General features: G+C 39.9%; 8 protein-coding genes, 2 long non-coding RNA genes and 1 pseudogene across 42 annotated transcripts; 8 read left to right on the top strand and 3 right to left on the bottom strand.

Moving 5' to 3' along the window:
• Window positions 1-3,955: 3,955 nt before the first annotated feature.
• Window positions 3,956-4,759, bottom strand: GJB7 (gap junction protein beta 7). The gene has a single exon (XM_081530879.1). The coding sequence runs from the start codon at window positions 4,757-4,759 to the stop codon at window positions 3,956-3,958; it is 804 nt and encodes a 267-aa protein (XP_081387005.1).
• Window positions 4,760-23,182: 18,423 nt separating this feature from the next.
• Window positions 23,183-35,459, top strand: SMIM8 (small integral membrane protein 8). 2 transcript variants are annotated; one of them, XM_081528626.1, is made up of 4 exons: window positions 23,183-23,241; window positions 25,019-25,102; window positions 32,963-33,120; window positions 34,712-35,459. In XM_081528626.1, exons 3-4 carry the CDS (start codon window positions 32,986-32,988, stop codon window positions 34,868-34,870), a joined length of 294 nt encoding a protein of 97 aa, XP_081384752.1. In that variant the 5' UTR covers window positions 23,183-23,241; window positions 25,019-25,102; window positions 32,963-32,985; the 3' UTR covers window positions 34,871-35,459. The 2 variants fall into 2 exon arrangements, with proteins under 2 accessions (XP_081384752.1, XP_081384751.1); XM_081528625.1 differs by lacking the exon at window positions 25,019-25,102.
• C9H6orf163 (chromosome 9 C6orf163 homolog) lies at window positions 23,183-55,490 on the top strand. The gene is made up of 6 exons (XM_081528624.1): window positions 23,183-23,241; window positions 37,825-39,001; window positions 43,140-43,234; window positions 45,523-45,630; window positions 51,301-51,503; window positions 54,986-55,490. Exons 2-6 carry the CDS (start codon window positions 38,854-38,856, stop codon window positions 55,419-55,421), a joined length of 990 nt encoding a protein of 329 aa, XP_081384750.1. The 5' UTR covers window positions 23,183-23,241; window positions 37,825-38,853; the 3' UTR covers window positions 55,422-55,490.
• A 14,006-nt stretch (window positions 55,491-69,496) lies between these two features.
• Window positions 69,497-69,652, top strand: LOC145521005 (large ribosomal subunit protein eL39-like; annotated as a pseudogene).
• A 20,415-nt stretch (window positions 69,653-90,067) lies between these two features.
• Window positions 90,068-126,162, top strand: CFAP206 (cilia and flagella associated protein 206). Of its 8 annotated transcripts, none has more exons than XM_081528616.1 (13): window positions 90,068-90,263; window positions 92,404-92,512; window positions 93,170-93,253; window positions 96,022-96,112; window positions 97,683-97,871; window positions 98,667-98,825; window positions 100,340-100,548; window positions 109,412-109,531; window positions 114,222-114,420; window positions 116,375-116,515; window positions 118,956-119,149; window positions 122,051-122,194; window positions 125,705-126,162. In XM_081528616.1, exons 2-13 carry the CDS (start codon window positions 92,405-92,407, stop codon window positions 125,933-125,935), a joined length of 1,869 nt encoding a protein of 622 aa, XP_081384742.1. In that variant the 5' UTR covers window positions 90,068-90,263; window position 92,404; the 3' UTR covers window positions 125,936-126,162. The 8 variants fall into 8 exon arrangements, with proteins under 8 accessions (XP_081384742.1, XP_081384747.1, XP_081384741.1 ...); XM_081528621.1 differs by having other exon boundaries at window positions 122,051-122,198; XM_081528615.1 differs by having other exon boundaries at window positions 90,068-90,338.
• A 12,770-nt stretch (window positions 126,163-138,932) lies between these two features.
• SLC35A1 (solute carrier family 35 member A1) lies at window positions 138,933-172,701 on the top strand. Of its 9 annotated transcripts, none has more exons than XM_081528606.1 (8): window positions 138,933-138,975; window positions 142,896-143,073; window positions 156,682-156,841; window positions 157,010-157,162; window positions 163,031-163,097; window positions 164,986-165,162; window positions 165,662-165,796; window positions 172,477-172,701. In XM_081528606.1, exons 1-8 carry the CDS (start codon window positions 138,960-138,962, stop codon window positions 172,512-172,514), a joined length of 924 nt encoding a protein of 307 aa, XP_081384732.1. In that variant the 5' UTR covers window positions 138,933-138,959; the 3' UTR covers window positions 172,515-172,701. The 9 variants fall into 9 exon arrangements, with proteins under 9 accessions (XP_081384732.1, XP_081384727.1, XP_081384730.1 ...); XM_081528601.1 differs by having other exon boundaries at window positions 138,933-139,107; XM_081528604.1 differs by lacking the exon at window positions 172,477-172,701 and adding an exon at window positions 168,263-168,612.
• Window positions 169,457-244,723, bottom strand: RARS2 (arginyl-tRNA synthetase 2, mitochondrial). Of its 2 annotated transcripts, XM_081528598.1 has the most exons (21): window positions 244,624-244,723; window positions 225,600-225,673; window positions 220,970-221,072; window positions 219,469-219,552; window positions 212,123-212,220; window positions 202,030-202,085; window positions 199,319-199,402; window positions 196,604-196,680; window positions 186,163-186,321; window positions 185,021-185,127; window positions 183,757-183,852; window positions 177,866-177,926; window positions 176,630-176,706; window positions 176,018-176,142; window positions 175,146-175,213; window positions 174,953-175,062; window positions 174,424-174,519; window positions 173,397-173,471; window positions 171,727-171,790; window positions 171,188-171,259; window positions 169,457-169,577 (listed from the first exon to the last, which is right to left on the bottom strand). In XM_081528598.1, exons 1-21 carry the CDS (start codon window positions 244,657-244,659, stop codon window positions 169,542-169,544), a joined length of 1,758 nt encoding a protein of 585 aa, XP_081384724.1. In that variant the 5' UTR covers window positions 244,660-244,723; the 3' UTR covers window positions 169,457-169,541. The 2 variants fall into 2 exon arrangements, 1 of the variants encoding a protein (XP_081384724.1); XR_014064973.1 differs by lacking the exon at window positions 169,457-169,577 and having other exon boundaries at window positions 171,142-171,259; window positions 174,300-174,519.
• A 119-nt stretch (window positions 244,724-244,842) lies between these two features.
• ORC3 (origin recognition complex subunit 3) lies at window positions 244,843-313,225 on the top strand. Of its 14 annotated transcripts, none has more exons than XM_081528588.1 (21): window positions 244,843-244,900; window positions 247,153-247,207; window positions 250,238-250,335; window positions 252,422-252,566; window positions 257,620-257,724; window positions 259,122-259,273; window positions 261,323-261,453; window positions 263,106-263,265; window positions 264,504-264,617; window positions 271,926-272,059; window positions 272,498-272,561; window positions 283,992-284,108; window positions 284,959-285,038; window positions 291,193-291,326; window positions 293,961-294,037; window positions 294,954-295,054; window positions 298,626-298,767; window positions 300,367-300,483; window positions 301,393-301,505; window positions 312,780-312,863; window positions 313,040-313,225. In XM_081528588.1, exons 1-20 carry the CDS (start codon window positions 244,877-244,879, stop codon window positions 312,793-312,795), a joined length of 2,079 nt encoding a protein of 692 aa, XP_081384714.1. In that variant the 5' UTR covers window positions 244,843-244,876; the 3' UTR covers window positions 312,796-312,863; window positions 313,040-313,225. The 14 variants fall into 14 exon arrangements, with proteins under 14 accessions (XP_081384714.1, XP_081384713.1, XP_081384712.1 ...); XM_081528587.1 differs by having other exon boundaries at window positions 293,958-294,037; XM_081528586.1 differs by lacking the exons at window positions 312,780-312,863; window positions 313,040-313,225 and adding an exon at window positions 301,989-302,413 and having other exon boundaries at window positions 261,326-261,453; window positions 301,393-301,472.
• Window positions 307,747-330,551, bottom strand: AKIRIN2 (akirin 2). Of its 3 annotated transcripts, none has more exons than XM_081528611.1 (6): window positions 330,507-330,551; window positions 329,795-330,170; window positions 313,031-313,174; window positions 311,042-311,191; window positions 308,699-308,770; window positions 307,747-308,435 (listed from the first exon to the last, which is right to left on the bottom strand). In XM_081528611.1, exons 2-6 carry the CDS (start codon window positions 330,027-330,029, stop codon window positions 308,425-308,427), a joined length of 612 nt encoding a protein of 203 aa, XP_081384737.1. In that variant the 5' UTR covers window positions 330,030-330,170; window positions 330,507-330,551; the 3' UTR covers window positions 307,747-308,424. The 3 variants fall into 3 exon arrangements, with proteins under 3 accessions (XP_081384737.1, XP_081384738.1, XP_081384740.1); XM_081528612.1 differs by having other exon boundaries at window positions 311,042-311,179; XM_081528614.1 differs by lacking the exon at window positions 311,042-311,191.
• Window positions 330,552-330,763: 212 nt separating this feature from the next.
• LOC145520999 (uncharacterized) lies at window positions 330,764-338,551 on the top strand. Its single transcript, XR_014064976.1, has 2 exons — window positions 330,764-330,811; window positions 333,584-338,551. It is a non-coding gene; the product is annotated as an uncharacterized LOC145520999 (long non-coding RNA).
• Window positions 338,552-443,685: 105,134 nt separating this feature from the next.
• Window positions 443,686-471,740, top strand: LOC145520998 (uncharacterized). The gene is made up of 6 exons (XR_014064975.1): window positions 443,686-443,783; window positions 445,358-445,474; window positions 449,883-449,928; window positions 452,402-452,468; window positions 459,594-459,688; window positions 467,694-471,740. It is a non-coding gene; the product is annotated as an uncharacterized LOC145520998 (long non-coding RNA).
• The last annotated feature ends 101,435 nt before the right edge of the window (window positions 471,741-573,175 follow it).

The following is a 573,175-nucleotide window of genomic DNA, read 5'->3' as shown; positions in this document are numbered from 1 at the left end:
GCCTTTTATAGCTGAAGGAAGATTTACTTTGGAGAGAAGACCCAAATTGATACTGAGGAAAGAGCTGCTGGCAGGTCTCTTTCAGAACACCTCCCTTGGGCTTTTGTCATTAAAATTCAATTGAACGCTGATGCTTTTTGTCTCCACAGGCTCCACCTCTGCTTTCTTTCCTCACCAGATTTTCAGAGCTGTGAAATGGCCTCTCATTTATGCTGTTATACTAAATATACAAATAAAATGTAAACTAGGGATAAATTCGCATCAGTGTTTACGGAAAGTGTTACATACCTGTGATGGGATATGAGCTAGAAAAATTTTGAGATGGGGCACTTTGGGGTTTTCAATTACTTTATTAAAAACTTCAAAAGTACATGCGAAACAATGAAAAGATTTATAAAGAAAAAGTTCATCTCTCCTCTTATTGTAACCAGTGTTGACATCCTTCCCCTTCTTCCTGTTGACACGAAAATTCTATAGATACACATGTGTCAAAGTTAGAATGCTTGAAGCTTGAAAAGGAAAGGCTGATACCAGTCATACCTCTTTTTTCCTAGTATACAGGGAAGAAATTTTTGAAGAACATGAATTTTATTAGTACTCTTTTAGTTGCAAGATCCAGAAACTTAATTTAAACCAATTTAAACAAAAATGGGGACTTACCTTCCATGTAAGTAAACTGCAGAAAGGGTAGGGTGGAGCCAGTGTCAGGGACAGCAGGATTGAAGAATCAAACATCCTCAGGTCTTCACCTTTACCCCACCTCCTGTCTAGTCTCTGCAGTCTGTCTGAAGAAAGCTGGCTTAATTTCCTTGGGAAGACGGGAACCATAACCACTTGCATGCCTAGGCATTCTTTCATCCAAGTACTTGAAAAAAAAATTTTTTCCCTCCAGCTCCAGTTAGAAGAAACCCTGTGGCCAGGGGCAAAATCTGTAACCAGAAAGATTTTTGCGGAAAAGTACAAGGAAGACAAAATCATTGCAAATCAAGAATGAAAGTGAAAAGTGTTAGTTGCTCAGTTGCCTCCAACTCTTTGGGACCCCATGTATTGTAGCCTGCCAGGCTCCTCTGTCCATGGGATTATCCCAGGCAAGAATACTGGAGTGGGTAGCCTTTCTCTTCTCCAGAGGATCTTCGCGATCCAGGGATTGAACCCACATCTCCTGCATCGTAGGCAGATTCTTTACCATCTGAGCCACCAGGGAATGGCTTGAATTAAATCTCTTTAGTGATCTGGAAGCCTGGTATGGTGAGCAGGTGGTTTAACAGAAACCTAAGGCAATGGCACCCCACTCCAGCATGGAAAATCCCATGGACCGACCTGGTAGGCTGCAGTCCATGGGGTCTCAAAGAGTCGGACACGACTGAGCAATTTCACTTTCACTTTTCACTTTCATGCATTGGAGAAGGAAATGGCAACCCACTCCAGTGTTCTTGCCTGGAGAATGCCAGGGATGGTGGAGCCTGGTGGGCTGCCGTCTATGGGGTTGCACAGAGTTGGACACGACTGAAGTGACTTAGCAGCAGCAGCATGGTGATTTTCAACTCTGCTTTTACTAGATGAGTGTCTCTGAAAAAGGCAACTGCGTTTTGGGATCTCACTTTCTTCTCTCTCTGCTTCCTGGGCACCAGACTCATGCAGGGGGTTAAGGGAGGTGGTGCATTAATAAATACAGGACACAGGTGTGAAATACTCCATGACACTTTCACCTCCACCCTCCTTAATAGAAGCAGAAATTTTCTTGAGATGGGAATTACGTATCTCTAAAGATGCACAATACAGTGTCTTGCTTTTATTAATTATTGCTCAGTAAATATAAATGTATCCATAAGAGAAAGAATAAGGAAGGCAAAATTTAACTGCCAGTTTCTCTCAAATGCTTTGAGTATTCACTGACACCCAGACAGCTTCCAGAATGTTTATATAGGAAACTCATTTTGTAAATTAAGCTTTAAAGAAAATTATCCCCCTTTCTATCTAAACAACTTCATACATGGCCTTTGCTTCCATTAGCTTTAACTCTTCTCTGTACGCAAAATGCAAAAGCACAAATGTACACATGCTTTCAATCCTTTTAGCTTGAGCAGAGCTTGTTGTCATAGGTGAAGAGGCTGAGGTCCCCAAAGAGATTTTGACAGCAAATTCATCCTCAGACTGGAAAAATTCCCTGACCTCCCTCCCAGTTCTGTACACAGAACCCTATTTTCTAGATTCCATGCCATGATCAGGGCCTCCAAAATCTTAAGCCTCTGTTAACTGCAGAAATATATATATATCTTTATATATATATATATATATATATATATATAAAGTCTTTCAGTGGTTGCCTGCATTTGTGATGGCTACTTGTTTTCATATCACAAGGTGAAGTACACTGGCTGTAAGTGCCTGAGTCCAGCAGTGACCTGTGGAATAAACTGGAGGAAGGGGGACCACAAAGTTCACATCCTCTCTGCTCTCCAAGACAACTCTTTAAGACCGATTACAACCGTTGTTGGTGGCATGGTCTGTGGGCTACCTAATGACACAAGCTTTGTTACACATGAATTGTAATGAGACATTTTAGGTTAAAGGAGGGAAGGCCGTGGAAGACATGACATAATCGGTTTTTGTTAAAATTACATTTTTATGCACTGACTTTTCATTTAAAAAATCCCAGCGAAGAAGAATGATTTCTGAGCTATCTTTGCCAGTCAGGGTTGTAAATCCTATTCTAAAATTGTCAGAACAAGTTTTATTTCACAGAATAATCATGTCCAGTGAGGCCCAGTAATGATATCAATGACAGCCAAGTAACACCACAAAGTCACTTCATTTTTATTCTGGAGAAATGCACTTGTATTAGCGTATTAAATCCAAAGAAAGTAGGAAAGTAAAATAAAGCGATAGTCTTCAAATCAAGTAATAATAAACATCTTTTTTTTAAAACATTTTTTTACACTAACGTAACAGCTGTTACTGTCTATCCTAGAGGGAGATGTACTAGCAAATTGTAGACAAACCATGACCCTTGTGAATTTCTGCTTGTAGATACGGAAATTTACAAAATCGTTAAGTGTTCTTTGGTTTAAGATAAGTGTTCAGAAATTATCAGGTGGGCGTATTTTTTTTTCTGGGCCCTGCTCCTCATCCACGTGGGACCTGCCTCCCTTGTGACTTCGGTGCCCCTTGCAGATGTCTGCTAGTTCAGGCTCAAGTGGACTGTTCCCCAGGAATATTTGTATTTAAGTTGCCTTGCCTTGCATGCATGCTCAGTCGTGTCCAACTCTTCACAATCCTGTGGACTGTAGCCCGCCAGGCTTCTCTGTCCATGGGATTCTGCAGGCAAGATTACTGGAGTGGGTTGCCATTTCCTTCTCGAGGGGGTCTTCCCCACCCAGAGATTGAACCCGGGTCTCCTGCATTGGCAGGCAGATTCTTTACTGTCAGAGCCACCTGGGAAGTTGGAGACCAATAAATGATGGCTCTCTTCCCTTTCCCCTAGTCCACTTCTATCCAGAGACACCTATACTGCAAAGTGTCCTGGACTCTGTGGCTGTTGCCTCAGGCTGAACCTTCTCACCGAATGTGCACCACCCTCATCACGGTCTTTCTCCACGGAGACTGAGCAGGGCTGAGTGAGGGGAGCTTGGCTGCAACTTGGGAAAGACTGCCAGTGCTTCCATGGTTGCTTGGAGGCCATCACATTTGTCAGAAGTGTCACTTTTTATGTTTTCTAGTTGATAGATCTAAGTGCTTAGAAGAATGTCGTTGGATTTCTTCAAACTAATTTGCAGTTAACTATTCAAATACAACTCATGTAGCCTCATGAACCCTGCAAACAAACAATGAGACTCTGTCTATACAACTGAGCATGAAAATTTTTAAGAATTCCTCCCAATGACATTAGAGTTGACCACTTTGTTTTCCAAGGAAGCCTAGGTCTTGCTTAAGGGAGATGCAGGTTTTGCTTTGTTTAAGCCTCTTGTGTGTCACGGAATAACTTTGTTTCACCTCCCCGGGCTATGCTTGTGGCCGAGTCTGAAGAGTTCTGGAGCAACGGAGGGGCACCTATCTCAGCACATGTAACATACCTGAGGTTGTGGCATTCACACATGGAGGACTTGAGTCTTTTAGAGTATTTTTGGAGGCAGCACTTAATAAAACACTTGAGGACCAAAAAGCTCAGTTCAGTGACATTCAACACAATGCACAGGCATGAAGTCACGACCAGGAAGAGAATGAAAATCGTTTTCTCCGTGGGTTTGGAGACAAAGCAGTCCACAGTATTGGGACAGGGCTTCAGATCACACTTCAAAAGGTAGGGAACACGAAAGCCATCATATAGCTTGTAAAATAAAACCAGGAAGCCAATTTCAAAACCAGTTTTAACCATGAGGCTGATAAGGTAAGTGTACCACAGGCCCCCACCCATGGTGCCTGGGCTGACATAGAGTTTCTTCCTGTGCCTTTTCTCTCTGCCCTCGCGATAGGCTACATGTAGAACCACCAGCAGTGAAGGCGTGGAGACCATGATCAATTGTAAGGCCCAAAGTCTGACCTGGGAGATGGGGAAGAAGTAGTCAAAACACACATTTTCACAACCGGGCTGTCTAACGTTGCACTCAAACTCTTTCTGCTCGTCTTTCCATACATGTTCTGCCGCCACCATGTAGACCAGCAAACGGAAGATGAACACGACAGCCAGCCAGACCCGCCCAACCCCAGTGGAGTATTTATTCACTCCACTCAAGAGGTCTCTGAGGAACATCCAACTCATGGCTGAGGTTCCAAAGGAGGCAAAATTCTGCAAAAGAAAACAATTCCCTCATGATTCATTTATCTACATTCCACTGATTGTTTCTGCTGCCTTACCTGTCAGTTATGGAATTAACATTTTACATTATTACAACCCTGGATATTGAGGGGTCTCTAAGAATCCCTTAGGATATGCTCGGTTTCATACAAGGAGATGACACAGCTGGTCTACAGGACATAAATGATCCTATGCCGTTTGATTTGGAATTTGTTTGGTCACCCAGACTACCCCATCTCCAAACAAATCCTTCTAATTTATAGCTTCTTTCTCAAGGTGGTTGGGCTTTGTGGCTGAGCTGGAAAGAATTAGATGTGACCCCCTAGGTGACCTGGATACCTTCAGATAACCCTCACATGCCATCTTCTCTCTCTCTTTTTATAATTTTTTTTTTTAATTGAAGTACAGTAGATTTGGGCTTCCCTCGTGGCTCAGATAGTAAAGAATCTGCCTGCAATGCAGGAGACCTGGGTTCTATCCCTGGGTTGGGCAGATCCCCTGGAGGAGGGCATAGTGATCCACTCCAGTATTCTTGCCTGGAGAAGCCCCATGAACAGAGGAGCCTGGTGGGCTACAGTCCATGGGGTTGCAAAGACACGACTGAGTGACTAAGCACAGCACACATAGTAGATTTAAAACATTGCCTTGTTTTCAGGTATACAGCAAAGTGGTTCAGTTATATGCTTTTTTCAGGTTGTTTTCCATTATATGTTATTACAGGATACTGAGTAGAGTTCCCTGTGCTATACAGTCAATCCTCATTCCTCATTTGTTCTACGTATAGCTGTGTGTACCTGTTAATCCCCAACTCCTATCCCTCCCTTCCTGGTACACCGTCCGTGCTGCTCAATTCTCTTGCTCCCCTCTCCACCTCTTCTGCTCTCTTCCCTATAAAAGCCAATGGGAAGCTGTCATCTCGGTGACATGGTCTTTCTTGCACTCTCTGCTTCAATTTTGTTGTAGAACTGAACTGTGGTCTGGGCCCTGATTTGTTTGTTGGGCCCGCAGTGTGCGCAACGCTCTCTGTTTAGCACTCTTTTGAGTTGGTCTCTCACAGGCACCCTGGAAAGGCGGGGTTTTGTTTGTCTGTGGTGGTGGTGGTAGTATTTTTTCAGATGAGAAAGCAGACTCTGAAAAATAAAGTCATCTCCCAAGCTCACAAAATAAGAGGCAGAGCAGGATTCAAATCCAGTTTCCATTACTCTAAGATGGAGTTCCTCAACATGGTCACCACTGACATTTGGGGCTGGGTAATTCTTTGTTCCAGCAGCTGTCCTGTGCAGTAGCATCAACTCCCACCCCATTTGCGATGACCGAAATGTCTCCAGACATTTCCAGATGTACACTACGGACAGAAAAATCTCTCCAGTTGAAAACCATTACTCTTGGGACTTCCCTGGCAGTCCAGCAGTTAAGACTCAGAGCTTCCACTGCCGAGGGCATGGGTTCAATCCCTGGTCGAAGAACTAAGATCCTGCATGTCACACAGTGCACCAAAAAAAAAAAAAAAAAACCATTGGTCTTAACTCTCTACCACAATCAAAATATATGGACTGGAGCTCCAGGTCTGCTACTAAGATACTGCATTATTTCTCAGGTGAAAATCTTGCCACTTCAGGTTCTATCTCCAATTACAAAGATGAATTACTTCTTGCTTTCTCTGTAGACTCAGCCAAAGGAATATCATGGAAATGATGATGTAAGGGAAACCAGGGGGTTAAGAAAATGGGGATGTTGTGACAACAACATTCCTATCAGAGCACATCACATGGTCTCTTCCAGAGGGAACAATATGTAACAAGCCCTCGAGCTAGAGCCTGGAGGAGATGTATGAAAGCGAAGAGGTGTTTTCAGAAAAAACAAAGACACAGGTACACAATGCCCTATTCAGCAGGGAATAAAATACTTCAATGTCCTTGGCTTCAGAACACAAACAAAATTGCATTAAATAAAAAGGATTCTTAAATCCACCTGAAAGGTTAATATCTCCATGAATTACTAAAACAAAGCCTGAAAGATTAAAATGGGGAAAGGGGGATATTATGTTTCCTATGATATGTGTCCCTGGGCATTTGTCCATATTACTCAGGAGGATGTTTATGTAATGTTGCAAAACATTTAAAAGTAGCCTGTGGACATTTTGGAGAAGGGATAAAGGTTAAGAGATTATCTTCCTGTTTTTCCAAAAGAAAAGTAGTAAGAAAGTGACCAGTGTTTAAATAGGATCAGAAGACTGATGCCGTCAAAAGTGTCAGGATTATGAATTTCATCTGACTAATGTCCATCCTATTTTGAATTTCTCTGTTGGTAGAAATGCAATAGTTTTCTCAGGAGGGAGGGGTGTTCAAACACCCACTTTTAACGGGGGTGCTTTTGCACTGTGGATAAGAGCCTGGGCACAGTGTTGGACCCCTTGCATTCAAGTCCAAATTCATCCCTGATGCTGACAGTACTTCCCTCATGGGGCTGAAAACAGAGACTGACACATGTTAGGTACTCAGGAACAACAGACTGGTTCCAAATAGGAAAAGGAGTACATCAAGGCTGTATATTGCCACCCTGCTTATTTAACTTATATGCAGAGTACATCATGAGAAACGCTGGACTGGAGAAATCACAAGCTGGAATCAAGATTGCCAGGAGAAATATCAATAACCTCAGATATGCAGATGACACCACCCTTATGGCAGAAAGTGAAGAAGAACTAAAGAGCCTCTTGATGAAAGTGAAAGAGGAGAGTGAAAAAGTTGGCTTAAAGCTCAACATTCAGAAAACGAAGATCATGGCATCCAGTCCCATCACTTCATGGCAAATACATGGGTAAACAGTGCAAACAGTGGCTGACTATTTCTCTGGGCTCCAAAATCACTGCAGATGGTGACTGCAGCCATGAAATTAAAAGACACTTACTCCTTGGAAGGAAAGTTATGACCAACCTAGATAGCATATTAAAAAGCAGAGACATTACTTTGCCAACAAAGGTCCATCTAGTCAAGGCTATGGTTTTTCCGGTGGTCATGTATGGATGTGAGAGTTGGACTATAAAGAAAGCTGAGCACCGCAGAATTGATGCTTTTGAACTGTGGTGTTGGAGAAGACTCTTGAGAGTCCCTTGGACTGCATGGAGATCCAACCAGTCCATTCTAAAGAAGATCAGTCCTGGGTGTTCATTGGGAAGATTGATGTTGAAGCTGAAACTCCAATACTTTAGCCACCTGATGTGAAGAGCTGACTCATTGGAAGAGACCCTGATGCTGGGAAAGATTGAGGGCAGAAGGAGAAGGGGACGACAGAAGATGAGATGGCTGGATGGTATCACCGACTCAATGGACATGGGTTTGCGTGGACTCAGGGAGTTGGTGATGGACAGGGAAGCCTGGCGTGCTGCAGTTCATGGGGTCGCAAAGAGTCAGACACGACTGAGCAACTGAACTGAAGCATTATCATTATAATTTTTAGTTTTGCCATTGAAAACCTTTAAAGTGAAGTCTTTCCAATTGCAAGATAAATGCATTTTTTCCCCTCTAGCTCTGTTCCTATGAACGTGGGTAACAGGAATCTCCCAATAGCCCTTTTGAGCATTTGAAAGCTGTGAAGTCATCAGCTTAACATTTTAATCTCTTAATAATGTAGATCATCTTTCATTTATCCCTTTTCTTAAATCAGTAAGTATTGCTCCCAGTTTTTGAAGAGTTTCCACTTACCATTTGTAATGTACAAATTATCCTGTGACTTTCTCCTTTCCCTTAAGAAGCAGCAGTTTACTGCACAGGAATATAGTTTGGAAAACCCCAATATTTTTTTAAAGTAAAATGTTCAGTATTCTAATATAAGGAATAATTATGGAAATTAGAAATTTCCCCCAAACATTTGATCTCAGTTAAAAGTGAGAGTGAGAAGAAGGTGGGAGAACAATCAGATTTCCACATGTGAAAGAATGAAGTTGGATCACTTCCTCACACCATTAAAAGCATTAACTCAAAATGGATTGATGGCCTAAATATAAGAGCTAAAACTGTGCATACATGTGTATTAAGTCATTTCAGTTGTGTCCAACTGTTTGTGACACTATGGACTGTAGCCCCCCAGGCTCCTCTGTCCACAGGAATTCTCCAGGCGAGAATACTGGAGTGGGTTGCCAAAACCATAAAACTCAAAATCCTCCGCCAGCTAGTCTAAGGTTCTACTAATTGATTCATCCAGATGAAAGGATTAACCTTGTTTTACTTTTTTTTTTAAATCTTTAATATGTCGATAGGATTTCCAGTATCATTGAAAGAGTGCTTTCTATTTTGAACAATACATTGAGGTTACTGAGTAAAATTTTCCAATTGCTACCTGTTTATTTCATCTAAGTACCGTAAAGAAGATTCCACCATAACGACCCTCTGGAATTAGGAAAACTACCACAAGACCTGGAGCTTCGGTGGGTCATTAACTTCCAACTATGGTCTTTATTTCTTGTGATGAAATGATGTGCCTTTACTTGCCTAATCCCTTCCTGATGTGTATCAGCGTTATTTAATGTCTTCTAATTTAGTCATTTTTAATAAATATGTCTATAAACAATGACTTTTTAAGAATCTTATTTATCCCATTACTGTAGTACTTGACTGATTAAAAAAGAAACAGTAGTTTCTTACAAAATCTCAAATCTGTCTTTTTTAAAAAATAAAAAAATGAGGAGAGATTTAAAAAAAAAAAAGAAAAATTAATGGAATCACAACCCTTCATAAAACATGACATCCTGGAGTTAGAGCACAGCCAGGATAAATTAAGTAACTCAGAATTTAGAGACAAATACCTCCTTTGAGTGTGAAACGAGTAAAAAACATTGTGGAAAAGGATTAGCTCTTTGTAGAAGAAACCCACACCAAAGAGATCATCTGTCCTGTATTCCAGGGATGACCTGGAAAGTACTAGAATGTTGGTAGATACAAGGATGTAGGAGTATGCAGGACTTCAAACATCAAGGTAAGAATTGGGAATTTTTTTCCCAATCATAGCAACCAGAGGGTACCTGAATGAAGTGGGAAGTAAAGGAAGAAATGGAAGACAATCAATCGTGTGGTGCTGTGACTGGCATCATGAAAGAGCAGGAAAGATTCACAAGGGAGCAGTGTGAAAGATGCGTAAGCAGAAATGACCTAAAATGACATATACCTGCTCAGTGTCTCCATGGCTCTCTACATAGGGAGAACGCTGAAATGTGTGGACACTACTCTCCTGCAACCGAGGATCCTGGATTTTCTGAGACAACTCCCACGGCAAACATGCTGAGCTGTTGTCAGGGCTACTGAGAACATGTGCAAGTCTTAGGTTCAAAAAATGAGTCTCATTAACCACCTGGCAGAGCAAGGAGGGCTAATGCATCTGGCATCTCTACATCCTGGAGTAAATGTCCATCACAATCATTTGAGTCTCACTACTCCAAGTGACCTTCTGAGTAATCATGTCCTTGCCAAGACTCCTTAAGCTGTCCAAAGAAGTTTTCCTGAGATTAGGTACAAGAGTTCCAGTCCCTGGAGAGGCACTTTATAAATCAGGGCTTGGTTAATGTGGATGAGTCCCTTAAAGATAACTCCACTTGGGGTGAACTAACTATACACCCGAACTTCTGAACATTTGACCTGAGTACCAGCCTTCCTGTCCTTCTCTTATTGCAGGATGAGCCTTTGCCATGCCAGCAGCTTCCCACACAGGAGGCTTCTTGTGTGGTTCAGGCATCAGCAAGCCAAGTGCCCTCTCAGGGCTCCAGATGGCACTGTTCAAGAAACCCTGGCACTGCTGGAAGCTGGGGACCTGCTCCGTCATTACCAAGGACAACATCATCAGCCTCCGTGCCCAGCTGCTTTCCCTTCTCAGTAATAATAACACCTTTGATATTATTATCCTTGGATAGGGCTTGACTATTTCCAAAACATCTCACAGCATCTCGTCTGTCCCCCGCCCCATCCTCTGTAGTTGGCAGTATACAGTAGGACCCTCTGCTGCTGCTTAGTCACTTCAGTCGTGTCCGACTCTTAGCGACCCCATGGATTGAAGCCTGCCAGGCTCCTCCGTCCATGGGATTCTCCAGGCAAAAGAGTACTGGAGTGGGGTGCCATTGCCTTCTCCTAGTAGGACCCTCAGTGCAGTGATAAACTGAAACACAGAGAGGGAAGAGGCTTGTCCACGACTCCCAACAATCAGGTGGAAATCCAGCAGCAGAAATTAGATCCTGCAGGGCGGGTCTCCAGTTCCCCCTGCAGCTGGTTTCTGTCTCACTTTGCACACAAATCATTTAACCCCTAAAGAAAAGCTTCCTCTCAAGGGCCTCTTTCCACCTCTGAGGCCCATAGGACCTCCTGACATGTGTGAACTCTCTAACCCCTTGTTTGACTATAAAGCATTTTCATTTTTAGAGATGCCTGCTTGGAAAAATCCCCCAGAGATTTTCTCAGCTCAAGATCTGTGGCCCTTGAAGGCCTGTTAGATTCACAAGGGTGTGTGAGAAGTGTATGAATGTGTGAGCTTTTGGTCTAGGATCGTTAAACAAACAGAAGCAACGCTGGACAACCAGCTCATAACACAGGCTGCCCCGGGATTTCAGCACTCATATTTACCAGTGTTTGGCAGACTACAAAGCCTTCTGGCCAAATCCAGTCCACCACCTGTTTTGTAAATAAAGTTTTGGGACACAGTCATGCCCATTCATTTACTATTGTTGGGCACTTTCATGCCAAAACAGCACACTTGATTAGTTGCAGCCGAGATATAACAGCTCTCCAAACCTAAAATATTAACTCTCAAGCCTTTTGCAGCAAATGTTTGTTGACCTCTGATATTTAAAGTGTGTTTTAAAGCTTGGAACAAAGTTGCAGAACTTTAATCATCTAGGCCTGTGAGCAACAGCGCAGGATGGGTTGTGCTCAACAGAAGGCCACAGGAAGCCGCGGGGAGGGCAGCAGGAACCAAGGTGCTGGTCGCTGAAACAGGGACCAGCGGCGGGGTAAGCAGCCAGGACTGACCTGCCAATGTAAGGCAGGCCCATTGCAAGGACTCTGCAGTCAGAATCTCATTCTCTCAATGAGTAGCAATTTCATTTCAGGCGAAATGGTGTCTTTTGTCCACTAAACTTAATTAACTTTAATTTACTGTATTGGTTTTGTGATGTTTGATTTTCCTTTGGTAAATATAGCTGCATGAAACTCATAAGTCCAGGGACTTCCCTGATGTGGCTAAGATTCTGTGCTCCCAGTGCAGCAGGCCTGGGTTCAATCCCTGGTCAGGGAACTAAGACCTGGTGCAGCCATATAAATATATATATTTGAAAGTTGTAAGTCTAAAGATTAGCCTGTAGGTGTAAAATTATTTTACATCTAATTTTATTTTTTGTTCCTATCGATCACAGTATACTAAAAACGTGTCAATAGTGAGGGTCCACGAGCAGCACTGAGGTGAACTGAACCCACCCAGGCTGACACATGTCCGTACACAGAACTTGTCCGGTATTTCACTTTCCTGTATGAATAAAAGTGTTGACATTTTTAGAGGATCCCCTCATAGGAACAGTGCAAAGGTTGTCCTCAGGCCACACAGAAAAGGCCACTGAAATGTCCTGGGCTGTGCCTCTGTGCCCCCATTACCCCACTTACATGAGCCAATGTCCCATTTTCAGGTCAGGCTTCTGCCCTGGCCAGAGCCTCCCCAAATCCTTGTCACCTCCACATTCCAAATGGGCAACTTTACTAAGAAGCAGCTCATCCAGAAAGGGCATCTGTGATGCGACACAAAACTGCAAAGCAGTTTGTCTAGGTTTGTAATACAGTAATTAGGATTCCTTCCTAAAGGGAAAGAGGGAATGACTACTCAATTACAATAAGTGGCTTATCTTCCCATTAAATAAACAAGTCTTACCATAGAAGAAATAAGCTTAACTTACCTCTTGACACAGATGTGAAGATTAAGAAGAAATCCGGTCTGTTGCTCATTCAATTTGAAAACCATGAGTTGATTATATTATTTCCCTGAGAGGGAATGGTGTTTTAAGCTGAGGAAAATGGAGTCTAGTGGTTTCCAAGGTAGTGTAAGCTGAACAGGTGTAACCTGATCGTTTGTTTTGGCTCATAACTTTGATGAGAATTCTTATGTCTCTGCTATTTACAGTAAACATTAAAAGAGAATTGAAACTGAAAAACGAATTCAAAGCTGTTCACGTACACACAGTTTATTGAACATGCCTTTTTAAAAAACCTTGTCATCATCTACACAAAGAAGCTGGGACAATAGGAGAGGGTGTTTCATCTCTTTAAATGATTTCCCAAGGTTATTTATCAGAAGACATTGACAGGAAAAAAACTAGGCAAAAGAATAAGTCAATCTATCTTTAATGAGCTTATTTTAACTTCACGTCATGGGTTCTAATCTTAGAAATCCAGAAAGTTAAAAGGCATAGTAAAAATCACTTTTCTAAACCCAGGGAGCATTGATAATAGACATTTTCTATGTATATAAATAGATGAGAGAGAAAGTACTTTATCTTTTTATGGAGCCATTTCTAGGCATGAGTTCAGCTAAAATTAAAGATGTACAGAAGTAAAAATGAAATCTCTCTCTTTTGGAGTAAGAATAGTTTAGAAACAGAATCGTCACAGTTAGAAATGATATTAGATGTCATGAAATTGAATGCCTTCGTTTTAGAGATGAGAAAAACAGAACCACAGCGAGCAGCTTGCCGCAGGTCCCAGAGCCAGGGTATAAAGTGTAGAGAAGAGCTAGGCGGGAAACCTGTCCTAGACTTCCACACTGTGACAGCCACCTCTGCAGACCGTGTGGATTTCAGTTCTCTCCTAACTGCTCTTAGCATGCATGACCTGTAAAATTATTCCATACGTTCACATATTTAATCCAAAATTAGAAGTACAGTTTACTTTGAAAGAGCATTGATTTACACTATGAATTGTATTACTGGATAAACCTTTTCCACACCTAATGAAGCAAACCTTGTTTGATTTGGTTTTGTTTTTACAGAGAGATCCCAGGATCCCACAATAGTGACCCAAAGGTTTGTGTGTGCTCAGTCGTGTTCGACTGTTTGCGATCACCAGGCTCTTCTGTCCACGGTTACTATCATGATCCCGAAGCTTGTTTCCAGATTTGATCATTCCTTTTAGTTTCCACTCCTTTGTTTATAATGAGCACTTATCAAACTTCACCCTTGGCCTTAAAACATTACCTGTTGTACTAAGACACCTGCTGCCAGGAATGGTTGGACTGACGTGGTGTGTTGTTAGGGTAACCTTCAGGGTGGCCTTGCTGAAAGCTCCAGCACCAATGATTTAGAAGGTCCCAGCCTTCGGATAAAGTTAGCACTAACCCAGACAAAGGTAGCATTTGATGATCTAGTGTGGCAGAGGTGTAATTTTCTAGACAAAGGTCCCTGTCCTCAAGGGTCATGTAACATAAGCTAGGGGAGGCAGAAATTGCTGCGGCAGGGGGCCATCAGGAGAGGTTGTATAGAAGAAGAGTGTATGGGTTTGCTCTGCTGAACCTGACACTTTCTTGATCACGCTCATGTTTTCATGTTTTTGCTAAAGAGATTCAATTCTCCCACCTTCCTTTTTTTTGTTGTTGTTTAGAAGAAACAAACATAATAAGAACTGAAAAAGGAGTGGCATGTTGTAGGAAAAATAACATCATTTTGGAGTCAGAAAGTTAAGGGTGGAGAGAGGTAAGAGAAGAGCCAGAGCTGGAAAGAGAATGGAATGAATGCTGTTTGCCTTGTTCTCTGTTTTCTCGTCAGTGTGAAAATGTGGCCGTGCAGGACGTCAGCAGGAGCAGAGCCCAGAAGAGAATAAGCCAGAGCCGTCAAGTGTCCAGTATGTCCCCCTGGATGAACTGCACAGGGGTAGGGGCTGCAGGAAGACCTGGTTGGGAAGCACTGTGTTAAGAAAGGGCACAGAGGTGTGTTGAATGCAGAGCCGTATGAGAAGACACAACCAAGGTCTAAGTGTTAACATCACAGCTGGTGGTGGTAATGCAGGTCTAAGCTCTCCTGTGTGCTGGGAACCCTCACGCAGAGTGCTGTGCTCTGAACTCAACCTTGATTGTTTCCCAGCATAGTGTCTCTTCCAAAGGAGGTCAGGAGTCCTTCCTGCTCATTTTAGACACAACTGGAGCACTGCGTTTTTTTCTGGCCTCAATAAGACCTTCGATGCACTCAAGTAGGTCTCGAAGACAGTGACCACAGTGGAGAGGGTGTCTCTAAACAAATCTTAAAAAGATGGGTTGAAGGTGTTTATTTAGCCTAGAGAGGCAAAGTTCAAGGGAGTTATTTATCAGAATTTGTGTCAATTCTCTATTGAGAATTTTTTTTTTTTTTTTGCAGAGGTAGAGATCCCATAGACCTGAGTTCAGACATACAAATGTTGGAATTCCAGACCGGTTTTTCAAACTTTGTGAACTTACTCAAGGTGCTTGAATTCTCTGAGCCTCAGTTTCTGGGTTTGCAAAATGGGAAAGGCATTCCCTTCTTTGGTTTTCTTATAGTTCTTAAATAAAATAATAACTCCTCAATAAACAGTAGCTGTTGTTATCTTTGTCCACTGAAAGCAATGCTGACTTTAGAGTTGTGAGATTTCCTGTCAAGAAAAATGGGACCAGCTGATTCATGCTTTTGTACAGCAGAAACCAACATAGCATTGTAAAGCAATCATACTCCAATTAAAAAATAAATTTAAAAAATGGGACCAGAAATAGAGAAATATGCAGAGACTTGAAAAGCAAAAAAATTACGTTTTGCCCTGGGCAGCAAACCACATATGGGGAGAACGTGCATTCATGTCTCAGAACAATTGCTCTCCAGTACAATCTGTGAACACAAGGTACTTACATGAAGAAGTACCTCTTTCTTTTTTTTCCCCCTTTTTAAAAAAATGTTTATTGGAGTATAGTTGATTTAGTGTTGTGTTACTTTCTGCTGTGCAGCAAAGTGAATCAGTTATATATACATATATCCACTCTTTTTTAGATTCTTTTCCCATATAAATCATAACAGAATAATGAGTTCCTTGTGCTATACAGTAGATCCTTATTAGTTGTCTATTTTATATATGATAGTGTGTATATGTTAATTGCAATCTCCCAATTTATCCTTGTCCCCGTCCCTCCTGGTAACCATAAGATTATTTTCTACATCTGTAACTCTGCTTCTGTTTTGTAAATAAGGTCATTTGTACCATTTTTTTAGATTTCACATGTAGGTGATATCACGCGATATTTGTCCTTCTCTGACTTACTTCACACAGTATGACAGTCTCTAGGTCCATCGATGTTGCTGCAAATGGCATTATTTCATTCTTTTTTATTGTATATGTGTACCACATCTTCTTGATCCATTACTCTGTCAATGGACGTTTGGGTTGCTTCCATGTCCTGGCTACTGCAAATAGTGCTGCAATGAATACTGGGGTGCTATGTGTCTTTTCAAATTACGGTTTTCTCCAGGTATATGCCCAGGAGTGGGATTGCCGGATCATATGGTAGCTCTACTTCTAGATTTTTTTTGGTGGGGGGAATATGCTATTTTATTAACATTTAAATTTCACCAACAATGAATTCAAGTATCTGCTAGCCATGTGCACAGATTTTTGAAATAAAGATAAAATGGACATATAGCTTTAAGGGTGCACTGTATTTAACACTGCACAATGTACCCAACAATTAGACAATCTATACACTTAGGAGCAAAAGTTTAGGGACAAACCCTGAAATTGAGGAAAAACATTCCGCTCAGGACTGAACAGAAGTCCTTGGTTGCTGACAGAATCTCCCCTTGACTTCAGACTTGAGACAAACTGAGGGAGTCTGTGTACAAAATCCTACTGAATTCAGACCAAACGGGAACAGGATAGATTAGCCAGAACCAGTTTGGATTGTGGGGGCCAGTCTGAAGCAAGAAGGGTTAGCTGGAGGCTGGAAATGTTGCCACTGAAGTGCAGGATCTGTAGATTTAGAGCAGCCATCTTCTAAGAATCACTGATTTCCAAACAAGTTCACAAGATGCTTTTCCCAAACAGGTTATTTTTAGTTTTTTAAGGAACCTCCATACTGATCTCCATTGTGGCTGCACCAGTTTAGATTCCTACCAACAGTGTAAAAGGGTTCTTTTTTCTCCACACCCTCTCTAGCTTTTATTGTTTGTAGATTTTTTGATGATGGTCATTCTGCCTGGTGTGAGGTAAAACTTCATCATAGTTTTGATTTGCATTTCTCTAATAATTAGTGATGTTGAGCACCTTTTCATGTTTGTTGGCCATCTGCATGTCTTCTTTGGAGGAATGTCTATTTAGATCTTCTGCCCATCTTTTGATTGTATTTTTTGTTTGTTATTGAGCTGCATGAGCTGTTTGTGTATTTGGGAGATTTGTCCCTTGTCCATCTCTTTGCAAATATTTTCTTCCATTCTATATGTTGTTTTTTCATTTTGTTTATGGTTTCCCTTGCTGGACAAAAGCTTTTGGGTTTAATTAGGTCCCATTTGTTCATTTTTTCTGTTTTTATTACTTTAAGATGTGGGTCAAAAAAGATATTACTGCAATTTTTGTCAGAGAGTGTTCTGCCTATGTTTTCCTCTAAGAATTCTATAGTATGCGGCCTTACATTTAGGTCTTTAATCCATTCTGAGTTTGTTTTTTGTGTATGGTGTTAGGGAGTGTTCTAATTTCATTTATTTATTTATTTATTTTGAGTGAAACAAAGTATTTCTTAGGAGAAAAAGGGGTACATGTGGATATACACATGGGTGAACTCTGAGAGAAAGTTGCCTCTAATTTCGTTCTTATAACGCAAGCTGTTAGTTCTGCAATCAGGGATTGAACCTGTGTCTCCAGCAGTGGATGCACAGTCTTAACCACTGGACTGCCAGGGAAGTCCCTACTTATCTCTAACATGGCAATCCTCAGTTATATCAGGAGCTCGTGGAAGATTTTTAGCATTTAGAATGACTCCAGGAATACAATAAATATTTCTCATTTATTTATTTATTGGGGCATAGTTGATTTACAATATTGTGTTAGTTTCATGTGTACAGCACATTGATTTAATTATATATACATTTTTTTCAGATTCTTTCCCCTTTTAGGTTATTACAGAATATCGAGTCGAGTTTCCTGTGCTATACAGTAGAACCTTGTGCTTATCTATTTTATATAATAGTATTCATAGTATTAGGGCTTCACTGGTGGCTCAGACGGTAAAGTGTCTGCCTATAATGCGGGAGACCTGCGTTCAATCCCTGGGTCGGGAAGATCCTCTGGACAAGGAAATGGCAACCCACTCCAGTACTCTTGCCTGGAAAATCCCATGGATGGAGGATCCTGGCGAGCTACAGTCCATGGGGTCCCAAAGAGTCAGACACGACTGAGCGACTTCACTTTCACTTTCATTCATAGCTCAGTTGGTAAAGAATCTGCCTGCAGTGCAGGAGACCCGGGTTCGATTCCTGTCGGGAAGATCCCCTGAAGAAGGAAATGGCAACCCACTCCAGTGTTCTTGCCTGGAGAATCCCATGGACAGAGGAGCCTGGCAGGCTACAATCTATGCGGTTGCAAGAGTCGGACATGACTTAGCGACTAAAGAGAGAGAGAGATGTGTATGTTAATCCCATACTCCTAATTTATCCCTCCCCTCCCTGTATATGTCTCAGTAATGGTTGATGAGAGCAGTATAGTGCTTCCTAGGTTTCAGGTTCTGGTAAGAATGAGCCAAAGGGCTGTGTATCCTGAGCTGCTGCCTCTTATTCTGGTGCCATTGGTGATTCATTCAACTTCTGACTGATGTAGGAAAGGATTGAGGAAAAATGCCTCATGGGTACAGAATATATGAGGAGTTGGAAAGGTCACATTTCTATATCTAAAGTGAATTTTCAGCACTTTTCAAATGAAACTATGAGCATCATTTCCTGATTGTGTAAGTGTTAGTTGTTCAGTCATGTCCAACTCTTTGTGACCCCACAGACTAGCCCACCATGGTCCTCTGTCCATGGGATTCTCCAGGCAAAAACAGTGGAGTGGGTAGCCATGCCCTCTCCCAGGGGGTCTTCCTGACACAGGAATCAAATTTGGGTCTTCTGCATTGCAGGCAGATTCTTTATCATCTTAGCCACCAGGGAAGGCCTTTCCTGATTGTAACTCCTCCTAAATCAGCCCTTTCTGGATCCAGTGGCACAATGGGCTTGTCCTACACCAGGCAGTCATCAGCAGAGACCCAGCTCAGAAACCACATCTCCTCCCAGGTCACTGAAAGCACTCAGGTATTTTCTAAGCATTTTCCATAGCCAGGAGATATTGCTTTCCTGTTTGAGATACTGTTTTTCTTAAGTAAAAGGAAGTCACGTATTCCCCAGGCACCAGGCTTTCAAAATTTTCTGGGTTTGAGTGGGCTCTAAGTTAATCAATGCAAATGCCTCTAGCTCTGGTTGAGTTTTCTTTATATATGTATATTTATTTATTTGGCTGTGTTGGGTCTTAGTTGCAGCAAGTGGGATGTGGTATCTAGTTCCCTGACCAGGGATCAAACCCGGGCCCCCTGTATTAGGAGTAATTTATTGATCTGCTATTGTATCTTCCTTGCTATATTGACACTGGGTGGTCTCAGCCATCAGTCCCGTTAGTTAAGTTCATGTTGAGGCAGGAAATCTCACTTCTCAGGACAATTCAATACTGTGTAGCAATGGAAATAAATAACAGACTAAGTGCATTAATATGAATGAATTTTAAAACATAAAAGTTTAAAAAATTAATACATGGTGATAAAAATCAAAATAGCAGTTACCAGAGAAGGGGCTGGATAGTGACCGAGAGGAGATGTGATGGGGTTCTGAGATGCCCTTATGGGATATTCTGAGATATTCTAGCTCCTAACTCAAGTGGTGGTCACTTGAGTGTGTACACTTGGTAAGAATTCTTCAAGCTGTTCACTTAGGATTTGTATACTTTCTTTTAATTAAACAAGAAGATTATTTAAAAAATAGAGGTGAATAAAGGAAAAGTCTAAATTCTAACACCGTATGTGTGTGGTCAGTCACTCAGTTGTGTCCAACTCTTTGCAACCGCATGGACTCTAGCCCACCAGGTTCCTCTGTCCGTGGGATTTTCCAGGCAAGAATACTGGAGTGGGTTGCCATTTCCTTCTCCAGGGGATCTTCTCAACCCATGAGAAGTCATGAGAGGTCAGACCCATGTCTCCTGCATTGGCAGGTGGATTCTTTACCCCTGAGCCACCTGGGAAGAAAGAATAGAAGTGAGTAAAAGAAAGATCTAAATTCTAGCACCAGTTTATATTAAATAATTGCTATTGAAAATAAGTACACCAAAAATATTAAGGAAAATCTGAACAAAAGGAAATAATTCTTCATAATTACACAGTCCTGTTACTCTCTTTGCCTTGATTCATGTACTTTCTGTTATTCTGTGCCTGTGTCACTTGGCTGTACTCCATCAGGCATCCAGGTATTAATGGCAGAGCACTCTTTCTCTGCCTGCTCACTCAATTATATTGATCAAAGCTCTGCATCCTTTCTGAAAACAAGCAAACATTGTACAGTATGATGTTCATGATGATCTGTTAGACTCTGGGACCTCTCTTTAAATGTTTGTAAGTTTGGTAACAGGCTGCAGAGTACAACTGTGTGGTTTGAAGACAGACACTCTTGGTTGCTTGGAGTGAGTGGTAGAGTCTGACTGATCTAGAACAGAAATTGGATCATTTGTAGAGATGTGGGTGGACCTAGAGAATGTCAGACAGAGTGAAGTTAGTAAGAAAAAACCCAAAATATGGTATATTAACGTATATAGGTGGAATCTAGAAAAACAGTGTAGATGATCCTATTTACAAAGCAGAAACAGAGACAAAGAGGTCAAGAATAAATATATGGTTACCAAGCAGGGAAAGGGGTATGTGGGATGAATGGGAAGATTGGGATTGGCATATATACATTATTGATACTATGTATAAAATAGATGACTAATGAGAACATACTGTATAGATTAGGGAACTCTGCTTAATGTACTGTGGTGCCCTGAATGAGAAGGAAGTCCAAAATAAAGGGAATCTTCCCAGGTGGCTCAGAGTGGTAAAGAACCCGCCTGCCAATGCAGGAGATGCAGGAGACACAGGTTTGATCCCTGGGTTGGGAAGATCTCCTGGAGAAGGAAATGGCAACCCACTCTAGTATTCTTGCCTGGAAAATCCCATAGACAGAGGAGCCTGGCGGGCTACAGTCCATAGGGTCACAGCTGAGCATACGTGACTGATTCATTTTGCTGTACAGCAGAAACTAACACAACATTGTAAGGCAACTATTCTCCAGTAAAAATTAATTAAAAACAAACAAACAAAAAACAGAAATAGAGCACGCCTCTGGGTCAGATTAGGAAACCTCTACTCCAGTTCACACGGAGGCTGGCCTCTTGCTTTGCCTTTTCACTATGGATTTTAACAACATTAATGCTGTCATTAATCCAGAAAAGCGCTTAGCTTGTCACCAGGTTACCTTACTTCAGCACAGTCACAGCTTTCCTGTGAATAAGAACACTTACCGTAATCCACAAATAACCTGCCCCGTGTGTCATCTGCTGTATAACAGCTTCCACATGGCTTGAGGAAAAGCTCCAAGTGTTTTCAAACTCAGGAAAGAACAGGAGAAAGGAGAGAAAGTCAAACAAAATAGAAGAAAAGGGAATCTTTCTTATTCAAACTTAAAGAGACTTTGCTTATTTAAGGCAGAACATGACATTCTTTTAGGGCCATTGCAATAAAGATCTTTATTGTACTTGATGCATCAAAGTAACTCAATTATTTGCTTTATGCTCTAAAAGGATAGAGTTAAAAATAATTAGAATAGAGTTTCTAATCTTCCTAAAAGCTGTTTATTTATTTATATTGAAGTATATTTGATATGCAATGTTGTGTTAGTTCAGGTGTGCAGCAAAATGATTCTGTTATACATACACACATTAATTATATCAGCTACTTTGACTTGGATTGATGCTAGGGAAAAGAAGCCAGCATTTATTTTATAAAGATTACAGCAGCAATAAAACCCTGCCTTTGACAAAACACCATATTAACATCATAGTAATAAGTTAACATGATTTTTATTACACCTTATAAATTAACTATTAATTTTGCCTGAAAAAAAATGCACCAGCACATATGAGATTCCCTTGAAAGGGCTCACAGACAGCCAGTATTGTCCCTGGAGCACACTTTGGGAACTTATAATTAAAACAGATATCTTTTGTAAACTTGAACGAATTTTCACATGGATGAAACTTTGTTTTATGCAGTTAATCCCATCAAGTATAAAATCTCCTAACCCTAGCAAATATCAGATCTCCTGTTAAATATTATTAAATATTGATGATGCTATTTTAAAACAGGATTATAAAAGCTGCATTCAGACTAGCATCATTCTTCAAAGCAATTTCTTAAAAGCATCATAAAATAGAACTATTGTCTATTCATATCACTTGCATTGTACTCATATCCATTAAACTGACAAGGTCTTTAGGCTTTTCTCTCTTATCATTACCTATAGTTAATGCTTTTTTTTTTTTTAATTAAACAGGTTCTTAGGTTTCACTTATTCTTTTACTTGATCACTTTAGGTTGATCATGATAGTAAAAGTGCTTTTCTTTGCATAGTGGTATTTGGCATTTAGGGCTTCCTGGGTAGCTCAACTGGTAAAGATTCCCTCTGCAATGCAGGAGACCCTGGTTCCATTCCTGGGTCAGGAAGGTCCCCTGGAGAAGGGATAAGCTACCCACTCCAGTGTTCTTGGGCTTTCCTGGTGGCCCAGACAGTGAAGAATCCGCCTGCAATGCAGGAGAGCCCGGTTGGATCCCTGAGTTGGGAAGATCCCCTGGAGGAGGGTATGGCAACCCACTCCATCACCATCAGCAAGTGTGTGCAAATCACAACCATAACCACATCTTGGAATTTCAAGGCACTAATAGAATGGCAGAGCACTAACTGTGCATTTGAAAGACTGTGCCTTTAAAATGGGGCCCGGAGGAGACCAGATTCAAGAGTTCTTTCCCAAATCAGAAAGATTTCCCCTTCCATTAAATAAACGTAGTTCTAGGTGATTTCTCCTTTTACTTATACAAAACACACAAGCGAAACTGGAAAGTTATTGGAACCTAGGGGACTGAAAACATAAGGCAAAAAAGGAAGAAACCTAAAATGCCCTTTGCAAACTCCATCCCTCCGTTGGGCTGGGGGACAGGGGATGTGAAGGAGGGGCGCTAGCCTCATCTCAACCCCGCGCCCCTGCGCCGCAGCCTCCAGGCTGTAGGGGCCGCTGCAGCGCCGAGTTTGCGGAGCGCGCTGAGACGCTCTCTCCCGCAGGAGGAGAAGAGAGGAGCGCGGCGGGCGGGGAGAGGAGGTGACCCCGCGACAGGTGAGCGGCGGAGGGGCTGGGGTGCCGGGGTCGGGGACGGGGGGCGGGGACGAGGTGGTCGCTCCACAGCGGTCTCGATCCTGGCCTTGAAGGGCCTGACCGCCCTGTGGACCTCGCTCCCAGGTGCGTGGATTCCAGGCCCGCTATTATGCCCGGCCTAGTCCTCGCCGCTCGGTGAACTCCCAGAGCTGGATCTTGGAGGTTTCTGACCCCAAGGGGCGCGTGTCCCGCCCCATACTTGGACACTTCCACCCAAAGAACCTTCTCATTTTCTGGGCAGTTTTTTGGTATCCCACCTCACCAAACTCCTAATTAGGGGAAAGTGGTTTTGTAATTTTTTTTCACGTGAGGTTCCTCTTGTCTTTTTAACTGTCTTTACAGCCCTTTGTGCCCCCTGCAAGACAATGTCTAGAACTTAAGTGAATGCAGTTTCTTTTTCTGGAGGCTTCAAAGGCATCTGTCTTTGAGTAATAGCAAGATGTTGTGTAGACACCACATTATGGGGAAGGCAGCGGACCCAAATAATACTTTATAGCCCTCAGATTGTCGGCAGCATCCTTTGTAAATAGCGTCCTTTGTCAGTCTCTAGGTATGGTAAATTTCAAGGGATTAAAAAATAATAATAATAACTCTTTTACCCTAAAAACAACAAATGCAGAGTTCTTCTTTAAAATTTAAAACCCAAAAGGGAGAGGACATATGTGTATCTGTCTGATTCATGTTGATGTATGACAGAAACCAACACAATATTGTAAAGCAATTATCTTTCAATTAAAAATAAATTTAAAAAAATTAAGTAATTATAATTTTATGCTTCATTGGAATAAAAAACTCAGCCATAAAAATGAACAAAATTGGGTCATTTGTAGAGAAATAGTTGAACCTGGAGTCATACAGAGTGGAGAAAATTAGAGAAAAACAAATATTGTATATTAATGCATATATAGGGAATCTAGAAAATGGTACTGATGAAGCCATTTGCAAGCCAGGAATAAAGAGACAGATGTAGAGAACAGACTTGTGGATGGTGAAGGGGGGCTGGGAAGGGGAGGGTGAGACAAATGGAGAGAGTAGCATTGACACACCTAGGCTACCATGTCATAATACAGCTAGTGGGAAGCTGCCCTATTATAGTACAGGTAGCTAGTGGGAAGCTGCCATATAGTACAGGAAGCTCAGTTCAGTGCTCTATGAGACTAGAGAGGTGGACAAGGATGGAGTGGGAGGCTCAAGAGAGAGGGGATATATGTATACATATAGTTGATTCACTGTTGTTATGCAGCAGAAACTAATATTGCAAAGCAATTATACTCCAATTAAAACTTTTTTTACATTTCTTAAATCTTGTAATGACTTACAAATGCTGAGTCTTAGCAATTTAGGAGTGAAGTGGTGGGCCAGGGGTTGGCTGGAACTTGAGTGACCTGGATTATCTCACTCTTCCGTAGGCAAAGACAGTCAATCTCTTTTGGTTTAGATTTGTTTAGAAAAAGGGATTGAATTCATTAGTGAAGATGAAAATAGCTACCATTTGTTGAACTTCTGTTATGTGCTTTAAAAAATGTTACCTCATTTAATCTACAAAGTCATTCTATGCAATAGGTAGGTAATATCCCTTTTATAAAAGTGCAAACTGAAGTTCAGAGAAGTTGTCACTCAAAAGCATACACTAATCGGTAGCAAAGTTGGAATTTGCAGCAACGGTACGTTCCCTTAAGACAGAAAGCTGTCTGATTCTGTCCTGAACTTGTTTATTCTAAATCAAATTATTTTTAAGGTGTCCTGCCCCAGACTTCGGAGAAGGCAGTGGCGACCCACTCCAGTACTCTTGCCTGGAGGATCCCGTGGACGGAGGAGCCTGGTAGGCTGCAGTCCAGGAGGTCGCTAAGAGTCGGACCGACTGAGCGACTTTACTTTCACTTTTCACTTTCATGCATTGGAGCAGGAAATGGCAACCCACTCCAGTGTTCTTGCCTGGAGAATCTCAGGGATGGGGGAGCCTTGTGGGCTGCCGTCTACGGGGTTGCACAGAGTCAGACACGACTGAAGCGAATTAGCAGCAGCAGCAGCAGCCCCAGACTTCAAGTTATTTTCTTAAATTTTGAAATACTGTGGTATGTAAAACAAAAATAAAAAGTACGTTTATATATCATTAAAGTATTTTGTCCATCTTATAATTCCCTAAGGCTTTTATTTAATAAAAGCAAGGCTTTATTGCTGTCATTCCTTCTCACCAGTATTCTATGATTCTGACAGTTTTTTTCATTTATCTTCTGTTGAGATGCTTATTTCAAAATGAATATCTGAGGACTAAGTTTTTCACCAAAGTAACTCATATTCTTTATATCTTGTTCTAATTTTTATGTCATGCCAGTTTTGTGCCAGCAAATTGTTTAATATCAGCTGCCAAGTACGTTCTGGATCATCCCACAGAGCAGGAATTTTAATAAAGGAGAGAAAATGGTGTAAAATTCCTGCTGCTTAGGATCATCTTTGTATAGTCTCACACAGTGTATTTGTTCTGGGGGCACCATTTTCACTCATACTTTAGGGCGTTGCTGCAAAGAGGCTGCTGCTTCCTTTCCCATCACATATTGCCTTCCTCAGAGAATGGGCAGGAGAAAAAGGTAAAGAACCTTTTACGCAGAGGGACGTATGAAGTAGATGCAGTTTAGTTTAGATCTTTTTTTTAAAAAAAGCTTCTAGATTGAAGTATCGTTTATTTACAATGCTGTGTTAGCTGCAGGTGTACAGCACAATGTATGATTTAGTTATACATACATTTTTTTCAGATTCTTTTCCCTTATAGTTTGTTACAAAACATTGAGTGTAGCTCCCTGTGTTATACAGTACATCCTTGTTGATTATTTTATATGTAGTAGCGTATGTTAATCCCAGACTCCTAACTTATCCCATGCCACCATTCCCTTTTTTGTAGCCATAAGTTTGTTTTCTATGTCCGTGAGTCTGTTTCTGTTTTGTAAATAAGTTTGTTTGTATCATTTAGATTCCATGTATAAGTGATGTGATATATGGTATTTGTCTTTCTCTTTCTGACTTATTTTGCTTAGTATGATCTCTGCTGCTAAGTCGCTTCAGTCATGTCCGACTCTGTGCGACCCCATAGACGGCAGCCCAACAGGCTCCACCGTCCCTAGGATTCTCCAGGCAAGAACACTGGAGTGGGTTGCCATTTCCTTCTCCAATGCATGAAAGTGAAAAGTGAAAGTGAAGTCGGTCAGTCGTCTCCGACTCCTAGCGACCCCCTGGACTGCAGCCTACCAGGCTCCTCCATCCTTGGGATTTTCCAGGCAAGAGTACTGGAATGGGGTGCCATTGCCTTCTCCGAGTATGATCTCTAGGTCCATCCATTTTGCTGCAAATGGCATTATTTCATTTTGTTGTTGTTCAGTTGCTCAGTTGTGTCTGAATCTTTGCTGCCCCATGGACTGCAGTACACCAGGCTTCCTAGTCCTACTCTCACATCCATACATGACTACTGGGATAATCATAGCTTTAACTATACGGACTTTTGTCAGCAAAGTAAGGTCTTTGCTTTTTAATACGCTGTCTAGGTTTGTCATAGCTTTTCTTCTTTCATTTTTTAGGACTGAGTAATATTCCATTGTATATATGTACCACATCTTTATCCATTCATCTGTTGATGGACATTGAGGTTGCTTCCATGTCCTGGCTGTTGTAAATAGTGCTGCAGTGAACACTGGGGTGCGTGTATCTTTTTGAATTATGGTTTTCTCTGGGTATATGCCCAGGAGTGGGATTGCTGGATGATGTAGTAGCTCTGTTTTTAGTTTTTTAAGAAGCCTCCATATAGCTGCACCAATTCACACTCTCACCAACAGTGATGGAGGTTTGCCTTTTCCCCACATCTCCAGCATTTATTATTTGTAGATTTTTTTCAATGATGGACATTCTGAACAGTGTGAGGTAATACCTCACTGTAGTTTTGATACTCTGATAGTTAGCAGTGTTGAGCACCTTTTCTTGTGCTTTTTGGCCTTCTGTATGTCTTCTTTGCAGAAATGTCTATTTAGGTCTTCTGCCCATTTTTTGTTTGGGTTGTTTGATTTTTTTTTTTGGATATTGAGCTGCATGTGCTATTTGTATGTTTGGAGATTGATCCCTGGATCCCATTATTTGTAAGTATTTTTTCCCATTGTTGGTTGTCTTCTCATTTTGTTTATGGTTTCCTTTGCTGTGCAAAAGCTTTTAAGTTAATTAGGTCCCATTTGTTTATTTTTGTTTTTATTTTCATCACTGTAGTAGGTGGATCCTTTGGGATCCAAAAAGATATTGCTGAGACATGTCAAAGAATGTTCTGCCTGTATTTTCCTCTAAGAGTTTTATAGTATCCAGTCTTAAACTTAGGTCTTTAATCCATTTTAAGTTTATGTTTGTGTATGGTGTTAGAGAATCTTCTAATTTCATTCTTTTACATGTGGCTGTCCAGTTTTCCCAGCACCAGTTGTTGAAGAGATTGTCTTTTGTCCAGCAGAGAAGTATGAAGTAAATACAGCTTAGTTTAGATCTTTTTTTACAGGCAGGTATGAAAAATGCAAGTCTCTTCTGTTAAAAAAATTATGTACACAATTTCTTATTTAAGGGAACAAGAAATGGGTGATGGAAAAAAATGAAGAAAAAATAAGAACGGGGCACCTGGACAGATTGCACAGCCAGGGGTGGCCCCTGGGATACCTAACCTATTGAGTGTTTTAGAGGTCAACCGGCGCAGAAATTAATCACCAAATTAGCCAGCAGCAGTGCAGTGTCAAGTTCCTATCATCCCTACTAGTGTGTGTTTCTATGTGTGTGTGTGCATGCACACTAGAGAGAGAGAGAGAGTCCCCTTTTTAACACAATAAATGAGAGTCCTGGCTTAAAAATAAACTCATCTTGAAAGCAAATATATCTAGAGATTGATCAGTATCATATGCGAATGCTGCTGCTGCTGCTAAGTCGCTTTAGTTGTGTCCGACTCTGTGCGACCCCATAGACAGCAGCCCACCAGGCTCTGCTGTCCCTGGGATTCTCCAGGCAAGAACACAGGAATGGGTTGCCATTTCCTTCTCCAATGCATGCAAGTGAAAAGTAAAAGTGAAGTTGCTCAGTCGTGTCCGACTCCTAGCGACCCCATGGACTGCAGCCTACTGGGCTCCTCCGTCCATGGGATTTTCCAGGCAAGAGTACTGGAGTGGGGTGCCATTGCCTTCTCCGATCATATGCGAATAAGTAAGTGTAATTTACCTCTTGCCTTGCAGTGGGGGGAAAAAAAGAGTAAGAAGAAGTGGGAGAAAGTGATGGGGAGACTTAGAAGCTCTAATGGATGTGTGTCAGGTGGTAACTGTCCACTCAATGTTGGAATAGGTTGTTGCTGTGCTTTGAATTTATGATTAGTTCTGTAGCTTTTTTTTTTTTAGTTCTACCAGTTTATTGCTACCAACCCATCTCCCTCCACCCTCATGCATGCGTGCTCAGTCATGTAACCCCATGGACTGCAGCCCATTAGGCTCCTCTGTCCATGGACTTTTCCAGGCAAGAATACTGGAGTGGGTTGCCATTTCCTTCTCCAGTTCTGTAGCTTTTAAAATTAGAACTTATGTCAGCTCTGATTAACACACCTGTGAAGAAACAACTAAGGTTTTACATTTTATATGCTTATTCAACCACCACATGTCTTTCATAGTCATGTCTTGCATGTCTTTCATAGTCATATTCCTACAGCACTGTGGGCCAGGCGTGTGAGGAGATATAAAAGGACATTCTCTTACATGAAAAGTCTCATTTTTGTTCTGTTCTTATTACAGATTCTTATCTAATAAGTCCCTTTTTGGTCTCAGTAATCTGTCTCTTTTATTTAAAGTATCAGTGAGTCATTCAGTTCAGTCACTTTGTCGTGTCCGACTCTTTGCAACCCCATTGACTGCAGCATGCCAGGCTTCCCTGTCCATCACCATCTCCCGGAGCTTGCTTAAACTCATGTTCATCTAGTTAGTGATGCCATCCAACCATCTCATCCTCTGTCATCCCCTTTTCCTCCTGCCTTCAATCTCCCAGCATCAGGGTCATTTCCAATGAGGTGGCCAAAGTATTGGAGCTTCAGCTTCAACATCAGTCCTTCCAATGAATATTCAGGGTTGATTTCCTTTTGGATTAGGCTGGTTTGATCTCTTTGCAGTCCAGGGGACTCTCAAGAGTCTTCTCCAGCACCACAGTTCCAAAGCATCAATTCTTCGGCACTCAGTTTTCATGGTCCAGCTCCACATTCATACATGAATTAAAGTCAGTAGTTCTAAAGTGTAATATTCTAAAATAATTTCCAAATCAAAGATTTATCATATTTAGGGGGGTGTTTTGTCATACTTAATAGAAATGCATTGACCAGTCCTAAGAATAATAAATATATAAAGTTTTATATTTAACTAAAATAATATTGGTATAATTATTTTCATAAATGTAGGGTGTGTGTGTATGTGTGTGTGTGTGCTTAGTCACTCAGTCATTTCCAACTCTTTGTGACCCCATGGCTGTAGCCCGCCAGGCTCCCCCATCCATGGGGATTCTCCAGGCAAGAATAGAAGGTTGTTAAAATTTTGTTAGTTCCATGAGTGGTATAAAGAAGTTCATGAACTTTGGGGAGAACTGTTGGAGCATCTGCAGTGACTATGGCACATACAAAGAGAAGCAGCAACAGAACTGAGCTGTCTTATACCAGGCCTAGTAAAAGAATGATATATGATAGAAAGTAGTACTTTCATTGGGCTTCCCTGGTAGTTCAACTGGTAAAAAATCTGCCTGCAATGCAGGAGACCCTGGTTTGATTCCTGGGTCATGAAGATCCCCTGGAGAAGGGATAGGCTCCCCACTCCAGTATTCTTGGACTTCCCTGGTGGCTCAGACAGTAAAGAATCTGCTTGCAACGTGGGAGACCTGGGTTGGGAAGACCCCCTGGAGGGAGGGTATGGCAACCCACTCCAGTATTCTTCCCTGGATACTCTCCATGGACAGAGGAGCCTGGCGGACTACAGTCCATGAGGTTACAAAGAGTCGGACATGACTGAGCAACTAAGCACAAGACTTGCATATGTTCCTAAAAGTATCACGAACAATGAAAATTGTGGTATATTAAATCTTTTAAAGTATAGTGTGGTAGGTAATTCTTTAATTTGTAAAAGTGAAAGTCGCTCAGCCATGTCCGACCCTTTGTGACCCCATTGACTATACAGTCCATGGAATTCTCCAGGCCAGAATACTGCAGTGGGTAGCCTATCGCTTCTCCAGTGGATCTTTCCAACCCAGGAATTGACCTGGGGTCTCCTGCATTGCAGGTGGATTCTTTACCATCCGAGCTACCAGGGAAGCCCTTTAATTTGTAAAAGTCCATTTCAATAAACATTTATAGTAGTTTCCAGCCTATGTATTCTTTAATTGTCATTTCTGGCAAAGAGTTTAACATGAACAGTTTAATGTAAATGGAATGTGGGTGTCTAGAGGTTATAGTATAATAAATACTACCTTGATTGCTTGTTTACTTGTTTCATCACAAAGTAAATGTAGGTTCAGCTAAGGAAAGAGAGAATCTTGTGCAAATACCATATATATATAGCTGAGAGGCTGTCTCCCAGGCGGTAGACCTCAATAAGATCCCCAAATAAAACTTACCTTGCAGCTTTAAGTTTGTGCATTTTTCTTCAGTTTACAGTTTCAAGAAATTCACCTAAGAAGTGTACATGTGAGAGGACCCCTGGTCCAGCAGAAAACATTGGAGTTTTTTAGTAACCTTGGGCATGATGTGTTGGAAGCATGTGCTGACTGAACAGATTTCAGGCATATTATGGAATTGTTTCAGAAGTTGTCTGTAGTGGAAAAACAATCACTGTTCCAATAGAGAAAATTAGTAACTTGAATGCTGTTGAAATTTTTAAAAAATCGCTAGTTACCGCTTGAATGATGTTTTAAATGCTGTTGAACTAAGTGTTTTATGAGTTGTTACCTCATATAATTCATGTCCAAGGTGGACTTTGAAGAAGAGGTAAATAGAGTTTGATGATCGTTCTGCTGCTGCTGCTAAATCACTTCAGTTGTGTCCGACTCTGTGCGACCCCATAGACGGCAGCCCACCAGGCTCCCCCGTCTGTGGGATTCTCCAGGCAAGAACACTGGAGTGGGTTGCCATTTCCTTCTCCAATGCATGAAAGTGAAAAGTGAAAGTGAAGTTGCTCAGTCATGTCCGACTCTTCGTGACCCGATGGACTGTAGCCTACCAGGCTCCTCCATACATGGGATTTTCCAGGCAAGAGTACCAGAGTGGGGTGCCATTTGATGATTTGATGCATTCTGCTGTAATGCATTGTGGTTGGAAGAGATGAGACCACTTGTCATTGGCAAGTCAGTTAACACCCAGGGCTTCAGAAATGTTCATTTGCTCCCCAGTGATGATGAAGCCAGTATGCATGTCCAAAGAACATGAGGTTTATTTGATGAATAACTGAGAATGGTTGGCAAGAGGATGAAAGGAGTGAAAAGCAAGATCCTCTTGCTGATGGACACCTGCTCTGCCCAACACACTCCTGTGCTTGGATCACATGTGTTGAGTTTTCTCATTGACTAATCTTTTTCAAAGACAGTTTTGAAAAAAGTGAACTCCTAAGTTTCTCCATAAGTAATGAAGTTGCAAAAATATTGCTCTTATAAAGACTGTAAAATAGAAAACTTAATACTTGAATAAACAAAGCCCCAACAAGTGTTTAAATGTGAATGTTTGACTGTCATTTCATAACAGTTACTGAGGGTTCAGCATTTCCCCCAGAGAATTTTATTATATTGTTATGAATCTCTGGAGAAGGCAATGGCACCCCACTCCAATGTTCTTGCCTGAAAATCCCAGGGACGGGGGAGCCTGTTGGGCTGCCATCTATGGGGTCACGCAGAGTTGGACACAACTGAAGCGACTTAGCAGCAGCAGCAGTAGTATCTAGAAGAGAAAAATATTCACAAAGTTTTGACATTCTAGCAGGGAGAACCAAAAGCCAAAAGACATACTTGTGTCTATTAGGATAGATTCTGAGTAATTAAGAGAAAAATGATTTCCAATTAAGGAGGTAGCATAGTGTTTGTTTCCAGAGAGCGGGCGATAGAGGAGGAGTGAGGACGATAGCTGCTCACCTTCCTGCAGGTACTGGGACTGGGGTGACCCAGTGGAGGAAGGCAGAGGGGTAGGAAGGGAAAGTGGGAGGGGAGTCAATCTGTAGGAGGAATGGAGCAAAAGAATGCTCATGTTTCTTAGGATGGTGTCCTGAAAGGGTTGTTGGAAGGTGAGCAACGGTGAAAATGGAATGAAATTAAGAAGGTGTGGATAACCCACTGGCCACTCCTACCCTTAGTACCTCCTTCATATAGCAAGACACAGCGTGACTCATACCAACAAACAAGTTCTATAGGCTCCTGGGAAAGTAGAAAAACTACTTTTGCATAGCTCACTAGTTCCACGAGATGAAAAATAAAATAACCGTTTTACCAAACAAAACCTAAAGGCCATTTACACGGTACGTGTTATACAAAGTAATAAAAGAATTGACCATCACTTTTGGTATGTATCTAGACTGGAATTTGAAAAAAGACTGAATATAGAATGATTTTTTTAAGAGCATTATCAGAAAAACATAACTTTGAAGGGAAAAAAAGTCACATATTTTATTTTTAGGTATTAAATCATCGTTAGTCAACATGTCTTCAGCACCTGAGCCTCCAGCCTTTAAAAAGGAGCCGCCCAAGGAGAAAGACCTGGGAAATGTAGGGCTCAGAGGGGTCCGCACCACAACCTTATTTCGAGCTGTGAATCCAGAGCTCTTCATTAAACCTGTAAGAAATACATCCAGGATAAGACTTTATGTTCAATTTACCTAGGCTTTCAGAAATAAAATGTTCTAATTTTCCTGTAACATTTGATTTTATCATGGAAATTTGATGTTAACTAGTAAGACCTCTCTGTGGATAAGAAGCAGATGGAAGGAAAAATCTTAAATGCTGTTTCACTAAATACACATGTAAAACTAATTATTTTGAGGGTGTTTGAGAATTTAAATGGTAAATAGTTGGATTGTGATGAGTCAACTGATCAAATTCCTGTTTAAAATTTTATTTTAATAGCTGCATTGATTTTAAGGAAACTTGTTTGATCAGGTACTATTAAGTAAATAAGACCTTCCATTGAAACAGAGAAAACAGAATGAAAATCTGATCAGTCTACAGTTCCAGGCTTATTAATAATATTTTAACCTAGGAGATTTTGCAAACATATATTGAAAAATATGGAAACATGCTTTTAAACACTGTTAGGGAGTTAGCTAATCATATTTTTGTAGCAAATTACTGAATACATTTGATTTGTTAAGTTTTATTTTTTGAAAAATGCAAATCAAATCATAAAATGTATGTAAGTGTTTGAACTTGATTAGAATTTTAATAACATAGTTACCAGTATAAACTGTTTGAAAGTTAAATAGGTCAATTTAGCAATCAAATAATTAAATCAAGGTAGAATGTTTTAAAAACTTTGAACTAATGTGTTTTTTTACTTGTCAAATACATTTCAAGAACTGCAAAAGTAAGCTGCTCTGAGCATGTGGCCTTTCTCAGATGTGCACCTCACTGATAAAGTTTGACCTTAATTTTTTTGATGATTAAGAATAGTAATGAAACAGAAGCAGAAAATACAGAAATTAAAAGCTTTTTTAAAAAAAATTCAGGATTTCCCTAGCTGTCCAGTAGTTAGGACTTTGCCCTCTCACTGCCAAGGGCCCACGTTCAATCCCTGGCTGGGGAACTAAAATCCCCAAAACTGGTGTGACAAAAAAAGAAAAATCAAAGTAGCATCCCTTTGCCTCTGAGGGTCTTGGATTTTACACAGCACATCAGAGTTATTATAACAGCATATCTGTTCTATGACTGTGTTTCTTGAGGTAATAGAATAAGTTCCCAGAGAAGGGTGTGTGTGTTTTGCTGTACCTGGTATATAACATGAAAGGCTTTCTGCCAGTTTTTCATGATCTTGGGTGACAAAAATAGCACATAGACTTCATTCCTCACTTCTTAATAAAAATAACAAATTTAAGGTTTGCAGATGGGAAACTTGGGCCCAAAGAAGTTAAGCAACTTTTTCACAACATAGGTAACTGAAAACTGAGCACCAGACCAATTTCCTTCCTAAAGGTGAAGGTCGGAGATGTCCCATCTGTGAAGAGAAAGAAGAGTCTTCCATAGTCTCTAAGTTATCAGGAGTTGAGTTAAATGAATAAAGAAACGGATAAATACTAGAAATGAAATTTTACCCTAGGAATGCTGGTGTGGTACTAAAGCTTTGGCATGATGAGCAGAAAGTGCAAGAGATATACAAGTCTCCTCAAATGATTGGTCTTATTGAGACCTTGTGATTTTTTTTTTCCTTTGACAGAACAAACCTGTAATGGCTTTCGGATTGATAACGCTTTCCCTTTGCGTGGCTTATATCGGTTACCTACATGCGACACAGGAGAATAAGAAGGACCTCTATGAAGCTATTGATAGTGAGGGACACAGTTATATGAGGAGGAAAACATCTAAATGGGACTAATTGAGCTGGTTCCTGCAGATGAAGGTTTACTGGGGGCTCTGAAATCTTCAGCTGAAGATCAGCACCGCACAGTTTCTTGTTTCTTGTTCCAGAAGATGCTGCTGAGGAAGAAGGAAGGCGATTGCAGCCAGACCCCTAGAGTGAATGTGGTCCTTTCAAAATGGCAGCCGTTATCACATTCTTTTTCCACAGAAAGAGCTGTTCAGTATTTTAATTTTATTAAATCCTCTTTTAAAAAGTACCATGAGAATGGAAGTCATTTTTGTAAATTATAAAGTTCTGTCCAGTAAAAGTACTGCTGCTCTTAAATTTGCATGGTATTGTTAATATTTTAAGGGGAAAGTGCATTTACAGCTGTCGTGAAGGTTTAGTTTTGCTATTTGCAAAGGCAGTGTTCTTTTTCTACCTGGTGAAGAAGAAAATGATTATAAATTATTGTAAAACCTGCAGTTAAAAACAGTTTTTACAGAGTTACAGATGGGTCATATATTTCAGTTTTCCATTTCAGCTAATTTTGGTCCAGATTTTTATTTTTGTTGAAAAAATACTCCCACTCAATTACTAAAATAAAGATTAAATGAAAGAATAACCCAGAGTAATTGGAGTTTTTCTTTAAAAAAAAAAACAATAGACAGTATGTTATACTGAGTATGATGTTTTTATTTGACTACAACTAAATGTTATCTATTTTGTTTACATTGTAATTTGTTACGTTATTGTTATTTGTATTTCATTGTTATCATTGTAATTTAATGTTACAATGATATTATAAATATAAAACCAAATGTTCTTATAGTTACTTCAAAACTAGAACTGCTCAGTAGATAAGAAGGTCTAGATTTAAAGTAACCATAAGTATATGGGGTTTACTGTATACCTTTCTGATGGCGGTTCTAGATGTGTTTTATTTCTAGATATTTACCACATTCTCCAAATCATTGGAATTGTATCTTAGTAAATAAATCTCATCTCTGAAATTTTGTTTCATTTATTATTAACAAGTAAAATAACTGCACAGGCAGAGTTTATCATCATAATGTAAGATTTAATTTCCAGTGCTTTATGGTGGTTCTCTAAGATATATGAAAAAGTAATTATGTCCGATTTGTAGATATTAAAGAGCTTAGCTAATTGAGTTATCTGTATGCAACTAAATTAAATCTTTATTACTGAGCCTTAAATATTTCTTTGCGAGGTCTCTATATATAGTACACTTCATATAGTTTAAATACACTTAGGTGGTATACAATGCCTTTTAAAGTTTTATCTTTTGCTGTCGGTTGGTAAAGAACTAGAGTTCTTCTGTTTTCAACTTATGCATTTAATGCCACATCATCATTAGAGTTCTTCTAATGTTCAACAAAAGAAGTTACTGTTTGGTGGGGGAGGTATTAGTGAGCTATCAAGAGATTATTGCAGCAAAGAAGGGCTGCAGGAACTGGGCAGAGGGCAGCCTTAAATCACGTGACTGAGTGAACCAGAGTGGCAGTAGATCCCACAAGGTGCACAGCTGCAAAAAATAGTGCAAGGGAAGAATTCCATTGAATTTTGGAAACAAATAACCTAACTGACTTCCCTGGTGGCTCAGACAGTAAAAATGTCTGCCTACAATGTGGGAGACCCGGGCTCAATCCGTGGGTCGGGAAGATCCCTTGGAGAAGGAAATGGCAACCTACTCCAGTAATTAAATGTACGGAGGAGCCTGGTAGGCTACAGTCCATGGTGTCTCAGAGAGTTGGGACAGGACTGAGCGACTTCATTTTCACTTTCAACCTAACTGTGATACTGTTCACAGGTCTGTTACAAATTCTGTAGCACAGTCTTCTATGTGCAGTGTCAAAGACTGCTTGGCTGTGGATGTTTTCATTCCTTCTCTAAAGGAAAATGAGACAAAGTCAGTGGTCTAAGGAGGGGATGCTCAGGGCAAGATGTTTTCATTCCTTCTCTAAAAGAAAATGAGACAAAGTCAGTGGTCTAAAGAGGGGATGCTCAGGGCAAGATGTTTTCATTCCTTCTCTAAAGGAAAATGAGATAAAGTCAGTGGTCTAAGGAGGGATGCTCAGGGCAAGATGTTTACAGCATCTTGGAGTCTGAGTTCAAGTGGTAGGAGGAATGTTTTCAAATGCAGGAATCTGGTTGAGATTGGGCAAACTGTAATAGATTGTCTTGAAGCAAGTATTGATAAATGAACTACTGGTAAGCTGCAAGCAACCTCTTAGCCCAGGGAAGTAATCTTTTCTGATAGAAGAGCCATTTGCCAGAAGAGCAAGCAGTTTAGTTGATAAGAATTTCCCAGTGTAAACAGTGAAGTTATTTATTGTTTAATAGCCTTATCTTCTGTAAGGCAACCAATCTGTCCCAGTTTTCTAAGCATGGAGGGGATTCCTGAGATGCAGTTCTTTCCATTTTAAAACAAGGACAACAAATGAATTAACTATGATTTTAAAAGCCAACCTTAGTAATTTTGAGTGCTTACTAAAAGTAATTTTTCCTTTAAGGTACTGTGTGATTTTCCTGGTTTTATTGCCCTGGCACAAAAGCATTATAGATAACCTAAAAAAAATTAAACTCCCTTTTTTTTGTTCTGGCCTAAAAAATCAATTCTTTAAGTAAACCATTTAACAGAAAGTATGGTAGACTGAATAATACAGCTTTTTTCCTACACCACCCTAGAGATGTTTGGATCCTAATCCCAGAACCTGTAAATATGTTCCATTATATGACAGAAGGGTAAAGGTTATACCAATAATCTCAGATATGCACATGACACCACCCTAATGGCAGAAAGTGAAGAAGAACTAAAGAGCTTGGTGAAGGTGAAAGGAGAGTGGAAAAGCTGGCTTAAAACTCAACATTCAAAAAACTAAGATCGTGGCATCCAGTCCCATCACTTCATGGCAAATAGGTGGGGAAACAATGGAAACAGTGACAGGCTTTATTTTCTTGGGTTTCAGAATCATTGCAGATGGTGACTGCAGCCATGAAATTAAAAGACGCTTGCTCCTTGGAAGAAACTCATTGGAAAAGACCCAGTTGCTGGGAAAGATTGAAGGCAGGAGGAGAAGGGGGTGACAGAAGATGAGATGGTTGGATGGTGTCATCGACTCAATGGACATGAGAGAGAGATGGTGAAGTACAGGGTAGCCTGGCGTGCTGCAGTCCATGGGGGGTCACAAAGAGTCAGACACGACTGGGGAAAAAAAAACCATGGCAGAAGGAACTTGACAGAAATGATTAAGTTCAGAATTTGAAATAGGGAAATGACCCTTTATTATCTGGGTGGACCTGATATCACAAAAGTCCTTGTGAGAGGGAGGCAGATGATGAGAGGAAGAAGCAATGTCACCCTGCAAACGGAAGGATAAGAGGCTATATTGATGCAAGCCCGTGGGCCAAGGAATGGGGGAGGCCTCTGGAAGCTGGAAAAGGCAAGGAAACAGATTCTCCCTGAAGCCTCCAGAAGGAACCAGTGCTGCCGACACCTTCATTTTAGCCCCATAAGGCTCATGTGGACTTCTGACCTCCAGAATTGCAAGAGAATGAATTTGTGTGGTTTTAAGCCACCGAGTATGTAGTCATTTGTTACAGCAGCAGAAGGAAACATACATGGGAAATGAAGAGCTGTACCATGCTGCATTTTGTCATTATTTCTAGTTGCTTTTATGAGCAAAGCTTGTCTTACCTAGCAACAGTTGCTAAGTAAGTTAACAATTTAATCTAGACTCTAGGAGGGAGCAGCTGCTTAAATCTTCCCAAATCCAGTGCCCAGACCTTCTATGGGCAGAGGCTTTCAGCACCATTCTTTACTTCTAGGGATATAACCACTACCTAATCATGGTGAGTCATTTAATCCTGACAAGCCTCTAGCATTGTCTTCGAACCCTGAATCTCTTGCTGCTTTCTCAAACTTGAACTTTTCTTAAAACTACTTTTGCTAATCCTAAGAGAGTTTTAACTGTACATAGTAAAAGACATCTTTAATTATGATCAGAAATCCGAATTATACAAACTTTGTTTGCTGTGCTGTTTGTAATAAAATAATTCCACCAGCCCCTTTTGGGGAAACCTTCAAACGGATCCATGAATACAAGCCGTTTAAGACACGCTTTTACACTCACAAAGATATACTGGGTAAGTGACTTTGCTGTTTTTCTTTGTCCTAATGTTTCATAGCATTGTATGTCATTCTTGTTGTATAGACTTTGATCAGCTCTCCTAATCAAAGCTCCTTGTCCTGCAGATGTGTCTGTTTGGCATGAGAAGAATATGGGTTGAAATCCTGCTTCTCCGCTTTCCAGTTGTATGCCTTGGCAGGATACTTAGCCTCTCAATCTGTTTTCTTATATGTAAACAGGGATGTTAATATAATACTTTTCTTGCAGATTTCTTCTGAGGCTTTAATAAAATATTCGTACCTATACTAAAGCCTGGCACATAATAGTAACTTGGGAGTTCTTTTTGCCCTTGCCCATACTTGGGCACTTTCCATACACATAGGAGAGAATATCTCTAAGTAACACCTTAATAAACAGATGAAAGAATCTATGTTCTTTATTAGTACTGGTGACATAAAATAGATTATAAATAGCATGAGAATATTTACTATGTATATACTTCTTCTTTTACCTTTAAAGTCCTCCTTTTGTATTTAAAAACATTTTAAGTATAACTGATTTATGATGTTTCAGGTGTACAGGAAAGTGATTCAGTTTTATATATATATAAATATGTATTATATTCAATATATTTTATATTAAATTATATATGTATATATGTTCTCTTTCAGATTATTATCCATTATAAGTTATTATAAGATACTGAATATAGTTCCCTGTGCCATACAGTAGGTCTTTGTTTATCTATTTTATATATAGTAATATTATCTGTTATCCCCAAATTCCTAACTTATCTCTTCCCCTTATATATGCACTTCTAATAAGCAAATCAAATTTTAATTACAGGTTCCCTTTTCTCCTCATTCCTGTCAGGTTTTCAGTCTGACTTTAAGCCTTAGAAGTGTTTTCCTAAGTACTCTCAAAATAGTTCTCAAATCTTGTCTTCCTTTAATGTATTAAATTAGTGGTGATTAAATTTTACTCCTGATCTTTGAAAATGTAAGAAGCTATAGAATGGAGGGTGTTTTGGAAAAAAACCTAAAATGTAGAGGGAGATCAAATTGGGATCATCCTCTAAAAATATCAATACCAAAACTGATTACTGATTTTAACTTTTAGTAACTGTTTGGTATGACTTATTAATTATAATCTCTATAATGATTTGGCTTTTTACACCCAGAACAGTGGATATCCATTTTTAGATAAGCTTTTTTTGGTTGATTCCTTATGCCTCCTAGTATATCTGAATCCAAACATTAACTGGATAAATTAAAACATGTATAAATGCTAATAAGTATTGCAGAGGGTAGTTCTCAACATTGGCAGTGTTCTACAGAAACATAAACTTCATTGGATTTAATACTGTTACAAAGTCCAAATTCATTCTACTCACTGCATGACAGGCCAATAAATCAGGAGATGAGTTGTTGGGGCAAAGAAGAATGACTTTATTCAGAAAGCCAGCAAGCAGAGATGGCAGATTAATGTACCAAAGAACCTTCTTACCCCTTTCAGAATGCAGGCATTTTTTATATTAAAAGGGGAGGAGGGGTGGGTTGGTTGTTGCAAACTTCTTGGTGCAGGAATTCTTTATTCTTGCAGTTGTCCATTATGGGTCAGTTCATGATGTTCCTGTAAACCTCCAGCAAGACAAATCTTATTCTCTGTTCTGCAACATTTTGGCTCTACATGAATGGAAAGTGTTATACCTTTAAAGGTCAGAACCTTGAGAGCAGGCTACCCTGTATATTTCAGGCTATAGGCAACATTCTTCACTCTAAGCAAAAGCAATTGAATTCAAAGGTTACAGTAAAAGAAAACATCTAATATGGAGTCAGGTTTGTTCTTCCCGATTATAATACTAATCCAACACAGACCCACTAAATTAGAACCTTCAGAATTGGCCCGCAGCATGTGGGCTTTTAAAAAGCTTTTTCAAAGTTTTTTTACATATTCAATTTTTTAATTTTTTAGAATTTTTTACATATTTAATAGGTTTTTATTTGGAAATAGTTGAAGACTGACACATTTTAAAAATAGAACAGAGTTCCCACCCAGGTTCTCTCACTGATGCCTTACATAACACTGATACATTGTCAAAACCAGGAAATTGGTGTTGGAGCCATACTGTTAAGTTAGGTGCAGACCTTATTTGTTCTTTTTTCCTTGGTGTGTAGTTTTATTAAATTTATCACATGTAGATTCATGTAACCATCACTACAATCATAACATAGAAATATTTCTTCACCACAGAGAAACTCCCTCATGTTACCTCTTAATACCTCCTAATTTAAACCCCTGGCAAGCACTAATCTGTCCTCAGTCACTATAATTAAAGCTCTTTGACAATGTTTTATATATAAAATATATATATATATAATATACTGTATTCTCTCTATATATTCTGTGTGTGTGTATATATGTATATATATAATCATACAGTATGTGACTCTTTGAAATAGGCATTTTTCACTCAGCATGCCCTTAAGATCCAAGTTGTTCTCCATATTAATAGTGTGTTCCTTTTTTCAGCATTTTAAAAAAGCTATGCAGGGATCCTGTTGTACAATTAGGATGGAGAACAACTAATACAAAGTACTGGAACTTAAGTATAAAAAAGGATAATAGCAGTCCACACTTGTATCACATTTTTATGAAGTGCAAAACTTTGCCAGTCCAGGCTTAGTCCTATTTCTTTCTAAATCTTTCGTAATTATCTCTACACAATGTTGGGCCTGTGTAGTATGTGTCCATCCTCCTCATAGTATTCAGTGCTTTATACTTTTAGACTCACTGATAATCTAGTAGCAAAGACTCTTAAATCAATGCCAACCAATATGTATTTCAGTTGCAGGTGACAGAAACACAACTCAGACTAGACTATTTATAAAAGAGGATTTCTTGACCCTTATAACAGTGGTACCCAAGAGGGATCTGGTACCAGGGCTGTCAGTCTGTCCACACTTGCTGTCTTCATGCATTGATTTAGTTGCTTTACTACTGCAGCCAAGCTTACTCTAGCAACTGAGAAAGGAGTGGAAGTGGTTCCAAACTGCTCTAATCATCTTAATATCTCCAACTTAGAAGCCTTAGAGGAAAAGAGCTATGTTCTCCTTATAGCCTTATATAAAATAAGGAAAAGAGTGTGTTTGGCCAGGCTTGAGTCTGTGCTCCAGTTAACGGGGCCTGGAAAGTGGGGAGCATGTGATGGGCCAAGCAGGTTGGCTGCTGTGATTGGCAGTCCCAGAACAGGTGAGGGAGGAAGTTCTTGAGGAAAATGGGTCCTGTTACCAGAAGGAGAAAATAAAGTCTATTTCCTCATGTAAAATAAAGTGACAGTCTTTATTTTCTTGGGCACCAAAATCACTGCAGATGGTAACTGCAGCCATGAAATTAAAAGACGCTTGCTCCTTGGAAGAAAAGCTATGGCAAACCTGGACAGCGTATTAAAAAGCAGAAACATTACTTTGCGAACAGAGTTCCGTCTAGTCAAAGCTATGGTTTTTCCAGTAGTCATGTGTGGATGTGAGAGCTGGACCGTAAAGAAGGCTGAGCCCTGAAGTATTGATGCTTTTGAACTGAGGTGTTAGAGAAGACTCTTGAGAGTCCCTTGGATTGCAAGGAGATCCAACCAGTCAATCCTAAGGGAAATCAACCCCTAATATTCATTGGAAGGACTGATGCTGAAGTTCCTATACTTTGGCCACCTGATGCGAAGAGCTGACTCATTGGAAAAGACCCTGATGCTGGCAAAGATTGAAGGTGGGAGGAGAAGGGGACAACAGAGGATGAGATGGCTGGATGGCATCACCAACTCGATGGACATGAGTTTGAGCAAGCTCCAGGAGCTGGTGATGCCTGGTATACTGTGGTCCATGGGGCAGCAAAGAATCAGACATGACTGAGTGACTGAACAACAGCAGCTAGAAGTGTGGGCTGTGGTGCAGGGGACTGAGTCCATCCAGGTCTCACCGTGCTGTGAGCTCCCTCCTCAGTTAGGGGAATAACTTACCTCTTTCACTGGTGTCTTTAGAGATTGAAATTTTCCAAAAGGATCTCTTTCTTAGATAACTCTAGTAAATAACTTGATAGCAGTGAAAAAGAAAGCCAAGATACAGTCCATGTGATTTTTTTTTTCCTCTTCCACTCCACAGATATTGGGACAGATATTCTGAATAAGGAAGAGCAGTTTCAAGAGGCTGCACTCAAAGAACGTATTGCACAAGCAGAAGCTGACATATGGGCTAAGGTAAAGGAAACCGGAAATCAGCCTGCCTGCCTCTTGGCAGTTCTTTCTCTTTGGGGATTTGTATGAAAGAGGAGAGTCAGGCAGGGCTGACTTTGAATGCTGGTCATCTGTGGGGCAGGTTCTTCAGCTCTGTAGTCTTGGCATCTTCAAATGTGAAAGAGGAATAATAATACTCTCTAGAATTATTGAGAAAGCTCAATGAAATGATGTGCCCGGCACAGGTAGATGCTGAATAAGAAGCAGAAATCATCAGGAGCTTCCATTCTTTAAAATTGCCCCTGCATGTGGATGACTCTGGCTCCCTTTATTCTCATTGAATTAAAACTTCAAAAAAAGACATTCTTGTTGATAATTGTTTATTATTGCTTAATATTTAATATGTATACCATCCATTTGTGCAGTGTGTGATACCCCAAGTGGCTTTTTTTCCCAGATACTGCATCATAGCTGAGTCTCTTTTTCAACCCTCTCCCAGCTCCTCTTTGCTCCAAAGTCCTTGACACCTTGTCCACGTGACTGCCAAGGGCCATGGGAGCAATTTGAGTGCCTTGGAGCTCACGGTCAGATCCCAGACACTTCAATAAAGCAAAACCTCCATCCTCCAGCTCCCATTTCTTCCAGTAAGAAAGAATAATAATATATGGCTATATGTGACTTCCCTAAAGGGGATTAACACTCCTTGAGAGCAGGATAAGCCACAGTGCTTAGAAGTTATTTCTCCGTTTCTCAATAATATAGACATCACAGCAAAGAGTATTGGAATTGTCCGGTATTAGTTCCAGCAAAAGCTTTGTATGAAGGTTCTCCAAAAGTACAAAATGCTTCAGTGTGAAGGGTAATAGATATAAAAGTCTTAGTAGTCATTTATCCTTATCAATAATAATACAATTTAAATTGAATGTGAGCCATTAATTATATTCCCTAATACAAGGAATGCCTTTGTGAATAATGTACAATTTAAATATAAGTTTATCTAATGTTTTGGGCATTCTTTTCAAATAAAATAATGAAACATCTTTCTGAAGACCCTGATGCAGGAGTCACCCTGCTTATTTAACTTATATGCAGAAGACATCATGAGAAACGCTGGGCTGGAAGAAGTACAAGCTGGAATCAAGATTGCTGGGAGAAATATCAGTAACCTCAGATATGCAGATGACACCACCCTTATGGCAAAAAGTGAAGAAGAACTAAAGAGCCTCTTGATGAAAGTGAAAAAGTTGGCTTAAAACTCAACATTCAGAAAACGAAGATCATGGCATCCGGTCCCATCACTTCATGGCAAATAGATGGGGAAACAGTGGAAACAGTGACAGACTTTATTTTTTGGGGTTCCAGAATCACTGCAGATGGTGACTGCAGCCATGAAATTAAAAGACACTTGCTCCTTGGAAGAAAAGGACCAACCTAGATTGCATATTAAAAAGCAGAGACATTACTTTGCCAACAAAGTCCATCTAGTCAAAGCTATGGGTTTTCCGGTAGTCATCTATGGATGTGAGAGTTGGACTATAAAGAAAGCTGAACACCGAAGAATTGATGCTTTTGAACATCAAAAGAAGACTCTTGAGAGTCCCTTGGACAGCAAGGAGATCCAACCAGTCCTTCCTAAAGGAGATCAGTCCTGAATATTCATTGGAAGGACTGATGCTGAAGTTGAAACTCCCAATACTTTGGCCACCTGATGCGAAGAACTGACTCATTGGAAAAGACCCTGATGCTGGGAAGGATTGGGGGCAGGAGGAGAAGGGAACAACAGAGGATGAGATGGTTGGATGGCATCACCTATTCTATGTACATGAGTTTGAGTAGACTCTGGGAGTTGGTGATAGACAGGGACGACTGGCATGCTACAGTCCATGGGGTCACAAAGAGTCAGACACGACTGAGCGACTGAACTGAACTGAACTGATACAGGGGATCTGGGGTGGTACTCAACCTCCCTTCTCAGCAAATTTCTGACTTTGTGCATTTTTCTACTTCTCTGTATTTTCCATAATTTCTTGGATGAGCCTACATTACTTTGTTACTCAACAAGAAATAGAGTGCCAAAAAAAAAAAGACCACCCAGCAGCCTGCAGTAGAGCTCTCCTGGGCAGCTCCTGAAACAGTAATGTTAGCCAGGGGCTAGGGCTGTGTTAGGGACATCTCTGCCTGAGACAGCAGTGTGCTGTGGGAGGTCTGAGATGGGAACAGAGCCAGTTACTGGGGCCCCATGGTGGTGGCTAATTTTCATTAAACATGAAAACCTGATGTATATTAACAAATAAATGAACTCTCTTTCAAAGGCCGATGAACGCCAAAGACAAGCAGTGAAGAAAGCCCTCGAAGAAGCGAATGACATGTACAAAATGAAAATCCAGTTTCTGAAAGAGGAACATGAAAAAGAGTTAAAGGTTTTTAAAAATATTATTATTCGGATATAATTGCTTTACAGTTTTGTGTTAGTTTCTGCAGTACAACAATGTGAATCATCTATAAGTATGCATATATCCCCTCCTTCTTGAGTCTCCCTCCCAGCCATCCCCCAACCCACCCCTCTAGGTCATCACAGAGCACCAAACTGACTTTCCCGTGCAGTTCAGCAGCATCCCACTAGCTATCTGCTTTACACATGGTAGTGTATATATGTCATTGCTGCTCTCCCAGTTCGTCCCGCCCTCCTCTTCCCCTGCTGTGTCCACTTGTCTGCTGAGATTTACAGGTGTTTATAGTGGCCTGTTTGCTGACTTTTAAGAAGTACTTAAGTGTGTAAAAAGCTCTGGCAAGGGAATGGGAGAAAAACAATCATACATAAAGTCTAGATGAGTGTTTTATGGAGGTTGGTTGGGAGGCCCAGGATTTTTACAGGAGAAATCCTGGACTCTATGGCAAGAGCGACGACTGGGTGCGGGAGAATCCCTTTGACGTAATGAACCATAATGAATGGCCTTAGATGTGATGAGCCCAAACCTTTATGGGGTTAGATATGAAGGAGGCACCCCTGCCTGTCAGTCTCCACATCTCTTGTCACTGGCTCTCCTCCTCTTACTGCCCTTTTTCTGGATCCTCAAACCTGTCCTCACCACATTCTTTCCCACCTTGGAGACCTTGTCAGAATGTTCTTCCTGCACTTCATCAGACACCCAGCATCACTGGTCAAGGGAAGCCTTACCCAGTCAGCTCTGCACTGACACCCATACACTGTCCTTGTCACCCCGCCCTCTTTCACAGCATCCCCACCCAGCACTGGTGTAGGTACATAGATGGGAGGATTGATTACTCGTTGAATGTCTGGTCACCACAGTCCTGCAGTCTCCACAAGGGCACATCTAACTCACTACCACCCTTATCCTGGGGCCAGTGTGGTGCCATGACTTTGTAAGTGCAAAAGTAGGCTGGACAGAGGCTGCATCCTTTTCCCTAAATTTGCATTTACTGCGGTGATAAGAGAGACCCCTGAGCTGTTTCTCACGTATTTCCTGCAGGATCAGAAGTCATACAATGAGGGAAACTCTTTGCAGGCTGTACCTGGTTCCATTACACGACTGCACGACTTGGGGTAGTTAGTAAACTATCAAGGCAGAGCCCCAGGGTTCCTCACACAGTTCAGCCCAAAAGCTGCTCAAAGGAAAAGCACACAGAACTCCTTTCACATGTGGGTCATGGGAAGGACAGGACATAGTGCAAGGTAATGATTCCTGGGTAGAGGCTGGAGGAAAAGGAACAGAAGTATGGCCCCAGTTTGGCCTCATTTAGCAAGAACATAACTCATAAACAGTTCAGGGACCACAGGCCCATTTGTCCATTGTGAACGCCATGCACACCTGTCATTGATCAGCTCTGTACTAGGGAGATTAAATGGACCATCCTTGCCCTCAGAAAACTTGCTAGTAGGAAAGAGAGCTCCATCCCAGGGCTCCTGAAGAGTGGTGGCCCCTCCCTACCTGGCTCCAGGGGCCGTGGTCCCTGAGGGACTGGCTGCAGTGGACCACTGCCCATCCTTGATTTCAGTTCAAAACATGAGGAGCGTTTATAGCATGTCTGGAGAGACCTGCTGCTCAGCCAGCAGGGATAGAACGGCCACACTGGTTCTTGAACAGTGAAATATTTCTCCATCAGTTGATAAATCACCATCCCCAAGCCCACCCTGGACTTCACCACCCTGGACTTCCCCCACCAAGCTTTTTCAAGGGGTAATCATTTCCATGGGTATGGGGGCCTTATGTACCTGCCCTGTGCTGCCACCAGAGGATAGGCATTTTAAACATCACTGCTGGCATTAGGTTGTGACAACACAAGGTAACTTAGATGTGATGCCTGTTTCCAGGAGCTCACATCCCAGTCTTGCTTTAAGTCATTTGGTGGTACCCCATATAGTCTTTGGTGGCTCCGTAGTAAAGAATCTGCTTGCCAATGCAGGAGACACAGGAGATGCGGGTTCGATCCCTGGGTCAGGAAGATCCCCTGGAGCAGGAAATGGCAACCCTCTCCAGTATTCTTGTGTGGAGAATTCCATGGATAGAGGAGCCTGGCAGACTACAGTCCACAGGGTCACAAAGACTCAGACATGACTGACCATGCACACATGCACGTACAGTCTTTGGGTTGAGTTAACCCACTTAGTATTAAAGTAGAAGTCCTAAGACAATTTAAGGGGAATAGTTAGAGGGAGGTTGGCCTTTCCAAATTATTCTATAAAAGCTTTAGTGACTTTTTTTTCATATAATGAAGATTTGTCTAAGTGGAGTACATAGGGTTGTTTCAGCTGTAGGGTCCCCAGACATAGACCTCATTATTGCTTCTCAAGGGGTGCCTCTGAACCATCTCCCTAGAGTCTCCCTTCCTACAGATTCCTGGTCCCACCTGTCCTACAGAGTCACTGACAGTGTTTTTGTTTTTAACTATGTGCTTCTCATGCATAAGAAAGTTTGAGATTACCAGTACAGAGAGCAGAAAACCAATTTCTAGAACCAAACAGCCTTGCATTCTGATACATAGAGCTCACCAGGTACTGCTTTTCTGTGGTGCTAAGAATTTGGGATAAGTTTTAGGTGAATTGCTGTTAAACCAAATTTCCAGGTCTTGTCCAATGGACAGATAGGATTCTGAAAAAGTGCTAATATTATCTTATTCAAATACAATAATATTAAAAAGTAAATAATAAAATGGAAGCTAAGGGAAAATGAGAAGAGGAAATATGAAGTCGGGTGTGTATCCAAGGCTCAGAAATGTCAGTAGCCATGAGGTCCTGTGCTGTTATCACAGCGAGGCCTTTGAGCTTTCTGACAGTCAGTTCAAAGAGGAAAGGGCTACAAATCACCATGACCCCCCGCTAAAGACAGATCAAGGCCCAAGATCTTCCTGCCTGTGATACGTGAGAGAAACTTCTCCTGAGGGAGACATGGTGGCATGAAGAAAGGTCTGTCACACGTCTGCACAGTCAAGATGATGGATTTGGTGAGGCTGTCTCTTATCTCACAATAGAGGCCCATTCTCTCAAAATGCACTTCAATAAAAGTAATTTGACTGGAAGGCTTTCTGTTGAATAGGGACACTGCCAAACAGTAGGTCATTGAATTATTTTTTGTAGCTTTAAATAGATATTGGACATGCTATGTGATACAGTAAAATGATTTCGGTTTCGCTAAATCATTACATGAAAGAGGAACAGGATTTCATTCTCTGAATTAAATTCAGAAGCCAGTCAAAATAAAGGGCTGAGGTATCCTTTTTAAGTTCTATGATTCAAATAGAAATGTATTACGGTAATACATCATCTTTATAAGGCGCAACCACTCAGCAATCTCAGTTGCTGAAAATGTACTTGAAAACCCAGAAATGATACCTACAAAGTTAAAATATCCCCTAAGATGTTCAACAGCAGCTTCTGACTACAAGATAGAGACGTAGACTTATTACCCATAGCAGAACCTTCCATACTCTGCTCAGAAATTGTCTCTGGGAGGTGGGGAGGGGTTCGAAGGGAGGGAGGAAACTTACATATTGTCTGATACGACTGGACAGAATTTCTGGAATGAAAACAAACCGATGAATCTCTGGAAAGACCCCAGCATCACAGCCAGCAATGAAGTGAGAAACTGGTGGGTGAGAACCCTGATTTCTGGTCCTAGTTCTTCCAATGACTCACTCTGTGAAATAACTTAATTTCTTTTTTGTTTGTTTTGTTTTTATCTTTTTTAAAATTTTTTATTTTATATTGGAGCATAGTTGATTAGCAATGTTGTATTAGTTTCAGGTGTACTGCAAAGTGACTCAGTTATACATATATTGACAGCATATCCATTGTTTTTCAAATTCTTTTCCCGTTTAGGTTATTAACAGAATGTTGAACAACTTAGTTTCTGTATGTTCTCTCTTATCCCTAAAATAGAGATACACATTTCCCTTTAAATGCAAGTTTTGAAACAACTGGAGAGAATTAACTGTCCCTCCTTTCTGGCATGTATTTCTTTTAGAACAGTGGTTGCAGGATGGAGTTTGGATCTCCTCCAGTAGGCAGTGAGTCCTAAGGATGGAATTCCAGCCTCCTCCTGCTTGGAGCGGTGGGCCCAGCACTGTGCCTGGCATACCATGCCTTCATTGGACATTTCTAGGGATACAGGGTTTCCCTTGAGAGCCTGCTTTCCTCAAGTTCTGTTTTGTTTTTTATCTTTTGGCCATGCTGCACAGCATGTGGGATCTTATTGCTGGACCAAGGATCGAATCTGCGCCTCCTACATTGGAAGCATGGAGTCTTAACCACTGGATCACCAAGGAAGTCCCTAGTCTTGGTTTGACAAGTGTCTCCTCTCTTTACCTAGCTGAAGGCTCCATAGGTCCTTCTACAGGAATAAGTGGTGGAACTCTTGTTCCTGTCTCCTTCATGAATGAGGATGGGCCCCTCAAGGTGAATGAGCTGGAATACTCCAGAAGGACAGTGAGGGCATGCAGGCAGCTTCCTGAGACTGCCATCCTGTGGACTGCTTGCTCAGGTCCCCTCCTACCCAAGAGACTCTCCTGGTCATTATTTCTGCCACTTTCCAGGACTGACTTCCTAAAGCAGTATTGTAGTCTGTATTTCTAATCATGGATAAAGATAATAGGATGCTATAGAATATTTGGACAATCAAAAAATGACCATGACTCAATTACTTTTCCTTTTGCATATTCCTTTTCAATATTATCTCTGTATATACTTGGGTTTCCCTGGTGGCTCAGTGATAAAGAATCCTCCTGCCAATGCAGGAGACATGGGTTTGATCCCTGGGATGGGAAGATTCCCCTGGAGAAGGAAATGGCAACCCACTCTAGTATTCTTGCCTGGGAAATCCCATGGAGAGAGGAGCCTGGTGAGCTACAGTCCCTGGGGTTGCAAAACAGGCAGACATGAGTTAGCATCTAAACAACAACTAAAGTATACATACTTATGCTATATAGTTTGTACATTTCTGGTTTTACCTAGCATCACTGCAAGTTTCCCATATAGTATATACTCCTTTTTTTCCTTTTCAATAGCTGTATATTAATAATATTCCATGGTATAGATATACCATTTCAGTTTTTCTTGTTAATTGGAGGATAATTGCTTTACAATGTTGTGCTGGTTCTGCCATGCAACAATGCAAACCAGTCATAACTCTCTATATATATCTATGTATATCTCCCCTCCCTTTTAAGCCTTCCTCCCAACCACCGCCCCCCCAGTTTTTTAAAATTTTCTTTTTCTGTATTCCTTCACTTTTCTAAACAATTCTTTTTGTATTGAATGAAAAATTCTTTAAATTCTATGGTGCTTTACAATTTTCAAAAGTTTCACACAAATGATTTCATACAACCCGATAAATATCCTCCTTTTCTCTCCACCCTTATATCACCCCTTCCCCCTTACCTCTCCCCACTGGTAATTTGTTCGTTTGATCTCTATATCTGTGGATCTGCTGCTTATTTTTATACACTCTTAAATCATCAGGCTTAATCGGTGTATATTCCATCAGGCAGATAAATTATGATCTGAACAACCTCTTAGTATTCATTTTTAAACATCAAAGCTGTAGCATCTAAACCTGGTTTTCCTGTTGCTTAAGGAAATGGCAACTAGGACCAAGATGCAGTTGCATAAAAACTTGGAGGAAGAACTGCAGCGAGAACACTTGGCTGCTGAGCAGCGGATGGTCCACAGGATCCAAAGGATCATGATGGAGTGCCACCGCGAGAAGGTTCAGGCTGTGCAGGAAGCCCGAGAGCAGGAGAGGCTCATGGCCCAGGAAGAGATCCAGTCTCAGAGAAGGTACTCCAGGGAGCACCCCTGCAAATCAGTGTATCCCCTGTCAGAATCAACTTGGAAAAGAGGATAGGGTGGATGCCATAGATACTTCCTACTTTTTGTGTTTTTACATTTTTATTGCAGAATATATCAAACATGGGGAACAATATATAATATATTGTAGAGTGTGTGTGTGTGTGTGTGTGTGATGTAAAGAAAAATAGCACAAATACTCAAGGGCCTACCAGCCATCTGAGGGGATTGGAAAGTCCCATGTTCTTCCTCAACCACATTTGTTTTCTCTCCTCCTATCTTGCAAGGTAACTACTGCCCTAAAAATTGTGCTTTTCATTCCATATCTCCAATTTTAGGGGGAGGCAAGGAATCAAGAAATGTTTTTCCACAAACACATAACAGTCAATCTTCACATCCTCTAGCCCACATGGTACACTACTGTAGATGTGTTACTTTTGGTCTCATTCTTTTTACACAAATCATAATGCTATAAACAAAGTTGAGCTTCTAGAAATACAGAGAGAGCAAAATTTCCTAAGTTTTGACTCCCTGCTTCCTGCCCACTGTCTCCCAGAGACAATCATTTAAAAGAATGTAGTTCTGTATCCTTCCTTGCTCTTTTGATGTATTTTGATGTATTTACTCCAAAATCACTGCAGATAGTGACTGCAGCCATGAAATTAAAAGACGCTTACTCCTTGGAAGGAAAGTTATGACCAACCTGCTGCTGCTGCTGCTAAGTCGCTTCAGTCGTGTCCGACTCTGCGCGACCCCATAGACGGCAGCCCACCAGGCTCCCCCGTCCCTGAGATTCTCCAGGCAAGAACACTGGAGTGGGTTGCCATTTCCTTCTCCAATGCATGAGAGTGAAAAGTGAAAGTGAAGTCGCTCAGTCGTGTCCGACTCTTAGTGACCCCATGGACTGCAGCCTACCAGGCTCCTCCGTCCATGGGATTTTCCAGGCAAGAGTACTGGAGTGGGGTGCCATTGCCTTATATATGAGCATAATTTGAAATAACTAACATAAATCAGATCACATATACACTTATTAATATATATGTGAAAAATGCCAAAGTAACCATTTTATATATGTAATGAACATTTGATGGGTTTGGCCAGTTTTAACAGGTCAGCATTCAGGAGCCCTAGTGATTATCAGGATCCAGAGGTTCCAAACCTCTGTTTCTGGGTGCTCAGTGACCTGCCCAAGCTCATGTAGCTGACGCAGCAGGACCTAGCCTGAAACCTCTGTGTTTGGCCTCCTGGTCTAGGACTTGTCTCTTGCTTCACTGCTTGAGTTAACAAATGTATTTGTATGTAATTAATGGGCAAAATTTCCTTGTTAGAACTGTTTAGAAGAGAGCCAAAAGTAAAATCCTATAGAAAGTACAGATAAATAGGAATGAAGGCTGCAGCCTTGGCTGTTTCAGTGGTTCCCTACCTGCATAGACTGTAAGTCATAGTGAGGTAGAGGAGGAAGAAAATAGAGGATTTGGGGAGAAAGAGAAGACAATAACTCCTGAGTGAGTTGTCCAAAGCAGTGGAGGGTGGTTCTTCTCTCCCTCTGCTTCCTCCGCTCCATCTCAGAACTCTGCCCATCCTAAAAGAGCGTATGAGTCTCTCCTCACACTCCCCTGAGCCTCCTGCTCCCTCCTTCACTCCTTCACTTTTGTCCACCTTTGGCCCCTTCCTCCATGAAGTTCAAAGGTCGAAGACTTTCAATGGCCATCTTTCACTGAACCAGTTGACTAAGACTAGGGAACTGCCGTGCCTGTTATGTAAGTGTATCCACCTAGAATGTCCATTTTGTTCTTTGATGTGTCCCTAGTGTCTATAAGAGAGCCTCCCACACAGTAGGCATTCTTCAAATAATTGTCAAAGGTTCAAATTTGTTCCAGTCAGCTGAACCCACTCTGTAGCACACCAGATCTCATTTAGAGACTTTGCTAGATTCCAGCATTCTTTAGAGCCTTTGCAGAAACTAATATGTGGAGTGAACCTGAAAGTCACTCAGTCGTGTCCAACTCGTTGCAACCCCATGGACTGTTCAGTCCATGGAATTCTCCAGGCCAGAATACTGGAATGGGTAGCCACTCCCTTCCCTTCTCCAGAGGATCTTCGCAACCCAAGGATCGAACCCAGGTCTCCCACATTGCAGATGGGTGCTTTACCATTTGAGCCACTAAGGAAGCCCACTGTTTAGAATTCCACTGTAGATCTCTTGTTGTCCTTGTTCAGTCGCTCAGTCATGTCCAACTCTTTGAGACCCCATGGACTGCAGCACACCTGGCTTCCCTGTCCTTCACTGTCTCCCAGAGTTTGCCCAAACTCATGTTTATTGAGTCAGTGATGCCATCCAACCATCTCATTCTCTGTGGTCCCTTTTTCCTCCTGCCTTCGATCTTTCGCAGCATCAGGGTCTTTTCCAATGAGCTGGGTCTTCACATCAGGTGGCCAAAGTATTGTTGCTTCATCTTCAGCATCAATCCTTCCAATGAATAGTCAAGGTTGATTTCCTTTAGATACATTATAATCAGAGGCGTATGAATTTGTTCAGCAATGGTTCTCAAAGTGTGGTCCCAGATCCTTTAGTAGGACACTAAGGTCAAAGCTATTTTCTTAAGAATATTAAGACATGATTTGTCTTTTCACTCCATCTCAGGAGTATATAGTGGCATTTTCCAGGGTTTTATGATGTGTGATACCTCAACAGGTTGAAGCAAAATGAAAATCTAGCTTTTCTCCTATTAAGCCAGACAATGAAGGATTTTACAGAAATGTAAAATGATGCCACTTTTCTCATCAAAAGGTTTTTGATTTACAAAAAAATATTTTTCATACAAGGTAAGCTTTTTATTTTAACATTTAATGGATTTATCCAGTATTTCACATGAATTTATAATGCTTGTGAAATGTCTGACTTTAATTTTTGAAACTGTTAGGGTCAATGGATATAGACTATATATATTAAAAAAGTCTCTTTGGGTTTCTTGGTCATTTTAAGAGTGAAAGTGATCTTGAGACCAGAAAGTTTGGCTGTCATAGAATATTGCTCAGATAGAATCAAAATTAAGGCTAAACTCACTTTGTGAAGTAATTTCCTGCTCTCTAGTTCAAGGTGAGTAGCTGTGTTGATATATAGAAATACTTTCTCTAGGGGTTTGGAGCTTTGACCTTATTTCTTCATCTTTGTAGAACTCTGCATTCATATTTTCTGACCTTGGTGGACACCCTAAAGTTAGCAGTAGTCAGTAGGCTGGTGGCTTCACTCCACAGCAAGGAAATCCATGTGTTCCTTCCCTGCTCTGAAAAGTAGTTTTTGATCGTTAACATCTAATCAAAAGCTCATCTTGACCAGCCTGTCTCAGACTGGTGACTCATGTAAACCATGCAGTCATGTCTTCTCCATCTATGGTGAAAGACAAAATCTTTTGGTTTTTAGTGGGTAATCCATCTAACTACTAACATTCAACTCTTACTCTTTTTGGTAGAAAGGCCATGGAGGAACTTATGAGTACTGGTGTCACAGTTGTGAAGGATCAGAAGAAGAGTGTGAACCAACTGATAAAGGAAAAACAACATGAAATGAACATCTACTATTCCATGACTCAGAGGCAGAAGCAAGAAGAGGTTCAGGAAGTGCTTCAAGAAGCAGAGAAAACACATCAGGCCAAACTTGGAAATGTGATGGACAAACTGGTTAACACTCAGGGGGAGCTGCTGTCCATAGCGAAGCAACTGGGAATTATGACGAATTGGAAAGACTTCCTGGAGGAAGAGTTACAGGAAACCAGGGCGGCATTTCAAAAATACATCAATTATACATTTCCAAAGCTCTCGCCAGGACATGCAGATTTTATTCTGCCAGAAAGAAAGAAAACACCTTCCAATCTTATTATTCCGGAGAAGCAAAAAACTCCTGATTAGAAGTCTTCATCTGAAATTTCACTACGAAAGACACAGTTCGAAAGACTAAATAAATTCATTCAAAAACCATGTATGGATCCCCAGTTATGTGCATGGTACTATTGAGCTGTAAGCATTTTGATGGAAAACAAAGATATTCAAAAGCATGTTTCAGGCTACAATGGGCTCCAAGTCTAATGGAGGAGAGATAACAGTGAGGGGTGAAAACTGACTAGGAGGTGGTACTTCCCCGGCAATTTAGTAGTTAAGTCGTCACTTCCAGCACAGGAAGTGTGAGTTCAGTCCCTGGTGGGGGAGCTAAGATCCCAGATGCCTCACAGCTAAAAAACCAAAACATGGAGAAAGAAATGTAACCCACTCCAGTGTTCTTGCCTGGGAAATCCCATGGACAGAGGAGCCTGGCGGGCTACAACCCATGCGATCAAAGAGTCAGACATGACTTAGCAAGTGAACAACAACAGCTTGTCTTAAACCTGTCCCTCTCTATGTCTCCAAATGCCTGCTGCACTGTTTGTACCTTGTCTTCTTAAGCTAAAACCTGAACTTTACCACTTCCCTTTCTCCTTACCCTCTACCAATATTCTTTTCACAGTCACTTTAGCAGTATTTCCCAAATTCTGTCCCTTCTCTTAATTTTCAATGTCACTGCTTTGTCCTAGACTACATAAATGCTTTCCTTATCTAACATAGTGGCCTCCCCAAAGCTCTCCTTACAGCCAGGTCATCTCCAGTCAACCCTGGAACATGCAGTCATATAAATTATATACCTTGTTGCTTAAAAAGTCTGTTTTAGGACTTCCCTGGCAGTTCAGTGGTTAAGACTCCATGCTTCCACTTCAGGGGGTGTGAGTTTGATCCCTGGTTGGGGAACTAAGATGCCACATGCCTTGGAGTCAAAAAACCAAACCATAAAGCAGAAGCAATATTGTAACAAATTCAATAAAGACTTTAAAAAAGGTCCACATCAAAAACAAAAAGCAAACAAAACTGGCTAGGAGGAAAAAAAATTTCATGAAAGTCTAAACAAACTTGTATATCCGGATTTACTCATGTTTCCATCAGACATTTAACTCTTTTAGTATTTGTTGCAGTTAAAAACAAATAAAAGGACATGTTCTTCAAGGATTTCCATTATGGAGAGGTGTGCTGACCTCCAGTATGTCTAGTAACCTAGCCTAGAGATTATTACTTGGTGAACTACAATAGCTTTGTAGGAAAAAAAGCAATGTTTCTCAAGTTCAATAGGATAAAACTTAAGTTCTGGGAACCCTATGTAACATAATTCAGAAACAATTCCCTCATATTTTCCATTTGTGAAAGATAAATATGTCTTTCGAGGTCAGATTCCTTGCCTCAGGAATTGAGGGGGGCGTTCCCCTTATTTTATACCCAAGCCCAGGAGTACTTCGAACTCATCTTCTTTGGTCAAAATGCAGAAAATCATTATGTGCCACAATGCAAACCAACGTATCAACATCTACTAAATTAAAATAGAAGAAAATCCAATCCATAAAGAACTCTCCAAAAAAAAAAAATCTATCCATTTTAATGTAACATCCTTAAATTATTAATTACCAGCCTATACTGGTGGCTTTAAAATTAAATACCTGGAAAGCAGTTTTCAGTAAATTAAAAAGTGCTATTGTCAAGCAAGCCTTAGGTGGACTTGTTTACATTGACTGGTATGGGATTTCCTAATGGTAAAAGCAGCGATTTGTTTACAACTGCATAATGGACTACACTCTCCTAGTGTTTAGCTTCCTGATTCTGCAAAACTATTGCAGTCCGTACCATCGATTGCCTAGGGGCTGGAAACTAGAACATTTACATAGTACTTTACACTGCTTTTTCCAGTACATTCTCCTCACAATACATTCTCCTCACAGCAATCAATGGGATAGACAAGACGGGGGTGGAGGTTATCCCTCTTTTGACAAATGATAAAATGAAAACTACTATGTACTAATAAATTTACATGTGTGAAGCACTTTTTTAAGTTGAAGTATAGTTGATATGCAATGTTGTGTTAGTTTCAGGTGTACAGCAAAGTTCAATTATATATAATACATATATTATTTTTCAGATTATTTTCCATTATAGGTTATTATAAGATATTGAATATAGTTCCCTGCTGCTGCTGCTAAGTTGCTTCAGTCGTGTCTGACTCTGTGCGATCCCATAGACGGCAGCTCACCAGGCTCCCCCATCCCTGGGATTCTCCAGGCAAGAATACTGGAGTGGGGTGCCATTTCCTTCTCCAATGCACGAAAGTGAAAGTGAAGTCGCTCAGTCGTGTCCGACTCTTCTCGACCCCATGGACTGCAGCCTACCAGGCTGCTCCGTCCATGGGATTTTCCAGGCAAGAGTACTGCACTATATGGTAAATCCTTATTGTTTATTTTATATATAGTATGTGTAAATGTCAATCCCATACTCCTAATTTATCCTTCTTCCCACCACTTTCCCCTTTGGTAACCATAAGTTTGTTTTCTGTATGACTCTGTTTCTGTTTTGTATATAGCTTTGTTTGTATTATTTTCAGATTTTACATGTAAGTGATATCATATAATATTTATCTTTCTCTGTCTGGTTACTTCACTCAGTATGTTATTCTCTAGGTCCATCCACATTGCTGCAAATGGCAACTTTTTTATGGCTGAGTAATATTCCAGTGTGTAAATATAAACCAATTGTCTGTTGATGGGCAGCTGGATTGTTTCCATGTCTTGGCTATTGTAAATAATGCTGCAATGAACATTGGGATGCATGTGTGTGTGTGTGTGTGTGTGCATGTGTGTTTTCAAATTAGAGTTTTCATCTTTTCTGGATATGTGCTCAGGAGTGAGATTGCTGGATCATATGGTAGTTCTATTTTTAGTTTTTTAAGGAACTCCTATACTGTTTCCATAATGGCTGCACCAATTTACATTCCCATCAACAGAGAAGCACTTTACAAACATTAATATTTAATCCTCACAATGATTTCTGAAAGTAGTTGTAACTGTACCCAATTTATCAGGAGGGAAACTGAGGCTCAGGGAGATTCAATAACTTTCCCCAGGGCACATAGCTGATGACAGAGTGGGAATTCAGAATATCACAGGGCACAGGCAGATGGCTGCATGAAAGAGACCTGGATCTGGGTTTTTCAGACTTGAATAGATAAGAACAGCAGCTGACACTGGGAAGTGCTAGTGTGTGCCAGACAGGTGTATACAAGTGGAATCATTCATGTTCACGTGGAACCATTAATTCAGGTACAGACAGGTCAAGTCACTTTCTCAGTGCCATACAGTAAGGAAAGGTCATAGCCAGTTTCAAATCCAGAAAGTGAGTCTTTAGCTCATGCCTTTCATCATTATTTTGTTCAGAGATAAAGGCCTTGGTGCCTGGTTGGTTGACTCTCTGGGTGTGTGTCTTTGTGGCATCTATGATGAGGACTGGAAGGATGTGGTGTGTCCTTGTCTGTCATGCATCGTTTTTGTCTCTTCTAGAAGAGAGAGTAAGTTGTACCTAGGATTGTGTCTGAATTATTGGAGTTGCCCAGCAGATTTTCAGCTAAGCACACTCTGTAAAGGAGCAGAAGAAAAGCGTCTTCTGAAGGGGTTCACTTTGTGGCCACAATTAAGGTGTCTCTATTGGCATCAGTGATACAGTGAGTAACATAAAAAGAAAGCAGGCGACTTGTTTTTTGGTTTGGAAAAAGTTTCTCCGGTTGCAACCAGATTAGAATAAATTACATGATCCCTGTTTTTAGTCTTCAGTATTTTCCTTGTTTATACTTCACCCTCAGCTCCCACCCCAATCCCAACTCTTGGCTTCCTTTTGTTTTGTGTTTGCTTGTGCTCAGTCACGTCAACTCCTTGCAACCCCATGGACTGTAGCCCACCAGGCTCCTCTGTCCATGGGATTTTCCAGGCAAGAATCCTGGAGTAGTCGGCCATTTCCTCCTCCAGGGGATCTTCCTGATCCAGAGGTCCAACACGTTTCTCCTGCATTACGGGCAGATTCTTTACCACTGAGCCACCGGGGAAGTTTCCTAAGGATTTTAATTTGGATGCTTCTGAGAAGGGTAGAGTCAGAGATCTTCTTACTATCCTGATCCAGCTTGACCTGCTCACCAGAGGACTCCTCCACCCCATCCCCCCAAAATGCCCCCCAAATGCTAATCAGCCCTCATGTTGTACGGATGATCTCAGGGGGCCCTGTCAGGACAGATTGACCTGATCCCTGACCTCACTTGCCTTTCACCTTGTAGCCTGGAGTCAGCACTAAGCACAGTGGGAGGGGACCTCTTCATTCCTTTTCCTCACTCAGCTCTGCCTGGCCCAAGGCCAAGTTAGAGAAACAGCATCTTTATTCTTATCCAAATCCTTCACTTTGATTTGAACACTTCACACCACAGTTCTTTCTAACTTGAATGTCTCCAAGATGATAGACCCCTGAGAATTAAAGTTCAAAGTGAATGAATAATCTGCCCTACAGAGCAGAAAAAGCTGGGAGTAAACTGAAAATGAGAGTGTCCCTTCTACATTGCCTCTCAGCAGTCTCTTGTTTCTATGGCACTGATAAGGATGATCCTTGTGGATAAAAACAAAGAATGGAAGTATAGCAATGACCACTGATGGAGCATCTGCTGTGTGTGTCAGCTGTTGCACTAAGTTCCTTCTAAACCTTGTCTTAACTGAAATCTCACAGCAATCCTGTAAGATGCCTCCTGTTACCTCTGATTTGAAAATTAGGAAACTGAGACTCAAAGAAGTAAAATCGATTGCTGAAAAATCACAGAATTGTTTGACTGCAAACCCATGTGTGTTCTGCAACTACAGCACATCAGCCTAATTTAGTGCCTGTGCAAACACTGAGGAGGTGTCAGGGGTGCCCTGCTTTCAAAATATATTGGAATTGTAGTGGGCAAGTCTAAATTACTATGCAGAACACTTACTCTTCCAGTGGACATGGGCCGAGAGTCAAGAATTGATCAACCTTCCCTGAATGTGCTTGCGGAGCCCTCCTGATGTGGAGCCCAGGGAGGAATTTATGTAGGGGCATAGCCTGGAGCGCCCCCTCCTCACACCAGCATCAAGAAGCGCAGGTTCCCCTCAGGGTTCTGGAGAGAGATCAGCTGCCTGATGCTCAAAGGTGAGAATCTCAATGTCAAGTGAAAATTGAAAGTGAGAGATGTCTTTGAAATCTCAGTGGAACACTTACTCAAGTTTTCTGGCAAAACCTGATTGAAACTAAATCAGGCTATTTTCAAAAAGCAAGATTCCCTGAGTGAACCAATTTTTAGTGTAACTTGTCTTGAGAACACTTAGTAACCCTCCTGGTACCAATTACTCCTGAGTACGGTGCCTGGAGAGGCCGCTCTAGACCTTTGGTACTAAGCCCCACATAAGTTATTAAGGCTGGTAGGATCCTACTTCCCTGACCAAGGATGGAACCCCTTCTCCCCATGCAGTGGAAGCTCTGAGTCTTAACCACCAGACTGTCAGGGAATTCCCTAGAGAGTTACTTTTAAAAGCGCATAAAGAGCATTTTTCTTTATTGTCTTAGATGCTCCCTGTACAGTAGGAGTCTATATGGTTCCTATAGTTTTTTTTTTTCTTAAAAAAACTTTTTATTTTGCATTGGGGTATATCCAGTTAACAATGTTGTGATAATTTTAGGTGAACAGCAAGGGAACTCAGCCATCCATGTACATGCATTCATTCTCCCCTAAACTCCCCTCCCATCCAGACTGCCACATAACATTGAGCAGAGTTCCCTGTGCTGTATAGCAGTTCCTTGTCAGTTATCCTTTTTTTTTTTTTTTTACTTTTTTATTTAATAATCTTATTTATTTATTTTTGGTGTACTGGATCTTTATTGCTGCTCAGGCTATTCTCTAGTTGTAGTGCGCAGGCTTCTCATTGCAGTGGCTTCTCTTGTTGCCAGGCACAGGCTCTAAGGTGTACAGGTTTTAGTAGCTGCAGCTCCCGGGCCGGAATCTAGAGCACAGGCTTAACAGTTGCAGTACATGGGCTTAGTTGCTCCGTGGCACATGGGACCTTCCCAGATCAGGCATCAAACCCGTGCCTCCTGCATTGGCAAGTGGATTCTTTACCACTGAGCCCCCAGGGAAGCCCTGGTTATCCATTTTAAATATAGCAGTGTGTACATGTCCATCCCCAACTCCTTATCTCCTCCCCTCCCCTTCCCCCTGCCACACCTTGGCAACCATAAGCTCATTCTCAAAGTCTGTAAGTCTGTTTCTGTGTTGTTGTTTATTTTATTCTCTCTCTTTTAAAACAAGTTTTATTTATTTATTTATTGGCTGCATCCTGTGGCACGTGGGATCTTAGCTCCTAGATCAGATATCGAACGCACACCCCCTGCATTGGAAGCAGTAGTCTTAACCATTGGACCACTGGGGAAGTCCAGCTTCCATGGTTTCTGGAGGCCATCTGGAAACTTAATATGAAGACCCTTAGAAATTACTGTAGTTTAATTTTCTAGAAATCATTCCACCAAGACAAGAACCTAGTTTTTAGAGACAATAACCCTGTGGGCTGGGAAACAGGTGCCTAGCATCCCTAGGAGAGATGAAGAGGCTACCCATGCCCATAACAGTCACAAAGCACTGGGGTCAGACTATATATTAATCCCTGGACTTTTGTGTGATCAAGAAGTCACTCTGATATTGCCTTTCTCTAACTTTGATTTCCATTTGACCTATTAAATCCTGCATAGCCTAGCTTTGGGGGCCTTATTTCCACTGAAGCCATAGTAGAATAGTAGACACTATTTGGCACAACTCCGGTTTGTTTACAGAATAGAGGATTTTGACATTCTGCTACCTCTAATAAGCTCTCCTTTCTGCTTGACTGCTTGGCTGAAATCACTGAGAAGAGAAAAGAAGAAACCATTGGCATTTGCTGTCCAGTTATCAGAAGTCCAGCCATGCATGAGTGCTTCACCTGTATTATTCAACTTCTGCCTCACAATAACCAGGTAAAGAAATTTAAGCACATTGAGGTTGGGTATTCTGCATCAAGTCACTCCATTTGAAAAGTGTAAATGCATTCACCTCTTGCCATCTGATTCCAAATAGCAGGATTGAAAACAAATGGTTTTACTCTAGTTAGTTCTAAATAGAAACATTTTAATATTGACTTGAACAAAGTTCAAATTTTTCTTTAATACATAGCAACTGCATGCCAGGTCTTAAAACTGGCAGGGATCCAAGTTCATTGGTCTGCCTTTCCCTATTTGTAACCATATGTGATACTGTTTCTCATAGCACTCTTTCCATCTCACCTGCTTTGGGTGTCTATTTCCTACCACTGAACTTTAAAATTCACTAGACTCTCTCTGCTGAGGACCCATAGCAAACTCCAGGGCCACACAGTGTCCTTGACATATCACTCTATGCACAAGTATTTTTCATCTCCTCACTGTACCCCTCTCCACTCAGTGTTCCCAAGAAGGGTTATTTCTATTATTGGTCCATTTGAAGGATTATCATTTAATTACATAATAGAATATATCCACAAAGTTGTGCATTTCAACTAGAAACCTACTTATCTCTAGAAGCTCTACAATCTGTTTTAAAGAATCTACATCTTTAGAAAGCATAGAGATGAATGGGATATTAGTGATTGATTTTGTTTATTCAACATGCAGTAGGGAGCAACCTACTCTATCAGGTACTGTGTTAGATGCTCAGGTTCTTGGTATAAGAAGTAAGGGTGGTCCTTAGTCTTAGAGAAATCAGCTAAGCAGGTACAAGGATAGTGAGTCCATGTGTTATAACATTGTTGAGGGCTGGAGAAGTAGCAATAATGTGCTCACAGCTCACTTCCTAACTCATGTCATGCTGTACTGCCAAGGGGTTAATATCTACCATCAGTAGCCTTCTAGCCAAACTGGTAGACTTGCTTTGTGCTAAGTCCTGTCCACAATAGTGACAAAATGGCTTGATTTTTAAATGTTCAGATTCTTAGAAAAGTTCAATCTTCCAAGACTGAACCAGGAAGAAATAGCAATTATGAACAACCCGATTACAAGCACTGAAATTGAAGCTGTGATCAAAAATCTCCCAAAAAACAAAAGCCCAGGACCAGATGGCTTCACAGGAGAGTTCTATCAAACATTTAGAGAAGAGCTAATGCCTATCCTTCTAAAACTCTTTCGAAAAATTGCAGAGGAAAGAACACTTCCAAATTCATTCTACGAGGCCACCATCACCCTGATACCAAAATCAGACAAAGACAACACAACAAAAGAAAGCTATAGGCCAATATCACTGATGAACATAGATGCAAAAATTCTCAACAAACTTTTAGCAAGCAGAATTCAGCAACACATCAAAAAACTCACACACCGTGATCCAGTTGGGTTTATTCCAGGGATGCAAGGATTCTTCTATATATGGAAATCAGTCAATGTGATACACCATTTTAACAAATTGAAAGATAAAAACCATATGATCATCTCAATAGATGCAGAAAAAGCCTTTGACAAAATTCAGCACCTATTTATGATTAAAACTCTTTAAAAAAATGGGCAAAGAAGGAACCTACCTCAACATAGTAAAGGCCATATATGATAAGCCTATAGCAAACATTATTCTCAATGGTGAAAAACTGAAAGCATTCCTCCTAAGATCAGGAACAAGAGAAGGGTGTCCACTTTCACCACTATTATTCAACATAGTTCTGGAAGTTCTAGCTTCAGCAATCAGAGAAGAAAAAGAAATAAAAGGAATCCAGATTGGAAAACAAGAAGTAAAGCTTTCACTATTTGCAGATGACATGATACTGTACATAGAAAACCCTAAAGATAGTATCAGAAAACTACTAGGGATAATCAGTGAATTTAGCAAAGTTGCAGGATACAAAATCAATACACGGAAATCACTTGCATTTCTATATACTAACAATGAGAAATCAGAAAGAGTAATTAAAGAATCAATCCCATTCACCATTGCAACAAAAAGAATTAAATATCTAGGAATAAACTTACCTAAGGAGATGAAAGAACTGTACACAGAAAATTATAAGACAATAATGAAAGAAATCAAAGATGACATAAACAGATGGAGGGATATTCCATGTTCCTGAGTAGGAAGAATCAATATTGTGAAAATGACTATACTACTGAATGCAATCTACAGAATCAGTGTGATCCCTATCAAATTACCAATGGCATTTTTCACAGAACTAAAACAAAAAATTTCACAATTCATATGGAAACACAAAAGACCCCGAATAGCCAAAACAGTCTTGAGAAAGAAGATTGGAGCTGGAGGAATCAAGCTTCCTGACTTCAGGTTATACTACAGAGCTCCAGTTATCAAGACAGTATGATACTGGCACAAAAGCAGAAATATAGACCAGTGGAACAAGATAGAAAGCCCAGAAATAAACCAATGCACCTATGGGTACCGTATTTTTGACAAAGGAGGCAAGAATATACAATGGGGCAAAGACAGCCTCTGCAATAAATGGTGCTGGGAAAACTGGACAGTTACATGTAAAAGAATGAAATTAGAACACATTCTAACACCATACACAAAGATAAACTCAAAATGGATTAAAGACCTAAATGTAAGACCAGAAACTATAAAACTCTTAGAGGCAGAACACTCAATGACATAAATCAAAGCAAGATCCTCTATGACCCACCTCCTAGAGTAATGGAAATAAAAACAAAAGTAAACAAGTGGGACCTGATTAAACTTAAAAGCTTGTGCACAGCAAAGGAAACTATAAGCAAAGTGAAAAAAAACCCCTCAGAATGGGAGAAAATAATAGCAAATTTTTGAAATTTTGAAAGAACTGACAAAGGATTAATTTCCAAAATATACTAGCAGCTCATATAACTCAATACCAGGAAAACAAACAACCCAATCAAAAAGTGGGAAAAAGACCTAAACAGACATTTCTCCAAAGAAGACATACAGATGGCTGACAAACACATGAAAAGATACTCAACATCACTCATTATTAGAGAAATGCAAATCAAAACTACAGTGAGGTATCACCTCACACCAGTCAGAATGGCTTCACCAAAAAGTCTACAAAAAATAAATGCTGGAGAGGGTGTGGAGAAAAGGGAACACTCTTGCACTGTTGGTGGGAATGTAAATTGATACAGCCACTATGGAAGATAGTATGGAGATTCCTTAAAAGACAAGGAATACAACCACCATATGACCCAGTAATTCTACTCTTAGGCATATACCCTGAGGAAACCAAAATTGAAAGAGACACATGTATTCTATTGTTCATTGCAGCACTATTTACAATAGCTAGAACGTGGAAGCAACCTAGATGTCCACGGACATATGAATGGATAAAGAAGTTGTGGTATATATACACAATGGAATATTACTCAGCCATAAAAAGGAATGCATTTGAGTCAGTTCTAATGAGGTGGATGAACCTAGAACCTATTATACAGAGTGAAGTGAGTCAGAAAGAGAAAAATAAATACTGTATTCTAACATATATATATATACAGAATCTAGAAAAATTGTACTGAAGAATTTATTTACAGGGCAACAGTGGAGAAACACATAGAGAATAGATTTATGGACATGGGGAGAAGGGAGGAGAGGGTGAGATGTATGGAAAGAATAACATGGAAACTCACATTACCTTATGTAAAATAGATAGCCAATGGGAATTTGCTGTATGGCTCAGGAAATTCAAACAGGGGCTCTGTATCAACCTAGAGGGGTGGGATGGGGAGGAAGATGGGAGGGAGTTCCAAAAGGGAGGGGATATATGTATACCTATGGCTGATGCATGTTGAGGTTTGACAGAAAACAGCAAAATTCTGTAAAGCAATTATCCTTCAATAAAAAATTAATTAATTAAAAAAACAGAATAGTTCTCCTTCATTCTTTCTTTAAAAATTTTTATTTTATATTGGGGTATAACTGATTAAACGCCAATATACACCAGAGATCAAATTGCCAACATCTGTTGGATCATAGAAAAAGCAAGAGTTCCAGAAAAACATTTACTTCTGCTTTATTGACTATGCCAAAGCCTTTCACTGTGTGGATCACAACAAACTGTGGAACATTCTTAAAGAGACAGGAGTAACAGACCACCTGACCTGCCTACTGAGAAATCTGTATGCGGGTCAAGAAGCAACAGTTAGAACTGGACATGGAAAAACAGAGTGGTTCCAAATCAGGAAAGGAGTACGTCAAGGCTGTATACTGTCACCCTACTTATTTAACTTATATGCAGAGTACATCATGAGGAATGCTGGACTGGATAAAGCACAAGCTGGAATTAAGATTGCTGGGACAAATATCAATAATCTCAGATACACAGATGGCACCACATTTATGGCAGAAAGCAAAGAAGATCTAAAGAGCCTCTTAATGAAAATGAAAGAAAAGAGTGAAAAAGTTGGCTTAAAACTCAGCACTCAGAAAACGAAGAACATGGCATCTGGTCCCATCACTTCATGTCAAGTAGATGGGGAAACAATGGAAACAGTGATAGACTTTATTTTTGGGGACTCCAGAATTACTGCAGATGGTGACTGCAGCCATGAAATTAAAAGAGGCTTGTTCCTTGGAAGAAAAGCTATGACCAACCTAGACAGCATATTAAAAAGCAGAGACATTACGTTGCCAAAGGTCCGTCTAGTCAAAGCTATAATTTTTCCAATATTCATGTATGGATGTGAGAGTTGGACCTTAAAGAAAGCTGAGCACCGAAGAATTGATGCTTTTGAACCATGGTGTTGGAGAAGACTCTTGAGAGTTTCTTGGACTGCAAGGAGATCCAACCAGTCCATCCTAAAGGAAATCAGTCCTGAATATTCATCGGAAGGACAGATGCTGAAGCTGAAACTCCAATACCTTGGCCACCTGATTCGAAGAACTGACTTATTTGAAAAGACCCTGATGCTGGGAGGAGGCCTTACAGATAGCTGGGAAGAGAAGAGAAGCGAAAAGCAACGGCGATAAGGAAAGATTCCCATCTGAATGCAGAGTTCCAAAGAATAGCAAGGAGAGATAGGAAAGCCTTCCTCAGCGATCAATGCAAAGAAATAGGGGAAAACAACAGAATGGGAAAGACTAGAGATCTCTTCAAGAAAATTAGAGATACCAAAAGAACATTTCATGCAAAGATAGGCTCGATAAAGGACAGAAATGGTATGGACCTAACAGAAGCAGAAGATATTAAGAAGAGGTGGCAAGAATACACAGAAGAACTGTACAAAAAATATCTTCACGACCCAGATAATCACGATAGTGTGATCACTCACCTAGAGCCAGACATCCTGGAATGTGAAGTCAAGTGGGCCTTAGAAAGCATCACTACGAACAAAGGTAGTGGAGGTGATGGAATTCCAGTTGAGCTATTTCAAATCCTGAAAGATGATGCTGTGAAAGTGCTGCACTCGATATGCCAGCAAATTTGGAAAACTCAGCAGTGGCCACAGGACTGGAAAAGGTCAGTTTTTGTTCCAATCCCAAAGAAAGGCAATGCCAAAGAATGCTCAAACTACCACACAATTGCACTCATCTCACATGCTAGTAAAGTAATGCTCAAAATTCTCCAAGCCAGGCTTCAGCAATACGTGAACCGTGAGCTTCCAGATGTTCAAGCTGGTTTTAGAAAAGGCAGAGGAACCAGAGATCAAATTGCCAATATCCGCCGGATCATTGAAAAAGCAAGAGTTCCAGAAAAACATCTATTTCTGCTTTATTGACTATGCCAAAGCCTTTGACTGTGTGGATCACAATAAACTGTGGAAAATTCTGAAAGAGATGGGAATACCAGACCATCTGACCTGTCTCTTGAGAAACCTGTATGCAGGTCAGGAAGCAACAGTTAGAACTGGACATGGAACAACAGACTGGTTCCAAATAGGAAAAGGAGTACGTCAAGGCTGTATATTGTCACCCTGCTTATTTAACTTATATGCAGAGTACATCATGAGAAACACTGGGCTGGAAGAAACACAAGCTGGAATCAAGATTGCCAGGAGAAATATCAATAACCTCAGATATGCAGATGACACCACCCTTATGGCAGAAAGTGAAGAAGAAGTAAAGAGCCTCTTGATGAAAGTGAGAGAGGAGAGTGAAAAAGTTGGCTTAAAGCTCAACATTCAGAAAACTAAGATCATGGCATCTGGTCCCATCACTTCATGGCAAATAGATGGGGAAACAGTGGAAACAGTGTCAGACTTTATTTTTTTGGGCTCCAAAATCACTGCTGGTGGTGATTGCAGCCATGAAATTAAAAGACGCTTACTCCTTGGAAGGAAAGTTATGGCCAACCTAGATTGCATATTTAAAAGCAGAGATATTACTTTGCCAACGAAGGTCTGTCTAGTCAAGGCTATGGTTTTTCCAGTGGTCATGTATGGATGTGAGAGTTGGACGGTGAAGAAAGCTGAGCACCGCAGAATTGATGCTTTTGAACTGTGGTGTTGGAGAAGACTCTTGAGAGTCCCTTGGACTGCAAGGGGATCCAATCAATCCATCCTAAAGGAAGTCAATCCTGGGTGTTCGTTGGAAGGACTGATGTTGAAGCTGAAACTCCAATACTTTGGCCACCTCATGCGAAGAGTTGACTCATTGGAAAAGACCTTAATGCTGGGTAGGATTGAGGGCAGTAGGAGAAGGGGACGACAGAGGATGAGATGGCTGGATGGCATCACCGACTCGATGGACATGGGTTTGGGTAGACTCCGGGAGTTGGTGATGGACAGAGAGGCCTGGCGTGCTTCAATTCATGGGTCGCAAAGAGTCGGACACCACTGAGTGACTGAACTGAAGTGAACTGAACTGATGCTGGGAAAGATTGAAGGTGGGAAGAGAAGAGGACGACAGAGGATGGATGGTTGAATGGCATCACGACTCGATGGACATGAGTTTGAGTAAGCTCCAGGAGTTGGTGATGGACAGGGAAGCCTGGCGTGCTGCAGTCCGTGGGGCTGCAAAGCTTTGGACACGACTGAGCAACTGAACTGAACTGATAACTGGTTGACAATGTTGTGATTCTCTTTCCTCTTCTCCTCCATCCTATGTGCGGGTGAGTTCTCTCCTCACCATGTCTTCTCACAAGACTTTCAGGATCAAGTGATTCCTGGCCAAGAAACAAAAGCAGAATCGTCCCATTCCTCAATGGATTTGAATGAAAACTGGCAATAAGATCAGGTACAACACCAAGAGAAGACACTGGAGAAGAACTAAGCTGGGTCTATAAGAAGCCTCACATAAACAGTGGCACACATGTTAAGATCACTTTTTTAAGCAGCCAACTCACAGTGAGAACATCACTACTATAATGCTTGGCTCCTGATGTTTCTTATTTCCTCACTATCAGTCTGAGACTCAATGATAAATATGAAACATTGGAACTGTTAAAAAAAAATGTTGTGATAGTTTCAGGTGAACAGTGAAGGGAATCAGCCATATATATACATGTATCCATTCTCCCCCAAACTCCCCTCCCATCTAGGCTGAGAAATGGCTTGATTTAAATTTTGTTTTCAGCAAAGTGGAGTCTACAACTTCGAAGTTAAATTTTCCTAGCTCTCACATAGTTTTGTTCATCTCGAGATGGTCAGTTGGCCAAGAGAAGATGGTTGTTTCCTTCACTGGTTCAGGCCGACAGATTCTTACTTAAACAAATACCATCTCTGGTTCTTCAGAATACAAGGGAATTCCAGCATCTCTGGGAGAGGCCTCAGGAAGACACGAAAGACAATGCTGCAACTGCTGTCACCCATTCCAGAGAGTCCAGGGTCGTGGTCTGGCTTCATACTCTCTGGTCTCACAGATACACTCAGCGGACTTTTGCCAGTGAGCCTCCTCCAAGTAATGAGAGCATTGCAGGAATAAACCCCACTGTTTTATTACTGAATGATTTACTCAAGTTGCCCAGGGAGAGTGCCACTTTAGAAGGATGTAACCAAGTCACTCCTTGGGTCTTATCTCCAGGCCTTTCTCTGCCTCTTCTAGTCATCAACATAAGGAAACTGAATGCCTAAAAGGACTCCTTGACAAACAAGTAGTATTTGGTAACTGTTAGTTATTATTTTTCATCCCTACAAAAAATAAGATCACAAGTCATATATGGCTAATCATCTCTCATGCAGATCCTATAGCCACTGATTCTAATTTTTTAAATGTACCAATTGTATTAGTCTTATTTCTTCAGTCTTTTATGGATATAGATGGGTGTGAATTATAGTTTATCTACTGCTTGAAAATTTTAAAGTCTGTTTAGTCAGTGTAATATAACTTTATTTTAGCTTTAAAAATTTAATCTTATGAGATGCCTGCTGACATTTAAAATTGTTCTATTCAGTTCCTTTATCTCTGTACCCTGTGGAGTCTGTTTATTGACTACAGATGTTAAGCACTTTGTTAAGGAACAGACAGCTGCAAGATAAAATATGTACTTCACCTGAGTGGTTGCATAGAAACCAGCCATGTGTCTGAATCTATAAGAACTCAAATGGAAAGTATGTTTACAAGTTTAAAGGGCAGAATCACAGCCTACAGATTGGATTGGAATGACTGCGAGATTGTTTCAGGATTATAAGACTTCCATGTAAAGTTCAGTTCAGTTGAATTCAGTCGCTCAGTCGTGTCTGACTCTTTGCGACCCCATGAACCACAGCATGCCAGGCCTCCCTGTCCATCACCAGCTCCCGGAGTCCACCCAAACCCATGTCCATTGTGTCGGTGATGCCATCCATTACATGGCATCCATGTAAAAGAAGTTAATAAAAGGCATATTAAGGTAAGTCCCTTATGATTTTGAACAAGCTACTTTAAATTATACGATAGCATGAACTGACAAGAAAAAAATAAATAGAGGGCCATCAGGATTGTTGGGGCTCAGAGCCCAAAACAACTTTGCGAGGCAATCATAAAGATGAAACTGTGCATGTCGCTGCAACCAGAAGTCCACAAAGAATTAGCTCAGAGACAAAACAGAAAAACCTGTTTTTCATTGATTTCAATACACTAAAGGCAATAGCTAAGACTGGACATGAAGACTGTGAATGTAACAGAAACCCACCGAAAACTACAGGGTTGCTGTTGTGACTGTTGTTTTTGAGCTCAGTCTTGGCATTGTTTGAGACGTAATAGACAAGCCGATTCTAAATTTTAGGTGGAAAAATAAGCAGCAAGTATTTTAACGGAAATTCTGACAATAAATGCAATGATGGGCCACTCACCTTTTCACTCCGTGCCATTAGAAACGGAAACAGTAGTCCTGGGGCATGAACAGAGAATAAATGGCACAGAACAGGATTTGAGAATAAAGTGTAAAGGTACAGGAGAAACATAGGGATGGTGTCCCAAATTATGGAATATTCCATTCTGAATCTCCTTAATATTGCTCATTAATTCAGCATATGACAAAAATGGCATTTTGAAGCAGTGGGAAAAAAAGATGCCTTATTTAATTAATTGTTTGGAGGTAACCAAATAGTTTTTAAGGGCAGAAATGATTGAATCCTATCTTCCAGTTCATCAGAGTATATTCCATTTGGAAGAAGTGAAAAAGTGAAAGTGTTAGTCATTCAGTTGTGTCGGACTCTTTGCGACTCCAGGGGCTGTAACCCATCAGGCTCCCCTGTCCATGGAATTATCCAGGCAAGAATACTGGAGTGGGTTGCCATCCCCTTCTTCAGGAGATCTTCCCCACCCAGGGAGCAGATCCATGTCTCTGGCATTGCAGGTGAATTCTTTGCCTCTGAGCCACCAGGGAAGCCCACTCTAGGTGGATCAAAGGTTTAAAAGTAAAATCAAAGCTGTAAAAATATTAGAAGAAGCCATTGGAGAATGTTTGTTTCACATTGAGGAGAGCCTTTTAGGTTTGACATAAAGCCTATAAGAAAAAAGTATTAATAAAAATGATAAATTTAACTTAATAAAAATTTTAAAATTATGCTAGGTCAAAATCATAAGCAAAGTCAAAAGACAAACCATAAATAAGAGGGAAATATTTGCATTTTCTATTAAGGCAAAGGGATAATTTCTTTGCTATATATATCTAGGAATCAATAAGGAATGGATCAACAATCCAATATAAAAATAGATCAAAAATATAAATGGAAAATTGAAAAAGTCAAACATCATTTAAAGTTATGAAAAAATGTTCTAATCAAAATAAGAGGAATGGAAATTAAAGTTACATTAAAAATTTATTTCCTACCTACTAGACTGGAAAAGATAAGAAATTATAAAACTGTGCTGGTAAAAGTGTGAGAAAAACACTCTCATGCATTGCTGGAAGGAACATAAATTATACGAGTTCTATGGGATTTAATTTGGCAATACCTATTGAAATTAAAAAGCATATACTGTTTGACCCAGCAATTCTACTTCTAGGAGTTTATCCTACAGATATTCTTATATATATAAAATAATATACGGACCAGATTGTCATTACAGTATTATTTGTAAAAGCAAAAGACTAGAAACAATAGAACTGGTTATGTAAATTATGGTACATCTTTCCGGTGATTGAATTCCAATGAAATAATAAGCTTCTATAAGAAAGAAGGGAAAAAAATGTATGTGCTGATTAAAAAAAACTTCCAAGATTTCTGAGAGTATTTGTTGAATGAATGTCATTAAGTGTAAAGTCAAGGTGTGAATGATATGCACAGTCTAATCTATGTATATGTTCATCTATTCAGCAAATACCACTGAGAATCTGCTGTGTATCAGGCATCACACTTTACACTTCGGATGTGCTTGTAGCCACACAGGCAAAGATCTCACCCGTGATGGAGCTTACATTCTGGTAAAGGGGACAGAGCTCTGGGAGCCATAGAGGCAGTGATCCTGTCAAGGGGCTGGTGGCCACCATCTGAGAGACAGCAGAGGAGGGGGCAAGCAGAGACCGGATTCTGGAAACATTTTCAAAGTAGTCAGCAGGCTTTCCTGAGAGACTGGTTGTAGCCCATGAAAGAGAGGAGTCAGGGATGGCTGAGCAGCTTGAAGGCCGGGTCATGATGGGCTAGACGAACACAGGCCGGCATGGACAGGATAGGAAAGCTGCAGGAGGAGTTTTTGTGGGGGAAAGAGCAGGAATTCAGCTTGAACAGGTTGAATTTGAAACATCTATTAGACATCCAAACAACTGTTTAATCAATGTCATCTCTAGATGGTACATAGAGCTAAGAGTACAAGTATGTTACTGTGTGTTTGCTAGTGTATATATGAAATACCTCTAGACAAATACAAAAAACTGGAGATTTTGATTGATTCTTTAGGAGAGAATTGAGTGGCTAGGGATCAAGTGTTGAATGGAGCCTTAGGTTTCATTCTATAGTGAGTTTAGACCTTTAAATTTTGAACCATATGAATATGTTCTGGTAAAATTAATATAATGTTTAAAAGTAATAAAAATTACAAGCTGCATTATACAATTTCTACATAATGGTGCCTAAACACTTTTTTCCTCATTGTTAAAACATTTTCTTAATGCTGAGAAAAGGATATTAGTTTTTCTGATTCCAAAGACATTTATTGAACATCTATCATCTGTGATACTGAAATTTTAAAAAATTAACAAGAGATGGTCTCTTTTTAAACAATAATATGCTAAATTTGAGTAAATCTACCTGTTGGAACTAATTAGTAGCAAAAGCTATACCTTATTAGTATTGGCAAACAGCTGATTTATAAAGCACAGCAACTGGGTTTTTGATACAATAAAGTAGGTATCACATGGTTATTTGGACCCTCAGAAAAGATTCAGATTTTATGATCCCAAATTAAATTAAATAGCTAAAGATACAGTTGATCATAGCTTTTCTAGAAAAATAATATTTGATCTATCTCTTTTAATTCTATCTCAGTACTTTATTATTTGTGTGTTTTTTGTTTTGATACAGAAAAATATAAATCATATAAGAAACATGTAAGAAACACCTATATGGTCTCGTGTCCAGAATTAACAACAGATGTCAACATTTGGTCATTGTTTTAATCAGCTCAAAGTGCTGTAACAAATTGTCATAGTCTGGGTGGCTTAAACAACAAATATTTACTTCTCACAGTTTTGGAGGCCAGGAAGTCCAAGAGCAAGGAACAGGCTGATCTGGTGTCTGATGACAGCCTACTTCCTGGCTTGTAGATGACTGTTCTCATTGTATCCTCACATGGTAGAAGGCAAAGAGAGGAAGCCAACTCCCAGATCTCTTCTTATAAGTGCACTAACTGCACTCATGAGGGCTCCATCCTTTTGACCTAATTACCCATTGAAGTCCTCACCTCCTAATACCATCACATTGGGCTTAGGGTTTCAGCATATGAATTTTGGGAGAACACATTAAGTCCATACTTTGCTTTATATGCCACATTTATGCATGACTATGTTTGCCTTTTATATTTAATAACACATATAAAATATTACAAATGAAATCTGGGTCTTTGTTCTTCTTTCAATCTTGTTCCCTTTCTTCTTGAGATAACCACTCTCCTAAATGAGTGTGCGTTCTTTCAGCCCTCATTTTATTACACGTTTGTATTCATAAATAAGATATAAACTTTAAAAGACCCTATTATTTTGTACACATTAATCTGCAACTTGCCTATTTTCACCTAACATTGTTTTCGAGAGCTATCCATGTTTGATACATGTTACTGTTTTATTATCTAGAGAGATGTGGAATCACAGCAATTTTTATTTGATTAATTTTTATAAGGGAACCGTACCTGAATTGGAATTGGATTATTGCTAAATCTCTGGAAAGGGAAATGGCAACCCACTCTAGTTTTCTTGCCTGGAGAACCCCATGGCAGGCTACAGTCCATTGGGTTGTAAAGAGTTAGACACTACTGAGCGACTCAACTTTATTGCTAAATGCCCTAAAACATTAAATCTGTATTCTCAAACTGTGTGTCAAGTTACTTCAGGACACTATAGCAAACTCATGGGGGTGAAGCAGGATATTTTTAAATTTCAAGGAGAACACAGTGACGTTTGTCAGATACACACTACTATAGCTTACTAGGTGCTGGTTCTGGCCTAGGTTCAGATAATTAGGCACTTCTTTTGGCCTAGGCATGCAATGAAATATTATTGAGACACTAAAAGTCACCAGGAACTGAGAAAATTTGAAAATTTCTACATAGAATAAGGAACCTATGAATTTGTGTATCTGGCCCCACAACTTGGTGTACAACTATAGTAATTTCAGGCAGAGTTCCTCCAAGAAACTAATTAGCCTAGCCTTGCAAACTTGTCTACTTCATTGATAAAATAGGGAACACCTGGAAGGAATAGTTTACTGTTTTAAATCTCTGGCAAACTGCCTAAGATAGTATCTAAATTGTTCCAGGGTCTTTTCTGTCAGCCCAGTGGTTAAAACTGTGCTTCCAATGCAGGGGGCCTGGGTTTGATTCCTGGTCAGGTAACTAAGATCCCACATGCCATGTGGTGTGGTCAAAAAAAAAACAACAGAAAATGCTTCAAATAAATGGTTTTCACCAAAAGTGCCCCTCAGTCTATGATAAACCTTAAATGTGCATGTAGTTATTTATTTGTACCAGAAGTAGGGCAAGCATTGAGAGAGGGTCAGGGAGGGAAACGTGTTGAAGAAAAGGAAGATTTGGGGCATGGTTTCTAATGATTAACAAAGCAGCCAGATTTTACTCATAAGCCCTATTTCTGAAGACTTAACCTATAAGTCATTCCTTCCAAGAAACCAGGAACTCGGCTTGGGGGATATTATGGAATACTTAAGACCCATTTCATCCCAAAGGATGCCGTCAGGGACCTTGGTTTAGGAATACTTGCATTCCTGCTTAGTACCACTAGGGGCGCTGTCAGGGACACTCATGTTTTCTGCAGAGGGAGAAGGTGACTGAGAAGACAGGAAAGATGACAATGACTTTCTCCTCCATCACAGACACATCACACCCTCTGTAATCCCAGGGCCAAGCCCACCTACCTTGCTTTGCTGGTTCCTATTTTACATAAAGTCAATATAGTATTGCTGCCCCATATACGTTTATTTCTATTTAGATATAAAGAACCTTGTAAAAGAAAAAAAGGAGGGGTGGGGGGTGGTTGGGGGCGGGGGGGTGAGGATGGCTTCCATGGTGGCTCAGACGGTAATGAATTTGCCTGCAATGCAAGAGATCTGGGTTCAATCCCTGGGTTGAGAAGATTACCTGGAGAAGGGAATGGCTACTCACTCCAGTATTCTTGTCTGGAGAATTCTATGGACAGAGGAGTTTGACAGGCTACAGTCTATGGGTCACGAAGAGTCCAACACAACTGAATGTCTAACAAGATAAAAAAGAGAGTTCCTACTTCTAAAATGTCATGGAAAAGGCTTGGTTTGGGAGGAAATTGCTGAACTTGAAAAGAGAAAAAACAGCAGGTTTTAGACAGAATAGTTTTTTATTTTAATAAAATTAATTTATGTTGCTAAGAAATCTGAGACAAAAATATATTGCTTTTGCTTCATGAGTAAATGATATCCATCTCCCAAAGGACCATCTGTGGTCATTATGATGTCACCTTGGCAGAAACTAGAGGATGTTAGTGGATCAGATGTCTTGAGTCTTAATAAAGCAACAATAACATTTTAAAACAAATGATTATATAACCTATTCTTACTTTCTTTGTAGAGAGGGGCACTTCCAAAAAGTACTGTCAACCTTATTGTCTTTCAATTATAAATGGATTCAAATGTAATTTTTTCCAGGATGTTAACGTCACATTTTAAGACCCATTACAGAGAAATAAATAATTCAGAGTGTTTTCTGGATTACTGGAATTTAAAAGTAAAGCCAGCTTTGAGGTCATGTAATAGTTTTGCCAAACCTAAAGCCGTCCTAAAGGTCAGAATCAGATTCGTAGTCATGTTTTTCCAGTCCTCTGTGATTATGGTGCTTGAGTAAGTACCAATGGCAGATGTTTTTATTTTTCCCAGAACTTAGATTTTAGGTGGAGAACCACCTAGCAGTGGCATATCAAGCTCATGTCAAAAATACTAATGTAAAATCTGGTATTATATAAGGATTTGACTCCTAAATGGAATGAAAATAAAGAATTATAACATTTTTAATTCAAATTTTTTTCAGATCTTAAATAAGGAATCTAGGTTGGAGATGGTAGGTTGTTCATTCTTTAAGCATTCACAGAAAACCTATTGTATGCAGTCATTGTGTAAGTTCGTAGGGAACATAGAGATAGATCAGAGAGTAGTGGGAGAGGATGCATTCATAAACAATGATAGAAACAACACAATTCCAAATCTGGGGACTTCCCCAATGGAGGAGTTAATAAAGGGGTACAGGAGTTCAGGGGCTTCGCAGGTGGTGCTAGTGGTAAAGAACCTGCCTGCCAATGCAGGAGCCAGAAGAGATGTGGGTTCAGTCCCTGGGTGGGGAAGATCCCCTGGTGGAGGGCATAGCAACCCACTCCAGTATTCTTGCCTGGAGAATCCTATGTGCAGAGGAGCCTGGTGAGCTACAGTCCATAAGGTCGCAAAGAGTCAGACATGACAGAAGTGACAGCATGCACATAGGAGTTTAGAGAAATAGAATGGCTGGTTTTGATCTGAGCTGAAAGACCAGTTCAATCTCAGTTGGCAGATTTGGTGAAAGAAAGTAGGGTGTTCCAAGCAGAGAGAAATTGAGGAGGAAAGGCACAGTCAGGAAATGTCACCTGATGTGGTACATAAAGTGAAGGTTGTGAAAAATAAGGCTGGAGAGTGAGGTCAGGGTTAACCACAGACCCTCTCCTACACCATCCTGGAGAATTCGGAATTTATTTGCTAGGCAATGTCATGATTCTGAACATCTTTCAAAATGGATAAGAGAAAGATGTCCACAATAAAATGCAAAAATAGAGAGCTAAATTAACCAAATGATACTCCAAGTTCACAATACAGGAAGCTCTTTTGTTGTCAAGAGACACTTTCCTATTTAGGAAAAAAAAATTGAGTGAAAGCTATCAATAATCACTTTTGTAACTTGGAACACTATTCTCCAATAGGGTTTTGAGAGGACCTATTATTGACAAAACAACACATTTGCAAACAATAAAGTCCTATTTATTTAATTTTTATTTCTTAAGTAACAAGAACAATAATTTACGTGATAGGAAGAATAATATAACATTAAGGACATGGAATAATGTTTTATCTTATAAAAACTAATGACAAATAACATTCTTCAGACAAAGGGAGAAAGAAGGAGAGGCAGGATGGAGTGGGAGAAGGGAGATAGAAGAAAGAGGGAAGACAGGAGGAGAAAGAAAGATGAGGAAGAAAGGAAGCTGGATTGATGGAGGTAAAGAGAGTCCTTAGGAGAGAGACATGGGGTGAGTAGTTGAGTAATGGTTAGGTACACAGATGGCAAGAAGCTTCAAAAAATCCCTGATCTTTTCACTTCCCTCTGCCGACAACTTCCTCTCTTCTTCCATCACTGGCACCCTTTCCAAGTTCTGCTTGTGTGTGCTATGTGCTAAGTTGCTTCAGTCATGTCTGACTCTATGCGACCCCATGGACTATAGCGCACCAGGTTTCTCTCTCCATGGGATTCTCCAGGCAAGAATACTGAAGTGGGTTGTCATTTCCTTCTCCAAAAGTTCTGCTTGCTCCTCTCCAAATCAAGGAATAAAGAAAACCTAAAGGTTATATTTAGGTCATAGTTCACATGATGACAAGCCTCCTGATGGCCAATAAAAGGATAACGATTTTAGGAATTGCCTACTTTTGCAAAAGACATCATAGATGTATAGTTTTACCGTGCCTTCCTGTCTCTCATCTCCTTTGAGCTTTCAGTTGTGCAGAACAAGCATTCTCCTCCTTTTACAGATCAGAAAAAGTAAAATGGTCGTAGGATCTTCCTGAGTCGGTGATATCCATCTCCCCACAAGCCATCTGTAGCCATATGATGTCACCTTGGTAGAAACTTGAGCACGTGAGTGGATTAGATGTCTGGAGAGTGAGTGGAAACTATCTAGAGTCTTGATAAAATACAACATTTTAAAGCCAATAATTATATAACCTGTGTTTTTTGAGTTTATGATAATGAAAATGGTACTAAAGCGGAAGATCTGAGTTCTAATAGTACTAATGATATTATTAACTAATAAAGATAGCTCTGTTTATTAAGCACTGATGCCAGACACTGTGCTAAACCTCATATATATGCATTATTTCCTTCCCACCTCCACCCCAGCTGTATGAGGTCAATGCTATTTTTAATAAGTGATGCAACTAAGATTTCGAGAACTTAAATGATTTGGCCGAATGTTTTATTCAAGCTTTAGATCATTTTGTTTATAACCTCTTTGGGCCTCTCATTTCTTTGTCTGTAAAATAAAGCCACTGAGATAATTTGAAAAAGAATGAAGATGTAGTTTATGCATCAAAGGAAAATTGTCTGTCACACTATGTCAGGAGTTGCTGAACTTTTTCTATTAAGGATAAAATATGGACTATTTCAGCTCTGCAGGCCCTATCATCTCTGTTGCAGCTATTCAACTCTGCCCTTGTGGAACAAAAGCAGCCTTAGACTTAGGATGAGCATGACTGTGTCCCAATCAAACTTTATTAGGGACATTGACATTTGAATTTCACATGTCACAAAATATTGTTCTTTGTTTTTCTCTTTTCCAATTGTTTAAGAAAGTATAAAAATCCTCCTTAGCTTGTAAGCCATACATAAACAAGCAGGGGGATGGATTTGCTGTCATCCTGTCAGTGGCAGACCTTCCTTTAAGTGAAGTAAGGCTGTCATTGCAGACTTTACTTTATGTGAAGGTATCACAAATGTCTGTGTCCACAGAAGCTTTTCTTAGAAGACTGGTAACATTATTTCTAAATAATCAGGAAGGAAATTTTTTTCAAGTAAAAGAAACTGTTCAATCTATTCTCATCAGTAACTGCTGGCTCTGCAGTGTCTTCTGCTTGTGGTGTGCTCTATATTAGAAGGAACTGCTGGACCACACGAGTGTCTATATTATCCTGACCTAGATGGGGTGCCTTGGAGAGGCAAAAAGCAAATTAATCCCAGAGTCAAGCTCCAGAGGAAAAAACTGCTAAGTAAAACATTGTTGCTGGATTCAGAAACAGTTGGTTTTAAAAGATAAATTGCATCACGTGGCATTCAGTAAAATTAGCGAATAGCTTTTTGAGCATCAACAGTTACAGGTCTGGTTCTTCTCAAAGCAGTGAGTTTCCTGGCAGCTTAAGAGGCAGTATCAGCAGGTGTGATCAGAGACGCAGTGTCCTATATCTTGTCTCCACATGCAGTCTTCTTGGTGGTCTCTCATTCATTAGCACCTTAAATTAGTGCATCCCCGCCCCCTAGACTGGGCTCACAGGCGCATGCGCAGATGTACCCTGAGGGTCCGGCTGTGTGCCTGACTGGGTCCATTGGTTTCGCTGGCTTCTCCAATCTGTCAGTCGTCCTGGTGTGAGGATTCCTTTCATCTCTTGATTCTCTTGACCAAAGGAGTTAGTATGTGACCACCTACTACGTGTAAATATCTTATACAGACATTGGACTTGTCCTGCAGAGGCTTGAGAATAGGTCTCCTTTCTGGAGGAGTGGCTGAAGGGGAGGCGTCTCCCAAGAGGGCACTCGTCTCCCGTGTCCATCATCTGTGGGAAAGGCAGGCCCTCGTCCAGGAAACAGGAATTCTGAATTCTGTCTCAACCCAAGGTAGAGTCCCACCTTGCCCTGGACCCAGCGCTCTCATAGCCTGAGTCTGAAGAGGGCAGGTGCCAGGTTAGTGTTTTTCAGTGGCAGACATAAGGATGGAGCCTCAGCAGGAAGGAACCTCAAGATTTTACACTTTGTTCAGGCCTTAGAGAGCGGGCCACACTTTGTAACAGGGTTATGGTACTTTTTGTTATGCTTTCTTTACTTGTGTTACTACCCTTTGTGTTAGTGTTAATCACTCAGTCGTGTCCAACTCTTTGTGACCCCATGGACTGTAGCCCACGAGGTTCCTCTGTCCATGGAATACTCCAGGCAAGAATACTGGAGTGGGTTGCCATTTCCCTCTCAAGGGAATCTTCCCGACCCAAAGATCAAAACCGGTTCTCAGTTAATACCCTTGACTTTGGTAAATTCTGATTTAAATGTTCCAGCCTTGCTTCAGGATTGCCACTGGTTTTAAAAGCAAGCATGTAAAAACTGAGGTGTTAAAAGGGAAGCAGTGCCCCCCTGAGGCCAGTTTAGTGCTGGCAGCAATAACCAGAGGAATCCCTAAAGACCTGTGCAAACCTACTGGGAGATTCAGATTAAGAGTTGGTGTTCAATGGGGAAGGCCATCTTCATCCCCGTGTGTTCTCCACAATTTCTAAATCCATTGCAGATAAACATGCTTTTACAGTAAGTGTGTAATGGTGATAGATAGCATACAGGTTAGGCTTAGGCTGGAGTCTGTGTGACCTCAAGCAAGTTATTTCATCTCTCTGTGCTTCAGTTTCCTTATTGATCCAATATGTGTAATAGTACCTCTCTGAAATGATTTATTAATAGGATTAAATAGGTTACTATATAAGATTACTTAGCACAGTGCCAGGCTTACAATACATCCTCAGTACCAGTCCTCTGTTATTATTGCAGTCTCTCCCCAGACTTGTTTTATATCAGGCTTATTAACAGGACCAAACCATCTTCTTCCATGGGTCTTCTGACTTCTTGGAAAATTAGAAAACTGTAGTAAAACTATAAACATCAGCTCCTAAGATTCCAGCACCAGCCTAGGCACTGTAAGAACTCAAAAGAATTTTATAACACAATTCTTGTCCTCTGGGTCCTTACAAACAAGTTGGAAAGGTAGGTGCATGGGTTTAATTGTGGCTCCATTGCTTAATAACCTTGATGGTGTTGGACAAGATTTTTTAAAAATCTCTCTAGAACTCAGTTTCCTCTTTTGCAGAATGTGGATTATAATAGTGACTACGTCATAGGGTTAATATGAGAAGTAAACAAGTTCATAAAGGTAAAATGCTTACAACAGTGCTGACATATGGTAAATGTTAGTTTCCTGGTATATACCACCATGAAGCAGTGCATGTATGATGAAATACCAATAAGAGGGGTGTTTTGGGGATAGAGCAGGGGTTCATGCAGCTTCATGAAGCCTCATGGAAGAGATAAGACTTGAGCTGAGGTTGCAGGTTGGATAGCACTGGGATAGGCAAGACAAGTTCATAGTATTCCCCAAAACACTGAAAATGAAATTGGCAGGGACATTTGTTATTTGTATTTGTTAAAATATAGACTGCTTCATTATTTTCTGCATGCCAGAAACTTGAGAATTTCAATGTGTTAATAAATGGATATAGATGCTTAACAAATATTTTCTGACTTGCAAAAGAGACAGGGAAGGTACTGTGTGTTACTTATCCCTAGAAGTTATGTTGGTTTCTTAAATTCTATAAAATTTTTGGTCTGGATTACTGGAGCTAAACTTAGGCAGTTTATGTAGTTGAGAAAAAAATGAAAGAAATTGTAGCCATAGGATCCTATTTCAACAGCAGGTGGCTCCCTCACATACACGTAAACAAAAGTGGCCCTGTGGTCTACACAGGGATCATTTAAGTCATCTGAGTAGTTGTATGTCATTGAGGCTGGATTTGGAAATAGTTTTTTGCATTGATTTTTATCTGAAAGATGACATTCATACAGCAAGAGGGAATTTCTTCTTTCTTGGGAGCTATGCTTACCTCTGAGGATCACAATCTGATCACTGTTCTTTCTGTGAGTGAAAGTCATATACTTGGAAGTACATGTTCCCTTATTTCTATCATTGAAGGACTTTAGTAGCACTTCACTTATACATGCTGGGAGCATCACAAATTTGGACTTACCACCTTTCAACATTAGAGTACAATTTTTGTAACAGCACTGATGACGCACCAGTCACCTTTCATTTAATCACTTCTTGATATTTCAGTTCCACAGACCTCAACTTCATTTCATTTGTCATGAGAAGGAACAGTTTTCTGCCAGTTGGGCCTCCTGACACCCACTGGTGTAAGCATAGTTCCACCCTGGTCAGCTTAGCCCTTGTCCGATATTATTTCTCCACCTCAGCCTGAGCTTTGCTACAGTTCTGTTTTAGGATGCTGCTGGAGAAGGTCCACAAACAGAGCAAATATAGGCCACTGTAGATTTAAAATAACAGAATTACAGAGCTGAGAGGTTATTTAGGGTTCCTGTGGTTCATACACCTCTTTTTTTGGTTTTCTAAAATGAGGAAGTCAGGGAAGTTACTTCATCTATACACACACAAATATGTCCATATATAAATGTACATATATATATATATATGATCACTTTGCTGTAGACTCCAAACTAGCACAACATTGTAAATTAACTATACATCAATAAAAAAATTTTAAACACTAAAAGACTGTACCACAGTGGCAAAAGTGGGATTGGTTTCCTCATATATTCTTTTTCAGCTTCTTTTCCACGATAGGTCATTACAAGTCCAAAAATAAAGGGGAAGAGGACAAAGGAAGTTGGGGGAGGGGAATCAGAGAGGGACTTACAGATCTTGGTGATGTCCTTCAGCAGCAATGAGGAACATCTCTGTCAGAGAGTTCTGAAGGGCAGTGTTATGACCTGAATGTTTTGTCCTCCCCAAATGATTAGGTTGAAGCCCACCATGAAGCGGTGCATGTGTGATGAAGTACCAGTAAGAGGGGAGTGGGGATAGAGCAGGGGTTCATGCAGCTTCATGAAGCCTCATGGAAGAGATAGGACTTGAGCTGAGGTTGCAGGTTGGATAGCAATATGATGGTATTGGGAAGTCCTGCCTTTGGGAGGTTTTAGGTTTAGTTAAAGTCATGAGGGTGGAGCTCCTGTGATGGAATTAGTGTCCTTATAAGAGACATCAAAGGACTTGCTGCCCTCTTCCACCCTCAGTGTGTGGATACAAGGAATGTCTTTCATACCCATGAGAAATTGGTTGGAGAAATGTCTTTTTAGGTCTTCTGTCCATTTTCTGATTGGGTTGTGTTGGGCTTTTTTTTTTGTCCCAACAAACTGTTTTTATACTAGGCACTTAATAAATATTAAAATGCTAGCCAAATTTTCATGCTTTTAATATTATAGGTGTGTATCTAATAATTGTTGAAGCCAGAATTGCTTCCTTGTACACTTAGTCTCACCTTGCTATATCTGTCAAAATACTTCAATTACCTGCTCAAACTGTCATACTGCTCATGGATTAATTTTAAATGAAATGCAGCTCTAGCATAAGACTGTGATTTAAGAGGATATACAGTATTTTGATGACCTGACTGACAACATTCTTCCAGGTTTTTACCTGTCAGTGAAGGATTTAAATTGGAATATTAGCCATTTATGAAGACTCTTGAGCTTTTGAATATTTATTTGTAATATGTATTCACTCACAAAAAATTGAGTGTGTATTATATGTCAGGCTTTGGTCTAGGAGCTAGGAACACAAAGATAAGTATGATCGGGCCCATTCCCCCTCCCAGCAAGCTCACACCATCGTAAAGGGAATCAGACATGAACACCAGTAGGTGACAAGGAGGGTTAGGAGGGCCAGGGTAGAGGTCTGCATAGAGTGCAATGGAGGCCCAAAGGGGAAATCAGTTGACCCTGTGAGGGTGGGAGATTTGGTTGGGAATGACTCCACCGAATCGGGTGACATTTGAGCTTTGTCTTGAAAGGCACAGTTGGGTAGGGCAAGTAATCTGATTAAAGGAAGTTGCTTTAGCCAAAGCATAGAATGCTCAAGGGTGTGAGTCATTTGGAAGTTTGAGTTCAGGTACAGCAGGCATGGGCTTCCCTTGTGGCTCAGTGGTAAAGCACCTGCCTGCCAAGGCAGGAGATGGGGGTTCAATCCTTGGGTTGGGGAGATCCCCTGAAGAGAAAATGGCAACCTGCTCTAGTTTTCTTGCCTGGGCAATCCCATGGACAGAAGAGCCTGGCAGGCTACAGTCCATGGGGTCACAAAAGAGTTGGACACGACTTAGTGACTAAACAACAACTGCAAGCATAAGTGTCCAGTAGAACTTTCTGCAATGATGGAAAAATTCTATTATATTCACTGTCAAATATGGTAGCCACTAACTGAATGAGGCTCATGCAACTGAGGAATTAAGTTTTAAATTTCATGTAATTTTGGCTAATTTAAATAGATTCTTGTGGTTGATGGCTACCATATTAGACAGTGCAGGTAGAGAGACAAGAGGCCAGATCAGGGAAGAACTTGCATCTCATTCTAGTGGGACTGACTGTTTTCTTGTAGGTAGTGGGAGGTCTTCAAAAAGCTGCACATAAGAAATTATTTGATCAGCTTTGCATTTAGGAGGGGTGCATACAAGAAGTAGATGAAACATTTAAGAGACCTCAGAACACAGTAACTAGGGAAGTAATTAGGGAAGGAGATGGACTTTAGACATGCTCAGAAGGAAGAAGGGGCTAGCTTGGTGACAAGTCTGCATCTGAAGGGTGATGGAGCAAGAGGAGAATTATCTGAAGCAGGTTTGGGCTGCTTCAGTCATTGCGTCTGCTATTAATTACTGATAATTCATCCCAATAAAGAATGTCGAGTGGGATGGGTTTTGAGAGAAGATTTATGTTAGAGATAATGAGCTTGGAGTACTCACAAATTCGGCTGAACTGTTACTGTCTTCCTTCTTGCAGTGGGCCAGGAGGAACTGGCAGTCCAGAGCTCACCATTAGAGGAACAACTATATTAAAATAAACTGATGGAATCTTTGACCATTATCTAGCCACAACAAAACAGCTCCTGAAAGTGGAACGCAGCTCTATTATAATTTCAGCAAACTGGTCAAAAAAATTCCTCCTCAAAAAAATTAGGACTCACGGACTACAGAGTAAGGTGAGTTCTTTGATAATTGAGAAAAAAATTATTTCGTTTTTAAAAATTGAAGTATAGTTGGCTTATAGTTGTGTTAGTTTCAGGTATACAGGAAAGGGAGTTGTACAGATTGTTCTTTTTCAGATTCTTTTCCATTGTAGGTTATTACAAGATATTGGATATAGTTGCCTGTGCTATACAGTCGGTCCCTGTTGTTTCCCTGTTTAATATATAGTAGTGTGTATCTATTAATCCCAAACTCCTAATTTATTCCTTTCCCCTTTGGTAACCATAAGTTTATTTTCTATGTCTGTGATCCTGAAAATTTTATTTTTTTTAAATAAGGGTTAAGACTTTACCAAATTAAAGTTTGTCCTTGGGAGCCAATAAGCCATAGTGCCCTTCACAGAGCAAGGGAAGCACAAAGATGAAATCAGTTTGGAGCCCAATCACCAGGCACTATCCCCACCTCCAGCACCTGCTCTTCCAAGGAACCTGTAAGCCTAGAGGTCCCACCCTTCTAAAGCCCAGGCACCACTGGAAACTGCAGACTCAAGTTTGAGGCATGGTCAAAAGGAGCAACGGAGAAGGCAATGGCACCCCACTCCAGTACTCTTGCCTGGAAAATCCCATGGACGGAGGAGCCTGGTAGGCTGCAGTCCACGGGGTCGCTAAGAGTCAGACATGACTGAGAGACTTCACTTTCACTTTTCACTCTCATGCATTGGAGAAGGAAATGGCAACCCACTCCAGTGTTCTTGCCTGGAGAATCTCAGGGACGGGGGAGCCTGTTGGGCTGCCGTCTATGGGGTCGCGCAGAGTCGGACACGACTGAAGCGACTTAGCAGCAGCAGCAGCAAAAGGAGCAAACCTGAGAGCAAACTATTCCTGGGGACACAGAAGGGGGTGCTTAGAGGTGGGTAGGAGATCCTAAAGCATGATAGTCAAAAGTGAAGTCAGAGGAAGATCTTCTGAATTCCTGTCATTTAAATGCCTCCTCTTTTCCCTCCACAATTATAATTCCCTCCAAAATCACCCTAACTTTTCAGTAAAGATAGAAAAGAATCTAAAATTTCTCTCTCTCTCTTTTTTTTTTTTCACTCTCCCACTCCTAAACTCACCTCCCTAACCGACTGTCTTGCATGACTGTTATGTCCCAGGCTGTTCTTAGGTGCTGGGGATTCCACAGAATATGTTCCCTGCCTTCAAGGAGCTTGTGGTCTAGTGGGGGGACAGACAAGAAAACCAACTCCCTGAGAGTATTGAGAACTCTGTTAGTGTACGTACTGGGGGACAGGCATGGGGAGTGACTGCTTAGTGACTGTGGATATTCCTCTTAGGGTAGGTGGAAATATTTTGGAATCAGATGAAGTTGAAGGTTTAGGACCCTAAACCCAATTGACAGGTCAGAGAAAGTTTCATAGGAGACATGGCTTCTGACAACATGGAGGAATTAACCAGATGAAGAGGGAAGAAGGACATTCAGATAGAAGAAGTGACCTCTGCAGAGATCTGGAGGCCAGTGAGTAATGCAGCATGGCCAGCGAGTAGAAACAGGGTGGTCTGGAGGGGGAGGGAGGTAGTTGTGAGAGCTGACGTTAGGTGGGTGAGCTGAGAGCAGGCCGTGGGCATATTATATGCCACACCAAGAAGTTTGCACTTTGCCCCAAAGCCACTGAGAAGCCTTCAGAAGCTTTTAGACAGGGAAATGACTTGATCAGATTTCCATTGTTTAAGTATCATTTTAGTATAGGCAAGGATTTGGAGGGGTCCCTAGCTGGAGAGGGGAGCTCATTTAGTTGGCTGTTGTTGTAATCTAGGCCAGAAAAAGAAGAAAAAGTAGTTGCTTTAATTAATTCAGAAGTGGGAATGGAGAAACTTGAATTGATTCAAGAGACAATAATGAAGACTGGGTTGTTAATTTAAGGATAGAGGAGATGAGTGTGGGAGTGGATGGGTGAAAGACAGGGAGAAACTCACGTTTTAAAAAGCTAGCTAGTAACATTATCTGCATATACAAAGTAGGTAAATAGATCTCAGAATTCATCATGAGGGACTCCCAAGGAATTTCTGATATGCTATTTCTCACTCTCCAGTGTTGAGAATCACTGCCACAGAGGCTATAATGTAAAGGGTTTTATGCTTTAGATCCTGTTTTATTCATTAAGACTATGTATATGAAATTTACCCCGTTTGAGGGGAAAATACTTTTAAGAAAGAACCACTAGCCTCCACCTTTTTTTTAGAGGCTTGGTTTTGATTGCAACAGAATTTGCTGATTTAATTTTTCTCATTTTGTGTCCTTGTAATTTCACTTCTTTTGTAACACTTGAAAGAACAGGACCCCATGCTTGGGGATCTGCAGTGTGTTTCAAGTCACCCCCTAGCCCTACCCCCACCTAGGTTGTGAAAATCTGACCCTAAGGTTTGCTGTTTCCCCAAGGCCTGAGGCATGTAATGGAGAAAAAGATGGGAAACCAATAATTAATGCTTTTGCTCATCCTTCATCTTACCTTTAAAGGTAATTGACAACCATAAAGACCAATTTTTAGGGTTAAGTCTAATGAACTTGGGCTTCCCAGGTGGTGCTAGTGGTAAAGAACCTTCCTGCCATTGCAGGATATATAAGAGACATGGGTTTGATCCCTGGGTTGGGAAGATCACCTGGAGAAGGGTACAGCAATCCACTCCAGTATTCTTGCCTGGAGAATCCCATGGACAGAGGAGCCTAGCAGGCTACAGTCCATAGGGTCATACAGAGTCAGACACAACTGAAGCAATTTAGCACACATGCACGCTAATGAACTTAAGAAGCTTGCTGTTTTTGTGTCAGGAAACTCAAAATTTGCTTTTTTTCTGGCTCTTCATATCTGTGCCTATGTAACTAACTCTAAAGAGGAATCTCTCTAAGGAAGATGATTAAGAAATGATCTTGTGAATCTTCTTGACTGAAAAGGATGTGGGAAAGCAGACTAAAAATAGTTAATGCTTTTTCTAAGGGAAACTTCAGTAAGAATGACTGGCATTGTCTTCCTTGGGCAACGGTTTCTTTTTCATCGTTACTCTGAAAATTCAGCTACCCACTCCATTAGCAAGCATTTCTGTGGAGAAGGAAAGTTAAACTGGAAAAGGAAATTGTCAGCTAATTCTAAGCCTATGACTTCCTCCATTTCAAAACTGGTAAACCACGAATGTTACATAGACTAACATGATGGTTTGTGTTTTGAAAAAATAGCCAATTGTTGCATAGTGTATGGATAATAATAGAGAACATGAGTGAGATAGGTGAAAAGCGTGAGATCTGAATTTTTATTTTAACTTTGAGGATTTCTGGAAACCAGGATGCAGCTCTATTTTAATGATCTATATAGCCCAAAAGCATAATCCAAAGTGGAGAAGTTCTCCATTATTGTGCCTTTTCTTTACTTTTTATTATGAGATATGACATATACAGAAAAGGTTAATGTAACATATGCACCATTGAACAGTTATAAAGTGAACATCCTTATAAATACTGTTCAGGTGCGTTAGAGAGTCTTAATCAAGAGTCTACTGACACTTTCAGAGAATTTGCCCATATCTCCTTTTGTTTTTTTAACACTGCTAAGTTAATACGGTTGTTTAAGAAATCTAGTTTTTGACATCCTTTAGCTTACTGAGGTGTAGTGAACCTGTCTTCTTCTGTCTGGGCTTTGGGTCTCTCTGTGGACCCAGCCACGCCTCCCCACCTTGGCTCTACCTACGCCCAGGCCCCGCCCCTTTCGGGCCCTAGCGTTTGGTCTCCATGGTTACGCCGAGAGTGCTGGGCTGCGGTGAAAGCTCCAGGGAAGAATCGGGTAGACCCCGCTCCAGCTCTTCACTACAGCCAAGGTCAGCCCAGCCCGGGCTCCGCGCCCTTGATCGCGGAGTGTACCTCGCGAGGAGGCGAGCATGGGTCAACGGACGGAGCCTGGGCCGCGGGAGCATGTCGAATAACCTGGTTCAGGCGAAACTGACAGTAAGGACTCTTTTCAGGCCCCGCCGCTGAGCGTCAAGAGCGGTCGCTTCCGGTCGGACGCTCACAGGTCGCCAGGTCAGATCGCTAACCCGAGCTGCTCACCGTTGCTCGACACCACTCGCACGCCCGCCGACCAGAACTCGGGAGGTTTAGGCTGGGGCGGGAGTGTGGGGAGGGGAGGGGGGAGGGGGCTGAGGAGAACCGGGAGAGACATATGCCAGGTGCCCGACGGCGCACGCGCACACGCGCGGCTTCTATTCGTTGAACAGGCGCTTGTTAGTTACCAGCTGCTGTTGGATGCGCTTACTTTCTGCCACGCGCTGTGTTAACCACTAAGTATATAGAGTGGGAAAGGAGTACGTCAAGGCTGTATATTGTCTCCCTGCTTATTTAACTTCTATGCGGAGTACATCTGGTGAAATGCCCAAGCTGGAATCAAGATTGCTGGGAGAAATATCAATAACCACAGATACACAAATGACACCACCTTAATGGCAGAAAGTGAAGAACTAAAGAGCCTCTTGATGAAAGTGAAAGAGGAGAGTGAAAAAGTTGGCTTAAAACTCAACATTCAGAAAACTAAGATCTTGGCATCTGGTTCCATCACTTCATGACAAGTAGATGGAGAAACAATGGAAACAGTGACAGACTTTATATTCTTGGGCTCCAAAATCACTGCAGATGGTGACTGCAGCCATGAAATTAAAAGAGGCTTGCTCCTTGGAAGAAAAGCTATGACCGGTCTAGACAACATATTAAAAAACAGAGACAGTACTTTGCCAACAAAGGTCCGCCTTGTCAAAGCTCTGGTTTTTCCTGTAGTCGTGTATGGATGTGAGAGTTGGACTATAAAGAAATCTGAGTTCCAAAGAACTGATGCTTTTGAACTGTGGTGTTGGAGAAGACTCTTGAAAGTCCCTTCGGCTGCAAGGAGATCAAACCAGTCAATCCTGAAAGAAATCAACCCTGAATATTCATTGGAAGGACTGATGTTGAAGCTGAAACTCCAATACTTTGGCCACCTCATGCGAAGAACTGACTCATTGGAAAAGACCCTGATGCTGGGAAAGATTGAAGGCGGGAGGGAAAGGGGAGGACAGAGGATGAGATGGTTGGATGGCATCACTGAATCTATGGCCATGAGTTTGGGTAAACTCCGGGAGTTGGTGATGGACAGGGAGGCCTGGCCTGCTGCAGTCCATGGGCTCGCAAAGCCTGAGCAACAGAACTGAACTGAACTGATATAGAACTCAGTCCTCAGGACAGCTCCGGGGAGAGAGTAGTAGTAGGATTTGTACTTTTCAGATGAGAAAATCACTTCAAAGAGAAGTTAAGGAAATGCCCAAGGTTTCAGCTAGAAAACGGGGCACGATGGAAATGAGGCTCTCTGGTTCTCCTGGACTAGATGCCAGGTGTTGTTAACCTTACCTGAACCCTAATATGCTGAAAGTGATCTTTACCTACCTGGGATTGCCTTTGTTATTCTGTGCATGCTAATTTCTCCTGTGCTTAGTTACCGATACAAATCAGAAAAGCTGATCACTACTAAAACCTACCACCTTTTCACCAGGAGTTCATTTTTTTTTCCCATAACCCATGACTCGTTATATGTTTTGCTTTTTTTGCTTTTATGTTTTTAATCAAAAGTCTGAACCTTGACTTGGATGTGCAAGAAATAAAATTTTGATGATTCGAGCAAGAATTGTGTTCCAAGAGGCTCTGATAATTATGAAAGGTCATTTAGTGAATGTGATGAAATAAGCATGTCCTGTTGCAAGCTGACTTTGCTGCCTACATAGTGGAATTTCTCACTAATTCTACTCCCACACCCATCCCTCGTCTCTAATACTGTTTAACATTTTTTTTAATTAAAAAATGTCACAAGGGTACTTTTGATGACCACCATCATTTAAATAAAGAGGAAATGTTTCAATCATTAAGTCCCAGTTGCTCTCACTGTTATCATCAGTCCTTCATTTTTATAAATATGAAACCAACTAATGAAAAACAAGAAGGGCCTATATACTAGTAAATATTATTAAGTTAATAAATAATATGACTCTTTACAAATGTATTAGTGGTGAAATCTCAAAAGGAAAAAATAATATATAAATACAATTTAAAAACTCTTTTTATTTAGAATGCCTCCCACTCAGGCTGAAAGTGTTATAAAGAATATCATTCGAGAAATAGGACAAGAATGTGCAGCCCATGGAGAGATTGTTCCTGAAACTCTGGTTGCTTTTATGGTAAGAATAAATATTATTGTGAATTACTGCTTTATTAAAATTTTTTTTCAGCAGTGCCTATTTTGCTCTTAGAATTCTGTGATGTTTTCTTAACTTATTCCATTGAAAACCTAGGGCGATTGTTGGACAAATTGTGTTTGTGTGTGCTCAGTTGTGTCCGACTCTTTGCAACCACATAGACTGTAGCCTGCGAGGCTCCTCTGTCCATGGGATTTTTCCAGGCAAAAATACTGTGGTTTTTTTTTTTTTTAAGTCTGTAAAGCATGTTAGTTCTAGATTTAAGAGACTGATTTAGAAGATCTCAAAGAATCTTAGAAACATCAATAATGTTTTTCCTGTGTTGTAAGTTTTTTTCTTTTTAACATGTATTGCTCACTGTTATAAAAATTACTCATTTCCTTGATATCTCTCTATTCTTGCTTTTGGTTTAATGATACACAATAAAATATGGTAAAAATATTCAAATTAGTTTCCCAACGTAAAATTGCTCCCCTTCTTCAGTTTCTGACGAAGATGCTGATGAATTGGGTTGTAAGAAACTCAGCTGAATGATCGACCCCCGGGTAATCAAGAGAGAGTTATTTAAAAAATGGAAAAATATTAAACTTATGTTGTAGTAATGTGAAATAAATGTAATGGGCTTTTTCCTACTCTCAGGTGAAAGCTGTTGTTCTGGACCCGAGTAATGGCTTTAACACGGATAGAACGCTCACAAAAAGTGATGTGCAGAAACTGGTAAAGGTGATTATCCAACATTTCTCAAATTTTGAATGGTTTACTCACAATTCTAAATATTTGATTTGTGTTGATCAATAGTGCTTTCAGCTCCATGAAACAGAACCCCACCAAACAGTGGTGCAAACAAATGAGAGATTAAATTTTTTCTCATAAAGTGAGGTCTAGAGGTTCATAGGTTGTTTTTCGTGACTTCCTAGGTCACCATCATGCATGTGTTTCCACCCCAGGGTCACAAGAAAGCTCTTCCACTTTTAGGCAGGTATAAGGTGAGAGGACAAAGGTCAAAATGTTTGTGCAATTGGATCTATCACTTTGTTTTTGGAAAATAATGGGCTTTCCCAGAATCCCTCCCATCTCTTTCCATTTGTGGCCTGCGAGCGTGCTCAGTCATGTCTGACTCTTTGCCAGCCCATACACTGTGGCCTGCCAGGCTCCTCTGTCTGTGGAAGTTTCCAGGCAAGAATACTGGAGTGGGTTGTCATTTCCTTCTCTAGAAGACCTTCCCAACCCAGGGACCGAACCGTATCTCCTGTGTCTTCTGCATTGGCAGATGGATTCTTTATCACTGTGCCTCCTGGGAAGCCCTTGCATTTATTGAATAGAATGATATTGCAAGTGAGCCTGGGATATTGATTTTTTTTTTCCTCTTTCCTTTTTTAGCTGATGGAAACTCTCTGCCTTAATCCAGATTGAGGCTTTGTTAGTAAGGAAGGAGGGGTATGGATGCTGGCGGGTTGCAGTGTCTGCCACAGTATTTTAGAGACATCTTATTCATCTAATGAGACATTGAGAAAATTATTAACTGACTTACATACAGTTAAGTTATATACAAATTCATATTCATATGATTATTGATTCAATGTAATTTGTGTTTTCTAAAAGAAAAATTGAACCCAAGAGCAAAATAATTCATAGGATAGTTTGGGAATTTGAGATCGACATCTATACACTGCTGTATTTAAAACAGATGAAGAGCTAACTATAAAGGATCTACTACAGAAGAAAAAAAAAGAAATAAAGTAGATGTGCCTGAAAAGCAGTTGTAAGAACTAAAGAAGGCAGGAACTTTAGATACTATTAATTTTTCCATATGTTTTAAGTTTGACTCACTGGGTTTAGATGCTTAAATGTTTATTTTCTAAATATTTGTGAATGGATTTCCTAAAATTTCAACATTATTTTTTCCCCTGGCCTAAATGATTTTAATTCTCTCCTTCACACAAAAGATTTGAAACAAGGTTTCCCAAACTTGTATGTGGATATTTTCTGAGCTCAAACAAATGGCAGCAAAAATTTTCATCATCTCCATCTTCTCTCTCAGCCAGCAATTTGCATAGTGGAACACAGGTTTGTCCGGAAATGTTAGAGGGTCAAGAAGAGCTTTGGAAGCTTGGAACTGGGGAATATGTTGATAGGATAACCGTGCAGAAGAAACTCTATGATTCTCTATGGCAGCTGAGAGCTGGGTCTTTCTGTGCTGAAACTGAGAATGTGCTATAAAGCCTGTTACTAGCAATAGGGGAAATGACTAATAGTCAGTCAGAAATTTTGTCAGAAAGCCATGGAGAAGAACCAAGGAGGGGCAGAAAGTGTTTTTATTCTTTTCATGGCCTAAGAAGCAATTTTCCCCCCTCTAACTCAACTAAGTTGGCAAGAATAAATTTTATTTTTCTTATTAAAGTGTAGTTGATTTACAATATTGTGTTAATTTCCACTGCACAGCAAAGTGAGTCAGTTATACACATATATAAATTCTTTTCATATTCTTTTCCATTATGGTTTATCCCAGGATATTGAATATAGTTCCCTATGCTCAGTGTACTTTTAATGTGACAGGGACATTAACTGTCAATTTATGCCATATTTCAAGTGATAAAGAGTGTTTCCTTTTTTCTCAATTAAGAATCATGTGGATGAGCTAATTTTTGCATTTGTAAAGTCTGTGCTTGGACCGGCACCTCTCCACCTGGAACGGTCCAGGTGTCCCATCCTCACTCCTGCTTTCTCCTCTCCCTTCTCCCAGGAAAATAGTGTTGGTGCCCTGGGAGGTGGGCTGAGTGAAGCTGTTGATGTGCCTGCCAGGTACAGACATAAACTCTAACATGAGATAGGGAAAAGTGGGGTTGGGGGATGGAGAAGAGAGGAGAAAAGAAAAATTCAGGTCGACTATCTATCCTAAAAGGGCAAATCAGCGAAGGAGGATGCGCTATCTATGTGCATGTTGGTGGGGGCGGGGGCAGGGGAGGGCAGACAGGAGAAAATGAACCAAAGGAAGAAATTTTGAAACAGAAGGCAGGGTCAGAGATTGTCCGTGAGCAGAGGATGGTAGCCACAGTAGCTTCTTATAAAATGCACATGACCTCCAGCATCAGCTAAAAAAAAGGAGCATGAAGGTTCAAATAAATGGTAATGAGGAACTCAGGAAGAGCTCCAGACATGAGCATAAGCTTCATGCAATGTCCACCCACATTCAGTCTTCAGAGACTAACCTTGTCGAGGTCCTTGCCTCCAACTAGACTATTAGCCACCTGGGTATGGTAATATTGGCTAACTCAGGGGAAATAGCTTATTACTTAATAAATGTTATTGGTTAAGTAATCTATAAAGCATGAAGTTCTGAGGAAAAAAAATAATAAGAGGGGTTATTGGTAGATAAATATCAGAAGCTATTGCTTTGATGTTTCTCTTTGATTTTAAAAATAACATTGGAAAATACTTCTAATTGCTTCAGAAAACATAACTAGAAGCATTTATGGGATATTCTCTTTTAGCTTTGTGTGAATCGGCTATTGGACAGCAAAAATCCTTCCCTGGACACCATTAAGATGCAAGTCTACTTTGATATGAATTATACAAGTCGAGGTAACATATATCTACCTATATTGATACCTTTTAAAAGATTTCAGGTTATAGGGCTTCATTTGGTTGATGAAGAACAATTTAACTTTTTTGTCTGTCTTTTGAAATTTTTTCTAACTTTGAAGAATGTAATAATATTGGAAATGCTAAATGAGACCACTGGCCTTAATGAGTGTCAAAAGTTTCTGAGTCTATTGTGCTTTAACTGTTACACGACTAATACATAATATTGTAAAGCAGCCAGCCCACTGAAGTTAACATTTTTAATTTGCTGATTTTTTTTGTTTCTGGTTTATATTATTATCTCATAATGCTTTCCTAAATTATGTAACTTACCTAAAAATGAAGTTAATGATGGGAAATATAAGCTCAGAACATATTTTGTATGTAAATCATTTATTACATACATCCAAGATAAACTGAAACAAGATAAAAAGGAAAATAAAGATTGCCTCTGCTTGACTGTATTGGAATCATTATTAACCATTTGGTGATTTTCGTTGTCTTTTTTCCCTCTATATATTAAACTTTTAGTTATGCTATATGTGTAAAATCATGTATCTTGCTTTTTTGATTAATAATAATGACATTTTAGGGCTTCCCTCGTAGCTCAGTTGGTAAAGAATCTGCCTGCAATGCAGAAGACCTGGGTTTGATTCCTGGGCCAGGAAGATCCTCTGGAGAAGGAGCTGGCAACCCACTCCAGTATTCTTGCCTAAAGAATCCACATGGACAGAGGAGCCTGGCAGGCTACAGTACATGGGGTCACAAGTCGGACACAACTTAGTGACTAAACCATCACAATGACATTTTAAAACAATAGTAATGAATTGATGTAATTTAGATTTTTATTAATTTCAAAGTTTGAGTTTTTGTGGTAAAATTATAGCTATAAATTGTGTATGGTTGATATTTTAATTATTGCCCTTGTTAAAGGGTGTCTAATTGACTTAGTTGCAAAAATTATAGTGCTAGTGAAGTGTGGCACCTGCCACAATTAAGCTTAAACCTCATTGTATCACAGAAAGAAGGGAGAGGGATACAGTTCTTGATGCAACATTGTATTACAGTAATGCCATTCAAAGGAAATTTATCTAGAACTAAAATAGAAACACACATAGTTAAAGAGGAATATTTATACTATCTATATGGGTATTTATATTTGCTTATATACAGTATGCTACATGTGCTTACCAATAGCATATAGATAGTACATATATTTATACTGTATATGTTTATAATGTATATTATAAAATGTCTTGTATACTTTCTGCTTAACTAGGAGGTTTTAGCCCTATCTATTATGTTTGGATTGTCTGTTTAAAAGTCTTACCTGTTTGACAAAGTATGCCATTTAAATCACTGTAGTACATCTTTCCCACTAGATTTTTGTCTTGAAGTTACTTGCTGACCACTATTTATTTTTTTGTTTTGATGACTATATCCTAAGAAAATACTTGTTTTCATGCAGTAGAATTGCCATACCATGCCATTTCCCCCTCTGGTCCTACTTTCTTATGGGAGAAGAATTCTAAGTATCAATATATGGACCATTGTCTATTGCCATTTTTAGAGGAATTTCTTGAAGAACATCACCGGGTCATAGAGTCTAGATTAAGTTCTGTTAGCAGAGAGATTACAGACAATCGAGCATGTGTCCGAGAGGAGCTGGAAAGCCTCTACCGCAAGATTGTCAGCTACGTGTTACTGCGCTCTGGCCTGGGGTCCCCAACAGACATCAAGATTGTCAGAGAGGCAACAGGTAAAAAATGTACACCATTTCCATTCCATGTGTGAACATACATGAACATCGTATCTTATAAAATATGGTGAATTACAAATGTTGAACGTTGAAGTTTTCTCCTTTTGTCTGAAAAAAAAATTAGCACAAATAAGAGGTTAAAATTTACCCACATTTCTCTTACACAATGTAGCATCACTAAAACTCAAGTAGCACCTCTGGGAAGTGAATATATTCATCTTCTTAGAGCTGTATGTACCTAGGGACCTATTACCTCTCACTAGAGAAGCAATGGCAGTATGATTAGGAGTACCAGGCTGGCTGAGGAGTGGGAAATGCTGGGAGAGTAAATTTCATACTGGTGAAAGGAGTTGAGTCTGTCATCTAGGATGGATGAAGGTAAACAACATTGTTTTATCCTTAGGAAATAGTTGCCCAGTTTCGTATATAAGATAAGGAATAGGCAATATCTCTAATCTTCCCACGGCTTTCTTCCATAATTCTTTTAAAGCATCATTTTTTTTTCTACTCAGAATCCTACTTAGAAAGCTTGTTTTAATGCCCATTGCCAAAAAATTACTGATGAATGCATAATTGTTGAAACAGATGTGAGGCAATGGCATTATTTTTAGCAGCTCAGCTTTTATGTATGCTAAATTTTGCCAAGTATTCTGGAATCAGGTATCAGACAGTTAAAGAATCATCTAAGTAACTCTATAAAGACAAGCCCCTTAGCTTTCTGCTGAAAGAGACTTGTTATTTAAGTTCTGGTATCTTTATTCTACCACTTTGTTGTCCTTTTTGTGGTTTGTTTAGCTGCCCTACAGAGTGTATTTCCTCAAACTGAGCTTGGGACATTCCTAATCCTTTCTAAGAAGGACAAAGAACGCCAGCTGAAAGAACTCACCATGATTGTGACTGGAATTCGTTTATTTAACCGAGACTGTGGAAAGGGGGGAGAAGGCATTGATGACTGTAGGTATATCATTAGGTTAATTCTATAGGTTACACAGGTTTAAAATTTAATGGGAACAGAGGAAAGTAATACACAGTACACCACTGGCATTCTTAGATTTAACATTTACAGTTTTGACTATACCTGAAGTACTGCTTCTGTTCATAATGTATAGTAATCTTTCATTTTATTGGGACAAGACCATACATTTTTATGTACCATGAAGCTAGGAGCTTTGATCCCTGCATTGGGAAGGTCCCCTGGAGTAGGAAATGGCAACCCACTCCAGTATTCTTACCTGGAAATTCCATGGACAGAGGAGCTTGGTGGGCTACAGTCCATTAGGTCTCAAAAGAGTTGGACATGACTGAGCACGCACCACACATAAAGCTAGTATGGGGCTTGAATCAGTAAAAGGATTGAGAGGACCTCCTAGAGTCCAGCCTCCCCAGTTCAATGGACCTTTATGTTCTTTGCATGCATATATATGCTCAGTTGTGTCTGACTCTTTGTGATCCCATGGACTGTAGCACACCAGGCTCTTCTGTCCATGGGATTTTCCAGGCAAGAAGACTGGAGTGGTTGCTATTTCCTACTCTAGGGGATCTTCCCAACCCAGAGATTGAACTTGCGTCTCTTGCATCTCCTGCATTGGCAGGTAGATTTTTTACCATTGGTACCACCTGGGAAGCCCTCCAAGACAAATAACCAAAATGGAATAAAATTCAGTGATTCAAAAAATAAGAATCACCCTGAAAATAAAACTGTTGCTGATGTGGTTAATGGAATGAAATAGAATAAAAGGAGAATATTTGCAAGTCTATAAATACAGAGCCTCTACTATGCTGTTACATACTTAATGCATTCACTATCTGTAAGTTTGAAAGCATTTGTTGAAATATTTGCTCAAAGACCAGCCAGTAGGAGTAAATTCCTTGTGTATTTGATACACATGTAGGCCCACCGAGAAGGTGTTAGTGTCTTTTACCAGATCACTGATCTAGTACAATAGGGTAATTGTTTTTGCAATTTAAAGAGTGTTCTAAAAAGTCCAATTCCCATTCTTCATAAATTTCCCTACTTTGCTAGATGATTCTGTTGTTTTTCTGTATCCCAATGAGCTTCTTAAGTGGTACTCTTTTATTTCCTTTTTTTTACAAGCAGTAAAGAATATTCACAGAAGAAGAGATACAGTGGCTTTTCTAGAAGCAAGTAATTAATAGCACATAACACCAAAGCCTGTCTGTTCTTTAGACTCTTCTATATTTTATTGACAAAAGGTGATCTGCTTTAACTTTTGGTTCTTATTCTGCAGTGTGGTGTTTTGTTTTGTTTGTTTTTTGATAGGCTTTTCTTTTTGGGTTCTTTCCTTCCTGATATAGAAGTGATGAAACACCTGCCTCCTTATTATTAATTTGGTTAAGGAAAAAAAAACTGACTCAACCTACTGTTTAAATATGACTACTCTCTAGGCTTTTTTTTCTGAATTCTTTTAGCTTGCCTCATGTTTGTTTTATTATACCTTTCAAACCAGTGCCAGCTATTCTACAGGAAGCAATCCCAGCCACCACTCAGCATATTGATTCCCAGCTTGGGGTGGTTCAGGACCAGGCATACCGCTACACAGCCATCCTGGAGAAGGTAGCAAAAAATCCCCTCATGAGTCAAGAACTTCAGTCCTATATGTTACGAGAAGCCCTATATAATGTGCGGCAATGCGAGATCTTCCTTCAGGTCATTTTGGTGAGTTAATGTCCTAAGAGCTGGCCATTTCCACAGAATGCTTTGAATTAAATGTTTAACTTAATTAAAAAAAAAAACCCACTGTTTAAACAGGTTTTTTTAAGCACTTTCTGTGATCCAGATTCCAACTTTTTCACTTACTATGATTCAGGTTCCAACTTTTTAAACATTCTTTTCCATAATGGTTGATTATAGGATATTGAATATAGTTCCCCATGCTGTATAGTAGGGCCTTTGTTGTTTATCACAACCTCCTTATATATTATGGGGTGACCAGGTCATTGATAAAGAAAGCAACCTTAATAACTATTCAGCATATATTGCGTCTGTAGGATCAAGGACTAAAATAGAAATGGGAGAGTTGGATGCTGATTTTAATGAAGGTGTGTTGAGAGGATTTTTGGTAGTTGATTCTTTTTGGTCCTTGGTAATATGATTGTTGCATGGTTGCTATGGTAATGCAGGCATATGTCTGTGTATAAGACATGTTGCATTGTTTGCTTTCATTCAGAGCAAGTGTCTAACATATAGTTTGGCAGGTTGTTAGCACTCAAAGAATTTTTATGTAATTACTTGTTCTAATTGTAAAAATTGGTGGAGAAGATTTTTTTCCTGTTTCTCTAGACCTAATAAACAAACCAAATACTATCCCCCAAAGAGTTGGAAAATATGGTATGGTAAAGTGATGATTTTCAACTTTTTTTTAAGCATCAGGGCCCTTTCTGATAGAAACTTACTCAGAAGAAGTTTACTTACTCCTGAAAATATAAAGCAAGTATCTAGACAAAAGGATCAGAGGCCCTTTTCCTCAAGGAGCATTCCCAAGCCATCCTAAGATTCCAGGGAACACAGTTTGTTAACTGTGTCATGGCAGCAAACTAAGTTTCTACCAGTTACTATTTTGTTTTCTGGTTTTTCCCCCTAGCTATATTGAGGTGTAATTGACAAAGTTGTAGGATATTTAAATTGTACAATGTTTTGATTTGATATACCTCTATATTCCCCCACTGAATTGATTAATGCATCCATCCCCCTGGTCACTGTTTACCTTCACGCAGCCTCATATTTTCCAGTACCCATAAGACCACAGGATTGGTGGAACTGTCTTTTGTACAAGTGAATACTAATTTCTTGAGGATACAACAGGCTGTATTCTGCCCCCCTTTTTGTTTTCGCTTGTATTTTGATGACTCAATAGTACTTTGTTCGTTTGTTTTGATGTGGCTGTGTCAGGTCTTTGTTGCGGCACTCAAGATCCTCACTGTGTCATGTGAGATCTTTCGTGTGATGCATGGACACTCTACTTGTGGCTTGCAGGCACAGTAGTTGCAGTGTGCAGGCTCCAGAGCACGCGGGCTTCAGTAGTTGTGGCACACGGGGTCTCTCGTTGTGGGGTACCAGTTTAGTTGCTCCACAGCATGTTGCATCCTAGTTCCCGACCAGGTATTGAACCCATGTCCCCCACCTTTCAAGATGGATTCCCAACCACTGGACCACCAGGGAAATCCTTTGATACTACTTTTGGATGCCCTAGATCTGTATTCTCTCCTTTCCTCTATTACAGAGGAGAGAAAGATAACATCCAAAGACATGAATTCATGGCAACAAACTAGGAGGGGTCCTCACAGCTGGCCTACTATCTGTTTTCCTTCAGAAGGGAGGACTCTAAATCAGCTCTCTGAAACCAAACCATTCTTTAGGGTAGATGTTCCCCTAACGTGGGCTTGTGGCTAGTGCCTTATATAACTAGTCAGATGCTAAGAGGATTTCACAGTCAGTTTGAGTGCATAGGGGTCCACAGGAGCAGAATCTCATATTTAGTTTTGTCCTTTATGCTCAAAAGGGATATTATAAGAAAGAACTTTGGGAAACTGTGACACATACTCTAAGGATGTTGTGGAGGATGTGTTCATTTTATAATATCTTCTCACAGTTTTTGCTCATGAATTGTATTCAACCAACTGACAGTCTTAAAATCTTTTTGGTGCTGTGCACTTCAGTGGGATCTTATCTCCTCGACCAAGGATTGAACCTGTGCCCCCTGCTTTGGAAATGAGGAGTCTTAGCCACTGTATCGCCAGGAAAGTCTTAAATTCCCTGACAGGCTTAAATTCTCATTGGAGTTCTTACTCTTACATCTCTTACTAGAGGGATGGTGAGTAGAGGGTTGAAGTGGTAAGTGTGGGTCTTGCAGCCAGACTTCCTAGGTTCTAATCCTGCCACTGCTCCTTACTAAATCTGTGTCCTTGATGAAACTGCTTGACTTTGCTGTGCCTTAGTCCTCACATCTGTAAAAAGGGGTTACTGATAGTCCCCACTCAGTAAATAAGGTAGAGCAGTGTTGTCAGACAGATGAAGATGACGATGACGGCAAACGCGGTGTTTACCGTCATCATCGTCAGGGAATTAGCAGAGCAATTCTAACTTCAATAGGGGCACAAGCTGAAGGGCTCTGCCCTTTCTTGGAATATCTCATTTCCAAACCCTTTGTTGCTCATGTTATTGAGAAAGTTCACGTTCTGATCTTAGCACTCTTCATGACTCTTTCATACTCCCTTTAGTCAGAGTCAGAATGAGTTTTCTTAAGTTTCTGACTTTCTTGCTGCTTAATCACTGTTTCTTTTTGTTGTTATTGTTTTTGTTTTTATTGAGACATACTTGAATTACAGTGTTAGTTTTAGGTGTACAACATAGTCATTCAAAAATTTTAAAGATAGTACTCTTTTTAGTTATTATAGAATATTGACTATGTTCCTTGTGCTATAAAAATATATCCTTGTAGCTTATTTATTTTATACATTGTAGTTTTTATCTCTTAATCCCCTATCCCTATTTTGCCCTTCCCTTTCTCAACTAGTAGCCACTAGTTTGTTCTCTATATCGGTGAGTCTTTTTTTTTTTTTTTAATATTTACTAGTCTGTTTTATTTTATGGATTCCACATATAAGTGGTAACATATAGTACTTGTCTTTCTCTATCTGACTTATTTCACTAAGCATGATACCCTCCAGGTCCATCTGTGCCATTGCAGATGGCAAAATTTCTTTTTATGGCTGACAAGGATATGGTAGTTTTTAATACTCCAGCCTTCCCCCATCAATCTGCCTTAGTTACAGTTTAAGGTTGATTGTTACAGAATGGATACAATTTAATGAGTATTATTGCTAGGTTATAAAATACCTCAGTTTAAAAAAAAAAAAGAAAAAAAATACCTCAGTTTATATTTAGCTGAAACCTTTTCCTATTCAGGAAATCTATGAATACTCTTTTTTAAAGTCACATTATTTGAACAAATATTAATAAGATTTTTTGAAATATTGATTTTGATTCAAAAATTTTTCTTTTGCCAATGCTACCTTCAGTTTATGTAGGCATTTGGAAAATCCAGTTATATCCTGGGTAAGATAGTGAGTTATTGTCTTTTGATCAGGACTTTATCTGCTATAGTGAACAAATTCAAATGTTCTGGAAGAGAAAGGAAGGGGTGATTGCAGTCTTGCTGACTGTCTTAGCTGAGAGAACAGAATTCCACGCTCTGTGGGCTTTTGATGAGCATAGCAGTTACCAAAGAGAGAAAGCCACTTATTGTTATTGTACCAGTAAAAGTTGCATGACACACAACATTTCTTAAAATATATAAGTCAAGACTTTTGTATGCTTCCTCTGCCTAAGCTGTGTTTGCAGGACCATTCACAAAATAGATTGCACAGGGCTTCTTGATTTTTCTGAAAATGCAAGTAAAATGTCAGTTAGGTGGAATTTGTGCTTGTTTTAGATTTGTTGAAAAATGTCCATAGAAGAAAGTATGAGAAACTTATAATTTAAAAAGTGGGGGAAGAAGAATAATGCTAGGTACACATGCTTTCCCCAAGCATTTTTTGGACTGCACTATGAAAAGAAAGTTTGTGACTTTCTTCTTGTTTTTTTTGCCTCCAACAATCTCATTAAAAATAGCTTTGTGTTAGGTTGCTGTCAAGTTCGTGGTGGCAGATACAAGTTTTTCAAAATGTGAATTTTATCATGGGTAACAAAAAGTGTCCTTTTCCCGAAATGATGGACTCATTTCATTGACTCTCAGGAAACCATCTTCCAATAGATAACGGTCAAAAATCATATAGTTTGTCTTCCAGTTGTTCTTTTTATATAAAAATGCTTTTCTACTAGAGAGGGGAGAAAAAGGCTAGTTCAGCTTGCAACCCAGTCATGTAAGAGAACTATGTGTTTTTATATGCAGGATAGCTCGGTTGGTAAAGAATCTGCCTGCAATGCAGGAGACCCTGATTCGATTCTTGGGTCGGGAAGGGATAGGCTACCCACTGGAGAAGGGATAGGCTACCCACTCCAGTATTCTTGGGCTTCCCTTGTGGCTCAGCTGGTAAAGAATCTGCCTGCATTGTGGGAGACCTGGGTTCAATCCCTGGGTTGGGAAGATCCCCTGGAGAGGGGAAAGGCTACCCCCTCCAATATTCTGACCTGGAGAATTCCATGGACTGTATAGTCCATGGGGTCACAAAGAGTTGGACATGGTTGAGTGACTTTCACTTCCTCTTTCACCGAAGTGTTTTATGTATACTTTCTATTTGATCTGATTGTTAAAAAACTGTGCACACATTCAACAAAGGAAACTATAAGCAAGGTGAAAAGACAGCCTTCAGAATGGGAGAAAATAATAGCAAATGAAGCAACAGACAAACAATTAATCTCAAAAATATACAAGTAACTCTTGCAGCTGAATTCCAGAAAAATAAACGACCCAATCAAAAAATGGGCCAAAGAACTAAACAGACATTTCTCCAAAGAAGACATACAGATGGCTAACAAACACATGAAAAGATGCTCAACATCACTCATTATTAGAGAGATGCAAATCAAAGCCACAATGAGGTACCATTTCACACCAGTCAGAATGGCTGCTATCCAAAAGTCTACAAGCAATAAATGCTGGAGAGGGTGTGGAGAAAAGGGAACCCTCTTACACTGTTGGTGGGAATGCAAACTAGTACAGCCACTATGGAGAACAGTGTGGAGATTCCTTAAAAAACTGGGAATAGAACTGCCATATGACCCAGCAATCCCGCTGCTGGGCATACACACTGAGGAAACCAGAATTGAAAGAGACGCGTGTACCCCAATGTTCATCGCAGCACTGTTTACAATAGCCAGGACATGGAAGCAACCTAGATGTCCATCAGCAGATGAATGGATAAGGAAGCTGTGGTACATATACACAATGGAATATTACTCAGCCATCAAAAAAAATACATTTGAATCGGTTCTATTGAGATGGATGAAACTGGAGCCCATTATACAGAGTGAAGTAAGCCAGAAAGAAAAACACCAATACAGTATACTAATGCATATATATGGAATTTGAAAGATGTTAACGATAACCCTATATGTGAGACAGAATAAGAGACACAGATGCATAGAACAGTCTTACGGACTCTGAGGGAGAAGGTGAGGGTGGGACGTTCTGGGAGAATAGCATTGAAACATGTATATTATCATATGTGAAACAGAACACCATTCCATGTTCGATGCATGAGACAAATGCTCAGGACTGAGGCAATGGGATGACCCAGAGGGATGGGATGGGGAGGGAGGTGGGAGGGGGGTCCAGGAAGGGGAACACATGTAAACCCATGGCTGATTCATGTCAATGTATGGCAAAAACTACTACAATATTGTAAAGTAATTAGCCCCCAACTAAAATAAATAAATTTATTTAAAAAAAAAACAAAAAACTGTGCACATAAAGATCAAAATTCAATAAAATTAATACTTCTTACTGCAATATCAAGGATAGTGAAAGGATAGTGAAAATAGGTTTTTTTAGGGAGGTACAATTGACATATAAGATTATATTTGTTTCAGATGTATAACATAATGATTCCATATATGTGTATATTGCAAAATGGTGACCACAATAAATCTAGTTAAACTCTTTAGCACATATAGTTAGTTTTTTTTTCTTGTGATGAGAACTTTTAAGATCTCCTCTCTTAACAACTTTCAGTTGTACAATGCAGTATTATGCACTACAGTCATAGTCACCATGCTGTGCATTACATCCCCATGACATATATCTTATAAGTGGAAATGTGTACCTTTTGATCCCCTTCACCCATTTTTCCCACCTCATCCTCCCACCAATGGTAATTACCAATCTGTTCTCTGTATCTATGAGCTCAGTTTTTTAAAAAAAGATTCCACGTATAACAACAAGGTCCTATTATAGAGCACAGGGAACAATATCCAATACATTGTAATAATCTATCATGGAGAAAGAACCTGAAAAAGTTGTATATGTGTAACTGGATCACTTTCTGTGTATCAAAAATTAACACAAAATTGTGAATCAACTCTCCTTCAATTTTTAAAAAATTCCTTATATAAGTGAGATCATATGATATTTATCTTTGTCAGACATACTTCGCTTAGTAAAATTCCTGCAAATTTCATTCATGTTGCTGCAAATGGCAGGATTTCCTTGTAAATGATGCTGCAGTGAATATGGGGGCACATATATCTTTTTGAGTTAGTGTGTTCATTTCGTTCAGATAAATACCCGGAAATGGAATTGTTGGGTCATATGGTGGGTCTATTTTAATTTTTTGAAGAACCTCTCTACAAATTTTCCATACTGGCTGCACCGAGTTACATTCCCACCAGCAGTGCACAAGTGTTTCCTTTTCCCCTCGTATCTTTGCCAATGCTTGTTCTTTCTTGTCATTTTGATAGTAGCCATTCTGTCAGATGTGAAGTGATATATCATTCTGGTTTTGATTTGCATTTTCCTGGTGATTAGTGATGTTGAGCAATTTTTCATGTATTTGTTGTCCATCTATATGTCTTCTTTGGAAAAATGTCTATTCAGATTCTTTGGCCATTTAAGAATTTTATTGTTTGTTTTTGCTAGAGTTGTATGGGTTATTTATATATTTTTGATCAGATACATGATTTGTGAATATTTTCTCCTATTCCACTGGTTGCCTTTTCATTTTATTGATGGTTTCCTTTGCTGTGCAGCTTTTTAGTTTGATACAGTTCTACCTGTTGATTTTTGCTTTTGTTGCCTTTGTTTCTAGTGTCGGAAAAAAAAAAAAGTCACCAAGACTGAGGTCAAAACTTTACTGCTTGTGTGTTCTTCTAGGATTTTTGTGTTTTCAGGTCTAATGTTCAAGTCCTTAATTCACTTTGAATTGCTTTTTGTGAGTGGTGTAAAATAGTGGTGCAGTTTCATTCTTTGCAGATGGCTGTACAGTTTTCCCAGCACCATTTATTGAAGACACTATCCTCTCTCCATTGTATATTCTTGGTGCTTTGTGGTAAATTAATTGACTGTATATGTATGGGTTATTCTGGACTCTCTATTCTGTTTTATGGGTCTATGTGTCTGTTTTGATGCCAATACCATGTTGTTTTGATTACTGTGACTTTGTAGTAGTTTTAAACCAGTAAGCATGATGCCTTCTGCTTTATTCTTCTTTCTCAAGATGCTTTGACTATTTGAAGTCTTTTGTGATTCCATACACATGTGAGGATTGTTCATTATAGCTCTCTGAAAATGCCATTGGAATCTTGATAGGGATCATATTGAATCTGTAGATAGCTTTGGGTAGTACGGTCATTTTAACAGTGTTAATTCTTCTAATCCCAGAGCACGGAATATTTTTCCCTTTATTTATGAGGACTTGCTTTGCAATTAAAATTCTACATGGTTGTGAACACAAGTTCTTTTCAGTAAAATGAAAACAGTGTGATTGTTCTAAGACACTGTCAGGAAAAATCAAGAAGTTCTGTGTGCCTAATCTGTAGATGGAGCCTACAGGCGTAGCTTGGGGGAGTAGGACTGGTGTAGCTTTATTTAGTACATCACACCTCTTAAAACCTGTAAGTAAAGCTACTCCAGACCTACTGGAGTAGGCAGATTTATTTGTTTCTGGTTGTTTGTATACAAATCTAAATAAGTGAAGGACTGCATTTTCATATTTTGATTTCTAAAACAAAACTAGCAGTCAAGGGGGAAGAACAGAAGGGTAGATAAGAGACTTATTAGATAGGATAAATGATATGTAAATTATTATTATAATTTTGAGAAAATATTTACAAAATTATCATAAATAATGGGAGAATGAGGAAACAGGAGGGGAGATGTTTAAAGAATAGTACAGGTAAAATTAAAACAGGATACATATTACATAAGTGAATGAAAAAATTCATTAGTTGAAATGCAGGGCTAATATTTGATATTTCTTATAATTGTTTTTGTCATTTAAAAATAGTCTAGTAAAGCATGTCATTAGGCTACAGATATCTGAGAACTCAAATGCAGCTTTTTTTTCTCTTCCAGTAATTGTTACTCTTGAACACTGTACTAATAAACCTATACACTGCCATTTCTGGTCACAGCTTGGGGTAGGAGCCAGGGGCTCAGGTGATCTGGTGTAGAACCATGATTCTATCGCTCATTCGCTGTGTATCCTTGGGCAATTTACTTACCTTTCTGTGCCTTGCTTTTCTTATTTGTACTTACCTCTTTTTGTACTTCTAAATGTTTATTGTGGGGCTTATGTGTCACAGGATCCACTGCTTAGAAATGCAGTTATGCTGAATATTAAAGAGTACCTGTATACATTTGAGAAAAATTATAGCCATTGTACGTCAAAGGGTTCATCCATCCATCAAACATTTCTGGGGCCCCATTCATATGTTAGCACTGTTCTTGGTGTTCAGGATATCCCAGAGAGCAGAATCCTTGCCCTCACTGAGCTCACCTTCAGGAGATGTGGGGAGCAAGTAGGGCTTAAGACATATATAATTGTGTAGCAAAATATTAATGCAAATTATGTTGTCTTCACAGTCAGATATAATTACCTGTGCTCAAGAAGTGGAAATGATGATAAAGCAGTTAGCAGCCCAGCTGGAACAATTAAAATTGACTGTAAAGTCAAAGACGGCTGTCCCAACATCACAAGTCTTTGTAAGCATTTGTCATCAGCTTTGAAACTTATTTAAGGGTGAATGAACTTTGAAGTCCCATAATATTGGATCAAAAGTAATTTTAATTGTATTTAATATGGAAAATATAATATTAGTTTTATACAAGTTGATCCTGTTCTTTTTGCTTATTTTGTAGTTAATAATCGTAGAACTTGGTTGTTGTAAGTTGAATGAAAGGATTCTCTTAGTAGGCAATTGCTATCAAAGTACATGATACTAGTATTGTCTGTCAGTTCAGTTGCTCAGTTGTGTCCAACTCTTTGCAACCCCATGGACTGAAGCACGCCAGGCTTCCCTGTCCATCACTAACTCCTGGAGCTTGCTCAAACTCCTGTGCAATGAGTCAGTGATGCCATCCAACCATCTCATCCTCTGTCATCCCCATTTCTCCTGATTCAGTCTTTCCCAGCATCAGCAATCTTTCCCTGATTCAACTGACTCTTTCACAGTGAGTCAGTTCTTCACATCAGGTGGCCAAAATATTGGAGTCTCAGCTTCAGCATCAGACCTTCCAACAAATATTCAGGGCTGATTTCCTTTAGGATTGACTGGTTTGATATCCTTACAGTCCAGGGGATTCTCAAGAGTCTTCTCCAACACCACCTTTCAAAAGCATCAGTTCTTTGGCACTCAGCTTTCTTTATGGTCCAACTCTCACATCCATACATGACTACTGGAAAAACCATAGCTTTGACTAGACAGACGTTTGTTGGCAAAGTAATGTCTCTGCTTTTTAATATGCTGTCTAGGTTGGTCATGGCTTTTCTTGGCTTTTAATTTCATGGCTGAAGTCACCATCTACAGTGATTTTGGAGCCCCCAAAAATAAAGTCTGTCACTGTTTGCACTGTTTCCCCATCTATCTGCCATGAAGTGATGGGACCAGATCCATCATCTTCAATATTGAGTGCTGAGTTTTAAGCCAAGTTTTTCACTCTCCTCTTTCACTTTCATCAAGAGGCTCTTTAGTTCTCCACTTTATGCCATAAGTGTGGTGTCATCTGTTTATCTGAGATTGATATTTATCCCAGCAAACTTGATTCCAGCTTGTGCTTCATACAGCCCAGCATTTCTCATGATGTACTCTGCATATAATTAAATAAGCAGAGTGATAATATACAGCTTTGATGTACTCTTTTCCCAATTTGGAACCAGTCTGTTGTTTCCATGTCCAGTGCTCACTGTTGCTTCTTGACCTGCATACAGATTTCTCAGGAGGCAGGTAAGGTGGTCTGTTATTCCCATCTCTTTAAGAATGTTCCACAGTTTGTTGTGATCCACACAATCAAAGGCTTTGGCATAGTCAATAAAGCAGAAGTAGATGTTTTTCTGGAACTCTCTTGCTTTTTCGATGATCCAGCAGATGTCGGCAATTTGATCTCTGGTTCCTCTGCCTTTTCTAAAGCCAGCTTGAACATTTGGAAGTTCATGGCTCATGTACTGTTGAAGCCTGGCTTGGAGAATTTTGAGCATTACTTTGCTATCATGTGAGATGAGTGCATTTATGCAGTAGTTTGAACATTCTTTGGCATTGCCTTCCTTTGGGGTTGAAAAACTGACCTTTTCCAGTCCTGTGGCCGCTGCTGAGTTTTCCAAATTTGCTGGCATATTGAGTGCAGCACTTTCACAGCATCAGCTTTTAGGATTTGAAATAGCTCAACTGGAATTCCATCATCTCCACTAGCTTTGTCCATAGTGATGCTTCCTAAGGCCCACTCGACTTTGAATTCTGGGATGTCTGGCTCTAGGTGAGTGATCACACCATCATGTTTATATGGGCTATGAAGATCTTTTTTGTATGGTTCTTCTGTGTATTCTTGCCACCTCTTCTTAATATCTTCTGCTTCTGTTAAGTCCATACCATTTCTATCCTTTATTGTGCCCATCCTTGCATGAAATATTCCCTTGGTATCTCCAATTTTCTTGAAGAGATCTCTAGTCTTTCCCATTCTATTGTTTTCCTCTATTTCTTAGGGAGGAAGGCTTTCTTATCTCTCCTTGCTATTCTTTGGAATTCTGCATTCAAATGGGTATATCTTTCCTTTTCTCCTTTGCCTTTTGCTTCTCTTTATTTTCTCAACTATTTGTAAGGCCTCCTCAGACAACCATTTTGCCTTTTTGCATTTCTTTTTCTTTGGGGTGTTCTTGATCACCACCTCCTGTACAATGTCACGAACCTCCATCCATAGTTCTTCAGGCACTCTATCAGATCTAATCCCTGGAATCTATTTGTCACCTCTACTGTATAATTGTAAGGGTTTTGATTTAGCTTATACCTGAATGGTCTAGTGGTTTTCCCTACTTTCTTCAATTTAAGTCTTTATTTTGCAATAAGGAGTTCATGATCTGAGCCACAGTCAGCTCCTGGTCTTGTTTTTGCTGACTGTATAGAGCTTCTCCATCTTTCGATGCAAAAAATATAATCAATCTGATTTTGGTATTGACCATCTGGTGATGTTTATGTGTAGTCTTCTCTTGGCTTTTGAAAGAGGGTGTTTGCTGTGACCAGTGCATTCTCTTGGGAAAACTCTGTTAGTGTTTGCCCTGCTTCATTCTGTACGCCAAGGCTAAATTTGCCTGTTACTCCAGGTATATCTTGACTTCCTACTTTTGCATTCCAGTCCCCTGTAATGAAAAGGGCATCTTTTTTGGGTGATAGTTCTAGAAGGTCTTGTAGGTCTTCATAGAACTGTTCAGCTTCAGCTTCTTCAGCATTACTGGTTGGTTCATAGACTTGGATTATTGTGATATTGAATGATTTGTCTTGGAAACAAACAGAGATCACTCTGTCATTTTTGAAATTGCACCCGAGAACTGCATTTTAAACTCTTCTGTTGACTATGAGGGCTACTCCATTTCTTCTAAGGGATTCTTGCCCACAGTAGTAGATATAGTGATTATCTGATTTAAGTCCACCCATTCCAGTCCATTTCAGTTTACTGATTCCTAAACTATCGATGTTCATTCTTACCATCTCCTGTTTGACCACTTCCAATTTACCTTGATTCATGGACCTAACATTTCAGGTTCCTATGCAGTATTGTTCTTTACAGCATCGGACTTTACTTCCATCACCAGTCACATCCACAACTGGGTGTTGTTTTCACTTTGGCTCCATCTATTCATTCTTTCTGGACTTATTTCTCCACTGATCTCCAGTAGCATATTGGGCACCTAGTGACTTGGGGAGTTCATCTTTCAGTGTCCTATCTTTTTGCCTTTTCATGCTGTTCATGGGGTTCTCAAGGCAAGAATACTGAAGTGGTATGCCATTCCCTTCTCCAGTGGACCACATTTTTCAAAACTCCTCACCATGACCCGTCTGTCTTGGTTGGCCCTACATGGCGTGGCTCATAGCTTCATTGAGTTAGATAAGGCTGTGGTTCATAGTATTGTCTGTGGCAACAGAAATAATCCATAGTGCAGTGTTGAAAGCATGTTTACAGTAGCTAGTTAGAAATTGCCTCCATCAAAGAGGTGTTGTAACTTGTGACCTTTCTGAAAAGATAGATAAAATCACTTTGTTTACCAGACCTGCACTTAGCCTGACTTTCTGATTATCTGCATCACCTTTTAGGCAAATCTGGGAATGATCACTGGGTTGGGAAGGTCCCCTGGAGGAGGCCGTGGCAACCCACTCCAGTGTTCTTGCCTGAAGAATCCCCATGGACAGAGAAGCCTGGAGAGCTATAGTCTGTGGGGTCACAAAGAGTCAGACATGACTGAGCAACTAAGCACAGGGAGCCCCAAAGATGTATAAGATGCATTTACAATATTTTTGGAGCATTTTGAGTTTCTGATAATTGTCTGTAATCATTCCCAATATTTGATTTTAAAAACCAAGGAACAAAAGCCTAAGTTGTTTCACTTATAAGTAGGGCCTGATTAATTTTTTGTTATATGAATATGAAAAAGAAATATTTTATCTCACTAACACAAAATTGGAGAAGGCAATGGCAACCCACTCCAGTATTCTTGCCTAGAAAATCCCATGGACGGAGGAGCCTGGTAGGCTGTAGTCCATGGGGTCGCTAAGAGTCAGACATGACTGAGCGACTTCACTTTCACTTTTCCCTTTCATGCACTGGAGAAGGAAATGGCAACCCACTCCAGTGTTCTTGCCTGAAAATCCCAGGGACGGGGGAGCCTGGTGGGCTGCCGTCCATGGGGTCGCACAGAGTCGGACACGACTGAAGTGACTTAGCAGCAGCAGCGGCAGCAACACAAAATCTCTAACTTGTAGCTTACAAGAAAATGCCCCAAGATGTATCCCTGACTTTCCAAGTTCTTTTGAATCGTAATTGAGCCTGATAAATCTAATTATAATGAGTCAAATTTAGTGATTAAAAAAAAAAAAGATATTTTTCCCCTAGACCTTTTAAAGTGAAGTGTCCGTGAATGTTTCTTACATGATCATACGTCTTTGGTTCTTTTGAATAAACTAACTTTCTAACAATTATACCAAAATAATATACTTTGAAATACAACTTTATTTGCTTGTAATTTGTGAGTCCAATTTCTACTGATTCTATTGTCTAACTTCATGAGACTTTCACTTGTCTTACGAGACAATTAATCTCTTTATCACAACAGAAATTTGTACTGACTTTTAAGAGTGATTTATAATTTTATTAAACAGTGACATTTTGAACATTTTTGTCTCTTCTGCAGCCCATCTTCATTGCCCTTTCCAACCTGTGGACTAGCTTTCAAGATGAAACTGTCTTGATTAGTGTCCTTAGTAATTTAACTACTCATCTTGAGCCATTCCTGGGGGCTCATAACCTGTTCTTTCCTGAGAAAGTGATGCAAGTTCTTCTTGATGGAGTGACTGTGAAAACTGACATGTGTAGAATAAAAGAGCACATAGGTAATAGAAATCATGTATTATTTCCTCTTCCTGTTAAAATTACCTCTAGAATAAAGTCACTCTTTCATTTTAAAATTTTCAGCTCTTATCTTTCTGATAAAGTTTTGAATATCTTTCTTGATTATAAGACTACTAATGTTCATTACAGAAAATGTAGAAAACTGTAAATATATAAACTGAAGAGTTTGCTATCCAGCAATAACCACTGGACCATAAAGAAGGCTGATGCTAAAGAATTAATGCTTTCAAACTGTAGTGTTGGAGAAGACTCTTGAGAGTCCCTCGGACTGCAAGGAGATCCAACCAGTCCATCCGAAAGGAGATCAGTCCTGAACATTCACTGGAAGGACTGATGCTGAAGCTGAAGCTCCAATACTTTGGTCACCTGATGCAAAGAGCTGACCCATTGGAAAAGACCCTGATGCTGAGAAAGATTGAAGGCAAAAGGAGAAAGGGGCAGCAGAGGTTAAGATGGTTAGATTTCATCACCAATTCAATGTACATAAATTTGAGCAAACTCCAGAAGATAGTGAAGGACATGGAAGCCTGGCATGCTGCAGTCCATGGGGTCACAAAGAGTCACACACGACTTAGCGACTGAACAACAATAACCATTCCTGATGTTATTATTAGTGTTTTGGTTAAGAGTGATTTCATGTGCTTATGGGTTTCAGTTGTAGTCTTAGTGATTTTGTTAATTGGTTTGTAGTAGAAAAGGATGTTAATCCTTGCTCTATTTGTGCAAACAAAGCTCCATGTTTTTCAGGGTGCTGTTTGCCATATACCTACCCCAGATTCAGGTGGAAATTTATGAATCAATAAATGTTACTCCTGTAAAATTGAGCTTATTTTAGACCCTTTAAGAGATGCACTGATTCTTATAGGAAGGCTGTCTTTACCAATAAACTTCTTTTTATATTTTTAGCCCCTTCTATAATTTGAGTTAAATACAACTCAAAATTCATAAGAAATGTCAAAATAGAGTTTGGGAATTGAATTGTTGCCTAAAACAGAAAGTTTTTCAAGAAAATGAAATTAAATAGTTTACTCTTTAAATTTCCTCTTCAAATTCTATTTTTTGAAAGCGAAAAATAAAATATAGTGGTAACACTTACTCTTAAACTACTAGAATATGTAAAACCTGAACACTAAATCAGAAAGACTTTAAAACATCCTCCCAGTTAAAGTCTTTCCTACTCATGTCATTTTGTTAAAACAGCATATCTATGCAAATACTAAATGAAATTGAAAAGTTAAAGCCACTTCAGCAGTAGATATTAAATTCAACCATATTGGCAAGATGTGTCATCTCCTACTATAAATCAGAATTGTTTATGCACTAGAACACAATTTGTCAAGTCACTGCTCCAGCGAATTGGGAGACCCAGTGTTCTTCTTAAAAAATTTAATTTATACTTGCCACATCTCATCACTGTTTGAAGCTTTCAGGCACATTAGGGAAAAAAGAGGGAAGAAGGTTTGTTTTTTCTAAAGTATGCATTTACTTCTAGCTGTAGCCACGGGGTCATTTATAGTGTTTACTGTTCGGATACAGAGCCAGAAACAGAAATGCAGGTAGCATTGCAAAAGCAAAGAAGCTCTGGCATCAGTGCTTTGTAAATGCTCATTTTTATTTGTGTAAAAAAAAGTAGCAACGTGAAGAAGACTTTTTATAAGTGTGAAGAACAAAAATTGCACTCCTTGTATCAAAATTAAGTTACTAAGATATCTTTCTGTGACTGTTTCTGCTCATTCTCAACCATTTCAAGAAGGGACAATCCTAGTATATAAGCATCATATTCAAAGTATTTTGCCACCTCGCATATTATGTTACTAAGAGCTACGCTGTCTTGAGCAAAGTTAATTTATTTCTGTTTTAGTCACATAGCAGCCAGTCTCTTCTGCTCATTTACCGCATGAATAAGGTTTCTCTTGTACTCCTCTTTCATTTTAGAAGATAGAGTAAATGTGGCAGATTTCAAAACACTGGAGTGGCTTTTCCCAGAAACAACAGCCAATTTTGATAAATTATTGATTCAGTATCGGGGATTTTGTGCTTACACCTTTGCTACAACAGATGGTCTTCTCCTTCCAGGTACGTCATTGGAAATAATACTGTTCTCCCTTCTCCAATTTTTTTATTTAAATGAAGTGTGCTTATTGTCACTCATTCACTTTGCTAAACTTTATGGAGTCTAATGTTGAACTAGGAAAGGAGCTACAAATATGATCCAAGTGAAGTATTTATCTTTGAAGCGCTTGCAGCATAACCTGATAAACTGACATAAATAAGTTACAATGCAAGTGATAAGTGATGGAATGCAGATAATGAAATATGAGTGCTGCAATGTCATTAAGAGGGGGATGACTCATATGTCAATGAAGGGTTCCAGAAACATTATATGGCATTCCTAAAACATGTCATCTTCCAAAGCGATTACTCAAAAGAGCAACACTAGTGTGACTGATATGTTTATTAAAAAATATTCTTTGTCACTTTATGGCTCTATTCCATTACCATAGATCAGTATTTCTGTATAAGTCAGATCCCACTAAAGAAATGGCCAGTATTTTATCAAGTCAGATTCCCCTAGGAGATGTATGTATTACTAGAGCTTCTCCAAAACAAAGTAAATCAGAAATTGAGAGGAAAATAAATTATTATTCAAAAAGTGCCGTGTGAATTGGAAATAGAATTGTTACAAAGAATTATTGGGATTGTGTGTATGCAGGGTAGAGAACATACACATTGACTCATTTTTTTTTATGGTAGTAGATTTTTTTATTATGGGAGTAATAAAAGGTTTACCTTGGGGAACTGAGAGAATAGTATTCTGAGGTCCCATGAAGGTCACTGATACTGGGGAGAAACCAAACAAGAGTCATGAAGAAGTGAAAAGCAATGGAATGGAGGTGGTTTCTTTCTTCACTGTTCTCTTTTTTCCTTCCCTTTCCTCCCCCCTCCCCAATTTCTCTCTCTCTCTCTCTGTTCACAAATACGAAGGGAAGGGAGTCATGAGATAGACCGAGAGAAACATGGATGCGGGGTAAAGAGAGCAGTACCCCCATGTGGCTGGAAAAGCTATGGGCCAGCACTTGGAGAGCCTGGTTTCTAGTCCCCATTGTCTGTTAGTAAACAGGGTAACTGTGAGCAAATCTTGTGCTTGGGACCTCAGTTTCCAGGTCCAGAAAAGGAGAAGGACCAGTTAGGAAATCTCTCTGGTCCCTTCCAGCTCCCATCAGCTATGATTCTAAGAAAGGGGGAGAATGAGAAAAGTAGACAGACTTGTGGGGCTTTGGGTTTTAGAATCTTTTCTGAATCAGCTAGTCTGGAGACTTTATTTCTGCTTATTCCATTGCTTCTACTTCTACATTGTTTTCTGGGCAGTAGCCACCTACACTGCCTGGGAGGACTGCTATAGGAGTCCCTCCTTCCTCAAGACTGCAGATCACAGGGCTTGAGTCCCCAGGTGATGCTGGGGCTTACCTGACTGAGTCCTTTCAGATGAGATCGTTGACTTTATTGTCTGCCCCTTCTTCCCTTGTGCAATGCTCCAACCCGACTGGCCTTCTTGCTATTCCTGAACATTCCAAGCCCATTTTTCACCTCAAAGCTTTTGCACTGATTATTCCCTCTAATTGGACCACTCTCCTACCACCCCCACATATCTACATACCTTGCTCCCTCATTTTATTCAGCCTTCTCTGTTCACCCAGGTTAAAATATCAATCCCACCCTCCCTCCTTTGACTGTTTAACCTGCTTTATTTACTTATTTGTTTTATGTAGCACTGATCACTCTCTGGCCTATGCTCTATTTATTGATTTGTTTTCACTGTATTCTCAGTGCCAAGAACAGGGTCAATAAATATTTGTTGAATAAGTGAAAGAATGAATAATTAAGAGTGTTACTGTTTCCTATATAATTCCCACAAACTGTGGATACTTATAACCCATGTTTTATGTAGTATCTTTTCATAGTGGGAAATACTTCCTAACATGCAAATGTACATTTTGGGAAAAATGTCTCATTTTTGTAGTTCTTACCGAATTATTTTTAAAACAATGCTTCTAGTAGTTGGTTTGGTTTAAGGAGATTTGAAAAACCTGCTAGATGACTGAGTGGCTTCCCATAGAAAATTTTTAAGCAACTTATATCTGGATAGTGAAATATGTTTAGATAAAATCATAATTTAATGCTTAACAATATGGTGCTTCCCTGGCAGTCCAGTGGTTAAGACTCCACGCTTCCAATGCAGGGGGCATAGTTTCAATCCCTAGTCAAGGAATGAAGATCCTGTGTGTGGCATGGTGTGCCCCCCCACCAAATTAAAAATATAAATTTCTTTTGAATTTTACATAAATATAACTTAACAAAATGTATAACTTAAAACTGCTAGTTGTAACATTTTAGCTAAATAAAGACATGTGATGTGTTAAAAATGGAGTATAAGGGAAGGGTTCTATGAGTGTATTATAAACATAGAATCACTGAGTATTTCCTGTCTAATTTAGTTCCTTTTCTTAATTTTCAGGAAATCCATCAATTGGAATTTTGAAATATAAAGATAAGTATTATACTTTCAATACCAGAGATGCTGCATATTCGTTTGCAGAAAATCCTGAAAATTACATTGGTATAATTAGAGAAAAAGCCAAAAGAAATGCAGAATTGATTCAGCTACTGGAACTTCATCAACAGTTTGAAACCCTTATTCAATATTCTCAGGTAAGCAGGGTTGGCATTTTAAGAATTTATGACATTTAAAAATGTAGTTGATAAGAAAGTTACATTTTGTTTTACAATGCTCCCCAAGTCCAGGCAGGAGACATGGTCAGATGAGGGCCTTTACAGGTTATCTGAAAGGCATTCACATCCAAAGATGGAAACTAAGGAAATCCACAAAGAATAAATGAAAACAAGATAAGGAGTCAAACTCATGAATTAGACTGGAAAAAGTCTAGAAGGACAAGACTGCATTGAGATAAATCATTGAAACTACAGTATTTCCTTGTCTAAAACTGAAGGAGCTCAGTACAGGTAATAGAGTTGATAACTCATGCTCAGAGGTGTGAAATCATTTAACAAGTTTAAATGGCAGTAGTCTGAAAGGCCGCAGAATGAATCTGAAGGTGTGTTTCTGTGTGAGTTGGTGCCTATCCCTTAATTCATTCAACAGACATTTCCTGAACTGCTTGCCATGTGCCAGGCACGATTCTTGGCACAATCAACAAAACAGGTAACAATCCCTGCCTGCAGGAGTTCCCATTCTGCTGTGGTAGATCCTTGTTTTCTTCTTGCCTCTCATTTTCACTGTTCAACTTTTAATTGCTCTGCATCCTCTCTGTTTTAATTTACCCCTTTTAAACTCACTAAAGTAAAACGCTGCAGTACATAATTTATGAATTTTTTTTTATATGTATCAACATTCTAATGATGAAGCAGGTGGGTTTGGGCCTGACTAACTGGGTTGGCAAGGACCCCAGCAGTAACTGGTAGGAGGAAGATGGGGCTGGTGACAGTGAGGCACAGAGGGTGGTCTGAACACTTGGGCAAGGAGACTGAGAACCAGCCAGGGATGACATGGTTGAAAGGGATCTGCAGTTGGCACTCTTGTTCTGACACCCCTCTGCCAGTCTGTTGATGTGACACTCCAGCTGCAGGAAGACAGGGAAAGACTAGACTCAGATAATCACAAAGGTGTGCTGAGTGTGGATATCTTTTCTATTAAAGTCCAATTTCCTCCTATATTCCTGGTTTTCCCTTTCTGTGTATTTAATCCTTCACTAACCTTCACTACCCTTAGATACTGTATTCATAATTTTTACTTGCCATTTACTTGTATTTATATAATATTGTTATCTTTCATCATCTTTTTATCTGCCTAATTATATCATAATGTCATTTTGAAGGCAGAAATTATATCTTATGCTAAATAGTAGACATTTAGTAAATCATCTGTTTCTCGATTTGGGGAAAGAAGTTAATCTATTTGCCCTCCTCTTCTCTAAGACTAGAGTTTCTTAACCCTCTCCACCTGCTCCAGCAGCCTCATTTCCAGCATAATCATAACTTGTTTAGCCTGGAATTATTGAATACTCAATATTTTAATACTGTAGTGAGCTTCTGGGTGCTTTGGCAAAAAAATGAATGTACTCAAGTAAAATGGATAATAATCTGCTGTGTATACATTGTTTAAGATATATTCTAAAGATTTTTTGATACTTTAAACAAATGTGGTTTATACCTAATGCTTAGTAGCTATTCTAAGCTTCAAGCCATTTGCAATAAGGTATTCACTTATGCTTCACATTGTGAAAACTGGAGAGGGGCATTTGATTTGGGAACGAGAGATGGGCATACCAGACCCCCTGACCTGCCTCTTGAGAAACCTGTATGCAGGTCAGGAAGCAACAGTTAGAACTGGAACATGGAAAAACAGACTGGTTCCAAATAGGAAAAGGAGTACGTCAAGGCTGTATATTGTCACCCTGCTTATTTAACTTATATGCAGAGTACATCATGAGAAACGCTGGGCTGGAGGAAGCACAAGCTGGAATCAAGATTGCTGGGAGAAATATCAATAACCTCAGATATGCAGATGACACTCTTATGGCAGAAAGTGAAGAAGACCTAAAGAGCTTCTTGATGAAAGTGAAAGAGGAGAGTGAAAAAGTTGGCTTAAAGCTCAACGTTCAGAAAACTAAGATCATGGCATCCGGTCCCATCACTTCATGGCAGATAGATGGGCAAACAGTGGAAACAGTGGCTGACTTTATTTTTCTGGGCTCCAAAATCACTGCAGATGGTGACTGCAGCCATGAAATTAAAAGACGCTTACTCCTTGGAAGAAAAGTTATGACCAACTTAGACAGCATATTAAAAAACAGAGACATTACTTTGCCAACAAAGGTCCATCTAGTCAAGGCTATGGTTTTTCCAGTGGTCATGTATGAATGTGAGAGTTGGACTATAAAGAGAGCTGAGCACCGAAGAATTGATGCTTTTGAACTGTGGTGTTGGAGAAGACTCTTGAGAGTCCCTTGGACTGCAAAGAGATCCAACCAGTCCACCCTAAAGGAGATCAATCCTGGGAGTTCATTGGAAGGACTGATGTTGAAGCTGAAACTCCAATACTTTGGCCACCTCATGCGAAGAGCTGACTCATTTGAAAAGACCCTGATGCTGGGAAAGATTGAGGGCACTAGGAGAAGGGGATGACAGAGGATGAGATGGCTGGATGGCATCATTGACTCGATGGACGTGGGTTTGGGTGGAGTCTGGGAGTTGGTGATGGACAGGGAGGCCTGGTGTGCTGCAGTCCATGGGGTCGCAAAGAGTCAGATACGACTGAGTGACTGAACTGAACTGATGTTATGTTTTCTCCTTTCAAAATATACCTCTTACATTCAGTTCATAAAATCAGGCACAAATCCACAATGCCTAGGAAATTACATTTGGCTCACTTTAATTATGAGCTTTTCTTTTTTTTTCTTTGCTGCTATTTGCAATTATGTTTCATATTCTTGTTTTCCTAATGTTTTGTTAATCTTAGCTAAATATTTTAGTTATCTGTAAAATAATGGTTTTTTTTTAAGAAATACTAATTATAAAACTCTATTTCTTTAGATGAAAGAGGTTGACAAATGTTATATAAAACCAATTACAAAATGTGAAACAGGCACTCAGACGGATACGCACTTGTTGCCACCAACAATTGTGAGATCATATGAGTGGAATGAATGGGAATTAAGAAGAAAAGCTATAAAATTGGTTTGTAACAATATTATCTTCTAAAGTATTTATAGTTGGAGAATTTTGAAGAATTTTAATCTGTTGTTATTCATAGAGTTGGTATGCTAAATTATTTAGATGAAATAGTGAGTTGTACAGTTTTTTCGCTAAAATAAAAATAATTAGCATAATTTATAATTTTCCAGCTTTACGACATTATCTTCTAGTATTAAGCATATGTAGAAATATAAAAGTATGAAGCTGCTCTCAAATTTTACCACTCAGTAACTATAACAGTAATAGTTGCTATCCTTCTGTCTCTCTGTTGTTCAATATAATGGTTTTAATCTATTGTGTCAACCTATAGGGTGCTAGTATTTAAAGCCCTCCAGCTTCTTCTAATCATTTAAAGCATACTCTTCTCCTTTTTGGACTTCTTGAGAAGCAGAATGCTACCTCTATTATATCACAGATACATTCTCCTCTTATTGTCAACTTGTTCTTTCCAGACACAGGACTGTCCTTCTGATTCTTAGATCTTAATCACAGCAGGTACCTACCCTTGAGGGCTTCCCAGGTGGTGCTAGTGCTAAAGAACCCGCCTGCCGATGCAGGAGACGTAAGAGACGCAGGTTCAATCCCTAGGTCGGAAAGATCCCCTGGAGGAAGGCATGGCAACCCACTCCAGGATTCTTGCCTGAAGAATCCCTTGGACAGAGGATCCTGGAGGGCTATAGTCCATGGGGTTGCAAAGAGTAGGACATGACTGAAGTGACTTAGTACTCAGGCATGCACCTACCCTTGAAGTTTGTCTTTAAAACTTTCATCCTTCTGTGACTCAGTGGAATTCCCTCCACTCATCCTTTTTATGGTATCTTGTCATTTTAAACAGCAAATACAGTGTGAAGGAACAGACTCTTTTTTATCTGTAGCCTTTTCTCAGTATATTTTATCCATCTCTTTAACTGAAATCAGGTATGGAAATAAATGAAGACTACTCATATGAGAACAGAGGCTATTTATTTAAAGATTTCTGTATCCAGGGAGTAAGTCACCATCACTTGTGTTGGGCAGGGACTCAGAGTTGGGGAGAGGAGTGAAAAAGTTTTATAGTGAAAAAGGGGGAGGCTTGGGTATTCCTCTGATTGGAGGATGTTGACAGGAAACTCAGTTCAGTTCAGTCGCTCAGTCATTTCTGACGCTTTGCAACCCCATGGACTGCAGCATGCCAGTCTTCCCTGTCCATCATCAACTCCCAGAGCTTGCTCCAACTCTTGTCCATCAAGTTGGTGATGCCATCCAACCTTCTCATCCTCTGTTGTCCCCTACTCTTCCTGCCTTCAATCTTTCTCAGCATCAGGGTCTTTACAAATGAATCAGTTCTTCACATAAAGTGGCCAAAGTACTGGAGTTTCAGCTTCAGCATCAGTCCTTCCAATGAATATTCAGGACTGGTTTCCTTTAGGATTGACTGGTTGGATCTTCTTGCAGTCCAAGGGACAGGAAACTATAGGCAGGCTAACTAGAGGTGGGCTAACTAGCAACAGGGCATCTTATGTGATTGACTTAGTGAGCATTTTAGGCTTTCTCTGATTGGTTCAGAGTTGGAAGGGGAGGCAGCCAAAAAAATAGGGCTGTTCTGAGCTGATTGCTATAGCTACTGAGGTTGTGGTTTATCTTCTGAGACTGGTTGCTGCAGAGGTTGTAGGTTAGAGTTCTATTTCATATAAGGTCCAGCCTATGTCTGTTTGTGTATTCAGTCTCTCTTGTCACTAACTATATCAATTCCCTTGCTATCTTCTCTGGTGGCAACTTTTCAGCCCCTGATTTCTCGAGATGAGAAAGCTTCAGCGTCCTGGTGTATCTTCCAATCATCGTCCCATTAGCATTCTCACCAGTTACTCTTTTGTAGTTCTTGAAGCTCCCATTTCCTGTATTCTTTTCTATTATCTATTAGACTTGCACAAAGTCATGAGATGTGTACTGGGTAGCTTACATACCCTGCTGCTTTGTTCTTCAGGAACTAATAGTCGAGCAAGTGACATTGATACACTTCTGTTAAGTGGTTTAACAGAAGTGAAATAAAAATTCTATCCCACTGACATAGGTGACATATTAAGTTGGCCTTGAGATACAGATAGGCAATGGAGAAGAGAGGAGTGATGGTTGGACTGACCGTGAGAAGTAAATGTTAGATCTGGGCTGGAAATTTAAAAAGAGAATGGAGTGTTCAGTGGGGCGGAACTTTGTACTGACTGGACCCTCTCTTCTCATTCTTCAACTTCATTCTGATTCCCCCTTAGACCAAATTACCCCCTAGATTTGCAGCATGTTGAATGCCAGCTCCCCATATATTACCCAGTACAACTTGTTGATAAGACAAAACTGAGTATATGGCTTACAGTGATAAGGGAAACCACCCCTTCAGCAGAGCTTTGCAGTGTCTTGGAGTGGGGAAGAGCAAGGTCAGGATTTATTGAGACTTTGAAGTTTAGTTGAAGGTAGGTGTTCCAATGCCTGGGATCAATCATGGGATGGATTGGGGGCTTGAATTGGGTTGGGTAAAGATCATGAAAAAGCAGTCCAGGATTGATGGAAATAAGCAAGGTGAATCTGAAGGCAACTGATAAAAAGAGTCCTAGGGTTTCTTCTCTGTGTTAATGCTTACTACTGAAGAGTTTATGCATCTTTCAGGATGCTCTGTAATGAAGTCAAGTGATTTGCTTTGGCAAGAGACTCTCAGAATAATAAAATCATGCTAATGAAGACATAGGAATAGTAAAGCCCTACTAATGTAGGCAATAAGTTATGTGCAGGAGAAGTAGTTCTCTATCATCTGCAGCATCTCAAACTCTGAAATATTTCCTCTAATTCTAGGTCTTGCCTTCTTAACTCACATGTTCTAATCCCTTCTGAGTTTTTTCCTGGGGCTTCACCACAGCTTCAGTAAAACCCTTATTCTCCTTATATAAAGCTTATATAAAGCTCTTCTTGCTTCCCAGCTGGAGTAATCTGTTTAACCTCATGTTTACTAGTAATCTGTAAAAGGAGTAAGCAAAATGTAGAATAATATAAAATATTATTTGGAAACATCTGAGCATTTCAAATTAAGTGTTGGGTGAAGCCCATTTAAGTAAGACAATGGAAATCTTAAAATTTTTGCCTTTTAAACAAATAAACCAAGAATGGTGGGGAAAAAAATCCAAGTGGTATGATTCTGAAAGTATAATAATGAATTGAGCTCACTGTACATTTGAATCTGTATGTTTTTCTCTTTAGGTTTTTATGTCCATTTTCATTTATCTATTTTCCTACTTCTCAGCAAAGGGTATTTATTTTCTAATATGCTCTAAATTGTCTAATATTTTAATGTTTTGTAGAAACATGCTGTGTTGTAGGACTAATTTCCTTGTGGATGGAGAGGAGGGAAAAAAGGACAGATATTAGCTATTACCTTAGAGTAAAAAGCAGATATTAACTAGTATCTTAGAGTATTTTATTTGTTCTTTAGAGGAATGTTCATTCCAGTGTAATTCTCTTTCTCCTTAGGCCAATTTGCGTCGGAAAGTTACTCACTCGGTACAGACTGATCATAGCCACATGAGAAGAGAAAACTATTCCCAGGTGTACCCTTCAAAGGATGTTGGTACACAGTCCATGAGGGAGGGCAGCAGCCGAGTGCCCCGGCCCCAGATTTACATAGCTGGTCTCCGCGGGGGCCAAACTAAGACCACCCATGGAGTCAAGGTGAACTTAACTAGAGCGGTTGATGAAACCTAGTTAGAGGCCGAGTTTTTAATGTTGATACCACTAACTTATGAACAGTGGCAAATATTTAAGAGTATGTTTGCATCTGTGAAAATTCACTGATTTTGGGGGTCTGGTGCCTTCATTGGTGGTATGACTGTTTTGGGATTCTCATTTATATGCACTGTCAAACTCCTACAAAAAAGGCAACATTGTTTTCTGTAATACATTTTTCATTCTATTAAAATTGAAAAGTAAAACTCTGTCCATTCCTCTTTGACTTCTAAGAAAACGTTTGGCAGCATCGAGACTGAAATTATTAGATATTAATATGTTAAAATATGATTAGATATTTATATATATAAGATTATTATGCTTGGGATGGAAATTTATTTCAATAACTTTTTATACATTAATATCAGATTATTATGCCTGGGATAGAAGTTTATTTCTAAAATCACACTTAATGTTGAACATTAAAAATTTAAAATGTAATTAACAGTTTCAGCTTCATTAGCTATCCAATGTAACATGAATTAAATTGGTATAAGACTTCATTAATTTGGAACAGTTAGAACAAAGGCCCACATGATGTTTTTATTTTTATATATTTATCCCAACTGAGGTCTTGATTTTAATACTTCAGTATTCCTTTACTCAGATTATCTGTTTATCTTTTATCTAGCTCAAATTTGTTGAACACTTCTTCATTTTTTTTTAACCTCTCATGTCTCTTTTCTAATTGTAAAATTGTAATAGTACTTAAAATGTAATCTTAAATCATAATGGTGACCACATGATGTCTTTTAAAATCTGGAAATTTTACATGGAGTCTGGCTTCTGGCCCCTTGAAAAGACCGGAATATCTGGCAGCACTCGGTCAGCCTTCTGTAAGTAGTGGCTATGCCCTTTCGTAGGGCAGGTGCATCTGGTTGCAATGTAAGGCAGCAGGTGCAACTCCCGCTGCCTTACGGGGCTCCCACTTCACTCCTTTGCTCTGTTTGCCTGCCTCCACAGGCAGCTGTGTTTCAGGCCCCTGTGAATTACAGACAGCTGAATTTTAGAGCCGTTGTTTTGTTACTGCCTTGCTGCTGCTGCTGCTGAATCGCTTCTGTTGTGTCTGACTTTGTGCGACCCCATAGGTGGCAGCCCACCAGGCTCCACCGTCCCTGGGATTCTCCAGGCAAGAACACTGGAGTGGTTTGCCATTTCCATCTCCAATGCATGAAAGTGAAAAGTGAAAGTGAAGTCACTCAGTCATCTCTGACTCTTTGTGAGCCCATGGACTGCAGCCTACCAGGCTCCTCCATCCATGGGATTTTCCAGGCAAGAGTACTGGAGTGGGTTGCCATTGCCTTCTCTGTTACTGCCTTACATACTCCCAATACACATGGATGGATAATGAAGACTCTCAGATGGAGGGGCTGTTAAAACTTGCCTCGGCAGCTGGGGGTTCATTTATATTTAGTACATTTTTTTGATTTAGGTAACTCTTAATAAGGGGTTTGTATAGTTTGTTTTCTATATAGGTTAAATGTTACTTTTATTAATAGCATGATATGCTTCAAAATCCATTTTCCACATATATTGTAGAGGTAAACTTCAAAAAACAGATCTACTTCTAAGTTGTCATGATTTTCATACCTATAGTTTAATTTTTTAATTGAAATATAGTTGATTTACAATGTTAAGCAAAGGGATTCACTTATATTTTTTTTATATTCTTTTCCGTTATGGTTTATCACAAGATACTGAATTTAGTTCCCTCTGTTATACAGTAGGACCTTGTTGTTTATTATATCTGTAATTTAAAAGTGATGTTAAAGATAGGTTAGCTGGCTGTTGAGGCAAAAAACCTGGGGGTAAGAGTGGGGGTGGGAGGGCTCTGTCCTTGAAGATGGTGGGATGGTTAAAGATAGTACTAAACTTTATAAATTCAGGAATTTGATTTTACCTTTTTCTAATCTACCCTCTTTTGATCTTACAAGATTCCTAAACACAGAAAAGAATGGCCGATAAACCACAATTTAGGGTTCTGAAGTTAGGGCTGAAAGTAGAATTGCCAAGCAAATAAAAACACGAAATACAATTTGAAAAGCTAATATCAGAAAGTCATCTGGTAAGAGTAAAAGAATCAGAATAAAGGGAGCTAGGTCACACGGTCAACTCGTCTTCTTGCAGGCCTCTCTAAAGATTTCTAACCGTATGTTGGACCCAGTGTCATTTGGTCAATACCATCTCAGCAGGTCATACCCTGAATTCATTTTCTCTACCAAACTTGTTTCTCACTCTGTATTTCCTTCTGTGGTCAAAGGCATCACCACCTACTCAGCAGCATAAATTGCAAACTTCTGGACTGTCTCCCACAGCCCCTACATTTAACTAGTCATTGCACCCCATTGATTTGGCTTCAGCTGCCTTTGAAATCTGTGTTTTCCTATCCTTACTGCTGTTGTCACAATTTAGGATTTAGTCCTATTGCCTGATTCACCAGCATAATTTTTGTAACATATGAATCTGATCAGATCACCTGGCTCCCTCCCCACCAACCCTCACTCCCTTTACTTAAAAAGACACTTTTTTCATTATCTAGGGGATAAAGTAAAAATTCCTTAACACATGTGAGATTTTTCAAAATATATCCCTTTATCTTTCAGTTGCATTTTCTGCCTCCATGCTCTCTGTAGGCAGAGTCCAAACTGTCTGAATATATTAGAGTCTTTAATATACCTTTGTCCCCTGGAATAGACTCCACAGACAAGCCATAGGAAATGTTGGTCCCCATGAAATCTGTTCATCAGTTCAGTTCAGTTGCTCAGTAGTGTCCAACTCTGCAACCCCATGGACTGCAGCACGCCAGGCCTCCCTGTCCATCACTAACTCCCAGAGTTTACTCAAACTCATGTCCATTGAGTTGGTGTTGTCACCCAACAATCTCATCCTCTGTCGTCCCCTTCCCCTCCTGCCTTCAATCTTTCCCAGCATCAGGGTCTTTTCAAATGAGTCAGTTCTTCACATCAGGTGGCCAAAGTATTAGGAGTTTCAGCTTCAGCATCAGTCCTTCCAATGAACATTCAGGACTGATTTCCTTTAGGATGGACTGGTTGGATCTCCTTGCTGTCCAAGAGACTCTCAAGAGTCTTCTCCAACACCATAGTTCAAAAGCATCAATTCTTCGGCACTCAACTTTCTTTATAGTTCAACTGTCACATCCATATGTGTCTACTGGAAAAACTATAGCTTTGACTGGATGGACCTTTGTTGGCAAAGTAATGTCTCTGCTTTTTAATATGCTGTCTAGGTTGGTCATAACTTTTCCAAGGAGCATGCATCTTTTAATTTCATGGCTGCAGTCACCATCTGCAGTGATTTTGGAGCCCCCACAAATAGAGTCTGCCACTGTCTCCCCATCTATTTGCCATGAAGTTGCCATGATCTTTTACTTTCATCAAGAGGTTCTTTAGTTCTTCTTCACTTTCTGCTATAAGGGTGCTGTCATCTGCATATCTGAGGTTATTGACATTTCCCCTGGCAATCTTGACTCCAGCTTGTGCTTCATCCAGTCCAGCATTTCTCATGCTGTACTCTGCATATAAGTTAAATAATCAGAGTGACAGTATACAGCCTTGATGTACTCCTTTCCTGATTTGGAACCTGTCTGTTGTTCCACGTCCAGTTCTAACTGTTGTTTCTTGACCTGCATACAGATTTCTCAGGAGGCAGGTCGGATGGTCTGGTATTCCCATCTTTTGAAGAATTTTCCACAGTTTGTTGTGATCCACACAGTCAAAGGCTTTGACATAGTCAATAAAGCAGAAATAGATGTTTTTCTGGAACTCTTGCTTTTTCGATGATCCAGCAGTTGTTGGCAATTTGATCTCTGGGTCCTCTGCCTTTCTAAATCCAGCTTGAACATCTGTTCATCAGATTTCATTTTTTCAGTGAAGGTTTTCCCCACCACCTTTGAGAGAATTAATTTTTCTTCCTTTGGGTTTTCACAGGAGTTTATACATACTTTTACTATAATAGGGCTTGAAGTAAAAAGGTCTATATGTGTGTCCCTCTGTATTCTCCCTGTTAGACTATGCATTTCTTGAGATCTGAGTTGTGCTTGAGCCATTTTTACATCCCTAGTATTTTTACTGCATCTTGTTGGATGAATGAGTTCTTTAAAAACAGAATGAAAGAAAGGACAGACTGGAAGCAGGGTATTGGTTGAATGATTATTTACTAGTCAAGGTGTTAGTTCAGTGGTAAAGGAGTTATTGGAAAATAAAAGGAAGAAAAACAGAGAGGAAAAAGAAGATCATCTTTGGGGAAGTTGGTGGAAAATAAAGTTGGATGAGCAGGGTTGGTATAGATTTTGGATAACTCTGAAAGACAGAGTAATGTGTTGCCTTTCTGTAGTACGATATTAAACAAAACAACAAAAAACTGTGGCTGATCCTGGAACAGAAGATCCACTGAGAGAGAGAGATGCTGGAATTGGTGAGATGGAGAAAAGTGAAAGTGAGAGTCGCTCAGTCGTGTCCTAATCTTTGTGACCCCATGGACTATATAGTCCATGGAATTCTCCAGGCCAGAATACTGGAGTGGGTAACCTTTCCCTTCTGCAGGGCATCTTTCCAACCCAGGGATCAAACACAGTTCTCCCACATTGCAGGTGGATTCTTTACCAGCTAAGCCACAAGGATGAGATGGAGAGGAAGCTGTTAACAAGGGTTAGGGCATTGTGGTAATGGATGACAGGAAGGGACAAATGTGAGATTTAAGGAAGGGGATCTAACAGCCCAGGAAAGGGAAGGGAAAGTCAAAGTTTCTACCCTGGGAAACAGGATGATTTGAGAAGGGGAACTGGTTGGTCAAAAAAGATAATATGTTCAGTACTAGAAAGTTTTTAATTTAAGAAATGACAAAGAAAGAAAAGCAGAGGTGACTAGAATTTGATCTGGAGAAGGGTAGTTTGGGGGATCATCCCCAATGAATGGGAATGGAATGAGGAGGAAGAGAGAAGACAGAGAAGCAGTCAGAAGAGTAGGAAAAAATGTAAAGCAATCTCTGTGATCACGGAAGTAAGGTCTAGGTCTTCTACTTATTATTAGTTGTGTTATCTGATCCCTGCTGAGTTTCTTCATCATCAAAATTGGGATAATGGTTCCCAACTCATTGGCTTGTCTGAAGAGGATTAAACCAGTTCAGTTCAGTTGCTTACTCGTTTCTGACTCTTTGTAACCCCATGGACTGCAGCACACCAGGCCTCCCTGTCTATCACCAACTCCTGGAGTTTACTCAAACTCATGTCCATTGAGTCGGTGATGCCATCCAACCATCTCATCCTCTGTCGTCCCCTTCTTCTCCTGCCCCCAATCCTTCCCAGTGTCAGGGTCTTTTCAAATGCGTTAGTTCTTCACATCGGAGAAGGCAATGGCACCCCACTCCAGTACTCTTGCCTGGAGAATCCCTGGGACGGCGGAGCCTGGTGGGCTGCCGTCTATGGGGTCGCACAGAGTCGGACACGACTGAAGCGACTTATCATAGCATAGCATAGCATAGTTCTTCACATCAGGTGGCCAAAGTATTGGAATTTCAGCTTCAGCATCAGTCCTTCCAGTGAACATTCAGGACTGATTTCCTTTAGGATGGACTGGTTGGATCTCCTTGCAGTCCAAGGGACCCTCAAGAGTCTTCTCCAGCACCACAGTTCAAAATCATCAGTTCTTTGGCACTCAACTTCTTTATAGTCCAACTCTCACATCCATACATGACTATTGGAAAAACCATAGCTTTGACTAGATGGACCTTTGTTGGCAAAGTAATGTCTCTGCTTTTTAATATGCTGGGTTAGTCATAACTTTTCTTCCAAGGAGCAAGCATCTTTTAATTTCATGGCTGCAGTCACCATCTGCAGTGATTTTGGGGCCCAAAATAAAGTATGTCACTGGTTTACATTGTTTCTCCATCTATTTGTCATGAAGTGATGGGACCATGATCTTAGTTTTCTGACCAGTTAGTTAACATGTGTAAAGCATTTGTCTGGTAAGTGCCTTGTTAATGTCAGCCAAGAGAGAGGGGATCCCCCAGTGTTTTATTTCTGCTGCACTCCCACCCTCATTTTTCCTGGTTTCTGTTTTCTAGATCTCAGTACCTAGAATAATGCTTGGCACATTAGGACTTTCCGTAAATGTCTGATGAACAAACACATGAGGATGAAGAATGGAGTTGGCAACTGCCAAGCTGTTTTAACAGTGTTGGCTTGAGTTGAAATAAGATTGCAGCCTGCGAAGCAGAAAATTGTAGAACTAAGTACAGACTACTTATCAGTGAGTGAGTGGCAGGAAAAGAGAAATGGGATTATGCTAACTAAAAATGGAAGCAGAGGCAAGGGAGAGTTAAGCTCAAATAAGAAATGTTTAACCTGGGGTGAGGGGACGAGGGGATGAGGGGGTGAGGTGAGAGAGAGGTCCAAGAGGGAGGGGATATATGTAGGCATATGGCTGATTTACTTCATTGTACAGCAGAAACTGAGACAACATTGTAAAGCCATTATATTCTAATAAAAAGAAAAAATAAAATTTATTAACTTAAAAAAAGAAATATTTAGATACGATTATTACTCATTTAACTCTTTCGGTTCAGACACTGAATTTTACCTTGTGTCTCTGTATTTTTAAAACAAATTTTCTCAGTTCTAAGATGCAGCAATCCTTCTGGTTTGTCTTTAGTAATTTTATACCACAAGAAAGAGTTGTTTTAAAATCACAGTGAAAGTGAAAGTCGTTCAGTTGTGTCCGACTCTTTGCGATCCCAAGGACTATACAGTCCATGGAATTCTCCAGGCCAGAATACTGCAGTGGGTAGCCTTTCCCTTCTCCAGAAGATCTTCCCAACCCAGGGATGGAACACAGGTCTCAGATTAGTTTGGGATTTTTTTAAATAGAAGAATGAGAGTAATATGCTTAATCTGCATTTGTCTACACAGTTCTTTAATAGTTTACTGTACTTTAAACCGTGCCACTTTAAATAATCTATTGTACAAATACCATACTTGAATTGAGCTACAATCTCCTTAAGCCTTTTGGTATTTGCTTCCTGCACAGTCTTTTTGTTTAATGAAGTTCACACTTTTACTTTGTTACTAATGGAGATAGTAGTGGGCTTCCTTTCATAAAATTCATTGAGACTAGGGCAGCTCTGATACCTAAGCAGAGATAGAAGAGACAGGGTATCTAGACAAATACTGCAGTGTGATAGTGACAATCAGAAAAGTCACTGGGGTCTCAGATGGAAAGAGCAACAGCTGCTGTAAGGTTGTTTCATCATCAGGCAAATGAGCTTATGGCTCACATGATGGAGATGTCTGCTCCTTGCTCTAACCAAGGTTTGTATAGAAAACTAGACATACATAAAAGAAACACATTGAACTGATACTTGTCCTGGAAGACAGGATAATTCGAAATGAGAAAGTAAAAATTACCTTAAACTAAGAATGTAAATATCTGCTTGGCCATTCACTGGGCTGAGATGAGAAACACAAAAATCCCAGCTTCAAAGTTAACAGAAAATAACATCTCTCTCAAGGATAGGCTACAATTGTACAGTATAATAACAACCCCCTTTTTTGAGTGTCTACTTTCTAATCCACTGAAAGGTTTTGAAATCATACACTACTAAGAACCCTGCTGTAGAAATTGTGTCAGTAACAATGAAACACTCTATTCTTGCTTGAAGGATTTAAGTCACTTTGATCCAAAGACGTGGCCTCAGTTTCCAACCTAGTTCCAAAGGCTTCATTTAAGGGACTCCTGAGTGTAACAGTCAACATATACAGTAAGTTTGGAGTTTCCAAGAAACAGGATCCTGAGACTATTCGGATCTGATGTTGAGTTTTTCACAAACAGCCCTGCTTTGAATCTAACAAACTACTGCTTCTTTTTAAATTTCACCCACTCCAGTATTCATGTCTAGAAAATCCCATGGACAGAGGAGCCTGGCGGGCTATAGTTCATGCGGTTACAAAGACTGGACATGATTGAGCAAACATACACAGTAAGTCCACCCTTCCCCCAGATTCTGTAACTCTGTCTTTTCCTTTGTTTCCCGAGACCTCCCACAGTTATTCTGATGTGTAGTCTCCTTCACTGGAATGGACCAATCATCCTGACGCTATCTGACTCTAGGTTTGTCCCTGGTTGGTTTTGGGCTGATCAGGTTAGGACAAGAGGCATCAGAATCTAGTCAAGGCTAATGGTAATGGAGCAGAAAGTCTTTGCAGGCAATGAAAATTTTAAGAAGGAAAATTTACATTATGTGAATCAGAAATGCCACAAAACTAGCTCTAAAACATTTTACCCACCACCCTAATTATGATCAGTGTGTATGTGTGTAATACTCTTCTCCCCCAGAAGGAACCATAGTTTCTTGAAGTGTAGTTGATTTCTGGCTTAGAAGAGAGAAAAATCAAGATTGGCCTGGAACCTGGGAACTCGTTGCCAGAAATAAAAAACGTTTCAAAAAGTTTCTGCAGATTTAAAGAAAGGAGTGGACTTATAGGGGCCATACTGTGTGGATCACAATAAACTGTGGAAAATTCTGAAAGAGATGGGCATACCAGACCATCTGACCTGTCTCTTGAGAAACCAGTATGCAGGTCAGGAAGCAACAGTTAGAACTGGACATGGAACAACAGACTGGTTCCAAATAGGAAAAGGAGTACGTCAAGGCTGTATATTGTCACCCTGCTTATTTAACTTATATGCAGAGTACATCGTGAGAAACACTGGGCTGGAAGAAACACAAGCTGGAATCAAGATTGCCGGGAGAAATATCAATAACCTCAGATATGCGGATGACACCACCCTTATGGCAGAAAGTGAAGAAGAACTAAAGAGCCTCTTGATGAAGGTGAAGGAGGAGAGTGAAAAAGTTGGCTTAAAGCTCAACGTTCAGAAAACTAAGATCATGGCATCTGGTCCCATCACTCCATGGGAAATAGATGGGGAAGCAGTGGAAACAGTGTCAGACTTTACTTTTTTGGGCTCCAGAATCACTGCTGATGGTGACTGCAGCCATGAAATTAAAAGACGCTTACTACTTGGAAGGAAGGTTATGGCCAACCTAGATAGCATGTTTAAAAGCAGAGACATTACTTTGCCAACAAAAGTCCGTCTAGTCAAGACTATGGTTTTTCCAGTGGTCATGTATGGATGTGAGAGTTGGACGGTGAAGAAAGCTGAGCACCGCAGAATTGATGCTTTTGAACTGTGGTGTTGGAGAATACTCTTGAGAGTCCCTTGGACTGCAAGGAGATCCAATCAATCCATCCTAAAAGAGATCAATCCTGGGTGTTCATTGGAAGTTCTGATGTTGAAGCTGAAGCTCCAATACTTTGGCCACCTCATGCGAAGGGTTGACTCATTGGAAAAGACCCTAATGCTGGGTAGGATTGGGGGCGGGAGGAGAAGGGGACGACAGAGGATGAGATGGTTGGATGGCATCACCGACTCGATGAACATGGGTTTGGGTAGACTCCGGGAGTTGGTGATGGACAGAGAGGCCTGGCATGCTGCAATTCATGGGGTCGCAGAGAGTCGGACACGACTGAGCGACTGAACTGAACTGAACTGAACTGGGGCAATTTGAGTGTCCAAAGAATAATTATAGTTAATTGACATAAGTTGAGACTATAATGATACTCCAAAATAGAACATAAGTAAACCATATAAAGCAATATAGAACAAAATAAATGTATGATAGAATACTTTTAAGTTTTACAATTAATTTCAAGTACAGATATGAGTTTTTAAGTGATTATGGGTACGTATAAGAACATACAGCAGGGAACTGAATAATTGCATCAGTGGGTTGCCATTTCCTTCTCCAGGGGAATCTTCCCCACGTAGGGATAGAACCTGCCTTCTTTACACTGAGCTATCTGGGAAGCCCCGCTCCCTCATATTAATGTGATGCTAATAAGGAATGAAAAATTTTGCAATAATATTAACAGGATATATATATATATATATATATATATATATATATATATATATATATATATATAATGATCTTCAGTTCAGTTCAGTCACTCAGTCGTGTCCAACCCTTTGCGACCCCATGGACTTCAGCATGCCAGGCCTCCCTGTCCATCACCAACTCCCGGAGTTTACTCAAACTCATGTCCATTGAGTCAGTGATGCCATCCAACCATCTCATCCTCTGACATCCCCTTTCCCTCCCGCCTTCATTCTTTCCCAGCATCAGGGTCTTTTCAAATGAGTCAGTTCTTCACATCAGGTGGTCAAAGTATTGGCGTTTCAGCTTCAGCATCAGTCCTTCCAGTGAACATTCAGGACTAATTCCCTTTAGGATGGACTGGTTGGATCTCCTAGCAGTCCAAAGGGCCCTCAAGAGTCTTCTCCAACACCACAGTTCAAAATCATCAATTCTTCGGCGCTCAGCTTTCTTTATAGTCCAACTCTCACATCCATATATGACTACTGGAAAAACCATAGCTTTGACTAGATGGACCTTTGTTGGCAAAGTAATGTCTCTGCTTTTTAATATGCTGTCTAGGTTGGTCATAACTTTCCTTCCAAGGAGCAAGTGTCTTTTAATTTCCTGGCTGCAGTCACCACCTGCAGTGATTTTGGAGCAAAATAATAAAAAAAAAATGAAGTCTGTCACTGTTTCCCCATCTATTTGCCATATGATGGGAAAAGATGCCATGATCTTAGTTTTCTGAATGTTGTGTTTTAAGCCAACTTTTTCACTCTCCTCTTTCACTTTCATCAGGAGGCTCTTTAGTTCTTTTTCACTTTCTGCCATAAGGGTGGTATCATCTGCATATCTGAGATTATTGCTATTTCTCCCAGCAATCTTGATTCCAGCTTGTGCTTCATCCAGCCCGCGTTTCTCATGATGTACTCTGCATATAAGTTAAATAAGCAGAGTGACAATATACAGCCTTGACGTACTCCTTTCCTGATTTGGAACCTTCTGTTTTTCAAAGTCCAGTTCTAACTGTTGCTTTTTAACCTGCATACATATTTCTCAGGAGGCGGTCTGGTATTCCCATCTCTTGAAGAACTTTCCACTGTTGTGATCCACACAGTCAAAAGCTTTGGTGTAGTCAATAAAGCAGAAGTAGATGTTTTTCTGGAACTCTCTTGCTTTTTTGATGATCCAGTGGATGTTGGCAATTTGATCTTTGGTTCCTCTGCCTTTTCTAAAGCCAGCTTGAACATCTGGAAGTTCATGGTTCAGGTACTGTTGAACCTGGCTTGGAGAATTTTGAGCATTACTTTGCTATCATGTGAGATGAGTGCATTTATGCAGTAGTTTGAACATTCTTTGGCAATGCCTTTCTTTGGGGTTGGAATGAAAACGGACCTTTTTCAGTTCTGTGGCCACTGCTGAGTTTTCCAAATTTGCTGGCATATCGAGTGCAGCACTTTCACAGCATCATCTTTTAGGATTTGAAGTAGCTCAACTGGAATTCCATCACCTCCACTAGCTTTGTTCATAGTGATACTTCCTAAGGCCCACTTGACTTCACATTGTAGGATGTCTGGCTCCAGGTGAGTGATCACACCATTGTGGTTATCTGGGTCATGAAGATCTTTTTTGTATAGTTCTTCTGTGTATAGTTGCCACCTCTTCTTAATATCTTCTGCTTCTGTTAGGTCCATACTATTTCTGTCCTTTATTGTGCCCATCTTTGCATGAAATGTTCCCTTGGTATTTCTAATTCTCTTTCTTTTAAATTTATTTTCTCTATTTCTCTTGAAGAGATCTCTAGTCTTTCCCATTCTATTGTTTTCCTGTATTTCTTTGCATTGATCGCTGAGGAAGGCTTTCTTCTCTTTCCTTGCTAGTCTTTGGAACTCGGCATTCAGATGGGTCTATCTTTCTTTTTCTCCTTTGCCTTTCACTTCTCTTCTTTTCACAGCTACTTGTAAGGTCTCCTTAGATAACTATTTTGCCTTTTTACATTTCTTTTTCTTGGGAATGGTCTTGATCACTGACTCCTGTACAAGGTCACGAACCTCCATCCCATAGTTTTCAGGCACTCTGTCTATCAGATCTAATCCCTTGAATTTATTTGTCACTTTTACTGTATAATCATAACGGATTTGATATAGGTCATACCTGAATGGTCTAGTGGTTTTCCCTACTTTCTTCAATTTAAGTCTGAAAGTCATTTAGGGGAAAGATCATGCTACAGAAGGTGTAGGCTGCTGGGAATCTCAGAATATTGTACCCATGTTCCTGTCAGAATGGAGGTGCTTATATACACAACAGTATTTTTAACCAATCCACATATCTTGAAAGCAATTTGACATGAACTATTTCTAATATCGCTAATGCCAATTAACATGCTTCAGTGAACGTGAAGATTATAGCGGTTGAAGTCAGTGCCTGTTGATACGCCTAACATTTTGAAGCGAAGATCGTGCAGTTAGAATGTCTGGTAAGGTAAATATAATCAGAGATGATGCTTACGATGAGGACACAGCCACAAGATTTTGAACAATATATAATATAAAGTATAAGTTTAAATAAGAGGTAACAACAGAAGTTAATGAGCGAGGAAGTTAATGCAAGTTACAGAAGTTGCCTGGTTTCTGTTGCTTTCCGGGTTTGGGGTGGATCTACAACAGCTTTGCCAGAATCCCTAAATCGAAGCCCAATTCCTGTTTGCCGCCAAATCACCTGGTGAGGACTACAGCTCCCAGAAGGCAACGCTCGGCTCTCGCGACTAAGCCTCCTTAGCCGGCCGGGAGTTGTAGTTTAGAAAAGAACGCCGTGGAAACTCGTTTTACGCGCTTGTCCACAGAAACTGGGCGGTACCGGTCTCTTCTCCATCCGGGTCCGCCCCTTTTCTGCAGCGGTCGGATTCGCGAACCTTGTCCCGGTGCTTGCCTGAGCCACGGCCGGTCGGCCGACGAGGCGCTCTAGGCCTCGCGGCTTTCGTCTCTATGACCCCAGGAGGCGGTCCCGGGTACCCTCAGAGCGCGCAGAGGGGCCGCGGGTCAGTTGCGCGCGGCGCTGTCGGGGAACCATGGCAGCTTCAAGAGGTGAGGCCGGGGCCGGCAGGACTGGGGAGCCCGGGTCGGCGGCGCTATGCAGAGCGAGCCTCAGCGCTTGTCTGCATCCGTCTGCGGGCGAGCGTCCTCCGCGGACCTCCGCGGACCTCTGGCTCTCCGGGGGTAGGCCCGGGCGTCGGGGAGCAGGGGTTTGTGTTGAGCGGCTTCGGGGCTTGAGTGCGCGCTTCCACGGGTCAGGGCAGCGCGGGGCAGGCAGCCTTCCACTGCGGCTGACTTCCCGGGGGGCGGACTCCGCGCCTGCCGGTTTGGCGGCCGGAGACCGCGCCTGCCTGGACGAGTGGGTGGGAACCGAATTCAGACAGGCCTGGGCTGTAGCGGACCGGGCGAGGGGCCGGGGCGCCGGGCCCGGGCTGGAGCCGCATCACCCAGCGGGAGGCAGGACAGGTCTCAGTCCGGGCCAGGGTCACGGCGGTTGCGGTCTCCGCGGTGCCTCCTACCCTAGGATGCTCAGAGCCTTAAGGGCATGCTCCAGGTGCAGAACCTAAGCAGCGCCTGGTCCACCTAACAGACACTGAAAACATCGTTGGGGCAGGAGAACAGCCTTGCAGTTGTGACAAGACAGAGAAAGCTGTCGCTAACAGTTACACTCGAGAATGTCGTTATGTGGTTAGAAGGAACACTTGAATATTTTGTGGGAAGGGTGATATCCATCCCCCGACCCTTCCCCTTCCCCAGGGATAGCTCATTAGAGTAATAATGTTTGATGACTAATTGCCTTTTCCTGAGTGTAAGTATCATCAACTCGGCAGCTCGTTTGCTTTGCTGAGTGGGGTAAGTTAAAACCGGAGTTGAGTTTCTGAATGGTGAAGCTACGAGAGATTGGGCAACACCCGGATTCTTTCTCTCCATTTCCTCCATAGAGCTCTTGGCTTCACCCCTGAATATACGTTGAACAAATATTTGAACAATAGCTTTTTGCGTGGGTGGCGAATTATTTTCCTGGTTGGAGAGGCCACGTTTATCTTTCAAGCCCTGCTCAGGGGCATGTCTGCAATTGCATATGGTTCTCGCATTTCAGATAAGCCCACCTTTAAGAGTCTTTTGTAGCAACACCCGAAATAAAGGAAAAAGGTAGAATTATTTTGATAATTGACATAAAATGAAAATAGCAAGATGAATGGTGAAGGCAACTGCAGAATTACCTAAGTTAAATAATCTGAAATAGTTGCTCAATTTACCGATTTAGGCTTATATGCCAATACATTTTTGCTGTGCCTGGGTCATGTGATAAATCTTACATGTCCACTAGAACCGTGTAATACAAAATTGCAGTCCCAAACTTCCTGATATTCAGAAAGGATTTATTTATCTGGGACTTCCTAATTTCCACCTTCTCAGATGTTACAAATAATGTCCCCTCTAAAATATAGTAAACTATAACAGAAAAATATACAGCTCCAGATTGTAAATTTCTTTCGCGGGGCCGGGTGGTGGGATTCTCCACATAGAAACAGAGACTGTGTGGGAGCTATTGGGAACTTTGAGAGAAGGAGAAAACAGTGCTCATGTGCCACTGTGCCCACTCAACAATGCAGTTGAGCTGTGGACTTTTTGCCACCTCATGGATCTTAGTCCTCGATTAGGGATTGAACCTCTGCTCCCTGCAGTGAAGCTCAGGAGTCTTAACCATTGGACCACCAGGGAAGTCCGTGTATGGACTTGTGATATTACCTTGAAACAAACTGAAATTGCTAATAATTGCACTTTCATTATACAGATGTCTAAACTTATTTGTTTGCTCTTTTATTTAATCAGTAGTTATTTTCAGGAATATCATATATTTCCTTTAATCACAATGCTAATAGGTGTATTTTCAAAATTTTAAACATTCATTGTGTTGTTTTGGAATCAGGAACCTATATATTCGCTGACATAGTTTTTAGTTTAGCAGTCCTAACCTCTCTTATTTATGAAAGTATTGATAATCTAGGACATGTGGGTTGGTAAACTTTTTCTGTTAATGGCTGATGGTCTCTGTCATAACTGCTCACTCTGCTGTTGCAGGGCAAAAAAAAAAGAAAAAATAGTCATAAATAATTTGGAAACAAAGAACTGTGTTTTAATAAAACTTTTTTTGTGACACTGTGATTTGAATTTCATATAATTTTCATACATCACAGAAGTTTATTTAAAAACTGTTTTCCAGCCATTTAAAGATGTGAGCCTATTCTCAGCTTTGGGATCATAGAAAAATGAGAGGAAATGTACTTTGTTCACCCCTGATCAAGAAGATGGGAAATGCTTTCTCCTGTACTGCTGTTTATTTTTCGTCTTACATTTCCTCCTTGTGTAGGAAAGTTTTAGGGCAAGTGAAGTATTACAGTGATCCCCTTCAATCTCTTTTACATTAACATTGTTTTTTGGGTCCTCAAGATCAATGGAAACTTTAGGCAGAGATAAGCTCTATTTTTTCTGTTCTGCCATCCAACTTTTTAGTTAAGACCTATTGTACTTTTAAACATCTGCCTGAATTTTGCAAATAATTCTTTAATTCACCCAGGGAAAAATATTTATATTGAAGAACCGGTTTTCCTAGTAAGTTTCCACCTTACCATATAAAGATTTGTTTGAAACATTTATTTTCCTGTGCAAGTCACCTTTGAATTGTGGTTAGGCTTCCAAAGTGGTTAGGAAGCATACTTAGATGTAATGTAGTTATAGTAGCAGCCCAGAGCAACCTCTGTCCCTCTGGTTCTTAACCCAGGTTGTCAAAGTATGGCCCATCGGTCAAACTCAGCCTATCACTTGTTTTTGTATGGCCTGTGAGCTAAGAATGGTTTTTACAGATGAACGTTTGCAGTTGATCTGATGGAACACCAACTTTGAAGACCAGTGAAGCAAAATGTTACCTGCCTCCACCTCCACCACCAGAATTCCCATCTTCTCAATACAATAAAGCATTGTACTCAATTATTATTATATTTTGAATTTGTCCAATTAAATATAAGTTAAATGTGAAAATATGTTTTCTCTCTTGTCACCTAAGTACCTACATGATATCCTTAATTTTGCCTCGTGGCCTAAAAAACCTAAAATATTTACTGTTGGCCCTTACAGAAAAAAACTTGCTGATCCCTGTTTAACGTGTGCCTGAAGATTTGAAAGAAGGTTAAATATAGCTGGGGATGAGGGAGGTATGAAGTGGGTAAAACAAGTAGAAATAGTTTGAGGATTAGTTGATGGCTGTCTCCGAACAGGGCTGGGAGCAGTGAAGGAGACCTGGCTCCCCAGTGCTTGTGGTTTTATTGAAGTTGGTGGACCGGCCTTGGTGCCTGAGTGATGGCTGATGCTCAGATATATTTACAATAAGTTCTTAAATTGAGTGTTCATAAGTTGTGTATATTTCCTGGATTTCAGGTTTTACAGAACTTCGTTCTTAGTATTCTTTTTGGTGTGTGTGTTATGAGTTATCTTTCATATAATGCTGTGAAATGAGAAGCTGGATGTAATTTATATTATAAAATTCTGTATTATTTTATCATTCACTTATTCCTTTTGTTTTCTTCCTACTGTCTTTCTGTTTAGAATATACATTGCTGTTATTGTTTTTATCCTGCCATCATGTTTTGCTTTCACAAGTATGAGTTATAAAGATATATAAAGTGTGTAATTTATAACATCCTAAACTAGAGTTAGTTAAGCCAGATAATCTTAAAATTGAGCCCTCCCCAGGAACAAAATCTGTGCCTTACCAGTTGATTCTGAAAGTCAGCTGTGTATCGTGTGTGTATGTTTGTTTCTTTTCATGTAGTTAGAGAGCATTGTTTTGAAAAAAATTCTTTTAATGTATTTTGTGCTTGAAATTGCAAAGCATCTTGAAGTATAACACTGATTAACTTTTATATACATAATGTTGTCTATTAAATAATATCTTTGCACATATTTTCCAGAAAATGTCAATTTATTATTCAAGTTATACTGCTTGGCAGTGATGACCCTGGTGGCTGCAACTTATACCATAGCTTTAAGATACACAAGGACATCAGACAAAGAACTCTACTTTTCAACCACAGCCGTGTGTATCACAGAAGTTATAAAGTTATTGCTAAGTGTGGGCATTTTAGCTAAGTGAGTATAAATACTTTTTAGTGTGTTAAATTATTACTTTTTTACTCAGTTACGTTCTTTATTAGAAAATTCAAGCTGTATCTTCATATGTTTGATTGCTCTAGAGCAAGCTTTCTCAGCTCAGGTCATTTTTGATCCCCAGGAGGTATTATTTTGGTTGACCCAACTTGAGAGATGCTACTTACATCAAGCAGGTGGAGGTCAAGGGTGCTAATAAACATCCTGCAATGCCGTGTCCTCCAGGACAGCAATCCATAACAAAGAAGTCTCCAGCCCCAAATATCAGTGGTGCCAAAGTTGAAAAACTCCACCATAAAGCAGGTGGAGTTGGCTAACTATGGCCCACTGGTTAATCCAGTTTGCTGCTTGTTTTTGTTGCAACACAGACTATGTGGCTCACACAGCCTAAAATATTTACCATTTGGTTCTCACAGAAAATGTGCTGACTTCTGTTATAGAGAAATGAAACGATCATAATAGTTAACATTTCTTTAGTATTTTCTGTGTTAGACACAGAAAGTGTAACACTGTACTAAGTGCTTTTCATTAGTTATCTCGTTTGGTCTTTGTACATTCTTTAGGTGAGTATGATAATTACCCCTATTTTACCTGCACAATGTCTGAGGTTCCTCAGTATCACGCTGTTAATATGTGGTAGCACTGGGGGCTTTGGATCAGTAACATTGGGTGAAAATTGTTTTAGCAAGGCTGAAATATAAGACAGGGTTGAGAATAGTGCCTTTGGAGTGATACAGACCTAATTTTAGTCCTAGACTCATTGGGATTATGACTTTCCATATATTCCTTAGCTTCTCTTCTTCTCCTAAGCTTGAGTTTCTTTATTTCTTTTTCTTTTTTTAAAGTTCACGTTTTAAGTCTTCAGTGCTGCCCAGAAGCCCAGCAGTTTTTTACTTGTCTGTTTTCATTTCCCACATTATATTCATAGACTGGAATATTTTAAGTCTAATAAAAATCAGATGACTTTCTCACCACCAGTAAAGGAGAGTGGGAAGTACGTGCAAAGGGAAGTTCTGGACACTGTGTCTCTAAAACCAGGGGTAAGAGTCCATTCAAGATAGAGGAAAACAGCCACAGGCTGTGGATGAGAGAAAACAGTTACAAAAGACAAAAGAAAATGAGACAGACAAGGGAAGGTGAGCTTTGAGTTACGTTGTATAATTTCTTCAGTTTTTAACTGGACAAAATGAAGAGTTGTGAGAATTAAAATCTGGTAGGAGATTACTTGAAAAGATTTTTTTTAACCTTTTTTTTTTTTTTTTTTTTAATTTACTTATTTGGCTCTGCCGGGTCTTAGTTGTGGCACATGGGATCTAGTTCCCTGACCAGGGATCGACCAGGCCCCCTGCATTGGGAGCCCAGAGTCTTAGCCACTGGACCACCAGGGAATTCCCATACTTGGGAAAGATGTACGAGAGGGGGACCCACCTGGATCATGTGGACAAGTGAATTCATATAGGTTTCAAGATGTAGGCTGGTGAGCGTAGAAGCAGTGAAGAATAGCATGTATATAGGTTTAAATTACATTTAAACACTTTAAATTTTATTTAACAAATATTTGTTAAGTGATTTCTGTGTGACAGTTTTATAATAGGTGCTGGATATAGAAATAGATTGGAGAAGGAAATGGCAACCCACTCCAGTATTCTTGCCTGGGAAATCCCATGGACGGAGGAGCCTGGTGGGCTATACAGTTCATGGGGTTGCAAAGAGCTGGACAGGACTGAGTGACTAAACCACCGTAGAAGTAGACTTGATATGATATGAAATAGATACAGTATAAATGAAATAGATGTTATGATATGAATGAAATAGATATGGTTTCTGCTTGCTTCAAATTTAGGTTTAGTGGAAGAGACAGAAAATATACTAGAAAACACATGCATGACTACAAACAATCCACTTGAAAAAAATACTTTAAAAATGGTGTGGAGAGGGAGAAAAGAACAGAAAAATAACTTGAGGCTAGACAGTGGAAAGCTTTAATAGAAAATCTGTGTTTGACATTTGTCTTACAGGTAGAGCTACTGTGGCAGTCTAACTCGTTGGGTTGCAAGTAGGTTAAAATCTCAGACCTTTACAGTTTCTTACTTAACAAGATCCATTTTTAAGGAAATTTGGCTTCCACTATTCTGGAGAATGTCAGGTAAAGGAGAGGCCTTATTGTATCTTTAAAAGGCAATGTTCCAAAGGCAAGAATCTCTATATTTGAAATGCCAGAACAACAGCCAATTTAGGAGTAAATAAATTAATAAAAATCTTATGGCGTAACTTCTTTTAATACAAAAATGGAGATAGTGGAAGAGAGGCATAGGGAGCACATTTCTTCTCCTTATCCCCCAGGTTCCTTAGGGAGAAAAAATTATGACCCAGGAATGAAATAGGACTGTTAAGCATGGAATCCGCTATTTAAAGCTGTAAGATCAAATCATGGTTCAGTTATTTTGTAACTGTTAAGAATTTGTTAAAAAGCAGTGAAGCCTTTGGTTTAACTCAGCAGTTGGGCTAGTGTCCGGCCAACCCACTGCATAGACTTGTTGTCTTATTTTGATGCTTTCCCAGCTCTGCATTGCTCGCTGTATAGTATTTCTTATTCTTAAGCTATTCAGTGTTATGGGTATGGTCAGTTGAAGTTTGTTTTGTGGAAACTTTCTTTGAAATCAATATAAAAGCAGAAAAGTTTCCAAGAATTCACCAGATCAGTTAGATAATGGTGTTGAAACAACAACTGTGGAAAACCAAATACTGTACTTCATTGTCATCATCATCAATAACCAGATAGATGGCTGTTTATGTCACCAGGATAATGTAGTGAAAGGGAAAGTTGCTCAGTCGTGTCTGACTCTTTGTGATCTTATGGACTATACATACAGTGCATGGAATTTTCCAGGCCAGAACACTGGAGTGAGTAGCCGTTCCTGTCTCCAGGGGATCTTCCCAACCCAGGGATTGAACCCAGGTCTCCCACATTGCAAGCGGATTCTTTACCAGCTGAGCCACAAGGGAAGCCCAGGATAATGTATAGCCTCTTTTATAAACATTACCTGCAGAGTTCACAAGACCAGGGACAATCAGAAAAAAGTAAAGACTTATGATACAGAGTTTTGATGGCTGGCATTTGACATGACATGACTAGCAAGAGTTTGGCTGGGAAGAAAAATCATTTAAAACACAAGGAGTTTCCAAGTGGGAAAAAACACTGGAAAAACAAATTACAAAGCGTGAAAGAAGTGAAATGAATTTGAAATTACTGGATTTTAAAGCAAACTTAATTTTTAATGAGAAACATGTTGGCAAATTATGTGGTTATTCAAAACATGTTGATAGGACAGAATTTCTTGGAGCAAATAAAGAAGGCATCTGTGAAAACGTTAATTTCTTGGGATGGTAAAATAGTGAAAGAATTATTTTACAGTGTTAGGTCACAGGTTGATAGCTACAGAATGAAATGAAAGGACATCGTGTGTTGCTTATTCAGCAGTATGTCATGAGACAGTCGCTAATGAAACTAAATCAGAGCTGTGTGGGAAACAGACCCAGTGAAAACGTTGCAAGTTGATTCTAGATCTTGAAAGGACGACTAGCTTATAACGGTTCACCTGAAGCATTTTGGAATATGGAAAAGATGAATAAAATAAATGGCTGGACTATGATTGAACAGTTAAGAGTTGGAGCACATGAAAGCGCCTCGAACTTTATATTTGTCTTTTTGATGTGGTTGTGTGAAGTTTGCAAAGTAGATTTTCCAGATACTCTTTATGCTGTAATTTCTTTATACACATATTAAAATCGGCAATTAAAAAAAAAGTGGATCAAAGGCAAACAGGATGTTAAGTAGTTTGTCCAAAAAAAAAAAGCCAGGTTGGATGTCAGTGCTTTATTTGCTGTGATGGAGAGACTTCTAAATATCAGAAGATACTCAGAAATTTTAGGAGTTGATTTGTTGGTACACATAAGAAACAAATTGATTTCATAATTTTGAACTTATATTGTTTGAAAATGCTTTACCACATGATGTTAAACTAATTCCTTCTGTAAAGCTAAAAACATGACATTGGACTTTTTTACTTTGTTTTCAAAGTAGAAGCAACACTATCATCTGCGAGAAAGGATGATGATTTCACGATATCGTGGGAGAATGTGAAAGAATTACGTTAGAAATAACTAAAGATTTAGAACTTGGAGAATCTTCTGAGAAGAAAAAGGAAAAGTTAGATCTTCATGATTAATACATTTTCCCTATGTTCCAAAAAAAATAAAGTTAATGTAAAAATTAGATAATACTAAATTTTGATTGGAAAGTTTTAGATAATGACAGAAAAGGAAAAAAGTGAACTACCATTTCAATGGAAAAAACTGTTAAAGGAGGTAAAAGCTTATTCGCTTCTTCCCACTCTTTACACTCTGTTAAAGGGCAATAACTTTATAGAGTTGATAACTCCAGAACCTCACTTGTTTCTGATCTATGCAAAGCTTGCCCTGCTTATTTAGGATGGTCTCTCCAGTAATGCTCTTTGCTCAGTAGTATGCTTAATCTTGGCTAATTGTTTAAGTACATACCATTTTATACTGTGTGGAGATGGGGCAAAGACTCAGGACAGTTCTTAAAAGTTCTTAATGTCTTGTTTATAATTAAGTTCACTTAAAGAGAAATGTGTCACTGCCATGTCCAAATAATCTGTGTTTCACTACCTTCAAACATTTTTTTCTTAAGTTTTTTTTGGATGTGGACTATTTTTAAAGTCTTTATCGAATTTGTTACAATATTGCTTATGTTTTATGTTTTGGCTTTTTTAAAGTTGAATTTGTTACAATACTGCCTCTGTTTTATATTTTGGCTGTTTTATGTTTTGGGTGTTTTATGGTTTTTTTTTTTTTGGTTTGTTTCTATGTTTTATGCTTTGGCGAGGCATGTGGGGTCTTAGCTCCCTGACCAGGGATGGAACCCTCCCCCCTGCATTGGAAGGTGAAGTCCCAATGACTGGACCACTAGGGAAGTCCCAAACAAACATTTTAAACATAGTCATGTTTTGTTTCAATATATTGCTAAAAAGATGTAGTGCGATAGTCAGGTTTATTCATTTATTAAGCCCCAGTTATCTGCTCAGCACTTTTCAGGATGTAAGAAATATAGCTGCAAATTAAAAAGATCTATTCTGTCCTCATGGAGTTTGAGTCTGGTGGAGAACTAGATATTAAGCAAATGAATAATCAGTGGGTTGTATTAAGAGGATAAGTAGTTTGTTGCATAGTCACTAAGTCATGTCCAACTCTTTTGCAACCCAATGGACTGTAGCCTGCCAGGCTCCTCTGTCCATGGGATTTCTCAGGCAATAATACTGGAATGGGTTGCCATTTCATTCTCCAGGGGATCTTCCTGCCCCAGGGATCGAACCCATGTCTCCTACTTGGCAGGTGGATTCTTTACTGCTGAGCCACCAGAGGATAAATAGAGGATGCTGTAAATAAGTAAGAGGGGGGTCTCCATTTGAATTTGAGGAAGTTATATGTAACACAGACCTGAAGATCGAGCAGAAGATGGACAAGAAAAGAGCAGAGAGAAGGTAGGGAGATCAGTGTGTTAAAGAACAGCAACAGATCACTGTCTGGAGTGCTATGAGAGTAGAGCGGTGCTAACATGGAGCAGGAGAGGTGGGCAAGGTATCAAGAGGATCTGTGTGCCTGTGAAGGAGTTCAGATTTTATCTCAAGTGCATTAGGAAATCGCCAAAAGGATGAAACCAGGGACTAACAAGGCGACCCATATTGTGGTGAGTCACTTTGACCCCTTTGAGGAGAATGGGCAAGAAGGGTGTAAGAGCTGGGAGTAAGGAAGCTTGTTAGAGCCCGGGGTTTGTGGGCATGGTGACAGTGTGAGTGATGAAGAGAAGTCAATGAAGAGAAGCGTCTGCTTCTCAAAGTAGAAGCTACAGGACTGGTGATGGCTTTGGATAAACAGTAGTTCCCACGAATACAGAATTAGTGATCACTGAAGTTGCTCCTAGAGGAGCAGGGCTAGCTTCCTTTGAGCCTCTGGTCACATTTCCATCAGCTGATCACCACAGGACCTTGTTTCTGATCACCACAGGACCTTGTTTCTGTTTAAAGACACCTCATTTAATATGTATTGTTGACTCATTAGCATTGAACTCAGGGCCAGTAGTGCTGTAATTCATGCCTGGACAAAGCTTATCTAATACTTGTTTTCTCCATAAGGCACACCACAACTTTCCGGCACTAAGGAACACTAGCCAGCACTTTAGCACTATTGCTATCGTGCTATACAACAAGTTGAAATTTCCTCAGAAAAAACAAAGAATAATGCTTCTTTGGGGGTCTGTTGTGAAAAAATGAATTTTTGAAAACCCAATGAGCATATATCTAACTTCTTTTCTTTAGAAAGGAAGTGACCACGCTCTGGAATACTGGCTGTTAATCACTGTCAAAGTGTGTTATGTAAAGTGCCAAACATCCTGTTTTAAGATGGCAGCAACTGCACTTGCTGTCTTCAGACAGTCAGGATTGTTGGTGTTGAGAGTGGCAGGCTGCCACAGAGTGAAGGTGTTAAGGAAACACTGTCCCCTTAAGAACAGGTGAGGGAGACACGCAGGTAAATACAGCTTATTTTCGTTTGATTCTTGTTCAACTGTTTTAGCCTTAGGTATTATTTCATCTTCTGTAATGAGAAATCTGAGGCTGAGGGAAGTTTTAATTTGCCAAAGATCCCTAGAAAGTGACTGGCAGTGACAGCATTAGAAAGTTCCCTGATTTTTACTTTTCAAATTATTAGTCTTTTAGAACAATGAAATAATTGAGCTGTTATGTGATTAGCCATGGCAAAGATAAGCATTTAGTAGTAGCATTGTTAGACATCTCAGTAATTTTATTTTTTGTTTTCTTAATTTTTCATTTCCAAATGTTAACATTTTACCATGTGTGTTTTACCATATTCTTGATTTCCGGGCATTTGTATGTGTGTATAGTTTCTATGAACTGTTTGAGAGTAAGTTTTACACAAGATGCCCTTGTCCCTAAATTCTTTAGCGCATATTTTCTAAAAAACATAACGTTCTCTTACATACTCACATATATCAAATTTGAGGCATTAGTATTGACATGATATTGTTACCTAATTCACAGACCTTAGATAATTTTGCCAGTTGCCCACTGGTGTCCTTTAATAGTAAAATAATCACACTTTACATTAGTTTTATCTCTAGCTGCCTGTAACCTGAGACTGTTCCTCCATCTTTTTTTTTTTCCGCTCATGTCTTTGCCACTGTTAAAGAGCACAGTCCATTTGCTTTGTAGAATATCCCTCAGTTTGTTTGTTGAATGCTTTGTTATGATTAGGTGTTTGGTCAGGAATATCACAGAAGTGATACTCCTTCTCAATGCAGCTTATCAAGAAGCACATAATGACTATTTGCCCCCATTACCGGTGATTAAACTTTGATTTCTTGATTAAGGTAGTGCCTGCTAGGTTTCTCCAAATAGTCACCAATTTTCTCTTTGTAACTAATAAGTATCTTATGGAGAGATACTTTGAAACTAGGTAAATATCTTCTTTCTCTTCATTTTTTTATTTGATGTTTGATTTGATTTGATGTTTCCAAATGGTAATTTCCCAATTCCAACACTCTCTACACATTGATTTGGCCTTCTACTCTAAGGGTCTTCCATGGTGGCTCAGACAGTAAAGAATCCGCCTGCGATGCAGGAGACCCAGGTTCAGTTCCTGGGTCAAGAAGATCCCCTGGAGGAGAGCAAGGCAACCCACTGAGGTATTCTTGCCTGGAGAGTCCCATGGACAGAGCCTGGCAGGCTGCAGCCCATGGGGTCACATAAGGGTTGGAAACGATTGAGTGACTAACACATACACACATATTCTACTCTAAGAAGCTTTTCCTTCTCTCTGACCTCCACTCCCTCCATCCATCTCTCCCTCTCAGTGTAGATTCATGGATTATTTTACTATGATGGCTGGAATCCATTATTATCACTATTTATTTCTGTGCTCATATTGTCCAGATTCGGACAGTGGAATCATCAAGCTTCCCCGTTTTCTTTTTTCTTTTTTTTTTTTTTTAGTCTTTTTCCTTCCTCTGTCTCTCTCATATTCTTACCAATCTTTGAGTAGTTTCTTTTAGCATAACAAAGGGTGTGTTCCCTGCCCCAATCCTGAAATCATACATGTCTCTAGGAAACCTTTCTTTTTTAGAAGAATGGTATTTAGAAACCAGAATCTGGATGTATGATGTGCACATTGGTACTGGAGGGATATCATTACTTCTGGGCCCTTTCAGTAAACAGAGCTGGGTAACTTGTGTTAAATGTATCTGTTACTCTTGTTTCTATATATGTATGTATATAACTATGAGTTATATATTGTTTGATACCTGCAGTTCTGACCCAGTACCACAGGGTTCATTACAACTTTCCCCTTTTCTGTATTTTCTTTTCCAATGATGGTAAGTTTGACTTTCATTATCTTAAAGATATTTACTTATTTGCTCAGTCCTAGAATACATAATAAGTAGATTCAGAATTTCTAACATACAGCTGTGGAAAAGCAAACCTACTAACTAAAGTTCAGTATTTGTATGTAGTTCTTTTTGCATTTAGTTTTGGAGCATACAGTAAAATGACGGTGTTTTAGAATACTTGGGTTCTATTTTTCTCCATCAGTGTTATTTTGGTATTCATGAAAAAAACTGACAGGTTTGTTTTTTCTTTTTGGTTTGTTTATAATTAATTTGGAGTTTTCCACCATCGTTGTTTGATTTTACTTTTAAGTTTCAGTAATTTTTGGAATATGAAATTATACTTTTTTTTTATCTTAAGTTAGAACTGCAAGAAAAAATGGGGACTGGGGGAACAACTGATGGGTGGCTACCTTACTTTGATAAATAAGGTTTAAGGTTTACATGGTCTGATTGGGGAATTTTAGTGCATGTAACTAAAATGCCTATACATGTATGTATGTACAATGCTTGTAATTTTGTGTGCATACAAAGTTTACACTGTGCTTTTTAACTTTTTTCCACTTAAATGTTTTATCTTAGAGATGGTTCCATGTCCATACATAGAAATCTGTCTTATTAAGAGCTGTGTAGTATTCTATTATACAGATATATTATATAGACCAGTTTCTATTGATGGACATTTGGATTGTATCTAGCCTTCTGCAACTGTAAAACAAAGACATAATAATTATCTTTTAATATACACTGTTGTGCATATGTATGAATTATGTCAGACCACTCTCATATGGTAAAGGAAATAAACATCCTATTTTGTGGAGAGGGGAGCAGCTTAGCAGTCTGATGCAAAAGCAAGTATTTGAATGTTAAGTTACTGATTTCTAAGTTATAATCCAGTTGAAACATAAAACAAACACATGTAAAAATGTTTTAGGTTCATAAAATAATTACTACAACAATTCACAGAAAAATTGCTAGTTAGCTTTACTAAACTCTCATAGCTATTAAAATTAACACTTTTGATTTACATCTGTCATTTGTGATATGAAAAAGGAAGTGCAAACATTGCCACATTGTCTTAGAACAACGTCAGCTTTTTGTTATTTGCTGTCCACCACAGCCTGTAAAGACTAAAGAAACCTAGAAGGATGTGTAAATATACATATTACTTTGGGTGTGTCTAGTAATAAATGCATCTTAAATCTTTGAACTACTTATCCATGTAAGACTGGAGAAAATTATTTTACTATTTCATAGTATTACCTAGAATAATGAATGAAGATTAACTTTGCAGATAAGAAATTTGTAAGCAAAACTGAAATTTCTTAAGCTCACGAGTAACTTGTGCTGTATTATTATTCCATTTTGCACAGTGCCTTGGTAACCTAGCCAAGGATTTTAGGTCTCCTAGTAGTTCTCGTCAGATCAGGAGCTGGAAGAATGAGACCTACTTTTGACCAAACATAAATCAGAAAGAGTTGGTTTCACCTGGTTGGTAGGAAATTTAGGGGGGTAGGCAGCAGCAGAATCTGTCTACAATCAACACGGAGCTTCAGCGTTTCTTCAGGTAACAAGAGGTTGAACATAGATTCTTTTCCAGTGATAAAAATCAAACAGTAAATTTAATGGGTCAGACTATATATTTTTTTAAAAATATGCTTTTTGATTTTAGACATGCTTTCTCTTATCTCACAATGTCATTTATATAATTCAATAAATTTGTTTTTAACAAAATGTACTCATTAAAGTGCATGGATTTGATTTCCAAGAAAATATCAGGGTGGGAAAATGGAAGGAAAAATGGCCTTTGGTTTTTATGTGTTCCTTTCACTAGTATATTCAAGGCTGTAGTATATTTAAAATTGATCATTTATCTTTGTCTACTTAACAGTAAAACAAAAAGATAGATGATTACTAGTGTTTTCTGGAAGATACATTGGTGTGTGTGTGTGTATATATATATATATATTTTAACTTTTGTGAGTAAAACTAAGTTTTAGAGCTGTTTTCTTAATACATTAAAATTAAGCAAGATTTAATCTCATACTGAAATAATTTATCTCTTCCTTTAAAACTTTCTGTGTGTGAAGATTCCCATATATTCTTTGTTATACCTCCTAACTCTCTTTATTCTACTATTGTTGTTCAGTTGCTAAGTGGTGTCCAACTCTTCATGACCCCATGGAATGCAGCACAACAGGCTTTCCTGTCCTTCACTATCTCTTGGAGTTTGCTCAGACTCAGGTCCATTGAGTCAGTGATGCTATCGAACTATCTCATCCTCTGCCACCCTCTTCTCCTTTTGCTTTCAGTCTTACCCAGCATAAGGGTCTTTTTTAGTGAGTCGGCTCTTTGCATCAAGTGGCCAAGGTATTGGAGCTTCCGCATCAGTCCTTCCAATGAATATACAGGGTTGATTTCCTTTAGGATTGACTGGTTTGATCTCCTTGCAGTCCAGGGTACTCTCAAGAGTCTTTTCCAGCACCACAGTTTGAAAGCATCAATCCTTTGGTGCTCAGCCTTCTTTATGGTCCAACTCTCACATTTGTACATGACTATTGGAAAAATCATAGCTTTGACTGTATGGACCTTTATTTTACTATACAATGTCATTAATTATTCTTGAGCTTTTGTTTTCTTTTACAAGTTCTTCTAGCAATCTCTGCTATTTTGTGTAACTTATTTCCAAATATCTTGTTATAATTACATAATATTGATATAATTCTATGGTGAAGTTGAGCTTTCCACTAATAGCATTCTGGTAGACCTTGGCTTCTCTAATATCTGCATTAGAGAAGAAACCAGAAAAAGATACTAAAGCCTTCTTGGCAATGAAGAAGTAGTAATTCCTAAGCATCCAAGGAAAAAGATCCAATAAAAAGGATCTAATAAGGAGCCACAGACCTGAAGGTTAATCTGGACACAGTACACCATACTCTATTGGTTTGCCACATTGAAGGAGTGGAGTATTCAGATTGGCCGGTGATGTCTCACAGGCCCTTCTTTTGATATGAAAGCTGAAAAGTGTAGAAGTGAGAAGAAAAAGTGACATGGAGAGAAGGTGCCACAGCAACCCTGATTATTGTTGCAGGCATGGTGGTTAATAGGGGAAGGAATCAGATCCGTAAGCAGCCCATATTCGTGCAGAGCAAGAGTCAGTGATAAAGAGACCAACTCTGATCTCTGGATAGCCAGTAGTTCACTTGGTACTATTGAGGGTTTAGAGTATCTCTATGGAGTGGACGTGGGGTGGCATTGCCTATAGCTGGGGATTAGAGAAGGGATAAATAGCCACTAAACTAGAGCTTGAGGAATCGTATGTGGGAGATAAAAAGACATGAAAGGAAGTAGAACATAAAAGATGGGTACAAACTGGTACCTCTCAGGAGTTCCTTAGGGAACCACTTTGAAGATACATCAGTAGAAAAGTATTTTGGAAGGACATAAAGTAATGGTTCAGTGAAAGCAGTGTTCTGTAAGATTTATGTTTCTCCCATCATAAGGTGCTTCTTAGAATTATGACAAAATGTTCAATTATGGTTTCTAATATATCACCTGTTAAAATGGTTCTTTGAGTTGGACCTCTGTGATTCTTTTTAATTTTAATCTTTTTTTATCTTCAGTTTTATAACTGAGGAAAAACTTGAGAAAATTTTCTTTATATTCTTTTAAGATGTGGAGAATTATATAGAACATCATAGATTTGTGTTTAAAAAAAAGAATGTTAAAGGTTTCAAGGGCCAAACTTGAGGTGTCTGGAAATCTCTCCTATGTAGATTTTCCCAGTACAGTCATCTTTCTGGCATTCTCTCCCTTCTGGCTGGCATTTGTCTTGTCTCTCTAGGCTGTGTGTGTCTTATTTCCCATTGTGGTGTGGAGTGTATTGAATTTGGCAGCAGATGGTCTGTAACTGAGGACATCTTGTGTTTCTGTGGTCCAGGCCAACTTTCCTGTCTTAAGTATTTTCTTGGGGGCTGGAATGTTCTGTGGTGAAAAGGCATGGGTAGTCAGTTCAACATTATGGACTTTTTGCTCCCCCTCAGAACCTAGGTAATTCTTTTTGCCCTATTTAATATGAAAATACCCGGTTAGTGACTGTTGATTCTGTTAACCGAAAATTTGGAGGCTCATTGTGAGTTGACATAGATCAGTCTTCCCAGTGAAGCATTATGGTCCTCTTAAGGATATTTTGAGTTGTAATTAGGAGCCTTTTGATGTAGCATTTTTTTGGTGTTGATGCTTATAAAAGTGTTCTTTGATATGTATTTTCAGGGAATAAATGAGCTGATTTATAGCAGGGGAAAGTATGAGTCAGATTAGCTATAATAGTTCCTCCTGCAGAAAAATAAGAATACTTAAGAGCATTCATTAATCAATATGCAGTCAAGTAGTAAACTTTATGTACATTGTAGATATGGTTTACCTTTACTGGTATTAATTATTCAGATTTCCTGCAAAGTTATATAGATATATACTTGAGTTTTATGAGAATATGCTTATCTAAAGATTTATTGTCCTCCGTATTGCACAAACACTGAATTTGTTTACAAATAATATTGACCTACATCACTCAATTCGTATTCCTATCTCATTGAGTGGTGCAGGTCAATATTTATAAATTAATCTCAAGTAACTTCTTTAAGTACTAAAGCTTTTTTCTTTTGTTTGCAATTTAAATCCATTGTAATTAAAAATTGTTTTAAATGGATATGCAGTCTGATCTAAAAAATAATCAGGGTAAACTTGATGTAATGGCAGTTAAAGTGGCAGGGATTAATTTTTTATGGGTAATATCAGCAATTCTGGTTTCCTGTTATCTCATAACTTTATATACTCAGAAGCCCCTGGAGCTTTGACCAGAGGTGGATGATGGTAAGCCAAGTTGTCATATTTTCCCAAATAGAAATTATAATTGTTTTTCACGTATTGCTGGTATATTTCTTTTAATAAATCTAAAATTAGTCAAAAATTCTAAAAATAAACTAAGTTTGCTAAATTCTATCAGTGAACTTGGCACATTGTAGCTACCCTACCTGTGATGGTATCTAATAGAATAACCTTTCATTTTCTTCCTCACCTCATCTCATTTCCCCTTTTTGTTTTCAAAGAGAAACTGGTAATCTGGGTAGATTCAAGGCATCTTTAAGAGAGAATGTCTTGGGGAGCCCCAAGGAACTGATGAAGTTGAGTGTGCCTTCCTTAGTGTATGCTGTGCAGAACAACATGGCTTTTCTAGCTCTTAGCAATCTGGATGCAGCAGTGTACCAGGTAGGTGGTAATCAAAAGTGTAGAATCTTTAAAAAACATGTTTTTATGGTGAAAAGATTTTTATTAACCCTTTATCTCACTATCAGATACTTTTCTCAATTCTCTCAGATATATTTGTGTCAGAGTCTAATGTTAGCTGAGTTGATTAGTTCATTGTTTTGTTCGTAGGTGACGTACCAATTGAAGATTCCTTGCACTGCTCTATGTACTGTTTTAATGTTAAACCGGACGCTTAGCAAGTTACAGTGGATTTCAGTTTTTATGCTGTGTGGGGGAGTCATACTCGTACAGTGGAAACCAGCCCAAGCCACAAAAGTTGTGGTAAGAAACAAAATGCTTAATGTAACTAATCTAGGAAACTTTTTAAAGTCTTATGTACTTTAGACAGTCACACTGATGCATGGAGCTTGATTATATTTCTTTGAGTGAAAATAACCTTTGCCTTACATATATCCTTTTTTCCCTTTAGGAAAATATTATTGTTAAGGAGAGGAATACTGGCTTCTTTTTTTTTTTTTTAAGAGGAGAATATGCATAAAACACGTTAGAGATGGATAGTATCTTAAACTCAATATAATGCCCCTCCTTCATTTTATGGATAACAAAATTGAAGTAACTTCAAAGAGAGGAAGTAACTTATCCAAAGTTCCACAGTTAATAGCTAACCTGTGACTCAAATTGTGCAAACTTCCACACAGTGTATATGTTCAGAACTTCTAGGCCTCTTTTAGACGTTTTCTAAGAAATACTGGGCAAAGTTTTCTCCATCTAATTTTCATGTTCTCCTGAAGTCACAACAATTTTTGCTTTGTACATATAGCCACTGTCAACAATTGGGCTTATAGAGGAGTAGTAGTGGTTTTCCTGATAATTGATAACTAAAATAGGGCAAAAGGTGCCTTCACTTCTAACTTTTAGATCAAGAGTTAAATGTTAAAGTATATACCTGATTTTTTTAAAAAAGTATTATATCCTTTTTTTTTAAATTTGTTTATCTATTTTTTAACTTTACAATATTGTAGTGGTTTTGCCATACATTGACATGAATCCACCATGGGTGTACATGTGTTCCCCTTCCAGAACCCCCCTCCCACCTCCCTGCCCATCCCATCCCTCCGGGTCATCCCGGTGCACCAGCCCCGAGCACCCTGTATCATGCATCGAACCTGGACTGGTGATTCGTTTCACATATGATAATTTACATGCTTCAATGCCATTCTCCCATATCATCCCACCCTCGCCCTCTCCCATAGAGTCCAAAAGACTGTTCTATATATGTGTCTCTTTTGCTGTCTCGCATACAGGGTTATTTTTACCAATTTACTAAATTCCATATATATGTGTTAGTATACTGTATTGGTGTTTTTCTTTCTGGCTTACTTCACTCTGTATAATAGGCTCCAGTTTCATCCACCTCATTAGAACTGATTTGAATGTATTCTTTTTAATGGCTGAGTAATATTCCATTGTGTGTATGTACCACAGCTTCCTTATCCATTCATCTGCTGATGGGCATCTAGGCTGCTTCCATGTCCTGGCTATTATAAACAGTGCTGCGATGAACATTGGGGTACACGTGTCTCTTTCAAGTGTGGTTTCCTCAGTGTGTATGCCCAGCAGTGGGATTGCTAAAAAAAATATTATATGCTTTAATTGGTTGTTTTCCCAAAGAGAAGTAGGACGTAGATCTACAGTGGAGGACCTGAAGGTCAGGAGCTTCCTTCTGCATATTTTTCCCAAATGAGAGACCATGGGTTCTCCCATCCAAGTACTAACCAGGTCCCACCCTGCTTAGCCTCCAAGATCAGAGGAGTTCAGAGTGGTATGACCATAGGGAGCCCATGGTCTTTTAGGAGCGGAAGGCAGCCGGGGAGGTATGCAGAGCTTGTGAGAGTAGAAAAAGTCAGCTTTTTACATACTTTCTGGCCTGGCGGAAGAATGTTTTTTCTCAGAAAGTGAGTTTTAAATTAGTATTTATTGTCTTTACATGATGTTTAAATGTGCTTATATTCTTGGTGACATTTCAAACACTGATTAAATATGTACTGCACGTGTAACTTGGATGTAGACCATTGGAGAAATAATTTGTTTGGGAAGTAATGCAAACACTTAAAAGTTAAATATGAACTTGCAGGACCACTTTACGTGTTTAGCAAATGTCCACCTCACATAGGTAATGTGTATGAAAAGCTTAGTAAACTAAAGCAGAGAATTCGACTACTGGAGCACTCTAGAAAGTTCTTTTGTGTCTTGAACAGAATGCAGCTTCCTGTAACTGCCTCTTGTTGTTCCCTGCTCTCGTCAGAATAACTCAGATCCCTGCTAGCTCCACATGATGATCCTTGGAATGTCTGAGAACAATGTCACAACCCTACCCTCTGTGTCTTTTTCTGTCCCCCTACTGAGAGAACCTTCTTTCTTTCTATGATATGCCTTCTGGAGACTTTGTAATCCCTGGCTCATGCCAGTGCTGCCTTGTATTTCTTTTCTAGATGCAGTTATCCATTGTTTTTCCTCACTATGACCCCAAAGCTCATACCATCTCCAGATGTTGACTGAATAGTGTGAGTTGTGGTGGTGGTTGGTGGTGGTTTAGTTGCTAAGTTGTGTCCAACTCTTGCGACCCCATGGACTATAGTTTGCCAGGTTCCGCTGTCCATGGGATTCTCCAGGCAACAATATTGGAGTGGGTTGTCATTTCCTTCTCCAGGGGATCTTCCCGACCCAGGGATAGAACCCGGGTCTCTTGTATTGCAGGCAGATTCTTTACCAACTGAGCTGAGTTGTAGTTCACTAATAACCTCTAAACTTGTTCAGTCAGCCTAAGGTTATATCAGGGTGTTTGTTTTTTTTTTGGGGGTTGGAGGTGGCTATCCATTCTGTAACTGATTATATAACCACATGTAGCTGTTTCACACACACAGTTTTTCTCAGATGTGTTTTGTGCAGCAGGCTTCTTCTAAACCAAAGTGCAAGATGTGTTTATATTTATTAAGCCCATCTTGTTAGCTTTGGGTTAATGTTCAAGCCTCTGAGGTCTTTCCAGTCCTTATTGGTTGTTAGCTTTTTCTTGAAATGTTATTATGCTTTCTACAGATGCAACATGTATGTCTTCTGGGTCTTCACTGAAAATTTTAGACAGGACAGGATCCGAGTTCTGTGGACATGCCTTTAGGTCTCTCTTTGACTATTTTTTTCCTCTTGCTTAAGAAACATTTGTTACTTCTCACAGTTTTCGTGAATCAGGAATTCAAGGGTGCCTGAGCTCTGGCCTCTTTTAGACATTCTGGCTTGAGGGGTCTCATAAGAGGTTGCAGTCAAGATATCAGCCAGGGCTGCAGGCAGCTGAAGACTTGTCGAGGCTTGGAGGAGCTGTTTCTCTGGTGGCTCATTCATATGCCTGGCTGGTTGATAGTGGTTGTGGGTCTAGCTTGGTTTTATTCTGTTAATTAGCACTTTGCTACATGAGAATTCACTCAGCTATGAATAGAACTAGTTAACCTCACTCCATTTGTCTTAGTAACAAAAATACTATGCAAATCTGTCAGATTTCTTACTGAACATTATCTCTGTGGAATTCCCCTCATCACTTAACTAGGAATCCTTTCAGTAAGACAGTTTGGTATGTCTTCTTATGGAAGCCACACCATTTTGTGTGCGTGTGTGATGACCATTAGACTTTTTAAGCTCTACAAGTCATCTGTGATTTTGCTTGTATTCAGTAACAGTAACAACACTGCAGTAACACTAGTTATTAGCAATGTTCTAAGTGCTTTACACACATTAACTCACTTATGCCCACACCAATCATATGAGATGCGTGTCTTTATTTCCATTTTCATATGAGGAAACTGATAGGCAAAGCAGCTTAGCAGTGGGTCCACACTGACCCTGCTTGAGCCCAGACAGTGTGGCTCTAGAGTCTGTGCTTTTGGTAAGTGTACTGGCCTGCCTTCAACTTCTCAAGCTGCTGTTGATAATTTCTGCAGCTTTTCCTTCCCTCTGCCTTTCTGAAAATCAGGACAGTATTTGCCCAGTTCAGATTTTCTGGCATAGTTTCCATGCCCCAGTAATCTTCACAGATATAGTGAACACTACCTTGACTTGCTACTGTTCTTGGTCAAGACGCTTCTGAATTTAGGCAGGTGTTTTTATGATAGCAAACCACACATCTTGGACTTAACGTCCCATTCATTCATTCATTTAAAATCATTATTCAGAGAGAAAGTGGGTATTTTCTTGCTCTCTAACAGTATGTCATCTAGCCAAAGAAACACTCTTTTCTTCTCTTTTAATGGCCATCTTAAAGTTTTAAAGTACTTTTGCAAGCCTCCACTTATTCTGAGTTTTCAATTTTTTTGATACTAAAATTCCTGGTTGGTTCCTCTTGGTTTTGTATACTGTAGTTTTAATTTTTTTTCTTAGTGTTCCCATAAAATGAGAATTCATCAAACTTGCCCTTAACTAGTGACACCTGACTTTTTTCTTTACTATTCACAAGAATCTCATTCTTAATGAAACTCTTATCCTTCTTGAACCATCTTCCCACTAGCTATGGAATTTCTCAGTTTTATTTCTTTGAATTTTCATTTATTCAAGACTGGAGCTCAGGTCTTCTTAACTATCCTGTGTTTGGCTGTTGCTCATCTTCTTAAAACACTGCCTTTAAGTTTCCATGACTTCTGCTTCATCGCCCAGTAGTTTATCAGTTAGAATTAAGTTCAGAGAAGCAGTCAGTGTCTTATCACCAATTTTTCCTAACTGTAGAGATTAAACTGGCAGAAAAGCCAAGAATTTGTCAGACATTATATTTAGTAGCTTGAGCTTTCTAGTGTCCTTCCATTATTTTTTCTCATCTCTATGCCAGTCTTATAGTTTATATTAGGAAAGCATCCATGTTTATCCATTGTAGTGTATAGCAGTGGTTCTCAAAACATAAGTGTACATCAGAATTAACAGGAAGGTTAAACAGATTATGAGGGTGGAGGCTAACAGTTTATGATTCAGTAGGTCTGGAGAATGCCTGTCAATTTTCATTTCTAACAGGTGATGCTGCTGCTGCTGCTGCTGTTGGTCCAGGGACCATCCTTTGAGAATCATTAGTCCATGATATCTTCTGTTTCCTCTTTTATCTTCATGCAGATATTTTCTCTCTCAGGTCTCTCCTTATATCAGGCTTATTTGTTTTGAACAAGGTATGTGCTTGTCACATTACAGTCATGTGTCTCAACCCTTTAGTTTCTGAGTGCTACCCCTCAGATAACACTGATCTCTGAGAAAAGACTGATGAAAGCTCCTGAGGGTTACTTTAGGAAAGAGGAAATAAAGTTGAAACAATAGGTTGGGGGTCCATATACCTGCATCTGTTAGTAAAGTATTATGAATATATATACATGTCCATCTCTCACATTAATGAACTATTTAAGAATCAGAGCTGTGTATCAGCTTCCGCTTTGTTCATTTAGTATATAAAGTAGTGTATATGGTATGTAAAAGTCATGCTATTAATATTTGATAAAAATTCAGTAAAGCTGGAAATCTTACAAGTCCTTTATCCCACAGGTGATAGGGAATAGGACAAGTCAAAGTGTCGTCATTTCCATGATTGATCCTATAAGGGCTTGAGTTATGGTGGTGGCAGAAGTTAAAATTAAGTGGTGGCTGCTGCCTGCATGCTAAATTGCTTCAGTCGTGTTCGACTCTTTGTGATCCCATGGACTGTAGCCCACCAGGATCTTCTGTCTGTGGGATTCTCCTGGCAAGGATACTGGAGGGGTTGCCGTGTCCTCCTCCAGATCTTCCCAACCCAGGGAGCGAACCCGTGTCTCTTTTGTCTCCTGCTTTGGCAGGCGGGTTCTTTACCACTAGTGCCACCTGGGAAGGCCAACAGGTGGTTGACTATGCACAATTCTGTGCTCGGGTGCCACTGTTATTAGGAAGAAGGCACACATGTTTCTCAAGTGTTTATTGTGGCTGTGATTTGACCGATATGTTTTTAACTTAAGTACTTTTGTTTGTCCCTGGGATGGCATTTTGTTTGGTCCTGTCTTATTCTATAGAAAAGCTGTGTCTGATAATGACACATACTTGCAGTAGAACTATAAACAGATTTTTGTATTCATTTGTTTGGTCTCTTGGAAGAGTTGTATTTTTAGTCACTAAGAATAACTTAAAACATTACTATTGCAGGTGGAACAGAATCCACTGTTAGGATTTGGCGCTATAGCTGTTGCTGTATTGTGCTCAGGATTTGCAGGTAAATCATAAAAGCACCACTTTATTCAGTTGTCAAATTGTTTTCCTAGGAAGCATGTAGTAGTGTTTAACTCAGCTTAGATCTCAGTCCTTACTCATTTTTGCAGTCATCTAAGAATGTATTTGTCATCGTTGACTATCCTCAGTCCATCTAAGAACCCCAAAATAAATGAAAAAAGACCTCTGAAAATGGAATAAGTTAGCTATCAGAAAGCTCAAGTACCTCTTTCTATTTTTCTGGCGCTGACCTCAGGCTAGATTCAGCTGCTTTTAGGTTGCTAGTTACCAGCTTGCTATCTGTATTTCCCTGGTAATCTCAATTTCTTCCTCTGCTTCAACAGATTAGGAATTATGGAGTAGGGAGGAAAGGGAGGTAGAAAATACCTCAGAAAACCTAGTACCCAGAAGTAAGAGCCAAAAAGGGAGAGAAGAATCAAAACCACTAACATTAGATAAACATGGAAGTCTGGACTCACATGTGTAGGGAAAAGCAATCCTTCACTGAATCAAGAAGAGAGAAAAGTATGAATGTTAAGTGCAATATAAGAAATGAGATGTTTTAGAAATAGTTCCAACGGAGAAGAAACTGAAAGGGTATATTAGTTATAGCTACACATCTTTATTATTTATTTGTGCTATTTCAGGAGTTAAGACTATTTTTTCATTTTATAGTACTTTATTTTTGACTAGGAAAGTAATCTTTTTCTCTTCTAGTCGTTTGATAAGAGGGGAAAATCTAAATTTAGGAATAAACTTAATGACAGCATTGTGCTAGACTTTTATTCTTAAACAACAAATCATAAACAAAAATTGACTTACACTCGAAATAATATACTGTTTGATTTTTAGCACTATTTTGAACAGTTAAAGTGTGTCCAACATTCTGTTTAGTTCAACCTCTCAGTACACAAGGGAGGAAACAGTAGGTGGTTTAATACCTGTCTATGTTTGGACTAACTGAGAACTGAATAGTTAAATGGTTTTCCTGGTTGAGGAAAATCAAAGTTAGAAATAGGAGTAGCCATTATGTTTGTTTCCATTCTCTGGCTCTTTCCAACATAGGTTCATCAAAAAAAAATCTTGGTTTTCATTTCATTTTAGTTGATGGGTACTTTAGTGGCAGAGTCTCTAACAGCGTTTGTAACAAAACTCGTTAATGTCCTTGTTAAACACGCATTCATTTTAAGTATAGAACTTACAAGCTGTGCTATGTGACTTTTTGAGGGAGAAGTTATGTGCACTTTTGGAATACCTAAAAAGCTATGGATCATCAACTGCAGAAAAACGCACATATACACAAAACGTATTGTCTAGTTAGGGAATTCATGTTCCTTCTGACTGTGTGTATGAACTTGGCCTGTGGACCCCTGCTTTAAAGGAAAGTGGCTTCACTCAGCAAGTTTTATTTAAATTTTATTTTGGTTGTGTTACTTATTCTGAAAAAATTCCTGGTGGTGATTATATAGGTTATTTTGCAAAGTGGAGAGTATTCATCACTAGGCAGATACTATAGGAGTATGATTAAGATAATTGACTCTTAACAGTATAGTTTTCTAGCTGACCAAACCAAGTGTTTCAGTGGCATTAGTAGACAGCTTTGGTGATCTAGCTCACTGCTATAATACAGGCAGAAACTTAACAATATTGAGAATTTCCTATTAAATGTGGGTTAGGAAGCTCCCTCTTGGTTATTAATTCTATATGCTCTGTATAAATACAAATGGGTACTGTTCAGTATGCCACGTGTCATAACCAGCATAATAATCGTGCATTAAATTAATGTAAAATGTTTTGTTTCCTAAATCATATACTTTAGATTTTTATTCTAAATGAAAGACATTTTTATTTCTAATATCTATATCATATTTGCATGCTTAATTTTCTTTCAGGAGTATATTTTGAAAAAGTTTTAAAGAGTTCAGACACTTCCCTTTGGGTGAGAAACATTCAGATGTATCTATCGGGGATTGTTGTGACATTAGTTGGCGTCTACTTGTCAGATGGAGCTGAAATTAAAGAAAAAGGATTTTTCTTTGGTTACACATACTATGTCTGGTTTGTCATCTGTAAGTATCCAGGAATTAAAGGTTCTAGGTAGATCTATTTTTTTAAAAAAATATTAACAATATAATAATATATATTATAGAATATGGAATATATTATGTAATATAAGCTAGATGTCATTTAAGCCTTTATAGCATTTTTAAATTGTTCCTTTGATACTGGGAATACCAGCTTGAAAATGTAATTTTGATTTTATTGACTTACTTTTGTGGCAAAGCTATCCCAAAGCAATTTTTGCCTTCACAATCAAAAGTACCTAATGTGTTAGCAATAAGTGTGTACAGTTTAGTAGTAGAGTACATAGCCCTTTGGGCATCTGAAAAACAATGTTTTGTAGGAACTACAACTCACTTTTAGTACAAACTCTCCCAGATGGCTGCTTCTAAGGAAAATAGCATTTTCCTAGGTAAATTAGTATGGCATCTCTGAGGATGAAAAGTGCCCTACCGTCACAGAATGTTTCATTTGAGTGTTAAGATTGTCTTTCTTTCTGTACACAAGTCCTTGCCAGTGTTGGAGGCCTCTACACATCTATTGTGGTCAAATACACAGACAATATCATGAAAGGTTTTTCTGCGGCAGCTGCCATTGTCCTTTCTACCATTGCTTCCGTGATGCTGTTTGGATTACAGATAAGTATGTCTTAGTTTGTACTGTAAGTTTTTAACAGAGAAGAGCTTCTCACTTCCTTGGTTCATCTTTTATTAAATATGGCAGTTGCTTATAGTGTTTACAGAAATGCCTTAGTTTTGCTATAATTTATCCTAGAAGTGGAGCAGTTCATATCTGTGTGGAATGTGGGGTTCACGGTACTTAGGTTATTTAAATGGTTCCAGAGCTTAAACCGAGGGTGTTACTTCTGTGTGAGTGAGCAGGCTCCTCAGTAGGAAGAGCATTTTTACAGTCAGGGCCTTCCTGTTTCCCAGGTATTATATACAAGACAGCTTAAGTGCTTCAGCGTGAATACAGTATGACTAGGTACACAAGGAAAGAAACAGAAGGACTTCAGGAAGTGCTTACTGACCACAGGGAATGACAGTAAACTTGGCTTTTTTTTTTGAGGGAAGAATAGTAAAACTTTCATTTCTCCCTTAGTTTGTACCTTCCTGTTTTGGACTTGGGGTATAAACTGCTTTTGAAACTATAATCCAAATCTAAATTTTCTTTTATAAAGCTATCTTTATTTCATTTAACATGTAATTAATAAAAAACATTCATTACTGTAGCTGGCATTCTGGCACCTCCTTTATGCTTGTCCTTCTAATATAATTTTCCCTAGCCATATCCACTGTTAGTTGGCTTCTGAATTATTTAAGCAGAGATACTGACTTATTAGTTATACCATAAACTAATACACGAGGAAAATGTCAAATATCAACATTAAGTAAAACAATCAGCTCTGGCCTATATTTACATTTCATTTTAAAACTGACTTTTGTTATAAATGCAAATAGAAGAACATCAATGTTGTAGATATCTTAGAAAATAAATTGATAGTACGGTTCAAATCTTGCTTATTATTTATTAGCTGAACAGCCTTGGGGAAGTTACTTAACCCATGTCTCAGTTTCTGTGTCTGTAAATTGGGAGCAAGATCACCTATCTCCTAGGGTTATTTTAGGCGAAGTGCTTATTAGAACAGTGCCTGGCACACAGGTGCTCTGTATAAAGCCAGCCGCTTACCATTTCTAGGCCCTTCTTTAGATGTTTTTTATCTTATTGGGGTGAACTTTCACTTTGAGTTTTGATCCATCTTTATGCTCAACAAATCCTATGCCTGTACTCCTAATGAATATCTGGGAACAGTATAAATGCTTTCTGGTCAGTGTTCTGTCTGACTGATGTCAAGGAACTTAATTAAGAATGTCTTAGAAATCTTAGTTTTCTATTTAGTTTACCCTCTTCCCCCCTTTCTGAAGGAAAAGCTAGTCTTTCTTAGGGATGAATTAAAATCCATGGCCCGATGTCATTTCTCTGCATGACATTTTTTTTTAAAGATATTAGGACTGTGCCATTGTACTCCCTAAGATAGAATGTGGCTTAGTTTTGAACAGAATATACAGTTTGACACAAAGATTTAGTTATATAATGCCTACTTTTGGCAAGTAATTTGTCCTAATTTTCAGAATTAAGATTAAAAAAAAGTTAGCAGAAAATATGTTTACTCATTAAGTCACCACCTTATTTGCTATTCAGGAATCCTCAAAGGTTTGAATCATTAGTCACCTAACTTTTTGAACTTTGCTAACTACCTCTTACTCTAAACTTTAACAGGTTTCTAGTATCACGGAAAATCCATATTCCACTGCTTTTTTTCAGTCAGCATATAGGGATGTTGGTATGCTCTTGGTCAGTGATACGTGTGTTCCTGAAAAGTATGTAGTCAGTGATTGTCACTCCCTAGACCTTACCACTTTTTTGGGGGGTGGGGTGGGGTGGTGGTGCTAGAATTGATTCCTTTTCTAAACCTTACCATCAAAATACAGAACACTTAAAGTTTATTTCCATACAATCTGATAGTGTAAACCCACAGTTGAAAGTCTTTAAAATTTTAAACTGATCATTGTTATGTAGTTTTAAGGGCACAAATACAGATTTTTTTTTTTTTTTTCCTTTCCAGCACTCACCTTTGCTCTGGGTACTCTACTTGTCTGTGTTTCTATTTATCTCTATGGATTACCCAGACAAGACACTACATCCATCCAACAAGGAGAAACAGATTCAAAAGAGAGAGTCATCGGTGTGTGACTTTAGCCTCAAAAGAGATTCCTACTAAGACTAAACTACTTATATTAAACTAGAGCCTTAAGTCAGTTTCAGAAGGTAGATTTAAAAAACAAAAACTGTTTGGCCTAAGAATTAAGAAGAAAGCTATGTGAATGAATTGCACAGAGTTTTAATGTGACCTGTTTGGAATCAACCTGTTTTAAGAATGAAGGATTTTTATTATTGTATATATAACAATGTACATATAAAAGTATGGAGATGTGGTGTTTAAAAAAAAAATCATGTGAGGCTGTAATATTCAATTAATGAGGTTTGGGGTTATGTTAAAGGTTAAAGTGCCAAAGCCTTTTCTGTACTAACTGTTCTCTTGTTCAGGTACCAGGGGAGAAGGGGTTGACCCCTCCTTATTCTCCAAGGCATGTACAGTATTTGGTCCCAGCAGCAGTGAAGATCTAGCTCTTTTCTTACAAAAGGGAGGCAAAAACAAGACAGACTAATTCAGGAACAAACTGAATGTGTAACTTCTCAAACTGAATCTATTTAGAAACTCCTCAGACAGTGATGTATGGGTGGTGACTGAATACCTCTTTCAGTGCTGTCTTTGTGCCATTCATTGTCTGGATTCATATTTCTTTGCTGTTAGAGGATATACTTTTCTTCAAAAAATATTTCTAATGTCACTTTTGTACTTTTTTAAATAAAGTATGTAACTGTTGGGCTCTCAATAATTTGTGAAATTTCAGTGTTTTTTAAAAAAATTTCTATGATATGGGAAAATTCAGCAATAAACTTAATTTATTATATGAAATCTGTTTGCTCACTACTTGTATTGTAGATATGACCATTAAGATAATGCTTAAGCATAAACACAAGCCCAAACCATTAAATTTTTTACTTCCTATATGTGGACTTTTATCAAGTTGCCAAAAAGGGCTATAAAGCGACTCTAGCTAGCATTAAACAACAAAAGGAATTTGTAAGACTGTAGGGCTCCAGGCTATAGGAATTAATGTACATTTCTTTCAGGGAGCTGTTTTTTCAAAGACTTGGCTCTAACAATCACTGCCCCTGTGTCATTTTACTCAAGATTCAAATACTAAGGAAGCTAGGAATACTAAGGATCTGGGAAGGGGAATGTTTTTTAAAAGAAGAGGTGGGGGATACTAGACCTGTAAAACATGTCCCAACTTATGTTTTTATTCCATGGCTGATTTATGGTGAAGAAATATTGATACTTTAAGTAGAGAATTAGCAATCTGGAAGCTAATTCACTTAAAATTGGAGTCTTTTCTAGGATTAACAATGTATACCATACTTGCCAATATAAAACTAAGCTCACTCAACTAAAGAAGCTTTAGTTCATGCTAAGCGGCTTTTCTATGCATAAAAATAGACTGTCATTGGTATTCAAAAGACTTCTAGTAGCAATAGTTAGAATCAATTTTAGCAGATCAGAATGGAAATTCTCAGGTGAGGATAGCTGAACCTATCAAACAAATCAGATCCTATTCATGTTCCCTAAGCAGGTAAATGTACTTAACAATATGCAGATACACGAAACTGGGAAACTCCATTTCAAATATGCTTTAATGGACTAATTTACAAAGATCCTAAGTTGGTATCTGTAAAGTAGTTCCTTGTTATTCAAATGTATTCAGTGTCCCAGTTCATGTAGTGTGTTAAGAGTTACCTGTACAGAGCAATGAAAAGATAAGGACAAGATCTGTTCTCTGGGAGTAGTCAGCTGCATTGGCAAAAAAGCTTAATTTTGGTCTCCCTAAATTTATTAGGAACACTCATAATCCTAAGAAAATTGAGATTTTTCTTCACCGGTTTTAAAAAATAAAAACAAATAATCTTATTTATAAGGAGAGTTTCTGGATGAATGGCACAGTAAGAAACCTCAAGCCAGAACTCAGCTCACCCCACGAACACATATACATCAGCGTGTGGAACAGGTTTCACTGAGGAGTAACTGGAAATGGGCAGAAAGACTTGTACAGCCAAGGTTGTAAGAAAGATCCACACAGAATCAGTAGGAAGGGAGGAGAAGCAGCAGTTTGGGACCAGTGCCCCAGGGAGGAGACTCAGAAGAAGGGAGATCACACGGGTGGAGAATCCTTCCTGGGAGTGAGCCGTTCAACACACATACTGGGCACCCCAGCCCTGGGTCAGACACAGCCAGCCCCCTTGGCTGGTTGGAGGGCTGGTGGGACAGGAGAGGTGGGGGAAGCCTAGGTGCCACTCCAGTGGAGTGTGTGCACCTGTGCACAGACACAGTAGGGACTGTAACTCCCCCTGTTGGTGGGAATGTAAATGGGTGCAGCCACTTTGGAAAACAATGTGGAGGTTCCTCAAAAAACTAAAAATAGAGCTATGACCCAGCAATTCTACTCCTGGGTATATATCCAAAGAAAACAAAAACACCAAAGAGCTATATGCACCCCCCCCCGCTGCCCCGCCCCACGTTCACAGCAGCATTATTTGTAATAGCAAAAATATGGAAGCAACACAGTATCCAGCAACAGAAGATGTGTGTATACATGAATACTAGCCATAAAGAAATGAAATTTTGACATTTTTGACATTTTCAACAATATGGGTAGGCCTAGAGTTATTATGCTTAGTGAAATAAGTCAGAACAAGACAGATACTCTTGTTATCACTTATATGTGGAATCTTAGAAATAAATGAATACAACAAAGACTCACAGATACAGAGAACAAACTAGTGGTTACCAATGGGAAGTGGGGAGAAGCAAGACGGGTAGAGCTTAAGAGATACAAACTACTATGTATAAAACAGGTAAAGAAGAAAGATATATTGCATTGCACAGGGAAATACGTCATTGTTTTGTATTAACTTTGAATACGTCATTGTTTTGTATTAACTTTGAATGCAGTGTAATTTATAAAAATAGTGAATCACTATGTACACCTGAAACTAATGTAATATTGTAAATCAACTATACTTCTATTAAAAAACAAAAACCCCTCAAGCCAGCGTTTAAAGTCTAGTCCTTTGTCTCCAGTAGACCAAAGTGACTTTAAAAAGACTTCACTTAGTTTTATAGAAGTCTGTTTAGTACTTATTGACCATGAGGGAACTCAGATGATTTTCTTTTAAAAGATAAAGATTTAATAAGTTGACAAATCACTTAATAAAATGTAGACAATAAAATATAGATTCTGACACAGAATAATAGTTTCAATTCTATTCTAAATAGCAAGGCATATAAGAATAGATAACTAGAATTTAGAATTTTAAAAGCAATTTAATTAGAAATTACATTCTACATACAGGTGTTATTCCAAGAAGTTTCATTCCGTTGGCTAGGACTGAGCGGACAGCTCTGAAAAGGTGAAGTCTGGCCTACAAAATAAATCAAAGAATGATCAAAGGTCAATCCAGTAACAGGCTAACTATAAGTGACTAAGTAAAATTGCTTTTAGAAGTAATTCTAACATTCTTCTAATTTAAAGTAGGAACAATATCTCCAAGTGCCCAAGGGTTGGCTGTGAGCAAAGACAGACAAATTCCTAGAATTTGTTATAGGAAGACTGGTACTCAAGGGTGGTGGGATGGGAGTGACAGTAATACCATGAAGTACAGCTTCAGATGAGGGGAACTAATCACTCTATCACCTGATGCAGGAAAATGTTTTGTTGTATGTTGGAAAGTAACATTGTTACAGCCTAATTCCAATTATTGCCTGAGTATATAAGTACACTGCTGTAGTCTGACCACAGGATGCTATTTTAGGAACATTTACAAGACAGACTCAGTGATAACAGTCTGAGGATGCTAGAGAGGACAGTGAAAAACTGGATACCACGTACCCCAGCCACCTCAGGAGGACTGTTTCTGATGTGTAGTGTTCTGTGTGCCACTGCAGCGAGGTGACTGAAAGAGGAAGAGAGAAATCAGGATCAGGACCAGCAGGAGTTTCCTGTGTAACATATAAGCTTGACATCTAATCTCACTCCCTCAATTAGGACAAGTCAAAGCCCAGAGCCACTGAAGGATATTTCCAAAGTTGAATGGATGAGATTGAATCCACTGCTTGTTGCTAACTGGCAAAGTTAAACACATGCAACTCCAGTTTTAGATTTTTGGTCCTGGTTCTAATATTAGGGCTTCCCTGGTAGCTCAGATGGTAAAGAATCTGCAATGCAGGATACCCAGGTAAGATCCCTGGATCAGGAAGATCCCCTGGAGGAGGGAATGGCTATCCACTCCAGTATTCTTGCCTGGAGAACCCCATGGAGAGAGGAGCCTGTTGGGCTACAGTCCATGGGGTCGCCAAGAGTCAGACATGACTGAGTAACTAACACTAACACTACTACTAATAATACTGGGTGGTATTATGATTACAATTTTGTTGTTCTTTAAGGTTATGATTTCACTGTTTTATAAGTACAGGGGATTATTTTCTAATAATTAGCTTTCCTTTATTTAGGCATCCCTCAGGATGAGATGTGTAACACAGCCTGGCCTGTCTCCTCTATAGTGAAGAGGTGGCGTAAGACTAGTTGTCAACCCACTCTGCACACACTGGCCACTCTTATTAAAGTATTTTTTCTGTTTAGGTTATGGCAGCAAGAAGAATACTGTGCCAGAGAAATGATGCTTATGACACTGGTTTCAATGATTAAGTGACAATCAAGATTTTCTGGCCTCTTCATCTCTGTATGTCTAAGTGAAAATTGAAAGAAAACAAAAATCTATAAATCTGGGGAAGACAGGTAAAAAGCGTGATCAAGAAAAAAGTCCCAGTAAATCTCTGATTTCAATAAATCTTGAGTAAAAGCAAATAGTTCCTTTCTTAAATAGCTTTATGAGAAGATACAACTTTGTTGCTATAAGACTCAACCTCTATTCAGAGTTTCTAAAACCACCACTGCGAAACTTCTATCAAAATGTCACCTACTCGCTTTCCAATTCATCCCCTACCCTCTATCAGACTGACTTTCCTGTGCCTCTGGTTAAAACTTTAAGTTCACTGTCCTGAACGTAAGTCGGAATGCTTTAGTACACAACAAAAAGGCTGCACATTTGTTTCTCATTTCTCCCAGAACTATGTTTGTAGTTTTCTTAATGTATCACGTTCTTGCTCAGCTCTGGGCTTTTCCCTCCTTCTCTGCCACCTTGTTTCTCCTGACATCTACTCCCCTCCTCTGAGAAGTCCTCTCTGATCCCTCGAGGCTGGGCTGAGCCCTAACATCGCCCCTCATGTCCACTCTATCCTAACAGGCACTCTACTGTGACCATCCATGATGTAGCTATTGGTTCCCATTCACTGGACGATAGTGACAGGACCTTCAATCACTGAGTGAATGAACATTAACTGCTAATGTGCAAAGATGAAGTGAGAAGTCCTGTAATGGAAAGTGTGTAATTTTTTAGGCTGACGGATTTGTCTGTGGGAAACCTTTAGATGAAAGAAAGGTCCTTTGTCATATCAGGTCTCAAACACTTAACACCTGAAAATAGCAAGTTTATAAAGTACCTTAGAGTTAGAAGGTAGCTGACAATGTGCCTGGGCTGAAGGTCTTGAGATGACCTATAAAGTACCTCATCGAACCTAAAAGAAAGATGAGAGGAGTGGTTGGCAGGGGAAGGCTGGGCACGTATTACACTCAGCTAAGATGCTAAGACAAAGATCAACGGTGAAAGGTTGACTTGATATCATTAACGGTATTAGACATATGAAAAACAACCTTAAATTTGAAGGTGAAGGCACATTTTTCTTTCTTACAAATTCCTCCATGGCAGGTACTTTCTAAATTATCTTGAGATCCTGTAAGCCTAGCCTAAAGCAAGGACTTAAATCATAGCTGTTAAATGTACACAGTCTCCAGCCATGTTTAGGAACATAATCGAGCAGAGTCTATCCACTGCCAAGAAAACCAGGTTGGCTTATTTTTTCCTCACAAGTAAGCCAAATGTAAGTAAACTAACCCCTCTTCCCAGGAAAGAACCACAGATCACTGTGTGGCAATCAGAGAAAATGCCCTTGTTGCTAAGCATCCACATCCCTTCCAGATATTCCAGAGATTAATCAGTCTCTCCTGACAAGTATGGCTTCACTGATAATGCTGGTGAGAGCTCAGAAGTATGGTCTCCTGCCCAGTGTATTTGAGGCTGTACTGAAGCTAAGAGGCAAATGAAAGGCTTATGGTCTCAGGGAAGGTGCACAAAGGCAGGGATTTTCCTCCACTTATCACACAGGGTGAGAAGATGACTGTTTCTGAAACTTAAAAGGTTATGCTTTTACTAGGCTTTACGTTCTCATACTTTGTTCTAAGGGATGTTAGGCAGCTGGGCTAATTCAATGGTGACACTATTTTTAAAGCCTCAGGATTAGCTGTGAGCATGCCCTCTGTCTGCTCTCAAAAGGTAGGCCACTCACTTTTTGGTCACATCTTTGGAGAAGTGCTGTCTACAGTCACTGGCCTGTTCACCTCAGTGGTCAGCAAATGACAACAGTCCCTTCACGGGGCAGAAGCAGACTGGATCTTGTTAGGACACCATACCTGAGAAGATGCTGGAGAATGGAAACAGACTGCGGCTCTTGTAAGCAGGCAGTGTTGAAGTCATTAAGATGACCACATCCAAAAGTCTCTTCCAGACTGTTGTCAAAAGTTTAAACACAACAAAGGATACGAATAATTGCAAGTAAAGAACATCATCCCACCATGCATACTCTCACTCTCCTTAATCTAGTCCTAGACTCTGAAGCTAACATCATTTGACTTGATGGCTCAATTTTTCCTAAATCTGTTTCTTCATCTGAAAGTGGAGTATATACCTTGGCAGGATTATTCTGAGTGCTAAATAAAGTAATACACAGAAAAGCACTGTTACATAGGTGTGCAATAAATAAATGTTCAAAAAACACCTCAAGATCCAAATATAACAGGAGGTCCACAGGACTTCACCTAGCTTTGAATGTTAGATGTCGGAGAAGTGCAGAAAAGAGCCTTTGGTCTTGGAATCACTCCACCCAGGCCGCACCCTGAGAAGGCCAGAGCCGCCCTGTATTTCCCGGCAGCCCCTTGTCACCTGTGGAGGCGGGCATGTGTGTACTGCAGGAAGACTCCCGTGTCCCCGCGGCTCTGGAAAACACGATCCCAGCTGAACTGATAGTCAGACAGCAGGAAACCTCTGAAGTCCTAAAACAACAGGAAATCTTCAGCGTGAGTTGTCACAGCACCAAATAAAAGGCTCTCCCTCCCAGGAAGCAGTTTTCACAGACCTGAATGATGAGGGCTGCGAGTCCCACCTGCTCCGCTGTCTCCTGGGGGTTCTCCAGCTCCTTGGTCGCTGAAACAGACACAGGTACCTACCTTCACCTTGCGTGAAACTGTACAAAACCCAGGACTGAATGGAGATGTGCTGTGTGTGCTAAGTCATGTCAGTCGTGTCCGACTCTTTGCGACCCTGTGACTGTGGCCTGTCAGGCTCCTCTGTCCATGGGATTCTCCAGGCAAGAATACTGGGGTGGGTAGCCATTCCCTTCTCCAGGGGATCTTCCCAACCCAGGGATCAAAACTCTGTCTCTTATATTGGCAGGCGGGTTCTTTCCCACTAGCGCCACCTGGGGAAACCTGCCAAAACGTATGTGGACAGCATCAAGAACAAACAGGTGCACAGTGGGTACTTTACTTTCCTAATTTGGGCAGATTTAACTTTGATAATGATGTTTCCCAAGCCTTCATTAAAAGGGAAGAGACATGATTTTTCTTACAAATATCCCATGTAAGACATAAGACTTCTTTACTTCCGTTACTTCTTTTGCCAAGGGTGAAGCTTACACAAAGCCACGAGGACTTGTGACTTGCTTCAATTATGGAATACAGGAACTCTGCATAACCACTCCAGCTGTGGAGTGACGATGCTGGAGCTGCCTGGGCAAAGAGGCTCAGGGTGTATCGATTCACATTACTGAACCAAACCACAGCCAAGTAGCAAGCACCAAACCCTGGCACCTGAATTAGTGAAGCTATTTTTGACAAGGTTAGTGAAAGTTCCAAGGAGGGATGGCCAGAATAAATCACACTGCACAAGAAGTCCAGCAAAACATAAGAGTGGATGTAAGTTATGCCTGTAACAAAACAATGAATTTACTCTTAACAGAAGCCATGTTCTGTAGCATCCTCAATCGAATCTCATTTAGAACATCTTCCAGAAAAGTAACGTCTCCTCTCCGAGTTTTCATTCCCTGCACTACCCCAAAGGGCACGTGCTGGCACCTGAAATGGAGCAGCAGGCATTTAGTTCACTGAAAACTGAAAAGGAGCTGTTGATCAAAGTATGTAACAAGACCCTTATAGAGAATAGTTTGAACTTTTAACTCCCATAATCAATAAAAAGTGAAACATGCTGTGATGTGTTGTATGCCACAGAAGTCGTTAAACACACAACCCCATTTCATAGTCACAGGATATGATTAGATTGTTAGTTGCCTTTATGAAAAAAAGGAGATGGGAATTAAGCTTTTGAAAATCAAGCCATTGAGAGCAGTTATCTAATAAAACCATTTATTAAATGTTTATAAGATAGAAATTAATATAACCAAACTAAGTGCAAAGAACAAATGTTTTTCCACACTAACAGCTTGAAACAAAAAAGTAAAGTTTGAATGAAAATCTTTAACAACCTGGTACATTTTTGGACATGGCTGACCTAGCAACACTTGAATGCTCTTGAGAAGGCAATTTAGAACCATGTAGACTGTACCTTTCTGCCCAGTCATATCCCATGATCTGCAGCATTTGGAACACTTGCTGAAAATGCTTTTTTTGCCCTTTATCTGTCTTGAGGTAAAAAAGGTGTATTTAGATAAAAGAACAGTGATAATTTAAATCTACAGTGTTGTTGTTTAGCCGCTAAGTTGTGTCCAACTCTTTGTGGCCCCATGAACTGTAGCCTACCATGGTCCTCTGTCCATGGGATTTCCCAGGCAAGAATACTGGAGTAGGTTGCCATTTCCTTCTCCAGTTGATCTTCCAGACCTAAGGGATCACCCACGTCTCTGGCATTGGCAGGTGGATTCTTCATGACTGAGTCACCAGGGAAGCCCATTAAATCTACAATACGTTGGACATAAATCATATTAAAATATTTGAGTTTTGACAGACTAGAGTCATTATCAGTGGATCAGTTTTAAACATATGAAGAGGATGTCACTGGAAGAATGTCTAAGCCGAGTGCTCTGCAGGAGCAGGAAGAGCTGCAGCACTCCACCGAGTAGTCTACCTAAATTACTCCTCTCTCAGCTATTGTGACCTTTATCTCCAAGAAGGCCAAAACTAAGCACTAAAAAGATATTTAATAGCAATTTTTCCCCCTTAGGAGAAAGGAAGGTTTCACATGGGAAGAAAGGAAGGGAAGAGGAGACTAGAATATTACTCAGCATAAAAGGAACAAACCACTGACATATGCAATAGTTTGGGTGGATCTCAAGGGCATTCATTATAGTGAGTAAAAAGAGCCAATCTCAAAAGGTTACCTAGTGTGAATCCATTTACAGAACATTCTCAAAGTGACAAAACTGTATGATGAACAGGGCAGTGGCTGCCAGGGGTGAGGGTCGGGGGAAGGCATGATTACTAAGTGGTTGCAATAAAAGACGTTGTTTTGTGATGGCACAGTTCTATATTATGAATGTAGTGAAGGTTACCTGAACATACATGTGATAAAATTTCATAACCATCCCCTCATCCTTCAGCAATCCTGGCCCTAACACAAGAGTCTGTAAGTATTGGTGAAATTTAATTAGGGTCTCTACCAATGTTAGTTTCCTGTTTAAAAAAAAAACAGTGGTTGCCACCGTAAACACACTTACCACTGAATTCTTTCTATAGTTTGACAAATTATTTTTGCATAGTTTTCCAACAAGGCTTTCAGTTTCTATCTTTGCAGTTTTCATGAGGCAGGTATCATAACCTGTTGTTTTTTATTGTGACTACTTACCACATAGATCATTTTATCAAAATTATATTTTTCCATTCGATCTATAGCAGCTGCAAGATCTCTGAAAAAAAATGGCCATAGATTAAGTTACTACACAGATCTGGGTAATAATTTGTTTCACCTATTTAATAGTAATGAAACTTTTCTAATTAAGAGCTCCTGTTATTCTTCAGCCTCAGGTATAGTACCTATACTTCTATAATCCCAATACCATGCTTAGCTACAAAGCAATAATAACAAAATCAGCTTTAGGAAAAGAATTATGAAAGTGCTGTTAAAACATAAAAAATAAATAAAAGCTCTGGGACAAGTAGTAATAATAACTAAATAGCTCCAAGCAAAGTGTTTGTAGGTAAACGCTTTATAATTTGTTAAGCCTTTATTGCAAAGAATCGCCTTCCTGTCACTTTTCTGCAATATGCTTTTCTAAAGAACATATTTAAAGCATAGGTGATACAACACCTGAACAGGTATCTTCTAGCTACTCTTCCAAAGCCTTGAATCACTCATAAGCAATGTTTTTTAAAGCAATTGAAAAATACCATAAATTCTTTTGACTAAAATTCTACTTATCTCTGGTTAAATATCCAGTTTGCACACAGTATGAAATATTAAAAGTAACAAACCCACAAACTATGAAATTTTAAGTAAACATTATTTAAATATTGAACTTAAAAGTTATTTTAATTACCTTATGGGGAATACAGTCAATAACTAAGTAATACCTTTGTATGGTGACATATTGTACCTAGACTTACCATGGTGATCATTTTGAATATATAGAAATACAAAATCACTTACATTGCTGTGAACTGGGAACTAACAGTGTAATAGGTCAATTATAATTAAAAAACAAACTCACAGAAAAAAGATCAGATTTGTAGAATTTCAGAGGGAAGGGATTGTGGGTGGAATTGGGTAATGGTAATCAAAAGGTATAAACTCACAGGTAAAAGATAAATTTAAGAACTAGGGATGTAATGTACAAAATGATAAATTCACACTGTCATATTTTACATAATGAAGTTGTTAAGAAAGTAAATTCTAACAGTTCTCAACACAAGAAAAAAAAGTTTTCTATTTCTTTAGTTTTGTTATCTACATGAAATGATGGATGTTCACTAAGTCTACTCCGATAAACATTTCATGATGTATATAAGTAAGTCATTAGGCTGTACACCTTAAACTTACACAGTGTTGTATGCCAATTAACTCTCAGTAAACTGCAAGAAAAAAAATTAAAGGTATTTTTGCTCAACACTACATGACACTGGAAGAATTTTTCAAGTTCCTAGGTCTTTTGAAATGTTGAGTCATCAATATGTCATTTGTACTCACCTCATACTCCTGATATAATAGAGCATGCGTTCTGAAAGGAGGCAAAACTGTCTTTGAGGGGCCAAAAAAATTCCTACATATGTATAAAACACATATGTATATAATCCAGACAAATATGTGGCGTTAAAATTTCACAAGGGAGGGCACAGAGAAAAATATTAAAGGCTCCTGAGAAGGGTTATAATAAAAGATGGTTGTAAAACACTGATACAGATTATCCCGAACATGAAGTCATAAATATACACCTCCATTATATTTTCCTATTTGAGCCAAGGACAAAAACAAAGAGAAACTTTTTGATCCAATGAAAAAGAGATGAATGTAAGAAAAAGTCCTAGGCTGAGTTTGCAGAATCTGAATTTGAAAGCTGAAAGAAATGCCAGGTCATTTAGTTCAGGTCTCTTTTCACCAAGTAGGGAATCATGGCCCAGAGAAGTTAAGTGATTGATGATTATTGTCTCAGAACAAAAATTCAGATCTCTAGTCTCACCCTGCACTCTTGTCAGTATCATCCTGTACTTTTGTTTGTCTATTGTAACAACTCCTTTAACTCACATGCACACACATTGTTTTATTCTATAAGGAAACCATCAAAAGGGCAGAAACAACTGAAATTAGAACAAGGTGAAAAATCAAACATTTCTACACCTGGCAAAAAGACAGTTATTCTCCTAAAGAAAAAGTGGAAAGTACAGGTATTAAGGTAAATACACAGAAATATCTGAACCTAATGATAGCTCTGCAAAAGATATCAGATAAGAATAGTTACAGAGTCTCCATTCTGAGTGGACACATTTCTTTCTTTTTTATTTGAGTATGGTGGACTTGCAATATTGTATTAGTTTCAGATGTACAGCATAGCGATTCAGTATTTCTGCAGAATATAGTCCAGATCAGTGGAGAAACAACTCCAGAAAGAAGGAAGAGACAGAGCCAAAGCAAAACCAATACCCAGTCGTGGATGTGACTGGTGATGGAAGCAAGGTCCGATGCTGTAAAGAGCAATATTGTATAAGAACCTGGAATGTTAGGTCCATGAATCAAGGCAAATTAGAAGTGGTCAAACAGGAGATGGCAAGAGTGAATGTTGACATTTTAGGAATCAGTGAACTAAAATGGACTGGAATGGGTGAATTTAACTCAAATGACCATTATATCTACTACTGTGGGCAGGAATCCCTTAGAAGAAATGGAGTAGCCATCACTGTCAACAAAAGAGTCCAAAATGCAGTACTTGGATGCAATCTCAAAAACGACAGAATGATCTCTGTTTGTTTCAAAGGCAAACCATTCAATATCATGGTAATTCAAGTCTATGCCCCGACCAGTAACGCTGAAGAAGCTGAAGTTGAACAGTTCTATGAAGACCTATAAGACCATTTAGAACTAACATCCAAAAAAGATATCCTTTTCATTCTAGGGGACTGGAATGCAAAAGTAGGAAGTCAAGAAACACCTGGAGTAACAGGCAAATTTGGCCTCGGAGTACAGAATGAAGCAGGGCAAAGGCTAACAAAGTTTTGCCAAGAGAACGTACTGGTCATAGCAAACACTCTCTTCCAACAACACAAGAGAAGACTACACATGGACATCACCAGATGGTCAACACCAAAATCAGATTGATTATATTCTTTGCAGCCAAAGATGGAGAAGCTCTATACAGTCAGCAAAAACAAGACTGGGAGCTGATGGTGGCTCAGATCATGAACTCCTTATTGCCAAAATCAGACTTAAATTGAAGAAAGTAGGGGAAACGACTAGACCATTCAGGTATGACCTAGATCAAATCCCTTATGAGTATACAGTGGAGGTGACAAATAGATTTAAGGGACTAGGTCTGACAGACAGAGTGCCTGATGAACTATGGACAGAGGTTCGTGACATTGTACAGGAGACAGGGAGCAAGACCATCCCCAAGAAAAAGAAATACAAAAAAGCAAAATGGTTGCCTGAGGAGGCCTTACAAATAGCTGTGAAAAGAAGAGAAGCGAAAAGGAAAGATATACCCATGTGAATGCAGAACTCCAAAGAATAGCTAGGAGAGATAAGAAAGCCTTCCTCAGTGATTAATGCAAAGAAATAGAGGAAAACATTAGATGGGAAAGACTAGAGATCTCTTCAAGAAAATTCGAGATACCAAGGAAACATTTCATGCCAACGATGGGCTCAAGAAAGGACAGAAACGGTATGGACCTAACAGAAGCAGAAGATATTAAGAAGAGGTGGCAAGAATACACAGAAGAACTGTACAAAAAAATTTTCACAACCCAGATAATCACAATGGTGTGATCACTCACCTAGAGCCAGACATCCTGCAATGTGAAGTCAAGTGGGCCTTAGGAAGCATCACTACGAACAAAGCTAGTGGAGGTGATGGAATTCCAGATGAGCTATTTCAAATCCTAAAAGATGATGCTGTGAAAGTGCTGCACTCGATATGCCAGCAAATTTGGAAGACTCAACAGTGGCCACAGGACTGGAAAAGGTCAGTTTTCATTCCAATCCCAAAGAAAGGCAATGCCAAAGAATGCTCAAACTACAACACAATTGCACTCATCTCACATGCTAGTAAAGTAATGCTCAAAATTCTCCAAGCCAGGCTTCAACAATATGTGAACCGTGAACTTCCAGATGAACAAGCTGGTTTTAGAAAAGGCAGAAGAATGAGAGATCAAATTGCCAACATCCGCTGGATCATCGAAAAAGCAAGAGAGTTCCAGAAAAACATCTATTTCTGCTTTATTGACCATGCCAAAGCCTTTGACTGTGTGGATCATAATACTGTGGAAAATTCTGAAAGAGACAGGAATACCAGACCACCTGACCTAACTCTTGAGAAATCGGTATGCAGGTCAGGAAGCAACAGTTAGAATTGGACATGGAACAACAGACTGGTTCCAAACAGGAAAAGGAGTGTGTCAAGGCTGTATATTGTCACCATGTTTATTTAACTTATATGCAGAGTACATCATGAGAAATGCTGGACTGGATGAAGCACAAGCTGGAATCAAGATTGCTGGGAGAAATATCAATAACCTCAGAGATGCAGATGACACCACCCTTATGGCAGAAAGTGAAGAAGAACTAAAGAGCCTCTTGATGAAAGTGAAAGAGGAGAGTGAAAAAGTTGGCTTCAAACTCGACATTCAGAAAACAAAGATCATGGCATCTGGTCCCATCATTTCATGGCAAATCGATGGAGAAACAGTGGAAACAGTGGCAGACTTTATTTTTTGGGCTCCAAAATCACTGCAGATGGTGACTGCAGCCATGAAATTAAAAGATGCTTACTCATTTGAAGAAAAGTTATGACCAACCTAGACAGCATATTAAAAAGCAGAGACATTACTTTGCCAATAAAGGTCGGTCTAGTCAAGGCTATGGTTTTTCCAGTAGTCATGTTTGGATGTGAGACTTGGACTATAAAAAAATTTCTACTGTATATCTTTGTATCTAGAAAAAGAAATGTACCTCTTAGATATATAGGTTCCTAAGTCCAATTATATGGAACTGATAAAAGCAAATGCCAGAAAGTAATAGAAAATAAATATTTTCTAAGGGACAGTAAGGTAGTTGGATGGTTTACAGTTGTCTGGGGAAAAAAGGATGGTAGTTAACAACAACAACAAAATATCATGACTTTATGCTACAGAAGTGGTTTGTCATCTAAGACTCTAGGATGGGAGATACTAGAACCTTCTGCCAGCAGTGCTCGAGCCTGGCTGCGTTTTGCTCACGCGGCTTTTTTATTGTCCTGTCTTTTTCTTCTTATTAGCTTTGTCCCAGAAATAAGAGTTCTTGATAAACCGGTGCTGTACTTAGTCGCTCAGTCATGTCCAACTCTTTGCAACCCCATGGACTGTAGCCTGCCAGGCTCCTCTGTCCACGGGGATTCTCCCGGCAAGAATACTGGAGTGGGTTGCCATGCCCTCCTCCAGGGGATCTTCCCGACCCAGGGATCGAACCCAGGTCTCCAGCATTGCAGGCAGATTCTTTACCATCTGAGCCACCTGGGAAGCCTGATAAATAAAGATTGCTCCTTTCCATAGGGTTCGGTCATGGAGACAGATGACAAAATGTAAGTGACATGGCCTATTTCTCCCGTGGCCTATTTTACCACAAATCAGAATGAGGACTGGCACTTATGTGCCTGTTAGATGATCTTTACAGAGTGTGGATATCACTGAGCCAACATGAGCTCCTTGTAGCATACATATTCTGGCAATGTGCAAATATAAAATATTTCTAATTGGCAACAAAGTACTTCAATTTTATAGTTTGTAGAACAGTGTATTCATCTCTGGAAGTCTTATGATGTTTAATGATAAACAGTTTTCCACTTACTTTTCTGATGACATTAAACCTTTCCAGGAACTATAAATGGAAATAAATATAAACTCAATAAAAATATCTTGAGTGATGAGAACAAGAGATTTTAAGAAAGTAGGATTTGAGAAAAGTTTTGAGAATGAAATGATTGTCTTAGCATTAATCCTAGAACGAAGAATATGAAATCATACGTTCTAATGATGAGCTTCATATAAGACACAAACCTGGTTGCATACAGAGACGTCCCATCACTTCGCATTACAGTACAAATTGAGGAGGGGTCACCATTCCCTGAAAGATCTACTACGGCAGTGCCTTTTCTAGAAAATGCAAAAAAGGTAACTCTGAAACAACATAATGAATTAAGACCTTTAACAATACAGTATCTATAACCTTATCTTTGGCAAACCAGAAGCTATTTTTATTCCTTACGTAGCAATAAGCAGTATAACCAACAATGAAGAAAAACAGGAGGCAATCTGCCTTTGAATGATTATTAAGAGTAGGTATTTGGTTTAATATTTACTTATCTTTTTAAATTCTGTAGCTTTGGATGAGGTAACTAAAGTCTTTAACATACTGAGTAGAAAATGAGATTTCAACTACAGTTTACCCATGAAACATGTTCTTCAAATCCAAGTTATTATAACACTCAATATTGGGCTAGTTTTTAACATGCAAGAGTAATTATGAATAATAAAATAACCAAATTTTGTTACTGTCTTTCCTGCCCAATCAAAAATTAGAATCTGTATATGGCGATCTAAAAATTTTCCTTAAGGACACTATTGAGGATGCTGTGAACCACATCCTCTTGTCTTTCTTAAAAGGATGATGAGAGAAGCTGATCTTTGGTGCTATGAAAAATGGTACGTCTAAGCAACTGGTTTGCTTCTGTGTTACACATTCCTGGGCTCCTATGAAGGTACCAATTCTCTGGCTGATGAGCTCAAAGCGAAATTAGAAACCTACTGTAAGCAAAGAAGCAGAATCCCAGTGTGTGCCACATGATGTACTAATATCATTCCTGACTTCCTATTATTTTTTCTGCTCCTGCTTATTGATTTCCTCATTTTACTCTTTCAAAAGCTTTGGGTTGTATTATAGCTATTTTCAGAAGCTGTTTTAAATCCTTTTGAACAAGATGGGATCTTTTTAAAGAGGCAGGGTTGAGTATGAAGAGTTCTATTTCCCTATTACAGTTATACCATTATCGGCTTGTGTGAGCTTAGACAGATCACTTTACACTTTCCGTGCTTGTTTCCTCACATGTAAACACAAGATAATAGTCTTTCTCCCAAGCTTATCAGGATTTTGCTATGTCAGCACAAAACAGCATGTGGGAAGGTAGCCTGAATGGCAAAAAGCATGATAACAAATGCCAGGAAGGCTGCACACGAGACTCTGCTATCTTTACTGAGAGAATACATCAATACTAACTTCAAGGAACTACAAAGAACTTTCTAAAGAACAGGAACCTGATCATACAGTGTTTTCTGTAGGAGTCCTTTACTGTCCAGCAACTTTAAGACTTCTTGAGATTTTTCACGATAAAACGATTCTCCTGAATATTCATCAAAGTGTACTCCTAGACGCTAAGAGGGTTCAGAAACAAAAGGAAAAAGAGTTACTTACAAGTCCTATTATCTTACCCCAAGACAAAATAGGATGCTCTACAGTCTGTCATACAGATGGGGAAAATAAGAATTAAATCAAGTCACTCTGGCACTCCAACCTTCTAGTGGCTCCTGCACACCAGTCAAGCCCCCACAATGGTACCTGTGCTGTCCAGTAGGGGAGCTGCTAGGCACCCGTGGTTATTCAAATGCACATAAAAGAAAAGTGAATATTTAGTTTCCCAGTCACACTGCTCACACTGAACTGTGAGCCCTTGAAAGCGCTCAATGGCCACACGCGGCAGGAGGCTGCCATACTGGACAGCACAGATACGGGACATTTCCACTGCAGCAGGAAGCTAGACATTTCCACTGGACAGTCCTGGAAAATGTCCTATCTCCTGCCCTTCTCTACAACCCCTGGGACCCTGCTCCTAATGTTCTTCATCTTGCTTCCTTACTCCAGCCATGTGGGTTCTTTGCTGAAACCTTGCTCAGGCGGCCCATCTGGTCCTCTTCCTGTTTCACTTTTCTCCATGCATGCATCACCACTGAACACACTGTCAACGTTCTTGTTTAATCTGTACTGCCTTGAATTTGTTTAATTTGCTAGAATGTAAAGTCCATGAGACAAGAACTTATATGTCTTTTACTGTTGTATTTCTCCCATTCCCAACATGTTATTAGATAAACAAATTTATAGCCATCATATATATGCCTAAGGAAGCAAGAGAAGAAACAATGGTTAAGAAAAAGTGAAGGGATGATAGAAGAAAGAAAAGAAATGCCAGACTGAAACGAAGGATCAGGATATCACTTCATATTCGGCCTGTGAAGTTCATTTTTTAAATTTATTTCATAGCTCTAACTTTCAGCCCAAAGAACAATATGTGAGTCCCAACTATCAACTCAATGATCAACAACAAATCTGAGCTTCAGAAGCAACCTTTCTAGCCAGGAGTTCCAGCTAAGAGCTGCATTACATGGTGGGCTAGCAGGAGAGCGTGGGGGCACCTTGTAAATCCGCGCGTACTCGTCTACGCTCAGGTCCCGAAACTTCCGCCACAGTGCGAGTGCTCGCGTGTCGCCTAATTCCAGTCGCTGGAAGAACGCGTGTGCTGATTTTGCCACATTTTTATCATCCGCTGCTTCTTTATTAACTTGTACATAAACCTAAAGGCATAACAGTACATTAAATGAAGTACACTACTAGTCACTGTTATCTTCAAAACAGAAAAGAAGAAAACAAAACAATCCTGAGAATGTTCATTTAAAGGTTGCACAAGTGCCTGTCTCACGAGTGTAACCTTTTCTTCTTTTTTTTTTGCTATGGACCCTTAGTGAGCCCTACCAACCCCTTCTCAAAATGAGTAAAGTAAAAGACATAGTAAAATACAATACAGGGAATAATCACATTGAAATATAAATGTTCAAATATTTTAAAATATTTCTGATATCGTAACAGAGGAAAACATTAAATTTCTGATTGAGGTAAGTGAAAATAATGTGTAATTTTTTTCTTCTCATTCAAGTTCACATACTGTTAGGTCAAGAATGCCTGGCTTAGACTAAGCTAGCATTTCTTCTTAAAAAAAGAAAAATGTGAAATTATTATTGCTGCAACTTCTCTGAGAAAAGGCTGAAGACAGTAGACTAGTTCAATCTGGGAAAGAAAAGACCAAAGGATGATTTAGCAGTTATTTTAATGAAAAACATTTAAAACTCTTCTCTAAATCTGCAAAGACCAGGCAAAACAAAAAAAAAAAAACAGGTGATACAGGAAGACTGCCGGAGTCCTGCTCCAGCTGGTCCAGGGGTTCCCTCAGGATGGACGGCGTCGGCAGAGAGAAGAGACAGTGAGGCTAGGCAGGTGTGAGGCAGCATCTGAGCTTTATTTTTCAAAGGGAGCTTTTTATATCTTAAGTTGTACATAGAGGAAAATGTAAAATGTGGAGTCATGCCAAATTAGCTCAATGGGTCAGCAGTTTTTGGCCTTTATCGAAACTAGGATACTTTTTTGTATATCTTGTTTACAAAAGTCTCATGTTGTTTACATCATCTTCTGGCCTGGAGGCCTGCTAACATCTTATGACTCTTTATTGATAAGGGTTGATCAGCCAGAACACTTTTTCTAAAAGTATTTTTGTATCAGGCACAGAAAGTGCCAGAGCTACATTTTTTTAAAGAATACAGACACAGTGGATTGTGACAAAGAAAGGATTCATTAACTCAAAGTTTCAAAGTAAAACCTGTTTTTTATAATCTATCTTTTGCCTTGAGCTTAAGGGAAAAGAATGTGGTCCCATAAAGTCATGGTATGGCAGGCTGAAACAATGTAGCACCAAGGTCAGTTCTTTCACAAAAATCACCAGCTAGATTAACAACTGTCTTATTATTTTTATATTAAGGCTAAACCTTTATTTTTATAAGTCTCTAACTACTATACCTTTATTATATAGGCTCAGGGCGTTAAGACCAAAAACATAGCAAGTAAATATAGACCGAATAACAGTTTTATAAAGTAATATTTCTTATGTTTTTCCAATAGGCTTTCTCCCCCTCAAAGGGCTCTGTGCCCATTGGGGCCTTTTATGCGTTCAGGCTCTCAATTCTGTTTATTGTTGAGGAGCAGTCATGTATACTAGTTCTAAAGGTACAGGCACATTTGTCAAGCAAACTAAGATGCTAGCAAAAGGAGCTTAGATTATAATACTCTTTTTTATGAATAATCTTATCGAGTGCCACCGTTCAGGGGGCATGTTGATTAGAGTTTTAAATTGACCTGGTTAGGAAAGGATCAGGAAGGCCTTCTGCCTAAGTTACAGAAATTAGGGAGCAGTCTATTATAGCAAGCATCAGAAAGATATCATCTTTAAGGTGAGCGCCGAGGCAGCTTATTGAAATCCCTGAGGCCTGAGTTGCCTTGCTCATCAGGTCTTCTCCTCATGACCTTGTCATGGGTGGGATCTCGTGTGCTGGCTCCCGGCAGAAGACCTTTGGGATGGTTAGCTTAATTATACTCCAACTTGAGCTCTCGAGAACCGTGGGAAGCACTCACTTCAGTGTGCTTTCGCACGATCTGTCCTGGCTGGCTGAGCTCTGCCCCACCCAGTGATGGGAGTGCAGGCGGAAAGCTTATTAAGGGCTCTTCCAGTGCTAGGATTCTGTGTTCACAGAATCATTTTCCAGTCTCTAAAATATAAGGTTGATAAGTGACATAAAAATATCAACAATATAGCTCAAGTAATATTGAAGTGATGCATTATGGACTATAAAGATTTGACTTACAAGTTGTAACTCACTTCCAGGGTGAAACATGAACAATAAATTTACCATCCTCATATTTTTTCCAGCACGCTATTAAAGTAGCATGATATAAAAAAATTGGCAAATAAGCTACCAAAAAATATAAGACCTCTAAACCCTTACATACTCTTAAAATATCATGGTAGCAGCACTTAGGTAGAAAAAGTGATTTTCTTGCTGGAGAATACTTTAGGAAAACCATAATGTGGCTTATGGCTTCCCAGGTGGCTCAATGGTAAAGAATCCACCTGCCAATGCAGGAGATGCGGGTTTGATCCCTGGGTCGGGAAGATTTCCTGGAGAAGAGAATGGCAACCTGCTCCAGTATTCTTGTTTGGGAAATCCCATGGACAGAGGAACCTGGCAGGTTACAGTCCGTGGGGTCTCAGAGAGACAGACATGACTTAGAGACTAAACAACAACAATGTGGCTTATACACACTAGATACTACTAACAAAAGGGACAGGGCATTAAACATTTGTCTCAAGCTAAAAAGGTGTCATCTTTCATAGATGGCTTATGTTAATTACTGGAATTGCAAAAGTGAACAAATTAGTGCTTTCAAATAAAGGTTGTTGTTGTTTAGTTGCTAAGTGTGTCCAACTCTGAAAAGAGTTAATAACATAGCAGGTCTAGAAACTGCTATCCTTAAAATGTGTTGTCTGCAGGGTTAGCTCTTGGCTGCCATCTGGGGAACCTGAATTTTGAGAATGCTCCTACCAGTCTAACCAGTAAGAGTGGGTCACAGTGCCTCTAAATTGCTTGTGCAAACAATATGGTTTATGCTAAACACCCGCTTTTCTTACAGGAGTTTGGAATTTTAATACCAAGCTACACAGAGGGCGGCTACATAATCAGCCTCCAGTGAGCTTCCCTGGTAGACAACATTTCACACAGGCTGTCACAATTTGTTGTAAAAGGAATTAAATACATCCCGGGTGACTATCAGGAAAGGACTTGGAGGCTTGGGCCTGATTTCCTCTGGACTTGCCCCCATGTGCCTTTTCCCTTTGCTGGTTTTGTTTGGCATCTTTTTGCTATAACAGATCTTAGCTGTCAGTTCAACCATGTGCTGAGTGCTGTGAGTCCTTCTAGTGAATCCTTAATGTGAGGGTGGTTTGGGGAGACCTGACACCTATCATAAAAAATTAATTTCTACATGGTCCTATGAATAAGTCAGTCAGAACACAGAGAAAGATTTTTGGTAAGGTGTAGGAAAAAAGAGAGTCATTGCAAAATAGTAATCTGCAGACTTCCTGACCTTTGAATTACCTATCCAATGACAACTGCTTAATAGTCCAGCCTGCAGAAGTAAAGGCATACATATATCTATAAATGGCTTGTTATTCAAAATTAATATCTCCACCTTCTCCCTGTCTCTCTCCCCCTCTTCTCTCCATCTCTCTCTCACATGCACATGTGTGTGGTAGGTGTGTGTGTGTGTGTGCATGCACATTCAATTTAGAAGTAAATATACAAAAAAAAAAAAACCCTTAGTTTCAGAAGAGGAAAGGTATTAGATTTTTTAAAAAGTCTAGGATCCTAAACTCAAAGAGCCAAACATTAAAAAATCTAATATACACTCAAGATACTGCTAAGAATATTTTAGGAAAAACATCACCAGAATCTTTTTCTCCCTTTCTTAAAATTTAAAATAGAAATAATTAAAACAAAAAGCCATCCCTAATTCATGAAGACAACCTTGGCATTTCAGCAATGTGTAGGGACAAACCAAACATTACTGAGAATCAACTGACACTATCAAACAGAACAATAGAAGAGCCTTAATTAGCACTTAACAATCTGCCTGTAAACATACTATATAAAACTATTAACATTCATTAGCATATTAGAAAAGAAATACTTTTTCCTTCACAGTAAATTTTATACAATGCATTTCTGAAATTACACTTTTCAATTTACAGTTACTTTGACTCCACTACCCTCAGAAAGTATGTATTCTGAAGACAGCCCCCCTCTGAGGTAAGATCCAGACTCAAAGGGAATAAAAAGGAAATTTTAAATTTACATTTGATATGTAACGGTATGGCTGAAGAGAAGTGTTTTTGAGGAAGGATGAAGAAAAGTGTTTTTGAGGATGGAGATGCAATTTTTCTTTTAGGTTACTAGAATGAAAAAGCTAGCTGTATTACTAGTTAAGAGAATAAAATAAATATCTGAGACTTCCTGAAAGGAGTATTAATCATTACTTCTATTTCTAAATGTTGGGACTGCCAAAAAGCATGACATTTTATTTCTAATTTAATTGATTAATTACAATCAGCTCTTGGGATGACCTGCCCAAATGAAAGAAATTAGTGTGAAAAATCCCCACTCAGTCCTTAAATTTGATTCTGGAATACATGCGCCGCATAGGCACACCTGAATTCCTTGAAGCAGGGCTCTAACCCCACCCCTGGTTATTTTTGTTTTTAAAACTGAAAGTAACTGCTAAGGATGGTTAGCATAACTTTGACACTAAAGATTCTTTTATCTCAATATTTGTTGGTCTTCTATCTTAAAATGCATTTAATTTTGATCTCATATTTTAGAAAATAACATGTAACAAATTCCTGACTATAATTCAAACAAGCTCATTTAATAGTTTCATGTATTGATCAGAAATTTCTCTGGTTGAGATCAATTCCTAATATTAAATGAAATATCAAAGAAATTCACATTCATGTTATTATAATTTAATATATCAGTTAATAAAGTCAAAACTTTCTAGGTAAAAAAATAAATCGTTTGATGTAATTAATGACTAAACTTCTCCTCATTAGAACATCATTAGCAGCATATAAACAGCATTTTACCATCCCTTTATCTTCTTTTAATGTTTGGAATTTCTGACTTTTATTCTCTGTGAATATATAATTACATTCATGGTATCTTACACCTCTATCAAAGGGTGACAGTTACTGACTCGTTGTGGATCACCATGCACATGCCTAATAAATACTGTTCTCTGCTGAAAAACCTGTTCTTCCCACATTTCAGAGGGGTGAGATGATGACTGAGCTCTTAACGTGTAGTCTGGCCTTGCTCAGTATTTCCATTCTTGTTCTAAGAACACCCAGAGAACAATGGGACACTGTAGTGCTATCTGAGGGGAGTAAGAGTGAGGGAGAAAGCATGTGGCTTTGGGGAAGACAAGTCATGAGCAGTGGTGAAGCAGAGAAGTTGCCAGGAGAGAGGAGAGAATTGCCTAGACTGAGAAGGGTCAGAGGGAAAAACTCCTGGGGACAGTGTAAGCTGGGCAGGCCCTCACAGGGCAGTGGTTCACAGTGTCCCCACACATGGAGGCTGCTGTCTGGGCCTGTGGAATGAGACACAGCAAGACCTCTCAGGTGAAGTCTGTCACACAGGCAGAGCTGTGTGCCTCCAGGGCATCACGTAGGCTTGGATCCTGGGCATGTCAGTCAAGAGCAGCGTGGACTGAAGCCAAGAAGAGGTCTCAATAGCGCCCTTGGGATGCACACAAGTGCCTCTGTGTGACTTGGGAGGTGCGAAATCCCTAACTTGTTGGCTCCTACCACTCTCAAAAGTGATGGCTGGGTTCAGACTCAGGTTTATAATTTAAAAGCTATTTCTTATAGATGTTATAACAAATAAAATCCACCTCAATCACAACAATCATTTTCCCTGAAAAAAGTAATGTGGATTAAACCAACAGATTACATTTGAATTCAATTCTTTAAACAATATGAATATTAACTGCATATATAACCCCATATGTCTAGAATTGATTTAGTCTTGATTTACTTTCAGAAATTGTTTTGAGATTCTAAAGTCAGAAAAAAACATGGTCTTTTGACTTTAAAAAATGGGAGCAAGTAAACATTATCACTTATTAAATTGGTGCTTTGGTCCTGCCCTACCTTGTTTTTATTATTTTGCTACTGATATTGGGAAACTCAGGGTAAAATCTCTTATATATACATTACCTAGTAATACATTATCTCCAACTTTCTGTCTTTTTTGTTAAATGCCCATCACTGTGATTACCTCAAATCATTTTAGAAAAGGGGCAGGGCAAAAACAATGAAATACTATAGGGATCATTCTGAATCTTTAAAATGCCAGTGCTAGGAGCCTTCCCTGGTGGTCCAGTGGTTAGTACTCGGTGCTTTCCTTGCTGGTGGCCAGCTTTGTTCCCTGATCAGGGAACTAAGATCCCACAAATTGTGTGGCATGACCAAAGGGGAAAAAAAAAAAGCCAGTGATAGGGTACAAGGCTAGTGGATATTGTATTGGCATATTTACCTCTTATGAGAGGCTGCTCATATTTCAGAGGAATCTCTATAGTTCTCAAAATACAATTAATATGCAACATCAACGAGTGAAGCTCTAAAACCTTCTGTAGCAAAAAACAAACAAACAAAAAAGCCACCAAACCAAAAAACCGAAAACAGAAAAAAGTGACTGGGTTCTATGTTCTTAAAGGTACAGAGTTAGCTTTTATTAAGGTCCATTCAAGTAGCTTAAATCTAGGAGGAACTCTGAGAAATTACTTTTAAAAATCATTAAAACTGAGTAAATGATGACCCCCATATACCTATGATTTAGATTTAACATTATTAACATCATAATAACTATTTCTTTTATGTTAGTGGGAAGGCTTTTTGAAAAGTATTTCAAAACTTACTACCAATGTTTTCTTTGAATTAATAATGTGAATTTTAAACAGCAAATATATTATTTAACTCATCAGCCAATTTAGGGGAGGGGAGGAACTATTAAAAACCACTTCTCTGTTTCGTGAAAAATTAGTAGAACAACGAAAAGGAAAGGTTTCAAATGTTGGCTAAAAAAAGGTCCTAGGTCAATGCACAGCATGGCCAGATGTCCTGGTTAAAGAATGACTACAGGTGCAGAGAACAACCATTTTAAATAGAGCAAAGCACAAGCATGGAAATGCAGCAGAGAAAGGACTGTATTAAATATTTTAATCACAGAAAACAAATGCTAAAACTATGATATAATTTCTAACCTGGCTAAGAAACTGAAACTGGGGGATACTGACCATGGTGCAAATTAGAGGCACCCAGGCCATGAACTCTGCTCCTGGATGGCCAAAGCCAAATCCAAAACAAATATGCCAGAAGACTGAAACTGTGAAAGCTAAACTACTAAATGTGCCTGGGGTAGAGCAATTTAATTTTGAAAGAAAGGTAATGCTTTGTAAATAATTACAGCCAGTGGAAATGACTGGCTCAGAGAGGCACTCTGCAGTGCCAGTGGTGGGGTGAGGCAGTGCAGCACACGGAACACTGGAGCAAAACTGCCTGTGCTGGATTCCTGGACTTGGCACTTGGGTTCTTCACCAGGAAACTGCGTAATAAGTTAGATTTTGGACAAATGCTAAATAGCGTATCCTATGATAATTAGCCCTTCCTTGGAGCTTTACAAAAGGTTTCTTTATGCCATATCTTAAACAGAAGAGGCAAATTCATTCAAGCATTTACTGTAAGGCTGCAGATAAAAAACCAAGAAGACAGATCTTTCCTCTAAAAGAGCTCCATCTGTAACTTGAGAAGGAAAAAAAATGGGTTTGACCAGGTTCAGGTTTTCTGTTTAGAAACAAGACAAAATCATTAACATTTGCTTACCACTCAAAAAAGGACAAACTTTCTCATTTATATTAAAAGCTGTTGTTGGAAGTAACCTATAGTGACAACTGTAATTTTAAAATGAAACTGGGTCTGCAAAAACAGCACAAAGATAAAATAACCTAGAGTCTGCCATATTAGGCTCTGCATTTTTCTCCATTCAACAAAGGAAGGAGGAAGAAAGCAGATAAGTGCTCTAATGGATTGCTGTCTTCCATTACAAACAGCAAGGTGGGTGTATTTGACTAGCTCTCTTTTGTCTATAAATACTGCTTCTCTATGAAGCTATTAGGGCTTCCCACGTAGTTCAGTGGTAAAGAGTCACCTAACAAGCAGGAGACACAGGTTCAATCTTTGGGTTGGAAAGATCATCTGGAGAAGGAAATGGCAACCCACCCTAGTAATCTTGCCTAGCAAACCCCATGGAGAGAGTAGTTTGGCAGGTTACAGTCCATGGGGTCACAAAAGAGTCAGACATGCTGCTGCTGCTGCTAAGTCGCTTCAGTCGTGTCCAACTCTGTGCGACCCCATAGACGGCAGCCCTCCAGGCTCTGCCGTCCCTAGGATTCTCCAGGCAAGAATACTGGAGTGGGTTGCCATTTCCTTCTCCAGCGCATGAAAGGGAAAAGTGAAAGTGAAGTCGCTCAGTCGTGTCTGACTCTTAGTGACCCCATGGACTGTAGCCTACCAGGCTCCTCCGTCTATGGGATTTTCCAGGCAAGAGTACTGGAGTGGGGTGCCATTGCCTTCTCCGCAACTAAAACACCACCACCATGAAGCTATTAGGCAAAAGAACACTTAATGAAAGCAATACTATTGTGCCTTGAGTTTTTAGTTATTCATAAAAGTACCCCTTCACCTGTTCCTTATGTGTGTCTGTCAATCAACAATCTCTAATGTAGATGTCTGATACCCCTCTTCTTATGAGTCTCAACAGGCAGGAAACTATATTAAACTGCATAGAATAAAATGTATGTTTAGGTTGCCAGGGAGTTTAAGAACAAATTTTACTACAATATTTAAAACATTATGGGCAACAATTGTCAGGATTAAATTAAAAACTTCTGAGATTAGGTGGGAGAAAATGCAAGGAGTAACTCTCATATGTCAAGCTGTACTCTAAATTATTTTTTTTTTTTTCTCTAAATTCTTAAAGAATGTTCTTTGAACAACACAAGGTCTCCAAGTGGTTTCTTGCATTTCCTGTACTGTGGGTTTGTCTCTGGGGCCTGGATCTGATGAAAGGTTCACTAAGCTCATGGTAAAAATACTCACGATTATTCATAGTTATAGAAAATAATAATAGTAAAAATGCCAGGCACTAAGGCAGCATACTTTATTGACAACCATAAAGATTTACTAATTTTTAAACTCTCGACTATCCATAAAACTCTCAATGGGAAAGAGGGGGGAAAAATCTTTTGGTTAACAGTATAAATCAAATGGCTCAGATGGTAAAAAATCTTCCTGCCATGCAGGAGGCTTGGGTTCAATCTCTAGGTCGGGAAGATCCCCTGGAGAAGGGAATGGCAATCCACTTCAGTATTCTCGCCTGGAGAATTCCATCGACAGAGCAGTCCATGGGTTCGCAAAGAGTCAGACACGACTGAGTGACTAACACTTTCACTTTCATAAATCAAAACATAGGCATTTAAAATGCAAGTGAAGGTACAAACTCAGGAGGAAATCACAAATGTTAAAGATCTTTAAGAATCAGATGTGTTTTGTTAAATTTAATTACAAAATAATATAACAAAAATGAAAACGATGCACTCTCTGTGGCTCTGGCTAGAGGGGTAAAGCGTTGCTTGGCAAGCGCTCTTCCTCACACACAACCTTAGTCTGATCCCCTATATGTCACCAAAGTGGCTGGTAGTATCTGTGCTCCTTGTCAGGCTCAGAGATAACAACTGGGACAACGAAAAGGAAATACATTCCTGGAGATTAATTGGACAGGAAGAGCTTTATTAATGAGCTCCAGGAAGAACTGAGGACAGAAAAACAGAGTGTCCAAGGGACTAAATGAAGTAGAATAGAAAGACGTGCACATTGGGCAAAAGCCAGGAAAAGGAGTTGAAAGACAAATGAAAAAGGACACACAAATTTGGAGAAACACATATGCCTTCCCTCTACAACAGAACAAGAGCAAAAACATATATACTCATGTTTCCTCAAGTCTAAATGAATTATAGTTATTAGAGCAAAGGAAGCTGCAAGTACATAACAACAAATAAAAGACCAAAAGAATTCTTTGCTGAATCTGATATTCTGTGTGTTTATGTGAAGAAGATTCTATACCTGAATAAATACTGTTCCAAATCAACTAAAATAGTAATAAAAGTAATATTTGGATAAGAAAATTAAAGTATGTCCTTAGTAAAATATAAGCAATATTTTCAATAATTTTGGGTCCTTGTTTTAAGGAACATTTTTTTTTTTTTTTTTCCAAAGCCCCTGGGAGTAAAAATGTGTTACCAAGCTGCACTGTACTCTGAAAAATGATGAAGCGTTTTCTAATTTTTTTTTCGCCAACTTACTTCAAAGAGATGCTGTAAAGGACTGGACTGGAGTTTTTCTTCATAGCCAAAGAGCTGGAAGCCAGTTCCCAGAAGACCTACCACAATAATCCATAAATGAGAAAATTAAAAAATAGAACAGTAGAGAACAGTCATGGCAAGGAACAGGTATGCATCCTAAGAATATTGCAAAACACACACTATCATGTCCTGCTACTCCATGAACTGACACAAGTCAAATTCAATATATTGAATCACAAATTCAATATATATAGAAGGGCTCACTGAAATTAATTCCACAGAAACCAAAAGACTGTGAGCTCAAAGGCAGAGTCTGGGACTAATTTATGCTAACAGTGCTCAACACCTACCTCCCTACAAGACATCAGTAAAACAAGCATTTATTGAGCAACTACTCTGCAGAAGGACATCGTGCTACCAGGCACTAGACACACTAGACCCTTAAAATTTGTGAAAAGACAGTGATGGGAAGTGATTTCAAATATCTTTTAAAATTTGTAGATGTGAAAATAAAGATAGGAATCAGATTAGTGTTACAATTATTAGTTCTCAAATAACTGAAAGTAAAACTGATTACTCTTCTCATTCAAGGTGACAAAATGTTTTTATCTGGCTATATATTTATCTTTCACTTGCCATTGTTTTAAGTTTTTGTTTATTTTTTTAGTCTTTTGTAAGTTCAAAATTCAGAGATGGTATTAATTTCAACTTTAAAAAAAATAATAGTTGAGGTTTGAAAATGACAATGAAAATTCTTAGTACAGACCATGAATATTTATATTCTTAAGATATTTTGCTAAAAAGTGACCACAATTTTGGATTTGAAGGTTATATGTAGCCTGGGCCAAGAGTAATTATAGGTAGTGCAATTTTAAAAAACTAATTTGTTTCTATGTCAGTTATCTAGCTTCAGATCTAAAGAAGCTATTGCTGCTGGGCCTTGCTGATGTACATTTTTCTATACAGGCTCAGCAGAAAGTGGAATGTTACTAAACACAGGGTAGGTGATCTTTGGAGCTTAGACAGGAACTAGAAGATGACTAAAATAAGTACCAGCACTATTCACTTTTAAGCAAAAGCAAATGTGATCATGATTCAGGGTCCTGGAAGCTGGGTGTGAAAAGACACCCAAAGCATTCTAAAAAATGGAGACAGGAAAAGTAAAGGCCAATTCCATTTGACATTCAACCTAATACATTTTCAAAAATTAATTCTGTACTTAAGAACTGTCGGCCAACTTTTAAAATGGGATAGATGAACAGCCAAAATTAAAACTCTTTAACAATGACGATTTGATGGAAATGTTGACAGATCATTAACTACAGTAGTCCTTTAGGGAAAAACTGCTACAATAAAACCCTGCAGCTAAAATTTAATGAATATCATAATCACATATTTGCTAATGGCTGTGAAGTGCCTGAATCAGTCAAACTCATATAAAGTGGATGCCATCTATTAAATATGACTGATGAGTTAGAGCCCAAAACTCTGAGTGCCCACTGTGAGCTGCAGGTGGGTTTTTTAAACGCAAGGCATGTTTTCTGTTCCTCCACAATGAATAGTAAGGGCACTGTTAGGTTCAAGTTCTATTCTTTTTAGTGTCTAAAAAGATTTTTATTAACTGAGACGATAACGTTCATAAGAGAAGATCATGATAAATTTATCTTTTAGAAACTCTGATTTCATTTCAGTAGATATGGAACATGGTATTTAGCATTTAAAACGTAACCTAACCTTTCTTTTGGAATAGATTGTGAAAGACTTCCCAAGACAGATTCTTTCATCATTCTGAGTGCCTATTATGTGCCAAGCACGATGGATACAAAAATAACTAAGACACAGCCCATGCTTTCATGGAACATTTCACCTAGCAGGGGAGAGTAGCATACAAAAGAATACAGTAAGAAAGAAGCCCATTTGGGTAGAGCTGGATACTAGGAACTTGGTGATGTGAGAAAGTGGGCAAGGGTGTGTCGAGGTGTCAGAGAATGCTTTTCCGAGATGACACAAGGGCTGGATCTTAAAATGCACATGGTAGCTGCCTGAGATTTTAATAAAAACTTTGCATTTTACATGCTACTAGTCCATCCCTACCACATCAACTTCATTTATCTTGTCCACACCTTGATTACTGCCGTATATGAGCTGGGAACGGTTCTGAGTAATCTCGTGACATTAGAGATAATCTGTGGCATTCAACTCTTTGGGTCTCACTTTTTTTTCCTCTCTTTTCATTTTGACCAATCGCCCACTCCATGACTTGTACAATTTAAGGGGAAGCCAAAATATCCCAGTTTGTTTTTCCTCTAGGCCACTGGCTCAGGGTATGACAAATCCCATTTCCTGTAGGTTGGCTGGGGGAGGCTGTTGAGAAGGGTGTATACCTAGTCTTACTTTTCCTCTAAGACTTACATCTACATTTAACTAATGAATGTAAGCTACTTTAATAAAGCCACAAAAGCCTGTATTTTTCAGGACTTGTTCTGTATGTATGAAGTTTTCTCCCCCCAAAACTTACTTGTATGGTGAGAATTATTCTAATAAGTAAAATACAAGATTTATGGAAAAGAGCTATCAGGAAAAAAAAACAGGTAGGAGGCACTACTTCATCCAATGGGAGTTTGCCCATATTTTGTCCAGATGATCAAGTAGCGTGATATTACAACAAATTAAACTTAACAATGATGTGAAAAATAAAACCTCAAACTTACTTACCAAACTGCATGCCCCAATCACCAAGATAATTTATTCTTGTTACTTGATGTCCTAAAGCTTCTTTGAGATTTGCTATAAAATTTCCTAGTAATCAATAAAATACATAGTTTCTCATTCTTATATGTTTTGGCATGAGAACCATCTAATATCAAAGCATAACAGAAAATTCTCTTGACATAATTTACTAACATTTTTTTAAAAACAAAAACATTCATTATTGTGTTTTCGTCTATATTACAGAAAGGGAGTAAAAATTATTCTGGAGGATGTAGTTATTCTAAATCTCACAATTTTCATCAACATTAATGGAGGTTATGAAGACACAGAGTAATTGTGATTCCAATTCCAAGGACAGAAAATAACAGAATCTCAGTAATTAACAAAGAATATATAATTTGGTTGTTCCCTAAGAACTTAGTCATATGGATTTTTTTTTTAAGTAGCTCACTCCACCTTCTTTCAATTATGAAGTCCAACCTCTCATGCTGCTCCCTAATTAACAGCACACAGGAATCCAAGGCCTCCACCTTCCTGTACTGCTGATGCAGGTTTGACATTTGACATCTATATTCCATTCTGCACATACTGCAGAGGCCGGAAAGTTAAAAGTAACAGATCCCAGAACCTCTTGCAGTTAGGGTTCCAGAAGTCATGGGCAATCAGATACACTTCTAGTTATCTAGAAGGTGAAAAGGGAGTTACCTTTATTTTTTTTGAAAAGCACAGTGATGGAGGCTCTGTCAGTGGCATCACTACTAGAGGTCCTAGAGTCCTATCGTACAACTTCCAAGGGAAGTGAAAGACAGGGTATGGGTGACCTCTTTTGCTTCTCTGAATTCTAGAAGGCACAATAAACCAGGAATAATGGCAGGTTCCTGACTCTGGCAGCGGGAGTAATTGAAGAAAAGGAGAAGCTCCCTTGATGAAGTTCTGTGGTAGAGTTTTGGGCATCATCTATGTCAGCTTAATCCAAAGCATCTTTAGCACTTCCAACAACTCTGCAAGCTATTCAATATCCCATTGTAAATTCCCTCCTGCTTTTACTAGAGGAGATATAGTTTTCTGCAAATAACCCCTCACCAATAGGCATAGCTGACAAATTACTGTAGCTACTTCTCCAGTTTCCCTACTTCTAGACTTCCCCAAACTATACAGTCCCAACAACAGGATTCACCTTTTGCAGCTGGTACTCAGACCGTACCCCTATTTTTTTGTAGTACCTTATTATCTTATGTGTGTGCTTAGTCATTTAATCGAGCCCAACTCTTTGCAACACCATGGACCGTAGCCTGTCAGATTCCTCTGTCCATGGGGATTCTCCAAGCAAGAATACTGGAGTAGGTTGCCATGTCCTCCTCCCTCCAGGGGATCTTCCCAATGCAGGGATCAAACCCAGGTCTCCCGCATTGCAGACAGATTTTTTACCATCTGACCCATCAGGGAAGCCAATGAACACTGGGGTGGATAGCCTATCCCTTCTCCAGGGGATCTTGCCGACCCAGGAATTGAACTGGGGTCTCCTGCATAGCAGGCAGATTCTTTAACAGCTAAGCTACCAGGGAAGCACTTATTGTCTTATAAATCCAACTAAATGCCTGAACCTAGGCTTTTGGAATTAGGCTGCCTAATTACAAATCCTTGCTGCTACACTTTACTAGCTTTGTGATTTGGGGAAAGTTACTTTTGGTGTCTGAGTTTCCTCTCTATAACGAATGGGACTTAATAATCAGGGCTACTGTGAAACTAGTTCAGATAATACATGAAAACACTTAACATGATAAGTTTCAATAAATATTATCTCTTCCTGGTTCAAGCATTTCCCTTAACAACTGTCAAAACAAGTTTATCATGCTTTACCCATCAATTACTCCTATGCTTTTGACTTATGTAGTTTTTCTTATACAGTATATTTCCTATATTCTTTTTCATCAAGTCCTGTCATTTCCTCTCTTATAATGCTGCTTGAGAACTTTGTAACAATGAGAGTTGACTGTAGTGCAATATAACCTATACCACAAATATGGACATTCTCCAAATCTTTAGAGCATTCCAGTACAGATTAAATCACTTTCTTAATAAGTATGCAAAAGACCGATTTCTATACTGGAAGACAGATTATATGAGATAAACTCTAAAGTCCCTTCCAATTCTAATATTACACAATTCTAACTGCAGTTTTAAGATGGGCTACTATATAATGTCATGTTTTAATAGAAATCGTGAGTCTACTATACACTCAAGCATTACAACCAAGAAGTATTACAGTAATCTTTATTAGGATAGCCCTGTTTCAATTTTCAGTCTTGAAAACTCCAGTCAGTACTCATATGACTCAGACTGAGTTTATTTTTTAAAACAAAATATATGAACAAAAAAATTGGTAGGATGACTATCAATCCCATATAACTGTTTTCATTTACACATCTTTCAGTTCTTCTTAATATGCATAATACTTTTAACAAGTTAAAATCAAAATATACATACCTGGTTTCTGAGTCAATCTTTTGGTTTTCAAACAAATTTCTTTTTGTCATTTTTAAACCAATTTTTTTCATTTTGGGGTCATATTTAATTAGCATTAAGCTCATATAAATTTCATTTTTTTGTTTTTTTGTCCTTTTGCTACTTAAGCATTAAACCATAAGACTGTATTACCAAATACTGCCCCAAAAGTCATGTTTAGTATTTTCTGTGAAACTAACAGCACTTACCTATGATAGTAGAACGCAAATGTCCAACGTGAAATTTTTTGGCAACATTAGGTGAACTGCAAGATAATTGTAAAAGTTATTTTTTTCTGTTCTACAAACAAGACTTCTAAAATGAATTAGGTTATAGCTCTATAGTTTAATATAATTGTGGACTAAAGCTTTTGGTAATTTTGGACAAAGACAGTTAAAAATTAGACATTTAGAGGACTTCCCTGCTGGTACAGTGGATAAGAATCTGCCTGCCAGTGAAGGAGACACAAGTTTGATCCCTAGGCCGGGAAGATTTCACATGCCAAGCAGCAACTAAGCTTATGTACCACAACTACTGAAGCCCATGAGCCTAGAGCCTGTGGTCCGTAACAAGAGAAGACACTGCAATGAGAAGTCTGTGCACTGCAACAAAGAGTAGCTCCTACTCGCCAAAACTAGATAAAGCCCGTGTGCAGCAATGAAGACCCAGTGCAACCAAAAATAAATAATTTTTAAAAATTAGACATTTAGAGCAAAGATAAATTAGATCTCAGAAAGAACCATCCTTAGGGAATTGATCCTGTGACTCAAGAGGTAGTCACATAACAACACACAGAAGTGGCACACTCAGCAAGCAGATACATTAGAGGCTTGGTAAAAAGATGAAGAAATTCAGAGAGATTGTTTTGACACAAACAAGGTACATTATTAGAAATTAAGTTTAGTGCACTAGTTCTCAATTCTTTAATGTCTAAAAAGTATTGTGGACCACAAAGGAATTTTGTTTATATGAGTAATATCTATCAATATTTACTGTATCAGAAATTAAAACAAAAATATAAAATATTTATGTGGAAAGCTTCCCAGGATAACCAGAAATAGAATTTACCATTCCAAATTCTCAAGCAACACATTTGTTACTCTTGGTGGTTGAGAAGTTGCAGTTAAGATTTAACAATACCTAATGCATCTAGAGCACATTCACTCGCACAGGCACAGTTTGACACACTTTACATGCATTAACTCAACAGTCAGAAGATGTGATGTAAGGTACTCTCATCTCTTATTTTTGATGAGAAAATTGAGACTCAAAAAGGAAAAAAGATAATGAAGTACATTTGACAATATCTTGAGGACTCTTGAACCTAGATGATGAGGATATGGGACTTAATATATATTTTCTCTCTTTTGTGTATGTTTGAAAATTTCCTAAGTTTTTCAATATTAAAAAAAGATTAACTAGGACACAGCTGGTTGAAAGTGGTAAAAACAACAGTTTACTTGTGGTCTGTCTCCAAAGCCTTGTTATTTACCTTTTTAAGGGTATTACAATTTAAAACCTTGATCTGACAGATACCTGTATACAATTGTGAAATTATGAAACTATAAAGAAATTCATGTAATCATTATTTAGAAAGAAAGCAAATGTTCTATGGATTAAAAAATAAGTAATTTCCTGCTTCTAGTCAAGACAGAACAAGGCTAAGGCTTAATTACCCTTCTGCCTTAAACAACTAGAAAACTAGAAAGATTTATGGAACACTGGTTTCATAAAACTGAACAGGACAGTGAAGGACCGTGATCCCTAGGAGAAGGTCAGCCAACAGGGTGACCCTTAGGACTGCTTTACTAGCAAATTCATGAGATGTAGCTAAAGCAGACCAATCTATACCATGAAAATGTTTATATCAGAACAGAAGAAAGGTTTCAAATCAATAATCGAAGACTCTCCTTTAAGAAACTAGAAAGGGAGGCTCAAACTAAATCCCAAGTAAGCAGAATAAAAGGGAGTAATACAGATGAAGGTTAAAAAAAAAAATGACAGAGAAACTGTGATGTCATAACTGGTAGTGGTGGTTATGTGATCTGGGCATCTTTGATAAAATTCATTAAACTGCGTGTTGAAATACAGTGATTTGCATCGTACTGTATAATTCAGTTCAGTTCAGTCGCTCAGTCGTGTCCAACTCTTTGCGACCCCATGAATTGCAGCACGTCAGGCCTCTCTGTCCATCACCAACTCCCGGAGTCTACCCAAACCCATGTTCATCGAGTCGGTGATGCCATCCAATCATCTCATCCTCTGTCGTCCCCTTCTCCTCCTGCCCCCAATCCTACCCAGCATTAGGGTCTTTTCCAATGAGTCAACTCTTCGCATAAGGTGGCCAAAGTATTGGAGTTTCAGCTTCAACATCAGACCTTCCAATGAACACCCAGGATTGATCTCCTTTAGGATGGATTGATTGGATCTCCTTGCAGTCCAAGGGACTCTCAAGAGTCTTCCCCAACACCACAGCTCAAAAGCATCAATTCTGCAGCACTCAGCTTCTTCACTGTCCAACTCTCACATCCATACATGACCACTGGAAAAACCATAGCCTTGACTGAACGGACTTTTGTTGGCAAAGTAATGTCTCTGCTTTTAAATATGCTATCTAGGTTGGCCATAACCTTCCTTCCAAGGAGTAAGCGTCTTTTAATTTCATGGCTGCAATCACCATCAGCAGTGATTTTGGAGCCCAGAAAAATAAAGTCTGACACTGTTTCCACTGTTTCCCCATCTATTTCCCAAGAGTCCGAAAGGCAGTACTTGGATGCAATCTCAAAAACGATAGAATGATCTCTGTTCGTTTCCAAGGCAAACCATTCAATATCACAGTAATTCAAGTCTATGCCCCGACCAGTAACGCCGAAGAAACTGAAGTTGAACGGTTCTATGAAGACCTACAAGACCTTCTAGAAATAACACCCAAAAAAGATGTCCTTTTCATTATAGGGGACTGGAATGCAAAAGTAGGAAGTCAGGAAACACCTGGCGTAACAGGCAAATTTGGCCTTGGAGTATAGAATGAAACAGGGCAAAGGCTAATAGAGTTTTGCCAAGAGAACATACTGGTCATAGCAAACACCCTCTTCCAACAACACAAGAGAAGACTCTACACGTGGACATCACCAGATGGTCAACACTAAAATCAGATTGATTATATTCTTTGCAGCCAAAGATGGAGAAGCTCTATACAGTCAGCAAAAACAAGTCCGGGAGCAGACTGTGGCTCAGATCATGAACTGCTTATTGCCAAATTCAGACTTAAATTGAAGAAAGTAGGGAAAACCACTAGTCCATTCAGGTATGACCTAGATCAAATCCCTTATGAGTATACAGTAGAAATGACAAATAGATTTAAGGGACTAGATCTGATAGACAGAGTAGGCACTCTGGGATGAACTATGGACAGAGGTTCGTGACATTGTACAGGAGACAGGGATCAAGAAAATCCCCATGGAAAAGAAATGCAAAAAAGCAAAATGACTGTCTAAGGAAGCCTTACAGATAGCTGGAAAAAGACGACAAGCGAAAAGCAAAGGAGAAAAGGAAAGATATTCCCATCTGAATGTCGAGTTCCAAAGAATAGCAAGGAGAGATAAGAAAGCCTTCCTCAGCAATCAATGCAAAGAAACAGAGGAAAACAACAAAATGGGAAAGACTAGAGACCTCTTCAAGAAAATTAGAGATACCAAAGGAACATTTCATGCAAAGATAGGCTCGATAAAGGACAGAAATGGTATGGACCTAACAGAAGCAGAAGATATTAAGAAGAGGTGGCAAGAATACACAGAAGAACTGTACAAAAAAATTTTCACGACCCAGATAATCACAATGGTGTGATCACTCACCTAGAGCCAGACATCCTGCAATGTGAAGTCAAGTGGGCCTTAGAAAGCATCACTACGAAAAAAGCTAGTGGAGGTGATGGAATTCCACTTGAGCTATTTCAATTCCTGAAAGATGATGCTGTGAAAGTGCTGCACTTGATATGCCAGCAAATTTGGAAAACTCAGCAGTGGCCACAGGACTGGAAAAGGTCAATTTTCATTCCAATCCCAAAGAAAGGCAATGCCAAAGAATGCTCAAACTACCGCACAATTGCACTCATCTCACATGCTAGTAAAGTAATGCTCAAAATTCTCCAAGCCAGGCTTCAGCAATACGTGAACCGTGAACTTCCAGATGTTCGAGCTGGTTTTAGAAAAGGCAGAGGAACCAGAGATCAAATTGCCAATATCTGCTGGATCATCGAAAAAGCAAGAGAGTTCCAGAAAAACATCTATTTCTGCTTTACTGACTATGCCAAAGCCTTTGACTGTGTGGATCACAATAAACTGTGGAAGATTCTGAAAGAGATGGGAATATCAGACCATCTGACCTGTCTCTTGAGAAACCTGTATGCAGGTCAGGAAGCAACAGTTAGAACTGGACATGGAACAACAGACTGGTTCCAAATTGGGAAAGGAGTACCTCAAGGCTGTATATTGTCACCCTGCTTATTTAACTTATATGCAGAGTACATCATGAGAAACGCTGGGCTGGAAGAAACACAAGCTGGAATCAAGATTGCCGGGAGAAATATCAATAACCTCAGATATGCAGATGACACCACCCTTATGGCAGAAAGTGAAGAAGAACTAAAGAGCCTCTTGATGAAAGTAAAAGAGGAGAGTGAAAACTGTATAATTATATCTCAATAAAGCTGATTTTTAAAAAAAATATTATAAAAAAATAATAAGCTGGCCATGGATGTGCTGATATTAAAGGAATGTAAGATACATTGTTTAATGAAAAAAGGAGAAGAACAATGTATAATGTGTATGATCTCTAGGTGGGTAAGCAAGAAACCGATATTGGTGAATGTCTGTATAAAGAGAACCAAGAGACTGGGGCAGGGAGGACACTGCCTTCTCACTGCACACCCTTTTGTCATCTTTGAATTTTCAAAAACTAAGGTTATTATCTAATAATATAGTCTTTGCATAGCTTTTACATTTTTAAAAATGCAAAAAGGTATAGTTAATTTACATTATATGTTTCAGGTGTACAACAGTGAATCACAACCTTTAAAGAAAATACTCCATTTAAAGTTATTAGAAAATGTTGCCCTGTGTGGCACAATATACCCGTGTAGCTTATTTCATACATAGTAGTCTGTATGATTAATCCCCTATCCCTACCTTACCCCTCCCCACTGGTAACCCCAAGTTTGTGCTCTGTATCTGTGTTTGTTTCTTTTTTGTTGTATTCATTAGTTTATTTTTTAGATTCTACATATAAATAATAACACAAGTATTTATCTTCCTCTGACTTATTTCATTTAGTACAATGCCCTCCAAGTCCATCTATGCTGTTGCAAATGGTAAATTTTCATTCTTTGTTATGGCTGAGTGGTATTCCACACAAACCTCATCTTTATCCATTCCTCTGTTGACGGACACTTAGATTATTTCCATATCTTGGCTATTGTAAATAATGCTGCTGTGAATGTTGGGGTGCATGAATCTTTTCCAATTAGTGTTTTTTTTCTTCAGATATATACCCAGGAGTGATATTGCTGGATCATATGGAAGTTTTTAGTTTTTTGAGAAACCTCCATACTGTTTTCCACAGTGGCTTTACCAACTTACAGTCTCTCCAACAGAGCGCCAGGGTTCCCTTTTCTCACATCTGTGCCAACATTTGTTATTTATGATCTTTCTGATGATACCCCATCTGCTAGGTGTGAGGTGATATCTCATTGTGGTTCTGATTTGCATTTCTCTGATGATTAGCAGTGTTGAACATCTTTTAATGCGCCTGTTGGCTAGAACTTCTGTACTTTTTCTTTAGAATTAGAAGAACTGAATCTGTCTAGAGCTTCAAAAAAACCTCCCTTGAAATATCAATTTGATATTCTCTGGCACCACATTCCTACTCAGAAGGGAATACAATGAAAAGGAAAATACAAATTCAATTCCTTTGGCAACCAAAGTAACTACTATGGATTACAACTTGGATATTTTACTGGAACTCTGAAATATTCATGTAATTTCCTCAATCTTGTAAGAAAAGATATTAGTACTCTTATTTTCCACACATAAGAGACTAGAGAAATAAACTGTCCCATCCCAGATGACTGAATCAGTTACTAAGTGAAAACTGGTACCCTGATCTTCTGGACTCCCATTTTCCCAGAGGTCAATTTGTTTTGTGGGAACACTTCACAGCGAGGAACAGCAGCGGGTGGGGGAACATGCGTTGATAAAAGAGAAGAATGGCTACCACTGCTGACTGTGCTCCTGCAGATTTGATCTGAACACAACAGGAAGGGCTGACTCAGGTGAGAGGCAACTGCTGCTGATGCTTGAAGTCTTACTCTACCCACCAGCTAGAGCCAAAGTCTGAGGAGACAGTCATCTACCCTGGCACTTTATCACAATCCTCCTGGATCTGACAAAATACAGGGAAACCAACCATATATCACTTTATCAGGGAGGCAGTAAAGGTTAAGCATGTAAGATTCAGAGTTAGCTCTGTGACTCTAAGCAAGCTCCTTGACCTAGCATCACCATCATCATCTCAATTTAAGGGGCAAGTTTCTATTTTTCAAAGATTTCTTTTGATGTGGACCATTTTATAAGTCTTCACTGAACCTGTTAAAATACTGCTTCTTTTTTATGTTTTGGTATTTTGGCCCCAAGGCATGTGAGATCTTAGGTTCCTGACCTGGGATCGAACCCTCACCCCTTGCATTGGAAGGAGAACTCTCAAGCACTGGACCACCAGGGAAGTCCCTGGGGCAAGTTTCTTGAACACAGTGTTTCTATATCTTTACTTTGGGGTGAAGTCACCTGGTCTATTAAAGATACTATATATTTAAAGAAATCCTCTCTTCCCATCTCTCTCATTTTCAGAAGAAATTCATGAAGGATGTTTTCTATCAATTTTTACCCTCCCGTCTACCTCTGTGTCTCTCCCTTGAAACCACAGTAAGAATCACAGAATCTGGAAAACTTCTAAGGGAGGAAGCAGCTCTAGTCCCCCACCAATGCCAGATGAAAAAGAACAGAAAGCAGAGATGACTGCTGGGAAATGGACTCTGCTTTCATCAATGATCATGTGCTTATAAAAGTTCCAGCCTTCCTTAACTGCTTTGGAAAAAAGTTGAGAGAGGCAAATCTGTAAGTAAATAAACCGCAGTTCAAAAAGCCTCCAGAATACAATTCAAATGGAACAGGCTATTTTTAGACATTTCTTATAAGCATAAACAAAAAGGAGTATTATATGGGAAACAAAAACTTTGGAGAAAAACCAAAGAATCAATGACTAAGAAAGACTAGTCTTGGTATTTTGATTTTGGTTGGGGAGAAGGGATGGTAAAGAGGAAGTGAACATTAAGATGGTGCATGGGTGGCAACTTTTCACATTTCAAGAAACTGGCAATAGCACTATTTCAAGGGTGAATGTGTAGTAACAGATACTATTCTACTTTCCTACTGATATTCCTTTACTGCTAGTTAGGTAAGAGCAAGGAGTGTAAGAGTACTGAAGTGCCTCCCCAGAGAAGGGTATGTATACTGCATCAATGTAAAGATAGAATGAAAAGAATTAAAAGTGTCTACAAACTCTGCTGCTCTTTCGTTAAGAGATATAATCTACTTCCCTGCCCCGAGTCAGGGATGATCTTATGACTTGCTTTGACCAGCAGTGACATAAGTGATGATATACCTGTTACAAGACCAGATGTTTTACTATTTTGGAGTCCTGAGCACCTTTGTAAAGAGGTCTGGCCACTCTGCTGGAGAGAGAATACAGAAAGATGCCTGGCCAGCCCACAGGTGAGACACCAGAAAAGTAAATGAGTTACCTGGATTTCTAGCCCTAGTATAATGTCTAGATGACCAGAGTTGCTTAAGTGACCACAGGCAAGCAAAACCATTAGGCTATGCTCTCCCCAATTTCCTGGTCTATACATGAAACATAAAACAACTGGTTGTTGTTTTAAAACACTAATTGGTAGTGTGGCAAACTTTTTCTTAAACAGCCAGACAGTAAATATTTCAGGCCATCTGGTCTCTATCTCAATTATTTGTCTATTGTACTCAATTGGCACTAGAATATCAAAGTAGCCACTCTGACAATATGTAAATGAACATCTAAGACTGTATTCCAAATTTACAAAAATATAGCAGGCTGGATTTTGCCCATGAGCTAAAGTTTGCCATTCCCTGTATCAAGTTTTGTAGTGGCTTGTTATGCAAGAGATAACTGAAACGACAAGCAATTTTCTTTGGGTGATGGCCTTAGTTAGTGTAGTTCCTCTCTGGTGTGAGGATGATTGTAGAAGTCTCTCTTCTTTTGATGCAACAACATTTAAACTTTAAATATCTTGACTGGAGCACACTGGTAGCATAAGATTTATTCATAATTTATATCTGTTCCATAAGAAGGTTAGCTTACTCAACAATCAATCCTTGTCATAAACAGATGAGTTTACCAAGTCTTAGAGGGTCTGCTTTTTCTAAGAACAGGATTGAGTGGCAGAAGACAGTACAAATAAATCCCACTCACCTCTGATTATCCAGGTGCTAATCATAACTAAATTTAGGTTATCACCATAAATTATAATGAGTTAAGAAACCAGAAATCGTATTTACCACATCCACTTAAAAAAATCTTCCACAAAAACATATACTAAGACAAAGGCTCTAGCAAGTTCTAGCTAAGTGAGAAAACAGCGCATCGACACTTTTCCTTAGCTTTGAAAAAGGCAAATACAATTTCTCCAATAATGGTCATGGGCAGTCACCTGCCAGCCATACTCCAAAAGTGATCCCTTTTTCTTTTTTGGTTACCTAAGAACAATTCAAAGATTAGATGGTTTTATTGATGGCATGTAAGAAAGTTACCATGAAGACTATTTAGAGCCACATCAAAACATCAAGCTATTTTTCTGGTAATTTTACATAATATGCATTTCATGTAATGGACCCTGGGATGTTGGATCTGAATTGGTAACATCAGTAAAAACTGAGTTCCAGGAGTAATAAGCACTCCTATAGCTGGAACTTGGCTTCTAAATACCTCCTCACAAAAAGGGAACTAGGATTTCTTGGGGGAAATGGACAATTCCAGGTCTGAGTAAGACTGGAACATCTTATGCCAAAAAGAAAAGTACACCAGTATGTAAGGGAACATGCAAAGAGAATAAAGGAACCTGATCTGGGATAATTTGAGTATATGTGCTTAGTCTTCTCTGTCCATGGGGATTCTCCAGGCAAGAATACTGGAGTGAGTTGCCATGCCCTTCTCCAGGGGAACTTCCCAACCCAGGGAGCGAACCCAGGTCTCCTGCATTGCAGGTGGATTCTTTACTGTGTGAGCCACCAGCAATCCCACTTTTGGGCATATATCCAAAGGAAACAAAATCATTATCTTGAAGAGATATCTGTTCTCCCATGTGCACTGCAGCATTATTCACAATTGCCAAGGTATGGAAACAACCTAGGTGTCCATCAGTAGATGAATGGATAAGGAAAATGTGGTATGTATATATAATGGAATACTATTCAGCTTTAAAAATGAAGGAAATTCTGTCATTTGCAACAACACAGATGAAACTGTAGGGCATTATGCTAAGTAAAATGAGCCAGACAAAGACAAATACTGTGTGCTATCATTTATATGTCAGATCTAAAGACTAAAAAGTTAAACTCTTAGAATAGAGAAGTAGTTGTCAGAGGCTGGAGGCTAGGGGAAACAGGAAGAGGCTGGTAAAAGGTTCAGACTTTCAGCTATAAGACAATCAAGTACTGAGGATCTAATGTATAACGTGGTGAGTATAGTTGATTACATTGTCTTGTATAACTGAAATTTGTTAAGCAAGTAGAACAAATGTTCTCACACAAACGAAGTAAATATGTAAGGTGACAGAGCTATTAACTAACTCAAATGGGGAAATCCTCCCACAGTGTGTGTGTGTGTGTGTATATATCAAATCATGCTGTACACTTTACCTTATAATTTTGTCAATTATACCTCAATAAAGCTAAAAATACATACACATATGTCACAAACACAACAAAGCTTGTTTTCTGGTAACTAGATTACTATGAAATTCTTAATATGATAGTTACCATTATATGTACCTTAAGAGTCTACTAAAATGAAGAACTAGATCTTCTAAAAAACAAATCAATCTCACTAATTTTTCATTTTTCCATGTGTAATTTTGTGAGACCCAGATGATAACAATAAAACACCCACCTGCCCAGTCAGTTGATCAACCAACGCATATGATCGGTAGGTACTCACCTGAATTCAACCACGATCCTCTTCTGGGGGAGACCAGAAAAAAGTTCACTTTTTAATCCATATTTTGAGCCATCTTCAATCACCTGTTGCAGTACTGTCTGAAAAGTAAAAGGTATGGGATTTAATGATACACAAAAATTGCAATTTTCTTAATTACTTTGTTGAAGTTGCTCAGTCGTGTCCGACTCTTTGCGACCCCATGGACTGTAGCCTACCAGGCTTCTCCGTCTATGGGATTCTCCAGGCAAGAATACTGGAGTGGGTTGCCATTTCCTTCTCCAGGGGATCTTCCCAACCCAGGGATCGAACCCGGGTCTCCCGCATTGGAGGCAGACGCTTTAACCTCTGAGCCTACTGGGAACTAATTCTTGCTAATTTTCTCATTCTAATTTATGGAGCTGAGAATTTTACAGCATTGTTAGCAGCACTGCTTTCTTTGATCGCTAATGCTAATCAGAGCAGTCATGACACAAGTTAACATCTACGGGGCCTCTGTGCCCTGTTATACATCATGTCTATTCGTCCTTGCAGCGGCCAATGATGTAGATATTTTACAGATGGACAAACTGAAGTTTAGAGAGGTAACTGCCAAAAGTCCCACAGCAAATAGCAACAATAACACTAGAAGCAGCATTTAATATTTATTGAATGCTGATTACAAGCCAGGCACTGTACTAAACGTTTTATGTGTATTATATATATTACTCCTCACAACTACCCTGAAATGAGTATTATTTTTACAAGCGAGGAACAGAAGCTCAGACTGGTTAAGTAACTTTCCCAAGGTCACACTGCAAAAACTTTGCTCACTCCACAGCTTAAGTGTTAACTCTGCATGGTGCTGCTACTTCTGTGATACTGATGATCTCAGTAATGGCAGAAAACAAATAAAAAATTTTAATTCAAGTGCCTCTTGGCTACATAAGTAAGAAATGAGGCAATACTACAGAAACTGTCAAAACATAATGCAGGTTAATTTTTAGTTATTAACCATAGAATTACTATATAGGTCACAAAATTCATACTTTATTTTTTGCTAAGGGTGATGATGCATGTATTCATTATTTATTTTTTATTGTAGGATTTTGAAATGACTGATAGATTTTTATTTACTCTTATATTGATTTTGTTCCACAAACAAGATTTTAAGTCCTAAAAATGTAGTTTCTGACATGAAGAATTCTATCGTTAGAGCTGGTTAAGAAAGTCACTAAATCGAAAAGGCAGAAAGGTAGTAGGAGGCAACAAAGCAACACTTTTAAGAAGCCTCTATAGAGTGCCAGGCTCAAGTCTAGAAGCTTCTATGTTATCTTTAAGCCTTACAATCTTAAAATGGGCAACATTTCCCATTTAACTTATGCAAGTACTAGGTTCAGAAATTAAGGTTCAGACACAGAGAAAATCCTTCACTGACACTGTGCATTAAGCCATATAGAGAAAGGATTATATAGACATTAAATACAGTAGTGTCTATTGTACACGAGGGACCCAATCAATGTTTGTTACTCCAAGAATACGGGTCACAAGAAGATTGCAAGTAGGGCGGTAAATGTTATAGGTAATTCATACTTGGATCATTCAGAGGTTAAGGCTTATCCATCCTTTTCACCTTCTATCCCTTTTTATGTAGGGGATGGCAGACTCCAAAAAAGGTAGCAGCGGTAAGTTAGAATTCTCTTTTAATAAATGACTCTTGAATAATTGATTTCTCTGGCATAAACAGAAAAAAACTTTAAGACTATCTTACGTGCTTCACTTCCAAAGCATTCACTGACAATTCAAACCACCTGCTAACTAGTTTCTTTCTCTACTACTTCATTGAAGGTGCTCTCAAAATCAGTATTTTAAATGTCAACCCAGCTGAATTCCTGTGTTTATTACTTTTATCAACTCATTTTTTGTAAAATTAAAAAAATTAAACAAATTAAGATAAGGCTAAAGTCTACTTTAATCCTCATCCCTTTTTGCCTTACCCACGGGTAACCACTTTTAAGCATCATTTTGGTGGATGACAACTTCCTTCTCCTTGAAACTACCCTTCTTCCTTCCTCGGTTGCAGTGACACCATTCTACTGACTTTTGCTTTCCTTTGTAGATCCCTCTTTCAATGCCCACCCTGATTCCCTCGCTGCACTCTTTTCTCGCTTCTAGCTCCTTACTTATACTTCTCCTAGGTGTAAAGTCCTAAGGCTTCACCACTTACCTACCAGAATCTTGTGCTACAGATTGATCTACACAACTCAGGATTGAGCATCTCTCTCAGGCACTTCAAACAGAAGACAGTCTTCCTTTTATACTCTTCATTTCCACAAACTTCACTCTGAACCCTCCAGCTAACCAAGTCAGAGACCTGGGAGTTCCTAAGATCTACCTTTTTCCCTCAACCTCCAGAATCAATCATCTGTTAATCACCAAGCTCTGCATGTGCTGTCTCCTACATACCACTATAGTTTTCTCCTCTAGTTTAGACCCTCATCATCTGTCAGCTACACTGCTACAAAAACTAAAATAGAAAAGTAACACCTATCTTATGTAATATACATATTTAATCAGGTCTATGGGCTTTCCTAGTGGCTCAGTGATACAGAATCCGACTGCCAATATAGGAGACACAGGTTCGATCCCTGGGTTGGAAAGAGCCCCTGGAGAAGGAAATGGCAATCCACTTCAGTATTCTAGCCTGAGAAATCCCATGGACAGAGGAGCCTGGTGGGCTAAAGGCCATGGGGTCACAAAAGAGTCGGACATGATTTACTTTCTGTTTAAAGGTTTTAGTGATTTCTTAGCACGTAAGTGATTTTACCAGTTTCTGGTTTGATTTACATGCATATCATTTTTACTTTTTTAATTTTGAGGAAATTGATTTGTTGAAAAGCACACTGTAATACTGGACTACAAGGAGATCCAACTAGTTCATCCTAAAGGAGATCAGTCCTGGGTGTTCACTGGAAGGACTGATGTTGAAGCTGAAACTCCAATACTTTGGCCACCTGATGTGAAGAGCTGACTCATTGGAAAAGACCCTGATGCTGGGAAAGATTGAGGGCAGGAGAAGGGGATGACAGAGGATGAGATGGTTGGATGGCATCACCGACTCAATGGACATGAGTTTGGGTGGACTCCGGGAGTTGGTGATGGACAGGGAGGCCTGGTGTGCTGTGGTTCATGGGGTCGCAAAGAGTTGGACACGACTGAGCGACTGAACTGAACTGAATATTGATAAAAATCACAAGTTATAAGTGTTGTTTTATAATAACAGATAATATATAATGATTAAAATGAAATAAATTTCATTAGCATAATACCAAAAAATCATCACAGGTGCCACCTGTGGTACACATAACATACCATGGAAATAATGACATAGGAAAAAGCTGAAACTGTTATGCAGAGCATGTAAGGCCCTTCCCACTGTGTAATTTCATATCCTTCCCCATGTCATCCAATGTAAAAATCATACTCAATCACCTTCTGACTTCCAGACCATGCCATATTCTTATTTGTACCCTGGCCCAACTGTCCCCTCTGCCTGGAATGCCTGCCCTCGTATCTCCCAAGTATATTCTTTATTTTCATCCTAATTCAAGGTTATCTTTTGCCTCCTCAAGACAGATTTACTTTGAGGGAGTGAAGGAAAAAAAGATTTATGTGCTTCTTTCTTTACACTGGGATTGCATCTTATACATGCCTTCATTATATGATTCATCCCAGTGTCTAGCCATTACACATTACATTGTGATTTTTTTATGCCTTTCTTTCCTTGAGGCCAGGACACATGCCATTTTGTCTCTAGATTTCAGTAATATAGTCCCTGGCAAATAATAAGCAAGGCATTTATTGGATTAGTGGGCACAAAGAAGAATGTCAGAGAGCTACTCAAGTTCCCTGATATTACAAAAGAGAAATAAGTTAGGGGCCATCTATTCACCAATATTTATGTTTAAAGGTAAGATATATTTGGTAATGTAAATGCAGGTACATAAAGAACTTATCAGAAATTAAATCTTTCAAAAGTTTCACTTTTTGGAATGCTTTAGGCAATTAATGACTATTCCAATTGGCTGGTACTTTCTGTCTACCTACCACCATTCCATTTTCTGTGGATGAATTTTGCCATTTTATTGAATTCTCTATTGGTCAGTATTTCTCTACAACTTTCAAAAGAACTTCTAATGAAGCTACCACTGCTTGAATGACAGGTCAGTTCCTTAGTCAGTAGCTGAAACATGCTTAATCATTCATTCTTTCCATGTGTTCAACTGACACTACTCATGACTTGAATGTAACCACTGCCTACTGACATAAACTCAATTAGTGAAATAATGAGCAAAGTTAGAGCCACTTAAATCAGTCTTTTTTTTTTCCTTTTCCTTAAGTTTTGGAAGAGCATGCACAGTTGAATTTGGCAAATAAAACTGCATGTATGTGAAATAAAAAATGAGGTTATTCATTGTGTATTTCTAAGGCTCACCAAAAAAAAAAAAAAAAAAGGATTTTGTTTGCTTTTTCCCTATGTGGTTAAACTCATTTTCTGTTTTTCCTCCTTGTAAACTGAATTAACTATTAATTGAAGCTATAGTTCCTTCTGAAAGTCATCTGTGAAAAGTGAAAGTGCAAGTTGCTCAGTCGTGTCTGACTCTCTGTGACCCTATGGGCTATATATACAGTTCATGGAATTCTCCAGGCCAGAATACTGGAGTGGGTAGCCTTTCCCTTCTCCAGGGGATCTTCCTAACCCAGGGATCAAACCCAGGTGTCCCGCACTGCAGGCGGATTCTTTTACCAGCTGAGCCACAAAGGAAGCCCAAGAATACTGGAGTGGGTAGCCTATCCTGTCTCTAGCAGATCTTCCCGACTCAGGAATTGAACCAGGGTCTCCTGCATTGCAGGCAGATTCTTTACTAACTTAGCTATCAAGGAAGCCCAAGGAACAAGTCTGGTACCAAAGTGATAGTTCTTCATAATGATAAGTTCTTCTAGCACTGAAAAATGTATTATCTAGTCCCAGAGATTTGGCAGTTCACATTACTTTTAATTTCACATTTTAGCCTCTTACCTTTGAGGATGATTTATATGAAGACAGTATAAACTGCTATTAGTGATCCAAACCTAAGCTAACATTTAATCATCCCGATTCTGTCAGTATTAATAACTCAGTTGCAATGCATGAACAGATACATTTTATGCAAGGCTAAATTTGTACATGTGTAAGCAAAGACAAACTCATAATTCTCTGCTTGATGATTAAGTTTTGGACATAGATCATCAGCTACATGTTAATCTTGATAACTTCAAAGTGGAAAAAAAAGTTTTATAATGGTCCTGAGAGGGTTGACTTTTCTTTTCAATGTAGTCTGGAAACTTGAGACTCACAAATGAATATTGTTTAAGGCCCCAAAATATAATGGAGCCAAGTGTAGAAGAAATAGGATTTGGGCACATAAGAACTACTATTAAATCTAAACTTGTAACACAGGTACAATGCTTAATATTCCTTTCTCAAATTATGGGTACTCCTCTAGGATGTATCTTTACTGTGACACTGAGCAGGGCTGCTGTAAGCAATCTCCTTGTCCTTTACTGAAAATCACATTATATTATCCAGATCCTCAAAGTTGTTACAATGAAGGGAGGGTTTCCATGTGAGGAAGAGCAGCTGGACCTCAAAGCTCTCACCCTTTCCCCGCATTGTCAACCAAGAAGGATTTGCGAATATTTTTAATAAGTGAGCTAGCGGGCTCACAAAAAAAACCTCATAATTAATTGTAATAGAGCATGAAAACTCACGACCACTGAAATTTTTAATTATTAACAAAATATATGCCTTGCCTCGCAATATAAACCACATCTCTTTCAGCTAAGCTGGCTATAAAGACAAACTTCATCTACCATAGCACATTTTCCCATCTCAGGGAAAACAAAAAAAAGTAAAATATTGGCATTTATCAAGGGGCCTAAAACTTGGAAGGCACACTGGTGAGTTTCCTTTCTCCTACAAACATTGAGACAGCAACTGGGAAGAAAAGAGTCATTTATTTCAAAATGGGACATGAGATTCACTGGTTTGCTAAGTTGACATGAAATGTTATCAAGAGCCCAACAAGATAGAGACACTTTTTAACAAGCTCAAAACAAATTTCCTTCTTGTCCCTGTGACAGACTTTGGTTTAACAAGTTTAATCTTGAAATAACAGTGGAAAAAAAGACAAAAGAAAAAAGTTCAAAGATCTAAAGCATGAAACACTAACTCTTTCAGAAGAATTATAGGGCTGATGGGTAAATATCTGTAAACTACCTAACCTTGGTAAGTAACTATATTAGAAGTTTGGGTTTTATCCTTATTTGCAATTAAAGACCACAGTATATACAAAGCATGACCTACCCAAAAATGGTGTTTTTTTTTTTTATTAAATAATAGACCAAACAATGCATTATGATAAATTTTAAAATTCAACTGAGATAAAACTCAAAGGGTCTCACACCACTGCTTGTCTAGGATTACCTGTCCTCCACACTCACTCAACGGAGACCCAATTCCTCTATGAGGTTTCCCCAATTCCTCAGGTCATCCTATTTTGCCATCTCTGATCTTTCTTATGCTTACTGTACCAATCACTTTAAGAAAATTCATATTGTTTTATTAAAAGAAAAAGAGTCTTATGGTTTTTCTTGTATACATCTTATGCTTCCAACAGATTATAGGCTACTAAAGAGTGGCAACCAGCAGTACCTTTGTTGTATTCAATACGGAGTCCATTGATTCATTTAATAATTGTTATCTCGCACTTACTGCATCCCTGGTGCTGTGCTAGGAACCGGGTATGTGAGAAAAACAGATGCTATAAGCCCTAATGGAAATTAAGAGTTTAAAGGGCAAAAGGCATTCATCAAATAAGAAAAATGTAAAATAGCAACTACAGTTAAGTTTTGCCAAGGAGGCATATCCAGTGTTAAGAGCATGTAAGAATGAAGGGGTCAGAAAGGCACTGCTAGGGAATGTTAAGATGTAGAGGATAGGGAGGGGGGTTCAGGATGGGGAACACATGTAAACCCATGGCTGATTCATGTCAATGTATGGCAAAAACTACTACAATATTGTAAAGTAATTAGCCCCGAACTAAAATAAATAAATTTATTAAAAAAAAAAAAGATGTAGAGGATAAGCTGACTGAACTTGGGGTGATTTTCAGGCAGTGGGATCAGAATGTGCAAAAGTTCTGAGGCAAGGGGAGGCAGGATAAGTTTAAGAACCGGAGGGAAAACACTGTAGCTGAAGCAGCTGAAGCAGAGGGAACGAGAGAAGGTACGAGAGAAGGTATAACAGCTGCACCATAACCCGTTCTTACCTTTGTTAACAGCTCTCTGTTGATTTTGAAATTTACAGTCCCTTGACCAGTGCTGATTTCACTCACCACTGTGTCACATTTTAACTGAAAAGATATCAAGTAAAACAGGTATGTTATAAAATAGGCCTAATAAGTTTTGCAGTTCTAATCCTATGGGAGTGGCTTCCAAGGACAGCAGGTGTGTCCTTTCTCATAGTCATGTGTCTGGACTTGGGCTGAGCCGGTCTCTCCAGCTCTGTTGTTATATTTGTGTTCACGTGTTTTCTTCTTTCCCGGCTGGAATGCTACTCTATTCAAAGACTCTCTCTTCCTCTTGCCCATTCTCTCCCTTCAAATTCTCTAATGTGGAAAAAAGGGAGCCATCACTTTATCCCCACCTTACGTACCATGACATGCAATGAACTCTTTATTTTGTTAGGACCTCCGCTAAAACAACTTACATCCCCATAAAATATGTAAAAAATTTAAATATTTGGTCTTTAATGAACAGGCTTTACATTTTTAACCAACCAGATGCTCAAAGCAGCTGGAAGACTCATGAAGTTTAAAGAGATACCTGATGTTACTGAGGAGCCACCAGCTTTCATTTTTGACAACTCACAGGAGGAGGAGGAAATAAATATTGTAGTTAGGAGAATTTTATTCCTGGTATGCTTCCTGATGAAAATCTGGGGTGAGAGACTATGGGTTCAACCCCTAGTAGGGGAGCTAAAGTCCTGCATGCTGCGTGCAGTGTGGCAAAAAAGAAAAAAAATCTGGGGTGATTTCTGTGGTCAAATAAACATTTACTTAGCTACCAGAGCCTCTTTATCATACTCATTCTTTAAACATTTCTTTCTGTGAAAGTGACTTTCATTGTTTGGACTCGTCAGTGTGCCCATGCCTTCCTCAGTGTCACATGTAGTAATCCTATTTAAAACAAAACAAAACAACTTTGTGCCAAACCTTCCTTTTTCTTTCTAAAAGTATTAAACACTAACAATTTAGATGTGGTCATTCTCCACAATCCTTTCAATTCCTCTCTTAGATACTGAGCCCATCAGAGAAATTAGAAATGAAAGAGGTTTATTAAATCATCTAACCACTTCTTCTCTGAAATCATGGTTCTATTCACATCTAATCATTTCTTCTCATATTTTAATGTTCATCTTCTCAGAAATTCATTTTTAAAACTGCAGCCCACTGTTCTAATTTATCAAACTTGTTCTCCTGAATTCAGAAGTCCATCCAGCTTCAATCTGTAAATTGAATTAACAGTCTTCCTTTAAGTAGTTAATCAAAAAACTGAATACTGTCAGCTCAAGGAGTGTTTCATAACTAATTTCAAAAACCATCCTAACCTTATAGTATGCAGCTAAAATAAATTTAAATTATACTTTCCAAGGTGTCTTGAACAAAGAAACACTATTAAATCCATTATTATGGCTGACATAGCCTGCAGAATATTTTTTTATTTAACATGTTTATTATAATGTCAAAAGAGATAATAGTGCTAAAGTACCTTCTCTGCCAGTCTCATGGCTTGAATTTGAATATCTGGTCTTGAATGGTCATTGTTGTTTTCCAACAGAGAATCCACAGAAAGCTGGAAGTCAGCTACCTCTCTAAAGACAGATGTGAGACAAGAAAAGACTGTTACCTTAAAAACGTTACCAGAGTAAAAACAACAAAAAAAGACTAATCACTTTGGGTTTTCTACACTGACATAATCTTATCAGAAGAAGTTACACTTTCAAAATATAAAGCAAAGTAGTTAGAAATATCATCACTATGTACTGATTGAGTACTTTATCTTATAAAATTCTTCCTCTTCCATCACCCAGTTGTAGCATTATGGTATCTCTGTAAGAGACACACAGCAACCACCTTATTTGACAGATGTGAAAAATGATGTCTGGCAAGTTCACTGTCTCCCCTAAAAGTCTACTGCAACTAATAAACAGAGTCAGAAAAAAGCTCAAGTCTCTTGACCTCTTCTACAAATCTTCTTCCACTATTTCAAATACTTCCTTCTTTCAAGCCTCTTCATTGACCTTCAGATGACCAAAGCAAAATTTTTAAAAAATGGTGAAATCTGAATTTTAACATGATAAAAGTATTATTCTTAACACTCAGTAGTTCCTTAAAGAGAAAGATATGGCCATTCTTTTCATTGGGTTGGTGATGAAACAGTGTAAAAACAAAGAAACCAAGAAAGAAACTACACAATCGATTAGTGAAAACAATCATTTGCTTCAAAGAGCAGTTATCTCTAAGGAAGGATGGTATACAGGTGGCTTCAACAGTAACTAATGTTTGATTTGTAAAAAACAAAATTTGGAAAAAATTAAGACCTGACATGTTAGAAAGTGAGCATAAGTGTTCATTACATTATTCTCTATAAATTTCCTATAGTTTGAAAGTGTTCAAGGTATAAAAATAATATACAAACATCCATATAATTACCGACACTGAATGTTTAATAATGAAGTAGAGAATGAGACTCTCTGGGCAGAATAGGTGGGTTGAGCCACTGTCTGTCTAGCCTATTTCTAGCCCCCTCACCTGCTCTTGGGCTTCCCTGGTGGCTCAGCTGGTAAAGAATCCGCATGCAATGTGAGAGACCTGGGTTCGATCCCTGGGTTGGGAAGATCCCCTGGAGAAGGAAATGGCTACCCACTCCAGAATTCTTGCGGGGAGAATTCCAAGGACAGAGGAGCCTGGTGGGCTACAGTCCATGGGGTGGCGAAAGAGTTGGATACAACTGAATGACTAAGTACAGCAGCACAATTTGGGACAGAGATACTGACAGCAGTCAATTTAGGGAGCTCATTCCATGAGGATACTGGTGCTAGTAAATACCATTTTGAAATTCTCCTTCTAGCTTGTTAGTGCTGGGTGCCAGCTTCAGGTACCAGCCAGTCCTTACCAATTCTGGGGTATTCCAGGCCAGGTACATAGCCCCACCCAACAATGGGCTGACAATAACCAAGGGATCCCCAGGCTGCCCAAGTAGTTCATAGGGACCCTCCTTCCTCACTGGGGTAGGCATCAGCCCTGGGATTCCTGGGCCCTGCAGCAAAAGATATGGCTCAGCCCACCAGTGGGCCAGCCCACTAGGACACAGCCTTACTCAACATAAGGCTGACACCACCTCCAGGATACCCTGGGCCCCTCAGCCAGCTGGGTCAGGACATGGTCATACTCACCACTGGGTGATCAGCAGCCTTGGGTCACTTTGACCCTGCCCTCCAGGAGGCCATCACCAGCCCCAGGACTATTCAAGCCCGTGGCCCTGTTCATGAGCAGGCTAACACTGGCCCTGGGACTGTGGGCCCTGCAGCTAGCCACCCTAGGACTTAGCTCCCTAACAGAGAGGCAGCACTAGTCTCAGGATTCCTGGGGCCCTGTAGCCAGTTGTCTTGTGACCCAGCGCCACCCATCAGTAGTGACCCTGCTACTGGCCTGTAGCAGGCCCTGGGGTCCCCTGGCCTCACAGCCAGCCACCTCAGGACCCAGCCCCGCTGACCAGCTTGTCAGCATCAATAATGGGACTCATCAGGCCAAGTACATCTCTGGGCAGGGACACAGCCCCACCCAGCTGAAGGTCAGGTATCTCAGGACCTCCCAAGCTTCCCTGGGACTTGGTCCTGCACAGCAGAGGGTCCAGGTGTCCCCCCACGGCCCATTGCTGGCACTACTCCTGGACCCTCAGGGTTACATGAGACCCAGTACCACCTACCAGTGGGCTGACACACTGGGACCACTAGGGGGGCCTTGCAGCTACAGACTCCAGGATCTGGCTCTGCCACCAATGGGCCAACACTAGCCCTTGGACACACTGGGGCTCTGTCATCAATTGCCTTCAACCAACCATGGATCATGAAGTACTGCAGTTCATGCTAGCTGAAAAAAAATCCACATATAGCTGTACCCATGCAGTTCAAACCCATGCTGTTCAAGGGTCAACTATCTAATTGAGAGAATTAGACCACCTGAACAAATAGATTCATATCACATTAAATAAACCACATTAACAAAAATAGTATTTCTTAATTTTCCTGGCATGTTATAGCACTTTAGAATCAAATTACAAATACAGAACAGTTGGGCTTTGTTTCAGTACTCTAAAGGATAACGGGTTATGAAGACAAAGCAGTAGCAAGTCTTTTATTTTAAACAAATTCAATATGTAGAATTTTCGACTGGTAGACTAGAGAAATTGAGGTCCTCATTATTTATTTTCTATGAAACAAAGTCAGTATTTCAGACTGCTAAAGTGGAACTCCCCAAAGGAAGTCAAAGCAGGTATAGAAAATCTTATTCAAAAGAGGGGCCAAGACAACAGGCAAGTGAAGAGATGCCCAGAATCACTAATTATTAGGAAAATGTAAATCAAAATGAGGTATCACCTCACATCAGAATAGGTACTGTCAAAAAAGTGAGAAATAGCAAGTGTTGACAAGAATGTGGAGAAAAAGGAACACTCATACACTGTTGGTGGGAATGTAGATTGGTGTAGCCACTACGGAGACTCCTCAAAAAGACTAAACTACCATATGATCCAGCAACTTCTGGGTATTTATCCAAAGAATATGAAAACACTAATTTGAAAAGACATAAGCACCCATATGTTATTTACAACAGCCAAGGTATAAAGATAAACTAGTGCCCATAAATGAATTGATATAGAAGATGTATACACACACACACGAACAATAGAATGATACTCAGCCATAGAAAAAGACGAGATCTTGCCATTTGGGACAACGTGGATGGACCTTGAGGATATTATGCTAAATGAAGTAAGTCTGACCAAGAAAGAAAAATGCCATATGATTTTGCCCACATGTGGAGTATAAAGAACAAAAAATAAGTGAACAAATCAAATCAAACATGCAGATACAGAGTTCTAGCTACCAAAGGGGAAGGGGTGGTGGGGAGAATTAAATGGGTAAAGGGGATCAGCTCTACGATTACAGATGGAACACTAAATTTTTGGTGGTGACATGGCACGCTACACTGTATACAGAATATTGTCCAAGTGAAATATATATAATGTTACCTCATTTAAAAAAAAAACCAAGAAACAAAAGATGGGTCAAGACAGTTCAGCTTACTAAAGGTTTTTGAAACATAAAATAAAAACTGAGACATTTCCATTATTATGCAAAATGCCCTTTACTGATTCATAAAGTAGGTAACTGTTTGCAACACTGTATCAGTTTACATATAAGGCCCATCTTTTGGTCAGTGGTTTCCTCTATTCTTGGAACTCAATACAGATGAAGTTGTAACAGGTTATTTTACAGATGCTCTTTTACAAGACCATATGTAGCCTTTCTCTTTCTTTTCCACTTATCCATTTGTCCTATTCTGGAAAAAAGAACATTCATTCTACTTTGTCTTAAAATCCTAACAAAGTTAAGGGGACAAAATATTTAAGGACGTGATGGTATAGTAATAATGGTATCATTATATTGTAACAGTATAATGATAATTTAAGCTTAAAGTATTAAGCCTATTATGTAGCTAATTTCTTGTCATTATTAATTAACTGAGAGAGTATTTTATTCTAGTATTGAAATTTTCTAGTCAACTGGTAAACAAGTATCTATGAGAATGACCAAACTCACAAAACAGATCTCTCTGAATCCAAGTAGCAACTGTATAGATTATATGTAACCTTAACCAGTAGTTCTCTATCACTGGGGGGACCTCAAATGGAAACAAGCAAAAAAACTGAAACCAAAAAAAACACACCAAAAATCTAGCAGTAAACATGGTACAACAGTATTCAGGCATTAGATAGGTGTTTAATCTCAAAGATCTCTTCAAAAACTCTGATTTTCTAACTAGAATATTAGTTCTTTTATTTGCTGTTACAGAATTAAATCAAACCTCATTCCAAATTTCTCAGACTGCCATATAGTTATTACACTAGACATCAAAACATAATATTAATATAATTTGCCATGTCAGAGTAGTAAAGTACAGAATTTTTATTATTTAAAGCCATGGGAATAACACACTAAATCATGTATTAAGGGTAATTTCAAGGACTATTTTGTAAACTGGAGAGTAACTGCATTTTTTGGTTAACTGACAAAATCAATCACATTCTAGATCATTACAAATATATTATACTTAACTCTTTTCTGGAAATCGGAACTGCAGATATTGACTTGATCAAGTTTTCTGGTGGAAGATCCAACACTCTGGAAAGCTAGAAATCAAAAAGAATAAAACAGAGCAAGATTGTTAATATATTTGTTCCAGATTAACAGAATGCTACTCAACAATTAAAAAAAATGCTGAACCACAAGATAAATGAGTTTCAAATGTACTTTGTTACGTGACAAGCGCCAGACTCGAAAGACTGTATAATGTATGATTCAACATTTATTAGACATTCTGGAAAGCCCAAAACTCTAAGATTGAAGATTAGATGAATGGTTGCCAGGAGTTGATGAGGAGGAGAGGGTTTGACCATATATTGGCAAACAGAACTGTTTACTAAAAAGGATGAATTTCATATTTGTAAATTTAAAAAACTTTTTTTCTTCAAAAAGAATAGGGATAAACCACTGAGGACCAAAGATAATTTTCTTTTTATTCATTCATAAAGTCTTTTTGTGCTAGACACTGTTTTAGGAGCTGTGGATACAGCAGTGAATAAAAGACAAAAGTCTCATGCTATTTAGACAAGCAAACAAATAAATAATGTGTGTTGGGGGAGAACCTGACCCCCAGGCTCTATCAAGTTTACTCGCTTGCATTTTTGAAAAGCTCACTGACTGACTGTAACACAGTCACAGTTGTGAACTATTGCCCTTATCAGAAACTTGAAGTTTGTTGGAGGAGACATTCCTACTTATTGAATGATTCTCACATGACAGAGGTTTCTTACATGCCTAGTTTTTCTCCAAAACAATCCCATGGATCACTATTGTAGACTTCACTTCATGAGTGATGAAACTGAAGTTCAGAGAATTTATGTAATTTGCTTAAGCAGAAAAGCAGAGATGTGAACACAAGCTATCTTATAAACAGAACCTACATTTAATCCCTATGTTATATCTATATCCTTTCAACGAGAAATGCATGAAAACAAAACAGTGAAATAGCAGTACAGTCATAATGAATTTAAAACTGTCTTCACCTTTCTTCCCTAATTCCTCAATCTTTATGCAGCCTCTGCAATGGTCAAGTCATAGCTGGTGAGAGAAGGGAAAGGGAGCAACCGGGTGAATAAAAAAAGAACATTGGAAGAGATTAAGAAGCAATCTTAATCCTCTTCAGAGGTGTTTGTAAGTGTTCAGAAGGAGAAGAATAAAACTAAAGCCACTACCCGCACTATTAGTAATAATATCTATCCTCCTAATATCAAAAGAAATTGTTTGGTAAATTTCATAAACCTAAAAAAAGGTTAAAACTTGCAGACCTGGAGCTATCATTTATGTTTAAGATACACTGTAGTTCTACTTTAAGGAAATGGCAACCCACTCCAGTACTCTTGCCTGGAGAGTCCCATGGACGGAGAAGCCTGGTGGGCTGCCGTCTATGGGGTCGCACAGAGTCGGACACGACTGAAGCAACTTAGCAGCAGCAGCAGTATATGCTGATTCTTTAAGTTTAAATCTCAGAGTGCAGTCTTTATTTTTAAATTCTAGCCTTTAGGAACTGAATTACCGTATACTTTACAAAAAAGGCTTTTTTCCTTAAGACCCTTGTCCAGAAGTGGATAAATAGTTCCAAAGATTTACCAAATAAAGACTGTAATACTTCATGTTTATTTTGCAAAATGTTCCTGGCAGTACAGCTACATCAATAATAAAGGGTCCACTTTTACTATCTATGAGTCCTTGAGAAAGTCATTTTACCTCAATGAGCTTAAGTTTTCCTATCTGAGAAAAGCGGGAATAACAAATCTATTAATAATAAACTAGGGCTCTTGTGAGGACTAACAAAATTGTGTCACATAACAAGCATGTAATAAATATTATTTCCTTCTTCCTTCAAAGGGTTTTATTTGGGCCATGTCTTTCAAACTTACCCATAGCAATAAGATCTTCTGCCTATTCTTCTATTGTATTTTTGCCTATTTTAAATATATCTAAACTCTGCTGAAAAACAAAAGAATGTCACTCACCATGCAGTTATATACAAATTAAGTCATTAGCCACTGTAGTTGCTGACCAATAATACACCCAACAAAAAACAGAATGAGGCACTCTGTACTTTGGAAAAACAGGCCCCTTAGAAAGGTCTATGTACATCTCAGCAAGAATTTTAATAAATCCAGATTCTTGCATCTTCCCATATCTGAAGAAGAACTGAAATAATTAACTGAGACATTTGTTCCTTGTGATTAGCTGTAATCTCTTACTGAGATGTAAGCTTGACTGTACACATTCCCTAGCCAACAACCATGATTCAACTGTCTTCTCTTCCTACCTCTTTGGAGCAATTCACTCAGCTGCGAAGTGGCTGTCTCCCAGGCTATCCTCATCAGTGAGGTCCCTGAGTAAAACTGCAACTCACACAACGGAATACTACTCAGCCATAAAAAGAATAAAGCCATCTGCAGCAACATGGATGCAACCAGAATTTATCATAATAAGTGAAGTAAGTCAAAGAGAAAGACAAATGCCATATGATATCACTTATATGTGGAATCTCCAGGAGATGGTAAAGGACAGGGCAACCTGGCGTGCTGCAGTCCATGGGATCGCAAAAGAGTCGGACACAACTGAGCGACTGAACAACAACAAATATGTGGAATCTAAAAATATGACACAAATGAACTGATCTACAAGACAGAAAGAGACTCATGGACAAACAGAACAGACATGCGGAGGAGAGGTGCAGTGGGAGGCTGGAGTTAGTAGATGTAAGCTATTATATATGGAATGGATAAATAACATCTTATTGTATAGCATAGAGAACTACTGACATAGTCAGCATCCTATGATAAACCATCATGGAAAACTTGAGAATATATATATATGTATAACTGAATCATTGTGATGTATAGCAGAAATTAAACACTAAATCAACTGTACTTCAATAACACACTATAAAAAAACATGGTAAATTTGGTTGTTGTTCAGCCGCTAAGTAGTGTCCAACTCTGTGACCCCATCAACTGCAGAACGCTAGGCTTCCCTGTCCTTCACTGTCTCCCGGAGTTTGCTCAAACTCATGTCCACGGAGTCAGTGATGCCATCCAACCATTTCATCCTCTGTTGCCCGCTATGTGTATTTTCCCACAGTTAAAACCCAAAAGACAGACTTTGGAATTAAGTAGTATAAAGAAGTCTTCTTTAATCATCTCCCATTTCCTACCCATTTAACAAATTAAAATGAAAAGGAAGGAAGAAAGAAGAGGAGAAAGGAGAGAAGGTTAGAGGTTGGTTGGTTCTCCAGCAACAAATACACATGATAGGCAAGGCCCAAAGTTATAAACTTCAAGAATGGAAACCAAGGAAAGATACAGCAGGTTCTGAGAAGAAATGGAGCAGTCCTGTTTGGCAAGGCTCCTGCACTGAATTAACAATCTCACTGATACACCAAATCTGGAGAGAAAACATTGAATTCTATTTTTTTTCCCCATCTATGACTGATAGATGCTACAGAACTGCAGGCAAGAATGGGTAAAACAGAGAAGTGATTTAGGGCACTTTCCAGAAGTGAAGATTTTAGGGCCAGAATCTGAGGGCCTCCACAATGGAAACACAATATACTCCCCAATCACAGGGAGTAAATCCTGATATTGTGTTGCATGGGCAGGAAGAGCCATAGGAGAAAGTTTTACAGGAAGATGGAAAAATGTCAGAACTAGCAGCAAACATATGCCAAGTCAGAGTTCAGGAGTAATGTGTACAGGTCACCATGACCTCCTGGAGAGACAGAAGAGGAGTGGAAACCTGCACAGTGTATATTTTGTAACCACAAAAGTGAGCTGAGCCAAGAATAATGCTGATATGGAGAGTAAGGAAGTTGCCCACACAATGCGGAAGCAAATATAAAGTCTGGGCAGAGCTGTCAAGCACTAGTAAGATGAAAAAGAATAGGCATGAAAAACAGACAAGCCTAAAGAGAGCTCAATAAGGAGAGAGAAGGGGCAGGGACTGAAAGAAAAAAAAAAGACAGCATGAAAGGAATGTGTCATACAAGAGATCAAAGAACTCTAAAAGAAAAATACAACTTAATACAAAGACATGCTTCACAAGGGCTTCAAGATGTCTGAATATAATAACAAGAACTAAACGACTGAAACAGAGTGAAATAAAAAGGGAGTCTGATGATCAAACATTATAGAACTAATAATTAAACACAAAGGAAGAGTGTAGTCAGAACTGAAAACAGAACATAAAAGGGCTAAGATAATCAGAGAATATACATTTTAAAAAACATAAAGCAATCAAAGGTAAATAAAATTGGGCACAAGACAACTCAACCTTAGGGTAACTTGTGTCCCTAAAATAATAGATAGCCAATGGAAATTTGCTGTAGGACTTAGGGAACTCAAACTGGGACTCTGTAACTGGGACTCTGCATACAAGTATGCAGATGTCATTAATAAAGTGTTACTAACTCTGTCACAACTTAGAGGGGTGAGAAAGAGTAGGAGGTGGGAGGTAGGTTAAAAAGGGAGGGGACATATGTCACCTACGGCTAATTCATGTTGATGTATGGCAGAAATCAAACCAATACTGTAAAGCAATCATCCTTCAATTAAAAATTAAAAAAAAACAACAAAAAACGAAGAAGAGGTATACTGGCTCTCCAGCTGCAATAACTCTAGAGAAACAAAGCACAAACCCATGCTCTAGCGTGTCAAAAAGAGATGCAAAAGATTCTTAAGGGGAATCGAGCAGCCTTATTTAGCAGGGCTCCTACCTTAGTCTCATTTACCAGCAGTCATAGAAATGAATGAACAAAACCTAAGAAAAATAGAAAGTACTCATAGATATATATCGTGGCTCCCCCAGAAGCAGCGCCTGGGAAAAGGACTGCGTGCAGGCAGTTTATCTGGGAAGTGATTACTGGGGAGAGTAAGAGAAGAGAAAAAGTAAATATAAGATAGTGCTGATTCCTAGAATGTCGATGTTCATTCTTGACATCTCCTGTTTGACCACTTCCAATTTGCCTTGATTCATGGACCTAACATTTCAGGTTCCTATGCAATATTGCTCTTTACAGCATCGAACCTTGCTTCTATCACCAGTCCCATCCACAACTGGGTGTTGTTTTTGCTTTGGCTCCATCCCTTCATTCTTTCTGGAGTTATTTCTCCACTGATCTCCAGTAGCATATTGGGCACCTACTGACCTGGGGAGTTCATCTTTCAGTGTCCTATCTTTTTGCCTTTTCATACTGTTCATGGGGTTCTCAAGGCAAGAATACTGAAGTGGTTTGCCATTCCCTTCTCCAGTGGACCACATTCTGCATTGAAAAAGCAAAAGAGTTCCAGAAAAACATCTATTTCTGCTTTATTGACTATGCCAAAGCCTTTGACTGTGTGGATCACAATAAACTGTGGAAAATTCTGAAAGAGATGGGAATACCAGACCACCTGACCTACTTCTTGAGAAACCTGTATGCAGGTCAGGAAGCAGCAGTTAGAACTGGACATGGAACAACAGGCTGGTTCCAAACAGGAAAAGGAGTACGTCAAGGCTGTATATTGTCACCCTGTTTATTTAACTTATATGCAGAGTACATGATGAGACACGCTAGGCTGGAAGAAACACAAGCTGGAATCAAGATTGCCGGGAGAAATATCAATAACCTCAGATATGCGGATGACACCACCCTTATGGCAGAAAGTGAAGAACTAAAGAGCCTCTTGATGAAAATGAAAGAGGAGAGTGAAAAAGTTGGCTTAAAGCTCAACATTCAGAAAACTAAGATCGTGGCAACTGGTCCCATCACTTCATGGGAAACAGATGGGCAAACAGTGGAAACAGTGTCAGACTTTATTTTCCTGGGCTCCAAAATCACTGTAGATGATGACTGAAGACATGAAGTTAAAAGACACTTGCTGCTTGGAAGAAAAGTTATGACCAACCTAGACAGCATATTGAAAAGCAGAGACATTATTTTGTCAACAAAGATCTAGTCAAGGCTATGGTTTTTCCAATAGTCGTGTATGGATGTGAGAGTTGGACTATAAGGAAAGCTGAGCGCAGAAGAATTGATGCTTTTGAACTGTGGTGTTGGAGAAGACTCTTGAGAGTCCCTTGGACTGCAAGGAGATCCAACCAGTCCATCCTAAAGGAAATCAGTCCTGAATATTCATTGGAAGGACTGATGCTGATGCTGAAACTCCAATACTTTGGCCACCTGATGCGAAGAGCTGACTCATTTGAAAAGACCCTGATGCTGGGAAAGATTGAGGGCAGGAGGAGAAGGGGACGACAGAGGATGAGATGGTTGGATGGCATCAGTGGACATGGGTTTGGGTAGACTCCAGGAGTTGGTGATGGACAGGGAGGCCTGGCATGCTGCGGTTCACGGGATTGCAAAGAGTTGGACATGACTGAGTGACTGAACTGAAGATAGTGCTATCAAGGTCACTGATACAGGGAATAGGGGCTTAATTTCTATCTTACTTCTGTATACAATGTATACCAAAAGTGTCTATCCAAAAGTAGGGAGCAGGAGCCTCCATCCCTCAGTGATTGAGTGGGAGGTCCTTGATTGTGTTAACTCCACTCCACCTGAGGTGAGTCTGTGTTGGTAGCAGGCTTTTCCACAGGATGAAGTGCGTCATGTTAAGTAAATGGAAGCACATGTGAAAGTGTTCACAGCTGTGACAGCTAGAATCACGTGTGACCTAGGTGACAGGGCATAATTGTCAATAAAAGGGAAAGCATCCCTGAAATAAAGAACTAAATCTAAATCGTGGTATATTACTGCCATGGCACACCACTCACCAGTAAAATGAAAGAACTCGATCTCTGCGCACCATTATGGAGAAATCTCTTTTAATATTTGAAGCAAACAAACAAAAAAAAAAACACCCCAACTTGCAGAAGCAACTAAAGTTTGATTACTGCCTATATAAAATTTAATAACTTGAAAAAGAATACTATATGGGGTACTTTCGTAGGTAGTAAGTCACATGCACAGATATGATAAATACAAAACCTCATATGTGAAGAGAGTTTGCAACCAGGGATGGGTACCCAGGAGATTTTAATAGTATTAAAATAATAAATTTATTTTTTTAATAATAATAAAAAATTAATTTTAATTAATCCATTATTATTATTAATAAATAAATTTATTTTAATAATTTAATAAGTTTATTTTAATAAACTATTTGTAATAGTTTATTTCTCAGGTTCAGTGATGGGTACATGGGTATTAATAGTATTCTTTTCCATGATTAAAGATAGTCTTAAAAAGCAAAAAAGCGAGACAAACAAATGGAATCTACAGATCAAAATAAATGACTACATCAGGAAAACGCAATACAGAAAATGACACATCCTGGTCAAGTCACTAAATTTCAAAAATAAAGCACCCAATCAAGAAGACTCCAGAGATGAAATAAATGTATTTTACTTTATCATCATGTTACCTATTCACAAAGATCATATTCTGGTTAAAGCAAATAATTTAGAATTTATGTAGGGCGAGTTTCATCTACTGGAGAAGCTACAAAATTATACACTTGTTTCATCTGCCAGTTGGTTTTTAAATTGAATTAGTTGCCAATATATGAAAATCATAAAAATTTAAAAGAACATTATTGTATGGTGTTTGCATCTGTGGTATCAGACTCTGGAAAATCAAAATCAGAACTAAACAATCTGGTGTTATTGCTTTATTTCCAAAATGAAGATTTTTAATATTATTTCTAAATCTACTATTTTCATATTATTTTTAAACATGCTAATTTTCCAGTGATTAACCCTCCTTTTGATATGTCTAGGATTTTTTCTATCTGAAAAGTCATAATTTCTTTTAAAAAAAAGTTAAAAAAAATAATGCCCTTCTTGAAAAATCTACTCATAAAGAAGGGCAGCCAATTAAGCCATATATCAGGAGGATTGGACATATACCAGGTAAGCATTGTATTTAATTAAAAATAAAGAGAATAGAAGTATGCAGATGTCATTAATAAAGTGTTACTAACTTTGACAAAGTTACTGAAACAAATTAGGAAAGGTAGAGGAAAGTTACGCCAACTATAACAGTGTCACATATACTGCCTAAATCTGAAACATCAAGATTTTAAGAAATTTATTAACATCCAATGTTATATCAGTTTCAGGTGTACAACATAGTGATGCATGAAATGACAGCCAAAATAAGTGCAGTTACCATCTATCACCACACAAAGTTGCTACAATATTATTGACTATATTCCTTATGCGTACATTGGTCTGGTGACTTATTTATTTTACAGCTGGAAGCTTGTACCTCTTAATTCCCTTTACCTCTTTTGTCTGATCCCCCAGCCCCTCCCCTTTGGTAACCACCAGTTTGTTCTCTGTAGAGATGAGTCTCTGAAACAGTGAGATTAAAAAGAAAATAACGCTCCAAATTTTGATGCTGTTCATGATCTCACTGCAGAGGGCTCATTGACAAAATATATCAATAATTCTTTGAAATGTACTTTTGTTGCTGTTGTTAAATTCAAGCTAAACTGTGTTTAACACTTTTTACCTAAAACTACATTTAGGTTACGAATATATGAGGAATCATGATACTATTATACTTTTAGCGGTCGGACATTATTCATTGTAAAACTTAAAAAACTGGTTACAATACAGCCCAATTTTTATAAAAAGCCTATCTATCCTTCCTTTTTTCCACCTGTATATCTGCAAAGAAATGTATCTAAAATAAATGTCAACATTAGTGATGATAACTACTTATGGGGGAGATTTAAAAAAATATTCTTGGCACCTTTTTTATTGTAATTCTTTACAATAAGCAGGTATTACTTTTGCAAAAATGAGGAAGGCTTTTTCCTTTATGCACAACTTTACAAAAGTATCTACTGTTAAGGAATTCCTATTGAAAATTAAGCAGTATGATTCAGATACACAGTTTCCTGGTTACCTAACTTCATGTAGGGTTGTTGCACCGCACCCTGCAGGCCTGAAAGCCTTGTTGATGCCAGCCTGAAGACCAAAGAAAGGAACGAGGAGAGAGTGACAGACACTAATGATTTATCAGATAGAAAAAGCTTACATGTCTGAAGCCCAGGACCTGGAAAACATCCCACCCTGTAGAGCAGACAAGACACAGCAGCCATTTTTGCTACTTGAGGAAGAAGGAGGCTACCATTTCTAGGTGGAACTGACGTCAGGTTGGCTCACCAGTTACCAGAAAAACCAGCAGCTGAGGGAGGGGGCAAGAAAGTAGGCAGTTACTGATTAAGCACTATTAATTAAGAGGATTGGATAGTCATGCGAGTGAAGCAGGGCCTGGTCAGCAGAGAATATACAGAGAGCAAGGGAACAGCCATCTTGAATGACCTGACCAAACAGGTGCTAAAGTTTTCACCTAGGCTAGTGGATAATAATTAGGTCCCCAACACCAGCCTCTGGGGGTAGTGGCGTGGAAAGGTGGTTCAAAATACCACATCCTCAAAACTCTAAGATAATAATGACTAATGAATACTGCATTTATACAATATATAAAACACAATCCTGGGCACTCTATTTATATTAATTCGTTGAATCTTAATGACAACTCTCTAAGGTAGCTGAATAATTTTCCATTTTACAAATGAAGTACAGTGAACTTACCTACTTATCAGAGAAGCTGGATTTAAACCTGTATCTTCTGTTCTTAATCACTATACCAGGGATTCCCACATTTTGCTGCCCATGGGAATGACCCGGGGATCTTTAGAAAACACTGATGTCTGGGTCCCACATGCAAATATTCTAATTAATACAGGGTGTGACCTGAGCAACAGATGTTAAAAAGTTCTTGGGATTGATTCTAATGTGAGGTAAAGCATGGGGACGACTGTACTATACCTTTCTGCTGGTGGTTGTCCTCAGCTAGCTGCTATCAAGCCTGAGTGAATATCAGAATCATCTGATAAGGTTTAGAACTTCAAGGCCCCTGCCTCATCACAGCCCAAGGGACCTGGGCTTAGGTATTGTTTTTAATGCTTCTCAGGTGATTCTCGTCTCAAGTAGACAAAGGTAGAGACAGACTGCATAGGGAGATACCAGCTGCCTCCCATGTTAACAATCAGTGCCCAAATGAAGGAGGGTTTTTAATTAATCCGAGGAGTATAATTCAAACAGATGGGGCACACACAAAAAAATAAGAAAACGTTAAGAACCACTATCAAATATTGGAGAGCATGGTTTTTCATTTATTTACAGTCTCATAGGTTCCGAATTATTCTGGAAATAATAGGACTTTCTTCAACTGTCTCTGAGATTGAACTTAGTGTTTTCTCTGATGAGAAAGTGACCTAAGAGTTTCCTTGGCTACAGATTTCTCTTTTTTTCCCTTTAGGTAAAGGTGTTTCTCCTGGGTTATATCTGGGGCTACCACAGATACAACAAGAGCATCTTGATAGCTATCCACTTGAGGCCTCATAATAGTGCAAGAAAAATTTTTTAAAGAATATGTCAGAAGTTTATTCAGTTGAAAATAAAACACTAAAAGAAGACTAAGGCTCAAAAATTTAAACCTGAAGACAGAGGAATAAAATCCACAAAACGTTAGGCACAGTCCTTAAAAAACAAACTAAATAACTTATAACTGAGCAAAGAGGAAACCTGAGGTTGAAAGCAGCACCATGTCTTAAAAGGGAGAATCAAAGTGAAAATTCACATATGCCAGATCTGGTTTGGGGGCCTATCACCAGAGATTCTCATGTATAACACAATAATGACTAACACCTACTGGATGCTTACAATGTGCCAGGTACAATTGTAAGCCTTGGATTTGGCAACCTTAAGTCAAAGATTCTAATGTAACAGAACCTGGCTCCCAGGATACCTGGCGTGAAAAAGACAATAATTAATCAGCTTGAGGGCAGTTCTCAACAATTTGTTTCCCTTACACACAGGCACACATAAGTTCCACGTTTGGTAGCCAGGAACTGAACACAGAGTCAAAAAAATATACTATCAGTGCGGCTCGTCTACACAGACTTGAAATTCAGTTAGGAGTTTAACTTGCCAGGTTCAAGATCAAAATCTCCAATAACCATACAAAACATCCTAACTTAGCTGATGAAAAAAAGATCCTTATGCTTTAGCAACCAAACATATAGGTGGCAGAACTGATACCTTATGAAAATTAGTTCTATATTTTTATCCAGGTAACAGTCTACAAGGCAATGAGTTTCAAAATTCTTGAAAGATGATCACTTTTCCAGATTCTGAATTACTTAAACTATCAATTATCCTTGGTTATTCCTCATTTCTGTCTCTAATATAAGCAGATCCCAAGTGTATGTTTGCCAGCAAGAGCCAGTATTCCCACATGTGCAGATTTTCTTCAGGTCTGAACTAGTTCAAAGACTCAAATACTCAGCAAACAAGGTATCAACTGAAACTTCAGTTCAGTCCAGTCCCTCGGTCGTGTCCAACTCTTTGCGACCCCATAGACTGCAGCACACCAGGACTCCCTGTCCATCAACAATTCCTGGGGTTTACTTGAACTCATATCCATTGAGTCAGTGATGCCATCCAACCATCTGATCCTCTGTCATCCCCTTCTCCTCCTGCCTTTAATCTTTCCCAGCATCAGGGTCTTTTCAAATGAGTCAGCTCTTCGCATCAGGTGGCCAAAGTACTGACGTTTCAGCTTCAGCATCAGTCCTTCCAATGAATATTCAGGACTGATTTCCTTTAGGATGGACTGGTTGGATCTCCTTGCAGTCCAAGGGACTCTCAAGAGTCTCCTCCAACAGCACAGTTCAAAAGTATCAATTCTTCGGCACTCAGCTTTCTTTATAGTCCAACTCTCACATCTATACATGACTACTGGAAAAACCATAGCCTTGACTAGACAGACCTTTGTTGGCAAACTGATGTCTCTGCTTTTTAATATGCTGTCTAGGTTGGTCATAACTTTTCTTCCAAGGACCAAGCGTCTTTTAATTTCATGGCTGCAGTCACCATCTGCAGTGATTTTGGAGCCCCCCAAAATAAAGTCTGTCACTGTTTCCATTGCTTCCCTATCTATTTGCCATGAAATGATGGGACCCAATGCCATGATCTTAGTTTTCTGAATGTTGAGCTTTAATCCAACTTTTTCACTCTCCTCTTTCACTTTCATCAAGAGGCTCTTTCATTCTTCTTCGCTTTCTGCCATAAGGGTGGTGTCATCTGCATATCTGAGGTTATTGATATTTCTCCCAGCAATCTTGATTCCAGTTTGTCCTTTGTCCAGCCCAGCGTTTCTCATGATGTACTCTGCATATAAGTTAAAGAAGCAGGGTGACAATATACAGCCTTAACGTACTCCCAGTCCGTTGTTCTGTGTCCAGTGTCCAGTGTCCAGTTCTAACTGTTGCTTCCTGATCTGCATACAGGTTTTTCAGGAGGCAGGTCAGGTGGTCTGGTATTCCCATCTCTTGAAGAATTTTCCACAGTTTGTTGTGATTCACACAGTCAAAGGCTTTGGCATAGTCAAAGGTATGACCTAAATCAAAAAAGAACTTCCCAAACGATTTGACAGTAAGTTACCTGCAGTTATTTATAATGGAAGAAATTTAGCATGGCTCTTACAGAACTTGTGGTTTGAAGCTGAACTGAATGCTGGTTAGCCTGTGAGAATAGGTTGGAAGCAAAGTACACACTTAGGTAATACAGTCAGTTGCTGTGGTTCACCTGAATGTGTGAGAGTATCTTCCTGAATTACCAGTCCTAAACTGCAAAATTTATGTTGGGAAGATACTCCAGCTTAGGACTAGATGACAACAACTGGACAGGTTTAACGGCTCCTTGAGGTCACACATGAGATCTGACAACACAACTCCTCAGCAGTCAGGGAGCTGTGTCTTCTATTCACTGTTACCAGTGTATCTCCTCTATCAATTTATATATTCAATAGATAATAAATTAATGAGGAGGGGAATTTAAGGTCTTTAAAATCTAACAGTCACATAACAATGAAATGCAGTGAGCCTATACTGAAAAAAAAGGTTGTTGAAAAACATCAACAAAACTGGAATGGATTGTAAATTAAATTTTAGAAAAAATCTATCAGTGTGATATGAATCTAGTAACTGAACTGTGGTTATCTAAGGTAAGCCTTGTTCTTAGAAGTAAACAATTGGGTATTAGGAGGTTCAGGAGTATAATTTATGAAACCTACTCTCAAATGATTCGGCAAAACAGATCATACAGATATAAAGATAATGATGAAGCAAATGTGTAACACATTTATTGGTGAATCTGGATAAAGGGTATATGGAGTTCTCTCTACTACTCTTACAACTTTTCTGTAAGTTTGAAATTTGCTTCAAAATTAAAAGGAATTAAAATGAACTAGCTTAATTTATCCTCAACATCAAAACCTAAAGAAAAAGCAAGTGAGAAAGGGAAACAAATCTATACTGTGTCATTATGTTTCTGAGCCAGAGAGAGTGCTGAACATTTTACCAAGGTCATTCTACAGAATCCAAACAATTTGTGTTTTGAGTCAGTTGGGTTGGTTAGTCAGTGAACTCCACAGTTTTGTAGCTCTGTGACTTTATTCTCTCCATCTTCTTGAGTCTCAGTGTCCTCCTCTATGAAGTGGAGATAATGCTGCCAAGAGCACAAGATGAATGAGATGATTAAATGAGATTCTAATATCAAGTATTGAACACTTCATCTGCATACCACTGTGCTGAGGGTTGGGAGACAAATCTCTATGGGACTCTTACGTTTCTGCAAGTCTTATGCAAAACCCAAACTGCTCTTTGTCCTGGACTATCTTTTCAAGGATGTTTGTATAACAAACAGCTTTGTGAGACGAAAACAGTGTTGCACATCAGAATAAAGGGGAACATTCCTGCTGTCATTACAAAAGTCTCAGGGTCCTCTCCTATATAACACACATCATCTGACCCTCTGCACAGGGCCCTCTGGGAAGAGTTGGAGCTTGGGGAATCCACACAAGAAAATGATGATACTCTGGCTACTACTTTTGCTGGAAATAATGAAATAATAGAATCCTTTTCTTTCTCCCAGGGCTCTTACATTTTCTGCCACCGTCCATGAACTGTGGCTGACTAACCTGTAAGGTAAAATCACCAACTCTTCATAGTTTTCAACACTAACCCCTCTGTGTTAATATTACATCACTAAAGCTTATCAATAGCCCTGTAAAGTTCAGTGAAATGCTGCGTGGTACAAGTAAGGTATTCCATATCATCATCATCAATCCTTGCAATAAACTAGAAATCAATACCATCATCTGATAGCTGACAGATTAATTAAAAGCTGCCAAGAGTAAATCTGTTACATTAATGAAAGGACTGGAGTTTGAATTCTTTGCACTTTTACCATGTCATCTCACAGTTTTAAAATTATGAACTCATTTGGAGTAGCTGAAAAGTTTATATTACATCCCAACAGGTATATTTCAGGCACTTTGCTGATCTGGGGAAAGAACATTGAAGAAAACATGCTCTCTCTGTCTTTGTGACGCTTATAACATACACCAAAACAAGTAAAACATGACAAAATAATTAACTCTTATAAGTGTTATGACAGAAGCAAACAAGGGACTGAGATACAGAATAAATGGAGGACGTATTTATCAAACTACAGGTTGTCAGTTGGGAATAAATTCAGTGAGTTCCAATCAGCATTTCTGGGGAAAAATGAAGCAGTACAGAATAGAAAAGAATGCACACAGATTACAAACTATTGTTCTGTGCAACTTCTATCTAGTACAGGAAGTCATAGTACAAAGTGCATTTGCTCAAGGCACAGAGAATAATCTAGGCAATCCAAATGTGATGGCAATGGAAGAACTTACTAGGTTGGAAAACAAGAAAATTACAGTGTGGTTACGATCCTACAGAAAGAAGGGCTAGAGTGGCATGAATTACTGTTGGAAAGAAAGATGTTAAGGTTCTGACAGTGAGTTTGTGTAATTTTAAACAGATAAGTGATCTGATTTATGCTCTAGAAGTCACTTTTGTTGCTCTAAAGAGAATGGATTGGAGAGAGGGCAAGAATGGAGACAGAAAGACCCATAAGAATGCTGCTGTAAGTAGCTGATGCACTGACAATGGTAGTTTAGCTTGGGGTGGGGGAAAGAAGGAACAGCAGCAATGGGAAAAGAGCGGATGAATTCAAGATATTATTTTGAAAACAGAATCAAAAGAACTTGCTGAAGTAAGCATCAGAAGTATACGCTAAAGAATCAGTTATACCCAAATATTGTGGTTTCATGCGCATGCCACGCTCGCTCATGTGTCTGTGGGCATGCTCTTCATGAAAAATCCTATCGCCACCAAGCTCTCACTCTCCTCACTTAGTAAACTTCTACCCAACCTCTCTTCAACAGCACCTTTTCCACAAAGCCTTCTCTGACACTAAGAAGCTGTCTTCTTCATATTCCCTTAGCATGTCACACATGGTTTTGATACAGCGGTTACAGACTGCACTGCAGCAACCTGTTTATACAACTGTTTCTCAAGTTACTCTGGAGCCATGCCAGGAAAGAATCCATATTCCATTCACCTTCATCTTTGGGTCTGAGGCGCTTAGAAACTTTAGGTGCTTAGAAAACTTTAGACTCTGAGAACCAGAGAAATGGCAACATAAAAAGATCTCAGCTTGGTCCCTAGTGTTGAAGATGGAAAGATGAGACCATGAACCAGTTAGCAGGAGTGGCCAAGATGACTGGTTAGGAAGACCCTGAACTCGCCTTCTCCCATGGGTATAGCAAAATTACAACTATTTACAGACCAACTATTGATGAGAAAGACCTGAAGACTACAAGAAAATGTCTTCTTACAATTAAAGATATAAAGAAGGAACCACAACTACGTGGGTAGGAGAGGTGGAGAATAGTATAATCAAGACCCAAACTCCCAAAAGGACAACAAATGGGAGGAAAATTACAAGACCAGAGGTTCTTCCAAAGGAGTGAGATCTGAGCCCCACATCTGGTCTTGCACCAGAAAAATAAGTTCTCAGACCATTTGGCTTTGAATGCTGGAGGGGCTTACTTTCAGGAGAGCCAGAGATTTGCAGGAAACAGACTCCACTCTTAAAGAGTACACACAAAATCTTATACAGTCTAAGACCTATGGCAGAAGCAGTACTTTGAAAGGAGCAAAAAATAAGTGAGTGAGCCTGCACCAAACTAAATAACTTTTGCATAGCAAAACAAAAAAGGTCACCTACTGAATGGGAGAAGATAATTGCAAATGATACACCAGGCAAAGGGTGAGCATCCAAAACATATAAAGAATTCATACAACTAAAAAAAAAAAACAAAACACCCAATTAAAAAATGGGCAGAGGACTCGAACAGATGTTTTTCCAAGATATACAGATGGCCAATAGGCACATGAAAAGATGCTCAACATAACTAATCATCAGGCACATGCAGATCAAAACCACAATGGATGTCAATTCACATCTGGCAGAATGGCTATTATCAAAAGACAACAAATAACAAGTGTTAGTGAGGATGTGGAGAAAGGGAACCCTTGTGCACTGATGTTGGGAATGTAAACTGGTGAAGCCATTATGGAAACTAGTATGGAGATTTCTCAAAAAATTAAAACTAGAACTGCCACACAATCTATGAATTTCACTTCTAGGTATATATCCAAAGAAAATAAAAACACTAATTCAAAAAGATATATGCACTCTTATGTTCATTATAGCATTATTTACTATAGCCAAGATATGGAAGTGATGTTAGTGTCCATCAATAAACGCATAGGTAAAGAGGATGTGGTGTATGTATACCATGGACTATTATCCAGCCATAAAAAGAAAAAAAAAAGGAGTCTTCCCATTTGCGATGACATGGATGGATCTAAAGGATATTACACTATGTGGTATGTCACACAGAGAAAGGCAAATACTGTATGGTTTCACTTTTAAACAAAAGTGAAAAATATCAATAGGTAAGGGTGATTTAAAAAAAAACTACTCATTAATCAAAATTTGCTGCATCAATGTGCTCTTTCATGTGACACATTACTTCATTCCTAAATTAGGTAAGGAACCCCATTCATAGAGGCATGTATTACACATATTTTTATTTTTATCCTTGTTTTAGATTATCTCTCAATTATCTTGTTTGGGGAAATATATGTTTGCTTAGTCTTAGTTTATATTGTCACACAACTCTACTACATTCTGCTTAATGATCAGATTGTGCTCCTCACCTTCACAAACTAAATAGCATAGTGTATAGGATGGAGCTGATTTCGAAGTTAGATCTCTGTTCATGAACCAACTCTTCAATTTATTGACCAGGAGATGTGGGTAGGTTACTTAATCTCTCTGGATCTCAATTTGCTCAACTGTATCACAAGGTTAATACCTCTCTATGGTAGGGGTGTCCCAAGGTTTAAATGTGACTGTGAAGTAATTAGCAGAAATACACTCAATACATATTAATTCCTGTTTCCCCAACTTGCTTTCTCTACAAGGAAGGATATAGCCTTTGCAAAACTAAACACAAAACGTTTCTAGTCATGGCACTATCTTGACCTCAGGGCTTTGAATGAAAACCAACTCGCACAAACACACAAAAGCTTGGACACTGAGGTGCAAAGCTACCTACCCTGGACATAGTTTACCGTCCATGTTAACATGATTTTATTATTTCTTTGCATTCATTAGCATGATTTTACTTTTTTGGAAGAGTAAAAAAAAAAACATTTTTGATGAAGTCTAACGTTCCAGTGTTTTATTCCCATCCTTATTACAGAGCTGTTTAAATACTGAAACTGATTCCCCTCTAAAACCAAGTTCCTCTGCCAAGTTCATGATTAATCTCTCAATCCAAAATGAGATTGGATTGTTAATGGATTGGATTGGATTGTTATTCCCTTTCTTGTCTAACACCTGATCCCCTCAAGACTGAGGAGGAGCATCAAAGTAAGGGACTGAAACCAACCAGGACCCTGCGAGTCTCTCTCGGGTATAAAAAACTTTCTAGTTCCCTTCAGCCCCCTAGATCTTCCCTGAGTTCCAAACAGGCAGATTCAAACAGTTATAAATCAGGAAAGTGAGGGAATACAGAAGAAAAAGGAAAAGCAGTCAAACAATCAGGCAGGGAGAAGGCAGAATCCTAATTACCCCTCAGGGGATACACACAACAATCTACTTCGAATTCCTCTACTGGAACGAGGCGTCCACCCAGGTGAAGGAAGTAACTACCTGCTAGCTAAGAACTCGGACTGGTCAGAACCTAAGGAATGAAGATGTCGATCCTTTCTGATCCTGATGATTTCAACTAAACCTTATACTCTCAACCACTGACTCAATTTGATATAGAATTCACCTGCTCAAGCCCCTTCATGAAAATGCACAATACCCTTTGCTTAAAACCTCCCCAATTTTGCCACCTGAGAAGATACTGCTCTGGGAAAGGTAACCCTTGGCAACCCCCACTTCTCCGTACTTGGAGGCAAGTAATAAATCCTTCCTTCTCCTCATCTTTGGTTTGGCTGCGTCTTCTGCCCCAACACCCGTCAAGAGGCAAACTGTTTTCCAGGAACACTATGTCTCAGAATCAAGAAAAACAGCGTCTCATGTTATATTTGGGGTTACCAAAAATAACGCTAGGACGGGCAGCCAAAATGACTGCAAGAGAAATGACTAGTTCTTAAGTTAGCTCTTTTGAAATGGAAATTCAGATCCATCATCAACTACACTAAGAGACCGGAACACTTAACTTCTAGAGGGTCTAGGTATGGCCCACTGACTTTCTATCCAAGTAAAGCACGCTGAGCTACGGGGCAGTAAGCAGTGAGGGGAGGTTTACTGTTCACCCTGAAAACTGATCTGGGCCGCAGGCTCAAACCTCGACCGGGTTTGCCTCGGCCGCTCCAGCACCTCCTGAAAGCCGAAAGCAGGCGGGAAAAACAAACAGGGTATCAGCAGGACCCGCGCGGCCTCCCGGTGACTGGGGGCTGGCTCGCAGCGGTGAAAGAGCTTCGTGGCTCAAGGGTCCACCATATGCCAGTTCCCGGGCCCGTACCTGACTGGCGATGGACCTGCGGAAACCGCACGCCATGTCTCTCTGACTCCACGAAGCCGGTTCCAGCTGGAAGGTCCAGAAATTCGCTCCTCCCTTCTCTGCACGCCCCGCCTCCGCGCGCCGGAAGCCCGCCCCGAAGCGTGCTGCCAGCCAATCAAGCAGCAGCGTGGCCCGTTACTAACCTCTGCCCCGCTGCCGCGAGGGAGCGCGGGAAATCCCGAGTGCATCAGGAGTTCCAGGGGTTGCTGGAGCCATGGCCACGTCTTCGGTGTCCAAGGTATGTGGGGGCGGGCGCCCACTAGGACTCCATAGCTGCCTCATTTTCTTGTGAAGGAGGGATGAAGCAGAGGTTACATTGTCCAGTTGTACTGGCTCGAAGGGAAGGAGCGGCGGGAGGAGCTGGGGCATCTTTGCTCCGCGTCTGGTGGAGGCCAACTTTGCTTGGGGAGCGAAAAACGCCGAAATGCCTTAGTGTTTTGCCTCGTAGGAGGGTTTAAGTTCTGTTTTGTGGAGTTCGTATCCCGGGAGGATGTGCCCTAGTCTGCCCTCTTTTTTCTCATGTTTATTGTGCTCCAAACGCTGTTAGGTACCGAGATACAAGTGGTAAAAAAAAAATAGACGCAGATGTTTTCGTCATTACCGAAAATTCTTTTAGAGCCTCTTTAGACAGTAAGTGCCGCTTAGTAATAGTAGGAATACAACTGGCAGCTCCTGAAACTTAAGCTATGTGATAAACCTGTGAATGCAGATATAGTTGCAAAGACTTTGCTCCCGTTCAAACAGTAAATTAATGAAGGATATACCATGCATTTAATTTTTAGTTTTGATTAAAACTACATTAGAATAAAATTATGAGACTCAGTACTTGGCAAGACTACATATTTGGGAAAAACTACAAACCATAGGATTTAAGCTTATTGAAGTTTGAGCGACTGTGATGCTAGGTGCAAATGCGAGAAGAGCTGTCACTGCTAGTATTTTTTTTTTTAGGGTTGATGCTGTTTGTATTTTGCCCTGGTTATCAAGTTCATAGGTTTTAAAAAAGTTTTATTGGGAGTATAGTTGTTTTACAATGTTAGTTAGTTTACGATGTGTTAATTTCTGTTGTTGTTCAGTTGCTAAGTCCTGTCCTTGTACAACAAATGAATCAGCTATATGTATACATAAATTTTTTTAATTTCCTTCCTGTTGGTTCCATAGGTTTTGAGTGGTCTGTCCCCTAATCCTTTTTGTTGCTTAAGCTTTTCTTATTTTTGTATATCTTGCAGGATTGTGAGAGGTTTATGTTTTTTTTTTTCCAGGAAAGCATTTATGACATAATAGATGCTTGTATTGACATAATTATGAAGGACATGTTATGTAAATGAGAATCTTTAAGGACTATTTCATTGGTTTATGGAACTGTCATCTTCCTTTTTTACTTTAAACTAAACTTCTCTTTCCTTGTCTTGTTTTCTGGCTTGTTGGCTTTCCTCCCGTCTTCTTCCATCTCCAACACCATTTCCTGATCAGTAGTTCAATGTGAATAATGGTATTACTCCCACAGTCCTTGGATCTATCCTGAGATGACTTTTCCTAGGTATATTTCTTTCATTTTCCATAGAAATGGAAATCTTGAAGAAGCTATCTATGATACAGCTTTAGGATTGTAGAACAAACATAGGACCAGCAGCTTGGGGCCTGTGTATCACTAGTCAAATAATACGAAACTCAGTGTAGCTAGGAAATTACCAAAAAAATTATTTGACAAGCATTCATCCATTTTGTATACTGATTGCCTAATGTGTATGTTAACACTATCCTAAACACTGGGGAGACAGTTATGAGTTAAATGCAGTCTGTGCTCTGAAAGCAGTTACTAACTGGGGAGACATCCATAAATAGCTATCTTACATAGTGAAAATAATTTAAAACAAAGCAAAATCAAGATATGCAAGTACTGTGAGATATTAGGAGAAGGAATAATTCTTCTGATTAGAGAAATTGGGGAAGGGTTCCCAAAGCAGGTGAATTTGAGTCAAAGTTTAATGGATAAATGAATAAGGATTTTATCAGATGAAGAAAGGTATGTAAGGTGAATCAGTAGCCAAAATTGTCTGTGTCCTGCCAAGGTTCTAGATACTTGGAATTTAATTAAATAATGAATATTTCTTTAGAGATGGGGAGGTATCAGTATTTTTTATCATCTTGATTTTCGTATTAATGTTCTTTTCTCACTAGGTTTTATAAAAATGGAGCTTTAATGGGTTTAAATTTCATCAGTTTTTATTTTCTTTGTCTCTTAGATTAGGTCCCAAAGAGTAAAATCAAAGAAGAGCTTCCCATGGGAGGGAGGAGAAAGAAGTGTTTAATTCCCTTGTTGTTTAAGAATTTTCCTTCTATAATTCAAATTGAAGAAAGATGATTTCTTAGCACTTTAAAGAAATGCCTTAAAAAAATCTGTTTATTCATAAAATACTATGTTAATCAGATTTGTCTACTCCTTGGCTGCTTTGACTTTATGCTGTTTTTTCTCCGTCTTTTTTGTAGGGTTGCTTTGTGTTTAAGCCAAACTTCAAGAAGAGAAAGATCTCTGTGCCAATAGGTAAAATGTCTTAATATGAGATTTGTTAGTTTTCCTCCCTCAAGTCTGAACTAACCTAACTCTTAATGAATTAGTAATTCTCTTGCCTAAGCTTGCTTTACTTACCATGTTGATATAGCAGTTAGGTTCAAGGCATAGGACAAAGTGGTAAGGGCACTGCCCTAGGCTCTAATCTAAAAGAGGATCCAAATGTACCTTCAAAAGACAAATTGAAATTTCCTTCAAAGGGTTACCGTTCTTCAAAAGAGATTGTCTTAAAAATCCCAGTGATGTCTTGGAATGAGGTAGGGAGAATTGACTGCAAAAATGTAAAAGAGATTTTTTTGAGTGATGGGTATGTTCTCTAGATAGGTTGGTTATGTAAAAGTACACACCTTGGTGAGGACATACCAAACTGTTAAAGGGGCATATTTTATTATTTGTAAGTTATACTTCAATAAAATTAAATTATTAAAAAAATACTGTCTTCTTCTATTTATATCCAAATATCTGTTTAGTGGTCAAGTTAGAAGACTTGACTACTTTAAACAAATTAAGATGTTGTTATCAGTCAGAAAATGTTTATTGCACTGGTTCTCAATTGGGGCTGCAGATTATAATTAGTTATTTTTACCTATTTATTTAGCAGTTCTGGGTCTTAGTTGTGGCACACAGGATCTTCATTTGCCACATTCGAATTCTTAATTGCAGCATATGGGATCTAGTTCCTGAACAAGGGATCGAACCTGGGCCCCCCACACTGGGAGCACGGAGTCTTAGCCAGCGGACCACCAGGGAAGTCCCAAGATTAGAATCACTTGAGGAACTTAAAAAAAAAAACAAACCTGATTTTTTTTTCAGTATAACTGTAGGTTCATGTGCAGTTGTAAGAAAAGGTGGAGAGAGTTCCCTTGAACTCTCACTCAGTTATCCCTGTTGGTAGCATATCTCGTGCCTGTAGTACAGTTTCACAACCAGCAGGCTGGCAGTGGTACAATCTGTCAACCTTATTGATATTTCAACTTGGGGAGTTTCTTAAAAACACTGATGCCCAGACCCTATCCCAGACCAGTTGAATCAGAATCTTTGGGAGTGGGACCCAGGTGTTTGTATTTTTTAAAAACTCCTCTCAGGCATATCGAGTATTTCCACTCAATATTCAGTACTATGAAGATTCATTCTGGTGGGAAAATTATGTGCAGTTAAGTATACTCATGCACTAATTTTGTATTAAAAAAGAAAAACTGGACTATCCTTTTGTTTGAGTGAGAAAATAAACAGCTCAAATACATAAAATTGGATTTTTCTAAATCATCACAGAAAGTAGACCTTAAAAGTGTTAATCCTATAGTTTGAGACCAGCTAGGCTTCCCTGGTGGCTCAGTCTGTAAAGAATCCACCTGCAATGCAGGAGACTGGGGTTTGATCCCTGGGTTGGGAAGATCCCCTGGAGAAGGAAATGGCTACCCACTCCAGTATTCTTGCTAGGGAAATCCTGTGAATAGAGGAGCCTGGTGGGGTACAGTCTGTGGGGTGGCTGAGAGTTGGATACGACTGAGCAACTGGCACACACACGTGTTAATTTGTTTAATCCTCTCAGCAAACTATGAAATAAGTGTTAAACTGTTATCTCTGCTAAAGTATATGAGGATACTTAGACTAGAAAGAACTTTCTCAGTGATAGTGCTAGCAAGTGGCAGAGCTGAGATTTGAAATCAAGCTGATTCCAGAGCCTGTGGTCTAACCACTACTTAATAGTGTCTCTCATGAGGCAAGTTTTTGCTTAGAACTTTTTGTGTTGAATTTCAACTGTAACTTACTAAGATTTGTTTAAAGATTTTTAGTATTAGTAAAGCTAATATGTATAATTGTGTAGTTTGAATTTTGAAGTACCTGAGATGTTTTTTGTTGTTGTTGTTATATATGTGCTATTTAAAGCCAACAGATACTGTTTTAATATGAAACTCTTAGGGGGAATTGACCCTGATTATAAGATGGAGCAGAAATGAGGAAAACAAATCCAGATTTTAGCACTTGCTTTCGCTAGCTTTAGTTCTTGAAACAAATTGCCTGAAGAAGTAGGAAGATGCTCTGCATTCCTCACCATCTGTCCCTTGGCTTGAAGACTCTTGGGCATATATAAAAAAGAAGAATGGTACCACTCCCTCGCCTCAACATTGTGTGGATGACTGCACATCCTATAACACAACTGGGCCAGAGCCAGAGAGGGAGAGAGGGAGGGCCAGGCAGCAGCACTGTAGGGGATGTTCACCCGAGTAAAGCATCTAGAGTGGGAACAAGAAGGAATCTGTCAACAGTGGGAGCTTATCTTCTTTAGCTCCTCTTAATACTTTTTGTTTTTCATAGATGTACGTGTATTGGATTATGATATAAATGTGTTCCTTAATATGGATCATGGTTTAAAGAGTTTGAAAACCATTGCAATAAATAGTATGTTGATAAATGGCTAACCATTTGGAGGAAAACATTCAAAAAGGATGTAAAGTGCAGACTAAATAAAAGGCTGTGCTATACTATTTAAGCTGAACAAAGAATAAGAATAGTAGCAGTTACATGAATGAGAATTAAATGAATGAAAATAGAAAAAGAATAGTAGCAGAAAAATGAATGAGAATCATTTCGTAAAGGAGAATTAAATGAATGAGAATCATTTAATAAAGGAGAGTTCAAATACATGAAATATATGGAACCTTATAATAAGAGCAAATAGAGAAAATACATGAATACTAAATGTATATACCTCAAACCAAAACCATTAAATAAAAACTATTAGAAATTTCAAAAAATGTTAGAAATACAATCAAAATTAAAAAGATTTTTTAACTTATAAATACCATTAGTATAGTAAAAATATAGATATAAATAAAATTAAATATAAAGGATACTGAATGTTACTTATTCTAAAATATATGTATTTCTGATGTTTACTAAAAAATTCAGTCCTATCACTTCCTGTGTGATTTTGCACAGAGATTTCCTAAGTGTTACCATGTAAAAAAGAAACTGACTGACTTCTTTCTGTGTTTTTAGAGGACTATTTTAATAAAGGGAAAAATGCATCTGAGGACAGTAAGCTTCGCTTTGAAACTTACCAGTTAATATGGCAGCAGATGAAATCTGAAACTGAGGTGAATCCCTTTTATTTTTTTAAATAATTTAACATTTCTTTAATATCATAAATCTCATGTTTGTTGGCTTCCCATTTTACTTTCTACCAATTTATAAGAGTATTGATGACATATAGTTAATCTTGGTTAAGCATAATATGTATATCCTAAAACAAACCAAGGAAATCAGTCCTGGGTATTTATTCATCAGAAGGACTGATGTTGAAGCTGAAACTCCAATATTTTGGCCACCTGATGCGAAGAGCTGACTCATTTGAAAAGACCCTGATGTTGGGAAAGATTGAAGGCAGGAGGAGAAGGGGACGACAGAGGATGAGATGGTTGGATGGCATCACCGACTCAATGGACATGAGTTTGGGTAAACTCCAGGAGTTGGTGATGGACAGGGAGGCCTGGCGTGCTGCGGTTCATGGGGTTGCAAAGAGTCGGACACGACTGAGCAACTGAACTGAACTGAAAACAAACCACAAGGCCCTTGTTTAAAGTATTAAGCCTAGCTTCATGTATTGGGACATATGTTTACAGTGGTGGCTCCTAGTGCATAGGCCCTTTTCATATCTTCACTACTTTTAAATAGTGGCACTCTTTTTTTTTAATTAATTTACTTTAATTGGAGGCTAATTACTTGACAATATTGTGCTGGTTTTTGCCATACATCGACATGAATCAGCCATGGGTGTACATGTGTCCCCCATCCCAACCCCCTGTCCCACCTCCCTCCCCACCCCATCCCTCTGGGTTGTCCCAGAGCTCTGGCTTTGAGTTCCCTGCTTCATGCATTGAACTTGCACTGGTCATCTATTTTACATGTGGCAGTATATATACATGTTTCAGTGTGAATACTGGCACTCTTTAAATTATCCTTTCAGTTACACATTTAAGAAATCGAGCTAATTCTAAACTACTTCATTCTCTCATCCCCTTTTTCAGTTACCATGTTCTTAATATTTCAGCTCTGAAAAGTTTCTCCACCATAGCAAATTCGTAGATGTGGGGCCAGCGTCTTGAGGCGACTTGTTTTGTTCGACCACACAGGATTGTATTTCTTGTTCTTTTGTGTCTTTAGGGGGCAAGGTTATGTACTTCCAGTTTATTACTGCTTCCCACCACCCTCTATTGCTTTACGCCTGATGGCTTTGTGCCTTCCTGTATTCTGTGGGACCCTTGAAGCAATTTAGATTTATGGTTTCTAGTTTAAAAAATCTTAAGTGGTCGTAATAGATTGTCATCGTATCCGCTTAACTGATGTCCCTGCCTCTGATGTCAAACCCTTCAGGTCTGTCACTTATCTCTATGCCACCATTGGCCAAATCCCATGGGGCAGATCCAGCCCTATGCCAGGCTACAGGGGTTTTCCAGCCCCACTACCAGTACAGCTCCTATGATCCCATCTAATCTGGCCTTCACAGATTAACCAGATTAACCCTTCTTAACCCTGATTTAATTGTACCTCTGCCCCGAATCCCTTTAATGGTTCTCCCCACAGGACAAAATCCTAACGCTTCAACATTAGATATTTATTTCCTTGGCCTGGTCCCTTGAGTGTTTTGTCCAGTCTCATTCCTGGCCACTTCTCATGTTCTTTATGCTTAGCTATGTCTTTGGTTCCCCAGATGATTGGTGCTTTCTTCCTTGCTTGCTTCTCCATTGCCGATTCCCATTCCTTCATTTTTTTTCATCCACCATCACCTGCTCGGTCCTTTGGCTCAAATATATTACCTGCTCAGCTTAAGTTGGATGGTCCTACCTTTCGCATAGATTGCTTCAACAGTATAGGAACAGTGTATCTTAATTTAATTGTAAGTGTTCTAGCTCAATTCTTCTCTTTTCTTAGGGAAGAGATTCTTTCATTTGTAAGGTGATTAGAAAATGCTCGTTGAATGAATAAATGAGATTTTTTTAAAGGAAAGAATCCAAAACACTATTCACTGGATATTTAAGGGAAAAAAATTTTTAATTTCATCTAATAATCATTTTACATGTGATCTTTGGAATTCAAATTATGACAGTTTTCTTTCTCAGACTTGGAAAGATGTATCAGATTACTGCTAAAAATAATTCGTGAAATTTTGTGTTTCCTTTGTAGCGACTACAGGAGGAATTAAATAAAAACCTGTTTGACAGTCTCATTGAATTTCTGCAAGCATCTCATTCTGGGCTCCAGAAGAATTCTAAAGACTGGAGCTGTCAAATAAAACTCGGAGAAATTCCAACTGCTGCTCTTGTTCTAGGTACAAATTGGTGTGTTTGTATTTTGTAAATAGTGGTTTTGTTGTTGAGAATAGTAGGGAATCACCTGTTCTGTTAAACTTGTTTTGTCTTTTTCATTTGTATAAGTACATTGATCAAAGTTTGCATACTTTTACAACCAATTAGGTGTTCTTACATTAAACATACATCTGTAAATTAAAAGAAATTGACCAAGGGTTAGTTAGTACCCTCCTCACCTTTTTGTCAGAAAAATGAAGGGGCAATAAATTTGTATTACTATTACTCTTTCTTCCTTAGTTATTTTAATATGAGATTTGAATTCAGTAAAAAACTGTCAGTATATTGATAAATGTGACTTTTATATTTTTTGAGTCATATCTTCAGTGAAATTACTCTGACCTTAATGTTATTTCCCTGTGCTTATTTTTAAAAATTTTGTATTGTAATATTGTGTTAATATTAACTGTTTGGAGGGGGAGGTTGGATGAAATATATATGTTACTTTCAGACTGAAGATTGTAAATATTTCAGGTGCTTAAGTATCCATCACTAATATCTCATATTTTTTTTTGACATTCGATAGATGTTTATTTATTTTTTTTTTAATTTTACAATGTTGTATTTGTTTTGCCATACACTGACATGAATCCACCATGGGTGTACATGTTTTCCCCTTCCAGAATCCCCCTTCCACCTCCCTCCCCATCCCATCCCTCTGGGTCATCCAGGTGCACCACCCCCGAGCACCCTTCATCATGCATTGAACCTGGACTGGCGATTCGTTTCACATATGATAATTTACATGCTTCAATGCCATTCTCCTGTATCATCCCGCCCTTGCCCTCTCCCATAGAGTCCGTAATACTGTTCTGTTTATCTGTGTCTCTTTTGATGTCTCGCATACAGGGTTATCTTTACCGATTGACTAAATACCATATATGTGTGTTAGTATACTGTATTGGTGTTTTTCTTTCTGGCTTACTTCACTCTGTATAATAGACTCCAGTTTCATCCACCTCATTAGAACTGATTCAAATGTGTTCTTTTTGATGGCTGAGTAATATTCCATTATGTATATGTACCACAGCTTCCTTATCCATTCATCTGCTGATGGGCATCTAGGCTGCTTCCATGTCCTGGCTATTATAAACAGTGCTGCGATGAACATTGGGGTACACGTGTCTTTTTCAAGTGTGGTTTCCTCAGTGTGTATGCCCAGCAGTGGGATTGCTGGATCATATGACAGTTCTATTTCCAGTTTCTTGAGGAATCGCCACACTGTTCTCCATAGTGGCTGTACTAGTTTGCATTCCCACCAACAGTGTAAGAGGGTTCCCTTTTCTCCACACCCTCTCCAAATATCTCATTTTAATTAAATATCTGGAGTGCAGGATGTTGGAAAAAATTCTTTGGAATATTAGCAAATTTTCTTCATTCCTTTTGAAAGGAAAGTTGCATTTATTTGGATTCCAAACATACTCTTCATTGTATTTCCAATTTATTATTTATTCAAGGTATTTATATTAGTGAGCTCTCAGATAAGAAATTAATTCTGTTATTTAATACTGCCTCTAACACTGTTCATTACCTAAATATTATTCCTGATATTCAGGGCAGTACTTCTCAAACTTTAATGTACCTAGAAATAATCTCCAGGGATCTTAGTAAACACAGATTTTTATTAATAAGTCTAGGGTGGGGCCAGACATATTTGCTGGTTATTTAAGCTTGCTCATTTCTAACAAGCTTCCAGCTGAGGCCCATATTGCCAATCCCAGGACCACTCTTGAGCAACAAAACTCCAGCGAATGGTTGTTGTAATGCTGTGGACCAGTTTTTCAGTGCAGTTTTAATTTTAAACCCCTTCCATTTACTGATGACAAACTGAGGCCTAGTGATGGCTGGCTTGTACTGTTGGGTGTTTAGTTTCTCTCCTGCCAGGTTATAGCAGTTGGAGGTAGAGTGGGGGAAACACAGTCAAGAGGGACGACCTGATTGATGGCTGCTGTTGTTCAGTCGCTCAGCTGTGTCCAACTCTTTGTGACCCCATGGACTGCAGCATGCCAGGCTTCCCTATCCTTCACCATCTCCCGGAGCTTGCTCAAACTCTTGTCCATTGAGTAGGTGATGCCATCCAGCCATCTCATTCTCTGTCCTCCCCTTCTCCTCCTGCCCTCACTCTTTCCCCGCATCAGGGTCTTTTCTAATAAGTCAGCTCTTTGCATCAGGTAGCCAAACTGTTGGAGCTTCAGCATCAGTCCTTCCAATGAATATTCAGGACTGATTGCCCTTAGGATTGACTGGTTTGATCTCCTTGTAGTCCAAGGGACTCTGAAGAGACTTTTCCAACTCCACAGTTCAAAAGCATCAATTGTTTGGCACTCAGCCTTCTTTAGGGTCCAACTCTCACATCTGTACATGACTACTGGAAAAACCATAGCTTTGACTATATGAACCTTTGTCGGCAAAGTAATGTCTCTGCTTTTTAGTATGCTGTCTAGGTTTGGCATAGCTTTTCTTCCAAGAAGCAAGTGTCTTTTAATTTCATGGCCGCAGTCACCATCTGCAGTGATTTTGGAAGAAGAAAAAATCTCTCACTGTTTCCACCATTTCCCTATCTATTTGCTGTGAAGTGATGGGACCGGATGCCATGGTCTTAGTTTTCTGAATGTTGAGTTTTAAACCAGCTTTTCACTCTCCTCTTTCACTTTCACCAAGATGCTCTTTAGTACCTCTTCGCTTTCTGCCATAAGGGTAGTGTCATCTGCATATCTGAGGTTATTGATGTTTCTCCTGGCAATCTTGATTCCAGCTTGTGCTTCATCTAGCCCGGCATTTTGCATGATGTACTCTGCCTATAAATTAAGAAAGCAGGATGACAGTATACAACCTTGACGTACTCCTTTCCCAATTTGGAAGCTGTCCATTGTTCCACGTCTGATTCTAACTGTTGCTTCTTCACCTGCATACAGGTTTGTCTGGAGGCAGGTCAGGTGGTCTGGTATTCCCATTCCTTGAAGAATTTGCCACAGTTTGTTGTGATCCACCGTCAAAGGCTTTAGCGTAGTCAATAAAAAAGAAGTAGATGTTTTTCTGGAATTCTCTTGTTTTTTCTGTGATCCAGCAGATGGTTGCAATTTGATCTTTGGTTCTTCTGCCTTTACTAAATCCACCTTGAACATCTGGAAGTTCTTGATTCATATACTGTTGAAGCCTAGCTTGGAGAATTTTGAGCATTACTTTGTTGGCGTGGGAAATGTGTGCCATTGTGCAGTGGTTTGAACATACTTTGGCATTGCCTTTCTTGGGATTAGAATGAAAACTGACCTTTTCTAGTCCTGTGGCCACTGCTGCGTTTTCCAAATTTGCTGGCATATTGAGTGAAGCACTTTAACAGCATCATCTTTTAGGATTTGACATACCTCAGTTGGAATTCCATCACCTCCACTAGCTTTGTAGTGATGCTTCCTAAGGGCCACTTGACTTCGCACTCCAGGATGTCTGGCTCTAGGTGAGTGATCACACCATCATGGTTATCTGGGTCATTAAGATCTCTTTTGCATAGTTCTTCTGTGTATTCTTGCCACCTCTTAATATCTCCTGCTTCTGTTAGGTCCATCCATTCCTGTCCTTTATTGTGCTCATCTTTGCATGAAAAGTTCCCTTAGTGTTTTTTTGAAGAGATCTCTAGTCTTTCCCATTCTATTGTTTTCCTCTATTTCTTTGCATTGATCACTTAGGAAGGCTTTCTTATCCCTCCTTGCTATTCTTTGGAACTCTATTCAGATGGGTTTATCTTTCCTTTTCTCCTTGCCTTTTGTATCTCTTGTTTTCTCAGCTATTTGTAAGGCCTCAGACAACCATTTTGCCTTTTACATTTCTTTTTCTCGGGTATGGTTTTGATCACTGCCTCCTGTACAGTGTTAGGAACCTCCATCAATAGTTCTTCAGGCACTGTGTCTATCAGATCTAATGCCTTGAATCTGTTTGTCTGATAGATGGTTGTGTGATAAAGTCAGGGGTCTGAGGAGAACATTTTTCCAGTTAAAGACATTGTTGATTATCAAGTAGACAAATCCATTGTTTTAAGGAACTAGTGTTAAATAGCGAATGAAGGCAGTCAGTGAAAGATAAGATAAGCCATGTTTTATTAAACTCCCAACTTTGTTCAGAGATGCATTATCACATTTGTAGGCCATAATGCATGCTAAATATCATTTTGATATCTGTACTCAGAGGATCAGAAATACATCCATTTAAAAATAGCCTGCCAACATTTTCATTTGTTTTCTGGTAAAAAAAATTTCTTACAGGTGGTCTGGGTAACTCTGAACTTTTTTTTTTTTTCCTTCCAAGCAATTGAAGTTTTACAGTAGCAAGTCTCAAGCTGTTTCCTGATGTCTGCTATTGGAACCTGCCTAAGCACCAAGGCACTGTCTAGAAATCACAGATTGTGACATTAGGGAACTTATCAGTGGATAGAATTTTTTTTTCCAAAGTAGTGGGGAGATGGCCACTCATCTCTGATACTGCATGCAGGGCACCAAAACTGATTTGTGGAAATGAGAACCAGGGATACAGTAAATTCTTAAAGAACCTAAGGTTTTAATTTATTTTTAGACTCTTCCCTCAAAAATCAACATAGCATGACTTATCTTTTATGTTTTGCTATGATCATTTAATAGTATTCATGTTTGGATTCTCCTCAGCTGTTAAGTTAGGGTCACACTAAGGGCCTTATTTTTGAATGATTATTTTAAAAGCTCTTTATGAGTTTGAAATTCCTCCTAAGATGTTTTCAAGGGTCAACTACACATCCCCAGTAGTTTTTTTTTTTTTTTTTCTTAAAGAAAAGTTGTGTTAAATACCTTTCCTGACAGGTATAGTGCATGCCTCTTTGTATGTGTTTTTAATGGAGATCTTTTCATTTATGCAGTATGTTTTCTTAGTTTCTATTATTAATCATGTTTTGAAAATGTTTTAGTAATTCACTTGGCATGTAAAGTTGCTTTTCTTATTGTTAAATTGTTAATAATAAAAATGATGGTATAATATTGGTTTGTTATCCCATAGGTGTGAATGTAACAGATCATGATTTAACACTCAGAAGTCTAACAGAAGTCCTTCAGAATAATGTCACTCCTTATGTAGTCTCATTGCACGCTAAAGATTGTCCAGGTAAAATATAAATGCTCTAATAGCCTTGATAAGATGTTACAAGTCTTCTCCATCCTTTTCTGTCTCTCGCTTTCTTATCCTTTTTTGTTTGTGGGAACAGCGTGGCACTACACTTTCGGCAGGATGAGGTTTTTTTGGTGCCTCTCAGAGTAATCTTGACTTTTGCAAGACTCTTGACCACTTTTGTTCAGTTTATTCTGGCCCCACCCTTACCATATCAGCTTCACTACTAGTGATAGTTCAGACACTTCCCAAGATGTGTTCCTGAAGCCAGTAAAATTTTAATAAGTTGGACAGTTTGGAACAGGAAGTTGAGAATTGAGGACTGAGGAACTCTTATTTAGCCCAACAGAAAAGAGACTACATACATAGGCTCATGTTTACAGCCTCAAATCATTGTATCATCCCATTTTGAAAGACCACCATGGTCAAAAAAAAAATAGTCTATTGCCAGAGCTAATCTCGGTGGAGCCATTAAATCATGAAGGATGTGGACACTAACAGAGTCAGATGTGCTTATATTTGGACTGACAAAAGGGCTTCAAGTGGTTATATTCATGTTCATGTACTATTTGAAATTAAGTAAAAGTCCTTAGGACATCTTTAAAATGTCTGTAGGAACTTCACTGGCAGTCTAGTGTTTAAAACTGCACACTTCCATTGCAGGGGGCATGAGTTTGATCCCTGGTCAGAGAACTAAGATCCCACATGCCGCACAGCACGGCCACAAAAAAATTAAAAAAATGATTATAAGAAAGAGTTTAATCAGTAAAATAACTTAGGTAAATAATACTGTTGATCTCTTTTTAGGGCCCTTAAAAACCTTTTGCTGTCCATTGTAATTTAAATGTATATTATTCCTAATATAATTTGTAGTTTTCATGTTTACACATTTGCTTAGGTAACACTTTTATTACAGAAAATAAATACAAACTTTCTCCTAGTATTAGTCTGAATTAATAAAATTTAAATATTAAGGAGAGGATACTGCTGCTGCTGCTGCTAAGTCGCTGCAGTCGTGTCCGACTCTGTGCGACCCCATAGACGGCAGCCCACCAGGCTCCGCCATCCCTGGGATTCTCCCGGCAAGAATACTGGAGTGGGTTGCCATTTCCTTCTGCAGTGCATGAAAGGGAAAAGTGAAAGTGAAGTTGCTCAGTCGTGTCCGACTCTTAGCGACCCCATGGACTGTAGCCTACCAGGCTCCTCTGTCCATGGGATTTTCCAGGCAAGAGTACTGGAGTGGGGTGCCATTGCCTTCTCCAAGTTAATATGTTAAGTGTTATGTTAATATTAAGTGTAGGAAAACACGTTCTACTGAGATAGTGATCAAAAAGTTTCAGGTGTCTTAGATTTGTTTTAAGGGAATATTCTTTCTTGTGTTTTATATTCTGTAGATATGAAACATTTTTTGCAAAAGCTGGTCTCACAGTTGATGGACTGCAAAGTAGATGTGCAATCCAAAGAAAAAGAAAGTGTTCAGGTCACCCAGAAAAATGTACATTATTCAATGGATTCTCTTTGCGCTTGGTATATGAGTGTCACACAGGTAAATGTAAACTGACTTTTTTTTTTTTTTTGCCAAGAAATTGGCATATGATTGAAGAGGCTTGGAATTGTAGTGAACTTAGTACTGTTTTCATCTAATAAGGATATGTTTATGGAGCACTAGGAAGCTAATTTAGTAGTAGCTACTTATTTTTCCTAAGATTACTAGAATCGAGAAGTTTTCTTTTATCGGTATGCAGCCTAGTTCCTGGGAAGTGTTTAGTTTCTTACAGGGTCATTTTATTTGTGGGAGAATGTCATCTAATGACAAAACAGCATCAGGAATTTGTTCTGCAGATTCTATCTCTGTGACAATGGCTTTAACTTTAATATATTATCTCTTGGGTTCCTCGTTGTTTACTTTTGTGCAGTGGAACCATGCTTTCAGTACCCGTTGTTTGATGAGGAATAGTCATATATATATATATATTCGGTTGAGTTCATTCGCTCAGTTGTGTCCAACTCTTTGCGACCCCATGGACTGTAGCACACCAGGCTTCCCTGTCCATCACTAACTCCTGGAGCTTGCTTAAACTCATGTCAATCGAGTTGGTGATGTCATCCAACCAGCTCATCCTCCTTCGTCCCCTTCTCCTCCTGCCCTCAATCTTTCCTAGTATCCGGGTCTTTTCCAATGAGTTAGTTCTTTGCATCAGTTGGCCAAACTATTGGAGTTTGAGCTTCAGCATCAGTCCTTGCAGTGAACATTCAGGACTGATTTCCTTTAGGATGGACTGGTTTGATCTCCTTGTAGTCCAAGGGATGCTCAAGAGTCTTCTCCAACACCACAGTTCAAAAGCATCAATTCTTCAGCGCTCAGCTTTCTTTATAGTCCAACTCTCACATCCATGCATGACTACTGGAAAAACCATAGCTTTGACTAGACGGACCTTTGTTGGCAAAGTAATGTCTCTGCTTTTTAATATGCTGTCTAGATTTGTCATGGCCTTTTTTCCAAGGATCAAGTGTCTTTTTAATTTCATGGCTGCAGTCACCATCTGCAGTGATTTTGGAGCCCATAAAAATAAAATCTCACTGTTTCCATTGCTTCCCTATTTGCCATGAAGTTATGGGACCTGATGCTATGATCTTCGTTTTTTGAATGTTGAGTCTTAAGCCAGCTTTTTACTCTCCTTTTTCACTTTTCATCAAGAGGTACATACACACATATATATATACACATAATGTATACATGTATAAATCTCATGTGTTTCATGTTTGGAGTTCTCAAGGAATAAATGCTCTGTAAGTAAAGTATGTTTAACAGGCAGATAATATAAATAGAAGTTTCATTCTACCATGACATCTCTGGTGAAACTGAATAACCTAGATGATTCATGAGTAACTGCACCATAAAAACCACAGTCTTAGTTTATGATGCTGTGTAGTCAGATAGTATGGGAAAAGTTACTGTAGTAACATTTTCTGCTGAATGTATTGCTGAAGTCATCATAAATGAAGTTTGTTTTGCACTATATAGGGATTAAACTGGTTCTAATGCTTACCAGAATATCTTAATTTGATCCACAGTTTGTTTCTTGAAATCAAATACTGCCTGAGATTTAGGTCAGAAATCTTTAAAAGTTGAGATTGGATCAGATGATGTTTAAGATGTTTTTCAACTTGAAATTTCACAGTAGTGGAGCAGCAAATAGTGTTACTCATTACAGTTTTTAATTAGAAACACTGGTTCTCCCCCTAAAGCAAAGCAAAATATAACATTCTATGAACAGAAAAATCAATTTTATAGAAAATATTCTCTTCTCCCCATGCTCTTCCTGTCATTTTCTCAGATAGCAGAAAATATAAATATTTCATATGAGTTATAGATTCTACTGAATTTTTTTCTTCTTGGTTATTATTCCCATGTCAGACACAGAATGATTCTGGTAATAACTGTTGGAATGAATTTCTCTTTATTATGTGGGAGAAATAAAAGAAATAATGTTACTGTGAGATATGAAGGACAATATATCAACTTGTGGCATTATAGCATTGTTTGGGTGGTAAAGCTTACTTTTAACTCTTTCTTTCCACCACGGCATGAAAGAAGACAGACTCCAAAATGCCAAGAAAAAAGAGGACTTGTAGCCAGTGGAAGTCTCCTCCTGTTGTGCTTATCCTAAAGGATATGGAAAGCTTCACCACAAAAGTACTCCAAGATTTTATAATTATCAGCAGGTAGATGGCGTATCTTCTGGCTTTTTCACGAAACTTTTTATTAAGAAGACTTATAATTTTTAACTCAAAAAACAACCTTTTGCAGAGAAAATGCACAGCAGTTTAATCTTCATTTTGATGCTAATGGATTGAAACCAGGATGGTGTCAAATTGTTTATAAAATTGAATGTTTAAAACCTCCTATCAGATTTTCATGTGCTTTTTGATCCAAAAATGATACTCAAAAGACAAGTTAGCCAGTTTTTAATTAGAATGATAAAGCAGAATGAAATATAGTTTCTCTCCCAAGGTTGTCTGTTTCTTATTGCCCACTAGATGGATAAGCTACTCCAGGTTGAGCTATTCTTGTTGTCTTATTTTCTGATATCTATCCACTTAGAAGGTCTAAGTTACATATGTCTCTACTGAGCAAGGAATTTTTTTTAAATAACATTATTTTATATGGGTTTCTAATGAGAAACAACTTTTATGATCTTACTGGAGCTTCAAGACAATCCTGTGAGACTTGGAATTAAAATGACTAACCCTGTTTAAACCCAGTGACATGCTTTTCTCATGGTACATTTTTTCCATGTAATTTATATTGGCATCTTCTGTATGTTAACTTGCATAATAGTTATGGCTACATTTGCCTAAACCTATATTGTGTGAGAATCTACTAATATTAATATAATTCTTACTTTGATAGCCCTTCCCCCACCCCCAATTTGAAACTAAGATTTCCAGATTCTTAAGACTTCTCTTAATGTTGACACTGAACAGATTTAACATGCTGAAAAAATGCACAGTACAGAATAGTGATATAAAAGCTATAGTTTTTGGAACTCAGACTTGTGACCGCTTGTACTATCGAAAGTAAGAAAGAAAAACTTAAGCAGTAATAGAATTCAACTACTTTATACTATGAAAGTAGACCTGCATACCGGTCTGAATACTGAGAAGCAGTAGCTAATAGGACGCAACAAACAAAATCATCAGCCACGATACAGAGAGCTTTGATCTAGAGTAGCCCTAAGGAATATTGCTGCTGTAGTCTGTGGAAGTCATTTGTGTTCATACTGGTAATGCTAAGAATAAATCATGTTCAGTAAGTTTGAGTTAAGAATGCAGGGAAAGGATGTAACATTTTAAAATTATGTCCATTAAAAATATCTTACATGTTTTTAAGAAAATTTTTCTAAAGCTTAGCTATTATGGTGGGATGACATAGCGTGTAGAAATGTCCATAAATTAGTGAGCTTCGTGTCACTGAACTCTTAGGCTAGATGTCTAACCGTGAGAAAGACTGTAGGTGTGGCTCAAACTTTGGATGAGAGTTTGAATAGTATCTGACACTGCTTTTAACACTTGATTTTGTATAACCTAAGAGGGAAGCACTCGATCTCTCTGGACCACCATGTTCTTACTGCTAAAGTGAGAGGATCTATTAAATAGATTGATTTCAGAGCTAAAATGTCTGGGAAATAGCTAGTTCTGTGCTGCCGTAACAGAGGGAAATGAGTGACCTAAAATTTTTTATTATTTAGAGTGATCTTCCTTAGCAATGTGTTACAAAGTAGGCATTAAATAAAGGTTGTCATATTTTAAAATATGATGTATTGAAATATATTTGCTAAATACTTTCCGTTTTTGTAACTTCCTTTGAAAACTAGTCAACATCTACATGAATTTCCACTAAAACTCATTTTTGGAATTGCCACATCTCCTGTTGTCATCCATCGGCTGCTTCCTCATGCAGTATCATCTCTACTGTGTATAGAACTATTCCAGTCTTTGTCTTGTAAGGAGCACCTGACTACGGTACTTGATAAGGTAAAAAGAAAAAATTGTACCAGTGCAATAGGATGAAAAGAAAACTTCTAAGAATAGATTATAAATATAAATGTTAGTGATAAATTTCTGCATCTCTCACTATATTATATATGTTCCTATACATATTTTGGTATTTTTATTTATTTTATAATGTATAGTTTGGCCTCTTCACTTAAAATATAAGCTTTATGGAAAAAGTAATCATATCTTTCTATATCTACCTACCTATTAACTAGTCATTAATGGAAAATTACAGGTTTTTAAAATGAATTTTTACAGAATTTAATGATTCCCTAGTAACAGTAGCAATGTTTTGACACTTATATTTTATGTTAAATGATTTAGAGTTTTTATGGACTCTTTCCTGTCATGCTGCTCATGACAAAAGGTGAATACTAAGGTATTCCCAGACCTTAGCTCTGTGTTTCTACCTAAGTGGAAATGCTCTTCTTTAGTATTGACCTTCTGTGAATTGTTGCTGAACTCAGCTCCTTGAAGATGTGCTTTGTGCTGGTGTGTAATTTAAACTAGTAATGACCTTCCATTTATTTAATAACCACTTTGACATTATTTCCCCTTAAAGGTGGTATCCACTGACAGTTTAGGGAAATTTTTCTGGCTACAATATTTAAAGTTGCTTGGTTATGACCAAATTCATTTGGCCTTCTATAACTCTGCTTCAGTTTGAAAAGCCTAGTATGACTTCATTTTCAGATTTAAAATCGTCAGTGTAGCCATTGAAAATTAGCTGAGTGATACAAATTTACCAATTTAATATTTTTTAAATAGACACCTGTTAATTTTAGGTTTCTCATTCAATAGTACATAATGCATTACTCTTCATTACTGTGCATAGATGAAAAAAAAATCTTATCAAATAATAAAAATTGCCAAAGCCTACAGCTTCTTCAGTGACTTCTGATGGGAGAAAAGAGATTGTATAGATGATATTTTTTGATAGAGTTTAATAGAACTTTTACAAATTAGGAATTGGATGAAGGATGATGGACATCTTTGATTTGAAGATGTAGTATGAATAGCTACTTCTGTTGTTGTTACTGTTGTATAAATTATTTTAAAGTTTTTGCTGATATTTGTCCTAAAAAAAATCTAGCTACTGGTGTAGCTTTCAAAGGTTCTGTGTTACAGTGTCACTTTTTGCCTCATTATTTACTTGATGTTTATGAAGAGTCAAGACTAACAGGGATTATGTCCTGCCTTCCTTTTCTCTCTTTCAGCTTCTTCTTACAACTCAGTTTCCATTTAAGCTAAGTGAAAAAGTATTGCAGATTCTGACCAACATCTTTTTGTATCATGATTTCTCAATTCAAAACTTTATAAAAGGACTTCAGGTAAGAAGACACTAGTAGGTTTGAAAGTTCACAAGCTGATTCTAAGTAAATTTGCATGTTATTTCAGACTGACTTTTTAGTGTGATAATTAGGCATTTTCAATGGCAAGATCTGGATACGAAAATTCAAGTTATATTATTCTGTGTTCAATAAATCCTTTGTTATCTTGCATCAAAATGTTGAGAATATATTAATTAGAGTATTAAAAATTGGAAAAGACCTCTCTCCTTTCCAGTGATTCTTAATCATTTGGTGCGGGAGAAGGGGGGACTTTCTTTTTTGAGAATCTGATGAGCACTAATGGGCTTTCTACCTAAGAAATGATATATATAAAGGGTCAGCAAAGTTTTTCTTTAAAGGGCTGTATATTAAATATTTTTGGCTTTGCTTGATACATGTGGTCTCTGTTGAAGGTCTTCTTATTTTTTAAACATAACCATATTGGGACTTCCCTGGTGGTCCAGCGGTTAAGAATCTGCCTTGCAGTGCAGATGTGAATTTTATCCCTGGTTGGGGAACTTAGATCCCACCTGCCTGGGAGCAGCTAAGCCCACACACTGTAGAGAGCTGGTGTGCTGCAACTAAAGAGTCCATGCACCACAATGGAAGATCCTGCATGGTGCAGCGAAGATTCCACATGCCACAACGGCGACCCCACATAGCCAATATATTTTTAAAACAATCCTTTATAAAGGTATAAAAAATGATTCACAGCTCCCGAGTTGTATAAAAATTGGCTATAGACTGTAGCTTGCGGTGCTCTGCACATATCTGTGTGTTCATTTATATTTATTCCTGTGTACTGTGAATGCATTTTCACTAAGGTTTCATAAATTGCCAGAAGAAAATTCACGAACCTAATCTAAATAACACCTAATCTAAAAATGGACCCCATTCTCCAGTAATTTCAAAGTTAATAGTACTTCCTTCTCTTGGCAACTACCTAAAATACCTTCAGTTCAGTTCAGTTCAGTTGCTCAGTCATGTCCTATTCTTTGCGACCCCATGAACTGTAGCACGCCAGGCCTCTCTGTCCATCACCAACTCCCGGAGTCTACCCAAACCCATGTCCATCGAGTCGGTGACGCCATCCAACCATCTCATCCTCTGTCGTCCCCTTCTCCTCCCGCCCCCAATCCTACCCAGCATTAGGCTCTTTTCCAATGAGTCAACCCTTCGCATGAGGTGGCCAAAGTATTGGAGTTTCAGCTTCAACATCAGACCTTCCAATGGACACCCAGGATTGATCTCTTTTAGGATGGATTGATTGTATCTCCTTGCAGTCCAAGGGACTCTCAAGAGTCTTCTCCAACACCACAGTTCAAAAGCATCCATTCTTCGGCACTCAGCTTTCTTCACCGTCCAACTCTCACATCCATACATGACCACTGGAAAAACCATAGCCTTGACTAGACGGACTTTTGTTGGCAAAGTAATGTCTCTGCTTTTAAATATGCTATCTAGGTTGACCATAACCTTCTTTCCAAGGAGTAAGCGTCTTTTAATTTCATGGCTGCAGTCACCATCAGCAGTGATTCTGGAGCCCAAAAAAATAAAGTCTGACACTGTTTCCACTGTTTCCCCATCTATTTCCCATGAAGTGATGGGACCAGATGTCATGATCTTAGTTTTCTGAATGTTGAGCCTTAAGCCAACTTTTTCACTCTCCTCTTTCACCTTCATCAAGAGGCTCTTTAGTTCTTCACTTTCTGCCATAAGGGTGGTGTCATCCGCATATCTGAGGTTATTGATATTTCTCCCGGCAATCTTGATTCCAGCTTGTGTTTCTTCCAGCCCAGCGTTTCTCATGATGTACTCTGCATATAAGTTAAATAAGCAGGGTGACAATATACAGCCTTGACGTACTCCTTTTCCTATTTGGAACCAGTCTGTTGTTCCATGTCCAGTTCTAACTGTTGCTTCCTGACCTGCATACAGGTTTCTCAAGAAGTAGGTCAGGTGGTCTGGTATTCCCATCTCTTTCAGAATTTTCCACAGTTTATTGTGATCCACACAGTCAAAGGCTTTGGCATAGTCAATAAAGCAGAAATAGATGTTTTTCTGGAACTTTCTTGCTTTTTTGATGATCCAGCAGATATTGGCAATTTGATCTCTGGTTCCTCTGCCTTTTCTAAAACCACCTTGAACATCTGGAAGTTCATGGTTCACGTATTGCTGAAGCCTGGCTTGGGGAATTTTGAGCATTACTTTACTAGCATGTGAGATGAGTGCAATTGGGCGGTAGTTTGAGCATTCTTTGGCATTGCCTTTCTTTGGGATTGGAACAAAAATTGACCTTTTCCAGTCCTGTGGCCACTGCTGAGTTTTCCAAATTTGCTGGCATATCGAGTGCAGCACTTTCACAGCATCACCTTTGAGGATTTGAAATAGCTCAAGTGGAATTTCATCACCTCCACTAGCTTTGTTCATAGTGATGCTTTCTAAGGCCCCCTTGACTTCACATTCCAGGATGTCTGGCTCTAGGTGAGTGATCACACCATCGTGATTATCTGGGTCGTGAAGATCTTTTTTGTACAGTTCTTCTGTGTATTCTTGCCACCTCTTCTTAATATCTTCTGCTTCTGTTAGGTCCATACCATTTCTGTCCTTTATCGAGCCTATCTTTGCATGAAATGTTCCTTTGGTATCTCTAATCTTCTTGAAGATATCTCTGCTGCTGCTGCTGCTAAGTCGCTTCAGTCGTGTCCGACTCTGTGCGACCCCATAGACGGCAGCCCACCAGGCTCTGCCGTCCCTAGAATTCTCCAGGCAAGAATACTGGAGTGGGTTGCCATTTCCTTCTCCAGTGCATGAAAGGGAAAAGTGAAAGTGAAGTCGCTCAGTCATGTCCGACTCTTAGCGACCCCATGGACTGTAGCCTACCAGGCTCCTCTGTCCATGGGATTTTCCAGGCAAGAGTACTGGAGTGGGGTGCCATTGCCTTCTCCGGAAGAGATCTCTAGTCTTTAGTCTTTCCCAATCTGTTGTTTTCCTCTATTTGTTTGCACTGATCGCTGAGGAAGGCTTTCTTATCTCTCCTTGCTATTCTTTGGAACTCTGCATTCAGATGGGAATATCTTTCCTTTTCTCCTTTGCTTTTCACTTCTCTTCTCTTCCCAGCTATCTGTAAGGCCTCCTCAGACAGCCATTTTGCTTTTTTGCATTTCTTTTCCATGGGGATTTTCTTGATCCCTGTCTCCTGTACAATGTCACGAACCTCTGTCCATCAAAGTGTAATTGTTGTGAACACATGCTATTTGTCAAGTTCATTAAAACCTCTGTATTAGTAATCTTCAGCCCAAGAGTACAGTAGGATATTTCATGTTCATGTAGTGCCTTGAAGATTACAAATTATTTCTTTTCTCTTATGTATTCTTCCTTTATGTTAAACACTATAGTGTTTTACTGCGTAAGAGTATTAGCTCTTATGGCGAAATGTGTCTTGTTTTTTCAACTTAGACTTTTTAAAAAGAGTATTTTAAAGCAAGAAAATATTATTTACCTTAGCAGTGAAAAGAAAATGAAACTCGCTCACTCGTGTCCCACTCTTTTCAACCCCATGGACTCCATAGTCCCTGGAATTCTCCAGGCCAGAATCCTGGAGTGGGTAGCCTTTCCCTTCTCCAGGGGATCTTCCCAACCCAGGGATCTTACCCAGGTCTCCTGCATTGCAGGTGGATTCTTTACCAGTTGAGCCACCAGAGAAGTGTGATATTAAATGAAATTGAGATGTAACAACTTTCTAATTTTACTTATCTCATTCATTTCATTTCATTCATTTGTTTATTTACTTCCTAAGTGTTCATGGAGAGTCTTCTGTAAGTCAAGCACTGGGCTAAGCCCTGGAGATACAGAGGACAAAGAAATCTCTCTTCAAATTGCTTGTTGTTTACTGAAGGAGGCAGAAAAGTAGAACTGCAGCTCTTGAGTAGTCAGTGCTATTAGAGAAACATGCCTGGGGATTCCATAGAGAGCAGAAGTGTATCCTAAAGAACAGGAGCTTGTTGCGTCAAAAGTTGGAAAGGCGACAGTAGAGGGAGAGAGTTCTGTTGGAGGGATACTACTTCCCTGGTGGCTCAGATGGTAAAGAATCCACCTGCAAAGCGGGAGACCCAGGTTTGATCCCTGGGTTGGGAATATCTCCTGGAGAAGGGAATGGTTACCCACTCCAGTAATTCTTGCCTGGAGAATCCCATGGACAGAGGAGCCTGGCAGGCTACAGTCCACGGGTGGCAAAGAGTTGGACACAATTGAGCAACTAAGCACAGCGTGGTAGTCTAGAAAAGTTAGGACAAGGGCTAAACTAAGGTAGTGATGGTGAGACTAGGGAGAAGGAGACAGATTTGAAGATGAAACAGAATCTTGTGGCTCAGTGGATGAAGGGATATGTAAGAGAGGAGCATCTTACAGACACACAGGTTCTAGCTTAGCAGATGGTTTGGAGTTCAGTACCCTTTATTAAGTGTACATATTAAAATAAAGCCAAGAACTCATTTGTCAGAAAAGGATGTTTCTTTCTATGTATGGTAAATTTAGGGCACTCTGGATATAAAAATTTTGTACCCAGAAGAAAGATCTGGACTAGAAATACTTAGGATTTACCATTGAAAGGTAGGTGGTTGAAGCTGTGTCATGAGGATGAAGTATCACCTAGAGGAGTGAGGAAAGGACTAAGAGCAGACCCGTAAGGCAAGCTGACTAGAACAGTGAGCAACAGAAAAGGAGACTAGAAACAGTAAGGAAAACCAACAGGAGAATATTTCACTGAAGTCAAAGGAAAAGGAAATATAAACTGTAGGCTCACATACAATTGAGCAAGTGAGTGAAAAAAAGCATATTAGGACTTTCCTGGTGGTCCAGTGGTTGAGAACCCACCTGCCAATGCTAGGGACACAAATTTGATCCTTGGTTGGAGAAGATGCCACAAGAGCGTTAAGCCCTCGTTCTGCAACTACTGAACCTGTGTGCCTAGTGCCTGTGTTTGCAACAAGAAAAGCTGCCATAGTGAGAAGCCTGCACATGACAACTGGAGAATAGCCCCCACTCACTGCAACTAGGGAAAGTCTCTGTGCAGCAATGAAGACCCCACACAGCCAAAAATAGAAATAAATGAGTATGAATAAAGATTATTTGTTAATAATTAAAATATTAACCAGGTTACTTAATCTTTCTGTGTCTCAGTTTTCTCATCTATAAAATGAAGGGATCTGATTATAGATGATTTTTTAGGTTCCTGATTATTTATGTTATTATTTATGTTAGGTACTTTATTAAGTATTAACATTGCTCCATTGATACGTATTATTATCTCCAATTTTGCACTTGAGAAACAGAGACTTAGATTAAGTAGCTTGGCCAAGATCAGACTGCAGAATCTCAATACCCCATTTATCCAGTTTTCCTAATCGTAAGTTGTTGTTCCATCGCTCAGTCGTGTTTGACTCTTTGTGACCCCATGGACTGCAGCACGCCAGGTCTCCCTGACCTTCACCATCTCCCGGAGCTTGCTCAAACTCATGTCCATTGAGTCGGTGATGCCATCTAACCATCTCGTCCTCTGTTGTCCGCTTTTCCTCCTGCCTTCAATCTTTCTCAGCATCAGGGTCTTTTCTAATGAGTCAGCTCTTTGCATCAGGTGGCCAAAGTATTGGAGCTTCAACATCAGTCCTTCCAGTGAATATTCAGGATTGATTTCCTTTAGTATTGACTGGTTTGATCTTGCAGTCCAGGGGACTCTCAAGAATCTTCTCCAACACCACAGTTCAAAAGCATCATTTCTTAGGTGCTCAGCCTTTTTTATGGTCCAGCTCTCACATCCATACATGACTCCTGGAAAAACCATAGTCTTGACTATATGGACCTTTGTCAACAAAGTAATGTCTCTGCTTTTTAGTATGCTGTCTAGGTTTGTCATAGCTTTTCTTCCAAGGAGCAAGCGTCTTTTAATTTCATGGCTGCAGTCACCATCTGCAGTGATTTTGTAGCCCAAGAAAATAAAGTCTGTCACTGCTTTCACTGTTTCCCCATCTGTTTGCCTTGAAGTGATTGGACCGGATGCCATGATTTTCATGTCTTGAATGTTTAAAATTTAGTTTTTTGAATGTAAGTTTTAGTCATCTGTGGGAAATACTGTGTGTAAGTCTTTATTTCTGTAGAAGGTGCAATAGGGCATATAATGACTATATGTTTTAAGTCCTTCCCTCATTAGGTAGATATAACCAACTTGTTAATTGACCCAAATATTGACAACACACTTGAACTAAATGGCTGAGTGTTACTGGGTTCTTGTTTTATCTACAGCTGTCCTCTAACTCAGTTGACTTATTTCCATCCCTTCTCCCCAGCAAGTCCCATATTGTGTTTGGTTTTTACTTTTCTCATGTTTAAAAAGTAGTGTTAACATTGAAGTAAATATAATCACATTAATATAACTGTATATAAGCAAGGAAGAAGATTATGTTAGTATGTGGAACGATAACATAGCACTTGGCATGAACAGTCTCTTTCTATTTTGTGCTTGTTTCCAACTTAGGCTGCCCCTTTGCTTTATAGCCCTATACCTCCTGTAGAGTGGACTGTTTTGGAGGATTTTCTTTAGTCTTGGATATTTGGTCTTCAGCTCTACAGGCTCCAAAATTCATTATCAGTTTATGCATGAAAGGTCAAGCTCAAATACCTTAAGACTAATATATAGGCTAGCATGTTAATTTATTAATTTGTGACGGGGAATACTGTTTTCCAGTGACCAGAATTTGTTTTCTGTCTACCAAATATGTGCAGTCTTTTCCTCCATGACAAAACTGAGTTTTAAAAGATACACTTTCTTTGGACATGCCTCATTTTTCGTTATTATTATTTTTTTTAATCTGTAAGCAAAGCTTCTGCTATTGTAGCATTTTAATTTATTTAGCAGACCAGTTTTTACACTGATTTTAGATTGGTATTTTCTTAGGAATATTTGAGCATCTGTTAGACTGTTAGATCACACCACAGTCACATCTCCATCACAACTATTGTTATTGTAAGTGAGTAGCTTTTGTGGATAGCTGATCTATCCACTTATGTTCCTTTCTTTCAGTTTATACTTCAGAGATTACAATTTTCTGAACTTGTCCACAAAATTGGAGCCCTAAAATATTCTAGGTGTATAGCCGTTTATGCGTTGTTTGCAGTTTTATTGTGACATTATTAAATATATTAGTGCCATAAATACTTTGGCTATTTAAAAAAAAAATCCTTGAGCAGACATGGGGCAAGAGATTTACTGTCAAATACAGCAAATATATTTAATCTTCACTTTTCTTTCAGCTTTCTCTATTAGAACATTTCTATTCCCAACCCCTCAGTGTTCTGTGCTGTAATCTCCCAGAAGCCAAGAGAAGAACACATTTTTTATCAGCTAATCAATGTGAAAACATCCGACGTCTTCCATCATTTAGAAGGTAAAAAGAGAAGTATATATTTAGCATATGTTGTAAAAGAGTTGGGGTGAAATAAGGGATCTCAGAGCCAGTTAATTTTGAAGTGGGTAAAGGAAAAAGAACTTTTCTATTTAGAGCAAAATAAAACACTTTCGTTTTTAATTGAGACATTTGGCATAAAGAAAAATATTTTTGCAGGGGGGTGTAATTTGCAGTTTTGTTAGTTACTTTTTATTAGTAACATTTCCTGTTTCTGGAGTTTATGGCTTTTGTTTAGTACTAGACCGCTTGACTAAGAAATGCACCTGATTTAAGGACCTGACCATGACTTGAATTTATTTTTGAGAAGAAATAAAAGAATGTGGCCACCAATCTCGGTAGTTCTTTATTTCCATATGCTATTCAAGTAGTTAAAATTCTCATTCTCTGTTTTTGTGTATACGGTGGTAAAACTTTTAGGTATGTGGAAAAGCAGTCTTCAGAAAAGCAAGTTGCACTGCTGACCAGTGACAAATCTTTGAAGGTAGGAATATGGATATATTTGTTGCTGTTTTATTCTTTTTTTTCCTTCATTAAAAAGAATATGCACAAAAAATTTATGGAATTAATTTTATTTTTAAAAAACTGTGCACTCTAATATGCTTTGCATAGTGAAGTATTGGATCTTGATAATCCTATAGAGATATGATTGTTAAAGGTGATGCAAAACCTCAGTTCTAAAGGAAGACCTTTTTTTAAAAAAAAAATCAAGAAGGAAAAGCTAGGACATAAGGCTTCTCCTGTGGTCTGTTTTGGAAACACTTGCAGATCTCAACTTTCTTTTCCACATAGCGGTTTTGGAATCTGTAGGTGGTCTCGTTTTATAAGGGCTGTCAGAAATAGAAGCCATGCAACATAGGGCTCCACTGCTAAGTGGATATTGATTTGATTTGGGAAAAAAATATCATTACATATTGATAATATAGTGCCAGGAAAGACATAATGAGCTTAGAAAATTATGAGTTAGCTATACAGCATGGGGGATATCAAAAGGGAGTTTTTTTCTTTCTTAAGTAAATAATACTTGGACATGGTACATAATTCAAAGGCAAAGGTAATATACAGTGAAAAGGCTCCCTCCCACCTTAGTCCTCCAACCACCCACTTACCCTCCCTGGATACAGCCAGTGTTGCTAGTTTCTTATGTATTAGTCTGGAGATATTCTCCACATATACAAGTAACAAGTAATTACATATATTTTGGAGGTTTATTCCCCTGTCTTACAGAAGATAAATGCATACACTATTTTGTATTTTGTTTTGTTTTCTTAATCTTGGAAATCATTTTATATCACTACTAAAGAGTGGCATTGTATTATTTTTTAGATTAACTTGCTTTATTGTGATGTCGTTAATATACAATATTATGTAAGTTTCAGGTGTACATAATATAGCCATTTATAATTTTTAAAGGCTACACTCCACTTACAGTTGTAAAATAGTGGCCATATTCCCTGTTATACAATATATCCTTGTAGCTTATTTATTTTATACATTGTAGTTTGTACCTCTTAATCCCATTCCCCTAACCCTTCCTTCTCTCTGCTGGTAACCATATCTGTGAGTCTGTTTCTTTTTTGTAACATTCACTAGTTTATTTTTTAGATTCTGCATATAAGTGGTATATAGTATTTGTCTGACATATTTCCCTTAGCGGAATACCCTGTAAGTCCATCCATGTTGTTGCAAATGGTAAAAGTTTGATTCTTTTTTGTGGCTGAGTAGTATTCTACTGTATATGTAGTCCCCACATCTTCTTTTATCCATTCATCTGTTGATGGACACTTAGGTTAAACATTGAGTGCATGTATCATTTCAAATTAGTATTTTGGGGGTTTTTTCCAATACATACCAAGAAGTGGAATTGCTAGGTCATATAGTAGCTGTGTTTTTAGTTTTCTGAGAAACCTCCATACTATTTTCCACATTGTCTGAACCAGTTTACATTCCCCTCAACAGTGTACGAGAGTTTCCTTTCCTCCACATACTTGCCAGCATTTGTTGTTTGTGTTCTTTTTGATGATAGCCATTCTGATAGGTGTGAGGTGCTATCTCATTGTGGTTTTGATTTGCATTTCCTGGTTGATTAGTAGTGTTGAGAATCTTCATGTGACTGTTGGCTGTCTGCATTTACTCTTTGGAAAAATGTCTCTTCAGTTCTGCCCATTTTTTAATCAGATTGTTTGTAGTTTTTTGAAGTTGAGTTGTATAAGCTGTTTATATATGTTGGATATTAATCCCTTATCAGTAGTATCATTTGTAAATATTTACTCCCATTCAGTAAGTTGCCTTTTTGTTTTGTTGGTTTTCTTTGCTATGCAAAAGCTTTAGGTTTAATTTAGGTCCCATTTGTTTATTTTTACTTTTGTTTCCTTTGCCTTAGGAGACAGGGGCTTCTCTGGTGGCTCAGACAGTAAAGCGACTGTCTGCAATGCAGGAGACCCGGGTTCGATCCCTGGGTTGGGAAGATCCCCTGGAGAAGAAAATGGCAGCCCACTCCAGTATTCTTGGTTTTCTTTGCTATGCAAAAGCTTTAAGTTTAATTTAGGTCCCATTTGTTTATTTTTACTTGTGTTTCCTTTGCCTTAAGGGACAGATCCAGGCAAATACTAGACTTGGGTCAGAGTGTTCTGCCTGTTTTCTTCTAAGAGTTTTATGGTTTTCAGTCTTATATTTAGGTCTTTAATTCATTTTGAGCTTATTTTTATATTTAGTGTTATAGAATATTCTAATTTTATTCTTTTACACATAGCTATCAGAGTGGCATCATGTTTTATTGAATGAATGTACCTTCATGTATTTAACAAGTCTCTTACAATTAGAATGTGTGATGTCACACTTACTTTCAGACTCTTTATACCTTTTTAAGGAAAAACTTATTAGAAAATTGTAGTAAAATTAAGATGAGATTGAAGTTAAGCCCTAGTGCTCTGTGGTTTTTACTGATATAAACTATTTTCAAATTTTTTTTATTGGAGGATAATTGCTTTATAATGTTATGGTGGTCTCTGCCATACATCAATGTGAATCAGTCAAATTATATATGTTAATATATCCCTTCCCTCTTAAGCCTCCCTCCCCTGCCACTCCACACATCTAGGTTGTCACAAAGCACCAGGTTGGGCTCCCTATGTATTAAATTTTGAATAAAAGAATATTAGTTCCTGGAGGGCATGTGTTCTATATAGGTAAACACTAATTTACCTCCTTTTAAAAAATTCTCAAAAAATATTGAGAATGGCTTCTTTTTGATGTTGTTCAGCTATAGTTTACATACGTAATTACAATGCAAAATGGCTTTTATCAAACGTTATTTCTGATGCAGAATCCACACTAAGCCATAATATAAAATCACTTCTCGATTGGATTTAATAATCACTTTAATAAACTCTGTAATCTTTTCAGAGCAGTATAGGAACTAAAGTATAGACACTAAAGTAGGTTATTTCAATATAGAGGAATTTTAAGAACCAATGGGAAAGAATGTGTGCATGTTATTGAGTTTTTTAAGATTAGACAGCTTAGCTCTATTGAGTCAGTGAGTTGCCAAGTGTATTTCCAGCTAGAAGTTTCTGTCAAGAGTGTACTTTCAGAGGTCAAGAAGAGATTTTTAAAGAGTACCTTTAACCATTGAGATGACAAAAGGAGAGAATGTCTAGGCTGGCCTGTTGCAGAAATTTGCTATTGTTCAGTGGCTTAGTAGTGTTTGACTCTTTGCTGTCTCATGGACTGCAGCACTCCAGGCTTCCCTGTCCTTCACTATCTCCCTGAGTTTGCTCAAACTCATATTTATTGAGTCGGTGATGCCATCCAACCATCTCATCCTCTGTCTCCCCTTTCTCCTCCTGCCCTCAATCTTTCCCTGCATATGGGTCTTTTCCAGTGAGTCAGTTCTTCACATCAGGTGGCCAATGGACTGGAGCTTCAGCTTTAGCATCAGTCCTTCCAATGAATAGTCAGGGTTGATTTCCTTTAATCTCCTTGCTGTCCAAGGGACTCTCAAGAGTCTTCTCCAGCAGCATAATTTGAAAGCATCAGTTCTTCCACATTCAGCGTTCTTTATGATCCAACTCTTATATCCATACATGACTACTGGAAAAACCATAGCTTCAACTATACAGCAGAGAAGGCAATGGCAACCCACTCCAGTACTCTTGCCTGGAAAATCCCATGGACGGAGGAGCCTGGTAGACTGCAGTCCATGGGGTCGCTAAGACTGAAGTGACTTAGCAGCAGCAGCAGCACCTATACGGACCTTTTGTCAGCAAAAATTATATCTCTGCTTTTTAATATGTTGTTTAGGTTTGTCATAGGTTTCCTTCCAAGGAGCAAGCATCTTTTAATTTCATGGCTGCATTCACCATCCACAGTGATTTTGGAGCCCAAGAAAATAAAATCTGTCACTGTTTCCACTTTTTTCCCATCTATTTGCCATGAAGTGATGAGACCAGATGCCGTGATCTTTGTTTTTTGAGTGTTGAGTTTTAAGCCAGCTTTTTCACCCTCCTCTTTATTAGAGTGGTATCATCTGCATATCTGAGGTTGTTGATGTTTCTCCTGGCATTCCTAATTCCATCTTGTGATTTATCCAGCCTGTCATTTTGCATAATGTACTCTGCCTATAAAAGGTAAATAAACAGGGTGACAATAAACAGCCTTGGCATACTCCTTTCCCAATTTTGTTCGTTATAGTCTTAATATTAACTTTGTTTTTCAGTAACTTTTTGTGTATTTTCTAAGCATTTATTTGTACTGTGCTTATTATGTTTGTTACAGTTTTCAGACCTGTTTGTTATCATCTTTGCCATATTCATTTGGGGATTGCATATTTAATCATTTAGAGATATATTTTCTTGGGACTTACATAGTAAGAAATATGAAGGAGCAACAGAAATTTGTACCTTTAACCTGAAAAAATTGTATGTTGGCTACCTGCTGAATTCAAGGGACAGAAGTTATCTCTGAAAAATTAATGTGTTGGTTTTTCTAGTTTAGACCAAAAATATCTTTGAATATTTCATTCTTGTTATAATGCTTTTCTTTTTATCTTTTTATAGTTTTGGTTTAAAGTACGTGATAATTTTATATGTATTTTTCTACAATAAAAAAAAATTGGAAAGAAATGCCAGATGATAATCAATAATATGGTGATGCATGATATAGGGGATGAGTCACCTCAGAAATCTTGTGTTTGAACTCCAGCTGCTCAGTAGCCATGTGTACTTAAGGAAATCACTTACCCTGTTTAAGCCTTAATATCCTTGTCTCTGAATTTGGATAATCCCTAGTAATGATTTCTCTGTAGGGTTAGTGTTAATCAAAGTCTGTCCAGCAAATGAGAGTGAGTTTAAAACAACTAGAACAAAAAAACTCTTATAAATGTAAATCAGAAATAGTTACTATTTATTTTTCACCATGATAAAAATTAAGATATCAATTTAATATACTGTTTTATATATTCTATAACATATATGCAAAGTATATATAATGCTCTGTTATATAGTCATATAGATTATATAGTTATATAGCTGCTGCTGCTGCTGCTAAGTTGCTTCAGTCGTGTCCGACTCTGTGCGACCCCATAGACGGAAGCCCACCAGGCTCCCCCATCCCTGGGATTCTCCAGGCAAGAATACTGGAGTGGGTTGCCATTTCCTTCTCCAATGCATGAAAGTGAAAAGTGAAAGTGAAGTCGCTCAGTTGTGTCCGACTCCTAGCGACCCCGTGGACTAGAGCCTACCAGGCTCCTCCGTCCATGGGATTTTCCAGGCAAGAGTACTGGAGTGGGGTGCCATTGCTTTCTCTGATATAGTTATATAGACTTACCTCCTATTAGAGTTTTGTGCTCATTTTCTACATTTACATTTCTGAGACGTAGATCTCAAAGTGTAATCTAGTGAAATTTATATTCTTTATATCAAGATTGTTTCTGCCCTAAAAATCTACTTGCTGTCTACTCTGATGAACTAAATGACTGCTCTTGAGACCTTAGCATAGATCAGAATCACTTGGAGCACATGTAAAATGCAAGTATCTAGGGTCCATCCCCTGAGTTTCTGATTGTGTAGCCCTGTGCTCTACCCCAGGAATTTGCATTTCTAGAAGGGTCCCAAGTGGTGCTGATGCTGCTGGTCTGGAGACCATTCTTTGAGAACCACTGAAGTAGGCAACTCCTTAGAAGAAAACATCATTTATTGTCTCCCTTTACCTTGTTTTCTCAAGTTTAGAACTAAGCTCCTAAATGCCAGCCTAAACAAACGATTTATCTCAATTGTCTTCTGACTGGACTCAAGATGTTAAAAAAAAAAAGCCAACAAAAAACTCACTTCAACTCCTTAAGATTGTGGACCCTTAGTTTCATAGATAATTGCTTTAAAATTGTATACCAGCTTTGTATTTCATAAACTTTAGGAATGAGTTTTTTGAATGTACTTAAATCTAAAAATTTAGCTAACTCAACCATGTACATTTGTAGAAGATTCATTAAGAAGTTCAAACTAGGGTGAGACAGTAGAAGGCCACATATAGTTGATGAAAGAGTCAAGATTGCTGTGTTCTTGGACAGCTGATGCATTTTAATCCTAAAATTTGTTTGTTTTACCACCTTTCAGTGATCGGTGAATTAATTGAAAGGAATAAGTTGCATAAATTTAGTCACTTTTACATGCTTTCATTTAGTTTTCTTGAGCTCACCCTTCACCCCATGCATATAATTCTAGACACAAAAGTGGTAAGTACTCTGGAAAGAAGAGAAATAAATGCAAGAACTAAGTATCATGGTAAATATTATTCTACTAATCATGTTTTATTTACCTATATATATATTTAAGTTTTACATAGTCATTGGCTTCTGTGAAAAAATGTAACTAATCCTTAATGATGGAGGCCTTGTCATATGAGTAAACAGTAATGATATTTGAATGAATGACAGACAGACATAATTTATGTGACTGGAGATGGCTTATTTAAATGGTTGTATTACACATTGCCAGCACTCAATATGCCAGCAAATTTGGAAAACTCAGCAGTGGCCTCAGGACTGGAAAAGGTCAGTGTTCATTCCAATCCCAAAGAAAGGCAATGCCAAAGAATGCTCAAACTATGACACAATTGCACTCATCTCACACACTAGTAAAGTAATGCTCAAAATTCTCCAAGCCAGGCTTCAATAGTACGTGAACCGTGAACTTCCAGATGTTTAAGCTGGTTTTAGAAAAGGCAGAGGAACCAGAGATCAGATTGCCAGCATCTGCTGTATCATAGAAAAAGCAAGAGAGTTCCAGAAAAACATCTATTTCTGCTTTATCAACTATGCCAAAGCCTTTGTGTGGATCACAATAAACTGTGGAAAATTCTGAAAGAGATGGGAATACCAGACCACCTGACCTGCCTCTTGAGAAACCTGTATGCAGGTCAGGAAGCAACAGTTAGAACTGGACATGGAACAACAGACTGTTTCCAAATAGGAAAAGGAGTACGTCAAAGCTGTATATTGTCACCCTCCTTATTTAACTTATATGCAGAGTACATTATGAGAAACACTGGGCTGGATGAAGCACAAGCTGAAGTCAAGATTGCTGGGAGAAATATCAGTAACCTCAGATATGCAGATGACACCACCCTTATGGCAGAAAGTGAAGAAGAACTAAAGAGCCTCTTGATGAAAGTGAAAGATGAGAGTGAAAAAGTTGGCTTAAAGCTCAGCATTTAGAAAAGCAAGATCATGGCATCCAGTCCCATCACTTCATGGCAGATAGATGGGGAAACAGTGAAAACAATATCAGGCTTTATTTTTCTGGGCTCCAAAATCACTGCAGATGGTGACTGCAGCCATGAAATTGAAAGACTCTTACTCCTTGGAAGGAAAATTATGAACATCCTAGACGGCATATTGAAAAGCAGAGACATTACTTTGCCAACAAAGGTCCGTCTAGTCAAGGCTATGGTTTTTCCAGTGGTCATGTATGGATGTGAGAGTTGTACTATAAAGAAAGCTGAGTGCCGAAGAATTGATGCTTTTGAACTCTGGTCCTGGAGAAGACTCTTGAGAGTCCCTTGGACAGCAAGGAGATCCAACCAGTCCATCCTAAAGGAAATCAGTCCTAAATATTCATTGGAAGGACTGATGCTGAAGCTGAAAGTCCAATACTTTGGCCACCTGATGCCAAGAGCTGACTCATTTGAAAAGACCCTGATGCAGGGAAAGATTGAGGGCGAGAGGAGAAGGGGACGACAGAGTATGAGATGGTTGTATGGCATCACCGACTCAATGGACATGAGTTTGGTTAAACTCCAGGAGTTGATGATGGACAGGGAGGCCTGGCGTGCTGCGGTTCATGGGGTTGCAAAGAGTCAGACACGACTGAGCAACTGAGATGAACTGATTACACATTGACTGGCAACTGACAGCTGGCTATCAGTGTGATTTTTTTTAGGTCCATGTTGGTTTTATTATTTTAATCTGAGCCAGCATTTACAAATAGAGAAATTTTATATCACAAATTCAGACTTTTGTTGTCTTTTGAAAAACTACTAACTCTGGCCCATATCCAGCAAGACAACAGTGGTTGGTCTTTTTTTCCAGCAGTTGCTCTTACTGAGGAGAGAGATTGCATGTTGGCCTCCATTCATTCATGTACTACTTCATTCAACAAATACTTCTTGAGTGCCTACTGTGGGCCAAGTATTAATCTAGTACAGGAGTGAACAAAACAAGCAAACCTGCCTGCCTTTGTGGAGCTTACCTGCTATCAAAGTGAGTAGGTAAAACATCTTTGTGACTAATAATTGCTAAGAAGAAAACAGTGAAAGAGATAAAGAGAATACTGGCCGTATGCACAGGGAATGAAATTGAAACTTTAAAGAAGAGCCTCATCAGGAAGGCGAGTTTTTAGTAAAGAGGAAGTTATAGAGCATCCCATACAGGAATCCAGAGGAAGAAAATTCTAAGCAGAGCCACAACAAGTGGAAAGGACCTGAGGTTGGAGCTTGTCTGGCATGTTTGGGGAAGAGCAAGGGGACTGTTTTTGCTGTTTTTCCTACAGCTCACTGTTTTCCCATATCTGTCTCAAAGATCAGTAGAGACCAAGAGGTCTTCATGTTTTAAGAACAGAAGAAAACATTTCTTTGGTAAACAGTAAATATTTCTAAGCAGTGCATCTCTGTTGAAAAGACCATCCAAACACAGTTATGAAATAAAACAGTGGCAGCTATGACTAGGGTATGGAAAAATTTCTGTAGGAAAAATTTAATGACTAGAAAACAGGAGAACTCTTTCAACAGACTATGTTTCTGCATGAGCATGGTGTGATGCTGCTGTAATGTGTTAAGAGGGAGACTTTCTCATGCATCAGGACCTCTTTCACGCTGAAGTTTATGAAAATGTGTTCATACAGTGCTTTAGGAATTGTTGCCCTGCATACGTAAAGGCATTTGCAGATAGCTAGTGCAGTAAGACAAAGAACTTAGAGGACAGGTTACATGAAAAAGTTAAATGAGTCATTGGTGATGTTTTCTGTTGCAGCTCATAAGCACACAGGTATAAATAACAGTGGACTCTTTCTTATATGGAGTTAGGTTCTAAAGTCAGCGCATTAAGTCAGAGATTTTGGATGGTTAAAATTACTGTTGAAGATCCCTTAGAAAGGTATAACAGATCTCTCCATTAGTCCAGTGTAGCCAGTTTTATTTCCATTGTTGGAATCAGAACTCCCATTTCCTCAGATGCAATAGTCTGCCACGTTATAGGAACAAAACAAAAGAAGACAAAATGTTTTTTAAAGGCTAGAATTCTAGTTATCAAAGGGATGTGATGCACAGTGGAAAATGTGAAGGTACTAAGACTGGGAGAAAACGCGTTTGTATCTTTCCTTTCCCACTTACTCCAGGGCATCTAGTTCCTGGAGTGAGCAACATTGCCCAAACTGTGGCAAGTATTTCTTCTCTTTCCACATCCAAGTAAATTTAGTGAAGACGTCATTCATTTCTACTGTTTCACCCAGTTAGTTGTATTTATAGTTAGTCCACAAACCAAAAGTTAAGAGGTAATACATGAAGTACGGTTACTATTATTCAGTAATAGATTCCTTTTTCTTCAGAATATTGCCCCTGTTTACCAGCTATTTACTCACATATCAAGGCAAGCCAGTAGTGGCTTTATGCAGTCTCTATGTTATAGCTTACAGTGAACATAGAATTAAAGTGTACTCTGATAGTGGCAGTTAAAATACCCTTTGTTATGATAGAAGACCTAGATTTTTGAAATTACCAACTAACTCAAATACTGGTAGGAAAAAACTTTGATACTAAAAGCTTTTCTTTCATTTGCCCTATGCTTTCAGGTAATGACTCAGATTGCTGACCGAGGAATTGATTTCTAAGTGAGTTAGAGTTCAGGAAAATATATCAGATTTGTTATATCATTTAGATTTGTTTGAATTTATTGATATCTGGGGGCTTTCCAGGTAGCATAGCTGGTAAAGTATCTGCCTGCAATGCAGGAAACCCCGGTTCAATTCCTGGGTTGGGAAGATCCCCTGGAGAAGGGCATGACAACCCACTCCAGTATTCTTGGGCTTCTCTGGTGGCTCAGATGATAAAGAATCCGCCTGCAATGTGGGAGACCTGGGTTTGATCCCTGAGTTGGGAAGATCTCCTGGTGGAGGGCATGGCAACCCACTCCAGTATTCTTGTCTGGAAAATCCCCAGGGACAGAGGAGCCTGGCAGGCTATAGTCTATGGGGTTGCAAAGAGTTGGACACAACTGAGTGACTAAACACAGCACATTGATATCTGGAGGTGTTATTTTCTGCATGGTTGACCACTGAAATATTGGGTATCTGCAGGATATTGCAGGAAAAAAGACAGCTCAGTACTTAAGGTTTTTTATTTGACTTCTCATTGGAGAAAAAAATTTGAAGATGGTACCACAGATCATAATCCTCTTAAGAAAATGTTACAGAAATAAGTGATAAAAGTATTTGAAGCGTGAAAAATGCATGATAGGGTGTAGTATTTAAAAATCCCTTTTAAAACATTTTAGAAAGTTCTAGAAAACTCTCTCCCAATCATCACCCCTCCAAAGAAAAGCCTTTTGAAACTGATTAGTGAGATTGGTCATCCCATAGGTTTCTTAAGACTGCCTCCCATATCATACTTCTTGGATTCTAAATTATAAAGCTTGTTGGCTTCAGGGTTCTAATTTTCACTGTTTCACCCACTTAGTTGGTAAAGTGAACAAAACCGGTATTGGAGATTCCCAACAAAAAAGCAAAGATTTGTCATAGTCACTTGCAGTGTTTCTACTACAGTCTCTCCTTCCCTTTCAACACAACTTTAGTAGGACTATGAGAAAAGCATACAGGGACTTCCCTGGTAGTCCAGTGGTTAAGACTCTGTGCTCCCAGTGCAGAGGGCATGGGTTTGATTCCAGGTCAGGGAACTGAGCTCCTATAATGCTGCATGGTGTGGCTTAAAACATCATGGAACCTCAGCAACCATTAATTATGTTGGTACTGGGGGCTCTGGTGATCTCTTCACCCCTCTAATGCCACTGAAGCTAGAGGATGATGGCCATCCCTTGCTGTGGTACACACCAGGTGACTGACATGGGCAAGCATCAAGCAGGTGCTCTTTTGCACACTTCTATTTTGGAGGGGCCAAGTCTTTGTGGCAGTGCTTCAGACAAGAGGAAATTAAATCAGTTACAAAATTAATTTAGTTTTGGTATGTGTAAAATATCAGACTTGATACTAAATAAAAAGTATCCAGCTGTTATCCTAGATTTTGTGTGCATGATGAATTCTCAGACTTAAGGTTAATTTGTAATTCTGAATCTTCTCTCATCAGTTTTCTGGAAATTAGATTTTATTATTCTATTAATTGCTGACTTACATATTTGTAATGACTCTTTTAGGAGGAAACACACTCATTACTAGAAAATCTGCATGTTTACCATACGAATTACTTCCTGGTTTTGAGATGTCTTCATCAGTTCACCTCTTCTCTTCCAAAGTACCCGTTGGGTCGACAGGTAACCAGAACTTGCTCATTTGTAATCTCTGATGTAGGAATATTACTGGTTTTACCCTTTGAGTTTAGTAGCATTCAGGCCTCAGAATTTGCAATGGATCCACATCTTACTGTGTGTGCACAGTCTAAATCCATTCCAGTTGTACATGTTACTGGTAATTGAAACAGTATTTTTTGTTCTGATGGCCACAACTAGAAACAGCCATGTGAATCCAAGTGGTAGTGCTTTCCCTTCAGGGTATTTGTGCCAAGTCATTTTAATTTATTTTCTTTAATACTTTGTCACTTATACTGAGAGAGCTGATCCTCCACTTTAGTGAAATGAAAAAAGGAATCTGTTTGAGACCGCCTAATGGTTAACCTTGCATTATACCCAGAACTAAAGGAAAGTAGTACTTTTGCTTCTTGCAGAATTATGGTCTGCTGGCCTTTGGATCATAACGTAAGCCTGTGAACCATCTTTAGAGTGGATGCAATGGAAGAATTCTGTATTCCTAAATCTTTGCATCCTTAACTCAGAGGTTTAGAACAAATATAAATATGTAAGAATGACTTGTTGATTTTCTGCCATTAAACCTTCTTTTTAGTAATCACATCATCATTTTAATAATTTTCTTATTGCAAAGTGACCAGTGATATCAGCCAATCCCAATATGATCTCATTTTGCTTTCATGTGAATGATGTTGTATGTAAATGCCCGATCCGTGTGATATGTGCCCAGTCTGTTGTCATCTAAGAAAATGGCTGTTTTTTAAAAAAAATTTTTTTTTACCTCATTTATAATTTTCCAAACTAGTGCAAACTTAGTAGATCATTTTTGGTCCCTCACAAGTGTGCTGTTCACTTCCAGATCAGAGAGCTGTACTGCATGTGTTTAGAAAAGAACATATGGGATTCAGAGGAGTATGCATCAGTCTTGCAGCTGCTGAGGTAGTTTGTTTTTTTTCCTTTTTTATCTACTCTAAGCCTGCCAATAAATAACACCTGCCTCCAGAACTCTGCCTGCCAAGGAGTTTCATAAGTAGCCACATTGTAACAAATATTTATATATATCTTGAATTTTATGTTTGTAGTTTATATAGTGTTTTTAATGTAGAAACCATCCATTTCTTTGCTAGTTTTACCTTGATTCTGAACTTTTGATTTTTTAAGTAAAATCAGTGTTTGCTTTGTGAATTGTTGATACCACACAGGGAGAACCTTGGTATTGATCATTTCAGTCCAGCCAGCTTGCCTTCATGATAGGGAAGGTAGTCATGGCAAGCATGCTCACATGGCTCTAACTTCATTGGGTGGAGGAGCAGCATCACTGAGTGAAATGCATCCTGTGAAGGAGGCCACTGCTGACCCAGATGAGGAGTGCCTGCCACTGGGCAGTGGTCTTGATGCCTTCCCCAACCTGAGCTGGCTTTGTCAGCATTAACATTGGCTAAGCCAAAGTTATAATTATTTGTTTTCCTTGGCTTTATGCCTTATATGTATGGTGACTTCTTAGTCTTTCATAAAAATAATGACCACTTGGGTAGTGAGAGAAGGGAATCCAAGTGTGAGTTGTTTTTGCACACAGTCTTATAATTTTCCTCGGTGGATATAAATATTCATATGAAAATATCATAAAGAAGTCCAAGAACTGAATATTTGCTAAGCCTTGGCTTCCCCTGGGTCCACAAGAAAAGAACAGATGGGCACAGTAGGAGGAAAATTCACATTGAAAGCACTTTTAGTCCCGAGACTTAATAATACGAATGTTAGTTATCCAGCAGGTGCAGCTTAAGATAGGAAACTAATTTTATGCTATCTGGAAAAATAACTCCCCATGGAAACTAGATTGCTACTGAAAAGCTATGTTTTATTTCATTTTCTTTAAATGCCAATAAGAGATTTCTATTATATTTATATACTTCAACTGGAATGTTCCTGAGATTTCTTTTGTTTTCTGTTCAAGTCAGCATACTTATCTCAAGCACCCAGTTGATTCTTGCTGGGTTTCCTCTTTAACCTTCATGACTAGTAATTGCCTTCCTTTTCCAGTTGGGTGTTTCTAAATTCATAGATTTCTTTGTCAGGGAGGGTCAGGGATCAAGAATGCCAATTCTAAATAAGGGTAAGGAAATGTGAGCAATGATGGTTATGATATGCACTATTGGATAGTACTAATCAGAGATCATGAAGGCTTGCTGTGTCAGGCACTGTCGGTACATTTTTCAGTCTAATACTCAAGTGTGCCTTTGTGGCAGACACTGTTAGCCACACTTTATAGCTACTGCTGCTGCTGCTGCTAAGTCGCGTCAGTTGTGTCCGGCTCTGTGCGACCCCATAGACGGCAGCCCACCAGGCTCGGCCGTCCCTGGGATTCTCCAGGCAAGAATACTGGAGTGGGCTGCCATTTCCTTCTCCAACACTTTATAGCAGGTGAAACTAAAGCACAGATAGGGTTTAAGTAATTTGCCTGAGATCTTATAACTGTTGATGGAACTAGGATTCTAATTCAGATCTGACTTTAAAACCTTTATACTTTCTACTTTTCTTTGCTCAGGTCTAAAATAGGGATTTGGGGATCTGAGTAAAGCAGAACCAATGAATAGAAAGCAAAGTTTCAGTCATATTGCTAATCTGAGGTCAGAAACAGGAATATTAAATAAAAACACTAAGGATAAATACAGCAGTTACAGCAAAGGCAGGCAAGAATCTGGGAACTACCAGAGAGAATGAAATCTGCCACCCTTCAAACTGGAATTCTTCTTTTCTCCTTTGTAGAGATTAGATGTTGACAAAAAATCAGGGACACTTGTCAGTTTAGTCATTCTAAATAGGAAACATCTGAACTTAGAAAACCAGACATTCTTGTCTCCTGTCTTCAAATAATTGAAGTCATAAGAGAAAATAAGTTAAAAATGATCACTGAATGTTTCTTTGGAAAGAAAAACCGTAGTACTGTTAGAAACGTAGTCTAGTAACATTTCCAATTTGAACTTTTTGTTAAGAGTTACTTGAATGGCAGTATTTCTCTTGAAAAATCCCTTTTATCTGGAAACTGACACGTTTAAATAACCATAGGTCTACTTGATGAAATATCTTGTGACCATTAAAAAGTACAAAATTCCTAACATTTGTGTGGAACTGCAAAAGACCCTAAAGAACCAAAACAGTTTTGAGGAAGAACATGGGTGGAGACGTCCTTCTTGATTTCAGTGTATATTACAAAGCTGTAGTAATCAAAACAATATGATATTGGCATGAAAACAGACACACAGATGAATGGAGCAGAATAGAGAACCCAGAAATAAACTTATGCTTACATCGGCAGTTAATTTATGACAAAGGAGACAAGAATATACAATGGGGCAGGAACAGCCATCAACAAATGGAATTGGAAAAACTGGACCTAATCAACTCAAAATGGATTAAAGACGAATGCAGAGTTAAAACCATAAAACTAGAAGAAAACATAAGCAGTGAGCTCCTTGACGTTGGTCTTGGCAATGGTTTTTTGGCTTTGACACCAAAAGCAAAGACACAGCAGTGGGACTATATTAAACTAAAAAGCTTCTGCACAGCATAGGGCACCATCAACAAGATGGTACCTTACAGAATGGAGAAAATATTTGTAAATATTTGTAAACCATATGTCTGATGAGGGGTTAATATCTAAATATATAGAGAACTAATACAACTCAATAGAAAAAAAATCTGATTAAAGAATGAGCAGAGGATATGAGTAGACATTTTTCCAAAGAGGACATACAGATGGCCAACGGGTACATGCAAAAGTGCTAAACACCACTAATCATCAAGGAAATGCAAATCAAAACCACAATTAAGATATCATCCATTAGAATGGCTGTTATCAAAAAGACAAGAAATAACAAGTATTGGTGAGGATGTGAAGAAAAGGGAACCCTTCTTCCCTGTTGGTTGGAACGTAAATTGTGCCACTATGGAAGACAGAATGGAGATTCCTCAAAAAGTTAAAAATAGAGCTCCTTTATGATGCAGCATTTCCACATCTGGGTATTTATCAGAAGGAGATGAAAGCAATAACTCAAAAAGATATCAGCACCATGTTTACTACAACATTGTTTACAATAGCCAAGACATGGAATCAACCTAAGTGTCCATCAGTGGATGACTAGATAGGCAGATGTGTGTGTGTGTGTCTGTGTGTGTGATTCAGAAATAAAAAGAAGGAAATGCTGCCCTAACACAGAACTTACAGAATCAGAGAACAAATTGGTGGTTGCCAGGGGTAGGAGGTGGTCAAAATTGGTACAAACTTCCAGTTATAAAGGAACCCTAGGATTGTAATGTACAGCATGGTTACTATTAATAATACTGTATTGTGTATTTGAGAGTTGCTAAGAGAAACTATGTGAGATGACAGATGTTAACCAGATTTATTGTGGTGATCATTTCACAGTATATACATATATTGAATCATGTTGTATACCTGTAACTAATGGTATATGTCAATTATATTTCAATTAAAAGATATTTACAAGGAACTTACAAGAATGTTGAAAATGTCAACTATTCGTAAGTGGAAAAAGACCTATAGAATTTTTTATCACAGTTATTTTAAAATGTAGATAACAGACACTGATGTGTGGAGAACATGCAATTATAATATGTCATAATCTGACATGAGTGCAGTGGTTCTGCATGTCTTCCATAACCTTTCCTCTGTCAGTTAACTCTTGGAGCCTGAAGACCACATTCCTATACAGGATATGAGTTGGTTAATTTTCACTCAACTATGTGTCATTATGAAAGGATATATTTTAAGTTAAAACACTGTTTGGGAACAGAAATTGGTAAAAAAAAAAAAAAGTTATACTAACTGAGCAGTAAGCTAGGTGAGTGTCTTTTTCTGGTCAGCTGTGAAAGACATTAAGAGGAAAATTTTAGCTTTCTATTGGAGAGAATTTATAGACAGCCACCTAAATATCAAACACTAGACTAAGAATTTTTCAGACTTTTAAAATTTGAAAAATCATGCTTCAGTAGTAAGATTTAAAGGGTTGACATAAATCATAAAGTCCTCCACTTCTAGGCCACTGATGGCTCAGCTGGATGGAGGCACACTGCCCTACGCCAGCAGTACCAGTGGAGCCCCATAGCAATGGTTCTCAGACTGGGCCCTTCTCCTTAGGAGAATTTACTGTCCCTTGGCCCCTCCGCCATCAACTGAGAATCACTCGTCTAGAGTTATCACATTGTTTTTCTCCAATAAGGAAACCAAAGCCAGAAACATTGAGTGGCCTTTCTGCAGTTGGCAGAGCTGGAATTTAACTCCAGATCTTCCATGTTCAGTCAGTTTTTCAGCCCTATTCCAATTATTCACGTGGTGGTACAAAAGGAAGTTTATATGTGTTTGTGGCCAGAAGTCCATGTTGAGAGGGTACCCCAAGTTTTAAAATGAGCCAGCAGAGCAAGCTCCTGTGGACTTAACCCACACTCCCATCTTGAGGACGTATTGGCACAGTGTGCAGACATCTTGAATGAGTGGAGCCACAGTGTCTAGTCTGCTTATCCCAAGTGGAACCTTATGAGCTTGCTACAGAAACAGATTTTTAAATTCAAGTTGATTGATAGGTGAAGAATTTACTTTAGGCTGAAAGAGATTATTTTAATTTCTGAATAAGGCTTTTGAATTAAACAGTAATATATTAGCAGGTCAGCTCTGCTTTCATTGAGTTTTAAAAAAAATGACTGAAGTAATAATATTGACATTTGATCACTTTAGCTTAGTTCAAAGAGACTAGAGGTTTAGAATCTAAATAATGCATTGTTTCCTGACTTTGCAGATTAGCTTTTGATAATATTTAAAGATACTGTTATGAAAAATGACACAACTCCACAGTCTGTGAGGCACTTCCTAAATAATATTAGTCTAACTTCTCATGATCAAGATTTATCCATGCAGAAGCTCTCTGAGACTGCAGCACTAAAATATAATTTCTTTATAACAGAGATTGCTAATCCTCTAAGTAATGTCCCTGAAAACAGGATCTTAATTTTAGAATATGTGTTTCTTCTCTGTTTTACTTTAAAATTTTTTTTCATTTTATTTAATTTTTTTGGTTGTGCTGGGTCTTCATTGCTATGCATGGGCTTTCTCTAGTTGCAGCAAGTGGAGGCTTCTCTTTGTTGTGGTGCACAGGCTCTAAGACACCACAGGCTTCAGTAGTTGCAGCTCGTGGGCTCTGGAGGGTGGACTCAGTAGCACAGGCTTTAGTTGCTCCACAGCACGTGCAGTCTCCCGAGGCCAGGGATCGAACCTGTGTCCCCTGAATTGGCAGGCGAATTCTTACCCGCTGTACCACCAGGGAAGTCCCCTTCTCTGTTTCTAACAAAGATTTTCTCTGTGGCCCTGAAGGAGTCACACAATTGTTCTACCTATGCTATAGTACAAGCACAATTGCCTACCAGTTTAAAGTTCAGTGGATTTACTGACTGTTGTTAATAAAGCTCATAGAAGATATAAAGCCTAGCCAAATTGGTAATAAAGAAATCATTGATATACTTTTTGGTCATTTCAAACAAGCTTTCATTTAGCATGTGTTGTTACATCCTCAGCGGACGTTTCTTGTCTCTTAATTTACATTTAGATCTGAAGGAAAGGAAAACTAACTTCCAGTGTCTGCTGTGTGATAAATAAGCACTGTGCTAGTCTTCAGATGCATCTTCTCATTGAATTCTTCAGGCTCCATCTCACTTGTGAAATTTGTGAGTTCCTGTGTCCATTTTAGAGACAAGGAAGCAAAGAATCAAAGATGTTTAGTAACGTGTTCTATGTTTAGTAACGTGTTCTATATTACAAAATAGCAAGTGCCAGAGCCAGGCTATGGACCCAGATCTTTGTAAATTTTCCAAGTTGAGCTTCATCATAAGAACTGTTCTGAGTACTTCTCAATACTTCTGAATATCACATCCATTGAGGAAAATCTCTTCAAAAATAGTTGGTAGCTACAAATAAAGGATTTTACACATCTTCTGAGCAGAAACATGTAATCTGTACACGCTGTTTTTTAAGTATATTGATTTTCCAGTTACATTACATCTCTTGTCACTGATTCTGTTCTAGGTTGTTGGCAAAGGATGAACTGATGGCCATGCTTCAGAAATGTTTCAAGGTTTTTCAGTCCTCTTCTGCAAATGAGCTTGGCAACACAGCAAAGAAAATAGAGGAGTTCCTGGCCCAGTTTCAGAGCCTTGATGGTGAGAATATAGTATCTTGCCAATTCTACTGGCTATGACAGTCATTTGACTAGAATAACATGGAAAACCCCGTGTTTTGATGTGCTGAGAGATGAAGAGATAATGAGGTTTTGATATGTCAGTATACCAAGCCTCAGAATAGTACATCTTTTGACAACCACAACTAGGCCAAATGGTTCTCTTCCAGCTTTGGTTAAAACAATGAAAACTATCAAATGGGCAGGAAAAAATATTACTTTCTCCAGATGGACAGTTTGGAGGACTTACCTTTTTTAAAAAAAAAAAAAGGCAGCAAAAAGAAATCAAAAAGATTGGAGGGAATAGCAGGGCATCATAATTAAGAGCTCCTTTTAGATGTTGTTTCTTAAGCATTTCATCAGGTTCTTTATAGATGTCAAAAACAGTGCATAAATTATTTGTAAGCCTGAAAATTAATAGCTGTGAATTGCTTTCCCAGCAGTGAGGCTCATTGGTATGCTGATTACCAAAATATGTTAGAGGTTTGCTTTAATCAGATTTACAAAGCTTGGATCTCTCAATCCTCAATGAATTGCAGCAGCCTGGCATTCCTCAGTGTTGGAGGGCACAGTTTGCTTTATCTTGCGTGATCTGCACAGGAATTGGTATGTTTGCCGAACGCTGGAGCGCCTGCTTGTGTGCAGGCAGCCTGTCTTGTGCTCTGATGCGCCAGGACTTCTTTGTTCTGAGGGGGCTCTGTGAGTTGGTACTGATGTTTAACTTTTCGTGGGCTCTTGCCTTGCTCCATTTCTAGCACTAAAGTTTGGTACTCCTTTGGTAAAACAAAATGACTGTGCCCTTCTTATTTTTTCCTATTTAGGGAAATTTTAGTGGAGCCTCAAGAAAAGAGGCAGTCTGGTGCGTATAAGCACATAGATTGGACATGGCATGGTGAAAACATTTCACTTAGAATGTCTCTATCAATTTTTCCTGTGTTTGGCAAGTGTTCCTTTGTCTTTAAATCCTTTGGATTTAGGAAACTGCTTTTGCTGAAGCCAGTGGAAGATGAAAGAGCCAATTTGCTTGACTGGAGGGCTACCCCACGGTACAGGGGCTCCCTCCAGGTCATGCTCCCCATTGCTCTATACTGCATTTGCACGATAGTCTGAGCTGAACCAGTTTCAAATCATAAACATTGTAAAGGACTGGAAACTGGTATCACAGAGATTATTGAGTCCAGCTGCAACAGAAACTAAAGCCCAGGAAGAGAATCCTCTGAATCGAGATCTCAGAGCTAGCCAGGGTAACATCCAGCCTAGAGCTCACATATTTCTTAACTACCATCTCGTTATTTTTTTCTCTCCGATTCACAGTCACCACCTAATTATGATCACTAGGACAGTGAGGGACCACCCTTAAGGATATAAATGGGGCAGAAGACTTAGAAGAATATAAGATAAATTAGCTAAATTTCAATCTTTTACAAAATTGGACTTGGATTTTTGTAAAATGAAACTGCAGATATAATCATTTTAATTAGAATTCGTGTAACATAAGCTAGTGAACAAATCTTGTGATGTGCTAATACTAAATAAAGGAATGCGGCTTTCAGAAATGGGAATGTCAGTAATTAAGATAACAGTCTTCTTCAGAAGAATTTTATAAGTTGAAGCAAAACCAGTGTCTTGAATAAATGTACTTCTCTATTTTCAAAAGTGCCATGTTGTTAACAATGAAGTGAAATTAACCCTCCCCTCCCATACTGGGCCAGTAGTAATATTTGACTATATGCTCTCTCTGGTTCTTTGACAGTTATTGCATATTTCAGTTTAGGTTTAAAATTACATTTGGAGGGTTTGGTAGGTGAGAGTGTCATGTAAGATTTATTTTTAAGCCTCTGCAACATGTTCCTGAAATCGGATAAAGAGTTTATTAGATGTTTTAACCTTAAATCATGTCTTTCTTGAACCAAGAATTATCACTAGCTAAAAAGAAATTTATTTTTTGAGAACAAAGCAGATTCTCCAGCTGCATCTTAGGTTTGGCCAAATAAGCCTTGAAAGTGTGAGGTTCCTAAACCTGCCCTGTGCCAGGAAGAGGCTTTCAGAGTTTCATGATCTTTAGAAACACAACTACACCTTTTACCAGATACAGTTTTCTGTTTCCTATGCTAAAGAACCATGATGCATTTTGTGTTTTCATAGATTATCTCAAAACTTTTACCTACTGCCCATTTTAGACTTAAGTAGCATTGTGTCAAATACAGTGAATCAGAAGATTGAGGCTAAGTTTGCCAGGGTGTAGGTTTGTGTTGTTTACATCAGTCATGGCACAGTCAGAGGAACACAGTTTAACTTTTTTTTAAAAGCTATTTATAATAACACAAACATTTGGAAATTATTTTCCTGTTAGTTTGGAGGAGTTTATTTTCATTGTGGTCACATTTTTAAAATTCAGTAGCTGCTTTTTTTGAAGACCTCTCTGTAGCGTAACTTATGTAATGTTTATTGACCTTCAGTCTCTGGAAGAGATCATTTATCTGATGGAACCTTGATCTCTTGCCGCATTGAAAAAAGCAAAAGGATGAAACTTTATTCCCCTTGGAGTAGTACAAATGTTTGTTCTCTTGAATGGATTTACCCAAGCTGCTATATGTCGGTTTTGTATTAAAAGCAGAAACCAAAGAGAAAGAAGATACTTCTCAGTCACAGTCAAAGGGGCTTCAGAAGACGGACCTCTATCATCTTCAGAAGGTCAGATCACTCTCTTTTCCTTCCAGCTACATCCCCTGATGCTCCTGTGTGCTCTTGATTAGATGTTTTTGTTTTTATGTTAAAATCACAGCTAGGAACAAAGCAGACTTTGTAACTCACTTATAAATTGAACATCCTGTTTACCCCATAGCTATCTTCATTCTCCTTGTAGAAATCTGGAACTTACTAACCAATAAAGGTAGAAGCTGTTCTGACAGCCTCAGGGAGAAAGAGAATTAATTAATATCAATAAGGGAAAATGGGAACATGATTGCAAGAAGAAATCTGATTATTTATCTGATGTATTTGATTTTCAGTTTGGTCAAATTGAGATTCCAAAGAGACTAACTCATTAACTGTATATACGTTCCTTGATTTTTTTTTTTTTAATGTGTATTGATCCACACAGTGTGTCCAATATAGCCTTTTTCAGATAGTTCTCCCTTTAGGATCTTGGTTGTCAAAATAAAGAACCTTCTCTGTACCATAATACCAAGTTATGATCATGTAGAATAAAATATCAATCTAAGCAAAACAAAACACATGGAGTCCATCTTGTTAACATGGCAGAGAGCAAGGATTTTTACTTCTTCTTGGAAGTCATTTTTTTAAATGAAGTAAAGAATTGTGGCTAGTGAGCGCACTGCCATATAACATAGTAATGAAGTAAACTGCCCTTCTCCTCATTCCTTGAAAAGTCACTTGATCTTTTTTTGAAGCAAAATGCCTAGGAGGAGAGATTCTTCCCAGTTCTTAAAGGTGACAGATAAACACAACCCATCTCGATTTGGTTTTGTCTCTGTACATCCTGGCATACAGAAGGGCATCGACTGCCTCTGCCTGAGCAACAGAGCTCCCCCTCTGAGGGGCTTCCTGTCTCACAATCACCGAAAAAGGTCTGTTCTTTCCTCCATAGTCCTTACTGGAAATGAAGGAGTTAAGAAGTACCAGTAAGAGGCAGACCAAGTTTGAAGTCCTCAGAGAACAAGTTGTGAGCTTCGTTGACAGTCTGGTGAGGTGAGTTTGTTGTTGCTCTTCAGAGCTAGAAATCAGGCTTTTTGCCCAAATGACACTGGTATGATAGTTGTCTTCAGTCAGTGCAGGACTCTTCCAGTTTAGGCTTTATGCTTCTCAAGTCCCTCGGTGCAGCCTAGACTTGTAATGTTGATTCCTTTCCCATCCTTATTAAAGCAGCTAACCAGATGACTTAGTTCATTCTTGAATAGAATGCAGGCTTAAATTTAACCTGGTTCATTATGCCGACGGGGGAGAGGGGAAGTGGGGTTGGAGGTAGAAAAGGATTTTACCCCTTTCTAGTAACAAGGTGTTTTCATTGTGCTTTATCCTTGCTTTGTCTTTGCTCAGAGGAGCTGGATGTGGGCCAAGCTCACAAAACAGACAACCCAGCCCAGCCGTAATGCCCCATTTTATCCTGAGTGAAGGGTTTCTAAGGGAGACCAGTGTAGCTCATGATCATGTCAGCACCAGTGCATGTTGAGAAAGGCACTCAGAGTCCGTTTAGAAGTACACCAGTGCTAAATGTATTTTAAGATGTTCCCTTTCTTGAGAAACTCAAATCATTCTGAGTTTGGATTTCCCAAAAGCCAGCTCTGTAAAATCACCCACCTACCCTGTAGTTAGGACATGCCATCTAGAAAAAAAAAAAAATGAGAAGTCTTAAAAATAAAATGATCAAATAGTTCAAAAGTAGGAAAAGGATTATTCTTTATCATTGCTTATCCTATTTTTTAATGGCAGTTCAGTCTCAGCAGCAGACTGGGTACTGAATAGAATTAAGTACTAAAAAAGCTATTCAGTTCTTGAAGACGAAGAGTGGTTTTCTGATAAATTACCTGTCCTTCTTGTAAGTGAAAAGTTCCATTTTCTAGGACTATGTGGGGGCAGTCATTGCTCCTGGTCACTGGGGAGGAATTACTAATGTCAGGACAGAAGTCAAAAGGATCAACCAAGTGTGACAAAAGGAAGGTTAAAATGAGAGAAATGTATCACATAAAAGTGATACAACGCAGTGCTAAAGTGACCCCTGGCTAAAAATGACCTTGGAGAACTCGCAGAATTAACCTTGTCCTACCGGGCTTTCCTGTGCTTATAGTTTCTAGACCCACGTGCCTCGTTCTCTTTTCCCAAGTTGTGACCACTGTAGTTGCTAAAAATAATTTTACAGTGTAACGTGGCATAATTTATAGGTCGAATGTCATGTTCTTTTCTGAATTCCCACAGATCCCAAATTGTAGGCTATGCAACCAACCAACAACCATTCCCTTTTCATGACCTTTGATCTAATTAATATGTCTGACTTTTCACCTTTCTGAGTAGTTACTAAAATAAAACTGACCATGATTGAACTGCACTGTGTTGTGAAATCACAAAAATTTCCATACCAGGATTTATCATCTTTCCCAAGATTGAGTGTCACAGCAGGGAAGAGGTTAGGACTGTGTAGCATGTTAGAGCTAAATGGGACCAAGGAGTCATGTGGCAGCTAAAGCCCAGAGAGAGGTTGTGACCTGTGGAAAGTCAAACAGCCCCAGTCTGATGACATCTGACAGAAGGCCCACTCCATTTCCCCACACTGTCCCCAAGGCTCACACCAGAGATGTTTACAACAGAGTTTGGAGTTCTGGAGAAAAGAAGTCCTTAAAAGATGAATAACAAGTGTTAGACTCCAGGAAGCAAGCACAATTCCTAGTATACCATGAGCAGCTCTTGCTGAAACTACTGAGAAATGAGAATAAGTTGCCACTGAGTTAACTGTTTTCACCAAAATGCAAGCTTCAGCTTTGTAACCCTTGTGGATAGTAAAGTGGTTGAACCAGTTCCCCTCAGACCACCTCTTTTGCTTGTGGACTCTGATCTGAGCATCACGTAGAGTTCCAGTGCCAGACTCACTGCTGATTTCTGTGCCAGTCTCCACATTTGTATTTGGATTAAGAATTCTAATATATGATGATGTTTTATCACTGTTGTGCAATGAACATAGCCCAGTGGAAACAAAATACAGGCAAATATTTTGAATCTGACAGAAGTTCTTTAGATACCCATCTAAAAAGGTCTTCTGCCTTGGTAATTACCTGAATCTCTAAACATTAGATATAAAGATTTTAAAAAGGGAGAGAAGGACGAATATGAGACAGTATCTTTTCTGAAATTGACCTGATATGGTTGCCTTGTTAGATTTCCAGTCCTTATTACAGAGTAGGGACTCCAGCATGATCTTTTAATGACCATCATGTATGATGTTTGGAACAGCCTGAGGTTGGGACAGGAAAAGTTTGTGGTCGGAAATTACAAATGGGTAGCCAGCCATCCAAGGAGGCAACTGGTATCCCAGAAACCATTCCCAGGGCTACAGCTAAACCGCCTAATCCAGTTGACTCGAGAAGGAGCAGCATCTGGAAGTGAAGTGAGCAGGGGGTCTGGGGCTCTTGAGATGGGCAGGATGGAGTTGGTGGGGCGTGATATAATGGTTCACACCCTCTCTGCCTCCTCTCTTCCTCAAAGCCAGACCACGCAGGTGGAGCAAGTGTCATGGGATTTTTCTAGGCAGCATTATCCTCTCCAAGGGGGAAGAAAGCCAGAACACTGAAAGAAGAGTAATTTCCCTGGTGGATGGGCTGAAGAAGCTGCTTAGCTCTGCCTGCACTGGTGGGAAAGGAGCTGATACAAATCTGTCATGTGACCAAAATACTTTAGGCCCAGGACTGACTAAGCCCCAGGAATCTTGATGACGGCATTGTGAATTAACTGCCTTAATCGAGTTTGTGACTTATTACTCTGCCTTTGGGTTATGGATGCCAAAGTTTCCCCTTTCTGATTTGCAACCCACTGGGCCACCCAGGAACCATGTACTTTCATGGGTCAGACCAGCTGACAGGCTAATTATATATTCAGAGTGAAGTTTTTAATGCTTTATTTTTAAAATTCAGATTTCATTAAAATTGGTTTATTACCTAGTCAAATAAGACAGAAGAATCTCAAATTAGTGGTTTTTTTCAGTAATTGAAATTTTAATGATAAATGATTTGTTTTTTTTTAATACTCTGAAGTGAAAATTTAGCCATTTCTGCCTATAAAGAGGAATTCTAACATAAAAACTTCACATATATTTCTTCTATGAGAGATATCTCCATGATCCAAAAAGATTTCCTAAACTCTTAATTCCAGGTCTGAGGCCTGTGTTTAACACTGCCAAGAGTTAAATGTTTGCTATGGTAAGGAATATGACATGTTTCCTAAGTAATTTAAGAACGTATTCATTGACACTTTGAGAAGTTCTACCTTAAAGATTTTGAGCAAAAATGTAATTTGTATACATTTGTTCCTAGAGGTTTGAATCAGAACTAAGATATAGTTTCCTTTACTCCAGAGAGTATTTTAAACAATATTACATGGAAGAGGTAGAATTGAGGACAGCTGCACTGGATTTGATACTTATTTTGTTTTGGCTGTTGTTGATTTTGATTTTTAAGTAAATTGCTCAGTCCTCCACAGAGGAGTGAGAAAAATATTATATTGAAAATGAACCTGTGCTCATCTAAAAGCTGATACCTGACTTTGACGGTTTCAGAGAGTACCTCCTGCCTCCAGACACCCAGCCTCTGCATGAGATGCTGTACTTCAGCTCTGCCCACACCCTTCGCCAGCACCTGAACGCCGCCCCTCGCATAGCCCTCCACACTGCACTCAACAACCCCTATTACTACCTCAAGGTAAGAAGCGGACATTTCTCTGACAGTTCAGTTCAGATTCCAGGCTTTATGTATCACAGAAATAGTGTAAATTTGCTGTTCTAATGAGCAGGGAGCAGGCAGCTCAGGGTTGCACCTCTTTCAGATATTTTAAAAAACTCTTAAGATTTTAGAGGGCTTTTTTCTAAGCCTGTGAACTAACACTGCCGACTTTTGATCATGTGTGATTGTCTTCTCTTTACTGTAATAAAACCAGGCCATAAGAGTAACTTGAGTATAATGCTACTATTGAAAATAAGGGAGAGGCTTCTTACAGATGTAACACCAGATAATTGGTCAAACCTTATGACTCAGTGAAATTACTTTAAAAAAATGCAAATGATTATTCCTGATGGAAAAAGGAAAAACTTGGAAATTTCATCTTGGATTTTAAACCAAAGAAAGATATATCCTGAGGGTATCTCCAGAACTGAATGTAGAGGCCAGCCAGCAATCTGCTGGGAATAAAACTCCTAAACTCCTGACATATCTGCCAGTTCCAAGTTGTTCTTTAAACAAAGAGTTCAGTGACAGGTAACATGATCATTTTAAACATTTCAGAAAGCTGAAAGTGTCAGTTGTTATAGACACACATAAAATAATTTGTTGATAATTTGCTAAGTTAACATTAAATTGCTAATTTGTTAATAAGTTATAAACTCAAGCATCTGGAAATCTTACAACAGAGGATACTTAAGAAGTGACTCCATAAAACCTATGAAGAGAGTTCCAGTGTACTGGTTTCCTGTCCTACATGGCACGCAAACTAACATGCTAAGTAAGCATTGTGAGAGAATGCTGAGTGGGAAGGTGTAAATCATGGTTTTCAGTAATGTTGGTAGTGGGGTAATTGAATAATTTCATATTTAAGGCACAGGATATCAATTATTTTTATTATATAAGCCACAAATTAAAACTCTTTACAAAATCCATCTTTTTTTTGGCTAGTATCAAGTCACAGAAGAGAACTGGTGTGATTTCAGCAGTTTGGGTTGAGTATATAATTCACGTGTGTATATTTGAAAGAGATTTTGTTTCTTAATAAGAACCGTCAATTTCAAATAGGTTGAAAAAACACTTGATGGTTTTGTGGGGGTTAGGATATGCAATGTTGACAACACAGTCTTCTTTGAGAGACAATTTGTAGTCTTGGTAGTGGTGTGTTGGTATTTATTTGTACAGTATAGTAATTGCTAGAATTCAGGTAATTAGCAGTGTTGGAAGTGGCAGTTTATTGAAAACCCACAAATTCCATAAAATTTTATGGAAACCAGATTGCATCAGGGTCTCAGTAATGAATAATGTATGATTTAAATGAAAAAAGAGACTAATGATTAATGATGAAAATGAAAAATATTCCTGTTTTTTGATCCTGGCAATATCCATCCAGTGACTAGGAGCTAGGGAGATTTTGACCAACAACCAGTTAACTATTGGAGAATAAATACAACTCACAAAATAAAGGAAACCAAAGACTTCATTTATTAGCTTACTAATTTCAGGTTAGGAGGTTAATTAATTTGTGGTTTTGTTCCTCATGATTTCTGGAAGGTAGTTATCTTAGTTTACTGTTCTTTTTAGAACGAAGCCCTGAGAAGTGAAGAAGGTTGCATTCCAAACGTTGCCCCAGACATCTGCATTGCGTATAAACTGCACCTGGAGTGCAGCAGGCTCATCAACCTCGTGGACTGGGCGGAGGTAGGTCGGGGGAAAGAGCAGGCTGTGCGTCTAACCAACCATGACACCTTTCTTGGGCTGTTTTTATACTTTCGGTACTTTGGAAGTCATCTCTTATTTTCTCATTTGCCTGTCTTTGGTTTGGAAAGCATTATAAATCACCTTTTCTCCAAAAAGGCACATAACTGCTCAGCAGTTCCACCCAAGCCCCAGAACGCTGATCCCACACTCCTCAACCAAGCCAGTTCTGTTAATAATGCTGTGTCCTTGCCAAGTCAAAATAACTACATTTTAGTATGTTTAACAAAAGCTAAACAGTTGAGGTCAGTTCTGTTATCCCACAAGATAAAACAGTGTATTATTAACTAGCATTTCCCTTATTGGGTAAAAGAAAAGAAAATATTGGAATAACTATACAACAGATTTAGCAATCAGAAAGTACAAGGAATACTTGGCAAGGCAAAGGACAACTGTTATTATTCTTTAATAATTATTCTTTCCCTCTTCAGAATATTAAAAGTTAACTTTGTTAAAGGCCCTATTTGAAGCATGTCTTGTCACCATTTAAAAATATGGTGATTGGTTGCTTCCAAGAAAAATAGGCATTTTCCTGGGTGATGGAGGTTGGGAGTAGAGGATACAGGACAGCCTGTATTTTATTCTTGTTTTTTCTCTGCAGATTTCTTAGTTCTCTGAAATATAAGATTATTTGGGAACCATTCCACTTTCTTTTAATGTGTACTTATTTAAAGTGATCATCAGTGTAGTTCTAAGACCCTGAAATTTGGTATCATTTTTTAAAATGTGTCAGCTACCAGCAGCAGCAGTGTTTGACCTGGCTTAAAAATACAGAGCCATCAAGTGCAAAAAAATAAAAGATGTTTGACAACAGCAGAGATTTTTATCTTCTTCTGTCCTGTCTCTCAAAAGGCTTTTGCAACAGTTGTGACAGCTGCTGAAAAAGTGGATGCAAATTCTGTTACCTCAGAAGAAAGGAATGAAATTATCCAGTATCCTTTTAAAATCAATTCTACAATGTCCAAGTAAGCATACAGAATAGTTTATAGTTTCTCCAGATCTACACTAGAGATAGAACCATACCATCCCAGAATAAGTTGTTCCTTAATACTTATTTCGAATTTAAAATGAGACAAATCTAAACTATTTGGTCTAAAACTTATATAAAGGTCGTTTTCCAAAGTTCACCAAAAATGTCCCAGAACGGTCATTATTGAATTCTCTATGGTTTCTTAGGTTATTGATGTAGTTTAAGAAGTTGGCAGGGAAGCAATTTTCATACTCCTTGAAAATGAGAACTAGGTAAGTGGTAAGCACTTTTCCGTTTGTGTCTTATTGACAGTGGAGTCTAATTATACTTAATGTTTTCCAGTAAGAGTTATAGTTTAATTTATTAGTATGCATTTGAACTGTACTTCAGCTCAGCAACTAATGTTTTAAACTGAGATTTTAACCCCCTTTTTTTTGGTCAGAAATACATGGTAAATTTCCTTAGCTATAGCCTCCAGTGCTCGGTTTATTAGAGCTGTCTCTGAATTAGAACTTTTGGGATTTATAAAACCTACCAAACAGAAGACTGACCATGTGGCAAGGCTAACATGGGGAGGCTGCTAGACAGCAAATGAGTGAAGCCAGAAAGATAACAGTTAGCTTAAGAGAAAAAGACCAGTCATATTTACACACAGCTCAAAGAAGATTGTCTGGCAAGAAGAGAAGTGTGGAATCCCTGTGAGATGTTTAAACAGAAAAGTAGACTGTTAACCCCAAACAGGAATGTATCAAAGCCCCTTTGGAGAACTTTGAAATCCAACAAGTAACACGCAACTAGAAACTTTCTCAGAATATCACTGCAATTCTCAGTCATGAAGAAATTATGAATAAATTGTTCTTGAACATGAATAATATATAAATGTAATAAATTCCTTTAGGAGGATCAGTTGATCTAATAGTATTAATACTTGTTCTACCCGTTACTTGCACTGGTATTCTTCACTTGTGTAAATTATGTAATAAGATGAATATTCTAGAGGATTATTTCTCCTCCTCCAGAGGTTCTAAAACTGCCTCTACTGCCCCATTTCCTTTAGTCTTACAACTTAAAAGGTGTCAAGTTGTTTGGCTTTCTGCTTAAAGGCAGTAAATATTGTACTTCAGGTTGACATATCATGGAGTCTTAGAGCCTCAAAGATCTTTACAGATCACATCAACCTTTAAGGCCCAGATGAAATGACATCTGAATCTCTTCCATAATAAGAACTCATATCAAGATAGTGAAACAGAGACCTCAAGTTCATTATTTAATGTTCTGGTTCCAAGAGAATTCTGGGATGTGTCTTTAAGTATACTAACATACCAAAATTACCATGCAAATATGACTGGGAGGAAAAAAGTCCAAATTCAGTGAGGACTATTATAGTTGAAGACCTTAGAACTATGCACTTGTAGGTCTGTGTGTTTAGAGGAGAAATTTAATATAAACAGACTTAATACATAACTTAAGCCTCATTAATTTTGGAATATAAAGGAGGTATTATGTAAGTATAAAGGGCTCCTTAGCCCTGTGGCAACAAAGTCAGCCCAGATGACATTAATGGATAACTGCTCTGTTTCCCACTTCCTGCTTCAAAAACTGTAAGTGCTAGATGAAATGTACCCCCGTACAAATTGTCATAATGTTGCCAGGGTTAAAAAGAAAAGTAAATCCTAAGGTACCAGAAATAGTCAATTGCAAGCCAGAGCAGAAAGTGTCTAGCCCAACAAAGCCTTGAGACAATTACCAGAGTAACATTAGTTCAGATAGATTAAACGTCTTATCTTCATCTAGAAGATGCCAGGATTTCTTATTCAGCAGAATTGAAACACATGTACATATGCACAAAGGGCTGTCAACTTGGAAATTAAGGAATTCATGATGCGAATCGTTGTATAAACACAAACACAAGAGGCTTTGACACCTTGGAATCCATGTGTTAGAGGCAGAACTTCTAGGGGTCCCTGAAACGAGGGCATAGAGCAGAGCCTTTGCCAAATGGACATGATCAAAGACTAGATTTCTGTCGTGTGACATTTTCCAGTGCATCTTCACAACAACTAGGTCACTATTTTTTTTTTCAGTATTTCCAGCCATTCCCCTTCAGTCAGATGTGCCCTCACAGTCATCTGTTTCATTTTTGACTATGGTTGGTAAAATCTAGGTAAAGAATGTGTGACTGATTTGTTGACAAATTATTTATTGAGCATGTATCATGGGACACTGTTGCAGCACTTGTAGTACTTCAGTGAGCATAGATCTTTGCCCTCACTACATTCTATCAATAGCAAAGAACAATTATACAGTGTTAAAGGAAAAAAAAAACAGCAAAAGGGAAGCAGATCATGCTGAACATGCCTGCCTGAGATGGTGTTTGAATAAAAAGATTTAGCCAGGATTTTATGGAAGAAGTGCATTTTAGGTAGAGAATAGCAATAACAAAGGTCTGAAGGGCAGTACAGTATGCAGGCTGCACTGGAGGAACAGCAAAGGTGGCCAGTGTGGGACACACAGTGAGCAAGAGGGAAACTCAGAACTGAATGAGGTGGAGTGGAGAGCAGTTATGGCCATAGACCACAATAAGGTCTTTAACTTTTATAGGTAGGAAGCCATTTAAGCCATCCTTTAGAAAGACCTTTAAAGGATCACTGGCTATGAGAATAGGGGAGGGGACACAAATGAGGCGACACAAAGACCAATTTGGAGGTCACTGAAATCATCTCTCCTTGAAAGGAAAGTTATGACCAACCTAGACAGCATATTAAAAAGCAGAGACGTTACTTGGCCAACAAAGGTCCGTCTCATCAAGGCTATGGTTTTTCCAGTGGTTATATGCATGGATGTGAGAGTTGGACTATAAAGAAAGCTGAGCACTGAAGAATTGCTTTTGAACTGTGGTGTTGGAGAAGACTCTTGACTCTTTAGAGTCCCTTGGACTGCAAGGAGGTCCAACCAGTCCATCCTACAGGAGATCAGTCCTGGGTGTTCATTGGAAGGACTGATATTAAAGCTGAAACTCCAACACTTTGGCCATCTGATGCAAAGAGCTGACTCACTGGAAAAGACCCTGATGCTGGGAAAGATTGAGGGCAGGAGGAGAAGGGGACAACAGAGGATGAGATGGTTGGATGGCATCACTGACTCAATGGACATGGGTTTGGGTGAACTCCGGGAGCTGGTGATGGACAGGGAGGCCTGGCGTGCTGTGGTTCATGGGGTCACAAAGAGTCGGACACCACTGAGCGACTGAACTGAAATCATCCAGGCAAGACACAAATGTCTCCTACAAGGGTAGTAGTAGAGATGGTTGAGATTTTAGATGGAAATCAAGATTGGATGAAGGATGTGAGGAATTCAGGACTCTGAAAAACTTCTGAATGGAGAGGCCATCAACTGAGGAGTTTATATTCACCAAAGTGAGTATGAGGAGAAGCAAGGAGCCCCAGGTCAACTCTTGGCATGTTTTAAAGTTCAGAGAAAGACTGGGCCAGCAGCCAGCAAAGGAAAGAAAATCAGGCCAGTGTGGTGGTATCTTGCCAACTGAACAAAGTGTTTCAAATGCTGATTAGATTTAGCAATGTGGAAAGTGTTGGTGGCTAATGAGTGGTTGAAGAGTGAAGACAAAGCCTGCCAGGCATCACTTATCATATCACTTTGTGTGATATAATAACAGAGATCATAGCATCAACCTATACTGAAGTCTTAACGTGAAACTAATAAATGCTTTAGACTTAACTTCCAGATTACAGTTATGTTTAAAGGGATAGACGAGTTTAATGGCATTAATTAACGACATTCAATAAGATGACAAGCTTAGTTGTTGCAGAAAGTCAGAATCTTAACTGAATTCTGCTTTATGGAGGAAAAAAGCTGCAAAAGACATTTTGAGGACAAATGGGAAAACCTGAATATGGATTAGAAGTTAAATTAGGAAAGCATTCCTTTAAATAGGAGGGACAAGAATCCACCTGCTAGTGCAGGAGAGCCGGGTTCAATCTGTGGGTCAGAAAAATGACAACCCACTCCAACAGTCTTGCTTGGGAAATCTCATGGACAGAGGAGCCTGGTGGGCTACATGTTTTTAAACAATATACATACAAAGCAAAAACGGCAAAATAATTGTTCCCTTTAAGAGGATTGTTGGACTGTATTTTTAGCTTTTGGTTTTTTCCTAATAAAAATTAGCCAAAAAAGTGGGAGAAGAATGGAAGTTTAGAAAATTCTCCTGAGTTTTGCTTTAAAGATTATAGAACACAAAAATAGGTAATACCTAACCTAGAGAGGGATTATAGGATCAAAAGACTTAGTCTTTTGTCAAGTTTTTTGTTTATGAGAATTATATATAGAAGGAAAATGGGTGCAGGAGGGAGGACTGTTGGCCCTACCTTTGAATGAGCTAATGCTCCCCAGCTGGGGCAAAGGTAGGAGCAGGTAACTGCTGGAGCCGTCTCTCTGAGTAGACAGGACAGGCTCATCAGGTGCCTTAGCAGGATATTCACTTATTAACACCAGTTACTGTGTAATTTTGAAGTAAGGGAGTAACCCAAAAAAGGTACATAAAATCATTTCCAACCTTGGATCAGCTGGGGAACATGTCAAACAGATTCCAACAGTCTTCACCTCCCCTCAGTCTTCTAAGGCAGTCTCAGGGGGTAGAGCCTGCAAGGGGCTCCAGTTAACCATTGCTGATGCAATAAATGTCTCATTTGGAAACCATTTTCTTTAGGATGGAAGTTCTTGCCATAGGCCAAAGATAGCATTGATCTTTTTAAACTTCCTGTATTTTTTTTCACATTGCCTGGGCCTGTTTTTCCTATACAGAGAATTATATCCAGTGATTTACTCTAGTTACATTACAGTAACTGAGTACGGCACAATACCGGCACTGCCTTTTAAAGAATAAGATGACTTGGCTAAATTCTATAATTATTGGAAGCAATTTCAGAGCTTTTTGGGAACTCAAAGTGTGGCTTGTATCTGTACTAATCACCACCTACTGGGTCCATCTAAATCTTGTTAACTGTTAATAAATCCAAGAAGTTCCCATTTTTCATTTTCTGAAATTACCTCACCCACTAAATCAGTTAAAATCAGGAAGCAGCCCATAAGACAGAATTTTGGGGTAAGGTGGATAAGCAGAAATTTAGCTGTGGGGGAAATTTTGTTCTTGATCAAAGTTGAATCTAGAATTAAAATGTTATTTGAGGCTCCATTCAGACTGCCAGCACCAGTTTTCCTTGTAGCATATCCTCTAAAACAAAGACCAGCTCTTTTATAAACTTTAAATCTACATGAAAAGTCATATGTGATTATATAAAAAGAATGTTCATTCTGAAATGAAGAAGAGATAAAGCATATTTACATTCTTTCTATCCTCACTCCTCCATATTTTTACTTACTCTTGCATTCTAAAATGCTGTCCCACTAGACTAGTGGTTCTCAGCTGGGGACTGTTTTCATCCCCCTGCCCTGACATTTGTCAGTGTCTGGAGGCACATTTTTTGGTTGTCAAGACTGGGGGAGGGTGTTACTGGCATCTAGTGGTAGAGGCCAGAGATGCTGCTAAACATCCTACATGCAGTAAGTCTCCCCACAACAAAGATTGAATCTGGCCCCAACTGTCAGTAATGCTGAGGCTGAGAATCCATCAGTCCATTAAAGCCAGGTAGGATTATCCACCTTAATTATGGCCACCCTGTGCTATACCAATGTTTCTAAAGCACTTAATGGAGGTGCGTATCAATTACCTGAGGATCTTGCAAAGGCCCTATATCACTTTTTGGCCTTGTTTTAGACAAAGAATATAATTTTGGTGAAATATAATTACTGAAGTTAAAAGGAAAAAAATCCTTTTGTCTTCCACTAATTAGTCAATTATAAACATATCCCAGTATATTTATGACTTAATTAGTAGAAATATGTTAATAGAATTTAAAAGAATTCACTGAAGCACTTTTTGGCCACTTCATTATAGGAAAGCTGTGTCTGGAAAGCATGTATGGAATGGGAATTAGATGCATTGAATGATGCTTTCATATATTTTCCTTTAAAGTCTACAGTTGTTAAAACTAACCTTCTGTCATGCAATGAGAAGAGAGACAATTTGGAATCAGATCTCAGCTTATGAAAAGACTTATTTTGAAATCTTATCAGAAAATTGATTCCTGGAAAATGCTTACATTTAAAACACTGGCTTTATTCAAATACTACCCATCTGTACATTAAAAACAAGCAGATTAGAAGTAAATGTTTTATTCTTCCAACTAAATTCCAGTACTACAAGGGCAGTAAAACAATGATACACTGGGGGGGGGGGGAATGCAGCTATAAACATTCATTAAAAAGACTGCTAGAATAAATAAAAACTACCAAAAAAAATCCCAACAGGGAAATCATATAAACCCATTTGAAACCCCAAGAAGTCCTGGAATACAGAAATGCCCTCCTCCTTCACTAGTTCATAGGAAGCACTGTAGGCTATTTGCTTAATAATGTCCTGGGATTACATTCTAAATTATTAATAACTGGTTATAGCTTGGTTGTAGTGCACAATTAAAATCACACTAACTTCATCTGAAGTGTCTTTCTACAGTTTTATTTACACAACCAGTGAAGGGCATGTTCTTAGAATACCAGCTTTAATCCTTTCCAAACATATTAATAGAAGCCAAATTGTAATGATACAGCAAATGAGGCCACTGGCATTAATACAGGTAGCAAAGGTCCACATCCGGGTGGTATTGACATCAAGGAATTTCCAAATCCAGTTGCTGCCTAAGAGTGGTTGCCACTGACGAAAGCTTGAAATAACCTGTATTCACAGAGGGGTATTGGCATTGCTGCATGTCATAATTGGGACCTCTTGCAACAACTCAACAAGGAACAAGGCAGCCCATAAATGCAGAAAACGTGATTCATGAAACATCTAAAGGAAGAGAAAAGGAAAATGAGTGCAAAGTTCAGGTCAAAATTTAAACACACGCCAAAACTTCATCCCTAATATACTGCCTTAGGTATTAAGTAAGCAAAAGTAAGCAAAAGCCTGAGTAAAATTTTACTGCCTATTTCCTCCAAACTTTTTCTCCTTGATATTGTTAAGTTCTCTTGTGTATGAAGATAATTGTAATACATTATAACAAACATCTCCATAAGATTGTTTTGTATTTGGTTCAAAGATGAAATACTTACAACTAGCAGGCTGTTCTCCATATCGTCGCATTATCTGATCATGTGTAAACTTCACAAATGCATCATATTGTTCTATAAATAAAGGTAAATATCAATTACATGATTTGTAAAAATGCCCTCTTAATATATCAAGGCCAGAGAAACTCAAAAGTCCAATATATATAGTGAAATGATTCTAAGTTGGCACTTAGACACACAACCTCAGTAATAATAGCTTATCAAATGGAAAGAGCATGGAGCTTAGGAAACCCACATCAGCTCAAATCACAACCTCATGTATAAGCTGGGTGGGGCTTATTTCTTTACTTATTAAAAATAAAGATATTTTTCCTCTGAAAATTATTATAAGTGGTCTATGAATGGTAATGTACTGCAATGAGAGGAAACAGGACTAAAAAGCATAGTAAAATATGTAATTAATCCAAATATCCACCTGTAACCTAACTAGATGCCACAGAAAAAGATGTTATATAACTGACAAATTCTCTCACCTGTATTAGCACTTTAACTCCCTAATCATGAAGTTTACAATATCAATATCTATTAAATCAGTGGCTTAAAAATCGGGGGAAAGTCTGGTTATGTTAGCATACATATTTTATTTACTACACTTAAATTATCAAATTTTATGGAAAAAAATTTTCTGGATAATTAAAAGAATGCACCAGATTGATACTCTAAATAAAATTATGTACACAGTGCCAGTTAAATTTCAAGTGTTCAGACTGATGCAAAATTATCATGAAAGTCACAAAGTTAAAAACCTTTGCAAACAATGTGACCGATAAAGAATTAGTCTCCAAAATTTACAAGCAGCTTCTGACAATAGACCTGAATAGACATTTCTCCAAAAAGGACAATAGCCAATATGCACATCAAAAGATGTTCAACATCGCTAGTTATTAGAGAAATGCAAATCAAAACTACAGTATCACTTCACAGTGGTCAGAATGGCTATCATCAAAAAATCCACAAACAAATGCTAGAAGGTGTGGAGAGAAGGGAACCTTCCTACACTGTTGGCGGAATGTAAATTGGTACAGCCACTATGGAGAACAGTTTGGAGGGTCCATAAAAAAGTAAAAATAGAGCTACCATATGACCCTGCAATCCCACTCATGGGCGTATATCCAGAGAAAAACGTGATCCAAAAGGATACATGGACCCCCAATGTTCATCGCAGCACTGTTTACAACAAGACATGGAAGCAAACCAAGTGTCCACTGACAGAAGAATGGATAAAGAAGATGTGGTATAGATATACAATGGAGTATTACTCAACCATTAATAAGAGTGAAACAATGTCATTTGTAGCAACATGGATGGACCTAGAGAGTGTCATATTAAGTGAAGTCAGAGGAGAAATTATCTTATGGCATGTTATATATAATACAAATGAACTTATAAAACAGAGAGACTCACAGACTTAAGAAAATGAACTTATGGTTGCTGAGGAGAAGGAAGAAAGGGTTAGTCACTCAGTCAAGACCGACTCTTTGCAATCCCATGGCTTGTAGCCCGCGAGGCTCCTCTGTTCATGGGATTTTCCAGGCAAGAAAACTGGAGTGGGTTGCCATTTCCTTCTCCAGAGGATCTTCCAAATGCAAGGATTGAACCCACATCTCCTGCACTGCAGGCAGATTTGTTACTATCTAAGCTACCAGGGAAGCCGGAGGAGAAGAGTTAGTTAAGGACTTTTAGGAAGGTCATGTACACACTGCTATACTTAAAAGGGATAACCAACAAGGCACTATTGTATAGCACATGAAACTCTGCTCGATGATATGTGCCAGCTTAGATGGGAGAGGGGATTTGGGTAGAGTGGATACATGTATATATATGGCTGAGTCCCTTCACTCTTCACCTGAAACTACCTCAAACATTGTTAATCGGCTAATACCCCAATGTAAGACAAAAACTTCAAAGTTTGGAAAAGTAAAATAACTTAAAAAAAAAAAGGGAAAAAAAAAGGTAGAAGCAGAACCTAAAAATATAAAAAAACAACCAAGAGTTTTTAAAAAAAAAAACCCACAAGCAAACTGTAGCCCGCCAGGCTTCTCTGTAAACAGCCAAAGCATAGGGTATTATCAAAAGAAATATCTAGTTTCCTAATATTGCTGCTTATCTACATGGCTAACAGATACTATTTCTTAAAGTCACTAAGGAGGGCCATGAGCTATAGCCAAGTTCCATTTCCTTTCTTGAATTGAAATTTTCTGGTTCTTAGAGAATACTCCTACCAGTGTACAGAAGGGGTAATTTAATTGATGTGTAAAATGTATGTAAGAAAGAATGCATTTCTTTGGATGAGTTTCTGGAAAGACTCTAAAACTCATCTCTTACCTGCAAGTTTTGTGTTCAATATTTCTTCATATTCTTCTCGAACTTTCTCTTCACGTTCTTTCAATAAACGTTCACAGATCATCCCAACCTGCCGTAGAGTGAATAAGGGCTGTTCTTTTTTTAATGGTGAGGATGTTCCTGATGGAGTCCCTATGTACAACATGAACAAAAACCTCATCAGATTTAGAGCCATCATAGAAAAGCATCATCTAACTGAGGTGGTTTCATGTGAGTATTTTCAGTGCTCATATAAAAGCATTTTTCTATCAGTCTTTAGCACAGTATTTCCCTAGTCTTAAATCAGGTTTAATCCTATCAGTTTACAACTTTGCAAAGACACAGCAAGATGTATGCCATCAAATATAAGGGGGGAGAACTGTGAAGGTGAGTTGAGAGAATAACAAAATACAAACAAAATAAATTTTTTGTTTTTAAATTAATTATTAGCTAGGAGAGACTTTGTAAAAATAAATACTGAGAATATATTCCTAATATTCAACATTAAATTTTACAGTTCAGCATCCTTAAAGACTATTAATGTAGCAGCCACTTAGACAGTGTTAGATTTCTTCAGAATGCATTCCTCTTGAAGTATTTACTTAGGGTACTTTTATTTTCCAAAAACATCATTCCTCTTTTCTTGAAAAGAACATCTGAAATTAATCTTTTTTAGAACTCAGGGTTATGTCAGTCACCCTTAACACTGCTGCAAGTATTCTATAAACATAAGTACACAGATTTGCTCTCAATTGTTTGTCCTGTTTATCTGCCCCAATTCATCTTTATACTTGCTCTTTATTAACTTGATGGCTGGGACCAGTTAACTAAGTATGTCTGTCCTGTGTTCAGCATCAGCTGTTAACAGAATACCAGAATTCTTGTGTACTGATATACAAGAATAAAGCATACCAGCTTTAGTCCACAGCTACCAAACTAAGGCTATCTTTATTTACTTTCAAAATCTCAGCTTTGTTGAGGCTGCCAGTTAATTGATCTTATAAGAAGTAAACTGACAAGTGAGAGGAGCTTGCTTTCCCACTGATACAATCCTGTCTCTACCCTCACCTCCCCTTACAAAATTTCACCAACTTATCCCCTTCACTTGAGAGTCCCTTGGACAGCAAGGAGATCAAACCAGTCAATCCTAAAGGAAATCAGTCCTGAATATTCACTGGAAAGATTGCTGCTGAAGCTGGAACTCTAACACTTTGGCCACCTGATGAGAAGAACTGACTCAATGGAAAAGACCATGATGCTGGGAAAGACTGAAGGCAGGAGAAGGGGACGAAAGAGGATAAGATGGCTGGATGGCATCACCAACTCGATGGACATGAGTTTGAGCAAGCTCCAGGAGTTGGTGATGGACAGGGAAGCCTGGCGTGCTACAGTTCATGGGATTGCAAAGAGTCGGACCAAGCGACTGATCCCCTTCACTTCAAATAGCCCTCAGTTTTACATCTTAAATTTTAAGAAGTGTATTTGCAAACTATCCTCTCCAATAAAAGGTAGGTAAAAACAGATGTAGGATCAAAATAATCAACCTTTAGGCATTATCCTAAAAAACAAGTGTGTGTGAGGGTGTATGTTCAGGGACATTTTTGTAAATACGGTAATAGAAATTTCAAGTCTATCATTATAATTATGGGAAACCCGTAAAATGCAGTATTTAGCCACGGCAAGGTACATCTATACCTGACAGAGAAGCATATGGCTGTATTTATTTTTTCTTCTTTAACAGAGGCTACGAATCATAGCATTTATGGGGAAGTCCACTCAGGGGATGTTACCTACAGGTGGCTGTCTTTGAGTCATGGGAATCCAAGTGGGTATTACCTTTTTTGTACCATATTTTTAAGAGATCATGAGTTACCTGTATAAATGTTTTTTCAAAAATCAAGGAGAAATAGGAGGTTGATGACTAAAGGCAATTTGTTTTCCTTTTTCCCATACTAAGTAACATTTCCTTTCACTTATCAATTCTTTTATTACCTGGTGAAGCTGGTCCGCTGAGGAGAAATGCATGTGGCTGTGCATCAGAAGTACAACATGGATCTGTCTGTTGGAAACTAGTTTCTAAATGTCTTCTCTTCTGCATGCGCTTATACTCTTGTTTTATGTTGTACAGAATTTGTTCTAGAAGAAAAAAAGTCAAAATTTGGCAAAATAAACTTTCAAGTTAAAAAATAGGTTGGGTTCTACTGAAAATATTCTCTTCAAGTATCTCGAAAACTTGTTTTGGGAGGAATTCATTTCAGCATAATGGAGTCACTCATTCAGAAATAGCACATACACACCACCTGGAATCCAGCTATTCCAAAATACCATTCTTTCTGAGCACTCATTAGTTAAAAAAAAAAAAAAGTTTTTCATTCAATGGTAAAGATAAGGGAGTCTGAACTGAAACATGTATTTCACTCAGATTCTAAGAGTACCAGACTCAAAGGTCATTTATTCACCACACAGAGAACTATTCAACAGGCTTTTCCAAGACCATAAATAATTAGAAGCAGGGAGAAGTATGTAAAATACAGGTACACAAGAGTGAGAGGTGACAGCAGTAGGTCAGCAAAATGACAGAGTTGATGTGAACTAAAAAACCATTATACATTAAGCGGCCATGGCCATTCATATTAAGCTCAAGAGAACTGATGACTATCACAGCCTTAGCAGCAAAGTTCCTGTATCTTTGGGGTAAAAACCCACGTAAAGTGATTGGTACATCACAGATACTCATTAAAAACTACACTACACTACCATCCTCTTGAACTATGACCATCAAATGAGGAATGAAAAATAAGAAGCATATCCTTTAGGCCAGTATGATAAGTTTTAGAAGACTTCTAATTCAAAATAGTGACAGTTAGCCAGCCTCTTCAGAAAATCCCTCCCTGAGGTTCCCACTCCCCCCTAAACAGACTTTCTTTTCACCACCACCACAGTTCTTAAATTCATAGGATATCCATGGGAAACTACATCCCAGGAAGCTTGTTAATCCCAACCCAAAGCAAAAGTAAACAAAAATAACAGGCAATAAAATGTTCTGTAAATATAATGGAGTGTAATTCCACACCATTCTAAAATGATGCAATTTAAAAATGAACTGAAATACAACTGAAGGCTAAAGATTTATGTAAAATGAAAACAATCCTTTTTGAAAAATTTAATACTAGAAGTTGTTTTTAGGTATACACTTAAATCTCACATCTCTTTTCTCAGTTTATTTCTCCAGTAGGAACTTTTACAGCTTTTGAGAGATAGACTGTGAGGGATATCAATTAGTCCCTTAAGCATTTAGATTCTGCCAGTTTCATTACTATAACTAGAAAGCAATTAAAAGATAAAGTCTTGCAAATAAAATAAAAATAAAAAATAAAAACGTCTTGCAAAAGACATCTAGTGAAGATTCCATTTATGTAAAATTTTGTGTGTAAACAAATCTGTTTTAAACATACATGAATACAAAAATCACACATTGGAATGACTAACCTCAGGATGGTGGTTTGAATGTCTCTATCATTTCTCAAAATGTTTTAACATTTGTTTATATTAAACATGGTCATTTTCAGTCCTTTTCCATTTATGTGAAATTGTAATTTAAAACAAAGTTACCAATGTGAAATAAAATAGCTGTCTACTGAACAGCTAAGCACCATGAGAGAAATAGGCTCACTAAGATTCACAGAGGTGTCCAATAAAACCAGTGCAACATCCTGTACCAACTAGGTCAGGCACACATATCCTTTTTTTAAAAAATAACTCAGTAGCAAAATTCTTTAAGAGGTTTCTAAAGTAATGATAGCTGTCTACTGAACAGCTAAGCACCATGAGAGAAATAGGCTCCCTAAGATTCACAGAGGTGTCCAATAAAACCAGTGCAACATCCTGTACCAACTAGGTCAGGCACACATATCCTTTTTTTAAAAAATAACTCAGTAGCAAAATTCTTTAAGAGGTTTCTAAAGTAATGATGTTTTGATCTCATAGCAAGCTTCACTCATTTATCATTTTATGTTCAGTTACCATCATGCTGATCAAAAGTGCCATTCAAAGCATTCAAAGTTTACTCACAACGACTTCAAATATAATAGCACAAAGTAATTTGGCCTTAACTTTTGTGTGACTTAGTCTTTGATCAGTGTGGTGACACAACTGTTCTCAAGATTACTTATTCTTCCTTTTGCTTCACAAGAAAAAAATCACCCAAAGCACAACCAAAATGTGCCAAAATAGCTGTAACCATTTGTTCATTTGAAAGTCTTGAACAAGTGCTAGCCTAAGAAGAAAGATATGGTAAAACTTTTAAAAATTTAGCTTTATACATCTCCATACCATCTAATATTTAAGAGATGTTATTAAGGAACTGTAAGGCATAACTTACAAATGAATTCACCAATTTAAATATACAATTTGATGAGTTCTGACAAGTGCATACATAGTTCTGGAACCACCACAACCACAATAAAGAACTTTATCACCCCCCAACTGTTGTCTCATTCACCATCTTCACCGCCACCACTTTCTCTGCTGTCAGTTTTGTGTTTTCTAAAACTGCCATCATGAAGAGTAGATTTTTGTCTTCATCCAGCAAAATGGTTTTGAGATTCATACATGATGTTACATCAACCAGTAATCCCTTTTTGTTAATTAGTATTCCACTGTGTATATATGGTATACATCACACCTTATCCATTCTCCTTTTGGTGGACATTTGGACTGTTTCCAACTGGGGGCTATTATGAATATTCAAGTACAAGCCCATAGGTGGACAAATTTTTATTTCTCTTAAGTAAATACCTAGGAATGGAACTGGATGGACTGATTATATGGCTAAGAAACTGCCAAACCATTTTCCAGAGTAACTATGTTTTGCATTCCCACCAGCAATATGAGTTCCAGGTGCTCCACATCTTTGTGAGCACTTGTTGGAGCTGAAGAATTCTGAATGCTATGACACTGCTTTTTATACCTATTACGATAGAACTATGTCATCTAAGCCTCACTGTGCTCTTAAGATGCTCTAATATTGGTAACACATGATCAACAAAGTTCTTTAGTGAATGGTCCAATTTCAGTTCAGTCGCTCATTCACATCCGACTCTTTGCGACCCCACAGACTGCAGCACGCCAGGCTTCCCTGTCCATCACCATCTTCTGGAGCTTATTCAAACTCATGTCCATTGAGTCGGTGATGCCATCCAACCATCTCATCCTCTGTCGTCCCCTTCTCCTCCCGCCTTCAATCACTCTCAGCATCAGGGTCTTTTCAGAGGCGTCAGTACTTTGCACCAGGTGGCCAAAGTATTGGAGTTTCAGCTTCAGCATCAGTCCTTCCAATGAATATTCAGGACTAACTTCCTTTAGGATGGACTGGTTGGATCTCCTTGCAGTTCAAGGGACTCTCAAGAGTCTTCTCTAACACCACAGTTCAAAAACATCAATTCTTCAGCACTCAGCTTTCTTTATAGTCCAACTCTCACATCCACACATGACTACTGGAAAAACCATAGCTTTGACTAGACGGACCTTTGTTAGCAAAGTAATGTCTCTGCTTTTTAATATGCTGTCTAGGTTGGTCTTGTTTTCCAAGGAGCAAGCGTCTTTTAATTTCATGGCTGCAGTCACCATCTGCAGTGATTTTGGAGCCCCTAAAAATAAACTCTGTTTCCATTGTTTCCCCATCTATTTGCCATGAAGTGATGGGACTGGATGCCATGATCTTGGTTTTCCGAATGCTGAGCTTTAAGCCAACTTTTTCACTCCTCTTTCACTTTCATCAAGAGGCTCTTGGCTTTCGGCCATAAGGGTGGTGTCATCTGCATATCTGAGGTTATTGCTATTTCTCCCGGCAATCTTGATTCCAGCTTGTGCTTCTTCCAGCCTAGCATTTTGCATGATGTACTCTGCATGTAAGTTAAATAAGCAGGGTGACAATATACAGCCTTGACGTTCTCCTTTCCCAATCTGTAACGAGTCTGTTATTCCATGTCCAGTTCTAACTGTTGCTTCTTGACCTGCATACAGATTTCTCAGGCGGCAGGTCAGGTGGTCTGGTATTCCCATTTCTTGAAGAATTTCCCAGTTTGTTGTGATCCACACAGCCAAAGGCTTTGGTGTAGTCAAGAAAGCAGAAGTAGATGTTTTTCCTTCATCAACCCTGAATATTCACTGGAAGGACTGATACTGAAGCTGAAGTTCCAATATTCTGGCCACCTGATGCGAAGAGCTGACTCACTGGAAAAGACCCTGATGCTAGGAAAGATTGAGGGCTGGAGAAGAGGGTGACAGAGGCTGAGATGGTTAGATGGCATCACCGACTTAAAGCACATGAGTTTGAGCAAACTCTGGGAGATGGTGAAGGACAGGGAAACCTGGTGTGCTGCACTCCATGGAGTTACAGTCTGACACCACTGAATGACTGAACAACAACAAAGTAGCAAACAGCTAACTAGTAATACAAACCTCAAGTTCAATTTATATCAGTTCAGAGGTCTATGCAGTTTTGAAGCCGATAACCAAGAAATCTCCCAAGATTCAGTATTCCGGAATTCACAAGTTCAATTTACATATCTGGTCAACTTAAGTTGCTTCCATACCAGCGGGATAATGGCCTTACATACATCAACAAAGTACCTATAGTCGCTTAATCTTAAACTAAAATCTAGCCATCTCTTATGGAACTAAAATGACATCCTATTCCAAGTACATGTAACATCTGACATTGTGTTGCCAACAAATTTACTAGTCCATTGAAGAAAGTCAAGTGCACCTTCACTAACATTATCAGTTGCACATTCCAGTTTTAATCATGCAGGCTTCGTATTTGGTTTGAGAAGCATAGATTAAATTTGCAGCAAATGAGGGCAGAATATGCATTTTCACAACAATCTACACTCAAATGGTTGTGGTATATCCCTTTTCAAAATCCTTAAAACTACATCACCCTTGTTCTTACATATACTTAACTCTTGAACAACATGGGGATTTTCAGGGTGCAGAATTTCTGCTGTTGAAAGTCCATGTAACTTGTAGTTCAACCCTGTATCCAAGGGTATGGTTCCTCCACATCAGCAGGGTTCCACATCCTTGGATTTAACCACCTTTGGATGGTGTATTTACCATTTTATTTACTAGTGAAAAAAATCCATATAAATGGATCTGTCCGTTCAAGCCCACATTGTTCAAAGGTTAACTGTAAAATATTAAGACTTTTTGCACTTATTAGGTTAAGTGAAAGTCAGTATTAGCAGATTTATGACTAAGGGCATTTTCATTCCCAAATCTAGTAAATATCACTGAGGTTGCTAAAGAAATTCTCTGTAATAAGCAGATTATCAGTGAGCCTATTCCTTTGGGATATTTGAAATATATATATATATATATAAGCAAAAAACCTAGGTAAATGTGAAAAAAGAAGGCCTGGCCTGAGACAATAAAGCCTGTTTACTCATCTTAGTTGCCAATGAGTGCTTTAAAAACCCTGGACACAATGAACAAGGTCAACAATATAAACAGGAGAAAACAAGGATTAAAAACAAAAAAAAGCTGCTGATGATGGTAAAAGAAATAGAATCAAGGTGGGACTGAGAGCTAAGGGAAAATTAGAAGCAATCAGAAATGTGTTTACAGGAGAATCACGAAATGGGGGTGGGGGTGCAGGGTCATCATCAAGTATCTTTCTAGAGTCGAGTCCATAACCATAAGATGTCTAAAAATTGGTGATAAGTGAAACTAAATTTTTGCTCCAGACCTGTATGGACTTCCTGTTTTTCTACTGACATAATTACTAGATCAAACATTAACAGTTTCATTAACAGTTTTAAATAAAGACCTGTTTATTATCACCTTACATGCTAATGTCTCTATGAAGTATCTTTGAAAACAAACAAGCTAAAAGTTCATCTAAACAGATTAACTCAAACAATGGGATTAAAAACGAAATAAATCTTGAAAGCCTGTCAGTTCTAGGGAGGAACACAAATGAAATGGAAAATCTGTACACAATTAAGTACAGAAAACCTGCAGTAGCTATTAAGACCTAAAACTAAAACTGTTCCAAATAAAATAACAGACCAAATCTAGAGCTCTCAACTACAGACACCACGTCTGTATTTTATCACGTGGACAATTCAGAGTTGCTACAGAGACCCATCTTTGTAATTTCAACTATTCTCCTAGATCATCTGATCAGAAACTAGAATAATTCTTACAGACTCCTTGAGGGAACCTTAAGGATAATATTCTTACCCAATCAAGAGCTATCCAATTAAAAAAAATGAGCTGATGCCATTTTAAATTTACTTTACAATTATTGCTGTGTTAAAAGAACCTGGAACCAAATTTTAACACAAGATCATCAAGGTATATCTACAGTTTTAACTTCTATTTGGATTACCACGAATCCTAATAAGCATAATATAGCTGCATATATTTATATAAACACCAGGGTACTGGCTACAGTATTTTAAAGGAAACTGACTCAGATTCTAAATTTACATTTTATTTCACTGCATTAGAGTCATTCATTTATCCCCTACAAGAGGAAGAATAACTATAATTAGTACAGGTCAAATTCTATTACTTCACTGGTACTACACAATAATTACTTATTTGAAGTAAATGGTTCAATTTATTAAATTCTTCAGGTCTAGGTATAAATTACAAGTTAACTGCACAATGGGAGTCACTAATGCAAGGAGTCCAAACCATGCTCAGTCAACAGGGAGCGCCTCCCTGATACACATGAAGTTTCATACCTCTATTTTATATTACATTAAATTCTATGTGTTAACCATGCTGCTTTTGTTGTTTATTTTTTTACTATCTGCAATTATCTTCTCAAGTAACTTACAAGCTAGAAAAAGAGTAGTAAGAACAAAGAATGAAAGAAGTAAATGGTGAAGAGAAAGAGGAAACTGAACTATCCAAAACCAAATATGCAAGCTTTGGAAAACATTTAGTGCCAAGTTTCAGCTTCTATTTCAAATAACCATGGACCATCAAAACAAGGTAAGGTCTGGAAGGACAAAGAGCAGACTCCTTGAGGAGGACTATAGGGCAATACAAGCAAGCTAAACTAACCTGTTTCTCCTAACAACTTATAAGGGCCCCCCAAACACACATACACACATAAATGGCATATCTGGAAACCAGAGGTTGCAAACTGATGATTCATGAATTAAATGGAGTCCAAAGATATGTCTGGCCTGAACTTTTTTCAAAACAGTGTGGCCAACATTCAAAAGTTGAATGATCAGATTTCTGGCTACTGTTGATGGGGAGGGAGTGGTTGGGGGTGGGTATTGGACTATGTGGCAAAGTTCAGTTCAAGAGTGGCTGCTGCCTTTTGAGTGTAAGTTCTCAAGTGCTTCTAAAACTTTAACGCACACACAAACCACCTAGGGATTCTGTTAAAACGAACCCTATGAAGGATGGAGCCTGGGTTAAGCATTTTCTAGTGAGTTTCCAGGTGATGCAGCAGGTCAGGAGGAAGACTGGAATTCACAAGTCCCCATCTTGTTTATTTCACTCATTACTTGTCTGGAACTATGGACATTTAAGTTTCTATCCCCTGCTTAAAATAACTCTACTGTGGCAATTAAAAAGAAAAGTGGCTGGTTTATGTACTATTGGACATGCCAGGAAATGGAGAGGAAGAGAAGGAAAGCAGTAGCAGCTGAGATTATTACAAGCACAAAAACATTAAGGATGATCTAATTTATCTGCCACTCTCACCTGGATGGCTTTTGTAATTCTAACACATATCCTTCCTGAGCAGGAAAATACCCTGTAAATCAATTTAAACTTGCCTGGCCCTACTTAAGGAGATTCATCACATGACATTAACATAATCAATATGTTCATTATGTGACTGATAGTGAATAAACACATTTGCTTTTTGATATCTGCTTTACATATATATATATTTTGGTATATACATATTATATATAGTATATATATATATATCTCTCTCACACCAGAAGACACTGATTGGAAACCTACAGACATCTTTTGTTTAACCCATGTATTCTGTAACTTAATTGTGAATACTTAAAATATCAAAAGATTTCACAAAAATTCTGACTTGTGGGAGGAAGAAAGGCTTCTGGGGAAGATATGACAAGAAAAAGTCTAAACTTCCCATGGCTGAACCTGAACTAAAGATATAAATTAGACAGTCACCTGTAGGTGGAAATGGAAGTCAGGAGCATGCATGCATGTGTGATCACTTAAAGGAGCTGTTAAGCCAGCAAAGAGTGGAACTGAATGAACCTAGAACCAAAGAACTCATGGCCAGATGAAGACAAAAAAACAGCTGGAGAAGTGGAAGAAAACAGTGCTGTCATAGAAGATTAAAATACACAAGATATTTCAAAAAGAAGGGAGTGTCAGCAGTGTAAATGCTATAAGGAAGGTCAAACAAGATGAGGACTGACTGTGTGCCATGGAAGTCATCGCTGGCTTGACAAAAGCCATCTGAGGTACAAGTATACTAGAAGTAAGTTGAGAGCCCAGTAGAATTAAGCAGACTATCTGAAATCTCTTTGAATCTAGTTTTGAAATGGAGGAATCTGGATGACTGCTGGAGGAAAAATGAGGATGCTTCATTTCCTTTATAATGGGAGGTTTAACAGTATTTAAAGCCAAAAGCAAAGATCTGGTTGACAGACAAAAACCAAAGGATAAGGTTCCTCTGGAGACAAGTGGGGTCCTTCCCTCACTATGTAAAGGGCTTTAATTATCTCACTTAATCTTCCTCAATGATACTAAAAACAAAACAAAATATGCAAAAACATTGGTAGAGTAGGTACTAGGAAAAATGAAGATGCTGCCATTTGATGGCCTCTATTTTTCCCATGAAGTAGAAGTAAAAAGCAAGGTTATTCATTGAATAAACAGCAGGATTACTGGACAATGTAAAAAGTCCCATTTGAGGTTGCCCAACTGTAACTATCTCCAGCACTCAGGGACAGGAAATGCTCTTAATTCTCACGACATCCCCAGAAGGCAGATACTACTATCAAGTGCATACTTTTACAGATGAGGAAAATGAGGCTTTACTGCAATGTCTTCTGAAAGGTCATACAGCTGGAATAAGGCAAACCCAAGCCTTATTTAACTTATATGCAGAGTACATCAAGAGAAACGCTGGGCTGGATGAAGCACAAGCTGGAATCAAGATTGCCGGGAGAAATATCAATAACCTCAGATATGCAGATGACACCACCCTTATGGCAGAAAGCCAAGAGCCTCTTGATGAAAGTGAAAGAGGAGTGAAAAAGTTGGCTTAAAGCTTAGTATTCAGAAAACTAAGATCATGGCATCCAGTCCCATCACTTCATGGCAAATAGATGGGGAAACAGTGGAAACAGTGAGAGTTTATTTTTGGGGGCTCCAAAATCACTGCAGATGGTGACTGCAGCCATGAAATTAAAAGACGCTTGCTCCTTGGGAAAAAAGTTAGACCAACCTAGACAGCACATTAAAAAGCAGAGACATTACTTTGCTAACAAAGGTCCGTCTAGTCAAAGCTGTGGTTTTTCCAGTAGTCATGTATGGATGTGAGAGTTGGACTACAAAGAAAGCTGAGCGCTGAAGAATTGATGTTTTTGAACTGTGGTGTTGGAGAAGACTCTTGAGAGTCCCTTGGACTGCAAGGAGATCCAACCAGTCAATCCTAAAGGAAATCAGTCCTGAGCATTCATTGGAAGGACTGATGCTGAAGCTGAAACTCCAATACTTTGGCCACCTGATGTGAAGAACTGACTCATTTGAAAAGACCCTGATGCTGGGAAAGACTGAAAGCGGGAGGAGAAGGGGTGACAGAGGATGAGATGGTTGGATGGCATCACCGACTCAGTGGACATGAGTTTGAGTAAACTCTGGGAGTTGGTGATGGACAGGAAGGCCTGGCTTGCTGCAGTTCATGGGGTCGCAAAGAGTTGGACTTGACTGAGCGACTGAACTGAACTGAAGCCTGATCTCAGGGCCTAACCTCTTAACATCTACTACCCTCTCCAGTATCATAATAGTACACCTAGCCAATATTCCATGAGTACCTAAAGTGAAAATAAATCAGAAAAACAGAATGTCAGAATAGAGGGATCCACTGCCATGTACTACTGATACTTCACACAATGAAACATCAAACTCTATGCCTGTTAAGGTAGTACGCTTTTGGTACATAATTCTCATCTACTTAGAGCTCTGAAAATACAATGACTGTAACAGGATAATTAAAAGAAATGTTTGTATTCCATTCAGATATTTATACAAGGGATGCTTCAAGTGTCTCTAAACTACTTCCTCTGAGGATAGGCATCTGTAACTAACCAGAAAGATTTATTGATGTTTCAACAGTTTGGAATCATTCTAAACTTGACAGGTCAGCATTACCACACAGCCTCTGATAATGTACTATTTTACCCTGAGCCATGGATCAGGTTCCCCCATCTGTCACAACCACCTAAAACCTCCTACAGTTTTAACCAATTATACTGCTTAGAAAAGTTTTTCTTCCAGAGAATTATGCATCAGCACTAGGAACAAGGCAATCTTCTGTAACAAAAGGCAAAGTTCAAGGAAAGTAACGTTTGAAAAGCTGGCTTTCTGCAACCTTTCAAATTCTACCCCCCTTCTATTAAACTGCTACATCAGATCACTGACGCTATGCTTTTTAAAAACAAAAGAAAGAAAAGCAACTCTTCCAGGTCCATCTCTCCAAACTTCCTCCCTTTAGTTCGATTTTTAGAGGGAGTTTTCTAAGAAATAACATTAAGGGAAATGAAAATAAATATTAAACCAAAGTCTGAATGTACACTACAGACTAAAACAATTTCAGAAACAGTCAATAAATAAGCTTCAGTAGTAAAAGTGTGACATAATCAGTAAGCCAATTTCAATGCTCAGGCTGTCAAAGGTGAAAATAATGCTAATATGGACAACTGTCCACAGAGAATTAAAATAAGTATTTGATAAACCATAAAGTTTATGGTATTTTTCTTCACGTTTAGTTTTATAAGTACCAGCAGTTGCAGCTGTCAGTACCCATAGACTGTCTTTTCTTTGCCTAACCAGCCTAGAATCTGAAACTCAAAGGAGTTTCACAAAAGCTTGACTTTCAGAGGAAGTACTTACATTTTTTAACAATGGTAAGAAAATCCAGGTACATGAACAGAGAATTTAAAAATACAATCAAACTCAAAAACTGAACAAATCATAGTTTTAATAAAATCAAAACGTTGTAAAGCATTTATACTTAAGGATGATCTATGATATCTGTGACATATAAAAATTGGTGACTTACAGTTTGTAAAGAGAGGAAGAAAGCAGTTATACTCTAAGACAAACTACAAGCATATTGTGAGCTATTTTTCTAGTGCTGGAAGGATAAAAACCACTACCACTACCCCCCAAAACCTATCATCACAAGAAAGATTATACAATCTGGCACAATGCAAAATTATGATCAAAGGGCTCAAAATAAATATCAAACCTGACACTAGAATTGTAATTTACCTGCAAGGGTTCTCTCCCTGCTCAATTATAATTGCAGTATCTTCCCATCCAAAAAAAAAAAAATTGTTTTAACTTAAATCATTCAATTCCTTTAGAAATGAAAGCTCAGAACTTCATATTACAAATTATTTTTCCTAAAAATCATGTAAAATCTTTGAAAATGGTAAAATCCTTGTAAATGGGGCTATTTCAAATATTGTAATACACATAACCATTAAGGAATACTTTTGGTGTACTTCAAGAGCCTCAAAATACTATTAGAAGTCTTAAAACTAAAATAAATGCTGTATTTCTTGTTACTACTCATTTGTCTGAGTCACAGTTTTAAAAAATGTCACATATTGTGACTTTAGTGTCACAAAATACTCTAAAAAGAAAAACTAGTACAGAAGGAGAACTGAAATTATATTTTCTTGAAACTGCCCAAACCTTAATTCAACAAATACATTCAGTAAATATTTTAAAACTCTGTATAAGACATTAACTGAGAGAAGGTATAGCAGGTAAGAATACCTCTGAGATTATTCTCAAACTAGACAAGTCCCACCTACCCTCTCAAAATCCAGGGGACATTCCTTTTCACTAACAGTCTTTGCTACAAAACTGCCACTGATATTTCTCAGGTGTGTTTAGAAAGTTGAGAAACAATGGTAAGATGCTGAGTTCTAGAAGTCCTATGCTCAGTAGTAAAACTGAAGATGCATCTCTTAAACTAAGGTCATTTGTGACGACCTCTTCAACATCTGCAGATGCCAGAAAGGTTCATATAGGCTTTAACAGGCATTCCATTCTTCACCCTTTTCTGAAAGTAGGCAGTCTTCTCAAAGTCAAGAAATGCACTGTGGTTTCACATATGCATAGACAACATTCTGTATTAGCACAGGGTTAGCAGTAGTAACTGTTAGTGCTACCAAGTACTAGCAAGGACTGTAAGTTGTTGGTTAATTCACCTATGGGGCTTCCCAGGTGGCTCAGTGGTAAAGAATCCGCCTGCCAATGCAGGAGACGCAGGTTTGAAACCAGGGTTGGAAAGATCCTTTGGAGGAGGGCATAACAACCCACTCCAGTATTCTTGCCTGGAAAAATCCCATGGACAAAGGATCCTGGTGGGCTACAGTCCATGAGGTCGCAAAGAGTCAGACACAACTCAACCTTGTACACAATTCACTTATGGGCACTTGAAAAAACCCAATACCATTCATTTTCTTGTTTTGTGAACCAACTACCCAAGAGGTCCAAACTTAACCTATGCTATCATTATGCATTTTTAAGTGGAAGAATAATCAAAGGTTTCTTTTCAAAGAGGAAAAACACAAAAATGGGCACTTCCAATGAACCTCTTTCTCAACCTTTCAAAACTAAACCATTTCTATCACTGTCTTCCTGTCTATCTAAACACTTAGGAAAAGGCCTATCTGAGTAATACACAATATATTCTTTTTCCTATAAAGCCATTCAAGAAAACTGAAGAAATTTTATTATTCTCCTTTACATTGGAGCATTTTCACCTAACAAAGAGTTAGCAAATCTCTTCTCTGATCTAGACTGTTTACACTATGTGTTTCTGTGCTCAAGATAGGCTTTCATTTTTCTACTTTCAAAACAAAATAGCTTAATGAATACAACTGCACTCTGCTTTTAATGGCTTATAAACTTACACGATTCTTAAATGCATAATTCATAGAACTATTAAATAATTGCAGCTACATACGCAGTCCTAAATAAAATATCAAGTTTAAAATCCAAAGTATAAAGACCATTAAAAACAGTTTATTTGCCAAATCCACTGAGAAACTAGAAGCAACCTAACAGCTGTCTAAATAACCACAAAATATTAAAAACACTTCTGGCTCAATATAAATGACATCTGAAGTGAAATGTTGCCTCCTCCAACAGACATCTCATTTGTGTAGAACCATTTATTCTTCATTTAAGCCAGCTGGTGTCTCCATTTGCAGGCATGCATCAATGTCTACAGAACAATCTAAGTTCCTGTAAACCCTTCCCCATTCACAAGCTGCAATTTCCATTCTTAATGGCAAGTTTCCAGCAAATACAATGAGCTTTTACAAAGGAATTTAACTCTTCATCCAACTCAATTCCTAAGGCAGACTAGAGCAATGGTAACAAGTCAAATGATGTGTATAAACCTGTCTAGCAAATTCAAATAGGTTGAGTTCACAGAAGGATCACTTCATTCAGCCACTCATTCATTCACTACACAATTATGAATAACAATGTGTTGGATTTGATTGACAGTCTCATATATTTTATTAAAAATATTTTTGCTCTAGGGAATGTCACGACAACCTTTTGGCTAAGTGATAATATTCTGAGAGGTTTCAAAAATCAGTCAACGAGGATCGAACTCTTTGAAATCAGTTTTCAATTAACTTGCCAGGATGAGTACTAATAAAGCTAAGTAGAAGCATTCATTTTTCCAACCACAGCAAGAGGTTCCCGCCACCCCCCATCTCCAGGTATCATGCAGTTTTCTTTTTCCACATCCTGAGATTACTACAAACCTCACTGCCAACACCCTCAACGAAGACTGGACAAACGTTTTCTGAAAAGAACCAGACAGTAAATATTTGATCTTTGGGAAAATACAACCTCTGTCACAATTACTTGACCCCTCTGTTGTAGCCGGCAAGGGATATGGACAATACTTCAAAAAAAATGAGCATGGTTGAGTTCCAATAAAACTTTATTTGCCAGTTCTTTCCTTTTTCCTATTATTAAGTTGAAATAGTTTGAAAAATATTGATTTAAATAAGTCATCAAGTCAAACTTTCCTGAGATGACTAACAACCAAAAAAAACAAAGCTAGGGTTTTAAAAAAGATACCCAGTTCCTGAAGCGACAACATGACTTCAGCGACATATCAAAAAACACTTACATATAAATATATCCAGAGAACACAAGTAAATTCATAATAAATTATACACATGTTCTGAAAAAAATTGCACTTCAGTAGTCTAGTTGTAAATTGTTTAAATTATATTTGAACCCACAGAAATGAAAACAAAGAACTTTCATAGAGCCCCAGTCGATTTCATTTCGGTTAAGCTGCTCTTCATTTCCAATCCTAGCTACTTATTTCTGCTAAAGATATATGGTATTCACTCTAGACAAGTTTAAAGAATCACCACTTTTAAAATAGGACCTTAAAATTAGGTACTCAAGTTAGAGGACATGAAAACTGGGAAGCTCTTTGATACCTGCACAACACTGCAGCTCCCATTATGACACCATTACCAAAACCATACAAGAGCAAGCCCAAAACTGGCTGGGTAAACATAAGGCTAAATTAACTTACATGTAAAATGTCATTCCAAGACCACAGTTAAAAAGGTAAATTTTAGCAACTCAAAAGTTAATCAATTTTAACTGCTGTCCTCTAATTGAAACAGCTAGAAAAAAAAACTTTTCAGAGAGACTCAATAAATATCAGTTAGCATGTGACTTTAGAATTCAGAATATGATCAAACTTACAGCAGATGTCAAAAACACCTTGAAAAACAGAAAACATACCAATATTCTGGAAAAATGTGAATTTGAATCAGCAGGCTTAAACAATTTCAATAGTTCCAGTCATTTTACTATTATAATAGTAATAGTCCACTTAACTGAAATACAAGAAAATGCGGAGTCAACTGCATTAGTGAATGCTTCAAATACATCAATGAAATGACAGATCTGCAAAGAATCACAATTCTTTCTGAATTAATTCCCTTTAAAGTGAGGACAAATATAGCCCCTAGCTGACTTACCTTATATGCTCAAGACTATTTTAGCACTGCAATATACTTTAACTCCCAAACCTAACACTGTATTCATTCACCCCCCTCGAATGAAATTTATTGCTGGTTAGCTAGAGCTATTTTTAAGTGGCCTTATTAAGTACAGATTCCACAGTATCATTTCAATTTTCAGTGATAGTCTTTCACTAAAAAGACAAACTCTGAAAATAGTATCAATCCCCAGGAACTCATTCTTGACACTGTTCCAACAGCAAAAGATGGTAGCCTAGGCATTTGAGGATCTCCCCGTATATTTGGAAAAAGATATTTTAAAAGTCTGACCTGAAAAATAACAAAACTTATGTCAATTCCAAATCAAGTTATCAGTAAATACTGCCCACAGATTTTCTTTCTAAAGCTAACGATAAACACGTAAATCAACCTATGAAAAGGCTTTGTCTACAGATCTTATTATCACCAAAGGCTCACACACGAAACCTCTGCATGCTACACGCACAAAGGAAACATTTACACAATCAGTCCACATAAGCCTATCTTAAAAGACTATCCCAGGGGCACACAAGGATTTTCAAAGTACAGGGGAAAACGGACACAAACGCAATACAAGGCAGTCAAGAGGTAGCTCCCCAGTCACTTTCAGGAAATGTTTCAAGAGGAACAGCAAAAATATTCTGAAGTCCCTTGGAATCTTGGGTTGATTTATTATTTTCAAGGCCTAGCCCTTTCCTTCCAAAGTACTTTCATGGGCCGAAATAAAGCACTTTTAACTAAAGCAACTACTCAGCCCCGAATTTCAATACAACTTGCTTTTCATTAAAAGTTCAAGTTTCTCAAGGTCTAGACATATACAGTGTGATCGTATTACAGTACTCGGGAAGAGCATTTTCTTTGTTGTTGACCCTGCTAGGGAAACAGGTCTTGACTCAGCCCAAGTGGCGTTCTTGTGGGTGATTAATGACAGGCCTAGATCTCGCCCCAGTGACATCCCTCCCCCACCCCCTCCGTACTAAAATCAGCCATGTCTGAACTGGAAGAGGGGCGGCCGCCTAGCCTCAAACCACCCAGTCCCAGAGTTAATAGGTGCAACCAGTCGATTCTGGGAGACAGCCATCGAGACTCGGGTGAAATGTGTGACCCTTCGCTTGCCTCTATTTCCGTGTAGCACTCTCTCCGATCATTTCCGCTGGGGCTCTCCAGACTACGGAAACGCTCGATTCCAGTCATTTGGCCCAAAGGAAAAGACCTTCCTCTACCCCACAATACCCGGCAAAGCACCATCCCTACCCACCCCACCCCCAACCCTTTCCCCCGATATCAGGCCATTCCTATTGTGTCTCCAACATTGAAAGAGCTCCTTAAGAGAAATGTGGCCGCCGAGGACTTTGCTAAGAACGGGGAGCCGTCCTGTACCCCCAGTCCCGCGACCTCATCCCTCGCCCCCTACCCCTCGGGGGGCCGCAAGACAGACTCCCACCTGTGGTGAGACGGGAGGAGACGTCGCCGAAGGGAGATGGCTCCATTCGGAGATACTTCTGCGGCGAGGCGGCGGCGGCCGAGAAGGAAGCGGCGGTGGCCGCGGCGGCCGACGACGGGGAGGCGGCGGCAGAGGTGGGCGCCGACAATGGCGCACATCGCCTCCGCTTCGGGGACGCCGGGCTCAGCAGCGGGTCGAAATCCAGAGTCCGTTTCAGAGTGGCTCCGCACGCCATGGCCGGGGCGCCGGGCTCGGGTGGGGGCAGGGAAGGGAGGACGAAGGAAGCGGGGAAGAGCGGGGCCCCGAAGAGAGCCTAACCGGCGGGCTCAAGAGCGTAAAGGCGGGTGGCGGAGCGCCGGCGAGGGAAACAGAGCTGCTGCCGCCGCCTCCGCGGCAGGGGCAGTGGCCCGGCCGGCCGGGGCGAGAGCAGGAGGGGCGGTGGCGGCGGCTCACGCTGGTCGCGTCAGGGGGGCTCTTCCGCCTCCTCAGGCGCGGCTCCCCCGGGAGACGCTCCGGCCGCCCCCGCCGTCCGTTCGGGCTTTGCGCCGCGCCTGAGGCGCTCCTGCGCGGAGACCGGCTCCTTCAGAAGTCAATACCAGCCCCGTGAGATGTGAGGCTAGAATACGGCTCCTAAGAAGCCCGAGTAGCGTCCGAAGTTAAGAGAGCAGTGGTCGATGCGGCGAGATTGAGAGGCTGCGGCAGCAGCAGGAGCTCCAGCAAACACGTCCAGCCGCTTCCCCTTCCACTGCCCGACTCTTCCACCCGCCGCCGGCCCCAATATGGCGTCAATAACAACGCCGCCGATTCAAATCCTGCGGCCTCAAGGCGCGTGCGCATAGCGGGGGGCGGGAGCCCGAGAATGCATTCTGGGAGTTGTAGTTTATCACTGCAGGAAGGACTCTGCGTGAAAAGCGGTTAGGGAGAGGTCACGAAAACTACGACTCCCGTCATTCAAGGCGCGCGATTCCCAGTTCCGGATTGGAATTTAAATCCCCCCTACACATCTTGAGTGTGGAGGTAAGAGAAAAAAGAGAAACCCCTGAGAGAGTGGGATAAAAGAAAGCCGACCGGTGGGGAAAGCAAGTTTTTAAAAAACCTTTAAAATTCAGGTAGTAGTTGTCGTGGTACGCTCCCACAGTGATTTACCAACCGGGAACTTGAAAACTAAGCCAACCTAACTGTTCAAGACTGATTAAAACAGTGCCAGAAACAAAACCTGTCACATCGACTGGCTAGGAAATACTAAGATTTTTGGAACCTATTTAGAATTGCAGGAGAGAACAGTGATACTATCAGGTTACAGGAACCTTCATTGAACTTTATGCGTTGCCCTTTCCAGATAGCTGCTTGCATCCACTTACTCGGCAAAGCCAGCTTTACTTTGTAAATGAATAGGATTTAAACGACGTACAGAACTAAATTGTTCTGCTTTGAATAAAAGGCTAATATCAGAACTTGTACTATCTCAATATTGGGGTACATCTTGTGAACGGTAAAAGTTAAATCGAAAGACAATAGCATGTCTAGAGAGTAGATATTAGACCCATTTTGTAAGCGGAGAAAAACATTTTTTATAAAAGTTATACTTCTAATCAGGTACCTAAAATGCAAATCAAATACAGCATTAGTAAAAAAAAAAAAAAAAAAGTGATTTATGTGAAAAACTATCGTTTGTCCTTTGCATATGGAAGCTAGCACCAGTCCAATACAAAACTAGTTATCTATGTGAATGCCATAATTATCTAATGATAAGTATAAAATACAGGCTTCCAATGCTTATTTATTCTTGTTATTTATTAAGTAACTAAAAGATGTACCATTTTGTGTATTATTCTTTACACCATTTTTGGACAGTAGTTTAATACATTTATTCTTGTTTTACAAACTGTTCAACCCCTCAAAGATCAGCAGTCCTAATCACTCCGTGTCAACAACTAAGCTATGCTAATTTTAACATACTGTTTGGAAAATAATCTTTGGGAAAAGATCAACATTTAATGCAACAGCAGCTGAACTATGACATCTAATAGATACATTTTTACTAAATTCTAAACACTCCATGAAATCTTTGATATGGTGAAAATAACATACATATTTTATGTAAATAAGTAGAAAAGGCTAGGTTAACCTATGGAAAACAAGCAACAAAGCATTTATATTCCTGGTAAATATTTTCTGAAATTAAGACTTAACCTGAAATTATAGAACTTACATTGGAAAAGGAGTGTTAGGAGTTGAATTGTGTCTCTTCAAAATGTATATGAAGTCCTAATCCCAAGTATCTTGGAATGTGAGGTATTTGGAAATAGGATCATTTCAAATATAATTAGTTAAGATCATGTCATACTGGAATAGGGTGGGTCCCTAATCCAGTATGACTGGTACCTTTTGTAAAAAGGGTAAATTTGGACTCAGATAGGCAGAACCCCATGTGCACATGAAGGCAGAAACCTAGATGATGCATCTACAATCCAAAGAAAGCCAAAGATTGCCAGCAAATCATCAGAAGCTAGGAGAGAGGCATGGAACAGATCCTTCCTCATAGCCCTTGGAAGGAACTAACCCTGCTGATAATCTTGACCTCGGTGTTCTAGTCTCCAGACAATGAGACAATAAAACTGAAAACTGTGTTGTTTAAGTCACCCACTTTGTGGTACTCTGTGATTAGAAAACTAATAAAGACGCTTGTGTTTATTTAAGTTATGATGATTGCCTGGAAAATGAGGAAAGAGTTGTATGTAAAAGTGGCAGGGATTATGTGGTAAACTTGACATTTTAGTCATAATAACTACCCTTGTAATCACCACTGCACTGCATATCTCCTAAAGGCTCTCTGTTAGAATTAAAACAGTGGGCAGGCTGGGGCAGCCTCTCCTTCTACCAGTGACTAAGGAACCTGTTCAGCTTAGACGAACAAGGGGAACTTTGCCATATTCACCTCTGTGTCTTTGCTCAGGTTCTCTTCCATACCTTTTGCCTAACTACTGTAACATTCAACCTAGGCATTGTCTCCTATAGGAAACCTTCACTGAGCACATCTAGGCTGAATTCGTTTTATAGATTCATAGAAAAACAGACAACCTATCTTCATTATTACCCTCCCCACATTGTAGTACTGTTAATTCTTTGCTCATGACTCTGCCTCTCCCACCACTGGGTTAGCTGCTGGCCAATAGCTTAGTACCTTGCACACTTCAAATACTCATTGACTGTTTCTTAAACATTTTTTAATCACCTTATCCACCCAGTAGTCCACATTATACTTATTCCTTAAGATAGATACGTATGAAAATATTACAGCAACCCTTTTAGGATAGAAGAAAACTGTTAAAGAAGGGAAAAAAAAAAAAAAACCTAAACAAATTTCTTACACTAAAAAAACAACTTGAAAGGCTGTAAGTCTTAACATGGCCTTAAGTCTTAACAAGTTTAAAAATGAAGAAAATTATATTTAATGCATTAATAAGTTGAATCAGGCCACGTGAATCTCAATATACAGTACAGCTAAAGGCTTCAGTGACCTACACAGGCCAGAATTCTCTTGTGGCAACTACAAGTCTCCTGCATTGCGGGCAGATTCTTTACCGTCTGAGCCACCAGGGAAGCCCCACAAGGCCTATAACAAATTTTAAAGGCTTGAAATATTTAGAATAGTTTTGCAACAATCTAGCAAGTATTTTCTGATTGGTAGAATCTCAGAAGCCTCTGGAGAAAATCAAACTGCTTTACCAAGATGCTGGTCTTTGCCTAGTATTAGATTTTCCTAACTACTCCCAAAATATTCCCCAGGATCTGATTCTGATGAGTCATTCTTTGACTGAAGTCAGTAAAAGTATACATCACTGGATGACACAAAATATCTCATCATCTTGAGCCTGAAGATCATCTTGTACCATAAATCATTTTCAAACAATTTTTTTCTGATGTCAAATGAAGGCAAGTGCAAATATGTAAGGTGGGGAGAGGTGTTTGCTGACTTTGCATATTGAGTTTGAGTAATCATATGGTTCAGCATTAAGACTAGCAGCTCTAATTCAGAAGTCACTTCAAATCTATATTCAGAACAAGCATTGCCTAGGGCCAAAGAAATGTTTAATCATTGTGTAAATGAGTGCAGTAGGGAAGAATAGGCATTGTAATTCCTTCCACATAACATCTTGTAGGCTGGCTGGAGTCTCTTCTTAGCACCATGTTTGACATACTATTGTAGTTATTCACATACTCTTTTCCATTGTAGATATGATGCTGGGCAGTATTAACTTTTCATTATTTTGGTTGTGGTCATTATTTTGACCTTTTGATTTGATTGGATAGACCGTAGTGTTATCAAAATCATGCACAGATGCATGGTTTCTAGAGGTCACCTATTCTAGTCCCCAGCCTCAAGGTATAGTTATCTGTGAATTTCTCAAGCCAAATCAGCATGTCTGACTCTTCCTAAATATTTTCAGGAGCAACTTCCAAAATTCTGTTGTATAGGCAACTGCAAATTCTCTAATATTTAGCTTTAACCTCCTCTACATCAGAGGCTGGTTTCAACTTCTATAGTATTTTATCAAGAACAATGCAGAAATTAATGCAACATTGTAAAGCAGTTATACTCCAATTAAAAAAATAAAAAGAAGAGTGCACTCCAGGAAATAAGATGATTCATGATTCATTTATCTTGAGGGACTTCGAGAGAAACCACAGGATAATCTCTGGACAGTCAAAATAAGCTTTTACAAAGTCCTTTTAAAATTTTTTTGCATATTTTTCTCAGGTTTGTACTCTCAAGGACCTGTAGCCTTATAGAAACTATTTACTCTTTACAGAGAAGCCAATCATGTCTAAGAATTTTATTTCTCAGTCCAAACAATTTAGAAGAGGGGAAAGGGAATTGAAGATGCTATATGACAACTACAAGTAATGCAATCATTGGATAGCAAAGAGAGACTGTAAAAAATAGCTACAAAATTCAAAAAGCATTACAGCCTTGAGCCTTGAAATGTCAGGACAGTCAGCTCAATGACACCTGAGGAATTGCTGTATTATTACATCACCATATAATAAGGGTAGGTTTGCCAGATTGAACAAACAAAAATATAAGATGCCCAGTTCAATTTGAGTTTCAAATAAGCAAGGTATAATTTGTTGGTACAAGTATGTCTCAGATATTGCCTGTGTTTATCTGGAATACAAATTTTACTGTGTCCAGTATTTATTTCATCTGGCAACCCTATATAAGACAGGGATCCCAAAGTCATCAATAAACTGCGCTTAGTATACAGCTCAAAAACTGTCATGAATACGATATTAGAAAATGTTTCATTGATAACATCTAAGATAAAATCAAAACTTTTAGTTGTCTAGAAAGTTAATTTAGGTGGTATACTTTGAACAATGCATGTTCTATTCATTGCAGAATGCCAGGCTTAAAATAAAGACTGGATAAACATTGGATGAAGAGTGAAACGCTTAAAACATCATCTGCCCATGGGGGAGCCCCTGCACGCTGTCCCTAGCCCCACCTGGTTGTTTAGTTTAGAGTTTCTTCACACCTTCTCCTGTAGGTGTCGGTTCTGCTGTCTTGCTTGAGTCCATGCCTGACTCAGAGATGCCGTCACTGTCCGTGTCAGACTCCCGTGCCCTCTTGGGTCTGTTTTCTTGGGCTTCCATGATGCAGGCGCGAACCTTCCCTGATGTGGCTTTTCAGAGAATGAGATGATGCCTACACTTCCCTGGTATTTTGGGTTCCCTCTGTGAGCTCACTGATATAAGGGGCACTCAGGTGTGTGGTGTGAAGGAAATGAAGAAACAGGCCCTGCTCTTCCCCCTAGGAGAAGCTTTTCAACCTCACACGCTGATAATAAGCACCAACCTGGGCCAATGACTGGTCACTTGCAACCCTCCTGGCCTCTGTCAAGGGCTTCACTGGATGACCAAGAAACTGCTAGATTTCATCTGGAAGTCATGTCCCACATTTATTCTTTGTGGTCTGATTAGTCCAAGAAATCATCTCCATCTGAAAGGAGATAGTCTGCATTCTAAACAGAATTTGCCTCTGAGCAGTGGAACATGGAGAGGGTCTGTGGGAACCAGATGAACAAGACATGGTTCCCACCCTCAAAGAAGCTTGAAAGTCAAAGTGGCTCAGTCGTGTCGGACTCTTTGCAACCCCATGGACTCTCCCCACCTGGCTTCTCTGTCCATGGAATTCTCCAGGCAAGAATACTGCAGTGGGTTGCCATTCCCTTCTGTAGGGGATCTTCCCAACCCAGGGATTAAACTGAGGTCTCCTGCATTTCAGGCAGATTCTTTATCATCTGAGCCACCAGGGAAGCCTCAAAGAAACTTTCTTACTACTCTGTATGCTTATATGAAGATACTTTTACAAGAATTCCCTTTATCATAATTTTTTGAAAACTAAAATATAAGTTTATGGAAATAACATCATCAATCTGAAAATTAAAAGCCTGTAACAGTACATAGTACACAGTAAACCTATAGTGAGTGATGGTTGTCATCATGCTAAGGAAAACTCCAAAATTTTCCCAAACCGAAAGCAGTAAAAGAATATAGAGAGTATCTTATTATTATTCTACAGAGGCCTGTCACAGCTGCTGGGGTCTAGTTTTTGAGACCACCTCTCCCGTCTCTTCCATCCTATGCCACTAGGAGGGAACTAGGCAAGATCTGGGTTCTTAATTGGTATCATTGGGTTACAGGGTGTGCCTCACTGTAATCTCATTTAGATAGGTAAGTTAGAGCCTAGGTTGGCAATACTGGGAGGAATACAATTATTGTTTTCAGGGACCCCCACCCCCCTATGGCCATGTGCTTTCTTGGTTCATTCTAAATAAAAATCCAAGGGAGTAGTGTTAACCCCGTTTTACTCTTGAACTGTGCATGTGTGCTAAGTCGCTTTAGTCGTGTCCAACTCTGTGTGACACCATGGACTGTAGCCCACCAGGTCCTCTGTCCATGGGATTCTCCAGGCAAAAATACTGGAGTAGGTTGCCATCCCCTCCTCCAGGAGACCTTCCCAATCCAGGGATTGAGCCGAGGTCTCGTGCATCTTCTACACTGGCAAGCAGGTTCTTTACCACTAGCGTCACCTGAGAAGCCCTGGCTCATGCCTAAAATCACAGTCTTAAATGGGTCAGAGTTGGGACTATCACCCAGGTGTGTTAAATCCCAAAGGTATGGCCTTGCACTCCACAGTGTTGACTTGGGCAGTGAAGAAACCTGGAGAGAAAGAGATGGATTAATTTAAATTTTACAAAGCATCATAATGGAAATAAGCAGCAAGTGGTCAATCAAAAAAAGTGTTCTTTTTAAGGACAGTGTAAGCAAGCGTTCCAGATGACACAATAGAGTGTATCTTATGGATGTTGTGTTTTGTTTCCCCGTGGAATCTGATCCTTGAGTACCAAGCTTTGAGAGATGATTATTGTGGGATCACATTTCTGTTCTGAGGCAATTGTGAGATCCAGGAGGTGTTAAGGAGTCACACGTAGTCCATGTAACTTATTTTTCTTAAGATCTCTCATCCTGTCTTCACAACAGCTAGCTGCTGCTGCTGCTGCTAAGTCGCTTCAGTCGTGTCTGACTCTGTGCGACCCCAATCGCTCAGTCGTTTCTGACTGTTTGCGAACCTGTGGACTGTAACCTAGCAGACTCCTCCGTCCATGGGATTCTCCAGGCAAGAATACTGGAGTGGGTTGCCATTTCCTTCTCCAGGGGATCTTCCCCACCCAAGGATCGAACCCAGGTCTCCCGCATTCCAGGCAGACACTTTACTTCCTGAGCCACCAGACAGATACCTAAATATCAGGCCTAAACAATATTAACCACATCTTTTACTTAATTTGCTAATAGGCAGCTAAATAGTAGTTCAGGTTCCTTTCATTCCTCCTGATTGCTTGCTATGTAAGATGTGGCCCAACGATGAGAAAGTTGGGCGTCACCTGGGTGCACACCTGGAACTACACCTGCATAAAAACCTGCGTTGTAACAAGCTCCCCCAGGTGATTCATGGACACATTACATTTGAGAAGCTCTGCTCTAGTTCACTTAGCCTCTCCCTAGCAGATGTGTTAAAAACACTATGCCTTGGTCCTCAGGTGTGCACCAGACCCTCTGTGAAGCCACAGTGATACTGAGATGATGGAGACATGGCCCCTGTGGTAGAAAAGAACAAAAGAAGGATCAATGAGAATTCCTGGATTTAGGTGTCTTTCTGCTCGTGAAAGAGTGGAGTTCCGAATGGCTTTCATAGAGACCACACACCTGAAAGCTGTGTTTGCTTTTCAAGAGATCGTAACTCAGGAAAGGAGTAAGAAGAAAAAGAAGAGGTGCATCCATCTTCCATGCTGCTAAACTGTTCTTTCCTCTGTAACTAGCCCTCTATAGCACTCCAACAGAGATGTAAGACTGCTAAGCTACTGAGAATCCGCTCACTTACACCTTTATTGAGTGATTTCCATATGCCTATCTCAGTGCCAGCTGCTCCAGTTTTCAGGTAAAAACTAAATGGTCGTAGCCTTCCTGAAGCTCACTCATGGCTGTGTGTGGACAGTTTTTACCCAAATCTGTGACTGTGAATGAAGGCTGTGGCTTGCAGTTTTCTTTCCTTTATAAATTTTATAACATTACTTTCATGGCTTGAGTGTTCCTCTCAAGAATTGCTTTAGCACCCGAGATGCAAGTGTATGAGTAGGAGACAGCTACTTTCTTCAAAAGTGGAAATGGTCTCAGTAAAAAAAAAAAACAAAACCTGAAGCATTATCTGCCACCCAACAATATTTCTTCTAAAATTAGGTAACTCACCATTCTAGAGCTGGGTTCCTTATCACTACTACTCTAAGTGTGGTCTGTGGGTTTGTTCCCAGCCACAGCAGGATAAATGTAGACATAGACAATGATGGTTTAGAAACTTTTAGAGCAATTTGACATTGTTACAACATGCACAGCATCACCAGAGGATCAGTCTCATTGAACAGGGTGCTATAGATTGAATATTTGTGCTCCCCCCTCCTCACCCAAAATTCATATGTTAAAACCTAATTCCCAGTGTAATGGTCTTCGGAGGCATTCCTCTGGGAGCTGGTTAGGTCATGAGGGCAGAGCCCTCGGGAATGGAATTAGTATCCTTATAAAAGCCCCAAAGAGCTCCTTTGCCTCTCCTACTATGTGAGGACAGAGAGAAGGTACTGTCTATGAAATAGAAGCAAACCCTCTACTGATGCCTTGATCTTGGACTTCCCAACCTCCAGAACTGTGAGAAATGTTTGTTGTTTTTAACCCATCCAGCTTGTGGTATTTTGTTATAGCAGCTGAACTAAGATGCAGGTCTAGTTCAGGCATTGCACTGGAATGGCTGAGTCACATGTGACACAGTCTTCCTATGAGGCATCCCAACACATGTGTGAGATTTTAAGTTTAGTGTGTCCACTGTCATCCCAAAGTGTATAAATTCCAGAATTCATCTTGTTCACTGGTTTATCAAAGATAATTTAAATTTAAATAACTGATCTTTTAACTTTAAAAGATCAGTTTTGGGATTGACTACTGATGAAGGATTGAAAGTAAATGTTGAATATTCAATATCATGGATTTCATTTTAGACAGAAGTAGAAAATGAACATCCAGAGCTTGCAGAAATGGCTTTATTTTTCCTTTCTCATGAACCTACCTCTGTAAGACTGGTCTCTCTACTCTGAATGTTATTAAAACATAGAGGGACTTCTCTGGTGGTCCAGTGGTTGGGACTCCAAGCTTCCACTGCAGGGGGCATGGATTCCATCCCTAGTCAGGGAAATAAGATCCTGAATACCTCGAAGCATGGCAAAAGATAATAGGAAGAAACTGTTTAAATATACATGATCCCCTCTTTGTAGTGCTTTCATCTATTCAATCTAGATTAAATAGTGAGCAAAAAGCAAGCTCACCTATCACATGAAAACCTTTAAATATTAATATACAAAATGTTTGTTTCAAGTACCCATATCAGCATTTACCATGGAGAATTGCTATTTTCCTCCTAGTTTTTGTTTCATCACAACTGTGGAATGACAAAAAAGTACTGAAGCTAAACTATTAATTGCGTGTACTCGGGTTTTCAGTGAACAGCAGACACATTTTTGTGATTTATTTTTTCCTGTGTTTTGTTCTTTGATTATCTCAATTGTAATATATATGCCTGTTGAATCTAATAAAATATGTAGGCTTGTGTTATGTATTTTCTCTTTTTTATTTCTTTTTTCTATTAATTCATTTTCTGTTCTATTTCCAAACGTACTGATCCACCTAGATTAGAAGGGAAGACCTGGTCCTTCATCTGAGTTTGAGAAAAACTTCTCCATAGTAACCTGTGTGTTAATGACTACTGTCAAGCCAGCCCAGCTCGTGAAAAGGAAAGAATGTTATTAATATTAGCTCTTACGTGTATAGCATTGGCTACCTGCCAGGCATGTCCTGTGTGCTTTACAAGTATTAGCTAATTTGCTCTTACCTTGTGAATTAGGTGCTATTGTGTCACCGTATTACTGTTGAGAACACAGATTCAGAGAGGTTGAGTCCCTTGCTCAAGGTCACACAGCTCTAAAGCAGAGCCTAGTTCCAGAGTCCACACTCTGATCCACAGAGGGATGCAACACAGATGTTGTAGTCATTTAGTTTTAGATATTTAGCAGTCATACATAGATATATGTGCTGCTGCTGCTGCTGCTGCTAAGTCGCTTCAGTCGTGTCCGACTCTGTGCGACCCCATAGACGGCAGCCCACCAGGCTCCCCTGTCCCTGGGATTCTCCAGGCAAGAATACTGGAGTGGGTTGCCATTTCCTTCTCCAATGCATGAAAGTGAAAAGAGAAAGTGAAGTCGCTCAGTCGTGTCCGACTCTTAGCGACCCCATGGGCTGTAGCCTACCAGGCTCCTCCATCCATGGGATTTTCCAGGCAAGAGTACTGGAGTGGGGTGCCATTGCCTTCTCCGATAGATATATGTAGTCTTTAGATATTTAGTCCTCCACTAAATAACTATGAATTTACGTGAGTCATTTAACTCATGAGGTGAAAAAAAAAGAAGCATTAGAAAAGACAACAAAAGCTCCAATACAGAGTCCCTCCCAGATCCCAGGCATTGAGTTAAATGCTTTCCGTGCATGATCTCAATGTCTCCTGAGGGCGGGGTGCTGGAGGAAATGGCTTAGGTAGTAGGGGAGATGACTTAGTGGTGTATGGGCAAGGCAGAAGTCAAGCTGCATCACATAATGAGAAACTCTTCCTTCTTCAAGCCTGTGACTCCTTCTGATCACATCTGGGCAAGTCTCTTTGGTACAAGTCTTATATGACTTTCTCACATTGGCTTATTTCTTTTTGTTCCAAAAGGAGAGCAGGATGGAGCTGAACATCTTCTCTGGAAACAAGATCTTTTTTATTTCCACTGCACCTTCGATTTAGGGCAAGTCATTCTCCATTGATGATAAAGGTATACAATTTTCTTTCAGAATGTATTTAAGTTTCAAAAGTGAGCTTTGGAAAAATACAGAGAAAATAATGATATAGTTCTTACATGGACTTAGCAAACGTTGTGATGAATGAAGTTTGACAAATACTTCCTTATCTTTCAACAACCTGGGAAGACAGGTACAATTGTTCTCCATTTATAGGTAGGAGATCTGAGGTTCTGAAAAGTTCAGTGAACTTCTGAAGGCTGTTCTATAGGAAGGTGACTATTGGGATTTAAACGTAGAAGTGTCTGCATCCAAAACTAGTGCCTTTATCTGTTACGTACACTGCCTCCCTTAGATGGCAATCGTGCTTGCCGCCTCCTAGGACTGTGACTTAGAGCCCTCTGATTATATTTCATGATCTAAACCAGCAGTTCTCACTGTATGCGCCTTTCTGCTGGTCCTCCAGAAAGGTCCTCCTCTGGGTATTTTCATTGTAATACTAAGATGCTGTTTATCTCTTTTGCTCTTGTTCTCTCACAAGTGTACAAGGAAGTTTTTCCTGAGGCTGCATGGCATGTGCTATCACGACATACTGAATGTAGAAGTAGATAGGAGAATCCAGCTACCTTTGATTAAGCCAAACATTAAAAGGACAAACAAAAATGTAAAACAATGTCATTCTCTTCATTAAATCTTTTTAACTTGTTGGCTTGTTTTAGAAAACGCAGCTATTTTTTGTTTTTTTTTGTAACTTTAAACTTTATTTTGTATTGGATGGCATGGCAACCCACTCCAGTATTCTTGCCTGGAGAATCCCATGGACAGAGGAGCCTGGCAGGCCACAGTCTGTAGGGCCACAAAGAGTCGAACATGACTGAATTACTAACACACACATAGCCAATTAACAATGGTGTGGTAGTTTCAGGTAAACAGCAAAGGAACTCAGCCATACATATTTTTATTTTTTTTAATTGGAGTAACTTACTTTACAATGTTGTGTTATTTTCTTCTGTACTACACTGTGAATTAGTTATATATATATATACATACATCCCCTCCCTCTTGGATCTCCCTCCCACCTTCCAATATCCCACCCCTCTAGGTCATGACAGAGCACCAAGCTGAGCTCTCTGTGCTATACAGCAGCTTCCCACTATTTTGCACATGGTAGTGTATATTTGTCAATGCTCCTCTCTCAATTTGTCCCACCCTCTCCTTCCCCTGTCCCTGCTCTGTGTCCACAGTTCTGTTCCTGCCTGCAAATAGGTTCATCAGTACTCTTTCTAGATTCCATATATATGCATTATTGTACAATATTTGTTTTTTCTTTCTGACTTAACTATATGACAGACCCTGGGTTCATCCACATCACTACAAATGATTGAGTTTTGTTCCTTTTAATACAGCTGTTTTAAATTAAAAAAAAATGTGACTGATTTAGTAGGTTTATTGTTCTTTTTAAGTGAATAACTAAATACACATTTATCCATCTTAATTTTGAATACATTAAACATCAGTAAGTACTGGATAGCCCACATAAACACTTTTTTAGGGCCATCAAAAGCATAAAGAGGTCTTAAGATGGAAAGTATGTGGTAGGATAATGTTTTTTTAATATTAATGGGAACTTTTTTCCCCCAATGTTTCCACCCTTCTTTTCCTCCCCTCTACATTTAAGTAGGTGATTGTGATTCATGGCTTCAGGGGAGGGACACTACCGAATGGAAAAGTAGAAACAGGGACCAGCTTTTGTCAAAGCTGAGACCTACTAGGGAAGCTCTGCTAGGTGCTTTGAGGCCAGAATATCAGAATACAGCAAGTGCCAGTGAGAAAACAGAATAGCAATATTGAGAGAGGGCAGTTTTCCCAGGACTAGAAAAAATAATTCTCATCTCTTTAGGGTGGGTGTGGGAAGAACAAAGACAAAAGAGAGATCAGGAGAACTGAAAGAAGACTGAGCTGAAGAGGCCAGGAAGACAGAAAGTAGGCACTGCTCAGCCACAGGGGGCATCTTCCATTGTCCTGGAGCCATGTGGAAGCTGGGAAGTGTCACTGCCTAAATCCAGCGTCTTTGAAGCCACTCCCCCTCCATCCTCATGACTTTCCTTGGGAGTGACACATTCTGATTCCCCCAGCCTGGACACCCACACCCCCAAAACATCCCTGGACCATCAGAAGCCCAAGTGGGGTGTGACTGGGGCTCCGGGTGCCTGGAGGGGTAGTGGGGGGCCGGGTAAGAGATAACAGCTCTGGGCCCTGTAATTGCAATGTCTGATTGGAATCAGCTGCAGACCGCCCTGAGCTGGAAGAGTAGTTTTTGCAAATTTTAGGAGCACCAAACATACCTGTTGGCTGATAAGCAAATAAGAACTTGAGTTCTAGCAGAAACTGCCAACTGATGGCCATGTCCTTGTGTTTGACCCCCAAGTGAGTGTTCTTGGTCCAGTACAGGGGATTTTCTTAGTTAGTTGGTTTGTTCTCATTAGATGCTCTGGGAGGAGTTCATGCACCATCCAGGGCTCACTGTCCTTGCTTCCACTCAGGCCCTGCACTCACCAACATTCCCTGCCAGGCCCCTGAGGACATCTGACTTTTCTGAGTTCTGCAATATGAAGTGAGTGATCTATAATAGGAGGACTCCTCAAGGGGAAACCCTGAAACTACATGGAATTGTGAACCTCTGCATTTTTCTGAAGACAGCATCTAAGCTTTTATCAGCTACACAAAGGACTCTCTGATGCCTAGGTTAAAATCCTGGCCGCTGTTTACCGGCTTCATGACCTTGAGCAAGTCACTTAACCCATTTGTGCTTCTTTTTCCTCATCTGTAAAATGGGGTTGTTAATAGTATTTAACTCTCAGGGTTGATGTGAAGATAAATGAGCTGTGTGTGTGTTCAGTCGTGTCTGACTCTTTGCGACCTCATAGACTATAGCCCACCAGGCTCCTCTGTCCATAGAATCCTCCAGGCAAGAATACTGGAGTGGATTTCCATTTCCTTCTCCAGGGGATCCTCCTGACCCAAGGATCAAATCCTTGTCTCTTGTGTCTCCTGCATTGGCAGGCAGATTCTTTACCAGCTGAGCCACCAGAGGAGCCCATATAAAGCACCTGGAATGGAAAACCCTTCAAAAATGTTGACTATCATTATTATCAGGGAGGTAGACTGTTGTGGGTTGGGTGGAAACCCAGTGTCAGGGGGGCCAGCCTAGAGCAGAGAGATGAGCGAGGGCCCATCTTCAAGATGTAGCCTGTGTAGCTCTCAGAACTCACTCATTCAGCACACTGTCCAGCACACTGGAAACAAACAAGTCCTCTCTGTATGTGACCAAAAGGCTGCCAGCAGCTAGGATGTGTGTGCCTCTCTTATCCTGGGAAAGATAAGGATCTGCGGGTGGCAGTCAGAGGGACCTGGAGCCATGATCTTGGAGACCACAGTTCTGCCCTAGAGACCAGTGCTACCTTAGCTCTAGGCTCGAGACACACAGCTAGGCAGCCCAGGGAGCAGAAAGCATAGCAGAGTCCATCAGAAACTGGAATCCTGTTCCACCACTTTCTAGCTGAGTGTCCTTGAACAGTCTACTGTAAGCCTCCTTAAGCCATTGCTTCCTCTTTTGAGAAATTGAGGAATAATACACCCCCTGTACCAATTCGATAATATAACATAAACGAAACACTTAGCAAGGACAGAGTGCTCAGGAAACGGAACCAGGGTTCTGGCAAAGTGTGTATTCCCGAGGCCCGGCTCACGGAGTCTCAGAGTCTAATTGGGTGGGGATCCTCAAAGAACAAAGGGGAGACAGCCTTAAACATCTCTTCCTTTTCTCTTTTTTGCGTGGCGTGTGGGATCTTAGCTCCCCAACCAGGGATCCAATCGTGCTCCCTGCATTGGAAGCGCTGCGTCTTAATCACTGGACCGCCGGGGAAGTCTCTCCTTTCTCTTCTTGATGTGACCGAAACAGCTGACCCAGCCCAGTTTTGCCTCATTTTGTGGTTGAAATGCAGCATATTAGAGGTTCCTTGTTCTCAAACCCAAGTTCCCAGAAGAGGAAATATATTGGCTAGCTCCTGTAACATATTCAGGCCCGCCACTATCAACCGAAGATGTGTATATATGGGGTGGGAGAGGGAGGAAAAGAGGTGAGTGTTATGAATACACAGGTTCAACCAGTTCATAGAAGAAGAGAACAAAATGGCTAACAGACATCTGAAAATATACTCACTAAAATTCAAAGAAATGCAGATTAGCCAACAATGAGAAGTGCTCATTTTTTTCTTTTTTGACATCATATTGGCTACTATGAAAAATAAAGATAATTATAGGAAACTTGTTAAGAGTATAAAGTGATATGACTTTTCTGGTTTGCTATTGAACATCATGTTGTCATATTTTTGAAATTAATTTTTATTGGAGTGTAGTTGCTTTATAATGTTGTGTTCGTTTTTACTGCATCAGACATACACATGCGCATATCCCCACCCTTTTGGACTTCCTTCCCATTCAGGTCACTACAGTGCATAAAGTAGTTCCCTGTGCTATACGGTAGGTTCTCATTAGTTATTTATTGTATACACAGTATCAATAGCATATATGTTGTCATATTTTAAATGTGCATAAACTTTAACCCAGAAAGTTTAGTTGTAGGAATTTATCCTAAAGAGATAATTAGAACATGCCCAGGCATATATGTATGTGTATACACACACACACACACACACACACACACACGTATATGTATATGTATATATATATAGGGCTTCCCTGGTGGCTCAGATGGTAAAGAATCCACCTGAATGTGGCAGACCTGGGTTCAATCCCTAGGTTGGAAAGATCCCCTGGAGAAGAGAGTGGCGAATAGCAACCCACTCCAGTGTTCTTGCCTGGAGAATTCCATGGACAGAGGAGCCTGGCAGGCTATAGTCCATGGGGTTGCAAAGAGTCGGACACAACTGAGTGACTAAGCACAGAGAGAGCATATGTATATATATAGATAAATAGTCAGATAGATACATATGCATATACGCATGCTATGCTAAGTCACTTCAGTTGTGTAGAACTGTTTGCAACCCTATGAATTGAAGCCCATCAGGCTCCTCTGTCCATGGGATTCTCCAGGCAGGAAAACTAGAGTGAGTTGCCATGCCCTTCTCCTGGGGATCTTCCCGACCCAGGGAGTGAACCCACATCTCTTATGTCTCCTACATTGACAGGCAGATTCTTTACCACTAGTGCCACCTGGTAAGCCCATATATAGGTATTTATTGCAATATTTTTAATATTTAAGAAGAACTTAGAACATAATAGATGCCCTTCAATGGAGGGTAGAGATTATGGTATAATACTACTGAAAGGTTGTTATAAAAGGCAAGGTAGATTCATATGCAAGATGTGCATGGCAAGCTGTTTAAAGTAAAAAAAAAAATAAAAAGCAAACCACAGAGGAGAGTAAACAATGTGATTTCATTTTTGTCAAACACATACAGTATATAATACACACTGTACATACTATCTTAGAAATATGTCTGCATCAGACTATATGTATTTGCCTGTATATGTTTGTATATATTACATAATATATAACAATTACACATTATTTGTAGTATAACAGTTACATATTATATATATAATATTATATTATATATAATTATTATATATAATATATATTATGTATATATACGCATATGTATATACATTTATAGATGGTGGAACTAGTGGTAAAAACCCACCTGCAAATCCAGGAGATGTAAGAGATTCAGGTTCGAACCCTGAGTTGGGAAGATCCCCTGGAGTAGCAAATGGCAACCCACTCCAGTAGGCTTGTCTGGAGAATCCCATGGACAGAGGAGCCTGGAGGGCTATAATTCATGGGTTCGCAAAAGAGTCAGACACAACTGAAATGACTTAGCACAGCACACATAGATATCTGTAAGGATAGATATAAAACTAATCATTGTGTCCATCTCTTGAAATGAATAGAATTATGGAAAGCCTTCACTTTCTGCTTTATCCATTTTTATATGATTGAACTTTTTAAAAACAACCTTGAATTATTTTTATAGCTAGATAAAAAAAAACTAGTAAGATACTCTATTTCCGGGGGTAAAGAGAGTATAGATTTTTTATATAAAAGAGAAACATTTGCTATTTTAAAATTAAAGAAGGACAACACAAATCCAATTTCCCAGTGGTAACAGACATAGGAGGAGGCAACACAGGCTGCCTCTGCCCTGGGCCTGGGATTATTGAGTGAGAGATTTTTCCTTGGGTGGAAAGGAGAAAAGTCAGCTTCTCCTGGTACCACAGAGTACATTAACTCTGTCCTGTTGGGAGATTTTTGGCTTACCCACAACTCAAGGGATCTTCCCCCTTCGTCAGTAGAAGAAGGATTAAAAATTAAGGAACATAATTGAATTGAACTCTTCAGTTCAAATCTAGAGACGATATACTTTTGTATTTACATATGAAAAGAGGAGGAAGGTAGTAAGTGGTGAGAGCTGAGGTGTACAGTTAAGTGAGGGGTCAGATACAGAAAGAACCAGAGGCCAACCTTGGAAAAGTGAAGGTAGCCTGGTTCAGTTTCAGTGACATGTTTTTCTGCTGTCCATCACAGATTTGTGTGGGGACCTTGGGGCCTTTTTTAAGGAACTTGAATAGGTTGGGAAATTGAAACTCTTACTGGGATTATTATTACTTCTTAAGTGTTTCCCTTCAGATTCTTCCTTTTTTGATAGGAACATGCTAAATATTAAAAGAGGCCATTGTGGGAAGTGGGGAAAGATAAATCAGAAGTTTGGGATTAACATATATACACTGCTGCTGCTGCTGCTGCTGCTAAGTCGCTTCAGTCGTGTCTGACTCTGTGCGACCCCATAGATGGTAGCCCACCAGGCTCCACCATCCCTGGGATTCTCCAGGCAAGAATACTGGAGTGGGTTGCCATTTCCTTCTCCAGTGCATGAACGGGAAAAGGAAAGCGAAGTCGCTAGTCGTGTCCGACTCTTAGCGACCCCATGGACTACAGCCTACCAGGCTCCTCCGTCCATGGGATTTTCCAGGCAAGAGTACTGGAGTGGGGTGCCATTGCCGTCTCCGATATATACACTACTATATATAAAATAGATAACCAACAAGGACCTACAATATAGCACAGGAAACTCTACTCAATATCTTATAATAACCTAATATGGAAGAGAATGTAAAAATCAGCTCAGTTCAGTTCAGTCGCTCAGTCGTGTCTGACTCTTTGCAACCCCATGAATCACAGCACGCCAGGCCTCCCTGTCCATCACCAACTCCTGGAGTCTACCCAAACCCGTGTCCATCGAGTCGGTGATGCCATCCAGCCATCTCATCCTCTGTCATCCCTCTCTCCTCCTGCCCCTAATCCTTCCCAGCATCAGGGTCTTTTCCAATGAGTCAACTCTTTGCATGAGGTGGCCCAAGTATTGGAGTTTCAGCTTCAACATCAGTCCTTCCAATGAACACCCAGGACTGATCTCCTTTAGGATGGACTGGTTGGCTCTTCTTGCAGTCCAAGGGACTCTCAAGAGTCTTCTCCAACACCACAGTTCAAAAGCAGAATGTAAAAATAGGGTATATATTTAATATATATATAACTGAATCACCTTGCCATGTACCTATAACCAACACAACATTGTAAATCAACTATATTTCAATAAATATGCTTAAAAAATCCAATCCAACAAAAACAAATAAATAAATAGAAATAAAAGAGCCATTGTAATTTCTTTCAATACCATAATGAATTTCAGTGGGAAAAAAATGAATCTTGCTGAGTGGGCCACTTTACAAGAATGCCTCAAGTTCACACATGGCAGGAGAGCTGTATTAATTTGACATAGATAGAAAACAATTTCAATGAACACAGTCTTTTGTCTTTGTTTGCAGTAGGCAGTTCACCAATAATGCATTTTAGAGCATTGTTCACCAACAGCATTAGAAGTCAATTTCACCGTATTACTTTTTCAAACCTCTAACACCTTGACAGGCATACTCTTGGAGAATAAGACCCGTTTTCTCCTTCTCCTTTTCTTTTTGAATTCCACTCTAAGCAAGAAACATTTGCTTAATGCCTACCTAGGGACTTCAACATTGCTAGCTCATATAATGGCTTTCCAAAAACGTCTACAGTAATGGGAATGTTGGGGATAATATACCCTCGGCCATACTGCAAAGACAGCTTTTTGAATGATTGTTCATATAAAACCTGCCAAATTGCTGATATTAGCATTGGCCATTCCTTACATTATGAGATTTTGAAGATGAAAATAATAACTGGAGACAGCAAGAGCTGGCAGGTCATCTTGTTCGGCTCCCTCAGGTAACATGATAAAATGAGTCTCTGAGAGAGCAGGAGCATTGTCTAGTTTCATGACTAATAAGTGGTAGAGATTTTTTTTTTTTAACTCCAAATCCTATGCTGTTATTATTACCACTTGGCCTGCCTCTCTCAGACCAAAGTCTGTCTCAGAAATGCCAGACATTCCCTTCTCCCTACCCACATTCCACATTGGAGTCTTTGCCCCACTCCTCACCCTGGGAGGAGCGGCACTACCTACCATGTGACTGCGCCCCCCCAGTCTCAGCGACTGACCCAGGGATAGACATCTGACCTCAGCTGGGCTGAACAGATACTCTCCCAAGAATTTGGAAGAGGGACAAAGAGGCTGAGTCATTGTGCTGTGAGGAGCCAAGCTGCAAGGTCACGGCCAGCGGGTCTGCCACAGCAGCCCCAAGCCTCATCCTAACGAGTGAGCGGAAGCTGAGAAATCATGAGTCAGCAGAAAATGTCCCTCTACAGAAGGATGGAGCAGGTGCTCTGAGGCAAATAGAGACACTGTGCATGTCTGCAGGCTAAGTCGCTTCAGTCATGTCTGACTCTGTGTGACCCTATATATTGTAGCCCGCCAGGGTCAGCTGTCCATGGGATTCTCCTGGGAAGAATACTGGAGTGGGTTGCTGTGCCCTTCTCCAGGGGATCTTATCGACCCAGGGATTGAGCCCACGGCTCTTATGTCTCCTGCATTGGCAGGCAGTTCTTTACCACAAGCACCACCTGGGAAGCCCCAAATAGAGACACTATGTACCTCCAAAGGTAGAAGAGAGACAGAGGAAGAAGAAAAATCTACATAATCCCCTTTTGGTCCCCAAATGCTCAGCTTTATCTCCTGCACTGGCTTATTGTAACCCCATAATGAACTCTGCCTTTCAATCAATCCTCTTTTGATTTGAGCTAAGTGGAGTTCTGTTCTTTGCATCTAAATTTTTCCTAAGACATTCCAATTCATCGTGAATGTATTTTGGGGTGAAAAGACTGCTCTGTTTTTTATGAAGATTATGGAAATTGAGGTCTTATCTCAAAACCCTCAATGGAATGATTGGTTGTATTCTCTACATTAATTATCCAGACCCAGGAGATGATGCTTTCTAGGTGAATGATTTCCAGAATTTCCGATGGAAGTTAGCCCAACTTTGGGTCGTCCCTCAAAATATGCTGGAGTTGTTCTGTCCAGAAATAGAAATCTTACTGGAGTCTGTAGCTGCCACCTTGGGAAGATATGTCAGGACTTCCTAGAGTATTTCCATTTAAAGTTTCTAATGCTTGAATCTGTTTTCTCATAAGGAAAACTGTTCCTTTAGAGGTACTTGTAGCCCAACATTGACCCAACCAGGAAGTGGCCGTATCTGTTACAGGGATATTTGTGTGATCTAAATAATGGAAAGAGCCTTTAAAAAAATTCTACTTACTTTCTAAAATTCTTAAAACTAATATAAGTATAAAATAATGGAGAAATGATTGAATACTTTAGGGTTCATTATATACAGTATATATGTATACTGTATATATATATATAGTATATATATGTCTATAACTGTGTGATCTCAAATAATGGAAAGAGCCTTTAAAAAGAAATTCTACTTATCCTTCTAAAATTCTTAGAACTAATATAAGTATAAAATGATGGAGAAATGATTGAGCACATTAGGGTTCATCATATATAGAGTATATATATACATATACTCATATATAATATATATATCTGATGGAATGCTATACAGATATTTAAAATAGTATAACTGGCAAGATTAAACATGGAAAGATATTTATAATTCAGTGAACAAAGAGCAGAATATAAAGTCATAAGTATCAACCCCATGAAACAGATGCACATAAAGGACATTTTTTTTCTTGATAGGCCTCACCATGGTAGTTGAGGTAGCCCCAATAAACCCCTAGATCCTGGTATTTAAGATAAAAATCTACTAGGCATTTCTCCCTAGGATCATTTTGGCTAGGCAAAAGTTGCTGACTTGGTTTAGGTCCTACATTTTTACTTATATTGACCTGGTTCCAAGCCTTGTGCTGGTCTATTTTTCAGCCTGTCTATAGCATTCCCAAATGACGTGACCTCCTGTTGATGGAGAGTTCTCAGTCTCTCTGTGCAGTGACTTGAGACCTTTTGCTTTGCACCACACAGATTTCAACAACTTTTAGACTTGGATTGCTTTTGTTCTTTTTTTTTTTTTTTAATTTACTATTTCTCAAAGCTGTGACAAGGTGGAGATGTGACTTTCCTTCAGTGTGCTAATAACTTCTGCAAAGTTTCTGGGAATAGCCTCCAAAGCTGAGGTGAGACGGAGAGACGCTGAATCTCTTCTTGCATTTGGTAGGAAAAAAAATTTATAGACCAACTACCACCTCTAAGACTTTCATTACAGAAAAGTTCTTCCATGGCTGTTTTCATGATGTGTCTCCTCACCAAGCAGAGAGAGTTAAATACTGGCCTCTTGCTGCCTTTCAAGTGTTTGGTTGCCTAATTATCTCATGCCTACTCCAGCAGACGTTTGTTATGTTTGTGGCTGCATGTCATCTCTTGGAATCCTCTCCCATGTCAAGGAAGCTTATGCCTTTTGAGTCCTACCTTCTCAAGGAGAAACGAGGACTTACTATTCCAGCCTTCTGTGCAACCAGGGTATAAGCATGTGACCTAGTTTCTGCCATCAGGTGCAGCCATGCAAGACTGCAGTGCAGAAGAGCAAAGCGCAAGAAGCCAGATGTCATGCAGAGTCAGTTTTCTGGTTAAGGCTGCAGAGCTGGACAGAGGCACTGAGGCAGAAATGGTAGCAGCCCTTAGTGGTGGCATCCCCTGCGGGGGCGGTTGGTGCTACCACAGTGCCCATGCCAGGTGTGTAACTTGAATATAACTTCTTGACTTGGATATAACTTGCAGAGTAGCCTCAGAGTGTGATTCTCTGGCCCTTCAGGAGTCTGCATGCTATCTAATATTCTTTTAAACTTGAAAAAATTTTCTTAAAAACTAGCATGGGTAGATTCTGTTGTCTGCAACTAAAAATATTGAATAATATACTGACTGTCATGTTTTTATATTAGGCTGAAGGACTGAGAGGGGCTTCCCGGGTCATTCAGTGGTAATGAATCCTCCTGCCAGTGCAGGAGACACAAGAGACTCAAGTTCAATCCCTGGGTCAGAAAGATCCCCTGGAGAAGAAAATGGCAACTCATTCCAGTATGCTTGCCTGGGAAATCCCATGGACAGAGGAGCCTGGCAGGCTACAGTCCATGGGGTCACAAAGAGTCAGACATGACTGAGCATGTACACTGCTGGACTGAGAAGTGATTAATTTTTCTTATTCATTACACTTCACCAGCTGGTAGATACAATTAGGGTCATAAGAATGACAGTCCTAAATTTGCCTGGCTCTTGCTCCCACTTGCATAATGTAGACTTTCTGGCCTCACCCAAAGTCTCCTTAGAATCCCCAGAGTTGTCTCCAATGTACTCACAGTTCTTGAACTTTCTTCTCTGTGGCCGCCTGTGTCTTTGGCTGCGGCCTAAGAAGCTATGTGCAGGTCAGAATCTACATCAGTGCCAAGCATGATGAGACTGATACCCACGACAGATGTGTGCTGCCTCTAATACTTTCACTCTGTGTCACTGCTGGACAGCAAGTCCTGCAGCCTATGTGCACTTATTTTATAGGTATCCTTTATAAAAGTACATGCTTTACTGACCATGTAAAGCCCTTCTCTCTAAGACACAGATGTGAATACCTGGGACCAAGCCAAGGGATTGAACAGGTTGCTGTTTATCATTTCCACTTCGTGATTCCTTCCCCAACACACATGCTCTCCCCTGCCTCATCTTTCATGCAAATCAACTCAAGCAAATAGCCATCTGCAAATAGATATTACTGCAACATTATAGTTAGGCCCTCAACCTCGTCCTAGCAGTATCCTCAAAGTGGGAACAATTTCAGGCCAAACTGATGGGCTTCAGAAGCATGATTTTTATTTTTCAACATGTTACAGTTGTTGTGATCATGCTGTTTTTCAACAAGTAGAAAAGCATGACCTGAAACAGTCAGTAAGTCCTATGAAATGTATGTTGACAGAGCCTGCCTTTGCCAGGATCCTTTCTTACAGACATCTTCTCCTACACCCTCGGGTATTTCTCTGTTAATGGAATACAGGCAACTTCTTTGGCAAATAGATACAGAATGTCAGTGCCTGTGATGAGTCTTAGGAAAATGAGACAATTAGGGGATTTTTCAGCAGTCCCACTGCCAGCTTTCCCTGGACACTTCTATCAGTGTTTCTGTTAATGACTTTAATCAGGGCATTTTACTCACCCTAACCAGAGGCTCAAGATTTGAGAGATCAACAGAGGATTCAATGTATTATAGTCTTGCTTTGTAGAAGTTATTGGGTGGAGTTTTTCTGTGAGTAGATGCAGCAGTAAAAATCCCTTCCTACCACTACTCTCCACCCGGTTTTGCCATTTGGCATATGTCCACCTGTCGTTATTTTAACAATTCCAGCTCATGGTTTATAAAAGATCATAAAGCAATATTATGCCCACAGATTGAGCCCAGCAAATAGTATCCCCAAATCTCTCTGCTAGAAAATATAAAAAATGCCTCAGAATTTTATACTTACAAATTTCCCATTGCTTTTTTGGTCTGTGTTATGATTTGGAAGGAAATAGGTTTGCTCCTGTATAGTGAATTCTTATAACCATTTCCAAATATATCAAAGAGTAAAAGAAAGGAAAGACTGGTAAATGTGAGCTGGGACATCCAGCCATGTGCAGAGGGAAAGATTTCACAAGCTGCCAAAGTGGTCCAGGGACTTCCCTGGCAATACAGAGGTTAAGAGCTCAACTTCCAGCACAGGGGTTGTGGGTTGGATCCTTGGTCAGGGAGCTAAGATCCCACAGGCCTCAAGACCAGAAAATGAAAACATAAAAAACAGAAGCAATATTGTAACAAATTCAACAAAGACTTTAAAAATGGTCCACATTAAAAAGTAGTCCAAAAGGATTTAAAGGAAAGTGACAGTCCGAGGAAGGCATAAGCCTTCTGATTGAATTCAATCTAAAGTTGCCCTCCAGTGAGATCTGACTGTTGAAAAATTATCTTAAGATACTTACTTAAGTAAGCTATATGAGAAGGGCTAGTAGGAGATGTAGGGAGAAATATGACTTAAGATCTATGTGGGGCAGGACTTCCCCGGTGGTCCAGTGGCTAAGACTCCATGTTCCCAATGCAGGAGGCCTGGGTTCAATCCTTGGTCAGGGAACTAAATCCCACATGTTGCAACTAAGACTCGGTGCAACCAAAAGAAAAAAAAAAAATGTATGTGGGGATGGTTTCATTCCCAGAGAGACGTGATTCTTTCATCAATGCCTGTTTCTATCACTGTTATCACTGTAATGTAATACCTACCCTCTCTTACATTTTCTGACAACCAATTTTTCCAGACATCCACAAGATATGTATAAATATTCATTTAAATTATCCAACCACACACGAGTCAAACATCATGTTTTAATGTATCTGAAATACACTGTCAGGGGCTTTGTTGGTGGTCCAGTGGTTAAGACTTCTTGCTTCCAAGAAGCAGGTTTGATCACTGGTTGGGGAACTGAGATTCTACATGGCTCGTGGCAAGGCAAAAACAATTTTTTTTAATATAACTGAAATATACTATCAGTTTATTTTAGCAGTGGTTGTATTGAAAGTAGAGTAAAAAGAGATAATGAGGGAATAAGATACTGAATATATCCAATATTTTAAATAGGGTATAAAACAGCTCATGGTACATGTTTGGTTAACCTGAAACCTTAAAGTGCATTAGTCATAAAGCTTGAGTTCTGAGATAGATATGATTTTTGCTTAGCCTATAAAATAAACTTTGAATCTGGGGCACAAAAAGCACTTTTCTGAGATATTGTTTTCTTTTTATTTTTCTTATTTTTATCAGAAAAGCATAAGAATAACGTACAAAATTTATGGAAAGATGAAAATTTGCTTGTGTCTTTCTGATGACAAAAAGGTGAGTGAGTCGTTTGCTCAAACACCAGCTCAGAAATTTTATCTCATGCATCGTTGAATAAGAAGACTCAGCTGGGCGCCCCTCCAGTAGGTAAGACGATCTCTGAGTCGCATGATGGAAGAGGGAGGGGCTGAACCTGCTGCCCTCCCTTGCTCCTCCCTCTGGTTTCTGGCAGCTTTTCTGCATGCAGATCATCCTGTACTGCGATTCTGCAGGCGAGTTTCCAGTGCCATCCCCCTCAACCCACTTTCATTTGTATCAGGACCCTGAATCTCTGTGGAGATGCAAAAGCTGACGAGTCTAACTCAGCCTCATTATGACACCAAGGGTTATGACCTTTAGTTTCCCTGGGAATGGTTCACACCATTATCTGAACCCCAAGATCTAGGTCATCAGTGTGATTCTTGGAAAGAGATACAGAGTAGATATCTCTAGTCTGAGCCAGGTATCTCAAATCCTAAAATTTTATTTTATTCCTTTAAAAGATGTTTTGATGTGGACCATTTTAATAGTCTTTATAGAATTTGTTACAATATTGCTTCTGTTTTTTATGATTTGGTTTTTTTTGGTCTCAAAGCATGTGGGATCTTAGTTCCCTGACCAGGGATTGAATCCGCATCTCTTGCACTGGAAAATGAAGTCTTAACCACTGGACTGCCAGGGAAGTCCCTCAAATCCTAAACTGTTAGTATAGTCAATGTATGCTGTGGTTCTTGAGAGAAGCAGGCAATGAGGAAGGCTACAGGGAAGCATGTCAACTCTTCGACTAGGGAGACATGTGAAGGGGTCACTTAGCCCAGACACGTCACCTACACAAAAGCAGCTCAGCAGTGCGGACTGGGCCCAGGGCAGGCTAGGCTACCCTCCTCTCCAGGAGAGCCAGTTCCAGTCACTTTCCCTTGCAGAGGGGGCAAGGAAGTCCTTCATTCTACCTTGAATTTCCATTGTGATAACTATGCATTTGGAAAGGAACTCAGATAAAGGAAACTCTGTGGCTTTCTTGGTGAAGTAAACTAGTTTGGGCCAGAAAGAGGTGAGTAGCCAATGTCAGAGTAGGAACCCTACTTCCTGTCTCCCCTCCTGAATCATCATGTAATAAGCTTCTGACATGCAAAAAGTCCTGAAGAAAGGCAGTAGAGGAGGAAGTGAATGAGCCAACTGCATTGGCTCCAAGCCCGAGGAACACCCTGCTTTGAGGATAAAATTGCTACTCTCGTGCCAACAGTTCAGGCAAGGATACCTACATGAATAATGTTTGGAATTCAATGGAGGAACAGCTCAAAGGGATCTTGTGGTCATTATTGTTGTATTGGCCTCTAAGAGTGCTGTTTTACTTGCTTTGTTTGTTTGCCTGCTTTTGCTCAGGTGATGAAAAGAGGAAATAAATAACCCACATGCTATTGGTTCTGAGTAGTATCTGTTTAGACGATACAGAAGGATGTCAAGGAGGTAAAAAAAGGGTGTGGAACCCCGTCACCTCACACCTCCTTCCTGAGCACATGAAAAGCCGAGGGCTATTCTGAAAAGTAATTTGTGTCCAGCTCTTGGGGAAGGGAAGTATATTTTCACACTCAGAATGTCACACTCCAAATTTTAACCTAGTGCTGTTTCCTGCTCTTACTCATAAAGTGACTCACAAGACTTCTGGTAACTTTAGCGTCTTCAGAATGGAGGAACAAGCAGGCCAGTGGCCACCTGATGGAATTACACAACGTAGCTTATTTTGGAGGAAAGGGAAGTCAGGGTGAGGATGGTTTATTTCATTGGCCTCATGATCACAAAAGTTATCCAGGCTAAATACAGTCTTTAATCACTCTGCCATTTGCATCAATAACTTCTCCCCCGAGCTTCCAAATTCTTATATTTCAATTCTCTTTTTAGGAAAGCTACTTTTGACTTAAAAATTCTTCCTTCTGGCCATACTTTTCTACCACTTTTTCTCCTCATTGAATCATTTCCATTATCCAATAATAGAAACAGGATAGCATAAGGAGTTGAGGAGGTTTCCTAACTCAACCCAAAACCGAAGAGTGAGAAGAAAAATGGAAGACTCTCATACACCAGTTTCTGGGCTATAACTAAGAAACCAGCCTGTCACCAAGTCCAATCAGTTAAATGAAGAAAGCTGTAGGTTGGCCATGGACGTTACCATCAAACTGAAGTCATGATGACACTAGCATGGGGGTTTGACGAAGGATACCCAAAGATGAAGAATTTCAGGATCTGATAGTGAATCCAAGGAAGAGAGTTTATTGTGTGCTGGGCACTTTACACATATTAACTAAGCTACCAGGTATTTGGACTTCCCTCAAAGCTCAGACGATAAAGAATCTGCCTGCAATGCAGGAGACCTGGGTTCGATTCCTCAGTTGGAGAGATCCCCTGGAACAGGAAATGGCAACCCACTCCAGTATTCTTGCCTGGAGAATCCCATGGACGGAGGAGCCTGGCAGACTATAGTCCATGGGGTTGTGGGAGTCGGGCACGACTTGGCGACTAAACCACCACCACCACCAGGTATTTACCACTATTATCCCCATTTTGCAGATGAAGGAAACAGAGGAACAAAATGGTCCCTGTGGTGGGTATAGAGAGGCCCTGGTCCTTCAAAGGATTTTCTCCCCAGCTGCCTTCACGTGTCAGTGCCTTCAGGCTCTGCCTCTGCTATTTGGCCCAAGGTCATGAACTTCTCAGGGCAGCCTGCAATGGACAGAGAGACAAAGTGTAAAGACCCAGTTATTGTCCTAAGAATCATCCCAAGATGGGACTATTCTGATGGTAATAGTCACAACAGAACTCCCTGCCTGGTTGGTAGAAGCTTTGATGAGTCGGTATCACATTTCAAGCTCTGCTCCAGTGAGGATGACTAAACCATCCCAGTTTGCCCGAGAATGTCCTGGTTTTAGCACTGCAAGTTCTGTGTGCCAAGAAGCTCTCATCCCAGGCAAACCAGAATGGTTGGTTGCTTCAGACCAGTCCTGCTTCCTTGCCCTTACTTTGAAATATATTGATCTCTAATAATGATTTTGGGCTTCCCAGGTGGCTCAGTGGTAAAGAATCTGCCTGCCAAGGTAGGAGACACAGGAGATGTGGGTTTGATCCCTGAGTCAGGAATACCCTCTGGAGTAGGAAATGGCAACCCACTTTAGTATGCTTGCTTGGAAACCTCCAGGAATGGAGGAGCCTGGTAGGCTGCAGCCCACGGATTTGCCAAGAGTTGGACACAGCTGAGTGACTGAGCACGCACGTAGTAATAATTTTGCACCTCAAATTCCATCTCAATGTCTGCTTCCTGAGAACCCCACATGGACAGAGTGCTGATCACATTGCAAACGACAGACATTCTGGCATCAGACTGTGTGCTCCTAATCTCCAAGCATCACTCATCCATTCTAAAAGTGTTCTGGTCACTAAAAAGGGGTACTGAACAGAGAACAGAGGCAGATTCTGCAGGTTCCACATGGCCCAAAGGAAGTATTTCTCAACAAGAATGAAAGTAGTTCATGTTACTCACTATGCTTAGCCTATGAAGGAGGTATCTATCAATATTCTTATTTTACAAATGAGAAAGCTTAGAGAGTTTGCTTGCCCTAGGACTTTAACCTGGGCACTCTGCTTGTGTGTTAGGTTAGATAAACCTGAGTTGCTTATCATGATAGAATGGAGAGGATTTTTTTGGAGTAGAGGTCATGACAACCGACTCTAGTATTTTTGCCTGGAGAATCCCTAGAGGGCTATGGTCCGTAGGGTCGCAAAGAGTCGGACAGGACTGAAACAAAAACTTAGCACACAGCACCCACAGAGTGGTTTCAGTGAAGATTCTACACTTAAAAAAAAAGGCCCAGAAACATGGCAAGAGGCTACAATCCAATTTATTAATAAGAGCGAAAAGAGTTTAAGAGCAGGGATTTAAATAATTAGATGTTAGTTGTTTATATTGCAATGAAGAAAATCTCTGTTGCTCTCTCCATCCTCTCAAACTTCTCAAACTCAAATCTTCAGTCAAGTTTGGCACAGAAGAGCCTCACATTCCGGATGTGTGTAAACCACCAGGGGCTGCCTGAGCAGAGAACAGGAACTAGCAGAGGCAAGAAGTCAGAGTTAAGGGGGCCGTGAGACAGCCCACTCCAAATTCACCTCACCCCTACCTGCCACCAGGCCTGCAGGAATTTGCAAAAATATTCAGGAGGTTATTAGATTTTCCACAGGCCTGGAAAGAGATTGGAGCCTAATTTGTTTATATCTCTGGGACTAGGGAGATTCCAGATAGCAGCTGAGATGCACAAGCAGGACAAGAGCTTTATTAAGGTAAATCAAAATGATAAAGGCAGCTCTCTGGGAGAAGGAAGTAGGAAAATGGGTCATTTGTATTTTCTTTTGTGTGTGTGTGTGTGTGTTTTTCTGGGTTTTTAAGATTCCTACAATAAAATCGTGTTACCTCTGTAATCTGAGAGAAGAGCAATAAATGATCAGTGTCTATTTCTTCTGTGTTCCTGATTATATAGACTCTTCTGTCTCTTGGGTGTGCCTAGTTACTGAAAAGAAACAGATGAAACAAACACACATAAAACCATGTCACTCAACCTAGATGGGTGGGATAAGGAAGGAGGTAGGAGGGAGGTTCAAGAGGGAGAGGATATATGTACACCTATGGCTGTTTCATCTTGATGTATGTTTCATCTTTACAATCACAATACTGTAAAGTAATTATCCCCCAATTAAAATTAAAAAAAAAAAAAATCATGTCACTGAGTCACACAGAAGTATTTCATATAGTTATAGAAATATAGTCTACATATTAAGTGAGGCCTCATTACCTTAGTGCAAAAACACTGAAAATGTTTCAAGTCAGTATCCTGGGTCTGGGAAGAGCAAAAGGTCTTTAAGATTTTAAGTTAATCCTTCCGACTTTAATCAGGCCAAGGTGACATTGATCAGATCAAGATTTAATCTTGACTTGATTTCTGGCTCATGTAATTTTCAGTGTGCAGGTCATTTTCTCTTTTTAACTTTCCTCTTCTCAAAGTGACATATATATATATATATATATATATATATATATATTTATTTATTTATTTATTTTGCAAACAGATAATGCTCACAAAAACTTTTGAGGTCTCTGGATTAAAGATTCTATATAAAAAGGGAATTATGACACATGACTGTCCAATTCTCTTTATGATAGAGCTTAGCTAGTCCCTGGTAACTGAGGAGCCCAAATGATGTCAAATCTCCACTATAAATGGTGGCCTCCTTCACCCTCGAGCAGTGAGGACTGTCGTCATGTCCTGCCTGCCGCTTGTGGCACAGGATGGAATGTCGCTCCGGGACCTTCCTCAGCTGTGTTAAGATCCCCCGTCCAATACACACTGATGCCTCTGTCTAGGGTTCTTTCTTCAGTCTCAGGGTTGGGCAACTCCAAGACTCGCAGGCCTGTGGGGTGCAGCCCAACAATCATTAAAAAAAAAAAGAGTTATGATTGTGACATATTTCTATGTTATTGATCAAGCAAGTGACCAACATTCAGACCAAAACCAGAAACAATGATAAACAAGTTTCTTTACTTCTTTCGAGTAACACAGGTGGTAGTCATGAAAGAAATGGCTAATCTAAAATATAACTGTTTTTCCCCCTCTTTATCAGAAGTGTTTAACAGAAAAAAACAAAGGCATATTTTATTACTTTGAAATAGTTTAAATACTCTGGGGTACAGAGGGTTGAGATTTCCCTGATGTTTTGTCTTGGAAATATCGTCTTTTACTTGCTAATTTCTACACTTGGGCAGAGAGTGGTTAAAAAATGAATTCTCATTGTTTTTGTAGAAAATGAAGAGATCTTGATTGAAGGCATGAAAAATTTAAACTGTCATTATAAAGAGAAAAGAGATTCTGCAAGCGTTTAGATCCATGTCTTGTTTCTTTTTTTTTGGCTGTGCTCCATGCTTTATCAGGATCTTAGTTTCCTAACCAGAGACTGAACCTGGGCCCTGAGCAGTGAGAGTGCAGAGTCCTAACCATTGGACCATCAAGGAATTCTCGAGATCCATGTCCTCCTGACTGACAGGTGGAAATGTATTGTTTCTCTCATCCCTGACATCTTAGCCTAATCCTGACCATCAAGATTTTCTTTCTTCTGCTGAAATGGTACTTACTGTCTAGGAGCTGCTTCTGCTTCTGTTCCCAAGTCACTGAGCAAGATTTACTTCTGGGGCCTAAATTATGAACAAATATACTTAAATCTTGTAGTGATTTTGAGGTTTCTTTATTACTAATAAGGTCTCGAGAATTGTGAGAATATAAATGTTATCAGTTATGGTCAACTACTCTAGAACTGAAAGAACTTGCAAATAATCAGATGCATGTGACATTCATTTATGGTAATGACAGCAATAAAATTAGTGGGTAAGATATGAAATTAAAAGAAAAAGTTTGTAACTAGGTGATATACTGTTCTAAAGTTTTTGTTGCTTGTTTTAAAACCTGTTTCCCTGGTTTAGATCCTGGTTTAGAAACTAACTGTAAAAGACATTTGGGGATAATTAGGGGAAAATTTGAACGTGGACTGCATGTTAGATTATGTTAAAGAGTTAACCTTAATTTTGTTCAGTGAGATAATCTTATATTCACCATGATGGTAAATGTTCTAACTTTTTAGTAATGTGTTCTGAAGTATTTGTAGGTTAGATGTCACTATTTTTCTAATTTGCTTTGAAAACTTCAGCATAAAAAGTGAGTTAAAAAAATTAAAATTTGTTTCATGCTGTTTACATTTTAATTCATGATTTTTTCTTCTTAAAACATATCACCTTATTATACTCTTATTTACTTAAACATTTATTTTTATTATAAAATTAAGATAACAATACTACAAAAACTGAAAATTCATAATTCCACCTCCCGCCCCAAATATTGTGAAGATATTTCTTTCCATTTTCCCTCCTTAATTATATTGCTTTTTTAACTTTGATCAGAGTGTATATGATTCAGTCTTCTATGTTTTTGCCCTTAGCATTGTATCTTGAGTCTTGCCTCGTCTTAAACTTCCAAACATACATCCTTTAAGTGCTTCTAAAGGACAAGGCATTTTTAACTTCCCTACAACCCATGCCTGTCCCTACTGTCTGTCTCATGGCCAGTTAAGCCCAGGTGACCCCTTACTGAATGCATGTGGCTTGCCTCATGGCCAGTGAGGCACAGCTGGAATGGACACAGAAGTGAGCTATTGCAAGAGGAAGTCTGGGCTCCTCCCTCTCATCTCAACCACAGCAGAAAGGCAGCCTTTAGGTCTCCTGCAAAAAGGGGAAAAGTTAGTTGCGTATTTGCATGGGGCAGGAGGATGACTCCACAAATGATGCCAATTATAGGGAGAAGTCAGAACTTTCCAATGGTGAAATCTGGGAGTCACCAAATTCTGTGACCAAATTCTGCATCACCAGTCATGGCACACTAGACATATGTACCTCTTGATATGGTGCAATCTGAAGTACAAATCTTCATCGTGAAGTACTGCTGCCAAAATGCTTAATCTACATTTCATGAAGCTTTCTGTATCTACATTTCAGTTTACAGGAAATCTAGGGGGTTATAAGAAACACGTTAAGTGGTACCATGAGGAAACAGTCATACAAATCTAGAAGTCTGGACATTCCACAGAACAACTTGTCCAGACTTCTCAACAGGCCAAAGTCATGTGAAGAAAGAAGGAAGAAAGGGGTCTGTTTTGTATTAAAAGAGACTTGAAATCCATAATAGCAAAATGCAATGTATGATCATTGTTTGGATCCTGGTTTGAATAAACCAGATATAAAAGAAAGTTGAGGGAAAGCTAGTATTAGATGGTAATAGAAATTATTGAAATTTTGTTAGATTTGTGATATAGGAGAATGCTTTTTACTTCAGTTCAGTTCAGTTCAGTCGCTCAGTCGTGTCCGACTCTTTGCAACCCCATGAACCGCAGTACTCCAGGCCTCCCTGAAGTCAAATGTTCATTGTACAATTTTTATTTTTCAATATATTTATTTGTTAGGTACAGTTAATTCATAATACTATGTTAGTTTCAGGTGTACAGCCTAGTGATTTTTTAAAATTATATTTCATTATGTGTGTGCTACAAAATATTGAGTATAGTTCCCAGTGCTACAAGGTAAATCCATATTGCTTATCTGTTTTATATATGGTAGTTTGTATCTGTCAATTCGATACTCCTAATTTGTCCCCTCTCCCCTCTTCTTTTGTAACTATAAGTTTTCTATATCTGTGAGTCTGTTTTGTATGTACATTGACTTGTACTATTTTTAGATTCTACATATAAGTGATATCACATAGTATTTGTCTATTTTATTTCACTAAGCATAATAATCTCTAGGTCCATCCATGTGCTTCCAATGGCAATATTTCATTCTTTTTTATGGCTGAGTAATATTCCATTATATATATATGTGTATATATATATATGCTTAGTTGCTCAGTCATGTCTGACTCTTTGAGACCCCAAGGACTGTAGCCCACTAGTCTCCTCTGTCTATGGAACTGTCCAGGCAAGAATACTGGAGTGGGTTGCCATGCCTTCCTCCAGGAGATCTTCCCAACCCAGGGATTGAACTCAGGTCTCCTGCATTGCAGGTAGATTCTTTACAGTCTGAGCCACCAGGGAAGCCCATATATGTGTGTATATATATAATATATATATATACCACATATTCTTAAGCCAGTTATCTGTTAAGTGCGCTTGAGTTGTGTCCATGTTCCGGCTATTGTAAATAACACTGCTATGAACAGTGAGTACAGGTACATTTTTGAATTAGAGTTTTTACCCAGGAGTGGAATTACTGGATCATATGGGAATTGTGTTTTAACTTTTTAAGGAACCTCCATACTGTTTTCCATAGTGGCTGTACTTTCTCAATATATTTTAAGTATTTCGTCATTAAAAAGGTCTTCTGTGAATGCAGTAGAGGCAGCAGAAGAGTTATTCTTTCACTAGGAGTGGGCTGAGATAGTTCTATTATTTTCTGTTATAATAAATAAGCTACTGCTCAAGACATGAAAGATGAGATAATCAAATAATACAAATATAAAGTTTTACAAAATTAAACAGACTATATTTTCAAAGTGGTAGAATTTTAATTCATTTGCTTCTCTTGGAGATGAGGATAACACTGGGAGACAGTCTTAAAGTAGGAACACCTAATACCTCCTGCACAAGAGGATAGAGATAATAACTACCATGCATAAATATTCAGGACCTACTACATCCCAGGCATCATGCCAAGTGTTGGAGATACCACAAGAAAGGCCAGTGTGGTCCCTACCACAGTGGGATGTACTCTCTGAAGGGGAAGACAGATAAAAACATGCAAACAGACAAGCAATATAACAGGAGCAATTCCTCTTGTGGGGGAAACAAACAGGGCTGCAAAAGAGAACCACAGGGGTGATGGTCAGGAGAGGGGTCTCCTGAAGGCATATTGAGGCTGAGTCCTGTGAGAGGAAAAGTAAGCCAGGGGACTGGCGAAGAGAAGAGCCATCTAGATGGAGGAAACTGTGTGTGCAAAGGCCTTAATTGGGGAAAAGGAATCAAAGAAAACCAGTGTGACATGGATGTTGTGAGCACAGGGCACTGTGGTAAGCTGGAGGAATAGCTTTTAGGCCATGGCAAGGAATTTAGGTTTTTTCCTAAGTGTGATGGATAGCCATGTTCAATAGTATTCATTTATTTTAAGAATTCCATTTTGAAGAAGGTTTAAGGAAATTGCTAACACACTAAAAGCTTAGGGACCACGTGTTCCATACTTCAGCCACGCTCAGTATGACCACTCAGTGTAATGTTCTCAGCTCTTCTAATTGGATGTCTCCCACCCTTCAACATGGCCAATGGATACTTATTGGTGCATCTATTGCTTGATAACAACTTATCCCAAAATGTGGTGACTTCAACCAATAATGAATATTTATTATTTCACAGTTTCTGGGGGTCAGGAGTTCAAGAGTGGTTTAGCTGTCTGATCTGGTTTGGGGGTCTCTCATGCAGTTTCAGTCAAGGTGTTGGCTGAGGTCATTAGACATCTTGGTTGGGACTAGAGGAGCCACTGCCAAGATGGTGCCCATACAGGGCTGTGGTCAGGAGGCCTGGCTTTCCTGTCATGTGATAAGGCTTGAGGATTCTTGAGCATCCTCATTGCATGGCAGCCGACTCCACTCAAGTGAGTGATCCCAGTAAGAGTAAGGAGGAAATTACAGTGCTCTTGATAACCTAGTCCTGGAAGCAACATACACTGTCACTTCTGCCTCCCTAAGAGATGGGTTTCTAAGTCCAGTCCACACTCAAGGGGAGGGAAATTAAGTCTCACCTCTCGAAAGGAGGTGTTTCTAAAAATTTCTGGACATATTTTAAAACCACCACATTCAGTGACCCAACACATGTTGTCCTCTCTGGGAAGCTTGCCTTGATTTTTCTGAGCAGAGCCGGTCACTCTCTTCTCTGTTTTCAGAGCACTCCATTTCTGTCTTTTACAGCTCTTGCATTGTTTATGGAAGTCTATTTACCCGTCTATCTTTCTCACTAGACCAGAAGCTTCTTCAGGCCTAGAAACACATTTTCTGGATCTTCTCTGTCCTCAGTCTGCTCATTAATGAAATTCTCAGTCCATCACAGGGCACTACCATCCACCCCTCCTGAGACAGGGTTTTTAAAAGACCCTTTCTCACTCGGTCCTTTTCCTGACTGTCTTGATTTACTCATTGTATTATACATAGACATGTCTTCTCAACAAGGTGATAAACTCCCAAAATAGGACTATCTTAGTCATCTCTCTTTTTAAATTCCTCATGGTTCCAAAGACCTAGCTCTGTATTATAATAATAAATATCCTTTTAGAAGAATTGAACAGGAGAGGGCCCTACACAGTTAAAAAAATCTTTTCAGCTCCTTTGGTAATTGAAATATCTCCTGGCTAGCTCAGCTCTGTGTAAACTCTAATAAAGAAAAATGACCTCAGTTCATAATGCATGAAACATTCAGTGCTGCAAAAGGAACTCCGAAGCACAAGGAGTCTTCCATTCTGTTCCGTTTGCTTCCTTATTGTTTGAGAGACTCAAGATCTAACACTGTCAGGCTGTCCTTAGCTTTCAATGGAAAGAATGTGAGGAGACCTTTTTGTTTTCTCTCTAAACACTGAAAAGCCATATTCCCTCCTAGAGTCACAAAATATCATCCCGCCCTTGGTCTTAGTTTCTAAGTGTGTTAAGTGTCACTCAGTCCTGTCTGACTCTTTGCGACCCCGGGGATTGTAACCCACCAGGCTCCTCTGTCCATGGGATTGTCCAGGCAAGAATACTGGAGTGGGGTGCCATTCCCTTCTCCAGGGGATCTTTCCAACCCAGGGATCGAACCCAAATCTCCTACATTACAAGCAGATTCTTTACCATCTGAGCCCAATAGGATGTTGTCAATTCAAGTACTTTTATTGAGATTAAGTTAGAAGCTTAGCTGGCCTTGGTTCTGATTTTTAAGGATCTTGGACGTCCAGAGAAGTCTTCTGCGGCAGATTTCTTTGAGTTTTGGAGAAATGGTTGGACCAGCTCTGAGCCTGTGACAGGCAGGGGCAGGGGGAGAAGAGGTGAGCAGAGTCTGGGACATGACCTGCCCCTCTTCCCTGCTTCATCTTGACAAGGAAGTTCTTTCTCATGGTTCATCATTAAAGAATCAAGGTGATTGCACATTAAAACAAAAGAGAAATAATGGAAGAGCCTTCAACAAAACAGCCTCATTTAAAAGGGTCACTTTCTTCTCAAAAGAAAAAAAAATGCGTGTCAACTCCTTTCCTTTCTGTGTTTGACCTGTAAAGACAGAGCTGCCTTAAAAAAAAAAATTATTTGACTGCAGTGGATCTTAGTTGTGACACATGAGAACTTTGATCAATGTGGGATCTTTAGTTAAGGCTTGTAAACACATAGTTGTGGCATGTGGGAACTAGTTCCCTGATCAGGGATTGAACCTGGGCCCCCTGCATCGGGAGCATGGTGGAGTCTTAGCCACTGGGCCACCAGGGAAGTCCCAAGACAGATCTGCCTTGACACAACAAAAATGATTGCTTTTAAGCGACTCTCCTGTTTGTCAGAAGATGATCTCTTCATGCTAAATCAGAAGCCCAGGTTTCACACTGAACATGGAAGCCCAGAACATGGTATCTGGCACACAGTAGGCTTTCAGGCAATGGTGACTGCTTGGATGGTTATAGTGCTTAATGCTGGTTGGGTTCTCTGCTACTGTGACAATGAAGTTGTCACAAAATTCCTGGACTACTTCTCCAGCAAGAGAGCAAATAAGTTCTGAAGGAAGAGTCAGAGAGTCTGGATTTCACTGGGTGGTATTTATTTGGCTTTGACACATTTGCATTCGGCACGACTCAATTAAACAGCAGAGTAAACTTGAAAGAAAGAACTAGGCTTTTAAAGATGTTTGAACGAAGTGCATCTTGGGAAACCTCTCCTCCTCAGGGGAGCGTGGCAGGAGGCCTCTTGAAGGAGAAACACCTCCACCCTTCTAAGGGAGGATAGGAGACAGAGGGTGTTTGTTCCACAGAGAAGTCGGCAGCACAAATTACTGTTTTCTTTGTTAAACCGATTTCTGAAACATGTTAGTACCTTGCCTGACTGCTGCCTGAAAGGATGGAGGGCAGAGAATAAAACTGCAAATTGCTGGTTAGTTATACAATATTTGAGTTTTGACAAATCTGGAATTCATGCTAAAATTGTATTTAATTTCAAAGGTAATGTGAAATTTGGGAAATTTAAAATCTTGGTGATAATAAATGAAGTGATAAATCAATTTAAAATTCAATGCAGAAAGATCAAGAGTTAAGAAGGAAAATCATTGCAATTAATACACGTTCTCCCCTGTGGTTCTCTTTTCTAAGTCAACTGAAAATATTTAATCAAGTGCCTTTAATTAAAGCTCTACACCCATGGAGTAGAACAAAGTGGAGTTTGTTTCACTTAGACAAGAATATCTAATGGTTCCATCTGTAAAATTGATATCTAAAAATATACATTTCTAACAGACTCCATTTTGTTTCAAGTTGTGGAAAAACTGAACCTTCCTGAGGGGAAACAACCTTAAACATCTCTTCCTGTTTTTGGTCACATGGCATGGAGGATCTTAGTTCCCCAACCGAAAATCGAAAATCGGACCCGAGGCCTCCTACATTGGAAGCACTGAGTTTTAACCATAGGACCGCCCAGGGAAGTCCTCATCTCTTCCTTTGTGTTGTTGTTATTTTGTCTTTTAGTTGTACCTCATTCACAATGCTTATTACTGTATTAACTTGGCCTGAGCAATTATATTTACATAATTGTCTGGGTGGGATAGGCAACCTGAAATTTATTTGCAAAGAAGCACCTACTAATTTCACCAACCACCCCCAGACCAAGCAGGAGAATTCACAGAAGCTCCGTGTGACTCACTGGATGCTACACCAGGGAGACAGAGGAGAGGACTGTGTCATGGTGGAAGGCAGGCTGGCCTGGGCCCTTTGTTCTAGCTCAGCCCTGCTGGGAACAATCTCTATAAACCAGGACAGGCCATTCCCCATCTATGTTCTCCATTTCCTTTTCTAGACCTTGAGTGGGTTGATTAAATGGCTCTTAAGATGCAGCTAATATTTAACAAGTCTTGCACATCTGTACACAGCAAGGTTCCATGATGTCCAATGTGACGTAGAGCATAGGCGAGTCTGCGAACAAGCCTGGAGCAAGATAGTCTTGGCTCAGAGTGACTCTTAGGTGAATGACTCACTGCCCTGTTCCTCATTTACAAAATGTAGATGATAATGAATCCCATGATATAGGACTGTTGTGAGGTCTAAATGTGATAATACACATAAAGCCCTTAGAATAGAGTCTGGTGTAAATGCTAGCTGACATTTGATTTAAAAAAAATACTTCCCTTTCCAGATGGGTTCAGTGCTTTTGCCTGGTCACCACCCCCAACTGTCTGGAGTGTCCATATGTCTCCTGTGAATATTTTGAGACTTTTATTATCCCATGGGAGTGTTTGATGGATGTTCTGCATGGTTATTAGAGATCTAATTTTCAAGCCGTGAAAAAAAAAAGTGAAACTTGTTAGGGAAAAGAGCCTTAATCTTTAAATACCTCTAATGTTCTTTGATTTTAATCTCATGTGCAGTGGCTGCTGTTTAATGCCTCTGCATGGTATTAAGTATCAGGATCTGAAGATTAAGTGTCAGGATCTCAAGGACGGTATTAGAAATGTTGCTGATGGCTCCCACAGTTTTACAAGTTATTAGATCTTGCCTAGACCCCAACTCAAAGGCCTTTATTCATGCACTCATTCACTCTTTCACTCACAAGCTTTTATTGAGCGCTTACTATGTGTCAGTCACTGGAAAAGAGAAATAATACACGGTTCCTCCTGTAGAAGAGCTCAAAGACTATGGGGAAGACAGATGAACAGATTTATAGATTACCAAAGTGGTCAGCACTGTTTTAGGAACATGAACAAAATGCTGTGGGAGCCCAGAGGACTGAGCAACTGATTGTGCCTGGAGGAGTCAGGAAGTGACAACCAGGCAAGCCTTTGTGTGTGATTGTGCATGTGTTTATCTGTCTGGGTGTTTCAGGGAGAGGCCGAGCAAAGGCAAGGTGAAAGGGGTTGAGAGTTACTGAAAGGCACAATCTACATCCCTGGGAAAGAATTAGCTTCTTTTGAAAGTGGTGGGAGAGGGCTTCCCTGGTGGCTCAGTGGTAAAGAATCTGCCTACCAATGTAGAGGTGGGTTTGATACCTGGTCCAGGAAGATCCCGCATGCTGCAGAGCAACTAAGTCCATTTGCCACAACTACTGAGCCTGTGCTCAAGAGCCCAGGAGCTGCAACTCTTGAAGCCCTCATGCAGTAAAGCCTGTGTTCCACAACAAGAGAAGCCACTCCTGAACTTGGCAACTAGAGAGTAGCTCCTGCTAACCACAACTAGAGAAAAACCCTCACAGCAATGAAGACCCAGCACAGCCAATAATAATATAATAATAAAATAAAAATAAAATAAAGTGGTGGGAGAGAGAGAAAGAACAAGCTCATCTAACATTACAGCTTCTTCCAGGATGAGAACATTTATATCAGATATCCTGATGGCAAAGGCAATAGCACTATGGATACTTAAGTGTTAAGTCTAGAACTTAAAAGCAGGTGCATAATGATTTTGAGGGCTTCCCTGATGGCTCAAGTGGTAAAGAATTCACCTACAATGCAGGAGACACAAGAGACGTGGGTTTGATCCCTGGGTCTGGAAGATGCCCTGAAGGAGGAAAATGGCAACCCACTCCAGTATTCTTGCCTGAAAAATCCCAAGGACAGAGGAGCCTAGCAAGCTATAGTCCACAGAGTCACAAAGAGTTGGACATGACTGAATGACTAAGCAATGATTTTGAGACCCCCTGTCTTCTTCTCATAAACAAACTGGTATAACCACAAACCAGCTAAATTCATCCTAAAATGTATGTAGCATGGGATGCACGCACAATTCCCCAAGTCTTTTTTAAGGTAGGCTTGTGAGTGAGGTAAAGAAGATAGATGTTAAAATATAGAAGATAAACAGAAAGATTTTACAGTCTCGCAAAATCAATATAATGGACACTCATATACCTACCACTTAGATTCAACCATAGTTAACAATTTTCCACTTTACCATATTTGATTCACATAAAGATATGTCTCTGTGTGCATATATGCAAATTTTGGAACCATTTAAAATAAAATTACCAATATCATGATATTTTATACCTAAATACTCTATACACATGTTACCCTCCTCCCTAAATAAGGACACTTTCCTCCTTACCCAAACACCAGTATCACGTCTCACAGTATAAATTCCCTAATTTCTAATACTGAACCACTATTTATTTTCCCCTGGTTGTCCCAAATTATCTTTTATAGCTCCTTTTTTTTAAAAAAAAGACAAATATTTGTTTTAATGGGTGGCATAAGATTTTTGGACGGACTCCTTGGAGAGACATGGACCAGTATAATTTCTACTTTAAACTGTATTTTGCGCTCTGCCAGATTTCTCTGAAGCTTGAAATATCACTTAGGCTTGTCTAAGTATACACAAATGTTCACGAAAAATGGGATTAATCTGCCAAGGAAAGCTAAAGAAAAGAAGAGCGGGGATTTAGAAAACAGTGACATTCTAAGAACCTCAGCCCTTCAGGCTGAGTCTCTCAGAAAGATTGATTTTTTTTTTTTTTTTTTTAAACAGAGAGACCTGGTGATAGTAAATTGATGGCAGAACAAAAATTGTAACAGATAATACTCAACTTTTTTTCTTGACTCTCCATAGTGAGCTTAGGTACTTTAATCAGATATTAGGAAATTTTTAAAAAGTGAAGCAAGAACATTCTGACTGCTTTTCAAAATCCTCTTTTCACACCTCTCCTTACCATCTCACACCACCCAGGATTCAATCAGTGCCACTGCCAGCCCTGCTAGGCGCTGTGCCCCAAATGCAAGACATTCTCCAAGGTGAGCAGCCGATTCTGACTCCCGAAACAATGAAAAATGTTTGTTTCTACAAAGAGAACTAAAGCCACGGTTGAAGGAAGAAGACCTTATTACAGAATAAGAATTGGAGACTAAAGGTGATACATTTAAAATATTTTGAAATGATCTTCAATTTACAGAAAAGTTATAAGCAAAGAATTTTGTTCCAGAATCATAGGAGAGTAACATGATCTCTAATATTTTATTCCTTTTTGGCATCAGGAACTGGTTTTGTGGAAGACAATTTTTCTATGGATTGGGGCCAGGGGGGTGGGTGGGGAAGGTTTTGAAATGATTCAAGCACATTAATTATTGTGCACTTTGTTTCTATTATTATTACATCAGCTCCACCTCAGGTCATCAGGCACTAGATTCTGGAAGTTGGGGACCTCTGTGACCTATGGAATCACAGTACATCTACCAAAATTAGGGAATTAACCCTGATAGGTTACTATGATCTAACACTCAGATCTCATACAGATTTCACCAAATTCCTTTACAGAAAAAAGGTTCAGTTTGGAATCACATGTTGCCTTTAGTTGTCACATCCCTGTAATCTCCAATCTGGAAAAATCCCTCAGTCTTGACTTGAATTTTGTGATTTAAAAAATTCTGAGGACTCTGGACCAGTTCTTTTGTAGAATGTCCCTTGATTTGTTTTTGTCAGATGTTTGCACACAAGTAGATTAAGTTTGCATATCTTTGGCAGAAATATTACAGGACTGATGATGATGTGGTCTTCTCATTGCAACCCATTTGGGTGGCATGATTTTGGTGTGTGCCTTTAGTGATAATGTTCACTTTGATACTTCGATTAAGATGTTATCTTCCAAGCTGCATTGTTGTAAAGTTACCTTTTTCCCTTTTGCAATTATTTAGTATTTTGTGAGGAGGTATTTTGTAACGATGTAAATATCCTGATCTTAATCAAGCTTCAAATTCATTCATTTATTACTTTTTGTCCTTAAGGTTTATATTTCCACTTTATTCAATGGTTTATAATCTGTTACTATTATTGTGTTTTTTGACGCTCAGATTTTCCTGGATTTGTTTAACCACAGCCCTTTTGAGCTGACTTATGTGTCCTTTTGACAAAGCCTCATCATTCTTTGAGCACTTCTTTCTTTCTGACACAAGATATATTCCAAATTTACCTTTACTTTCCAGGCTCCAGCCCGGAATCAGCCATTTCTCCAAGGAGCCTTGGTTCCTTTTAGTGAAGAATGGTATTTATTGGATTGGCCAAAAAATTTGTTTGGGTTTTTCCATAAGATGTTACAGAAAAATCTGAATGAACTTTTTGGCTAACACAATATAAGCCAGGTATGCTTCTGTTGGGTTTCCCAGGTGGGGTGGTGATAAAGAATCCACCTGCTAATGCGGGAGATACAAGAGATGCGACTTCAATCCCTGGGTCTGAAAGATCCCCTGGAGGAGGAAATGGAAACCTGCCTCAGTATTCTTGCCTGGAAAATTCCATGGACAGAGGAGCCTGGCAGGCTACAGTCCATGGGATCACAAAGAGCTGGACACGACTGAGGGACTAAGCACACACACACATGCCCCTTGTTATTGGAGATCTTCTCTCAGGCTCTCTTATTGCACAGAACTAACCAATATATATGTGTACTACTTTCCTATTTCTGCCATAATGCTTACGACAATACACATTTATTATCTTAAGTTCTGGAGATCAGAAGGCTTCGAATCAAGGCGTCAGCAGTGCCATGTTCCTTTTGGAGGCTCTCAGAGAGTATCCATTTCCTTGCCTTTCCAGCTTCTAGAAGCTGCCTGCATTCCTTAGCTTGTGGCCTCTTTGTCACAAACGTCAAGTAGCCAGCAGCACAGTATCTTCAAATCTTTCTATCCTACCTCTATTTCTGTCACAACATCTCTGACCCTCCTGCCTTCCAACATAATCACAAGGACCATTGTGATTATATTGGACCCCCCGCCCTGCCCCCCAGATAATCCAGGATAAGTTTCCCATCTCAGGATACGTAATTATATCCGCAAAGTCCCTTTTGCCCTGTGAGGTAACACAGTCACAGGTTTGGGGCATTAATATGGAGACATTTGGGGAATCCATTATTCTACCTTCCACAGTAGGTCTGTGGGTATATACACATTGATTTCTGTATCTATATGAATACATTGGAAACCATGATTCACCTAGATACTGTCAATTCTGATCATACAACTGCAGAGTTCATTTCTGTTTCAGTATTTGCAACTGTCTTATGGCTCAGCTGATAAGAATCCACCTCCAATGCGGGAGACCTGGGTTCGATTCCTGGATCGGGAAGATCCCCTGGAGAAGGGAAAGGCTCTCTACTCTAGTATTCTGGCCTAGAGAATACCATGGACTGTATAGTCCATGCGGTCACAAAGAGTTGGACACGACTGAGCGACTTTCACTTTCACTCTTCTCCAACAGTGAGAAACCTAGCTCCCCTTGTCCTTAGTAAGTTACTCATGTGATTTATCACTTCCGTGTAACCAGTCTCTTAGTCCACTCCTGTCCTCTGACCCCTGCAGGAATGTCCTCTGATCTGCCTGGACTCTGATATGTTACACTTGGCTGCTCTTCCTTGGGCACACCCTCTCACACCATGTGGACTCTGCTACCCCAAGCCAGCCTGCTGCTTTCAGAAGCACCCCCAGCAGACCCACTATGGGGACACCCTTCTCCCCCTACCGGGGCTCCAACAGCCAGTTCTGATCACCTCTTAGGTCTGTGCCTTGCCCCACCTAATGGGTTTAGGAGCAATCTGTTGTGAGGAGGAAGAAGAAAAGTCCAAATGGCGTATTTTTAAGGAGGAGAAGGGGCACTGAAATCCTGGTCCAAATGAGGGTGGGCAGTGTGGAGTGCTGTTGGGGTGGGAGGAGGGTAAACTGAGAGAAGAGGACCAAACAACTGTGGACTTGAGGCCTAGGAAATATTTGTGCAGTAATGTGCCCCTGTTCTTCGGCCTCTTTGCGTATTTGAGGAGTTGCTGCATATTTTTCTGGGCTGAGAAAGCTGCCACCAGCCTGGAGCCGCATCAAACCACTTTTTATTAAAAAACCTCCCTTTGGCTCCTGGTGTTTTTTAATGCTGATTAAGAACACTGACTTGGCTACATGAGCAAGAGGGCTGATTGCTGCTCGGTCTCTTGAAGCAGAAGAAGCTTTTGATCAAGTTGAGTGGGAGTCGATGTTTGAGGTACTTTAAAAAATGAAATTGGGAGATAAGCTTATGAACTGAATTTGAACTTCATTCCAAGTTCATTGAACAGAAAGGTTTCAAATCCTTTTAATCTGGAAAAAGCCCATCGTAATCGCCCTTTTCATCCCTTATTTTTCTTTAAGATAAAGTTCCTTCTCAAACTGCTGAGCGTTTATCTAACTACTGAGAAGGGCACTTCAAAAATAAACTCTGAGGCTTAAAGATGTATGAGTTTCTTTCTTTCCGAGAAATGTTGGCATCTTAGCTCTGCTGCCTTCTCTTTTCACCCCCCAGCACCCAGACCAATGATGCTGTCTGCAGTGACTAGGGAGGACCAGTTTTTCCGAGAGGATCTGGGGTTGTGCTTGACTCTGCAGTAAGGGGCTGTGGGTTGGTTGCACAGAAAGAAGAAGCTTGTGGGTTCTAATCTCAGTTCCTCCTCTGACTTCTCAGTGACATTAGGCAAGTCACTTCCTTTCCACATGTTTGGTCTGCTTCATCCACCATATGGAGCAAATGATATCCCTTGTCCATTTATCTCATGGGGTTGTCGTCAGGGCTGATTAATGTACAGGGCAGTCTGTATACGTGCAATGAGCTCAGAAAAGTGAGACCATGAACCCTGAGACCTCTTCCAATTAGGGGTGATCTTTCCCTTCAGGAATGAGCTATGTTTATAGTGCTAGTAATTTTTGGCCATTTTACTGTTTGTCTTATTAGTTCAACTCATGCTATCATTAGTTATATACATAGTAATACGCTTGGCTCAGTACAGATGAAGTCATCCACTTCAGTATTTTTTGTGTACTTCCTGTGTGCTTGGCAATCTCTGTACTAGACTTAAAAACCTAAGGAAAAACCAAATTATGGGAAGGTCAAAAGATGCGAAATATTTATGAGCAAATTCGTGTTTATGTTTCTACTGTTCCCTCTGATGATTTATTTGTTTGAACCGAGGCTCCTCTTTTTTGTCATATAACTTATCTGAGGGAAGCTGAGCTTCAGTTTCCCGGGTATTTGTGAAAGACATAGCTTAGTTTTTTTAAAAGGAAAGGCTCCGTGTTAGCCAATCTCTCATAGAATGACAGTCCCCCTAAAGACATGTTGTTCCACTTAATTTCCACGTAGCTGTTCCCTGCTAAAAAGGGCATTAACCGAAATCAGGCCTGTCCGTTTGCAGTGTGAAGCAGGTAGTAAAATTTAATACCATCATATATTCTCAAAATAGGGAGGTTAAGCCAAATTGGACATGAATTGAAAAGTAAGCTAAAAATGATTATCTCATCCTCCTGGAAAGTCTTCACCCTGCCCATGTGGAAAGAACTGCTTCCCACTGGCCACCACCCCCTCCCCATGCAGATGGCTTCTGCCTTCAATGACATGACCTTTGTACATGCAGCAGCAGGAAAGTCTTGTGCTTTTTCCATCAACCAGAGCTGACATCCAAGTTTCACATACCAAGGGGAAAAAAACCGGCACAAAATAATACAACACAGAGTGGGAGAGAAGGGTTTGGCAACTTTGTTTCCAATTGCTGGCTTTGGCTCTGAGTAGGGCTTTTGACTGGCGGCTTCTGGAAAACCTTTGGACTATTTTCGACAGAGGGAACAGGCCACATGAAATGTCTATTATTACTTCAGTCCTGGCTGGCTCTAGCACACAGCGTCGCTGCCTCCTGTCGTGGTCCTGCAGTCTGATTACTGAGCGTAGCTCCCATACATGGAGACATTCCCCAGAGGCTCACTGCTTAGTGCTGAGACCACTCCTGGTTAGATCTTCTCGACAGTGTTGCTGCTGATGTTTCTGGAGGACAACAAAGCCCGGCCTGATTTTTCTTTTCTAAAACTGTGTCAAAATCTAAGGTACCAATGAGCCCTTAAAGTCGGAAGCCAGAAGAAATCCTCCAGGATTGCAACGTTTAAGATGCCTGGGTATTTCCAATATGTATTCGAAAGCAGGGACAGTGTTATCAGTTCTTTAAGCAACTCCCACGTTGAGAGCTTGGTTTTGCTCCCCAAATTCTATTTTCTCTTTCTTGGTGAAGGAGGAAGGATGAGACTTTAAAAAGAATCCGTTTAATTTCGAGTGTTTAAAAGTAAAATTCTCCTATCTTTACATATGTAACCTCAGGTCTGAAAAAAGCCCAGAGGCCTGTGGTCTAACCTGTTGATGTTGACATTCCCTGGGCTCCTACAAAAGAGGACGGACTTGTCCATTTCCTTGGGCTTTTGGACCCTGTAAGATCACTCTGTGGTGTGCCAAAAGGCTAGGATTGGCTGTTTTCGATTTTTATTAGGACTCCTGAGCTTTAGGCAAGTGGCATTTTAGCTGGAGGATGGAGCAGCTTTTTTTTTGAAATGTATTTTTGTTTCTTCTGCCTCAAGTGCCACTGCCTTGGGAACCATTAACAATGGAAGCATGATGACAAGATGACAAGCATCTTTAGACAGATCAATTGGTAGAGAAATTGAGCTAAGAAGGGCCAGATTGGTAGGGTTGCGATTTTGTCACTGATCTACTTGTGCAGTGAGCTGAACCCACTCTTCATTGCTTCACAACTCCATTTCTCTCTCTGTAAAGTCAGGATGAAGTCAAGATGCTTACCTTCATGGTACCGCCAATATGGCAAAAGGATTGAGACCATGGGCTCTAGAGGCAGATGCCCTGTTTGAGTTTTAACCCCACCCCTTCTAAGTGTGCAACTTTGAGCAAGTTAACATATCTTTGTGCCTCAGTTTCCTCATCTATAAAATGGGGATAACAACAGTACCTTAATTCTTAGGACTGTTGTGTAGACTAAGTATCAGAATACAGGTAAAATGCTTGTCCTGTCAGCATTAGCCTTGTTTTATGTGTCTGGAGCTAGTACTGGTATTACTATTATGATCTAACCAGAGATACTGCGATTCAAAGAAGTAGAGCAATAAGCACAAATAGAAATTTACCTTGAGTCTACTTTTTTTTTTAACCCAGGCATTTTATAGACAAGCCAAGAACTTTTGCAAATATGAACTCACTGGGACTATTTCACAACTGCCTCCCCATGATGTCAGCAAACATCTAAAGAACAAGCAGAGTGACGCAAGGTCAAGGAGCAGACTGGGAGGTTCCTGCCCCTGTCACCACATCCAGTCTTAGGCCAAAGCATTTGCAGGATTTCCAGCGAGATCCTCATAACACTTATTTTAGATGACATTTGCATTTTACACACATTAATTAGTTTCTGGGGTGAGGTGTGCACTGTGTCACTCCCTGCACTGGGTTCATTCAGTTACAAATAAACAAATGCTTTGAGATTTTGTGTTCTGAAGGATCCACTTATAGAGATGAGAGAACCCAAAGCCATGGAGTCAGGGAAAACCTGGATCTCATTGGGTCTTATCTTTTTTTTAGCTGGCTCTATTCTTCCTATTTGGGCTGATTTTCTGCTTTTCCCTTCATTTGCTTCAGCTCTGCCTCCCATGGTCCCAATGTCATCAAGTGCTCAGGCTTTCATCATGTTGGCCATCTTGGAGAGTTTCCCTTTCTTACCTTCCAATCCATATTTTGCTTATCTTTTTAAGGCCCCCAAAATCAGCTTTCCTGTCCATATGTGTCTCCCTTTCTATGCTGCTCTCATGATTTCTCTCAGCATCTAGTATGTAAAAAAGAATTATGTATGTAAAAAAAGGCTTCCAGGGACTTCACTGATGTTCCAGTGATTAAGAATCCACCTTCCAGTGCAGGGGATGTGGGTTTGATCTCTGGTCAGGGAATTATGATCCCACATGCTGTGGGGCAACTGAGCATGCACCACAAAGACTGAGCCCTCATTCTGGACCCCACACCACAATTAAAGAGATACCTGTGAGCTGCAATGAAGATTCTGAGTGCCGAACTAAGACCTGATACAACCAAAAAAAACAGGCTTCTTTTTTTTTGCTATTGACAAAAGGGTCCTTCCTTGCACATTTATTGAATGCTTATGACACGACACATCTGTGCTAGTAGCTAGATGTTCTAAGTGGATATTATTCCCATTTCACAGATTTGTTTTTTAGATTTTTTTTTTTTTAAATGAGACTTTAAGGTATTAAGTTATTTGTTCAAGCTGGTAAGTTACAAGGATGGAATAAAAATTTGAGTCAGTCCTGTTTTCATCTTTCTGCAGAGAATCTCATGAGCTGAATGTGAACAAGTCATGGTGAACAGTTGGGAGGAACAAAAAGGGCTTCTTAGATCTGGAGATTAACTTGACAAAGGACTTAGACTTCGTTACAGATTCAGTGGGTGGTTGGGTGGGGGTGGAGTGGGCAAAGTGTTCAGGGCTGAGAAAATGTGTGAAGGAGAGGCCAAAGGGAATATTCGTAGAAGACCAGAAGGAAACAGGGCCTCAGAGTTGGGTAAGGGCCACTGCTATTTGACATTTTTTTTTTTTTGGTCCATGCCACTGGCATGTGGGACCTTAGTTCCCCAACCAACCCATCCCGCCTGCAGGGGAGGCTCACAGTCTAAACCACTAGACCACCAGGGAATTCCCATGACCTCCTGTCTTGTGGGGAAACTTGCCTAAGTGTGGCCTGAGCACTGGCCAGAGGCTTAGTGCCAGGCTGACATTTTCTCCACAGCAAAGGAGAGATATTAAGGGTGAATGTAAGCTTTGCCCTTAGGAGGGAAGAAAGCCAAACTGGGCTGCTCTTTCAGTGGGGCCAGAACTGGGGAACCAAGCTGAGTTTCAGAAGTGAGCTGAACACTAGGATGAAGTGGACAGGCAAGGATGAGTGAAGGGCCAGAGCCTGGGTCCAAGCACGGCTGATGAATAGAGCTGGTAGGCTGGGGCTTGTTTGCAATAACTGCAGGAAGCAAGATTGTAAACGAGCTATACTCTAATATAAAATGAAAATTAAATTAAAAAAACAAACAAAAAAAATCAAATGTTAAAAAAAAAAAAAAGAAAGCAAGAGTAGGCCTGTGTGGCTCACAGGCACAGGATCTGAAAAGAGAAGACACTGAGGGTCTTAGCTGACCATATGAAGGGGCAGAGTCTTTACAAAGATCTCTCAACTCCCTTCTCAGAGCAAGTTGTCAGGGGTGGGGGTGGAGGTAGGGAGTAGGAGTGATGGAGGCAGAATCAGTCAAGGGTATCTGTAGAGTTAATGGATTGGGAGCAGTAGGGGCTTCCCTGGTGGCTCAAATGGGAAAAAAATCGCCTGCAATATGGGAAACCTGGGTTTGATCCTTGGGTTGGTACGATCACCTGGAGGAGGGCATGGCAACCCACTCCAGTATTCTTGCCTGGAGAATCCCCATGGACAGTGGAGCCTGGTGGGCTACAGTCCATAGGGTCACAAAGAGAGTCGGACATGACGGGAGCGACTAAGCACAGTACAGCAGAGGGAGGGGGTGGTGTGCCCTATCCCCCCCAAATTTCACTAACTGTGGAATGACATGCCTCTAGGAGGAGGTCCGTTGGGTTTTCTGGAAGTCTCGTGTTGTCTATAGGAAGGCTTCTGCAAGACATGTTTGGGGGATTTATGATTCCCTTCCTTTCACAAATATTCATCTGCTCATTCATTAACTAATTATTTGTTGAGCACATCACATTGTACTAGATACCACTCTGAGGACTGGGAACAGTGGGATCCAAGGCATCAATGTCCATGTCTGCCTGGAGATTGATTATAGTGAAGTAGATAGACGTGGGACAAATTAACACACAAGTTAAGGTATAAATTTGGAAAGTGAGTGCCATGAGAGATAATAGAAAGCTCTGATAGGCGGAATGAGTGGAGAGGACTCTTAAGGAACTGATACTTAAACTGACATGTGATGGATGAACAGGAGTTAATCAAAGCATGAGGGAAAAGTATTCTAGGCCAAGAGAATAATGTGTGCAAAATCTTTGAAGCAGGAAAGAACTTGGAGTTTCAAGAGAAGTCAAGGTCAGAATATTGTTGGGATTTACAGAGCAAAGCAGAGGCTGGAGAAGTAGGGAGTGGCTTCAGAGCCCATGTTGGGGATCTCAGATCTTATCTTCTCATTCAAGGGAAGCCATTAGAGAGAGTTAGGGGAAATGATGTTGTAGCTCTGAGTACTGTGTGGAGAATGGATTGGAGAGGTGAAAGTGGGAAGATCAATTCAGAGGCTACTGAAGAAGACCACGCAAGATACGACTATGTCCAGAAAGAGAAGGAGCAGGATAAATGAAGAGACGAGGGTAGATGTGGGGGAAAATCCGCAGAACTTCATGATATACTTTAATCTCTGAAAGTGAGACAATTCTTCAAAATGACATGGAATGTGGAGGCTCTATAACTGTAAACCTTGCTTTGATGCCAAAGTTTCAGTGAAGATGCTGAAAGTGTTCATATTTCCCCCAACATCTACCAAGAGAGAAAACAAGTGAGGTGTCTTCTCTTGATGATTCCAGCAAGTCAGTGCTCATGAGCAGTTAAATCTGAAGCGTTGTGTGCTGTACTAATGTTCTCTTAGTTTGGGTCATTAATCTCTCATCTGCTCCAGTTGTATTTGTTTGTATAAGACTGCAGGCTGGATGAATTTCACTAGATATGCGTCTCCTTGGTGAGAGGGTCACAGAAGGACACCAAGGATGCTATGTGAGCTGATATTAAGACAAGACACACATCACAGGGCAGACAGGGTCTATACTCCTCCAGGATTGCTTGACACTGCATGAATCTGCTTGTGTTTTCAGAAGAGCATCTCCTTAGGAAAAAACTCTTCCTACTTGGCCAAGTAGCCTGCTAATATTTATTTGAAAATTTAACTAATAATATGACACCACCCTTATGGTAGAAAGTGAAGAAGAACTAAAGAGCCTCCTGATGAAAGTGAAAGAGGAGAGTGAAAAAGTTGGCTTAAAGCTCAACATTCAGAAAACTAAGATCATGGCATCTGGTCCCGTCACTTCATGGCAGATAGATGGGCAAACAGTGGAAACAGTGGCTGACTATTTTTCTGGGCTCCAAAATCACTGCAGATGGTGACTGCAGCCATGAAATTAAAAGACGCTTACTCCTTGGAAGGAAAGTTATGACCAACCTAGATAGCATATTAAAAAGCAGAGACATTATTTTGCCAACAAAGGTCCATCTAGTCAAGGCTATGGTTTTTCCAGTAGCCATATATGGATGAGAGAGTTGGACTGTGAAGAAAGCTGAGCACCAAAGAATTGATGCTTTTGAACTGTGGTGTTGGAGAAGACTCTTGAGAGTCCCTTGGACTGCAAGGAGATCCAACCAGTCCATCCTAAAGGAGATCAGTCCTGGGTGTTTATTGGAAGGACTGACGTTGAAGCTGAAACTCCAATACTTTGGCCACCTCATGCGAAGAGTTGACTCATTGGAAAAGACCCTGATGCTGGGAAGGATTGGGGGCAGGAGGAGAAGGCGATGACAGAGGATGAGATGGTTGGATGGCATCACCGACTCGATGGACATGAGTTTGGGTAAACTCCAGGAGTTGGTGATGGACAGGGAGGTCTGGTGTGCTGCAATTCATGGGGTCGCAAAGAGTCGAACAAGACTGAGCCACTGAACTGAACTAAATTAATAATAACTTAGTAATTTGGTCTACCGTGATGTCTCACATGGTAAAGAATCTGCCTGCAATGCAGGAGACCAGGGATTGATCCCTGGGTTGGGAAGATCTCCTGGAGAAGGGAATGGCAACTCACTCCAGTATTCTTGCCTGGAGAATTCCATGGGCAGAGGAGTCTGGGGGACTACAGTCCATTGGCTCACAAAGAGTCAGACACGACTGAGTGACTAACACTTTCACTTTTTTCAACTTAGTAATGCAAATATAGTGATGGTCTTAGATTTCAAAGGGTCTAAAAGTGAGGATATAGAAGAGAAATCTAAAAGAATTTCAACTTGTTAAATCTGGACAGAAAAGTCTCGTGGGTGAAGTCATCAGTATAAAGTGTGTTGTTTTGAGGCTGTATTTTTGAGAATATAGGAAAAGTACAAACCAACAATAACAAAAATCCATCTCCCCCCTTCTCTAGTCATCTCTTCCCTACCCACCTACATTCCTGGAAAGTATTTCAAAGGGAAGAAACGAGGACAAACTTACCTTTCTTTCTCTTTCCTATGCCTTCTTCCTTTACTTGCTCAGAGAATCGTCATCTTCAAAAGAAAGGTGGTGCTAGAGGAGTGGGTCTGTGAGAGTCTCTCTGGACACGTGACGTGGGATAACACTGCTCTTCATTCAGAGTGTTGGGATGGGAGCAGAGGGAAGTGAGAGGAACTCTTAAAAACTAGGGAAGATAAATATCTTTGCCTTTTACTTTTTAAAAAATTTTATTTATTTGTTTTATTTATTTTATTAGCTTTGGATGTGCTGGGTCTTCGTTGCTGTATGTGGGCTTTCTCTAGTTGTGGCTCCCGGGCTCTGGAGCATGAGTTCAGTAGTTGTGGCACGCGGGCTTACTTGCCCTGAGGTATGTGGGATCTTCCCGGACCAGGCATGAAACCCATGTCACCTGCATTGGCAGGTGAATTCTTAAGTACTGGACCACCAGGGAAGTCTTGCCATTTCCTTTTGAGACTGGAGTCAAGGGCCTGGAACCAGGACACCAAAATGAACACATCAGAATGAGGAGCAGGACCCCAGGGGATCTTAAATGTCCTTAAAAGACAGAGAGGACCTGGGTTTTGAGGTCTTTTTCCTGAGAGCTCAAAATACAGAAGAAACTAAGAGGCTTCCCTGGTGGCTCAGACGGTAAAGCGTCTGCTTGCAATGTGGGAGACCGGAGTTCGATCCCTGGGTCGGGAAGATCCCCTGGAGAAGGAAATGGCAACCCATTCCAGTACTCTTGCCTGGAAAATCCCATGGACAGAGGAGCCTGGTAGACTACAGTCCATGGGGTCACAAAGAATCAGACACGACTGAGCAACTTCACTTCACTTCAAGAGAGATTGGAGAAGGAGAATGGGAGGTGGAGCCAAGAAGAGGCAAGTGACCTCCCAGTGGGAATATGTCCATGTTCCTCAGTCCTCAGGGATCTGAATGGTTCTAACTGCCTGATAAAGGGGCTAAATTGGCCTCCCATTAGGTATCTTTGCCTACAGCTAGAAATCAAGATACTGGTTGTAATTGCCAGCAGATAATGGAGAGCTTAATTGAACTGATATTATAGTACAATTTATTGTTAGTGAAACATTTAGGGCCTTCTGGATCACTTTTTAGGAAAACAGTAGCCCTTTCCTGTTCAGTGTGGTGCAACAGGAGAGTCTAGTCTTTCTAGCTGAGGTTTACCAGCTGTGTGAATTTGAACAAGATCCTGCTAGAATATAAGTTTCCATTAGCCTGGGTTCACTGACAAGCCAGCCTGTAGTAGGCACTCAATAAGTACTAGCTAAGTGAGTGAAGTTATATATGGTTCTGAGCCCTGATTTCCTCATATGAAAGAGGAAATATAATACTTGAAAAGTTGTCATGGAGATAGGAATTGATGTTTTGTAAAATACCTAAGCAGAGAAGACAGTCTAAATTAGAGAAGACTTTGGAATAACTTCAGTGGTATTGTTTTCTTCAAGTAAGATTTGTTTTTCATTCCCTCTGTCTCTCTTTCAAGTTTTATATTTTGGCTTGCTTTTACCAATTTGCTCATGAACCTTTTGTCCCTCTCTCCTGGTAGATTTTAGCTCTATTGCAGAACACAGGCAATTCTTCATTTAAAACTATCAACAAGAGAGTAGAATCCTATCATGCTACCATTGGGCAACTTCTTAACGATGTGCTAAAAGAATATTTATGTATGAAGATAGTGCATTTCTCTTTGGGGGAATTTTAACTCATCAAACAAATGCTTTTGAACAAACAAGATCCTTCAGCCAAGTCTTTTTATTTCCATGAATGCCTCTCCCCATAGTTTCTGTTTTCTGGCCATGATAAGTTCTCAGTTCTTGAGTAAACCACATTCTTTCTTGACCTCTAGCCTTCACATGTCTGTTTCCTCTGCCAAGACTTCCCATTACTGTACCCTGTCCTGTAGGTCTCATTTTAAATGTCATATCCTCAAGGATGCCTTTTCTAGTCTCTCATCATATTATCCCATATCTGTGCTTCCCCTTTTATAATACTAAGAACACCTGTCATTATTCCATGACTTTTCCACTCTTCTGTGAACCTCTTGATGACAGAACCTGCTTTATTCACCATTGTATGCCCAGTAATTGGCACAAAGTAAACACTCTGAAATTTTTGTTGGATTGAAATTTAACAAGCTAAACCAAGGCAGTGAACAAGTTCCAAGTTAAAGTTAAATAAAGATAGTGTTCTTAAGCACCGAAAAATTGATGCTTTTGAACTCTGGTCCTGGAGAAGACTCTTGAGAGTACCTTGAACAGCAAGGAGATCCAATCAGTCCATCCTAAAGGAAATCAGTCCTGACTATTCATTGGAAGGACTGATGCTGAAGCTGAAACGCCAATACTTTGGCCACCTGATGTGAAGAACTGACTCATTTGAAAAGACCCTGATGTTGGGAAAGATTGAAGGTGGGAGGAAAAGGGGGTGACAGAGGATGAGATAGTTGGATGGCATCACTGACTCAATGGACATGAGTTTGAGTAAACTCTGGGAGTTGGTGATGGACAGGGAGGCCTTGTGTGTTGCAGTCCATGGGATCGCAAAGAGTTGGACACAACTGAGCGACTGAACTGAACTGAAACTAAACCAATACCTCAGAGAAGATTTTAGCACCAGGATGGAGGAATGGATCTAAAAAATATAGTGGCAATATCTTTTTGAACAATGACAACAAAATTATGTCTGATAAATGGTTTTGTTTTTGATTTGTTAGATTTCTTATATGAAAATTCTAATAAACTTGAAATTCAAAGACTCCTCAGTTATATATTTAATAGTTTGCCTTTATCAAAAATATTAAAATTACTTGACAAGAAATATCTGGTATGAATGCTTTTTACTCCTACAGTAATCTAGAGTTCAATAAAAGAAAAATCTATGTCATGGGTTAATATTTATAAAATACTAAATGACAAATTGTTAATTCTAGTAATTCTTAGTTTTTTCACAATGCCTCATGGCCCTTGATTCTAGAGCCAAATAGCATGAGTTTTAATCCAGTTTCTACCACTTGGTTCTTATTGATTTTAGACAAATTATTTAAACACTGTATATTATATTTTCTTTGTTTTTGAACTGGGATAATAATAGTACCCATCTAAAAGGATTATCGGAGAAGGCAATGGCACCCCACTCCAGTACTCTTGCCTGGAAAATCCCATGGACGGAGGAGCCTAGTAGGCTGCAGTCTATGGGGTCGCTAGGGCTCGGACACGACTGAGCGGCTTCACTTTCACTTTTCACTTTCATGCATTGGAGAAGGAAATGGCAGCCCACTCCAGTATTCTTGCCTGGAGAATCCCAGGGACGGGGGAGCCCGGTGGGCTGCCGTCTATGGGGTCGCACAGAGTCGGACACGACTGAAGCGACTTAGCAGCTTAGCAGCAAAAGGATTATCTTGAGGATTAACTGAAATAATACATATAAATGTTATCATCATCACAGTGGAAAGCAAAATAGTCATGCTTAGCTTTACATTTTAAAATACTTGAAAAATATGTAATAGGATGACATAAACAGAAATGGCAGAGCCAGGACCTGCAAAAATTACAGGAAAGCAGCAAGAAAACTAGCAAAAGATAGAATCAATTTTTGGGAGAACTCTAGAAATTAATCAAAGGCTTGCAGCCCTCCAGGGAACATTTATTAAAGAAAACAGCTGACTCTCAATAAGAATAGCAAGCTTTGTGGCATTTTAACATACCCCACTGTCCATCTCCATGGTAGCCAGAAAACAAAGGACCCACAATGGAGAGGAAAAGCAGCAGTGTAGTAGCCACTGGAGAAGGCAGAATGGGATTGCAACTCCTTTAAAGCCTCATTCCCAGAGAACTGTCATTATTTGACCTGTATAACGGTTCCTTCATAATAGTTTCTGTGTTATATTATAATGGTTCCTGTATAATGGAAGACTCATTTCAGGACTATCTTTATTTAACTTTAACTTGGAACTTGTTCACTGCCTCTGCAAAGAGTCCTTTCCCCTGGAATGAGATGTTTGTTGAAAAAATTAAGAGCAATTGTTTAACTTTGTGGCTGCCTGAGGCAGTGGATAACTGAAAAGCTTTAAAGGAAAAACTGAGGAGTGAGATGGCAACAGGGGCTTTGAGAAACTCTGACACAGTCCTGCGAATTTGGAAGGCCATGTGTATGAGTAGGGCTCTGTGCATGCCTAGACCTGTGTACATGTTCAGGAAAGACCTGAGAAAGTCTTAAGCTCTCACCACTGATTGATTTGAGGCTCTACAGAAAGTGAAGGCTAAGGCAAAATTGTCAGCTTCCTGGCTAAATACCGAAGGCATGCCCCAACAGAAACAAAGACCTTTAGCAAAGCTGGGAAAACTTCTTAGTTCCAGTTATTTAAGTTTTCAGATGTCCAATCATTAGCTGACCACCGAGCTAACTAAGCAGAGACTTCACCAGCCAAGCATGAAAATAATATAGATTTTAGAAATTTTTTCAGAAAAGTCGTTAAGTAAACAACAGGAAACCCTGAGCAGGGGACAGCATTGGTTTCCAGAGCTACCACAATATATTATTTTAAATGTCTAGTTTTCAGCAAAAATTATAGACTTTCAAAGAAAAAAGAAAGTATTACCCATAGATAGGGGAAAAATCCATATAAATTATCCCTGAAAAAGCTCAGACATTGAATTTACTTGAGACTTCAAATATATTAAGAGAACTGTTGAGAATCAAATCTAAAGAACTAAAGAAAAATAGAATGACATTTCACCAAGTAGAAAATATCAATAAAGAGATAGAAATTATAAAGAATGAAATAGAAGTTCTGGATTTTAAAAGTGTAATAATTGAAATGAAAAATTCACTAGAGGGACTCAATGGCAAATTTGAGCAGGTAGAAGAAAAAAATCAGCAAACTTGGAGATACTTCAATTGAAATTATCCAGTTTGAGGAAGAGAAAGAAAAAAAGAATGAAGAAAAATGATCAGAGCTTCAGAGCCCTGTGGGACATCATTGAGTATACATATTTATAATGAAAACCCTGGAAAGAGAGGCAAGAAAAAGGAGCACAAAGAATACTTGATGAAATCTCTATAAACTCTTCAAATTTAATGAAAAGTCTATAGTAGATGATAGCCTGAGAACTAAAGAGCTTTTGGTTTGCAAGATTTGCAGTTTGGGGGAAGAAAAGCCTATTTTTATTTAGGGCATGTCATTAACACAGGGTACAGGAAGCATAATGACATCAGAGGCCAGACAGGGAGTATATAAGACCCCTTTCTGGACTAGGTGGGGGAGCTCAGAACATTGAAAGAGGATACTAGAGCTGAGATGTTAGAATGGAGTTTTGCCTTTACACCTTTTCTCTTGAAATAAAAATTCTGGTTGGATGTGGATGGACATCTCAGAGGGATTCCTCAATCCATCTGGAGCTCTGGGAAATGTGCCCTGGACTGATGTGTGGGTCACAATAAGGAAGAAAAGGAAGTGCAGTATGTTTAGGGGGAGAGGATGTGAAAGAGTTGGTCTTTTATCCTCTCCCTATCTGTATCCCTCAGTCCATGGGGCTGGGACAGATCTGATGATTATTTTTCATGTCTTCATGGGATCCTGAAAGAGATTCATAAAAGAGGGTGGATGTGTCCATCAGAGTCACCATGATGCATAACAAGGGGACCCAGAGAAGAAGTCATAGGAAAACAGTCCAGCCAAGGAGCAAAGGGATAGGATGACAGATGTGGCAAAGGATCTGCAATGCCATTGACAGCTGCTGTGAGAGATACCACCACGTTCCCAGGATGTCCAAGAGCACCAAAATGGCAAAGAGGACAGATTACTCCAGCCTGACTTTGGCCATGATCACAGCAGAAACAGAGGCTGATGCTCAAGACTTGGTGAAAATAAGTCACACCTCAGAAAGGCCAGAGACGACACATGGACCAAGGTCCTTCCTTTGATGCCAGACTGATATGGAATTCCCCTGGAACATAGATTATTCTGGGAAGAAGAGGAGAAAGAAAAGGGAAAGGAAGAGAATCTTAAGAGACTACATTTTGAGGTGAAAATGACTCAAGTCTTTAGAATTGGCACAACTAAGTGTTCTGCTCTCTGAGGAGATGGGATCTTGAGAGCTAAATTTAATTTCAGCCGCAGACAAAGAAAATTCTATCCCTGAACATCTGGACTCTTGTAATGTGAAAAATTTTTTCTCACTGTACCTATTTTGATTACTCCTCATCTAATTCCAAATTACATGTATTTTGTGTTATGTATGCATTTAATTGTGCAAATTACACACTCTGCAAAAAAAGAGAAAGAGAGATATATTTTTTGATCATTGTGTGAGGGTTCACCCACCATTCCACTCAGTGAGTGTATGTCCCTCCTTGAACGTGAGCTGACATGTGTGAATAAGCCATTCCCTAGCTCTGATCAATTCCTGAGGGCTTCGCATAGAGTGAAAATCTCACCAAACTGAACATGATTCTATTGCTGAAGATACTTAACTTTTAAAACCCAAAATGCATGTTAGCAATTTCATCTGGTGCTCCGCTCAAGAGACAACAATCTGTTCCAGCAGTGGAGCAAGCAGTGTCTCTACGGAATTTAGGGAAGAAAAGTGAGTGCAGTATGTTTACAGAGAGAGGATGTGCAAGAGTTTGTTTGCTTATCCTCTCCCTATCTGTATCCCTTCCTATCCCTGTATCCCTGCAAGAGTGTGATAGTCTCCAACATGGAGCTTTTCTGGGGATCATCAAGAGAATTTGCTGACACGCGCTTTTCTCTGAATGTGTTAACATTTGAGGAGGATTCCCAGGTGGCTCAGTGGTAAAGAATCCATCTGCCAAAGCAAGACACACAGGAGATGCAGGTTCGATCCCTGGGTCAGGAAGATACCCTCGGGGAGCAAATGGCAACACATTCCAGTATTCTTGCCTGGAAAATCCCATGGACAGAGGAGCCTGGCAGGTTGCAGACCATGGGGTCACAAAAGAGTCAGACGCAACTGAGCAAGGACATATGTTAACATTTGAACCTATGTTCAAAGTAAGGTAAGACTTCATTTTAGATTCAAGTTTTTGGCTGAATCTCCAGAGAACAGCTTAAGACCCACTGCCTTTAAAGAACTTACAGTGGCTTTATGTTTGTAGGTTAATTTTTCTTCAATAACTTACCAGATCAAGTTAAATTAATATTTACCTTTCTCAAAATTTTGGGATGATCACTCTAAATTAAGTTCAGATGTGGTAGTTTAATATCTTCTTGTAACAAAGTCCTAATGTTTGAGGAAAAAGATTGCCTTGTGGATTTAGTTTCATATATAGTGGGGTCTCTCAAAGATGAACAAACATTTGGAGGCAACTGGAATTCCACACTGAGTTAAAGCATTCAGCTGGCTGAAAACAGTTGCCAAGGCCTTGGGCAACGATCCTGAATGGGGGCCATTGCAAGTGGAGCCCTGTTTCTAAGTCTGAACAGACCCTAGAGTATACCTGGGCATTTTCCCTTCTTCTATGGGTCAAAAAGGGGAATTCAGCATTGACCTTGTTTGGGGGGGGGAGGTATTTAGGAAGTCCTTGTTTAAAACTCAGTTTTTATTAAAAAAAAATAAACACATGCACATAATTTTAAAAGTATTACTGAATTCCATCTCTCTGCATCTCCTAATCCTCTTTTCTAAAAAAATAAAGACTTTCAAAAACCTTCAAAAATGCATAAAAAAGCTAGCAATTTTCTGGTATTTATGTATTTCTGAATAATACTGTTATTACTTTTTTCAGCTTTAGAGCTTATCTATAGACTTCCTACTATAAAAATAAGGATTTAGGGACTTTCTTGGCAGCCCAGTGGTTAAGACTCCTGCTTTCAGTGCAGGGTGTGCGGGTTTGATCCCTGGTCAGGGAACTAGAATCCCACGTGCCATGTGGTGTGGCCAAAAAATTGAAATAAAATTAAATGAGGATTTAGCTTTCTTACCACTTATTCCACCGCAATATATGCATGGGCTCCATAAAGAGCCATAGGTATAGAGAGGTTATGAGATCTTGGTCTCCTCTATTTCATAGGTCATGGAAAATAGCTGCTGCCCAAATGCCACAGCCCGGAAGTGAGGGTAGGATAAGGGTGGAGTCAATATTTCAACCTCTCCTGCCCTCTGATTGCTTGATGTAGATACTGATAGCAGTTGGAGACACCTCACTAGCTGAACACAGCTAGAAGCCAGAGGACAAATAATATCAATGGAGATGATGGTATTCCAGAATGGTAGAGGTCAGATGGTGGTACTTGATTGTCCAAGGAAAAACGGCACTTCACATCAAGGACCCAAGCTTGGGTCATGCAGTCTACAGAGGTCAGCTGCGCAAACCCAAGATGGAGAGAGAGCAGAGAAAAGCTATCACTTATGACTGTTTCTTTTCCCTGAAGTTAATAATTGCCTCCCTTTTGTTTGTTTCTGTTTGTTTGCAAAGTACTGTTGACTTAAAAAAATGATATTTTTGCCTTGATTCCAATAAGATTAAGAACTTTTCATCTAGAGACAATCCAAAAATAACAGGGTCTGTCTGGTTCTGGTCCCTCAAATAACAAAACCTTGAATATTTCTTGTGAACCTGGACTCGCTAGCAAAACAATTTTGTCTTTGATGTTTATTATGTGGATGCCTAAAGATGAGTCATGGCCTTTACGAAGGAGATAATGATGTGAGAAAATTATTTTTTCCATCATGAACAGATTAATATAAACTTGGTAGCTTGATAATTTTGTGATTTTTTTCCCCTTTAAAAACTTGTGTTTTAAATTTTGTGAGCTAGTCCTTATGGGTCTGCCTTGCTTGCTGTCTTTTCAGGTGAAGTTTACTTACCTTTACTAAATGCTTCTATCTCCAGGTCCTCTCTTGACAGGACCTATCAGTAATTCATCCAAAAAGTTGCTGACAGTAATGAAAATTTCTCCTCAGTGTTTAAACACATTGGGTGCTCAATCAGTTTCTACCCTTGGAATCTGTCTGGTTCAACCTGTCCAGAAATTAAGCAACAGTCTTCTGTCTGGATAGGGAAAGAGTGATTTTTGACTGCACAGGGAGGAGGGAAATGATGGCAGAGATGGTATTAGGCATTCTAAATCTTTCTTACACCGATTTACACGTTGACTGTGTTCCCTGCTCTACCTCTTTGCTTGCTTTTGATGTTTCTTGGAATCTTCGATTTCTAAGGCTATCGTGGAAGTTTATCATGGGCTCCCTTATTGCCCTCTTGAAAGCTTATATTTCAGTTTTTTCCACTCTGCTAAACCAATGACTGGGCTTCCCAGATTGTTCAGTGGTAAAGAACCCACCTACAATGCAGGAGATGTGGGTTTGATCCCTGGATCAGGAAGATCCCCTGGAGAAGGGAAAGGCAACCCATTACAGTATTCTTTCCTGGGAAATCCCATGGACAGAGGAGCCTGGCAGGCTACAGTCCATGGGATCTCAAAGAGTCAGATGTGACTTAGAGACTGAACAACAACAACAAATCAGTGACTACTTATCCACTTGTATTATAGCTTCCAACATTCCTGTTGATTTCTTCTTGTCTGAGCTCGTTTTCTTGCTCATATTCTTTGTTCCTTATATCTAAAGATAAGATCATGACTTATCTTTAGACATCTACATAGTAAAAATCAAGGACAAAATTGGTTTTGTTAGGGAGTCCAGGTTTACAAGAAATATTCAAGGCTTTATTATTTGGGACCTTTTCTATTCTTTTACTTTCATTTGGTGAGATTTTGGCAGGAGGAGTAAAATACAAGTGTTCAATTAGCTGTATTTAATCAGGTGTCAGAACTGCTTCTTTGAGGCAGAAAGATGCTAAATTCCAGGATTCAGCATTCTTCTGCCCATATGTATTTTTGGTTTGAGTCAATGTGTTTTTGTTTCTCTAACATAACAGTTTTTGAACACTTCTTGTGTGAATTGTACATCTTTCTGGTTCCACCACTTACTCTGGCCACTGCTGTGGTAACTAGTTCCCTGTAGGTTTAGACTAACCGCATGCAGTTTTATTCTGATAACACCTTATTTCAATCTCTGATTCCTGCCCTAGAACTTCTCTGATACCCACAGAATCTCTGCACATTCATGAATGGGAAAACAGGAAGTCCAGGGGAGTTAGTATCCATGGGGTCATCCTTAACCCATGGGGAATGGGAGCCAGTGAACAACTGCTTCCTTCTTCTGTACTTGGCAACCAGTTCTGAGATGTCTTTCAGAAGTCTTGTTCCTCTCACTCCTCTTGTTCCTCAGTCCAGCTCATTAGGATCATTTCCCAAATAACTCTCTGTACACTGACCTTGTTTGGGGTTCAACTCTCAGGGCAACCTGGGGTGAGAGAGTTGGTGTCAGAAATGACACCAGAAAGCAAGCCCTCCTGGGATTTTAGAGTGGGTCATTTGCCAGTCAGATGGCGATAAGAACCCTGTTACTGGTAGTGGTTGGATGGTGATTAATCCTGGTGTGTAATAGCATCACAGTTACTAAGACTCATTCATGGTGAGTTAGGATGAGGTCCCAGTGGTAGGGAAAGCATTAAGTTATTAGTGGTTATGCACTTGAACGTCACAAGGGCAATGCGAATTATAAAGACTGTGGAGCTTTGATTGCTCGCTATGGCAGCCTTGAGAAAAGAATAACTCAGGTCTGGGTCAGCCAGCTGTTGACTCAAGGCAGAAGGCCTCCACGGCCCAATTGAAGGAGACTTTTATCTCTTGTGGTTGGGGGCATATTCTGCTGAAAATGAGAACCAAGGTTTAATTGTGAGGGGGGCAGAATTACAAAGGAGACTGAATGTGTGGTTTGACAAGTCTCCTATGTCAATGCCAGGATCCTGATGAGAAACAAGTGTAACTCTGGGATCTAGGACAGGGATATTAGGGAGAACAAGCCTGAGAATATGGAATCTTTCAAACTGTCTTAAACTTCCAGGTTGGTGAAAAAATCCTTATTCTCTTTGCTAAAGAGAGGAGACTTCGCTTACTTGGAGACTATATAATTAGTTTACTTGAGGCAGGTGATTCTGTTCTCACCAAAATCTACCACTGCAGGCAGAAATGAGGGTCAGTATCAGAACAGCCCAAATAGAAAGCGCAGTTTTTGCTTCAGGAAAAAATAGCTTATGCATTGGAGGAATTGCTGGAGCTGATGAATATATCTGAGCATTAGGTGGATGTGTGAAGGGGTAAATCTTAAGGGAATTGGACCATGGAAGGGGTGTGGATCTTGTGAACTCTCACTTCTCTTTCTCCGCTAAAAGAGGAGATAAAAAGTAGTTCATCGTCATATAAGGGCAGCAGTAAACATTCATGCTCTTGCCCCAGGACTAAGTAGATGCTCCTGCTTTCTATCACATGGACTTCAATCAGGCGGACAGTCATCAGATCGCCATGTGGCACTTGCTGAATGGATCTTGTGAGCAGGAAGTAGAAGGTACCTTAGCAGAATCACGCGTCTCAGAGAAAGAGAGAGAAGTCCCCAGAAGACTCAGGGACTTGCATATTGGTGAAATTTTTAGAGATCCAATGATCTAGGGCGTTCCAGAACATCCCTCGAAGATAAAAAAACAAGAGGTCTTGCCTCTGCCCTCCTACCACTAGGCATGAGGCCCTGGACTTGTCTCCCTAGCAGCTCTGCCTTTCAGTGACAGGAAATATTCTTAAAAGTTACTCCAGACCGGGACTCAAACCCATGTCGCCTTGCATTGGAAACACAGAGTCTTAATCACTGGACCACTGGGGAAGTCCCTTGACATTCCTTTTTATCTGGAGAAAGCTGAAGAAGGGGCTACAATTTTACTATATTTAATTATTCTATTTACTGTATCCTAATACTTTCCTTGACAGAGATCCCCAACTGCAAGTTGCCAAATCTATCTTATTTGCTGTTAAGCAGGATATCTAATCATGCTGGAATATCTCCATAAAAATTGTTCTAGGTCTTCCTGGGCAAACTTTGATGTCCCAGAGCAAACTATTCACTGTTAACTCTTTTCTGAATGTGACAGTTTTCTCTCAGAATTTTCAGTTTTTCCAAACATGGTTTCTTATTTAATACAGAGTTTGATTGGAAAGTGTCTAGAGAGATAGATACAGCCCTTTGATCTGTAAAGCATCCTCCAAGAGTAAACATAGATTTGTAATAGCAACTCTTTTGAAGTTCAAATTATACTTTTGTGCACTCACTTTGAAGAGTTTACAGCTTTTTCCTTAGTCTCTTGGCCCAGGGAAGTGATAGGTTTTCTTCCGGTGTTATAGTTGATGATGGTGAAGGTGATGATTATAAGAGAGAAAACTTTTCCCTGATGACCTTCAGCAGTTTTTGCCTCATGTCTTCTTGGCTGGAACACTATCCACTTCTTTAGCAACAAGAGAGGCTGTGAAAGGCATTTTCACAGCCTATAATGGGAGGTAGGTTCTGACAATGGTAAAGCAGGGAAAGGAATGGCTGTGGGAAAGACAAGCCATCTTTTATATTTCCTATTTTTTAAAATTTCTTTCAGCACTACAGGAAGGAGATTCACTCTAAATAATTTGACTGACACTAGAGGTAGTGACTCCTCAGCCATAGTCTTAGTATGGACCAGTTTTCTACTGATAGCTAATCTCATCAATTACGTATTGACTGTTGCTAGGGTCACTTTCAGAGGGCGACCTTACTTTTAAGTTTAAGTGGTACTTTTCTCTCCCTCTAAACATTGATTAAGAGTCACAATTTTCAAACAGTTTGAGTCTGAATCTCGACTGTGTTCTGTGTTTTGAGTTTCACTTCATATGACTGCTTTACACATTTGCTACTTTACACGTTGGTTTGATCCCCAAAGCATCTGAGCTTGCAACTGCTTGGCAAGAAATAGACTACTAAAAGCATTTATCCATCATCACTGGGCAAAACGCCCAGATTAAAAGATAAAAACTACTATGTAGAAAATAGATAAGCAATAAGGATATACTGTATAGCACAGGGAATTATAGCCATTATCTTGTAAAAACCTATAATGTAATATAATCTACAAAATACTGAATTGCTATGCTATACACCTGAAATGAATATAATATTATAAATAAAATATAATTCAATAAACAGAATAAAAGTAAGCAATATTTGACTTGTAGATTCTTTTAAGTTTCTCATCAGTGTCTGCCTAGGACAGACGCCAAATGAGATAGGTCTGCATTTGATTTCACTGCCATTCAGGAGAGGATCACCTTGGGAAGACCCAAGGGTGAAGGAAATCTTTGAGAACTTCAGCCAATATCTTGTGTTTCTAATACTATTGCCTCATTTTATTTTCAGCTGTGCTGTGTGGCATTCGAGATTTTAGTTTTCAGACCAAGGACTGAACCCGTGCTCCCTGCAGTGGGAAGTGCAGAGTCCTAACCACTGGACTGCCAGGGAATTCCCACTCCTTTCATTTGATGGAAAACTTTGTCACACAGTCGTTTAGTGGCAGAGCCCAGGCGAGATCTCAGACCTTGAGTGTTTTCCTCCATGTATGCAGAGACGGACCTCTCTGAGCAGGGTGTCCTTTTTCTCCCGCACCAAGTGGAAACTCCATGGGAGGCAGCTGGGATCTTGTCTAATTTGCCACCATATTCCCATACATACATACTGGGTGCTCAATAAAGACTGAATGACTGAATACAATATTTTTTCTCAGTTTCTTTTTGATATACTCTTTCTGTCATTATGTTCTTCTAAATTGAGTTTTGCTGTGATGAGGAAGGATTGTGTACAAAGAACTATGAAAATGAAAGGCTTTGAACTTGAACATCTTTGTGTGTGATTACTAGTTTGGTACAGAATACAGGGGGCAGAGTTTGGGAATGCAGCTCTAAAACTGGGGAGTAAACCCAGAGAACTATACTATGGAGGAGAAGATGCAACCAAGGGAGAACTGTATGGAGGAAGGCTTGCTTGGAGGAAGAGGGCAAGTGAAGGGTTTTTGGAGAGCAACCTCAGTAAGAAAAGACTTTCCGGGACTCCTCTGGTGTCCAGTGGCTAGATTCCGAGCTCCCCAAGGCAGGCGGCCCGAGTTCGATCCCTTGTCAGGGAACTAGATCCCACAGGCTACAACTAAGACTCAGCACAGCGATATAAATAAATTTAAAAAAAACAAAGAAATCTTCCTGTTGGGAATAGGGTGCAGTGAGAACATTCTCTCAACTGTTGATTTTTCCTTGTGGAGTAACTTCAGTTAGAGACACACCCCTGGCTTTTCCCCATCCCAGAGAGGAAAAACTGAGTGTATTCTGTACAGCTCCTTTCTCTTTTGAAGAATTTCCTGCCTATTCTGCTGTCTGTCTTGTCTTAAGGTTTATCCTTGAGGGGAGGCCTCTGGTGGCCTAGCTGTGCTATGTTGGAGGTAAAGCCATACAAACCTCCTGTGACCACACCTCGAAGCCATGTCTGACTCTTCCCCACTTGTGTCAGTCATAGAGTGGATGTTCCGATCTCCATCCATTGTTGCTCTGATCTCCCATTGTTGACCCCTCCATCTGACCTCTGTGTCTACATCTCAGTTAGCTCCATAAGTGGGAGAGGGAAATAAGCTGTTAGAGACTGACCCTTCAAATCCCTCAGTTGTTTATGTTTTGGCTGCTGATACTGATTTTTTTCTTTTTTTGAGAAGCTGGAATTTCTTGCTTTCAAAGAGGATTATGTTAATTATTACCATTTATTGAGAACATACATGTCATATGTTTATTGAGAACATACAGCATATTAAACACTTGATGAGTTTATATTGCTGTAATCCTAAGAGGTGGGTACTTTTATCATCCCATTTTACAGATAAAAAAGCAATTTTAGAAAATTAGGAATTTTCCCGTCTTCAACATGGCAGTGGAACCAGTTTTTTGTTTTTTTTAAGATTTTTTTTTTTTTTTTTTGATGTGGACCATTTCTTAAAAGACTTTATTGAATTTGTTACAATATTATTTCTGTTTTATGGGTTTTGCTGTGTTTTTTTTTTTTAACCACAAGGCACGTGGGGTCTTAGCTCCTCAGCCAGGGATTGAGCTAGAATCACCTGCACTGGAAGGCAAAGCCTTAGCCACTGAACTGCCAGGGAAGCCCCAGAACCAGCTTCTGAACTCACTTTCATCTGATTCTTAGTTCCCCTCTTAGCATGGGCTTATAATATCTCTAATAATCAAGTACGGTACTGTAAGGAGAACAAGGAGAAAAAGACAGTATTTTGGATGAAGAAGGAAAGAAAATCTCAGGCAATATGGGCTAGTATTACAGGTTAATCTCAAGCAAGAAAATTTTTTTGAGTTCTTAAAGATTATTGTATTTAATGTCTCGTTGTTGTTTAGTCGCTAAGTCCTGTGTGACTCTTTTGTGACCATATGGATTATAGTCCACCAGGCTCCTCTGGCCATGGGATTTCCCCGGCAAGAAAACTGAATTGGGTTGCCATTTCCTTCTCCAGGAAATCTTCTCAATCCAGGGATCGAACCCACATCTCCTGCATTGGAAGGTGGATTCTTTTTGCTGAGCCGCCGGGGAAGCCCTTTTTGTTTTTTACTAGTATACAAATAATGGCAAAAGTATTAAAATTATGATATAATCTAATCTCTATTATTTTGACTTGCATTATTATTTTCATAAGGATTTACATTTATTAACTCAATAAAAATCTATTCTTCCTGCAACTGTCCATAAATGCACTCTCAATAGTTGTATTAACTCCATCTATTTCCCTCCATATTTAACTATTGAAAAGTTCTTATTAATTTTCATATAACATTAGCATCTTTCATAACCATCATTAATTACTGTAGTATATTCCTCTTGCAATAATAAATACATATTTTTACTTCAAAGACTGATACGATTTTCAAGAAGGAAACTTTTTCTTTTTGAAAACAGTGGCACAGTTTGGTTCATTTGTATAAGTACATTATCTGCAATAATATCAAAGCAGAATATTCTATGAAGAAAACTGGTCTTATAGTTGTTTAAAAGATGGTCTTATATTCCCTTCCAGAGGGAATAGTTATTAGATTTCCAAATGATTTTTTTCTGCATGTATCTCTGTGCATTTTTTTTTCCTCTCTATTATATTTTGCCTGGTGCTGTTTCTCTTTAAGCCACACCTACTAATTCATGCTATTTTCTTTGGACAATTTTCGAAAACTTACCGTGGCCAAGTTTTTCCATTTGAAAATGTATGGGGATTGGTAATACTGACTTCTCTATTGGGGTGTGGGTTCAGATTAATTATATCAAGTTTGTAGTCTACTTTGAAGGTGAGTGATTAAGTGCTAAGCTTTCGTGTCTATTCAGACTTCATAAGTATATTTATACAGTATGCGCATTTAAATTTAAGGAAGATATCCTATTTTCTCACGACTTCTTCAAAATATCTTAGCACCACTTGTGCAGTACTGAAAACTGGAATCTTCCAAACTAATCCCAACTCTAATTTCTCTTTCCCACGATCATAAGATGTGGAGTCTTTGTAATGATCTTTGCTGAGTCAGTCTCCTTGGGGGACAGATCAGTTTCATCATTTCAAAACATCCTAGCAAAACTCCAGCTCGTTCACATGTGGTAACTTGCAAAGTAGGGTTGTTCCCAGGCAGCTGGAAGGATAACACAGGCATGGACAGGCGGAGAAGCATCAGGGCATTGGGAAATGCTTAACTGGAGGCTGCCAAAGATAGAAAAGGTGCGGAAACCTCACCGCAATTCACACACCTTGAGCAAATCCAGCAGGCGCTCGGAAAGAATCAAGAGGGAGGAGAGATGTAAGATGGATGAAAGATGGGTAGAAACAGGCTGTGAAAATTGGTTTTTAAAGATTGGTACTCCTGCCTGGATTCCTTTTTCCTTTTATACAGCTTTGTTCAATAAAGTACTTCAATAGCTGAGCCAGGCCCCCAGGATCACTCAGGGAGTGAATCAATGGGAGGGGAGGTGGAAGTGGGAGGCATCACACCTCATCGCTGGTTTGATGGGCTACCTGCGGGCTTCTGTACAACTTGTTTAACAAGCTTCTGATAAGTGGAGAGAGACCTAGTGGGGAGCAGTGAATCACTCCTGGGAGCTGTGGTGAAGGTCATTTGTGTGGCAATGGGGAAGCCAGGAAATGCAAACATCAGATCCTCCACAGCAGTGGTCCCAACACTTTCAGCACCAGGGACTTGTTCTGTGAAAGATGATTTTTCCCATGGTTGGTGGGGGGGTGGGGGGTGGGTGAGGTGGGTGAGAGGGTGGGTGAGGTGGATGGGGAGGTGGGGGAAGATTTCAGAATGATTCAAGGGGCATTGTATTTATTGTATTTCTGTTATTATTACATCTCCATCTCAGATTATCACGCATTAGATCCTGGAGGTTGGGGACCCTTGCTCAACAGAACCACAACAAATGTTGCACTCCCCATCCCCCAAACCTTTGTTTTTCTGTGCATTTCTTCATATTTCAGCTAAAGTTGCCCCAAGAAGACCCATCCTTTTGTTAACCCTTATCCTGAACTTCAAAGCTGTGTTCTGCTGAAGTAAAGCTATGTGGAAAGCCTAGAGGCAAGACACAAAATTCCTCCATACATCCCAAATACTGTGTAGCTTTTCTAAAATACTGAAGTGTCATGGTGTGGTCACACTCAAAACCACTCTCTACCTCCCCTCTCCTCCATCCTCCCTATGCCTGGCACTTTAACTCTCTGGGTCAGAACTTAGATTCATTTTCACAAAGTAATAGCATTTAATTTGTGATGGTAATTTGCATGGTAATTTGTCCCAGCTTTGGTGCCATCTTGCTAACATGTGGTGGGAAACCTCAAATGGAACAGACTCATGGTTAGTGAATGTCAAATGGGAACTAACCTGTCATTATTATATTATTTATTCTTTCTCCCCTAAAAGGGACATCAATTTGTCATGGAGAGGACATCCTCTATTTAACAAGGAAGGGAACTAGATGAGCAGATTTTTAAAAATCTTCTTAATAAAGCAGAAGACTTCGGGTTTTTAGATTCTTTCCTTCTCTTTCTAAATCTTCATCGTCGCAACTTGCTCAAACTAAGTTGGAATGAGTCGCCTTTCAAAATTATTATTTTTTTATCATTAGAATGTGAGAAGGAATGAAAAAATAAAAGAGAACAAAACTGATACAGTTCAAATAAAAGCAAAAAGGAGTCAGACGCAATGGGGTCAGCAGTGCTCTCGGGTTGACTCCTTCAGGCAGGTACTACCAACAGAAATTTAATGAGAGCTGGGGTTGTCCAGGCAAGTATATTGGAGTGGGTGCCATTTCCTTCTCTAGTGGATCTTCCCCGACCAGGGGTTGAACACGAGTGACCAGCATACTGGACACCTTGCCCTGAGGGTGTTGATAACAGCCTGTTGTCCTCCATGATGATGTCTCACTGGCTTTGCTTTAAGCCTCAGCCTGGATCTTCTCATGAAAAGCCAAGCTTAGCTTGTGTATTTAAAAAGCGTGCTGTTGGTTTTCTTTATAACTTTAATCTTCATTTCCTCTGGGCTCAGCTCCTTTGGAATAATATCCTAAAAACTGATACTGGGTGAGAAGGGTTAGAGGAAACTGGATTGTGTCAGAGAAAGGATCAAAGCCAGATTCCCTAAGCGGATGGCTCTCTGTTTAGATCTGATGGCTCTTTCTCATGGAGAACGTCCACCAGCTGGTTGACTGTAGAAAAAAAAAGTGTTTATAATGTAGCAAACTGTATATTTTAATTCCTGGTCTGAACACAAGAATTCACATCAGATAGTTTAGTAAGTAATACATCCTTTCACATTTTGTTTTTTCAAAAGCAGTGTTCTTTTCCCACAAGAGGAAGTACTTTACTGTCAGTGAGCACTATGTAGAAGGCAGGCTCATTCCCAAAAGGGTTAAAGGAGTGGCCAACAGCACTCCATATGGGGAGTCAGCACATATGGATGGGGGAGGTAGCCTATATATATATATATGGAGGAGTTAGCCTATATATATATGGGAGAGTTAGCCCATATGGGGGAGGTAGCCCATATGGATGGGGGAGTTAACCCATATATATATGGGGGAGGTAGTCCATATGGATGGGGGAGTCAGTCCACAGTGTCCTTGCAGCACTCGATTGTCCAGAGTTCAAGAAAGTTAAGGATGCCCGACTCTCCAGCTCTAGGCAGGGAGCTGGAAATTTTCTTTCTTTCACCCACCCTCTCCCCTGGTGCAGGATCCCCATCCAAGTCCTTAGCCACACTCTTGAGCACATCTTGCTCGTCACCTATGCTGGTCACCTAGGGAATGACTACATGGCAGGCAGCTGGCCCTGGGTGAATGAGCCCTTCACTTCAAGTCTGAAGACCTTAAGTTCTGTCACTTCTTCGTTAGAAGACCGTGCAAGTTCCTTGACCTCTCTTAGCTATTGTTCCCTCACTTGTAAGAGGCTGTACTCGTGTTCAACTTACAAAGCTGTTGGAAGGATTAAATGAGGTAATGCGTGTGACCACTTTGGAATCTGTAAAACTTTGTGTATACTTCAGTTGTTAAAAGCTATCTGGGCAAGTTCCAAGATAAATTCCTACTGAATTCCCTCACCATTCCACCTCTTTTTTTTTTCAAGTTCATGGGGCTCTTAACTTCACCCTTTCCTGAATCTCAGCTCTGCCAGCCTTGTGTATCTCTTTTCAGTCTCTCTGGTCCCATGATCACTGCTAAGTGGACAATTGACCACATGAGCACATGGCTGGCCACACTGAGGGCTAGGAGCAGGTACCTAACTCAAATTTCCTCTCCCTGGAATAGGAAATTGGGACCCAGGGAGTTTATTAATTGTTTGAATTTGGATGGTTTAGATGTTAGCTCTCAAAATGTGGTCTGTGGATACCTGGGGGTCCCTGAGTCCTTTTCATGGAGTCTATAAAGTCAAAATGATTTTCATAATGATGCTAAGAGGTTATTCGCTTTTTAAAATTATGTTTTCTTTTTTTGCTGACGGTATAAAAACAAAAAAATTAGCATCTTAGCATGAACTAGGTCAGTGGCACTCAAATGTAGTCACTATATATTTTAACATTACGCACTCATGTAATAGAAGAAAAAAAGAAAAGCAAAAACCAGTTTCACTTAAGAGTGTTCTTGATGAAACAGTAAAAAAAATTTACCAATTTCGTTAACTCTTGACTCTGGAGTACACTCTTTTTTAATATTCTGTGTGATGAAATGAGAAGTTTGCATATAGCACTTTTGCTGCATCTTGAAGTAGGCAGCCGTCTAGAGGAAAACCACACATGTAATTGTTTGAGCTGTGAATCAAACACATTAAAAAAAAATTTTTTTTTAAAGGAACACTCTTCTTACTTGAGAGAACAAACTGTGGTTTCTCAGCCCTGCATATTTGGCAGACATTTTCTTGAAAAATGAATGAAGTTTTCCTATCACTTCAAGGAAAATAACCAACAGCATTTTTTGCCAATGATAAAACTTGAGCTTCCAAATGAAAACTAAAATCTCAAGAAACTTGTAACTACCACCATGAACTTGACAGCTTTTCAAAACTTTAAAGTATTCTGGAGGGATCGGTGATGACATTAACAAATGTGGTTTAAAAATATATATTTATATGAAATGTGTCAACATTTGGAAGATATGCAGACCTCAATAAACCCATATTTTCCAAATAACAATGACATAGGTAAGGTATTCATTCAAAGTGGATAGAATAGTGGATTGAAATGTAACAATAAGAAAGGTTCATTGATATAATTTCAGATACCACACTGCATCTAAACTTTAGGAAACTACTAGTCACTGAGTTTTGGTATAGTTATCTAAGGTTACCCACAATCATTGGAAAAGCCTGTTAAGATATGCCACTCTTTTTTAGCTACCTGTCTCTGTGAGACTGAATTGTTTTCATATGCTTCAACCAAACAACATAACACAACAGACTGAAAGCAGAGATAGGAATTCAGCTATCTTCTATTAAGCAAAACCACTAAAGGGATTTGCAAAATGTCAAATAATATTATTATAGTCACTAAAATTGTTTTTGTTTGTTTGCTTTTGGAAACAACAAAAAAATCAGACTTGGCAGCCATGTTTGGCCTATGTGTGTGCAAGTGAATAGGGGAAGTTAGTATTTAGAGAGCAAGAGAGAAGAGTTGGGATTAACATATATACACTATTGTATATTGAATTGTCCAAAAAGTTGGTTTGGGTTTTTCCATTAAATGTTATGAAATGAACTTTTTGGCCAACCCAATATAAAACAGATAACCGACAAGGACCTATTGTATAGCACAAGGAACTCTATTCAATATTCTGTGATAACCTATATGAGAGAAGAATCTGAAAAAGAATGGATATATGTATATGTATTACTTAATTATGTATATATATGTATATATGTATATGTATTACTTAATTACTTAATATGTGTACCTGAAAATAACACAATATTGTGAATCAACTATACTCTGATAGTACTTTAAAAAGAGAGAGAGAAGAGATGAAAGGACAGTGAAAGAGAGGCAGGGAGATAGAGACACGATGATGCTTTTGTTCCTGATGGCTTCCGGACCTGGTTTTAATCTCTCTTGAAGCCTGGCCCTGCCCAATGGAGAGTTCTAGATTTCCATGTATTCTTCTATTAACCCCCTTTTCTATTTAAGCTGACTTGAAAAGGGTCTGTTCTTTAGGTGAGGGTCATAAATCTCGATCCACAGACTCAGATGTGAAAGAAACAGGACCTTATAAAATTTTATACTGATATGTGAAAGTCACTCAGTTGTGTCTAACTCTTTGCAACCCCATGGACTATATAGTCCATGAAATTCTCCAGGCCAGAATATTGGAGCGGGTAGCCTTTCGCTTCTCCAGGGGATCATCCCAACCCAGGGATTGAACCCAAGTCTCCCGCATTGCAGGCAGATTCTTTACCAGCTAAGCCACCAGGGAAGCCCTTCTATTGATATAAATCAACTTAATTTTACTTTTGGGCCTACATCCTGCTGGGTTGGTAAGTCATTCCTGAGGTTTCCCTGCCCATTTCCAGGTTGTGTCCAAGCATTAAGAAGCTCAGTCTGGGAAAGCTGCTCCCTTGAAGGCTCTAAAGATAGAGCAGAAAGACACTGGTGATCAACCTAAAGTGGCTTCTCCCAGCCATGAGGAAAGGCTTGGGGCCCCTTCTCAGTCTTGGCTGGGTGAGTCTTGTTCATGCAGAGAAAACCTAAATGATATTCAGATGGAGTCTTTCCGTTTGGTTTTCTTGAGATATTCAGAGAAGGAAAGGGAATTTGGGGATCCCACAGGTAGCAAGAGTAGGGAGAGAGGGTGTATTTGCCCAAGGACCATGTAATGCATTTTCATCCTCTCTCCCTCCTCGCTGCACACCTTGCACTGGCAAAAACTCAAGTCTTTACCAGGCTCCCTTTTGTGTGTGAATGTGATCCTTTCGGCATGCCCTTCACCAGGCCCCTGGCAGTGATGATGGAAGAATCCACGTGAGCTTTGATGGCCTGGGGAAGCGTCTTGGGGATGCCACTATTCTGGTCTACACACTTCCTCATAGTGGGACAGGTCCCTCCACATCCTCCTATTTCTTCCTTCATTTTCCCACCACCAGCACTTCCGATGGTCCTCATTTGTGCGTGCCTGGATCCCCTTTGTACCTCTGTGAGCCATTCCATACACAAATCCTCACATGAATCCTGCAGAGGTGCCATGTTCAGCATCTCATACCATTCATTTAGCACTTAGCACATTGAGCTCCTTTTTGCAGTCATTTCTTATGTGAATGGCTTGTTTTCCTTTGGGAGTAGAGACTGTTTTCTCTTCTGTGTATCCTTTAAGTCCAGTACAAGATACAGTGTTGCTGCCACTGCTGCTTTCATGGGAACACCAGAGGGGTCTTTGGAGGATTATGAGTCAATCATTCAATAACTTTTATTTAGTAGCTTCTGGGTGCTATACTATATTGGGTCTTGGGGTCTTATTTCTCAAAGATAAATTGGTGACATCTCGTATGTGCACATGAGAAAGTAGAAGAGTAAGTGTCAGAAGAGTTCACGCGTGGAGAGTCTAGCTGAACCCAACCACTTCAGGCTAGTTTAGAACCCCTTCCTCTCTGGTCCTCTGGTGCCCTCAGCCTTTATCCATGATAAGTGTACTTAGTGTACATGCTAGTGTGCTTAACATGCCATCTGTATGTTAAAAAATTTAACATTTGGACTTCCCTGCTGGTCCACTGGTTAAGACTCTGAACTTGCAATACAAGGGGTGCCAGTTCGATCCCTGGTCAGGGAACTAAGATCCCACAAGCTGCATGGCATGGCCAAAACAAAAAAATCTAACCATTTATTATGAAAGTGTTAAACATATATACTGGTAGAAAGAAGAGTGTAACAATGGTCCTTCCCTGCTTCAGCAATTATCAACATTTTCCATTCTGGTTTCATCTCTCCCCAGTTATTTTTCATGAGAGAGAAATTTAAGGCAAATCTTAGATGCTGTATCAGTTCATTCACTAATACCTCAGGACCCATCTGTAAAAGATAAGGACTTTTGGAAAAATGTCACTGCAAAACTATGATCACATCTAACAAAATAAACAATAATTCTCTACTGTCATCTAATGTCTGGTTGGTGTTTATTTTTTCTCCAGTTATCTCAAAAATGTCTTTTTGAAATAATTTTCATTTTTAAAGTTAGGTCAATAGTTGCATTTGATTGATAGATTTCTAAAGTTTCTTTTTTAATGTAAAACATTTTGATAGTTGTCAAATATACAGTTATTAGAATTACCTAAATATCATTTATATAAAAATTGGTATATCACATTAAGTGATCCTATAAAATAAAAACACAAAATCACATACTGACAACAATTCTTGCAATCCAAGAATACCCCCCCATCAATAGTGCAAATTACAAACACATTTTTAAAAAAGAGATTCTTAAGTTTAATTTCCCATCATTTCCTTTCCCGCCCCGCTCCATCCCTATGAACTTATTGCCGAAATCAGCTCAATTGTTTTTGTTTCCGCAATCAGTTTTGGCTGATTCCACTCTTGGAGTGTTTTTACTATGTCTTTTTATTTCCTGCATTCCTGTCAATTGGCAGTTAGATCTAGAGACTTAACTATCCCAGGTGGTGAAAGTGGTAAAGAATCAGCCTGCCAATGAAGGAGATTCAGGAGACCTGGGTTCCATCCCTGGGTCAGGAAGATCCCCTGGAGGAGGAAATGACAACCCACTCCAGTATTCTTGCCTGAAAAATCTTGTGGACAAAGGACCATCCACAGTCAATGGGATCACAAAGAGTCAGACACGACTGAGAAACTGAGCACAACCATAGTCAGGTTATATTTTTCTGACAGTAATACAACATCACTATAGATCTTCCATCATACCACATCAGGATGTTCATGTTGTATTCTCATGGTCTATGTTCTTGTCTTCTTGTTTGACCTGCTGTTCCTCGGGGGGAGGGACTCTCAATTACCGTAGCCTCCAGTATGTCTGGTGAGGCCTGAGTCCTCAGTAGCTGAAGAGCCAGCGAGTGGCTCTGCTGAGAGAGCCAGGAGAGGTTTCCTGCAGGACCTGGGTCTTGATGGATGAGCAGGCATTGGCAGGTAGGTGATGGAGCAGACAACCCAAAGACCAGACCTGGGTGAGTTCAGGAGTTGGCTTAAAACTCGTGGGCATGGTCATGCTTAAGGACAAAGCAAGCACAAATAGTGAAGTGGCATTCACTTTAGCCTTGCTAGTGATGTGGGCAGAGAAAGTAGCTCACAGAATTGTGCCAAGGCCACTTCTCTGTTGTCTTTGGGTTTGTTCTGCTTGCAGTACAGATGAAAAATGCCCCCTGAACCTCAGGTGAGGGTTGCTGGGAAGCAGTGTTAGTAGCACTTGGGGGACTCAAGTGTCTTGTAGACATCAACCCCATTCACCCACTCATTCATGGAGACAGAAGGGAAGGACCTGGCAGAACAACAGCTTTAGACTCCAGTCTAGATTGGACTCTGGCTGGCTGAGTGACCTTGGGCAAGTCCTCTAAGACAGGAGTCCCCAACCCTGGTTCCAGTCCTTGGCATGTTAGGAACCGGGCCACACAGCAGGAGGTGAGTAGCAGGTGGAAGAGTGAACAGACCTCCATCTGTATTTACATTGGCTCTTCATGGCTCTCATTACCGCCTGAGGTCCACCTCCTATCAGATCAGTGGAGGCATTAGATTCTCATAGGTGCTCCAACCCTACTGTGAACAGTGCATGTATGAACTAGGTTGCCTACTCCTTAAGGGAATCATACTAAAACCACCCCCACCGCCCCGTATGTGGAAAAATTGTCTTCTATGAAACTGGTCCGTGGTGCCAAAAAGTGTAGGAACTGCAGCTCTAAGAATTTTGAGACTCAGTCTGAACGTGGTGATGTCAACACTGACCACAGAGACTGGTTGTGAGAAGTGTACATTAAGTATACACTAGGCATCTGCTATAGTAACCGGTATAGTTTTGAGATTAATGTGTGTTGATTCTCTTCCTTCTATTCTGCAAACATTTAGAGGGACTAATGACTGTGGGGACACTGTGCCAGGCACAGGATGTGTGCCCAGTAATGGAGGAGATAAGATAAGTGGTAAGTTCACAGATAATTACAACGTGAGATGGGAGGGGTTGCCACAAGAGACCCGGAGCTAGAAGTGCAGTGAGAAAGCCGTGCCTTGGCCACGCGTGTCTCCGCGCAGGTCGGCTTCATCCAAGGCCCGCGGTGGCCCTCCCTAGATCACAGCCTGTTCTGCTTCTCCCGTTACATGAGCAGACTCTCTAAACTGGATGTGAAAGGAAAAAGAACAGAAAGGACTTTTTCTGCTTCTCTGAGGACAGGGGCAATCTACCATCACGACCTGATGACATCCCTAACCTAGGGATAAGGATACTCCTGACGCCTCCATCTTTGCCATAAAGTCAAAGCCGCTTGGGGCCAGTCGGGTGCACTGGCCTTAGAATCCAGCTCTTGGGATCAGCGACCTTCATCTGATTCGTTTTGTCTGTGAGGCCGCAAAACTCAGCTGGATGATCCAATCTGATGGAAAGTATACACCATGGCTGGAGCCTGAGGATAATGAGCAGGAATCCCCCAGCTGTCACACGCCGGGCGCCACTGGGGCACGTTCTGTCTGCAGGGGCCGGAGACTGAAAGCAGCATTTTCTCTATGGGAAGCACAGACTCGGCAAGGATTTGTCTCCAGGCGGCACTATAGCCTCCTCTTCTGGCACCATGGAGACTGTTCTTCCGTCAGGATTTCTGGCATCAGGAGAAGTGAAGGGGAGCGGAGCCAGGCAGCTTCCGGGTGAAAGGTGGGCCTCCCCCAGCCTCGCTGAGCCACCGAACACCCGGGCTGGTGCTGCACGGGTGAAGGGTGGGCGGCCAAGGACAGACTTCTTTTCTGTGAAACCTTCATGCAAGGATTCATCTCCACAGCATGCATCACGCTCGCACCGGGCGCATCTGACAGCCTGCGGATTTGGGCTGCCTTTGCAGCTTTATTAGGCATCACAGCAGCTGAGCAGACTTTGCTTTTTTTTTGAAACCCCAGTTCCCCGAGCTAGTCTTGAATTTCTCAGGCTTTGCTTTTGTGAAGCCCTTTTTATTAAAACAGTGTGATACAGTCACTGAAATAAAGATCAGAAGGAAAAAGAAAAATAGAACATAAAGAAGGGAATACCCAGGAAACCATTGTAGGGATCAAGAAGTAGGCCATTCCTGGCTCCCAGAAACACAGCCCCCGTGCTTGGCCATGCTCCTCCCTCTTCCCTGTCTTTCTTTTTTTTAACAGCCAGCAGGAACTCACATTTTTTTCCCCCCCAGTCAGCTTGTGGGAATCTTAGTTCCCTGATCAAGGATTGAACCTAGGCCCTCAGCACTGAAAGTGCAGAATCCTAACCACTGGACCACCAGGGAATTCCTAGTCCTTCCTGGTTTTTCTTGTTTTTTTTTTTTTAATTTAAAAATTAAAAAAAAATTAAGTGTTGTGTTGGTTGTGGCCATACAACAATGCAAATCAGTATGCTGATTTGCCATATACATATACATCCATATACATATACATACATACAAAATATGTATGTATACAGCCATATACATACATCCGCTCCCTCCTTAGCTTCCACCCCTCCCCCATCTCATCCCTCCAGGTCATCACAGAGAGCCAGACTGGGCTCCCTGTGCTACACAACAAGTTCTCACCAGTTACTTATCTTCAGTTCAGTTCAGTTCAGTCACTCAGTCGTGTCTGACTCTTTGTGACCCCATGAATTGCAGCACGCCAGGCCTCCCTGTCCATCACCAGCTCCCAGAGTTTACCCAAACCCATGTCCATCGAGTCGGTGATGCCATCCAGCCATCTCATCCTCTGTCGTTCCCTTCTCCTCCTGCCCCCAATCCTTCCCAGCATTAGGGTCTTTTCCAATGAGTCAACTCTTCGCATGAGGTGGCCAAAGTATTGGAGTTTCAGCTTCGACATCAGTCCTTCCAGTGAACACCCAGGACTGATCTCCTTTAGGATGGACTGGTTGGATCTCCTTGCAGTCCAAGGGACTCTCAAGAGTCTTCTCCAGCACCACAGTTCAAAAGCATCAATTCTTTGGCGCTCAGCTTTCTTCACCGTCCAACCGTCACATTCGTACATGACTACTGGAAAAACCATAGCCTTGACTAGACGGACCTTTGTTGGCAAATTAATGTCTCCACTTTTCAATATGCTATCTAGGTTGGTCATAACTTTCCTCCCAAGGAATAAGTGTCTTTTAATTTCATGGCTACAATCACCATCTGCAGTGATTTTGGAGCCCCCCAAAATAAAGTCGTTTTACACCTGATAATGTATATATGTTGATGCTACTTTCTTCATTTTTCCCACCCTCTTCCTCCCTCACTGTGTCCACAAGTCCACTCTCTACATCTGTGTCTCTTTTCCTTCCTTGCAAATAGATTCATCAATATAATTTTTCTAGATTCCAGGTTTTAATGTCAATTGTTTCTTTGCTTTTCTTTATGCTTTGGCCACCTAACCATTCATCTGGAAACACTGTAATTTATCCTTGCAAGCATTACAATTTATAGAAATGGGATTATACACCACCTATTATTTCCCTGCTGGTTTCTTTTGCCTAAAATCATGTATGTAAGAGGCCTCCATGTGGTTGCCCAGAGATGGAGTCTGGCCATTTTCCTGGCTATATAGTATTCCATTGTTAGGACACATAACACAGTAGTCATTCTGTTGTTGCTGGCTGTTGGAGCTGTTGGGATGAGCTTCATTTGGGACTCATCTCAGCAATGCTGCTGAGAGCATTCTTGTACAGGTCTCCTGGTGCAGGAGTTGCTCTTAAAAGCTGTGCTCTCATTTTGTGTGGCTGGGGACAGGGGCTTTGGCTGTGCTGCTCTTCAGGGAATTGACTGTGGATTCTGGCTCGTGCTCCAACCTCTCTCCTGCATACCACTGGGTGGGTGGATTGGCCTGGAGGTCACTCATTAGAATTCTCCCCAGAAATCAAGGGAGGAAGAAGCAAGAACTTTCTGGGCAGGAGAAAGGGAACCACTTGAAAGGGTACTGAACTGGAGATCAAAGAGCCCTTCCTGCTGCTGGCTTTTGATGTGAGCGGTTACTGCACACCCTGCAGTAATGAATTCACTTATCTTCAGAGCTCGCTGCATTCCCCACCTACTGCCTCCTAATCAGCAAGCCTCCACTCAAGGCCAACAGCATCATCATTAACAAGTCCTGGGACTCAGAGCCAGGGTGCCCTTGGCTGCCACAGGCACTCAACCCTGCTGGAATTGCTTTGGGGAAGAGCTTTGAAGCCCATTTGCAGAGGCTGTAAAATCAGAGAAAGCTCTAACCGAAAGTCCTTCGAGATCGTCCCAGGCAAGCTCTGTGGCTGTTTACAGGCTTGTGGGGGAAATTTGAAGAGAGATAGTGTTTGTTTTCATTCCATGGAGTTGGTAGGTTCAGCATGTTCAAGAAAGTATCTCCCTTCCTTTCCTTTTTCTATGCCCTTTTGTCTTTTTCACGCTCATGCCTCCTTTTTTCAGAAATTAATTTGTCTCTTCTTCTACCATTAAAGAATAGATATACATCTTCCTCCAATGAGCCTTTGACAGGGGCGCCAGCCAATACAGCCTTAAAGATCACATTCGTAGAACAGAAGACTAGGAGGTAAGAAAAGCAAACATGGGGAAAAATGGTTGTCAGGACAGGTACAACTATTTTGGGGTGACAGAGGCAAGAAGAATGGCATCAAATGGGAGAGACCATGAGGGAACCTTCTGGGGAAGCTGGAATGTTTTACATCTTGATTTTGGTGGTGGTTACCTGGGTGAATGCTTATATAAAAATCTGTGCATCTGCTACAGCAGAAATTAACACACCATGGTAAAATCAATAAAGTTGTAAATTCAATAAAAGAAAAAATGTCATCCATCTGTCCACTTAGATTTGTGCACTTTACTGAATAGAAGTTGTACACTGAAAAAAAAAAAAGAAAAATCTGGGTATTTCTCTGGTGGTCCAGTGGCTAGGACTATGTCCTCCCAATGCAGGGGGCCCAGGTTCAATGCCTGGTCAGGGACCTAGATCCTGCATGCTGAAGCTAAGAGATCCTGCAAGCTGCAATGAAGATCGAAGATCCGGAGTGTCACAACTAAGACATGGCACAGCCAAATAAATACATAAATATTTTAAAAAGAAAGAGAGAAAAAGCTGTCAGGAGGTTTCTTCTTGCCCTGATTATCTGCACTTACCCCTAGTTTCCTCCATCATCCTCTCAAGTGTCATACATATCACATAGGCATCTGAAACAAACCCCTCAATTCAATGCTATCCATTTTACTTTAAACAGTGATACTATTTTAAGGAAAAGAGCAGAAAGATTGTTTTTTATATTTACCCATGTATTTATCATTTTTGAAGATCCTTTTGGGAGATCCCAGTTTCTATCTATTTCCCTTCAGTCTGAACAGCATTCGTTACTGCTGCTAAGTCGCTTCAGTCGTGTCCGACTCTGTGCAGCCCCATAGATGGCAGCCCACCAGGCTCCCCCGTCCCTGGGATTCTCCAGGCAGGAACACTGGAGTGGGTTGCCATTTCCTTCTCCAATGCATGAAAGTGAAAACTGAAAGTGAAGTCGCTCAGTCGTGTCTGACTCTTCGAGACCCCATGGACTGCAGCCCACCAGGCTCCTCCGTCCATGGGATTTTCCAGGCAAGAGTACTGGAGTAGGGTGCCATTGCCTTCTCCAGAGCATTCGTTAAGTACTTCTTATGAGGGCTGACAACAAACATTCTTAGTTTCCCTTTATATGAAAAATGATTTTACTTTTCCTTCAGTTTAAAATTTTCATTAAAAAAGAATTCTAGTTTTCCCTCCTTCTTTTCTCTCCCTCCCTCCCTTCTTTCTTTCTTTTTCTCTTCAGTGTAAAGATATTTTTTTTTTCATATTTTTGGCCTTTTTTTTTCCCCAATGAGAAATCAGCTACGATCTGTATCATCGTTTCCCTGTACATAATGTGTTGTTTTTCTTTGATGCTTTCAAGATTTTCTTTTTATATTTGGGTTCCAGTATTTTGACTAAGATGACATAAGTATAGCTTTTATTTATTCTGCTTAGTGTGCCCTGAGATTCTTGAATCTATAAATGTATGTCCTTTACCAAACATGGGACTTTTTGTATCATTTTCTTCAAAGGTTTTTTTTTTTTTTGCCTGCCCCCTTCTTCTGTTTTCTCTCCATCTGAGGCTATATGTACTATTATTAAAATATGTATGTGTTTTAGTCATTCAGTCCTGCCAAAATCTGTGACCCTATGGCTTTTAGCCCACCAGGCTCCTCTGTCCATGGAATTCTCCAGGTAAGAATACTGGAGCGGGTAGCCAGTCCATTCTCCAGGGGATCTTCCCAACCCAGGGATTGAACCCCGGTCTTCCGCATTGCAGGAAGATTCTTTACCATCTGAACCACCAGGGAAGCTGTTATTATTATAATACATAATAATATCAAAATACTGTGTGTATCTGTGCTCAGTTGCTCAGTCGTGTCCAACTCTTTGCAACCCCATGGACTCTAGCCCACCAGGCTCCTCTGTCCATGGGATTTTCCCAGCAAGAATACTGGAGTGGGTTGCCATACATGTATTATTATTATGTATATTAATAATATATGTATTATTACATGTGTAACATTATGAGCATGTAGTATTATTTCCTATTTCTCACAAGTCTCTGAAGCTTTATTTTTTAAAAATGTTTCTCTCTTCTTCAACTGGATAACTCTCTTGATCTGATTTCACCTTGACTGACTCTTTTGTTATTTCCAACCTACTGTTAAGCTCATCCAATGAATTTTTTATTTCAGATATATTTTTAATTTCAGTATTTTCCATTTAATTCTTTTATAATTTCCAGTCCTCTCTGGTTATTTTCTGTCCACTCATTATATTCCTTATATATTTGAGCACCATTGTAATGGCTGTTTTAACACACTTGTTAATTCTATATCTAAGTCATCTTGGAGCTGGTTTCACTTGACTGTCATTTCTCTTGTGTATGAGTCATATTTTCTTATCTCCCTTCATGTCTAGTAATTTTAGATTATATCATGGATATTATGAATAGTATGTTGCAGAGACCCTGGCCTCTGTTAGGTTACTATAAAGAGTAGTGCTCTTCTGTTTTTGGCAGGCAATTAACCTGACTAATCCAGTCTCAAATTCTAAATTCCCCTGTGTTATACAGCAATTAAAATTTCTGTTTAGTTCTTTCAGCCTTAGCTGGGCATCTTGGTATTAGCCCAACATATGCTTCTTTTAGAGTTGGCCAGAGATTTTCTTAGAGTTTATGTGTAGAATTCGGGGCTTCCCCTTTGGGGCTCTCTTCTTTCCAGTATTTCCCCCTCCATTTTCCAGCTACTGTTGCTCTGAATATTGTCTTCTGATTACTGACCCAGTGAGGTTTCTATTCAACCTTTAGTTGCTTTCTAGTGGCATCATTTGTGGACTACACTCAGGAAAAATGACATTAAAAATGGGCAATTATCCAAGTGCCAAACTTTTCCTCTGAATGTTGACAACCAGTTTTTTGTCTGCTTTTGGCTACTCTCAAATGGCTTCAGACATTGGTTTTGTGTGTGTGTGTGTTTTGTCTGGAGTTTATAATTATTACTTTGAGAGGGTTGGTCTAATATGAGCTACTCAGCAATTACTAGAAATGGAATCTTGTCATCTATTCTTGCCTAATGATCTTATGACTTGGTTTTGTGTTTGTTTTATTAAAATAGTATGGTAAAGCTGCTGATAAAAAAATGCTTTCTTTGGCATCAGGAATGTTTCCAGTGTTAAAAAGATAGTTAGTAATAGTAATAAAAGTGCAGTAATTTTTAAATCATAACAATAATTATGCTCTAGTACAAAGCCCTAAGGATAATATTTTCTTTGGAAAATTGGATAGTTTCCACAAACAAGGAGCTTTAGAATAATGGAAAAATTTCAAGAATACTTTTCTAGTAATTTTTTTCTCATTCTATGGAAAAATGAAAACTTTTCTTATTTGGCTCACTTTAAACTTCATCCTTCAGTAGCCTCTTTATATTAATTTATACAATATGTGGGTACTAAAATAGATTTCAATTTTTGTGGATAGTAACATTAAAAGAGTAGAGTTGGATCTAAAAAAAATAGATAAATTTCATTACTTTAGGACTAACCCTTGTCTTTATTTTAGAGGCAGACCAGAAAGAAATTTTTGTGCATTAAATAAAGAAAAATCCCATTCTAGCTTTCTGCATATTATGAAAATCATCCTATAAAAATTCTAATGCTTCAATCTATCATTTCGTTTGATTGGTGAGTACTGAGGTCCTCATGGAACATTGGAGTTAATACTATTGTTGTATATGCATGCTAAGTCACTTCAGTTGTGTCCAACTCTTTGCAACCCTATGGATTATAGTCCACCAGGATCCTTTGTCCAATGGATTCTCCAGGTGAGAATACTGGAGTGGGTTTCCATGCCCTCCTCCAGGGGATCTTCTGGACCAAGGGATTGAAACTGCTACTGTTAAAAGTCTCCCACCTTAGCAGGTGGGTTCTTTACCACTGGTGCCACCTGGGAAGCCCAATACTATTGTTGGGACACAGGAAAAGAAAATGCTGAAATCTTTAATGTCTTTGCTCAGCAATGAATCCTGAAGTGCTAAGTTTCCCAAACTTCTGCATTTTATAAGATATGAAATGAATCAGTTCAGTTCAGTTGCTCAGTCGTGTCCGACTCTTTGCGATCCCATGAATTGCAGCACGCCAGGCCTCCCTGTCCATCACCAACTCCCGGAGTCTACCCAAACCCATGTCCATCGAGTCAGTGATGCCATCCAGCCATCTCATCCTCTGTCATCCCCTTCTCCTCCTGCCCCCAATCCTACCCAGCATCAGGGTCTTTTCCAATGAGTCAACTCTTCGCATGAGGTGGCCAAAGTATTGGAGTTTCAGCTTCAACATCAGTCCTTCCAATGAACACCCAGGATTGATCTCCTTTAGGGTGGACTGGTTGGATCTCCTCGTAGTCCAAGGGACTCTCAAGAGTCTTCTCCAACACCACAGTTCAAAAGCATCAATTCTTCGGTGCTCAGCTTTCTTCACCGTCCAACTGTCACATCCATACATGACCACTGGAAAAACCATAGCCTTGACTAGACGGACTTTTGTTGGCAAAGTAATGTCTCTGCTTTTAAATATGCTATCTAGGTTGGCCATAACCTTCCTTCCAAGGAGTAAACATTTTAATTTCATGGCTGCAATCACCATCAGCAGTGATTCTGGAGCCCAAAAAATAAAGTCTGACACTGTTTCCACTGTTTCCCCATCTACTTCCCATGAAGTTATGGGACCAGATGCCATGATCTTAGTTTTCTGAACGTTGAGCTTTAAGCCAACTTTTTCACTCTCCTCTTTCACTTTCATCAAGAAGCTCTTTAGTTCTTCTTCACTTTCTGCCATAAGGGTGGTGTCATCTGCATATCTGAGGTTATTGATATTTCTCCCAGCAATCTTGATTCCAGCTTGTGTTTCTTCCAGCCCAGCGTTTCTCATGATGTACTCTGCATTTAAGTTAAATAAGCAGGGTGACAATATACAGCCTTGACGTACTCCCTTTCCTATTTGGAACCAGTCTGTTGTTCCATGTCCAGTTCTAACTGTTGCTTCCTGACCTGCATACAGGTTTCTCAAGAGACCCTGATATTTTAACCAAGGCTAAACTTGCCCAGGAGACAAGGTTAGCCTATCCTCCAAAACACTATCTATTAATATGAGATATTTATCTTAATTGTATTTTATCAAGGCTTGAATGTTAATTCCCCAATTTTTTAATGATTACCATTTTAAAAAATGAAATAACATGTTACTATACATGACAAATAATTTTATTAAGAAATAAAATATCAATATATGTAAATAATATTTTTCAGGACTTAAGTACATGTTATTTAATTTTCTTTACCCAATACCAGTATTTTCTTTTTTTGGCTACTCTGTGCAGTTTGCAGGATCTTGGTTCCCTGACCGGAGATTGAACCCAGGCCCCAGCAGTGAAAGTGCTGAGTTCCAACCACTAGACTGGCAAGGAACTCCCACCATTTTTTTCTTATACAATGAAACAGCAAAGTACTTTCTTGAAACATGTGCTAGGTGGCCTGAGACAACAAATATCTTTTACAAGAGGCAACACATTTACATAAGTAAGGAATGAAGTGGATAGACACGATCTTTTTCTTTTAAATATTCATTTATTTACTTTGTCATTTATTTGGCTGTTGCCAGGTCTTAGTTGCAGCATACAAGATCTTTAGTTGCAGCATGTGGGATTTAGTTCCCTGACAAGGGATTGAACCCCAGCCCCCTGCATTGGGAGTGGGGAGTTTTAGCCATTGAACCAACAGGAAAGTCCCCTAGACATGATCTTATGTGGCCACTAAAAAGTTTTATACAGGTCCTACTGGCACCATATCCTGCCCAACCACTGACTCAGGAGAAGCTGGAAGAAGCATACTCTAAATTCTGAAAAGTATCTAACAAAATTGTGAATCTTTTAGCTTTAGGAAACTAAAACAAAGAAAATCATATAAACAAACATTTTGTTATTTGATCCAAATAACAAGTTACCAGTGTGTGCTTTGTTAACGCTGCTGATTATATTTTTACAAAATTGTTATTCTGGTTTATGTCATCCTGGATGGATGTTTTGTTGCATTCTCTCGTTAAAATTAAACCAAAGGCACTGGATTTTAGTTGTTTGGTTTTGGAGATTTTAGTGTAAGGAGGAATCTAAATGTTTCCGTATGAAGCTCATGGGAAAGTGCTTTAGTGTAAAAGATAACTGAAGAAAAGAATATTCTCCAAATCAAGTCACTGCGCTTGTCAAGTAACTGAGTTATTTCCTGACTCTATAGTATGGCATATTGGGTCCCACACCCTAGATCAGCTGTTTGGCAGGATAGTGTGGGAGGAAGACCTGGATGAAACTCTAGTGGCTACACAGGATAATGCCTTATTCTCTTCTTTTCTTTCTTGTGCAAATGTATTGTCTCATAAAATATGTTCATTGCCTTTGGCCACTCAGCATGTGGTCCAAGGAAATATTTCCCTGTTTCATTTTATAAAAATATACTGGCATTGGATAAAGAAAATTAAATAACTTATGAATTTTGTGTCTTCATCCAAAGTTGTGAAGTGTGAGTGAAGAGAGCTTATTAAGCCAGAGGGCAGTAATCTGACTTCTGTTCTCTTAACTACTTACTATGTATGGGTTGTGATGGGACCCCATAAGAAAAATTTCACCCCCTTCTTCCTCATTTCCTGTCAATTTGGAACAGATGCAGTTTATGTATTTATTTAAAATTAATTTTTATTGGAGTATAGTTGATTTACAATGTTGTGTTAGTTGTCTGCTGTACAGCAAAGGGAACCAGTTATACATATACCCAACTCTTTTTTAGATTCTCTTCCCATATAGATCATTATAGAGTATTGAGTAGAGTTCTCTGTGCTATACAGTAAGTTCTTATTAGTTATCTCTTCTATATATACTAGTGTGTCTATGTCAATCTGAATCTCTCAATTTATCCTCCCCCTCCCCTTTCTCCCTAGGAAACCATAAATTTATTTTATACATCGCTGACTCTATTTCTGTTTTGCAAAAAGGTTCACGTGTAGAAGATGAAGTTTAAATAGAATAAAGCTAGATTTTGAGTTACCAATGAGAAAGCACCCTGCCCAGATGCTGCCTTTTTCTTTCAACCAAAAGAGAAACTTCTGCAAGGCTCCAAGAAATAATCCTTTGAGTCAAGATATAAAATAAAAAGTTTGGAGTAGAACCAGTATTATTCTAGTATTCTAGTATTATTCTACAGGACTTGACTTTAGTTTTATTCTAACCAATTCAAATGTATTTTAATTTTGTTTGCAATCCCATGGACTGTAGGCCACCAGGCTCCTCTGTCCATTGAATTTTCCAGGCAAGAATACTAGAGTGGGTTGCCATTTCTTATTCCAGGGTATCTTCCTGACCAAGGGATCAGACCCACATCTCTTGCATCTCTTGCATTTGTAGGCAGCTTCTCTACCATTGCACCATCTGGGAAGCCCAATGTTTATATGTGTGTGTTAGTCGCTCAGTCGTGTCCAACTCTTTGCGACCCCATGGACTGTAGCCCACCAGGCTCCTTTGTCCATGAGATTCTCCAGGCAAGAATACTGGAGTGGATTGCCACTTCCTTCTCTAAATGTTTATATGGTAACTATCAATAGATGTAACCCACATAAGCAAAAGCTCTTTGGGGTCATCAATAACTTTTGAGATTTTGAAGGGGCCTTGAGATCACAAGGTTTGAGAATCACTGCTCTTATGTACTATAAAATTTGGATGGAAAAGGATGTTGGGTTTATTTGTTAAACATGTTATTCTTCCTTTTCTTTGTATTCCTTTATAGCAGAGTAACTTGTAAGCTATCGAACCTTGAAATTTATCAGTGCTAGGCGGCTATGGAATCGCATTTTCATGAAACTTTCCAGATATTGGAGACAACTTTCTGATGACCTTACCAGCTCACCATGTTACTCCTACTAACAGGACCCTGGCATTATGTTTGTGTTATGGATACCAAGCCCTGTTACTGTTGAATAGAACAGAGTAAACTTAAGCTCAGCCAACTAGAGTCTCACTCCCAGAAATTTGATGCTGAGGTTCAGAAACAGCCAGTAACCTTTTCTTTATGGCCTAAACTGAGTTAGTGAAAACTCAAGCAGAGGCAAATCACCCAGATAAAGATGATCTGAGAGAGAGAGAAGAGACAGGAGTACTGAGAGAAGAGAAGGAGTACATGAGTTGGACATGACTGAACGATTAACACTTCATGCCTTTGGCACTCACCTGGGAGGCAGGCTCCCAGAGATAGGGCATTATATATAATTTAAACTTACAGGCAACATCCCTTTAATGATTAACTTGTAATGGTATACAAAGATTCTTTCTTATTACATAGCCACTTCATTTTGATGTTACCACATTAGTTTTTACTAAACTCTCTATGGCTACTTCTATCATGTTTACCACTGTAACCTCATGAACTTAGAACACTGCCTGGCATAGTGTGGGCACTCAGTTAATGTTTGCTGAGCAAATAAATAAATGATCATCTTAAATAGTTGTGGAGGAGGTTCACTAGACCAAATATGATGTGAGTTAAAAATCTCATTAAGACTTTATTTTGATTTTTAAAGTTCAAATTTAAAATGCAGTTTTCACTGAGAAAAACAAAAGTCTTTTCTCTCACCAGAAGCTCTTTGCTAGCAAGCTTCTCTCTCTGGCACACCATTCAGAGTCTTGCTCTTTTCCTTGTCTCTGATCAATCCTAACAACGTTGTCTTCTTTCTACATCCTGAATTCTGTGTAGCTTCCTAGTGATAAGATGCCATTCTGGTTTGCATGATGATGAGGAGCAGAAGTTTAAGATGGAATGAGTGATTGAAACCAGATCAAGGAGAAATTTGAGGTCCAGGCTGAGGAGTTTCAGCTTTATCTTGTGAATACTAGAATACCCTAGAAGAGGACTGTAAGTTTTTCCACTCCATGAGTTCTTCTTACCTGAAGAAATGCACTTTATAGGAAGGTTCATGAAGCCTCAGCATACAGAATGGATTAGAAAGAGAGCCCATGGCCAGGAGATCAGTAAGGAGCTATTATTATGGTTTGAGTACAGAATGATGAAGATACTGTTTAGTTTCTTCTGATTATAATTGTGATAAAAGGTGCTTGGGAGTCTTCATGTATCTTTAGAGCACAGAAGAAGAGGCAGTACTAGGTTTCTTTTTTTCAAGACCTCTATGCTTTGAGCACAGTGTAGGCAGGACACATAAGTAGGATTTAGGAGTTGATATAATTATATAGTTCTAGCGCTTGTAATGGTTTTATGCCTCCATGCCACTGTTCCTGGTATTCCATCTTTTTGGAATGCCATCACCCTTATTCTCCTCCAATTGAAATTTCCTTCATCCTTTAGGTCCACTTCCTCTTTGTCATCTTCCCTGATCTCCAAGTTAGAATTAAGGTCTCCTTCCTCCCACCTTCTACAGAAGGAACTCTTTGTTTAGAAGACACTTACCCCATTATGCCTTGTATAATGTTCATCTTCCACTTGAATGTGGACTCCAGGGGGAAGGGACCACAATGGACCCAACCTTGTGTGCCCCACTGTGCCTGGTCCATGGCTTTGCACTTAAGTGAGGGTAAATTTCATTCCTATAGCATGACCTTGAGGCATTTTAAAAATGAAGGCAGAATTTTGCCTATATTCTTGGTAGCTGAGAAACCACTAGATGAGCCATTCTATTTATTCACAGTGGTCATAACATTGCCAAAATATGAACGACTTCATTTAAAGTTGTGAAAATCATATACTCTGTGTTCACACCTACCAATTTCCAACCTACTGGGCAGTCTTGGATGATTTGCATGGCTATGCTCTTTCCTGAATGTTAACTAAACACCAAGATTACAGGGTAAACCTGTTAAGTGACTGATTCAGAGCTGAATCCCACTATTTAAGCTCCCTGCTTTTTTGGGAGATTAAATGACATGTAATTTAGCTGTGTGGGTCTAGTATTGCTTACAGTAAATGGTGTACATGTTGGAAAGGTTCATTAGTCAGATCTAACAACTTGACTACACTCTTCAAAATCTAAGTGATTAGAACTCATTCAGTGAAATGAATTGGTACACAGGAATAGGTTCATGACTCAGATAGCACAAGTGCCTTTTACAAGGTTTTAGTAGAGGAAAAGGAGCCAACAGAGGTAATGACTTTGGATTTGGGTCTTTCATACAAGCTTTGTGCCGAAAACCACTTTGTTCCTCCAATACAATCACTCAGCTCCTGCCCCTCCTTGGTGGGGAGGAAGTAGATGCAGAGTCTAATATGAGGTTAGGTATGAATAGAGGCCCAGGGCTATGCTCATTTGCCTCTTGGATACAGAGCTCCTATTGCAACTATACAAGATTGAGGAAAATTACATTGCACAACATTATTCAATTGTATTCAAACTCACTTGTTGGGGATTGAAAAACACAAAAGAGAAAAGACTCTTAAATAGCAAGGTTGAGATTGAAGATATCCTGGCAAGTGGAGGCAGAGACCAACTTCTCCCTGCAGGTCAAGATTTCCTCCTACCCCAAGGGAAGAGAAGGGAAGGGAAAGGAAGTGAAAGGAAGGGAAGGGAAGAGAAGAGATAAGAAGTCCAGCTTCCTTTAGCTCCTGCCTTCTGTGGGAGACTTGAGATTTTTCCTTTGTTCTCAAATATGAGATGTTTTAGGGAGCACGCAACACATGAGCACAGAGAAGCCTGTTGGATTGTCTTTGATAAGCAGATAATGTAGGGTGGTCCTCAGATGCTTCACTGTCATAAACACTACACCATACACAGGGTGTGGGCAGTTGGGTCTTCTGTGGAAGTGGTTAGATGAGGTCAAAGGGACAGGTGTACACTTACTTCTACAATTTGGCAACATCAGTGGTGTCCACTGCTGAGAAGACCCTCAATATTCTTTTGCTTTTTTTTTAGCCTTACCACCATTTTGTCCCTGCTTAGCAGCACAAATAGAATAGCTGCTGCTGCTTTTGAAGAACTATTACTATAGGGTTCTTATTTAAAATATACTCAGCAAATTATTTATTCCAGAGGGGCATAAAATATTCATGGAAGATGTTCATGAAAAATATGTTCATTAGCTTATTCTAAGTATCATCAATTCACCTATTCATGCATGTATTTTTGCCTTTTCATACTGGTCAAAATGAAACAGAAGCAGAAAATATTAAGAAGAGGTGGCAAGAATACACAGAAGAACTATACAAGAAAGATCTTAATGACCCAGATAACCACGATGGTGTGATTACTCACCTAGAGCCAGACATCCTGGAATGTAAAGTCAAATGGGCCTTAGGAAGCATCACTACAAACAAAGCTAGTGGAGATGATGGAATTTCAGCTGAACTATTTCCAATCCTATAAGATGATGCTGTGAAAATGCTGCATTCAATATACCAGCAAATCTGGAAAACTCAGCATTAGCCACAGGACTGGAAAAGGTCAGTTTTCATTCTAATCTCAAAGAAAGGCAATGCCAAAGAATGTTCAAACTACTGCATGATTGCACTCATTTTTCATGGTAGCAAAGTAATGCTCAAAATTCTCCAAGTGAGCCTTCAACAGTGCGTGAACTGAGAACTTCCAGATGTTCAAGCTGGCTTTAGGAAAGACAGAGGAACCAGTGATCAAATTGCCAACATCCAATGGATCATAGAAAAAGCAAGAGAATTCCAGAAAAACATCTACTTCTGCTTCATTGCCTAGGCTAAAGCCTTTGACTGTGTGAATTACAACAAACTGTGGAAAAGTCTTAAAAAGATGGGAATACAAGACCACCTTACGTGCCTCCTGAGAAACCTGTAGGCAGGTCAAGAAGCAAGAGTAGAACCAGACATGGAACAATGAACTGGTTCAAAATTGGGAAAGGAGTACGTCAAGGCTGTCTATTTTCACCCTCCTTATTTAAAATATATGCAGAGTACATCTTGTGAAATGCTGGGCTGGATGGAGCACAAGCTGAAATCAAGATTGCCGGGAGAAATATCAATAACCTCAGATATGCAGGTGACACCACCCTTATGGCAGAAAGTGAAGAGGAACTAAAGAGCCTCTTGATGAAAGTGAAAGGGGAGAGTGAAAAAGCTGGCTTGAAACTCAACATTCAAAAAATGAAGATCATGGCATCCTGTCCCATAACTTCATGGCAAATAGATGGAGAAACAATGGAAACAGTGACAGACTTTATTTTCTTGGGCTCCAAAATCACCGCAGATGGTGACTATAGCCATGAAATTAAAAGATACTTGCTCCTTCAAAGAAAAGCCATGACCGATCTAAACAACATGTTAAAAAGCAGAGACGTGACTTTGCCGACAAAGGTCCGTCTAGTCAAAGCTATGGTTTTTCCAGTAGTCATGTATGGATGTCGGAGAAGGCAATGGCACCCCACTCCAGTACTCTTGCCTGGAGAATCCCAGGGACGGGGGAGCCTGGTGGGCTGCCATCTATGGGGTTGCACAGAGTAGGACACGACTGAAGCGACTTAGCAGCAGCAGCAGCAGCAGCATGTATGGATGTGAGAGTTGGATCATAATGAAAGCTGAGCACCGAAGAATTGATGCTTTTGAACTCTGGTCCTGTAGAAGACTCTTGAGAGTCCCTTGGACTACAAGGAGATCAAATCAGTCAATTCTAAAAGAAATCAGTCCTGATTATTCATTGGAAGGACTGATGCTGAAGCTGAAACTCCAATACTCTGGGCACCTGATGCGAAGAACTGGCTCATTAGAAAAGACCCTGATGCTGGGAAAGATCGAAGGCAGGAGAAGGAGATGACAGAGCATGAGATGGTTGGATGGCATGACCGACTTGATGGACATGAGTTTGAGCAAGCTCTGGGAGATGGTAAAGGACAGGGAAGCCTGTGTGCTGCAGTCCATGAGGTTGCAAAATGTTGGACATAATTGAGTGACTGAACTGAACTGAACTGATTCAATCAATGTTTACTGAGGGTATGCTATATACCACACATTGTTCTAGGCTTTGGGAATATAGCAGAGGACACATAAAGAACTTAGCCCAGAGGAACGTTAAAGTGCACACTTCATCAATCAAAGGCAGATGAATGACATCTAATTTGACTCCCTGTTTTACAAATGAAGACTCTGAGACTGCCCACCCTTTGGGGATTGTAGTTATGGGTGAAAAACATTAACATGGGCAGTCAGTGGAGTGAGGTGGGGATCCCAGCTGATAACAAAGTGAAATAGCTGAAGAATAATTTCCTTTAAACTGAGCCAAGTTTAGCATAAGAAGTATGCATCTCCTCTTGTCTGTGATGCTATAAATCCTCTTCCAAAGCAGAAGGTACAAATTGTACATTAATGTTAATACAAATGCTCAAAGAGCATTTAAATAACATCTTGTAAGTGGCTACTAGAAATCTAGCACAGTGTTTTTACCTGTATTATCTTATTTAATCCTTCAACCATTGAATGGACTAGGGCTTACAATTCTCCTTACACAAATGGTGCAACTGAATGTCGACTAAAAAAGATGTACAACTCTTGAGTTGCTAGTTAAGTTTTATTTGGGGGCAAAATGAGAACTGCAGTCCAGGAGGCAGCACCTCAGATAGGTCTGAGAGATTGCTCCAAAGTGCAGTGGGGAAAGGTCAATATACAATGTTTTGATGAAGGGGGAGTTGAACACCATTAAAGCACTCATTTTACCAAAGGTTTTTTGCTAGTCATGAGGATCTGATGTCACCATGAAGGGATTTAGTCCTTCTCTAGATATGAGGAGATGCAAGGATTGAGATCATAAAATCTGTTCCTAAAAACATCCAACTACCTAAAGACCAGATTCCCTGGAGCACAGAGTGCCTCACTCCACCCTGAACTCCCTCAGGGGTTGTTGGATGTTAACAGCTATAGCAGCAAAGGGTTCAATCTCTGTAGAGACAGAAGGCAAAAGCCTTTGTTGTTCAGTTGTTGGCAATGCTCTTGGCAAGTAAGTGCCAGTTTGTAGTTGACATGAATTTAAGAGACTTTAATCTGCTGAATAAGTGATGGAGCCATGCTTTGGAAGCAGGTTTTCTGATGCTACTCCCAATGCTGGTTATACTATGCTGTATTGTGCTCCTACCACTGATAATTGGTTAATTTGTTTACTTGACAGATTCTGAGGACCTATTACAGGCCTGGTACTGTGCTAGGCACTCTGACAGCACAGAATAAAAAATAAAACAGAATCTGCCTTCAGATAATATGAAAATTATAATACAGTGTGATAATGCTATGGTGAAAGGTATACCTGGGGTGTAGGGGGCTCAGAAGCTCATTGCCCTGGTGCTAAGGCGGCTGAAGAAAATTTCTGAAGGAAGTGACCCCTGAAGCAGAGAGTTACTTGCTGAATGGGTAGTTACCAGGTATAGAAAGAGTGAGGACTTCCCTGGTGGTCCAGTGGTTAAGAATCTGCCTGCCAATGCAGGGGACATGGGTTCGATCCCTGGTCTCAGAGGATCCCACATGCTGAGGAGCAATTAAGTCCATGTACCACAACTACTGAGCCCACCATCTAGAGTCCGATCTCTGCAACAATGAGAAGCCTGCACACCGCACTGGAGAGTAGCCCCTGCTCACCAGAACTACAGAAAGCCCACCTGCAGCAAAGAAGAGCCAGCACAGCCAAAAATAACAAATAAAATAAATTAGAAAAATTTTAAATGTTAAAAAAAAGAAAGGGTGAGTGCAAGATAGCACAGGCACAAGGAGTAGGTCTTGAACAAGCACAGTGCAATTAGGAAACCACAAATAGACTGAAGAGTGGGAAGCTCAGGGCTTGAATAAGACTGATGCAGAGTCCCTTATTACTAGTGAGTTGACTGCTGAAGACTTTGCTTTCAAGTCAGTTTAATAGCTCCAAAGATTTTGTTCTTTCTTAAAAAGACTATTTCATGGCAACATCACAGCCCTCAACTCACAGTTATGGGTTGGTCGTTTTCAGATCCCTCTGAAGAATGTGCCAATGGTCTGAATAAGACTCCCCAGTAGGATTTGAAAACCTGACATTAGAATCATCAATAATCCATTGTTCCTAGAACCTTGACTCCCTTCCTGGGGTTTCTCTGATCTCCTTGTGGAAGATTTTGCTTTGGAATTGCCGGAAAGAAGCCTGAACCCTCTGTGAAGTGGCAGCAAGCTGCTTTCTAACAAGAAGTTTATGATCAAATGACTTGTTGACATATACATCTTGAAAGCAGCATTTGTTTGTTTGATGTTTTCTATTATTCACCAAGGCCTATTCCTTTAGGATTTGCAGTGTCCAAATGTATTCCAAAATATGCAAAACTGAACATATCAAGCCTTATAAATCAGCAGGGGATGCTGAATCCTTGTATCCACCCAGGTGGATGAACCAGACTGTAAAAGCTTCCTTTGCCTGAATCTGAAAAATGGATTCCCTTTTCATCATAGCCGTGGAAGTGTGTGTGCATGTTTAGTGTGTCCAGCATTTTGTCGGACTTCCCTATGGACTGTAGCCCGCCAGGCTCTTCTGTCCATGGAATTCTCCACGCAAGATTACTGGAGGAGGTTGCCATTTCCTACTACAGGGGATCTTCCCGACCCAGGGATCACACCTGAGTCTCTTGCATCTCCTGCATTGGTAGGTGAATTTTTTACCACTAGTGCCACCTGGAAAGCCACGGAAGCATCAATCTAATCTTGGCTTGTTGATTTCAATTTTAGGAACCCTCAGTTGGCCTAGTTATACTTATCACTAATTTGTAAGGCAAAGTCTTTTTATATATTATCCCCAGCTCATCCAGATATGGGGGAAAATGAATAAAAACCTCTCCTAGAAAAGGATTAAAACCTGATCCAGAAATCCCACTACTGGGCACATATCTGGGCAAAACTATAGTTTGAAAACATATATGTACCCCTATGTTGATAGCTGCACTATTTAAAATAGCCAAGATAGGGAAACAACCTAAATGTCCATCAACATATGGATGGATAAAGAAGATATATATATATATATATATATATATATATACATATTTATACATACACCACATCTTTTAAAAATATATAGTGTATATATATATATACACAATGAGTACTATTCAACCATAAAAATGAATGAAATAATGCCATTTGCAGCAACATGGGTGGACCTAGAGATTATCATACTAAAATCAAGTAAGTCAGATAGAGAAAGATGGATACTGTATAATATTACCTATATATGAAATCTAAAATATGACACAAATGAACTTATCTTTGATCCCTGGGTTGGGAAGATCCCCTGGAGAAGGGAAAGGTTACCCACTCCAGTATTCTGGCCTAGAGAATTCCATGGACTATATAGTCCATGGGGTCGCAAAGAGTCAGACACGACTGAGCGACTTTCACTTCACTTCACTTCACAAAACAGAAACAGACTGACAGACCTAGAGAACAGACTGGTTGCCAAGGGAAAGAGAAGCTGGAGGAGGAATGGATTAGGAATTTGCAATTAGCCCAGGCAAACTATTATAGATAGAATGGATAAACAACAAAGTCCCACTGTATAGCACAGGGAATTATTAATATATTTGTGTGTACTTAGTTGCTCAGTCACGTACAACTCTTTGTGACCTCATGGACTGTAGCCTGCCACGCTCTTCTGTCCATGGGATTCTCCAGGCAAGAATACTAGAGCGGGTTGCCATTTCCTTTTTCAGAGGATCTTACCAACTCAGGGATCAAACACTTGTATCCTGCATTGCAGGTGGATTCCCCACTGCCTGAACTGCCAGGGAAGCCCATTAATGTATTTACTATCTTTTAGTAAACCATAATGGAAAAAATGTGAAAAAGAATATATATACATATATATGTAAAGCTGAATCACTTTGCTGTACACTAGAAACTAACACAACATTGTAAATCAACTATACTTCAATAACATAAATTTGTAAAGACAAAGGAAAGGGTTAAAACCTATAGTAGAGTTGATCCACACCCTTTCTTTCAGACTCTCATGGTCACATTGAGATCCAGAATATCTGTTGAACAGAAGTGCTACCAAAGCTTCTCAGGAAGGTCAGAAGGAGACTAAAAATGACTCCAGGACCCTCTTCTTTTTATGATCCATGGAGGGACTTGGCCTGACAAACCCTCATGGAATATTCCTTATCCAAAAAGGATCAGGTGATAAATCACCTAAACTCATCCTATCCTGTAGGAGGGAAGGATTGGCTAATCCTGTTATGACCTTCTCATGTTTTTGGTGTTTTTATTGGGTGACCATAGGAACCACACATATAGGTGAACGTACTCTGAATTTTGGTCATCTTTCTGCCATATAGGCTCAAAATTCTAGCATGGTCCTGTAAATTTTCATTACCTGGATTATCTCAATGAAAGATGAGGATAATATAATTGAGTCACTTCCCAGGGTTATTGAAAAAGTTTGCAATTAAAATCATTCTTTAGGTGAGAGACATTCGTGGGTTGGAATCACTCTGCTGTTTGTCCTGCACTTTTTTTTTATTACTGAGGCTCTGTCTCCTTTAAATTATTTTGGTCCTTGAAGCATTGTCTGTATCAGCTGGAATTAGGTTAGGCTGCATATAACAGTAAACCCCCAAATAACAGAGGATTCACAAGCGAGGATTTTATTTCTCTCTCATATAAGTGAAATCTGAAAGTAGGCAGCTAGATTCTGCAAGCATCAGAAATACAGACATCTTGTATCTTTATGTCCCATACTTCTAGTCCAACATTTTCATTCTCAAGATCATGTCATAATCTAAGATGGTTGTTGGGAGGCAATGTGTCTTATCTGTGATGCAGGCCAGAAGCAAGAGGAGAGACAGAACGACAAACAGCTTTGCTGAGACAGTTCCCTTGAAGCAGGCTACCCAGAAGTCTCAAATAATTCCTCCACTTTGTCATACTAGCCAGACATGTGACCATAGCCAGCTGCTAGAAATCCTGGGAAATGTGACTTTGAGGCTGGCTGTCTTGCCATCCTAAATAAAATCAGGGCTCTGTTACTAAGAGGGAAGAGAGAACTAGAACTCTTTGCCTTAGTTTGATCGTTTAAGATCCAAACATCCATGGCTTCATTCTTAAATATTAAACACATTCATTCTAAACAGATCCTCAAGGAATCAGAAGCTAGGATTGGATACATGTTTGAGTTGGATTTTGAAGGCAATAAGAATCAGTTATTATTAAAGATGAAACATTGGCAGCTCTTATTACCTGTTTGGTGGGGGAAGAATTACTAAAGTGGTCACTCATGCAAGTCTTTGAGTGTGAGTGGCTGTTGGAAGAAATCACTGTGGGGGCCACATGAAGAATCTAAGATCCGTGGGTTTGTCTTGTTGCTCCAAAGTACCCTGAAAAACATAAAGAAAACAACAGTCTCAAGTTTTAAATCCTCAGCTCAGTGAGTGATCAGAAGACTAAGAAATTTCTAAGGTTGTCTTGAAGAATTTTTACAACATCTAATAGCAAAGGACTTCTGTAGCTGAAAATCATATTCAGAGTTTAATCCTGTGAGTTGCTGAATTACAATACAGTTTGAATTTACAATCTTGCCAGGTCTCTCAAGTAAAAATTAGGACACAAACAGGGAAGAGTGGGGCCCATAGAATTGAAATAAGGACATTGGGGTGAGTTGGATGATTGAGAACCAGACTCACAAACTTTATTTTTGGCACTCATTACTCTATTACTCAGTGTTTTTCATTTATAGACAACAATATCCACACTGGTTAATAAGGCATGACTCAGAAGGTTGCACTGCTTATGCTCACAATCTGTTTGCCATGACCTAGTTATATGAGCTCACCTACCTGTAAGGGAGGCTGGGAAATGTAGTCTTTAGCTGGATAGCCATGTGCCCAAATAAAACTATTACTATAAAAGGTAGACTGAATATCGGGGAGACAATCAGTGATATTTCCATTAACTGAGTCAAAGAATGCAGAAAGGGAAGCAAGTTTGGTAAGGAAGTTGTGGGCAGGCAGAAATAAATTTGGGTTCAGTTCAGTTCAGTTCAGTTCAGTTGCTCCGTTGTGTCCGACTCTTTGCGACCCCATGAATTGCAGCACGCCAGGCCTCTCTGTCCATCACCAACTCCCGGAGTCTACCCAAACCCATGTTCATCGAGTCGGTGATGCCATCCAACCATCTCATCCTCTGTCGTCCCCTTCTCCTCCCGCCCCCAATCCTACCCAGCATTAGGCTCTTTTCCAATGAGTCAACCCTTTGCATGAGGTGGCCAAAGTATTGGAGTTTCAGCTTCAACATCAGACCTTCCAATGAACACCCAGGATTGATCTCTTTTAGGATGGATTGATTGGATCTCCTTGCAGTCCAAGGGACTCTCAAGAGTCTTCTCCGACACCACAGCTCAAAAGCATCAATTCTGCGGCGCTCAGATTTCTTCACCGTCCAACTGTCACATCCATACACGACCACTGGAAAAACCATAGCCTTGACTAGACGGACTTTTGTTGGCAAAGTAATGTCTCTGCTTTTAAATATGCTATCTAGGTTGGCCATAACCTTCCTTCCAAGGAGTAAGTGTCTCTTAATTTCATGGCTGCAGTCACCATCAGCAGTATTTCTGGAGCCCAAAAAAATAAAGTCTGACACTGTTTCCACTGTTTCCCCATCTATTTCCCATGGAGTGATGGGACCAGATGCCATGATCTTAGTTTTCTGAACGTTGAGCTTTAAGCCAACTTTTTCACTCTCCTCCTTCACCTTCATCAAGAGACTCTTTAGTTCTTCTTCACTCTCTGCCATAAGGGTGGTGTCATCCGCATATCTGAGGTTATTGATATTTCTCCCGGCAATCTTGATTCCAGCTTGTGTTTCTTCCAGCCCAGCGTTTCTCATGATGTACTCTGCATATAAGTTAAATAAGCAGGGTGACAATATACAGCCTTGACATACTCCTTTTCCTATTTGGAACCGGTCTGTTGTTTCCAGTTCTAACTGTTGCTTCCTGACCTGCATACAGGTTTCTCAAGAGACAGGTCAGATGGTCTGGTATTCCCATCTCTTTCAGAATTTTCCACAGTTTATTGTGATCCACACAGTCAAAGGCTTTGGCATAGTCAATAAAGCAGAAATAGATGTTTTTCTGGAACTCTCTTGCTTTTTCGATGATCCAGCGGATATTGGCAATTTGATCTCTGGTTCCTCTGCCTTTTCTAAAACCAGCTTGAACATCTGGAAGTTCACGGATCACGTATTGCTGAAGCCTGGCTTGGAGAATTTTGAGCATTACTTTACTAGCATGTGAGATGAGTGCAATTGTGTGGTAGTTTGAGCATTCTTTGGCATTGCCTTTCTTTGGGATTGGAACGAAAACTGACCTTTTCCAGTCCTGTGGCCACTGCTGAGTTTTCCAGATTTGCTGGCATATCGAGTGCAGCACTTTCACAGCATCACCTTTGAGGATTTGAAATAGCTCAACTGGAATTCCATCACCTCCACTAGCTTTGTTCGTAGTGATGCTTTCCAAGGCCCCCTTGACTTCACATTCCAGGATGTCTGGCTCTAGGTGAGTGATCACACCATCGTGATTATCTGGGTCGTGAAGATCTTTTTTGTACAGTTCTTCTGTGTATTCTTGCCATCTCTTCTTAATATCTTCTGCTTCTGTTAGGTCCATACCATTTCTGTCTTTTATCGAGCCGATCTTTGCATGAAATGTTCCTTTGGTATCTCTAATTTTCTTGAAGAGATCTCTAGTCTTTCCCAATCTGTTGTTTTCCTCTATTTCTTTGCACTGATCGCTGAGGAAGGCTTTCTTATCTCTCCTTGCTATTCTTTGCAACCCTGCATTCAGATGGGAATATCTTTCCTTTTCTCCTTTGCTTTTCACTTCTCTTCTCTTCCCAGCTATCTGTAAGGCCTCCTCAGACAGCCATTTTGCTTTCTTGCATTTCTTTTCCATGGGGATTTTCTTGATCCCTGTCTCCTGTACAATGTCACGAACCTCTGTCCATAGTTCGTCAGGCACTCTGTCTATCAGGTCTAGTCCCTTAAATTTATTTGTCACTTCCACTGTATACTCATAAGGGATTTGATCTAGGTCATACCTGAATGGTCTAGTGGTTTTCCCTACTTTCTTCAATTTCAGTCTGAATTTGGCAATAAGCAGTTCATGATCTGAGCCACAGTCTGCTCCTGGTCTTGTTTTTGCTGACTGTATAGAGCTTCTCCATCTTTGGCTGCAAAGAATATAATCAATCTGATTTCGGTGTTGACCATCTGGTGATGTCCACGTGTAGAGTCTTCTCTTGTGTTGTTGGAAGAGGGTGTTTGCTATTACCAGCGCGTTCTCGTGGCAAAACTCTATTAGCCTTTGCCCTGCTTCATTCTGTACTCCAAGGCCAAACTTGCCTGTTACACCAGGTGTTTCTTGACTTCCTACTTTTGCATTCCAGTCCCCTAGAATGAAAAGGACATCTTTTTTGGGTGTTAGTTCTAGGAGGTCTTGTAGATCTTCATAGAACCGTTCAACTTCAGCTTCTTCAGCGTTACTGGTCGGGGCATAGACTTGGATTACCGTGATATTGAATGGTTTGCCTTGGAAACGAACAGAGATCATTCTATCGTTTTTGAGATTGCATCCAAGTACTGCATTTCGGACTCTTTTGTTGACCATGATGGCTACTCCATTTCTTCTAAGGGATTCTTGCCCACAGTAGTAGATATAATGGTCATCTGAGTTAAATTCACCCATTCCAGTCCAACTTAGTTCGCTGATTCCTAGAATGTCGACGTTCACTCTTGCCATCTCCTGTTTGACCACTTCCAGTTTGCCTTGATTCATGGACCTAACATTCCAGGTTCCTATGCAATATTGCTCTTTACAGCATCGGACTTTGCGTCTATCACCAGTCACATCCACAGTTGGGTATCGTTTTTGCTTTGGCTCCATCCCATCATTCTTTCTGGAGTTATTTCTCCACTGATCTCCATTAGCATACTGGGCACCTACTGACCTGGGGAGTTCACCTTTCAGTGTCCTATCCTTTTGCCTTTTCATACTGTTCATGGGATTCTCAAGGCAAGAATACTGAAGTGGTTTGCCATGCCCTTCTCCAGTGGACCACTTCCTGTCAGACCTCTCCACCATGACCCATCCGTCTTGGGTGGCCCCACACGGCATGGCTTAGTTTCATTGAGATAGACAAGGCTGTGGTCCGTGTGATCAGATTAGCTAGTTTTCTGTAATTTTAGTTTTAGTGTGTCTGCCCTCCGATGCCCTCTCGCAACACTTACCGTCTTACTTGGGTTTCTCTTACCTTGGGGCTTGGGTAATTCCTCTCGCCGACGCCACCGCCGCCGGCCCCAGCCCCCCGCCCGGCCTAGGCCCTGTCAGCCGCCGCCCCCGGCCCCCGGCCCGGCCTAGCCCCCGGGCCCCGGCCCCCGGTCCGGCCTAGGCCCTGTCGGCCGCCGCCCCCGGCCCCCGGCCCGGCCTAGCCCCTCTCGGCCGCCGCCCCCGGCTCCCGGCCCCCGGCCCGGCCTAGCTCCTCTCGGCCACGCTTCTGCGCCGAGCCGTCGCAGCCGCCTCGCTTCTGCCATAAGAATAGCTATGTAAATACATAGAAGCATCTAAGAGGCTGTGGCATATCTAGTGAGAGATGTCCATTAAGATAGATAGGGGAAGGCAATCTTACCTAGGGGGAGTTTAGAGAGGGGGAAGAGGGTCAAAATGTAAGGATGAAGTGGAAGAAGGGGAGTGTCTGATAGAAAAGAGCAGACAGAGAAATAAGAGATTTAGGAGAAGGTAACTCACTGAGAAGTCACAGAAAGAGTTTAAGGAAGGAGGCAGTTATCAAGAGAGTCAAATGCTTCTGAGAAGACAAGTAGAAAAGGGGTGGAGCAAAAGCCTTCTGATTTGTCCATTGCTGACTCAGTGGAGAGATGGGGGCTGATGACAAATTGCAGTGGGTTGAGCTGTGGGTATGAGATGAAGAAGTAGAGGTGTGAAGAGTAGACAGGCAGCAGGAAAAGGGCAGCAGGTGGGGTGAGAGAAAGTTTATTTGGGGGATAGGAACTCTTGATATGTCCGCAAGCTGAGGTCATGGATTTGATCATGTCTGGAGGCTGAGGGCACGGATCCAAGGGAGAAGAGATTGAAATGAAAATAAGAAAGAATACTAATGGTGGGATATTTGCATGGCGGATGGGGCTATGGAAAGACTTGGTGAGATGGATCTGCACATGTAAAGGGGTAGGGCTGCCTCTGTCCCTGGGACGAAAAGGAAGATGATAACAACAGGTAAAGCATATGAAGATATACTGAGAATTTGCAAAGAAATATGATGAGCCTTTTCAGACTTATACCGATATTTGAATTATGAAGCTTGATGTTGGTGCATTCTCGGTGTCTATTATGCATGCAGATGCACATAGACATGAAGGTTTAAGAAGCTCAATTCTCCAGCACAAACTCCAGCTTTTGACCTGAAGATGATCTCCTTTCTTGAACCTCTGCGAGCAGGAGATACGTCAAAGGAGAGGCTCAGGAGATCTCAGAACAAATTCCAGAATGTGAGAAAGGGCAGAAGCAGCAGCAATGAGTACTTTTTTTCGGGAGGCACTTTGGTTTATCAGACGTACCAGCTGGCCCCTGCAGTGCCTTGAGTGCCAGGGGCTCAGTGACCCTAAGTTTCCTCCTGGAAAAAAGGAAAAATTGGGATCCTCCCAAGAAGAAATCTCAGCAATGGACTAAATTCGTTAAATGGAGCTTAAAAAAAAAAAAAAACCTCTGGTGTGGATGGTAAAATCATTATTGGAGGCCATCAGAGAGCTTCCATGACTCACTGTTTAATGATTTCCAGCAGTATTACAGAGGATTTAAAAGGAAGCTTGGAGCTATTGAGAGCAAATAGTGTGCCAAGAATATGAGAGTGGTTTGGGTTTTGGACTATGTGCAAAGTGTATTGTTAATTTAGAGAAAAAATACAAACTGAATTCTTCAGGCTCTGGAAATCTGCTATTTTCCTAATGTTATTTGTCTTGTGTCAGCAAGATATTTGACATTACCAAAAAAAGCTAAACAGAGAGGGAGGTAGCTGTATAAAATCTTATTGACCAGATCATCTCAGAAGAGATTGTGGCAGAGCGAAGAAGTAAAAACCCATAGAAATTGAGTGAGGCATTGAATAAAAAGGAGGAAAGGAAAGCAGAGGCAAGGGAAGGAGAAACAAAGGAATAGTGGTCTTTTCCCCTAAACACAGATACATTAGATATTTTGCAGAAAGGGTCATGATTATGTCCCTCTGTAAACCCATGACCCTTTGCAATGTAACTTTGCAGTTCCTCCCATGAAGAGATGGTGTCTGTTTCCCTGCCCCTGGAATTTACTTGAACTTGTGGCTTGTTTGGCCAACAGAATTTGAGGGAAGTGGATCCTGTTCATTTTGAGCTTAGGCCTCAAGAGGCCATGCACACTTCTGCTCTAACTCTGGAACCCTGCCAAGCTCCCTAAGAACAAGCCAAGGCTAACCTGCTGGCTGATGGTGGCCTAGTCGTCCCCATGGCCTTGGCTAACAGCCAGTCAGCCCCAGAATCAGTCACCTAGCTAGGAAGCAGCATGAGTGAGCTCAGACAAGAACAGAAAGACAACACAGCTGAGCCCAGCCCAAATGGCTGACTAATTCACAGAACTGTGAACTACATGAGTGATTACTATGTTAGGTTGCTAAGATTTACAGTGGTTCATAACACAGTGAAAGCTACCTGAGACACCCGTGTGGTCTTGGGAAGGTAGCAGAGTAGGGGCAAAGCAAAGAAGATGAGAGATGGAGGTTGGGAAATCATGCCATCATGAATTGTGCTGTGATATAAACATGAAGCGAGATTAGAATTGACAAAGAAGAACCAAGCAGCCATAACTGTTTGTCTTCTAAGCTTTTCTGTCCTCTAGTATCAATACTAGTATCTTCTAGTATCAAAACCGTGCCTTCTCCCATACAAATAATCAGCTATATGCTGCTCAATCAATCTGACTATGAGGTTTGTCTCAGAACTACCACAAAACAAAACAAAACAAACAAAGAACAAACTAAAAAAGAAAATGCTGCTATCTCTGCCATCTTGAGCAGTCTTTTCTCTGGATGGCTTTCTGAGGTTTGTGGTCAAATTATAGCTCTGTGAAAAGCTGGTGGCTCAGTGATCCAGACAGTGGTAGGAGCTTTTAATTGTTCGTCAATATTTATCTGGGAAATTTCAGGGTTTTTTCCGCTCCCTCCTCACCCCAGGCTTCCTGAGACTCAGTTAATGCCATGCAAATCCTTGCAAGGCAATTCATGGCTCTTCTAAAAAAACCAAGTTTTCTTTTATCCCATTTTTCTACTCGGCATGTTTTATAAGAATTTATTGAGGTACTTCTGGAAGCTTAAATTCTATTTCTCTCTGTTTGTTGAGTAGAAGCTTTAACTGGAGACAGCTCTGTTTTGAGAGGCTCCCCAGGTGGCGCTAGTGTAAAGAACCCGCCTGCAAATGCAGTAGACATAAGAGACACAGGTTCAGTCCCTGGGTGGGGAAGATCTCTTGGAGGAGGGCATGACAACCCACTCCAGTATTCTTGCCTGGAGAATCCTATGGACAGAGGAACCTGGAAAGCTACCCTCCATAGGGTTACAAAGAGTAAACCACGACTAAAGTGACTAAGCACACACACACTGTTGTGAGATGTCTTCCTACCACCCCATCAGCCCAGGGTTCTGAAGGCTCCTCCCAAGAGAAGGGCCCTATTCTGCTCCTGGAATCCTGCTTAGTGGAGGTTGTATGACATACAAGCTCTGTGGCACCTCACATCCCAGGGCCTCTAGGCCCCAACAAAGCCCCAGGCATTCATGGACCTTCACTGGCATTTTCAAAGTGCTCTGCCACGTTGACTCGTTAAGCTGTAATAGGGCTTTGGGCGTTAGATAAATCTTTGCCCCATTTTTTTTCACAGAAGATGTTTGCTAAGAAAGATGAAGGAGACGCTGCCTCTCAGATGGAGCTTGGGTGGACGGAGGCAGCAAAGCATGATGGGAAAAGTGTGATCTTTAGAGTTGGACAGCTTGGGATTGAGTCCTGGCTATTCCTTTCCGACCAACTGTAGGACACTGGACAAGTAACTTAACTCCTTTGAGATTCAGTTTTCTGATGTGTAAATAAGAACAATACATACGCTTTAGAGAACTGTGTGAGATTTTAAAAATGAAATTACACATATATGTAGAATGGCTGGTACACAATACATAATAAATAGCAACTACTGCCATTACGAGTGGCACAGGGGCTGGGAGCTTCTTCCAAGATTCCTTTGCATTTCTACAATCCTTAAGCAAAATTAATCTGAGTCTTACTCTTAGGGAGCTCACATTACCCACCTCCCTGCCCCCTCCCCCCAACTCTCCCTCAACCCCACCCACTGCTCTGATGAATGAGTCAATGTGTTATTTTCTCCTTCTTTGCTTTGGGTACAGGATCTTCTGTTTCCCCTACCAAGGAACTCTCCCTCCATTTCTGATTCAGGAATTTCATTGTCTTGGTGTCCATTGGCTCTTGTGGTTTCCACTCCAACTGTGGCTAGGCTGTGACTTTCAAACTTCAAGGTTTCCTTTCTTCCCAGCCTGGACATCATTCTGACTGCAATGAGCATATAATTTTCTCTTGCTCATGCTCACAAGTTATGCACTGCTTCCCAATCCTTCCCACAGCAATGCACGTAGAGACAATAATCACGTTCATAGACAAATTGGGGTGCATCTGTAACACACAAGGCTGCTTATGGATGGAGCCTGGTCCAGCTGCCCTGAGAAGCAAACACAGTCCAGGGCACATTCCTAATGAGGGCTGGGAAACTGCATGTTGTTGAGCATGAATTCCTTCATTCAGTAGATTTATCTGTTGGTGCTAGCAAGATAAGGATGACTAGAACTCATTTTCTACCCTTGAGGAGCTGTATTACCTTAGTATATGCTTTAATATAGAAGGTTGAAATGGCCAAATATAGTAGAAAGAAGTTGGTATCCAAGAAACCTATCAGTCTTGTGTTAAATTCTGGCTCTTCCACTTGCTAGCTATGTGAACTTGAGCAAATTACCTAACTTTTTCTGATGCTTAATTTCTTATTTAGTAAAGCAGAGGTCTCTTCTTGCAAGCTTGCTAGTAAGAAAGGAGTTTACTGAGAAATATTAGTTTTTGTCCCTATGTATAAATAAGGACAGTTACCTGCATGTGGCCAGTTGAGTACCTTCCAAAATGCCTGAACATATTCTGAATGATGATGCAGATTTTGTACTATCATTAACGAGTATTGGAATATAAATGATATATCACCTCTGATTCCAGTTTGGAGAAATATTTGTGATTATCAGTTAGAATCACAACTTGTTCTTTTCACTGATGAATAAGCTGCTCTGTCCTCACTAAGGAGAAGACCCTGATGCTGGGGAAGATTGAAGACAGGAAGAAAAGGGGGTTATAGAAGATGAGATAGATGGATGGCATTACCAACTCAGTGGACATGGGTTTGCGCAAACTCTGGGAGATGGTGAAGGACAGGGAAGTGTGGCATGCTGCAGTCCATGGGGTTGCAAAGAGTTGGACATGACTTAGCAACTGAACAACAACAACCTCACTATGTGTCAAGGTAAACTCCTCAGCTTTAGAAGATGTTGTAGTCTGGGTTAGAGTAGGGGCTCATAGACCACCTAGCCAGTTGGAGAACCAAGAACTAGAACTCAGGGATCCCATTTTCCAGTTTTGTGATTCACCCATCAAGTCATGGTGTTACGCTATGAGTTATAGGAGAGGCAAGGATAAATAGGATGTGTCCTTGCATTTCTGCAGTTTGACAACGTGACTAAATTAATATATTTAAGCAACTTTACTTTAAAAAAATTAATTAATTTTTATTTTTTTGGCCATACTGGGTCTTCGTTGTTGCTGAGGGGCTTTCTCTAGTTGCAGCGAGTGGGGGCTACTCTTCGTTGAAGCGTGCACGTTTCTCACTGTGGTGGCTTCTCTTGTTTTGGAGCACAGGCTCTAGAGCATGGGCTCGGTATTTGTGGTGCACAGGTTTAGTTGTCCCAAGGCATGTGGGATCTTCCTGGATCAGGGCTAAAACTCGTATCCCCTGCATTGACAGGCAGATTCTTAACCACTGGACCACCAGGGAAGTCCCAAAGCAACTTTACGTTGATGAACTAGGTCGATAGCACTAATTTCTCTAGTAATACAGAAGGTATTTTAGGGGGCGTATCTTAACTTAAAGTGAAAAACATTATGGATTTAGAATTATCCTAAATACTTCTCTGAGTTAAAAAAAGATCTGACTTCCAGTTACAAATGTCTGGATATCTCTCTAAGGGCTTGATATTCTGACTGTCCATTTGTTTCTCTAGCTCTCTGCACACACAGACATAAACACAGATGCACTTGAGCTACTGTTAAAGGTCACACAAAAAAAGTTTGCAGCGAGAAAAGAAAAAGTAGGTAAAATATGTGCATTTTGTTTTTCAACTTAATATTTTGAAGACTCATTCTTTAATGGAAGGCCGTTGCTCTGCTCATAATTCAAGAATTCAAGAGTTTTGTATTTTACTCAAGATCTGTGTTCAATAAATCCTCTTTGTTTTCTGTTTGAAGCAGATATTTTATTTACGGTAATGCTTAAGCCATACAGGACTAATAGAAAAATCAGTCTGTAACTTGCAAATTGTTCTTTTTTTTGTTACTAATATTAATTGGCATTTGGTTTTCATATTTGAAAACTTGGGACTTTGTATTTTCACAACCAAGTAATTAAATTGAAAACACGATAACTTCTCTGAGAGCAAATAAATGAGTTTTGGTTTCTTCACAGATAAAATACAGTGGCAGAGATAGGAAGCTGTAGATTTAATTTTTCTTACAAACTGGTGAAGGCTTAAGTGAGATAATTTCTGATTTATAGAAGAGCTAACATTTACCTAGGAAAAAATGTCTCAGTTTTTTTCTCTTCTTTAAAATGCAGACAAGACAATGAAATGTGTTAGTATGTAAAACACTTAAAACAATGTCCAACAGAAAATAAGTATTCAGTAAATGTTAGCTGCTATTATCATGAGAAAGTATTTTCAAAAGTACATATCTGTGTAGAAATAAAAGATACTATGAAAACAGCTCTTGAGGAAATCTTACAGATTTCATAATTTTTATATCACACATCTTTTAATGATTTCATAATGTGAAACAATATTCTGACCATGCTTGAAAAAGACATATCTAGTTTCTTAGTATCTAAGGACCAACATTATGTTTTGGATCATAGAATCAGAAATTGTACAAGAAATACAATGGGAACAAACAGTTGATAATATCAAGGGTGACATTACTGTCTCAAAAGCACAGGAGAGGAAAACTACAATTTAAAGTTGGGGAGTGGGAATGGGAGGGAGGTCCACGAGAGAGGGAATATTTTTATACACATAGTTGATTCACTTTGTTGTACAGCAGAAACTAACACAACATTGTAAAGCAACTATACTACCAATAGATTAAAAAAAAAAAAGAAAGTTAGATTGGTTTGCTAAGACTCCTCTTGCTTTCTTTTTGTCACTCACTATGTCTCCCTTGTGTTAACCAGAGATCAAGTGTATGGTTAAGGGAAGCAGTTTCTTTGACTCATATTTGAGTTTGGAACCACAAAAGGAAAAAAATCCAAACTAGAGAAATTTCAGTTACATTTGCTTTCAAGTGCATGTGTATTTCCTATATGCCACAGAACAGAATTATTAGATTAAAATTTTTTCAGAAGGTGGAGGCAGAATAGTATTTTGTGGTGTGTGCATTTTTTTATGGCTTAGTGACTGAGTACGGAAAAAGATAGAACTAATGGATTGTAGACAAAACACCAACAGGATTGTATTCCTAGGGCTGATGGACATCTGACATATTGATAAATGCCCTTGTGCTGAAACATTTTCAATCAAGGCATGTGTGGAAAAGAAAATGCAATAATTCTGTCAAACAAAAGAAATCTATTTAATGTTTGCAAACTTCTAATTAACTTCAGGCAATCGAAGGGATTTCTTGATAGTGGGGAAAAGAGGAGTTTAGATAACTACAGTTTGACCTAGCTATTTAGCATAACTTTGATTTGCAGCAGTGGGAAGCCAACTTGATGGAAAGCCAAACTGATATAAAACTCTCCTTTACCATAGTTGTCATCAACCATATTATTCCATCAAAGGATGGGTTTCTTGATTGTTTCTTGGTTGCTCCCTGTCCCTTCTCTTCTGTTCTCTTTCCTTTAGAGGATATCTCTTTGGATGTTAGTGTAGCCAACAAAGGCACAGTAAGAGGGGGGAGGGGGCTGAAAATAGGAGAAGAGGAAAATGGTGAGCCAGGAAGTTTCTAGGCCCCAAGAAAAGCTTTGGGAGCAGCCTTGGCACACTTCTAAGAGTTGAACGAGCATTGTGATCACATCTATGCCACAGAGATCCACACTGCCCTTAAACTCCATTGCTTCCTCAGACAGAGTGAAGTCTGTGTAGATGTTTGTTGGTGGATTAAGGAAGGAGTCATAATTACCCAAGTTCATAGTGTGAATAAAAATGAAACTTTTGGGGGATTTCTGCACTGCAGGGAAAAGTTGAACTTGTAAGACCTCAAGATATCATTTCACTCTAAGATTTTTTTTGCTTTGGATTTTTTAATTTTTTAAAAAACTTATAGTTGACATATAGTATAGTTGACTTACAATGTTGTGTTAGTTTCAGGTGTAGAGCCAAGTGAATTAGTTATATGTATTTACATACATATATATCCATTCTTTTTCAGTTTTTTTCACTCTAAGATTTTAAAGTCTTTTGGTTCCAGCCATCCAACAACACTTCCTGGACTCCTCTTCCTGTGTTGGGGGTCACAAAATGACTCCTGGTTTTGGTTCAGCCATGATGTAGCCATGGTACCTTGACAAGCCTCTCTGCTTCCTCGATATAAAAAGAGGAGCTTCAATCAGGTTAGAACTTCTCCAGCTCTCACATTCTGTGTGATTCTGTGAACTATGAGTTCCAGCATCCGTGCCTGATGGAGGAGGAGTCATGGGAACAGAAGCAGCCCCTTTTCTGATGCTCCAGGGGATTGCTTCTACCTTGGATTGGATAGTGAGTACTAACCATAAGGAACACGTTCTCTCTTGGCTAAATGCACCTCGGTCCCTAACTCTTGGGAAAACCTCAGGAATCTCTTCCCAATTATTTTAGAGCTTTGAGTGTTTCTGAATATGTGTTACTGAGCTCTTGTCCTCATGTTTTTAAATGTGGTATTGTGTGCTTTCTGAGGATAATAATTAGGGGAAATGTGTGCTGTGTATGGATAGGAAATGGTTTCCTTAGCAATGATCACAGTAAGAAAAATATGCCAAAAGATGTGGGTTTTCCCCTACTCCCATTACCCCCAAATCTAGTCCCAAGTTTATAGTTAATATTCCTTTTTTCATGTAAGATAAAATATAGAATCATGCACTGCCATGAGAATCTATTATGATTTGGGAGTAAACCAAGATTCTACACATGCACGTAGGACAGGGAGGCTTCACGGCTGTTTGGGGTTCTATGTTTATTTATTTATTTATATTTATTAATTAATTTATTTGGCTGCCTTGGGTCTTGGTTGCGGCATGTGAAATCCCCGTAGTTGCAGCACATGGGCTTAGCTGCTCCTCTTATTTCCCTGACCAAGGATCGAACCCACATCCCCTGCAGTGAAAGATAGGGTGCTATATTTAAAGCACATGTGTATACCTATTTGGAGGTCTTCCCTGGCAGCTCAGTGGTAAAGAGTCCACCTGCAATGCAGGAGCTGAAGGAGACTGGGTTGGGAAGATCCCCTGGAGGAGGGCACGGCAACCTACTCCAGTATTCTTGCCTGGCCCATGGATAGAGGAGATTTGCAGGCTCAGTCCATAGCATCGGTCCAAAGAGTCGGACACCACTAAAGCGACTTAGAGTGCACTCAAGCACGCATACCTATTCGGAAATCTGAATGATCCTCAAAAGTTGTTTTCCTTTACTTTTCCTAGATTTCCATGTTCTTTATGTTTGTTTCCACACTCTTTATGTTTGTTTCTTCTTAATGTTGTTTCAAAATGCAAACATCTGTAGCAGTGGAAACCATTATGTGTAAAAGCTGAGGCAAATCCCAGATGTTTACTAAAAGTATAGGGAATATTTAGTCCCTGGACTGGGCTGCCCTCTTTCATAGTTTTCAGATAAAGTCTCAGTAGTATGATTTCATCATTGACAGCCTTTTGAAGTTTCTTCTATTTTAACTTTTTACTCTTCTGTGATGGCATAGAGGCTAACTTGAACTTGCCAGCATGAGTCTACTAAGTCTCAATAAATAGCCATAAACATAACTTTCTGGTATGACTTGGCACTGCCTAAGCTTGGAACCCTCTTAAAATTAATTTAGTAAGAAATCAGAAGAGTTCTCCAGAATATCCTGGTTGAAGTTTGATTTTGGAGATGAAGATTTAAGGATCATCCCTCTTGAATAGTTGTTTCAGGGATGGGAGCACAGAAGTCAGAGAAGGGGATATTTCTCATCTATTTTAGGCAGTTAGTCCACCAATTAGTATTGATCCTTTTCTTGATTTTTTTTCCTTCTGAGCTGTACAAGAGACAGAAGTCATGAGATAATTTTAGCATCATTTAATCAACCATTATTTTCTCTCCAGATGTCATTGCTAATGAACACCCATGACCTCCTTGCTTTTAGAGGAGGAAGCCTCCTGCTGCCATCCCTGGATTCTGTGCAGGAGAAGGCAGACACACTCGACCTCAACTTACTGCCAGTATGTTTCTTTGGTCTGGGGAGCTGAGATGTGTGATGCCCTTCCCCATTTCTAATCAGAGTGCTTTGTCCTTGAACTAATGGTGAAACAATAGATGGTTAGGAGGTAGAAAAAGAGAGACAAGCTGGAACCTGAACAGTGACAGTGCTGAGATTCTGACATGGCAGAGAAATGAATCCAGTGAACCATCATCTCAATACCAGACAGAAACCATGTGAAGAGGTGTTTTCAACCATGAACTTTAGGGCACACCTGCAGCAGAGACCCTGGTGAGAGGAGGCTAGGGTGGTGGAGGACAGTGCTGCCTGGTGATAGGAAGCCTTGGTTGGAAATAAATGTGATCTCAAGATTGTCTTAGGGTTCTGGTCAGTCCTTTTCACTTGAAAGTTACCCCTACTTGACCAGATTGACTGGTGTTGCTGAGGGCCTATAAGGTCTGCCAACTTAGCACAAATCAGCATTTCCAGTAAAGCCCAGTACTTTTCACATCATAGAATTGGTGAGACATTAAACGACATATGGTGAACTGTGAGTTGAGCAAAGACTCATCCCAAGAGTGTGAAAGAGAAGAATCAACAGCGTTTTGTCCCTTCAGTTATAACTTGTTTCTGCATTTTCAAAATGTGCTTATTCAAACTCTTAAAAATAGTAACACATCAAGGCTTTTTTTTAAGGGACTCTACTGGCCACAGTTCTTTTTTTATTTTGTCCCCCATTTGAGTTTTCCTGGACATACCCACAAACTAACAAGAGATTTGGTTGTGTGGAAACTAATTGGTCAGGAGGCTTGGGGTGTGTGTTTTAAATAGCTATGCAAATTTTTAAGAGCCTTTTAGAAAATAAGCACCTTCTGCTGTCCACCTGTTCACTTTGCAATTTCTTCCTCCTGTTTAATGTGTTACTCTCTTTCCTTGTTCCCCGGCCCTTGGCGTAGAGTCTGACATGGAAATGTTTTCCATATTTATTCTGTCTGGTTCTGTTTCCTCTGAGATTGGCAGGTAGTTGAAATTTCATTTTGGGCTATGCCTCTAGGAAAAAGCCCATCCTTAGCTCCTTCCTTTCCTATTTTTATCTTCTTTTTTCCCCAATATACTTTTAAAAATATTTCTTTTTATTTATTTACTTGGCTGTGTTGGGTCTTAGTTGTGGCATGTGGAATCTAGTTCCCTAACCAGGGATCAAACTCAGGCCCTCTGCATTGGGATCTCAGAGTCTTAGCCACTAAACCACCAGAGAAGTCCCCCAGATGCACTTTTCCCCTACTTCTTTTTCCCTCTTCCTTGACAGTCTCTAGGTCAAATGCACTCTTCCTGAGTTAATATTTTCTCCTTTATACAGTTTCTCTCTACCATCTAAAATCTGTGCGGAAGATGAGTTATGTTGTGAAAGGGTGTCCATTTCTGACATCCAAGAATCCCTTTCCTTGCCCATTTTGATTCTAAAAGGATGCAAATAAAATGAGTCCATATCGAAGACTGAGTATAAATTAACCATCTATCAACATAGACAACAGAGAAATTTCCGCCAAACTCAGTACCCATTGCTAGTTCCTTTCTGCCTTGTATGCTTGCTAAGGGAAAGAATTTTTTAGGCTCATGTTTGGCAGGTGAAAGAACAAGAGGAGCTCTGTCCCCATTATGCTGCTGAAAGTGCTCTTGTCAAGGTCACCCATGACCCTTGTGTTGCCATGTTCAATGGTCATGTCTAAGCCCTTATTGTACCTGACCTCTCGCCAGTGCCACCTCACCCATATTCTTCTGCTGTTCTCCCCACTCCTGGACATTTCCACTCAATCTTCCGGGCTGACCCTCCCTTCCCTACTTCATGAGTCCGTGCCCAGGGTCAGGCCCAGGATTTCTCTCATCTCTAGCCAACCTTGCTCCTTGGGGATTTCATCTTTAAATATCATTTATATCCTAAAGACTTCTAAATATAAATCACCAGTCCCAACTTTTTCCAAAGCTCTAGACTTAAAACAAGAAGAGATTTGGATGTGTAGACATCTCTTGATATCTCCAAGAGGTTATCTGGTATCTCTCCTGAACCAAAACCAACTCAAACACAACTCTTTATTCTCAGTGCCCCTTACCTCCCCAACCTGTTTCTCTCTCATCCTTTCCAATTCCAGTAAGTTCTTTATTCTGAATTCATGCCCCACTCCCACCTCTGACCAATTAGCTCTACCTCCAGTTGTTGTTCAGTCACTCAGTTGTGTCTGACTCTTTGCAATTGCAGCACATCAAGCTTCCCTGTCCTTCACCATCTCCTGGAGCTCACTCAAACTCATGCCCATTGAGTCAGTGATGCCATCCAACTATATCATCCTCTGTTGTTCCTTTCTCCTCCTGCCTGCAATCTTTTCCAGCATCAGAGTCTTTTCCAGTGAGTTGGCTGTTTTCATCAGATGGCCAAAGTATTGGAGCTACCTCCAGAATACCTTGGAAATCCATTCACTGTTTACAACTTCACCACCCCTGTTGGCGCCACTCATTTTTTATTATGTAGCTTGGCTATAGTCATTTCCAAAGAGGTTTCCCTGTTTCTACTCCTGTTCTTATTGTGGGACTTTTTTCATTCAGCAGCCAGAATAATTTTCAAAAATGTAAATCAGGCTGCATCATCCCCCTTCTGAACCACCCCTCGCTTTGTGCCATATGCCTGCTCCACCCATAAAACACTCTTCCCCTTTTCAAAGTCTAGTACGTCCACTGTAGTCCTGACCAGCAGAAAAGGTGAAGCCTCTTTACGCTATCTGGCTCCTTTCTCATAGATAAAGTGAGGACAAGAATATTTATACTTTTGTTTTGGCTGTGCCACATGGGCATGTGTAATCTTAGTTTCCTGACTAGGGATTGCACTGAAGTCCCTTGCACTGGTAGCATAGAGTCTTAACCACTAGACTGCCAGGGAAGTCCCAGGAATCTTTACAGGTCTGAAAATCCTTTAAAGTATTTATTACTGTGTAGGTAGAAAGTTTCCTAGGTAACTTTCTCTTTTTTTAGAAAGATGGAGGGTGGGGACTTTAGGGACCAATGGTGTGGTTTGCTCCTGTTATCTGACAGAGAGTTGAGAAAAATAGTGTGAACTTAGGGAGGCACAGGGGGAGAATAAAATGGGAAAGTAAAACATGGCACAGGGGTTGAAAAGAGGGGCACACTGAATACATTTTTCCTCTATAATTTGTATTGTAATAGAATTGCATAAATTGAGTTGCTATAGGAAAGGGAGTAATAAAATGATATTAATTGGCATCATACTAATAATTATACTATTTCTCCTTGAATTTATATTATCTTCCTGCAAAAAGCTAAAAATGGTTTAAAAAGCTCTAATAATATTATATTATTGGGCAACACGTCTATAATAGACATTAATTACATGGTATTAAACCAACCCACAAAGCTTTCTAAAGGCTAATAAAACACCAGAAACTTAATTGCTACTCTAAGAATTTAGAATTAAAATTAGCTTAATGATAGGAAAAATTTTAATAGGAAAAATATCCACAGAACACTCTCTCTGATGTAGTTTTTTACTATAAGAAAAATTAAAAAGATCAATAAAAACAAAATAAGTACTCAGACCTTGTTACTCAAGTATCACTGTTAAGTCTCTTCTTTTTCTAAGCTATCTTACTGTGTGGGTTTCAGACCCTTTTATAAGTCAGCCACTAGAGAGCAAACTTCTTCTTTCTATCAGGCTGTAGTTTTATTTAAAAAAAATACACACCACATATATTTTGGCACTCTTATAATAGCGTATTATCTCAGACTGTAAAATCTGATAATATAGTTTCTGGATGCCTGGGGTGGTGGGCGTGGGGGATGGAAGTGGGCAATTTAAAGGCCTTTATATTAAAAACATAAGAAAGAACAAGATAAGATATAATGTTGAACTACCTTCCTGGAGTGAAAATGAAACCTTCTGCTAATGGAGTATAAAGTCTTAGGTTTCATCCTATGTAATAAAATATGATAGGCATTGTTTGGTCTGACAGGCATCCTGGGTCTTTTTTCCAGGCGAAGGTCTCTAGGGAGTGCAAAGAAATGATACTGTTTCCAGGTGAAATGGTGGATAAATTAGATTGTCAGTTGCCTTTATAGCCTGCAGTTCCAGAGGCTTGAACCAGGCAAAGGAAAGCTGCCAGTGGAGGAAACTTCTCATCTATTGGATGAATTCCCACTGTTGACATTCCTCCCAAAGGTCAGGGAGGTCCCCAAAGATTAATATGCAGGAGGGTCAGTCTACTAAAGGTGTCAGAGAACAGAAGACGGAAGTAAAAAACAGTGGAGAATTCACTGCACATAGAAACCCTCAATGTACAGGGCCCCAGAAGGTATTTCTCAGCTGGCTTTTTGAGAGAAAGGAAGTGAGTAAAACTAATTTTTCTTCTGTTTTCTGTTAACAGTTGGCCTTGTCCACACGACCCTAGGAACTCACAGCTGAACAAACCGGTTGGAATCAGATTTCATCTCTCTTGTCTGGGTTTTGGGATAGTGGAGGATTTACAGTCCAGAAATTAGACTTCTGGGGGTATTTTTACAAAATATTATTTAATAACTAGAGTTAAATTATAAAAGATAGATATCCAAGAAGGGAGATTTCAAAATTGCCAAGGAAACACTTTCTGGGGTTTATAGGCTATTCCAGTTAGGATATATAAATATATATACATATATATGTGTGTGTGTGTGTGTGTGTGTGTGTGTGTGTGTGTGTGTGTGTGCTCAGTCATGTCCGACTCTTTGAGACCCCATGGACTGTAGCCCTCCAGGCTCCTCTGTCCACGGGATTATCCAAGTAAACATACTGGAGTGGGTTGTCATTTCTTTATCCAGGGAATCTTTCCAACCCAGGGGTTGAACCTGCGTCTCCTACATTGCAGGTGGATTATTTACCACTGAGATATAATTGGCTCATATGAAATTGTCAATATTTGAATAACTTAGCCTTTAGAATGGCAGTTTCACAGAGTTTGACATAATACTGTATTCTACAGGGCTCTCTGTGGAGAGGCCTCCACCCCAGTGCTCACCACCCAGTCAGGAGTCATTGCACACCCACTATGTGTCCAGCAAAGTCTCAACACAGCCCAGCAAAGACAAAGAGGGAACACTTGTCTAGACAGGCAGTGCCATGAGTGCTGTCAGACATTAAGAGCAAGCAGACCAGTCCTGTCTCCACAGAGCTTATGTTCTACTGTGAGATGCTGACATTGATCGCTCACTCTAAGGAGAGTGAGACCATGCTCTGTTCTCTAGAGTTGAAGGGCTGTGGGAGTAGGAAGGGTTTGAGATCCAGTCCTGACTGGGGGACTGTAGGAAGACGTCATGGAGGAGGTGGCAGTCATGTTTGGGGGCTGATGCTTACCTGAAAGAGGTGGTCTTAACTGGGACTTGAAGAATGCCTTAAGATTGTTCTTAGAATTTCTCTCAGCTATCTGAGGCTGTGAATCACCAGGTGGGAAAGTCTCTGACAAGCCTATATACTGTATTAAAAAGCAGAGACATCACTTTTCTGACAAAAGTCTGTACAGTCCAAGTTATGGTTCTTCCAGCAGTCAGGTATGGATGTGAGAGTTGAATCATAATGAAGTCTGAGCACCAAAGAATTGATGCTTTTTGAACTGTAGTGTTGGAGAAGACTCTTGAGAGACCCTTAGACTGCGAGGAGATCAAACCAGTCAATCCTAAAAGAAATCAACCTTAAATATTCATTGGAAGGACTGATGCTGAAACTTAAGCTCCAATACTTTGGCAACTTGATGTACAGAGCCGACTCACTGGAAAAGACTCTGATGGTGGGAAAGATTGAAGGCGAAAGGAGAAGGGGATGACAGAGGATGAGATGGTTAGATAGCATCACCAACTCAGTGGACATGACTTTGAGCAAACTCTGGGAGATAGTGACAGACAGGGAAGCCTGGCATGTTGCTGTCCATGGGGTTGCAAAGAGTCAGACACTGCTTAGCGGCTGAACACAAACTCTCTGAGGGCAGGGGCCTCTCTGGAACCACAGGGAAGCTGGCGCACAGTGGAGGCTCTGCTCCATGCTCTGGAACATTGTAGTGCGTGAGAACACTTCCCCCGGAGCCAGATTGCTCTTAGTGTCTGTTTGACCTTCAGTAATTTAATTCACTTCTCTGTGCCTCAGTGTCTTCACCTGTAAAATATGAGTAAATAACAGCAACCATGTGTGGCCTCCTCTGGAATTCAGACACCACTGGGCATTTCTGTGGGTCTGTGGGTAGCCTAATAAAGCTCTTCTCACTGACACACTGAGGGAGCCCCTAGGAAAGAACTCCAGTGAGCTAGACTTGAGGAAGAGGGAGCCAGACTGGCAGGTTGGGAATAAGGGGGGTCAGGACAGGACATCTGTTTCATGAAATGGTTTTCTTTGGCCCAGTTCTGTGCCCTGATTCTTGCAGTGTGTGTGTGTGTGTTTGTGTGTGTGTGTGTGTGTGTGTGTGTGTGTGTATGTGTGTGTAAACACTAGGTTTTCAAGCAAATAAATGAAATCTCAAAAGAGCTCTTTTTACCTAAATCTCTCCAGAACCCCAGGGCCCTGGTGGAATTTCTTTCAAAGCCCTTAGACAGATGGTAACTCAGGAGGAGTTAGGGTGGAGGGCAGCTATGGTGGACTGACAGTTCTAGAGGCCACAGGCTAGTACTGTCACCTCTGAGGCCTCACGGCTTCTTCTGGGTGGCAGAGATGTCTAGCAGATCCTCGCCAAGTGGAGGCAGCAGTTCTTGGACGTATTCAAGACTGCCCTAGGGAATGCCTAGAAATTCGCTGGGGTGGGGTAGGGCTGGGGTGGGAGGGAGGGAAGAGCTCCTCGCAAGGAGGAAGGGACTGTAATAGCTGGCAAGGGTGAAAGTCAGCTGAAGGAAGGCTATGACCCAGTATTACCCAATTTGTATCTTTCAGGGTGCTGTGCTCATCAGTTAAGTGTGAATCCCCGCTTGCAATTTAGCAATATCTACTGTAACTGAAGGTCAGAAAAGTTTTTAAAAAGTTCTGCTCCTGCCTAAGAACATAATATAGCTTATTGTAGATGCTTAAAAAAATAGAGAAAGCTGCAAAATTAGATTAAAATCACCCTTAGCTTATCATGCAGCGATAACTACTTTTGATGTAAATGTATTTTGATGTATTTCCATCCAGATTTTATCCTGATGAAAGACATGCATATTGGAAATTTGCTAAATTTGTCATATTTATTTAAATACTTATAAATTTCTATAAAATTTTACCAATTTTTATCTCCCTTTTGCATTTGACATTGTTTTGAATATTTTCCTACATTGACTATTATTGAAAATATTATTTAATATATTATTGTTTAGTTACTAAGTTGTGTCTGAATCTTTGTGACCCCATAGTTGTAGCATGTCAGCCTCCTCTGTCCACAGAATTCTCCAGGTAAGAGTGGGTCGCCATTCCCTTCTCCAGAGAATCTTCCCAACCCAGGGATCAAATCTGAGTCTCCTGTGTTGGCAGGCACATTCTTTACCACTGAGCCATCAGGGAAGCCCATTTCTTTATATAGGTTGCTATAAATTTTAAAAGTCATTTTTATTTTATTAAATCATAACATGCAAATATTCCATAAAATGAAACAGTGCTAAACGGCATAAAGAAAGGGTAATCCCTTCTCTACTCATATTTGCCTGCTTTGTCTCAGTTCAGTTCAGTTGCTCAGTCATGTCCGACTCTTTGCAACCCCACAAACCGCAGCATGCCAGGCCTCCCTGTCCTTCACCAACTCCCAGAGTCCACCCAAACCCATGTCCATTGAGTTGGTGATACCATCCAACCATCTCACCCTCTGTCGTCCCCTTCTCCTCCTGCCCTCAATCTTTCCCAGCATCAGGGTCATTTCAAATGAATTAGCTCTTCGCATGAGGTGGCCAAAGTATTGGAGTTTCAGCTTCAACATCAGTCCTTCCAATGAACACCCAGGACTGATCTCCTTTAGGATGGACTGGTTGGATCTCCTTTCAGTCCAAGGGACTCGCAAGAGTCTTCTCCAACACCACAGTTCAAAAGCATCAATTCTTCAGTGCTCAACTTTCTTTATAATCCAACTCTCACATCCATATATGACCACTGGAAAAACCACAGCCTTGACTAGATGAACATTTGTGACAAAGTAATGTCTCTGCTTTTTAATATGCTGTCTAGGTTGGTCATAACTTTCCCTCCAAGGAGTAAGCTTTGTCTCAAGAGGAACGATTTTGAACACTTAGCAGCTTCTTTTGATATTTACCTCCATGTTGAAAATGGATATTAATTATCTATTATTTCTTCATTTGCCAAGTTTAGCACACATAGTGAGGACTTTTGCTTACTTTTAGTCTCTCTTTCTTGAATCTTAATGATTTAATCTCATTTTTATTTTTAGCTAAATGCACATTTAGTGTTTTCGTGATTAGTATATGAATATTGTTCACTACCACTGTAGATAATGGGCTATAATAATTTTTTTCTTGTTTGTGTTTTGGTTTTTCTTGGAGATACTAATTGTCATTTCATTTGCTTAAATTTCTTTGACACGTGATGTTTTCCTACCTTCAAATAGCTCTGTTAAATGGGTTACTATACAATTTTCCATATGACCAAACTTGTCATATAATTTATCAGTTCCATTTTATCCTGTAAAATTTCTTCCAAAGCCCTCTGACCTCCTGCTGCATTCTGGACTGGCTTTCTAGGCCAGCAGCCTCTAGATTTTTTAAATGGTGGACTGTTATCAATTTACATTACTTTGCCAACAAAGGTCCACCTAGTTAAAGCTATAGTTTTTCCAGTAGTCGTGTATGGATGTGAGAGTTGAACTATAAAGAAAGCTGAGTGTCGAAGAATTGATGCTTTTGAACTGTGGTGTTGGAGAAGACTCTTGAGAGTACCTTGGACAGCAAGGAGATCCAACTAGTCAATCCTAAAGGAAATCAGTCCTGAATATTCATTGGAAGGACTGATGCTGAAGCTGAAACTCCAATAATTTGGCCACCTGATGTGAAGAACTGACTCATTGGAAGAGACCCTGATGCTAGGAAAGATTGAAGGCAGGAGGAGAAGGTGATGACAGAGGATGAGATGGTTGGATGGCATTACTGACTCAATGGACATGAGTTTGAGTAAACTCCGGGAGTTGGTGATGGACAGGGAGGCCTGGTGTGCTGTAGTCCATGGGATCGCAAAGAGTTGGACACGACTGAGTAACTGAAATGAACTGAACTGAACTGTTATCAATTTTCAAAGAAACATATGCCTCCTATATTTGTATATTGTTTTGTTTATAAAATATGTTTTGCTATAATAACATATGCACAATGAAACATAAACAAAATTCAAAATTTTAAAAGACAAACATTAAAATAAGTAAAAAGATGTTAATTCCTTCTTGTGCCCCAATGGTTGTCTTTTGCTCACTGGGGAGAGAGGGAGGTGAGATGTCCACTCTAGGATTCCTCACAATGACTGTCCTAGGGCTTTCCTGTCCCTCAGGCTAGAAATTCCTTTTGGCTATTTCTTGTGTTGGACCTGTTTCTTGAATTCCATGTTTCTTCCTTCTGAGTTCTCTCATTTGGATGAAGCATATCCTCTGGTAACTTCCTAAGGAAAAGTGCAAGAGAGGTTAATTTCCTGAGATTTTGATTGTCTAAAAATGTGTTTATATAAAAAAATAAAAGTATAAGCCACAGACTGGGAGAAAATATTTGTAAAACACTTGTCTGTAAAGGTCCTGTGTCCAAAATATGTGAAGAAATTTGCAAAACTCAATAACAGGGCAGTGAGGAATCCAATTAAAAATGGGCAAAATATCCAGACACCAAAGAAGATATATAGATGTCAAATAAACATGAAGAGCTGCTCAACATCATATGTCATTAGAGAATTGCAAATTAAAACAATAATGAGAAACACTACACGATGCTGATTAGAATGGCCAAAATCCAAAACATGACAAGACCAAATGCTGTCAAGCACATGGAGCAGCAGGAATTCTCCTTCATTGCTGGTGGGAATACAAAATGGTACCGCTACTTTAGAAGACAGTCTGGTGGTTTCTCAGAAAATTAAATATAGTTTAGTATATAATACAGCAATTACTCTTGTTGCTGTTTACCCAAATGAATTGAAGATTTACATCCACACAACAGCCCGCATATGAATATTTACAGAAACTTTATTCATAATGGCCCAGACTTGGAAACAACAAAGATGTCCTTCAATAGGCAAATGGACAAACAAACTGGGGACTGTCTATACCATGAAATACTATTTAGCAATAAGAAAGTCTATCAAGCCATGAAAAGACATGGGGTTAACTTAAATGCACGGCTCAGTGAGGAAAAGTAGTCTGAAAAAGCTACATACTGTATGATTCCAGCTATATAACATTCTGGAAAAGGCAAGAATATGAAGAGAGTAAAAACATTAGTGGTTGACAGGTTCAGATGAGAGAGAAGGAGGGATGAGAGATGGGGCGCATAGGCGATTTTTCGGAACTTGAAACAGCTCTACATGATATTGTAATGGTGAATAGATAACAATATACATTTGTCAAAAATAGAAATGTAAAACACAAAAAGTAAACTTTAAAGTAAACTATAGACTTTAGTTAATAATAATGTATCAACATTCACTCACCAATTATAACAAATGTACCACACCAATATAGGATGCTAATAAGAGGGGAAACTTCATGTTGTTGGGGTGATGGGGAAGAGTGGGAAAAAGGATACATGAGAACTTGGCAATTTCTGTTCATTCTTTTCTATAAATATAAAACCGCTCTAAAAAAGTCTATTAATTTTAAAAAAGTCTTTATTCTTGCATTCGATGAATAATTTGATTTGGATAAAGGATTCAAGATTAAGAAATAATTCTCATTCAGAATCTTTAACCACGATTCTATTGCCTGCTACATTCAGTACTGCTCTTAGAAATCTCATACCGTTTTATGTAATGAGCGGTGGAATAATCTGCTTGCCCCCATGCATTCCATTCCCCAGAACTTTCAAAATCCTCTCTTTCACTGCTTTGAAATTTCATAATGATCCAGATCTTTCTTTAATTAGCTTCATCGGCATTTAAAAAATTTTTTAATTAAGTATAGTCAATTTAAAATGTTGTGCTAATTTCTGCCGTACAGCAAAGTAATTTTGTTATATATATGTGTATATGTATATATATTCTTTTCCATTAAGGCTTATTATTGGATATTGGATATAATTCCCTGTGCTATATAGTAGGACTTTGTTGTTTATCCATTTTATATATAATAGTTTGCATCTGCTAGTCCCAAACTCCTGTCTATCCCCTCTCATCTGCCTTTGGGAACCACAAATCTGTTCTCTATGAGTCTCTTTCTCTTTCGTAGATAGGTTCATTTGTGTCATGTTTTAGTTTCCACATATAAATGATATCATTTGGTATTTTTCTTTCTCTTTCTGACTTACTTCACTCAGTAAATAATCTCTAAGTCCATTCATGTAGCTTCCAATAGCATTATTTTATTCTTTCATTGGCTTTTTAATCTGGAGACTTGTGTCCAATAGAACTTTTCTTATATTATTTTTTTTTGATAATTTCCTGCTATATTTTCCCTCTTCTCTCCATTAATCTTGACCTCTGGATTGACCTCAAGTTTTCTTATCTTTTCTTTTCTAATACCAATCTCTTTTTATTTTTTGTCGTTTTTGTTATTGAACTTCATGTTCTGTCCTAGACCTTACTGTCCAATCTTCCAATTGGATTTGTCATTTTTGCTATCATTTTCCCTTCTCTGAAGCCGTTATTTGTAGTATCTTTGAAATTTTCTTCTTTCTTCATTGCCTTTTTGTGTCTCCTACTATGCCATTGGTCTCTTGTGTTGGAGAATTTCCTCAACTGCCTGATAATCCTTGCCTGTCTGTATTTGGTTAAGAACAGGGCAGTAAAAAGCTAATTGGAGCTCTTTGCACCTGTGTGGGACTGATCAACTGGTGAATGGTGCTGCAGACAATTGGTGGGCATAGAGATTTTTAATTGAATTCTCAGCATGTTAGTATGTGTTGTATCTTCAGGTTCATTTACTACAGCAAAAGATACTACCATCTCCTCCCTTGGGGTATAATACTGGCTGCTTGAGCTCAAGGGTTGACAGTGGGCAAGGCTGGAGTTTCAGTATCCATAATCCAGATTTTCACTTGGTCCCTCTTTTTTCACCTTTAGTACTGTATCTCTGGACTTCCTGGTGGCCCAGCAGAATCCATCTGCTAGTGCAGGAGACGTGGATTTGATTGCTGGGTTGAGAAGATCCCCTGGAAAAGGAAATAGCAACCCACTCCAGTATTCTTGTCTGGTAAATCCCATGGACAGAGAAGCCTGGTGGCTATAGTCCATGGGGCTGCAAAGAGTTAGACACAGCTTAGCAACTAAACACCAATAACAACAGCAGCAACAACTGCATCTCTACTGTCCTCTATGGTGGTGATTCTTTCTTGTCTGGAGACTTTCCAGTTTAAGTTCTCCAGATACTGTTCAGCACGACGTGTGAGCAAGAGGCTTACATTTTCTCATGGTTGACTAGTGGGATCCTCTTCCGATCCACTCCTGAGTTATTTTGATGCTCTGTTAGTCTTTGGTGACATTTTTGCTGTTATGACAAGATGCTCCAACATCAACTTCTATGTTCCTTGTCTTGACCTGGAATTAAACATTCTCTCCAAGCATTCTTGGTTCCTTTTAGTCGAAAATGGTATTTAGAGGCAAAACCTCAGTGCTGAGATATTCGTTGCTAGTAAAATAATCATTGTGGTGGGCCTTTTCAATGGGCAGATCTAGAAACTATTAATTTTCAAGGTAAAATTAAGAACTCATTGTGATATTTCAACTTAAAATCAGGACAAGGCTTTTATTTAATGTATCTGGTTTTACATCTATACTTTCTTTCCTTTACACTGAGAGTCCTGGCTCCCAATGTCACCAAAACGATTGAATCAGAATATCATATAATTGCACATTTGTTTTTTACCCACAGAATACACAGAACAGTGACAGAATACCAATACTAACATTTCTACCAACAAATGATTACTGAAAATAGTTTAAGATTTTTTTTTGATAGTTCTTTTTGTCTTTAGAGTCTTTGCCACTAGATATGAGCTGTCATATTATTGTACTTTAAAATCACCTGAATTGGTTCTTTTCTTTATACCAGCCAGATATATATTTGGGTTCATTTCTTTTTAGCTTCAAAAAGAGCTCTTTTGAAACTTAATTTTATTTTATAATTTGTAAGATATTTATATGATTTCAAAGTCAAATCTATGAAACAAAACTATTCAAAGGACTTTAGCCTTTACTACCGTACTTTTAACTCCATCCCCTTCTCTCTTTTTTATAGGTAACCATTTGTTTTTATTTTAGCATATACATGGCTATATTTTTAAATACATATATTTTAAAAGCACGTGTATATTTAATATATGCATATATGTATGAATATACATGTCTTTGTGTATATACAGACACACACACACACACACACACACACACACACACACACATAAGCAGCACATATATTCACACAGTTGGCCTTGCATATCCATGGGGTCTGCATCTGCAGACTCAACCAACTATAGAGTGAAAATATGCAAAGAGAAAAGAAAATTTCAGAAAGTTCCCCAAAGCAGGACTTGAATTTATACAACAACCCAGTCCCTTGCCATCCTATGCTTGAAAAGTAAGACAGTTTTCTTCTCCGTTGACCTCCTTACCTCCAACCTCTTCTGTGTTCCATAACTAGATAGATAATGTTAAAATATTTATTTGACTTTGTTATTTTCCCATGAAAAAAATCTTTGGTAGTTTCTTGATGTATAAAAGATAAAATCCATATTTCTTAACCTGTGCAATGACCCCTCCCTCCCACTCCAGTCTTATCACTACCCTTCTGATTCATCTGTGCAAACTTTTGGTTTCAGTTACACCATCCTGCAAACTCAGTTTTCATGTTTCCACCTCCATGTCTTCATGTAAGCAATTTTCTGTCCCTACAGTGTCCTTCTTTTCTTCTTTGTGCATGTTGGTTACATAGATTTTCAAGACTGTTTTGGTCATCTTGCAGAAGCAGAACAAGATGGATCTTCATCCAGTGTTTGGTTTCCACCCACAATATGGTTTGAATGTCAAGACTGATGATGTCATGCCTGTACCAAGAGGGTATGTAAAGATCTAGTTCTCACATACTGGAACTTTCTATGGAGAGCAAGACTGATTCTGATTTTATTGTGATTAGGGAGTGGGGTTAGGATGAGGGATCCCACATAGGCCAGGGCTCGTGTGGTTTGTATTTATTTCCAGCACCAAAAGAAGCAGCATCCGAGTTTCTTATCAGCTTGCCAAGATGTGGGGCAGAAGGGATCTGGGAGTGATGGTGCTTGTAAGCTCCCAGCTGTCACACAACAAAAATGGAGTCAGACTCTATTACAAAGACCCCCATCCAAATCCTGAGCTCCTCAATTCACAGAATCCCCAGCATTCAGCTTTGCTGCCTCATATGTCATTCACTTTTTCTGATCTTTGACTGATGGAAATGAATTATTTTAGAATCATATTCACCTAGAGGTGAATCCAAGTTGTATAGATCCTGAAGCTTATATAGCTTGGGATGTGGCCCTCTTAATGAAAAACAGTACAAACTAGGTATGAGGGCTTGAAAGAGGTTGTACTTGACAAGGGCCCTTAAACTTCATCAGCTGCATGGTCAGTCTGCCTCTGTGTTGCTCTTGTGCCTTAAAAATAAACATTAAAAATACATGTTGCACATTTCATTTTTTTATTGGTCACAGTTCTGAGTTTTTGTATTTGTATGGATTCTTGTGACCACTGTGACAATCAGGATACAGAGCAAGGCCAACACCACAAAGAATGCCTTGTGTTGTCCTTCCTTATTCAGACCCTCTGTCAACTCCTCGTATATTTTGATTTTTTTCATGATGACACCTTGTATCTGTAGGAGTTTTTTGTTGTTGATGGTAATGGTAAGAAAAATTACATTCTCTATTCTAGTAGGAATAGATGCCTGGTGATGAACAGAGGCATTTAGCATATGTTCTGATAAGGATTACATAAGACGCCTTCCATACGACTTAAGTCAGAATTCATGAATTGAAAAAGTGACCGTGTTTTGGTTTGAGAACTTCATTGATGAACTTTGTGAAATTCAACTAGTTTTAGATCCCTCCCTTTGGTTGACATTTGACTCAATTGACACAGCATAATGCCTTGAACATGTAGATGTTTAATAAATATTTGGTGATTTAAATTAGTGGACTAACTGGCTGAACCCAGGAGTTAAAAAGGCTAAACTCTAAGCAGTATTCTTTTAAAAGTGTACACCTTTCCTTATTTATTCCTTATGTATGTGTGTACATAAATAAATTTACAAGTCTACAGACAGATATATTTCTCTTCTTTTAGAGTTCAAGAAACAAGATTAGGACTCATAGTACTGCAAATAAGATTGTTTGGGGAGGGCTGACTGCTCATATCTAGAGAAAGCTAGTTCTTCTCAAATGAAGCAAGTTGTGAAGAGAGAAGAAAAACTCTTTTGCTGAGATATCAACGGAAATACGTAACTCCTCTGTAGCCTAAATGCCCCAGTGTCCCAAACACTGGAGAAGGAAGTGGCAGCCCACTCCAGTATTCTTGCCTAGAGAATCCAGGCGGAGGAGCCTGGTGGGCTGCTGTCCATAGGGTCGCACAGAGTCAGACATGACTGAAGTGACTTAGCAGCAGCAGCAGCAGCAGTCCCAAACACTTCTGCCTAGTACATATCAGATTGATCAGATCAATTTTCCCCGATCTCATCTGCAACTGATGAATACCTAATTTACTGTTTCGGAAGAACCACTACTCCTGGATCCTAAATTTCCACTTAGCTTGAGATTGAATGTGGCTTTCAAACTGGGAAGGAGGAAACAGAAGGCTTTTCTCCCTGCCTTAATGCCTGATGATGAATTGTTTTCAAATATCACCATGTACCTGACCTTCAGCAGGAAATCATTGTGCCTTGGTTTGCTCACTGCAGAGCAAAGAAGGGTCACACAACTGGATCTCCCAGATAAAAGCCCAATTAACCTCAAAATGGTTGCTCACAGAGTCAAGAGAAGCAGCAGAAGGCACTAGCTTTAGCTCCCAAGTGCATCTCCTTTCCCTGTGATTAATTATATTTAATATTAACCAAAGAGTGTTAATTCAGCCCAAGAGGAGGGTCAAGAGTTTCATTCCCTTCTGTCTCCCCACCACTCTCTGACTGCCTCCTCATCAGAGTCTTGTCAACAGCCAGGTGGTTTGCTTGTTCAGCGGGACTACAAACAGAAGCACTGGTGAGAATTTCTAGAAAGAGCAGTGCTAGCAGCAGCTGGAGGCCAGCCAATGTAGAGTTCTCTGGAGAACCCCAGACATTTTTATCCTCATCTATAGGCCTGGGGTTTGAAACAGTGTGATCATTCCCAGAAGGAGAGCCCAGGTTGACAAAAGGCGGTCTTGCGTAATACCACCATATTACATTTTTAAAAACTGGCTTGCAGTTGCTTTATTCACATTTCTATGAAAGATTTATCTGCATAGACCAGACTCGGCTGTAGATTATTTCCTATTGTGTCTAAAATGATAAGACTAGTTATTTCTTGTGTTCAACCCTTGTGGGGAATTAGGTGGCCATCCCTTTGCCTCTTTGGTTTCATTCTGCTTAATTCCCAGGCATTTACTATCATCCAAATTGTGTTTGATTAGCATAAGCTAGATTTCCCACAAGAATTTTCCTAATACATTTCATCTTCAATCCAGTCCCTCTTGGACGCAGTAAGCCCCTTTTGTTCATCTAGTATGTCATTCAAATTGATTCCAAAGAGAGATGTGTATGCTCCTTGGCACTTGGCGATGACAAGAGTGGAGGTTGCAGGATGTGGTTCAGAAACCAATGCAGTAACAGTAAACAGAATGGCAGAGGATTGAAGAGAGCCCCCTCCCCTGGCCACCACCCCTGACTGCTGTCCTCAACATCCATGTGGTCAGCCTTCTGTTTGGGGGCAAAAATGATATCAACAGAGTTGTGATTATTTTGTTTTTTAAAGAACAAAGTCTCTGTAAAATTCGATCAAGTAAAAGACTTTGTTGCAGCATTAAAGAATCTCTTGGCTATCCAAGGACAGGAAGTGAGGAGTGAAGACAATTCTCTTTCAAGAGCTGATGGCCTTTTCCTCTCACCGTGTCTCTGTGTGTTTTGTGATTTTTGCCTGAGAGCGGCAGACTTTTCTGCAACTGTGGGAATTCTTTGAGACTGAGGTTAAAGTTGGGACTGTCAACCCAGGCCCCCTCTGTTTGAAGCTTTTCAGACCCCACCACTAGCAGGAATCCGGACTGCAAGCCATGTGAGGACTGGCTTAGGGCTGGCTTAGGGTATCCACTCAGCACCAAGACCCAGAGAAATGAGATCCTTGTTTCCACTTTCTGTAGAGTAGGGTTTATTTCTCATTCATCTGTATGTGCACTGAAGGTGTAGTCCTCTGGGTTTCCAACATTATGGGAGGGGTCTTCAATCATATTGCCCATCTTGATTGGGTCTCTGGTTCACTGCAGAAGTTCAGAAGCTCCATGGTTTGGCAGAAATTTTCAGGGTGAAAGTCAGCTTTGGTATTCATTGCTGACCAGGGTCCCTGCTCTGGTTCCTTTCTGCAGAAAACTTTATTTTTTGCCAGCTCATTAAAAAAAATTTTTTTTTTTTTTAAATTAGCTGCTATTTCAGTTGTCTCAATCCATGAGTTTTGGGGAAGATCAGGAATTAATCTCACAGTGTCTCTATTTCTCTATGAATTTCTCTCTGTATTCCTTTCTCTGTTAGGCTGACTTATTTTTAGTCTTCCAGAATTCCAGCTTATTGTGGTTTGTATAACTAAGGCCTCTTTAGTTCTGGTACTACTTCTGTTTCTGCCCTCACTGCTCTTTGCCCCCATCATTCCAATTCCTAAATGAAATTGACAAGGGAATCTAAATATCGAGCAGAGCCATTCAGATTCATAGGTCATTGGTCACTGCTGCTGTTGGGTTAGAGTCCACCTTTTCTGTCAGGTGTGGTTAGTGTGTGTGTGTGTGTTTGTTGCCAGGAGTGGGGGAGCATGGGCCATGTCCTATAAAACATGGTCACATGGTTTCCGCTGGAAGAAGGTATGGGAAGGAACCATAAAACATTTTTTAGTACAAAACCTATAAGAACAATCCTCCCTCCTTCCCTGCCTTAAAAACAATAACAGGAAAGAACTAGATGGATTCAAGGCAGAAATGGTTTCTATAAAATCCATTCTTAAAGTGAGATGAATGGTTCTTGCAAGGTGATAACATGACAGTCATAGTAGAATCCTGCCTTCAGACTAGTATCATGACCTTTAAATCCAACTCCCTGTTTATGCCATTTTGAAAGACCATGAAATTATTGCAGAGACACATGAGGGCCAAAACAGATTCACCAAAAGCAGTTTAGAAACTACTTTAGCAACTTTTATTAAGTACTCTTTTTAAAAGTATTAACAAATGCCCAAAGGCTCATTTGAGATGCATATTTGCATCTCTGCACTAGTGCTATAATGAAATAAGGTACAGCATCCATTCCACCTCTCCTTCCAGCTACAGTCACTTGATAGCTAAACTTGTTGAAAGAGTTGTCTATAGGCACTGCCTCTGCTTTTCTACTGCCCAGCTTCACCTCAAGTCACTAAAATGTGCACCACAATCCTTAGCACAGCAGCAATTTCATGGGAACTGGGACCCATTTGTTTTGTTCACTATTGTATCTCCAGCAGAAGCAACAGTGCCTAACACAATAGGCAATGGATATTTGTGAAAGAAACGATAACTGTAATGGAATATTAACTACCCATTTAAATGAAAATATTTATGAAGTTTTCAATAATATTAGGAAATACTTAAATAGGAAAAAGAGTAGAAAATATTTCATATGATCTCAGCTATTACCATGCATGGAAAAAAGACCAGAAGGAAACACACTGAAATGTTAACAGTGGTTCTCTGGAGCCGGATTATAAATGGTAATTACTTTCTTTTTTGTCTGTTTTTTTTTTTTTTTCCCATTCTGCCAGTCTTTAATAATGGCAGTTGATGTCATTAAACCAAAATGAAATCCAAGCAATAACATAAAGGATGTGGCTTAGTTTTTCAATGCACCTTACTTTGAGGCTTAAATAGCAAATACTGTTGTACTTATTGAAGATGATGTACTGGATAAGATCACATCTGATAAGTGGAGATTAATTGTTCAGAGGATAATGGATTTATTGGTACCTGTCATTATAATTGTTTGTCTCATCTTCTAACCAGACAACAAACACTTTACTACAAGACAGTGGTCACAACAACAAACATTTATCTATTAAATGGTAAATGTGTATGGCACATCCATTATTTATTTAAGCATCACACTAATCCTCTAAGGCAGGGGTCCCAAACCTCTGGGATCTAATGCCAGATGATCTGAGGTGGAGCTGATGTAATAATAATAGAAATAAAGTGTATAATAAATGTGATACACTTGAATCATCCTGAAACCATCTCCTAAGCCCAGGTCCATGGAAAAAATTGTCTTCCATGAAACCAGTCCCTGGTGCCCAAAAGGTCAGGGACTGCTGCTCTGAAGGAAGTGTGATTAGTCCCAATTTTCATATGAGAAAACTGAGGCATAGAGTGTGTATGGAACTGGCCCAGGATCACACTCTTAGTAAAGGTCCAGATCGAGTTCTTAACCAGAGCTCTAGGGATCATGGCTTTTATCAGTACCCTTCCAAGTGGTTTATCCTACATGCTGAGGCATGATGCTAAATACAACCTACAAACTCCACCCAGAAACCCACCCATTGCAGGAATTTTCAGGCTGCTGCACACATTGCTGTATGTGTGCTATTTTCCCACCATGCTTGGCTGAAGTCAAGCTGGGTACTGGGCTAAAGTGAGAAGCACTTGGTGCAAATGACTTGAAGAGTTGTCATTGCTGAGGAATGTATAAAACCAAAAATATACTTTCAAAGGGCTTCCCTGATGGCTCAGCAGGTAAAGAATCCACCTGCGATGAAGGAGACACAGGAGACTGGAGTTCAATCCCTGGGTTGGGAAGATCCCCCGGAGGAAGAAAATGGCAATCTGCTCCGGCATTCTTGCCTGAAAACTCTCATGGACAGAGAAGCCTGGCAGACTACAGTCTGTGGGGTCGCAAAGAGTCAGACATGACTGAGCGACTGACACACGCATACTTTAAAAATCTGCACTGCATACAGATAAATAGAAGCCGTGTGGGCTGAACTGGACCAGGACATCACACGTGGGCTGCTGGGGGGGTCCAGATGGGTAACAGGATGAGTAGCAGAGCAGCAGCAGCCATGACCCTTTGCCTCACAGTCTCTGGGCCTGCCATTCAGAATAGAACTTTCCTCTTTTTTTTTTTTTTCCAATTGGGAAAGTTATATGCACATGGTCAGAGAAGGCAATGGCACCCCACTCCAGTACTCTTGCCTGGAAAATCCCATGGACGGAGGAGCCTGGTAGGCTGCAGTCCATGGGGTCGCTAGGAGTCGGACACGACTAAGTGACTTCACTTTCACTTTTCACTTTTATGCATTGGAGAAGGAAATGGCAACCCACTCCAGTATTCTTGCCTGGAGAATCCCAGGGACAGTGGAGCTTGATGGGCTTCCATCTATGGGGTCGCACAGAGTCGGACACGACTGAAGCGACTTAGCAGCAGCAGCAGCAGCATATGCACATGGTAAAAAAAAAAGGTACAAAATAAAATACAGTGAAACATCATCCCCCACTCAGAACCCTCATATCTTCTTTCCAGAAGCAACCACTGTTACCCATTTCTTAGGTGTTCCTGCAGAAGAATTTTATGCATAAAAGTATACTCAGTATTTATGTATATGCTGTTTGAAATGCACACTCAAGTTATCGTTTCATCCATCTCCCATTTCTCCTCTTATTACACATTGAAAGAGCTACCATATATAGTTGTGCACAAGGCACTTGGTCCAGTGAAGAGTGGAGGCTGAGATTCAATAAACTGTGTTCTCTGGCAGGAGGCTAGAGCAGCCTGGAAGAGGAACACTTTCCTTAATTTGCACACAGGTACCATCTTGGGCTTTAGAGTCTGTCTAGATCAGCACACATTCATCTACTCTTTTTCATCACTGCAAAGAATTTTGCTGTAGCAGATGAACAGTTCTTTCATTTCCAAATGGTGGACATTTGGGTTCTTTCTAATCTTTTGCTTTTAGGAAAAATACTGTAATGAAGTTCCTTGTCTAAATGTTTTGGTTCACTTGCGTGAGCACACCTGAGGGATCAATTTGGGTATGTCATTTTTGAGATCTCAAAACACTTGGTTTCGAAGAAACAAAATACATTGATTTGAAAAGACCTGAACTCCAGAGGTATTTGGTCTTTAATTTTTGTAAACAAGAGTTCAGATTCCCCTCCATCCTCAGCCTTGATAATAGACTTCCAGCTGCCAAGGGAAGTGTTTGCTTTCTTCTCTTGGGTCCTAATCATCCACTGCAGGTGCCTTTTCTCTCTTGACCCTGCCCTCACCACCCCCAGAATTGTCTCTGTCAGCAGGGTTCTGTACTCCACCAATGCTCTCTCTTCTTGGGGAAGTTCATCTTCCCTGAGGTTCAGAAGAATCAAAAATTTTCACTAGATTTCCATGGGAGGGTGTGCTTCATTCTCATACTTCAGAAGGCCTTGGTTTTCTTGCTATTAAATATCAATAAATCTTCTGACTTGTCAAAGTACAGACAGTGTAAAAGGTTGAAGTAAAAGGATTTACATGACAGGATTTTTATTCTCAGAGGCAGTGTGGTAGGGTAAACAGAAAAGGGCTTTTAAAAATCATAGAATGGTGACTAGAATCCTAGATCTGCCATGCTTGATAATGGATGAGTATAAGCCCATTTATGTGTCACTGGCAACCAGTAACTGGCATTAATATTGCTGACGATGATAGTGATGTTACTCTATGTGAATGAATAGATAAGTCCTGAGGTCTGTGTTGAGTGTTCCATAGATGTTAACTGATGTTTACTCCATATAGTAAGCATCATAACTTCATTTTAAAGACAAGGCCAGTTTAGGATTAACATATACATTCTATGATCCCTAGGTTGGGAAGATCTGAAGTAGTCTGGCCTGGAGAATTCCATGGACCATGTAGTCCAGGGGGTCGCAAAGAGTCGGACATGACTGAGTGACTTTCACTTCACATACATGCTACTATATATAAAATAGATAACCAGCAAGGAGCTACTGTATAGCCCGGGGAAGTATACTCAGTATCTTGTAGTAACCTGTGAGGGAGAAGACTGAAAAAACTAGATATACATGTATGTATAGCTGAATCATTTTGCTGTATAACTGAAACTAACACAACATTGTAAATCAACTAGATTTCAATTAAAAAAAAGAGAGACAAGGCCAGAGAGATGAAATAACTTGTTCAAGAATTCAAAGTTATTAAAAGGCTGGTATAGAAGCCACACTCTTTCTCATGTGAGCTGATATGCCTTTCTAGATATGTACCATGAAATATATTTTTTTAGGGAAGTAAGCAATGTTTTAATGATGTTCTGAACTGAGAGTATATAGGTTCATTCTTTCCGCTTTCCAAAGACGATTTCTTTTCAACCTATTTGCGTACAGCATTCAGATTTTAAGAGTGGCTTTGCTGAGCAACAATACCAAAGATGCCTTGTTAGGAGGACAGGTTTACTAACAGGGTTTGGGATTTGAAGAATTAATAAAGACGTCCTCATGAAACAACCTTTGATCTGCAATTCTATAAAAATATACTGTCAGGAGAAGTGCTTTGCTGATCTTCTCTGTAGCCTTGAATATGTTACTGTTATGCCTGCTTCTCGATATGTACTACAGTCCTAAAGAAACTTTCCTATTTTCTTTATCCTCTGTATTCATCTTTCCACCTATGAAACATATCAGGTCCTTAATTCCTTTCTCCATTGCTAAGCTGGAATCTAGACAGCTTATTTCTCTTATCTCTTTCTAATTCCACGGTGGTAGATTTTCTTGTTTCTTATCTTTTTTTTTGAGAAATACGACTTGTAGGATACATTTTGGGGTGGGGGGAAGGAAGATAAGGCAGCCTTGGGGGAAAGACGGACGTGAAGCTTTGCCTTTTGGAAAGCGACCTGTGTGGGCAGCTGCAATCCTGACCATGGTCTTCCCACTGAACTTGACCCATGATTATCGTCCTTATTGGGAACTGAGGGAATTTTGAGGGAATCACTTGTACAATGTTGCTGTTCAGAGTGAACATGTTCACATTTACTTTTTCTGAACAATATCTTCCTTCTTTTTAGATAATCTAGCCATGTTGTTTGGGCTTCCCTGGTAGCCCAGCAGGTAAATAATCCGCCTGCAATGCAGGAGACCCAGGTTCAGTTCTTGGATTGGAAAGATCTACTGGAGAAGGGATAGGCTACCCACTCCACTATTCTTGGGCTTCCCTGTAGCTCAGATGGTACCGCATCTGCCTGCAATGTGGGAGATGTGTGTTTGATCCCTGGGTTGGGAAGATCCCCTGCAGGAGGGCATGGAAACACACTTCAGTGTTCTTGTCTGGAGAATCCTCATGGACAGAGGAGCCTGTCGGGCTACAGTTCATGGGGTCACAGAGTCCAACATGACTGAAGCGAGTTAGCACAGCACAGCCATGTTGTTACGGCTACAGGATGACCCTTCAAAACTTTTGTCCTTTCTATTATGAAAGTTTAATTTTGAATGCAATTTGGAGCATCCATCCAAAAAGCATTTACAAGGTGCCTATTGGGTGAGGTAGGTGTTAGTAGATACAGTGATGGTTCCAGTCTAATTTGGATAAGGCTGTTAAATAAAATACAGGATGCTGAGGTAAATTTGAATTTCAAATATTCAACAAATAATTTTTAAAATATATATTTGGTTGCACTGGGTCTTAGTTGCAGCATGTGAACGTCCCCTGACCAGGGATTGAACCCGGGCCCCTTGCATTAGGAGTGCAGAATCTTAGCCACTGGACCACTGAGGAAGTCCCATACAATGCATAGTTTTTCAAGTATGTTCCATACAAAATTTGGGACATATTTAATACTAAAAATTACCTACTATTTATCTGAAATTTAAATTTAACTGACAATCTGTATTTTAATACATTAAGTCTGACAACTTTAATTGTGGGAAACTAACATATAAATAATTGCATGATTGTGGGATAAATAAATGCTGTGATTGCAATGCGTTAAAACATTCCAGTTGTTACTTCTGTGATGTTTGCAGAGAAGAAACTCTGGCAGAGAACAGAGGAGCAGCCTGGCGAAAAGATGTGTCTGTAGTCTGATGGGTTGGAGAGCTGGGGTTGTAACGGTCTGTTCTAGTGGGATGGGGAAAATCAAGCAGAGTTTTGTGAAGACATTCTGTAGTCTCATATACAGATTATTTAAACCCTCCCCATTCGAGTTGCCACCCCCAAAGACAGCCTTCAAGAAAACCACTGGTACTGACATTTTGGGTGCCTCCTGGGTCAGGTATTTAATTGGCAGATTAGTTTCCATGGCCTCTATGTCTGGCTATATAAAAAAAAAACCCAAACCGACGAACTAATATTTATGTGTTTAATAACCACAGTGCTAAAAATACTGTATTTTTGATGATTTAGGAAGGATGGGGGGAATGGCAAAGGACAAAGTGTATGAAGTAATCAGATTCCTGCTCTTGATCAGTCTGTGGTGCCCTTGTGTGTGTGGGGGGCGGGGGAGGAGGGTGGAGGTGGAGGAAGTGGGGATGGAAGTCGTGCTTGGGGCTGGGAGAACCAAGCCCCAAATACTAAAGAGCCAAGTTATTTTAAGCAATGTTAAAAGAACCAGCCAAAGATCTGGAGTTTATTTTCGTAGGTTTTGACCTTGGCACTTCAGTGTTAAGGGCCTCGAGTAGGTTTCATCCAGCAAAATTGCCTGGAGGAGATAAATTTGAATTTGGCCTTAAAGATTTGGAATTTGAGTGAATGTAGGAGGGAAAAAGGCACTGCCCATTAGGAGAATCAGACACAACTGCATATTTTAGCTTGTGTGTGTGTATGTGCATGGGTGAGAGAGGAGGAGCAATGGGCCCAGCTGGTATGAAGGTGACAGGGTGAGGAAATACAAGATGATTCCCAGATTTGAGAGTGGCAAGGTTATTTGTTAACTGATCAGATTTCAGACTCAAGGGCAAAACTAAAAGAATTCATCTTACCAAACAGAAAAACTGATAACGAGATTTCTGGGCCAGGTTGGTAAAAGTAGGGCAAAGTAGTGGTTTGAGATTGGATAATATCTTAGATAACTCAAGAGTTGTCCCACTTTTGATTGAATTACTCAAGAATTCAGAAAATTGCTTCACAGAAGTTATGTTCTTGCAATCATATTCTGCCAGAGGCTTCCAGCAGGTGGTATATTAGGAAAAATATTTACATAGAAGAAGATAAAGAGTCATTTTATTTTCCTCTTAATCCATGTTATACCTTAATTGCCTTATGGAAAAATCCTTTCTGCCTGGCTCTCTTTCTTGCATGGAAAACAGATCATGCATGCTGGAAAATTGAACTGCAGTCTTCTGCCAGAGCAGGAAAATGCATTATTGTTGGGCTGGTTGTTTTATTAGAGATTTTTGCAGAGGCTGAATATCTTTATCTAAAATTCACAGAAAAGCCTCAGGCCAAGATCCTAAAAAATGAGAATTATTTACCAAGAATTTCTCTAGTTTACTCTTTTTGCTCCTTTTTCTTTCTTTTCTTATCTTGCTAGTTATTTTAGTTTGGGTCTGTACAATAGCAATAATTTCTACCCATCACCACTTTTAACCACCCTTAATTCAACATAGCTGGCTCTGTGGCTTAGCTGGATAAAGTGCCTGTCTCATAAATGGAAGATCCTGGGTTGGAATCCCAGTGGGGCCTGCTGGTTGGATGGCATCACTGACTCAATGGACATGTGTTTGCACAAACTCCGGGAGATGGTGAAGGACAGGGAAGCCTGATGTGCTGCAGGCACGACTGAGAGACTGAACAACACAAACAAATTCAATACAGAGAGAGAGCCTGTTTTTTTTCTCCCCTCTTTCTGGAAATCAGGAATGATAGAAGATTTTTACCTGGATACACCCCTCCCCACCCCACCCTCGCCCTTGCTGCTGAATTAAGAAGGAACCATGATCCTGAGTTTCCCAGGAGAAGGTAATTTGGAGAAATAGGAGTCTTAAGTGGAATGTTTCAATGGAGGTGTTTTCTGTGTGTGTTGATTTCCCTTCTTGTGAGTTACCTCTTTATTGCAGAATCACAGACCTTGAAAGGGTCTCCAGAGGATGTGTTGAAATGGCTTGTTGCCTGAGGCAGGCACAGACCACCAGAAGGGTGTGAACAAACCCTTTCAGAAAGGGTTCCATAAGCCTTTATTGTTCATAAATTTTAAAAAGTTCTGTTAGAGATGATCTGCTAACTTTTACTGTCAACATTTATAGCCAGTTACTAAATCACCCTTAAAAGCACATCACAGATCCATTTCTAGGGATGTGTGCTATCCAACATAGTGGTTGTTTTTAATCATAGTCTACATTTTAATGTACACTTAAAGTACATAAAATCACATATCATGTTTCCTAAGATTTGCATCTTTATTCAAGTTAAAATTACACACATTCATTTTTCTGTTGCTTTCTTTGTTAGCATTTAATACAAAGCACGTATTTACACAGACAGAGTGCATGTAAAGTAATTGCTGTCTGGTAATTTAAGCGTATAAGCACGTCACCTGACAAACACGAGTAATTAAGGAGAAATGATTTGGGGAAACTTATAGTACCCAGAAGATTTCTTTAAATCTTTTTTAAAATAAGGAAATAGTTTCCAGTGTCCTGTCTGATGATTGGAAAAAAAGAGTGCTGAAGTTGCTTTTTAACCTTCCTGGCCTCTTCTGCTCTTGTGAGGTTCCTGAGCCTCTCTGTTCAAGTATCCAGTGCCCCAGGGAGCTCTGTATTCCAGTTTTCAAGTGAATTCCTGGTGAGGGTCCTGCCAGCAATCATTTACATCATAGGATAAATAAGGTGAAATTCAAAGAACTGCTTTAAGGAGCTGTTGTTATTTCAAGTCTTTATGTTTGTGGAATGTGTTTAGGCAATTCTGGTGTCTCTGAGTGAGGGAGAGAAGTGCTCGAGGGGCTGGGGACCTCTGAAATTCCATCCCACAACCGGTCCCACTTTCCCCTTTCTATTCCTCTACTCTAAACCATGAAGGGAAAACTATTTGTTGAGTCCTATTTACCAGTCGGGCTTCCCTTATAGCTCAGTTGGGAAAGAATCTGCCTGCAATGCAGGAGACCCCGGTTTGATTCCTGAGTTGGGAAGATCCCCTGGAGAAGGAGATGGCAACCCACTCCAGTATTCTCGCCTGGAGAATCTCTTGGACAGAGGAGCCTGGTGGGATACAGTCCATGGGGTCGCAAGAGTCGGACATGACTTAGCGCCTAAACCACCACCACCATTTACCAGCTCTAAGACTCTCAAAGCCATTTCTTGTTCCGTTGTAATAGTCCAGGTGTATGTATACTGTTTACTAGATGGTAGGCACATAATTCAGCTGACTCATAGTTTTCATCCTAAGTGATACGGATGAAGAAATTGAGGCATGAAAATGTTGCGGGCATGCTAAATCACTTGAGTTGTGTCCCATTCTCTGTGACACCCCTCCCCCCCATGGACTGTAGCCTGCCAGGCTCCTCTGTCCAAGGGATTCTTCAGGCAAGAATACTGGAGTGGGTTGCTATGCCCTCCTCCAGGGGATTTTCCTGATCCAGGGATCAAACCCATGTCTCTTTAGTCTCCTGCATTGTCAGGCAGATTCTTTACCGCTAGCGCCACCTGGGAAGCCTATGAAAAGGTTAGATATATAATTTGCCCAAGGCCAACCGGGTGGAGCTACTAAGTGGGTGGAGCCAGGTTCAATCCAGGCAGTCAGTGGAGCTCCAGAACACGTGGCATGGCCGCCCTTCTAATAGCTGTCTACTCTGGTGTCTTTAGTTTTTGCCTACAGTTTTACTTTTATTATGTTGCATGATTTCCAACATTTTAAATGTGTTTTTCACCCAAACTAAATATCCTATAATGAGTATCTAGTGTAGCATTTTTGTTTTGTTGTTGCTTAGTCGCTCAGTCTTGTCTGACTCTTTGTGACCCCATGGACTATAGCCCACCAGGCTCCTTGGTCCTTGTGATTTCCGAGACAAAAATATTGGAGTGGGTTGCCATGTCTTTCTCCAGGGGATCTTCCCGACCCAGGTATCAAACCCACATCTCCTGCATTGGTAAACAGATTTTTTTTTGACTACCGAACCACCATGGAAGCCCCAAAGTGTTAGTTCCCAGCCCTTGTATGCCAACTCCTATTGCTAGAGCCCAGTATCAGTGATGGAATTTTTTCTCATATAGAAGCCCAAGTTCTATTGACCAGAAACAGATGATATCTAACTTTTAACTTTCTAGAAAAGAATTTCATACTCCACTGCGAGTTTGTGATCCATGATGACCCTTTCTGCCCAATCTATTCTTTTTTTTTAAGAGTGGAAAATTATTAAAACTTTTTATTGGCATATAGTTGAGTTATAATGTTGTGTTAGTTTCTCATGTACGGCAAAGTGAATCACATATACATATATCCACCTTTTTTTAGATTCTTTCCCCATATAGGCCATTACAGAATACTAAGTAGAGTTCCCTGTACTATCATTTGTACTGCTTTTTTAAGATTTCACACATTGAATCTGTAGATTGCTTTGGGTAGAATACTCATTTTCACCATATTAATTCTTCCAATCCATGAACACGGTATATTTCTCCATCTGTTTGTGTCCTCTTTGATTTCTTTCATCAGTGTTTTATAGTAAAGCAATCTACAGATTCAATGCAATCCCTATCAAGCTACCAATGGTATTTTTCACAGAACTAGAACAAATCATCTCACAATTTGTATGGAAATATAAGAAACCTCGAATAGCCAAAGCAATCTTGAGGAAGAAGAATGGAACTGGAGGAATCAACCTGCCTGACTTCAGGCTCTACTACAAAGCCACAGTCATCAAGACAGTATGGTACTGGCACAAAGATAGAAATATAGATCAATGGAACAAAATAGAAAGCCCAGAGATAAACCCACGCACATATGGACACCTTATCTTCGACAAAGGAGGCAAGAATATACAATGGAGAAAAGACAATCTCTTTAACAAGTGGTGCTGGGAAAACTGGTCAACCACTTGTAAAAGAATGAAACTAGAACACTTCCTAACACTGTACACAAAAATAAACTCAAAATGGATTAAAGATCTAAACGTAAGACCAGAAACAATAAAACTCCTAGAGGAAAACATAGGCAAAACACTCTCCGACATAAATCACAGCAGGATCCTCCATGACCCACCTCCCAGAATATTGGAAATAAAAGCAAAAATAAACAAATGGGACCTAATTAAACTTAAAAGCTTTTGCACAACAAAGGAAACTATAAACAAGGTGAAAAGACAGCCTTCAGAATGGGAGAAAATAATAGCAAATGAAGCAACAGACAAACAATTAATCTCAAAAATATACAAGCAACTTCTGCAGCTGAATTCCCGAAAAATAAACGACCCAATCAAAAAATGGGCCAAAGAACTAAACAGACATTTCTCCAAAGAAGACATACAGATGGCTAACAAACACATGAAAAGATGCTCAACATCACTCATTATTAGAGAAATGCAAATCAAAACCACAATGAGGTATCATTTCACACCAGTCAGAATGGCTGCTATCCAAAAGTCTACAAGCAATAAATGCTGGAGAGGGTGTGGAGAAAAGGGAACCCTCTTACACTGTTGGTGGGAATGCAAACTAGTACAGCCACTATGGAGAACAGTGTGGAGATTCCTTAAAAAACTGGGAATAGAACTGCCATATGACCCAGCAATCCCACTGCTGGGCATATACACCGAGGAAACCAGAATTGAAAGAGACGCGTGTACCCCAATGTTCATCGCAGCACTGTTTACAATAGCCAGGACATGGAAGCAACCTAGATGTCCATCAGCAGACGAATGGATAAGGAAGCTGTGGTACATATACACAATGGAATATTACTCAGCCATTAAAAAAAATACATTTGAATCGGTTCTACTGAGATGGATGAAACTGGAGCCCATTATACAGAGTGAAGTAAGCCAGAAAGAAAAACACCAATACAGTATACTAATGCATATATATGGAATTTGAAAGATGGTAACGATAACCCTATATGCGAGACAGAATAAGAGACACAGATGCATGGAACAATTTTATGGACTCTGAGGGAGAAGGTGAGGGTGGGACGTTCTGGGAGAATGGCATTGAGACATGTGTATTGTCATATGTGAAAGAGAGCACCATTCCATGTTCGATGCATGTGACAAGGGCTCAGGGCCGGGGCAATGGGATGATCCAGAAGGATGGGATGGGGAGGGAGGTGGGTGGGGGGTCCGGGAAGGGGAACACATGTAAACCCATGGCTGATTCATGTCAATGTATGGCAAAAACTATTACAATATTGTAAAGTAATTAGCCCCCAACTAAAATAAATAAATTTATAAAAAAACAAAAAACAAAAAACAAAAGAAGAGAACAATTAAGCATAAAAAAAAAAAAAAGATTTCACACATAAGCAATATAATATGATATTTGTCTTTCTGTGTCTGACTTAGTTCACTCTGTACAACAATCTGGAGAAGGCAACGGCAGCCCACTCCAGTACTCTTGCCTGGAAAATCCCATGGACAGAGGAGCCTGGTAGGCTGCAGTCCATGGAGTCACTGAGTCGGACACGACTGAGTGACTTCATATTCACTTTTCACTTTCATGCATTGGAGAAGGAAATGGCAACCCACTCCAGTGTTCTTGCCTGGAGAATCCCAGGGACGGGGGAGCCTGGTGGGCTGCTGTCTATGGGGTTGCGCAGAGTCGGAGATGACTGAAGCGACTTAGCAGCAGCAGTATGACAATCTCTAGGTCCATCCATGTTGCTGTAAATGTTATTTTTGTTTATTTTATGTCTCAGTAATATTCCATTATATATGTACCACATTTTCTTTACTCCTCTGTCAGTGGACATTTAGGTTGCTTCCATGTCTTGGCGGTTGTAAATAGTGCTGCTATGAACTTTGGGGTGCATGTATCTTTTCGAATGATGGTTTTGCCCAAGCTATTCTTGATAACTCTGGCTTTGCTTTATATCCTCAAACTTTATATGGCAGACTTGGCATTTCTGGAGATTACAGTAGTGAGATTTTGTGTGTGTGAGAGTAACCCAAAAAGAAAGTCATTTATTATTTTACTGAAGCAAATATATGAGTTTCAAAGACTGCAAGGCTAGTGTCCAGAAGCAGTCATGTAGGAAGTGCCTGTTCTGTCTGTCCTACAACCATATCCTGGGGAGGTTTGTTTTATCTAAAGGGGTGTTTGCAAATTTGGGAATTTGAGAGGATCTCAGTAATCAATAATATTATAAGACACTGTACTGATAGCACAGTTTTCAAGTATATTCTATTATTAATGGACTATTTTTCTAATGTTTACCATTGCTTTTTTGTTATTATTTTTATCTGAGTAAACTTTTACTAATTATAATATATTAATATGATCAGGCTGTTATAAGAAAATACCACAGACTGGTGGCTTAATCAAAAGACATTTATTTCCCATAATTCTGAAGGCTGGAAGATCAAGGTGTTGACTCATTCAGTTCCTGGCAAGAGCTGTCTTCTTAGCTTGCAGGGAACTACCTTCTCACTGTGTCCTTCTGTGGCAGAGAGAGAGAGCACAAGCTCTGTGGTATGTCTTTTTATAAGTGTACTAACACTTTCATGGGTTAGTACATGACCCACATGACCCACCCACCCACATGACCTCATCTAAATCTAAATCTAATCACCATCCAAAGGCCCCATCTCCAAGTTCCATCACATTTGGGGTTAGGACTTCAATATATGAATTTGAGGGAGGGGACACAATTCAGTCTATGGTGTATAACATACAGAATTGTTATAAGTATATGAGTTGTAAGTTGCAACTCAAAACATTTTCACAAAGTGGCCAAACAAGCATCTAGATCAAGAAACCCATATTACTAGTACATCCTGCCATAAGGGTAGCACTATCCTAACCTCAAACACCATTGATGAATTTTTATTTGTTTTGAGCTTTTAACTATTCATAGTAGCACTTTTATAGTAGCCTAAAACTAGAAGTAATTGGGTGAATGTGTGTGCCCATTTTTTAAAAATATTTATTTATTTGTCTATTATTTTTGGCTGCACTGGGTCTTCATTTCTATACATGGATTTTCTCTAGTTGCAGCAAACAGAAGCTACTCTCTAGTTGCAGTGTGTAGACTTCTCATTGTGATGGCTTCTGTTGTTGCAGAGCGTGGGCTCTAGAGTGTAGGCTCAGTAGTTGTGGCATGTGGGCTTAGTTGCTCTTTGGCCTGTGGGATCTTCCTGGACCAGGAATGGAACCTGTGTCCCCTGCATTGGCAGGTGGATTCCCAACCACTGAACCACCAGGGAAGTCCTGTACCCATTTCTGTGGGCTAAGGACCTGGCCATGGGATCACTGAGATGTCGGGTATATGTATGGTCAGGTTTACTGCTGAATAGTTTCCCAGATTGGTTGAACCCATTTACATTCCCATCAGTTTGAGAATTCTTATTGTTCCTTATCTTCACAACCATCTCATTTTATCAGTCTTTTTAATTTTAGCCCTTCTGATGGTGCATAATGGTATCAAATATAGTTTGAATTTGTGGTTCCCTGATGGCTAATGAAGTTGAGCATCTTTTCTTATTTTTTTTTTTATTATTGTTGCTTTCAAATAGGATTCCATGACTTTTAAGCAGTCCAACTCAACTTTGTGGCATCTGAAGGACCAAGGCATGCAATTTAACCTCAGTTTTCATTCTTTATTTATTTATGTTTATTTTTGGTTGCTCTGGGTCTTTGTTGCGTGCTGGTATTTCTCTAGTTGTGGTGAGCTGGGATTACTCTTTGATGTGGTGCAGGGCTTCTCCTTGTGGTGGCTTCACTTGTTGCAGAGCACAGGGGCTAGGGTGCACGGGCTTCAGTAGTTGTAGTTCTTGGACTTTGGAAAGTGGGCTCAATAATTGTGGCACAAAAACTTAGTTGCTTGGCAGCATGTGGGATTATCCTGGACCAGGGTTAGAACCTGTGTCTCCTGCATTAGCAGGTGGTTTCTTTACCAATGAGCCACCAGGGAAGCCTCCAGCTTTCATTCTGATGATACTCTGCAGTTCTTTGTTTTGAATCTTGCTTTTGACCATTTAGGGGCTAAACCATACTTTGTTAGGTAATTGCTAAGTATATCATGTAGACCAAAATTGAATTACTTGAGAAAATCAACTGTAATTCTACTTCTTTTATCCATTTACCATGTAGATCAACACTGTGGTTGAAGGGCTACAGGGGCCCTGTCATCCTCCCCTTCAGGGAGGCATGTAAGTTTATTTGAACATGTTGCTTCTCTGGGTGCCCTTCAAACAGACACTTTGATGATTTTTCCTAGTGTTGCCGCAGGAATTATTGTTGGGGAGATGAGTTTTTACTTCTCCTGTTTTTTACTACCTTCCCTGACAGTTATTGGTAGAAACTTATAGAATTAACTACATTTAGTGTTGTCATTGCCCAGGTCCTTCCTCTAAAATAGTTCTTTCATCTTGTTGGGTCTCTTTGAAAACCTCAAGTTTTTCAGAAGACCAGAATTCTCTTGGTGTGGTCAGTTTGTGGTGGTGTACTAACAGAGCTGATTGTGAAATTCAAGGCAAAGATGCTGACTCTTGTCAGGTACGGTCTCAGGTGTCTTCACAGTAATCCCATGGAGTGAAGTATAACCTTCTCCTCAAAAGGAGCCTTTTCCAGCACATTTTCCAGAGAAATTTGAGTTCATTTGAAAACAGCACATTGGAACCACTTTGGACTTTGGAAACTACATGCCCAAACCTGTCAAGTTGTCTTTCCTTCAAAAATGTGTTATTTGCAGTGTTTTATATTTGGAGAATCTCTTCTTTAAAATATTGGTCTTAATGTATTTTTAGACTTCTCTTTGAGTTTTGTGCTTAGACTGGCTATTACAGAATCCCTCTTTTTAACTTCCAGGAGAGAACAGCAAATTCAATGACCTACTCGCTTCCTAGCAGGTAGCTTTTTGGACATCTGGGATTTGAAATAGTACTTCACTTTGATTAGAAGTGTGCTCTTCTATTTTCTGTTAACGAAGTACCAGATAATTATTAGACACATCTTCTAGGGGTGAGTGAGCTTTCTAGGTCGTGGCTGATTCATTTTGGGATCCGTGCTGAGATGGTCATTAAGAAATGCCAGCCAGTGAAGAACTGCTCTGTTTGGTATGGAATCAAGACCACTTTATTTCTCTTGGACTGAGAAACTAAGACCACATATGTGGTGCACGTGCATGCTCATATATGCACACACATGTGGTTACACACACACACACACACACACACACACACACACACACACACACACACCCCAGCAATGAAGAGAGGAGAATGCCTGCCATGCTGTCTAGACTTGAATCAACTGCTTCTCAGTAAACTCCATGAAGTCCCCTAAAAGTCACCACCCTCCAATTCCTCTTGACCATCTTGGTTCTGTGGGGGACAGCAGGTTGCTATTAGAGCTCTGTTTGGCCTCTTGTTACTAACTTACATGTGGTTAATTTTGATTGTCCTGCTAATTGGTGTACATGTGCTCAGCTGTGGTAGTCATGTGCTTCTCAGAGGAATGGAAAGACACAGCATTGAGTAGTGGTTTCACTGTGGATTCAGAGATATTTAGGTAAATAATACTCAAGCAACGGACAACTTTTGTGAGATGAATAAACATGGCAATTTAGATGTTTATGAACCGCTGTAAATCTTTTCTGCATAGTGCTTTGAAAAAAATGTTTTCAGATTTTCCTGCTTCCCATAGTCCCTTAGATACTTGGAAATAATTGATTTTAGATGATTAAACATAGCTTCTCCAAATTATTTATTTAGAGACTGTCATCTCAAGTAACATTTTTTTTTATTTCAAGGAAATAAAACAAAATTTACATTTGGAAGTAACTTCTCATTAGCCAAAGCAAATGCCTGCTTGGTTTTATATATATTCTCTCTATATAAACCACCTGGCAAATTTCCACTTGGAAATTCACATACTGTTTCCTCTCAGAGGAGTTTATTAGTAGACAGAAGGCAAGAAGACAAGTTAGCTTGCCTTGGGAGTATCTCTCAGTTACTACAAAGAGGGAAAGGGGGAATTGGTTCAACCATAGCCTTCTGAGAGTGGATCTAAAACTCTAGTATTCATGAAAAGTACCTGATACAGAAAATGTAACTTGTGGGTTCCACCTCCAGAGATTCTCATTTAGTATGTCTAGGGTGTGCCTTAGCAATCTACATCTTTTAGCCAGCACCCCAATAATTCTAACATGCATGGTCCAAGACCACATGATGTGAAATACTAATCTAGGACCTCCTATTAGTACATGATGTAAGGTTCCTGAAGCAGGTGAGAAGACTGACCATTGTGAATGATGTTAACGTTGTAATTAACAGCAAAAAAGTGTCTCCTTAGATCTCACGATCTAAACTGTATGTCTTACTGGATTCCTTAGGAGGAGAACATGAGATCAGCATTTTGGTGTCTGTGATTCATTGGAGTAGTCTGAGGAAAAAGAGAATGATGGAAGTAGCACAGTGAAAAGTGCTAAGCAAGGATGTGGTCTCAGCTGGAGGCCAGCTTTAACTTAATCTTACAGGGAGCTTGGGGCATGAATTGCACTACGTGGCTGATCCCACCTTGGAGAAATAAGGTTAGCTTTTTGTACCCCTTGTTAGCCAGTTATTGGTGGTGAGCTATTCTGACGTGGGTGATATAATCTCCTGGATAAAGCAAAGGGCAGTTGTCCAGGGAGGAAGCCTCTGGAGCCATTAGCAACCCACATGGCAACTAGGGGATGGATGCACCAGCAAGGCAAAAGATATCCAGGAAGGGTACCAACAGCATCCATTATGACAACCTGGAATCACATGAGAGGCTTTTCACACTATGGCTCCCATTCTTGGCTACCCTGGCTACTCTTGGTGTCATATTTTCTTTTTAAAGAGCTTTAAATTTTTGAAATTTTTAGTCCCTCAGTCATGTCCAACTCTTTGCAACCCCATGGACTGTAGCCTGCTAGGCTCCTCTGTCTATAGAATTCTCCAGGCAGGAATACTAGAGTGGGTAGCCATTCCCTTCTCCAGAGGATCTTCCTGACCCAGGGATCTAACCCCGATCTCCTTCATTGCAGGCAGATTCTTTACCATCTGAACCACCAGGGATTCCCCATCCCAATTTTTAAAAAAATCTTTTATTAAAGCTGAAAAGAAAAACATCTTTCAATAGCAAAACCCCTTTGACCTCAGATACACCCTGCATCAAGATTTCAGCGAAAGTAATATCATGACTAGAACAGACCAGAAAGCTCTCAGATTGTTAAATTCACCACTGGTTTTAGCAAGGATAATGTAAAGCAAAGATCTTCACATGGTCATTCATGGCAACACCAGAGGTAACCTATAGATTAGCTGTCATATTTTTTAAGTCTGCTACTCTTACGATGCTTTTGTTCTGCTTTTTATAATGACAAGAGAAAGCATGGACAGTAGATATACTTAGCTTTTTTTTTTTTTTTAATATTTTCCTTCTGGTGCTTTAGTAAAAACTATCATCCTACAGCCAAGTGTAGAAAATACGGTAACCTCCTTTGTCAATTTTGTCTCCTATTCTTAATAAAAAAACTGATGGCTTCAAATATTGAATTATGGATCCTCAGGCTGTTGTGAAATTTTAATGCATTTTACTCAGAACCTCATTTGCAGATGATTCTGTCTCCTGATTCTTGTAACGATATTGCTTGTGGGGGATGTTCCTTTGTTTAGGACTTTCAATGAGAAATATGTTGTTCTGGAGACGATTGAACTGGTTGTCATTGGTTACTTGGCTGTATTAAACAAAACAGACTCTTCTGAACTGTGTTCTGTGGGACATTAATATCTTTTGTACTGTGTTATATAGAATGCGAGTCCTGTGGTCAAATAAATTTGGAGGCGAGGAGCTTCATGTGCTGTATTTCCTTCTAGGAGATTCACGAAGCACTTTGGCCTGTTGAAGGCTCTACATATCCTGCAGGAAAGAGAACTATTTATTTTTGTTTGGCTGATTATTTCTCAAACCTATTTGCTCATGAAGCCGCTTATCATGGCTGCTCCTTCCTTTTTATTTTTTCAGACACATTACCAGCTTATAGAACTAATGTTCCGTAGAACATGGTTTGGAGAATACCGAAATGAAACTTTATTCTTCATCATGTATTATCAGGGCTTTATAAGCAGCAAAGAACTGGTTCCACTCTTTTATCTTGTAAAACCTGCCTCGATCCCTTATCTACATGCAAGGCGAGTGCAAACAGATTCTGGGATCAGAGTAGTGTCTGGAGAAAAAGGGTAGGTTATTTGTTTGCTGTACTGAAGGGGCCATAAAAACAGTAACACACTCAATGAAGCCTTGCCATAGATATATTAGTCTCCATAAAACATTTTATTTGGCCTACTACAAGTGCTTAATGGCCAGTGAGTTTCACAAACAGCTAGTCCCCAACCTCAAACATTTATGAAGTGTCTGTTCTTTTTGGAGTGACTTTGCCAGGGAGAGTCATGCAAGATTAAAAAGAATATTAAAAATTCAGCCAAGACATACCAGGGCTGCCCTGATGATAACAACTATGGTGTAATGTTTCTCAGTTCATATGGATTCCTTATCCTATTCTCAGTAAAAGATGACCCAGCCATGTCCCAACAATCTTTCATTAAAAAAATTATTTGGATTGTCACGGGTGTATGGCATTTCCTTTTTGCATCAGGAAAACCCTCTGTGAGTTGAATTTTTCTAAGGAATTTTGAAATCTAAGAGACAGAAGTGAATGAATATTTATTTACAGAAAAAATTGTGAGTCCTTGTATTATAGCACTTTGTGGTTTACAGAAAACTCCCTTTCCCACCCCACTGTCACTTTTGTGCTAAAACAAAAACAGCATGAGAATGGTAGTACTCCATGCGCAGCAGAAGTGGCTAAAGACTCTTGGAAAGCAGGCCAGAGCAGCCTTACAGAATTCAGAAACTTTATTTGTACTCACCTTAGCCATTATCCTAAGTGACAGGCTCTCCTGGATTTGCTTTTTTGCACCTTAAGAAAGTTCTAGGAGGAAATCACAAGATTTTCTCTCATTTGCTCCTATTCCTTCACGCTTAGTTATGTTCAACCAGCTTATCGCCTAGACTCAGCCACAAGCTTACAGTTTCCTCATCTGTTGCTTAGCCAGTTGTCATCTCTTGGATCATGAGAGGTAGTAAGATTCTAGGGTATGTGTGTGAGTGCATGGGTGTGCAAATGTGTAGGGACTGGTGGCAGATGAAGTAGTCAGAGACCATATTTAAATAGAGTCCTGGCTTCCCTGCTGAGGGATGTGGATTTTCTCTAACGGGAAGTTAGAGGAACCTAGGATCTTGGTTGTGTTGGGTAGAGTAGAAGACGGTTTGATGATGAAGACACCAGTGGGAAGACTGTTGTGTGAACATGATGGACAGGTGATGAGGATCTGGGAAGTGGATAGGGCTGAGGAAATGGAGGGAATTCCTGAGGTGGAACTGGCCAGTTGAGGAGGTAAGGATAGGTCCAATAGGAGGTTCAGATGGTAAAGAATCTGCCTGCAATACAGGCAACCTGTGCTCGATCCGTGGATTGGGAAGATCCCTTGGAGAAGGAAGTGGCAACCCACTCCAGTATTCTTGCCTGGAAGTAGGATACAGAAACTATGGATATAGATGAAGTTTCTAGCATCAGTGGATTCTAATGCTAGTATCAGAGAAGAGAGGAGAGACCGGATTGGTAGAGCGGGATGCGGAAGAGTCAAAAAGATAGAATTCACTTTAGGACATGATAAGTGTGAAGTGAAACACTAAGAAACATTTATTTAGTTAATTAAAAAATTTTAATTGGAGAATAAATTGCTTTACACTGTTGTGTTGGTTTCTGCCATACAACAACATGAATCAGCCATAAGTATACATATTTCTCAGAGCACCGAGCTGAGCTCCCTGTGTTATACAGCAACTTCCCATTAGCTATGCATTTTACACATGGTACTGCATATATTTCAATGCTGCTCTCTTAATTCATCCCACCATCTCCTTCCCCTGCTGTGTCCAAATGTCTGTCCTCCACATCTGGGGCTCTATTCCTGCCCTGCAAATAGGTTCATCAGTACCATTTTCCTATTAACAGATTCATATATATGCATTAATATATTTATTTATTTAGGTTGCATCCAGCAGCATGTGGGATCTTTGTTCCCTGACCAGGGATTGAACTCATACCCTCTGCATTGGGAGTTTGGAATCTTAATCGCTGGACTACCAGGGAAGTCCCTAGAAACATTTTGAAACATTTAGAAAGCAGTTAACTATACAACATTGTAAATCAACTATGCTCCAATTACAAAAAAAAAAAAAAAGAGAGAGAAAGCCTCTTGAAATATCACTCCACATGACAGAGAGAGAGAACACAACCTGAGATTTAGATCTAGAGCTTGACAGTGTTTGAAGACCAGTACACAAACAAAAGCATCCAGGAAGAGGGTGGCACCAGAATGAATCAGCCCATACAACGCACAGGCATTAGAAAAGTCATGTGCTATTACAGTTTGTAAGTCAACATCATTTCACACTGAACACCCTTCCTTTTAGCCTGGGGGGAAAGCTTCAGTTCACTTATTTGCATTCCCCTTCTTCTTGGGCAGTGCTGAGGCATCAGGGTACAGAGCGGTGATCTGGTCCTTAGGCATCCATCAGGGAGGTGACTGCTGAGGCTGCCATCATTCCTACCAGATGCCTTTTCTCTGCTGTGGCTGTGCCCTGTGCTGCTGCCAGTGGTTTTGATTAGTTAAACTCTCCCCAGCCCTTCCACTTGGAATTTTCTGTCAAGATTGTGGGATCATGAGAGAAGCATGGCTGCTCTGGGACCCTTTGGTATCTTTCTGCCTTCCTCTGCTTCCTCTAGCCCAGGGACATCTTTTCTAGGGCAGAGAATGAGGGAAGGATGAAGCCCCCTTCCTTTCACTTGTCACATGCTCTCCCATCTTCTCCCCAAACCATCAGGTTCTCTTAAATATGTTTTTGTGTGTTGGGAGGAAGTCAGAAGGACTTGCTGGTTATTTGCTTTTGGCCCCAGTGCATGCATTTTGGAACTCGTGGGGTATCAGGACTGCCACAGGCCTGTGTGTGTGTTCCTTAGGTGCTCAGTCATGTTTGACTCTTTGTGGCCCCATAGACTGTAGCCTGCCAGGCTCTTCTGTACATGGAATTTTTCAGGCAAGGATACTGGAGTAGGTTGCATTTCTTCTTCCAGGGGATCTTCCTGACCCAGGGATTGAACCTGTGTCTCTTGCATCTCCTGCCTTGCAGGCAGATTCTTTATCACTAGTGCCACCTGGGAAGCCCACAATGGAATATTACTCAGCCATAAAATGGAACAAAATTAGGTCATTTGCAGAGATGTAGATGGGTCTAGAGACTGTCACACAGAGTGAAGTAAGTCTGAAAGAGAAAAGCAAATGTATATTAACGCATATATATGGAATCTAGAAAATGGTGTAGATAATCTTATTGGCAGAGCAGAAATAGAGACACAGATATAGAGACCAAATATGAGGATGTGCTGTGCTTAGTTGCTCAGTTGTGTCTGACTCTTTGTGATCTCATAGACTGTAGCCTACCAAGCTTCCGTCCATGGAGATTCTCCAGGCAAGAATAATGGAGTAGGTTGCCATGCCCTCCTCCAGGGGGTCTTCCCAACCCAGGGATCGAACCCAGGTCTCCCACATTGCAGGCAGATTCTTTACCATCAGAGCCCCAGGGAAGCCTGGGATTTCCTTAAGATTATGGATCTTAAGGGGGAAAGTGGGGTAGGATAATTTGGGAGATTAGGATTGACATATGTACATTTCTGATGTTACGTATAAAATAGATAACTAATGAAAACCTACAGTATAGCACAGGGAACTCTACTTAATGCACTGCGGTGACCTAAATGGGAAGGAAGTCCAAAAGGGAAGGGATATATGTGTATGTATGGCTGATTCATGTTGTTGTACAGTGGAAACTAACACAACATTGTAAAGCAACTCTACTCCAATAAAAATTAATTAAAAAAATAAAGTATGCTGACAGCCCTGCCTGTTGTTGCAAGAAAGCATCAGTCAGCTCGAGTTCTGGTGGAGCCCCCTCTCCCTCAGGTGTAATTGTGTCACTCACAGCGTTTTCCTCCGTTTCTCTCTTTCTCCAGAGGTCTCCCTCCCTGGACTACAAGTTCCTCAGGGACAGAGCAATGCACATTCTTACATCCTCAGCCCTTAGCACAATGTCTGACACACAGTAGAGTCCTTATTTAAATTTAATGAATGACTAAGAGCCGAGGTTTTCCAAATCGGTTAGCGTTTTATCTGCCCAACAGTGGAGCTAACATAAGCCAAGATCTCAGAGGAATTTCCCTCTATTGCTGTGTTGGACTGAAGCAAGAGAGCTGGCTCCTCTGCCGGTGAGTCTAGTACCCTGCTTTCCTTGTTTCCAGGGATAAGGAAGGATGGTTAGCACCCTTGGGAGGTGTTTGTTTAGGTTCAATGGGTGGCTCAGATGGTAAAGAATCTGCCTGCAATACAGGACACCTGGGTTCAATCCCTGGGTTGGGAAGATCCCCTGGAGAAGGAAATGGCAACCCGCTCCAATATTCTTGCCTGGAGAATCCCGTGGAGAGAGGAGTCCTGGCAGGCTGCAGTCCAAAGAGTCGGATGCGACTGAGCGACTAACACTTCCACTTACTAATGGAGTAAAAAAATAGAGTTTGCGTACTTACTATTTTTACCTTCTCATTTGTACCCTAATGTAGAAAATGGGCTCATTATATGTTTAGAAAAAATTTAGATCATTGATGCAATTCTGAAATAAGTGAATTCATCACAGGTCTATATACTTCCTGCCTGAGGCATGAGAGAAACTGATATAAAGAGAAGGGCTATAAACACAGAAGTCTTATTTTTAAAAATCTTCCAGTCTAGTAGAATATAATAAGGCAAGTCAAGAAACAGTTATAATCTTGGAAAAATGAATGTGCAAGTGTTGAGAAAAGAAAGTATTGGAGGACAGAGGGTTTTTGAACTAAAATAATAGATCATACAGAATTCTCCATTTCTTAGGTATTGAAAAGTTATTTTACAGAAACTCACAAAGTAGAGACACTTGATTTTTATAGTATACTTACCCTCTGCAGAAAAATCTTGGAAGCACAAAATAATAAAGTGTATGGTGAGGTACAGGTTATACCAACGGGCTATCCTGGTGGCTCAGTGGTAAAGAATCCACATGAGTGCAGGAGGTGCAGGAAATGTGGGTTCGATTCCTGGGTTGGGAAGATCCCCTGGAGGAGGACAAGGCAATGTGCTCCAGTATTCTTGCCTGGAGAATCCCATGGACAGAGGAGCCTGGAGGGCTATGGTCCATGGGGTTGCAAAGAGTCAGACATGACTGAGCACATACATAAACGCAGGTTATACCAATGGTTATTTACCAACAAAGAAAAGCATAAGAAAGGAAGGGGAGATTATTGAACAGGAACCAAGACTCACTGTTTCCATTTATGGAGAAGTGGATGATTTTTGCCAAGGAATTACACACAGCAGACTGACTCCTTTTTTTAGCTTCTAAATCCAAGTTGGAGAGGTACATGGTTTGGAGCCAATTCAGCTGTGTTGGAAGTTGCTCAGGGACCCTTAGGTGAAGGGTGGTGTGTAAATCCAAATAAATGTTCTTGTTATTTCATTATTGCTGCAATGAGTTATGTTGTCAGGAATACCGGCTGTTGGAATGGGGCTGCGAGCACAGAGGGGATACACAGTCACTGAAAGGTTGTATTTCATAGCTGTAACCACCCCAAGGAACTTCTGGCAGAGCTCTTCAGCTGTAAATTTGCAACCTTCACAGGCATCCAAATTTTGTTGGAAAAAAAAAAATCCCTCGAAAATGCATTCTTCTAAACATCTGTCTTCTTATAGTATCTTATTGAGGTATCTTAGTATGCATGGGGGTGGGGAAGGGGTTGAAAAGGATAGAGAGAATATCAAAAGCACTTTGAAGGACCTGTAGATTTTTCTTTGTTTTCCCCCCATGCAAACCACTTTTCAGATTGCTTATGAAACTAGCCATTTGGGTTGAAATAGCTAGTGAAGTAATATTTATTGAATGCCAACATATTTATTGACTGCTGGCATATTTATTGGACCAGGGCTGGTGCTTTGGGGACTACAGAATATATGTCTAGGGTTGACCCTTGCAATTTGGAATGTCTAGCTAAAGGCAAAAGTTCAAGCTGTGAAAAACAACAGGAGACCTTCCTTAGAAGAGGAGCTGTCAGTTGAATGGTGAGATGTGATCTGGAGTATCTGGGCTAGAGAAGGGAGGGTAGGGCCTCAGATGAGGTCTCAGACAGGCTCCCTGCTGTTCTGGAAACTGAAATGAACCTTATAGTGAAAATCCCCCTTATCCGTTGTAACAACAGAACCACCAGAGGAAGGAAAAAGGCATGAAATGCTGCCCTGCTTCCCAGGAGGTGATAGGAGCCTCCTCCTTGGAACCCTGGTACTACCTACAACCCATACCAGTACCCCAGCACCACCTACAGCCCACACTGATATCCTGTTACCACCTACAGCCCACACCACTACCCTGGCACTCCCTACAGCCCATATCAGTACTCGGAACCACTTACAGCACACACTGGTACCCAGCACCATCTACAGCCCATATTGGTACACTGGCATCACTTACAGCCCACACCAGTACCCTGGCACCACTGGCAGCCCACACTGGTATCTAGCACTACCTGCAGGAAACTGTGGCTTTGGCTGGGGAAAGTGAGGATGTGCCCAGTGCCCAAGATGGAGGACCTGGACACATGGGGAAGAGCAGGTACCAGAGCTGAGAGCTCACTTCACTGGAATCGCTTGCACTTCCTGGTGTAGAACTCAGACCATGGACCTAGTAGCCGTGGCCTTCTGCTCTGGTCACAGCCCCTTCCTCAGACTGAGAAAGTCTCCCTGCACTCATGAGTGGGGAACTCATGGCTGCTCATGAGTGGGAAACAGGGGGTTTCTGGGGGCCTGTTGGGGTAGCATTATGTTCTCTTATTGGCATCTGGGGAGATCGCTCATGGCAAGGGCACTCCAAGGTGATCAGGTGAAACTCTGCCCAAGCTAGATGCCTAAGCTGGCACATCTGGCCCCTCTTCAAGACGATATGCTTTTCCAGGTCACCAGCCCCTGAGGACAGCAGGGCCACGTGAGCAGAAATATGCTGAACTGGCCCATCTCACTCCATCTGCTCACACGGCTTCTTGGGTGACTGCCAAATGCCCCATGGGATCTTGTGAGTTCCCAGGAGGTGCTGCATGTGTTCATGGGCAAGGTCAGCCAGCAGTCACTCAATTTATACATCGCAGACTCCCCTTCTGCTCCAACAGGGCAGGCAGGCCTGCTTCTAGCATTTGTCTTTCTCTGGAGACCACCTGGATGGGCTGGAGTTCTCAAAGTGTACAGCTGGGGGAAGGGTCTGTGCCCAGGGATCCCCCCACTTCCAGGACACATTCTGTTGGAGGGATTCCAAGACAGGATGCCCTTGGGCTGAGTGCCGCTGAGCAGTTCTCACTGAACTAGCACTTATGGTTTGGGCTTGTACTCCTTTGACGGAGGACAATGGGGGTTTGGAGTAAGAACCATTCTAAGGGGCATCCCGTGAGCTGTACATTTGGTGGGCTCTTCTTGCCTTTAAAACTAAAAATATATATATTTATTTATTTATTTGGCTATGCTGTGTCTTTAGTTGCAGCATGCGGGATCTATTTCCCTGACCAGGGATTGAATCTGGGACCCCGGCATTGGGAACATGGAGTCTTAACCCTAGGACCACCAGGGAAGCCCTTCTCCTTGTGTTTTGAGGACCAAGGTTCTGCACAGTCCAGATGACTGTGTCTGGGTCCCTCCCTCTCGGTTAGGATGTCCTCCTGGTCCCTCACACACCTAGTGCACTAGTCAGCCCTCTGAGGAGGGCATAGCTGGAAATTCACTTTTTTCCCCTTGTAACTAAGGCTATTTCTATTTTTAAAAATTATTTTAAAAATTAATATTTCAAGTAAAGTGATATATGTATGAAGGTTTAAAATGAAAAATTACAGTCACTTGCTCTATCCCATTCAATTCCAAATTCTAACCCCAGAGGTGACCATTGTCAAATCCAGCTGTTTCTTCTGGTATTTATCATCATGTTTCTAAGTAATATATCACACGGTTTTGATTTAATAGTTTTGGACATCATTTCTTAGTTTCTTGTTATAGTAAATGAGAGCTTACTATTGTGTACACAACACCAGTTCCCATTCTATATTCCTACCCACCATAATAGTATCATAAATTTTGCTTAAATCAATTATCAGGGTTTAAAGTATTATGACTTGCAGTGTGGGAGTTGGAGAGAATGATATGGGACTCAAATTAGGTTGTGTAAAGATTTGGCAACACATCTTTTTTTTTTTTTTTGGAAGTTTTTTATTTTATTTTGTTGGCCATGCCCCATGTGCGATCTTAGTTCCCTGACCAGGGATCAAAACTGAGCTCCCTGCAGTAGAAGCACAGTCCTAACCACTGGACTGCTAGGGAAGTTCCTGGCACCATGCCTTGTTTTCGGCCTTGACATGCCCTTCTACCATTCATAACTTGTGCTCCACATCATACCAGTTCTGGTATCAAGTGATCTCTTTTCTTTTTGGTATTCTCCTCTGTGGAAGCTTAACTCTGCTGTCCTGCTCTCTGCTGAACCCAAACCACATGTCCATCCTCTGACCGTTTTTCAAACATTTGTTGAAATTTCTGTTGCTATCTCTTCAATTGATCATTTGTTCTTGGGGGCTAAAACCTTTTCAATTCCTTTCTGTCATTTGATGGAATTTATGATACAGTCATCATAGTATGTAGTATCAGTCTGCTCTACTACATTTTGAAGACCCCTTCTGACACATGTCCTAGTCCTTGCTCACTTTGAACCTCACTGTGTGACCTTAAATAAAGCACTTGATACATGTATATGTATGGCGGAGTCCCTTTGCTGTCCACCTGAAACTATCACAGCATTATTAATTGGCTATACTCCAATATAAAGTAAAATGTTTAAAAGGAAAAAATAAAGGACTCAAACTCTCTGGACATCAATTTCTCACCTATAATGACAATGATAAAAACAGCAAAGCAAGAGCCTGTTTTGTCAATTTTATGTTGCTATGTGGATGAAATGAGTGCTCTGGGAAAATTACAAGTGGGATGAAAATTAAAAACATCAGGAGTAAAACTAAGAAATAGAAAGAACCTCTTTTTACCAATGGCAAGGGGCCCCTGCCTCTGTGGTATCCTGGCTTGCCCTGTATTGATGTGTGCAGCATATGCATAGGGGTGTTCGGCTAAGAACCTTCTACTTGTTTTGATCCAAAATTCCTTTTCTCTCACTTCAGTAAAACTTTTAGCATGCCTTTTGGTTTCATCCCCTCCATCATCTTTAAATCCCTTGAGGTCGGTATAAGATGACTCTAGTGTTCTTTGGTCTCAGTTTGAGCCCTCTCTTAAAATTTTTCCATTTGATTGCAAATTTATGTCCCAACACTGTAAATCCATGTCCTCCTACATTGTTGGGATATATTACTTGTATAAATCAAGGAAAACAGTAGAGAGAAATAAAAATGAAATGTTAAACACAGCCTTAATTTTATGACATAAATTGCAGCATGCTAGACTCTCTGGTGTTAGCAGGCTGGACCTTCACAATGGATTACTGTGAGGTTGAAATGGATTAAGGGAAGAAGTGTTTTATTGACCATCAAGGTCTGTGACAAATGTTAGAAATTGCTATCATCATTGTCCTTCTCTCTGGGCCTTAGTTTGCTTGTCTATGAGATGAGATGTTCAGAATCCTGATTCTATTATGGTGATTTAAGCTCCCTATAACTTACTAACTTACTCCCTATAACCTCCCACTGATTGTAACTAAAACCTCAGGACACAGTTTTAAAAATAGCTACCTGAAGATTCTGAAAAGTCATTGATGTAGTTGAACTAGGCAATGAGTTACATGGTGTGATCGAAAGTTAAAGTGTTAGTCACTCAGTCGTGTCTGACTCTTTGCAACCCCGTGGACTGTAGCCTGCCAGACTCCCCTGTCCAAGGGGTTCTCCAGGTGATCGGTGTGATCAGAGAGGGACATCAAATACTTGGCAGTCCTCTCTGATCTGATCTTTAGGTCTTCTGTCCAGTTCCTGAAGACCTAACTTAGAGGTTAGGTTCTGGGTATAAGCAAAAAAATGCCAATATTTCTTGGAAAGTTAACACCTCTGGATGCTGTGTTAATGTTTCATTATCAGCTGGGGGGAAAGTTAACACCTCTGGATGCTGTGTTAATGTTTCATTATCAGCTGGGGGGGGGACTCGAATCCTGTGAACAAATCCATATACCAGCTCCACTCTCTCTGTCCCATAGAGCAAGCACCACATGAGGATCCTGTTTATGCTTCTCGGTAGGAAATGCAACAGGATTTAAAAGTCCTAGAAGTAATGTTGTTCAATTACACATTGGTGATATAGCTCCATCAAGAAGGCTATTTTTTTTTTTCCTAAAAATTAAAAAAATTGTTTTCTATGGTTTTTCCAAACAAACATCTTGTTATTCTAGCCTTGGAAGTTAGGTGCTTTCTCCAAGAAAAATAAGAGAATTTTAGGAATCCCAGAGCTTCCAAACTTAAAGAGAGATTTAAACTAATCTTTATAACAATGCCTAATAATGCTATTTTATGTTTTTGTAAACCCAAATTGTTTCATGCCCTCTCCATACAGTATCTATCAGTGTTTCTTATCTTTATTGCTTATGTCAGAAAATACTGAGGTGGTTTTTATTATTTATTGTGTTCATTGAATAGAATTTCATTTCCCTGCTGCTACTGCTAAGTCGCTTTAGTCGTGCCCGATTCTGTGCGACCCCATAGATGGCAGCCCACCAGGCTCCGCCGTTTCTGGGATTCTCCAGGCAAGAACACTGGAGTGGGTTGCCATTTCCTTCTCCAGTGTATGAAAGTGAAAAGTGAAAGTGAAGTCACTCAGTCGTGTCCGACTCTTCTCGACCCCATGGACTGCAGCCTACCAGGCTCCTCTGTTCATGGGATTGTCCAGGCAAGAGTGCTGGAGTGGGGTGCCATTGCCTTCTCCGTTCATTTCCCTATTTGTGTTTTAAAGAGCAGATTAAAGCTGAGCCAACACTCAAAAATCAAAGTTATCTACCACATAGACAAGCTGAAGAAGAAAAATCTTATGATCATATTCATTGAAAGGGAAAAAGCATTTGACAAAATCCAGTACCCACCATGATAAAGGAATCTCTTGGCAAGTGAGGAATAGAGGGGGATCTTCCTCAATTTGATAAAGAACATGTACAAGAAGTCTCCAGCATGACACAGAGTGGTTCATGGGTTGGCAATGCTAGCTGTTCCACCAGGAGAACAGTGTGTGTTGGCAGCAGTGGCAGGGGTGGGGGTAAGGGAAACACTGAGCATTATTTTGGAGAGATGCTGAAAGTGGAGAGCAGAGCATTGAGATGGTGATGGTAAGCATTAGGTGAGAGTCATACCAGATTCAGGATTTTCTGGGAGCCACCCGGCAAGGTTGTGGTATTAGTATTGCTCTGGTCCATAGACATAGCCATGCCTAGACATGATGCCAATAAACATATGAAGTGGAAGATCCAGTCAGTTTCCTAGGTTTATTTAACTGTCCCTTTTTAGGACTGATTTGGCCGAAAGATTCTGGCTGTGTTGTCAGTATTCATAGCACCAGCTTGAAAATGGAAGAGATTGCATACTCAATATTTGACACAGATACCAGCAGATATTGACCTAATAATGGTGTTCAACTGTGATGTGTTTGGTACAGTTAAGTCCTTTCCTCTTTATGGATTCTGTTACAGTAGTTGTTGAATGTTTTCCCTGGATTTTGCTGAATATTTCTCTTGGTCCACCTTCTAAAATCTTATCCTCATTGGTCCAGGGGGATGCTTTCAACTCAGAAGCTCCATTATTACATGAGAATAAAACTTCAAACTTTATTCTCCTTCTTTGGTGTGATTCATATTCTGGCTTCAAAATAAGCTGTGTGATGACATACACCAAAGAATGCTTGATAAAATCAATTACAGGTTTTTTTTTTTGTATGACAGGGTACTCTCATTTAGTGTAACTTGTTTGTAGTATTGCATAAAGTTACACAGGGAGTGTTGACATTACCAGAATTTTAGAAAATCTGCCAAAATATAAGCATAAAAACCATGGATGGGGCAAATTTTCCTTGTCTAGAAGTCAATTATGTTGCAAGAGGAAAGAGTACATGGCTTTTTTCTTGTCACTTCCAAATTTAAGAAGACTGAGTCCCAACTCTACATACTTCTTGGGAATTCTTACATGACTGAATTTCAGGGTTTTGGTTTCATTGTGTTGTGTAAGTCACTACTGAAATTTTGTCCTTATTATCCTGAGTATGAGAATCAGCTGTAATAAGTTGCAGCTATGTTGTATGGCTGCTCATGTTCCCAAGATGGCAAGCAAATGTACTTTCTTCTTTTCTATTATTAAAATATGTGTTAGTTTTACTGTAGCCTTTGAAAATACAAGAATGCAAACTAGAAACTGAACTTGCTACCAAAAGGCATGTTTAAATTAAAAGAAATATGGAAACCAGGATTTAAATGTGATATTCTCTTAAAAACACACCAGATGTTTTATATACCAAATTATCTCTGGGTGCTGAAATCTAGATCTTCTGACATCCAAATATTGCTATTGCAAGTGTTGAAACACTCCTAACTTCAACATGTGTAAGGAAACCAAACCTTTCTCCAGATAAAACTGTGCAATCTCAACTGTCCGAAGGGCTTTATTTAAGGGATTGCAAATGTGTGGTAAGGCATGAAAAATACCATATGACATAAAGTGTTTAGGTTAGAGTTAACATGCTTATTTTCAGAGGTTCAGCAATATTAACCCATGACAGGTGTGGGGCTTATGATTTAAAATAATTCTATTTCAAGCCATTCATATTACTGCTTAATGATGACTTCATTCTTCCCAGTTACCATATGTCTTAACCATGCAAATAAGAAGGAAAAGAACATCTGGTCAACCATTGTTGTCTGGCCTGTCATGCAGGACATGTGGCATTGCATGTGCTTATCTCACCAGGTTCCTTTGGGATGTTAACATGGCCGATGGTTTCATATTTTACACAGTTGGTGCATTTAGGGCATACCATCAATCATAGCTCAGTAGCAACCCTACACTTTTGAGCTTTTAGCTTTTGGTGATGAATTCCAATTTTGGATCCTGCAAGCATTTCTCCTGGAACTTCAAGTGAGAGTAGCATATTTGTGGAACGACGTCTTTGTATAATTTGACAGTTTATGGATAGAAATGTGGCCTAGGAAGAGACAGTTCTCTGGAAATGCTGAATTAGGATTTCAATATCTTAATGTTAATACTGACTTTATTTTAGCATCTTTGGGAAAAATTCATTGAACTCTGTATATATTTATTTAATCCCTTGTAAAATGTCAAATAGTCATCAAATAATCATCCTGCCATTGTGCTAATCACTGGATAAGGCTCTAATACCCATGCATTCCACTCTGTATGAAGCAGATCACCTCTCTTTTCAGAGAGTATGTTTGAGTGATGATCTTAAAAAGCATGATTTGAGAATTAAAGCACAAGTTTGGTAACATATTTAATCACTGTGCTATCTCTCATTTGGTCAACTTGGTCATATTCTTACTTGACCAGGGCTTTGATCTAGGTATCTAAGGATATAGTTTCTTGGGATCAATGACTCATTCTTTGCCACTGCTAAAGCCATCCTGTGCAGGAGTGTTTATTCAGGTGAAGAAGTCTTAGCCCTAATCTAAGAAAAGCATACAGGTCACCAGGATACAATCAATACCACTGGACTTACATATTTTTTACTCCTCTGAACTGAAGACAGTTTTATTGCTCATTTTTCTAAGCCTGTGCCTTTCTTGAGTAATGCCCAAGTAGAATCATTTCTACAATGTGAGGAATAACTAAACATGGAGGCTTATTTTCAGATACATGTACAATATGTATATATAAATTAATTAAAAGTAAGCAGCAATCCAGATCTTCAGAACATATTTGAATCATGGCTGATGTAAGTACAGAATGAGCTTTTCTTTGTTATCTCTTTCCCATTAATATCCACAAGATTGAATAAAAAAGGAGTCTTCTTTGCTTTTTTCTCCTTCTGCATAATTAATTCTTTAAGAAGCCATGAGGGCTGGATTGTATTTTCTTTGGGTTCTGAATGCCAGTGAGCACACTGGGGGCAGTTAAATAATAAATAATAACAAATACTGAGTTTATTGACTCCTCAACCCTTGAATCAATCAATTAATCATGATATTACGGCAAGATCAAAGAGATAAAATTCTAAAACTGACTGCAAGATGCAAATAGATAAATCTCCCAGCGGGAATAATTGCCAACCATTTTGATCAAATATAAGATCATGATCAATTATGCTCTTTAGGGCTTGGTCACTTAGGTTTATTTAAATGCTGCAAAGAACATCCCTCCAGGATCTAATGAGCTCCTAAACATCACATGTTAGGGTAAAGCATTGTTGTCTAATCACTCTAAAGACTGAGGCCACAGATTCACAGTGGTGAGCACCATCTATATTTCAAAGAAAAATGTCCCCTTGCAATATGTGATTTGGATTTTTCAGCAAGTCTTACAACGTGGTCAGTTTCTGCTGTTTGCATCAAAATTAACTTTCCTTTTCCTAGCCCCCAGTCATTGGCTAAGTACTCAAGTAAGAGATTTTATGTGAACATTTTGATCAGTCTACTTAGAAACAATGTAGACAGTACTAAGAAAAAGAGTGAGTCATCAGGCAGAGAAAGAAGACCCAGATCAGAACTTGCACTATATGGTAATAGCGCTCAACCATATAACATGCCCAAAGGTTTCCCCACGGCCACTGGACTCCAGAATTACAACTGCTGGAGGTTTGTGCTGGCTGTTATGGCTTTGCTTTCTGGGTTCACTTGCTCACCCCTTGAGGAATGTATCGGATGTATAGTCCTTACCCAAAGGAGATTTATCTGAGTCCACAGCATCCTGTGTGTTGCCAGGGGATGTAGTCTTTCCTATAGCCTGCTCTGAACACAAGTAGCAACCCAAGAAAGATAATTTCTTTTGGATAATTGAGATGCTGCCTTCAGGAAATACATTGTCCTTATGATTCTGGGTTTGCCTGGTTATAAATAAGGCTATCTGAGAAGTCTTATTTGCAAGGCATCAGGAATCTGGAATTCAGGGATGAAACGTGGATGTTTTCCCTTTTAAGGGATGGATTGAATTAATTCATTTATCAGCACAATTTGCTGAATGTCTACTGTGTGCTAGATAGTACAGATTTCGATAGGAATAGGATTAGATTACCATACTTTAGGATTTATTGAACCATCTCTTAGAGATGAGTGGTACTTTCACATTCATTATCTCCTTTAATCAACTGAGCCATTCTCTGAAGGATGTATCATAGTTTAAGATAAGGACGGTATGGGCCGGTGAGTTAATGTAGTTTGCCAAAGGTTGATTAGTTTGTGTCAAAGCAAGGACCTCACAGAGTTCTGCTTCTGGGTCTGGTGTTCTTTCTTCTACATTACTCTATATTGGTTTCTTCTTCTACAAACTGGGGCTTCCCTGATGGCTCAGCTGTTAAGAATCTGCCTGCCAAAGCAGGAGACATAAGAGACTTGAGTTTGATCCCTGGTCAGGAGAATCTCCTGGAGAAGGAAATGGCAACCCACTCCAGTATTCTTGCCTGGGAAATCCATGGACAGAGAAGCCTGGCAGACTACAGTCCACGGGGTCTCAAAGAGTTGGACACAACTAAACAACAACAACAAACAAGGAGAGATCAACAATGTCCGCCCTTCCGCACTCTCAAACTGTTCCATGTGAATGTCGACACTAACGCTAATGTAAACACTAACATGAACAGTATACTGATAACACACAGTGTACTGAGGGATGGGCTAAACATGTACATATATCACCACTATTAGTCATTGTGGACACACTGTGATGAAGACCACTAAGATAAACGTCCATAAATTAAGGCAGAGTGACTGTTTTGTCAAATTCTCTTCCTTCTCTCTCTAAACACTCTATGTTTTATGCATAACAAGTATTTGGATACAAGGAATAAGACAGGACTTTAATTACAGTGCCCCATCACCCCACTCAAACACCTTGGGGCTTTAATAAGTACAATTCTTTCCCAATCCCAGGTTTCCTCAAACCTGGTAGTGATTTTATTTCTGAGAGCTTCTTAGTGTTAGTCTCCCATGATCTGCCAGAAGAGTTCTTAGAGGAGGGTCTGATCCTGAAGACCCTTCGTCTCCTTTTAGAGTCTGTCCTTTCCTTGGTCTCAATGATTGGGTGATTAATTTTTGCTAGGGATCTCTTCTCACAGAAGCCCCCACTGAATGAAGATGGTTACACCTAACGGAGTGTGAGGATCCCTTTGGGTAGAGAGTCCTCCAAAACTCCCTTTGTGATTCTCGTGAAGTGACATGTCCTGTCTTGCCCATCTCAGCCCCGGCCATCCAGAATATCCTCTATAAGCCTGAGGTCCCAGGGAAAGCAACAGTTAACAACCCCAGTAATTTTCTGGGGAATGGAAAAACTGAAAGTAGATCTTCCAGGTCAGTTTTCCCGGTGTGTAATTGCTGAGGAGGCCCAGGATTTAGGCCTGCCTGAAGTCTGTTACTACTTCTTTAACCCACTTATAGGGTATCAATAGAGGTAAACATACAATACCATATTCCTTTAAAAGGGTCTATTTAGGGAGGGGGGTTCAGAATGGGGAACACATGTAAACCTATGGCTGATTCATATCAATGTATGGCAAAAACTACTACAATATTGTAAAGTAATTAGTCCCCAACTAAAATAAATAAATAAATAAATAAAAGGGTCTATTTATTAGGGATGTAGTGGACCAAAAAAAAAATAATAGTGACCCCAATTTTTGCCCCGCTTCCAATCTCTCACCCTTGATATGAAGGTGTAGTAGCTCACTCTCTGATCATGTTTGATTAGCATGGATGCAGCTGGTAATACATGTGATAGTAAACTCTCTCACTGATTGTTCAAGGGATTGAAAAAGAGGCAATTTAGTCTCTAGCTGTCATTATCTGAACAGGCAGATTTAGATGCACATTGTGGCAACTCTCACTTGGGATTCAAACTTTCTAATAGTCTTTTTCCTGACTCCTATGTTCAGAAATGGAGCTTAGATTTGATCTATCAGAAAAAAGGGCTTTCTTCTTAGAACTTCATTTACCATGAGGTCCCTTTGTTAGAAGTGCACATACACTTTCTTGTGATTCAATTGCTTTCTACGGCAGAGGGGCTGATCTACTGGAAGTGTGGCCCCAGGCCTCAGCATCAGCATCACCAGGGAACATGTTCCAAATGTAGAATCTTAGGCTCTGCCTCAGACTTGTTGAAGCGGAATCTGCCTTAGAACGATCTCAGGGGGTTAGTATGCACAGTAACATTTGACAAGCCCTGGTTTAGAGAATCCAGGTTCAGGGATATGAGAAATTAATACATTCTGGCAATCAGGAGTGATCAACATGAGCTCATTAACTTTTGTTTCATCACTAGATTTTCTATCCATAAAACATCAATGTACATTCTCTCTTCCTCACTTTTCAAGACAAGATAATCATAATCAGAACTTTATGAAACCCTCTACACAAGCAAATAACTAGAAATGAGGTTTGCATTTTGAGGCTGTAAACAGGATACCCAGATTTGTTGTTTCCCATTCAAATATATACGTCTAAATTCTATCAGAGTTACCTGGTGTTTCTTAAAAACCAAGCACAGACTTCCTCTGAAAAGAAAAAGACCATATTCTGTTGTTAAGCAACTGAAATCAATGCAATGATTGAAAATAATTAATAATAATTTTTTTTGGCACCAGATATACTTCTTGGATTTGAGATGTGAGTCATCAACAGGTGAGAAGCCAAAATCAACTCAATCAAAATATGAGTGAAATAGTAAGGAAAATAAATGGATACCAGACTGAGTTTTCCTACAAAATGAAAGAGGCAGATGGTTGAATTCTGTTAGATGATAACCATCAAACATGGAGTGAATTGACAAGAAGAGTGGGTTTCATGTAGATACCACTGGAAAAAAAACAAAGACTGATATTCTGCTGTGATATGTTTACATAGAAAACAAAGAAACAAGGACACTACAATGCAAAGGAATATGGAAGCAGAAATTAAAATAATAGAGTAGCTCTTTTCACAGCATTAATCTAGAAGAATTTGAACTTTCCATCTGACACTGAGACTTGGGGGGAACCCTCAGTCTTCTGAACAAGTTGTTGTGATTTTGTCAGGAGAAAACTTTCACTTTTAAAAGTCATTTGTCTCATACAGAATAATGTAGAGCCTAAGGACATTCCATAAGCATCAGTACTGTCTAGTAAACATCATAAAAGCTGGGAATACCTTTCTGATTTTTGTGTTTTGATGAATCTGGTTTTAAGAAAGTGCCTTGAGGAATACAAAATCTTTCAGTTCTGGATCAAAGATGATTTTTACAATGAACTCACTTTTGGGGAAGAGGGATTGATAAGAAGCCTCCTGAAAATTTAGATTTGTAAATTAAGGTTAGCTTGGAGATAAAGGCTAAATGCTGAAGCTCTGTGGCCTATAACTTTGATGTGCAATTCTCTCTTTCTTATCTGGACTTTCTGTTTTAAGAGCCTAATCTTTTGTAAGAAATGTATCATGGAAGCAGTTGAAACGACGGCACCTGCAGGTCACTTTGATTGAGTAGGTGTTTTTATTTTAATTCAATAAGTAAATTAAGGTTGGGTTTCTTGCTGTGAGCAATGTTTACTCACTGTAATAATGGGTGTAATATGTTATGTGTGAGATCTTGTGCTTCTTTAAAAAAAAGGAATTCCTTTTGTAAAGCCCTATTAAAATATACTTCCTTTTCTTGATCTTTGTACCCATTTCATGACTGAAATAGAATTCTATAAATGAATAATTATAACGTATTTCAAACAACTTTGAATTATAATTACTAAAATTATCTCTTAGTTCTCTAGATGATTAATCTTGCCTTGAATCATAGTGACCTGGGATTTAAAAAAATTAAACTAGTATTTTATAGGCTTTTATGATCAGAAAAGCATCAGCATACATGTATAGATTATATATATAGCCATAAAAGTGCACAATATGTGACTATGTCAGAATTTCCCTGAATAAATATTTATTTGAAACTGTAAATTTGTGTTATTTATGATCCTCATTCTTTTAGGAACAAGTATTTGTATGGTCACTGGAATCATTCACTTACTTTTGGTGAAAATAACTGGCAACTCTAGGATAATTTTGTGATCTAGAAAATTGATAATCAAATTTCAACGTGTATATTAATAGGGGTCTGATTTGGCGAGAGAAACAGCACATTAATTCACACAGAGAAAGTTTAATATAAAGAATTATTAAGGAGGGGGTGGGATGAATTAGGAGATTGGGATTGACATATACACACTGCGTGCATGCTAAGTCACTTCGGTTGTGTCTGACTTTTTGCGCCCAGGGGACTGTAGCCTGTCAGGCTCCTCCATGAGATTCTCCAGGTAAGAACACTGGAGTGAATTGCCATTTCCTCCTCCAGGGGATCTTCCTGACCCAGGGATCGAACCTGTGTCTCCTACGTCTTCTGCATTGGCAGGCAGGTTCTTTACCACCAATGTCACCTGGGAAGCCTCAGTATTATACAGTATTATGTATACAGTATTATATATAAAATAGAAAACTAATGAGAACCTACTAAATAGCACAGGGAACTCTACTATTCAGTGCTGTGTGGTGACCTAAATGGGAAGGAAATCCAAAAATTTCACTTTGTTGTACAACAGAAACATTGCAAAGCAGCTATGCTCCAATAAAAATTAATTTAAAAACGGGAGCAATTAAAAAAAAGAATTATTAACTAGTAGTGGGACATAATGACCAATGGGTAAAAGACTTCTAAAGGAGACAAGAATGACAAATACAGGAGCAGCCAGTAGCTTGAGGGTTGAGGCAGAGCCCACAGGGAATGAAAGCATTCCCCCATCACTAAGACTGAGAGAGCCCTTTGAAGAGGGTGTAACAAAGGTCCAATGGATGGTGGAGAAGTTCACTGAGGTGTCACAGGCTGAGTGAGTAGAGTGACTGTTTCCTGCAAGGACATCTGCAAAAACTTCAAAGTGGCTTGACAACTTGCAGATGTGTAAATATTAGAGCATTTGACTTCACTAACTTCTAGGGGCTTGGAGAGATTTTACTGATCTTGGAATTACAGGGAATATGTCTTAGCATTGTGTACAACTTGATATAGATTGTTTCATGTATGTTTTCTCATTTGAAATCCATAGGTCTGTATACTTTGATATGACCTCCATGAACTTTTCCTAAGAATTAAGGCCAAATTTCTTAGAATGACTAATATGTCCTCAGAGCCTAAATCTAATGTATTTCTCTAGACTCATTACTCATCAACTCCTGTGCTCCATTTCTAAAAGTTATAATGGATGCTTTCCTAATCCCCACTGAGCTCCCTTATTGGATTTACAATATTCCCCATTCTTTCTTTAAAATACGCAAATGATGTTTATAGCCTGTAAAATATACCTGGCTAGCAGGACACTCTCTCATATGCCCTAAACTCCTGCTTCTGTCACTTGAATTTGTATTCTCACAAAGAATCAGATAAGTGTGAAATCTTTTGATTTAAGTTAAACTTACTATTATAGTTGGACTTCCCAGGTGGCACTAGTGATAAAGAACCCATTTGCCAATGCAGGAGATATGAGATGTGGGTTCCATTTCTGGATCAGGAAGATCCCCTAGAGGAGGAAATGGAAACCCACTCCAGTATTCATGGAGAATCCCATGGAAAGAGGAGCCTCGCGGGTTACAGTCCATGTAGTTGTAAAAGAGTTGGACATGACTGAAGTGACTTATAATTATGTAATTTAATGAAAGTGAACATAAAGTGTTGCAATACTGGTACAAAAAGAGAGTTGCATGTAAGCAATAACAATTGAGAATTTCTTCTTCCAGCATGCTGGCAGGCAAAAAAGTCTGAACATTCTCCTTCTAACAGCTTCTATACAAGCTGGATAAAATACAATAAAAAATTATTAGGCATGTATAACTGTGTTTATGAGAAAATAGACCCCAGTTTCCAGGGATAAACCAGGAACTGTAAATTAAATGAGTCTGAGCTGATGTTTAGTCTTTTTTGGAGGCTGAAGCCGAATGGCTTTAATGCCTGCAAGGGAGAGGAAATGAGGCTAGTCCTTTATCACCAGAGAGTTCAAAATAAAACCCTTGTATAAAGCCTGGGTTTTGAAATGCTGCACCTTCTGTGTAAAAGTGGGCTAAACAACAATCCACATACCAACATAAAGAGTTGATGAGAAAGCGTATCTGCCTGGAGGGGAGGAGAGAAAGGAAAATCTCTAAGAACCTGGTTCCAAGGTATGAAATGATAATATCTACATATTCTGGGCACCCTCAAGCCATGAAATTGTATGAAAATTTCAAGAAAAATGCTGCAAGCTAATGGTGTCTCTAGGATGCTATACAGAAGCAAACACAAAACCACTTTGGAGAAACATCTCCCTGTGGTAGAGGATTTCAACAGAACTTACTGAAGATGCGGTCACAATCCAAGATTACAAAACAGATGAGAAAAAACAACATACCATGAATGACAGCCACCTGGCACAGTAAATAGGAGACTGAATCCCCCAAACCTGCAATGGGAATGATAAAATAAGTACTTTTAAAATAGCAAAACATGTAGAAAAATGCATTAAAATCATAAAAGGTAAGATACAAGGAGAAGACAAGACATCTTGCAAATAAATCAAATAGAACTCCTAGTAATGGTTACTGTGAGTGTGTTAGACACTCAGTTGTGTCCGACTCTTTGTGACCCCAAGGACTGTAGCTCACCAGGCTCCTCTGTCCATGAGATTCTCCAGGCAAGAATACTGGAGTGGGTAGCATTTCCCTCTCCAGGGATCTTCCTGACCCAGGAATCAAACCCAGGTCTCCTGCATTGCAGGCAGATTCTTTACCGTCTGAGCCACCAGGGAAGTCCAATGAATACTGTGGTCACTGAAAGGAAAAATCCAATGCCTGAGTTGTGAAGGGAAAGCTTAGTGCAGTATAGTATATGTGGGTTGTGTGCCAGTATCAGTGTGTTGCTTAGTGAACTCCCAAGTGGCAATGTCTGCTTTCTTCTGCACTTTTCACATTCTTCACATGGTATGAGTACACAGGAGTATAAAGATTATTCCAAATAGATTTTGTTTTCAGGTTTTAAAGCTTGACTTAAATGAGACTCACCTAATACTTGACACAGAGGGCAAAAATTAAAGGGTAAATAAATGTATTTAGGCCATTCTAAATAAAATAGAGTTAGTATAGATATGCTAATAACAAATACTCTTTAAGAACTGAGCATTCTTCTTCAGTTATTAAGAATTAAGAGCATTATACATGATGTTAAGAAAGAACGCGTCACTTGAAAACTAGGTCAAGTCAAGCCTTGTTTGTACTCAATATCATAAAAATGGGGGGAAGATCCCCAATATGTTTTTTGAGGCTAGTATATTTTTGATAGCAAAATTGGAAAAGGGCAGCATGTAAATTAGAGATTATGTTCATTTATTAACAGAAGTGAGTATAAAATATATAAACATAATAATCAAATATGATTATCTTAGGAATAGGGATAATGACAATTCAGTTCCTCAAATATTTGCAAAAATTCTGGAAAAATATCAACACTCGTTTATGGTAAAATCTTTCTTAGCAAACTAGAATAGAACAATACTTCTTTAACTGGATAAAGGTATCTAACAAAAATGTATAATGAATATCATTTTTAGAAGATTTTGGGTAAGAACAGGAAAAAGATATCCTCTATTCTTGCTCATATTCAGTGTTATATTAGAAGTCCTAATCAGTACAATAAGAGAAAAAAAGATTGATTGGCATTTACCGTTGTTCACAGTGTCTATATAGAAAACACAGGACTTTACAAACCATTGGAATTAATCAGTAAGGCAAATGTACTGCTTGATTTATCAACAATATCAAAACATCCGAAGTAATCCCTTTATCTAAGCAGGTAATAATTAGAAAATATAATTTAGAAATATAATATCTGTATATTTGGAAGAAAAAATCTGAAGTACTTAAAAATAAATACAAGAAAAGTTGTTCAAGACTTCTATAAAGAAAGTAATAAATTTTATTAAAACATAGCAAGGGATCCTAGATGAATGAAGAACCACATCTTGTTTCTGATTGAGTAGATTTGGCATGATAAATTCTCCTCCAACTAATACCTATATTCAACATGATTACAATAAAACAGAACAGAACTTGAGCAGAACTTGGAAATCAGATTCCGAAACTTACATAGAAGAGTTAATGAACAAGGGAGTCAAGACAATTTTGAAGAGGAGGGAAAGATATTATTTGTTATCAGAATTATCTTAAAGCTCTAGTAATGAAAAGAATGGCACTGATACACAGGAAAACAAATTAGATGGTTGAACCTAGAAATAGACTCTAGTATATATGAGAGTTTGGCCATTGACATTAGCAGCATTACAAGTAAGTGAGAAAATGTTAATTCTTTTTTAAAAAAAGTGGTTCTAGGATGACTAGATATCTACATGAAAAAAATTACATCTCTATCTCATAACACACACACACACACACACATACACACACTCAGACGTGCACACACACAGATGGATTAAAGACCAAAATTAGAAAAGCAAATATTAAATATTAAACACTTTGAGAAAAATGTGTAGAAGAGCTTTATAACTTTTGTTTAGCAAAGATTTTTTGAATAAGACACAAAAAATACAAGCCCAAAAGAAAAGATGGTTGAAACTGGAAACTGTAGACATATTTGGATATTTATATAAGAAATAAAATCTATGACTCCTATCAAAAGACATATCCTGAAGCAAAATGTTTCTTACCCTATATGAAAAGATGGAAGGGACTTCCCTGGTTGTCCCAGTGGCTAAGAATCCAAGCTCCCAATGCAGGAGGCCAGAATTAGATCCCTGGTTGCGGAACTAGATCCCACATGCCACAACTAAGAGTTCCCATGCCCAAATGAAGATTGAAGACCCTGAGTGCTGCAACAGTGACCTGGTGCAGCCAAATAGATAAGCTAATTTAAGAAAAGATTGAAGAATAAACATACCTTGATATGTTTATATAAGAATGAAAAGTTCTGAACAAAACAAAAGGCAATGTTTCTTTGTTTTACAAGGTAGTTGTGCTCTTGGAAAATTAAAATTATGCCTGGATATTTAAATGGTACCAACATCCTAGAAGCTCAGTTGGTAAAGATTCCACCTGTGATGCAGGAGACCCTGGTTTGATTCCTGGGTTGGGAAGATCTGCTGGAGAAGGGATAGGCTACCCACTCCAGTATTCTTGGGCTTCCCTGGTGGCTCAGCTGGTAAAGAATCTGCCTACAATGTGGGAGACCTGGGTTTGATCACTGGGTTGGGAAGATCCCCTGGAGGAGGGCATGGCAACCCACTCCAGTATTCTGGCCTGAAGAAGTCCATGGACTACAGTCCATGGGGTCACAAAGACTTGGACACAACTGAGCCACTTTGACTTTCACTTTCTTTTCAAATAAGTAAATAAATAACATACCCTTTGTGGTTTATAGGTAAAAATGAGTTAGCATCAAGGTTCAAGTGATTATAAACAGGTCTTTTAGCTCCTAAATGCCTGGCATGGTATTTAATATTTGAACCACTTGGGAAGCAGGACAGTTCTTTGTGTGGGGAACGGGTCCAAGGTGAGGATGGTTCACTTCCCTGACCTTTCCCCACAAAATGCCAGTTGTGCCCCAATCACTGAGATAATAAGCCCCCCAACTGAAGCATTTTCTGCTTCCTGGAGAGCTCTTTTATCATTAATTTTTCTGTGGCTCAGAAGTGCATGTGACCACTATCACACTGATCCTTTTGTATAACAATGAGCTGTTTGCATATCTATTCTTTCTTCCAACCCATGGCTTCCCAGAGGATGGGGACCACGTGTTATTTTATAACTCAGAGTCTAGAAGTGCTCAATAAATGTTTATTGTATGAAATATAATGTAATCAAATCTAGCCTTTTAGGTTTGAGTTTCTAGCTTGTTACTGGACTGCTTGCTGTCTGTCTTTTTTTCCCCCTTCCCAATGCAATTTTTTTAATCTATGAAAAGCTGAAAGGAGAGATAATCCTTTAGCAGAAGGCATCTTTAGTTGTTTTTTTTTTAAGTCTATTGTGTACTGCTGGCCCCTCAGATCAGTCCCTATTAACTGAATGTCTTTATCTATAGAGAAATTAGGGTAAAGAGAGTTGTGGCTCTTGTTAGCGAACTATGTCCATATAACTGACCAACATTTGAGAAATACTGGAAGACCTGGATCTTGCATGCCTTCTTTACTTCTCTGTAGGGCAGACATCCTTAACTCCCTCTGCCTACCTTCTTTTGCCTGTATCTTTGTCAAGCAGCTCTAATTTGGCCAGTTCTGGCCCAACATTTATCATAAAGATATATATACCCTGTGGATGTAGACAAGTCTCCACGTTCTAAGGTACACGGATTGATGAGATGGGTTTACTCACCAAAATCAGATTTTTCACCATCTTTAAATCATAAGTGGCATTAATTGAACCCAAGAAGAAATCAAGGGGATTCATGAACAGATTTATAAATTTTCTTCTTTCTGCATTTTAATTATACTGGCATTTTAACTGCATTGTAATTGCACTTTAATTGCATGTATTTGTATAAATTAAAAAATAATTAGAGCTCTGCAGCACTATGGGAAACTAATTTATGCATATAGACCTTTAAAGATGCACACATGGAGAATGATTTCATAGCTTTCACCATGTCAGACACGTTTAAATTGTCCTTGCTGAAAGGTCTACAGATTTCAAGTGGATGGGCCTTTCCTGTTCTCTCTGTGACTGAGAGAGTGAGACAGAGTTGGAGCCTGAGTGAAGGGCAGTGCTGAGTATTTATGGGACTCCCAGCTTGGAAAGTCTTTTAAATATTAAATATACATATGTATGTTTTATGTATGAATTACAATGTATGACTCCTATGTAAATATATATTCTGTTCTCTGATAGGAGTCAAACATTTTATATTTCTTATATAAATTGTATATATATTTAATATATATATGCAAAATATATTTATTTTTTATAGCTTAGCCCTGAGAAGTTTCTGTGCTCTGACTGCATGTGGGCGGTGAGGACAGAGGATGAGTCACTAAATGAGGGCAACAGAAGCAATGAATTTTAACAATATTTCTGGCACAGGTTATCACAGCAAAGCTAGGCGAGATGTAGAGGCTATTCATTCAATAGGCATTTAATGAACGCCTACTGGGTGTCTGGCACTACTGAAGTATGGCTCCATCCCATTTCACAGGTCATTTACCCAAAAGCAATATGGATTTTCTAGCCTTTCCTTCCATGTCCTTATCAGTGTCTTAGCTTTCATCAGAAACCTGAATGTTACATAATCTTGGCAAATTGTGGATTGGGCTCCCCTGTGTCCTAGTCCTCTGGTACTTCAGAATATGCCATTCTCTTCATCTACCCAATATCCCAGAGAGTTCTTAGTGGCAGGTTCATTGCTTAAAAATTGCATGTTTATCTTTTTTGGAAAGAAAAAAGTTAAGAAGCTTAGTAACTAAGATGGTATTACTCCCTTGCCTTGAGATTATGGCATCAAAAGCTCTGGTAAGCAAGAGGATCCAGTGTAAGTAAACTTCCTGTCCTCTCCTAGCTCAGGGTCTGTACTTGTTCTCTCTGTCTGCCCTTCTGGACAATCCTCCTACGCACGCGACTTTCATTCCATCCCTCCCAAGAGAACTTCCTGGGTACCCAATGTGGAATTATTCCTTTCCTTTGTTTTATTCTTATAGCACATTCTGCATCTTTCTCTTTTGTAACAGTTGGGTTAGAGTTAGATTCTAATTGGCAGTACCTGGAGGTCAGGGATGGGATCTTATTTCTTTTTAGCCACATGAAGGACTCAGTGTGTGGCTTTGTCTCTAGATACAACCTGAATCTGAGAGTCAAGGGGCAAATATCTTCAGGAGTCTGTGTGTGTGTGTATGTGTGTGTGTGTGTGTGTGTGTGTGTGTGTATGTGTGAACTACAAGCCACTATAATAATTTTCTAGGATATTTTATTGCATAAAAACACAAGTCAGTCAGTATTCTCATGGGAGTTTGTAGGCTCTCTTCTGGGATATAGCTGGGTTTCCTGGCCTTGTATTTTTTTTTTTTAAGTCGGGCTGCTCTTTGCAAAAGAAAACTCATCAACTCTTAAAACATTTTGCAGCCAGATGGTGTTCCAGGCCTTTGAAGTACACCCCTCTCCAAAGGGCTTATGATGGGGAGAGAGACAGAGAGGAGTTATATCTCTCTCCTGTGAACATTATCCTTGGGCATGTCCTGGAGAGAATAAAATCCAAAAAGGAATACTTCCCACTCAAGCCAGGTAAAGCTTATCATGTGTCTTTCATCCCTTGCAAACTCCTAGTCAGAGTAGGGCAGTTCCAAGATCTTACCCCTTGGACTGGACCTTATTCAGATCTAGATATTGTCCCTGAGTTCCAGAATAACTGTTTTTGCCTTTGGCCTAACCAACTACATGAGGTAGGGTAATGCTAGCTGCTATGACAAATAGATCCTACAATGTGCAATACCTCAAACCAACAGAAGTTGATTTCTTGTTAAGGTAGTTGTGCCAAGCTGTGGTTCTTTGTGGATGAATGTCTCCTTTATGAAATGATTCCAACCCAGGCTTTTTCCATCCTGTGGCTCTGTCAACCCACAGAGGTTGACATCTGCATCCAGACAAAGGTTTTAAAAAAGGAATGAAGGTACAATAACTGCTTATAAGCCTTGGTCTGGAAGTGATGCCCATTATTTCGGTTCAGATTACATTGTCTCCAGATGCAAGAGGACTAGGAAGCAGCCGCTCTCCGGAGACCACTCATAGCTCTGTACTATAGAAAGGAGATTCTGAGTTTAGGGTATAGTTAGCTGTTGGGGTTGCTCTGTTGCCTTTCTAGGGCAACACCGTTTGTTGTCCAGTAGCCCAGATGCTCATCTCATATCAACTGATTGTTTGTTGCTCACTGCTCAAGCAGTCATCTCATTACCATTGAACCAATGAAGCAACTTAACTTCTGCTTCCTAACAGATAATTGGTAAGTGACCCAAATGTACTCCCAGGTCTGTCTCCAGCTGTCTTGGGCAGAGTGGGGAAGAAAGCTGACCTCTCTAATAGATACTTAACGATGGTTCTGGTGGGGCAGTTCTCACCCTTATACCAGGCATGGCTCACCCATCCCCCTCTCATAAAGATCCCCTGGAGAAGGGAATGGCTACCTACTCCAGTATTCTTGCCTGGAGAATTCCATGGACAGAAGGGCCTGGTGGGCTATAGTCTATGGGGTTGCAAAGAGTCGGCCACGACTGAGTAACTAACACTTTCACTTTCCCTTTCTCATAAGGGCCACAGCCCAGTCCATCCCATTGGTTCTCCTATGGCTAGGACTGTGGGCTGAGATACTTTCTAATAAATATCACTTAAACTTATGTTACTTCATTTAAACCAATTGCCTAGACAGAAGGCCTCTGTCTGTTTCCTCCAGTTAGAGCTCAGCACTATGGACCTCTCAGTCCTGGAGATTTCGTAAGCAGACTTCCTGTGACAGCGATCCTGGGACCCCTGGTCTTTATCTCTTTATCCCTTTTCACACTAGGCATCCTCTTTTACAACCATTTGACCTCACCACTAAAGCCTGTCTTGGAAGTTTGATTTAATTGAATTTCAGGGTCTTCTTGAGAAAAGGAAAATGTTATGGGTTACAGAAAAGAAAATATTTCTAAGAATTTTACTGAGCAAATACCATGTTCTGTGTGGCATGAAAACGCTGTACGATATATGAAGAGGCATATTTATGTTCTCTGCTTATGAGGATCCCATAGGTTAGTTAGCAAAAACTGCTAATCACCCAGGAAACAAACAAAATAGTGTGGTGTATAGTGAGTAACAAGGTATGAATTCTAGGCTACTGCCCAGATATAAGATGAATTGAGAGGAGGCATCTTCATTAAGTGTAGATTATCTGTCTGATACTCTTCCTTGCCATCCTATAAAGCTAAGGCTGTATTTTGTCTAACCTTTTAAAGTCTGACTGAAAAGGAAAAATTTGAACTATTGTTGTTAAGCTATCTTTCAACTTTGAAGAGACTGTTCACTTTTTCCAACTTTGAGTGTACCAAAATTATTTTGCACAGAAACAGTCTTTTTTTTTTTTTTTTTTTTTTTTAGCATTAGAAAGATGTGTTTATTTAATTTTTGTTCATGGTAAAAATACAAACAGAATTAGAGTTTATAGTGAAAAATAAGTTTCTCTTTGACCCTGTACCTGACTTACCCAAACTCTCATTCCTTGAGTATACATGCTCAGCACTTTGTTATTCATTTTCTCTCAACTTCTTTCTCTCCTTCTGCTAGGTCAGTTGTTCCCAAGTTCTATTATGCAAAAGGAATACCTGAGGGAATTTTTTAGAAATGCAGATTCCCTTTTTTCAGATATTCTGTGGGTCTGGGTGAGTTTAAGGAATTTGTGTTTACAACATAGTAATTCTGAAGCCAGGTGGTGCCTGGCTTAACATATTGTTTTAGAAAATAATTAGGATCTCACTGCACTGGCGACTCATTTGGTGAAGTCACTGACTATGGTAGATTTCACCTGTTGTTGTTCAGTCACTCAGTCAAGTCTGATTCTTTGAGATCCAATGGACTACAGCACACCAGGCTCCTCTGGTTTCCACTATCACCCAGAGTTTGCTCAAATTCATATCTATTGAGTCGGTGATGCTATCTAACCATCACATTCTCTGCTGCCTTCTTCTCCTCCCGCCCTCAATCTTTCCCAGCATCAGAGTCTTCCAGTGAGTTGGCTCTTCTCATCAGATGGCCAAAATATTGTAGCTTCAGCTTCAGCACCAGTTCTTCCAATGAATATTCGGAATGATTTTCTTTGGAATTGACTGGTTTGATCTCTTTGCTCTCCAAGGGACTCTCAAGAGTCTTCTCCAGGACCAGAGTTCAAAAGCATCAATTCTTCGGCGCTCAGCTTTCATTATGATCCAACTCTCACATCCATACACGACTACTGGAAAAACCATAGCTTTGACTATATGAACCTTTGTCGGCTAAGTGATATCTCTGCTTTTTAATATACTGTCTAGGTTTGTCATACCTTTCCTCCCAAGAAGCAAGCATCTTTTAATTTCACGGCTGTAGTCACCATCCGAAATGATTTTGGAGCCCAAGAAAATAAAATTTGTCACTGCTTCCACTCTTTCACCTTCTATTTGCCATGAAGTGATGGGACTGGATGCCATGATCTTAGATTTTTCATGTTAAATTAGATTTTTATCTTTTCCTATCATAAGCCATGTTTACTCTCCCACTCTTTGTCTCTCACTGGGGTTATTTTCCCTTTGGTCTCCCGAGTGATACACAGAGGTCTTCCATGTGTAATTAACCTAAGAATGATAATTTGTTCCAGTGCCTATTTCTGATGCCTCACTGCTGAGCTGTGGAGTGTCAGCTAGACTGAAAAGACTCAATTTGTTTTTGTCAACTGAAAAAAAACACACTGCCTAAAAGTTGAGAATTATGTTTTATTCTGTGAAAAAAAACTGACGACTTAAGCCCGGAACCCATCATCTCAGAGAACCCTGAGAGACTGCACTCTCAGAAGAGGCAAGAAGAAGGGGTAGCCTGGATACATAGGAGTTTAGGCAACAAAGACCAGGTAGTCAGACCATCAAAAGATTACTGTAACTGTTATTAATTACTGTTAATTAAGGAAAACCAGATATCTCAAGTTAAAGAATTTAGTGCTTCTCTACTTATGGGAAGTACAAAGTCTGGACTCATTGAAATTGTTGCTTTTCTGTGCACCTCAGCACCGACTCAATGCATGTGAGTTTGAACAAGCTCCGGGAGTTGGTGGTGGACAGGGAAGCCTGGCGTGCTTCAGTCCATGGGGTTGCAAAGAGTTGGACATGACTGAGTTACCAAACTGAACTGAACTTAACAGCTGTCTGGGGCCAGCATCCTGTACTTTCCTGAGTTTCCTCAGGGTGCGCCAATGTGGGTGGCTGCAGCATTGACCACTAGTTAGGGGGTGCATCCTGTTTCCATCCAGACTTCCCTCAGGGCTTACCATCAGGGCGTCTGTAATGTGATGGCTTGATGGCTATAACATTCTTTATTTACTGCTATGGACGGTGGCATTTTTACCATTCCCTTCTCCAGGGGATCTTCCCAAGCCAGGGATTGAACCTGGGTCTCCTGCATTGCAGGCAGATTCTTTACTATCCGAGCCACCAGGGAAGCCCTGGTGGCATTTTTAGTTCTTATTTTCTTTCTTGCTTCAGCTGCATGATTATAACTAACATCAGTATATCTTATATCTTCGATGAACAAGTACTCCTCACAAAACTGCAGACTTTGGAGAGAAAACAGTAACTTAGACATTGTTTCAACCAGTCTATAAATGGGGAAGCTGAGGCCCAGAGAGATTAAGAAATGTTAATTAAGAGGTTAAGAAATCAACGTCACAAAATAAATTACTGGCAGAGCTGACCAGAAACCTGGCTTACAAATTCTGAATCTGGTGCTCTTTTCTCATCTTAAAAAAATGTCAGCTAAAATCTCAGAGTCTCTGAAAATCATTCAAATGGTTCCTAGTCCACAGTCCACCAACCATCTTGAAATATGTTGTTCTGTGCCCTAATCCCCACCCCTAGCCCCATGAGCCTCAGTAACCCTGGCTTGTTGTCTCACTCAGGAGAGCAATACTGTGAATTATTTCTGAACTTTTAAACATGGCAAAATCTCCTCTACTTGAACCTTGGGTCACCAAATACAGCAATTTTGAACCAAAGGAGCCGTGGTTACTTTAGGTCTCTATGGGAATGCAGGGGCTCATCATTCTTATTCTGAGCTTCCTCAGACAAAGACCCAAGAAGCAGCCCTTATTACTTTTCAGAGGTTGGGGGAGGGTTGAGGTCATGCAAAGGTTGCTTGGTTTACAGTCTCATCCTGCTTCCCTTCTGCTATTGACAAGGCATCAGGATGGTTTATAGATCACTGCCTCCCTTTACGGCCTATTTGCTAATGTTTTGAGACATTTATCCAATCTCAAGAAACTCAAGGGACCCGATTTCAACTTTGAATTATATATTATCCATATTTGGGATGGAATGGGCAGTTTTAATGGAAAAAGCTCATCAATCAGGCCAGGGATTAGGCAAGGCTTTGATTTATATGTTTGTTGAAACCATCTCTATTGATATAAAAATTCTACAGTTCTATGAATTTAATAATATTTTAACCTGAATGTGATTTTGACACCTCCTCCCCTCACACACATACATGCATTCTTCCTTTCTTTTAACCTTTGGTGAAATATTAACTTAGTATACCATACATTTTATAACATCTCCAGAGACTAGCCAGAAGAAATATCAAGATGTCCTTGGAGAACATACCGGTCTTGATGAGAACAAGAAAGATTCCCAGAAAAAAGTCTCAGTTCCTGAAATAAATTACAGTAACTTCAGGAAGGAAATTAAGTATCTGTTGAAAGATACATTCATTAGACTAGTGACTTTTCCCACAGTTTTGTAATTAAGATTCTATATTCAGGAAAAGGAAATTAACTGGGGTTTTTGATACAAATGGTGAGAAATGGAAATTAGCATTTGCCAGCCTATAGATACATATGGTTTTATACTTCTGTAATTAGAGCTGTTGGTGAATCACTCCAATACCTTGATAGCTTTAGTTGCAGCCTTCCAAGCAGGCATTTACCTTAAACCTGAAGATAGGTACAGGCATGAAAACAATGGTATCTTTTTTTAATCTATTGTCACATGTAGCCAGTAAATCAGCTTCTCTCTGGCTGTAGGGTAAGGAATGATGCTATTTTGCTCATGTGTGTTATTCTTGGAATTCTGCACCCCTGGGAAAAGGTTGTCAAAGGTTACATTAGCCATGCAATGAGGCAAGGACAGTGAGTCCAGACACACACTCAAGGTAGAAACCCTGCCGTAAATGTCAGCTGCCATTACTCTATGCATCAGTGCTTATAATATCTAAGAAATAAAACTGTCCATTTCTATTTTTAGTCCATTTTCTTTTGAGGATGATGTTCATTATTCTGACATTTTGTTTCTTGTTTACTTCCCCCTGAACTTGAAATCCAAATAGACATTAGTTTTCCATCCAGATGTTTTCATACCTTCTGCACGGTTGGGCTGGATTCATTTGCATTTAGTTGTCTTGGGAGGGCTAATGATTTTATTTTCAAAAGGTCAGTTGCTGACATGCAGCCTATAAAAAGTTAGTTGTCCAAGATGTTTTTCACTCATTACTCAAGCACTCAGTTTGGTTCTGGTCTTTTTAATTCACCACTGAAAATCAGTTGCCTCAAGGAATTTCAATATTACATTACAGCATAACAAACTATCCAATATCACTAATGGCCTATTTAGGAATGAAATGCTTTTTTTCTGGTTTTAAGCAATTTCTAATTTTGATGAGGATCAGGCACCATCTATAAAGATGGAATTAATAAGTCCCTGTAGGGACACATCACTAGCCAGGTCATAAAAATCACACATGGCTTGCTCTTTCAGCCATCAGGCAAGAGGAGGACAAACACATCTATTTCCCCCCCACGTTACATTTGTGGTCTGAAGATGTTTGAAAAACAACAGTCATTATATTATTGCTGTTGTTATTTTTTTGCAATGTTTCTGAAATCTGGGTATTTATTTCTATCTATCTATGTAGGATTTATACTCTTTTTATCTTTTTCCCAAGAATCTACCCTCTAATATGTCTTCTCTCAAAATTATACTCAAAGCAGAATGCAAGTGTTAGGGGTGAATATAACATACTATTTGACACTTGGTTATGTGAAGTTATTGTCTGGAAAATTCAGGCAAAAGAACTAGTTAGTGAGGGAAGAAATAACTCAATATATTTGTTTTGGCTGTTCATATTGATCAGATTTGGAGGATAATAGCTTTAATTCCTTGTGATAAAATGTACCAGTCCTCCTCTCCTATTTCTGTATTGTAAATGTACTCCAGTTCGACTAAGACAAAACTGATATGAAAGCAAATGTGTTTGCTTTGTCCTTGTAAAATGTGCTTGGGTCATGAGCACCTCAGGGATGGATAGAGAGAGAAAATGGGAGTGGGTGGGCTGAGGGCAGGATTTGGAATCTCATCTAGAAATCAGATGATGAGAAGATATTGATAAAAATATTCTGGTGCTTGGAGAAGAGAAGGACAGACAGTGAGGTGCAGGAGCCTTGCTAAAACTAGAGATAGGTGGAGAGGGTCACATGGCCTAGAGATGTTCTTAAGATATTCTCCTCTGTGGGAAGAGGGAGAGGCTTGTATGATTAGGTGGTTCCAGGGAAGCACTTTGGATTCAGATCACTTAAAATCTAAGCAGATTCAAAAGATACTCAACATTATCATAATTATCAGGGAAATGGAAGTCAAAACCACAATGAGATGTCACCTCACACCTGTCAGTACATCTATCATCAAAATATCTACAAATAGCAAGTGTCAGCAAGAATGTGGAGAAAAGGGAACACTCGTACACTGTTGGTGGGGATGTAAATTGGTGCAGCTACTATGGAAAACAGTACAGTGGTTTCTCAAAAAGCTGAAAATTGAACTACCATATGATCCAGCAATTCAGCTCCTGGGTATATGTATAAAAACAAACCCCAAATGCAAATTCAAAAAGACACAGGCACCCCAATGTTCATAGCAGCATTATCTACAGTTGCCAAGATAAGGAAGCAACTTAAGTGTCCATCAACAGATAAATGGATAAAGAAAGTGTGGTATATATACACAATGGAATACCCCTCAGCCATAAAAAAGAAAGAAATTTTACTATTTGCAATGACATGGATGGACTTGGAGGGTATTATGCTAAGTGAAGTAAATCGGACAAAGAAAGACAAATACTATAGGATATAACTTACGTGTTGAACCTAAAAAATACAACAAACTAGTGAATATATATTAAAAAAAGAAATAGACTCACAGATATAGAGAACAAACTAGTGGTTATCAGCGGGGAGAGAGAAGAGGGGAGGGGTAAGATAGGGGTAGGGGATTAAGAGACACTATTAGTTATAAAATAAACTATAAGAGTATATTGTACAGCACAGGAAATATAGCCAATATTTTATAATAATTATAAATGGAGTATAACTTTTAAAAATTGTGAATCACTATATTACATACCTATAACTTTTATAAAGTTGAACATCAACCATAACTCAATTAAAAATCCCAAACAGATTCAGAAAGGACTTAATTTTCTCCAAGGGGAAAGGAACTAAGGTTTTTTGAGCTCCTACCACAGTCTTCCATGGATATTATTTCATTTAAATCTGCACAGCACCCCTATGTAGGAAATTACAATATTATGTGCTTACTGTGTGCCCCACAGAGTGCTAAGTGCTTGTTTTTCATTGCTTCTTCATAACAGTCCTTTAAAATTGGGGATGAGAATAACTTACTCAAGGATACACAGTTAATAGAGCTGGAATTGATATCCAAATTTGTCTGATCTAGAGCCCAGACTTTCTGGTTTACCACGATGCTTCTTCAGTGAGTGAAAAATCCACTGAAGATGGAAGAACTATCTATTAATTTGTGGTACATTATTTCTAGTGGTAAGCTAGGCACCTGCCAATTACTTGGTTATGCCAAGTCTTTACCTCAATTCCTCAGAATGAAGTCATGATGATAGTCAAACGATATTCTATTTTTCTAAAACAATTTTTATTGGAGTATATTTGCTTTACAATGGTTGTATTATTTTCTGTTGTACAGAAAAGTGAATCAGCCATACGAATACATACATTCCCTCTCACTTGGATCTCCTTCCCATTTAGGTCGCCACACAGCATTAAGTAGAGTTCCCTGTGCTAAATAGTAGGTTCTCATTAGTTATCTATTTCATACATCAAAAATTTAAATTGCCCAACTATGCACGCTCATTTGTGTCTGACTCTTTGCAACCCTATGCACTATAGCTCACCAGGCTTCTCTGTCCATGGGGTTTCTCAGGCAAGAAAACAGGTGTGGGTTTCTATTTCCTTCTCCAGAGAATCTTCCTGACCCAGAGATCGAACCCAGGTCTCCTGCATAGCCGGCAGACTCTTTACCCTCTGAGCCACCAGGAAAGCTCCATAGTAGTGTATATATGTCAAAGGTAACCCTCAGAATGGGGGAAAATATTTGCAAACAAAGCAACTGACAAAAGATCAATCTCCAAAATGTACAAACGCTCATGCATCTCAATGTAAAAACAAAACCTAATCAAAAAATGATCAGAATATATCTAAATAGATATTTCTCCAAAGAAGACGTACAGATGGCTAGGAGGCACATGAGAAGGTGCCCAATATCACTAATTATTAGAGAAATGTAAATCAAAACTACAAAGAGGTGTCACCTCACACCAGTCAGGATGACCATCATCAAAAAATCTACAAACAATAAATGCTTGAGAAGGTGTGTCGAAAAGGAACCTGTTTGCACTATTGGTGGGAATATAAATTGATACAACCACTGTGGAGAACAGTATGGAGCTTCCTTAAAAAACTAAAAATAGAACTATCATATGACCCATCAAAGGATCTTCTTAGAGCAGGGTTTCCATGACTAATGAGGAAGCAAGGACAAGGAAAAAAAATATTTCACCAGGCTGTATTCCTCGGTTACCTCCTAAAGATAAATAATCAAACACACAAAGACAAAAGACTCCAAACCTTGAACCCTTTAAGTGGTAGCTATGAAAGGAATCTTAGGAGGATATGGAAACCCTTGACTGGATGGTACTTTGAAAAATGTTATTTCATTCAGTATCCCATGATGCCTCTGGGGTTCACAACTGCCAAGTAATGATGAGTCTGATTCTACTTCATAACTAGTCTCCAAATGTAAGGGGAGGGCCTGGCCTCTGAAGAGGAGGGCTTTTTGGAGCATATCTTTGTGTTGAGCTCACAGGTGGATTGGTCCTCCACACAGTCTCCTGGGTTACTGCAGCAATATTGGGAGATAATGTCTGAGGGGAAGAAAGTTCAAAGATGCCCAAATCCATGGGCAAGAGCAATGCAGCCCTACCCCCCCACACTCCCACCATAGATTCCTGTGGGATTAGAAAGAGCTTTCATTACTGGATTTCCTCTGCTTCTGATGATTCAGGATGTGGTTGTGGTGTGCCAGGGTGTAGTTATTTTGAAATTTGAGGTTTCTGCTCAACTACCTCTAAGAATTCTCAGTGGGTGGCATTGCCTCTGCCTTTTCAGACTTAAATGGGAATAGAAGTGGGTTCAGAAAGAAGCTTTGTCTAGAAAATGCACTCTTTTCATGATTAAGTTATAATTTTTACAAATGAGATAGTATCATTAAGCCGTTGTAGGTAATGGTTTTGAGCCAGAATTTTGTTATGTGCAAACAAATATATCAGGTCTATAAAATGAACCTGCTGAATTTTGAACTCTTTACACCTTTTTTTCCATTCAAAATGCCCCAAACTTCAAGCTATACTTTTCATTTATGATAAAGATTTTACTGTTTGACACGTTGACAAAAAGGAAGAGGTAACATACAAGTTAAGACTTCCAGTCATCTGTGCTTTAATTTAGGTTAATTTTCTAAATTTCAAACTGTACCCAGTGCCCTGTCTGCCACATGAAGCGGAAAACTGCAGATGTCCTCTGAACAATTATTTAAAGGTAAGGAGCTTTAAGAATTCCTTGATTGAGAGAACATGAGAAGACCACCTGGGTGTATAGAAACCATCTTCCATTGACAAGTGGAGTTTGAAAGCACAAGCACTCTAAAACATACCTTAAAACTATGCAAGAAAATTAAGTCTTCAGGAATAATTAGTATTGAAAATAAATATGCCCTGGTTAAAGCAAAGGGGCTGCTTGGCAGAGGAGAATAAACTGCTATCCAGCTATTAGCCATGTTTATGAAAGTGGGACAGGACAGAACGGATGCCAGTGGAACAGGGCCAGACTCTAGGTTCATAACCAGAGATTGTCTTTTGTGACCGTCATTTTTAATGAGGGCTCAAAAGTGTAGCAAAAGTTTACGCTGGGGGACAAAAGAAAAAGCCTCTAGAACCATCTGTTGGTAAAATGCCTGATACTATGGCTTTGACAATAACAGGAATTTTTTTTGTTCTGCTGCTTTCAGAGTTAATTGTCTTTTCTTGAAATCAAGAGGAATTAGAAACATCTTTCATATCAGATTTGTAAATACTGACAAGTTACCCACCCCCACTCTTTCTTTATCAGTTTGCCCTTTTGACAGCCAGTGCATGGTAAAATGAATAAATTCAGCATATTTTCCTGTTCACCAAGCATAAATTATTACTAACTGTGGAGAGAGGCTATTTGAAAAGCTGTTTTATTTTATTGAGGAGGCTTCTTTTATCCATAAAGGATTCTGTTTGAAATCAAAGTAGATATTGTCTTATCTTTGTGACCCCCAGAAACTGATCTAGGATGACATATTTCCATTCTAAAGAGAGCAATGAGAGGGTTCATACATAAACTGAATAAACTCTGCTAGTCTATTTCTGCTCTTGGACCAGATTCCCAGTCTTTGAAATACTAGGAGAAACAACAGAGCATTTGTATGTGATATGACACAGTTGCAAATTATCTGATGAGCGGGTTCTAACTGGCAGGCTTCAGCCTTGGGTGGGGGGATCCCTTCCAACCAAAATGTCTTTGATACCATAGCCCTTTACTAAGGGGCTGTTTCTCTGTTATTTTTACTGGCCTTTCATCTCTAGTGCATTAAGTCATGACTTTCTGCAAAGATGCTCTGTGTTTCCCACACCTGAAAGGATTGTAGCAATTTGGTAAAGTATCAGTTAGAAGAAGCACTAACAAAATGTGTATCTATTCGATGATTATAGCTTTTATTCAATGTCAAACAGCCAGGAAATTCATAAATAGTTTTCACGAGGTAGCACATTTATTCAGTCCTCATTTCATCCAATGCCTGTCCTCTGCCTAGTGCTTTCATCATAATCAACTGGGCATTGAGCCATTGAAGTTGGCATTTAGTATTAACATGTTATACCCTCACCGTTTTGCTCTTTCTTGTTTGCTTTTTCATTTTTTCTGTTTATTTATATGTTTATTTTGGAGGAGTGCAGAAAGTTCAATGATTTCTGAAAATGAACATTTCTTTTTACTGAAGTATAGTTTATTTGCAACATTGTGTTAGTTTCAGGTGTACAGGAAAGTGATATGTATGTGTGTGTATATATATATATACATATAAATATATGAATATATATATTCAGGGGCTTCCCAGGTGATGCTAGTGGTAAAGAATTCCCCTGCCAGTGCAGGAGAGATTAAGAGATGTGGGTTCAATCCCTGGGTCAGGAAGATTCCCTGGAGGAGGGCATGGCAACCCACTCCAGGATTCTTGCCTGGAAAAATCCCATGGACAGAGGAGCCTGGCAGGCTACAGTCCTTGGGGTTGCAAAAGAGTCAGACATGATTTAGCAACTAAACAATAACAACAAAGTGTGTATCTGCTAATCTCAAGCTACCAATTTACTCTTCCCTCTTTGGTAACCATGTTTGTTTTCTATGTCCATGAGTCTCTTTCTGTTTTTGTAAATAAGTTCACTGGTATTATATGAAAATGACCATTTTTAATGAAGCTGCTCTGGACTCTGACTTCTAACTATCTGGGCATCAGTGCTAAAGAAAAGAAATGGGGCGTTTTGAATCTCGTGTGCTAAGGCAGAAGAGAATCCTGAATCAAAGCCTCCTGGCTGTAAGCAGGGCTGACTCACACCCTGGCTCCTCCACTCAGCAGGAAGCAGTGCTCGAAGGAGCCTGACTCACTAGCTCAGGCAGCACGTGCGTGAGGTTGAACAGTGAGACCAAATGCCTGACAAGCCGTGTTGGTTGTTCTCTCCGTGAAGTGAAAAGCATGTGAAAATTATTCATCCTCATGTGTTAGGGCTTAAAATAGTTGGCTCTGTTGATCCATTTATAAGGAACATGCAATCACTTTTCTCAGCCCACCTGGGTGAAAGGTCAAATGACCGAAAGTGCTTCATGGTAGAAACACATGAAGTATAAAATACCGATTTTGACTACTCTCCCTTTCCTGCCTGAAAATATCTCTTTAGTCACTAAATAGTTACCCTGAACTTCCTTATTATGGAAGCCACCCTATTGCCCAATTTAGATTCTAGCAACCTCTCACGTGTATTGTTACTGTGACTTTTAAAGGGAATAAAGTGGCTAGGGCTCCTTGATTGCAAGCAACAGAAACCAATTCTGTGTAATAAAAAGGAATTACTGGAAGGACACACAAAATCAGCAGGAGTCAGGCAATGGGTCTGTGGAGAGGTAGGAACAAGGCATCTCTGGAAGCCGGGAATCGGGAAATCAATGCTTGCTCCACAGCAGGTTGACTCTGTTTGGGGTCAGGACAGCTGTGGCCACATACTGTGGTGCAGTCATTGCTACTGACCTTGTGTCATTGGTTTAGAGTCCAAATGACACTTTTGTCCCTGGATGTGTTGGGGAGAGAAGAAAGAAAATCCGATCCCATGGCTTCCTAGATCCCTGGAATTACCGTCCCTCTAAAACACATGCCGCACAGTGGGATGAGGTAAAGACAAAAAATAAAACTGCAGGGCCGTTAGAAAGTGGGGAAGTGTAAAGTAAAGTCGCTTAGTCATGTCCGACTCTTTGTGACCCCATGGACTGTAGCCTACCAGGCTCCTCTGTCCATGGGATTTTCCAGGCAAGAGTACTGGAGTGGGTTGCCATTTCCTTCTCCAGGGGATCTTCCCGACCCAGGGAGCGAACCAGGGTCTCCAGCATTGCAGACAGACGCTTTACCGCCTGAGCCACCTATGCTGGATGACAAATATCTGAGAAGAATTTTCCCCCTTCAATTCCTCCTCTCCCCAACTCATTTCAATTTAACATTTATTTCAACCCTGCACAAGATGCTGTATCAGGTAACGGGCATTGGGCATTCTGGGAAAATGGAGCTTCTACGCTTTGTTATCTGTTGTGCTGCACTTAATGGGGCCATGTACTCTGATGAATTTTTAAAAGACTATTTTCTAATAACAGATTTAAATTCATAGTAAAATTGAAAGGAAAGTATAGAGATTTCCCATATGACTCTTGCCTCCATATAAGACAGTACCACCCCCACCCCCCAGCCCATTATCAACATCTCCCACCGGAGTTGGTACGTTTGTTACTTCTGATGATGAACCCTACATGGGGTCATCTTGATCACTCAGAGTCTGTAGTTTATTGGGGTTCATTCTGGGTGTTGTATATTCTGTGGGTTTGAACAAGTTAATGATGACATGTATATATGTTTATCATATAAAGTATTCATGGGCTTCCCAGGTGGCACAGTGATAAAGAATCCATCTACCAATGCAGGAGATGCAGGAGATGCAGGTTCAATCCCTGGGTCAAGAAGATTCCCCTGGAGAAAGAAATGGCAACCCACGCAAGTATTCTTGCCTGGAAAATCCCATGGACAGAGGAGCCTGGAGGGCTACAGTGCAAGGGGTCACACAGAGTCAGACACGACTGAGCAACTGAGCACACACACACAAGCACGTGTCCTAAAAATCTTCTGTGCTATACCTGTTTGCCCTCCGTCCAACTCCTAACCATTGATTTTGTAAAAAATGTCACTGTAGTTTTTCCTTTTCCAGTATGTCATGTATTGGAATTATATAGTATGCAGCCTTTTCAGAACAGCTTCTTTACTTAGTAGAAAAAGTAGGAGATACTTAGGAGATACTTTCCTTAGTACTTACTTAATGTTTCCTCCATGTCATTTCATGGCTTGATAGCTCTCTCTTTTTAAGTGCTTAATAATATTCCATTGTTATGGATGTACTGCAGTTTATTGCATCTTGGTTGCTTCCACATTTTGGCAATTATGAATAAAGTTAGCTATAAACATCCACGGGCAGGTTTTTGTACAGGTATAGGTTTTTAATTCCTTTGGGTAAATACTAAGGAGCTTGATTGCTGAATCATGTGTTGGGAATATAGTTTTGTAATCCTATGGCTTTCTGTTGGGGAGGGGCATTGAAGATCTGGCCACCTCTGACATACAGTCCAGTGCTCTCTGAGATTATCTGAAGTCTTCCTCTTGCATTTCCCATTTGCATCTCTCTCTGGAGTTCTTTCACCCCCTAAAGTTCCCCCCTCCCCTTCTTTCCCCTGTGTCTTTGTCTTACTCTCAGCTACCTGTCAGACAATATCATTACAATGTTAGGTGAAAGTAGACATAAGGGATATTACTGTGGTACTAGAAATGTACTCCATATGTATTGTGGTGATGGTTGCCCACCTCAGTAAATTTACTACAAATCAGTACATTTTACATTCAGAACAGGTAAATTTGATGGCATGCAAACAATACCTCACTTCAGTTGTTAAGAGATGTCAGGAGATACTGAAGGCTGGAAAGAGCACTCCCATTGTTGGAAAAGCCTGTTTAGAGGGGAAGGAGCTGATGGAGAGTGGTGGAGTGATGGAGGCGGGGTTTGACAGGCCGGTCCAGGGCATAGACAGTGCTGGGATTAAAGATAAACTACACAGAGTTGAGGAGAAGCCTAACTAGTTACTTGTTGATCATTTGTCATCACTCTGCTTCAGGGAACATGGGGCTCAATGGGTATTCACAAGAGGTACCTTGATGCTGGTCTATGAGCTGAGACAGAGCACTACCCACTGAAGGAGAGCAAGAGGTGTGGCCTGTTTCTTGCAAGGGAGGACTGACACTTTGTGCCCTCCCTTTGCCTCCCAACTGTGCCCTCTGCCCTCTTCACCCCTGGAAGTTCATGTGGGAGGAGAGGATCAGTGGAGATGTAGCATACTCCTCTCCCCCTGAAAAAGGTTTCCAGCGCCTGAGGTCTATCATAAGAAAAGGAAAGATAGAATGCCTTGTAGAATTAGAAGTTTTTCTCCAAGGATTCTAAATCCCAGAGACTCCATGACTCTGACCTGGAATCTTCTTCTCCAAATGTTTCATGGCCCTAAGATCATTCCATTGGAAGGATTATTTGTTTTGGAAGATAACCTTTGTGCTAGAAAGGCTGTCAAGATCTACAGTGTCATATTTAATCTTAATGACTTTTCTTGGCTTTTGGGCCCCAGCAACTATCTGCAACTTAACTCTATGTTTCCTATCATTATCCTTGACATTGGCTTCTCTGCCTGAACCAGGTTTTCCCTCTTCCCTCTCACACTATTTTCTGCCCTCTTTATCTTCTTCCTTGTCTCTGATGATTTCTCTTTACTTCCTACTCAGGCTGAATCAGGTGCCACTTCCTCTAAAGACTTTCCTTGACTATTTCTATTCCACAGTGCTAAGAGGCTTCAGTTGTGTCCGACTCTCTGCAACCCTGTGGAGACCACCAGGCTCCTCTGTCCATAGGAATCTCCAGGCAAGAATATTGGAGTGGGTTTCCATACCCTTCTCCAGGGGATCTTCTCAACCCAGGACTGAACCCACGTCTCTTACGTCTACCTGTATTGGCAAGCAGGTTCTTTACCACTAGAGCCACCTGGGAAGTTCCACAACATTCTTCTATTCCTCTCAACCTAACAATGAATATAATTTGTATGACATAACTTGAACTTAATTATTCTCTTAGTCTGTATTTAAAAATTTTTTTTCTTGTTACATCTTATGGAAGTTTGATGCCCAACCCTACAAAGGTAGGAACTCTGTCTTTTTATTTCTTTGGCATGTCCCACAGCATGTAGGGTTGTGTTAGAACCTTAAAAATACCCTGTTATTCTCTGCTGGCCTCCTGAAATTTCTGTGAGCTGTTACCCTACTGCTGTGTGAGAGCCTTTCTCTAAAACTACTCTCTACTTCAATGTTTACAGTGACTTTGGGGAAGGGACTAATTATTGACCCCTCTGCCGTGGTTTAGTGGAGGAGAGAGCTTCTCTCTTTCCCAACAGGGCCAAATCAGAGTTCTTCCTGACATTTTCTCCAAGCTTCCACCTGCTCCTCCCCTTGAATGAGTGAATGGCTAATAGAAATGACCAGGAACTTCCCTGGTGCTCCAGTGGCTAAGACTCCATGCTCCCAATGCAGGGGGCCCAGAGTTTAATCCCTGGTCAGGAAACTAGATCCCACTTCCCACAACTAAAGATCCTGCATGTGCAATGAAGATGGAATGTCCTGTGCGCCACAGCTAGGACCCAGAGCAGCCAAATAAAGAAATAAATGTTTTTCAAAAAGAAGAAAGCGAATGGCCAAAGCTTGATATTTCTTTTGGCAAATTATAAGAGGATGGGCTTGTGTTATTCAAAAGAAAATGGGTATATGTCTATATCTCTCCAACAACAACAAACGAAAAGGAAATGGGCTCCACCCTCTCCCTTTTCATTGCCTACCTTTTGATCAGTAAGAAAGGCCTCTTCCTCCTTGCTTTCTATACTCAAAGCAGGGCCTCTCTATACTGAATATGATGTTGGAGATAGGTATTTTCACTTTTTGTTCCAGCATTTCTACCTACAACTAGGAGGCTAGTCAGATCTCCCCTTTCCCATTGGGTCTGTTTGTCCTCAATCTGGAGTAGGAGATATGAAGCCAGAGTACATACTCCAATCCAGCTGTTTCCAGGAAGCCTAAACCTCTAGCAAAGGGCTAATTAGATGGTTGTTTAGTCTATTAATAACAACGATGCTTGGATTCTTGTTCAGAGGTCTGTTTTGGCATCTCCACAGCAGTGGAGTAGAAGCTGGGTGTTAGTTTGGGACCCCAAATTCTACCTTAAACCTTAATATGCGATAAGGCCAGGAATTAGGTTGACCAGATGGTTGTGTAATTTTAGCTGAGAATGATCTGCCATCTTAAGTAGGAGTGTTGCAGGTGGTATTGGTGGATGCATGTATATGTGCATGTGGTAGAGTTCTCTTTCCCATGGCTCTTCAGAGCATGGTTGACAGTCTCAATCAGGCCATCAAAACTGCCAGACCCTGAGGCCTACTTCGACTTTGGGGGGATCCTGTCAATTTGTGCAAGATCTGCTAAAATGTTCCTGAATCTGTGGTCATCTATGTTATTTAATTCCCTTCCAAACCTCGTGGCCAACATTGATGACATATTCCACATCCTAGTCTCCCCTAGCCAGTGTAGAAACAGCTGACAGATAGCTGTTGTTAACAGCACAGCATTAGGAGGAAGGAGACCCAAAGTTAGCGTCCTTTTCAGATGTGAGGATGTATTTCAACATACATGCACAGGCATGTAGAAATATATCAAAACTGGCATTGTCCCAAATCTCAACCCCTGCCCCCCACAATATAATCTTCGGAATGGGGACTGTCTAGCTTAGTGGTTTTGTGTCTCTTGGCAATTATTGGGTTGGGCAAAAAGTTCATCTGGTTTTTCATTTGGGAAAAACCCAGATGAATTTTTTGGCCAACTCAATGTTATCTATAATGGAAACTTCTCTGCCTTTCTCCCTTCCTAGTGGCAGACACACCAATGACTGGGATTGTTCAGGATTCCTGTGAGACTCCCTTGAAACTCTGTATCTCCTCCCTACCCCAGATGGTTCTACATGTGAAAGAAAGAGATGGTGGAATGAAGCATGGACCCCAGAGGGCCTTTCCAGCAGGAAACATATTACCAGCCTTTGTTAGCCTCCTGGCTGACAGACCTGTTTGTTTTTATTACTAAAATTTGATATTCAGAAGCAAAAGCATAATAATAGCAACAATCATAATAATGCAAGACTGTGGTCAGCCAAGTCCTCATTTCCTGATATGGAGGAGCACAATGCCCCTCCCCCCGACCCCTTAGCCCCGGCTTCCATGGAGGTGAATGAGCTTTGAAATCCCTTTGATTGTGAATGAGCAGGAGAATGAAAGGGCGTGCATTGAAAGTAGGGAGGCTGTGCCAGCTTGCTGGCCCTTCAGCATCCTCACTGAGCCCAGCAGCTGACCTTTTGGCTCTGCCACTGGCCTGCTAGTTAAATCTGACCACTGAACAATCACTTGACAGGATTTCCAGCTTATTAAAAATGGAGTGTGGCCACCAGGGATTTGAGCAGAAAGGTAATCAAAGAGAACCAAGTGAAAACTTAAAAACATGCATACACACATGCCAAGGGAGTACAATTTTAACCCCTACTCACCCCACAGAATAGGATTTGAAGACCAGGGATGAAGAAATGAAACTAGAACTACAACACCAAGTTATTTGCCCTGCACTTTTTTTTATTTTTCAAAATTGTTTTCTAAAGAATGGAGCACTAATGCTGGTTATGTTGCTTGTACTTAATTTACATTTGATATATTTCAAGATGTAGGCACTAGCTGTACAATACAAATCAGCAAAGGAATGCAAACACTCAGACATTTAATAAAATAATAAAACCATGTCTTCTAATTTTAACAAATGAAGTATGTGGTACATATAGGAAAATCAGAGTGTCAGCTTCTGTAATCTTGTATGGTATAGATCTTATGGCAGGGTATCATTTATCTGTCACTGCTCTTACCTGCTAATGAATAAAAACATAAAAAGTACATTTTCTAAAAAACTCTTGACACCGTGTTGTTGCTACTTCTCTGTAGTTTCACAGTAGGTAAGCTTAAAAGGAATCTTGTTTACAACATAATAATCCAAATCTGTAGCTATCCCCCAATTTTATTACAGAAGTGACTTTCTAGCTGCCTATCATTCAGCTACTTTTTATATATTTTCACACTTTCCTCTGAAGGGAAATGTTGGTTCCTCTCCTCTGGAGCCTTTGAGAGACTGTTGGTAACGTATTTATTAAATTCTGCTTCTGAATGTGAGTAGAGTTAGAAAGGTCAACATAGGGAAAATTGAGTTAGCCTCCTATTGACCAGTGGGGACTGGTAGCTCCTCTGGAGGAGGAAGTGGCAACCCACTGCAATATTCTTACCTAGAAACCCATAGACAGAGGAGCATGGTGGGCTACAGTCCACAGGGTCGCAAAGAGTCGGACACGACTGAGCATGCATGCACACAGACTGGTAGCTTCAGCAGAGCAGTGAGGGGTCAGATTTCCGAAGCCAGATTTTCCTTATCAGGCGGGAGGGTGTGGTGAAGGGAGATGAGAACCAGCAGACAGGGGACCACCTCTCTCTCCCTCTTCTGCTAATAACCGTTTCACTTTGTCTTTCATGTCTTTGTGCTCCATCTCTTCATCTGGGATGTAGGGGTGTGGGAGGGAGGGCTAGATAATCTCTAGGCTTGGCTTTCATACTCTGATCATGTGACCAGAGAATCAGAAAATTCTGAGAGGCCGTCCCAGCTTCTGCTAGCTCACTGCCTTGTGTGACAACAATTCTGTACAAACAGCACTCCAGATAGTAGGCAACCTGGTTCAAATCCTTGATAAAATGATAATTCATTTAGGGAGTGCTTCCTAGGTGGGTGTTTAACATATATAATGGAAAAAAGGATTTCCAATTTGTCTGTCCAGGGGCTAGGAAGGGTGGATGCCGTGACCACCTCTCCCCACCCCGCCATCCCCCAACCCCCAGTCTCCTCACCCTCCTACTCCTCCACCCCCACCCCCCCAGCCCAGAAGCCCTACTTTATAAAAGGCAAGGGGCTTCATGGAGGTTTGTTCACCACTGTATTCCAAATGTTTAGCAAGGTACTGGAGGAAGTGAATAAAGAAATATTTGTTGAATGAATGAATGAATGAACCATTCAGAGGGTCTTTGTGTGGCTAGGGATAAGAAATCTCTAGCTTACTAATGGGTCAGGTTTTGACCCCAGGAAAGCCCAGTAGGACATAATTTGCAAGTGAGGAAAAGGGCTAGGAAAGGAAAGATAAAGGAAAGGCATTATCACCCCTGTAAATAATAATAGGAATCTACCTGCATTATGAGTTAAGACTGAGTTAGGAAAACAAATTTCCTTCTCCACCATTGGCAATTTCTGAGAATGGATGTTGTATATGTGTGTGTGTGTGTGTGAAAGGAAGAGAGACAGAGACAAACATAGATCCAAAAGTAACCCTGCTGGTCCAGTGGTTAAGAATCTGCCTTCATATTTAAAGGATGTGGGTTCGATCCCTGGTCTGGTAACTAAGATACCACATGCCATGGGACAACTAAGCTCGCAAGCCAAAACTAGAGAAAGCCCTCACTGCAATGAAGACCTAGTGCAGCGAAAAAGAGAAAAAAACAAAAAACAACCCAAACAAACAACAACGACAACAACAAAAACCAAAAGTTACCTGCTAACAACAAGGATAGGCATGTCTTCAGCTCATTTCTTGAAGGGGAACACATACCTACGCTGTGTTTTGTCGCTGGACTTAAGAGTGTCAGGATATGAAGACCTAAAGGCCACTGTGACTTAGTCTCCTGAAGGCATCTGGTTCTTAATCTTGACTGAGCATCTCAGACCCAGGATGTACTGCTTTAGGACAGAGGGATCCCATGCATAGAGAATTGCTCAGGGAGGAGAACAGGTTAGAAGGAAGTTGCTTTTGAAGTCATGGGAACATGGGAACAAAGTTAGGATCTTGGATTTCCTAAGATGCCACTGTGAAAAGCTGAACTTCTTGGGTATTCTAGAATATAAGACAAATTATGTTTAGTGCCAGGTTGAAAAATGCTCTTTTCTTTCTGGTGATATTTCCTTTAATTATTCTAATCTTTCAGGGGATTCTGACATTCCCACTTCTGCCATTTCAAGAGATTAGGCACAGATTAAGGAAAGAGCTGACTGACTGTGCTTTGCTCAGTTGTGCCCAGCTCTTTGGAATCCCATGGACTGTAGCCCACCAGGCTCATCTGTCCATAGAATTCTCCAGGCAAGAATACTGGAGTGGGTTGCCATTTCCTCCTCCAGGGAATCTCCCAACCCAGGAACTGAACCCAAGTCTCTTGCGTCTCTTCCATTGGCAGGTAGATTCTTTACCACTGAAACCACCTGGGAAGCCCATGACCACAATACTCTTTCAAAATCACTTCCTATAAATGTTTCACCAAATTTTTGAACACTTAGCATTTTCATCAGTAATTATCAGTACGCTGCTGCTGCTGCTGCTAAGTCGCTTCAGTCGTGTCCAACTCTGTGCAACCCCATAGACAGTAGCCCACCAGGCTCTGCTGTCCCTGGGATTCTCCAGGCAAGAACACTGGAGTGGGTTGCCATTTCCTTCTCCAATGCATGAAAGTGAAAAGTGAAAGTGAAGTCACTCAGTCGGGTCCGACTCTTAGCGACCCCATGGACTGCAGCCTACCAGGCTCCTCCGTCCATGGGATTTTCCAGGCAAGAGTACTGGAGTGGGTTGCCATTGCCTTCTCCAAATTATCAGTATAGATGTGGGAAAAGCATCTGTGGCTTTAAGAACCCCGTGAGCTCAAGCAGTTACTCTGACTTGAGGACCATCGTTTGCCCAGATAATCCTGAGTGTCTCATTGGCCATGATTGGTTATTGAATAGGACCAGACTTAGCAACGAAAGCAGCGCAAGAAAATAAAGGTCAAACATTTTTTCTCATTTAAAGGGAATATTTTGGCAAGCATCAAGATTTTCTGGTGTGTCTTGCTTCTCTGGTCTCCTCACTCAGATATGTTGTCTTGAATGCCATGGATGTTGCTCCTTACCCATGAATGGTGAAGATTTGAAGAGGAGAAGCTGCCAGTCTAGAAAATTCTGCTCTTGCCTGGTAGACCAAGGAACACACAGTGCTGGTAGCTTAGAATGCCATTAAAGCATGAAAATAGATGTTAAATCAGACCTGGACACTAACAGGTGCTTTTTCCATCAGGCAAAACCATTCTTCCATAATGACTGAAGCCAGAAGGTGTTTAAATAGCAAAAATTTGTTTGGGTTGTTTCTGGATCTTTGTTGGCATTGTTGCTAAAATGGCTTTATATGCCTTTAGAAGGCATTACAGCCCCAACTTGATTGCCTAATTTGAATACATTTTTTTCAAAGGGATGAATTAATACCCTGTTTTGTTTATAATTATAAGGATCAGTGGCTGCCCCAGGCCCTCACAAAGCCAGGGGTCTGTTTATCAAGGAAAAGAAAACAAGAAAACCAAGTTGCCTTGCCTGGAGGGTTTCCACAGGCTAGTGGTTTGAGAGAGGTTTTCTCTCTCTAATGAGTATAATATTAAAATTAGATGGGTTCAAGAGGTTTTATTTTTTCAGTATTTGAATGATATATACAGACATCTGCAAAGGCCAATCATCTGATTTTGCAGCTACAATGCATTGTTTCTGATAGCATTGGTTTTATGTATCTGCTTCTTCTCCAATCCCAGTTTCCTTTGATCTTTTGATTTTATTTTAATGTGCAGGTGTTTGCTGAAATATAACTACTCAGTGAGCATCTCAGCTCACAAGGGTTTTAAAACTGAATCCGCATTTTAACAGTTTCTCATGTCTCGATCTGGACTAGAAGAAAACAAATCCATCATAGTAACCAATATTAATAGTTCTTTCACATTCCGAAGTGCTCACATTTTCTCCTTGGTTATAATCCTCAGTTTGGAGTTTGTCAGAGATTCCCAAGGGCCTTACGGTAATGCTGAACATTTTCATAGCACTTTTAAAGCCTCTTTTAATCATTAATTAATTCATAAGATGTCTTCTCACAATTCCCATTTAATGCCATCTATAAGCAAACTGGGCCAAGCAGAGGTTAAATGACTGGGCTAGGGCCACCTGGGGATTTAAGTCCTTTCATTCTTTTTTCTTTTTTTGATTTCTAGAAATAAAGAGACATTTTAATTCCAGTGCTCACCAAAATTTGCACCTTCAATATGACACTATCAAGATCAGTCAATGAACCTGGACAAACTGAGGATATGGTTGCTTTTGAGAGAGTGTTAGGTTTTCAAGTAGAAATGAGAATGCTGTGGCTTTTTAGGGACATGGCAACCTTCCTGATCCACAGAGCTGAGGTTTCCAACCTTTCTTAATGAGAAGCTACTTTTTGAAATCTAAGAATTATTGCCCAGGAAGGAACTGGGATAATGATAATGTGAATTGAAAACCAGACAGGAGAGGCTTTGGGTCTTGGTCTTCTTCCCAGGAAAACTTTTCAAAGAAGGGAAAACTGTGATGGCAGCTGGAGTGCAGATCAAGAAAGTAAAGGTTTAGGATTGATAACATGCCTTTGACCTCTTCAGGAGCCCAATGGTGTAATGAAGGCACACAGGCTCTCCCAGCTTCTCACCAAATGCCTACGAAAATTGTGCTTTTCCTCTCCTTAGCTCACTTGGGCTCTGCCTCCCGGATCCCACAGGGCTTCCGTAAAGACCTGCTTAATTGGCTATTACCCTGAGCTCAGAATAGCATCTGAGCTGGAAAGAAAATCTGCTGCTCTGGAAAAAAAGCAAAGAAAATGTGGAAAATAGAGACTTGAGATGAAGAGGTGTGTCTACGCTGGGGAAATGGACCAGAGAGAAGAGGCAAGCTTCCAGAGAGTAATAATCACTTCTGAGATAGTCACTAGGCGGTCTTAACCCAAGCGTCCTGAAAGTACTAATTGGGACGTTGTCTTGGTTTCCTGGAGCCTTCTATAACAAATTACCACCAACGTGTGGCTTAAAACAACAAACATTTATTATTTTATAGTTCTAGAGACAAGAAATCAAGGTGTAGACAGGCTCAGAGCGAGAAGGGGTTCCATGCTGGCGTCTGGCGGCTGCTGGCAGCCATCTTGGCTTCTGATGCGTCACTCAGTCTCTGCCGCTGTGTTCTCCCGGCTGTCTTCTCTCCGTGTCTATGTGTCTCAATCCCCCTTTTCTTTCCTTATAAGGATTCTAGTCATTGGATTTCGGGCTCACCCTAAATTCAGGATGATCTCACCCCTCCTTAACTTAATCTTCCCTTTCAAAGATCCTATTTCCAAATAAGATTTCCTTCACAGGTACAGAGTGTTAGGACTTGGTTGTGTTTTTTGGGGGAAGCACAATTCAACCCAAGATAGACATCATCCTTCAAATTGGGTGTGTGAGGAAGCTGAATGGTCTCTAGATACTGCACACCTGGGTCTCTCCTCTGAATCCAGACAGATGGACAGTGAGAGTTTCTGGAGGCAAACCTAACAAATGCTTCTCTCTTGTACTGTCCTATCCATTCTATGACTGCCTGGAGGGAGAAATTGCTTGGGAGAAGTTATTGTGTAATTCTGTGCACCACAGCAGGCAGACACCCACCTTTCCTCCTGGCTTTAACTCTGACCTTAGGTGCATAGTCCAGCAAGAAGACTAGCTCTATAGTTTCTGAACATTTGGGCTTTGTGGGTAGAAGAGAATTCTTTTTCTGGCCGTGGTAATGCATAGAACACCAATCAGGTCCTCTGGTTTCTTTTCAAAATACCCAAAATCAGCTCTATCGAGGAGTTCCACAATGCTCCCAGCTATCCAAGTTAGCAACTTAGTGCTTCATCCTGGGGTTTTCTTCTCTCCTGCGCTATATTAAGTCAGTCCATGGGTCATGTGATTCTCCAACTTTCTATTTCCTACGCTATCCCCTCCTTTCCATCCTCATCATCCCTGTTGATTCTCAGGTTCTCATCACTGTCTCGTCAACATTAGCTGTTTATCAGGTTGGTCTGCCTCCAGTCAGTCCTTCCTTCCAATCTGCCTGTTCCTCTACAGCAATGTTGATGCTTCTGCCAATTTTTAGGTACTCTTTTGCTTTATGTCTTCTGATGGCTTCGTTGGCCAGATGAATGTCCAAACTCTTCAGCAGGCCACAGAGCTCTTTATGACATAATCAACTGGTCATGAAGCAGACATACTATCTGCTAAAAGGACCTTGTGCGTGCTTAGTCATGTCCGACCCTTTACAACCCCATATACTGTAGTCTGTCAGGCTCCTCTGTTTACGGGATCTTTTTTCCAGGCAGGAATACTGGAGTTAGTTGCCATTTCCTCCTCTAGGGGATGTTCCTGACTCAGGGAGTGAATCTGAGTCTCCTGAGTCTCCTGCATTGCTGCTGCTGCTAAGTCACCTCAGTCGTGTCCGACTCTGTGCGATCCCATAGACGCAGCCCACCAGGCTCCCCCATCCCTGGGATTCTCCAGGCAAGAACACTGGAGTGGGTTGCCATTTCCTTCTCCAATGCATGAAAGTGAAAAGTGAAAGTGAAGTTGCTCAGTCGTGTCCGACTCGTAGTGACCCCATGGACTGCAGCCTACCAGGCTCCTCCGTCCATGGGATTTTCCAGGCAAGAGTACTGGAGTGGGTTGCCATTGCCTTCTCCGTGGATTCTTTACCACTGCGCCACCTAGGAAGCCACGAAGGACCTCTGGGTACCCCAATCTGAGGTGAGTGCTCTAGCATGTAGCAGACAGCACCTCCACAAAGTCAAGCACTTACTTCATGTCCTCCTGCTGCTAAACAATCAGCAATGCCCAAGAGACTTGACTTTAAACACGGGGCATGAATATTTTGTGACCTGTTAGATTTTTAAAAATTCACCTGCTTTCTTCTTCACCTGAAATCTCATCTCCCAGAGCCTACTGAGATGTGTGCTAGATTGGGTTTCCTGTTTGGCAGTAGAAATCTTGCCCTCACAGTGTTCAAACATTGGTGCCTTAACCTTTGCTTGTTTGAAAATTTATCTCTAAAGCCTTATATTTCTTCCATTTCCCCAAAGCTTCCTAGATTCTACCTATTCATAATTTTTTGAAGTTCCCTGGGCACTCATGCTTTCATTCCTCCGTGCCTTTGTCCAAGCCGTTCCCTCTTCCAGAGACGCTAATTGCCCCCATGCATACTTGAGTCTCTTTCAAGCTTAGGGGTCAGGTCTTCTGACTCCCCGAGGCAGGTCGAGGACCTCTTCACATGACATTCCATGGCAGTCTAGGAAACACTGAGAACAGAGCCTCACACATCTATCCAACCTCAGAGTAGAGTTTTCAAAGCTGTGTGTCGCTATCTCATTAGGAGGTGGTGAAATAAAATTTTTAAATGCAATAGAAAAGAAAATATCAAGTCCATTGCATTTAGTAAGGGTCTAGTATGTGGACTTTCACTATTGCTGCTGCTGCTAGTGTGTGTGTGTGTCTGGTCTGGGAGTATTTCTTACTGTAAGTCGTGGGCACTAGACAGTGACTTGAGTGGCAGGATCTTGTCTCCACCATCTTTGTACACCTTGGCCCAGGTGCAGTGTTTGAAGAGAGTTGACAGCTAGCAAATGCTGGGGGAATGAAACGACTGCATGCAGCTGTGAGAATCCTGCACGTAGTTCCCAACACATTCTTCGGAGGCTAGGAAGAGTCGTGACAAAACATTGAGGATTCTAGAGCCACTTGCTGGCCCCCCCCCCCCCATGTCTGCAAATAGTCAAAGCCAGAAGTTTGGAGTGAGTCATGCCTGTGTCTTCTTCGGGTTACAATGTCAGACGCAGCTTGTGTTTATTCAGCATCTACCTCTTTGCCACACGCCATCTCATTTAGTCTTTGAAAAATGCTGCAGTCGTGAAATTCCTTTTTTTTAGTGGGAGACGCTTAAGCACAAACAGGGTTAAATGTTGTTTTGGGCTGTAACTTGAACAAAGGCTGCCTGAATTCGCACCTTCTACCACTTAGGTGAGCGTTTGTTCTTTTGTATCAGGAGATGGACATGTCAGGAGTGTAGCAGCTGTGGAGGAGTGTTGGGGGAGGATAGGGCAGGAGGGCCACTTACTCAGGTTACAACAGTGACTGTGGCTACTCTGAGAAGAGAAACATTACCACGCATGGGTGACAAAGACTTGTAAGGCCTGCGAAGAAGTGATTTGAGTAGGTGCGTCAAAGGACCATTAACCATAAAGCAGAAGACACGGCTCTCTAAGTATGACGGGAAGGATTTGTCATACAGTTGTGCTGTCATGGATGGGAGCCATCGGCAGCTGTTGCGTGCTGCTCGCACATTAAACACACAATCGTGGAGATTGATTTGGGAGCCTGGTCCCTGAAGCCCTCCCCCCGCCTGCCTTCACCTGCCTGCTCCCTCCTCCCCACCGGCCCTTCCTGCTCTGCGGGCTCCTCCTCCCCCCTTTCCCCCAGCCCACCTCCTACTTCCATCTGGATGCCTCTGAGCAGATGTGGACAGAGCCATATGCTCCACAGCTATGACTCACACTGCTGTGCTTCTAGGTTGGCTCATGTTGGCTTGTGATTAGTGTTTATTGTTATCCTCTCCAAGTCAGATGGTGGTGATGGTTATCAACTTGCCCAATACAAATCTCTCAGTTTATTAGGAGCCTTGCAGACAACGAAAGGAATTCATTGAAAGGCGAATATAAAATATTTGTACTTGTTCATCTAAAATGGGTGAGTACACATAAAAAAGAATGAAATAATGCCATTTGCAGCAACATGGATGGACCTAGAGATATCATACTAAGAAAGAGAAAGATAAATACCATATGATATCACTTATATGTGGAATCTAAAATGACAAAAAGGAACTTATCTATGAAACAGAAACAGACTCACAGATGTAGAGACCAGATTTGTGGTTGCCAAGGGGGAGGGGGGTGGGAGAGGAATGGATTGGGAGTTTGGGGTTAACAGATGCAAACTATTATATATAGAATGGATAGACTATAAGGTCCTACTGTACAGCACAGGGAGCTTATTCAATATCCTGTAATAAACCATAATGGAAAAGAATGTGAAAAAGAATATATATATATATATATATATATATGTATGTATAACTGAATCACTTTGCTGTATACCAGAAACTAACACAACATTGTAAATCAAATATACTTCAATAAAGTAAATTAAAAAATAAAAATAAAACAGGCAAGTATAAGACTGTACCTTGGCTCTATCTTGTTGAACACTTTTATCAGGGACTCGGATCAAGACACAAAAGACCTACTGATCACACTTGCAGCTGGCATGAAGCTGGGCAGAATGGCTAATAGGCTAGCTAAGAAGACCAGGTTTTTAAAAGATCTTGACAAGTGGAGCAAAAAGCCAAAACCAACACACAAAATTTAATAAGAAGAATTTTAAGGTCCTGCACTTAGGGTAAAGCTAATTTGCTTTGAAAGCATGTAAGAGGGAAGAAAGAGCTCTATCTTTGTAACCATTCTAAAGAAAACAAGTAAGGACTGTAGCCCCAATATGAATTAACCACAAAGGGAATGAAAATTAGGTTGTCTGAATAGAAGTACAGTCAGTGTCATTCCCAATGAGCCTGGCACAGGTCCAGCCACATCCACAGGACTCTAGGTGTCTGCCACATTTAAAATAAAATCAAAGTATATGTCACCTATTGATTGATTAAAAATTCTTTTACCAAATTCCTCTTCAGAAATTACCCAAGTAACAAGAATTAACTGCAGCTAATGGGGTATGATTAGATGTATTTGAAAAACCAATATTTTCTCTTTCCAACATCCCCTAAACCAGGTTACTTGTATAAATATCCTCAGGTGCATCCTTCCACACTGTTAATCATGCTGACATAAACATATCAAAACAAATCCATATGCATATAAGATTTTCAAAGGAACTGTGTTTTATAAAGTGAATCCTGCAATATGGATTATTCTCCAACTTTCTTTCTTCAATTAAGGATATGTCATTAACCTTTTCTGGGTTAATATGTATGAAAGTAGCTCAGTTGTGTCTGACTCTTTGTGACCCCATGTACTGTAGCCTGCCAGGCTGCTCTGTCCATGGGATTCTCCAGGCTAGAATACTGGAGTGAGTTGCCATTCCCTTCTCCAGGGAATCTTCCCAACCCAGGGATTGAACCCAAGTCCCCTTCATTGCAGGCAGATTCTTTACCATCTGAGCCACCTAGATCATAATGCTTAATATTCTGTGATATGGATGAGCTACTATTTATTCAGTCCTTCTCCGTGTCACATTTTGAGATGCCTACTGGCAAATAAGGGAGGGGATAGCTTTCCAGCGTGGGAAGATGGACACTGGAGCTAGAAGCCATGACATACAAAGAAAGAAGTATCCAGATATTTTTAACTGGGAAAATGGAAGGTGAGTGGCTGAAGGGGAGGGTTGATTGGGTTCATTAATTAATACTGGGGTTTTTCTCAGTGTAAGGACCAACAGGTCAGGATTCCATGTTTAGTGTTGGGACACTTTATCTTTGTCAGGACAGGGCTGGAAAGGGGACCAAAGCAGGGGCCCTGCTTCCTCCTGGTGGTTGAAGGGATGTGCAAAAAACAGCTTTGGGGTTAGCAAGCCTGCCTACCCTGCACCTCCTTCCCCAGAGAGCTAGTGGGCATGGAACAACCTCCACAGTAAGCATGTTATAAAAACATTAGGCGAAAATAATAAAAATAATGACATTAAAAAGAAAAATTGTAGAATCCAAACAAACCCAGCCCTAGAGCTGAGAGGGGCACCAGCCAGGATGTTGTTGGCATGCTCAGGAGAAATTTGATTTCAATGAATTTCATTGTCAGTGCAACCGGAGCATGAATCACCCTCCTCTGCCCTTTCTCATCATTTTAATACCACAGATTTAAGGAACATGGCATTAGAGAGATAAAGAGGTTCACAAACAGCATCCGCCAGGAGCCCCCTGGGCCCCGAGGCGGCGCTGGACCCCGGCAGCAGGCAGTTCTCCCTGGTTATGGGCCCATAAATCTGAAGGCAGTTGAACCCCGGTGGGATTTGCAGCCGTCAAGCCTGAGACCAGAGCCTGCGCTTTTCGGGCTCCCCGTCTCCCTCCCCCTGCAGACCACCTGACTGAGGGCTGAGGAATGAGTCCTCACTCTGAAGCAAAAGGGCCTGGCAAAGCCGGTGCTGGAGAGAGGCAGCTCTCAGTAGTCATCCGGGCTTTGTGTCCTGATTCCCAAACATTCTCTCCTGAGGTCCAGGAAGGCCACCTGCCCTGGCAGAGACAAGGGCCGGTGCCGGCCTGGGCTGTGCCGAGCGGATGCTTCTGCCTGGTGATTCAGAAGTCCCTGTCAGCCCTGGAACCAGGCTCTCACTTTATTTTTTTAATGCCCCCAGCCAGGCCCTTCACATGGGTGACTGCTCCAGCCTCCTGCCCATCTGGCAGGTAACATCTGCAAGCTGTGAGGCTTAGAAAGACCATGTTCCTTGGCCCTCCTCACTCTGCTGACCTGGAGTCAAGCCCAGCCTTGAACTCCAACATCTGTACTCTTTCCACTAAGATCAATAATAAGTGAAATAAATCAGACGAAGACGGATATCACTTAGATGTGATATGTAAAAACAGCAAATTCTGGGAGATGGTGGAGGACAAGGAACACTGGCATGCTGAAGTCCCTGGAGATGCAAAGAGTTGGACACAACTGAGTGACTGAACAACAACGAAAACATGATGCAAATGAATTAATTTATAAAACAGAAGTAGACTCACAGACTTAGAAAACTTATGTTACCAAAGGGGAAAGGGGGGAAGGATAAATTTAGGAGTTTGGGATTAGCAGCTACACACTACTATATATAAAATAGATAAACAACAAGGACCTACTGTATAGCACAGAGAACTATATTCAACATCTTGTAATAACCTATAATGGAAAGGACTCTGAGAAAGTATACACACACTCATATATAACTGAATCACTCTGCAATATACCTAAACCTAACACAGCATTGTAAATACTTCAATTAAAAAAAAAGAAATAAAGAATTGGGACTTCCCTGGTGGTCCCGTGGGTAAGGTTTCACCTTCTAATGCAAGGAGTGTGTGTTCGATCCCTGGTTGGGGAGCTAAGATCCCACACACTTCAGGGCCGAAAAACCAAAGCATAAAGCAGAAGCAGTATTGTAATAAGTTCAATAAAGACTTTAAAAGTGGCCCACAAAAAAATTTTAAAAAGAGTTGATTAAGGCATATTGTCATGGGAAGGGTCCATGAGAAGTGAGCCTTCTTAAAGAAAGCCCGTACTTTCTCTCTTCTGGTTATAAAGACAACCAATTTCATATGTACTGCTTCAAAATGCTCAAACTAAGTGACAAATAGATTTAAGGGACTAGATCTGATAGACAGAGTGCCTTGTGAACTATGGACAGAGGTTCATGACATTGTACAGGAGACAGGGATCAAGACCATCTCCATGGAAGAGAAATGCAAAAAAGCAAAATGGCTGTCTGAGGAGGCCTTACAAATAACTGGGAAAAGAAGAGAAGTGAAAAGCAAAGGAGAAAAGGAAAGATATTCCCATCTGAATGCAGAGTTCCAAAGAATAGCAAGGAGAGATAAGGAAGCCTTCCTCAGCGATCAATGCGAAAAAATAGAGGAAAACAACAGAATGGGAAAGACTAGAGATCTCTTCAAGAAAATTAGAGATACCAAGGGAATATTTCATGCAAAGATGGGCTCGATAAAGGACAGAAATGGTATGGACCTAACAGAAGCAGAAGATATTAAGAAGAGGTGGCAAGAATACACAGAAGAACTGTACAAAAAAGATCTTCACGACCCAGATAATCATGATGACGACCCAGATAATCATGATGGTGTGATCACTCACACTCAGCTAGAGCCAGACATCCTGGAATGTGAAGTCAAGTGGACCTTAGAAAGCATCACTACGAACAAAGCTAGTGGAGGTGATGGAATTCCAGTTGAGCTATGTCAAATCCTCAAAGATGATGCTGTGAAAGTGCTGCACTCGATATGCCAGCAAATCTGGAAAACTCAGCAGTGGCCACAGGACTGGAAAAGGTCAGTTTTCATTCCAATCCCAAAGAAAGGCAATGCCAAAGAATGCTCAAACTACCGCACAATTGCACTCATCTCACACGCTAGTAAAGTAATGCTCAAAATTCTTTAAGCCAGGCTTCAGCAATATGTGAACCATGAACTTCCAGATGTTCAAGCTGGTTTTAGAAACAGCAGAGGAACCAGAGATCAAATTGCCAACATCTGCTGGATCATCGAAAAAGCAAGAGAGTTCCAGAAAAACATCTATTTCTGCTTTATTGACTATGCCAAAGCCTTTGACTGTGTGGATCACAATAAACTGTGGAAAATTCTGAAAGAGATGGGAATACCAGACCATCTGACCTGTCTATAAGAAACCTGTATGCAGGTCAGGAAGCAACAGTTAGAACTGGACATGGAACAACAGACTGGTTCCAAATAGGAAAAGGAGTACGTCAAGGCTGTATATTGTCACCCTGCTTATTTAACTTATATGCAGAGTACATCATGAGAAACTCTGGGCTGGAAGAAACACAAACTGGAATCAAGATTGCCAGGAGAAATATCAATAACCTCAGATATGCAGATGACACCACCCTTATGGCAGAAAGTGAAGAAGAACTAAAGAGCCTCTTGATGAAAGTGAAAGAGGAGAGTGAAAAAGTTGGCTTAACGCTCAACATTCAGGAAACTAAGATCATGGCATCGGGTCCCATCACTTCATGGGAAATAGATGGGGAAACAGTGGAAACAGTGTCAGACTTTATTTTTTTGGGCTCCAAATTCACTGCTGATGGTGATTACAGCCATGAAATTAAGAGACGCTTACTCCTTGGAAGGAAGGTTATGACCAACCTAGATAGCATATTAAAAAGCAGAGACATTACTTTGCCAACAAAGGTTTGTCTAGTCAAGGCTATGGTTTTCCCAGTGGTCATGTATGGATGTGAGAGTTGAACGGTGAAGAAAGCTGAGCACTGAAGAATTGATGCTTTTGAACTGTGGTGTCGGAGAAGACTCTTGAGAGTCCCTTGGACTGCAAGAAGATCCAACCAGTCCATCCTAAAGGAGATCAGTCCTGGGTGTTCATTGGAAGGACTGATGTTGAAGCTGAAACTCCAATACTTTGGCCACCTCATGCGAAGAGTTGACCTATTGGAAAAGACCCTGATGCTGGGAAGGATTGGGGGCAGGAGGAGAAGGGGATGACAGAGGATGAGATGGTTGGATGGCATCACCGACTCAATGGACTCGGGTTTGGGTAAACTTTGGGAGTTGGTGATGGACAGGGAGGCCTGGTGTGCTGCGATTCATGTGGTCACAAAGAGTTGGACATGACTGAGCGTCTGAACTGAACTGAACCTCATTTACCTAAAGTTTATCAGAGCCCTCAGGATTTCTCAGGAGCTCAGGGAGGTGCTTTATTCACACCAGTGCATCAGGCTATTATGGTCCACTCAGGTAACTAAAATAGGACCTGGAGATTAGAACTAGAAAAATCCGTAAGGTATAGAGATTGGCTGCCTCATGGTAGAATTTGTTCAGATAACAGGGCCCACTGGTGGGTTTCTTCATGGAGAGTCAGTGAGGATCAGTGACCAGGAATAGATGGAGATAACAGCAAGATGAAATGAGATCTTGTCTATAGCTGCTCAGCCCAGCACCTTGTACCAAGAAGTTTCTGTGACTGTTGTCTGTTGTGGGTGTTATGTTGTCCTTGGGTACAGAGATGACACTGCAGAGGCGTTTTTATTAAGGCGTGCACTTGGAGTTGTTTTTCCTGCTATAGTCAATCCATTTTTGCTCATAAATCTGGCATCTGTTGGGGAATCACTTGAAAACTGCATGGCTGGGCAGAGAGAGGCATGTCGGAGGGGATGATGCTAGGCTCTGAGATCCAGCCGATCTGGTTTCCAGTCCCAACTCTGCCAATTACTAACTGGGTCTTTTGTGTGAATCATTTCACTCCTCAGAGCCTCAAAGGAAGGATCACAAGAGCTGCCTTGTCTAGTCCTTGTCCCTCTCAAAGGAGGGCACAAACATCCAGAGTTATCTTCTCCCCAGAAGGTGCCCATTGGTCGTGACTTCCCTTCTGCTGTGGCCTGACCACCAAGCTTCCCAGACCAGACTGCAGGTGCCCCAGACTTTCCCAGACCTGTTTTGATGAGGAGGACATGACATCCTCAGGCACTTAGATGACCCTCCAGGCTTTTTGAAGATCCAAAAGTCTGGTCATCAGAATTCGATTACTAATTCTATCTGAATTCAAGTAGGACTCAAACTAGATGAGGAAATCCTTTCATTAAGTAGTTAAAAGCCTTTTGAGACCAGGATTTTTGTAGAAATAGTGAGAGGGGTACCTGCAATTCACTTGAATTCACAAATATACGTTCAGCTGGTACTGGTACCTTTTCCTGACTGCCCCCAAAACTCATGACCCTTCTGCCAGTAAGAGAGTTGTGTGCAACTTGGCAGGTTAGCACCCTCAATCCAGGGCCTCAGAGTCATCACCTGAGAATGGAAAATTAGGGTAAAGATGTCCTTATAGGCCCCCGTGGTCACCAGCACCCTAAGGTTCCTTTCTAGGAGTCCCCGCTCCATGTGATGCGCTCTTCATTCAGACCTCTGCTTTTGATGGTTTACCTTTATGGCCCCCCTTCTAGCCTGTGAGAACTTTGAAAGTAGGAATTCTATTTGTATGTAGTCCTGAGATCCCAGAATCCAGCCTGTTGGCTGGCACAGAATAGGTGTGTATTTATTGAGGGATGGATATTAAAGAAATAATAAACAAGCGGCTTTAATCCACTCTAGTCCCTCTGTCCTTACCCGTAACATGGAGATAGTAAGAGTATTTGTTTCACATGGTTGTATGAGCTTGAAATTCGATAACCCTGCTTAGTACAGGGCACTTCATGTAGTCGTCACTCCTTAAACATTAACCATCACTGTTAATATCGGTGTCCCCATTTTAAAAAAGGAAACTGAGATAGAGAGGAAAATGGCCTGCCTTCCATAGCCCAGAGGGCCAAGTACAGTGCCAAGAGAAAAGCTGACATCTTTATTTCCTGTTCAGATTTTTTTAAGCCTTTTTTTGGCTGCACCACAAGGCATGCAATTTCCTGGACCAGTGATCGAACCCGTGTCCCTTAGAGTGGAAGTGGGAAGTCTAACCTACTGGCATGCCTGTGAGCTCAGCTGGATCTGACTCTGTGTCCCCATGGATTGCAGCTCATCAAGCTCCTCTATCTCGCGGTTTCTCAGGCAAGAATACTGGAGTGGGTTGTCATTTCCTCCTCTTGGGGATCTTCCCAACCCAGGGACCAAACCTGAGCCACCTGCATCTCCTGCATTTGCAGGTGGATTTTTTTTTTTTTTTTTTTTTTACTACTGAGCCACCTATGAAGCCCCTTAACCACTGGACTGCCAGAGAAGTCCTTGTGTTCCTGTTCAGAATTTTAACTCCAGTATTTATGAGTCTTCTGTCGTGGGCCTAGGGTTTTAGACTTTGTTTCAACCTATTGTTCAGCAGACAGAATTTGGCTGGGGCTCAGGCAGGAGGACAGTGAGGAAGGATTGTCTGAGACCCTGAGGAACTGGCTCTTCTAGTCTTTGAGGAAGAGATGAGAAGTACCCTTGAATCACTCTTCACCAGGGCTTCCATAGACAATATCTGTGAACCTGTGGCTTAGGAGAAAAGAGCAGGGGAAGCGATTCAGATGGGAAATAATTTTACATAAAGTCATGTTTGGCAGTTGTCACAGTGTGCAAGAAATACTTCTTAAAACAGAAGGCAAAGGCACATGTTTCTGGAAATTTAGAAATGTTCCTCAGAGTGATCAAGATGAGGAGTGTCTGGGAGGGGATGTGAGAATACACTGTACAGAATCATTCATGCTGAATGTTAGCTTAGAAACCCTGACTAGCTGAGGTTGTGATGCACTTGGAGGAAACCACCCAAGGAGCCCATTGGGTCAGAGCTACGAGTCTAGATTTGTTGCCACCAAATCCATACCAGTATCTTTATAGGGTGTGACTATAAAGATACCCTTTAAGATATGAGGGTCATATAAGATATGACCTTATATCTTGGCAATTGCATTTAATGTTTAATAAGCTAGTAATCAAATTTTTATGGTATTTTATGATTTTTATAGTTTATTACTTTCATATGAAATTCCAGAAAGAAAAGAAGTAAAAAATAAATCTTCGACATTTTCAGCTTAGAAAGTGTTTAGAAAAAATTAGATGTAGATTAAGCAATATTTTTTGATATAAATATGTCTTTCCTTCTTTCATTCTTCTGTTCCTTCCGCCCTCCCCTCTTTATTTTATTCTACAGAGAATGTCATAGGTTTGCCTAAACACCTAAATAACCCTTTCTCACTTTATCTGTACTTCATCCCTCATGCGTGTTTAAGCACAGATTTTTTTCCCTGCCTTCTTTCTTTGAAACATCCTTTTGTGGATGTCAGTTTTGAGAAGGACTCAGGACTCCCAGGCACAGGTGACAGGCTCAGGGAGAGACTTCATCCCCCTGTGCCTCAGACGCCTCCTCTCCACTGACACGTAGTTAAGAATGAACTAGCTCACATCCCGGACTAGAGAGCTGGGTCCCTAGAGCTTCTGTTGTGGAAGGGCTCCTCCTTCCCTGTCTCCACACACGACATGGCACTCCTGAGACACTTTGGAAGCAGTGACTCGGGAGACCAGCAGGTGGCACACGGGAACCAGCATACACACGCCTTGGTCCCGGACAAAGAGATGGAGGAAGAGGCCGATTTAGTGCAAGGTCAGTTGGCTGACTTCCTCAGTCAGGAGGTGTTGAATGCTGCCACGAGGACGACAAAATCCTGCATGACTGCGGGACCTAAATGATTAAAAGGCAGGAAAGGCAAGAATAGAACATTAAAGGGTGGGGATATGATAGTTGCTCTTTGAACCTCTCCTAATCTCTCTTAGCCTGAGTTACCTCCTATGAGGATTGTGAGCTGAAGGACAGGGGGTAGATAAAGCAACATGCCTGGTGTGAAGAGCTTAAGACTGATAGCTGTAAAATAATTATAATCTGTTGGCTTGAACACAATCTGGTGGTAATATTTAGGCATTTCTGATTAATATGGTGGTTGCATTTGAGTACTTCTGATTCACTGATCTGTTCATTCCATTTTTTTCAACCAAAGACTGTATATGGAACATCTACTCTGGACCTGGTACAGGGCTTGGGCACTTGAAAGTAAATAAGATCCAGGCTCAGCTCTCCAGGAAAATAAACTAATTCAGTTGGCTAAATCCACAGAAGGCTGGGTGGTGAATTTCATTTCAAACCAATGATTTAGACTGATAACCAGTACACTTAACTGAGTAGGTCAGTACTGGAAAAATGGTTGGGATGGTGGGAAAGTTAGGATAGGAGCATGAGGGAAAAAGGGACCATGGGACCATTTACAAACCAGAATAATTTATTTTCTTTTAATTGAAGTATGGTTGATTTACAGTGCTGTGTTGGTTTTAGGTATACAGCAAAGTGATTCAGTTATGCATATACAGATATCTATTCCTTTTCAGATTCTTTTTCCATTACAGGTTATTACAAGATATTGATATTATAGTTCCTTATAATATACAATAGGTCCTTGTTGTTTATTTTATATACAGTGGTGTGTATCTGTTAATCCCAAACTCCTAATTCATCCCTTCCTTGCCCCTGCTTTCCCCTTTGGTAACCCCAAATCATTTCTATATTAAAATAATTGATATGCTCACACATTTTATTCAACCCTCCTCCTTTAGTTGGATCTGCTGTCGACTCTTTATCTTGTAGAAAGCAATATTTTTAGGATGTTTTTGTTGTTGTTTAGTCACTAAGTAGTATCTGACTCTTTAACTCCATGAACTGTAGCCCGCCAGGCTGCCATGGGGTTCTCCAGGCATGAATCCTGGAGAGTTTCTTTCTCCAGGGTATCTTCCCAACCCAGGGACTGAACCTGGGTCTCCTGCATTGTGGCAGATTCTTGACTGCTGAGCCACCAGAGAATCCCATTTTGAGGATAATGTAACCTTTTCACTAATATATACGGTACATGAAGTGTTACTTTTACAGAGAACAGTGCTCAATTTTTCCCTGTTTCCAGAGTAGGAGAGGAGCCTTAATCAGAAGAAGAGGAATAGAAAGGATTTGTTGGCACTGAGAACCATGAATCTCCACCTGCAGCCCCAGATGATGGCCAGTTTTGATTGAAGCCCTTTCTGAAAGCAGAGATTGTCTTCTGTCTGGGTAAGTTTAAATGTGGGTCTCTTAGAGGAAAGGAAAACCAGGTAAGAGTGATTTTTAAAGACACTGTACATACTCATGGCAAACAGAAACTACATCAGGCAGCTAGATACAGTTGGCCCTCAGTTTCTGCCTGAATCCCCATCCTCAGACTCAACCAACCATGGATAGAAAATATTAGGAAAAAAAATAATTCCCCAAAGCAAAACATGGATTTGCCACATGGCAACTATTTACATAACATTTACGTTGTGTTAGATATCATATGTAATGTAGCAGGTAGCAGTGAGTCAAAGGCAAGGAGGATGACTGTAGGTTGTATGCAAACACTATGCCATTTTATTTAAGGAACTTGAGCATCTTGGATTTTGGGCATCCAAAGATGGGGAGGAATCCTGGAAACTCCCTTGCAGATAACTGAGGGACCACTGTATTGTGATGCTTTTGGGGTAAATAATGAAAAATTATGAAATCTTTTTAATTCAATGGACATAGATACTGAGCACATTTTCAATGTGTGCTTATAGAGCTGTGATTTAAGGTAATTACCAGGAATATTAGTTTCATTTTGTGTTTTATTTTTATAATCAGCAACTAAAATCTTTTTTTCTCATTCTGAAATATTTCAGGCATTCATGAAACACTATAACTAATTTCAAACATATCAAGGTGTCAAATAACCATGTTCACACTACATAATTCTTATATATATATATATATATATTTAATTTACATATATATAAGTTTATTTATTTATTTTTGGCTGTGCTGGGTCTTTATCGCTGTGTGGCCTTTTCTCTAGTTGCAGAGGCTGGGGGCTACTCTCTAGTTGCGGTGTGTAGGCTTCTCATTGTAATGGCTTCTCTTGTTGGGGAGCATGGGCTCTAGGGCATGAGGGCTTCAGTAGTTGTAGCACAGAGGCTTAGTAGTTGTGGCACACAGGCTTAGTTGCTCCATGGCATGTGGAATCTTCCTGGGCCAGAAATCAAACCTGTGTCTCCTGCATTGGCAGGTGGATTCTTTTACCACCGAGCCACCAGGGAACCCAACCACCACATAATGCTTTCAAAGTTTTATATTTTGCTACATTTCCTCCAGGAAAAAACATTAATTTAGTTTATATGGATAGCTTTTGTGTACTTCTAGTATGAAAGTGTATGTAGATGCTGGTAATCCCAGGTATCAGGGATAGAGTAGAAGGAATTCTTGAGTGGGGTGGAATGTAGAACAGATCACCTCTAAGACCCAGACTCTTTGGAAGCTTCTAGTGGTTGGGTAGATGACCTCATGTCTAAGTTCCCAAAGATGATGAACTTCTAAGTGAAATCTCTGAAATACACCAGGCTGTACAGGCTCACCATGAGGCTAAAACTGAAGTTGGCACAAATCATTTGGAAATTATGCATCCAACCACAGATGATGTCTCAAGTAAAAATGGGCCACCTCATACATGCTGCCTTTGAAAGCCTACACCTAAAGTGGTAGAAAATCTCTTAGACTTTTTATAATGTACAATGTGGATATTACTTAGAGAGCAGAGGAAAAACTGCTCTGATCACAGTGGGTTTTCATAACTATTTAACTACTAAAGATCTAAGGATCAATGACTATTCAATGATGGGAGAATTCTAATAAAGATTCCAGGTAGAGAATTTTGTGCCTAAATCACAAGATGGACACTTCCTTCTGATGGAATTATACATACAAAGATCAGTAGTGTGGGAATAATAACCAGATTTATTAGTATCTGAGCAAGCTTCCATTTATGGCATTACCACCCATCTGCCCTGAGTGAGGTATCTTTGGTTAAATAGAACTGGAGCACATGACTTAGGCTGAAGGCTGAAAAGGGGTCAAAGAACTTCTTCTTAATAAGAAGGGCCTGCCTGTCCTGATTCCCACATAGAGTTAGGAGAGCAGGAAGAGGGTAAAGAGACTTCCAAGGTCTGCCCTTAAAGTCTGGATCTTCCTCAGCTGCTGCAAACAGAAGACACCATGCCCAAAGCCACTCAGTTCTTTTTAAAATTTTTTTATTGGAGTATAGTTGCTTCAGGATGTTGTATTAATTTCTGCTGTACAGCCAAATGAATCAACTATACATATACACATGTCCCCTCTTTTTTGGATTTCCTTCCCATTTAGGTCACCACTGAGTACTGAGTAAAGTTCCCTGAGCTATAACAATAGGTTCTTGTTAGTTATCTATTTTATACATAGCAGTGTGGGCTTCCTTAGTAGCTCAGATGGTAAAGAATCTGCCTGCAATGTGGGAGATGCTGGTTTGATCCCTGGGTCGGGAAGATCCCCTGGAGGAGGGAATGACTACCCATTCTAGTATTCTTACCTGGAGAATTCCATGAACAGAGTGTATATGTATCAATCTCAATCTCCTAATTCATCCCCCACTTTCTCCCTTGGTATCCATTTGTTTCTTCTCTACATCTGTGTCTCTATTTCTGTTTTGCAAATTAGATCAATTCAATTCAGTTCAGTCACTCAGTCATGTCTGAGTCTTTGTGACCCCATGGACTGCAGCACGCCAGGCTTCCTTGTCCATCACCAACTCCTGCAGCTTGCTCAAACTCATGCCCATCGAGTTGATGATGCCATCCAACCATCTCATCCTCTGTCGTCCTGTCTTCAATCTTTCCCAGCATCAGGATCTTTTCCAAGGAGTCAGTTCTTTGTATCAGGTGGCCAAAGTATTGGAGCTTCAGCATCAGTCCTTCCAATGAATATTCAGGACTGATTTTCTTTAGGATTGACTGTTTTAATCTCCTTGCAGTCCAAGGGACTCTCAAAAGTCTTCTCCAACACCACGGTTCAAAAGCATCAATTCTTTGGTCCTCAGCTTTCTTTATGGTCCAGCTCTCATATCTGTATATGGCTACTGGAAAAACCATAGTTTTGACTAGATGGATCTTTGTTGGCAAAGTAATGTCTCTGCTTTCTAATATGCTGTCTAGGTTGCAAATAAGATCATCTATACTGTTTTTCTAGATTCCACATATATGCATCAAATATGATATTTGTTTTTCTCTTTCTGACATTTCACTCTGTATGAGACTCTCTACAAATAAGCCCAATTTCATTTTTTTCATGGCTGAGTAATATTCCATTCTTTATCCATTCCTCTGTTGATGAACATTTAGATTGTTTCCATGTCCTGGTTATTGTAAATAATGCTGCAATGAACATTGGGGTGCACATGTCTTTTTGAATTATAGTTTTCTCTTGGGATATGCTGGGCATACACCCAGCACTTTTCAATGCAGTAGCCCTACCCAATGGTTGTTTAGCAACTCTTTCTCATGCATAAATGAATGCATAACAGGGTGTGGAAACAAGGGCTGTGTGTATAAGTAAAGGTGGAGAAAGGGGAATGGAAAAACATTTCTCCCAACCAATGTCCCCTTTGACATTCCTGTCCCCATTTATATAATCCAGAGCACTGTCCATCCAATTAATCGGAACATTAACTAATAATAGCTTCATTTTGGCAGGCTTAAATGGACTCTGGATGGAGAATTTGTAGTGCTTATCCCTGATTTCCTCAGTTAAACTTTAAAATTCTTAAGTTGAATCCAATTTCAGATAAGGTCTGATGTTAAGAATAGGTTCAGAAGTCACAAGGCTCACTTCCTATTTCAATGCAGGCACATTTCCTTCCCAAGCATGGTGGAAAAGTACATACCAGAGTGAAAATGTGAAATATTAGAGGGCTTCCCTGGTGGCTCAGTGGTTAAGAATCCACCTGTCAATGCAGGAGACATAGGTTCAATCCCTGATCCAGGAAGATCCCACATGCTGCGGAGCAACTAAGCCATGCACCACAACTATTGAACCTGTGCTCTAGAGCCTGGGAGCCACAACTACTGAGCTCATGAACTGCAACTATAGAAGCCTGCATGTTCTAGAGCCCTGTGCTCCACAACAAGAGGAGACACCACAATGAGAAGCCTGCCCACTGCAACTAGAGTGTAGCTCCTGCTTGCCGCAACTAGAGAAAAGCCTGAGCAACAACAAAGACCCAGAAAAGCCAAAAATAAATAAAATTATTTTTTAAAAAGTTCTCATCACAAGAAAAAAAATTTTTTTAAATATTAGAAACTCTAATGGCTAGGAACCAGGGTAAAGTACTAGGTAGAGAATTCTCTCTCAGTATTGTCTAGAAACACAGTGATTGCAAAAGTAAGGCATACATGGTTTTTGTCACAAATATGACAATGAACCAAACCATCAAACATTTGTCTTGCCTGTGATCATGGCATTTAATCATCAGGGGAGAGGTGCATCTAACAACAGATTGACAAGAACAGAAAAATAACAAAAGTAGTCAAGGGATGCTAACTGTCCTTGTGAAAACAGGCCTTCCTCTTGTTGGGCCATGTTGCTTCTCTTCAGTCTAGATACCAGATACTGCTGTAGCAATGCTGGGCCTATACCATCATCATTAGCACGCTCAAGCCTTGACTTCATATGGTAATCAGTAGTGCATTTACTCCTAGTAAAGTGCCCATTACTCCTTGCATATGATAATCAGTAGTTATTTGGGGTGATGTGTGTGTTTATGTGTGCGTGTGTACACATTCACGTGCAGCTGCTCAGTCATCTGACTCTTTGTGACCTCATGAACTGGAGCCCATCAGACTCCTCTGTCTATGGAATTTTCCAGGCAAGAATACTGGAGCAGGTTGCCATTCCTTTCTCCGGGGGATCTTCCTAGCCCAAGGATCAAATTCATGTCTCTTGCTCCTCCTACATTGGCAGGCGGATTTTTTACCACCGCACCACCTGGGAAGCCCACTTGGGGTGATGGTAACAGGAAAAAAGTTAGTCTAGAAGCAAACAAAACCATCTGGAAGGAAACCAAAGCTGGAGGCTCTCTGTGATTTATCTACCCCTCCTTGTCCAATCTCTGGAACTGGAGTCCAGGACCCCCCATACTCATGCAGCCATCTATAGGCTCCCAGGCATCCCACAACCCCAGGTCCTTCAGGGTTGGCTTCCTCTGAAGGCAGTCATCCACTTATCATCCCTCCTCCTGTCTCCCACCCCCACTGTGTGCCCATATCCTTGCCTAGACAGCCCACCATGTCCTCCCCATCCCTCCTCTGCCTCTTGCCATGAAATGTTCTGATCATACACACTGTCTTCCTCCCCAGCAGGCATTGTAGCAGCAGAAGCATCATAGTCAGCTTACCCTCTTCCTCTCCACTTGGGCTTTGAGTTTTTCTGCTAGAATAATTTCCTTAAAGTGGTATTTTTGTAGAATTGTTATAAGTGCAGTTTCCTGACCTACCCAGAATCTCAGGTGGGGGTGGGCAGTGGGGAAGTGGCACTTTATTGCATCCTCCCAGTGATGTAAATATGCACAGAGGTGGGAGAAGCCTGGCTCTAGGAACTGCTGTGGTTTTCTTACCCTAGTCCCACATTCCATAATGCTGGCTGCACCACAGTGACTATCAAACTCATTGGTTGATTGTGAAGCTCAAGGGCGGTTCCCAAACCTGTTATGAATCTCTCCAGCCTAGGAGAGAGATAGTTTCTTGAGAGAAATATTTTTTGTGACTTCTTTGACTATCCTTTCTCTCCTTGGCATTAGCTCTGAGTATTTCTCTTATTTCAGGTGTTATAGACTGAAATGTTTGTTTCAACTGGATAAATTCATATGTTGAAGCCCTAACCCCCAGCATGACTTCAACCAAAGTGAAGATGGGGCCTCTAAGGAAGTTATTAGGGTTAAATAAGGTCATAAGGATGGGGTCCTGAACCAATAGGATTCATGTCCTTATAAGAAGAGACATGAGACAGCTTGTTCTCTCTCTTTCTCCATACACACACAAGGAGGAAATGTCATGTGGGCATACAGGAGGAAGGTGGCCATCTATAAGCTGGGAAGACAACAGCTGTATGGAATAGCTACTAACAATATGTCCACTTTCCAGATGAAGGAACAGGCTCAGAGAAAAAAAGAAGTTGCTCAAGTGAACACAGCTAGTGGGTGGTGGGATTAGGATTTGAACCCAGGTTCGTTTAACTCCAAATTTCTTACTTTACTCTGTTCTACTCTCTCTCCCAGGGGATCTGGATCATAAATATTGAGCAAATGGAGGCATGGAATCCTATAGATTTCAAAGTATTTTAAACCTTTTCAAACTAAAGATTTATTATTTCTTCTCACTTGTCATTCATCAATAAGTATTTTGATAGATTACTAACCTACAAATTGATATGAAATCCATAATTTTCCATGGCTTTTTGAAATATTAAAAATAACTCATGATCTTTTATTTCCTTTAAACTCCCAGGAATTTTAAAACTCAATTATAACCGTCATTTTACAAATGAGGAAGCAGAAATCCAGACAGTATTGTAGCTTGTGAGTTACAGATTTTGGGTTTTCTCCTTCCTATCCAAAAGGCTATGGTTTTTCCAGTGATCATGTATAGATGTGAGAGTTGGACTATAAAGAAAGCTGAGCGCCGAAGAACTGATGCTTTTGAACTGTGCTGTTGGAGACTCTTGAGAGTCCCTTGGACTGCAAGGAGATCCAATCAGTCCATCCTACAGGAGATCAGTCCTGGGTGTTCATTGGAAGGACTGATGTTGAAGCTGAAACTCCAATACTTTGGCCACCTCATGCAAAGAGTTGACTCATTGGAAAAGACCCTGATGCTGGGAAGGATTGGGGGCAGGAGGAGAAGGGGACGACAGACGATGAGATGGCTGGATGGCATCACTGACTTGATGGACATGAGTTTGGGTAAACTCCGGGAGTTGGTGATGGACAGGGAGGCCTGGTGTGCTGCAATTCATGGGGTCGCAAAGAGTTGGACACGACTGAGCGACTGAACTGAACTGAACTGATCCAAAAGCTTTGTATCCAACATCATGCTAAATTAATCAGTCCATCATTTAAGTTGTCATTGAGCACTGACTTATGCCTGGTTGACAAGGTTATGTGGAGCTCACAGAAAAATTATAGATATAGCTTCTGTATTCCATAAACTTATAGTCTATTTGGGGGAAAAAGGCTTAGACATAAAAGGTAATTATGTAAAATCACAAGATAATGTGTTTCTAAAGTCTTGTTTCTTATCCTTGGCTGCACATCAGAATCACCCAGGGAGCTTTCAAAGCTCACGAACTCTCTATAATAAAGATTTTCCAGGGTGAGGGCCCAAAGATACATATTACTTAAAAATACCCCAGTCAGGGTTGAGAAACACAGGTGTAAAGTAACATATTCTTCTTTTTATTTATTCTACTTGGGATTTGCTGGGCTTTGCCACTCAATAAACTGTCTCATGAGTTCTGGGAAATTCTCAGACAGGTGTTCAAACACTATTCTGCCCCATTGTCTTTCCACTGTCTTTCAGGAGCTCTTGTTTAACATGTCAGACATATTTCGGCCTTCCTTGTTTCTTAGGATCTATTCCTCACTTTGCAAATGTTTCTCTTGTCTAGGCTGCATTTTTAGACTCCAGGGATGGGCAGACTACTGCCTGTGGTCCACATCTGTCCCCCTGCCTACTTTTGTCAATAAAGTTCTATTGGAACACAGACATATATTTTTTGTTTTACATATTTTTTGTTTTTGTTTACATATTGTCTGTAACAGGGTAGTTGTGACAGAGACTATATGCCTTTCAAGCCTAAAATATTTATTCTCTGGTTTTTTTTACAGAAAAAAACTTGCTGCCCCTTTATAGATAACTTATTTTCCAATTCACAAACTCTCTCTTCATCTCTGTTCTACTGTTAAAATGGTCCACTGAGTGTTTCACTTTGATTACTATACTTTTTATATCACATGGACCCTTGTGTATCTGGCAGGTCATTTTTTTATAGTTTCCTGTCCCTGATATTACTTTCAAACTTTTCTTTTATGTGTTTAAATGTAGATTCTGTAGTTTTGATAGACTGAATATGTAAACATTCTGAATGTCTGATAAACTGAAGTCCTTACAAGTCTGTTTCTGTAGTTCATTTTCTGTGTGCTTTCTTTAATTGCACATTGCTCATTATTCTTGAAAAAATCACCTATAGAGATTCCTTGAGGCTCCCCCAAAAGTGTTTTTCTAAAGAGAATTTACTTTTGTTCTGCGTTGTGCTGAAACCAAATTCTTTGCAGTTGCCTGGGCTGCCCAAGCTGCAAACTCATGTCAGTGCTGGTTCATGGTGACGATGTCTCAGGTAATTTTTTCTTGGCTTATATTTCCTTTTGCTAAAATAATTAGTGATATATCACAGAAATTCTTCACTAGACTATATGACCTTTAATGGCAAGGATGAGTCTCTTTCATGATTGTTTTTACCACCCTGCACAGTGCCTGGCCTAATAATTTTTGAATGAATGAATAAATAAATAAATAGATACTGTTGATTAAATTTACAAAATAGTTCTCAACTCTGTGTCTTCACTTCTTTCCCACTCTCATAATCCTAGTTCAGGTCCTAATCATTTTTTTGTCTGGACTATTGCAATGTAACATCCCAATTAGTGGTTTTCAGTCAAGAGTGGATTTCAGAATCTCTGAGGTGTGTTTAAAAATGCACATGTTTTTTTTAAAAATCTGGGTTAAGTTGAGAAAATCTATGATTTAAACTATTCTGCATGTAATTCTAATATGTGAAAGACACCCTATGCCAACTTGTCTTATCTCTCTTATATCCATCCTCCATATAATCCAACACAGGACTCTGACTACTCTGCTCTCCTACAAAATCCCCACAGTGGTTCTCTGCTGCCCGCAGAATAAAATCTAAGCTATTTAGCACTGTTTGCAAGGCCCTCCATCCCTGTCTTGTACCTATCCTCTGGTGACACAAATTCGTGCAGTACTTCTCATGTGCCATCTTGTTGTCCATGTCTTGTTTTTGTGTATTCTGTTCTCTGTGCCTGCAATGCCCTTTTACAAATATTCCTTTACTGACTTATTTCTACTTGTCTTTCAGGACCCAGCTCAACTCCAGGAAACTTCCCCCTACTAGAAGGCTGAGTCTAGTGCTCCCTCTTCATGCTCTTCTGCTTCATCAGTTTTGTAACCAACTCTGTCACACTGAAAGTATAATCTTGCATCTGAGTGTGAGTTCCTCAAGTGACTTGAGTTGCTTATCTTTGTTAGTCTAGCATAGTTTTCAGAATACGGTAGGAATTTAGTATATATTTTTTGCCCAGAGTATAATATAGACTCACTATATACTACTTATTGAACTGAACTGTCTCAATTTGCCATTTTAAAATCAGGTATATCTGGGAACATGGGCAATGTCGCCTCTGGAGCTCTTTAAATTCACAATATTTGTGATTATTTTTTCTAATAAAATTCAGTTGCTCCCAGTTGTGTGAGGGAGAAGAGATACAACCTGGGGATTAAAATATACATCCCAACTGAAATAGGAAACAAAGTAATTTTCAAATGAAAAGGCAGAAATGAAGCGATTAAGCATCCGGCATCTGCAATCTCAGGAATGGGTATTGTGCAAAGGCTGATTTCTTTGCATGGGTTGCTTGGATAAGGGATGTTCATTCTGTCTGCTGAAGTCTGGGTCCCTTTCCCATCCCTCAGATCTGCCTAACTTCTTGAGCAGGCCTCTCAGGGAGATAATGAATACTAAATCTTCCCTCCTAGATAAGATGGTGCTGGAGAAACAACCTGGAATGACGGGATTGTGTGTGGGTCCCAGGGAAAGCAGGCAGAGAGTGGAAGATAGACAGAGGTTTTGACTTTCTGGGGTATAAGAGGTTTTTGCTTCCTCTGGTATGAAACTGGATGTCACTTAGTTTCCTGATATTATTCACTCCCTACTCTCTAGGATTAATCTGGTTTTCCCCAAACAACCCCAAATGACAAAACTGATCAAGTCTTCTGCAGTTTCACTGGATGGGATCAGAAGGATCCAGGAGTATACTCAGAGCTGGCTGTGTCATATCTGGCTGCCATGTTCTTCTTAGGGCATCTTGCTCAGAAGTTGGGACTGTCATCTCATGCTGACACCTTGACATCCTCCTCAGTTTACAGTTTTATAGCCTTCTAACCAGTGTCAGTCTCAGAGCTATAGTCCCTGGGATAGAACAGAATCCTAAGTCTATTGGGGATCATGCATCATAAGTACTCAGTAAATGATCACTGATATGGTTAATGATCACAAAATGGAAGAAAACATGTTGGGTTTTTTTGGCGCTGTCTCAAATAGCTGTAAGCTCTATCCTGTACTAGAAAATAATATCAACAAAAATAATACAAAGAATATCAGAGAACAGAGATGGTGGAAATAGTATCTCACTCAGGAACCTGCAAAGGGAGACAGCTGCTGCGGAATTCCATTATCTTCACAAGACCTGTTGCCCCTGGAGGGAGATGATGGCTGATGTCAGCTTTAAAACCATGGCAAGGTCAGTTTGCCAATAAAAGGCTGGAAAAGAAAAGGGAGGGGAGACAAAGCATCCTTGGCAAAAACTAATCTGACACATTGATGAATCAGCGAAGGCTTCTGCGTACAGAGCTGCTCTTCTACACAGATTCTCTGGATTCCTGGGAACTGCTAGATGCCAAACTGAAAAAAAAAAATCTCTCTTCTAACCCAGGATCCATCACTTGTGATCAAGCTGCTAAATGGTAGTATTCCAGCTGCATAAAATCACAGAGGGAGGATTAGTAAACTGAAGAACTGGGTTCAAGTGACTGTGCCATTTCCGGCTGTGGGTTCTTAGGCAAGACAGTAAACATCTGTGAGTATGGCTTTCTTATAGGTAAAACACAGGTAAAGTAGGCAAGATTATAGCAACAAATACCAGTGATGAGAATTAATTTCACTAATGGATGTGAAGGTGTGTTTTGCCTCCAGATGATCATGGGTTGAGGATATTCTGTCTTTGAATGGGCTGAGGTAGAGAAAAAAGTGCCGATGCTGCTGCTAATGAATAAAGCTGTTTCCGAGCCCCCTCCCTCCCCCCTCACCAAGAACATGCTAATAAATTCAGACATGCAGACTGGTGTCAGGGCCTGCATTCATTAGCCAATTTAAATCATTTTGTATCTTAAAATAATTATGGCATTTGCAGCACTGTTTTCCAACACATTCGAGGTCTAAAGCGAAATGCCCCAAAGACAACCCCATGCGATCCTTGCGTTGATTTTATGTTTTTAATGAACTTCCCTGTTCCTGGAGCTCTGTTGGCATTCCCCCAGCAGCCCAGGTTCTGTTTCATGTTCCTTCATGGATACAGAGGGCAGCCCGTCTGTTTCCTCATCTGCACGTGCATTTTAACTTCATCAGAAGTCAGAGGACATGGAGAAGTTATTTCTTCTCAAAAGGTTTATCTTCCAACTCCAAATTACCAACCGTAAACATCTGGTTAAAAAAAAAATGTTAATACAAGGAACTAGCTGTATGTGTTTGTTTTTCCAGTAAAGGAAGCAGTGTAGTGTTTGCCCTGTACTTGCTTGCGATGACTTTAGGGGCTGAGAGTCACATCCCTTTCCTGAATCCGCCATTCCTATGCTGTTCTTTATATTCAGAAAACAGTATTAGAAGGAAATGCAGGGGGCAAACATCCCTGGCTTCATCCAGATTGTACAACCCCAGGGGTGTGAGCCATTTAATAAAGATTGCATGTACATGCCACTGATAAAGACTTGAGCAAAAAAAAGGGAACACACAAAAGGCTGACAGGACCTAGAAGTGTGCCACACAATCTTGGGCTAGGCTGTATCTGTTTTGAGGACTTTCCTTCCCATCTCGAATGTTATCCATTTGAGTCTTACAATAATGTCTGATCAGGAAGGCAGACACTATTACTAACAATGGCCTGTAAGCCCCATGGGATCTGGCCCTGCCGTTTTATACCACCTTTTACCTTGCCTACTCAGCTTTCTCTGTTCTATCCATATTTACTTCCTTTCTTTTTAAAAAAATAATTAATCAATTAATTTGGCTGTGTCAACTCTTAGTTGTGGCATGCTAGATATTTCCTTGCAGTACACAGACTCTCTAGCTGTGTCACTGACTCTAGAGATTTTGGGCTCAGTAGTTGTGGTTTGCAGGCTTAGTGGTCTTGTGGCGTGTGGGATCTCAGTTCCCTGACCAGGGATTGAACCTGTGTCCCCTGCATTGCAAGGAGGATTCTTAACCACTGGACCACCCGGGAAGTCCCTGACTTTCTTTCTGGGTCTTGAACACATCACTAGGGTTTCCCGCCTGAGGGCCTTTGTACTGACAGTTCCCTCTATGAAATGCTCTTTCCCTGACTGTTCTCTTCCAAATGGCGATCTCCTTACTGTAGAGCTCTCAGCTAATGTGCCTTCTTCTTGAAGAAGTCTTCTCTGGTCACTCTGAAGAATCACTGCTCTCATGCTATTCCAACACATGCCCTAAATTACCTTGCTATGTTTATTGTTCTTAAAGGCCTATCATTCTCTGGAACCCTTACTTTTCATTGTCTATTGCTTCTGTCCACCCCCCCCCCCACCATAGCACAAAAGGGCTATGAGGGAAGGGACCTTGTTTGTCTCGTCCACTGCCATGTTTCCAGTATCTGGAAGAGTGCCTATCATAGAGTATATGCTAAAAAACTATTTATTGCATGAATTCCAGTTTGTTTAAAGAAGAAACCAAGACCACAAAGATGAAATAACTTGCTGGGATCTAGTTAGGGCAAAACTTGGACACCTTTTAGTATTCAGACTTGTGCTTTTCTCTCTAGCCAATGAAATTATTACTGGCCCTTTGAGTCACTGGGAATTAACATGTTATCCATTGGCATGACACAGGAGGTTGAACTTTCTTGTCTTCAGAGACAGGCAACATGCCTCAGATCTAGTCAGTGGCAGGAATGCCATGTCACACTGTTGAGATGTGCGTGTGTAAGAACTTAACCCAGGGCTCAGTGGTATTTTTCTGTTGTAGTCTCATGGAGTTTGGGGATTTGAGTCTTGTCTGGAGTACACTAGTTTGGAGAAGCAGCCTGAAAGGATAGAAATAGACACCACACAGTTAGAGTCATGACCAGGTCATTTACTACTAGGTGACCTTGAACACTGACCTTGAATTATCGACCTCTCTCTATTGGGATAACTTAGGTTTCACGGTTGTCCTGAGCACACACAGAACAACCAGCAGGACAAACTGGGGTGGTGGCACAGGCTCAGTGAATGCTTTAAGGTTTTTCTTCATCCAATTTTAAAAAATTTTTAAATTTATTTTTGGCTGCACTGGGTCTTCGTTGCAGCATGAGGGTTTTATCTATTAATAGTTGCAGGGAGCAGTGGCTTCTCTTATTGCAGAACATGGGCTCTAGGTACACAGGTTTCAGTAGTTGAGGTGCATGGGCTTAGCTGCCCTGTAATGTGTGGGAATTTCCTGGACCAGGAATCAAACATGTGCCCTCTGCATTGACAGGTGGATTCTTAACCACTGGACCACCAGGGAAGTCTGTCTTCATCCAATTTTGGATTGAAACATCCTCCTTTAAGATGTGGGTTGAGTTTCTCTGTCTAGCTCTGTCTCTGTCTCTTTCAAGTTGGCCAAGTGTCTAGAAACCCACTTTACCATAAACATAAGTGGTTTGTTGATATTTTGTGATTAACTAATGATGACAGAAAGGAAGATGGTGAATCTCTGGGGTGACTGCACCGTTTACACTCAGTATTTATCACGTAGAGTTGATTTATGTCACACTGGGAAAAAGAGGACTAAGAAAGTGTGACTGCCTCAGGGCAGGTCATGGGTAGATGGAGATCCTTTGTCATCATCAACACTGGCCACGAGCCTACAGCTACCAGCATGGAGAAAGTAGCTCAGGATAGGCCAGACGCTCCATCTTTGGGCCAAGGTGAGAGGATAGAGCTAAGATGGCGCCTGGGAGGCAAAAGGAGAGATGTCCAGGAGGTGAGTTCAAATTCCAAGTCCCCTAAGTCAAGTTTTGCAGAAAAGGTTTATTCTGAAGGTTTCCTTGTACACCCTGGAGCTTTGAAGCATAGCAGATTTGGGATAGAGTTGCCACAGGGGAACTCTGGAATTCCAGGCTGAGAAAAGAGACAGCGTTTAAGAAAATGATGCTCTGGATAAACAAGTTCTTACTGTAGAGCTCAGGGAACCATATTCAATATCCTGTGATAAACTATAATGGAAAAGAATATGAAAAAGACTATGTGTGTATATATGTATATATATGTATGTATAACTGAGTCACTTTGCTATATAGCAGAAATAACACAACATTGTAAATCAACTATAGTTCAATAAGATAAATTTAAAAAAATGATGCTCTACCTCTTTGAAAAAACTGGATAATGTTAACAGGGAAGAAATTCAGTAGATGTTATGGGTGAGCTCCACCTGCAGGCTTCTAACCAGCTGCAAGAAGATGACCTTCTTCTTCACAGAGTTATGAGGAGGAGAATCGTTGTGGGAAAGCATGTGTTAAACTCCCCAAATACTAGCTGTTTTTATGGGGATGATTTTGTTGTGAGGATGGCTGATGCAGGAAAGCTGTCAGAACAAAGTGGGTTGTTCTTCAAACACTTGGTCCTGCCTTTGCTTCAGGCTCTCAGAGCTCAGTGACTTACTCAGCTGTAAATAAACTGAGATGCGCTGGCTTGGCTGCCTCCCCTCTCTGCCCCTCTCCCCGCCTTGAAAATGTCAACAGGAATTGAATGAAGGGAGACAAACCAAGCGGTGGAAATGTGCTAAAGAGGAGAGAGAATTTTACACTTAGAAACTGCCTCTAAACAGTGCTGCTCAGAGGTAAACCAGTTCAAATAAAAAAAAAAATCTGAGTATTAAACACAGTGAATCAAACAACAGAGAATCTATTGAGATGATGAGGGGTAGGCTTCTTTCCTCATTAACAAGCATGATCTCTGATGAAAGCATTTATCTGACTCCATGGAATTCTGGAAAGTGAAGTGTTAGTCGCTCAGTCTTGTCTGACACTTTGAGACACCCATGGACTGTAGCCCACCAGGTTCCTCTGTCCATGGAATTCTCCAGGCAAGAATACTGGAGTGAGTAGCCATCCCCTTCTCTAGGGGATCTTCCTGACCCAAAGGTCGAACCTGGGTCTCCTGCACTGCAGGCAGACTCTTTACCGTCTGAGCCGTTGGCACAGAGAAATAAAAGCCTCAGTGAACTGAGAGAAGGCAGCAAGTTTTGTTCTGGCTCAGACCACTTTGCTTGCTGGCAGCATGTAGGTGAACAAAAATAAAGATGATCCCACAGAAGAGTGGGATGGATCAGCTCAAATGTTGCAGGAGAATATCTGTCCTGTTCTGGAAGGAGACAATTGTAACCGCTCCAGCTCCTACCGCACCCCTAGGTCCACCTGCCATTTGATTTGATATCTTCATTCACCGTATCAACTCTCTCATCATTTCCCCTTTATCTCCTGCTCTGGGGCTTAATTCATTGGCGGACATTCTTATTCTCTTTACTAACAGGCAATCAATATTACATCATCCATTTCTCCGTGATTCCTCTCACACCATGAGATATATTTAAGCACATTCCACTGGGACTTGTTTTTCAGCTCCTCGATGCCTGGCAAAGTGAAGCTGTAAGACTGCTATGCAAAAGACTGAAATCTGATTGGATGGCAGCCCAGACAGCCTGTGTCCAGCAACATTCTCCTCTCCTTTCTGTGAGCTGGTGGCATCCCTGGCTGGTTACTTGTGCTTCCACCCAGATGACCTGGAGGAGGGCATAGCAACCCACCCCAGCATTCTTGCCTGGAGAATCCCCATGGACACAGGAGCCTGGCGGGCTAGTCTGTAGAGTTGCACAGGGTGGGATAGGACTGAAGCGACGTAGCATACAGGCACGCATCCAAGATGAATTAAAATGAATAATGGGGGAGGGGAAATAACAAAGTAATTAGAATTGTCCATTAATTAAAAGAGCTTGATGTGGCTCTCTGACAGTCAATTGTCAACACAGGAATTTATTATCAGGAGGCCAGCGTTTGGGGTAAAAATGAAACAAGCAAAGCAAAAAGAAAAAATAGCATCACAGTACCACAGGAATTCTCCATCTTGGTCTGGGTACTGTGTATATTTTGGATTGAATAACTCTTGGTTGGGGGGGTGTCTTGGGCATTTTAGGGTGTTTAATTGCTGACTCTTTAACTACTTGCGTGTAGTCTTCACAGACTACACGCAAGTAGTACTCTCTGCCCAAGCTGTGACATCCCAAAATGACTCCAGACATAATCAGATGTCCCCCGAGGAGCAACTTGCCCCTGGTTAAGGACCACTAACAGCGCAGTAACTAAAACATAGCCAACAGCCCCTTTACGTCCTGCGTCATCTTTTTCCCCTTGACTGCTTGACAGAAGCTTGTTGTCAAGCTACAATGAGAGCATGATATTTAGACGGGAAGCTGAAGGCAGTTGGTAGTTTAAGAAAGAGAATAAATGGTGTGACACCTTTTGAAATCATCGTGACTTAACCATGTCCTTTGGAACTCAAGGCTGTCTGCTCTGACTCTGAACATTAAGAAGAGAACGTGACCTTGACAAAAGCCTAGACACAGCTTCTGATGGAAGGGTTTTCAGCTGTTTCTAGAGAAAAACTGACCTTTAAGATAAATTTCTCTTCCAGAATTTTTGTTTTTCTTTCATGAATTAGTTCTCTTTGCCTTGCCTTTCACTGCAGCAAAATTGTACTTAATGGATCTTTGAAATTTAATATCATATCCTATGTTGCTAGACTTTCTGAAGCTTAATAATCCTTTGAAATGGTTTTGAAATAGAATTTGAGAGGAGAATGGGCTTTATTTTTGTTTGTGTTGAGCATTTTCTCTGCTATTTTAGTGGATGAGCAATCTGATAGGCTTTTCTCTCTCCCTTTCCTCCTCTTTTTCTTCATGAAGGATGACGGAATTAATAATGTTACAGAACTTTACATGCACTTAGCAATTTATCAACCATAACCAGCTAATCCACAGGAACCAGGCAGGAGTAAGGCTTGTTATTGGATCCACAGGAACTATTTCCAGATCTTTCATTTTCACTTCCGTAAACAGACCCATAGTTCCTGGCACTCGAAGGCTCTCAGTACACCTCTCTTAAATAAATGATCTTTTCAAGTATTATGACAAATGGTTCCTATTTTTTTTATTAGCTGACTCAAAAAAAAATCCATGCTGACCTGCAATATTTACACTAGCCCTGTTTCCTCCTCTTAAGTTAGGGCTGGACATGGAGTAGGGCCCTCAAAACCATTTCTTCAAGGGAGCATAATGCAAGCAGCTGCTCTGACCACTAGCCCCGTTGTCAGTACCAAAGATTCTCACATGTGTTTTCTTTACAAGAACTTTGCACTATACAGGGCTGAAAAGATTTTTTAAAAAAACAGTTGATTTAATATTTTTGAACTTTTTATTTTATATTGGGGCATAGCCAATTAACAATGTTGTGATAGTTTCAGGTGGACAGCAAAGGGACTCAGTCATACATATACATGTATCCATTCTCCTGGGAAAAAGATGTTGATGCTTCATTTCACAAATGCAGAAGCAGCCAAATTGCCTTTATTCATAAGCAAGGACATGTCAAAGCTGGAATTTATTAGAGCTTAAACATCACCATTCAAAGAGAGAGACCAGGTCTCTATTCTGTTGTGGTTTTAAACTAGATTATCAGCATTTTCTCTGATTTTAACATCATTTTGTAATCTTTCATCTGATTTACTGGCCTGCAAGGAAGCTTATAATGATTATTTTGACCAGATTGAACCCTCCAAGAGGGCAGAAATAATTGTGTCTGATTTGCTAGTATAGACCCTGGCACATAGAAGGCACTCAATAAAAATTTGTTAAAAGAATTTGTGTATTGACAAAACCCTAAGAACTTCCATATCAAGAAAGAGGTAACCTGGAGAGCAGATACAAATATTAAGGCCCTGGAAGGCATGTTGCTTGCTTTATACGAATATAAATAAAGTGTCAACCTGGCTCCTTCCTCTCTCGGGTGAGTCTGATTAGTTTAAGTTGGGCATCTTGAATTACTCTCACTTCAGGAGCACCAATGAATTTATTTTTCCAGTGAGTAAAGCTAAGGATGGATCATGGACATTGATAACTCCACAAGACTCTGAGGAACCAAAGCATCATTAATCTTTCTTCTCTTTTAAATTCAGCACACACATCCTAAGATGCAGATGTAAATTGCGCTTAGTTTTGTGGATACGCTTTCCTTATCCCTGTCACCTCACTTGGGTCTTGGAGCCGGTGGCTTGGAAACCACTTGGTGTTCCTGGGAGTGGAACTAAATCCCTGATGTAGGAAGAGCCCCCCTGAGGCTGACACCTCCCTCTTCTGCACTCTGGGCCTTCACGAGTGGATGATGGAATTCAGCACCTCCTTCCTGTCAAGACTGTCTCCACTCATGGTGAGGGGGGTTTAGAAAGACTACAGCTCTGGCTTTTGCCATTGAGTCAGAAGGAAAATCAGGGGGGCCATTGCCTGCCCTGTCATCCAGACCCTTCCCTGAGCCTGTCTCCTCCTGGTTTGGGCTGGGAAGTGTGTCCTTCCTCTGGCCATCCTGTTCCTCGCCCAGGTCCCAGTTTTCTAAAGTCTGGGAAGCAAACTTCTGTGAAGAGATTGCTTACAGTGAAAAGAAATTATTGGCAATTACTGCCAATTATTGGCAAAATCCCAGTGACCAAGTGCTAGATGCCCTATTCTAGCAGACACACAGTCTTGTGGATTCAGTACAAACCTCAGGCCTTTAAATGAAAGCTCTTTGAACTTATTAAAATGTTGAACCCATTGAAATGTGGGACCCACTTTTCCTTATAGATTAAGACGAGTATCTATAAAGTTGTGTGGGGACTTCCCTGGTGATCTAATGGTTAAGACTCTGAGCTTCCATTGCAGAGGACACAGGTTCGGTCCCTGATCACTGAACTAAGATCCCGCATGCCTCACAATGTGGCCAAAATAAATAAATAAATAAAATGAGAGCTTCACTTTAAAAATGAAATAGCTGTGTGGCTCCTCTAAAATGATTGTTTTCAACTATGGGCAATTTTTCCCCCAGGGGACATTTAATAAAGTCTGGAGAACTTTCTGGTTGTCACAGCCGGAGCAGTGGGTGAACTACGGGTACAGATAGATAGAAACCAAGAATGCTGCTAAATACCTCGTAGTGTGAAGCTCAGCTCCCAAAAGATGCAGAGCAAAGGACAACAAAAAGGCCCACGGAGACCAGAGTTTGTTTACGTGTGCTGAATGAAGTCTTTTCAACATTAGTAAGTTCAAAGAGCTTTAACTTACAGGCCTGTGGCTTATACTGAATCCACAAGATGGTAAGTCAGCTAGAATAGGGCATCTGGGAGCTGGTCACTGAGATTTTGCCAATAATTGTAGCATGAGACCTGGCACATGAGGTGCTTCATAAATATTTGCTGAACTAAGTACCATGTTGGGCTACTGTGTCTCTTTTAAGGAGTGACTAGGTTGGTTAGCTGGCGAGAAGGGAACAAATTGATGTCAAAAGAGTTAATGGTAGGGCAGAGCCGGGAGGCCAGTGAGGCCACGGGAGGGACTTCTTGGGCTGGCTGTCCAGTAGGGTTTGAAGGATTTGAGGACTAGCGCTTCAGCCACCTGAGGCAGCTAGCCCTGAGATGATAATGAGGTCGAGCTCCCAACGCACACAGAAGTGGCCCCGACACACTCCCGCCCCTTGCTCTGTGGAGAGCCTCATGGGCCAAAGATTCGGCACCTTCAGTGGCTCTGGGGGAGCTTGTGAGAGGGCGAGTCATCAATGCTTTGGAAGCCAAGTTCTGAAGATCAAAACCTGTCTGGATGGGGCCTTTTCGATATTCTAGAAAGTCTTTCTCTTCCAACCTCTCTTCTCACTGTTTACACGTTAGTTTTGCTGTGATTGGTTCTGATATATCAAGCTCTATTATAAAATCATCAACCACTCCCTGTATTTTCCCAAATTAGGTCCAGACTTTTTGCTCATAGGGTGTACAGAGCTCTCAGTATTCTGACACCACTGCCCCTTTTCTTGCCGTTATTTTTTCTCATTATCGTCTCTCCTTTGATCCTTTTTTTCCTTTCCATTCTATCATGGACTGTAGCCCACCAGGCTCTTCTGTCCATGGGATTCTCCAGGCAAGAATACTGGAGTGGGTTGCCATTTCCTTCGCCAGGGGATCTTCCCGACCCAGGGATTGAACCTGTGTCTCCTGCATTGGCAGGCTGGCTCTTTACAACTGAGCCACCAGGAAAGCTCTACACATGCCCAAATTTTCAGGCAAACTGGACTGTTTGCTTTTTCATGATCAAGTCTTTGAATTCTCTCCTCAGGGCCATCGCCCTAGGGTAGACAAACAGTGTCATCTACTGGCCACCACGTTGTCCTCTCCGCGGCTGACGCAGGTTGGTCCTGTGTCTTTCTCCATTCACAGTGTTCATTTTCCAGGGGTCCTTTTGCTCCCATAAGTATGTAAATCATTCTACACTAATGGAGTCAGAAACCCAGAATAAATACCTACTTCCTATCTACTGCTTGCATAGGGGATGTGTGTGAATTAAAGAGATAATGCTGTCTGCAAAGTGCTTTCATCTTCCCAGAATGAGCTATATTCCTTCAAAGCATTATTCATATTTCACGTTGGCACCCACATGTGCTTAGCATAGCAAGGAAGACCCAGCCTGCTGACAGCAGGGGCCTCAGCGCTTTGCTGAACTGTGGTCTCAGCTGAGGTAGATATTTATGTCATTGCATATGCTCTTGAGTTTCTTCTTTACTTCAGATTCCAGTTTTAAGTTTAATGGAAGGCTTTCTCTGTCATGTTGCTATCTCGTGGCAGACACATTTCCACCTGCAGGAGGTAGAAACTTTGAGGGTGCTAATAAAATCCCACTTTTATGAAGGGTTTGATTAGATATATCATTACTCTTTTCCATTATGGAAATACACTTTCTTTTTAATATGGTGAAAATACATTAGGAAATGTCAGTCCTCAAAAAGAAAGTGTGATAGTACAGGTGGACCAGTTTATAATATGATCAAGAATCTGAGTGGCCTTGTTCATCAGGTGCAAGAACAAGAGAAGTGGAATGAAAATTCTTCAAAAATGGGAGCACAATTAAAAGGAAACTTTATTTTATGCACAGAATCCTTGATTTTCTGGATATCACAGAAAAACAAAAGTAAGAAAGAGGAGGGTTTGTCACAATAGCAATAGAAACAGTATTCTTCTGGGGACTTCCCTGGTGGTCCAGGGGTTAAGACTTCCCCTTCCAATGCAGGGGATGCTGGTTTGATCCCTGGTTAGGGAGCTAAGATCCCATATGCCTCACAGCCAAAAAATATATAAAAAAGAAGCGATATTGTAACAAATTCAGTAAATACTTTAACAAATGGTCCTCATTAAAAAAAGAAAATCTTCCAATACAAAACCAAAAACAAAAACCCCAACAACAGAAAAATCAATATTCTGCCGGCAATGCTCACCACCCAATATGGGATTTTCAAAATATTTTTGAAGCTCCCTTTCCAATCCCTCTCCTACTGCTGAGAGCTTTAGGGGCTATCTTTTGTGTGAGTCTAGACCCAGTCCTTAGAGATACCATGTTGCATTCTTCATTTGCCCCATGACCTGCAGAGGGCTACTGAGGCCTGTCATGGCTGGAGAGGCCTGCCCATGTGGGCCGCCAGTCCCCAAGTTGTGGCCACAGATATCTGTCCAGAGAGCTCTAACTGCCATGGCTAACCTTGACCCGCCTGTGTTGTACCAGACTTTGTGCTGAAACGCTTGTAAGAATCCTTTTCCCTAGTTAGGCATTACTCAATGACTTGCATAACAAAATAGTGATTTTTTGTACCCTCAGTTAGAGAGGTTTGTGCTTTTGGCTACTGTTTTTTGCTTGCTTTTTGACTGTTTTTGAAAGCAGCCCTTCATTTTAATCCCCTCATCAGAAAATTCAGGATGGGTTTTGTTTTCGTTACAGCAGTAGTAAGACACTGCTGTACTAAAATGTTTTGCATTTCTTCTGTCCTGGGCATTGTTTTTAGAACAAACTTACACGCCTAATTGTCTTTATCTTAGGATGAATTCTTTCCCAGAAGGCCACAAGACTTTTTATGCAAATAGATACACAGTAGATTGGCCCTGCCAGGCTTATCCTGGTATATTAAGCTGAACAGGGAGTAGGACTAACCTGGGACTCATATTACATACAGAAGACAGCAATCCATGGATCTTTTAGTTCTAGACAGAACGTAGGCTAAAAGCACCAAGTCCTGAGGTTTATTAGTTTTAATTAGAACTTGTTTGATCAACAGGGACCCCTCCCCCCCCCCCCGCCAAGTTCACAAACCAATAGCTGATGTTACTGATACAGGTCCTGAGGACAGCTGTAATTCTGGGGAGCTTTCCCTTGGCAACCTCTGCACCCAGAAACTGTGCTTTCTGTCTCTTACAGGCTGTATGTTCTCCTTTCTGCTTTTACAATCTCCTCTTCCTTTTGCTCTCTGTTTATCAAATGGCCAGCAGCCCAGATCAATGTATTTTCCACAGGTCCAGCTAAATACAGCCCCTGTCAATGATAACTTTCACGAAAGAGACTGTGATTAGGTACCAGCTGGCCATTAGAAGGACTGGTTTGGGTTTGGGTGTTCGCTCTGCTTGGGTCAGAAGTTTCTGTTGTTGTTGTTCAGCTGCTCTGTTGTGTCTGACTCTTTGTGACCCCATGGATGGCAGCACACCGGCTTCCTTATCCTTCACTATCTCCTGGAGTTTGCTCAAACTCATGTCCATTGAGTTGGTGATGCTATCCAACCATCTCAATCTCTGTCATCCCCTTCTCCTCCTGCCCTCAACCTTTCCCAGCATCAGGGTCTTCTCCAATGAGTCAGCTCTATGCAGCAGGTAGGTGGCCAAAATATTGGAGCTTCAGCTGCAGCATCAGTCCTTCCAATGAATATTCAGAACTGATTTGTTCAGAATTGATTGATTTGATCTCCTTGTTATCCAAGGGACTCTCAAGAGTCTTCTCCAACGCCACAGTTTGAAAGCATCAATTCTTTGACACACAGCAGAAATTTCTGAGGGTATGTCATATATATAGACATTGCTTCCCCCACTTCCTCCAAACAGGAATTTGAGAATGAAGCCATGGGAAGGCTGATGTGGAAGGGCCAGGCTTGTGCTACAAAGTGTTTTCCCAAAGCAGATACTCAATAAAGAATTATGGGGAAAATGGTGAACTGAAGGGTCCCTGTGCTCTTGGACTCTAGGACCCAGATAGAAATTGGCTATGTTATAAATTAGATTTGGTTTCCTATGGGGCAAGGACACACCACTAAGGTTTTCACATTAGGAAGGATTTCAGGTTTCTGAAATCCTTCCTAATGACAAACTTAAAAGATAGTAAGGTGGCTAAGGGTGTAACCCACTCCTGCCAATACTGGGTTAACAGCTTTTCAGGCAGAATCTTCTAATCCTTCTGGATATAGTTTCTTTCTCAAGAGGGTTTAGGCACTGGAGGAATAAATAACACTGAGAAACTTCAGGTTCTCTTCAGCTGGTGCTGTAGCTGCACTGCCTTTTAAAAGCCACTGTGATTAACAGCTTTGAAATGTTTTTAATGAGCATTTCAGTCTGGGTTTACATATCCTTCAAAGAGTTAAGATTTCACCCAGGAGGTTTCGGAACTGAATTAGCATGTGTGCTTATTATTGCTTGAATCTGTAGCAGCAGACTTGCTGAGTTTTTAGCTGAGAGGCAGGCGGCTGTTAGGCTTAGGGCTTTGAGGGGTTTGATTCAATCAGGGCCCTAGGATGGCAGCTCTAAGGAGAGTAGTGAGCGCTGTTGGTCCAAATAGGAGGCATGACTTTAGCACCTGCTCAGATTCACAACGTGGGCACTGAGCATCCTACAGCGGGCTGATGTAGAGATAGAAGTGGTGGGAGCTCGGGTGGGGGACTCTGATGTATGATAGAAAGGTGCT

Source organism: Giraffa tippelskirchi, chromosome 9 (assembly GCF_054371585.1).
Source record: "Giraffa tippelskirchi isolate mGirTip1 chromosome 9, T2T-mGirTip1v1.2.pri, whole genome shotgun sequence".
Lineage (NCBI taxonomy): Eukaryota > Metazoa > Chordata > Mammalia > Artiodactyla > Giraffidae > Giraffa > Giraffa tippelskirchi.
The sequence above is the reverse complement of the archived record's forward strand: the minus strand, read 5'-3'. Positions and strand labels throughout refer to the sequence as shown.

What these genes read in the sequence shown, in the direction of transcription:
- GJB7 (XM_081530879.1), bottom strand. Translation starts at nt 4,759, where the DNA reads ATGAGTTGGATGTTCCTCAGAGACCTCTTGAGTGGAGTGAATAAATAC.
- SMIM8 (XM_081528625.1), top strand. Translation starts at nt 32,986, where the DNA reads ATGTCTTCAGCACCTGAGCCTCCAGCCTTTAAAAAGGAGCCGCCCAAG. An exon ending in CAGAGCTCTTCATTAAACCT is followed by an intron (nt 33,121 to 34,711) that starts GTAAGAAATACA and finishes TTCCTTTGACAG; the next exon opens with AACAAACCTGTAATGGCTTT.
- C9H6orf163 (XM_081528624.1), top strand. Translation starts at nt 38,854, where the DNA reads ATGATCAGAAATCCGAATTATACAAACTTTGTTTGCTGTGCTGTTTGT. An exon ending in CACTCACAAAGATATACTGG is followed by an intron (nt 39,002 to 43,139) that starts GTAAGTGACTTT and finishes TCCACTCCACAG; the next exon opens with ATATTGGGACAGATATTCTG. An exon ending in AACATGAAAAAGAGTTAAAG is followed by an intron (nt 45,631 to 51,300) that starts GTTTTTAAAAAT and finishes CTGTTGCTTAAG; the next exon opens with GAAATGGCAACTAGGACCAA.
- CFAP206 (XM_081528616.1), top strand. Translation starts at nt 92,405, where the DNA reads ATGCCTCCCACTCAGGCTGAAAGTGTTATAAAGAATATCATTCGAGAA. An exon ending in AAACTCTGGTTGCTTTTATG is followed by an intron (nt 92,513 to 93,169) that starts GTAAGAATAAAT and finishes TCCTACTCTCAG; the next exon opens with GTGAAAGCTGTTGTTCTGGA. An exon ending in TAGAATAAAAGAGCACATAG is followed by an intron (nt 114,421 to 116,374) that starts GTAATAGAAATC and finishes CTTTCATTTTAG; the next exon opens with AAGATAGAGTAAATGTGGCA.
- SLC35A1 (XM_081528599.1), top strand. Translation starts at nt 138,960, where the DNA reads ATGGCAGCTTCAAGAGGTGAGGCCGGGGCCGGCAGGACTGGGGAGCCC. An exon ending in GGACCTCTGGCTCTCCGGGG is followed by an intron (nt 139,108 to 142,895) that starts GTAGGCCCGGGC and finishes CATATTTTCCAG; the next exon opens with AAAATGTCAATTTATTATTC. An exon ending in AGTGTGGGCATTTTAGCTAA is followed by an intron (nt 143,074 to 156,681) that starts GTGAGTATAAAT and finishes TTGTTTTCAAAG; the next exon opens with AGAAACTGGTAATCTGGGTA.
- RARS2 (XM_081528598.1), bottom strand. Translation starts at nt 244,659, where the DNA reads ATGGCGTGCGGTTTCCGCAGGTCCATCGCCAGTCAG. An exon ending in GCAGGTCCATCGCCAGTCAG is followed by an intron (nt 225,674 to 244,623) that starts GTACGGGCCCGG and finishes TTTGATTTCTAG; the next exon opens with CTTTCCAGAGTGTTGGATCT. An exon ending in GTTCCGATTTCCAGAAAAGA is followed by an intron (nt 221,073 to 225,599) that starts GTTAAGTATAAT and finishes ATCTGTCTTTAG; the next exon opens with AGAGGTAGCTGACTTCCAGC.
- ORC3 (XM_081528582.1), top strand. Translation starts at nt 244,877, where the DNA reads ATGGCCACGTCTTCGGTGTCCAAG. An exon ending in AGATGAAATCTGAAACTGAG is followed by an intron (nt 250,336 to 252,421) that starts GTGAATCCCTTT and finishes TTTCCTTTGTAG; the next exon opens with CGACTACAGGAGGAATTAAA. An exon ending in TCAGTCTTGCAGCTGCTGAG is followed by an intron (nt 285,039 to 291,192) that starts GTAGTTTGTTTT and finishes ATTCTGTTCTAG; the next exon opens with GTTGTTGGCAAAGGATGAAC.
- AKIRIN2 (XM_081528611.1), bottom strand. Translation starts at nt 330,029, where the DNA reads ATGGCGTGCGGAGCCACTCTGAAACGGACTCTGGATTTCGACCCGCTG. An exon ending in CTCCTCCCGTCTCACCACAG is followed by an intron (nt 313,175 to 329,794) that starts GTGGGAGTCTGT and finishes TTTTTCTTCTAG; the next exon opens with AACAAATTCTGTACAACATA. An exon ending in CAGCGGACCAGCTTCACCAG is followed by an intron (nt 311,192 to 313,030) that starts GTAATAAAAGAA and finishes TGTTGTACATAG; the next exon opens with GGACTCCATCAGGAACATCC.